This window comes from Microcebus murinus, chromosome 2 (genome assembly GCF_040939455.1).
Source record: "Microcebus murinus isolate Inina chromosome 2, M.murinus_Inina_mat1.0, whole genome shotgun sequence".
Taxonomy (NCBI): Eukaryota; Metazoa; Chordata; class Mammalia; order Primates; family Cheirogaleidae; genus Microcebus; species Microcebus murinus.
The window spans coordinates 52,028,939-52,605,654 of NC_134105.1; the positions used below are offsets into that span (position 1 = coordinate 52,028,939).

Genomic DNA, 576,716 nt, shown 5'->3' on the forward strand with positions numbered 1-576,716 from the left:
ATTTCTCAAATGGATTAGACCAAAAGACATGATGGAAAGTTGGTAGAAAAGATGGCAGGCATGGTCATGAGGATGGGACTTGGGAAAACCACGCTGTCTACAGAGTCTAGAGAAGGTGATAATGCCCAATACTAATTGACTGAGCAAGGTCACACATGATTCTGACAGGCATGAGAACTGAAAGAGCTGTAATCAGTAGGATGGCGCATGTTCCTGGAAGTTGCCATGGGAAAAGAACATGCCAAATCTGAGTCATATACTGGGCCTGGACAGTACGCTATTTCTGGAAACACAGGTCCAGGCAGAGAAACCAAGGCAGAGCCCCAGTCACATGGACTGGGACAGCCACGGGAGTGTTGGAGGGAAAAGACTTAGAAGATACCAGGGGGGACAGGGTTTATTCAGCATAGCAAGGCTGAGTCTATTACACCAAAGGCAGGTCCACTTTTGTCGTACTAAGTAAGAGCAGTGGTTTGGGTGTTGAAAAGCTTTGGTTCCAAATCCTGGCTTTGCTGCTTACCAGCTGTGAAACTTTGAGGGATAAGTTAATTACCCCCTTTGAGCCTCAGTTCCCCCATTTATAAATTGAAATAATGCCTAACTCATGGGCTTTGTCCAGAGGATTAAAGGAAATACTATTTTAATTTATAGCTGAGTATGTGACAGGAGGTAAAAATAGATATGATCTTATATTATTTTTCACTGATGTGACCAAGGTTGGTAATATGCCTCTGGCTTAGAAATTGGATGAGTTTGCCTGACGATAGTGGCATAAGTTCTAGATGAGAAAACTAACAAAGTTGGGGGTTTAGAGGTATCAACCTTACTGTGCCTCAGCTTCCTCACATGTGAACCTGTTGACTTCGTCCTTAATCAAATTTTTGGTCCCTGCTAAGCGAGCATCTCTAAACATTGTGGATGAAATCTTTCCTGTAACAAAAGCTTTACTGGATTGAACAGTAAGGACACAGCACGGTGAGACACTGCCTGAGAGTCAGGAATCGGGGCAGAGGGCTCTGGCTCCCAGCGCATGATCCCATACTGGACCTGCCCTGTCCTCTTCTCTAGACCTTACTTACCTCCCGCCTCTAGGAAGGTATCCCGATGAAAGATTTCAGCCTCTAACATGTTAATGAGATAAGAAGCCTCTGCTCCAGGCCTTGGAGACACAAAAGCTCATTTACAAGGATTAGTTATTGAAATAAGTTTTCAGAAAGCAAGGATGTCAGTCTACTCAAAGCCCAGTGCCCCTTGTCCCAGATTTCTTCCACAGTTACCAGGCCACAGAGAGTACTCAGGTTGTTGGGCCTTTATTTTTGGCAATATCACTCACACATCAGATGTCATTTTACTCCTGCAGGCATGCAGAGGCCCCTTTCTCTTTGGTATTAGGAGTAAACCAGTTCCTTGATAACAAGCATAAGGTCTGCCCACCTGGCCACCGATAGAGGCAGGGAAAGCGCCTAAGTGCCTGTGGGTGGCTGTGGTACACACATGTGAGGGGGTGCGCATGCAGGGGGTCGTGGAGAGGCAGACATGAGTGATGAAACAGGCCTCTTGATCAGTGCACCTACCTCTCATCCCTGAAAGTATTAGATAAAATCGTGTATTTAAAATAGTTTAACACATGGTGCTATTCTACTCAGTAACCATAAAGTGTGCTTGTGTTGGTCAGGAGCAATTTGATTTCAAGAAACAGAACCCCAATTTAAACCACCTTAGACAAAAGGGGAGTTATTTACACATCACTCAGAAAAACAGAAATCACACTGAGCTATCCGAGGGAATCATATATGGTATAGGACACAGTTTCACAGACGTTGGAAGGCTGAAAGGGCAAAATGGACACTGAACTAATACAGAAATGGTACCTGCAGGAAGAAGCAACCTCTCCCAGGCCGGGGGAGCAGAAGAGGTAAGTCTCCATAACCATGGGTCTTAGAGGACTTGATGCTTAGACTTCAGAGGAAGGAGCAGGTCCCACCCCAGCTGTTGTTGGTTCCTCTGGGGGCATGTGCTGAGCCTGCTGCTAGGAGCACCAAAGTGCCAAAGAAGCTGGAAGCTGCCATCAACTGCCTCTGCCTGGAAGATGCTGTCAAGAACAGTCAAAAAACAGAAAGGAAGGCTGGCCTCCTCCCCTGGGACATTCTTATCTCTCTTTTGTGACTCCTGCAAGCTAAAGGAAGCCTCTAGCAGAGGGGCCTAGGGTCACATAGACTTTATTCTAGCCCTGGTTTGCCACCTGTTAGCTATGTCACCATGATTAAGTTAATTTAATGTCTTTGAACTTCAATTGTTTTTTCATTTTTATAATGAAAATCATAACATTTACATTTCACAGAAAACAAGAGATCTAAATAAGAAAACATCTGTAATTTTTAAAAATACAAATTGAGAAATGCTATACAAAAGTATTTAATAGTGGGAACAACCATGGTTTTTTTAAAACATTTATTCTGGGGATAGAATAGGAAGTAAAATTCAACCAGAAAGAAAGTAATTTAAAAAGTAAAGGAGAAAAAGAGAACAAAAGCATTTCATAAGTGGTTTCTGGTAAGAAGAGATAAATAAAAGTGACTAATATTAATATCTGAAATAAAACTTTGAAGATTATTCAGATATTAATCAATAGCTTCCTCATGATAGAATGGAAAAACTGGCATTGCTGTTTAATTATAATATGAACATTAAAACCAAAATGATAATAAAATAATTACTACAAGAAAGCAATAAAACATAAGTTTATATCTGAAATACAGAATACAATAATTTTAAGACCCTTTTCTTCTGCTATGTTTCTCCATTCCTTCATTGTCACATCAATCCTTGAGAATCACCTCTCACTTTTACTCTCTTTCTCCTTCTTACCAATCCCTCTCTGTTCTGACTTTAAATTTCTGCCTTTCCTCTTCCATCAGAACCACCTTTTAAAATCATTTCTCAAAACAACTTGGAAGATCTGAGCCATACAATCAAATCACTTATAAGCTCAATTTAGATCAAATAGACGTGTAATTCCAGTACAAGAAAATAGGGTTCATTCATAAATGAGAATCCCAGCTTTAATTTAAAATATAAATTTGCTGCAGTACTTGATTATATCAACACATTTTGCTGCCTATTCAATAGCTACCTCTTCTTTCCTGCTCACAAGTGATCAGAATATGGTCCCCTTTCCAGGCCCCAAGCAGTGAATGTCATTATAGTTAATCTAGAATCATAATAATTCTATTTTCTTCCCTAGTGATTGCTTTAATCATGGATGTGTTTTGCAATCCTGGTAAGTTAAACTAGGGAGAAGTATGATTCTGGACTTCTTGACTTTGAGGAAAGATTTTCATTCTGATAAAAAAAGATAAGTGATGAAGTATACATAGCTCCATGTGATTGTGTGAGCACGTGCTGCTTCAGCCAAAAGAAGAGGAGGCATTGACACTAGAGTGAAAAGATCCAAGACACCCGTGTCCTTTGTAAAAGCATTAACTTACTGGATTAGCAAACTATGGAAATGCTCACTTTTGCATGTCTTGTTATATAAAATAATAAATCCCTTATTGTTTAAACCACTTTCAAGTTTTGTTTTTCCAGCTGAAAACTTCTTAAAGAATGTGCATATTGATGAATTGAGTCATCTGGTTAACCATGAATTTTTAAAAATCTCTTCCAGGTTATGTTGAGAGAATACTAATAATGTCATCCTCCCAACTTTACCAGTGAAATTCTAAAGAAACAAAAATAAATGTAAACATTCAATGGTACAAGAACTACCAAGCTCCCCATAGAATTTCTAAAATATAAATGAAACTATAAAACATAAAAGATTATATATAATATCTAGAAGAAAATTTAGATGACATCAAATGCAAACTTTGGTAGACTTGACCATCTAAAAATTTAAACTCCTAAGCATGACAATTCCATAATCAAAATTAAAGGTTAGAACAACAAATTAGGAAAAATATAGGCAACATTTATACAACAAAGTGTTAACATCTTTAATATAGGATGATATCTTACATGTCAATAAGAAAAAGATATTAAAAGGGAAAATGGTTAAAAGCACATCTATTTAATAGGTGCAAAAATTCAACATTAATAATCAATACGATGAAAATAAAGAAACAAGGAAACACTATTCTTTGACTATATCAATAATATTCATATAATTTATCAATAATATTCATAGAACATGATATGATTTCTAGGAATTTTATAAATATGATCTCTATTTGTCAGACTTACAAACTAATGGTAAAACTGTGTTACAACTTTTTCCTGATTAAAATTTGGCAACCAATAACAAAAGTTAAAAATGTTAAAAGTTTTTGACCCAAGTATTTTCCTTTTGGGTATTTGTCATTAAGAAAACAATCAGAACAGTATACAAAAATATATGCATAATAACATCCATTTCTGACTTTATTAATATATATAAATTCCCCAAACCAAGGGATTTATTATTTAAAAGTTAGTACTTCCATAGGAAAAATTTCTATGCAACAATTAAAACCATTTTCAATAAATGACATGGAAAAAAGCTCAAAATAAAAAGTGAAAAAAAATGGATTCAATATTGTATGTATACAATATAATAATCTTGACTTTTAAATGCATTATTTGCATACATTACACCCAAAGTATTGCAAACCCAAAGCTCCTGTGTACAATGAAATTCTACTGAAATTTTGGTGGAAAATTGGGTTGATGAGGATCCAATAAATAAAATACAGGATGGAAAACAATTTGCAGTTCAATGGCAGATAGCACCATTTCTAGAAATCTAACAAGCATTAATTTTCCATTTCTCTTCAGTTTCTCACTGGCTGTGTTGTTGTGTGAATTCTTACTCCCCCCCCCCCCCCCCGCCCACCATGATGCTAGGCCTCCTGGGACTCTTGAGCTACTGTACTTCCCGTTACTTTTTTACAAGGAAATACAGCTCCCCTTCATCTTGTCCTTGCCTATCCATGTGAGGGTGTTTGTGGTATGTGTTAATGACTTTATCTATGGCCACCTAAAAGGCCCATCAAATGCTTTCCATCTTTCTTTCCTGCAAATAAACCAGAAGAATCATCTACCAGAGATAAGAATCAGGTAAAAAAAAATCTGTTTCTTGTTTTTTTATTTTTAATTTTTAATAGCATTCTTTGTACCTATTAATAAATATATATATGTTTTTTCATATCTTTAGCAATACACATCTCTGCGAAAGATCACTGAAAATTTTTATTTTCAGTTTCATGTTTTTTCCTATTTAAAAAAATGTGTATAACAAATATGCAATCAGAAAACAAACCAAAAGGTTTTTCTAATGTTTTGCAATCCTTTTTATTGAAAATGCAGGTAAAGCATGCTAAAATACTCTCTTACATTTGTAATATTGAATCACAAATGTAACTGAATGTTTAATGAATTTAGATTAAATCTTGTAGCAGTCAGGATCATCAGTAGGAAAAACAAATTACTTTTTATTGCAAAATCCTGTAGAGGTAGAAGGAAATTGAGAAGATTGGTCCATCTAATCATTGCAATGGACTTTTGTCCAAAAGGTGCATCATTCTCTAGTGTAAAGGACCTGTAAATGAGTCTGAATCTAAATGAACAAGAGTCTAAAATGAAAATGATATGGGACATTTTGAAATAATAGTGGCTAGCAATTTATTTTATTGTCATTCATTTCTCTCTCCTAAAAGAGATTATGCATTCACAAAAAAACATTACTTTTGAGAGCTCTAGTTCATGAAGTAAGGTCGTGTATGTATATATGCTCATGTGTTTGTACATGTGTGCACGTGTGTGTGTATTTATAAAGGAATAGTCCTGATCTTTGCACTAAACTGTGTAGTGTATAATTGATTGTATTAATATATTAGACAACACCCTTAGAGCCAACCTTTCAATTAATTGATTTATTAAATCTTCCCAGACTTCCATTTTCTCAAAGCCTACCTTCCTCATCTCTTTTGCCTATGTTTGTTCAGATTAAGTTATATTTCATTCCCCCCATTCATTTAATCTTTCCTTGCCCACCCAGTGCTTACAATGCCAGATCCTGATTTATGGTGTGATTTAAGAGTATTATTATATATTCAGCTTTAAACAGAGAGAGAATTCCACCCCCAACCCCATATCTAAATTCAGAAAAGAAGAAAGCAGGGCTAATTTTCCTCTTCTCCAGACTACTTAAAAGCCTAATTTAATCAATTTCTTGAGTCATACCTCTGACTAAAATTTAGGCTAGTCATGAAAAGGAACAGGGATAAACTGAAAAAGAAGATATTCTGGGACCAACCCCAGGAAATATGTGCCTGGCTATGTGATCTAGTAAAATAGTCTGGACTTTTTTGTCAGACAGACCTGAGCATCTCCCCCAGCTCCATCAACTTCTCACTGTGTAACCATGGATACGTCACTAAAACCGAGCCTCAGTTCCTTTACTGTAAAGTGGGACAATATACCTACCTAAAAGGCTATTGTGAGAATTAGAGATACTATGTGTAAATAATTATGATTATATGCCCTATGTCTCCAATAACAAATATATCCCCCAATTTAAATCTCAATATTAAATATCCAAGTTAATATTTAACTTTAGACAAGTGACAATTTCTCTGTACTTAACTTTTTTTATCTGTAGTATAGGAATAAAGTTTCACTTACCTCCAGTTTTCATTGCTCTGTAAAAAGGGAATGTGAGTGGGGCAAAGCCAATATATGTAACTTAAATACTGATACCCGTATAATATGCTGAAATTAAGAAAAAGGGAATGCAAGGGGAAAGCTGTGTTTATTTTCGATGCAAAAAGTATTTATTATATTTTTATGACTCATCTCATTAACTGGTGGTTTACATAATTACCATCCAGGATTGCTATGAGGATTAAATAAGTAAAATACGTAAAGCATAGTGTTCCAAAAATATTAGCTACCATCATCATTATCATCCTCTACATTAAATATTTTCATCTTCTCCATTCCGTCAGAACTAGATCCTGATTTATGGCGTGGAAAATATTTCTGAGCAGTGCAGGCAACATTTAGCTGCTCGTTCTGGGCTCACACTATCCAGGAAAGCCTTTTCGATTTGTCTGGACCTACTGTCGACCATTTGCAGGAACAGCAGGAGCACACTGGCTACAACGCACCTGTGACATTAGTTCTGTATGTTCTGAATACTCAGGCAACTGTTCAAATCATTTCACTGCTGAAAACTCTCTGCTCACTGTAGACACCCCAGGGCAGTAGAGCACTCAGGGCCAAAACCATTACAACCCAGTTTATGGGAACATGTGAAACTACAAAGATCAGTGTCCTCTCACCAGTGACAAGGATGTGACACTGTCAGAGTGCAGTTCAGGCTAAGCTCCAGGCTAGAACTCCTGGTACCTATGTTGGTATCCCCAAACTAGTCATGTTAACGTGGAGCCAGCCCTTTAGCCCACGGATCAGATTTTCAGTTGTCTAACTATATTGTACAAATTGGCTTTTCTACCATGGTCAGTTTTGTGAGTTATTTTGAGGAGAGAAATAAAATAGAACAGAGAAACGTGCTTCTCTTACAACAATGTAAAATGATGATAGCTACAGATTTTAGGGGAAAAACAAATAACTAAAAGGTAACTGAAAGGTAAATTGGGAACTGGGGAATAATAAAACAAAGGAGGGCTGTAATGAAATCTATCCAATTATAATTCTGTGGGGAGTAAGAAATAATACCGCACCACATTCTCTATCACAGAAAGCATTCACCGAGGGCCTGCAATTAAGAATAATTTTCCCAATCAAAGATTTAAGCGAGGTCACAATAGGTGGTATATAAACAATCAGTTAATGAAATGAGCAATAAAGAATGGGATAAATCATTCTATATCAGCTATAAAGGCAGCTTCTCCTTTGCTTTCTCTTTTTGTAGAGCAATGAGAAATAGAAGCTGGGTGATGAATGTAAATAAAACAGAAGTGTATGTGTAGCAAAGTAGGGTTGCTTCACTGGAGGCCTGGGGCCAATCGCCTGAACTGTAGATAATAGAATCTGACTGAAGATGATGGATACGACCAAGTCCACAAATAAAAGCTCACATTCTTATTTCATACATGAACCTCACAGGTCTCAGCTTAAAATGTATTTTTTAAATTTTTAAAATAATCTTAATAGCTATTTGGTGGCTTTTTAAAAGATTATTAAAGGAAAATTCTTTTTCTTCCCTTTTTTGGCTTAAATAAAATAGAATACAGAAAGGTTTAAAGAAAAAAATTAAATATCAACCGTAATCTTAGCATACAGAAATAACCACTATTGCCTACTTTGTGTATTTCATTCTAATCTTTCTTGCATTGCAAGCTTGTGTATATAAATCTATTGAAAATGAAAAATATTCTTTCTCTAAAATTTATAATCTTGCCGTTTTCATACAGATTGTTATTTTAAGCACAGAGCTAACAAGTTAGGTTGTCTAAAATATTCACAGCATTTTAGAAACAGTAAATTAGAAGAGAGATCTGAGGACTGTTAAAGGGAAATATGCTCTTAACTACAATGAATATCTGTGAGCATAATAAGGTAGAAAACATTTGGGTGAATAAAATTTTTAAAAAATCTCAGGATTAGGGGGAAACTCAGAGAATGTATAATTCTACTCTTGTGCAAATGTCTAATTCCTTCTAAGGCAGGCTTGCTAAAGGAGTACCTTAGTGGCAAAGAATGCAGTACAAGCAGTCCAAAAATTACCACAGTTTAGCTTACAAGTTTTCAAGCACATTTAAAATAGGCTAAGTTAAGCTATGGTGTTCAGTAGGTTAGGTATATTAAACACATTTTTGACTTACAATATTTTCAACTTAGAGTAGGTTTATCTGGACATGCCCCTTCTTAAGTTGAGGAGCAGGATCCCTTCCAAGTATTGATTCAGGGCACAGGCTCCTTCCATCTTTGGCATGTAGCACCAAAGGCTTCCAAATTCATCAGCATGAAGTCAGTGGAAGAAGAAAGAATGTAGATGACTGTGCAGGAGAAGGTGTTTCTGGGTCAGCCCTGAAAGCAGCAAGCATCACACTCTGCTGGTCAGAACTCAATCAGGGCCAGGTGCGGTGGCTCATGTCTGTAATCCTAGCACTCTGGGAGGCCGAGATGGGAGGATCGTTTGAGCTCAGGAGTTCGAGACCAGCCAGAGCAAGAGCGAGACCTCATCTCTACTGAAAAAAAAAAATAGAAAGAAATTAGCTGGACAACTAAAAATATATAGAAAAAAATATTAGCTGGGCATGGTGGTGCATGCCTGTAGTCCCAGCTACTTGGGAGGCTGAGGCAGCAGGATCGCTTGAGCCCAGGAGTTTGAGGTTGCTGTGAGCTAGGCTGACACCACTGCACTGCACTCTAGCCCGGGCAACAGAGTGAGACTCTGTCTCAAAAAGAAAAAAAAAAAAAAACCTCAATTACGTGGACACACCTAATCGCAAGGAAAATGTTATCAAAATGTGTACCCTAGACGAGAAGAAACAAGTTTGGTAAATGGCTAGCCAATCTCTGCCACACTTCTTTTTTTTTTTTTTTTTTTTTGAGACAGAGTCTCGCTTTGTTGCCCAGGCTAGAGTGAGTGCCGTGGCGTCAGCCTAGCTCACAGCAACCTCAAACTCCTGGGCTCGAGTGATCCTTCTGCCTCAGCCTCCCGGGTAGCTGGGACTACAGGCATGCGCCACCATGCCCGGCTAATTTTTTTATATATATATCAGTTGGCCAATTAATTTCTTTCTATTTATAGTAGAGACGGGGTCTCGCTCTTGCTCAGGCTGGTTTCGAACTCCTGACCTTGAGCAATCCGCCCGCCTCGGCCTCCCAAGAGCTAGGATTACAGGCGTGAGCCACAGCGCCCGGCCTCTGCCACACTTCTATTCATCAGAACGTTCATTCTCATGATGAGCCAAAGTTCTGCACAGATAGCTTCTGATTCTTCCCCCAGGCAATATAAAATAATTCTTATGCCTCTTTCACAAGATTACCCTTCATATGTTTAAAGAATGATTTTATATCTCTTATATGTCTTACTTTCCTCAATCTAAATACCCTCAGGTTTTCTTTAATTTCTTCATGTGACATTACTATTAAAGTCCAGTTATTTGGGGCTATTGGATATATTAATAGAAATAACCAAAATTTACATACTTTCGTATTCTCTCAAAACATGAATGTTTCAGTAATAATATAACAACTGTCATGCATAATAAAAATATTTAGTCATCTATAAACTAAGCTCACAGGCAAAGTATGTAACACACATTTAAAACATGACATGTAACAAGATGTTAGAATGGGGATTGTTTGCCCTTTCTTAGTATTAGCTAAGGATCCCGTTCTATAGCTATCATGATACCAACCTGGGCTTGAGACAAAGTGCCTCCCTCCATGTGCTCCCCCATAGGCAAATTTACAAAGAAAATTATCCTGAGAAACTGGTCCATGTCTCTTAAATCCTTAGCCGGATGAAAGATTAAAAATGGGGTCAGATAGAAAAAAATAAAAAAGGAGATGTCTTTTAGGAATTCATTTGCCTCACTGTCAGTCTCTACCGGCCCCAGTGTTGGAACAGAAGTAGAGTTGCAATCTTCTTACCTTGAGCAAGTGAGATGATCTTCAAAGGGACCATCTGGAGAGACTTTATGTGTTCTCTGCAGTTGGGAGATTCAGAGAAGAATGGTATCTGAAAAACCAAGGACTGAGGTCTCACTGGAGGGTAAGAAAGAGGTTAATTGATTAAAGATCCAGAGCCAGAAAAGCAATCTCACATGGGACCAGCCTCTATTCCATAGTCCATCAGGGCAAATGATGCAAGAATGTTTCCTGGGGGCCATGTGTGGGAAACATAAAGAAACATAAAGGAAACATAATAACTTGACTAGATTAAAATTGAACATATTTGTTCACAAAAGACACCATAACCTGTGAAAAGATAAATTATATAACAGGACAAATATTTATAACACATATAACTGAGAATTATTCTCAAAATATATAAATGAAAATTATAAATTAGTAAGAAAAAAAACCCCAGTAGTCTAAAATAGTGGGAAAATGGGTACATAATTTGACTGCAGTAAAAATAAATTAATAAGAGCACCATGAATAAGCATGGATGATTCTCACACTCACAACAATTAGATAAAAACATGGGTTGTAAAAGAATATATATAAATGTGTGCATGTGCATATGTATATAAAATGAGATACCATTGATATCATGTAAAAATAAAACCATTGTTAATGGGAAATACATATAAGAGAAAAATTTAAAAAGGAATTGGAATCTCAAGATCAAATTGGGGGCAGTATGAGCTCAAAGTCAAAAATCATAGGAAGCAAGATAGAGCAGAAACAACGAACTGCAGAATTAGATCTAATAAGAGTTATAGATTTAAATTAACAGATATTTTAAGGGATGTTTAATATGCTTATGGAACCAATGAGAGTATTAAATTATGACAAGAAAGATGTAGAGAAAAAAACTTTTAGAAATGAGAAATATGATAACTGAAATTATAACTCAGTGGATGGGCTGAATTGAAGATTAGACAAAACTAAAGATAATTAGGGAATTAAAAATTAAAGAAATTTCACTGATTGCATTATATGGGATTATTTCACTTTTAGTCATTTTTTGTTATTGATTTCAGCATATACTTGTAAATATCTCATAAATCAAAGAAGAACTCATATGGAAAATATCAATACTGAATGTAAAGAATAAAATTTATCAAAACTGGTGAGGTACAGCTAAAGCAGTATTTGAAGGAATTATATATTGCACATGATAATATTAGAAAATAAAAAGAAAGAGACTTAAGATACACAAGCCAAGCATTCAGCTTAAGAAGTTAGAATGAAAACATGAGAATAAACCTAAGGAAAGTAGAAGAAAGGGGATTATAAAAATAAGACCCCAAACTGATTGAATAGACAATGAAGATACAATAAACAGATTCGACAAATCAAATCCAGGAATGTATAACAAAATGAATATGCAATATCTAGTTGAATTTATCTCAGCTATTCAAGGTTTTTAATGTTAGAAAGCAACTAATATAATGAGACACATTATATTCTTATGAAAGGAAGAAAAAGTATAAAATCTCAATAGATGCGGGAAACACATTCAATAAAATTTAACATACATTCATGATGATAAACTAGAAAACAAAGGGAATTTCCTTAATCTTGTGAACTAAAAATAAAACCTTAAACACTCCACTAACTGAACGGATCCCTCTCAGCCAACGGGACCCCAGAAAAAAACTTAAAACTGATTTCCCAGCCTTGGGGACGGGATGCCAGGTGTAAAGCACCATTGCGCATGTGCATTTTCCCTTCATAAATATTCATGACTCCTCCTATAGCTTGTTAAATATGTACATTTAGCCACCCCGCTCAGTACAAAATCCTGTTCCCTTTTATCTCTCCCTTGAAATCGGGTTTCTGGCTGTGGCTGGAGCAGTTTCTCAGCTAGCCAGAATGGCCACTGTGAGCTGAGAACCCTTCACAAGAAATAAAGCTCTCCTTTTGCCAAAGTAAAATCCGTGTGTGTGTGTGTGTGTGTGTGTGTGTGTGTTAACAATCTGATATCAATTATCTCTTTAAACACTATGGGAAAATGTCATATTTGATGTGGGACTTAACAACTGCTTCATTTTGTAGTAAGGACCAGTTTATACTATAATAATATGAACCCCTGCTAGGAAATGTGTGTTTGTTTTCTACATGGGTGGTTGTTAGGATTATTGGGTTGCATTTTAACATAACAGCATATAGTTAACTTTTTCACCCTACAGTTGGGTGTTTATGGGTAGCTAGAGGCATATGTGGCTTAAAAGTATCCCCAAAGTTCTATTTGTGAAAGTAAGTTGGTTGTAGTTGTGGTTGAAATATACTGGTTTATACTTACATCTCAATTTCAGTGACTATGTTTTCAGAGCCCCAAAATCAAAGCCCATTGCCTAAGAAGCATAAGAGAACTTGATAAGAAAATAGGACAGCATATTTGAAATTTACTCTTCTGTGAAACTTGAGATGCAGATTTTTGGAACTGGACGATAATATGGGACCTTGCATCTAATTAGCCCAGTGAGCTCAGAAAGTACATGATGCACTATTGAAAATCTTTCTCATTTTATGAGAATGGCATGATGTAAAGCATGGATGATCTTTTAAAAAATCCTTTAAAAACAACTGTGTTGCTTGGCTGGTTCTAGAATTTTTATTCTTAGATTAAAAACAAAACAAAACTTGACTTCTATTTATGGTCTCTGAAGACAGAACTGGGCTCAAATTTGAATTATTTCTCTTAATAGCTATTTGACCTTTGGAAGGTACTTAAAATCTCTGGTTCTCAGTTTCTTTATCTGTAAAATGAGGATAATCATATCTGTATCATAAGGTGTTATGCAGATTAAGGAAATACCGCATTTACAGTGCTTAGCATAGCACCTGGCACAAGGTAAAAGCTCAACAAATAAATAAAAAATTCATATCTATTTCTATTTCCATGTTCACTTCCCTTTTTAAGTAACTCGGCCTTTGAAATCCTGCTTAAACATTCCTGCTTTTATATTAAGCTGTGCATTGAGGAATGAAAGCAAGAAGCCTGCATCTAAGATTAGGACTGAGTATTAAAGGTAAAATAGCACCCTCCAAAGGCCAGAGTGGATCTGGCAGCCATTGTCAGCTCAAGAGTCCCTAGAAGGGAGCTAACTAGCTGTCACATGCCTTGGAACCAGAACCAGCAACATACTTGCTGGGGCCCAGGGCAGAATAAAATCATGGGGCCCTTTTAAAAAAATTGTCTGAAATTTCAAGATGGCAATAACAGAGCATTAAACAAAGCATGCGGCCCTTTGAGCTGTGGGGCTTTTTGTGACTGCATAGGTTGCATGCCCATGAAGCTGGCCCCACCTACAAGCATCTCTCTCCACTTTTACTCATAGAGGATTTGGTTATCATTGAAACCAAAAGTTCTATTATGATCTTGGTCAGTAAAACTTAGTTTCAATTTGGGGCATACTGGGACAGTTTCCTTCACTGGGAGGCATATTGGGACAGTTTTCTTTCCATTGCATGAGTCTATAAATAGACCCTATTTGCATTCTCCCTTTAGCATTAAAGTTTCACACATTTTAATAAGAAGGAAAAACTCTTTGTGAATGTGATTGCTTTTAGAATTTATTTCCCTTTGAAGGATATGAACTAAAATAAAATCCTAAGCCCCTCACTCAGTGAATGGACCATGGGGACCCCAGAAAAACCTTAAAACCAAGTTCCTGGCCTTAGAGGGAAAGGAGGTCAGATACTCTTCATTATACCCCCTCTCTTTTGGAGTTTAGCTAAATTGATCAGCATTAATGTTAAACAGAAGTCACAAAACTAATAAAACTGACTCTTTGTGACAATAAGATAATAAATTATAAACAGGACCTAAAGCCATGGAAGCTAATGTTAAATTGCCTGCTAGCTATCAATATGCTTAATAGATCACTTGAGTTTATATATAGTGGTTTGTCTCCAGTTAATAGACTTCTTTATTGTAAAACATTGCAAGCCTTTAGACAAAGCTTTATTTCTTTAACCAATTACAAACCAAAGAATCTTTAAACCTACCTGTAACTTGTAAGGCCCCCTTCACGATGTCCTTCCTTTTCAGGCCAAATCAATGTACACTTTCCATGTGTTGATTTATGATTTTACCTGCAATTTCTGTCTCCTTAAAATGTGTAAAACCAAACTATAACCCAACTGCCTTGAGACCACTTGCTCAAGAATTCTTGGGTGTGGCTCCCCAGGCCATCGTCACCCATATTCAGCTCATGTATTTAAATTATTTTATAGAGTCTGGGTTTTTTTCAATATGTTCTTAAAAGGACAATTTGTTCCTAAAGGGATTCCTGAAAAATACCACAGTTTTCATTCTGGTTATCTCTGAGGAAGGAGAAAAGTGATGAGAATTAAAAAAAAAAAAAATTTCAACTCTAGCTATAATATTTATTCCCAAATCTAAGTATATATTAGAATTCAATAAAACTGGTGGCATGTATACATATATTAACATATTAAACTTTGTAAGCTTTTGCCTTTGTAATATTTTACAATAAAAACATTTCCTAAAACCCTAAACTAAAGAAATTATGGTCTTTAAATGTAATTTGGGGAAATTAAGGCAAGAATTTGAATTCAAGTTCTGCCATGTAGTGTGGCTGCATGAATTTGGCCATGTTCCTTTAACTCTATGAGCCTCCATTCTCTTATAAATTAAGAGGGTTGAACATACAATCTTTAAGGTCACTTTTGGGCTATTAATCTTTACTTCTATGAAATAGAAAATTACTTAGTATGTGACTTACTGAATGTAATTATTCACTGAATGTGTACAATTGATTGTGAACTGGTGGAGCAATGTGGCAAAACTTCAGTAAACCTAAACTCAAGTTTAACTGAAAAGAAAATACAACATGTAGGTATTTTTCCTTTGCTCAACTTTACTTTTAAGAGAAGCAGGCTAACTGCAAAAACAAAAACATACAAAAAACCTCATGTCAAATATTCAAAAGTTTCTTTATTTCAATTGTCAACTTTGAAAATCTGAAACTTCTCTATTTCCAAATATTCATCATAGGAACTTGGAAAAATGTGAACAAAGCTAGGATTCCATAGATAAAGTGCATCAACCCTACCTTACTGCCTACTAATGAATAGTTTTAGTAGTCTTGCAGTCATTTGGCCAAAATATTGAAAACTCAAATGCCCATAGATTAGACAAATAAGTAACTGGGGAAGAGAAGCTAGGTGTAGTACAGGATGGGGCGGTAGGGACTGTAGCAAATTGGAGAGAGTGTGCACTAATCGGACAATGGTTAGCTTTAGCTTATCATTCCTGTGTGTCAATTTAAGCCTGATGTTAACAAACAAAAACGTGGACTTTTATGAGATTTCTCCAAGTTTTTATTTCTTGGCAACTAATGCAAACTTTCTTTTTTTAAGTGTGTGGTCTGTCAGATAAAACAGCAAAGGACTTAATTTAATTCATAGTATTAGTGTTTTACTGATCCTGAGATTAAGTGTGTTTGTTGGTTTTTATGCTCAGTTTTGAGATTTTTTTTTAAGTAATATTAATACCATGTTCAATGGAATTGAGGCCATTATCTACTGTTCCCCGGGCTATGACTTTGCTCCACATTTTTGTTTGTTTGTTTTTGGTGACTCCAGCTCTTCATTCACTCTCACACTCTTCATTCTACTTACATCTTCACTCTTGCTGATTTCAATGCATGTATGTATATACCATGCTTTCACAGCCTGGCTGCTCATTCACTTAGTGTCTCTCTCTCAGGGATCTTGTTGTCTACCCTGCCCCAGCCTCCTCACTCTCCAAATTATACTGTAGACCTTGTCTCAAGGCTGTTAACTGCAACCTGGCCATAATCCCACCCCATTCTCTGATCACTTTTCATGTTTCCAATTTATTCTCTCTACCCTGAGTGCTGGTTCCAATCATCTCTTGACTCTTCAAGGTACCCCCCTTCAACTGATCATTCTACCTTTTTATTATACCGTGGAGGAAAATAAAGAACCTTATCTGAGAATAGCAAGCCCTTTCAAATTATCAGGCCCAGAGATGCATTGGAATGAGACAGCACTCACAACCTACTTCCCCTCTTTGAGCTATGTTTTCTTCTCTCGAAACTGCCTGCTAATGCCACAACTAGCTATAAATTAAACGAATAATGCTGCACTGGATACCATAACCCACACTCTATAGTCTAAGAATGCATAGCCAATCACTGATCAATGTTATTTCTGTAAATCAATGAGAATGTCTGACAACTTTGTATCAACGCGTTCCCTGTCCCCCTTTTTTGCCTTTAAAAGCCTGCTGGTAACGAAAGCTGAATGGAGCTCATATCCAAGGATACTAGGCTCTGAGTCTTCTGGGCAGCTGTCCTCACTTTGGCTCAAATAAATTCTTTGAATCATATTTTTCTCTTCCTTTTAAGTTGACATTTCTGGTGCTGTGAGCAGGACTGAGAGTGACTCACCCTCGACTATCTGACATTCCTTCCAGCTCAGCATCTGGCTAGCTCTGAACCTCTGTGTTCTTCTGACTCCAGGAGAAATTTCTGAATGCACAGTGATGAGTCCTACTGAAATCCAGGCCTTTCCACTCTTTGGTTAAAGGTCTAGGCTTTGTTTGCTTCAGCTGTTCTTTCCAGCCTCCTTTCTATAACCGAGGTTTTCCACTTTTACCCTGCGAATAAGAGATCTGTGTTACAGAAAAAACAAAACAAACAGAAAAACACCTACCTTTTCCACCTCCGCCTCGGGGCAGAAGGTGTGGGTCCCAGTCTGGCAAAGAGCTCTCTAGACAACCTCTGCCTTTTCTGCCTCTGTCCCACAGCAGTAAGGTCTGGATCAAGGTGTTGGCACCAGGGGTTTTGTTTTATATAAGACTGCAGTCACTGTTTGAAAATTCAGACAGCTTTTCATTCGTGACCAATTCCTATTAGTTCCTAACTGGAAAGTGCATGAGAGTGAGTTTTCTGGCCCCAAAGAAAAGAGGTGACTTGCTCCCTGCGACCCATTCACAGGGGGATCCAAGTGATTGGAGACTTTGCAAAGGTGTCAGGGTCATTGCCCACAATGTGAATCGGCCTCACAGGGCACTCCCCACGAGAATATCTCCAGGAACCCCTTTCTGCGCTTCCTGACTGGTAGAATATGAGGGACTGACTCCCCCATGCCCTGAGCACTCTGCTGCCACCTGGTGGTCAAAGACAGTCTGAGACACATAAGTGAGGGATGCATGACTCTTGGGTGACACCTAGAGGAGTGATACTCACAGATAGCACACTTCGGCCCAAAACACATTCCCGGCCTTTGTCACCTTTGAAAAGCCCCTAAAGTGTGGGAAATTAAGCTTCAATATCGGAGCAGTTTTTAAGCAAACAACTGCCTTCAGAAACAACAGGTGGATTTACGTATGACACTCAGGGGCGTCGCTCCTGTAAATATCTGGGAAATGAACCCACCTAGCCCAGGATGGTTATAAGCAGCAATGGCCAAAATGGGGCTCTTTAGAAATGCCTAAGTGCCCAAGACGTCAGGTGACACCAAACCCCCACACTCTTTTGGCATTTATTTGCAGGCACTATTGGGAAAAGCCGCTTTTAGAACCAGACTAATTGAATGGAAAACTTGCTTCTAATGGCACTTAGAACTTTCTAAAAGAAATTCTGAGCAAATTGCCTCATTAAAGAGGTAAATAAATGGATATCTGAAACTACTTCTAAATTGAAAAAGCCTTTGGAGGCTTTCTACCCTGGCGCCTTTTATACTCTCCCTTATCCGAACCCTCCTGTCCTGACTTGCCTCTCCGTCCATCACCACCACCTGAGGAAGCTCTCCCCGTCTCTGACCCCTTCCTGAAACTCCTATTCTGGCAGCCCCTTCCAGAGTAAAACTCAAAAGGAAGTCGGGAGCCTACTATTGTGTATTCACCTTGGGCAAAAACTGAACTTCAGAATATCAAAAAGACTTCCCTGACCTGCTCCAAGATCCTACAGGATTTGTGAAAGGATTTAATTGTCTGAACTTTATGAGCCTGAATATCCTGACCTTTATCAATTAATACATATTGGTGTCAGAAGGCAGAGCCGCTGAATGGTTGAAAAGGCAACTTGGAATAATAATCTTTTAGAGAATTTTCAACAACAGGCTGAGTCCGACTGTGAAAGGGTTCAGATTTTAGCCAAGTCTCTCCATGATTCAATTCCCCAGGTTTTTCCTAAAAATATAGATTGGAGGAGAATTCAGCAACGCACTCAAAGGCCTACCAAATCTGTATTTGATTATTTTGGTTGTTTGAGAAAATCTTTAAACAATATTCCAGAATGGCTGATGCTAAGCTCTAAGATCACCAGAATAATTTCCTTATAAATTCTATTTTATTCAATGGCTTAAATGAGAACTTGGCTACTTTAGTTAAAAAATACCAGCTTAATTGGGCAAATATACAAACTCAAATTAGTAAGCGTGGCATATCAACTTTCTAAAACTATTCAGGAAGAAGAAAGAACTAAAGCCTTGAGGATTATGAATTTGCAACTATAACAACTGACTAATCAAACCAGACATTTTAAGAAAAGACAACTCCTGCCAATGATAAAAGAGATGTTTGCTTCTATTGCAAAAAGCCTGACCATTTCAAAAAAGATTGTAGAAAACTTAAATCACAGCAGGAACAACAAAAGGACAAAAGGGAACTTGCTCTGAGGACCAAAAGGGATCTTTCCCATTTTCTTCTACTACCTGAGGAGAAATAGAAATTTTCATAAATCAGGAACAGACACAAGCCCTCATAGACACTGGGGACACTGGGGCTACTCTTTCTGTCCTAAACCCTGCCACCTTAAATTGTCCCCTTCCTCAGAGTAATGAAACTGTACAAATGGTAAGGGTATCTCATCAACCTGTTACTGTACGTAAGTCCAAACCCTTAGACTTCCAGGTAGGCTGACTCAGTGGTCTTCATTCCTTCCTGCTTGTTTCCTCAGCCCCCATACATCTCTTAGGCAGAGATAGTTCAAAACCACGATGCACACATTGCCTTCCCTCAGAAGGGGAAATGTACTTAAATTTATGATAGAATATGCTAACGGAACAACTACCAAATGAGAATGAAATGGCTGAAATTATAAAAATACAGATCAAACAAGTTATTTTGTAAACCAGGACTAATAAATAACACTGATAATTTATTGGAAGCTTTGCTGGCCTACTTATAGTCCCAATGTTCCACTGACGTTGGTAAGATATATTCAGCCACCCCTACTAAAGTGGAAGCAAGCCCAGTTAAACCTGTGCTCAATATTAGGCAATGCCTTTTAAGGCCTGAGGCAAGAGAAGGAATCAGGCCCATAATAAAAGACCGTATAGAAAAGGCTCTAATTATTCCTTGCATCAGCCCATGTAATACTTTAGTCCTTCCCATAAGGAAGCCAAATGAAAGGAGCTGGCGTTTTGTAGAAGATTCGAAAGCTATCAACAATATTGTGATCCTAAGACATCTGGTGGTACCAAGCCTCCACACTCTTTTGGCAGCAATCCCTGCTGAAAATGAGATATTTACTGAGGTTGATTTATGCAGCGCTTTCTTTAGCATTCCAGTAGACCTGGAGAGTCAGTATTTGTTTGCCTTTACTTGGGAAGACCATCAGTGTACCTGGACCATCATGCTGCAAGATTACACTGAGAGGCCCACTGATTTCTCTCAAATATGGAAATCTGACTTGGCTGATGCACATTTCTCAGTAGGATCTACACTTATTCAATATGTGGATGATCTCCTCCTTTGATTCTTGAATATGCAGACTTCAAAGGATGATAGCATGTATCTCTTAAAATAATTGGCATCTAAGGAACATAAAGTTTCTAGAGAGAAACTGCAATTTTGCAAGACACAGGTAAAATACTTAGAACATTTGATTTCTAAGGAAGGACGATTCATAAATTCAGACAGAATTAAAGGCATTCTAACCTTCTTTAACTTCTCCACAAAGAAGCAACTTTGAGAATTTCTGGGATTGGCTGGATACCGTCAAAATTGGATACCTGATTTTCTTTAATACTTCAGCCTTTATAAGTCCCCCTTATACAGCCCTCTTGTTTGGACACATAGGGACTAAAAGCCATACGAGGAAAGTCTCACAATTGCATCCCAATTGTAGCCTTTTGTTTTACCCATTATTCATGAAGACCAGGGAAATACTTTGGGAATCCTAAATCAGAAATACGGGGACTATAGGAGATCTGTTATTAATAGATATTACAGCCATTAACTTGTTGCAGTCCCTAAAGCATCAGTCCTCAACCTTTTTGGCACCAGGGATGGGTTTCATGGAAGACAGACAATTTTTCCACGGACCAGGGGGTAAGGAATGGTTTCGGGATGATTCAAGCTCCTTACATTTATTGTGCAGTCAAACCTCTCTGCTAATGATAATCTGTATTTGCAGCTGCTCCCTGTGCTAGCATCACCGCCTCTGCTCCACCTCAGGTCATCCCCAGGCATTAGAATCTCATAAGGAGCACACAATCTAGATCCCTCGCATGCGCAGTTTACAGCAGGGTTTGTGCTCCTATGAGAATCTAATACCGCCACTGACCTGACAGGAGGCGGAGCTTATGCGGTGATGCAAGCGATGAGGAGCAGCTGTAAACACAAATGAAGCTTTGCTTGCTCACCTACCGCTCACCTCCTGCTGTGCAGTCCCATTACTAACAGGCCACAGACTGGTATTGGTCCACAGCCCGGCGTTTGGGGACCACAGCCCAGCGGGCAGCCCACCTTGCTAAAGAGCAATCTCTGTTGCTGACTGGCTCTATGAAGCCGTTGAGGAAATAGTTATTTGACCTCTTTTCACTATCTACATTTCCCACTGGGTGGAAACCCTTCTGAACTCCCATGATATCTAACATTACTCTGTTAACAGGCTTGCTTCCTATGAAGTTCTTCTCCTGTCCTCACCTAACATTACTCTTTCCTGCTGTAATAATCTTAACCCAGCCACTCTTTTGCCTTTGTCTCTGGATGAGATGCCACATCGTGACTGCATCACCATGACCAACCAATTTCTAGCACCTAGACAGTACCTACAAGCAACACCTACAGATAATGTCAATGTATTCTGGCTCATTGATGGATCTTTCTTTCTTTTTTTTTACTTTTTCCAAAACACAGCTTTCATACAGTCTTTTCTAAATCAGATATGTCTGTCTCTGAAAACATTTTGTATGCTCATTTAGTTTGATTTCTTAAATGGGCATGATGAACAATATTGCCAAAATTGTTCAAGAAATTTTCCCTTGAAAAACTTAATTATTACTATCTTTCAAAAATAACACAGATTTATTCTACTAAGAAGTGCTGAGATGTAGCAATTTGAATTTTAAAGTCATTTTACTATCCAAAAGTACTCCTATTCTAAACACAAAAACCTAAGATTGTAATTTGTCCCCATGAAGAGCCTAAGCAATATGGTAACAAAAAAAGGCAATAGTAATACAACTAAGATCTAATTAAAATTTAATTAAAATTGGAGTGTCTGTATCTTCAGTAACAAAATATTTCCTTAGTTCAGAAAAAAAATTAACATCTGACTGAAGTATATAAAGCTAAAATATTCTGTTGCCAGTGCTTAGTTGAAACATATGGATAAAGGAATTGATAAAGTAATTGTACTTCTGATAACCAGGTCAGTGAACAATTAAAACTTAAAATGACATTTAATTCTCTGATTGAAAATGTCAATCCATCAAAGTAAAAACCAGTCATCTTAAAGAGATGGCAAAATTAAAATTAAAAAGAAAGTAAAAATAAACCTTTAATGGTCAATGCAAACTGGCTGTATAAATTTCGTTTTAATGGCAAAAAAAATTTCAAACTGTTAAAAGCTCATTTGATTAAACTGAAGTACTGTATTTAGGAAAAAGAAAACAAAGCCAAAAACTAATTTAATGCCAATGTCCTAGTGACAAAAGCTTTTAGACAAAATGACAGGTAGCTGTCTTTAAAAAAGAAAGTGTAAAGAGTGGAGGGGTAAAACCTGCCCAACAGGCACAATGAACATTATTCAGTGATGGACACACGTATAGCCCTGACTTAGGCATTGTAAAGCTATCCATGTAACAAAAAAATTTGTACCCCCTTAATATTTTGAAATAAAAAATGTAACATACAATAGGCTAGGTTTACAATAATATGAATAAAGAAAACTTATCCAATAATTGCATATTGAGCAAAGCTACTGTACAAATATAAAGCAAATAAGAAAGAACCCAGGAAAAAACAAAAGAGCAGAGAAAAGATACTATTCCCCCATCCTCCAAACAGCACCCATGCAAATTCCAACATCAACATTCAATAAATTTCCAAAAAATTATTTATATTCTACATCTTAACCAGTGTCTCTCCACTCTTTTTCATTATCATTCCATTAAGGAGCCTTTTTAGATCTCTTAATCCTAACCACCCCCCAAAATTTTAACACCACAGATATAGTAGCTGTTTATGCACTCTATGTACACTCTGCTTTATACATAAAAACAATTAAGATTTTTTTTGTCCCCCAAAACAAATTCTGACTAAGAATGCATGGTATAAACAGCAAAAGGTTTGGAGTATTAAAACATTTATTCTTTTATTTGAAGAAGAAGTATGAAGAAGAAAACTATATTTTAGCACTGAGATTTGTAGATTATTTCCAAAATAGTTTAACCCTCAACTAGTCAGTTTTATCAAAATCGGTCATCCCCAAATTAGGCATTGTTCCCAGCGACAGACATTCCTTGTTCTGCACAACAGTATGGGACCATAAAAACGCCTCTTCAAAGCAATCTTGCTATAATAATCAATGGGGAAAATTATAATCATTCCATGACCTTTACTAATCTGTCAAACATTAAAAATTCTTCCTATCAGTTATAAATATAGAAGAAAATTCAAAAATATGTTAAAATATTTATTTAGTACATTGTAATTTAAAACATTAGAAACATTGAGAATTAAAGTGTTTTATTTCATTGTAAAAACTAATTAAGACTAGTCTGAGGACAGGTGCAGTGGCTCACACCTGTAATCCTAGCACTCTGGGAGGCTGAGGCGAGAGGCTTGCTTGAGCTCAGGAGTTTGAGACCACCCTGAGCAAGAGCTAGACCACACCTCTACTATTAATAAAAATAGGAAAAATTAGCTGGGCATGGCAGGGCATGCCTGTAGTCCCAGCTACTCAAGAGGCTAAGGCAGGAAGATTGCTTGAGCCCAAGAGTTTGAGGTATCAGTGAGCTATGATGACACCACTGCACTCTAGCCTGGGTGACAGAACAAGACTCTGTCTCAAAAAAAAAAAAAAAAAAAAAAAAAATTAGTAGTTTGATAGTGCTTGCTTTTTTTGCTTTTTTTTGTTGTTGTTGTTTGGTCAAATAACTTGATACTGAGTAAACATCTTTTCTATACAATGGAAATCGTTATATTCCTTTTAAGTTTGGATTAGCTTCCACCATTTTATTATGTGTGCTTTCAATGTTATATTTCTGAATCCACATTAAATATCCTTCAGTGTGAAGTTTTTCATCATCACTTCATCTGGGACCTAGTTATCCTTTTCATCACAACCTCTTTCCTCATTTATGTTGATAAGTTGCCTTCACTAAGTTCCTCTGGGTCTCTAGAACAGCGGTAGTATCAACATTTCCATAATCAGTGATTTCTTCTACAACTCCATTTATGTTTGATTTAAATTTCGCTTCCAGCATTATCATTTTTCATTTCTTTGCTTCCCCTTCATCTTCATTGGCCAATTCTTTTGACAGTCCAGTTTTGTAAAATGTCAAGTAGGTGACAAAGAGAACACAGCTACACTCTTAGCTGTAAGTGAATTGGATAACAGAAATGTAGGGACCAACCCCTGGCCGACTTTGAAAGAAGTAACATGATTGATCACTGATCATGAAGCACATCTGTTATTTATATAGTGATCTGTGGACTAAAGAACTAGCAGAGAAGTTTGTACTTCATGCAATTACTCATAGTTAATATACTGTGGTAAATGAAATTTAAACTGTGCTGTTAGGAGGCTGGTATTAATTGACTAAATCATGGTTACTGAAATTTCTGCCTTTGGAAATGATGCAAATTGAGGACTGCCTACACCCTCCTTGTTTTCTTGTTGTTGTTATTGTTTTTGTGTGTGTGGAAACAGAATCTCTCTCTGTTGCCTGGGCTGGAGTGCCATGGCATCAGTCTGGCTCACAGCAACCTCAAACTCCTGAGCCTAAGCGATCCTCCTGCCTCAGCCTCCTGAGTAGCTGGGACTACAGGTATGTGCCACCATGCCTGGCTAATTTTTTCTATTCATTTTTAGTTGTCCAGCTAATTTCATTCCTTTTGTTTTTATTATTAGAGACGGGATCTCGTTCCTGCTCAGGCTGATCTTGAACTCCTGACCTTGAGCAATCCTCCCACCTCGGCCTCCCAGAGTGCTAAGATTGCAGGCATGAACCCTACTTGTTTATATGGACCCAGACAGGCTTAACACTCACTACTGAGAAATAGTCCATCTAATTAATATCAAATAATGAATCTTAAAGCACTCAAATACAAAATCAGTACATAGTGAGTGGATATTGAGGTGGTTTTCAAATCATTGTCATTGGCAATCAAGCTTAAAATGTGATTATCTTAGAATACAGAATTTTAGAAACAGGGGACCTCAAAAGATCCTATAGTTTGATATCTCAGATTATGCAGCATGTTTATTATGAATTATTTCTCCTCCTTCAATTTTTATTTGCTCATTATACAGCTACTTGCAATCACAGCTCCTTCAGCTCCACATTTGGTAGAACCACAGCAGGACAAGCACAGAAACATCCTAAGCCATCTTCATCAAGGCAGTCACAGGGGTCCATCCCACTGAAAATCAGGAGACCCTGGCTGTCATACACCTTACTCTTTGCCAATACCACTGTCTCTCTGAACCAATGGTCACAGTTTTTGTAAGCCTTCTTTTTTCTCTTTTACCAGTTTCTGGAGCAAATGTAGTTTGTTGTCTTGGATTTGTAAATTGTAATGACCTCAAAGCTTTTAGCAATTCTTCCATCTGTTTAAGATTTTCTTCTCTGGTGGTCTTCAGAATCAACACCCACACTTCCACTGATTATCTGCATGCAATTTGGACAAAGCTTCCAACCAGGTAAAAGCTGTCTTCCAGATTTCGCATTCAGAAAAGTGTCATCATCTAACTCAATTACATGCAAATTTGGGGGGCTAGCTTTTTGTGTCTGTTAAATGGGTTTCAACAGGACTTTTGCAAGTCCTCAAATCTATAGATGTAAATTTTTACACAATGAAAGCAAATTGTTCCCAGAAAGTATCACTCCAGTTCTAAGTTGAAGTATACCATTTGATGGTAATTCTTACAAAGTCTTGTCTTGAAACCTATGTGACAACTACAGCACTCATTTGTGGTATGAAGCAAGACTCAAACTGCACACGGATTCATTATTCTTGATTCCATTAAATTTTTCCTGTTTTATTTTGTTTCAAAATTTCTCTTTAGTAGATCACATGCTGATCACCCTTAGCTTGGGCTCTCCTCTGCCCAGGTTTGGGCAGGAACTGTGTCCGCCAGACAGGCCAGACTTAGCTACCCACTCTCCACCTTGTCCCTGCTCTACCCTACTGATGGTTCTTATTTGAAAGGTGAAGTTGGAAATTATAGAGCTGATTATGCCATAGTGTCTCTAACTGAGGTTGTAGAAGATAATCCTCTTTCAGATGTAAAATCAGCTCAGCAGGCAGAATTGATTGCCATAATTCATGCTTGTCAACTGGCAAAAGACGAAACAGCTAACATTTATACTGACAGCTGATATGCATTTGGAGTAGGTTATGATTTTGGAATGCTTTGGAAGCAAAGTGGGTTTCTGACCTTTTTCAACCCATCAAAAATGGTCAACAAGTCTCTGACCTCTTAGAGGCAATTCAAAATCCCAAATCTTTGACCATTATCAAAATTCCTGGTCATTTTTCAAAATTAGATAATTTGGAGAACAAGAGCAACCATTTCGTTCATGCTGCAGCTAAGAATGTAGCCCTGAAAATTACATAAGACAAAGAATGTCTTGAAATGACCTTACAGACTTATTACCCTTTTAAAACTTCAGTGGAAAAAGCACAAATGGGAGCTCTCAAGAAAGAGATAGATCTCTGGAAAGAAAAAGGAGCAAGTTTTCCCCAGAAACCGGCTTATGGTAAGGACCTAATAATAGAGCAATCCTTCTCTTAGGGCTTTTATTGCCCTTTTTTCTGTAGTATGTTCATGAGCTGACTCATTGGAATCCAGACAAAATAATGGCGTAGGGAAAGCAATATTATTGGAAACCATCTCCTACTATTGCACAAAAGTTTTATTCTTGCTATACTATTTGTCTCAAACATAATCCTGGAAAACCCCTTCATGGGTCACAGGGACATTTTCCTTTACATTTAGGACTCTTTGAGATATGGCAATTGGACTTTCTCCAGCTGCCTCCATCTCAGGGTTGTAGATCTATTATGGTGCTAATTTGTATGGAGCATTTCCATGTTGATGAGCCACAGTCCAAATAGTAAGTAAATTATTACTAGAAAAGATAATTTCTTCATGAGGAGTTCCATGTAAGCTCCTTAGCTACCAAGGGGCATTCTTTACCAGTCAAGTAATTTGATCCACTTGTAAAATTTGGCCTATATTTCAACATTTCCATTTTGTCTATTACCCTCAATCCTCTAGACCAGTGGAACACAACAATGGTTTAATAAAAACTCAACTGGAAAAGCTAACAGAGATTTTTAACCCTCCCTGGCCAAAGGCTTTTCCACTGGTTCTACTCAACCTGCAATCCACCCTGTTTGAAAACATCAGCTCTCTCCCTCTGAAATAATAACAGAAAGGCCCATGAGACTAGATGAAGCAGCTTATGAACCTGCTCTTCTTAAAGGTGATAGCTTCCATTATTGCCAAGATCTTCTAAAACTTATCACCAAGAACTCCAAATTAATAAAGAATCCATTTCATAGCAAGATCCTGGAAAATGAAGTTATCAAAACTCATGGCCTATAGTACAGGTGAGATGGCTCACACCTGTAATCCTAACACTCTGGGAGGCCTACGTGGGAGGATCGCTTGAGATCAGGAGTTTGAGACCAGCCTGGACAAGAGCGAGACCCTGACTCTACTAAAAATAGGAAAAATTAACCAGGCATGGTGGTGCATGCCTGTAGTCCCAGCTACTAGGGAGGTTAAGGCAGGAGGATCGCTTGAGCCCAGGAGTTTAAAGTTGCTGTGAGCTAGCCTGCCACCAAGGCACTGTAACCCAGGCAACAGTGTGAGACTTTGTCTCTAAAAAAAAAAAAAATTCATAGCCTATGACTTGGAGATTTCTTTTACCAGAAACAACATCAAATAAAAGATTCCTCCAACCCCATTCGAAGGGACCCTATAAAGTATTGAACAATCCCTGTGCTGCTAAATTTAAGGGTATTGACTCATGGACTCATGCTTCTCATTTACAAAAGGCAGCCCTACCAGAATGCACATCTTCCATCACTGGATATCTTTAATTAGAGATGACCTACAATCTTCCTGACCAAGAAAACAAGCAGCTGACATCTATTGTGATCTACTTCCACCCAAAATACCCGGCCAGGCCTATATAACCAGTGCTCCGTGATTCCAATGCTTACCATCCCTGAAATATTCTGTCTCTTTTCTCTGTTGACTGGAATACTTATGCTTTTAGGCCTCCTTCATATTTTAGGGATCCTTGTTTGATGGTTTAGGTAAAATTGTCATATATATATATATATATATATATATATATATATATCCACACACACACATATGTACACACACACATTCTCTTAAGATATACCATACTAGTCCTACTTGTATATAACTTTTATATATACCTTAGCAGAATGCCTATGATCATGTTTCTGTTTTTACTGTTCCTAATTAATTCAGTTATAGCATGGAGGGATAATTCTCTGATCCGAATCTCACAAACCATTGCTGCTGTTGGAAATTTGACAAAATGCTGGGTTTGTCATCCTAAACCACAGACCACTTTTGGCCACAGTGACCCACTGGATCACTTCCTGATTGCACTCATAACATAACTCAGGGGTTACATAAAGCAAAACCTATTTATCTGGTCTGTCTGACTCATCCTAACCTGCCCGACCCATGTTTCAACTTAACTTACTAGAATCTTACTGTCATATTAACTGCCCCTCACTCCAAAATGACAGTGGTAAAACCCATGATGCTGTCAGACAGTTAAAAAAAAATCCCTCCTGCTATCAAAATTCAACCCGCTCTCTTGCTCTATTATTTCTGACCTATGGTTTAAAAATGCCCCAAAGCTGGTGTGCTCAAATTATAGTACACTTACCTGCGCTCCACCAGCATTGATTTTTGTCTGTGGAGGAGATCACTATCCATGGGCCTATAAATGTCTCGGGGCGTGGAATGATGAGCGACAATGTCTTTTAGGATATTTGGTCACTGCTCAAATTTCTAGGCATGACCACTGATCTACTTAAGATGGAGATTCTATGTGGGGAAAACCTGCTAATTATCTGCCCAGCTATTGAGAAGATAGCTCCATGCACTTTTTTGGGGAGAACACTTTTTCCTTGGTGGGGTGTTGCTTCCCATGAACACATGATTAGAAATCTTTCTGAAACCTTAGGCAATATTGCTGGTGAAACTGCTGCCTCTTTCACAACTGACAAAAGCTGTTAATTCACTGCCTAAGTTTATACTGGGCAATCACATTGCTTTAGATTATATATTAGCTGAGCAGGGAGGTGTGGATGTGGTGGTAGATACCTCTTGTTGTGTATACATAAATACTTACCCTGATGTAGAAACTCATCTAGGAAAAATTAGAAAAGAAGCCACTTGGCTATATAACAAATCCCTACAGAAGAACCAGGATTTAATTTTCTTCCTGACATTTTTAGTTGGCTCCCTAATGGAACAAGTTCATTTCGTCATTCTGGCATATAAATTCTCTTTTTTACTATAATTCTTCTCTGCATTATATTTCTACTATTCAAATTATTGAAATGTTATGTGTTTCTCATTGTTTCACTTCTTCTGACAAGTAAATGCATGGTACTCTGAAGACTAGAGATGACTCATCAAGCGACAGCAGCTGTAGATCAATGATTTGACTGAGATCTCTTTTTTTTTTTTTTTTTTTTTTGCCACTTTGTGATGCCATCCCAATTGGGCTTTTGGGTCCTCTTAAAAATTCCTCACTGAGATGTCTCCTTTTCTCCCCCGAGCTCTGCACCACCCTCCCACCCCCAGCGTGGGACAGGATGTCAGGGCACCTTGACACTCAGATTTTGATCATCGACACTTTCAAGAAGAAAGATTTTTGATCAAAAGAAGAAAATGAGGAAAGTAAAGAACTTTTATCTGAAAATAGCAAGCCCTTTCAAATTATCAGGCCCAGAGAGGCATTAAAATGAGACAGCAATCACATCTTACTTTCCCCCTTTGAACTGTGCATTCATCTCTTGAAACTGCCTGCTATTGCCATAAGTAGCTATAAATTAACCTAGTAACATGGCACCGGACACTATACACTATATAGTTTAAGAATGTGTAGCTGATTACTAATCAATGTTATTTCTGTAAACCTATGAGAATTCCTGACAAACAACTTTGTATCATCCCACTCCCCGTCCCCCTTTTTTGCCTTTAAAAACTTGCTTGTTATAAAGGCCTCATGGAGTTTATATCCAAGGTTACTTGGGTCTAAGTCTTCCAGGCAGCTGTTCTCACTTTGCCTCTAGTAAACTCTTTAAATCATATTTTGTGTTTCAGCCTCTTCCTTTTTGGTCAACATCTAAATGCTTCAATATCCTTTCTTGCTTCCTACGCGGCTTAAAAATTCCAAGGTCAATATTTATAGTCACTTACTTGCACATATTCAATTCCTTACTCATCTACCTCTTTATCGTACCTACAGGCAAAACCACAACCCTGGCTAACTCCAAATCTCCACTATTCCACAACTGCATTTAGCTTGGGGAAAACATTCAACCAAGCTAATTGAAATCACCTTAAATTCCTGACCAAGAACACAAAGGGCTCCTTAATGCTTCCAGATAGTCGTCCTATATTACCCTAGTTACCATGTGGGAAATGCTAGTAGTAAGAGGTATATATGTACAATAGAAAAAAGAGAGACGATATTTAAAATCAGAGAGTGGTCAGAATATTACGAATATTACAAATAAATGAATTTACAGTATGGTGAGAAGGAAAGATTCTGAAGGACAAAGATTAAATCATGCCATAGATAATAAGTACAGTGCTTCAGCAAGACATGAGGAAGTGTCATGAGCAAAATGGATAACCTTCTACTGTGGCTATAGAATTGGTATCCATGCTGGAAGCCCACTAGTTTAATATTCCCTCAGGAGAAGGTTCAAAGTTTGCCAAAGCACTAAAGACTAAGCAAAGTTAAAATGCCATCAATGAGCGTTTTAGTGCAGCTCTTGAATGTGCAATAGTTCAAGGCCTATTGGAGTCTGCTCAACATCAAAGGAGTGACAAAGAAGCTAACAGACACTAGGGTATCTGTGTCTGCCCTGGAGAACATCAGTATGTGTGTGTCTGGGGAGGGGGGTTGGTTAACAGCATCTGCTAATGTTTAATGTAGATGAAAAATTAATCTACTTTGGAAAATGTTATCTGAAAGCACATCCATCAACAAGAAAAACAATGGAATCAACTTTTAAGGGATAAGTCACACTTCAGTTTGGTTGGAATTCTGTTGAGAAAAATACATGTGAAACCCCCTTCCAAAATTTTAGAGTTATAAGCAAATGGACTGAGAAATAGCCTTTTATATCCTAACCTGTTTTATTATATTTTGAACAATGAAAGCGTCTATAATTAAATAACAACAATGATGATTAAAACAATCACTTCGGGGTTATATTTAGTCATTACTTGTAAGTTTATTATTCATAACACTAGGCTTTGAAAATCTTGAGAAAAGAAACTATATCTTCTGTCTTTGCACTGCAAGCATCTTGCAAATTCTATTAAACACTCAGAAAATACATGCAGATTAAGTAAATCACTAAAAATCAGTGATAACACAGACATCCTTAGATAGCAACCAAAAATTCCCAAGAACGTAAATATTTTATAGACTATGGCTAGAAACTTTTAAAATCTTTTTCTCCAAAGATTTTCAAGTTCCAGAGTGGGAAAAATGGATGCTAGAGCTCTTTCTAGGTTAACTAAAATCCTTCTCTGAGCACTTTGGTTAATTGAAAATTTTATTGCATTTTAATTAATTTTTTGAAAGTCTGATAGTATAAAAATGCTGTTCATTGTGCTCAATGTAGTTCCAAAGTAGACATTAAAGTAGCGTAAAGGAATAAAAACCAAAGTACTCAATGTTCTTAGTGCTCAGTGTCCTTTTAGATACTGAGAACTATTGATGCCACCTATGTGCTTACTATTTGTATTCCCATGGCTTCTTTTCTGGGTGATCCTGTTTCATACTTTATTCCCTTCTGTTTTCACATGATTGCCAGACAGACTTGGGATCCACGCAGAACTGAGAAACAGGTGCTCTATTTGCATGTGCTTAGGCAGCGTACACACACATATCCACATACACACACATGCCCTGTTGCCTCAATTTCCACATTTGTAAACTCCGTTGAATTTTTTGAGTGCCTCTCATATTCCAGCAACTGGGCTTGGATATTCACAAATATGACCTGATCTCATCCTCATATGAATTCTATAGGTAGTCATTCTTACACTCATTTTATAAAAGGGGAATCTGGGGCTCACAGAGGTGATGCCATTTCATCATCAGGATATCAGCAAGTGAAGAATCAGGATTAAAAATCAGATCTCTATGATTCCCAATCCCCAGCCAGTTGCTACTAAAATATCCTTATGCCTTCCAGGAAAATTGGTATTGTGAGAGCGATCCACAAAACTGACCAAATGAATAAAAGTAAGGACAATGTTGTTAATCCCGAAGCCAAAGAAAGATTCCTGCCTCACGCATGCTGCAGACCTTGATTGTTATTGTTTATATAAAAAACATCAGTTGCTCAAGCTAAAAACTTGGAATTGGTATCCTCCATCTTCCCCCCATATTCAATGTAAGCATATGATGGTACATCCCATTTTAAGAAAATCCTATGTACAATATTCAGCCATACAAAGAAGTTATAGGCTCAGAACTGTTATGGACTTTCCCTTTGTTTCTACTGCTTCATTTTACAGATGAGTAAACTCAAACTTGGGAAGTTTAAGACACCTTCCCAGGGTCATCTAACAGGATAGCAACAGAGGTGAAACAAGAACAGAGCTCTACTGATGGTCTATTAGTACTCCTTTCTTTATATCATCCTGTCATCTTTGCAAGGGATGGTATACTACTATCAAATGACACATTCATTAAATATTTACTGAACACCTATTATGTATCAGGCACTGTGATGTAATGTAAGCAAAAGAACATAATGGTAAGCAAACAAACAATTATAGTTTCTGTACCCTTGGAACTTACAGTTTAGTGAGAGTTAGAGACATTTATCAAATAATTATACATTATAATAAGCGCTATAAGCACTATATAGTACTGCTATGAGAATGTAGCCAACCTGATCACATAGCATAGATTAGATCTTTGGGAGGTCAGGTGAAGCTTCTCCAAGGAAGTGATGTTTGAACTATTACTAAGATTGGTGTGAGTGGTAGACTGTAGAACAAAGGAAAAGTAGGGGGCTCCTACCTGCAGCTGCCATGGAGACTTGGCTTCCAAAAACCCAAAGGATGTCAAAGCCAAAACCAAGTTCAAACATGTAACCCAACCAGTTCAGTCCAGAAACATGGTACCCCATACCAGTGTAATGTTCTGAGAAGCAAAATTAAAACAACGTCCAGAGATCAAATGCTCAGCAGTTATTTTTAAGAGTTAATCCACTACAAAAGGAAGAGCATTCAAAAGCGAATTGAAGTCAAACAGGCCAGGTACTGAAACACCAAGGTTGTGACATATGGTGGTTTGACAATGGAAATTCACAAGTAATTACCAAATTGATGAGCATGCTACATTTGTTGTCGTCAACTTGGTGCCATGGCCGCCAGTCTCTTTTAAGGCCGAGAACTACAATACCCAGAATTCCCTTCCCTGTAAGTTTCTGGGTTAGAATGTTCCAGTGAAAAACTTGCATGAGATTTGGAAAGCAGGAGAGAAGCATCCTCCATTATACTAGAAGATCATGGAAGTCCTATGTCTCAGGCTTCCAGACTTCACAAGTTCCTACTTTCAAGTTGCAGTGGTTCACAGACTTCCCCACAAGAGGCAGCTGTCTCTGTCCCAGTGCTTTCCCAGATGTCACAGTGACACAGTTTCTGGAGAAGAAATTTTCACCTCCAGCCTCAGCATTCCAGATATTTCAAATCCTCTGGATCCTCCAATTTTTATAAGCTCTAATTCTTTATTATAAGACTTACAAAAATACTTATTTTCATAAGACTTTGTATGGCTCTGTTTTCCCAACCAATCCCAAACTAATGCAACTTTTGGAATTAAAAGTAGTCTCGGCACACAGAAACTTACGGATGGGGCACTTGTATTGGTTCTCTGGCCTGATTAGATATAAAGGTATTGATAACTTTCATTTTCAGTGGTAATGAGCTGATGGTAGTTTATGGAAGGCAGTAGTACAATAGTTACTTAAATTATTGCTGTAGCCATCTGGAGTCAAGTACTTATAGAGTTCAAGGCTGTAAGGTGCTGCAATAGAACATTATCATGAAATGATGTGTATAAAGACTGTAGGATGGATTGATTGCTTCTAAATGTAACAGAGAACTTGGAGTGGGGGAAGAAGAATGCATTTAGGGCTCTAAAACTCCAACTCAAGGCTGGGCAAATAATCAGAAAACTTCTCAGACTGTCCTGAAAGACACCATATCTCCAGTAGCTTCAGAGTTGAAATTTCTAGAAAACTAAATCCAAAGTCATATCCTATGTGTGGCTGAATGCAGTGCATTTTGAATTCTCATTCACAGAGGGTCTCTCATGTTAAATTTAGGGCATTGCTTGGGAAAGAGCAGGAACTTAAAAATTGGGAAGAGGATATTTGATCAGATTTTTATTAAGGTAATAACCTGGAACCTTCACATTGCCCTGGGCTTTGCTTGCCAGGAGAAACAGTCTTTGCTTCCTTATGTAAGAGGGCAAGACTCCTCTTGTGCACAAAACCTACAGTGACTGCTCCAGAGATAGTTTTCTTATAAGTGAATGCTGATCTTTAAGAGACCCCACCCACTCACTCACTTATCAACTCTACTGACTCTAGATCTGTAATATGACTCAAAACCCGGTATACCCTGGATGAACAGGTATTAAGTGTAAAATTTTGCTGGCTGATATCAGCAGAAACTTAGAAAATATGGATGATAAGAGCTCTTAACAGTGGTAGACCAGGCGAGAGGAATATAACATTGGATTAGACTGAATTTATTAATATAGATGCATTAACTGGAGATTATAAATTCAATGTACCTGTTCAAGTAACTGGGAATAACTCTAGCAGTTTCTTGATTGATTGATTAAAATCTGGGCCCAATAGTGTCCTGGAGTTAATGAAGTTAATACATCAAAACTCCCTTGATGTACTGCGGAGCAGCATTTTCAATTTTGGCACTATTGACATTTCAGGTCACATAATTCTTTGTTGGGAATTGAGGGTGGGGACTGAGGATTGTAGATGCTTAGCGGTATCCCTAGCTACTAGATGTCAGTGGCACCTCCCCCGAGTTATGATAACCAAAAATGCCACCAGGCATTGCCAAATGTCACCTGGGGGAGCAAAATATGTTCCAGATGAGAACAACTGCATTAGGGAAGTGTATCCAAAAGCTTGTGGAGATATGCATGCTGCAGTGGATTTATTATGAATGACCTGCTTACCCACCTGCTAGTTATCACCTGGGAGGGTCCAGAGTACATACATTTCTGCAGTAGGCAGAATAATGGCCTCCCAAAGACGTCTACACCCTCATTGCCAGAACCTGTGAATATGTCATGTTACATGGCAAAGGGAAAACCAAAGTTGCAGATGGAAATAAGGTGCTCTAATTAGCTGATCTCAAAATAAGACAATTTACCTGAACTATCTGGGTCCATCCAGTGTAGTCAGGGATCCTTAAAGAAGGAAGAGTGAAGCAATAAGAGTCAGAGCCAAAGAGACAGCATTGTGAGAAAGAAGTGGCCAGCATTACTGGCCACTGCTGGTTTTGCAGTCATAACAAGGCAATGAGCCAATGTAAGTAGCCTCTAGAAGATGGAAAAGTCAAGAAAACAGACAATCCCCTAGAGCCTCCAGAAAGGAGCATAGCCCTTCATACACCTTAATTTTAGTCCAAGGAGACTTTCTAAAATTGTAAGATAATAGCTTTGTGTTGTTTTAAGCCTCAATATTTATAATAATTTATTACAGCAGCCATAGAAAACTAGTGCACTAGATCACTCTGAGTAAAGGGTCTGCTACGCTTATAAATCTTATAAGCGTAGCAGACTTATACCATAAATCTTCCTCCCAGCATTTCCCAAAGGGACTTACATCCACTTACCAGGATGACTGTGCACAGGAGAAAGGGAACTAGCCAAGCTTTCCAGGGATTAATAGAAACTGACTCTGAACTGATGCTAATTCCTGGAGATCCAAATGTCACTGTGCTCCAGTAGTCAAAGTAGGGCCTGATGGAGCTCAAGTGATTAAGTTTTGGCTCGTGTCTGCCTCGCTGTAGGCCCATGAGATCTCCAAGCCTAGGACTATTTTCCTAATTCTGGAATGCATAGTTAGAAAAGGTATAGTCACATTTCCCATATTAGTTACTTCATCTGTGGAGTGACAGATATTCTTATAGGAAAGGCCTCTCTCTGCAAAATAGTAAACCAAAAGTAATACCACATCAAAGATTTGAAATATGGAGGGTTACTGGTCTCTACCAATTTACCCATTCAACCTATCTACCTGGCTTGTGCAAACATAAGATGAATCTTGGAAATGACAGTAGATTCGCATAAACTTATTCAGGTAGTGGCTTCAGTTGAATCTAGTGACCAGATGTGGATTTTTACTGGAGCAAATCAACGCAGCCCCTGATATCTGGTATGGAGCCATTCATTTAGTGGATGCTTTTTTCCCCAAAATTTGTTAGTAAAAACAATCAGAAAAAAATTTTTCTTTCTTTCTTTCATATGGTAGGAGCAGAAATACACTTTTACTATGTTACCTTAGAAACCTTGATCATCTTGCAGTTCCACAGGACACTATTCTGGTCCCCTGCATTGAGGATATCAGGCTGATTGGAACTTATGAGAAGGAAGTAGCAAATATTCTTGTGTATCCTAAGAAAGCTCATTCTAGGTGGTAAAACCACAAAATTCGGGGCTTGCAGACCAGTGAAAATCAGGAGCTCACAGACTCAGCAAAATTTCTAGGGGTTCTATAGTCTGGGATATATTGAGATGTTTGTTCCCCACAAAGTAAAGGACAAGTGACTCCAGCCACTAGAAAATGACATAAACTTAGGATGCCTCTTTAGATTTTGAGGCAATCTATAGTTCATTTAGTCATTCTGCTTGAATCCATTTACCGAGTGATCTATTCAGACTGCCAGTTTTGAGTGGGGTACAGATCAAGAGAAGGCCTTGCAACAGGTCCAGTCTGCTGTTCAAGCTGTTCTGTCTCTTGAGCCATATAACCCTACAGATCCAGTGGTGGTGAAGCGCCCACGACAGAGATGAATGCTGTGTGGAGTCTTTGGCAGGCTCCCATAGATAGATGACACTGCAGAGATTCTGAATTTTGGAGTAAAACTATGTTGTCTTCAGTGATGGATAATTTCCTCTTGAAAAAAATTCTTGTGGCTTGCTCCTGGGGCCCAGAAGAGACCGAATGTTTAATAAATGACCACCAAGTTACCACATGACCTAACTTTCTCATCATAAAATGTGTGTTTTCTGGCTCATCAAGTTATAAACTTGGATGTGAACAACAGTACTTCATAATTAAGTAGAAGTGTTTCACACAAGACAGGGCTAGAGCAGGTCTTGAAGGCACAAGCAATTGGTACAGGGAGATGACTCAGATTCCTGTGGTTCCTACTCTAGTTGCCAGACTTCATTTCCCTCAATCAACACCTATGGCCCCGTGGTCAAGTCCCCTATCACCAGGCAAAAATAAGAATTTTTTTTTCTACAAATGGTTCTGTATTATATTCTGGTGACAATTGGAAGTGGGTAGCTGCAACACTGCAGCACCACTCAGGGGTGACACTAAAGAATGGCCGTGAAGGCAATGCTACAGTGGAAAGCACTTTGAACAATGCCACTTGTCGTTCATTTCGCTTGGAGGTTGGAATCTACACTGTTTTGCAGACAGTGGTTAACAGTTTAGCTAGATGGTCACAGAGTTGGAAGGCACAAAGTTGGAAAACTATATACAGGGATATCTGAAGGAGAGACATGTGGATAAAACTCTCCAACTGGCACATTATATGAGGATACTTGTGTTACATATAAATGTTTACCAAAAGGCTATAATAGCAGAGAGGACTTTGAATAATCACTGGGACAAGATGTCCCTATATGTGGATGTCAGTCTCTTTCTCCAGCCACTTCTTTTCTTGCCCAACGTGCTTATGATCAAAATGATTATAGCGGCAGGGGTAAACACTGTGCAGTCCCCAGGGCTGTTGCTTACAGCCTCTACTTAGTGACCAAACTGGCAAAAGCAAAGATCAATACTGATTTCTCCAATATGGCCCATTCCCTGGAGGGCCAGCTGCTGGGTGGCGGTGATTTGTTCTTACTGAAATGATCATTTATACAGGATATACATAGATTTGCCTTCCCTACCTGCGATGCATCTACTAAAACCACCATCTGTGGACTTACAGAATGCCTTATTCACTGTCTGCTTATTCTACACTGACATTGCTTTTAACCCAGGAAATAATTTTACAGTGAATATAATGTGGCAGTAGGCTCATGCTCTCAGAATTCATTTGTCTTGCCATGCTTCCCACCATCCTGAAGCCGTTGGCATAACACTGGCATGGCCTTTTGAAGGCACAGGGCTTGAGCTGCTTGACAAACCGTGCAGGGCTGGGAAAATGTCCTCAGGATGTGGTATGTGCTCTGAATCAGCAATCGGTACACAATGTCATTTTACCTACAGTCAGGGTATGTGGATTTAAGAACCATGGGGTATTAATAGAACTGGATCCTCTCATTATTGCCCCTAAAAATCCACCAGAAAAATTTTTCATTCCCATTATTGCAACTTGAGCTTGCTGTTTTTAATATCTAAATTCCTAAGATCAGTAGACGTGCCAGTAGTTATTATAAACTAGTAACTGTGCGTGCCATCTGGCCATTATGGGCACCTCATGCCACTAGACCAACAGCAAAGTAGGGTGTTAATATAATGCTTGGGGCGATTCATTCTAATTGTAAAGGAGAAATTAAATTGCTACTACAAAATGGGAGTAAAGAGGATATGACTAGACTCAGAAGATTCTGTGGGGTGCCTCTTAGTACTTCTAAGTCCTGTGGCAAAAGATAATGGGAGACTATAAAAACCTAATACAGACAGGAGCACTAATGACACACATCCTTCTGAAAGATTTGGGGAGCTACACTGGGCAAAGAACTACAGCCAACTGAACCACTCACTGAGGACAAAGACACTATGGAAAGTTTAATAGAATAAGAAAGATATAAACATAAATTATGGCCAAATAATCAGTTGTAGAAACAGTAATTGTAGTAATTATGCTCATTTTCTTTATTGCTTTGATTTGTTCATACTTATATACATTAGTAAATTTTAATTTTTTCCTATCTCAAATTTCCTATTATCTAAGATAGGATGATAATGATACTCACATACTTCAATATTTATATTAAATATTAATAATAGAATTTCAAAGAAGTAAATTTAACTCAGCTAAAGAGAGACAGACATTATCTGGAGATAATGATAATGACATAGGGGACTTGAATCTCCTCTTTGGGAAGAAGTTTGTTAATCTTTTGTTTTTAAAGGATAGTTGCATTGTGCTAATTAAAAGCATAACTTTGTTAGAGTCTTTACTTAGGAGTTAAATGTGGTTAAAAGGAATGGGAATAGATGACACATTTCTGCTAGATTGTTTGTTGTCAATTTGGTAGCATTTTGACAATTCCCTCTTGAGTCTGGGAAATACATTTTCTAAAATCTCCTTCCCTACGTGGTTCTGGATTAAAGTTTTCCAGTAAGAACAACTTGCATGAGATTTGGAAGGTAGAAGTGAAGTAAATGAGTTTGGGGAAAGTCATTACAATCCCATGTGGTAGGCTTCCAGACTTCTTTGCAAGCTCTCACCTACAAGCCACAGAGGTTTGAAAACTTCCCCTTACGTAGTGCCATTCTTCTCCTATTCCTGTGCTGCAGGCTGACATCTGTGGCTGTTTCTTGATTCTCCAGCTTCAGCTATCCAGATTAAAATTCTCCTGGTTCTTCCCATATTTGTGTAAGCCCCATTTTCTTTATTAAACCCAATGATACCCATTAATACTTACAGTTGCTCTATTTTCTTGAACAAATGCAGAGTGATTCAGTGAGTGACCATCTATTGCTAGTTTATATTCGGAACCCATGGCCTCTGTGGCAGTTGTGTCCAGTGATGTAAACCTGCAAGTAGAAAATAGATACAAGGGAAATTGTCGGTAAAACCAGAAGGACAAGAGCCCCTGACAAACATGTCCTGTGAAGAAGCTGGCAGGAAAACTAAGGAAAGATCAGACATATGGACCAGGATAAAATGGTAGAGGGTGCTCTGGAATGCAGAGTTCACCCTCTGCACACTGATACCACATTGCAAACACAAATAACTCTAGGCTTCACCTGCTGGTTGGAATGAATGCAATTCCTAGCATTCTTTCCAGCTTTTGTCAGGGTAGGGTCACAACTAGAGTAGTTGAAGCTACAGATGAAAGGAATCAACAATGCCAGTTCAAAGGGACCAACAAAGGCAGGGTCTGACAACAGAGATACAAATACACATGGAGTTATTATAGATGAGAACTATAACTAGGGCAAAGCTTATCACCCATAATATTAAATTAACACACTGCATTACAATCAGCCAATACCTTAATGAAATTAGCAATTACTCATTACTTTGGTTCACAAAGAGAATATATTTATCATCTCAAAGCCATTTCTCAAGTTCACTGTGTATATCCAATTTAGAGTGTAGAGTTTCTCACTTAATAGAATTTGTATCCCCAACACTATTTATCAAACAACCCTGAAATTGAAATGATTTATTCAGCAAGACCTTTCTCTTATTCCATTTTATAGGTGTAATAATTTGATTTAATTGTCAGCTGTAAAAGTAATAAGATTAGAGAATTTAGTAATTTGTTCCTTTTATGTTAGAAACATTTCATCACAGCCTATATCCAGGCAAGTGACTAAATAGGGGCACATCCATTTTCTTAAGGAGAAAAAAAATCAATTGTATAATATAAGGATCTCTGATACTTTGTATGCAAACACACAAAGCCATCCCCAAACTTTAAAGCCTTAAAATGGATAAGTTGCATGATTAATATGGTAGCTTGGACACACATCAATCCATTTAAAAGAGCAGCCCTCGAACGATTTTGGTCATACTGTTTGTACTGGTGGGAGATTTTGCAATGAATTTGCAAAATTGCTGAATACTGTTCTTGTTCTAAGCAATAATTGCAAAACCTAAGAGAAGAAATTATAGGTCTAACTTTTTATTGGACTATGCACCATGAAAACATTATTCAATTTCAGCTAATAAGCACACATGTATGTGTGCATGCACATGTACACACCGCATATGCCACACACACATACACATACATGACAGGCCTGATTGTAGAAGAAACTCCCAGTTCTCCTCCCACTTCTCTCTACACCCAGCAGTTCCCTCCTCAAATGGGATCTGTTGACAAGGCCCCTTCTGGACACTTGCTGACAGGGACAAGGAGCTTATGGGTTTTGAATGGAAAGGATTTGCTAAATAAAGCTTCAAGCCAAGCCTTTCCCCCTCCCTCCCAGAGGTCAGGGCGCTAAAGTCCTTGGTAGCTATGGCAATCACAAGGTGAACCAATGAATTATTGACATCTTAGAGCTTGCTGCTTGACACTGATCCCCAGTTAAACTCAGTTAGGAAATTAAGCTCATGCAATTATATTTTCAAAATGAAAATACATGGTGAGAAAGCCTCTTTTTTTTTTTAATACGGCCATATAATCAGTGGTGATGTATGCCTCCCTAGTTCATTGTCAAAGATTGATTATCTCCTAATCTAAACCTCAACACATTATCATTTTGAAATTAAATCTGCCAAGAATCAAGGCTTTTTTTTCTCCTATGAGTTAATTTTATATAACCCCTGTTCTTCAGCTAATATAACATGTTATGTATTCAAATGAGTTTTATTTCCTTCTGATTTTTTTTCCTTGGGTCTAGTATATGATTTAGGTTGCAATGGTCATTAAAAAGAAGGTAGTAAACATCAGTGGAAAAAATTATTTTAATATGGGGATGACCTTCTTTGGGCTTGATTCTTAAAAGGAATGATTTTATCTCACAAAATTCTGATTATCGCTCTTACCCCATCCATGTCTTTGAACTAAGGTGAGCCACTCACTCTTATTTTGGCTACTGACCTTTAAAAAGAAAAGAACTTCAGGTCTCACGGAGCTCTTTCAAAGTAAATGGTCTTAGACAACTTCACTTCCATTGTTTCTCACTCCCTATCCACTTTTGGTACTGCCTGACTTGCATCTTCGTGGCTTTGTCTCCTGGTACTAGCATTTTATTTGCTTCTTGAATATGTTTACAAGTCTCAATATTACCGACTTCTGACCTTCAGCACTTCCTGAGGTAGGCAGAATCGTTTAGGACTCCTTTGTACATGACAGATAGCAGACCTGAATCTGCCTGAGTAAAACTGGGGAAGCTATTGTTTCCTGCTATGGTTTGACTGTATGTGTCTCCTCCCCAAATCCATGTTGAAACTTAATTTCCAGTGCAGTATTATTAAGAGGCGGGGCCTTTAGGAGGTTATTAGGTCATGAGGATACCTCTCTCATGAACAGGATGAAGGCCTTTATAAAAGAGTCTTCACGTGGCATTCAGCCCCTTTGCCCTTCCATCCCTTTTGCCATCTGAGGCACAGCATTGGTCCCCCCTCTGGCAGATGCAGCCAAACGGAGCCATCTTGGAAGCAGAAAACCAGGCCCTCACCAGACACCAGCCCTATTGGATCTTGGACTTTCTGGCTTCTGGAACTGTGAGAAATAAATTTCCATTGTTTACAAATTACCTAATCTTGTTATTTTGTTATAGCAGCACAAACGGACTAAGTTCCTCTAACCATGGAGAGGTCAAGAACAACAGGAAAAATGTGCGGAAAAGCTGGCTGTATCTCCTCTCTCTCCAAGTCAGTTTCATTCTGTCCTACACACAGGCTTTTTCCAGGATGTCAAGAACATGACTGCCCAAGGCTTCAAGTTTACATTCTTACAACTTGAGTATCTATGAGGAATAGACTCCTCACTCCAGCGTCAGTTTCTTTCCTTTTTTTTTTTTTTTTTAGGTTTCTTTTGAATCCTTTTTTTTTCTTTTTATTTCATCATATTATGGGGGTACAAATATTTTTAAGATTATATATATTGCCCTTGCCGCCCCTCCCCACCCCCAGCCGTGTCAGAGCTTCCAGTGTGTCCATCCTCCAGGTGGTGCACATCGCACTCATTATGTAAGTACACATCCATCCCCTCCTCCCCCTCCCACCTGCCCACCTCAGATAAAAGGTTTTTGGGGTTTTTTTTTGACATTTTGGTTACTTTTTATATCTTTGCCTCTCCCTAAGAAAGGTTAGAGGCATGCCTTTCCACTCCACAATGCTCACCACATCCCTAAGATGTGGGTCTACCCCCCCATCCCTGGTGAACACTACCACCATTTGAGCACCATAGTTTTAATCAGTCAATACCAATTTGATGGCGAGTACTTGTGGAGCCCATTTTCCTGATCTTGTGTCACCTCACTTTGGATAATGGGCTTAAGCTTAATCCAGGATAGTATAAGCAGTGCTAACTCGCTGTCATTTCTTAGAATTGAGTAGTATTCCATTGTGAACATATGCCAAATTTTGATTATCCACTCATGAATTGATGGGCACTTGGGTTGTTTCCATGTCCTTGCAATAGTGAATTATGCTGCCACCAGGTTCAGATTCTTGACTCCCAGAGAAGAACTCTAATTGGCCCCACTTGGTGAATGGCTGGGAAATACAGTTGGCTCCACTTGGGCTGAACATCTCACTCTTGACCAGTCATTGTGGGTAAAGAGGTGTGTAGTCATGTTGGCAGATCATGCAGCCATTTCTTCTTCATGAAGGTGCATAGTGAGAAGAAGAGAATTTCCCCCCAAAAGGGGAGAGTTGCATTACCAGAAGAAAGGAGAAATATTGGACCCAAAAAGCAGTTAAAGTTCACAAAACAAATTTATATGTGTCTAATTTCAAAGTTAAGCCATGGGCTTAGATGTAGAGTCATAGAGACATAGAGTCACACATATGTGAGTCCAATCCCCACCTCTGATATTTGCTGTTTTCTTGGACAAGCATTTACTACTTGTGAGTCTTTATCCCCTCATTTGTAAAATGGGAATAGAATATCCAACAGATAGGTTTGGGGGAATTACATGAAATAATGGTCACAAAGTACTTAGAAGACTGCCTATAGAAAAAGTTTAATAAACTCTGGCTGTTAACATGGTGCTCTGTGGTTTTGTTCCTGGATGCTCTAGTAATACCACCAAACCAGAACTGGCCAAACCAGAACTGGTCCCAGAACTGGCTTCTGGGACCCAATCTGAGAGGCAGTTTGCTGAGCTTACATTCCTACTGGGATTTTCCCAGGCCTCTCTGGGGAGATCAAAGAAGAAATGTTTATGCTTCCTCAAATTTCTTCACTGATGAAAGATAGGCAAAATAAAACATGATATATTTATTTATAAAATAATTATTGAGCACCAGAAATGTATCTGGCATTATGTTATTTGTTGTAGGAAATGTCAAAGAAGGGGAAGGTATGGTCCCTTTCTTGTAGATTTCTTTTGGAATGTTCACTAATATACATGAAATAATGAAGACATGACTTAGGCTATTTGATGGTTAATTTTTTTTTTTTTTTTTTTTTGAGACAGAGTCTCGCTTTGTTGCCCAGGCTAGAGTGAGTGCCATGGCGTCAGCCTAGCTCACAGCAACCTCAAACTCCTGGCTCAAGCAATCCTCCTGCCTCAGCCTCCCAAGTAGCTGGGACTACAGGCATTCGCCACCATGCCCGGCTAATTTTTTGTATATATATATATTAGTTGGCCAATTAATTTCTTTCTATTTATAGTAGAGACGGGGTCTCGCTCTTGCTCAGGCTGGTTTCGAACTCCAGACCTCGAGCAATCCGCCTGCCTCGGCCTCCCAGAGAGCTAGGATTGCAGGCGTGAGCCACCGCGCCCGGCCTTGATGGTTAATTTTATATGTCAACTTGATTGAGCTAAGGTATGCACAGATAGCTGGTAAGATATTATTTTTATTTGTATCTGTGAGGGTATTCCCAGAAGAGATTAGCATTTGAATCAATAGAACTGAATAAAGAAAATTGTCCTCACCAATGTGGGTAGGCATCATCAAATCCACTGAGGGCCTGAATAGAACAAAAAAAGCAGAGAAAAGGATGAATTTTTTTCTCTGCTTGAGCTGGGACATCCATCTTCTTCTGCCCTCAAACGTTGGCCCCTGGTTCTTAGGCCTTTGGTTTGTAAGAGAACTGCACCACCAGCTTTCCAGGGCTCCAGCTTACAGACTGCACATCATGGGACTTCTCACAGCCTGCATCATTGCATGAGCCAACATATCTCTGTGTGTGTGTGTGTGTGTCTCTCTCTCTCTCTATATATATATACATATATATATCTGTGTGTCTGGAGAACCTTGACTATAAAACCAAAGGCTGACTTGGTACATGCAGTAGGAGTTAAGAGAAAAAAAGCTCCATGTGCTTGGATTTCTGGGGAAAATTGGAAATCAACCTTGAAGAAAAGATGACATTTATTAAGATAAAGGTAGGCACTCCAGGTTAACCACTTCAGTACGGTGCTCACTGGCCGCTTAACCTCGCCCACAGCCGGCACTCATAGTCCGCACGATAGTGTGTGCTGTGCATTGACTACCAATCCGTTTTACTCTTGTGTGATGAGGAAAGCTTGAAAGCACTGAAGAAGCTTGTTTTACTTTACAGGCAGCTTTACTTGTAATGTAAATCAGAATAGGTAACATATACATATATGTTTTCATTACATTATTTTTAAATGTTCACAATTTTATTTTGATAAATGAAAAATTAGAAAAGCCACATCACGGCTGTCGGCTAAAGTTGCTGCGCGCGTTCATCTGTGGGTGTCGACTATAGTCGCCGCTGGTTTTGAAGTGGTAAGTAAGTGCCAGGAGAAAATGGCTAGAGCAAAACGAATCAGGCTATTGAGCTTTGGGGGAGATATTGGTTCCATTCACTTTACCACACAACTATACAGATTTTACTCCCAAGACTATGAGAGGTGAATAAGGAAGACCAGTAGTACTAGGAGTGAAAATATGAGGCTAAATCACACACAAGATGTATTAAAACATATGTATGGTATGTGGAGGGTGAAGAGTGTATAAAGAAAATAAGGAAATATATGGTGTGAAATATTAAATATAAACAAAGATTAGGCCCAAAATGTGACTATATTTTTGGTGACTAAGACACAATAAAAACTAAGGTCACTGGAATTGAGAAAGTCCAGGAACTATAAGATAGGTATGTTGAATCGTGGAAGGGATGCTGACATCATGAACAATGAGGACAGGTGGTGACATAAAGAGGACTATGATACAGTTGCTGAAGTCATAGTGAGAAATTTTACTTAGAGCTGGTCTTGGATTGGTTAAAAAGAGAGAGGGAGAGAGAGAGAGCAGGTAGGATGTACTTTACAAGATATTTTTGACAGTGACAATAAATGAATAGTAGAGAAGTTAGGGTGGTAAAGTAAGAAAATGCCAACCCTCCTCTTCACCCAGTGAGTTGAGGATGAAAAGCGTGCATGAGGAAGGAAAATGGCCTCCACTAGAGTGGATATAAAGAAAAGAGGAAGTATGTATTTAAAAAGAAAACAGGATTGAGTTTAGGCAAGTTAATGCTAAAGTTTAGCTATAGGAGTTCTTGTCCATTATTGAATAGGATACCCAAACAGAACATTAAAAGGGTTATTGGAGGAAAAATTAAAATTAGGGAGAGATGAGGATGGAGGCGGGGTTGGAAAAGGATAGATCTGTACGAATATTTACATATTTACCTTACTTGCCCATGAAAGGGTAGCTCAAGCAGTACCTCTTCTAGGAAGCCATTTTTGTCTTCCCTCTACCCCACTAGTTCCTTCTTTGTGTTGCCTTAGCTCTGAACACTTAAAAATTTGCACTGTAATTGTTGGTTTGCTCATCTGCCTCTTCTCTGCACTATAAGCTTCTTAAAAGTTTTTATTCTTTCTCATCTTTGTGTCCCCAGATCTGACACAATCCTAGGCATAGATAATTCTTAACATATATTTGTTGGGTTAAAGAATGAATGAATGAGAGTCCAGTGCTGATATGTACCTTTAGCACATAACCTCTTGAACTTAACCCATCCCCCTTTCTCACAGTGTTCATTGGGCTGTCCATTGGAAATACGATGTGAGCCATATATACAATTTGCTAGTAGACACATTAAAAATAAACAAGTGAAATTAATTTAATAATATATTTTATTTAACCAAATATATAAAACATTATCATTTCAACATGTAAGCAATATAAACATTATTGACATACTTTACATTCTTTTTGTTTTGTACTCTCTTCAACATCTGGTGTGTATTTTACACTTATATCACATCTCAATCCATACTAAGCACATTTTTCAAATGCTAAATGTCCACATGTAGCAATTGGCTACCATATTATGCAGTGCAGTTCTATTAACAGGTTCTAGAGACTACGGAGTTCTTTCCTTTTCGATGGTCTGTGCACTTGGAGTTATCTCTGTTTGAAGTATTCTTCCTCTAGCTCTTTTTAAGAATATATATTTTTGAATATATCATCTATAAAAGATTATATGTACACATTACAATGGGCTGAATGTTGATGTCCTCCTAAAATTCATGTTGAAATCCTAACCCTCAAAGAGATAGTATTAGGAGGTGGGGCCTTTAGGAGGTGATTAGGTGATCACCACCAAATTAGATGAACCACAGAGTGGGCCCTCATCGACATTTAATCTACTAGCACCCTTGCGCTAGTGAATACAGAGAACAATAAAATGAGGAGCAAAAAAAGAAGAAAAGAACACAAGGAAAAAAAATCTACTGGCACCTTGATCTTGGGCTTTCCAGCTCCAAAACTATGAGAAATAAATTTCTGTTGTATATAAGTCACCTAGTTTATGGTATTTTGTTATAGCACCCTAATGGATTCAGACACATATAATGTACATACATATATAGATATTTATATACATGACGTATACAAATAGTATAGAGATTAACACAATGAAAGTTTAGTTTTTGCAAATTCAAAGTCAAATGAAAATCAGACAGCTCTGACATTTTCAAGGAAAAGAAAGATTTAGAGAATTTGCAGGATGTTTGTAAATGTCAGGCTTAAAAAATTCCACTGGCCTTAATTTAGTCATATGACCCCATGCACATGCAAGGAAGGCTGACAAATACAGTCTTCCTGTGTACCCTGATAGAGAAAATGGTGTAATGAGCATGTTGTATGGCTGTCTCTGACACAATTCTATTTTTTTTCTTCCTAATTTTTTGGCTGGTATCAATGGAACAGTGTTAGATACTAAATAACAGGGATGACAAAGAACAATTAAGTCTCAGTCCTGACTTTTATTCCTGATAATGAAAATTTTTTCATTATGTCTCCATTTAACAAGGTAGTAGATTTTTGGATTTATATTTGTATATTTCATCATCCTAAAGAAGTTTTTATCTTTAAGATTTTTATTTATTTAATGAGCAATATATGCCTAAATTTGTCAAAAATATCTTTCTAGCAACTATGGAGATAATAATATAATTTTCTTTCTGATAGCTTAATATTGTGCATTATATTAGTAGATTTCTTAATGTTGAGCTATTTTTCTAACTCCTAGAATAAAGTCTAATATATTATGATAAAATATAAAATATTTTTGAAAAGCTCTATATGTTTGCAGCGAATTTATTTAAATTTTTTGGCATCAATATTCACAAGTGAGATTGAGCTATAGTTTATTTTAATTATTTTTGTCATGTTTCATAATTCATGAAGTAAAGCTTTATGGAGGTTTTTCTCTTTTTATAGTTTCTTGAACTGTTAAAGTTGCTTCTGAGTTAACTGATTCTTCAGAGAGAAAGATTTGCACTATGCTTGGGCCAGTTGCTACTGTTGTTGGCTGTCTCTGCTTCAAGCATATTGCCACTTGGCTATTAATGTTCAGTCCTGACAATACTCATTATACCATTGATTAGAACATTTAAAAATATTTAATAAGAATGTTTTTACTACTTTCATGCACTCTTTCAGGTTCTCAGTATGCTCTTTCCTCATACCAATCTGCTCTTGTTTATTGCTGTTGTATTCCTGAAATTATATCAAAACTAAAAAGTATATTTTTTAAAAAAATGCCGCTCCAATTTTATACATTACCTTTGCTTCGGTAAGCTATGGTTGTTTATTTTCCTCCTCTCTTACAACTGTTGATTGTCTTTATGTATTCAGTCTTTGTTGCTTATCTTTATCAATGTAGGTCTAGATTAAGCAGCACCCCTAGGTGGTAGAAATTCCTTCATCACTCAGATAGGTATGAATCCATGGCTCTCTGGGCAGGCTTAGGCCAATGGGTGGCAAGCATAGCAGGGCATGTCTTGCCTTTGGTGTAAGTGGGCCAGCAAGCAGGGTGTGCCCCCCAGGGAGGAGGAAGGTGACTATATGGTCTATAGGTTTCTCTCTAGACATAGCAAGTGAGCATGTATGAATAACCTCTCCAGGAGGCTGCATAGGATTTAGGTGGCATTCTGAGTCCCCCTGCAACCATGAGTCCTTTTGTAAGCCTTACTTTAGGTACACTGCGTAGTGTCTACATGGTGAATAACTTTTGTTTCCCCACATGTATTCTATTCTTTTTTTTTTTTTTTTACATTTTTTTTTTATTTCGGCATATTGTGGGGGTACAGATTTTAAGGTTTCAATAAATGCCTATTCTATTCTTAATAGCACCCTTTCTTCCTTTGATATCTTGTCTACCCCTCCAATCATATTAGAGGTTCATACTATTAAGAGTTGTTTGTCATAAAAAATTGTTTTTCACCCTCACCATGTTTAGTCACAGTAGTGAGCATATGACTAAGTCCAATGTGAGTTTTGATTTAAATAAACCATCATGAGACTGCATCAACATGGTCCCATTGATTGGTCCAAAGTGTGAACAATGATCTAAGCCAGGCTGATCAAAAACTTCTTTGGAAGTTTTTGAAGGAGATCTTGGATAGTCAAGTTGTAAAGATTTGAACTTAGAGGACGCTAATAGCCAGGTCCCTGATTATGTGAAGAAAAACTAGTAAGAAAAGAAGCTGACATGTTGGGATAAACAGAAAGACTTCTGAGTACTTGGTTCTGGTGACAGTTTCCTGGAATGTCCTGCTTCCTGCTTTCCCTCAGTTGTTCATTTCTTCATATAATTCTATGAGCCACCCCAATAAAGCCTCTTTTTGCTCACATTAGTTCAAGTTGGAGTTCTTTTATTTTAACCATAAGTGTAGGAGTATGGACATACACACACACACATACACACACGAGATATATGTATCTCTCTTTCATCTATAGTATTCCATGGAAATCCAATTCTTTAATCTTGCTGATTTCCAGGGCTTGATCAATATTCTCTCTTCTACATTCATTGAATTATCTCAACATTTGGGCCACAATTTAAAGTACTATCCTTGTTCTTCAGCAAAACCATTTTTTTCCAAAAACCTATGATATGATTGGCAGAGAAGGACCTTAACGATCTTTAACTACACATCCCTTTCTTGGTCCTCCTTTGCCAATCATGTCTGCACACTTTTGTTTTTCCTCCAAATATCTGCTGACCAAAAGAATCTTTGAACTGACTCTATCTAGTTTTCTTGCTGCAAATCTAAACCAAACCTGGTATGCGACCATACTAAATCTAGCTGAGAGGTTTATTGTAACACACTGTAAAACTTACACTGGAGACAGGCAGACCAGGTTTCTCTGGCTTTCTGGCTTCCTTACATCTCTAACAATGGCCCCTACTCCCTCTTCCCAGTGCTTGATTTTACATGAGGCTTTTCTCTTACATAGAACTCCCTGTCTTCTTTAGAACTGCCACTCCATGCCCTTTCCAATTTTTTTCTGAACTCTAAAATCTCATCTCTGTAAGAAAACCTTCCCTAATTAACCTCATTTGGTTCTAATCACTCTTCTACTTAGCAGCCTCTCAGAATTCTTCAACATATTACACCTCTGGCTGCATCACCTGGTCTCTTGCTGCGTTGTTCTCTGTGCATGCAGTACAACTCCCATTTGCCTGCAAACTTCTCTGATGCATCTGCGAGCCCTTGGGTGGTAATAATACTAACGCTAAAAAGCTAACATGGCGGGCTTATTATGCTCCAGACACAATGCTAAGTAATTTACTGGCAGAGTATTTAGAGCACTGTTTGTAAGTAAGCCATTAATACAGGTTTGTTATTCTACTATTTATAGCCCAATTAGCTTGGTATTATTATTATCTCCATTTCACAGATAAGAAAACTATGGGGCACAGAGAGTTACCATAACTTGCCTAGGGTCACAGAGCTCCTTAATTGGCAGAGACAAAACTTGATCCCAGTCTGTTTGACACCAATATCTATCCATGTTCTTAATCATTACAAAAAAATTTTGCTAAATACACACACACACATCAATTCATTTTGCAATAGTACCGCTGCAGTTTTCAGAACAGTGTAAGTTGTACTCAAGGCAGGTTTTACTTTGGCATTAATTCCCCCTTTTAAAATTCAACTGCCTTAGAGATATAAGGAAAAAGTCACAAATATTTTTATCTCCCTAGAGATTTTTATTTTGAAATTTAGGCCACTGAAATATGTGTCCTTAGGGAAAACAATGGTTTGATTTTCAAAATTTCTAAATTGCTAAGGAACTGAGTCTTTGCTTTTAACTATTAATACGCAGCTTCCGTCAGCCTCTTCAGTTATATTTTCTTTAGCATTTCTCAGCCACCAATACCTCATATTTGCTCAGGCAGGAAGAGTGAGACCATGTCAAGGCTGAACAATGTTAGAAACGCATGGGTATATTGACACTACAAATGATTAATAATGGTATTAGAGACTCAACCCCGATCAAGCAATACATCTTCTTAAAGTTATTTTGAGTACATTTCCATTAGATGCTCCTCACAATGGCTCTGTACTGTTACAGCTTTCCTCCTGGTCCTGTTGTGAGGTTACAGAGGGAGAAATGCCCACTTCTGATGTCGTCTCTCCTGGGTTCTCAAGAGGCCTTTCCCCTCCCACTCCTCTCCCTCCCTTCTTCTCCTCCTTCTCCCTCTCCTAGGCTGCCCTGCCCCTTTCTTCCTTGGCTGTCTGAGCCTGCTTGGAGGGAGCCGAGGCTCGCTGGACCCTGGGGCCTGGGGCCCTCTGAAAGGCTGCCGGGTCTCTGCGGAGCAGTCAGGTGACAGACTCTCAACCCAACCAGCCCTGGTGCCACAGCTCTCCCCACAGCGCCCGGATCCCATCTCTGGAAGTTACGAGCCCGGGGCTCCGCCCACCCCTCCAGCCAAGCCAGACACAGTCGCCTCCCTCGCGATTTCCCCCGGGCCGAGCGAATGGGCTTGAAGGCGACTCCAGATGCGGGAGGCGCATCGCGAAAAACGTGTCATTGAGAAGAAAGTCCGTTTCCTACAGGGACTGCAGTTGGCAGCTGCAGCCACAGTCGGTTGCGAGACAGGCTCCCCACCTGGGGAAGCGAGGCGGCTCGCGCGCGCGCTCGGCGGGAGGACGCGGCGGCGGGACTCGAACCGGGTCGTCGGGGGGCGCCCCGCGGGGTCCCGTCTGCGGCCGGGCCGGCCAGCCCGGGCTGGAGCCGGCGGAAGCCGGCGAGCACAGCTGTCTTCGCTTGGACTGAGGCCTCCGCTCCCTGCCGGCTCCCCTCTCTCCCGCCTCCCGCCCCAGAAATGATCTCAAGCGTTGCGCGTTTGATTCCAGAGCCCCACTCGGGTGGGTTCTTTTGTCTCTTTGTTTTAATGACAGTCCCCAGCTCTCCGGCATGTCATGCGCAATTAATTCCCTGGCTCTCCCGAAGGCAGCTGGGGTGAAATTTCTTCTGCATCATCCTTTTGGGGATAATTGTTTGTGATGTGACGTCAGCTGGATTGGTTTCCCCCCTCGCGTGGGGGAGAGCGGGGAGACAGGAGCGAGGCGCACAGATGTGCGCGGAGGCCACAGACACTGCCGTCTGGAATTCCTTCAGGGCAAAGGGGGATTGCAATTGGAAGGGGGGCTTCAAAGTGTGCTGCTGCTGAGATTTCAGGCTGCACAGAATTATTGAGAAGTTTTTCCTAAAAAAAAAAAATCCTCTCCGCAGCGAGCTACTTACGTGCTCCTTTCATGCCCGAGCCCCCAGTTAAGGTGGCAGCGCCTGATCATTAATCTCGGGCGCCCAGCCGCGGCTGCGGGCTGGAGACGGCGGCGAGGAGGGGCGGGGGCGCGCGTTCCCAGGTGGGGAAGGGGCCGCGTGTTTGGTGACGGGCGGGAGGCGGCGGGGGCGGCCGGGCTGGGGCCGGGAAATAGGTTCCGAGCGCTCTCCGGGGGTATTGTGTCAGGAGATGCGGGCTGGCTACCATGTGACGCGGGCCAGAGCTGAAGGGATTGGCCGAGGCGGCGCAGGCGGCGCAGCTCGGCCGGCTCGCTTTTCCTCTCCCTTTCTCTCTCAGCATCTTCCTGGTGGCCTGTAGGTGAAGCAGCACCGGCAGCATCCATGGCCTGTCTTTCGGGTTAACACTTGTCTCCTCTGGCTCCTCCCGGCAGCGGACAGAGCAGACCTCAGCAGCGGCGGCGTGGGGAGGACTTAGCCGGGACCTGGAATCGTATCCTCCTGTGTTTCCTCAGACTCCTTGGAAATTAAGGAATGCAATTCTGCCACCATGATGGAAGGTAAGGATGCTTTCTGCTGGGGTTGACTGGCTTCCGGCAAGGTTTGGGCAGAACGGGATTCAAGAACGTGTGCAGCCTGCTGTCTGTGGCGGTCCTGGAGCCTGGTTGCCAAGGTTCTGCAAGCTGAAATGCTGCAGTTTGCTTGCAGCGGACCACAGGGCTCAGACGAACGGAATCAAACCACAGGGCTTCTGCCTGGCTCAGAACCTACAGAGCTCCCAGCTCCTCAGAGAGAGAGAAGCCTAAAGTGTTCGCAGGGAGCTGAGATAGAGCTAGGAAAAGAGCTTGCAGAGCAAATAAGTTGGGTGAGAAGATAAGGCTTTCTGTCCTGGGTTCCTGGGACTACACTGATTAAACATTTACAATGGAAACTTGTTTTCTGAAATTGACATTAGACGGGAGAGGTCATTGACAGAGTTATCCATACTGTCATTTTCAGTGGACTGTTTAAATAATTTTTTTTTACTTCTCGTAAGATATTTTTATCTCTGCAATTTACATCATATTGCTGGGATGAGGGGCACAGCAAATTTGGTCTATAAACTGTAGTTTTATGAGGATGGCATTGCAACAGAATGAGTAATATACGGAAAATATCCGGGCCTCTTGGCTTCTGATTCAGGGTCTTATCAGGTTAAAAAAAATTTTGTGCTTCCAAATGCTTTTCTGTGCAATGGTTCTTAGCCAAGCATCAGATGATTACTTGCTGATTATCTTTTGCATTTAATATTAAGTGTAAGGAGGAAGTTTCCCTGGGGAGATGCTATTTAAACTATATTTTATTCTACTAAATTACCCTTCCCAGCTTGAAATAGTGACAGCAAGGATTGCCTCAAAAAAGCAGCAAGCTGATCAGGAAAGAAGCAAGCAGCTCTATGCTGGTTTTGATTTTCTGTTTTCACACTACAGGCTGGTGCAAAACTCCTGGCCTTTCCTAAGATGACAGGCAGAAATTTGTCCCCAGCCTGGATTTCACAATGCAGAATTGAGTGCATAATGGGTCTCAAATCAGCCATGAAAATGGCAGAGAGGCCACCTCTTAAGCCAAGGTCTGTCCTATGGATTTTAACCGTTCCTCAGAAATTTACCAAAATGGAATAAGAGGAGGATGGTTTCACAAAAACAGCAGTGTAGCCCATACTTATTTGACAGAAATGAATTCTTTTTGCTTTCTCTGTCATCATGTCAAACGTTGCTAATGTGATTTGAGGGAGTAAAGAATTCTAGAGTCAAAACCCAGAGATTTTAGAAAATAGCTTTAAAAGAGAGATTGGGTAACATTTTGTTATGGAGCTTGGTCTTGTTTGCAAAGGGCTCTCAAGCTAGTTCTTTAAATACAGGCCTAAATGAACTGAGATTGCTAATACTCTCAGATTAAATCATTTTTGTTAATTCAAAATGGACTTAATCTTTGAATAATAAGACAAGACAAACAGAAAGAGTATTATTTATGTACTTTTCAATTAAAAGCTCATTGGATTATCCTCTTAAAAAAAATCTTGTGTATAGAAAGAAGGGTACTATATTTCTCCAGATAAATTTCATATAGCACTTTTAAAAAATGCATCTGCACACATTCTAACTTCAATCGAGAATTGGAAAATCTTTCCTTTTACTTCTTGCCTTGCCAACTAAGGAGCCAAATTGTCTTCTTTTTAAAGGTAGTAAAATTTTTTTGATGCTCATTAATAATTCTCCTGGTAATATGGTCTATTGTGCCATCCCAGAATGTCAGTTCAAAGCCCTGTGATAAGCTTATCTGAGCTGCCTAAACTGAAATGAGAACTGTAACAAAGACTTGTGTTGGAGCTGAATTAGCACTATTGCTCTGGGTTTGCCAAATTTATCTAATGAAGGATGTTATCTTAGCACTGGTATGAATTAGAGGTGACACTATGGATACAATTGCCTTCCATCAGATCCTTGCAAGAGAAATTGGACAGGTGTTTCCACTGGCTTAAAAATTTCCATGAAACTATTTTTTTCTACCCATAGTTCCTATTTAAATGCCTTTTGAGCTTTATTATCATAATGGTTCTGTGACCTTAGAAAGCAGGTAGGAACCTTAACCGAAGATCAATTTGCCCGTCAATGGCCTTCCAACTTAGTTGTCAGTCTTTTTAGCAACGTATATTCTTGTTTCTGATATTGCACCCTAGGATTTCACCTTTGAAATGCTGTTACTCTGAAGGTGTGGTATATCATTATTGTTTCCACTTCACTCATCCCTAGAGAAAGCCATGTTGTTACATCTATTGCAGTAACCTTGGAAAGATAAGGAACCCCCTAAAAGGCACCCTAAAATCCTATCATGGCAGCCCTCTGCTGAAACATCCGTGAACTCTGAGAATGTGCCACCAAACATCTAGATAGTTAAAATGATGTTTATTCTCAACTAGATGTGTCACTCACACACACACACACACACACACACACGCAGTCCTCCACACAAACTTATTTCTAGAGGGGGAGAGAACATACATTTGCCCTCGTGTGTGCATTTCTATATTGCTAAAGTGTTTTAGTGAGCTGGAAAAGCAAGGCCATGGCAACTTTTCAGAGCCACTTCTCTACTATGTGTAAAGCAAAAGTAAACAAATATTCAGCAGAAGAGGTCACAGTAAACTGTTTTTGTTTGTGTGGAACAGGATATAGGCTTCATTCATACAATGCCTATTGAAAGTCCTGGTCATAGATAAGGAATGTCACTACCTCCCCAGTGATTCCAATGTTGTGTGAAGCAGCAAAATAATTCCGCAGGGGCCTCAAGCAGGTTATCAGTAGTTTGTGGCTTCATGGTTCATTTCACCATGAACCAAATATATATATATATTTTTTTTTTATTTAAATATATATATATATATATACACATATATATATATTTTAAGGGACTTGATCCATTGCTTCCTGTGTACTGTATTTTTTGGCAGTGGTTGGTAATGAGTTGTTTCTTTCCTGAAGAAAGCCACATGATGTGGAGCCTTAGGTAGTGTGAATATGAAGAGAAAGAGGGTAAGCAAAAGGAATTATTCACTAAGGAATATGTGCATTGGCTAAGCTTACAATGCAGTCTATGTGTTAGGGCAACTATTCAAGGACTATTTTATTTATACATCATTATTATTAAAGTTTGAAAATGGCATTTTTTAAGCTGTGCTTCCTAAGATAAGTGGAACCAAGTCAGGGTTTCTGAGGGTATCTATTTATTTGTGAGGCTGTCTGGAAAGTACTTTCCAGTCCATGCAGACCTGACTGAAGGCGTTTTGTGTTTCTAATTCCATATTCAGGCTATTAGGTGCTATTATATACAGAAAGATATGTTTCTGAGTGCCAATAGTTTAATTCCATACAGCAATTTTAAAAATTAACAAGCCTATTTTTAAGGGCCTACTGGGTTTAACTGCAATGTACAGGGGAACTTAATAAATTGTATTTATTTACTACTTACAATAACTTTAAAATAATTAGTCTGTATACAATGCCTTTTGCAGAACTTTTTCTAAATTCCAAAAATAAAAAATAATACACTGAGGCAAAAAAAAAAAATGGTGGAATGGATTTTGAACCCAAATCCATTTCATAATAAAGCTTGTATTTTTGACCTTCTAGAAACCTTTTCTTTTTACTTTGTGTCATAGTGGGTATGTTAGCCTAATTAAAAAATAGGCCTTATTTTCTGTGGTGGCATATTCTGTCTCTCTGTCTTAAATATGAGTACCCACAGAACCATACTCTGTAATTCTTTGTTAATGCATTTTATGTCCAAAATTATTATTTAGAAAATTTTGCATAATTCAAGATTATTGAACTTCTGTTGTTTCAATAAGCCTTATAAACAGTTAAGGATTTTTTTACATCTAGAAATGAAATCTTATAATATTTGGTACATTCTTTGATGTGATCAAAAAGGAACAAAGCATCTTGAAACTGGAGGTGTTCACTTTATAGTTAGCTAAGAAGTTTTAAAGGGAATGTTTCTCACTCTCCTACTGATTTCCTTCCCTTAAATGGTGAAATTACTTTAGAAAACCTAAGCATGCATATGAGATGCTAATATATGTTCTATCACTTATGTAATTTCTCTCCTTCCCCAGGGCTTTGTGTCAGAAAGAGCTTCTTTGGATGTATATGTTCCCATCCAAATTCCAGGGGTCAACTTTAAATCTCTAAAAAGAATATGTAGTTTTAAAAAAAAATTAACTTAGATAAACCATGCCAGAAGACTCTGGCTAATTCTTTCTGTTACATTTCACACATACACTATCCATGTTTCAAATAAACACGTTGCAAGAAGTCACTAACTCACAATTTTTATGTTCCTGAAAGTGTATTTATTTGTGAGTTGGTTAGCTGGAACATATTTTCCCATAGGAATAATGATATAAATGATGGTGAAAGTCTCACACTAGTCCACCAAAGTCTATTAACCAAATGTCTAGCTAAAAATACTAAATATTTTCCATGAAATGTGTAAAGAATAGTATGGTTACCATAGTAATAAGCCAGAAGAGAATGATGGCATTAGATGTGTTTTTAATTTTGAATGTTGCTATTTAAGGGAAAGAAGCTTTAATTAGAAGCCAATGAGAAGCTATGGAGAAAATTGATAGAAATTTCTAGAAAATGTTTAGATATTTTCAGAAGTTTTAGAGACTCATAACACTGGGTTTTTCAATTATATTCAATTTTACTTCCATACTTGTGGCTTACCTTTTCTCGATTCAATTTTATCCTATGAACCTGCTAAATTATGAGTAAAGTCATTACATAAGCCCATAAATGGAATTAAGAGTGGGAAAGAGAATTTAGTGAGATGACTATAAATGGATTGGGAGAAAAGGGATCAGGGTTTATAATGGACCTGGGCTCATGTGTCTGAAAAAGTCCCAGAGGACAAATTAACTGAATAAGGAAGAAGTCATGGATATAAGAGAACTGGGGAGCATGGAAAGACCAGGGTCCCCCTGAGGAAAGAGTAGGGGGTCCAGCCAAGGTATTGGCCTAACTGGTTTGTATGCTGACCACCATATCTATCTATGGGCACAGAACGGTGAGCTTACCAGTGGGAGAGATGTTGTGGAAGGACCTTTAGACTTGAGAAGGGATGGGTCTCCATTCTTGGAACTCCATCAGCAGGATATTAGGAAGATATTCCATGTGTAGAATTAAACACTTCACATCATATGACTTCTTTGTTTAAAAAACTTCTATATCTTCCTATTTCTCTTAAAATACATAATCTTCAAGAGCCTGAATGCTCTGGTCCCCCGTGCCCCTTCAACCTCATCAAAGTCTCCACTCACACTGAAAGCCATCTTGACTGCCCTACAGTGTTTAAAATGAACACTTTTCTACCTCGGGGCTTTTGCTTTGCCTAAAACACTCTTTCCCCAGCTCATGGAGTCACCAATGCTCCTGTGGTCCAAGCAAAACTGCCACCTCCTCAGGAGGCCGTCCCTATCATCCTTGTCATCCCAAGCTCCCACACACACACCTTGGGCCACTGAGTCCCTCTCAGGCCCCTTTCTCCTCAGAGTTGCATTTGTGACTTGTGGTTGTTAAGCAGTGTATGGGCGGGATCTCTCACTTAAAGGCAGGCTCCGTCAGGGCAGTAATCTTGTCTGCCATATTCACCTCTGTCTCCTTAGCTCTTGGCATACTGTTAGTGCTTAATGTGTTTATTTATTGAATAAGTGAATAAAACTAGACATAAATGACACTGATGACTACATGTGGTGCATTATTAGGTATTATTTTGGGTATTATGGTGGCTATAAGAAAAATAAATGCTCAAATATATATTCTCACTGGAGAAAAAATCTATTAACATGCAACAATTAGGAAAATGACAATATATTATGATGTGCTAAATTGTGGGATATAGTTAATACATTTTGAGAAGCAAAAGTAGAGTTTATTTGAAAATATGTATATATTTGAATTATTTTGGTGAGTAGGTCCAAGGAAATGATTTCATAATGAAAAGAGACATGTTATATGGCACAGCTATTCAAATAAATCCCCAGAGTCAGTTTTGTCAATATCCTGTACGCTTTTCTTTCTCCATTTTGTCTTCCTTGTATTTCTGCCTTTCCATTCTCCACTTTTCCCATTCTTCCACTCATCTTTCCTTTCCTGAGTTCTCTTTCCTTTTTTCTGGTTTATGAACAAGCCTAAAAATGGTAGCTTCTAGAGCTATAGAGTTTGATTTGAAATCTTGTAAAGTGTTTTTAAATAAATGAATGCATGTAGATGCGTGTAACATTGTATGATGTATTTGTGTGTTCAGTGGTAAGGTCATGGTGTGACCTGTTTACTCCTGTTACTCCCGTTTGGAGAATTTGTTAATCTTAGGAACTCAATGTGTTTGCTCATTTTGTGCAGCTGGGTTTTTTGGTAGAAAGAACATGGACCCGGGAGTCAGACTTGGGTTTGTGTCTAAGTGTTGTGACTGCTTGGCTGTATGCCTTGAGAAAGTTACTTTACATTCCTGGGCTCTGTTTCCTTGCAAACAAAATGAGATAATTGATCTGCCATGCCTCTAGAACTTCCAGCTCTAAGAGTCTCTGGTGTTCACTGAATGATTGGGATTCCCCACATCTACTCACTCTAAGGTTTGAATTCTAATGATTCACTCCTTTTCCTCTTGCCTCAAAATATGCTTGTCCCTGATACACAGATAATTCAAATGCATTACCATCTGCCTTTTACTGGTTTAATTTTCTTCTATTATCATTTTGCATGTATGCCATAAGTTAGTGTTGCATCTTTGCTATACTGGGAGACAAAAAAAAATGCATTTATGCAATCCTCTTGGATAGGTCCTTATCTAGAACTTTTATTTATTCACCAAAAATTGTATATTGAATGCATGCTAGGTGTTAGCACTGTTCTAGGTGCTGTAAGTTTAGTAGTGAACAAAACAGATAAAAATTTCTGCCTATTTGGAGCTTCGTGTCTGGTGCAAGAGAGAGATGATAACAAAAATAAAGTATGGAGTATATTAGATGGGGATAAGTACTTTGGGGAAGAATAGAGTGGGGTGGATGGGGTTGCAGTTGTAAGGAGAGCAGTGATAGAAAGCCTCAATGAGAAAACACTAGGGGTAGGGGAGGGCAGGGAGTGAGCAGCTGCATAATTATCTGGAAGAAGAGTCCAAGAGGCAGGGGAAAGAGCAGGTGCACAGGCTCAGCATGGGAGTGCACTGGGCATGTGGGCAAGGGGGCCAGTGTGTCTGGATCAGAGAATGGGGCAGTGACCAGGAATGGAAATCAGAGAGGCAATATACAAATAGGCACTTATGAGTTCCTTTCAGTTTCCTTTTGCAGAAGTCACTCAGCATGAGTCTATGTGAGCCATGAGTCAAATGGCGGGTGGGCGTGCAGAATCCTGGGATTCTGATACTGGTTCTGTAAATGTCTTATCATGGTGCCTCTTGGACTTCTTCTTGCCACATATTTAAGTAAATGGATGAATGTCATATCCTTGCATTAGCTCATGGTCCCAAGCCCAGAGTTGTTTTTCCCCATTTATTTTTTATTTGTATGTATTCATGGAGTACAAGTACAATTTTGTTACACTGATATATTGCATTGTGGTGAAGTCAGGGCCTTCTATGCATCCATCACCAAAGCAACCTCCCCTCATCCACCTCCCACTCTGCCACCCTCCGAGTCTCTATTGTCTATTGTTCCACACTCTGCTCCCATGTGTACACAGTATTTAGCTCCCACTTATAAGTGAGAACATGCAGTATTTGTCTTTCTGTGTCTGAGTTGTTTCACTTAAGGTAATGCCCTCCAGTTCTATCCATGCTGCTGTAAAAGACAGGATTTCATTCTTTTTTTCATTCTTTTTTACAACTGAATAGTATTTGATTGTATGTGTGTGTGTACATATATATATATATATATATGTATGTATGTAACACACACACACACCACATTTTCGTTATCCAGGCCTCCATCGATGGGCACTTAGGTTGATCCCGTATCTTTGCTATGTGAATAGTGCTGCAATAAACATAGGAGTGCAGGTAGCTTTTTTATAAATTGATTTCTTTTGCTTTGGGTAGACACCCAGAAGTGCCAAACCCAAAGTTAGAGCTGAGAGCTCAGCAACAATTCTGGGCTTGAACAGTTCCACAGAAGTGATGTAAACCCCGTGATAAGGATCACTTCAGGATCAGAATCACACAACTACTCACAATTTTTTGATCATATACCAAAAATCTTCATTTTTATTTTTGGTCCAGATCCACTTATGTATCAGGTCTAGTATTTTAAGATTTTTAAAAGGGCCATACAGTTACCAATGTTATACATTTTTAACAGAAAGTACAAGAATGAAATTTTTCTGGTCACTTAGGACATTGTGATAAGATTATATGACATTTGCACATGCTTAAAAGTTTAAAAAATGCTTTATTCATCCAACAGGTACATCTGGAGCTTTCTCCTTAGTCTCAGGTGCAGTGCTAGGCACTGTGAAAATGACAACAAAAGAAAGGCAGCTAAGATCCCCATCATCAGGAGCATAGAGTCTAGTACATGATGTCACACTCGTGTATGTATTTTATTCTCACAAGGTCTCTGTGTGGTAGAAAGAATAAGTACAGTAGTCCATCCTTATGCACAGGGGATAAGTTCTAAGACCCCCAGTGGATGCCTGAAACCGTGGATAGTACTGAACCCTATATATAGTATTGTTTTTCCTGTATATACATGCTTATGATAAAGTTTAATTTATAAATTAGATGCCGTAAGAAATTAACAATAACTAACTATAAAATAGAATGATAATACAATACACAATAACAGTTACTATGTATTCTTTTTATTTATTTATTAATCAGAATATTATGGGGGTATAAACATTTTGGTTACATATAATGCCTTAGATATTCTAATAAACAATATAATATAATAAAAGTTATGTGAATGTGGTATCTCTCTGTGTGTCTCAAAAGATCTTATTATGCAGTACTCACCTTTCTTCCTGTGGTGACGGGAGAGATAAAATGCCTACGAGATGAGATGAGGTGAGGTGAATGATGACTGCATTGTGATGCAGTGTTAGGCTATTACAGACCTTGAACACAGCACTGACATAGCTGCGGTTGATCTGATAACCAAGAGGACCACCAAGTGCCTAAAGGCAGGTGGTGTGTACAGTGAGGATACACAGGAGACTGGACAAAGGGATGATTTATGTCCTGGATGGGACAAAGTGGGAAGACACAAGATTTCATCACATGGTTCAGAATGGCATGCAATTTAAAACTTATGAATTGTTTGTTTCTGGAATTTTCCATTTAATATTTTCAGAACACAGTTGACCTCCAGTAGCTGAAACCACAGAAAGCAAAACTGTGGATAAGGAGGGACTACTGTATTACTCTCGTTATTTTAAACAGAAGGAGACTAGGGCCCAAGGAGGTTAAGTGACTTGCTCAAGGTGACCCCCTTTACTAAGTAGCAGAACCAGCATTTATTAGCCAGACTTGTCTCCAGTTGAGGGCTCTTTATTTGTAAAATGGTATAACTGGAAAGTACTGCTCAGATCTAAAATTGTTTGGCCCTGGTCTCTGGTTGTCAGGCAAACAGCAGATTGTCTAAATTTGATACAGTGTTTCAAAAGCCTCCTTCAGAACTAAACAAGTTAATTTTATTATCAGGTCATGATCCTCCAGATCAGTCATCAGCCTGAAGAAGGCCACCTAACACAGAAGTGCTTCATCCCCAAGGGCTCCTTTCAGTGGCACGCATTGTTTTCCTAGGATTTTATGAGGAAAAGGGTCATGATGTGATGTCACTAGTCCAGTGGACTCTAAACTTTCACAGCTTACATTCTACAAAACATTTTATCGAAAAGCCTGGCTCCCACCAGGAACAAAAGCCCTTTTTTCCCTCCGAGAGGGACAGCTTGGTATTCACTGACATTCTGTGAAAGCCTTGGCCATTATCATGAAAACATGATAGTGTGTGCCATCATTTGAAGATTAACCAAGCAAGTCCAACCTTATTTTATAGCTATGGAAACCAAGGCCAAATGAAACAACTTACCTAAGGATTTTTATCCTTTCTGTAAGGGGACAAAGTCAAAGTTTATTTTAGTAATGATTCCAAAAATGTGAACAGACAAAGACTTGGAACCCATGGTGTCTTTCACGTTCAAAGGTGCTGAGGCTGGTTGGGTGTCTGCCAAGAGCCACAAATGAATGTGTCCCTGGGGTCATTGTTCTACAGAGTACACATACAATGTGACCATTTATAGCTCTCCTCTGATTCCACAGCTCCTGAGTCCGTTCTTGGTGAGTTAGTACAGTGTGGTGGAAAGCACCAGGTCTTGACGTGGTCCTATACCTCCTCACTAGCTGTGTGACCTTGAGGAAGTTCTGGAACTGCTGGCTTCAGCTTCCCTATTTGCAAGGTGGGACGAATGCCGGCTCCCTACCTCGCAGGGTCGCAGGGTCGTTGTGAAGATCCAGTGAGGTAATGAATATGAAAACATCTGAAAGAATGTGGTGCAAAAGGCCAGGTTTTTTTCCAGTTTTCTCTCAGCTTGGTTGTCACTTGTGGATGTCTTAACCCTCAGAGGGTAGACATTATTGCTTGCTATTTTGCTTTCCATGCAGATGACTGCTGCACCTCTTTCTGAAGATAGGCCTTGCAGATTTCTCTCTTCTCTACACCATACTGTTACTTTACTAGCATATTCTAACATCCTTTATTTCCAGTGTCCACAGGCTATACTACCTGTTTCTTGACTGTGTACGCATCACTAATCAATCACAGCCGTCTTCCTGTCTGGCTTCAGCATCTATCCCAACATCGGATTGCAGGCCACTTCTGTGAATTGATTGGAGTTAGGAAATGAGATGATATTACTTTGTGTTCCCTGTCATGGGCAGTTTCCCAAAGTTGAAATACAGTGAATGAAACTGGAATCTAGGTGATTTGCCTGTGCACCTGCCTTTACAAATACCCTTAGTGAATCACTGAAAATGATATATAAAAAATTGCTCACAGCACTAGCTATGGTGGCAGGCACTAGCTATGGCAGCACTAACACTGGCAGGAAATGGTCTTTGAGCCCTATAGCAGGTAGGACCCTACTCCTGTGCTGTTGACTTTAACAAATATCGAGTTTGTCTTGGCTTCCATGTGCCCCTAATTCAAAGAACCATGTCTATCGGGTAGCCAAGCTGAAGTCAGTGTTTGGATTCATTTTCTGATTCCTCCTTCCTTCCTGTCCCATATTAGTAGGTCCTCAAGAGCTGGAGATTATCTTTCTTAAATAGTTCTTGGCTCTTTTCTCTCCCCGTCTCCTCCTGCTAACTAACACCTATGATCAGATCTTGCTGCTTCTACCTTCCAATGCGTCCTCCTCACAGCCATCAATTTCCTTACTTGCCTTTAATTGTTCCCATGCTTCTAAGATGAAGTCCAAATGCCCTGCTGTGCTGTGCAAGACTATCACACACAGGCCGCCTCGCACGCTCATCTCTCACTGCCCCAGCCAGCTGGAGCTCCTTGCCCTTCTTTTTCCCTTGCCTGTGCTGTTCGTTCCCTTCTCTATATGGTAACAGACTGTTCTCATCATTCAAGGTCAAGCCAAAAGCTTCAATTAAACCTTCTCCTATCCATCAGGTTGAGAATGAGGTGCCTCCTTCCCTGTGCTCATGTAGCCCTCAGTTCTTGACCTCAAGCCAATGTAGCAGAAGGTCAGAGAGCACTGGCTGTAGAGTCAGACTGACCTTGGGGAGCTAGTGAACCTGTTTCTTCATCAGGAAAATGGATGTGATGGTAACAGTCTCTTTCTCATATGTATATATAGAGAGAGTGCAGGGGCAGGGGAAAGCGAGAGAAGGGGGGAGGGGTAAGGGAGAGAGAGAGATATTTCTTTTTAAGGAATTGGCTCACATGATTGTGGGGACTGGCATGGTACATCCCAAATTTGTAGAGCAGGTTGGCAGGCTGGCAACTCAGGCAGGGGCTGATGCTGCAGTCTTGAGGCAAAGTGTTAAGCTCCCAATAAATCTTAGCTGCTATTTTCTGTTAGGGACATCACATTCTTATACTTGCTTTTCCTTGCCCAAAAACCAAGGGCTCTGCCATGGGAGAGACAATGTCTTACTTATTTTGGTATTTCCAATGTGTGGTATGTGTAAGTGCTTGATAAATATCCAGTGAATGGATGAATCCTGTGTAGGGATCACACGCTTTTGGGAAATAGTCAAGCCACCTAGCATATGGTTACATGAGAATTAAATGAGTTAATATATGCAAGACGTTAGAAGAGTATTTGGTCCATAGTAAAGGCTTATTAGATGTCACTCTAATGTGCACCTCAAAGGCTCCGCTGTGGTTCCTGGATGCCAGGTAGCGCCCTGCATCTGCTCTCTCTGTCTCCCCAAAGCGCCCGTCTGCTGCGTGGGATCACTCTGGCTGAGAGCCATGCTCTGGTTCCAGGAGTGTGCAGTTAATCTAGTATCTCACACATGTCTGCCTGACTCCTTTAATTGTTTCTTCAGATTTTGAGAGGCCAGGTTTCATTGCAGAAAACCTGCAAAATAGGAAGATACAAACAAGAAACTGAAAGTATCGGTAATTTCATTGTTACAGAGAACCAACCACTGCTACAATTTGTTGAGTGTAGAACATGGACTTTGGAAGTAGACAATCTGAAATTCCTTAAGCCTCAGTGATCTCATCAGTAAAGTGCGTGAAATGACCCACACCACCTAAGATTGTTGGGAAAATTAAATGAGATAATGTATGGTCTGCATTTAATGTGGCACCTTGCATATTAAGTAAGCACTCGGTAAACGAATAGCTCTTAGTAGCATTATGACCAAAATATTTATGTCAAAAAATGTTATCAGTACATATACAAACACATGTATACATAAACACAAACGCATATATGTATACATATATATGTGTATACATATATGTGTATATACACATATGACTTCTTTATTCTACACTCGATTGTAACTATTATCTTAGGCAGTGTCTGTATTTGTTAAGAACATGGGCTCTGGAGACAAACTGTCCAAAGGAGTCAAACAATTTAAATCCTGACCTTTCTATCCTTGCCAACTGTATGAATTTATTCAAGTCATTTAATACCTGTGTGCCTTACTTTCTTCTCCTATATAAGATAATCCCTACCTGAAAAGGTTATTATGAGGATTAAATTAGTTTTATAATATAGTTATTATTTTATTATGTTATATATTTTATATCCACATGTAACATGTATAAAAATGGTATTTGCTGAAGAGTAAAAGCTTAATCAAGAAATGCTAGCTATCATTATCGTGTAATAGTCTCTAAAAGCATTGTTTTTACTGGTTGCATAATATTCCATCGCACCGTAATTTATTTTACTGTTCCCCTATTATCAGGCATTTAGACTGTTAGCTGGAGCTTGATTTGTGCGCTGAACTAGAATTGCTCAGATTAATGAGTCGTATGGTATGGTATGAATGCTTGGCTCTTATTTAATAAGCTACCTTAGTGAGGTGGCGAGAGTTCTGTATTGGGTTCTAGTGCTGCCATTGCCCCAGCCAGGTGAGTAACTTTAGACAAGCCATTTAACAATGGGGAGAAAAAGCAAGGCAGTAAAAAGAATTGATTTTAATTCAAAAAATTCTAAATCGTTTGGCACCATTCTTTATTAGTTATGGGGATGAGGCCAAGAATTTGCTAGGTGGGTAGAAATTGATTTTTGATGTCTTCTCTGAAGTTCTGGCTGTGTCTCTTGGGCAAGTCACCACCTCTTTATTTTCCCATCTGTAGAAATGGTAAATGATATGAATGTTCCAGACTTTCTCACTGTGTTGTAAATATCGAAGCATGAAATAATATGTGAAAGCATTTTGAAAACTATAAATTTTTATATAAATATAATGTAGTATTAGGGCTATTATTATCCTTAGTATCTTGGAAACTCTGGTTTCAGTTGAAGGGTTGGGAGTTGGGTTAGATAATTTTGAAGGTGCTAACGAATTTTAAGATTTCATGATGAATTCCTGCTGCAGGCAAACCCTTCCCCCATATCCTCCACCTTTCATGCCTACAAATGATTTTCTTCAGTTTTGGATGCCAGATGAGTGCCTCTCCTAATTCGATGAATTCTTTATTTGAATTGGGAAGGCTATATGTAACTTTGTTAAACTGGGTAAAAATATTGTTACTAATAACAGACATGTAGTGGGACAATTTAAAATATAGTTTTAAAGGGTGTTCAACTGAAATCTATCTTGGGCTACTTACAAAACCAAATATAGTTCTCTGTATAATTTCAGCAGAGTCTAATCCTCTCCATCTAAATTGCCAGATCAAATGATTAAATCTGGATTTCTTCCCTTGAGTTCTCTGCCATCTTCTGTCTTCGTGGCAACCCAGCGCAAATGACAGGCTGAAGAGCAGAGCTCATCACACTCTTGATCAAATTTAGACTAAGACACAGAGGAAGTGTCTGGTGGAAGTGGAATGCTACCGAGCTAGGCACAGGTCTAGTGTGCGGTACATGGGTTAACAAGACACACGGAGACTTTGATCTCGTGGAGCTTGCAGAAAACTAGATAAACAAACCAAATGAATGAATAAGAAAATTTCAGATGATGGTAAAATCAATGAAAAAAAAATAAAATAAAATCATGGCAGTGATGGTGGTGATTAGTGCTACTTTAGGCTACCAGGGAAGGCCTTTCTGAGAAGGGGCATTTGGGCTGAGACATGTGGAGATCTGGGAACAGCGCATTTAAGGAGCAAGAACAGCAGGGGTAAAGGGCCTGGGGCCTGGGAAGCTCGGGGACAGAAGGAAAGCCAGCATGTCTGGAGGGGAACGGAGACAGGAGGGAAGGACAGAAGATTCAGGTCAGGCAGGGCTTTGTGAGCAAGGAGATGGATCTGGAATTTATTCTGAGGCAATGGAAAGCTGTGGGAGGGGTTTAAGGAGAAGGTCATGCTCTTGTTTACATCTTTAAACAATTACTTTGGAGTTGGATGGACTTCAGTAGCTACAGATGGCAAAACAAAATTTTTTTTGAAGTGGGCATTCTCTTAAATCTGTGTTTGAGTAATAAATATCCTGATTCTTTTTTAAAAAATTATGTTTATTTGCTGGAAAGCTGATGGAAATTGGAAGGGATTTTGGTGCCCCTCTTCCAAGCCACTCACTGGCAATGGCACTGTTGAGGTCCAAGGGCTCAGAGTGAAGGTTTAATTCAGCTGTTGAATAAACTCTTTTTCTAACCTAAATGGTTCTGTCATTGGGCTTTTTTAGAGGCATGTTGACAGGTGAAAAAAATGAAGATATTAGAGATCCAAGTATATCATGTATTTTTTTCATGTACTTGTTTTTAAATGGCTTTGAAGCACTTCAATTCTTTGATGGTCATTTTGATACAGAGTCAGTTAGTCTTATTAGGCTAGCTTTCATCACTGAGGCTCTTTCTATCAGGCCAGATCAGAAAGATAGAAGTACTTAAAGAGATCTTGCTGTTGGCATAGGATGACCTCTCTGCATTCCATTTTCCTCCACAATGTTTCCATTAAAACCTCTTGTGTCCTCTCTGAATTTCGACTGAGATCCTTACTGTGCCCCTAAACTAGATTCACCTGTGCACTTCTCCAACTCTATAGCACCTCTCTTCCTACCTGTAGATGCTAAAACTTTCTATGCTCTAAAACACATTCCTACCCCACGGGAAAACGTATGAGGCTTCCTACCGGTGGAAGTTGTTTCCTGTTCCAGTCTTCTTTATACTAAGGACTGTGGTTTTCTTTTCTAATTTCTTATATGACATAGCAGCTAAGGACACAGGTTTGGGAGTTAAAACATACTTGGGTTCAGATCCTGGCTCTGTGAGTTTCTGGCTAGCATGCCTTTGGGCAAGCCTGTGCTTGAAGTTCAACCAACCTTCCTTCCTTCCTTCCTTCCTTCCTTCCTTCCTTCCTTCCTTCCTTCCTTCCTTCCTTCCTTCCTTCCTTCCTTCCTTCCTTTTCTTTCTTTCTTTCTTTTCTCTGTCTTTCCCTGATTTTTAATCTATCACAAATTCACAAGATTGTCAGCAAGTACCTAATGAGGTTTCAAACATTGCACAGGTACTAGGTGCATATGTTCAGCAAACATCATGAAACAGACCTTGTGGACCTTACAGTAAATGGCAATGACATTAAATTAATACAGATAACTAAATGATTATGAGTCAGCAAAGTGCTGTGAAGGAAGCATTGAATGGGGTTCTCAAAGAGCTTCTGAACCCAGGTGGTAAGAGTGAGTCAATGTTATTGCGAGCATTAAATGACACTACCATGCATGTGTAGAGCCAAACATATTTTCTGTTGCTTTTACATTCAGTTGATCATAGCTGTTGTTATTGCTATTATCACTGCTATTGTCTTTGTTAATAGTACATGCGCCCCCTGCCTGTACGCATCACTAGTTCCGTGAGTTTTCCCAGGACTGGCTACAAGGTGCTCCTAAAATGTCTTTTTATTGTATTCTTGGTTACTTGTCAAGACCTGCTCTGCTTCTGTGCTTCCTGACTCCTGCCAGCTTACCTCGCTTCTGGCCTGGTATCTGAGGCTAGCCACTCATAGTTTGATTTCGTCCATACGTTGATTCTCCCAGATTCCTTAGAAGGTTCCTATGTTATTGCTCCATCTCCTAAATAATTGTCATCCAAACCCAACATGACAACTGCAGTGTTGCTACGCTGTTCCAGAAGGAAGCAGGAGCCTCCCTGTCTGTATAAGCCCTTTTGAAGAGCCCATCACTACACTCAGTCTGCATTGTAAGCATCTATTCCAGTGGAATTATGAGCCTGAGGTTATTTCTTCCCGTTATTTTTGAGAAAGTCCTTTCTTCTTCACCACTGACTTAGGGCCTAGGCCATAAATCTAATCCTCAGACTTCATCATTTCTCCATACCAAAACCTGTGAAATTATGCTTTTTAAAAAATGTTTGATATTGCCAGTACGTATGTGTTGCATACCTCTATGTATGGTGAACCCTTGATTTTCCTAGTGGATGGGGAGAGGAATAACTCTTCATAGCCATTAGCTCTGAATCATCTCTTCTACTGAAGTTGCTCATGACTGACTTTAGTTCTCCCTTCCTTTTCTTCCCATTTACTAATCAGACTTTACTAACAGCTGCCCCAGAACAACCCTAGATCTCTGGATATTGCATAATAAAAAAGACAGAGAATAACATGATCCCTAAAATGTTTCATAATTTCTCTTAACAAGTAGATACAGCTATAGCCACTGCTCCTCCCCAAGAGGAGGGGATGTTCAAGTAGTGTTCAGATTCTTTCATATAAAAATAGTTACCATTTCTTGAGCTCCTGCTATGTGATGGAGACTGTTCCTAAAATATCTGTAAGCACTTATTTAATAGTTGCAACAATTCTAAGGTTGATGCCATGATAATTATCCATATTATATAGATGAGAAAACTGAGGTTCAGAGAGTTTATGGTTTGTCCAAATATTTAGTATTTGAACATTGATCTGATTCCCAAACTTATGTTGTGAATACTAAGTAATATTGTCTCTCAATTTTTACCTTTGAGAAGTTATATTTGCTATATTCCTACATAAGGGCAGAACAGTGGCATCATCTGCACCATAGCAATTGATAGTTATCATAGCTAAAATTATTATGGTATGTCCACATATTATCCCTATTACATAGACAAGAAAACTGAGGCTCAGAGAGTTTATGACTCACCGTATAAATGGTAAATTTGAGAAGAGCCATGTTTGGTTCTTGTAATACTATGGAATGTCTATAATACCACATGTAAAAGTTGCTTCCTAATAAAAATGAGCAAATGATTACAGAAGTAACAAAACTATTATCAAGGATGTCTGTTCTGATGGTTTTTAATCAAGTTGGTTTGCTGCCTCTCACATTTTACTTTGTAGGTTTCTGTGGCATTGTATGTTAAAGCAAACTTTCATAAATGATGGTGAATGTTTCAGAGAAATTTGCAATAATTTTTGAGTACTGAACGCAATTCTCCTATACTAGAATGGGAAATGTCTTTCCCCCTTTTGCTTAACCATCAAGTGGGCACATCTCCTAGTTTCAATTATAATAGAATTTTTATTTTATAGCATTTCAGAGGCAATTGAATCACGAGTTGACTTTTGTTTAATATGAGAAATAAAGTCATTCTGACTATGTGGTTTGGAATGGGTTATAGTTCCCATCATTAATAGCTGGCTTCATTGTAGTTAACGCTTACCACTGCCTTTGACTTTAATATTCTTGACAGATGCTCAGTCCCCAATAACTACAATATAATGTACATTTTAGAATTGTGCAAAAATATGCAAATACTCTACAAGTTTATTTATAGACCTGAAATAGAGCATTTATGCTATTTCCACTGCAGTAAATACAAATACAGCCTTTAGGTGTTGCCTTTTTACCTGAGTGTTGTGTTTCTTGTCTCCTCACAAGTTCTTTAGTCAGCACAGGAAAAACATGGCTGGTTCAAAGGTAGTGAGTTACCTCAATTGATTGTTCACAGTCAGGTACAGATTGAACTCCTCGTTCTATTCCATCCGCCCTTCTCACTACTGCACTTGACCAGTCAAAAAAAAATTACAAAAAGGAAAACAGGAAAAACAAAAGTATGGATGAACTCCACATAATAAGGCACATGTTCCCAAAGGCTGCAAAAGTCCAAGGTTCTGTAGATTCTCCGATGGTGAAAGGGACTCATAGAAAGGTGGGTCACAGTCACTCAAGGTTGGTCATGATAATATTCATTATTAATTAATCTGAACAATTTATCAGTATACCAGGCTCTGAGCAAGGGGCTGTATAAATGGTGGATCATCTGTCTCTCACCATAACTCTATGAGGGTTGTTCTTAGTGCCATTTGATAAATGAGGAAACTGAGGGTCAAGGTCATGTGCACAGCTAGGGAGTGGCAGAACAGGATGGAACCACCAGGCCTCAGGCTCCTGTGGTCTCCAAACCACTGTGGTTACCACCAACCATCATGGAAGGCTGGTCTGAGGAAGCTGAGTTGATGAGCTTCTTGTTCATTATTATGAGCAAAGACTTCTTGCGGGACCTCTTTATCACCACTCAACACCTGCTCTGAGTTCTGGAACATACCTATTTATTGGCTGTGTACTTTAAAGAGCCTTTGCAGACTTCAGATGATTCACTGAACAATACAGCTTCCCTCAAAGCCACCCTTCTTTTCCACATTGTGTGCTAATTTGCAATTATAGTGCTCCCTCTTTCCTTCTCTCTTCCTTCCCTGTTTCTCCTCCTGTTCTCTTACCTGGTTTGCTCGGTGCTGCTGCTTCCTGTGTTCTTGCTCTGTGCTCTGCCTTCCTGCTTCCCTCATCAGTCCGGTCTAGCCGTAGAGCGTCATGGTTAAGACATCTGCCTTTTGAGCTGGGCTGCTTGGCTTTAAGTCCTGACCCTACCTCGCTTACTAACTGTGCTATCTTAGCTAATTTACTTCTCTGCCTCTGCTTTCTACTGTCTCAGCTTTAAAATCGATACGTATCTCATAGAGTTATTGTGAGGCAGAAATAAGTTAACACATCTAAAGTTCTTAGCTTAGTGGCTGTTGCATACTAACTGCTCACCTAATTAATCCTCTTCTCCCTTTTTCTTTTTCTTTCTTTTTTTTTTTTTTTTTTGTTTACATTGGCATAGAACAGGTAATTTATATCAGGAAATCCCATCATTTGGTTGAGAGAAAGGTGACTTCAACCACAGCAAGGAAAATCCTTCCCCTAGGAAGAAAATCAAACAAGTTGTCCCTTTAAGGTGCTTCCCATCACCTTGGCCACAATAAAGTGAGTTGGCCAACTGCCACTGGGACCTCAGAGACCAATACATGAGCCAAGTTTTGTTTTTCTCTTAACTCTTGCGTTTCCTGTCTCTCCAACTCCCAGCGCCCGTATTCACAATGCAGGGGTGGTAGCTCCATGTTTAGACGGGGTTGACTTGGGACTTGCGGTCAGGCAGAATGCTGAAGGGGATGGTGCTTTGTGTCCCCTGCACCGCAGCAGTGGACAGGGAACAGATGACAACTTCTTGCACAGGTAGAGAGGGCGGAGGGTAAAAGAAGAATTCAAGATGACCCTCAAAGCCAGCTGCACCCATAAATTTTCATGAAGCATTTAATTTCATACTCAGAGCCTCCTGTTGTAGACAGCATTATTTTTTTTTCCATTTAAAAAATAAAGTCATCAAAATTGAGGCTGAGAGAAATGAAGTAATTTGACTGAGATCTACTGGATTCCAGCACCTGTTCTCTTTCTTAACAATCTCATAGCTCTTCTCCCTTCACTTTGCTGTGCACTCTCCTTCCTATACCACTCTGTCCCAGCCTCAGTTTCTCCATCTGTAAAATGATACGGTTTGGCATGATGATTTTGAAGTTCCCTTCTGGCTCTGACATTCTGGTACCCTGGAGTTGGCATCTGAGTTTAGAAGCACCGTTGCCAGTGGTTACTTCCTGAGTGTCCATCCTGGTGCATCCAGACAGGACTCATGCACTCATTGCTGCTTGGTTTATGCCGCAACTATCAGTGAGTCTGTCACTGAATCACATTACGGTTTATATTATCATGTCTCCTGGACCAACCAAACATACTTTGCTCCATTACCACTGAGCAAATTCTCTAAGGAATTTAATAGAGCTCCAAGAATTCTCTTCTGGTAGTTGCTGAATGTGTGTTGCCTTGACTCATAAGTTAATACAATTTCAGAAAAAGAAAAACAAACTGCTCCATTTAGTCTAAATGAGGTCGAGGTCAATTATACGAGAGAGAACCCAACAACCATTGAGCTCTACTGAGTGTAATATCTTTCGCTTTGCTTTTCACAATCCTGTGAGGTTAGAGGCTCTCTCCATGGCTCAGACAGAGTAAGTCCCCATAGCTTATGTGGGGAATTCAGTCTGAGTCTGCCTATACTTTTGCCATGCTATTGTGACCCTTCCCTTGGTGTGGCACAGGCTGAGCATCCCTAATCTAAAAATCCAAAATGCTCCAAAATCCAAACCTTTTTGAGCACCAAAGTGAAGCTGCAAGTAGAAAATTCCCCACCAACCTCATGTGATGGGCCACAGTTACAATGCAGTCAAAACTTTGTTTCATTCACAAAATTATTAAAATATATTGTATAAAATTACCTTCAGGCTATGTGTATAAGGTATATTATGAAACATAAATGAATTTCTTGTTTACACTTGGATCTCATCCCCAAGATATCTCATTATGTATGTGCAAATATTTCAAAATCTGAAAAAATCCAGAATCTGAAGCACTTCTGGTCCCTAGCATCTCAGATAAGGGATACTCAACCTGTAGTAGAAAGAGTCACAAGATTGAAAATATCATTCCAGCTTTGATTTTTAATACATTACTTTGATTAAGACACTCTTCATCTATAGAATGCATCTATAAAACTGATTATCTTTAAATTGAGTAGTCTGTGAGATTCTTTTTCTTGAACCAAGTTAATACTTTAATCATCTCAACTGGTTAAGGGAGAATGTTAGATCACCTTTTCTTCTTCTGTCCCCTTTATCTCATAGGTTCAGGCCTCAAGTACTATCAATCCTGTCATCAGAATGTCTCTCTGTATTTTCCTTTCCTATTTCTGTCACCACACCGTCAATCTGGACCTTATGCCACTCTTTGAATCCTGAAATAGATTCCAAGCTGTCCATACTCTCAAGCTCCACCCAATTGCCCTCCCAGTCCTTCGTGTGCCCTCCTTTTGTTTATACACACACACACACACACACACACACACACACACACCTCTCACTTCTTGCTCTTGTCTGAAACTTCAACTGCTCCTTCTCTATCGCTTGTGATATCAAGCTCTCTAGGCTTCCGTAAACAGAAACCACCCAAAATAAACTTTCTGTTTTCCCATGGCCACCATCTTTATCTTATCTCTGAACCTTTGCCAAGACTGTTTTCTGCAACTCTTTCCGTCTCATTCTTCCAATGCTTCAAGGCCCAGTCCAAGTACAGAAAAGAACCCTGTTCCTCTTGTTCTTCAAGAGGAACGTATCCCAAGCACTAGCACAATGCCAGGCTCACAATGAGCATTTAGTAAATATTTGTTGAACTAACGAATGACTCCCTTTCACAAAGGTTTCCCAGACTACGTCAGCCTGAATTCATGGCAGGATTTACTAAACCCTAATGGCACTAATTTAGTAGCTCCACAGTCTTGTAGTTTCAGAGAGTTGCTTTGTTTTCATCCATTTAAGGAAGATTAAAATCAATAAAGCTAAAAGGTTTGGGGTTGAACAAATCCTAGCTCTGGCCGTTTCTGGAATAGGCCGGAGAAAGGAAGAAGCACTTCCTACATGCCAGGCCCAGTTCTGTGTCTTTTATCAGTCATTTACTCATTGAACCCTTACAACATTGTGAGGTAGGTGCTAAATTATCCCAACTTATTGATGTGAAAACTGAGATCCAGAGAGGTTAAGTAACTTTCTCAAGATAAGAAAGCAAGAACATAATTAAAATAGGATTTGAACCCAGAGATTCTGGCTACAGAATGTGCAATCATGAGCATTATACTGTGCCACCTCTCACACCACTGCAAAATACAGGAAAATATTGAACGTCTCCCCATATTAAATCACCCTTCCCCCTGCAAATAGCTCCTAAGTTAGCCTCTATGGTCAGTGGAGCATAGTATCATCTTATTAGGAATGAACAGCTTTTAGATTCAGCTCTTGTATCTTCATAATCTCTGGTAAGATGCTCTCATGGCTATTTATAAATAGATCTGCTCTTGTGTTTCGGCTCTAAATGATAACAACCTCATCCTAGCTGGAGCTCCTCTTTTTCCTTTGAAGGAAATTCTCCAGCCTTCAGAACAGCCACAGGGCTAACGGCAGGATGTACCTTCTTTAAGGAAGCCCCATTTCCTGGAGCTTCTCTGGCAGGCTGTCCCAGGGAGCCTTCACTGCAAGCCTCTGGTCAGCTGAATAAAAATGAAGTGGGCATTTGTATTTCCCCACTGATGGAGCTGGCTCAGCTTGATGTGGGTTCAGATTCACAAAAGCGTGTGCAGGCTTGCTTCCAGGCTTGCAATGGAGCTGGAGGAAGGCAGGCTGTGTGCCCGGCTTTCTTGCAAAGCAGGGCCTTGAATATGTGTCACTGGTACCCTCTAAAACCAAGGCTTCAGAACCCCAGCGCACCCCCTTGATGTGTGCAAGGTGCCCTACTTCTCATGCCAACTGGACCCTGTTCAAATGAGCATGCAGATGAGAAAGGGAACTATAAAGGGTGAGTGCACCCATCATGGGTAAAATGATCTGTAAAACAAGATATCTCAAACTGTCCCCCTGTTGGTTATTCAAGCTTAAAATTTTTTGCTCTACTTGAAAGCTTTTCCCTCAAAAAAGCCTAGCTCTTGATCATAAGAATGCCACTTCTTTAAGAGAATGTCAGCCTGGTTAAATCATGTTTTCTGAGTTCTTGCTTGACAAACAAAAATGATGGTAGTACCTTGATATTTGCAAGTTTAACTTTCAGGTTTCCGGTGTGCACACAATGCACTTTAGGTTCACAACAAGGAGTAATTTTTCAGTGTCCAGAGGTATGACTATGAACCACCCACTTAGGTATGCAGGGGCTTAGGTGGGGGCCAATTGGAGAATATACCTAGCTAAATGTCCAGCGCCCACATCTTAACATATGTGTTGTTCTCTGGAGTAGTACTTAATTTAGGTATTCCCATCCAAATGTCAAGGGTGAAATCTACTTCTGAATCAGTGAAATAGCTTCAGATTTTTGTATAAGTGGTTGTGACATAAGGCTTTTGGAATTTTCCCATTACACACTCAGGGAAGACGCTACTAATAAATTAACTACACTGGCCAAATGCAGCCTGCATCAGAATCTTCTACAAAAGGTTAATTGGATTTGGTGCTTGAAGATGTGAAAATTGCTCACTATTTCTGGTCTTTCAAAGAAGGTCTAAAATAAACTGTCTCCTTTTTTTTCTTTTTGATTTGAGTCTAACATTAAATACAGATTTCTTCATTCTCTCCTACATATGTTTGTGTCTCTTAGACAGAACTTGCCAGCCATTCCTTAAACACGTCAGAGAAATGGGTCACTTTATCCGGTCTTTCCACCTCTGGCAGTAGGATTGGGATAGATGTTTAGGGAGGAGAAAGTGAAGAAAGAGAGGAGAAAGTGAAGAAAGGAAGTAGAGGTCAGCTTTCCTGCAGGAGAAAAATAGGCAGGCACATGCTAGACATAATGTCCATGTAGGCAAAATGATGTGCCAACCAGAAACTCAACTTGTGGTATCAGAAAAGCCTACTTCTTGGCCTCATTTATGAATTTTGCCACACCTAAAATTAACTTTTGTTAGAAGAACAAATTTGCTAATGTGTCAAGGATACTTAGATTTTGTGGATTTGTGATTCAATTTCAAACACTTAGCACTTGTTGGATTCTTCCATGATAACAATCTGGTGCCTCATAAGGTCAGCTTGTTTGCATGTTAGTTTTCCCACTAGAGCATGAGCTCTGTGAGGATGGAGACTGGAGGGCAGCTTTTTTGTAACTTGCATCCAAGAAACTATCAATATACCTTACATGTGGTACGTTTGAATGAAGAAATGATATTTCGTATGAAAGGTTTTATCTCCGAGTATTATGCAGCATGAAACAATTATAGACCTGTTCTAATGACAATTTCCCTTGGTTGCTGGAAGTTTTCTGAAATTGGAGACAAGAGCATTCATCTCTCTCTTGCTCATTTTATCCTGAGAGCTGGGCTGGCTCTGTAGGCGTGAGAGCTGCGCATAAGGGCCTGTGTGTAGAGGAGCCCCATGCTTGGTTTAATGCTCTGCTGTCACCTTCTTAAAATTCATAATGATTTTTGAGCAAGGAGCAAAAGCAAGGAGAACTGCATTTTCATTTTGCACCAAGCCCCACAGATGATATAGCCAGTCCTGCCCGAGAGCCTAATATACACACTGTGCTACACTGGCAGCTGTGGGTTAGCCTGTCCTTCCAGTTTGGCTTCTCTTGTCCTAAGTTGAGTTCACAAATCATGGCTGGGTTTGTGGGTGTGTGGTAAATAAAAGCCCTCTCCAGCATCCATTTTATCAGAGAGAGACATCCTTTGTCACTTTGGTTCCAGATGAATAATCTTAGAATCCTACCATGCGATTTGGTTTCAAAGAACCAAAGAGAGCAATCTTTAGAGCATGCCTAAATAATTTCCAGGCCCTTCCCTCCAGCTGGGAATGAGAGAAAGGAGAAGGAAGGTGAGGAAATTGGAAAGCTCCTCAAGAGATCCCTGGGGAACCCATTATTGCTGGGCCCCTTTCTCCCACTTTTCTTCCAGGGCTCGAATGTCCTAGGACAATGTTTCTCCAACTTTAATGTATGCAGAAAACATCTACCAATTTTGTTTAAATGTGTATTCTGATGCAGTAGGTCAGGGGTGGTGTTTCTGATTCTACATTTTTAGGTCCACGGACCATACTTTGGATAGCAAGCTGACAGGTTTGCAATTGTTCAGGTGTTGGGACAGATCCTGAATTTCTGTTTTCTCCTGACTTCTGGTGAAGCTACTGCCTTTCCTAAAAGCAGTCAGGCTCACCCTATATTCCTACTGCATACATTGGTACATGCCTGTATAAATGCAGGTATGACTGAGAATGTTTAGCACTTCAAATAAGAGAACAGTCTAATCCAACTGCCTTAAGCAAGGGGATTTATTATCTCACACAACCAAATGAGCAGAGGGAGTCAGAAGCAGGCTCCCGGAGCAGTGTCATCAAAGGCCTGGGCTTTTTTCTCTCTACTCTGCCATCCTCAGCATTGCAAAATGGCTGACTCCGACAGGCGTCACTTTCAGATGAAACAATTTCCAGAGGCAGAAAGGAGCTGTCTCTGTTTAGAACCCAGATACATTTCCCAGAAGCCCTAAGCAAACATCTCACACTTCATGTCACTGGTGTGTTCCTAACCCCATCATTTAGGGGAAATGAGTGGTTGTGGGAAGAGGAAGGGGAAGAGAGTGGTTGTGATTGGCTTAGCTTAATGATGGTAATCAAGGCCTGCTGGCTGGAGGCAGGGAGGAAAGGGGTCACTGTCCCTTTAAACGCATACATAGGTGGAGGAATGGATATCTGAAAACAGTCCAGGTTATGTTTGAAAGAGGAAGTGTGTCATGACTGGGGTGTCTGGGGAGAGATAGGTGCTGGGTTGGCACCCAGCCAAGTGTCTACTGGCACACGGTCCCAACAAAAGGGCTTTATTTCAAGAAGGGCAATAGACCACCTCACCCCAGATCTGCAGCAGCGAGGCCTGCAGGCCCAAACCTTCTCTTTGCCTTCACTGGGTTTTTCCTTCTCTGAAGCTGACCTCTGAAACATTTGGTTTGACTGTGGAGAAATAACCTTTAGTGCAGCTTTCTACTGGGCAGCCGATTATCAACACCTAATTACAGTGTACTAATAGGACAGAAACATGGTAGGCATGATTATGAAATAAGTATGCAGTTGATTTTGTTGTTGGCCTTCCTTGATTGAAGTACTGCATGTGTTTCAGGCCCACGCTCAGGGTGCCTCAGAGCATCTTTACAGTTCCTCCCTAAACAAACAGGGGGAACTCTTGACATTCCCCACTTTCTCGATCCACATGTTGAAATCTCACGGTTTCTGAAAGCATTGTGCAGCATGTTTCCTCTGTTTAGATGCTAGATAAATTGTATAGTAAGCAGTTAGAAAACAACCAGACTTCTTGATAACATTCCTGGAAAACCTACTGAACTGCCAAAAACTACTTTTAAAAGTATGTTAAGAGAATTTGTTCCTTGATATGAATTCCTATAGTGAGAACATGCATTGAATGAACCTTTTTCCTCATTTACTAATGAATGCTACTAAAAAAAAAAAAAAAAAGAAGTTCAAGACAAGATGGTGGGTAAAAAAAACATGGACTCTGAATTCCAGCTCCCTGGGTTACATCTCAATGGTGCCACTAACTAGCTGTGTGACTTTAGGCAAGTTACCTGACTTACTCTTCATGATTTGGTTTCCTCAGCTGTGAAATGAGGATGAGAATTGCACCTACCTCTCGCAGCTGTTGTGAATATTAAGTGTGCATATAAATAAAAGAGTGCTTAATATAGAGCACTCCCTCTGCAAGTATTAACACATTTATACATTTTTTATATGCTTTCCATGAGGCAGGGACTGTATTCACACACATTTTCTCTAATCCACTTAACAATCTGGAAAGACTGTATAGTATTGCAAATATCAATAGTAAATAAGGGCTAATGTTAATTCAGCACCCACTATGTGCCAGACACTATTTTGGCTACCAAATAGGCATTATCTCATTGAAACCTCACCATAACTCACAGAAATATTATTTCTTCCCATTTTATAGGTGAGGAAATTGAGGACAGAGAGCTCAATTAACTTGCCCAATGACATTCACTTCAGTAGTGACGTTATTGAGACTGCTGGAATCTCACGTGCCAAACTTTGCACTGCCTTCTGTATGAGTATGTAGACCATGATGTTAAGTGATCTGTTCACAATCTTTTCACTACCCCATGTTCCCTTGCCTCAGCTGGGTCAACAAGCAGGGTATTAAAAATCTACTCTATGTCAGAAAACATATGCGAAGTCAGGGATAAGTGATCAATAAAACACAGCAGAACTGGAGAAAATAAGTTAAGTTTAAAAGGGTACTAATAATGCCCAGTAGCCATTCAATAGAATTAAGGGGCAATAAAGCACTTTCATACTTAGCTGAACTAAATTAAGGCATTAATTGTCTTATGAGTAGTACCTGCTTTATAGAAGTTTGCTAAAAAGTGGTGCCCATGGTAGAATGCAAAGCAAGGTACTACATTCATAGAATGAGTAAGGGAGACACACTCAGTCCCATGGGTTGAATTTTCTTGCCCCTCGAGTACTACCATGTCATAATCTTAGACTGACATTGTTATCATTTTAGATAGCAGGCTCCTTTCATTCAAATGAAAAATTACAAGGGAGCCCAGTGTATCAAACAGATACATGTTTGTTAGTACTCATTTCTACATTCAGCTTTATAGTAAAGTTATAATAAAATTCATAAATAAAACAAATTAAAATATTGAGCTTAAATTTTACTTCCAGTTTTTAACAATTGTGCTTTTAGATGCCCATTCTTTATAAAATCTCTAGTCACAGAGTAATAGTTACAAATGGTGACAAACTCTGAACTACTCAATTCCCAGAGGTTACTTCTATATCAGTTTGAATAGGTGTGGGAGTTTCTCACAGCCAGAAAATCCTGGCTTTCATTCATTGGCATATATCAGTGAGCTCCCTCGTGTGCTAAGCACTCAACAAAGAGCTGAGGACAGGAGACATGGGGGAGACACGGTCCTTGTCTTCACAGATTTTTGAAGAGTGGCAACTTCATACCTGGACTCTTCCCTGTAGCTAGTTTTAATTTTTCAGTTCATTTTTACAAATGCAATAGATATTAGAGGACATTTTAACAGAACATTTGCTAGACAAGGGTTTCGGGAAGATAGGATTCTTCTCTTTGAAGGGAAAATAAAATCCTGTATTTGGTAGAATTTTGGAACGAGTTAAAACAATGGGAGAGAGGAATCCTGGTGGGTAGGAAAGAAGGGCTATATGAGCAATAAAGACTGGGGGAGCTACTGTGGTGGGAGCATGAAGCTGGGAAAAGACACCCTTGACCTTGAGGAAGAGCCGGTAGGTCCCTGTCCATTTGCCAAGGGGGCTGGTGGTGGTATTTTACCACTAGCTGCAGAATATTCTTAGGACTAAAACTTTTTGCTCAGTTTGTTTATTTGGGTTTTTTGTTGTTGTTGTTTATTTGTTTAGCAAAAATACTTTGGGCCTTTTTAGTTGTGGGAAACTAGCTCCAGAGAACAGTCAGTGAGAATCAAGGAGAAAGAAAGAGCTGAGCTGCTCTACAAATGAAGGTGGAAAAATTTTAAGTATCCAGGAATTGCCCAGGAGGAGATTTGAGAAGGAGGGGAGTGAATTAGGGTCTGCAACAGGGTGAGGCAAGGAGGGGTGCTGAAATTCAGCAGGTGAAAAGTTCTCTGTGACATTAATGACCTACAATTTTTAAAACTAGAAATGTTTAAAAATCAACTTTATCTGCCTTGCTGTAATGCAGCCCTTCCTTTGTTAGTCCCCATTGTTGTCACCATTACTGTGAAAGTCTATTACTCAGTATTCTTTTATATGTAGTATGTATGGAAAATTGAAGAGGAGAGAATGAAGCATTGTCCTTAAACATTTGAAACATTGGCATGAAGTGGAAAGAAAAAAATCAGCTAGAAGAGGAACAACACAATATAAAGAATTGGGTATAAATAGACAATCAGGACAAGGTATGTCTAAGACAAATACAACCCACCCAGTAAACCTCGGGGTACTGAGGGGAGAGTCAGTGGGTGCATCGTGGTTTATAGGGTTGGAGCTTGAGTCATACCTACTTTAATACTGAGAAGTGTTACATAAGGCTGGAGGGCTTGGGGCAGTCTGTTTGGCTGACTCCTGAGTTATTTGGAGAAACATGCCATGATGTGGCAAGAGGGAACTTTAATGACACAAATCTAGTCCAGAGCCTTCCTTTAACAGATTTGGTAAACAGGACCAGAGAAGAGAGTGACTTGCCCAATTCCAAGCAAACTGAGGCAGAGGACAGACCCTGACCAGATCTCCCGACTGCAGACCTAGCTGTCAGTGCACTTTGCTCCTGTCTCTTCACAAGGATGATTCTGTGCTTTGAGGATGTTTTGGGAAAGCGTTCGTGATTGAGAACTCTCCAGCGGACTGATTGGCTTAGCAGCTGGGAAATTCTGAATCACATCGGATGGAATGTTTTGTTTACTTCCTCCCCACAGTGCTAAAGGGGAGAAAGGGTTTGTTCTCCCTCCTCTCCTCCCAACTAATTTGCTGGAAGCAGTAAATAATTTCCCAGTTCATTTGGTCTCACTTTTAACCAATGTCTTCCTGTGGCTAGTTGCAGAGAAGGAATATTATTTGAAATACTGAACTTCTTTTCGGAAGCTAGCAAAAGAGAAGGAAGAATGTCTCTTCGTTAACTCTTAGAAAGCTGCTACCCCTTCCTGCTAACAGCAAATCGTGACACAGAGGTCCCATGTAGGGCAGCCAGGACGGGCAGGAATGGATGTGTGTTCAGAGTCTATTAAACTAGGACCGTTAGCAATCATCTAGTTCAATGGGACCGAAGCTCTTTTTTAAAACAAAATCAACAGCCAAATAAACAAAAACCCATAGAACTGGAGCTACTCAGTTTGGAGTTGGGGGTTGAGAACATCGTAATCTCCTCCTTACCCTGGTGCAGCAGGCTGAGACTGGTCTCTAAAGAAGCCATATGAAAACTACTAAAGTAGTCCAGTTGATTCACTCTATCAGTGGTGACACTCATTTTTTAGGGTTACCTTCCCAAGCCCTATGGCTAAAGAGCAACGTGTCTGAACTTGAACTCAGGTCTCCTCAGGCTCAGTCCATTGACCCTTCTGTAACTCAGTGAAGTGGCAAAATGCTCTTGTGACTTACTCTCACCTAAAACTGCGATCTCCTTGGAGGCAGAGAGTGACGGGATAAGGTTGGACAGGCAATAGGTTATTGTGTCCAGTCTCCAGGATGCAGTGAAAATTCAGTGAGGTCGAGTCAGAGGAAACTGTGGTCCGACCTGACTGATCCAAACAAATGCTGGCACCTTTCAAAAATTGTCTAGTGTAATTTTTGAGAAACTTTAAGATGTCCGGGTCATCTGCCATGTCCTCCTCACCTTGGTCCAAACACAGTCCAAGGATGCCCTATAGTCCTGAGGAGACGATGCACGTAGAAAATCATGACACATCAGTTAGGGATCCTTTTTGTAAAAATGTGGTGGGAGATGGTCACCTGGCCACACAGCTGAGGGAGTTCACTGACTTTGATGGAGTGCTCGCTAAGCACACAGTCTGCTACCTGTGGGATTTTAGGCCAGTTACTTCATCCTGCAGCGCTTCGGTCCCCTCCGTCACAAGGAGCAAAGGAGAGGGAAATGCCACATTGCACCTAGAGCCCTCAGCCCGGTGCCTGGAGACAGTAAGCATGCAATAGTACTTGCTGTTATTTCTGTTATGTAACTAGAATAGCGATAGCATTTCTTACAATAACCCTACGGGGCTTATAGTTATCAAAGTCCTCAGTTTCCAAATGAAGAACCTGAGGTCTGGAGAGTTTAAGTGCCTTGCTCAAAGTCACACAATTAGGAAAGGCACAGAAAGTAGATATAAAATCAGCACCACCTTCCTCCACTGCCAGGTTGCCACATACTGCAGTGGCCTGCCGATAGTGAAGTTTCATTTCAGGGGAGAAATGTTTCTGCCGATGCATTGTCATCTAACATGTAACTTGGGTGTCTCCCATTTTGTTTTAGTGCTAGAAAACTTCTAACCAAATTTGTTGCCCAGGTACAGTGATCTAATTAACTCCAAAATAATCTATCCCTTTTCTTCCATTTACATGGGCTCTTATTTTCCGTGGCCTGGTTTTCATTGATTTTATGTTTTAAACATCTTACTATATTACTCTTAGGTATGTCTTTCCAAAAACTGTCCAGGTTATCAGAAACAAATAGACATTTAAACTTAATTTTAGGGCTGTATTGAATGGTTGGAGGCATAAACCTACAGTTTAATTGAGGACGGTAGAAATATGCATGAAAATGGTGAGGCAGTAAATAAAGTGAGAGGGGTATGGGCAGAAGGCACAGATAGCTCTGAAGAGAGGGGGAGATTCTGAAATTGGAGGTTATGTTGGGAAGAACTTTCTGGAATTTGGCCTGAGATTTTTGAGAAGTTTGTCACAGTGGAATCCAAAAACTGGAGACTCCTGCTACCCTAAGAAAGTCAAATAAATCTTTTGCTTACTCACTTATTTGGCATACTTTTGTTTACCTCCCTCCCTGCCCCCTGTGCTAGGCTCCTGTAGGTGCCAGATGGTGAGTACAATAAGAATGGTCTTTGCCCTTGTAGAATTTAAAGTCTAGTTTGTCAAGAGAAACATCACTAGATCTACCATGTTGTATTTCTAGGAGAAAGCAAAGAGCAGGAGGTACTGGAATGGAATAGTCTAGTCTAAATTGTGAGTTGTCATCTTGCTCCCATTAGCTTGATCATTTTATTAAAAGCAAATTTTATTTCAAGTAAATTATTCTAGATTCTTATGGCTTCAGTTAGGTTCAACCCAGACCGATTGTCACACTGAATGAATGATATATTCATTTTAATGTCCTACTTTTGTTGGGAGACATTAATTATTCAGCTAAAATATGTTGGAAGAACCAGAAACCATAAATCTTGTTTTTAGAAGGACACTAGGGTGATTTCTCTGGTGGTAAGCAACGCACTTCCGGACACTCTGCCAGTTAATTTGCTGTTTGAATCATGGGATCTTTTCAAGATCAAAGCGAATAACGAGCAATGGTTGTGCCTTGGGGCCAGAAACTTTCTCAGGAGCGGATTCTCATTCCATCCATCATTCTGATTTCAGAGACATTTGCAATTATGACTGATCATTTGGAAAGGGAGACTTTTATATATTTGCTTCCAAAATCTTTTATTTTATCTGTCAAAAAAAATGCACTTTTCCTGTATGAAGAGTTCTAGAATATTTATCCTAGTATGCAGCACAGCCTTTCTAGTCCAATGGAATAAAACCATTGAAGAGTGAGTTCGCCTAAATTTTAGTCCTAACCACACCACTCCGTGCATTTAATTTTTCATCTGTGATGTGCAGATGATAATGACAACATGATAGTTAAGAAAGCATAGTAAAAGAGCACGTTTTATTATTTTTGCCTTCCTAGGGTGCACTTACTCTTTTTTAGTAAAAGTATCCAAAATTTCATTTGGGAACTAGCTGCTTCCCTATATGGCACAGAGTGTGTGACACAGACCTGGCCAGTCAGAATACTAAATGATGACACTTATGAAAATAAAAGGCCCACAGCAATTGGCTCAGGAATGCGTGCATTATCCAAATGGGTCAATTAAGAATGAATTATGGGAATTGTGTGGGAGCTACTGAGGTGAGGTACTCTCTTTCTTTTTCTGAATTTAAACCTGGAAGGATACAAGTTGGAGGCGACAGTCTCCAACCGGTAGAGCTTGAGAATGAGGTACCCATCGGGCAAGACAGTTTTACTTCTTCCTTCCCAATCTGTATATCTTCAATTTCTTTTTCTTGTCTTACTGCATTAGCAAGGACTGCCAGTATATTGTTGAAAGGGACTGGTGAGAGAGAACATCCTTGCCCTGTTTCTCATCCTAGTAGGAAACTTGGAGTTTCTCACTATTAAGCTTGATGCTTTGTTAGCTGTAGGATTTTTGGGGTCCCAATTTGAGCAAACATACTATTAAAAACATATCAGATAACTGAAGAGTTTTGAGTGTAGAACCGATTAAATGATGCCAATAAAATATTTTTAATTTAGTTAGCTGAGAAAATGGACTGTGGTTAGATAAGAACATATCCATATGTAGAGATATAGGGGTGAAATGAGGTGAGAGGTTTGCTTTAAAATCATTCATTTTGACAATTCCTGAATGGTTGGTGTGTAAATGGTAATTTTTATACTATTCTCTTTTGTGCATGTATGCTTTCAGAGTGAAAATTTTTAAATAGTACAATCATGTAACTCTATTGTAAAAAAAATCTGCAAATTCTCTGCTGGCTACAGAACAAGGTCTAAACTCATAAACTTGCCATATAAGGCCTTTTATAAATTGACCCCAAACTAATTTTTGACCTACTTTGACATTCCTCGTGATTCTGCCTTGCATAACGCCTTTTTTCCTAACCCACCAAGCCTTGTCATGACTCCAAGCCTTGTGCATCCCATTCCCACTGTCCAGAACTTCCTTGCTCTCCTCACATAGCAAAAGTACTCATCTCTCAAGTCTCGGCACAAAATATTTTCCACTGGGACAAGGAGCCCAGTTAAAATTAGTCATTCTCTCCAAGTTTCCTCTTTTTCCATGATTCCCTTACAGGTTTTACTACATTCTGTTGTAATTACCAAGCTGATGTCTCTATAATTCTATATGCCAGCACCACCATAGTGCCTTGGCGAACAAGGGGTGCTTGATAATTGTCAAATGAATGCCTGCAGGGTCGATCTTTCTTTGCGAATGTCCTCCTTGTGACCTAAAGAGAGCAAATACAGAAACAGCCTTTTCTATCTTGCAGTGTTTTTCTTCTATCTTGTAAATCTTCTGAGAGATTTAACTTCTCTAAAACGGAAAGACAATCACAGTTCTACACTCCCAGGCTACAGAAATATGCTAATATTTCACTTGTAAACACCACCAACAAATTGACTCTGTCATTAAGATTTAATGATTTTTAGAACAGCTGGGATTTATCTTTAGAAAAACACTGAGACTTGATTCCTTTAATGAACTTTTTTTCCTGACTCAGCAATACCCCATTTCTACTTAATTGCTTTGTGTTGACATTAGGTTTAGTTCCTTGGGTTTCTCCCTGAATATATCCGCTGCCAGGCAGTTTGGCTGTAATGCATTGTTTTTTCCTTAATTCTTGAATTGAAAGGTTTGAAGCCATGTGCTCTTCTCATGTTTTTTCCACTCTTGGGGACTTTGTATATTATCAGTCTTATAGTAGTTTCAAGTTTTCTGAGGAGGTTTAAGTTAAATTAACCATTTTTTTGTAAAATGTGGGTAGTTGTAACCCACAATATTGAAAATGCATCTTCTAGATAAATGAACCTCCTCTTCACTGTGGTGCTAGGATATTTTAAAGAGCCTGCAACGAAGATAACAAAATCTTGAGTCATCAGCTAATGAATGAACAAGTACAATGTGATGTATTCATACAATGAAATATTATTCAGCAATGAAAAGGAATGAAGTGCCAATACATACTACAACATGGATGAACATTGAAAACATTGAGCCAAGTGAAAGGAACTAGTCACACAAAACACATATTGCATTATTCCTTTGTAGGAAATACCCAGAATAGGCAAATTTATAGAGACAGAAAGTAGATTAGTGGTTGCCTAGAGATGAGAGGTTTGGGAGGAAATGGAGAGAAACTCCTAATGGATGTGGGATTTCTTTGTGGAGAGATTGAAATGTTCCAGAATGAGATAGTGGTGATGAGCGCGCAACTCTGTCAACATATTGGTTGTCATTGAATTATACACATATGACATATAAATTATATCTCCCTAAAGCTGGTTTACTTTTAAGCTTAGGCATGAGAATTGAATACAGTATTTTTAGGGTAATGTTGGCTGGTCTAACAAACAAACCCAAACATTATAGTAGCTTCATGCTAGCAAATTTGTTTCTTTTCTCATTCACATAAAAGTCCAATGCAGGTATTCCTCATAGGCAGCGAGCCTCCCATGCAGTCATTCAGAGACCCAGGTTCTTTCCATTTTATATCTCTAGGATCGTAGAGTCCTCTGCATTCAGGGCATCTCTAGGGCCTCAGAGTCCTCTGCATTTGTTGGCAGATGGGGAGAGGTAGTCGAAAGAGGCATATCCATTTCTCTGCACTCTCAGTCTGGGAGTACCCCATATCTCTTCCACTCGTGTTCCACTGTGTTGCACGGCACACCGAATTGCGAGAGATTCTTAGAAATGAAACTCAGCTGTGTATGCAGGAAGAAGACAAAACTGGTTTGGCAAATGGCTAGCCAGTGCCTGCTGCAGACGGCCCCCCATGTCCTAGTCCTCTTCATCCTCCCCATCCCCAACTTACTTATACTTATCCCCAATTATTTGTCATGTTTTATTCGTCACCTAACATAATGCTGTATTATATACATTCTCGCTCTGTAATTAGACACGTAGGGTATACATCTACGAGAGCAAGTAGATTGGTTTTAATCCTTAAAGGAAGGAGAGAATAGTTGGCTTTATATGTAAAACATAGGAGTTACCAACCTGTTCCTTTACTTTCCTTAATTCACTGTCTTTGTCATCAAACATATCTTTCTTAAGCACACCTATTCTTATTACTTCCCCTTCTCAGTACATTCACTGGCTTTTTATTGCTTATAGCTGTGATTTTCACGTGTCTGTATACTGCTTTTAGTCCACAGTGAAATGATCAAAATTAAAACAACATTGTGTGTGTGTGTGTGTGTGTGTGTGTGTGTGTGTGTGGTTGATGTAAGATTGCCAACTGCTCTTGCTCAAGAAATTTATTTAGAGATGATGTCCTTCTGGTCTTTTGGGATGTTGAAATATTATTTTCTTTCATCAAATTATAATGCTAGTTCATTATTTTTAAATGTCTTTCCCTTCCAAAATGATTTAACCTTATGTACCTTGAGAGTCATAGAGCTTTTTAAGATGTCCTTTGAGCAAAGAGTTTACAAAGTTGCCACTCACAGAACAGTTGGAAAGCATATCATCTCCATAGTCCTGATCACGTGGTATATAATTTTGACCTTCTGCTTAGGAGGCTTGTGTCTATACGTGGTACCTGGGGACAAGAGTGAAGGGTCTTCTAGGAATTTAGGAAGCGTCGCGAAAAGGATGGGAGGGCTTATACTAGGTCACGCAAGAATTTCCCATAAGACTGCTAGTGATGGAAGAATAACTTATGTTCCTAACTACAATGTGCATTTACAAAACCCCATTTCATTTGGCCAACTTTTTCACTCTTACATTTACTTGGCCTTGCATTTAGATCCAATTCGGATCTTAGGTATTCTTGTAGAAGCACCCCCAAATCCTCTCTACTTGCTGTTGTTTTAGAAAGGAGCCATTTAAAAATGACAGTCAAAACTGTCAAAATGGGACCTACGCATCTCTAGCACAAACTTAAACTTGGTAAGTGTGTAACCTATCAAACTTATGTGTATTAACATCATGTGTGTGGCTCAGTGTGGGTACAAGTCGTGCCAGCCCACTGGTGCTCGATTTCCACCAACAGAAACATGAGAGTGGGCCAGTCTGATTGCTAGCGTCTCTTCATTTCTAACACTGTGTACCCTAAATTATTAATGCCTGGTGCATGTGTACTTTGTGATAATATGTCAAGGGCTTTATTTTCTATCCATAGTTAAAATCTGACAAACTTCAAAGTAAATAAAGCGCGTGGTGTGTGTTTAAGGCTTAAGTAGAACCACCTGTCATTTGGGTGTCTTGGAAAGACAAGTAGAGACAGCGTTTGCCTTTGATACTGTGACTCATGCTGCAACAGATCCAGGCTTCGGTAGCAGTTTTCTCATTACACTGGGAGCAGTGTGCCGCTTGTTTAGTTTCCAGGACCTCTTTTCCTGGGAACACGTGGGCATAGGAGCTGAGAGTGAAGGCGCAGAGATCCAAAGTGGGCCAATGTTTATCTACACCTTGCATTAAGAGGTCAGAAAATAAGAATTCAGAGTAACAAGATTCAGATGGGACTGAGGATGGGTCCTTCTGGAGTCATAAAGATAAATACTGTTTTAAACTTAGCAAGGAAGAAGGTATTGTATTAGCGTTAGCATTTTTCTTCTTGAAAAGGAGGTGCTAATGTGGTATCAATTTGGAAACCACTGAAGATGAGAAAGCATGAGAAAACTTTTCTCTGTTGGACAAACTGAAATAATTGTAACCAAGTAGCTTCCCATTGCTGAATCCAAGTAGTTAATCCCATTGTAATGTGGGGTTAGGGGTGCGGGCTTCTGGGGTCAGCTGCCTGGGTTCAAAGTCTGGATCCGATACTTAAAAGCTTTATGAAACTGTTCAAGTTATTTATCTTTGCAAGCCTTGGTGTCCTCATCTGTAAAATGGAGATGATAGTATAGGGTCAGGGTAAGGACTTGGAGAGATAATGAACCCAATGCACACGTAAGCACTCAGGAATTGATAACCATTTTTCTTATTATATCAACCATTAATACATATCCCAAGATCTCCTGGATCAACCTCTTCTATCTTTACTATTTTTGCTCCCCAAATCCATCTGTTTGAATTTTCTGGAACTATTTGCATGTTGTTCCTTCTTCTTCTCCTCTTCCTCTCCTCTTCTTTTTCCTGGTCCCTTCTTTCAGAGTAGATAAGAATGGGTAGTGGCCACATGCCAAACTGTTCTCAAAAGAATATGCCTTCAGATTGGCCATGTATCATCTGGGGTTTTGGATCTGAGGGTTATTCTTCGGTGATTACAAACTAGACAAGGAGATTTAGTGTCTCATTTTCCTCTCATCTCCTCCCCAGGCAAAGTTGCTGCCTGCTCAGGGCTGCGGCATCAACTGGGTCCTGCTTGGTACTTGGAGTGCAGCTGCAGCAGGCAGAGCTGAGGATGCTTCAGGGTTTTTTTTTTTTTTCCTTTCTTTTTTTGAAGGGCAACTGCCAGCGAATTGGGACACACTTGTGTGTCTTGAATGTACCTATCTGTTATATGTTGTCAGGGTAGTTTTTCCCCCAAATAAAGCTCAAGTTGCTATTGAGACCATCATTTTCCCATCTCTGCTTATAAAATGTTTTGCCTATTCTTCAAGGTCCATTTCAAATATCAGTTCCTCCATGAAGGCCTTGGTTGGTCTCTCTTATGGACCCATTTCCCTCTCCATTCATTGCATGTGCTTAGAGCAGGGACTTGCGTCTAAAAGTCTCCTTGATTAATCTGCTGAAGTATTCAGGGCCACCTCCTGTAAGAGAACCCCCTGAAGAATGTTTACTGACCCTGAGAAATTTCTTTTAATCCACTTGGGTCTTGGGTTTGGTAGCCATTCTTTGATTTTAATCCAATCTAACCCTGATGCTTAAATTAACTAATTCATTGTATCCCTCCTGGCTTCTGATTCTGACCACATGGGGAGCTCATCACATGCAAGTGAAGTACAAAGAGGAGAGAAGTCGTGGGGCTGTTTTAACTGATAGGTGTTACCTTCATTCATTTGTAGTATAGTGACAAGTGTATTATCTCATTTCTCTCCCCTAAGCAAGATCCCAGGGATTTGTTTTTCTACATAAAATGAGGCTTTGAACATAGCAGGTGTTCAAATGATTAATAAATTGAATTTGATAAGCTAATTTACTTAGTAGTCTAGAAAAGTGATACTGATACAATCTTCTCTCTCTCTCACTTTCTGTGTGTGTGTGTGTGTGTGTGTGTGTGTGTGTTGCATTCCCAGAGATAAAAGAAGGAATAAGAAAGACACAAAGGCAGCAGGCTCAATCCTAGGTTACATTCTGAAATTTTCATTTCTTCTTTTGCACCTTTTCTTCCTAAATGAAGTCAGGATTCAAGACCAGATGATCAATTTTAGCTTCGAGGTTGGTTTCTATGAATCATCCCCCTATTCAAACCTATTCTAACCAAATAGCACATTGCCATTTATAAATTCCTGTTCCTTTTTCAAGACTACCTCTTGCAGAGACATTTGTATTTTAATCTTTCTCGTTTATCAGATATAAATTCCTATTATCTACTGGTGCTGGGCATTGCTAAGGGTGGAAGATATCCAGTGTCATGTAACAATAGTTTCCCTGTCTGGCTGGTCATCTGAGTCACAGGGGAGCTCCTGTTCCTGAGCCCATCCCTGGAGATTTTGAGTCAGGATTTCTGGGATGGGTCAGGCTCTGGGAATGTGTCTCTTTAAAATATTTCCCAAATGCAGCTAATGAGCAGCTGATCTGGGAACCATTGACTAGGGTAAAAACGTTAGGTCCTACCCACTTGTGTTTATAAGGTGCTCAGGAAGGTCAGACATAAGAAAAACTAATTCCCAAGCTTTAATTATAATATGAAATACCTTACATGTTTAAAATACTATCCGTGAAACATTTCATAAAGTGCTCTCATATACCCATCCCTCTTAAGAAGTAGGTAAAACAGTTGTTTTTATTCTGTTGTTTTTTTAAATGGGTATTGAGGCAACCACATTAACTGACCCACCTAGAAACCCGAAGTCCTTAACTGAGAATAAAGTCTAAGTTCATTAGTGCTCATTACTACAGCCCAATCTTACTCTTTCTATTCCAGTCCCAACAGACTGCTTATAGTTCTTACAACAATCTTTCTTTTTAATCTGTCCTTGCCCTGGCTAATAGTGCTCATTCTGATGAAATAATCCTTGTTCATGCTCCCAGATAACTTTCTCTAAATTTATAATATCTACTAAAGATTTCATTTAAGTGTTATGTATCTACTCTTACAAAGCCTTTGTGGGCAACACCCTGCCCAAATACAACTGGCCATTCTCTCCTCTTCTCTATCTTAGTAAATGCCAACTTTGTTCTTCAGTTGCTCAAACTAAATATTTTTTGAGCCATCCCTGACTCCTTTCCATCTCTCACATACATATCGCATCCAATCAACCAACTATCTGATCATCGCTACTGTCAGAATATGTTCTAAATATAATCACTCCTCACCTCCAAATCTTTCACCATGGTCTAAGCCATATCTGCTCTTGGCTGGTTTATTTTAATAGTCTCCTAATTATTAATATCATCTCTGTTTCCGTCTTAGCCCCACTTCTACAGAGTATCTGTTCACTACGCAGGGTGATCCTTTTCAAATATAAGGCGGAGGTAGACCATGTCACGATTCTTTAATACACTGGAATGGCTTTCCATCTCACTCAGGAAAAGACTCAGCTCCAAACAATTGCCTGCAAAGCCCTACATAACTAAAGCCCTGTGATCTCTGTGACTTCCTCTTCTTACTTCTTTCCAGCCACCAAAGGTCCTTGCTATTGCCTGTACTTTCAAGCATTTTCCTGTCTCAGAGTCTTTGCACTTGCTCTTCCCCCTGCCTGAAACCCTCTTTTCCTGATTACCACATGGTACCTTCCCTTGCTTCCTTTAGATTTCCGCTCAGCTACCACCTAAGAGATCTTTTTTGAGCATACCACTTAAAATAGAAACCACTACTTCAAAACTCCCTATCTACCTCAATCTTCTTTTTCCTATCTATAGTACTTCTCTCCATCTGACACAGGTAAATCATTTGTTCATCATCTGTCCTTCCATATGCAGTAAGAATTTTGTTCATTACTATGTCTTTAGTACTTAGTAAAGGGCCTATATAATGACTGAAAAAAAATCCAGTGTGGCAATCTATTGTAGTTATTTCTTTATGTATTTGTTTTTTTCTTAATTATACAGGAATTCTTTTTTTAAATCATTTTTGTCTCTAGTAGCTGGTACATAGTACAAAATAAATGTTATGATTTTTTTTTTTTTTTTTTGAGACAGAGTGTCACTCTGTTGCCTGAGCTAGAGTGCCGTGGCATCAGCCTAGCTCACAGCAAACTCAATCTCCTGGGCTCAAGCAATCCTTCTGCCTCAGCCTCCCTAGTAGCTGGGACTACAGGCAAGGCATGCGCCACCATGCCTGGCTAATTTTTCTATATATTTTTAGTTGGCCAATTAATTTCTTTCTATTTTTAGTAGAGACAGGGTCTCGCTCTTGCTCAGGTTGGTTTCGAACTCCTGACCTTGAGTAATCTTCCCGCCTCGGGCTCCCAAAGAGCTAGGATTACAGGTGTGAGCCACCACGCCCAGCCTAAATGTTATGATTGATGGATAACTACATAGTGCTTTTTATGAAGGGCCATGAAATGCTGAAATGCGTAATTGCTGGTTTTACTAGTAGAATATATAACTTTATATGTATAGCATAAAATCATAACAGAAAATATATGTCTATAAAAAATGAACCATTGTGATTAATAATCAGCTGTTTCTAAATTTTATGTCAAAACATATTTATTTCATCATTTGTTGGGATCTGTCATCTCTAACCTGTAGAGAAGCCATCATATATACCAGAAGCTTAAGAAAACATGGTAAAATTTAAAGAAATTTTATTCTATAACTTTTTTCTTATCAAGTTACATGTTCCCTTAGTGGTTAAAAAGCTCAAGACCTTCTCACTGTACTGAAAAATTCTGAGACATGAGGGCAAATGATTAAATCTCACTGTTTTAAACCAATAAAGCCCATGTGTTTAAATTGCTAATTAGTGCTCTTAAGACAGTACAGTGCGGTTGTTTAAGTGTATAGACTCTGCATTCAGACTGTGTATTTTTAAATTCCAGCCTCAAAGTTATGTAAATTTAGGCAAGTTCTTTTTCTTTTTTTCTTTTGGTGTCTTTTAAAAATTTTTTTTATTTTAGCATATTACAGGAGTACAAATGTTTAGGTTGCATGTATTGCCCTTGCCCCACTCTAGTCAGAGCTTCAAGTGTGTCCATTCCCCGGACAGTGCGCACCGCACCCATTAGCTGTGTATACACCCATCCCTCCTTCTGTCTCCCACCTGTTATTACTATTTGTGCACTTAAGTGTTGATCAGTTAATACCAATTTGATGGTGAATACATGTGGTGCTTAACCTCTATTTCCCTTTTATATAAAAAGGGATAATAATATCCCTATCTCTTAGTGTTAATGAAAGGATTTAATAGCATATGTCCATAAAGGTTGTAGAACAATGCCTTCTAAACAGTGGGAACTCAATGTTAGTTATTGCTATTGTTATTATTATAAATGTAGTTTTAATTACTTTTAATTGTACATAATAACTGTCAACAAGGTAATTCCTAACAGATTCTGCCAATATTGAGTCAAAGAAAAAATAAAAACTAATTATGACTAGCATCAATTTCTATAAAAATAATTTGTGCATTGAGGTCTATACATTCTCAAGTTAAAATGCTTTGGTTGGCACATCCTCATCTTAGCCCAAGATGAGTTGTTATACATTTTTCATTAGAAAACTCCAAATTAATGGAGTTTTATTTTGTGTTCCCTGCTAAAGACTGAAGAATAATGTTTTAGTAATACTCGGCATCAAATGTACATTTGGTTCTGACTTATTTAATAATTCACCATTAAAAAAGAAAACTGGAGACTTTTACCAAATTTTACTTCAATAAATGAAGAAAGATAAGGGACGTCAATTAGAATTTGCTTCACAAAGTAACAGTTGCCTGCACACCACCTGACTGCCCACACGAGCTCTCTCATTCTGTGCGTGGGGAGCTTGCACCAGGTGAAACGGGACCCGGTGAACAGCGTGTACCTTGAAAAGCTGCAGCATTGCCCACAGTAGGTGTCTTATTAGGAACAAAGCTAGGTCCCAACTACTTTGGCATCAGGAAAATTTTACAAAAAGAAGAGGAGAGACATTGCATAGCTCAGATGAGAGATTCTAAATCTTGCACCTTACAGAAAGTGACTGCCCAGTTAGTGATGGCAACAAGGTCACAATCCATGTCTCCCAAAGTCTATTCTATCCAATGGTCTTTCCATTTCATCATGGTCTCAGGGCTGATAAAAGAGGTTATGGGTTATCTGGAAATCTGGGGGAAAGGTCAGCTTGATTTTTAAAAGGCTCATAAGTTCTGAATGAGAATAAGTGGACGAGAGTGGTAATGGAGCGAATAAATGAACACAAATGGTACTGGAGTAGATAATATAAAACACCACTTATTGTGTAATGTCCCCTTTGAAAATGAATGGCTTTGCTCCAAAGTATTTTTTCTCAGGGGAAGTGGCCAGATGAACTGGTGAAGGTAGAAGGACTTCACTGTTCAGCATCCCTTCCAGGGATACTTTGTGTGGAAACAGGTCAGGTCCCAGGACTACAAATATGAATGGAGAGCCATTGTTCTCTGCATGATCTGGGGAAAGGCATTTAGCTCTACGTTTTTTATTAAGTGAGAGGAAAACACACTTCCCAGGCTGAAGATGATTTTTTTTCATCAAGGGCTTTGCCAATTTGTGTCAGTGGAAAAGCAATTAACTCTTTCCAGTCAAAGATGCAGGAAGGAATTAGAGGCATCTGTGCATGAACTAAGTATCATAATTATATTATAAATAATTAATTCACAAAAATCTGAATTATACATGGCTATTTTAGACCCTGTCTAAAAATTATTTATCATGGAGAAGGGAATACAAACATGCTTATAAGTATCTCAAAGTATATGGTTCCTCAAAAAATATGAGCCACCTTGAATAATTTAAGATTATGTTAATATAAATTAACCCCAAAATCTCATTCTTAAATCCTTAGATCTTTGTTTGCTTTAATAGAGTAGCAACCAGTGTACTATGCTAGGAAAAATAATATAGTCTACAGGTATATGTTGCTTTCAAGCAAATCCAATTTAAATTCAGATTTGTGAAAAATTAGAGAGTGATTTTATTTCACACACATATATAAAATTCCTTAATATGCAAGTGTCTGATTTGTTTGGCAGCAATTGATTCATAAATACCTGAATTATACATAGCTTTTTAGATACTGCTTAAATATTATCAAAAAGAAAGTGTGACAAATATGTCTATAAGTACTTCAAAATACATGGTTTCTCAAATAAAATATTCAGCTAAAATAGTATGTCAGAAAAGCCTAAGTGGTTTTGATGAGACCAGAAGATGGAATTGTGCAAGAGATGAGCCATCAGCTCTTTTTCTAGTAGTAGGAAAGTTGGGATATATCCAAAGTATTCCCAAAGTGGCCCTTAAACTACTTGTACCAGAACCTTTTGAAGCACATATTATAAATTCAGATTAAGTGCATCCTACTGAATCTTGGAGAATGGGCCCCAATAACTCTATTGCACTGATCCTTAGTTTATTCTTATGTACCCTGAAGTTTGTCAACCATTGAGACTGACTATTCATTTAAAAGCTGGGTTTCACCTTTGCAGAAATTGATGATCCTAATTTTTATTTTTATAAATTAAAATCCAAGTTCCTCAGTTCATAATTCAACCATAACATGTAACCATAATTCTCTGAGCCCAAATACCTTTTCATTAGGCAAACTAAAGAAGAAACTCTTATAGCATCTCAACTGTGTTTCATTTTCCATCCTAGGTTAGGGCTTCCTACTTCTCATCTATTTCCCTTTTATTTCCCAGTTAGTGTGTTTCTTCTGTATATTCCCACTTGCATGTTATTGCATTTGTTTACATGGCTGTTTCACTGACTATAAAATCCATGAAGGGGGTATAATTATTCATCTTTGACTTCAAATCTCCTAGTACAGTAGTCAACACATAACAGATGTTCAATAAATGTCTGTTGCATGGCCTTAGCTCTCTGGTTCATAAAAGTTAATGTTTAGAAGAGATGTGAAACTGAAAGTCTTACTTGAGACCTTTTAGCTGAAGGAGAGGCTAGTCCCAAGAGGAAACCAGTATTCCTAAGAAATGCATTTGAGATAAATTAGTAAGTAGAATCTCTGTAGTCCTGTTTTGTTGTTGTTTTTATTTATCTTTGAAATTGGTGCCAGAGGCTTGTCTAATTAAAGTGAAATTGTTGGTTTGGTGTCTGCTTCCAATTAGACTTATACACTTCTTGAATTTATGAATGGGATCCCAGTAATCTCCGTGTCTTCAATATCTAGTATCTGGTATAGGTGCTAAAAACAAAAAAGTCTGAATTAAGCTGAATGTAAGCAAGCATCAGGCATAGCCCTTGGAAAGAATAAATGCCCAGCAGATGCTGTTTGGATTTACCAGCACCTAGACAAATCAACTTAAGCTCTCTTGAGTTGGAAGGGTCTTCAGAAGCCATCTATTCCATCTCCCAGTAGTGCAAATATTTCTTCTCTAGCCCCTATTTAAATTCCTCTAGCTCCAGGAAGCTCAATAACACTGAAGGCAAACAGGTGCATTAAAACTGCATGTTTAAACACTCAAACAAGTGCATTTTTCTTCATGAAGCAGAACCACTCAAGTCAATACAGTATTGTGTGAACTTTCTTCCTCAGTTTATTTTCAAGGATTTCCTTATTGTCATATACCTGGGAATATCTGAAATGTGACAGTCATGTTTAACTGGTTACAGTAGTAAGTTTAATGAACAGAGAATAGTATTAAGATAGTGGTAAGTATAAGAATCACCCAAAACTCTTCTTCCTTGCAGCCAAATTTCTGTGCTTATGGGTATTATTCAGCAAATATGACAGATGAATATATGGGGGTCCTTTCTTTATGCTCAGTGTTTTCCTGGCACCAATGCTGTGGTGTAAGTTTGCCTTACTTTGTGCCTTTCTCAAATGTTTCACATCACTGTAGACTGATGCCAAGTGTACCGCCTTCACCCTAAACAAGAAGAACAAACATTACAAATTCTTATTCTTTTCCTTGTAGTGAGTTGAGGCAGCATCTCTGCCTGGAAACCTTCTCTGAACTATGCTCTAATCGCACCTGCGTTTTCTTCCATCCTCATCATTATTTCTGCCCTCTGTGCTCTATTTCCTCTCCGTGCCTTTACCTCCGGGCATAGGATGATTTTCTATCTTGCCTGGAGGCTTTTCCTTGTCAATTATTTCACAGATACTCTTTCCTTTGGTGCTTCCTGCATTCTTGGCCATGTTTTTATTTTGTTCTGTTTTGCTGCCTTTGACTGTCCAATCTCATGTTTATTTGGAGCTGATCTCTGCATCCCTGAGACTTTGATTCACTCTCTTTATATCTCCCTTCTGTGTAATATCTATCAGGCCTTCCTTCGTGGGGTTTGAGACTTTACTTTTGTGATGTGATGTGTAGGAACATTTCCTCTGCATAGAATGGGTCTAGGATATCAGGTTGTGTTAACTTAGACCTGCAGGTTTTTTAAAAAGTCCCTGAGAAAGCAGAATGACTCCTTGAGCCCTCCTACTATGGGCAGTGCTATTTCCAGAAAAATAAAAAAGACCCTTGGAGTTTTCTATAGGTACCCAGTAAATACCAACTTCCATGTTTCTCAAAGAGTGTATATTAGAGAAATTCCAAGTGTAATAATGTCTCCAAGGGCTCTGCTATAAAAAACCTTGCTGATTTTATGTCTTGTTTTTTTAATTGTTGAGAACAATGTGTTAAAGTCTCCAACTACATTTGTGGATTTGTCTTTTTCTTCTTTAGTTCTATCAGTTTTTGCTTCACATGGTTTTTTTTGTTTGTTTTTTTTTTGAGACAGAGTCTCGCTTTGTTGCCCAGGCTAGAGTGAGTGCCATGACGTCAGCCTAGCTCACAAAAACCTCAAACTCCTGGGCTCAAGCAATCCTACTGCCTCAGCCTCCCGAGTAGCTGGGACTACAGGCACGCGCCACATTGCCCGGCTAATTTTTTATATATATATATTAGTTGGCCAATTAATTTCTTTCTATTTTTATAGTAGAGACAGGGTCTCGCTCAGGCTGTTTTTGAACTCCTGACCTTGAGCAATCCGCCCGCCTCGGCCTCCCAGAGTGCTAGGATTATAAGCGTGAGCCACCACGCCCAGCCTGCTTCACATGTTTTGTACCTCTGTTGTTTAGTACACAAACATTTAGGATTACTGTTGTCCCTTTTATCATTATATAGTTCTGCTGCATACCTCTAGTAATTTTTTTTATTCTGGTGCCTACTTTATCTGATATTAATATAGTCATTTCTGCTTTCCTTTGGCTAATATTTGCATGATGTATCTTTTTCTACCCTTCTATTTGAAATCTGTCTATGTCATTATTTGACATAAATTTCTTGTAGACAGCATACGTATAGGTCATGTTCTTTATTCCACTTGGCTAGTCTATATCTTTTAGTTGGTACATTTAGGTCATTTATATTTAATGTAATTATTGATGTATTAGGGGTTTTTTGTTGTTTTCTGTTTTTTTTTTTCCGGACTTCCCAAAGGTTACATTAGCATTTTTTAGAATTCTGTAATGTTTTTAAGTATATCTCTTTGTATAGATTTTCTAGAGGTTGCTGTAAGTATTATATTTAGAGCCTCTTTGTATTAACTTAAATTATTAAACTTCTAATGGGACTGTTTTATTCTTTGATTAAGAAGGTTGCTAGGAGATCATCTTTTATTGTAACTAACTAAAGAAAATAGAATTACTCCACATATATTTGTCCCCTTGAAGTATTAGAATGCTGTAGTAAAATAATATCCAAGGACTGTTGCTTATACTCCAAGTTGCCTTGACTCACTATAGAGTCTCTGAGAAGTAGTGGCCCTCTTTCTCCTTCAGAATCTTCACCTGCGAAATGGTAAAATATTAGAAACTCTCCTATTTTGTTAAACTGTTGAAGCAGTGGAGCAATGGTGTTTCAATGTTCTATGAAGGACAGATTTGTTAATATGCAAGATTGGTCAATATTTGAGTCCAGGTGTTCTAAGGCAGTGATTTATTTAGTCTAATAATATGTGGTAATTTGATTTTTACAATAGAAGAAAATAAATAAAAACTAATTGAAGATAGTTAATTTTTCACTGTTTCTAGTTAGTGTTCTTTCCTGTATTTTCCGTTTCACTCTAGGTCTGTGATCTATTCTAGATCTAAGCACTGTTAACAGTGCAGTTAACCTTCACAATGTGCCATTTGAATTCTTCATTTTTATCACCCTTTTGTTTTCACATTTAGTTTGTATGTTATTCTTGCAGACCATTAGCAATAGATTCTCAGTTGAATATTTTCTTAGAAGGAACTAAACTTTTATCATTATTATTATTAGTTAAGTTTTTAAGTAAGTAGAACATGCTGCCTTTTTTGATTCTAGAACTTTAATAGTAAAAATGGTATGTGATAAGAAAAAGAAAAAATCCTTCTACCTAACAAAAGAAAGAGAAGCATAAGCCTTACCTTCTTAATTTTTTTCTTAATTTTTCTCCAGCAATAAAACACAGGCTTGCTTTAACCATTATTAAATTATATATTATATTCTGTTTAGCATCTAAATATGCCATCATTCATTTTCTTTATTCAGCTTCCTAATACTTACATAGTATCTATTTTTTAATGGAGGTGGAGATAAAGGGAAGGCAAAGGGTTCAGGGGTTTCTCATGACTAAAAGGAAATAGAATGAATTAATTTAATGTGTGCTGGAGAGGCTAAGACCTGCCTATTTTAGACTTTGTTTCTTAAGTCATTGGGGCACAAAAATTTCCTTTGTCCTTAAGCCCAATTTCTCTTCTTTTCTTAAAAACAAACAAAGAAAATTCCCTAAACACTGGACTAAAAGGGCAAAAGTTCTTAAAGCAAATTCAAACTGTTGTCTAGTCCATAAATTCCACAAAGATGGGTTTTCCCAGGAGCTCTTGAGCCTATGATAGGACTTTATGCCTCCCCACCATCCAGCTTCCAAAGGATGCCTGCAGGGAAAACCTAACTCTCCTGATGGGACATCCTTTTATGTTTAGTGACCCCCAACTCCTGAAGGCTTAGAGAATCAGGATGTTTGACAACATGTTCCTAAAATGTGACCTGTAAATAAAGATGTTTTTAAGAAAAATCTTCAGATGTCATGAAAATGTCTAGCTATTTAAACTCTCCATGGCTATAAAAATTCTATTTTTCTTCTGACTATCAAGGTCCTACTTAATCTGTATGGCCTGGCTTAAGTCTCATCTCTGCTATAAAACTATTATCCAATGTCTTATAAAATTCCTATTGCATTTATAGTAGTGATGCAGTTTGCCACGTGATGATAGAATACTGTGTATTCTCTCTCTTTTTCCTGTATGTATGTATGTACTGCCACCCTATCGAGATTTTAAATTCCTTGGGGAAAGGGTTAGATTAAGACCTCAAGGGACCCTCGGTACTAAAAAGATTTTGTCGTCCCCTACCACCACCACATCTACTTCAAAATGAAAGCGATATTTATTCAGTCAAAGAAGGATAAGGAAATATACCAAATTTCAAAATTTCCCATACTTGTTTTGAAAAATGTCATTCTTTAAAATTCTTTTCCATTTTTGATACCCCAGGCAAGTACATAGATGGCCTTTTGAGTAATCCTCATAGGACTCAAGATAAAAACAAACATCCTTCTTACATGTTCCTAGTAACAATTAGAATCTACCAGTATCTGTTGTTTGATTAAGGGAGTCTTATAGTAAATTTCTATAAAACTGGAAGACATGTTAGAAAATAATTTTCATCTGAATTATTGGTTGTGTAAGTGTGAGTTCTGTATATCAGAATTTCTTAAAATGAGGAATATATTCTATTTCTGTAGCCCACCTGTCAGTAGCCCACTGTCCTCCTTCTCAAACGGCGTCAACAAAAAAAAATCCACTTTCACCAACGTTTCTATATTAGTGGTTGATGTAAAATTGGCTAAATACTTTTAGAAGTGATGGAGACATTTTTATATCATGGATCCACAATAAACTTGAAATCTTCTGTATTCACTGACTTTTCTCTAAAGTTGAGTGTTGACCACCCTATTTCAGGAGGGAGAAGAGGTCTCTGACCCCTCTTCTATCCCATAGTCTCTCTCCCCATTCTGGATTTGTTATCAGAGTCCTGAAGCATCTCATCAAACCATTTTCCCAACAATGCCAGCTTCCTCCTTACAAGGAATCTTGATCCAGTTATTAACAATTAAATTTTCTCAGATAATTGTATCTCATTTAGGCCAGGAATATGATTCTGAGTCTCAACATAAGCTGTTAGAATGACCATGTCTAGGTGATGGACACATTTTGATAAAGTCCCTTCTTTTGCCAGTTCTGCTCACTGGTTTTTTTTTTTTTCTTTTTAATAGATTTTATTTTTTTAGAGCAGTTTTAAGGTCATAGCAAAATTAAGCAGAAAGTACAGAGATTTCCCATATACCCTTTACCCAAACACATGCCTTCCTCATTATCAACATCCTCTACCCAAATGATACTTTTGTTACAATGGTTGAACCTATATTAACACATCATTCTCTCTCAAAATCCATAGTTCCCATTAGGATTCACTGCTGGTGTTGTACATGCTACAGGTTTTGAAAAATGTGTAAAAACATGTATGCACCATTATAGCATCATACAAAATAGTTTCACTACTCTAAAAATCTGCACCCCGCCTATTCACGCCTCCCTTCCCCCCACCCGGGGCAACCACTGATCTTTTTATCATCTTCATAGCTTTGCCTTTTTCAGAATATCACACAGGTGGAATCATACAGTATGTAGCCTTTTCAGATTGGTTTCTTTCACTTAGTAATAACCATTTAAGTTCCCTCTATGTCTTCTCATATAGTTTTATAGCTCATTTCTTTTGAGCACTGAATAATTTTTTGTGGTCTGGATGTACCATGGTTTATTTACCCATTCACCTACCAAAGGACATCGTGGTTGTTTCCAAGTTTTGGAAAATATGAATAAAGCTGCTATAGACATCTATGTGCAGGCTTTTGTGTGGACATAGTTTTCAACTCATTTGGGTAAATACCAAGGAGCATGATTGCTGGATCATACAGTAGGAGTATGTTTAGTTTATTTAATAATAAAAACTGCTAAACTGTCTTCCAAAGTGGTTATGTCATTTTGAATTTTCACCAGCAATGAATGAGAGTTCCTGTTGCTCTACAGTTCTGTTTACATTTCATGTGGATTGATAGTTGATTGGCTCGTTGCAATTATTACTGCATGTAGGTGATTAGACACTTGGTTCCCTTGTAAGAATCTCTTCTGGTCATTTAGGAAAATGGAATATTAGTGTGAGCTATAAAATTTTTCTTGATAGTTCAAAAATACACCCATCTGAGACTCAATTCTGGTCCTCAATTACACCCTCTGGAGACTCAATTCTGGTCATTTGCTATACAACTTGCCAAGCTTTCCTGTTTTTAAAATATCTTATATAATCCCTTATATTTACTCTTCTTCTAAATAAGGTTAAGAGATACCCACATATCTTAAAGAATATTTACCTATAATATTTTTAGATTAAAGAATAGAACAAATTATCTGGTAACCATTGTAAGTTTCTTGATGAATAGTATTAAGAGATGTGAAATAAAAGAATCTTTTTCATGGTTGCCTAATAAGAAGAATGTGTTTTCTGTTCTTCACAACTTGAAGTTATAGGGTGCAATGTGAGTATAAATTTAGAAATTCAAAAATACTTTTATAGCTATCAAATATAGATGTAAGAACAAATATTACTTGTGAGATATTCCAATGGGAATAAACAACTATGCGAAAGAAAAAATAGAAACTTTTTTTTACCTAAATGTAAAGGTTTGTGCCTATCTAAAACTCTTAACACTTAGTCTGTAAAATTATTTATTTCTACTCTCTTGTAGGTCTCCTTGGAAACTTGTTCCAATCCAATCTGTTAGGCCTATTGTTCTTAGCATGAACATACTTTCTCACCCTGTAGATGCTTAAAAAAAAATTCTCAACAACAGCCAGTAATTCTATCATTTGTGGTGAGATCTGTATCATGGTTTGTTAGTATGATGAGGAAAGGCATGGTTTGGGAAGGCTGGTTCACAACCAAAAAGGGGGGCTTTAGAGAACTCACTTGGGTCTCCATTTCCCAGGTATGGTCCTGAACCTTGGGGATCCAAGCACTTGATTTTGTCAGTCCAAATTTAGGAATTTGACTTACCAGAAATTTATATATAAAGCCTAACTCTAATGTATTAATTTACACTAAGGAAGAAAAGGCCAAGGGAAAAGAAAGGCAGTAGAGACAGACACACAGACACTGAGGGTTCCCCTTTCCCAGCTTGGGTGGGTTACTCAATTTCTCTAAGCCTCCATCCTCATCTATAACTGGGAATAATAATGGGACTCAACCTCACAGGTTGTATGAGAATTAAGGAGGGCCATGTACATGAATGCATTAACACCCTGCTTATCACTTACTAAACCCTCAAATATAAGGGGAAAAGAAAACTTTTAGCTCCTTTGCTTAGTACTTTCTCTCTCAGAATGAGGTATTGCATTGATGAGTGTGGAGTAAGAATAAAAAGGAATTAATTAAGATTGTAATAAAGGAGCTCCTGGCCTGAGCCATCTTTTGCCACTACAGAGATAAATGTGGCAATGGCACCCTGTTTACTGGAAGTTCCTTGCCTGAACAATGCTAAAGACACACTTATCAGGTTTGTTTTTCTAAACATTGTTTTTAAACACTGCACGGTGGCCATTGGCCTTTCAGTTGATGTGGTATTTACTGAGCTCTGTTAACACCACCAGTGACAAACACTTGGCACAGATGTGGCAATATCTCTGCCAGTGCCTATGGCAGGCATCAGGAATCAGACTAGGTTCTATTCCTACTGGGCCTGGGCTCATCCTCTGAATTCTTCTCATCACAGCCCTCCAGGCAGCCACTACCAATTGCTCATAATTTTTACTGGAAGTAAAACGCATTTGTGATTCTGGGAATAGGCCACAATGAAGTCACCAGTCCCTGCTTTTAGCTGAAAACATATTATTTCTCATCAGTGTGCTATTAATAAAGTTTCCAAAATCAAGCTTTCACCTGCTAAAAGATCTTAAGATAACTTACAAACTTCTCACAACCTCACAAAATGCGAGAGGGTAAACATAAAAGTTATGCTGGTGAACTCCTGAGTTCCACTCTCAGGACTTGTGCGGGGAGAGGAGTTTATACTTTTGGCATTTCCATTTACTGGCTTTCCGAACCCCTTCATAAAATTTACAGTAAGAGTGGTTGGTTAAACAAACCATTCTATGGAATTCATACTATGGAATACTAGTCAGTGATAAAAAGAATGAACTATTGATGCACAAAACAACTGGATAGATCTCAAAGGAATTATGCTGTATTGAAAAGGCCAATCTCAGAACATTATTTACTGTATGGTTCCATTTATATAATACTCTTTTTTTTATTTTTTTTTTATTTTTTTTTTTTGTGAGACAGCGTCTCACTTTGTTGCCCAGGCTAGAGTGAGTGCCGTGGCGTCAGCCTAGCTCACAGCAACCTCAAACTCCTGGGCTCAAGCGATCCTCCTGCCTCAGCCTCCCGAGTAACTGGGACTACAGGCATGTGCCACCATGCCCGGCTAATTTTTTCTATATATATTAGTTGGCCAATTAATTTCTTTCTATTTATAGTAGAGATGGGGTCTCGCTCTTGCTCAGGCTGGTTTTTGAACTCCTGACCTTGAGCAATCCGCCCGCCTCGGCCTCCCAGAGTGCTAGGATTACAGGCGTGAGCCACCGCGCCCGGCCTATATAATACTCTTGAAATAACAAAATTATAGAGATGGAAGAGAGCGTAGTGGTTACCAGGGATTAGGAAGAGGGAAAGGATAAAGGCGGTTATAGCTATTAAAGAGTAGTAAAAGGGATCCTTGTAATAGAACTGTTCTGTAGCTTGACTATGGTAGTGGTCACAAGAATCTACATATGTTATAAAACTGCATTTAAGAAATAAAAATACACACACACATACACACACACACACACGGAATTGCATCTAAAACTGGTAAAATCCAAATAGGTGAGTGAATTGTATCAGTGTCAATTTCCGGTTGTGATACTATGCTGTAGTTTATACAAGATATTGCCATTGGAATGGGAACCTGGGTGAAGGGTTTATGGGATCTAGTATTTCTTATAACTGCACACAAATCTATAATTATCTCAAAAGATTTCAAAAAGGTCTGCAATGAACATTTCAAGAATTGAAACTGTATCATATAGCAATTAAGTATCAAAGGGAATTATTCCTTCAGAATAGGAAAGAATGTTTTCAAACTTAAAGAGGCAATGTTCTTAAAATGTTATAATATTTCCACTTTGGGCACTGTTCTCAAAGATGTACTTGCTCCTTCATCTGGCCTGACTCATCTATATTATAAGAGAAAATTGCTTGTCTAACATTCTATTAGCCTGAGAACCTTATTTAAAATTTGACAGAGTGTTTGTAACTATTTGTTTTATTTTCTATTTTTACTATGAAACAGTAAGCAAGAATGATATCTGGTGCTTTTTTTCCCCTTAAAAATGGGAGAGAGGGAGAGCTCTGGAGGACTATATATTTCAGTTGGAGAAGGCAGATGGCGAGTATGCTGCCAGTCAGTCTTGCCCGCCGCACCCCAAGTCTGTGGCAGACATCATTAGTTTATCATGGAACTTCACTTTCTGAAGAGCCCTGGTATTTCCTCAGAATTCATCTTAACACACTTCAGGTAGCCATTGGCTGTAAGTTGCCATTGACACAAGATGGAGTCAGCATTTATTTATTTTCTAGTCTATCTGCTCTCCATGCCAAATAAAAAGGATTTTATGCATAGACATTTTGTTTCCTCACCCAGCTTTACCTCATTGAAGCAGGATTCACATGCTTGCTAAAATGCTTTTATCTTTCATAAATAAAATTCCCCCATAGAGTGGTTTCATATTTAAATACAACATTCCTTTAAAAGGAGTGCCATATGCAGCTGGTAAATTGTAAACAGATTTTAAAATTCTTTAATCCAAGCAGAAAAGGAATACAACTGGCCAGAACTTGCTTAAGTAAGTTCTCTTGGGCAAGTGCGTATTTTTAAAGATATGTGCTCCTTTGTGCAATAGTCAATACATTCTAGCAATCTTAAGTGTCAAAGATTATCAGGATCTCAATGCTCATGCCAGTGACTTAGTTTGATAATAAAGCTTTTTAATCCAGAGAAAAGAGAAATGGGTGATTTTTTTTTTTTTGAGACAGAGTCTCACTTTGTTGTCCAGGCTAGAGTGAGTGCCGTGGCGTCAGCCTAGCTCACAGCAACCTCAAACTCCTGGGCTTGAGTGATCCTTCTGCCTCAGCCTTCTGAGTAGCTGGGACTACAGGCATGCGCCACCATGCCCGGCTAATTTTTTATATATATATTAGTTGGCCAATTAATTTCTTTCTATTTATAGTAGAGACGGGGTCTCGCTCTTGCTCAGGCTGGTTTTGAACTCCTGACCTTGAGCAATCCGCCCGCCTCGGCCTCCCAAGAGCTAGGATTACAGGCGTGAGCCACAGCGCCCGGCCGAGAAATGGGTGATTTTAACTGATTTTCTGTACATGTGCTCTATCCAGACTAGGATAAGAAAAGCAATAAAAACTAACAAATCATAGAATGGTTTACCTAAAATAGACAATTCATCCCATTGAGATCTCTCCTAATAAGCCACCATGTGCTGGAGCCATTGTTCCTAAACTGTGTACCAAGTTTAAACTTTAACTTTGGGATACTCTAAATTTTCAAGGAAAACATAGTAATATCTCTCAGAGGTTGAAGGAGGTTAAGGCACTTCACACTTTCAACCTTAGACCATGCAACATTCCTTTCGATTACTTCATATCTTTGCAAACCTAGGTTTTAGATGGTTACTGTAATATAAAGCAAGCATAGCACAAAAATTAACTTGCAACAGGAAATGAAGGAGGCAACGTTCTGTGCAGGACCCAACGAGCACATCCATCGTGTTAGTAAGTAATTGTGGTTATTTCCAAATACAATGAAATGTTATTTTTCTTTCAATTTTTGTGAGTTTTTGTTTTCAAACAACTACTTAGTTAAGGATATAAATGTAATCGAGTTATTTGAACCTAACTACTTAATGAATGAAACTGTAAGGTATTTCTATTTTGCGGAAATATTACTTAAGCATCAAGTCAATTTGGAAACCCCTGCCCTAGGGCATAGTGGAAACATACTTCATCCATGTTATCTCATTTATTCCTCATAAAAACCCATAAGGTAGGTATGATCAGCCTAGTTTTACACTAGAAGATACTGAGATTTGCCGAGTTGCAGTGATTTGTCCAAGCCTACACCAGTGGCAAATGACTGAGGTTGGAGCGGCTAAGTGATGTGCCTAAAACTTCACAGCAGATAGCTCAGAGGCAAAACTCAAACAAACTCCTGGCATCCTGATTCTCCTCCCAGGATTCCTTTTACAAAGCCATACTTTCTCTTCAAGTCCTCATTTGTCTTCTTCCTTCCAAGTTTGAATTTACAATATAAAGAGGTGAACTTCCATCCTACATATCATATTTAACTACAGGAATATTTATGCTGATTTAATCACTGCCTCTCTTGATTTTGAGTATGTGAGGAAAATCCACAAAGTATTAATATTATGGCATGAGGATTTGCGTTCAGCCTGAATGAACGCTAGAATGATATTGAAACAACTTTCAGTTCCTGTAACCAAGGAGACTCTGAGGTCTTACAGAGAAGGTTGTCCTCTCCTCAGGTTTCCTGCAGCTAAATGGCTGATCCGCCTTTCAGGGAATTGGACACTTGGGATCTATTTTCAACCTGATGAGCTCCAATTTAACACTGAGGAGAGTCTGGATTTTGCCTTCAGCTCTGATGCCATCTTTTTAACCCAGAGGGGCAGGCAATATTAAAACTCAAGGTCCAATGAATGCTGATAGGACCTTTATAACATTTGACATATTGGCCTCTATTGTAATGAGTATTTTAAAACAGCACTTTCCCCAGCTCAGTGAGTTTTTTATTTGCTTTTGTTCAGTGGCATTTAACATGCAGCCTTATGAATAGTCAGTCTTTGTGCCTTTGGGCTCATTTCAATACGCTTATAGAAATTTAATTTTAAAAAAAGATTCATTACAAAGCTATGTTATTATGACTCACATTTCGACAAAAGCTTATATCTATGATTGAATCTTTCTTTGATTTGAATGGCTTGCATTCGTTCAAATATTTATTGAATATATTATTTGGCAATCATTCTGCTAGAAACTGGAGATTCAAAGTGGAGCAGGGAGGGACAGAGGCCCCTCTCCTATAAATGGAAGTCATAGCAATGAAAAGTTATACTCATGAGGTAGTTGCAATAAGGCATTTACGAGTTCTGGTGGTTGTAGCAAGGAAAAAAAGTAACTAGTTCCATCTAGATGATACTACCAAGGTGACATTAATAGAGGAGGGGATGATTACATTTTATCTTGAAGCTCAAGCAGGAGTTTTGCTGAGTGAACACATTGAGAAAGGGAATTCAATGCAAAAAGAGGAGTGTACTCAAAAACAGGCAGCTAGAACAGTGTGCTGTTAGAGAGAATGCCCTGAACTATGGAGTGGCAGAGGGAGAGCAACCAAAGAAACCCAGTGAGTAGAGTAGGTTGTGATGACAAATGGTCTTGTGGGCCATGCAAGCATATGAATTTTACCAAGAAAAGAACTTGCTGATCTTAGACAGGGCATTGACATGATCAGATTGGCAAATCTGAAAAGTCATTCCACCAATAAATAGTGTGTAGAATAGCTTGGAACAGGCTAGAAAACCAAAAACAGGAGAATCTCCTGGAATAGTGTTAGTGAACACTATTTACTTGGTAAAAGCTCATTATTATAATTTAGAATCACTGTTGGAAATTTGTGGTGATTTAGTGCTCAAATCTTTCCCTACCAGTAAAAATGACTCCTCAGTATGAACACAAAGGGAGTGCTTGGCTTTCCAGAGCATACATGCTGGTCCTGTTCAAAAGAAAGGAAACAATTCTGCTAAAAGCAACTTTAAAATGCATCAGAAAGCTTATACAGTTCTCTCTTTCTACTATTTTTGTCAGAGTTTGGGGAAGAGTTTGTTTTTGATCAAGGGTGTCTGTGTGTGTGTGTGTGTGAGAGAGAGAGAGAGAGAGAGACGGACAGAAAGAATAGAAATTCTTTAATCTATAATGAGAAGAAAACTAAATGATCTAGTCCAGTGTTTTCAAAAATTTCTTTACCTGACCCACACAGTAATAAAAAAACATATTACATTGGACCCACACATACAGATATACATATATACACACATATACAAATCAAAATTAAAGTATTTTTCAAAAACAACAAAAAATACCTATTCTTCCTACATGCAAGGAGCTCTATTTTTTACTGTATTCAATTTCACTTTTAAAATGCTTGTCAAGACCTAGTAAATTGATTTCCTGACTGACGAATGAGTAGTTGTCTGCAGTTTGAAAAATATTGATCTAATTCAACTTCCATTCTGATGGAGAAAGCTTTTCCTAATAATGGTAAGATTAATAAAGCACTATTCCTAAATTAGTGAATGGATCCCTTTCTCTGTTAACCCCACTTTTCTGACGCAATATCCCAAGCATATCTATGTAATTCCTTTATGTGCAGACCAAGGAGCTCCTGACATCAGTATACACAGAGTAGACTTCATTGAGCTGAGAATCAGTGACCTGGAGAAACGAGAATCTCAGCCTGTCAGTCACTAGGGATTTTCTATTAGAGGAGCTTAGACATTCAAATAGATCTGGAAGATTCAAAGCTGGGGTGGTAGAAAGAAACTTGCCATAGGATTATTTTTAATAATAACAAACATTTTAATGGATTTTTTCTTTTTGCCCATGAAGCACATATTTTATTAACAACACTTTGATGAATATTGTCAAATTCCTTCCAAAAAGACTTTGTAAATTTAGATCCTCCCTACCAACAATGAATGAATGTAGCAGTTTTTCCAAATGCCTGAGAGTTCCATTTCATAAAAATTACCAATGGCATATAAGAGTTAAGTAAGTTTTAGCTTTTTAATTTATCTTAATTTTCCTTAATGTCTGGTGAAGTTGCACATCTTTTAATGTGTTTGTTGACAAATTATAATTATTTTCAGGGAATTACCTATTCATATTCTTTGACCACTTTTATAGTTATTTTGATAAATATGCAGGATTTCTTTATAGATTTTAGAGACTTATTTTTGTTTCTATGTATTGAAATCATATTTTCCTTGTCATATGTTAGTCTTTTAAATTTGCTTAAGCCTTCTTTATTCATGCAAAACTTTTGCCTTTATGTACATTCAAGTATATAAAGATTAACTTTATATAAAACTTTTTCATTCTTTGTGTTGCTTATTTAAGTCTTCCTGGATGTAATAATGAACACAGTTTATGTTTTTTTCTCTCAGTTACTTCTTTGATCCATCAGAAATTTATTTTTTAATTTTTAATTTTTATTTTTTAATATCAAAATGTTAATTAATGGGGTACAAATGTTGTTATTATATGAATATCTTGTATAATGCTTAAGTCAGGGCTTTGGTGTGCCCATCACCATAGTAGTTTTCATTGTACCCAGTAGGTACATTTTTATCCCACACCCAAGGATCAATGTAGCAGAGGGTTAGGTCCAATCATATGAAATTACCAAAATAGTCAAAATGGACAATTTTGTATGATTTAACATAAAAAAGAAGTTATTTTCTGATTTAGATATATAAACTTTAGTCTCAACCCTCACTTTACCACTGCTTTGTTATGTGCTCTTGACCAAGTCTATTTACCTTTTCCTCAACCCATTTTCTCATCCAATGAGTTAAACAAAATAATGCTTATCTCCTAGAACAGTTGGGAGGATCAAATAAGTGATATGATGAATACGCAATTCACAAATTATCACCACTACGTAAAAATGTGAGTTTGTGTATTGGATCAACAGTGGGTTTACTGGTTGTTTGTACAGTCTGAGATGGCTCAGTCTTCCCTTGTCAACCTATAGCCCCTACTTCTGACTATAAGTCATTTTGAGTTCCTCCCACTGCCTCAATCCGACATTCAATCATTCACTAAACTTTTCCAATTTTATCTCCCAAATAATTTATTTAATCCACTATTTTTCTCTTCATTTCTGTCACACTGCCCTCTTTTAGGACTTCCATCATATCTCTTGATGAAACTGTTGCACTAGTCTGTCTCTAAACTGGTCACCTTGTACCTAGTCTTTGCTCTTCAATCCATCTTTCCTACTATGTACAAATCTAACCACATAAATGTTTCTCTAAAAGCCTATATTTGTTTCCCAGTATCCTATAGAATGAAGTCCAAGCCACATCCAGGAAATAAAGGGACCCTCCATGACTTGATCCTCACTTACTTTTTCAGCTCCATTTCCTGTCAATGTCTTCTTCTTACTTAGTTTTAATAACAAATAGCAAATGGTTTTTAGTTCTGCATACACATCATCCATTTCATCTTTCTGTACATGATTTTGGATGCCATGATCTGGGTAAACATTAAAAGCTTTTTATCTGACCGGAAAATAGTTTTGCTCTGTAGCAGTAGTTACCCAAGAAGAGCCCCATGGACAGGTTTTCTCTACATACAGACCCCAAACTGGCTGCTCACCTCACCTTCATTACCTTGCCCAGTGGCAGGGAAATAAAAGATGTAGAAATGAGAAGTTGGCAAAGAAGACCAGAGATGTGACACCTCCAAAACATCTCCCCACGGAATTATAATATGGCTTTGTTTTCAACCTACGTATTTGAAATGAATTTAAGAGGACTGATGCCACAGTCCATATACCAGACAGTGTCTTAAAGTGATATAGGAGGATGCAATCATTCTAGATGTTACAAAACTACTGTGCCATCTGGTATGTCTCAGAGCCCTTAACAAATACAGCCCAAACAATGACTCAAGACCCATTTATAGCCCCAAAGAAGCTGATATTCTTGTCATGACAGTTCATAAAGGTTTTTTACTTTTGATCCAGAAGGAAATACAAGTGAGAGCTAATTTAGTGTCTGAGGGTGAATGGAAAGAGGATATATGATGTTTTATCATTGCTGCTCGATACCACGCCTTGTCTCTGTGGTTCAAGTGGCCATGTCTTCAGAGAAAAGGCAGCGTGAATCTGCGTACTCCTGGATGGAAGCCCATTCCTCCAGGTAAGGTTTCAGTTGCTTTGTGGTTTAACCAAGACCATGTGACCTCAGCGCTGGAACTCGCCTGAGTATTCTAGAAACTGTAAATCACCTTTTTTCCTCCATCCATGCAAAGCTCTTCATGGAAAGCTTTGAGGTCTCTCAGACACAGATAATTACAAAATACAAAAAAGCATGGAGTTACATCTCAGAATATTTTAAGTACTTTGAAAAGTATTATGCAGTGGGAAAAAAATACTATACCTGGAGTCAAACACAAATATATTTAAATCCTAGTGCCATTCATTAACCAATGGGTTCTTATATGCGTCAGATAATCTCTCAGAGCCTCTGCTATCCACATGTAAAAAGTGAGTGAATGATACCTATCCAGCAGGATCGATGTAAGGATTAAATGACAAAGTATGTGAGAGGCCTTAGCATTGTAATTAGCATATAATAGGAACTATGTCTGTTTTCTCCATCATCATCATCATTGCTAATGACTAAGCTCTTTATGTCTATTTCTGCTTCTGAAATAACTCATATTTGGGGTCTGTTTTTTTTCTCTTTCTATTCTACTTTGAAAGCTGCAGGTCCAGCAAGAGTACCGTGGCTGTTTGAAATAGAAACAGATGGATGACTACACCAGCCAGAGGAAAAATAGGGAGGCTCAGTGAGGGAGACGTGATAGAGGGCTTGGCTGATGGGCTGTAATTTAGAGCATCCATCACCGTGGGTCCAGGGACAGATCCTATGTATTCTAAGCCTGACTCAGGCTCCAGTTCCTTCCACGGTGTTAAGTAACTCATTTAATATCTGACGAAGAGTCATCACAATGCTCAGCAAAGCTGGGTTGTCTCTGCCAAGATCAGTTATATGTACTGTTGTTACACATTAATGCAAAAAAACATACTGACTTCTTACAGAGTAAGGACTTAACTTGGGGTTTATGGATACATTACGCAGCTTGTAAACTCCTAGTAATATTATACACAGGTTGGAGGATATATGTACATGACAGTATTTCAGGAGGAGAAAATCCATGCCTCATATTAGCTTCTCAATGGAGTCTGCTACCAAAAAGAGATTAAAGAGCAACTGCTACATAGTGTAAGACCTTATTTGTTACAGCTAAGAGACCATTTTCTTAAGTATGTTTTTTCTGGAATCCCAAAACATATATCCTGGCAAAAACAGGATTGGAGCCATGCATTGTTTCTATGAACTGTACTATGCTGTAATTGAAATTTTACTACATTTGTTTCTCAACAACAGAATTTGAATAGATATTGCAAGTTACTTCTTAATTGTTGATGAAACATGCTTGAGTTTATAATACTCTTTTCTTAGCCATAATGTTTTCCTATCACTCTCTATATATTTTTGAAATATAATTTTATTTTGAAAATAAAATACTAATTGTTTAGTTATCTCAAATGACAAGTTCCTTTGAGGACAAGGGACCAAGACTTGGAGTTTTATCGCATACAGTGTCCAGATATCCCGGCATCCTTGCACATGCATTACTTACAGATGAGACCTGCTCACTCCTGGCGAGTGCCCTCAACCAGACGTGAAACAGCAATCTGACCATTTCAGATGTGGCCCACTGTTGGGCATAGCTGAGTGGCTCAGGGTGCACTGTAGCAGTGGGCGAGTTTTTCTGGAACTTGATGGCTGAGAGTATTTTAAGCAAAGAACCTGAAGTCACTGTTTCTATCACTAAAAATCAAAACTGACAATTCAGTGACAGAAATAGTATTTTTTGCCCTCGGATTATTTGGCTGAAATGATGCACCCACCACCACCACCAGAAGATACCCTGCCACAAAGATACCTAATTGACCTCTTTAATTTCTTGGGAGGTGAAACCTACTTAAAAGGTTAGCACTTGGTGACAAAGGGAATATTTAGTTGCCACATGCCAGTCACTGATAGTTCTTGCTATTGCTTTTTGTTTTTCCTCTTAATTTAAACTTCTTTCTCTATAATAATGCTAGCAAGAGAATTGAGTAGACCAGAAATAGCAGATATTCCCAGGGGGCTGGGAGAGGAGACTAGGGAAGGATGAGGGGACTGCCAGGGAGCTGGTGAGCCGTGTTCACCAAGCTCATGGTCAGGGCTTGGTGTAAATCACACGCGTTCTCCTCACCCACCTGTCACACAGCCTCCAGATGGGGCAAGAATACACGTCTTGGGTTCCCTATTCTCAGTTTAGTGACCCAAATGTGACCCTTGACCCACCAGTTACTATCCATGCCATGTTGGCAAATCACAGAACTTCTCTGAGAGATCTTCCTCATCTGCAAAGTGGAAAGAATAACACCCACTTCACAATGGGTGCTGTGAGTTTTAATATGATAATGCGTGAAAAACATATGGTAGATATTTAATAAATGCTAGCTTAAGGCTAGCTATTCTTATTTCACAGAATCTAACTTTCTGGGAAACTGAGATATATCCTTTTAAAGCCACATGTTTGATGATACCATTTTGAAACTGTAGTATATATTCATATACATATATATTCTTACATTTCTTTAGCAAAGGCCGTTAAACATAATTTAACCTATTTTTGATTGCAAAAGTAACATATTTTTAAATAAAACAATTTATATTTTTATATTTATATTTATCATTGTATAGACTATCAATTAATGCTCCCTGCTGTAATTCAACAGAGCTGTTGGACACTATTGTTCTGCTTTGGCCTGGATATAAAATCTCTCTTCACTTTTCTTAAGTGTGTGATGTGTCATTTCCTCTCTGGCAGCTGGTTTTAATACCTATGTTTAACTTTGCCTCTTTGACCTGTTCTAATTTGCATCTTCCCTTCTAGTCTGGAAAAGGAAATTAACAAGATTATCTCTGTCATTTAAACAAGAAGGAACAGTCACTGAGTGAGAGTCTAAGGGTCTGCTCCATGCTGTTTATACAAGTGTTAGTACAAGTGTTGTCACCTCTGATCTCACCTTTCCTTCTACTTCTTCATTACTTTGCTGCAGATTTAGGGTGTTGGCTGTATTTATGATACACGCTCTTTTATAAGAGAAGATTAACAAGTAAGTATTAGTGGAGGTTCTTTTATCAGTGATGGAAGAAGTCTTAATTTAAAATCTTCTGCTTTGGTCACTTATACCTCACAGGGATGGAGAAGGTCATTTTTGACACTTGAGCCTTTGCCTGGCTTAGAACCTTCTTCTCAGTTTAGTGCATGTTAAAACTGCAGTGTGCAGGACACTGAACTAGGTTCACCGATGGGGCAAAGGATGAACGAGACAAGATGGATATCTTCAAGCAGCTTAAAATCTAAAAGAACACAATGTAAACTGTAACATGAGCAAAATTAGATACACTCTATAATGAAATCTTAAGTGAAGTTTGGAAGAATCCAAGGGGGGAAAAAATCAATTCTAAAGCCCATTTCTTGCAGGTTGGGTGGGGCATGTCTGAGCCCACTTGAGGATAGGCAGGTTTCTGTAGTTTGAAGAGAAAGTCATCCAAAGAGGGAGTCGTCCAGGCACAAGCAAATACATGGGGCACAAATGTGCAGACTTGTTTAAGGAATAGAGAGAATTTTTGTTCTTAGTGGAATGCTTAAAGAGTTATAGCAACAGATAAAACTGGACAAATATGGTACACTAAGGAGTTCTGTCCTCTGGTGACTTCAGAACAGATTGGATTCTGCTGATATCACTGAGTGGGCTCTACTTAAGCCACGTGGCAGAAGCGAACAAGGTGTGCATCTGTATTTAGGTGGCTAGCAAGTCAGAAAAAAGAAGGGACCAGAGCTAGCCTTGGGTTTCCACTGATTTTCAGAGGAGAACTATCTGGGCCAACCTAACTAGGATGCTAGCAAATTTGTGAATTAAGCATGCAATTTCTCTTGCAAATATGACCATTCCAGGAAGAACAAAATACAATTTGTGGAAAGTACCACGTAATTAGCTTAATTTAGATTTAGCATTTGGATCTTGATATTTCTGCAGACCCTATCCCTAATGACATTTCCTTCTGTTTTATTTTTTGTCATTATGAAAGTCATCTTTTACTTTCCTTCTGCCTTTGAAGTTACAGTCTCATAAATTGAAAGTCTTTTTAGAGTACATAACAGAAAATTTAATCAAAATGCTCAGTGAAATTTCAGCTAAAAAGTTGTTAGCAAGACTGGAAATGTGATTTAAATTGTCTGGTAATGCTATTCAGCCAAATAGGGGTTCTAGATATTTAGAAAGTAATTAGATAATTAGATATATCTAGCATAGGAATAGAAACAAAATCTATGCTCAAAAAACCTAACACTACTCAGTATGCTAGTGTACTACAGAAGACTGATATATAGTTTGTGTTCTCTCTCTTTCTCTTAATATAGATTTAGACATATTTATATTTTATATTATTATAAATACTTATCACAAACACAAGCAAACTCATACTGAATGAAGCAATATGGTAAAGTGTACTGGGCTGAAGTAAAGCAATGAAGGGTCAAGTCCAGGCTCCTCCATAATTTTCTCTAGCTGTGGGTCCGTGGCTTTAATTCTCCTGAACTTATTTTCCTCATCTATTAGGAACCAACGTTGATCTCTACATTGACATTCTGTAATTTATCAGTTGTGGCATATTATTTCCCCTTCTAGTCCTTTAATGGAAGCTGAATAAAAGTCTCCTTCTAAGAACAAGAATTTGGGGTTTAAATTGTGATTTTAGGGGGAAAAAGGAGAAAACGAAAACTTCGAAAGTCTTCTTTCAACCATCACCTTTAGGGGAAAAAAGTAACTCAGTAAACCATAGTATAGATTTGTTTTTAAATGCCAACAATTTCAAGGATTTTTCCTGGGGTCAGTTTTACATTCAGACTCAACTTCTAAAAATTATTGATTATGATAAGCCATTCATTGATTTTGCTAAGCTTGTTGCATGCGTGATTTATTTAGTCTTCATAATTACATGAGATAAGATCCATTTTACGAATACGAATACTGAGGCTGAGAGAGGTATACATCCATCCGTAGTAACAGGAGTAGCAAGTGACAGAACCAGTTAATTATACAGGGCTAGAGCTCAGGGCTGCAGAGAAGTGTTAATGGGAGTTATTGTTCATCCATGCAGGGATTGGAAGAGACAAGCTAGTTGACCTCAAAAGAGCCAAGCTCCCCTTCTGTATTGCGGAGCTGTTGCTGGGGAGTGGCTTCACAGCCAGGGACTTTGTTTTCCAGTGTCACTTACGTCTAGGTGAGACCATGTGGTATGTAAGCCAAACTCCCTCTGGCCAATGATATATAAGCAGAACTCTGTCTCTTCCTCATGTTCTCTTCCTTTTCCATGGCAGTCTTCAAGGTGACAGCTTCATGAGATGGAAGGAGCCTGCCCAAATAGATTGAATGTACACAGCACTCTGATGGTTTGACTGTGGAAAGGAAGGGAAAGGAGGAGTCAGAAGTATTTCTTAAGTTTTTAGATGGAGCATCTTGGGGGATGATGGCACCGTTTTACTTGGAGAGGGAACCTTGGCAAAGAAACTGGCTTGAGAGGAAAATGATAACTTCAGCTTTAGATTGTGCATGCCTCATGTGAACACTTGGGATTATCTTGATAGATTACTGGAAACTAAACAAGATTTTATAGAATCTTATAGTTAATGTTATGCAACAAAGAAATAGAAAAATATACTCTTGGATGGTTTGTAAGGGGAAATGGATTATCTTCCCCTTCTCACATTAATAAAGGAAGACAAAAACCTTTCCATTTGAATTGGGTTGGATACTTTTATATGATATGTGTTTTTACAGTTTACTGTTTTTCAACTCTCAATTAAAATGACAATAATAAGTATATGAATAAATGATATTAATTTTGCTCAAGTAACACTTTATTCACATATCCAAATCCATTTTCTCATTGAATACAACAATCATGTTTGAAGAAGGTGGTTTACAGTTATAGAAACAAAAGTTCTTGAGAAATTAATTGATTTTTTTCAACGTCACACAGCTAGTTAGTGGTAAAGCTAGAATATGATTTCATGTCTGACTGCCAATGTAACAAAACTCTTTGAGGTGTTTGAGTTCAGGAGTTTTGGGGGTTTAAACAGAAGGTTCTAAATTAGTTTGAATCTCAATTAGGTTCGTCAAAATTGGCATATTTACATATTGTCACAAGTGGAAAACTCTTAAGACCTAACAAATGTTCAGATGTTCCACTGTTCTGATAAATAAAATATTTTATTAGGGAAAATTTGCATTGCATAACTCAAATACAGATCTTAATTTGAATGCTAGCTTTCAAATAATCATACAGCATAGTACTTTTAATGCTAAAACAATGCTCAGTGCTAATTTTGTCTTTTGGTGATCTAGAAAAGACTCTCTATTTATTTAGCTTAATTTATCAACATTATACAAATTAATTACTATTGCCCTAGGGCTTTTTTGGTGCCAGGTAATAGACATTGCTGGTGGAAAAAAAAAAAGTATTTAAATGATGTTACTTTTCTGCTTCAGTGCTTTCAGTGACTGCTCATTCCACTTAAAATTTAAAGTCCTTAACTTGACTTTCAAGAACTTGCATGACTGGTTCCTGACAGCCTCATTTTAGCTCATTGTCATTCTTCACCTCAAACACCACACAATTATGCATACATGTCTCTTCAATGAATAGGTGACAGCTACCTAATGGAAGGGGTGCTTTAGGATTTTAGTAACAGATCTCTGATTGCATATAATTCAAGGGTAATTTCAGATGCTGTATCTTTAGCCTGTAAGAGTCCCTGGCATATCATCATCGGTGCTCAGCTGGTTCCTTTTCTATCAACCACTGAATGAGAAGTTGAAGAGATCTTCTGACAGTGATCCCAAATGCCGTGGAGCTTGCCTGACTCTAAGCACTGAATGAAATGCTAGAGTTATATCACTGCCCCAATACAGGGAGATCAGTGAATAAAATACTGACCAGCGATGGGAACAATTGCCATTCTGAGCTAGGTGGTTATTAATAAATAAGAGGACCTAGAATTAGACTATCAATAGTATAGCAACAAGCATGAATTTAAATGTTTGGAATAGAAGATCTGTAAGTAGAGAAAGAGAAAAATGATATGATCATTTAGTCTGAGAAGAGACTGAACGGATAGCTTAATAAATCCACAAGCCTACAAAGGGTTAATTTTCCAAGAGAGTTGACTTGAGGAAAGACTAAGGAGAGCAGGTTTTCACTCTAACTTGATGGATTTATGCTATCCAACTGGAAGAATTTCATGACAGTAAACTTTGTTAACTATTTATTGTGATTTATAACCAAAGGATGGATGGATGGAGGTCAGATGGATAAATAGATGGACGATCATTATTATTATATATCTTGCAGACAGGACCAATCTGCATATATCCTAAAGGTCTTTAAGGCCTTTCAAAAACACTTAGAGCTAAATTGTATATTTAGTTCTCTGTTAAGCCTTTTATTTCCATGTATGTTTATCTGATAGCTGATCTTTTTAAAAAAAGAATCGATTTTCTATATTTTTAACTTTTTAAACCATTTCCATTCCTTTTTGGAAGCAGACTTGATGAATCCTTGCTAAATAAAGTTGGGTAATAGCCTGTGGTGTGTGGAATGGGCAGTACCATGTACATCTCCTTCCACTTTGTTTACCTCTGTGCCTCCATGTAGTAGGTTAGAATTAACCCAGAGGAATTCTATGGAGGATATGTTGCAACTTTCTTTTTAGAAGAATTTAGCTCAAAGCATTAAATGGTAAATGTAGTGACAATTTATAGATTTTACCAGAGGACTTAAACCTTCCTCCCTGGATGAAATAATATAATAAAAAAAGGAAAGGGCATATGAAAGCATTTCTGTCATTATCCATTGTGCTTTCTTTTGGATTTATTTTCTCATTGAAAATGGAGTTCTTGAAAATGAAATTTGGTGAATTACAATTCAATTGGATTTTTCTGCTTATACCTGAAAATCGGAGTCTGTCTGAGCAGCACCATTAACTTCAGTGCTGTCCCTACATGTCAGTGTCAGGCTGGGGAGGGATCGGGGATGGAGGAGGGTGAAGAGAATCAATGAATGTGGAAGTGAGGAATGAAGGAGAAAAAGGATAGAATAAAAGGGAAGTGATTTTACAGATCAAGGTTCTAATGGAAAAAGTCAAATTAATTTCACTAGTGTCTGAAGTGTTATTTTCCAGACAGAGCCTGTGTGTCTTCCCACTAGATTGGGAGCAGGAAACTCCAAACTCTACAATGCCTCTAACCCAAGTGGAAGTAGCACTGACCTACTTTCAGACCACACTGGGAAGACCCACCAATTAATTAAAGTTTGTACTTGCACAATCAAGTACAATGCTGTGGGGTTGTTTTGCTGCAGTTATATTTCTTTCTTTTAAATCCCCTCTTATCTTGTATGATAGTTGTTAGTCACATACATTCTTGAGACTAAGTTTGGTTCATCTTAACTGCTGTAACCAAGGAAAGGTTGAGATTTTGAAAATTTGATTATTTTCCAATTTTGATGTTGTATTTTTATTTCTAAAGGAATAGAGCTGCAAGGTTTCTATAAGTGCTGGAATCAGGCATTTATTAATAGTTGTTCTTACATATTCAGTTACAAGAACTGATTTCTAGTTGTTTTAAACTATCAAAACTCCAAGGAGAGCAAGAGAAAACTGCATAAAGTGATGCATGATATATTTTAGGTTTTATGCAGGGTTGTTACACTTATTTAAACCTCAAAAAACCTTTTATGATAGCTGAGAAAACTAAGATTCAGAGAGGTTAAGCAACTTGCCCCAGGAGGTAATGAAGATGAGATTTGAACTCAAGTCTTTCGGAGCTCAAAGCTCATACTTTCTTTACAACTCTGTATGCTTCCCATGGATTTTTTTTTTTTAACTTACAAAACAGTATTTATTAACCCAGTTTCCCTTCTCCTGCCATAATACGTAGGTGTGACACAGATGGCTGGGTACATTAGCATGGAGTTGTCAGAAAGCCCCACCAGTCACTGATGTAGAGTTAAGTGACTGGCCTTGGTCAGGCAATAGGACTATAATTACAGTGTGGTTTCAAGCACCATACTCAAAGCTGACCCAGCCCAGATCTCCAGCACCTGCCAAGCTCACTGGGGAAGGCCTCGGAGCACAAGAATCAAAAGCACTGTACAGATGATCAGGAATGCCTAGGGCAGAACACTGCTGTGGTTGTACCCCCCTTACAGAAGCCAGAGCTGTCCACCCTCAAAGCGGCTCTGTCAGAGGCCTGCCTCCCTTGGGAGCAGGGCTGGTCCAAAGGCCTGGCTGGTCTAGCATCTCCTCTTGGCTGATGGTCAGAAGGCTGCACACCTGGATCCCCCTGGGAAGCAGTCCCACACACCAACCCCAGGCTGGGCCGCCATCATTATCTTTCCTGCTGTTCTGTCCAGCCAATTGGTGCTACTGCTGCTTGTGTGGAAGGCTCTTCCAGGTAGGCGGGAGCTTCCTGTGGATCAGCGTGAGTCCGCAGAGGATGAGGAACACTCCTCCCCACCACAACACCTCCTGCCACTCTCCATACAGCACATAGCCCAGGAAGGCCGAGCTGAGGATGTTTGAAAAAGTCACTGTGACAGATGCAATGGCTGAAGACATGGAGAAACTGAGGCCCCGGCTAAAGAAGGTCCACATCAGGGAATTGGTGCTTGCCATCACTATGATGCCTAAGACGGATAAGCCTACGTTCACCTCGGAGGCGGCGGCCAGGGCCCCCAACGCGCCGGCGCACAGGCAGTTGAACGCGCCCCAGAAGCGGCGCCGCATCGCGCCCGCCTGGAGGTGGGGGAAATTCGACTGGGGTGTCGGGGTAGGCGGTAGGCGGTAGCTGCCACGGCACCGCCCGGGGACTGCGGCCTCACGGCCATGGGCCATGGTGCCGGCTGCCACAGCTCCGTGCGCCCGCCGCGCCCTTCCCATGGATCTTGCTATTGCAATTACAGCTTAGTAGAAATTATTTATCTGCTTAAAATTCTTTCTTAATTCACTCAGCTCCACCATTACATTAATATTGGCACAGCAAACACCAAGCATTTTGTGGCAAACCATATTTCATGACCATCTTTTTTAACGTTTTCTTCTATGTCACCAAAAGGCCCAATATTTCTTTTTTTAAAAAAAATAAAAAGAATTTTGAGTAGAGTTGCAAATGTGTAGAGCAGCCAATAAACATATATTAAGTGATTGCCATGTGTCCACTGCTAAACACTAAACTTGACTTTTCCTATTTCCTGGCACTTGCCTTTATTAAGCATCTCCTATACCCTAGGAAGTAGTCTAGGCACTGGAAATCATATAAAATATCATGGGCGGAACTGGCCTCCATCTTAACTGCTCTTACATCTTTCTGTAAGAAGGTCTTATGACAAAGGATCTGAATTGGATTGCAGTACCTATATTTAAAACCTAGAGGAAAAGCTTATACACAAAGCACCTTAATCTTTTCTGACCGAAATACAGCGACCATCATGATGAATAGATATTGTAGGTCTGGAGTTGCCGTCAATATGTGGCATTGTGCCCAAGGAAATTAAATTTGCCTGTTTTTTATTATTGAGACTAAATATTTGGCCTGGGTTCCTGTAGAAAATAAGTAATTCCATTACATGTCATTCACCTTTGAGTAACCCTCCAAGTTAATGAAGACTCAAGCTGAAAATGTACATTTATTACAGAAATAATCTAGTTAGCAAACATTGATTAGGTCTCCTTATATTCACTGGACAGGATATAAAGATTTAAACATGAAAAATACAGTCTTTGTGTTTAAGAAATGTGTAGCCTAATTTGTCTAAAAATGTCTCTCCATATCTGAAAAATGAAACACATTTTTGGTTTGGGCTGTTTTTAATAAGAGGGCGAAATGAATTTTGATGACTAATAAAAAGATATTTCAAAGTCACGAGGATCCTGGACTGTGAAGTCAGGGAGAGGGGGCTTTGCCATGCGGTCTGCCGTGCACTACCTGCAGGACCTGGCACAAGTTACTTCCCATGCCCCATGCTATATAATCAATATAACATCTCCCATTTCATTAGGTTGTGTTGAGCTGAGATAAGGAAGTTCCTGACAATTTCCTGAAACATCACAAGTACTCAATAAATTATGTCTATTGCTTTTTATTTACGATATGTGTTTTGGGCCGAATTGAGTTTTCAATTCACCATCGTGCACATTCTCAACCTAAAATATAATGGGGACACAGCACACCCCTTACCCTGAGTGTCTGCGGTCTTGCCTAGGCCTGTGCATTCAGATCAGTCCATCCCTGCAGTCTGGGCCTCCTTCTTCTCCTTCCCTAAAACTTCTGTATACACAAATGAGTATCAAAATACTGAACATCAAGAAATGTCGATTGCAAACATCAGGAAAGTCATTTTTTTAAAGTATTATACAAACACTTAGTGGCTTTTTAAGAAGTCATGAAACACTGACGCTATGCCCACCATGGACCAGGCATCGCTCTGAATACTGCAAGGCTCATCACGCCCACTCTGTGAGAAGTTGCCTGGCTTTGGAGCCAAACCTGGCTCAAAATCTTGGTCTTGCTACTTGTTTATTTAGTGACTTCGGAAGAGAAACTTACCCACTAAGTCTGTTTCTTAATTCATAAAATAAAGGGTTAGCAGTGCCTTCTGGGCTGGTTGTAAAGTTAGTCTTTGTGAAGTGCCTGGCACAATGCCTGGCACGTACGAGGTACTCAGTAAACAAGAGCTGCCTTTCCCTCATCCCTAGTGATTATGGAGAGAGAAATCAGGGTTGTCCTTCTAAACCTCACGTCCTGTGAGAACAATGAATCTTATACGGAAAGGAGCACCTCTTAAACTCTGTATCCATGCTGCTGCAGATGACAGCCTGCAAGCAGTCAAATTGGGTCTTGAACCCAGATCTTTGGATTCTGAAGAAAGCTATGCATTTTGCTCCCTTCCACCCTGTATTTCTGCTTCTGCTTTGGGGAGAGAGCAACTGCACGCTTCTGGGGGGGACACATGAGGAGATGGATTGCGTTCCTCCATTCACAGAGTCCTGTGTACTGACCCTAACCAGCTGTCACCACCAACCCGCCCTTTCCTCCTAAAGCTCCTCTTCTTCCTCCAGAACGCCAAGGCCAAGTGCATCGGCTTTGTTCCTAGTCCTTGCCCTGTCCAAGCTCTGCTCAAAAGCACGGTGTAGAGAGGGGTAGGGAGCAGGAGGCACAAGTGCTCCCCAGGAACATGGTCGACAAAAGCGGTGCCTTCTCACAGTGTTAAAGGCAGTACATTTATATGGCAGTTTAAACACCACAGTAAAAAGCGATGAGAGGAAGCACTGTCTAGCAAGAGTGTGTGGTGAGTAAGGAAAAGTAGGCAAAAAAGCAGTCCTTCAAGGGGGCTCTCTCCTCCAACAATCAAAAAACACAGAATACCCTCACCTGTGGGCTCACCCCCGACCACCACCCACCCCAGGCCTAGAACCTGGCCTCTCCTCTCCGTTATACCTGCCCCACACCTCTTCCTAGCGCAGCCCCTTTAGTTCAGGTGATAAGCCAGTTGCTGCCAAGATTCTGATAGAGAGGTGACCATTCTACATTCGGCCTCTCCACACTGTTGTCTTCCCAGCTAGCAGTGGAATGGTGGGACTCTGGGACAAGGAGAGAAAGCAGAGGTCATTGGCAGCACTCGCTGCATACACTTCTGGGTGGCAGGATGGCATCTCTGGTTAAGGCTACCAGCATCTTCTGTGTGGCTGGTCTTCAGCTTCTGCCTCCAGAATGCCAACACCTCGGTATCTCCTGTGTGGGGCTCAGCTCCCAGAGTGCTACCTCCACCTGTCCACCCCCAGGACCAGTCTTTATTTTTAGGGAGAAAAATATTTTATTTTTAGGGAGTCCTAAATATTCAGCAGCTCGTGAGATTGTGCTGAGCCTCACCTATAGAGTCAGGATTTATCTGCATAAATATGATAAAAGAAACCATGGGAGTGGATGAAATTGCCCTCAGGAAAGGGTATAGAAGAGCTAGGACAAAGCCCTGAAGAACCCCAACATTTGGGGGAGCAGTGGAGAAAGACGAGCCTCTGGTTTCCTCTCTGGAGGTGATGCTAATAAACCTAGGCAGTTTCTCAGGCTCACTACTTGAGGCGAAAACACCACTTACTTTTTCACAAGGTTTATAAGAAATTTAAATGAGACATCATATGCAACTAGGACCTGTTCCATAGGCAGGACTTTAGTAATGGTAGCTAAGTAGTACTACCAAGATAAAACTTCTTCCTACTCTGTATTTTTGGCACTATCACTATCATCAGTTTATATATTGGTTGCTTTATTTATCTTGTGACATTTATCTAGATTGAAATAAGCTTTCCAACCTCTAAAAATCCATCTATGTTTAATTTTTTGTTGTTGTTGTTATTCCCAAACTTGACAGGCTTCTCCCATAACACCAAAGGAAGCTAAAGGAATCCTATTAGGTGGAGAGGTTAGAGGCACAGGCCCGACTCCCAGTGTGGCCGATCTAAGACTGCAGTTCTAGATTCACACAGGAAAGTGTTCTCAATTCTACAACTTGGGAGAGAGCCATTCTAGCCCTAGATTATCAAGACAGTAAAATTCTTTCCCTTTAGATCTCTTTGTTTTGATAGGGAAAAGTCACTTCATTTTTCAAAACAAATCAAATTTTTCAAAACAAATATTTTTTTTCCAAAAATAATCAACTTTTGACCTCCCATTTTTGGTAAAAAAAAAAAAAAAAAAGAATAACAAAAAATATATGCTTCACCCCAGAAACAATTATACTATAGAAATTGATTTTAAAGTCTTCATGGAGTTGTAGAGTTAGAAGTGGGAAATCATTAGATATAGTATTTTTAAGCTTATCAGATTATCAAACATAGTGTCTTAAACTTGTTATTTCTATAAGATCCTTGACTATCATTGCTGTCTTTTGAAGAGTATCTTTCAAAATTTTTTTTATAAATTCTCAAAAGGCAAGACTGTACCTCTTTAATCACACTTAATGCAGTTGGTGTGATTGTTTCTGCTTGGATCTTGTCAAAGATCTGTTAATGTATGAATAACTTACATTTCATAACTTTGCTTTAAACTTTCAGAATTTTCTTCATACTTTTCTTAAACGTCTCAAATCTTTCTACTTTTCGTGGGTAAGATGTTTTTAATGTTTTTGTCCTAATTCAACAATTTGATTAGGGTTAATTTTTTTTCCTGAAGCTTTACATCTTTGATGTATTCGTATTTATATTCCATGTATGAGTGTATTCTATGTCTTAGAAACATGACTTTCAGTGAAATTAAGCTACTGATTAACATAGCATTTTGTGAAGATATGCGAATTTTTTCCTCTCTTGTTATTGGCTGATGAGTAAAGACTGGGAGACTGAAACATAAAGAGAAGGTAACTTGTATTAAACTAGAATTATAAACGATGCTGGGAATGGACTGTATGTTTCCTGAACCCTGATCCAGTGCCCTTTTCACTGGAAAATGGACAATTCGTGACGTTCATAACCTAGTTCATACTGGCTATTGTCCAAAACTGGTGGTCAAAAACAGGACAGGGTCTATGGAAACTATTGCCTGTTTTGTCACTAATTTAATACAAGATGTACTGGAAGTTGTGTGTATTTTATGATCTTTTTTGGTAAGGTATGCTATTTCATCTCATAAGTTGAGTGACAGGAAATAAAGCACTGGAAAGCATAGTATTAGGCCTATAGAAACCAATGGTGATTGGTGAATGTGGCATTCATTGTGAACTCAAAGCTAAATTAGAAGCGTAGAGAAGCCAGTTTGGAGACTTGAAACTCAAGGAAAATTATAGGAAGAAAATGATCATTATATAACTATGATATTTTGTCCCTATAAGGGAATAAGGCAATTAGAGGTGAAAAGGAAGAAAGGTTTTAACAACAACAACAAAAAAAAAAATGAAAGGGGAGAAAGTGTTTCTAAATATTATAGGTGGGTAGTTTTAAATGTCAAGTTTTTCTATAAACTCATCATGCAGAGAGTAACAGAGAATAGTTTTATGCAGGAGGAGATTTTTTAAAAAAAACAAACATTGACATTTTAAAGACCTAAATGTCTTAAATGGAATGACTATTAAAATGCAAAATTAGACCGAGCAAAGACAACTTGAAGATTATATTTGAGTAGTATCCTAAGAGGCAGATAATGAATGACTCAGATCATCTGAGCGGCTCAGGCTGACTCACATGTTTTGGAAGAACGTGTCATCAACTCACTGATTCTGTCAGTGTTTTTCCTTTTGTTCCACCTGGTAATGCCAAACAAACCCTGAAATACCAGTGACTTTCTTAGCTCCAATTTCTCAAGAAGACTTGCCAATCCACCAGTAATAAGTGTAAGGTTTTGAATATATAGAGATTTAGCATATTTGCATAATACTAGCATAAGAAACACAAGCCACTTCTGTAACTTTGGAATATGTAAGAGCCGGGAGCCCAAACAGAGCTTTGGCAGGATAAGAATGAAAGAAACAAGACAGGGTTTGGATTGGCAGGATGGAAGAAAGGGGCCTTCTGACCCCAATGCTGCAGGAATAGTGCTTCCTGCAAGATATTTTAAATCAACAAATATTATCTTGTGCCTCTAGTAGATTAAGGTAGTTAAAAATGAGGGAGCTTTGGACTTTGTTCTAGAAAGGCTCACAGACTATCAGGGAAACTGACATAGGAACTAATAAGTGGTACCATTTCGTATATTATAATATTTATAAAAGTAACACTTTGCAGGGAGCACAGAATAGTCAATGTCTTACACCACCACTAGAATTGAGAGGCCCTCACAGAGGAGGTGACATCTGGCCTGGGTGTTAGAAGAGGATGAATTGAAATTCTAAAAGTCAACAACATAGGGAAAGCATTCCAGCCAGAGGTAAGGACCACAGAAGGAAGAAAGAGATACTGGAGTACAAGTGTTGAAGTATGTTCAGAGAATGGTTAATAATCCAGTCCAGCCACAGATTAGAAAAAGTAGTAACAGATGAGATGGAAATGCAGGACACAATGATATGTCAGGTCAGTGTAGTTCTCTTGGTATGCTTCACATGATCTGTGTGTTGGCATTATCCCAGCCTCAAGAGTATGTCTAACCTACAAATGGCTATTCTTCTAAATCTGTGATTTGGCTTCTTGGCAGAGCCCCAGTTTGGGTGATGAATAACTGTAGTCTAAGAAAAGCTTGCAATCTCTTCTGTACTCATACATCTTTGTGTTGCTTGAACTTACAGTGCCAAGTCCTTGATAAATATCTATTGAAAAATGCAATAATGAATCATATGCACATGTATACACACATATACAGACAATTGAAGAAAGTTCCATTGCTTTTTGAATACTCAAATTTAACTGAATGTTCACTTGAATGTTGGTGATAGATTTCTTTGACCCCTTTGCTATTTTCCCACAGGATTGAAAAAACGTACAAGGAAGGCCTTTGGAATACGGAAGAAAGAAAAGGACACTGATTCTACGTATGTACTTTAAGGATTTGCCTCTCCAAAGAAGATATTTGCATTAAGAGATACTGTTATCACTGTCACTTTAAGATTGCCACACAGTTTTCTTGAATATCATGTACTTTTCTGTTGCTCTCCCCATTTCTGGGTAAATTGTTACTGTTCAGCATAAACAGTTCTTAGATTTATGCTAGAAAAGTGAACATTTTTTATCATGTGTTCAGTTTCTCATTGTGGTTTTTTTTTTTTAACAACCTGATAACCACCATTTCCCAACAGTCCCAGGAGACAGAAAGCATGACTTATTTTGTGGGAGACTAAAAGTCTTTATTTCTACATCTAGAGTTGCCCCTAGTATCTGACCTGAAGAAACAAAAGAAACACCTGTTTAGGTAGATTAGACCTAACCAGAAACAGAAATGTAGACTGGAGAGCATCCCAAAGCCCTCAGTTGAGATGCCAAGATTTTGTACAAGCAGAATTGTAACCAACAGAATTCACCGGAAGAATAGAATATTTGGCCGTGAATAAGAAACCAATGCCAGAAACAACTGTGGGGTTGCTTATACATGTTTAAATGATCCTATCCAGGCTCATAGACACAGATAGATCCTTGAAAATGTCCAATGATGCAACAGTTTCATTTCACTCACTTCGCTTATTTGGCCATCTTGAATTCTCCAGCAGAAGTATTTGACACTGACACAAAATCTCAGGTGCCATTTTTCGTGAAGCAGGTGATTTAAATAGATGGAGTCCACTGGCCATGAGCTCAGGATTCCAGCCAAGACCAGTGTAAGGCGAGCACAACCACTCAGCTGCCCTTGTTTCTGACCAGATGTCAATGCAGATCTGCTATGGTCTGCTATATATCAGAATCAAATCTATTCTATCCCTCATTTGGCTAGATTCTCTGAAATAAAGTATGAGAATGGGAAAATCAATAATTGTTTGGGCACAGGTAAAAATGAAGAAGGCCACATTTATTCTCACGTTTAGCTTTTCATTCTGTACATATTTTTCATGCATAAATTGTGATCACAAGGTGCTGAGCATTTCTCTGTGTCTTTGTCCTCTAAGAATTTATAAGTCATGAGATAAAATGTTTGCTACACAAATTAAAATATTTTTATACACCTGAATGAGGTAACATATTTTGAATGCCTAGTATGGCACCTAGTGCTTAGTAAGCACTCAGGAGATGGCAGTTGCTGCTACTCTTATTATTACTGATACAAATTAATGTGTGGTAAGTTCCATATGTTCCATTAAAGTGGAATTTCATGGGAATTTGAGGGTGAGAAGGGTCATTTTGGACTGTTGATCAGTGATGCTTCAGGTAGAGAGTAGCCTTGAGTTTGGCCTTCAAGAAGATGAGGACATGTATTTCAATCAAAGGGAACAATAAAAGCAAAAGTAGAGAAGTGAAAAGAACAGTAGGCATTTCTGTCAATCTTGGGGCCATATGTCCACCTGTGGGCTACAGGTCAAGGTGATAATGGAAGGCAAGGCTAGGAAGGAGATCGGGGACACATAGGAAAATAAATATCAGGGCTACTTTCTTAGGCAGTGGGCACCATGAAACCTGGAAGAGTCTTCAGCCAAAGAGTGTAAAGGATCGGAAGAACAAAGCTATTTTTTGTCTACATATCAAATGTTAAGTCTGCTATTCTTCTATTTTTTTCTTTGTGCTTTTTCTTTTGGTAAATATTTACTTCATGGAAATTACATTTACTGTAGTCCTGCAAATTTTTCTAAATGATTGAATAAAGAATATTTTTCTAAGGATTATATAATTTACATTGGTTCTTAAGAAATGTGCCATTTTCTGAACATTAACCACCCAGAATAGGTGACGGTCCCTTCACTTGGGTCAGAAGACCTGGGCTCTAGTCCCAACACTGCCAAGAGCTCCTGGGCTTTGGGAATCACACTCTCCTTTGTTGAGCCTCAGTTTCCACACCAGTACACATAAAAGATGGAGTCTAATTTCCCTAAAGGGCCAGACACTCTACCAGTCAGTCTGTCAGCAGCATCTGCTGACCCTACAACGTGCCATGTGTTGTGTGGGACACGATTAGACGCATCTTAGGACAGTGTCATCAGCAGAAACCAAATCCTTTTTTCCCCAGGACAGCATCTTTCTTTCGGCAGCACAGATTTCTGGTATGTAAAGAAAGTTTGAAAGAAAAAAAAAAAGATATCTTGAAAAGAGAAAAGAAGTTAAACAACCTCCCCAGGGCAGGCTGAGCTAATTTACATATGACCAAAGCACTGCTTTTCCATCAGCATTTCTAAAGTTATGAAAATAAGCAAGTTAGTCCTCAAGGCTTCAAGTAGATGCTCAATCTTTTTCTGAGGTACTACAAAGGGACATCTGTTTATAGACTCCCAAGCATCTTTCCTAAACTTCTTATCATTTGAGTGCCCCAGATTACTCATGGGATGCCAAGTTAGCTGATAAGTGGGTTCTACCATCCGTCCTGGTCAAAGGGCAAGCTGTTTAATATGTTTTGTACAAGCCTTTGCTCTTCATGAACCCCCACTCTCTAATCGGATCACATATCGTTCTTGGAAAAGGAGTCATAAGCTCAAAGGGGTTAGGAAAATGCTCTGGCAATTTGTTGGCCCTTCAGCTTCACTTAATGCTTATGTTAGTCTGCAATCATTGAAACCGTGTTGGTGCAAACTGGTTTCAGGGCTGCTGCAACTCACTCAGGGTTGCTAAGCAATCCGCTGGGGTAGACGCAAGTGCCAACTTCAGCGGATTGAACATCCCTAGCTAGAGAGTGGGGTGAGGACCAGAGCTTCCTGATTTGATCATCATTACAGAGGCTGATAGAGGGAGGAAGGGAGACAGCCTGTGGGAAGTGGCAGGCCCAGTGGGGTGTATTTTGTTGTGCTGATATCCTTTTTAGTCCTCCCAGCAATTCAATAAGGTTAGTAGTAATACCTCAATTTTAGAGATGAGACATCAGTGCCCAAAGGGGTTAAGCAGCTTGCTGAAGGCTGCCCAGAAAATAAGACTTGGAGCCAGTATTCTAGTCTAGAATCCAGTGCCCATGCTCTTATCATCTACAAGAAAAAAAACATCAATGGGCAGAATTATAATCCAAATAGGAGGGTAAAGATAAAAGGCAATAGGTGCAAAGGGTAACTGAAATTGTTTGAAATAGAGCCCAAAGAAAAAATCTTTTTAAAATAAAATACAAAACTTCATTAGAAGAGGTTAGAAAATGAATTTAAAACTCATGCCCAAGTGACTGAGGCTGCCAAAATTTCTCCATTCCCTCTCCTGGGTCAGATTATATAATAATTATTATTCTAGATAACTTTTATTGAGTATTCACTATGTTCTAGACAACTGTTTCAGGCTCGTCATTTATTTTAGCTCCTTGAACCCTCTCATATTCCTATGGGGTTTATACAATGACCATAGGTATTTTATAGACGAGGAAACTGAGACACAAAAGGGTGATGGAATTCACCCAACCTTCCACAGCTAGGAGACCTACGTCGTCGGTTACCCCCGTAGTCTGGCACTGCAGCCAGCGCTCTTACCTGCCACGCTTGCTGCCTCCAAATGAGGAAGCATCAGCCTCGTTTCCATCAGTGGATAAGAACAAAGGATGGGAGTAGGACTCCCATGCTGCTATGTACAATTACAGTTTTTCTGATTAAAAATTTTGAAATCCATCCCGATAGCTGCAATAAGCATGAAGTCAAGCAGCCTCCCATTTAAGACCTGCTACTGACGGGCCCTTGTACCTGGACCGACAGTGGGCAATACCATAGCCAGCCAGCTTCCAGAGCCTTCTCTTCGCCACATCTATTTCTTGCAGTCCCCAGACTTTCCCACAAGGGTCAGTGCCTCTGAACATATCCTACCAAGAAGTGGATACCCAACTCCTTTAACAGGGGTTGATATCCCAGTAAGAAATGTGCAGGATGTACACATGGAAAGGAGAGTTGGCTCTGATGAGGATGGGGTGGTACCTATCCTCTGTGCTCTCCCACTAGCCTGGGCTTACTATGGCCATGATAACTCACTGGATTGACTTGCCTGTCTCGTTCTCTCTCTGATGAGCATGTCTTGTTTGGGGGATTGTTTGTTTGTTTATGGGTTTTTTTGAGACAGAGTCTTGCTCTGTTGCCCCAGGCAGGGTGCAGTGGTGTCACTGTAGCTCACTGCAACCTCAAACTCCTGGGCTCAATCCATCCTCTTGCCACAGCCTCCCAGAGCGCTGGGGTTACAGATGTGAGCCACCATGCCCAGCCCTTTGTTATTTTTATCCCCTGGTCCTAGCCAAGGACCTAGCTCATTATAAGCCCTCAATATTTGTTCAATGAATTACAACTTTTGTTAGCTGAGATTCTTCCTATCCTATTTTAGATAAAATTTCTTTGAACTGGTTAATTTCCATGTCCAGGGAATGCCCAAAGGTCCCAAGATTTATGTCAACTCCTGTGGTCTTTCAATGTCAGGGTCCTTTCTGCTTCTCACCCCTGTATCACCACATCTGTGTGGACACAGAACTCACTAGTTATGAAAAATAATGCGTTTTATCAAGTGTACCGTAATACAAAGTAGAATATTCTGATAATTTGGGGTGGGGACACTGGTGAGGAAAGGGAATCACATCTCAGAATCCAAATGGCCTCCCACCAACTTTCTGAATTTCTCTCTCCCCTACCTCTCTCTCCTCTCATTGCCCCACCCTATGAAGCAGTAATGAATTTCCTTGCCTGGTTTTCTTCCAAACAGTACAAGCCTTTTTCCAAGCATAATTCTAGTCCCTTTGTTAATATAACATTTTTTTGGCTCCTTACAGAACAAATTAAAATACAAAGCTATAAAAGTACAGCAGTGGCTACTCTTTGTTTCCCCTGTCTGTGCCCCTCCAGTCCATCTTCCTGCTCCTGCGTTGCTCTAAAGTCCAATGTGGCTGCAAGTGAGCAGTTTTATATTCCTAGGGAAGGGATATCTTGGAAGAGAAAAGAAATAATAATCAACTAATACTTTTGGATACTTAGTATATGTCAGGAACTATTATACGTTCTTACTATACCTTCTCTATCTTATTTAACCTGACTTAGAGAGGTTAAGTAACATATTCAAGGTCACAGAACTATTAAGTGATGACATCTGGACACCCAGATTCATCTCACTCTGAGGCCCTGGCTCCTAAGCACACAGAGCATGGTGACCCCATGGACTAGCTACCCTGAACTCTGGTCATCAGAGGGGGCCATTTAGCAAAATATTGCCCTCCATCTCCTGCTATCCTATAACTGAAGAAGAGATAAATATAGAAATTACAGATTCTCAAGATAAAGTTGAAAAATACCACAGACGTTGTATCTTACAGGATGCAATTCAGGACCATTCACAGGGGGAAAGATAAGAGGGCCAGGCACGGTGGTGCACACCTGTAGTCCCAGCCACTCAGGAGGCTGAGGAGGGAGGATCACAGTGAGGCCAGGAGTTGAAGGCTGTAGTGCCCAATGATTGTATCTGTAATAGCCACTGTCCTCCAGCCTGGGCAACATAGGGAGACTTTGTCTCTGAAAAAAGAAACAATAATTGTTTTAAGAAAGATAAGAGGGAGCAAGTTGGTCGACATGCCTTGTGATAGTGGTAAATGGGGCTCAGTAGACTGGGATGAACTCTTTAATGAACTCTCCTCTCAAAAGCAGACCAAGGCACGCCGCAGCCCCACCAACCTGTGCCTTTTGGACTTTAGCTTTTAATGAGAATATCCTTCCTCTACACAGATACACATACCCCACATTTAAATGTCACTCAAGCAATTTGTTTTGATTTAGTTTTCATTAGCCAGGTTTACTGGGGTGGGAATATGTGGGAGGTGAGGGTGGTGGTTAATTATTTTTGTACTTTTAGTCTATGTAGCAAGAATGATTCATCTTCATAATAGCTATCAATTTCTTTTTGTTACAGAGGTTCACCAGATAGAGATGGAATTGTAAGTATTTAAATGACCATTTTTAGTGAGTTTGCACTTCAATATATGCTATGTCTAAATTTCTTATAGCCCTGTTATTATTTTTGTTTTCCTGTAGGGAAAAAAATAGCTTGGATGACTTTTCTTCAGACCTCTCACTGTTGTAATTTTCTATAGTGATTGCATGGGACATAAATGTAGTCTTGGTCAAGTTAGACTTATTTATTGCATTCACCTAAAGCCCTGCCCCAGCGTACGCAAGCAAACTAGCCGTCAAGATGGGGCGTCAGGAGCCAGAGAGTTCATGCAGAGGCTGCTACCATCAACTGTTATTTCATTTCCAATTTAATGATGTAGAAGCTCATTATGTGAGAATGTTTTTTGCCAACAGAGGCCACAAAGTCATAATGGAGCTGAGATCCAATAAAATTGAAAGAAACTTTTCCCCTGTAGTAGTTTGTGCTGCAGATACATTTTCTATATTAAATTCAAAACTAGGGAATGGTCTTAAAACCACTTATGCCTGAATTTACAGTCTGGAGGAGGAAAATGTGTCCACTGGGTTTAGATTTAACCGTAATTCTGAGTCCTTGCTGGCCACCAGAATTCTTGCTTTTTAAAGAAGTCTGTGGCGCACAGGCTTAGATTTATGTGAGTTGCACTTCTGGGAGTCTGCATCAACTTCTGAAATGACTTCCTTCAAATCTAAATCAGATTCCTATTCAGAAGGTTCAAAAGAACAGCTGTTACTGAAAAAAAAAAAATGGACTCACATTAGGCTCATTGGGCTGGAGTGGGAACTAAAATAAACCTGGTGGTTAAAAACAGTTTTTAAATCACCCTTTATACTATTATACCTAAATTGGTGTGTTAATTGCAGTGATAGAAAGAGTTTTTCTCCCACATTTGACTCAAGGTTTTTAGTTTTGGGGTGCTTTTTGCGTTCATGTGGTTCTCACCGTGAAATGTTAAGAAAATAGATTGAAATTGATCAGACATTGGGTAACACTATAATCAAGGCTCTATTCAGCAGGGGAAAAAAAAGACCCAGAAGACTCAGCTTCTCCTCACCTCTTGCTTCTGGCTCAGAGCCCTCTCGTTAACTCTGTCTCAGGTACTCTCCACTTCCATGTCTTTTCTTTGCTTCTGGCTTGGTCCCCTCCCTGGGTCCTCTCATCCCCTTCCATTCTGAACTTTGCCAGGCTCTGTTAGCTACTCTGCTTTCTATCCTTGCCGCTCCCAAACTGGCTTGCTATTTCTTGCTTCTCTCCCTCTGCCACTCTCAGTCGTGCCCCCCCCCCTTTTTTTTCTCCAAACCTCCACTCATTGTCTCTGAGGTCCCGTTGCTACCTCCTCACGATTTTCTGCCCTTCTGGGCAGCACCAGAAATCGCTGGTAGAACATGCACCCGGGTACCTGGTGCAGCAGCTGGCATCTAGCAGGCGACTATGAGTATGTGCTGCATTAATGAACCCCGCAGTCATCCTGAGGACTCATCCACCCCAGGTCAGGGCTGCATGCCCAAGTTCCCCAAGTCCTCCTTGGTCTCCACCAATCCAAGTCACACAAAGTTACTTATTAGCACTTAATTAGAAATGCCATAAATATCACTCGTCATGATTTTTAGGAAAGAGGAATTATTTCATTGCAATTTCTCGGGAAATAACACAGACCTGTTCCAGAAAAGCCTACATTCAAAATAAATGCATTTTCTCAGGAATAAGGTGTACAACTTCACAGGTAATTGAAAATTATTAGCCAGCAGCTAGTGGAAATATACGGTTTCATTAATGTGGGTCCACTCACTACAGGTGGTGGTGCACCTACGTAATGCTTATAAACTTCTTGGTAAACACAGGGGCTGCACAAGAGCTTAAATGTACTGGTGCTTATTTCATTTTAGTTTCTCAAAATCCAACAAAGCCCATCTCTGGTGACAATGCTTTTGGGGTTTAGTCTCTAGCGGCTTCATGGCAAGGCTGCATGTGAAGGTGGGCTTGCCTTGCTCCCCACTGGCTGAATGTCCCCATCCCTGGCAGAACCATCTCTCATGGTGTCCGAGACCTCAAGTAGCTGTGTGTGACAATGCGCCCTAACCCAGACACAAACTCTAATCTGTGCAGGGTACACTAACTTTTTCCTAAGCAGTTCCAGTTTCCCTCCACTCATTGACCAGGGTCCTAGTCCTTGCTGTAAAGAGATCTTTTCAGCTTATTCTGAACAAATGTTCAGGGAGGGGCACAGATTTGGAGCTGTCAGCTGTGTGTGCTGTATGGAGTGGTGACGCCCAGAATGACTTTGTTGCAAGGGAAAATATGGCGGAGCTAAACTTCGCATACTTAGATTAGAGATACAACCGTTTTAATTCAGTTTCTTCTTGTGTGTCCTTGTGTCTGTTCTCTACTTGTAAATTAAGTGCTGACTGAATGAGGAGTAGATCCACATAGTCCCTAGTGCCTGGGATGTACCTACCTCCTTCTCCCTTTTTTTCCTGGGCTAGCCAAGCTGGCCTGCTGAATAGAGCCTCATTATGGGCCCCAAAGTCCACTCTCTGCTCGAGGAGCCCTGCCACGATTGGTAGGCCGTACAATTTGGCCTAGAAATGGTTTCTTCTATCGTATGTTTGCTGACTCCATGTGATTCTTTATATGTGTCTTGAAGAACAAACAGATCCTTTAACAACTTTTTTCTACATGAACACAATCAATTCCAGCAGCCCAGCCCACATGAACCACCCTACAATAGCAAAGCAGAGTGTGCGCGTGAAGGAGGAAAAAAAGTTTCGGTAAGGAAACAGATTTTAGTTTAAACATTTCCAAGGGGTTGTAGAAACAGTGAGTAAAATCCCGATTTAAAATCTGGAATACACAGTGCCTTTTATGTACTCCATTTATGGAGACTCGTAGGTGTTTCCAAATTACTTCTCGAATACCTGGGGCCAATTTGTAGATCAACCATACAGATTTTACGTATTGATGTCCAAACATACTTTTAAAGAGTGAGCAGGCATAAAAGATGGGTGCTTCCTTGTCTTAGACAAAAGAAGGATTCAGATTTTTAAAAGAATCTGCTATCTATAAAGAAGGCTCTGGCTGTCATATAAACAACACCATGCAAATTGAGTGGTCATTTGTTAGGATAAGCGCTATCTCAGTAACACCGGGAACTTGGCAGGAACTCAGTCTGTGGGAACCGGTGTACTTGACCAAAGGATGTCAGGTCAGAGATGCTGATCCAGCTCAGACTATGCGGTAACCATGGCTGTGTTGTGCAACATGGTACCAGCAGTGGCTGTTTAGTTAAGATTTAGTACCTCAGTCACACTTGCCACATTTCAAGCTCTACCATACTGGACAGCACACGGACAGAGCATGGCCATCTTCACAGGCAGTTCGATTGCACAGTGCTGTTCTTCTATAGGGTTATTTACACAATGAGTCAGGTCTACCTCAGTGGTGAAAAATACTTAGTCAGTACATTATATATCTTTAATACTTCTCCCCCAAAAATCACTACTTGGCTATGAGCTAAGTAGTGGAAAGTAGGAGCATTCACAATTGAAATTGAGGATTTTGATGAAATGCGTAATTGAACATAATTGTTACTACATTTATTTATTTAGCTCAACATGTTATCTGAGAACAGATAAGCCTGACTTAAGTAAAATACCTATTAAGACAAGATTAACATCACTGTGAGGCTCAATTTTCTTTAAATAACAATCATATTCAATTTATAAAAGTTACTTATGTTAAGTATAGAATTTTAGAAAATACAGAAAAGGGAGAAGTGAAAGAATATATATTACTCCAATTCCAAAAGAGAAATCACTGTTTATTTGTTGGTAAATAACTTACATTGCTTTCACTGTCAAGCCTAGTTTCTAAGTGGTGTTGCCCTACTTACATTCTCCCTTGCTGCTTCTTCAAAGTTTCCCACCTGAAAATCAATAGAGTCCTTATCTTCACTGTCACCACTACAGTGAGCTGCACCTTACTCAAGGGTTAACACGTGAGAATTGTTTTTTCTTGAGCTTTTGCCAGAAGGATCCTATCCAGGCTCTGGCTTAGCTTTAACTTGATAATTTTCACTTGTGAAACCAAAGCTATTGTAAGAATTCGCTGGTATGAATGAATCCAAATTCCTCTAAGAAAGGTATCCGTGTGTGTGTGTGTGTGTGTGTGTGTGTGTGTGTGTGTGTGTGTGTGTGTTTTGAATATCTGCTTGTTATGATTTGTTGTTTGTTTCTAGTATTTGTTTTTAAAATGTTCCTATTTTACGAGAAAATTTATTTTATAGGTTTTTCTTTCCCTTTATCTCAATCTTCCTTTGATTTTCATAGAAACTGGGAAATTTTCACTCAGCCCAGATCTCAAAATTCAAGAACTTTTTAAATCTACAATGTTAAATATATGTTGTCAGGAAGGAAAAAAAATGTATACATACAAACATATATATATATATAAAATTCATTCAGCTGAACATATAAACTATCTCAGTTTTAAAGGGCTTTAGTTACAGAGATGAGATTGTCATGTAATTTACCTAACCTCTGGCTTTTAGATAACCATCCTAGATCACAAAATTCATGAGTTTATTTCTCTAGAATCAACTTAGTCTGTCTGATTTCCTATTATTACAAATTAAATTTCTATATTAAACTTGTTTATTATATATGCTTTCTAAGAAGGAGTTGGAGCATTTTGCCAAGAAGTCATATACAAACAGATCGGTAAAGTAGGAATTAAAAGAGAAAGCAAATTATGATAAAAAGAAAATAGGAACTATGTTCATTCCTAGGTGATAGAAGAATTTTTATTAAGTGATACATTATTTAATGTACCATGTTCTCAGCAGTAGCCTCATAAAGTGTACTTGTATAGAGTTGATGTGTCAGGTTTTTAAAAAGACCTTTTCCAAAGTAGAAAGAATATCACTGAAGCATTAATTCAATGAAGGCAATTCTATGAGAAGATGAAGATGTAGTCTGAGGGCAAATAATCTTAGTTGGGAACAGGGCATAGAGGAAGGTGGGCACAGGCCTCATTTTCTGGGGTGCTGGTGTGTGAAGGCATGACAGATTTCTCGTATGTGTAAATTCTGGTGCAATGGTAGTGTATAGGAAGGGAGGGGGTGTGAACACATTAACTATTCCTTGTGCACTATTTGCCCTTGCTAAATCACTGCTAGTTATTAGAATGCCCAGTCAACATTCAGTGTTAATCCATGATGATGTTTATTCTGGGTTATCTAGTGATCCTATATGCAGACATGAAAAGCTTACTTCTCCATCTATTTGTAAGACTGGGTTCTAGCTGTTTACACTGTAGTTCAAGTGGCCTTTATTTGTGATTGCAGAATTAGAGGTCCTGTCCTCAAGCCTCATACATCACCATTTGATATGTGTTGTTCTGCGATCTGCTATCGCTCAGTGACATACCATTGCTCGATGTGCTAAATACAAGAATGTCATTGGATGGACCCTCCGTTACCAACCTGATTTGTGTTTTCTTCCTTTGCTCCCCAAAAGTAGAGAATCTTAGCAATTTCTATTTCGTGATGCCACATCCTTGTTCAATGCTTGTGGATGTATGTCATGGTTGTACTGGGTGAAAAAATAAAACTTTCAATTAGTCAAAAGAGAGTAACGTTGAGATCCAGTCAACTTGCAAGGATGTGTGCTCACGAAGAATAGATCACATGGATGACAGAAACCCACCATTAATCCTCAAATTCTATTTTAATAATTTCATAAGAAAAGCCATTTGAAAAATTATCAACATTATTTTTTAATAACTACGAGCTAAATTAACTAATTTTGAGCTGACTTTCTTTATATTTTACCAGAGGGTTGATTAGAAAAAAAAAATTGATTTAGTGTTAGAAATGCTAAAAGAGTAGTTAATGACTTGAACGAGTACTCTGGATATGTTAGAACTAATTGTATATAAGAGCAGCATGGAAATCAAAGTGTTTCCACTTAATATATATGTGTGTGGTTATATCCCCTGAAGGTATAGATGATTAAATTATAATGTAGGTGCCGCTAATTCTTCAGTAATTGAGTAAAATTTGAACAGCTAGTTGTTAATCTCCCTATGCCTCCGTATCCTACAGTCTTTTGTGAAATAAGTATGCAGCCCTTTTGTGCTGTGTCACGGCAGCTAGTTGACCATTCAGTAATTCTGATGTGGCTTCTTCTTAGGCTGCTCTATTGTGTCTTTCCAGGGCTGGATTTTGGTAGCTTTTTCTTGCTAAATGCAAATAGAGTTAAGTGTTCTTTGTTCCTTTTGTTGTTGTTGTTGTTGTTGTTCCAGTGTTTCCCTTCTAAATTTATTTTCAAATTTGTTACAGAAGAAAAGCAATGGGGCACCAAATGGATTTTATGCAGAAATTGATTGGGAAAGATATGTGAGTATCCAGAAGATTGTTTTTCTCTATTAACTATTACACAACTTAAAAATGAGTTGAAGCATTCTTATAATAGGATGTAGAAATAAGCGAAACACTCCCCATCTTGTTAGGAAATGCCTGGCACATTTAGGATGGTACAGAGATGAAGAGCAGTAGAGTCTGTCAGACCCAGGATTGCTGTTGGATTTCTAGTCATATAGAACATGTAGAACATACTCACATCGAAGGTCACTTCTATTGCATAGTAAGTGCTCAAATTCACCATCCCTACAAAATGCCTTTGCTCTTATCCTTTAGGTGACTCTTCTTGCTCAAGCCCCCCTTTCCTAAAAGTTAAGCTTGTTGTTAAAGCTTTTGCCTATTTGCTAATAAGAATTTTTATAATAAATGATACTACCATTTATTGAATACTATTTGTCATTCATAATATTAAATGCTATTAAATTCATAAAAGGTAAATAATACATTGTCTGCATTTTAGAGAAAACTGTGGCTTGGAAAGGCTAAATTGTTCATGCTTCCCACCCTAACACTCCAAAACATGTCACCCTGCCAACTTACTACCTGGTCCTCTCTTACATTCCTTACAAGTGAATATAATATATCTTATATCTTATATTTCCCAGGATTGAGATATTTTGATATTTTTAGCAGTTCAATTCCCTAGAACATATGTCCACGAATTGTTCACAAATAATGTTATAAGGGAAGCTATCAGACATTTTAAAAGGGTGGTTACTTTTCCCAACATTAATTATTTTTTTACCTAGAAAGACCCTGTTATATTTTGTGGGATTCTATAATACACAAGAATGGGATAGTCTCAGCAAACAGGAAATATGCTGATTAAAATACCAAATTACTCATCAAATTCTAGACACTGCCTCTTACCTAGCACAAAAACTCTAACCTCTAGTACTATACCTGGTCAACATGCTTAAATGAAGCATAACTTCCCTCAAATTTATTTAGTCCAAAAAACTAATCACATCACAGAGGCATTGCTATGATCACTATGCATTAGAAACCAATTTCTCTAAGTCACAAGAAGGTTCTATTCTTCCTAGATTCTACCATCTGGACTCTGGCAGGGAAGGCCTCAGGGAGGATGAGACTTTTAAGCAAAGACCTAATGTTTACACATTAAATAGTAAAGTCACTAGTAACTAAGGAGGTCACTAGTAATCTCTGATAAGTACAGGTTAACTGCCTGAACATTTGGGGGAAGTGAATTGCAGGCCGGGGGAACATCACCGATGAGAACCCTGAAATGAGACAGTGGCACCCACATCACAAAAGTCAACTATGGGAAGGAGAGCATGTGGCCGAGGGGACCACGGGAAGAGAGTCACAGGCATGAGGCTAGAGAGAGGGACAGAAGCCAGACTTCCAGGCCTTGGTGACTATACAGAGGTGCTTAGCTTTTATACTAAGTGCAGTAGGAAGCCAGGGACAGGTTTTTAGCAGGGAAGTGACCTCAATACCCTTGCATTTAAAAAGAAAGAAAGAAAGAAAGAAAGAAAGAAAGAAAGAAAGAAAGAAAGAAAGAAAGAAAGAAAGAAAGAAAGAAAGAAAGAAAGAAAGAAAGAAAGAAAAGTAACTCTGTAGTACTGAAGAAGAGCAAAAGGAAGACTATAATAGATGCTCAAAAAATGATGGTTTTCCAGAAAGGAGAATATTGCATGAGCTCTCTTACATGCAGAATGTAAAAAATAAATAAATAAAAGTGGAATGAAGAGAAACAACATAGAACGATAGTTACCAGAGGCAGGGAGGGGGAGGAAATGGGAGAAGTAGGTCAAAGGGTACAAATTTGCAGTGAGGAAATGTGAATAAATCTAGATGTTTAATGTGCAGCCTGGGGACTATACTTACTAATATCATATTGTGGACTGAAAATTTGCTAACAGAATACATTTTAGGTGCTCTTATCACACACACACACACACACACACACACACACACACACACACACGGGTAACTATGGAAGGTCACAGAAATGTAAACTTGCCTGTAGTAATCAGTAATGAGTTCCACAGTAGTGATCGTTTCACTACGTACATGTATATCAAATCATCAGGTTTAAGTGATCCTATGCAAGAGAATTAACTGCCCACAGACACCGACAGGCCCTTGAAAATGTCCAGTGATGTAACAGTTTCATGTCATTCACTTCATTCCACTTATCTGACCATTTCGAATTCTCTGTCAGAAGTTTTTGGCTCTGACACAAAATCTCAGGTGCCTTTTTGAGCCAAGCAGGTGACATAGATACATGGAGTCCAACGGCCACAAACTCAGGATTCCAGCCCAGGACCAGTGTAAGGAGAGCACAACTACTCAGCTGTGGCTGCCTTAAATATTAAAAAAAATGAATTTTTCAAAAATGATCACTTTTTCCATGATGTCTTCTCTCTCCATGGCCATGGTATTTTTATTGCTTCAGTGACTCCTAAAACCCTCTCCAACTATGTCCCCTCCCACTGCCAGGCCTAAAACCTTGACTTCAACAGGGCGACCTTTGAACTCGTCATCTTCCTGCTCTCTAGGGCATAGGAGACAGTCTCAAAATGCCTGGGTTTAAGGCCTACGTCTGGCATTTGCTGGGCGTGTTTCCTTGTGAAATGGCATCTGATTTCTCTTAGTTTCTCCTAAATAATGGGACAATTAAATGGGATAATTCTTTCCATATATGGCTACTATGTGGTTCAGAGAGACAAAGTGTGGGTCACAATACTTAATGTATAATAGGAACTCAAATTATGATCATACTAATCCCAGCAATACAAGCTGCCTTTTATCTTTCCAGCTTTTTCCCCAAAAAACTTTACTTGTCCACTGTTAGGATTAGTTCAGCTTGAAGTCCCAGCGCTTTCCCAGGATTTGAGAGTAGAAACATTGGTGTCTTCTTGAACCCTTCCTCTCCTTTTTCTCCTATAACTGTATCTATTACCAAGAACCAGCAATCGATCCTTTCAGATGTCCTCGATTCATCCCACCCCACCAACAATAACTCAATCCATGTTCTTAACACACCTTGCCTGAATTAATGCACGCATTCTGAATTAGTTTTCCTTCCTCCGGTTTCCTCTGCCCCCAGGCTCTCCTGGAACATACCTCCAGAACACCTTAAGGTTCTGCTTTCAGTATGTCCCACCCTAACTGAGAAGCTGCAGCAGCTACAGCAAGTCCACACTCTTCCCCTAGCCTGTTGGCCACCCTTGGTGCTACTTCCCCATCCCCCACTGGGCTGCTCCCCTCCAGTCCTGTTATCTTTGCGGTAGCCCCTGCCTTTCCCCACCTGAAACAAGTCCATCCTGCCTGGTGTCTGAGTGAGGGCTCCTCCCCGCCACCCACCAGGGGCTCCCACTCTGCTTTCTCCTATTTGAACTGAAAGGTCCGTGCAGACCTCCCTGATTCCTTTTCTTTGAACTCCTTTCTAACAATAGAGTTTTGTGGTTTTTGTTTTTGTTTCTAATTTTTGCCTCCCGGAAATACATTTCAATTTCCCTGAGGACAGATGATTTGCATTTTATATCCCCTATGTTGCTTAGTACAGTCCTTGGCTTACAGGAAATGCATGCTATATTCTCTTTGAAGGCTTTCTTTCATATTCAGTTAATTCCTTGTTTATTTTCCCAGTTGGAGGACTCTGCAAGTATCCTTGCATAAACATCTAAACATATTGCTCAGCATTTGCTTCCAAAAATTAAAATCTTAGTCTCCTAAGAGACTTGTCTATATCCTTAAATAGAAGACTCCAAAAGGAAAATGTGTAATTTTTTTGATCATTGTCAGCATAATAATTGCTTAACGTGCACTTGTATTTTATAGAACTCACCTGAGCTGGATGAAGAAGGCTACAGTATCAGACCCGAGGAACCCGGCTATATCCTTTCTTTATTTTTTTATTGTAATTTTTACATTCACTCTCAGAAAACAGTTAAGATTAACTCAAGTTTTATGAAGGTGATGAAATAATCTCACTTTCCCAAGTCCTGTTATTCCTAATATTAGAATAAACAGTGTAGAGAACAGCCTGATCCCTAATGAGCAGGCATTTTGCCTTAATCTATTCATAGAAAAGAGAAAAATGTGCTGAAAAACAGTTGTGCAAATTGTGGGTACCGGGCTGTCTGCTAAAACTTGATATGACGATGTCATTTATAGTGACTGGAAAACAGCCCTTACTGTCCTCTCCCCGCAGTTCATCTCTGGACAAAGCATGTCACACCCTGAAGCATTTAAAACTCATCACTAATTGTCCTGAAAGCAGCCTTCTTCTCTCTGTAGATGAAGAAGCTCACTGTGCTTGTTTGTGTGTGTGCTGAGTGAGACACCACAAATGGCCAACTGCAGCAAAAACATAGGACATTGTCACCTCTGCTTCTTGAAATTCACCATCCTGGACCATGTTCTGAGAAAGGTGAATAAATCCTAACCCTTTCATGTTTCGTTTTTGTTCGTTTCGCCTAGATTTTCTGCCATCTAAGGATGCTTTTTGCTGTCTCCATGCGCAATGGCTTTTGTCTCTTACTTGTCATTGTCTCCCAGTGGAAGAAAGAGTTATGTATCTTTAACTGTGTTCTACCTACCAAAGGAAAGCACTTTTATTCTTCGAGTGAATCAGAAGAGGAAGAAGAATCACACAAGAAATTTAATATCAAGATTAAACCGTTGCAATCTAAAGACATTCTTAAGAATGCTGCAACTGTCGATGAACTGAAGGCATCAATAGGCAACATTGCACTTTCCCCATCACCAGTGGTGAGTGGCTTTTTAATGTTAAGCTTTGTTTATGTTATGTTCTGTCAATCAGAAACTCCTTAAATTGCAAGCTGCATGTGGTCACCATTTTATGAACTCTATAAACCTCAAACAGCTCATTCTACCTTGAGAAAGTTTCACTCATTTTATACTGCAGCTCTCGTGCTTTTCAAAATGGTAAAAATGCATGGAACCACATTTTCTTTTGATTTATTTTCCTGCAAGCAGTTTAAAAAGAAAGAAAATAAATAAAAACATTATCCAGACATATTTCTGAAGCAGACTTAGCAATTAAAAACAACATGCAGTTCACAGATTTACTAACAGTGATTTTTTTAAAAAAACATCTGAGTTTCTTTTTTTATGATATATCACATAAAAAATACATGAAAAGAAAACCAAGGAAATTGCTTTAAAATCTTTTTACATTGCTGTGCTCCAAAAAAAGTAATCAAAATCATAGTATAAATAGATATTAAAATTAATATTTTTCATTATATTTTATTATTGAGTTGTGTTAAATACTCTCATCTTTAAGGCACCTCAAATACAGGTATTGCCCTATTTATATTATTCAAATAGGTGTTTTTCCACAATTTGTGCTTCCTTTCCCCAATTTCCATTTACTAAATTTCTTTAGTTGCTGAATTCTGAGTTCCAACATTTACAATGTTTTCTCATGGTGTTTGATAAATGCCACTATTGTTTTCTAAAAATAGCTATGAAGAGCAGATGAAGGCTCTCAAACTAGCAGCTAATATGTTCTTGTCATCTTCTTTAGAGAGATATAATCTCCCTATAGTATTCCCCTTGGACAGAGTAGTTAATAAATGCCGAACCATTTTCGAGATGCTTCCAGAAATCTCAACCAACCTTTCTAAAGGAGTTGCAATCACCCATCCTTTGAGAATAAACTTTAGCCTGCCTAGGATGAATAAAGTCTGTACTGATACCTTCTTTAGTGCTTATAATGGCTTTTATCACTATAGTTGGTGACAATTAAAATGATTTCTAAGAATAACTAACCACAGCAGATGATATTTCAGGTAATTTTGAATGAATGATATACTCACTTGCTAGCCTAAGATGTTTTCCTGAAAAGGGAGGAATGAAATATATTACTTTTCTCTCCTTTCTGCAGCGGAAGATACAAATCTTCAACTCACATATATATTGGCCTAAGAGTTCTAATAACTTCATTTCTCAGTTGGCATCTTTCAAATCATTTTTCACTTACTGAATCACTTTTTAAACTAAAACTCTATTTAAATGCATGAAACCAGTTTATAGCCATTCTGTGCAGTTTATTTTATTCGCTTCTCTAAGTTTACTCTCTGTATAATAAACTTAGTGGACATTTGGAAGCTACCTGGGGTAAGTTAAAAAAGTCAAGTGCAGAAGATTAAATGAATTTATGTGAAAGCAAACTTGCTGGAACAATCCAGAAACATAGTAGATATTTGCTGAAAGTTAGTGAAATCCAGGCAAGAAGAGGTCCCCCTCAATCAGAAAGAAAGCATGTATGCCTAAGTCATCTGGTAGCTATTTCTCCATCCAGATACTTTACCGAGGGTACAACAAGAAAAGCGGTTGTTTACTTTGAGCTCTTCTCAACATCTGCCTGTAAGGTAATATGTTGACAAAAATCTTAGGGGAAGCAGAATGAAAACTAGGTGGAGATACCCAGAGAAAGTATCCTCAGGGTTCTGCTGATTCTGCAGCAGTGCCACACACCGAGGGACACCCAGCGCTGCCTCTCACCCCCCATACTTCCAGTTTGTTCCCCATACTGTGAGAACCTGCCTCTTTTATTACTATGATTCCCAAATATTTGTAATTTTTGATGTTTTGTATAGGAGAGTAGGCTGTTATTACTACTTTAGAGAAAGGTGAGCATGTTTCTGGATGTACATAAGTATAAAGAGCCATTTGTTAACAGAGAACACATGACATATGTAGTACTTTATCTACAGAACGAGATGAGTAAACATAACCTTCTAAAATCCAGTTGGTGCCATGATAAAAATGGCAATGATTTGAACAACTGTAGTTATTTTCAGCCAAACAAGCAGACATTTATATATCTACACTTTCTACAGGTACTAACACCAGTTAATGATATATCAGAATATTTCATTCAGGCTGTGGTGGTTCTTATGCTACAAAAGCATCCATCATTACATTCACAGGAATAGGGATATTTGAAATGATAAATTATTCATAACAATGGCTTACATTGGACTTCTGATTTCTTTTTTTTTTTAAGTTTTTAAGATAAAGTTGTTTACTTATTCTTTTCACCCATCTGTGAATAGATATCCATGCATTATAATTGATTTTGATGTCTTTTATCATGAATTGGCTTTATTTTACTTGAGTAGTTTCCCTGTATAGATTAGGTAGTCAAATTAATAAATGAATGAAATGAAATAGAATCAATGAATCATGTATCTATATGTATATTCAGTATAAACCTATCTGAAAATTACTCCTCAAAAACAAAACTTCAGCAACATTGGGGTTTTAATTGCCAGCAAAAAATACTACAGTATATTAGACAAATAAACATAATTTTAGTCCAGATCTTGCCTTAGCCCTTGATTTTTGTATAGAAATAAAATATAATATAGACCAGGACAAGGCAGAGCATCAGAAAAGAAGAAGGGATAATGCAAAAGTTAACTTACTGGAAAAAGAATGCTAATCCCTATTCTCATCATGTTGTAGTCTTCTGATAAGATACAATGCTTACAGGGCAAAGAACAAACATTACCCAAGTTTGAGTTGTTGATTTGGCATCTATATAAGTTAGAATATTGGTTGAGCTATTTTAACAGAGACCAAAATAATAAAGGCTTAACCAAAATAGGTGGTTTATTTTTCTCGCATACAAAAGTCAAAGCTGATAGGCAGTCCAGAGGCACTAGAACCCTACCCCAGGGGTCACTCAAAAACCCAGAAATTTTCTGCATTATTGCTCCACCTTTTTTAGGGGGTTGCTGCTGCCTTAGCACCAGCAAGCACCTCCATGTTTCAGCCTTGAGATTAAAGAAAGAAAAGAAAGAAAGAAAGAAAGAAAGAAAGAAAGAAAGAAAGAAAGAAGGAAGGAAGGAAGGAAGGAAGGAAGGAAGGAAGGAAGGAAGGAAGGAAGGAAGGAAGGAAGGAAGGAAGGAAGGAAGGAAAAGAAAGAAAGAAAAAATGAAAAGCAAGTGGCTTACTTCACGAGTTTAACCCAGAAGTTCCACACATCACTACTACTCAGATCTTATTGGTCATGATTTAGTCACAGGAGCACATTAGTTGCAAGGGAGTCTGGGAAATGTAGTCTTTTGCTGGATAGACATGTAGCCAGCTAAAATTCAGGATTCTGTTACTAAAAGACAAAGGAAAAAAGTGACTATCAGTGGATGTTGACAGTTTCTGCCACTATGTTTTAAATAATCTCAGATTATTTCAGAGAGTTCATTAGGAAATGGGATTTTTCACCATTTGTCTTAAAAATTATTCCTAGAATCTATTGAATCCAGAAAGGTCCCTTTAAAAAAATGTATAAATATCAATTTATAAATACTAGTGCTGCTATGCTGCATACTATCTAACAGCAGGATGAACAGAAACAAATTTCAGTAAATTATCGACTTGTTTGGTTGATACATATCCCTCCAACAATAACAGTGCTCCCTCCGTCTCACAAAAGTTCACTGCTTTTTGATGCAGCCTGTTTCATGAAAGTCTTTCTTTTATTAAACCAAATATGTAACTTCGGTTCTTGGTTGTAGCTGTGCTCTTTAGGGGATGAACAAAGGACAAGGCCCCTTCTTTTGCCCATGGGTTTTCCAAGAAGCAGACTGACTCCAACTACAAGTTAAGTGTGCAAGATGTGCAAGCTTGAGTGTGCAAGCCTGAGTGTGCAGGCCTGAATGACCTCAGGCTTGACATTTGTGGGAAGAGGGAGAAGTTGAGCTCTGCACGTCCAACAACAGTCTGAGCTGATCCCAGGGGAACTCTGGAGCTAGCATGAGCCTCCAGAGTTATCGTAAGTTTGGCTCAGATCAATAGCATTTATGCTGCTATAGTAACCAGTACCTCAGTATAGGCCACACCAGGAAGGGGCAGGACCTCAGGTGAGGTGGCTCTCTGCAGCTGAAGCAGACCCTGAAATGTCATCAGCTGAAGGCTGAAGTCAAGGCTGAAGGCTGAAATGTCAACAGCTAAAGTCACTAGTGCTCCCAGCAGCTGGCACAAGAAACCCTCCTGAAGGGAAGGTTGCATGGCACATTCCAGTGTTCACCACAAATCCCCTGTACCTGACATAGGGCTTTATATAGCACTGCCACTCAATAAATGCTGGGAGTGAGTGAGTGAACAAACAGGCAAATGAAACTAGGCCAAGGACAGAGCACTGGGGCATGTCACCACACTCCAGTTTTTCCTCCATCGATGGATAACACACTTCAGCCTCCTTTGTTCACCACACAATGATTCACCTAATTATGTCCTCATGCGGGACACAGATTTTCATTTTGTTCAAACTAGCGATGGACACCTTATTAAACACATTGCTGAATTTGAGAGACCTGGAATGTCTTATAGCCTTGCCCAGATCTGCCAGACCAGAGATCCTATCAGAGACAGTGATGGGTTTGGTTTGCCCTGTTTCTTTGGGTGGGCACCTAGGCTTACCACCTTCTTTTCCAAGTGCTTTCTGGCCATCTGTTTAAATCTTCTGTTCTAGAAATGTGTGTTAATAGGACAGAGCTGTGTAGTAACAGAAAGCGTATAGCATGTGGATTCAGGCAGGCCTCGGTCTGGGTCCCAGGCCTGGCTCCACCACTTTCTACTTGTGTAACCTCAGACAAACCGTATTACTGCTCCAAACCTCTGTTTTCTCCCCTGCAAAATAAGGATAAGAATAGTCCTTTAGAAATTTTTTTGCAAATCCATGTAACAGTACCTGATGTGTAATTGGTATGCTGCAATTGTCCATTTCTTCATCAGTAGAGTATTTATTTATTTATTTTTAGATAGAGTCTCGCTGTGTTGCCCAGGCTAGCGTGCCCTGGCATCAGCCTATTTCACAGCAACCTCAAACTCCTGGGCTCAAGCAATCCTGCTGCCTCAGCCTCCCAAGTAGCTGGAACTATAGGCATGCACCACCATGCCTGGCTAATTTTTTCTATATATTTTTAATTGGCCAATTAATTTCTATCTATTTTTAGTAGAGACGGGGTCTCGCTCTTGCTCAGGCTGGTCTCGAACTCCTGACCTCAAGCCATCCTCCCGCTTCGGACTCCCAGAGTGCTACTAGGATTACAGGTGTGAGCCACCACACCCAGCCTGTTTTTAATCTGACTTTTTCTCCTTTTTTGAGAGTCATGCTCTGCTTTCCCATTTCTAGTCTTCTGACCTAAGAGCGTACTGTGTTTTCACGTCCTGGATTTTAATGTATCTGCATCTCAGGATTAAATTCAGTTAAAGGGGCTTGGGGTTCTCTTGCCTTGGACTTTAATTCTGAACCAAATCTGATCCACCTTTTAAAGGAACTACTTTTAAGTCAGTTTTCTCATACTGGAAATTTGTGATTGATTTTTCTTCAAACACAAATAGACACTTGTACTTACCCCCTTGAGGAACTGAGGTATAGTGGGGAAAGTGACAACCCCTGAACTCAGCCTCTTGCTAGTAGTACTGCTTAGGCAAGGTACTTAATTAAACCCAATGGATTCTCGGTTTCTTTATTTCTAAAGTGGGGATAACGGGCCGGGCGTGGTGGCTCACGCCTGTAATCCTAGCACTTTAGGAGGCCGAGGCGGGCGGATTGCTCAAGGTCAGGAGTTCGAAACCAGCCTGAGCGAGACCCCGTCTCTACCAAAAATAGAAATAAATTAATTGACCAACTAAAAATATATATATACAAAAAATTAGCCGGGCATGGTGGCGCATGCCTGTAGTCCCAGCTACTTGGGAGGCTGAGGCAGTAGGATCGCTGAGCCCTGGAGATTGAGGTTGCTGTGAGCTAGGCTGACGCCACGGCACTCACTCTAGCCTGGGCAACAAAGTGAGACTCTGTCTCAAAAAAAAAAAAATAAAATAAAATAAAAAATAAAAAAATAAAGTGGGGATAACAAATATCTCCTTTACAGAGTGATTGTTGTGATGTCCATCTCTTGCTGTTAGGACAGTGCAAAGCCCACTCCCTGTAAGGGAGGAGATAGGGAGGTATGAGATGAATAGTTCTGCTGTTTGCTTCCTTTTTACCACACTCCTACATTGAAGGTGGAAGCAAACCAACATTACATCATCCAAGAAATGGTTTTGTCCTTAAAAAGTAAAACTATTTTCTGAAGAGAACTAAATAAAATAATGAGTGTAAGATTGAACTGTAAGGGAATATGCCTTTACAGAAAAACAACAAAGCCAGAATTCAACAACAATTGAATTGAATTGAACATAATTTCCTTTAAGGTAATACGAAGGAAATGGAAATAGACACTTATTCTAATGATGTCACAATTGCTCAACCAAGTGGGCTCTACCTCTTCTTAGCTGATGTTCTTGGGCATGTTACAAGACCTTTGCCTTCCTTTCCTCATGTGTAGATGGCGATAACTCCCAAACCTATTTCACAGGGCTATTCTGAGGGCTAAATTAGTTAATATATAGAAAGTACTCATAATAGATATGACATTAAAGGATCAGTTCTTCATGAAATGATATAGATATGTCATAGATATGACATAGATATGTCATAAATATGACATTAAAGGATCATCTCAGTGTTAGAATTGTCTGCACAGCTTAGGATAGATTTTTAAGAATAAAGGATCATCTCAGTGTTAGAATTGTCTGCACAGCTTAGGGTACATTTTTAAGAATATCATTTAATAGTTAAAAATCAGGTAACTCAAATAGTCAAAAGTCATTTTAGAGTCAAGATTCGTAATTAATTACTCTAAGCATCATACTGGGAAAATGTGTTAATAAAATTTTTGTGTTAGTAACTGGTCTTGAATGTAATTCCAGAAGCATTTCTCTGTTGTTTTGAGTAAGAGCAACATCCCCTGAATAAGTAGGGTGCTTCTTCAGGAGAATGTACTGAGGCTAACATTCACAATAGCACACTGTACTGCACATGCCCCACCAAATGTGTTTCATGAAGAACTGGCTTTGCATCTTACTCCCCCTTCAAATCATTTCACCAAATATTTGTTAAGCACCCTCCATGTAGCAGGCAATGAAAGCTAATATCAGAGTTATTGAGCAGAGAGTCTGTCTAACCTTCTTACTAATACTCTGCTTACAAATTTATCATAAAACAACATCTAGCAGCACACAGAAGCTGATATTCCCCTTGTGGTCCAAACCCTTGCCTGCCTTCTCTTCAGTTTCCTGATTGAAGATGTGGTCTTTTCAGCTTCCCCTTTGACCTCCGTTTCAGGGTCTCCTGGATTGCTCACTCTTCCAGGGTCTCCAATGTGGACATCTCCATTCCTTCTAGAACCCACATGGAGTGCTATCTCTGACACATCTGTAGCCATGAGTTGGTCTCACTAGGTACTTTGAAACCTTTAGCTCCAGTAGCTTTCCTGGAAGTGAGAAGATAAATGCTGTGCTTTAATTGGTGCTATAATCTTTCTCTTTTCTCATGGACTGCCACTGATTCCTTTATTTTTGTTCTGTGAGCCAAAAACCCCTGCTGGCTTACCTTGAGAAGTTCTGTTTTAACAATAAGCTTTAGTACCATACTGATTAAGAAATTGTGTTCTAGAGTAGGTCAGAACTAAGTTAGCATTCTGGCGCTGCACTTGTTATCCATGTGATCCTTAGCAAGTTACTTAACTCTTTAAGCTTCAGTCAAGGCTTAATCAAATGTAAAATGAGGTTAATATACTTACTACCCAAACATCGAGAAAGAAGGAATCCTCCCCAACTCATTCTATGAGCCAGTATCACCTTGATACCAAAGCCAGGAAAGAACACAACAAAAAGAAGAAAATTATAGACCAATATCCCTTATGAATATAGATGCAAAAATTCTCAATAAAATTCTAGCAAACCAAATTCAGCAGCACATCAAAATAATAATATAATAGTAATCCACCATAACCAAGTGGGCTTCATCCCAGGAATGCAAGGATGATTCAACATACATAAATCCATAAATGTGATTCACCACATAAACAGAAGCAAAAACAAAGATCATATGATCCTCTCAATAGATGCAGAAAAAGCATTCGACGAAATTCAGCACCATTTTATGATAAAAATCCTTAGCAAAATAGGCATAGATGGAACATATCTCAAAATTATAAAAGTGATATATGACAAAACCACAGCAAACATCATACTGAATGGAGAAAAGCTGAAAACATTCCTACAAGACAAAAATGTCCACTGTCACCACTTCTATTCAACATAGTACTGGAAGTCATAGCCAGAGTAATCAGGCAAGAGAAGGAAATTAACGGTATCCAAATGGGGTGAGAGAAAGTCAAACTATCACTCTGTGCTGATGATATGATCTTATATCTAGAAAACCCCAAAGATTCTGCCAAGAGACTCCTGGAATTGATAAATAAATTCAGCAAAGTCTAAGGCTACAAAAATCAATGTACACAAATCAGTAGCATTTCTACACACCAACAACAGTCTAGTGGAGAATCAAATCAAAGATTCAATATATTTCACAATAGCTACAAAAAAATAAAATACCTACGGATATATTTAACCAAGGAGGTGAAAGATATCTACATCTGAAAGATATCTGAATCACTGCAGAAGGAAATTACAGATGATGTAAACAAATGGAAAATTAAATTAAAAAGCTTCTTCACAACCAAGCAAACAATCAACAGAGCTATTAGACAACTTACAGAATGGGAGAAAATATTTGCATGCTATACATCTGATAAAGACCTAATAACCAGAATCTACAAAAAACTCAAGCAAATCAGTAAGAAAAAAAATCAAACACCCCATTAAAAATTGGTCAAAAGACATGAACAGAAGCTTTTCAAAAGAAGATAGACTAATGGCAAATAAACATATGAAAAAATGCTCAATGTCACTAATCATCACAGAAATGCAAATCAAAACCACAATGAAATATCACCTAACCCCAGTGAGAAACTTTTATCAAAAAGTTACCAAACAATAAATACTGGCACAGATATGGAGAGAAAGGAATACTTATGCACTTTTGGTGGGACAGCAAACTAGTGCAACCTCTATGGAAAATAGTATGGAGATTCCTCAAAGAACTAAAAGTAGACCAAACATTTGATCCAGCAATCCTACTACTGAGTGTTTACCCAAAGGAAAAAAGTCATTTTTTTCAAAAAGACACTTGCACCAGGAATGTTTATTATAGCACAATTCACAATTATAAAGATGTGGAATCAACCCAAGTGCCTATCAATTCATTAGTGGATTAATAAAATGTGGTATATGTATACCATAGAGTACTACTCAGCCATAAAAAATGAATTAATAACCTTTTTAACAATCTAGATGGAACTGGAGACCATCTTCCTAAGTATCACAAGAATGAAAAACAAACACCATATGTACCCACTATTAAATTGGAACTAATAGATCAGCACTCATGTGCACAGATGGAAATAAAATTCAACAGAAATCATGCAGGTGGGAGGGAGGAACAGAGCATGAGTGGAATCATACTTAACGGGTACAATGTACACTATCAGGGTGATAGGCACACTTATAACTTTAACTCAGCAGTACAAAAGCAATCCATGTAACCAAATCATTTGCACTCCCATAATATTCTGAAATAACAACAAAAACAAAAAAAGCAAAGGAAACAACAACAAAAACAAAATAATAATACTACCCACCTCATAGAATCCTCATAAGAATTAAAGAACTAATGCATATAAAGTGCTTAGTACTTTGTAAGTAAATTTATGTGAAGCCCAAAGGAAGTGTTTTGTAAAGATAACTAGTATTTATCAGAACAACTATAGAGTGTCTCATGGAGACTACTCAAAATCATCCTTTAAGGTCACAGATTACCTTGAGACCTTGTCATGGCCATGGTATTGGTGGTGGCAGCTGCAAACATGTGGGTGCTAACTCCATGTCAGATGCTTCATGTACATTAACTCATTTATCCTCCTAACAACCCTGTGAGATAGGTAGCATACTATTATTATCCCCACTTTACAGAGGAGGAAATTGAAGCATTGAGAAATTAATTAACTCATCTGAGGTGTCATAGCTAGTAAGTGAAATTGCTGGGATTTAAACCCAGAAATTCCAGTTTCTAATTCAGAACTCTTAACCACTGTATTATACTCCTTTTGATTGATGAAAGCTATTGGATCTCTTTCTAAGAAAAAAAAAAGCACATTAGCAAAATCCAAAACATTTTGCATACAATTTCTGATTATTCTCAAACACTTTGAAGGCTACTGATGGATGCTCAAACAGCCCATGATCCCAGCTCAGACCCACCTCATGGGCTTTCTTCCCACTGAGTCAATCTACAAACCCTCCCTTCTCTGGTACTCAGATGTCATGCCACGTGACAAGAGAGCAAGGCTGAGCTGACACCTTGCCAAGTCAGGCTTGAGTGCTGCTCTGTCACATGTGGTTTCTAATTTATTATAATTCTCTCATTATATATTCAGACTTCATGCACTTTTGTTTCAAATGTTAAGGAATGACACCTCATTTTTATATGACTCATATATTTCAGTTCACCTAATGAATCAACCAATGAACAAGTACATTTTACATCAATAGTACATTAGAATAATGTTTTACATTTCATAAATGCCTAGTCATGATCAAAAGGATGAGATGAGCAACAGCACTATTAAACAAGCAGGGAGATGGTGATGGCCCCATTCTACAGAGAAACCAACACAGAAAGATCAAGAGACTGTTGAATTTTCGAGGACTGGGACCCAAACTTCATCATCTACCTCCTTTCTGCCTAGTTAAAAACACAATGTTTTCTTATCTACAAGGTCAGGGCCTATGATTCAGTTATCTTTAAGATCCCTCTCAGCTAATACTCTGCCATGTATTCTGGCCTAATCGGCTCCGTGGGAAGCCCTCTGTTTTAGAGACAGTTTGGGTATATAACAAGAAAACCAAGAAAGAGAACATTTCCTTTGAAGCACAAAGGTTAAGTAGGAAGAACAACAGGCTTTTTTGAGTCTGTATCTTATTATCTGTGTACCCATGAGCAAGTTCCTTAATTCTGAGCCTCAGATCCTAGGTCTGTAAAATGAGAAAAAATAGTATCTACCTTCTTGGGGTTGGTGTCGGAATGACATGAGATAATGTAAAATACCCAGTTTGGTTCCTAACACCCAGAAGAGACTCCATTAAGTATTGGTTCCCTTTGCAGCTTCACTTTCCTTTCCCTTAAGTTCAGAGATTTATGGGAGGCGGAAGGAAAATAAAAATAGCAAGGGAGGACTTGAGCAAAGTGAAGGAAAAGAGGGCTGATGGAAATGATGTGAAGAGTAGGAGTTGACCTATCCTGGCATGTAGGCTAGTGCCTCCTCCCCTTTCCCTGTAAAATCCAGTGGTACAAGGAATCAAAGAACTTGACATTGAGTTATGAAGGAGCAATGAGGTTTGCAATCCATACTCTGTTTAACCAAAAAATATGAGGAGGGGGAGACAGCTTTGAACTGGAGACAGTCTGGTGTTGTTTGCCTGTTCCAGGTGGCCCGCCCACCTTCCCACACCCAAATTAGCCTGCTAGAGAGCAAAATCCATGAATCTGCTGCTGCTTGGTAACACCACCCCCTTTCCTGTCCTCACTCTGGCAGAAGGTTCAGCACCCCATTGAGTTCAGTAAAAACAAAGAGTCATCAGTGGGGGAGCAGAGCTCCAGTCTCTTACCCGCCCACCCAGCATCCTCTGCTGGTGGAAACACTGCACAGTGCATGGAGAGGCTAAAGACTGCATGCGTTTTAGTGCTAAGTGCTCAGCCCAGACCTCACGTGGTGCACAGAGGTGGAAGGCAGAGGCCAGGCTTCAGTTCTACTCATCAGGGACGGCCTCAAAGGGCAAGTGTGATTTGGGTTGGTCCAGCCTGGTTACCAAACCTGGGGCATGTAAGCCACCACACTCCACCCCAAGTCCTCAGTAGACATTGCCACTAGATCCCAGATGTAGTCTGAGAAACACCCTATAGACAGAGCTGCAGCCTGCCAGACCAAAATCAGAAGTTAGCACATGAGATAAATCTTTTTTTTTTTCAGACCTCATAGAGAAGAATAGACATGGGTTAAAAACTGAAATATAGACACACATAATTAGCCTAGGCCTATACCATGGTCAGAATCATCAATATCACTGTCTTCCACCTCCACACCTTGTCCCACTGGAAGGCCTTCAAGGGCAATAACAGGCATGGAGCTGTCATCTCCTGTGATAATACTGCCTTCTTTTAGAATACCTCCTGAAGGATCTGCCTGAATTTTTTTTTTAATAAGTAGAAGTAGTATACTCTAAAATAACAATAAAAAGTATAGTATAGTAAATACACAAATCAGTAACATAGTCGTTTATTATCATTGCCAAGTAATATGTCCTGTATATCACTGTATGTGCTATACTTTTATATGACTATCAGTGCAGTGAGTTTGTTTTCACCATCATCTCCACAAACATGTCAGTAAAGCATTGTGTTGCGACGTCACTAGGTGACAAGAATTTTCGGCTCCATCACAATCTCATTGGACCACCTTCGTCTATGCAGTCTATCGTTGACCTAAAAGTCAATATGCAGTGCGTGACTGTATTTATTATTTATTGTGTGTCTCCTTCCCCGACTCCCAAAAGTAAGCTCATTGGAGCTTTTTTGCTATTTCTGTTGTTCATTAATGTGCCTAAAATAGTGTCTGATATCTATTAGGTGCTTGATAAATATCTGCTAATGGATTAATAAATAAATCATCCTTTTGCTCCTTGTGAATACCTGACTAGTCATAAGTAACTGATAGAAAGTGATTATTTTATAACAGAATCCCATTAGTTAAAATATAAAGATTTAGAATACAGCCACCCTATTTTTGAGGTTAAATGATTACAAGAAAAGGCTTACAGATTAGACCTGACTTTTTATGTCTTGATTCCATTCTATGATGCTTGATGCCAAAATTCCCGTGGCAGCTTAATTCCTTGTTCAGCTGTGAAGCGGGCTGGGATGCACTCAGAGCACAAAGCCTCTATGTAAGGGGTCATCGTAACTCTGGTGTATGCTTTCTCCATTCACCTCTATTAGCTTCGGCTCTGGGTCTTAAACAGAATGCAGTTTTAAGTGTTGCTGATTTCTAGCCCCTCGTGCAAAAATGTAGGCTCCATCAAAACCTAACTTGGATGAACCAGATCGGAATAATAACAGCCAGAGACATTCTCCATCCGTAGAGGGCAGGGGTCTATGGATTCCTTGGAAAGCTGTTGCTCATAAGGACGAGCTGCATTTCAGCAGGGCTTGCAGGTCAGGAATTGTTTTCTTAGGCCATGGGATGGGAAAATGCCTGCACTCATCGCCCATTCAATGGTTATATTTTAGGTCCATGATTTTGTCTAGTCCCAAAATTCACTTACTCTATTTCTACATATTTACAGGTAAGCCCAGAGATATACATATCTCTTTCCCAGTTCTCTTGTTTATCTTTTCCATAATTAAAAATCAACTCTGATGCTATTAGCTTGCTTTAAATCAAGAAATATCTTTGTTTTCCCTTAAAGAGAATTGTCATGTTTTGTGTTTGTTTTCACTTTTGTTTTTAATATCCTAAAGGATCCTGTAAGCTAAGAGGCCATAGCCTAGGTGTCGGTAGCTGCTAACAAAGCAAAACATGCTGAGCAAAGATGGTTTAATACATTATGTAGCTGGAGATGGGAAGGCATGGGCAGGAGGGGAGGGGTAGCCTTTATCATTTGTGTGTTGATGTTTATTCTTCTGATGTTAATTAAACAAAATTCATTTACTTGTAGAAAAGGCTAAGAAATTCACCTTATAATTAGAGTTTTATCCCAAGGACTGAAAGCATGCCTAGAAACATAAGCTCACTCTCTGAGAAGTTCATTCTTTGAGACCTGCTATGTTAGACTGGCATGATCTATTTAATTCTTTCCATTAGAGACATCCAAAATTTTCCAGGCTGTGTGATCTGTGAGCATTTAGCTACATTGTTTTTAGATCCCAGTGCTGACGAGGCCCTGAACATGGGTTCAATCTGTTTAGGGGACTTGGGCTGTGCCAAGAGCCCCACGTTGCCCTGGTTCTCTAGAGTTAGACTATCTGGGATCCTGTCCTGGTTCTGCTCCTTGGTTTTGACCTTAGAGATCCTCTAAGAGCCTCCTTTCCCTCATCAGCAAATTAGAGATAATAATAACACCAGCGACATAAGGTAATGCAATAGTAAGTTCTCACGAAATGTTGGCTGTCAGTATCATCCTTGTCTTTTAATCTTCACTACAATCCTACAAAGTAGCCATTAACCCTGCTTTACAAATTATTGAATTAAAGCACAGTGTAACTTGCTCAAAGGCAGCCGGAAAATAAGGAGTTGAACTAATTGGAATATATAAAAGCTCATGCTCGTCCTTCCACCTTGACAACCTCCTGAAAGCGATTTGATTTTAACTCAAAAATTCTTTCTGTCTGTATATTGAGAACCTAGATCTCATGAATGCCATTTGTATTTCTCTGTGCTCCTTAGCATGGGTCTGGATCTGAAAGTGTCACCAAGGATGGGACCCCTCTCTCTTGGCCCTTAGCTATTCTGAAGCATTAGTATTTGCCATAGGAGAAAATTCCACCCTGGAGATCTGATCACATAATGCACACTAACATTTGTACAAAGCGGTGCCACTTCCTTAGAACCTCAGTAAAATGGGTTAGCACCTGAGGGCACTAATGGGCAGAGAAAGTAACAGTTAAGTGGCAGCTAAGTGAAATATTTATAGGACGGGGCACATGGCTTGGGCCATATACAAGACAGCCTTATTTCAGAGAGCGATTCCTCTTTCCCTATTGCAAAAGATGCTGTGCTTCAAATATTTGCATAATGTTTCAATAGTTCCCCCAAAAGATAATTCCTAATCATGTTGTGTGTGCCTACTCTATGCCTCACACTATGTTTGGGGCTCGAGAGAGTCCATTCATAGCCATTACCGTGAGCCAATAGTCGAGTAGAGATCTCTAAATGATACAGAACAAAATAAGAACTGCAAAAATGTCCTAGCGATGCATACCTTTGTTTTCCCTGAGGCTAATAGATGTCAGGCACATCGAAAGGCTTTCAATATTTATTTGTTTGTTTATTATTGTGAACAAAAGGAGCGAGCTGCAATCCAACAAGACAAGGGAACAATTTATTCTAACTGGGAAGCTTGGAAAAGGTGTCACGGAAGAAATGTTACTGACCTTGAGGAACGAGTAAGATTTCGGTTGCGGGAGAGGGAGGAGCCATCGAAGGCTGAAGAAGTGGCATGGGCAGAAGGCAGGGGGTGTGTCTGTGTGTGCGTGTGGCACATCCAAGGGCTACAAGGAGACTCCGCAGCTAACTGCAAGCTTCATAGAAAGACAAGAGCGGAATGAGGGCAGGAAGGTGAGCTGGGGCCCATCATGAAGGCATTAAATGCAATGGAATGGAGTTTGCATTCTGTTTTCTGGATACCAGGGAGGTTTTTGAAGAGCAGAGTAATATATTCATTTCACTATTTCTGAAAAATGATTCAGGGGATAGGGTGAAGGAGGGATTAGGAAATGAAACTGGCAATAGGACCATTGGCTGGAAGCACATGTACTGTCAGGAAGAGACAACGCAGTCCCCACTAAGACAGTTGCTGAGGAAACAGGAGAACATTCTCGGGGCCAGGGGTCCCCAGAATGCTCTCTTATTTGTAGTTGTAATTACAAATTGTAAGAATTTGTAACTGTCCATGGAGAACGGGGAAAAATGAAAGAGGGAATCAAAGAAGAGCTGGTGGTTCTCCCCAGGGTGATGCAGGAGAAAATGATGCATGCCAGGTTCTCTGTCAAGATTGAGTTTCTGGAAAGTTTCGTGTTTCAGTTGCATGACCATGCCTGGCTTCAGTGCATTAACGTCATTTTCCAATTGCTTTCAATATTACAAGCATAATTTTCTATTTTCAAGGCACAAATGCATTTCATAAAAGCAAACCATTCAAAAGAAAGCCTAGAATGTGCTCCCATGGAGGCCGCACTTATGCCCTCTGTAGCTTGAACTAGAAACAGCAGCCTAAGAATGATATAGCAGACACCCACAGAAAGCCTGTATAAAAGCCTTAGCGCCTTAGAGAACTGCCTTCCGTCAGGTTATTCTGAGCCTTGAGCTGTTTCTTCTGGAAAATACATTTCACCTCTCTCATTTTCTCTTTATTTTTCCTCCCCATGCCTACGCTCCTTAGAGGAAAAGTCCGGTAAGAAATAAGCCAAATACCATCTATTCTGTTGATTTTCATCATCTGCATATCTAATGGCTGACTGTGTTTAACACCTAAACGAGGCTGTGAATTTTAAAAACAAACTTTTGTGAACCAGGACAAGGTCTAATTATGCCACTTGGGGAAAAAAGGAAGTTGGTTGCTAAGTGATTTTAAAACCCTGCTATTAACCCAGGGTAATTTTGTGAAGTTTCACCTCTGCCTCAATCACAGGCATATGATCAAATATTTTCGGTGCTAAGTTTCATTTATTGCAGCTTCCACTTGAATTAGTCACGCTACGTATACATGCTATAAGTTAGGCAAACATTTTTATAAATTGACTTTTTGTTTAATGCACCACACAGTAGCATCCTGAATGCTTGTCAAACTGTTCTGGGAAATGGGAGTAGTAGTGGGGTTCTGGGTCTGAATTTTGGCTTTTTCTTTTTCTTTTTCAGTATATCAAAATATCCCCTCCTAGAATCGTCGGAAACTAGAAAAGAGAATCTTTATAAAATGTAAATCACCTTCTGGATGGTACTTTTTAGTACCAGTGGGTGATTTTTAGTGTCAGCACAAATCTGATATGATGTACCTACATCTTTTTATTTTAGAGCAACATGGAACAGATTTAAAAAAAAAAAAAAAAAAAGTTTATGTTCTCTTCTCGGTTGCCTGGTTTGTCGGGAACATGTTCCCAAGATGCCAATGTATGGCTGACAGAGGTGATCTCTTTGCTGGAAAATACGAAAATATTGTGTTTCCATGTTAACAGTGCCGAGAAGCTGTTGGTCTGTTCAATTTAACTTGCCTAAGTGGAGGCTGCAGTAAGTGCCGTCACCTCTTACCCTGCCCGCTGACCTGTCCTGGCAGGCTCTGCCCCACGTGTAGGACGCCACACGAGCAGGAAGTCCACGTGATAGGACGGAGATTGGATGGAAGGCACAGGAAAGCACAAAATGGGATCAAAATATTAAAACTGATCAAAATGTGGGCCCACATATTTTTGTTTCCAAAAATAAAATAAGCACCTGTGATTGTGATTATGATGATGATGATCACTAAGCTAAAATGGCCCACTTCTGAGTAATTGAGAGTCAACTCCCTGTCACCTGCTGTGTGGCAGCACAGTATTGCTGGTGCCCTTTAGTAGCCTTTCCTTACACTTTGCCAATTTTCATTTATTTGACCCTGAATCTTTCTCTGAATTAACTGAATTTGGCCACTTCACATATCGAGAGGACTGTATGGCCTGAAGTTTGCCTGTGGTGCTTTCAAAATTCTCCGTTCCTCACTGGTGTTCCCCCTGCTGTCCATACAGCAATTTTAGCTACAAGTATTCCTCTTCATTTCAGTTGTGTGTCTTCAAGGATGTCTTCCCCCCACCCCCTTGCCTCATTTCTGTTTGGAAATGTCCATCTTGTCAATTCCTCAGCCCGGCGTCTCTTAATGATATCTCTGTTAGTAGCGGGTTCTTTGTTTCTCCTCCCAAATGGAGTTTCAGAAGATCGTTTCAAACATGTCTGATTGGATATAATAAGTAATTCTCTGTAATCTGACTTGCAATATATATAGAAACAAGTTTAAATTTAGACAAACACCTACAAGAGTGGAGCGAATAGATACTTGCCAGATAGTTTGACTTCACCCAAAGCATTTCAAAAGAAATAGGAATGTTGGCTGGGATCATAATAATAAACATAACAATCATATATTCTAATTGTCTCCTAGAAAATTCTCTAACGTGAATCATTGAATTTGCTGTGACTAGATTATGTAAAAATAATATTTGTTTGGTGCTTTGCAATTTACCACCCATTTTCCTCTTGTTTCCCCGTAGCTCTGAAGTTAGCAAATTTGTAAAACTACAAAATCTGATGCTGATTATTCAGAGAATTTGGCAAGCAAGACAGAATATGTTTGGTTACTTAGAAATGATAAATGCCTTAAAACACTTTACCCACATTGACTAAGACTAAGGTTTCCTAGTTAACTGAACTTAAATTAATCCTGTTATGCAAAAAAATAATAAAACAAAACTGCAGTGTGGTATAAGAATACTGCAGAGACTACAAGGGCATAGGCTGTAGTATCTTCTTTTAGGGAGACACATTCTTATTGAAAATTATATACATTTTAGAAATATAAGATGTTCTAACCAAAGATTTTCATTCCAGTGACCAAGTTGTAAATTAGCAGTTTTTACCAACTTTGAAAACAGCCTCAAAGTACAAAGTAAGAGTTATCTTTAAGTGGAACACCAAAATAAAAGTAGAATGGAAAATAAAATGTTCCAAAACCTTCTCCAGAATGCATTAGAGGACCAAGAGAAATATAGGAATTAAATACTTCACGTTTAATTAGGAATGTAGGAAATTTGTTCAGAAAACGAGTAGACCACTTGCAAAGTCTCTGAGTAATCAGATGTAGAAATGAAGCAATACAAACAACAGAGAGAACTCATTGAGAGCTTATTATGTATGATACAAATGCCTGCAATCAGAGAGGAATTGACCACCTGCAGATTCTGAACAACTGAATAGGTGTTTTGTTTGGTTGTACAGTTAAAAACAATTTTAGCTCACATTTAAAAACTAGAACATTCGGAATTTTTTTTTTAAATGTGGGTGCTCATCTTCTTTCCGAAGATCTGGCAGCATTAAGCCCATATTCTGGCATGGCAGACACAGGAAGCACCTAAACAGTGGCCAGTTCACCAGTTTCAAGATGCACATGTGCCCTGACTCCCAGCACCCAGCCCTGTTCCTCACCCCTGGAAGCATCTGAGTTTGCAACTCTGGACATAGATCTCTCAGCTTATCGAATATATCCAGGCCACATACAGAATTAGTTATCTTCTGCCTTTGAAGCAAATTCTATGTACTGGTAGAACAAACATAGGAGGCTAAAGTCTTTGATATTCTTGGGAAATTAAGGAGAAAGGGTAAAATAAAATTTTGAACAGGCAAAGACCCTTCCCTCCTGGCTGATAATAACTTTGCTGCCCTTGTCTGGCAGAGTCTAAGTTGTCTTATTCTCTTTAATGGTGATAATTATTGTATATAAAGCCCTTCCATTTAACTTCTGGAAATCTTTTCTTTTTGAAGGTTTCAGATTGCTGATAATTATAGATCTTGAAGCCTTCTGGGTCTGCTCTTTGCACAGCTTCTAGCTGTGTCTTTGGGGTTCTGTTTAATCAGCCTGTGGCTATATGAATTTGAATAGCTATTCCTTGATGAAGGCATTTTACAAATGCAGTTCCCAAAATGTTACCTTATATGATTGTCTTTTACTTGAAAGAATACAAACATAAGCTATTGATTAAAAATGTCGGTTTTTAACTCATTAGAAATTAAGATATGACTTAGTTTGGGTACAATAATATACTTGAAATTACTTTGAAAAGTGTTCTATATAATTTTAAATTAATATAAAGAGCCTTATATTTAAGGCTCTGCCACTGTATGGTTGCAATCTGCATTTTATTTTGCATTATTTCTCATAATTTCATCGTGGAGGAACTGTGTCACTTTTAGTCCCCTATTTGCTATATTTTAGAAGTGAGTCATTTGTCATAAAATGCCCATATTTCCTTCTTTAGAAAAGAACTTCAGCATGATCACAAAAGAATAATACAGTCTAAATCTTCATATAAAAAAAGTGTTTGAATGTTTCTCAAAATAGAGTATGAATTAGCCAAGAAGAGAATTCAAGCCCAGAAATACATGAATATACTCTTTTTTTTCTAATTTGATTTAAATTGCATCCATGCATATAGACTGGTTTCTAAGAGAGATGGGATCAATATGATGCAGTACCTGGAAAATAAAGCAAATAAAGTCTAAAATATTATAAGTAAAATTGACTGGAGTAAATATGTCTAAAGTCCCAGCAACTTATAAAACTGGTCTGAAAAATAACCATTCCTGGGTGTTAGCCACAATGGCTCTCTGCTTTAGGAGTCTTTCAGCAATGCCATGCTTGGTATCATAGAAAAAACAAGAATGTGGAAGATCAGAAACTTTTGTTTTTTGTTTTTTGTTTTTTTAAGACACAATCAGACTCTGTCGCTTGGGCTAGAGTGCCATGGCGTCAGCCTGGCTCACAGCAACCTCAAACTCCTGGGCTCAAGTATCTGGGACAACAGGCCTGCACCAGGTAGATGGGGTCTCACTCTTGCTCAGGCTGGTCTAGAAACCCTGACCTCAAGCGATCCTCCCACCTCGGCCTCCCAGAGTGCTAGGATTACAGGCGTGAGCCACCGTGCCTGGCCCAGAGATCTAAATTCTGTCTCTGGTTCTACCCCTTTACTAGATGTGTGTCTCAGAGCCTCACTCCCCTCTCTCCATCATAAAGGCCACTGGACTAAATATTCATGGAGGTCTCCCAGGTATGAAAGGCTACAGGTTTTTGTTTCCTATCTATGTTCTGAAGAGTAGACCATCCTCTTCATTTGTGCAAGCTCCTAGCTACAGCTACATTTGTGTTTGTGCTCCCAGCCTGGCTTTGGGAGGTAGCCTCGGGTGAATCCATGGATGAGCCCACATCCTGAAAGTGAAATGCTGAGCAACATCCTTTTCCCCCACTCCCATCCTCGCTACTCTTGAAAGGGCAGAAAGATCCTAAAGAGGGAGCCATCAGAGACCGTCGGGGAAAATGGACAGTAGCATGAAGGGTTGCAGAGAGAAAGAAAGAAGTTGTATGTCTGCTTGTTTTGCAGGCATCCTCTGGTCCACCCGTGTTCTATTGGTGCTGGACAGTTTTCATTATTCCCACCTGTGTGTGTCAGGGGCTCCTCACCTTCCCTGTCATGTTCCTCCCCTTTGGTAGAGGCTGCCGAATCATCGGCCAAGAACATATATGTACCAGCAAAAGTCCTCATCAGCACAGATTCCATAGAACACTACAGCGAGAAGCCAGACCAAGGAGAGTGCACTTTAAATCCTGCCTCTGAGTTTTTGGAGGCCCCCGTTAGACCCTAACTATGTGGGAAATGCTTTATGTCTGTGATGTTTGCTAACACCCTGTTGTACAGGGGAACAGTTTGCCCCATAATTGTTTATTTTCTAAGTTTCTCCTCTCCAAATAATCTGGAGAAAAACTCCTATGGCAAGACATTAAAAACCGTCAGTGACATCTACTTGTACATTTCAGCCTTGTTCTTATGTACACATAAGTAACACTTGTACATCCACATTAGCAAAGCTGTATTATACCACGGACAGTTCTGCAAAGGCTCCTATGGTTTAACTAAGCCCTAAACACAATGACCGCCTGTCTTCCTTTGGCCTGATCACTCGGAGTGTATGTTTGGTGAGCTGTTTATGAAAGTCTTCTCTTACCCAAGCCTGTTGACTGATCCATCATTCTCTGACTAGGTGTCTGTTCTCTCTTCCTTTTTGCTGATCACAGAGGCGCAGCCCGGTAAGAACTCTCAACATTTTTACCTTAAACATGTATAGAGAAAATTGCTGCCAAGGCAAGGTGGCCAGGTTGGTTTCCCATTAAATTTACGATAACCCAGTGTGAGTGAAGCAGATGAATTAGCTTTAAGGGTTGGAAGCCTCTGACCCTCTAAGTGTCAAGGACATATTTTAGAATTTTCTAACCACTTTTCCATAGCCACCTAAATTAATACATGGGAATCCCAATACCTAGTGTCAAATTTGAAACTGGGGGGGGGGGGTTGTGTGTGTGTGTGTGTGTGTGAAGCACCAGCAGATTAATCAGAAAGCATGATAGAAGCTGATAGCAAAGTGATAATGAAGAATAATAAAACAATAAAGATTGCAAGGAAACAATTTTCAATCCACTTTGTTTTTAAGCCTAAATTCAAAATATGTCCCTGGACTGCAACTTACGTTGGTCAGTGTGTGCTGATACATAATTCTAATTTCCATCTTGGGAGAGGGAGACACACTGTCAAGTCAATGGTCCTGGGCTGTCACATAATTCTAAGTAGATTCATCACTGAAGACAAACTTGGAAGGTCAGATCAATATTAGTTTACATTGTTCAAAGTGGATTCTCAATCATTTTCCTCAGGTTGATGAATATGATGAATTTAGAACAACAAAAAGAAAGGTCTTTGCTGTGTTTAAAATGATCCCCATCTACGTGGTCAGTCCCTTAAGAGAGGAAATGGAACTGAAAACAATGCTTTCTGAAATAGCGGTATGCCTGTGTCAATCCGATTAATCATTATTTGAGCCAACTACCCTGCCCCAGGTGATAAGTCGGTGGTTCTCTGTCTAAACTGTGTTAACTAAGGTTTGAAAGTGGCATCTGCAGGCACTGCTATGTCGGTGTTGGTGATTCCAACCCAGCTGTTAAGTGACATCCCAAATTAGGACAAGTTTTCTTTTTTAAAGGAAAAAATTAATTCACTAATTCAAAATGAAGAAAATGTATTCACAACATTCATATAACAACAAACAATCATTGAAAGGAGGAAAATGCAGTCACCTGAGGAGGAGGAGAAGGTTTTCGAATTCAGTGGGCTTCATTCCCGAGTGTGGTTTGTGTGGTTGACATCACCTTACCCTTGTTCTAGATTTGTCACGCTGCAACATTAAGGCCATCAAAGATCTGTGTGCCGGATCAGCAGACAACAGGACTTTCTTCTCTGTGGCTGCTGACTTGATGCTGATCATTCAGATATTTGTCCCTTTCTAAATTGATATTAGTTTTGTTTTTCCTAATTTCTAAACAACAGAGTTTTCTTGCACATTTCTGTCAAGTCTTACTTGCACTTAACTTGTGATCGTTCATTCATGAGGAGTATTTAATAAAAATGTTACAGGGACTTCTTTAGTGCCTTTCAACAGTGAATAGCTGTTGAATTAATTGACGCACCTGGGAATTAATAAATACAAAAGGAGCTTTGTACCTTTCTTGGTTTCATGGGTACTATATTTTTAACAAAAGGAGTAGGACAGAGAAACCAAGAGGTCTTCAGTATAGCTCCTGGGATCCTCAAACTGCTGGATTTCAGGTCTCACAACACTAGGTGCGCTCTGTTCCCTCTATGCCAGCTTATTAATCTTGCCATTGACTACTTGGAACTAAAGCCCCTATATCTCTTTCTTCAGACCTTACTAATAAAATTATGATTATCTGACAGTCCACAACCAGAAAAACATTTTAACTCCATTTAAACAATTTGTTCTCTAATTATTTCTGTCCTCAAAGCCTTATTTTTTCAAAAGCAAACCTGTAGCAAAACTCACATGATTACAGCAAATTTAAGTGACCATATTTATTTTAAAATTTTCATAATAATGTAATAATTCTCTATATGGCACATAAAGTAGGAGGAAACATATTGCATTATTAGGCAAAACAAGCCAGAAAATGTAGTTTGAGAGATTGAGAAAATGTAGTTTGATAGATCCTTGTTCAGAGCAAAACTCACTTCTATCATAAATGGGTTCAAAATGGGAAAGAGAGTTCTGATATATCCTTAATAATGAGGGAAAGAAGCTGCAAATAGATCTATTTGCAGAGGTGCTAAATCTTATCTGAAGTTCTTAATTTTATAATTTGAGAGAAGAAAACATTCTGTGACCACCAGGTTGAGCCTTCACTACGTTCACTAAAATGTTAGGAAGTAGGAAAAAATGTGTTTTGTGGCCACTCCACAAATCATTCATCTCACCTATTGTGGTATTTTCATACATTGCACTTCCACTTTCCTGCCCTGACTCAGCCCCCATCATTATCCTAAGGCAGCATGCCAAGCCATGCCGTTGGTCCCGTGGTGCAACCCTCCTGGTGGTCTACTTTTCTGGTAGCATCCCATGCTAGGAACTTTTCACAGCTTCTGGTTTTTAATCAAAACTTTTAGTCTAATCCATCCTTCTATGGTCTAAGTAAGCTTATGCTAAGGCATTATAGAAGCCAGAGATGACCTGCTCAGATTATTCCTGCCAGGGCTATTTGTATTCCAATAGTATCACAATGCTTTGTATTAAAAAATAGAAAGAAAAATACTCCCAGTTGGTGGATTGGCAGGCCTAATGGCAGGCAACTGGAAGAAACTGACGAGGGAAGAGGGATGAATGGGTAGGGTGGAATTCCCTGCCTCCCTGAATAAAACAGTCCATTCCATGGCAGATGCCTCCAAGTTTCCCTTGCCTTGATCACTTGTCACTTATATCTTTTAAAATCACATTTGTAAACTGATGACTGTACTAGCTATTTGAAAACCCCACCTCACTAGAAGCATACAGTACTCCTAAATAGATTCTATAATTTTCAAACATCAAACATATGTTAAACTTGGATTTACTTTCTTATCTGCTAGAGTTCAAGAGGATTTTTAAAAATAAACTATTCAACATCTGTCTTTAATTTACCATATCCACCCAGGTAAGGGGTTGTTCTTGTTCAGAAGACATGATTTACCCTTCCTTTCTCTCTATATTCTTTGAGTAAAATGAAAAACGGATTTATGTATATGTATCTACAATTTCCAACTTGAATGTGGTTCTGAGAAAAACTTCATTTTCCACATCTGCATTTCTTTGAGTTCAGTTTAATTGCAATGACAGAAATAATACATATTGTACATAACATATATGTGGTCTTAAACCTTATAGTGTCTATTTCTAATTCTAGGGTGCAATTAAAAGGAACTTATCCAGTAAGTATATCTTAGCTACCAGAAATAGAGTACAATTTAAAAGAAGGAATAGTTCCTTGGATCTTGGAGCATATATACATTTGAATTTTACACTCTTGGGCTTGATTTTAAGGCTTACAATTTTTTTTTACTTTTGCAGCAAAGAATTCTTGTAATGAACCCCTGTGGGTTTTGAATGATTAATGTTTAAATTCTGAAAATGAATATGCTTTTGGAAAAACATTGCTATTTTCTTCCTATATTTGTTAACTCTTGATGTATTTAACTTCGGAAATGGATTTAATCAAGTGTGTATTTGTTGATGGGAGGTGGGAAGAGGAGGAGGGCAGGAGGAACTGAAGTAGATTCAACTCATCCATTCCTATGTCATTCGATATAAAACTTTTAGTCAACCAAAGGGATATGATTAGGTTATAATACACCTAGGGCACAATTTTCTTCTGCTGCATACAACAAATTCTAGGGAATTCTAAATTCATGCTTCATAGTTAAATATATAACATTTTCTTGGCATTTCAAGAAAAGAACAGGCAGAGAATGCTGGATTCTTGTGCTACACATATGGCCTGGCTTAGTATTCTTTTATGGTAATTGGGAAGCATAACCAATCAAGGCAGCAGACATTCCAAGAATGGTATGCTATTCCACTAAGCTCTGCAGTATACAAATCTTCTATTTGATGGCTTACCATGGTAGTTCCTTGGTTAATGAGGTTTTACAAATGCCAGACAAAATGCTGCTACATATGCTTAATATATAGCTGTTGCATTGCCAGGGGAGAGGGTTTGTTTTGCAAAGCTTTCATATTGCATTGCTTACTGATGGGATTTAAGTCTCTAAGTGTTTCCAAACATAATTCATAAGACATATCAGAGAGTAATGGTAAAAATATGCCTAAACATTTCCTTTGTCCTGTACATCAGGTGAAGAAGTGGCAAGACCCAGGCGTTCCACACCAACTCCAGAGCTTATAAGGTGAGCATGAAAGACATTAGTTGTGTTTTATGCAAGGTATCATGAACTTGGAACAATTAAGCAAGTCTCCTTTGGACTAAACTCTAGGCTTCTGTTAATAAAAGACCTACCTATACATATAAGTCCATATGTTCATAGCATGGTCCAAATATTTAATATGTTATCATTTCTCATAAGTGCAGCCCAAGGGAGGCCATTAGGGAAATACTCTGCACTTATCTAAAATAACTGCCTACCAAAATGTGCAGTCCCCTCACTAATGGGAAGGCTAAAGGTCTCTATAAAGAGGTCTTTGGGGTCTAGAATGCTGATCTGAAATAGGATTGTATTGCCCTGTGAAGAGAAGCCTGTTTAGTTGGATACAATTTCATGGTACATTCCACCTGCCACACACGAAAGGAATAATCTATTTTAGTTTGGGGCTTTGGCAAAGCATTGTGTTTTACAGTGTCTTCTTCCATTTAAGCAAGTGTTGTACAAATGGGCATCGTTTTCTAAAAAGACTGCTATTCCCATTTCAAGGCTGGATCCTTCTACATCTTTTTCCTCCCGCTCCCACCACTCCCCTCCTTTCACCCCTCATTCCTCAGCACACATGCACAGGATACATTAGCATCAACGAGGGGAATGGGGTTTGGAAAAGAAATGGCAGTCATGCAGCCTTTTCTCAAAAATCAGTCTAGAAGAATAATTAGGAGAAAGGATGGGAGTTTAACTTATTGTCCTCCAGCTTCCCTAATCTCTCACTACTCTTCTCTTTCTGAGATGTGTTGTATAGAGGTCTGAGGACTTTGTAACCAGCCTGTTGAGTAGGAAGGGGAAGGATGAAACTTCCTGGGTGCCTTGTCACTTAATATCCCATCCTTGACTTTAACCACTCATAAACTGTATTAACTAGAACACGGAGATGTGGTGAAGATAAATATAAATGGTTTTTGAGATCTTAGGGAAGAAAGGTGCTTTGCAATAAACTGTTATCTAGAGTATTAATTCTTCTAGGTATAGAGAACCATGGTGCTTTGAAAGTGTTTCCCCTCAACTTACTTCTGTTGGACCAGCCCCTTGGTCCATTGAGGACCAAGGATCTTACCTCCTACCAATTCTCTTGTCCCATAATACATTTGACATCCTTACATAATACTTCTTAGCCCTACGGGAGCTTTGCACACATATGCATGTGTGCATATATAACACATGTGCACACACACATTTGTTTGTAGGAAAGTTTGTGTATCTTTTGAGCACTAATTTTTGAGCCCTGTCTCTGTATTTTACTTTAATGTATGTGATTTAGCAAAAAGCCTCCAGACGACACTACAGCCCTTGCTCCCCTCTTTGGCCCACCATTAGAATCAGCTTTTGATGAACAGAAGACAGAAGGTAGGAAAAAACCCTATACATCTACAGACTTGTATTTCTTTTTATTAAAGCATAACCTTTCTAGAGTAAATGTATATATTTTGAGGCATATTTTTAATATATTATCAGATCCTCATGGGAAAGAAAATTTCTGATCTAGGTGTGCTGTCAAGAACAGTTTGCAAACCTCTATTATTTTAGGATTTGAAGCTTTACTTCCAGAAATATCTAGTAGCTAAAAAAGTTTACATCTCAAAAGAAATTAGTAAGAATTACTGCAAATCTACACAAATCTCTGTCGGGGAGTGAATGTTCTGGGATCCAGTCATCATTTGGAGGTGTCAGCAGGAGCATGAATGGAGCTAGGCCTCATTACACCTGTCATGGTCACTTTCACTGTGATCTGGCCTCTCCAACCTCGTTGAATCTCTTTTCTACCTCATCAGTGGAAGTGTCACTTAGATTGCTCACAAAAGGCATTGTTTACTGGCTCACGACCCAGGAATGACCTTGAATCATTCACAACTTAGAAATAAAATGCTATGGGAAAAATATCTTCATTTCTGCCATTATTGTTGTATTCCTAGAGTTAAATATTTAATCTTTAAAAATTAACCAGTTTTGGGGGGATGGCTACAAATAATTTGTACCTTACTGGTATAAAATAAGCTCTCTATAAAAGGAATCTAATCTATTTCTGAAATGTGTTTATGTCTAATGCATGTAGCTCCAGTAGCTATGTTTGGTAGTACAGAACATTTTCTTTGACTGAAGAGCATCATGGTATAGGTATAATAAAATGTTTTTCTAGGATATATTGATGAAGTGTCTTAAGAGTTAAGGACAGAAAGACTTGGATGCATAACGAGTAGGCTAAGCTACATTAACTAGGAGATCTCAAAGTACAGTGAATGAAGCAAGATAGAATTTTATTACCGATTCTTGTTAACAATCTCGAAGTAAACAACGTAGGACTGGTGGGGTAGCACTACTATCTTCAACATGTTACCTTTCTCTCTGGGTCCAAAGGGGCTGTTCATCTCCTAGTCAGAAGAAGGGAGGTGAAGAGAAGGCCAGTGGAACTCACTGCCAATTGTAGTAAGAGCAAATTCTGGAAGAGACACAAATCACTTCCAACCAAAGCCCACTGGAGAGAATTTGATGCCAAGTGGCCAGCTAAAACTCCGCTATTATAGAAGAAATGGAGACCAGATTCTGTGAGATAGCCAGCAGTCAGCCACACCTGAAAATTTTCAATGATTTTGTTAGAAAAATGCACAAAGAACATTCCTAAATACTCCTACAACAATTGAAATGTCCATAACTTAGAATTCCTATGTAAAGGTGGCCTTGCAGTAGTGCTATCAGTTGTCTTATTAAGTCACCCATGATCTGTCTCTCTATTAATGACATAATTATATGATGACTGGAGGTGGAATTTGCAACTGTATCTGCCTATTTAAGCAATTCCATAGCTATATGGAAACTTTATATAAAAAATAGAAACCATTCTTAAACATCAAGGCAGGGTCCCACATTAAATCCATGAAAAAAAAAAATCCTGTGTCATATCTTTGGAGAATGTTTTCTTTCATTAAAAATAAAAGCAGAGCTAAAACCATCTTTGAGGCTTGTGGTGGAGAAGAGATACATTCCTGCACTTGTCCATACACTGGCTTGATTATTCTTTAGATGGTTTCAGCCCTTGAAGTTCAATAAAGTTCCAACATTTGCACCCACTACACTAGCTCTTTGCCCACACTTCCCTTTCTTACCTACTTACCCTTACTTCTCTGGATTTTTCTATCACTAGTTGATGGATTTTTCTATCACTAGTTGAAAAAGCCTGGGGAAATATATATATATTTTGGAGTCAGGTATGCCTGAGTCAGATCCCAGCTCCTCTATTTTTACCACGGACAAGTTATTTAACCATCCTAATTTTTAGTTTCCTCTCCCACAATGATACTGATAGCAACCACATGGTGGTGGTATGTGGATTAAAATATATAATAACAGCTACTGGCTTTATGATAAATGTTTTATGACATTTTATGCACACTATATTGATATGCATTACCTCCCTTAATCACCCTTCTTTGTAACTCTTTGAGGTTGCTATTATTATCTCCACTATGTGCTGAAGGAAGGAAGCTCAGAGAGTTTAAGTGACTTGCCCAAGGACCTATAGGAAGCTCAGAGGCTGGATTCAAATCCACACCCACCTGACCTCCCAGCCTGGGCTGTACGACATGATGAAGTAGACCAGTCCTTCCATAGTCCCTGCCATACGATAGGTGCTGAGAAGAGCCAGCTGTTTACACTGATACCATAGCAAGTTTTAAAAATCAGAACAAGAAGAGAAAAGAAAGAGAAGAAGTGTTAAGGCCCCCAACCTAATTGCACTGATTACTTTAGATGTCTAAGCACATGTTTGTTTTCTGATTCTAATTTCCCTTTGTGATGCTGTAAAATGTTTATTTAAAGACCCAGTAAGATCCTTTAAAGATAGAAACCATTGAATAGAACCAAGGCATTTTCAGTTGTAAAGCATATTCAAAGCAGACTTTAAATAAATCCACTTACAACAAAACAAATGTCCACGGGATTAATCCCTGGATTTTCCGATGAGTACCAGAAATGGAGCCAGTACGTGTACTGATACTAAGAATGTCCTTAAGTGACCAACTGGGAAGAAAATTTAGATTCACTTTGAAAGTTTTTATGTAGCTATATGTACACACAGATACCCCACCCACCCACATGCACACCACACTTCTATTTCTAGTCTCTGCATGAAAAAAAAATGAGAAGCAGCACATTCTTAAATTAATTTTTCAGTACTAGGGCAAGAGGGAAATAATTTTGTGAAGCTCAGCTTTAAATTGACATTTAAGTTCTAAAATCCGGTGGGGTGGGGAGGTGTGCATTGGTTTTGTGTGTGTGTGTGTTTTAAACTCACTCTGGGAAATTTTCTTTTTATATCTCCAGCTCTTTTAGATCAGCCTGAAATATGGGGTTCAGGCCAACCAATTAATCCAAGCATGGAGTCGCCAAAGTTAACAAGGCCTTTTCCCACTGGAAGTAAGTTATGTGTCTGCTCTGTCTGGAAAAATAAGTGACTCATTTTACTGTCTGTCTGCACAGTGAGATTAGGCAACTCTTACAAAGTCTACGTAAGCAACATTTGAACTCTAGAATATTAAGAAGAGATGTTGTTTAATGGTCCAAGCAGGTTATCAAGGCAAGAAGAAAATAATAAAGTAAAATTATTAATCTTGAATCACAGCCTCTTCTAACATCCCACATGCCCATTCATTCATTTATTCAATATGTATATGTAAGAGTGAGAAGCAAGTGAGCTAAAGAACCTGCTATGTTCCAAGCACTGGGCTATCACACAACACAGAGGTGAATGAGTCAGATGTGGTCTCTGCTAGTCCTACAGCACATCTGAGGCTGCACAAGACAGAAAGGGCACAGTGTGAAGAAAGAGTGACAATTGGAGAACAAGAGAAATGGGGCAATATAGCAGGGAGATCAGGGTCAATTTATGTCAAAGCAACCATCAGCCCTGTTTATTCCAGAATCCCCCAACCTCACTCGAGGTGGCTGGGGAGGGAGGTCTTGAAGATCTACACAGTCCTCCACCTGGGGTGCGATGGACTGTTCTGTCTGAACGGATTGCTCATTTGGTCAGGCCACCTTTCTTAGGAAATTATTGAATTCCCCTTTAAGTATACCACACATAGCAAGCATGCACCTGGAAGACACTCTTTGAAATACCCGTGGGAGATTGGATTTCAGAAAAAGGTGGTTTTGGGGGAGGAGGGAGGCACAGAGTGTATTTCTACTCCTTAGTGTTCACATACAGACCAACTAACCTTTTTTGCAGTTCAGCATCCTCAGGGCTCTGCTTTTGGGTACCTAAAAATGATCACAAGAATTAACCAAGGGGATTCATAATCAAAGGCAAAGAGATTATTTATTGGAAATATTATTGCTCTAAATCCATGTGATCCAGCCTTTCCAAGGATATTTCCCTCGTTAAACAGGATAGAAAACCCAGCATTATCAAGGACTTTTTTTTAACTTCTGACCATTGAAAGATGTATTTTGAAGGGATTTAAACCACAGTGGCATGATTTTAAACATTTCTCTCCGCTACTGGGAAAAAAGCTCTAACATCCTTGAAAGGCTTTCTTTACAGACCTGAGCTATTCAAATTATTCCTAGAAAACCCTTTCTAAATGGCAAAAATGTAAACAAACAAAATGTTTATATAGGTGATGTATCGCTTTTAAGTCCAACTATTGGTATTACAGAGTTGTGAGTTTTATGCGCTGTGGTTACACTTAGCACGGTAGAGGCTGCTGTTTGATTGATGTGCCTTGTGTAATTCTGCTCTTTCTGTGATTGCAGCACAAATTTACTATTTTTAGATTATTAGGTTTTTATATTATTTTATTTGTTTGATGATATTTTGTTGATTATAACCTTTATTAATTTTTTGCTGAGATTCTTAATCAGGAGCAGAGCCCTTGGTTGACTCTTAACTTCCATGGAAAAATGTGATCAACTTTAGGTGTACTTTAAGAACTACAGGAACCATATATTCCTAGGCTTTAGGATGAGAGCTGTGAGTCATGCTTGTTGCATGGAAGAACAGGATGCTGTCTAAAACTCAATAAACAAAATGTGCAGGGGTGAAGGTGAGGGGGGAATGACAGAAAGAGGTTCTTCCTCATGTAGGCAGGTAGAGGCTATTGGCAAGAATCCTGCAGCTGTGTGCCCACCTACACACTCTGCTTTCAGGTTATGAAAAGTTGGAACCACATTCAGGTTCACACCTGAACTTCAGATGGTTTATGAAATTAGTGTGAACTCTTTGAATTTACCAAATAGGGTCAGCGACAAGAAAGCAAACATTTAAAGAAAGAAGAAGAAATATACCTGTTGAAACACTAATTCCAAACTTTGCCCACAAAATTTCAAGTCCAGTTCAGAAGGGTGAATCTCTTGGGAGGGACCATAATACTATACTTTATGTCAGAATTTTGTTTGGCTGTAATTTGTACCAAAGGAATCTGTCTGTTATTCTTCAAGCCAAGTCATTTTGCTTCTGACTTTCAAATATTTATCAAAATTTAGGAAATATACTTTTGAGACTCTTTCTTGACTCAATGTAGAAAACAATATCCTAACTAGATTAAAAGCCCCTCCACTGCTCCCCCAACCTTTTATCATTTCCATTATCATACCCTGGACCGTGACTGTCTGTTAACATGCTATCCATTAGGTCCATCATAAATTCCTTGAGGGCAAAAGTGATTTGTATTCAACCTTATGTCTCTACTTCCTAGCAAAGGAGGTGGGACTTCATTGTTGTCTGAGGTTTGTTGAATAATATTTAAATGGATACAATGGTGATGTTATTGTTATTACAATAACTTTTGACAAACTCGTAGTCTTGTAAAATGGAAGAATCCGAATGAGTCCAGCTTCAGTCCTTTGATTTTGAACTTAAAAAAATGTAGACCATTAGCTATTTCATTTCCAATAGTAGGAATATAAATGAAAACAGCCATTTCATTTCCAAGAGCAGGAATATAAATGAAAGCCCAAATCCTGCTTGTCTACAGTGCATTGTATAACTTAGGAGGAGCATGATCAATAATGCTTGACTTCTCATCTCTTCGTAGCACCTCCACCACTGCCTCCAAAAAATGTACCAGCTACCCCACCCCGAACAGGCTCCCCTTTAACCATTGGACCAGGTAAGCTTTAGTTTTGTCTGTTCAGGGATGATGTAGCTGACAGTGGCCCTGGACCAATGAGCCCTTGATGTGTTGGAAACTGCAGGCTACACTAAGACATTATAACAGTGTTGGCATTTAGTTTTGCTTCCCTTACAATGTATTGTGCGGGCTTATTTTTAAAGCAGCACTCCCAGGTTTGCAAAAAATACACAAATAACAATTTGTCAATTAATTTTTCCGTGGTGTAATTTTATTGAATGAGGGCCGCATCTACTTGTAAAGGGAAAGGGAAAAGATCTCAATATGAAAAGTCATGCTTAATTAACCATTTACTTCATTGGATCTCATTATAATGATTTACAAATTAATAGTCTCAAGGCCTAATTTTTATTTTTCCAAGAGCCAATAAAACTTTTGCTTTTAAAACTAAAACTGTCTAGTCTACAAAGGCATAAAATGGTTCCCAGGGTGTGCATCCTACTGATGGTGGGGAATATTTTTTCCAGTGGTCATTTGAGTATTTATTATCCCATGGCAAAGGGATACGTAAAGATTATGAAATATAGCAAGGAATTGCTGCATGCCTTTAGACAGATAATTTCTAAGGCACATCTTTACTTTCTATTAAAAAATCAATGCTGCGTATTCATACAATTTATAATCTGCCAAGTCTTATTGGATTAGCAAATCAAAAGTAGTAATAGTTATTTTATGTGTATAGGCCCCTAGTATATGGTTCTTTATCATCTTTGGAATTCTATTGCAGCTTCGTCCTTTGCTATTTATGCAGCCTGGTGAGTTTGATAGCTACAGAACAGAGTATTTATCAACAAAAGTGAAGGCAAGACATAGTCATTTATGAAATTTATATTGACTCAAACCCAATAGAGAGTCATCCAGAGTTTCATAAGTAAAGGTGTTTGCAAGTTCAAGCCATTTCGGTTCCTTGTATTTCCACAAATTATGTTAGATATAAATAAACCTACCAGTGACAAAATTATAAATACTGTGAACCGTGCAAAGTGCTACCCCATTTATCTGTAGCCTTGAAACCTTGAAAGTTAATTGCTTTCAAAATGGAAATATGGAAATACTCAACTGGTTCTTAAAGCCCAAGGGTTATTTAAAGGTAAAGGGTCCTCTGGTCATGCCTTCCAGTTATTTAGCAACAATTTCATATATGAATAACCTCAGTTTTAAAAGAAATATAGTTCCTCACATTGCAGTTGTTATCAGGTATTTTATGCCAATGAAATAGAAGATAATTTTAGAAGATAGTTTTTAATTTTTTTCTCTTATTGATATGTATTGAAAAGAATAACTGATGCTAACATTTAAGAAAAACAGAGACTTTTCTGTATCATGACTTCAGAGAGATATATATCATAGTTATGACTATGATGTTAACAGATTAGACTTGAGAAAAGAAATTACAAAGTTTTTAATAGTTTTCCTCCCTATTAAACAGGTATATATGTAACAGTTCTAATAACAAATGCCTCCTTGATAACCTATGTGTGTGTTCAATGTGGGGTGTATATGTGTGTGTTTGTAAATATCTGTGTGGGGATATCTCTTTAAGTAATCTTTGTGCTGTGTTTCTGGTGTATTTAAGGTAGAGGATATATAGCTGAATATAATATGATCACTTTTTAAAATTAACAGATATTATAATTAGCTTCACCAAACATTTTCATTGGATATACTAGCGTAGACAATCTTTATAAAATATGAGGGTGATTTTCAGTTGTCGATTCTTTTTATATTATGTTATGTGTATTTTAGTAGGCCAGTCACTTCACTTTCAGAAGTGACTTCCCTTTTGGGATTTGCAATTTTTGCAAAATATGTAGTTTTTTGAGGACCTAACACTGCCATCTCAAAATGATCACGCTTTGTGTGCTTGTGAGCAGCTTTTGAGAATGGTATCATGCTCAGCCCCTTAAATGATGGTAAAAGTAGCTAGCTGTGGTCAGCTTGTAAAAGAGAAAATAATAGCATACAAAATGATGCTCACATTGTGGAGGTGGGGAACTCTCCCCTCACCTCCAGCTCTTAATCCAATAAGATATTTTTATACCATGAAGTATGCCCACTGCGGCACCTCGCAAGGCTATATATCTACCAGCTTTGCTTAACCCCTCCCACCCCACCCCCATACAAATGATATTTTAAAAGTCAAAGTTTAAAATCAACTACTCTAACCACAGGAAATGAACAGTCAGCCACAGAGGTCAAAATTGAAAAACTACCGTCCATCAATGACTTGGACAGCATTTTTGGCCCAGTGCTGTCCCCCAAGTCTGTCGCTGTTAATGCTGAAGAAAAGTGGGTCCATTTTTCTGATACGTCCCCGGAACATGTTACTCCAGAGTTGACTCCAAGGGAAAAGGTCGTGTCCCCACCAGCTGCAGCAGACAACCCAGCTGGCTCCCCAGCTCCAGGCCCTCCTGGCCCCCCGGGTCCCCCGGGTCCCCCAGGGCCCCCTGGGCCTCCTCGCAATGTACCATCGCCGCTAAATTTAGAAGAAGTCCAGAAGAAAGTCGCTGAGCAGACCTTCATTAAAGATGATTACTTAGAAACAATCTCATCTCCTAAAGATTTTGGGTTGGGACAGAGAGCAACTCCACCTCCCCCACCACCACCCACCTACAGGACTGTGGTCTCGTCCCCCGGACCTGGCTCGGGCAGTGGTACGGGGACCACCAGTGGTACGTCTTACTGTTTGGTTGTGCTTCGTGTGATGGGGAATGGCCGTGGCTGCTGCAGTGTGAGCAACACCCTCCTCCTGCCTGGCACTTGGCTTTAGAGCTTCAGCCGTCCTCCTTCGGTCTGGGTGTCCCGTGGGCCCCGGCATGTCCTCGTCCCTCCAATGCTCGCAGTCATAGTCTGAGTCTGTGGATGTGTCCTGCCTTGCACTCCCAGCCCTTATGAGCGCCCTGCCTTCCACCCTGCGGTTAGACAGCGTAGGTTTCTTAAAGAAAGCTGTGATGTCGTTTGGAGTTCAGGAAAGTTCTAGAAAGACAGATTTCACAGTGAGTGAGTTTCATGCTAAATGTCTGATTTCCTTTTCAGATGCTATCACAAGAATCCTAGATTTTATAGGCAATGGTGCGGCAGGGGGTCCTTTTTTTTTCTATTTTTTCCTTTTTTTTTTTTTTTAGTTGGGGGAGAATTGTGTTAACCCCTCTAATTTCTTTAGCAAAAACAAACAAAAAAAGATGTAAGATTTGAAAAGGAGATTTTAGGGAACAGGAAAAAAAAAGGGTGGCATTTGACATTGCCTTCCCAATCTAATCAAGCTAGTACTGAAGACAAACTCGTTTTCTGATCTCACCCTGCAACAGGCTCATTAGGCTATGAGGTCAACTCTAAGTATGGTGACAAGTGATGGAAAAATCTACCAGAAATGTACCATTTTGGACTCTCTATGCCAATTCTGATACTGAATTTTATTTTTGTTTGTTTGTTTTCCTTATTTGAAGTTTCATTCTGTGTTTTCTAATTATGAAAGGGTGGTAACACCTGCCATGCATACTAAAGAAATATCAAGATCCTCCAAGTGTATCTTCTTCCATACTATTTATTCCACTGGTGCTCAAATTTGTGTGGCAAGATCCTCTAGCACCTTCCCTCCTTTGCATGTGGGTTCAGTTTAGGTACCTTCCAGGGAGTGCCATGTGTTATTTTTCATTTTTCTTTGAAAGAGACAATCAAGTGTAACGTACTTAGATCTAAAAAGAGACAGGAATTCTAATACTCAGTCATCATTACTGCCTCTTTCAATGGAGTGCTTTCAGTGCTTGCTCTGCGTTTGCAAATGCCCCTGGTGCTTTTAAGTTAGAGCATCCAAGGTAATCAAGGAGAGGGCTGGGAATTCACCTGGACCCGGCACAACACCATGTTTTATATCATTAGGTGTGCCCCCAGCCCTCCTCTCCCCCCAAAAGGAAGACTATTTAATACTCAAGTAAGTTTGGGAAACATTGCATTAAATAAAATTAGCAAGTGTCTTTACCATAGGACCTTTGGCAGTCTTTATTCTGCCTATAATGACTATAGTTTCTTGTCCTGGGCACCATGCCAAGTGCTTTATGAATGCTATTTCATCCTCACAACAATCCTGTGGGGTAGATTCTGTTATGTTCCTCACTTTATAGATGGAAAAACTGAGGTTCATGGATGTTAAGTAATTTGCCCAAGTTTGCAAGCTAAAGATAACAGACTTAGCATTCATACTCAGATGTGTCTGATCCTGAGCCTCTGTTCTTAACCACTGTTCTCTCCAGACACTGTTGTAAGGTTTGGTCACAAAATACTCCAAACTTATTTCAATACTGAATAAGTGGTGAACCCACTGATCAACAGCACACCAAAATTCTTCTGTCAACATGTACTCATCTGCACTCCCCTCTCTAATTCTAGAGGGAGCACCCATCTCCATCCCTTTATTGCTTTTTAGGGGGGTGCTTTTGAGTATACACAGCTGTAAAGATAATAAAGAGCCCCTGTGTAAAGCCTTCAGACTGCAAAAAATATCTAATTGTCCTTTGTAGAAGATGGGCATGCCTCCATTGTTCTCTGCAGGACACTCTCCCCCGGGCCAGGCTCTCAGTCTTTTGAAAGAACATTTCAGGGAATACCCACCTCCCTCCAGGGGTGGGCTAGGATGCACTTCTGAAAGTGAACACGGTTAGCCAGGCACAGGGAGGAAAGGTGGCTTTGGTGTTCATCTGTGCTTCATCTTTCACCTTTCCGAAGGCTCTGGGAGACGTTTGTTTAATTGAATTGACCACTGATCTAGTGAGGAAGAAAGGAGCTTTGGTTTTTTGTCTTTTTTTTTTTAAATCTGGAATCTTTTGAGAGTTTTGCTATTGTTTTAATGTTTAGCTTCTGTACCCTTATTTAAAATTATTTTTAAAATGTTACCAGTAAAGACTATTGATTCTTAATAATTGAGCTGGAAAAAGCTATACTTTGCTGGTATTAAAGGATTGGATTTCTAAGTGGAAGATTGAACTGGGCCACTGTAGCCCATGAATAAATAAAACTTTGTCCCATTATCGCTTTAATTAAGTCCAAGTTTATTTTCTGCTTAATCTTTTATTGATGGGATATACACAAAACTGTCAGAAATGTAAATTTTGTATGAAACAATAGGATATGGTCTCATGTTTTAAAGATTAGAAACTCTTCTTTGTATCTGCTTTTTATAACACATAGCCTGATGGAATTAACTTTTCCTATTTAATTGGATACCATTATGCTTACTTTAAAATTTCATTCACAGCAAGGTGACTGCCACTGACCAAGTATAGACAGTACCTACAGCCTTGTGAATCAAAAGAGTTACCTGCTGTTGAAAAACAGTTGGAAGTTAAGAATTTGCTCCAAGAATTTTAATTTCCTTATGGCAAAAAGTTATAAATACCCCCAAATAAATTTGGCCAGAACAGTGCTTTATTGGAATGCAGACTCCGATTCTTGGCAAAGGCTGTTTCTTCTCCCATGTGAATTGTATGCCAGGGGACAGGAGGGAAAAGGAGTTTTATTGGCCTGCAGCAAGTTTGGAGGCCAGAGAAACAGAAGAGTAAGTAAAGAGAGAATGTTCAGTGCAACATTTTTTAACATAGAAAACTAATACAATATTAAAAGGTATTTTACCCAAACACACATGCATCCACAAACAAATGAGCTTATGCTACTAGGGATTGAATTAACCAAATATATTTCTTAACTACAAGTCTTTTAGAGCAGCAATGTCTAAGACAGGAGTCACTGGCCCCATGTGGTTATTTTAATTTTAATTGTAATAACTTAAAATTCATGTAAAAATCAGTTCCTTAGATACAGTAGCCACAATTCAAGTGCTCCATGGCCACATGTGGCTAGTGACTATCTCATTAGACAATGCTGTTGTAGAACATTTTCATCATTGCAGAAAGCTCTATTGGATGGTACTGTTTTAAGACTTTTAATGTGTTGATCATAAAAAAAACATAATATATGACCATTTACATACATATTTAGTACTTTTTTCAAAGAAATGCTATGACTGTATTTGAAGAAACACAATTTGGGAAAGGTTGTTTAGTTCTATACATACCTCAAAGTGCGTATATTTTAATTCATTTGATTCTCCTAGCAGCATCATGGTATTATTGGCTTCATTTTGCAGACAAGGAAACTGAAGCTCAAAGAGGTAACTTGGCCATGGTCACAAAGCTAATAAGTAGCAGAGCCAGGATCTGGCCCCAGATCTGTTGGATTCCAAGTCCTGTGCTTTGTCACACGTCCCCAGCCACCTTCACTGCCACCCCCCCCACACACACACACACACACAACACATGAAAAGAGAAATGCAAGTTGAGGCTGTAGATATGTGATCAGGAGTGACCAAAGAAACTACAATGAAACTGCAGGTTGAGAACAGCAAATGGATTGAGAGCATATCAATAGTTGCCAACTTTTTTTTAACTCACAAAACCTAATGTACATGTGATTTTTAAAGTTAAATCTTCCACAGTGGTGTTGTCCAATTTACATCCCAGCTTTGTTTTTGCAAATAAACACTGCTTGAGGGGGAATGAAAGCAAAATTGAAAATTGAAGAGTGAGGATAAAGATGTAGGAATCATAACCATCTACACTCTTAAAACATGAAACAATTGGGTAATCTCACAAAAGCAGGTGAAGCCTTAGTTCAGTTGTAAAATACTCCTCAGGCCCTGGGTCTCCTCGGCTGAGCCTCAGGGCTCTGTCAAGCAGGGTTTTAAGTGAAATGTCCTTTTGCTTCTTACATACTCTCTTGGTGTCTTTCTAACTGCACAATAAATCAATTACTCAATTTAGTAAAGAAACATTTATTTAAATGGAGTCGGTAAAGGAAACAGAAAACAACCTTTCAATTAAACAATTAACATTTTTTCTTTACTTTTTAGTTGTATTTGTATCAAAAGACACAGTGTTTATCATCAACAGCAACATCTGTCGCCTTCTATTTGTGTAGCATTTTACATAGTAAACACTTCCATAAGCATTTTTAATTTTGAGTGTTACAATTACCTTGTAAGGTAGAAACAATGTCTCGTTTTCTCAAACAAGGTGGCTGAGGCTCAGGGAGAGATTAAGCTCTCACAGCAAGTAAGAGGCGAGCAGGGCCAGAACTCAGATCCTCTGCCAGTGTGTTTATGCTTTCCAATATTCCACACCACCTTGATAACAACCCCTTAGCACTTTCCCAAGCATGACTGAAAGGAGTTTTTTAAATTTGTTTTCTGGAACATGTAGGGAAAGGATAAACAGCTGGCCTTTTCCTGAGATTGACTCAGAAGCCTATTTCTTGAAAACAGACCTATAGATAGACACTTTGGATCATTCCTACTGTGTGCTTTTCCCAAAGCTAAATAAAACACCCCCACCCCACCAAAAGAAGCTTCATGAAACTTCTTAAGACTTTGCTGTTTAGAGGCTTATTTCCTATCTCTATGCTGTTACTTCTGTCTTCTGAAAACATCCTGGCTGTAAATCTACTAATGTAATACTCAGAAGAAAACTTTGTAGTGGGGCCTGTCAAAACATATACTGTTTTTTTGTTTGTTTGTTTGTTTTTAAGAGAAGATTAGCCAAAACCTTAAGAACATTTATATTTAGAGAGATGTGTACAGGCCAACCATGCAAGAACAGACTTTAAGCAAAATGTGGGGCTCCATATCACAGTCCATCTAAAGCTACAAGAGAATGTATTTAGAAGCTTGGACTTTGGAGGTATACATACTATTTGAGCTATATGACCTTGGACAAATTACTGAATATCTCTGGGTTTCTGTTTCCATTGAGATTCTAACAATACCTACCTTAAAACCTTATCATGGGGCTAAGATAATACATGTCAAGGACCTAGCATAGACCCTGACCCAATAAAATAAAAAGTAAGAATATGGTTAAGTAGGAATGCAGTATGTGGACTCCCCACTGTAGAGGAGATGGGTGGAGGTAGAGAGAGAGTGGGGGTAATAATGAGTCGGGTTTGGCTCTAATGTGATTACACTTAGAACAAACAGCACAGAGAAACACACTCAGGAGTTCAGATTATTTAAACAAGAGAATCCAAGATGGCCCCCAGGGATTCTCCTAAAACAGAGCAGATTTCTGAGATGGTAGGTTTTGGTGCTCAACTTCAAAGCTCTTTGAGAACCTGAAAATCTGGAGACTGAGGTGCTGATCTAGCACTCTCCAGAGATCACAGTTCTGGGGTGTGTTGGGGACAGGCGGCAAGGGGGTGGCAGGTGTGGGGGTAGAGTACAGGTATTTCCTGGAGCAAGATTTCTTAGAATTTGGTGGGGGGGATGATTTGATACCTGTTCTTCTACACAAAATGACAAAACCTCAGGATTCGTTGGAACTTTTCTGAACAAGAACTGTTTGAATATTGATTTGACTTTCTTAAAGTTTTTAGCCAAGTATTTTTCCCACGTATTCCAGACATATGACTGAAGGTGGGCAGACCCCTGAGTCCAGAGATCCCACTGGTGTGCTGACCAGTGTGCATGCCAGCCTCTGTGTGTCTTCTGTGTTTCATATGCTTGTCATTGACAGCCAGAAAAGTAAATCCAAGAGGCTATTTCAAAAAGCATCACAAAAATCTTCATGGGCATACTCTAGGTTGACAGATTCCTAAGTAGCCTCCTTCACAAAATAAAATATTCTAAGTTCAGTGTGTTTCTGTTATTAAGATTTTAAATACAATAAAAGAGCACCCTTGTTGAAAGGGGGCAATGAAAAATGATTTTAAATACAAAGTACTCATGCAACATCTAATTTACTTTTGTATATTTTGTCCTTTGCTTTTACCACCAAGTGTTTGGGTACATTGATAATGTTAGCACTCATATTTTCATCTTGGACATAAATTCTAAATACATGAAAAAAGCAAGAGAAATTTATCATCAGTTTAGTGTGTGTATGATCAAAATGAAAAGTACCTACTACCACCCAGCTAAGAGTCTTAAGGATTTACGTTCTGTCACAGAGTAATAAAGGATAGTAAAAGGATTTACCTTTCACTGGGTGTCACATGACAACAAAAGGCAATAGGCTTCAGCTTCTGCCATCAACCATAGTTCAACTGAGTGATTTTTTTTCTTTATTGAAAAAAAGAAAAAAAAAAACAAAAACATATGCTACAGTGTTTAGTATAGTAACTGCCCAGGTGAAATAACAAATGTCTGGGACTGGCATTGTACCATGTTGATAGTGCTTTGACCACATGAGTTTCAAGCTTTTTTTAATACCAGCTTGTTTTTCAGGTGCATCATCCCCTGCTCGACCAGCCACTCCTTTGGTCCCTTGCAGCAGTACCACTCCACCTCCACCTCCTCCCCGGCCTCCGTCCCGGCCAAAGCTACCTCCAGGAAAGCCTGGAGTCGGAGATGTGGTATGTTCCCCTCTGCCCTGGCTTGCCCGGTAACAGATGGTGAGAGTGACCAACAGGCTCAAAATGCCTTAACAAGGGACATCTCAACTTCAGGTCTAAGCATTTACAGCAATTGTGCAAGCAACCCTTACAGGTGACATCTGGAAGACAGTCACTGCGGGACGTTTCAACCCTCCTCAAATCTCTAGCATCTTTCAAGTCAAGGTCTGAAATGATAGGAATAGGATGGTTGGGCCTTCAGGTCTGCTACAGTGGGTTGGATGCAAATGAAGATAGTAATCTTCAATTGTTTTAAATCAGGCATCCTCAAACTATGGCCTGTGGGCCACATGCAGGTGTTTTTGCCCATTTTTTTTTTTTACTTCAAAATAAGATATGTCCAGTGTGCATAGGAATTTGTTCATAGTTTTTTTTAAACTATATTCCAGCCCTCCAACGGTCTCAGGGACAGTGAACTGGCCCCCTGTTTAAAAAGTTTGAGGACCCCTGTTTTAAATCCTTTAGAAAGAGTGTTTCCCAATAATAGTCTGCTTTTAGAAAACTCCAAGGGAGGGCAAGTCCTGGTTCCTGTCCCCAGAATACAGATAAGCTGTTGGTGGTAGGCACACCATAAAGAGGAGGGTGATGGTGTGATGGATCGTTTGCAGAAGTTTCTTGCATTGGGCTTTAACGCTGAGAGGTGGAAACCCCTCTGTGTGAATAGTTAAGAGACTCGCGGTGGAGGTAAATTTCTTTGGCATCTGCACACAGGAATCACAAACTGATGCTGTCCATGATATTTAGCTTGGCTAGTACAGTACACTATTTTGTATTTCCGTATCTTTAGATAGGTATGAGCTCTCACATGGTGTTACCTGCTTAGTCCCTGAGGGCATGGAAAGTTCACAGTCCCCAAAATGGACCTGCTGACCATGTCATAGATCCCAGCTTTTCAAAGCCTAACATACCTAGTGAGTTTAGCATGTTATTTACAGTTTCTCCAGCTCCGTTTCACAGGCTCCTGTATAGGTATAATTAATTTCAGTGTAAAAATGGTGTCATCTGTTCTACTTTAAGAACCTGAGTTGTCATATCCAGGGCTGGGAGATGTTAGAAATATGAAACAAAAATACTACAACCTGTGTATCTAACTTTTCATCTCTTTTCTTCTCCCTACAGTCCAGACCTTTTAGCCCTCCCATTCATTCTTCCAGCCCTCCTCCGATAGCACCCTTAGCCCGGGCTGAGAGCACTTCTTCAATATCGTCAACCAATTCCCTGAGTGCAGCCACCACTCCCACAGTTGGTAAACGTTATCTCCTCTCTTTTAATCCATTTGTAGTTTTGACTGGCTATTTTTTATGATCTGAAATTCCCAAATTCCCTACGTTTCTGGTTGAAATTGTTTTGCTGTGTGTTTTGCTACTATCACCTGACTCTTCTTTTAAAACCACCTTCTCAGCAAAGGAGGCCAAGTGCTTTACCTAAGCAAAGAAATGAATAAAAGAACGTGAACACCTGTGTTTCACAGGAACTTTCTTACGCTATTCCATACAGAGCTATTCAAAAAAAAGTAAAGAAGAAATCACTAAGGAAGGTCTTGTGATTTAGATCTTATTTCTTATAATAAAAAGAGTCTCCTCTGAGGGAAAATGTGTATTTAAACTCTGTGTACCACATCAGAAGTCACAAATTTGAGAACTTTTATTTTCTTGAAGCATTCATTTTGCTTTGTCATTTCTGGTTGTCCTTAGGTTGACAAGTGTTATACACATTGGCATTGTGGGACTTGAGCAAACTTTTTGACATTTTTTTCCTAGTGCTTTTCAGTGATGTGTGGTCAGTTTTCCCAGAGAAATAAGTCATTGCTGGCATTTTCAGTAAATGCCTTTGTACCTCTTTCCCTATGCTGTGATGAAAGTGAAGAGTTGAGAATGGCTGCCCAGCTGGTTGGTTTTCCCAGGTTTAAATGCCTCATTTTGCCTGGAGCGGCTTCCCTCTTGCCGAGGCTGGTCTCTCTCTTCTCCTACCTCCCATGGGCTCCTGCTGCGTCTCTCACTTTCGCTGCTGTCTCTGACCTCCGGCTCTCCCATTCCATTTTCCCCATGTGACCCCACTCCCCATTGTCTTCCCTTATCTGAACTCCCCTCCAATTCTTCCATGTTATAAACCAGCTGACCCATCCTGCATTGTTTGGGACAACCATTACCCAAAGCTAAATAAATTCTTGCTGCTACTTACAGAAGAGCAAACTGCAGAGCTCCCCATGTGAGAAGTAGTTTGATTAAAGCCTTAAGCTATTCTGGAGAAAGAATTGAGTACTTTCCCAGAGTGCTTCTTAAGGGTCCCCAAAGGGAATTTCAACTATGTCACGTGCTTTATATTTTTAATCAGACCATCCCAACAAGAACCCTTCAAATTTGGTAAAAATATAGCCAGTTATCCAGTTTGATGGGATTTATTAACAGATATATTTAACATTATTTGTATAGTCATATTTATTCTTTGCATCAATTGAGGCAATTTGGGGTTTCCTATCTCTCCCATTGGCTATTAGCTCATTTCTCTCTCATTTATTTGCTTGTTTTTTTTTTATGTGTAACAGTTATTTTTTAGCTCCATCTCTTTAATACACCTTGATTGTGAGAGCCATCCCCCCTACTCTGTTTTGTTTTCTCAAGATTGTTTGTTTCACCCACTCCATTTGGTTTCCCTTGTTGATCAGAGAGGAAAGTAAGAGTGAATTGTCACTCAAAAAGTGGAGCCCAAGTGACCTCAGGTGAACCATCTAACATGTTCTTTCAACTCACTGTAATTCATAGAGAAAATTGCACACACAGGGAATTTAAACTGTGTCCATGTTTTATACAATGTGTTTCTGTACTCCCTGCTGTAGAAATCTCAAATCCTGGCCAGCAACTTTGATTCTTAACACATCTGGTATATTTTCTTTCAAGATGAACCACAGAGGGCTTAAAAAAAAAAATAGCCACATAAGAAGATAGTCACATTGCTCCATGGCTGAGGAGCATACTGATTTAATCTGTTTGGTTTTGCTCTTTTTATTTGGTTTTCATCTTCCTGCTGAATTCCTCACTCCCCTGTTCTGTATTTCCTCCTGCTGTGGGTCGCCTGACAGCCACTTGTCTATAAAGTAAATACACTGTCAAATGACTATCCCGCAGTTTCTTGCGTGTCACTGTTCCTCTGCTGCTGCAGAGGACGTGCTTTGGCTGTTCAACACCAAGGGGCCTTTATGTCTCTACGTTTCCCTCCCACTGCCACAATACTTTTTTGACATTTCCTATGGCACTTGAGCTGAAATTGGGGCATGTATAATGGGAACCAATGAGCCAAGTTTATCCTAATTCAAGAACTAAATTTTTAAGGGCAAGTCGAACCCTTCTACACAGCAATTCATATAAGAAAATGCCCCTAAAGGCCTTTGGTATGAAATCTTTCATAAGAGCTGTGATTATAAAGTAGTAAATCTGATGCCACAGCTGACAGGACAATTTTCTGTGGATTGTCACGCTCAAATAATGAAGAGCTCCTACACAACTGCATTTTATTGAATTTAAGACATCCTTGATTTAAAAATGCTCCATTATTTTATATATGAATAAGAAAGGGGGAAAAGGTGCCAATTGAGCTAAGATGAAATATTTTCTTATCGCAGTAATTATTAATATAAGACCATCCTAATTTCAGACAGGATAGAATGTGAAAAAGCGCACATTTTAGAATCAATGAAATACAGCAAACTCTTTTTACACTCGAAGACTCTCACAGGACCTTGTATTATATGACTTGGGAGAAAATCCTATTAATATTATGGAGATAGGGAAAATGTTTATAGTTATTCTATTATAAGAAACAAACTCCTCAACATTTTTGTTACTTGTTTTTTTATTTCTATGGGTGATAGTAGTTTTTTTTAATGTTTGCAAAATCTTCCATAGAACCCACTGCAAAAAGACCACCATAAAAACAATTTTTCTTCACTGTTAATTATATTCCTTCCCTGCTAATTATGCATTTTAAGTTGTATCTTTAACAACCCAGGAATCTGTAATGAATGAAAAGTAATCATTTATGGGCACCGAAGGATGCATCAGATAGGTTTTGATGCTGTGTTCCTTTTGGTTCAAAACTTTCAGTAAAAATTATTTGTATCTAGTAGTAGAACAATAGCACCTAAAACATAAAATATGTCCTCTAAGCCTTTTTCTTTCCAAGCTGGATTGCAATTCTAAATTGTACAAGCTTTCTAAAGCATATCTGTATTAGTGCTAATTGTGCTGTACAAAAAGGCCTTCAGAGGTGGGTATTCCAGATCTCAAGAAAAAATTCCCACATTTTATTTTAGTCTCTTTTTTCCCCTCCTTATGCTATTTTACTGGAAAGGCCTGTCTCTAGTACTCCCATAGATGTTATAGGAGTTGCATTAACTTATTCTAGGCACCAAAAAAGCCACATATATAATAAAAACTGTGATTAACAGGCTATATCCTACAACCTTAAAAACTGACCCAAAAAAAGGAGTTTCCCTGCCTTACTCCCTAAGGAGGCAAGCTAATTTTCTGTTTTTCAAAGAACATTACTGTTTTTGGAATATTTTATACTGTCATCAATTTCCTTATATTCTCTATATTGTAGATAGGATTCTTCCTTACTGGTCTTTGTACAGATTATATTCAATTTTCTATTGAAAATTGTTGTAATAATACCCTAGAGACCTGTGACATTCAGTACCTTTGTTTTAATCACATGGAGTAAAAATCCCAATGACTTGCATTTGTTGGTTGGTGAAAAGCAAGACCTTGTAAAGAACTGAAACAGCTGAAGTCCAGAGCAGCAATTCACGATGTTGTGACCAATGTACAAAGACATTTAGCCACAGCTGGATACCGTGGCCAAAAATGAAATTACAATAATGCTGTTCAAAATGAGCAGTCCATAGCTATCAAAGGCAAGTGCAAGGCAAATTGGCTTTGGATATTGATGTGGCTAAAATGGGATAGTTCATGCAGGGACCTTGGATTTATACTGTTGCTTTTTTATGGTCACATTAAGAGCATCTTTTTGCCTATGGGAGGAAGGAGCATGCTGGGTGACCCCATTGAGCTCCCAGGGCTCTGTCAGGAGTCCTTGTTGATGGACATATGTCTGGCCACTTGAGAATTGTGTTGAAGTGAAATACACTCGCATAAGTCAATTATTAATGACAGTGGCTTTAGCAACTCCTGAGAAGGTGGGGCGTGACTTCTTCCCTGGAGCTGACTTCAGCAAAATTCACAGATGCCAGAAACCTGGTGTTGTTTTTTTTTTTTTTTTAATTTTACTTTCTTCTCATAGAACCATCATAAAATAAGCACATCACTTTTTTATATCTTACATGACTCCAGTGTCTTTAAGTTTTGTTTCTTTTTTCCATTACAACCATTTCTGTGTTTCAATCAGTAAAGTGTGCTGCTTGATTTCATTTGGGATTTGTATTTGTGTTTTTGTTTTCCATTCCTTTATGTTTCTTTGGTTCGTAGTGTCAGAAGATGATGTTTTTTATGACAAACTGCCCTCGTTTGAAAGGCGCTGTGAAACGCCTGCAGGTATGGTGCTAGCCGAGTGATCTCTAGATACCTAGATTTCAAAAATCCAAGCCATTATCCATCTGAATGCTGTAAACTTCATGGACATGCTCTTCACCTCATGAGTGTCCAGTGCCTCTCAGATGCACCCTGTGTATTTACTGTTCATCGTGGAACTCATGCCTCTGAAATATTTTAAGTGAATATATTAAAAAGCAGCAGGTTGCATGACAGTTTCTCAGTGAAAAGGTTCGAAAAAGGTGAGATGCTATTGCTTTGTGAATTTACAAAGTAAGAAATAATTTAACTGCTCAGAATTACATGTCTGGTCACTGCTTTTTAATTTAAAAAATAATAGAGCACCATTAGTAATCTTGTTTTCTCTTTGGTACATAGGTAAAGGGTGTTTTGTATCTGAATACCTAAGGTGATTCCAGGGGAGGGAATGGAAGATATAGGACATCTTCCATGACCTTTAAATTGATATGCAATGCTGTTGTCATTTAAAACCTAAGCTAGTTGTTTTGTGCAACCTATAACTTTGAGTTGATCTTTTTGGAAACATAGAAGGAGATGACATTGAAGATGAAATGGTTACAGCAATTGCTGAATAACAGTTTGCCCAAATTAGTGCAGTTAAAATATGCTGACGCCCCTGCATGGCCAGGAAGACTTCTGCTCCATGCATACAAGCACCAAGTATCAAGCTACCAGCAACATGTACCCATTCCCTTAGGCCTCCATAGCTTTGCTTTTGCTTTCTGTTTCCTGAACTAAAAATAAAATAAAACAAAACATAGACTGCCAGCCTTCCCTTTTTCCTGCACGCTAGTGGCATGCAGTGCCTCCACCCTTCCCCATAGTGAGATTAATGACCTGCTCTGTAACTCACATTGTGTCCTTCTCTCTCCCTCTCCTTAACCCTTCCCATCCCGCTTCAACTCCTGGCCATACAGAGAATGAACAGCCTTCCCTCGTTTGGTTTGACAGAGGAAAGTTTTATTTGACTTTTGAAGGTAAGTAGTACATAGCATACCAGATTCTAATTTATATTCGCCTCATCCTTATCTCCCCGCCTGCTTTTCCAAATCCCAGCTCTCTTCAAAAGTTCTGGTCTCCCTTTCTATATGAAAATGCTATGGCTACTTAGAAAACATCAAACACTAAAGAAAACATTACATGAATTTGGTTGGTATGTGATCTTCAATTTTTCATCTTAAAAAATTAAAGCTAATTTGCAGTTAATATTGTTTATATAATTAACTGTGGTCAATTGAAAACAAAACAAAACACACCTTTTTTAACCAAGGAACTTAACTCTGTCAACCAGGGCTCTTTCCTAACATTTCTGCAAATGCAATGCAACAAATAAAAGGATAGTTTTGGTTAGTACTGGCATTTAACTTTGTTTCGGATAATTAATATTTCAGATACAACCTCTATTATTATAAAATGTAAATATGTATATATGTTCTTATGCCAAAGAATGCTATATAGGAGATCAGAAAAATGGGGAAAAGAATAAAAGGAGCATTTTAATAAGTTTGATCTGCATCTCCTGAAATTGCAATTGGAATGACTGACTGCAGTAAAATGGGCAACTATTGATGGACTTGCCTTTTGAGAAGATTAAGGAAAATATACATAAATATAATGTCAAATATCTAACCTCAATGTTTGATAATTTGTTATATTCTGCATTAAGGATTAGCATTCTTCTGTTTTGTATTTAAATTCTAAATCATCTTGACAGGCCAGGCATTTGATAAAATGGCACTTTTGAACTAATGGTGGGGGAAAAGTTAAGTAATTATTGGTGGCCTATTAACTTAATTAATAGGCCACCTTACATATTAAGATTTACCACATAAACTCCTACTTTCTAGGATTTTAAGTAGCTAAATTTACCCTGCAATCAAAAGTAAGGCAAAAAATATTCTACTCTAGAATCGAATCTAAATATTGAACTTGTCTTTATGTTTCATGGCAACAAAAGGAATTTTCCTAATTTGAGTATGTGTTTTAACGCAATTTTTAAAATCAGGTGGCTGATACACATATGTAGTCTGTATGGTTGTGACTTTTTTCTCTCAACAGTGAGCTTTGTGTGCAAGATGGTCCTAGAGATAGAAGTTCTTAGCTCAGAGTAGCTTGGATAACATCAGGAAAGAGGGTCTGAATTCAGATTCTCCAAATATCCTGATGTCTTGTCCTGGCTTGGCTAGAAGACAGGTGGATAGGCAGTCTTTAGGAGAGGATGTGTATTCTGCACATGATATCAAAGCCTTCATTGCCTCAGATCATTGATTTTGTAATAACAAAGATACAAAATCCACAAACTTGTGACTTCCTGAACTTTCTTTTTGAATCAGATGGAATAAAAAATTGTCCAGGCATCTTGATATTAATCAGCACATCCCAGAAGCGGCAGCTGCAGTTGAATAGGTTGGTAATCCTGAAGTGTACCAAATACCTATATCCATAGAGCCCTTTCGCTGGTTCCATCTGGCCACATCAGAAGCTGTAGTTTACCCTCTTTTAACCAGGAAATTAAGCAAGACACTATGGAAACCCTCAAATAATTGTCTGGGGCTTCATAAAAAATAACTGTAACAGTTTTTTTGTTGTTGCTGTTTGTTTTGGCTAGAGTGTGTATTGGCTCGTATGCTTAGGTTTTACTGTGGGTCTCTTTATTTTTACAGTGAGAGAAATATTTTTTTGAAGATACCAGTCTAAAGATAATTTTGGTTGTTTTTAAAGATATATATTATCAGTCAAACATAAGCATTTAATACATGTGTGGAATAACATATCATATTTTATAAAAATACAATATTTGCTAGTAGATTTTTGGGGTATCCCAAGTTTACAACATGACCATTCTAATTAGTAAGGCCCAAGTCCTTAAGCATCTTAATTTGGGCCAAGAGAAGTCATGCAAGAAAAAGTTTTAATATATATTAATTGGAGTCTCCTAAGATAATGTTATCTTCATCTTGGACTTTGTTCAAGTTTGAGAAGTATAGGTGAGGCTTCCTGAGGGGATATGTGAACAGCCATATCATGAATGTATGTGCCCCTGTATATCTCACCAAGAAACACATCCACGGATAAAAGTATACTAAAATGCACTTCGAGGGAAGCCTAAGGAGAAACTAAAAATGACACCTTGCCACCTGAGCAAGAATGACTATGCTTTCAGAATGGAGAAAGTTTTGTTTTCATCATTTATATACATTAGCCTCAGGTATTTTTAGCTAGCACAACTTAGAAGGAATTTTTTTTATTATCTACTGTGATGATGACACAGAAATGATGACATTTTAATTTATCTGGAGGACAGTGCCCCCACATAAATCTGTATATTCCAAAAAGACTTTCATTCAACATATGCTATTGAAAAGCACTTCTAACATATTCTTCTAGGACACTCTGGTTTTGCCCACATTTGTTATCATTAATATTAATATGTTCAATTCTTCATTCACGGACTGTAGAAGACTACAAAAGACTCTCATGTCAAAATACTCACCTGCTCCAAATAGTTTTTCCATTATTTATTGACTTCTAAATAGTGTCTTTATAGTGTTCAAAATCCTGCCCCACCTCATTCATTGTCTTGTTCTTACAATGCTTTAAGCATCAGAGTCACTCAGTCAAAGTTTGAGCCACTGACCAATCAGTCAAGCAGGAAGTGAACATTGGCTTCTGAGTTATTTGGAAGTGCTTCACATGAAGTGCTTCACACTTCCCAATTTAATTTAACAAGAGAGATAGAAAAGTGTTAGACTGGTTCTAACTCACAAGAGTCCTAAAGTTTTCCTGAATATAAAGTTTTTAGTTTTACAAGCAGCTTCACTGAAATTTCAACCTATTTATTTTAAGTTGGGCTTTAAAAAATGTAAAGGTTACAAGTGGTAATGACTTCTTAAATTCATCCAAGAGTGTATCCTACTGAAGCTATTAATATCAAATATTCTTTTGAGGTGGAAGGGCAAGATATTTCCATGACAAATAAAAGACGTGACTGTTAGATTTTTGAACAATTCCCTTGAGTGTTTTAACATCACGATGTTTCTAGAAATGTACTATTCCTTTCCTTGGTTAGCTTGCTTGACTACAAAACCATCGTGTATGTGGTGGTGAAGAAAAAGAGCCCCTGCTATCATAAGTCCATGGGTGACCTTGTGTCAGAATATCACCTCTAGCATCTGTTCACTGTCTCTGATCTCTTGCACACCCTCATCTCCAAATAGCTCTGTGCTCCTGATTACTGCTCTTCCTCCGTCATTCTCATGGGGATGTCACAGCCGGAGCAACGCAGTTCTCTACAGTTTCCGTCTCTCTGCTGTACTCGCCCACCCATTCCCTTGATGGAATCCCAGCCCTGTCCAGGGACCGTCACTTCCGTAGCACTGTCCTCGGGGAGTTCTTCAATCTTCTGTGGGCCATATGGCACGGGACTAGGAGGAAGAGTTTGGATTCTCCCAGCTCCCTATTCCACTTCCGAACTCTCCCTGACCGTGAAGAGCAGCCATCTGATAATTCCACCCTCTCTGCTTGTTACTGTAGTTAGCAAGTCAGAGCATTCCTCTGCATTTATCTGCAGGCTTAGAGATGCTGGCAGCTTTCTTGGTGTCCTCTGCTCCATGTCACTTCCCAGCATCATCCCATGGCACAGATTCTATGTGCCTGACCCATCCAACACCCTGGCTCCAGGGCCTCTTGACTTCAGCTCCAACAACCTTTCTCTCCACTCTGCTCAGTAATTCGCACCTCCGACCACACCCTGGCAAGGGTTCCCACCGGCAAGTGTCATTTTTGGCTATTTCATAACAAACGATTCGCCACCCTTTTCGTATACCGAAGACTATAATTGAGCAATGACTCTTTCATTCAAAAACTATTTATTGCGTGCCTACCATATGCTAGCACTCTTCTGAGAACTCCCTGGTAGTGAACAAAACAGAAAACATCCCTGTCACCACGGAGTTTATGTTAACCTTCTAATGTGGAAGGTTAAAAATAAGATAAGTAAGTAACATATAGAGTATGGAGATGGTAATTAATTTTACAAAAAAAAAATAGAATGGGGAAGGAGAACAGAGCACATTGGGGGTTGAAATTTTAAATAGAGGGATTTGAGGAAATAAAAATAATGAATAATAGTAGCTAACATGGGAGCACTTCCCATGAGCGAAGTACTTTTCCATCTGTTATCTCATTTTATCTGCACAACTCACTGCTGATGGAATTGAGATTGAGGTAACATAAATCACTTTCACAGGGTCACACAGCCAGGAAGAGGATTTAAGCTCAGGCTGCCTAGCTGGAGACAATTTGCTCTACCACCTCACCCCCCTGTGCATACATGACCTCATTCGGCCTTTGCATCAGCAAAGGTTTTTCCCTAATCTCCTAACTGTCCAGCTCTCTAATTCCCTGACACCGTACCTTATTTTCCCCCTTTTAATTCTAGTTGACACATAATAATTGTACATATTTATGGGGCATAGAAAAACATTTTAACAAATGTATACAATGTGTAATGATCAAAAGGTAATTAGCAGGCCAGGCACGGTGGCTCAAGCCTGAAATCCTCTGGGAGGCCGAAGAGGGAGGATTGCTTGAGGTCAGGAGTTTGTGATCAGCCTGAGCAAGAGTGAGAACCCCATCTCTACTAAAAATAGAAAGAAATTAGCTGTACAACTAAAATTATATAGAAAAAAATTAGCCAGGCATGGTGGTGCATGCCTGTAGTCCCAGCTACTCAGGAGGCTGAGGCAGGAGGATTGCTTGAGTCCAGGAGTTTGAGGTTGCTGTGGGCTAGGCTGACGCCATGGCACTCTAGCTTGGGCAACTGCAAGACTCTGTCTCCAAAAAAAAAGTAATTAGCATACCTGTCACTTCAAATATTTATTCTTTCTTTGCATTGTGAACATCCAAAAATCCTCTCTTCTATAATAGCTTTTTGAAATATACAATAAATTACTGTCAACCATATTTACCCTACAGTGCTATAGAGCACTAATTCCTCCTATCTAGCTGTATTTTGTACCCATTAATCAACAGTCAAACTCACTCAGACCTCTCTTCTCACACCCTACAATTTCTCACTCAGTCCACTATCCCAGGCCACCATTCAAGTTATTTTTTCTATGCAGATGAGGGCCCAGAGAGGGACAATATGTTTCTGAAAGGACCTTAATCATCTATACAATAGGAGCTACATTTTTTTCTCATTGGAATTATGTTGTCTCTGTGAAAACATAAAATCTTGAGCCTTCCTAAGCAGTTTATTAAATATCCCTAGTTAGGAATTGGTAAGTTACAATTATAGTCATAGAGCACTCGATTTTCCTTACCCTGACATAGTAATAAAATCCTGTAAGACATAAACAGGTCAAATTTTTCACATGTGGCCACAAGAATAGTAATTCATTTTTTGAGAGTCACTAAAGAAAGGAAAACTGGAAGATGTGACCAATTTTCTAGGAAGCAACTGCTTTGCCAAATTCACAATATTCTTCCAGTGGGAAATGTTTGCTAATTATGCTTACCGCACTGAAGGCCTTTCTCGATCAATAATGCAGTAAAGTTACTGAGTGACCACTCTGTGCAAATCACAGTGTTAAGTACAAACAAGTTGGGGGGAAAATGTAGAAACAATAAACACAGTTTTACAAGGCTGTCTGCATTAAATATATTAATATTATGCTCCCTAGCTATTCTGAGTTTTTATATGTAGACCATATTATTTATATGAAATGTAAAATCCTTTCTATTAAAATAACTGAAGGTCATAGGTTTTTTTTTTTTCAATAGCCTAAACCTGTTAAGAAAATTAAAGTGAGCTGAAACTGCATAATGTTTTACGAGGCAGATCTGACAAGGATTTCAGTATTCACTTTGCCTCTTCATAATACATTAGCTAGTTGCCTGCTTCTGAAAATCCCTGGGATTAAACAACATTGCTTGGTTCTGTGTTCTTTGAGGCAGTTGCCCTGTCTCGCTCATGTTTAGTGTACCGCTCTCATGCTGGAAGAAGAAATTTGAATTGCAATCTCTATGCAAGGTGGAATTTTGGGGATTTTTTGAGAAAAGAAATGAATAGGATCATCTTTGATTTTTAAGATTAGATGCAGGGAGGAACTTGAGGATTTACGGAAGTTACTCAGAAGCAGTAAGGAACTGGCTTAATACTGTTGTTGGGGAGAGATTTGAAAAACACCATTGAGGTAGAAACATTTGACATCTAATAAGATGTGGAAAGGAGTAAAAACTGACTCCAAAGCTTCCTGAGACACAGGGAGAAGGGTGTTGTTGTTAATCAGGAGAAAGTATTCTCCACCAGTAGTAGATCTAGTCAGAAAGAATGAGTTGAATTGGAGGCCTCTCAGGTTTGAGGTTCCTGCACAGCATCCGTGGAGTATGAATCTCAGAGTAAATGGACTTTGGAAATTTGGGAGTGATCTTCTTAGAGTTAAGGGCTGAATCTATGGAAATTGGGGTTTTATCTATCTTGAGGTATCCAGGAGCTGTAGTGGAAAAAGAATGTGTTGTAACTTGGAATATGCTCCGTTGTGTTTTTCTTTAAATAGCTGCAAAAATATTAGTGATTGATTTTGAATGTGTGATATTCAATGATTATGTTTTTGTAGAATATATTGGTGATTCCAGATCTCTTGCTGATATGTTGTCTCTGAGATGTACATGCCTGAGGGAATGCTTAACTGGCTCACCCAACTCTGAGAAAGACAAACTGAGCACAAGATAGGAAACTTACAGACATCATGCATAGAAGAAAAGTACCAGCTTCTAGATGGCTATCAGTGACAATACAAGTTACCGTAGAGTTAATACACTGTTTCTTTTCTTTAACTAGCCCATCAAAACTTTTGACCTCTCTTGGGTGTATGTCCTTCTCATCTGTTTTGTAATTTTTTTCTTTCTTCATTTTCTTCCTCCTGACACAGAGATATGAACAGTCAAAACTGAGCAAAATATGAGACTGAAAGCATGTTTAATGTTTGTTATACACATCAAATAAAACTGAAATGACTTATATGAACTTTAAAAATAATTGAGTAATAAATTTTGTAGTTATTTGCTGTGAATAGAAAGAAAATTATTTTTATAGGACACATTATTTTTTCTTTTTCCATGTAGTAGAAGCTCTTGAGAAAATTTTAAATTTCTACCTACCTACCCTTTCAGTAATCTCAGACATGTAAGTCATGTTCAAAAGAAAGAATTAGTTGTCCCATTATTATATTACAGAAGTTAGGTTGAAATACTTCTCATGGTAGCTTCAGTGTGCATATGCATAGACATGCTCATGATTCATATTCTTTAGCAGGAATCAGAGTTGTCTTTCTATGTTTGTGCATATGTGTACAAAATTAATTATAATGGATGCACAGCAAAATGCTAAGATTTTCCATGTTTACTAACTCTGCAATAGGTAGTTATCTGATAGGAAAAACAATGAACTAATTTGTAGAATAAAGCCTCAATAATATTGCTACCAGGACAGATATTGTTATGACTTTATTCATTCACAAAACAAGTATTTATTGAGCACCTGCTACAGGCATGGTACAACGAAAGGTGTCAGGGTTACAGCAGTGATCAAGAAGGACATGTCCCTGTCTTCATAGGGCATAGAAGCCAGGAATTAAAAAAGGTAGTTACAATAATGTATAAAGAATATTATAGTTAAGAAAATCAGGTGCTTTGGAGGCAGCCAGCAGGGAAAACTAACCTGGCCTAGAAGTTAGAGTAATGAAATAAATGGGAGTGTCATTTAAACCTATATAGACTCTGCTTTGAAGCAATATAAAATGTTGCTGTGTTAGAGTTCTAATATAAAATCTTATATAATGTGTAACTGTTAACTTAAAGGTATGTTGGTTATTATCCTAGATATTAGAAATAGAAAGAGTCCTCAATTAATTTATATGTTTACACTCAGTACATATATACACATTCATAAACACATACACATGCATACACATACATAAATAGGGAAAAAGCTATGGACTATATTTTCCATGTAGTATATATATTTCATATCACAAATATATATAAATAGAGGGAGATTGAGGAAGAGAGAGAAGTGTGGATGTGTGTACGTTGGCTCTGAAATGAGCTTCTGAGTCTGAGTTGTAGCCTCAGCACAATGTGTTATTTAACTTAAGCACATCTTATTTTCCTCCTCTGAAAATTGATATAATGACACATATTTCATAGGGTTGTGGTCAAGGTTAAAGTCAAGCACTGGTAACAGTGCATACAAAGCACTCAATAAATATTAGCTCTTAGTACTATTGCCCGGCTTCATACATCCCTTGCTTGTAACATGGCTGTGTTTTATTTAGTTTTTGGAGAAATTTGAGTTGTTGCATTCCAGTCTTCTCCCACTTAAAAATCTGATAACTTCATTCTGCTGTGATTTGCTACATGGCCTTTCTCCTTGTTAGCAGGAACAGCGAGCAATCTTTCTCTGCTGCTGTGGAACCAGAGAATGATTTGGAGGCATATTGCCACCTCCCTGCTCTATACCCCCTGCTTCCACCACAGCCTGTCATTAAAGCTGACTTGTTGGGACTAATGATCTGCCTGGCAGTACGCTCCTCAGGGTTCTGTGTTAATGCTGATGGGAAATGTAGAAGAAAATCTGTTACCCTCTCTTTTATTAAAGGATTTGTAAATCATGGCATCTCAGCAGATTTGACAAGTAATTTCAAACTTCCTGAGAAAAGAATGAAGAAGTTGAGAACCCTCAGGGGGCACTGCTTCACCTGTGGCTGGCTCTGAGCCATTGACATGCAATAGCTAGCTGATGCCCTCTATAACTTGTTTTTGTTATGTGTCTTTTCAAAAAAGTTGTCCACAGATTTATGCTGTCTCCTCCATTAAGAAATGATCTTTTTATGAACCTCTGACCACAGCAGAGAGGAGAGCTGACATAAATGAATAAAAAAGGTATACTAGTGATTCAAAGAGATGATGTCAAGACTCGGGAGAATCTCCCATTTCTCAACCTTGTTGTATATCTGGAATGGATATATTTAATCAGCACCACATATACCCCAAACAGATTTTAGACAGTTACTTGTGAAAGACCTTTGCAAACTATAGAGTCCTATATAAATATAATCATTACCTCAAATAATAATTAAGCAAACAGGAAGTGGCTGATTCGTACTCACAAGTACCACCCACCATCTCAGAGATTAAACTGGGGGACCAAACTCATACTGCTTTTGGGAAGAGGTGAAGACAGCAAGTCAGAGGTAACCTGAGAGGTTCGTCAAACCTGCTAGAATCCCCATATGCAATTCAGGTCCAGCACTCCTCTCCCCAGCATGGTTAGGAATCGATCTTCAGGGACCCAGAGAGAGGGCCATAAGCCAGGCCTAGCACCTCCAGCTCTTCACTGAGAGGCCAGATGAGAAGGAATCAGCAGAAGAATTACAGAAACATGAAAAATTGTAGCATAAGGACACCCCCCTAAGAAAACAATAACTCCTTATCAATGAATACCAACCAAAATGAAAAGATTGAAATGAAAGATGAAGAATTTCAAACATGGATTGTGAGGAAACCCAATGAAATAGAAGAGAAAATAGAAACCCAACACAAAGAATCCACAAAAACAATGCAGGAAATGAATTTAAAAATCACTAAAGATATCGAATTATTTAAAAAAATCAGAACTTCTGGAAATAAAAACTGTATCAAGTAATTACAAAACACAGTGGAATACCTTAAGAATAGGCTAGATGAGGCAGAAGAAAGAATCTCAGAGGTTAAAGAAGACACCTTTGAGTTAAACAAGTCAGTCAAAGAAAAAGAACAGAGAAATAAAAGTAATGAACAAAGCCGAAAAGAAATATGGAATTATGTAAAAAAGGCCTAACATAAGAACTGTAGGCATCCCTGAGGGTGAAAAATAAAATACACAGTGTTGGAAAACCTGCTTTAGGGAATATTGAGGAAATTTTCCCCAGCCTTGCTAGAAATCTAGATATCCAGGTACAAGAAGTTCAAAGGATCCCTTGGAGATTCATTGTGAAGAGGCAATTACCATGACACATAGTCATCAGACTGGCCAAAGTAAACATGTAAGAGATAATCTTACAAACCATAAGTCAAAAGCAACAGGTAACTTACAAAGGAAAACCCATCACACTAACTGCAGACTTCTCAACTGACACCTGGCAAGCTAGAAGAGATTAGGACCCCATTCTCAGTCTTCTCAAATAGAAAAATCGCCAGCCTACAATTTAGTAACCTGCAAAACTAAGTTTCTTATATGAAGGAGAAATAAAGACTTTCTCAGACAAGCAAACACTAAGGGTATTTATCAAGACCAGACCTGCCCTGCAGAGAGTACTCAGATCTGTGTTATACATGGATCAGCATAATAGACACCCATAAATATAAAATCACCCAAAAGCTAAAGGTCAGAGCCCAGATATCACAATGGCTCAAGAGGTAAAACAAAACAATAAAGTTCTACTTAACAAAATGAACATAAGTCTATCCCACTTATCAACTCTTTCAATAAATGTGAATGTCTTGAACTCCCTACTCAAGAGACATAGGCCAGCTGAATGGATAAAAAAAAATACAAGCCAAGTATATGCGGTGTCCAGGAAAAACATTTAATCCGCAAGGACTCATTCAGAATCAAGGTGAAGGGATGGAAAACAATAATACATGCAAATGGAAATCAAAAGAAAGCTGGTATAGCCATTCTCATATCATATAACATAGACTTCAAATCAGCAAAAGTAAAGAAAGACAAAGATGGTCATTAAATAATGGTGACAGGAAAAATTCAACAAGAAGACATAACAATCCTAAATAGTTATGCACCTAACACAGTTGCATCCAGATTCATAAAGCAAACTCTCCTCTCCTAAACAAAATGATAAACAATAGCATCGTAATAGCCAGGACTTCAATACTCCACTGACAGAATGGAACAGATCCTCCAAACAGAAAATGAACAAAGAAACAATGGACTTAAATGGGACTGTAAAACAAATGGGCCTAGTAGACATTTCCAGAACATGCTACCCTAAAACTACTGAATATATGTTCTTCTCATCAGCTCTTGGAACATTCTCTAAGATTGATCACATCATAGGCCACAAAACATCTCTCAACAAATTTTTAAAAAATAGAAATTATGCCATGTATCTTCTCAGATCACAGTGGAATAAAGTTGTAAATCAATTCCAACAGAAACACTCAACTCTACACAAAGTCATGAAAACTAAACAACTTACTGCTGATTATTGGGTCAAGGTAGAAATTAAGATGGAAATCAAAAAATTCTTAGAACTAAATGACAAAGGGAACACAAGTTATCAAAATGCAGGAATCAGCACAAGCAGTCCTAAGAGGAAAATTCATACCCTCAAATGCCTACATCCAAAAGACAGAAAGAGTACAAATCAACAATCTCATGAATCGTCTCAAGGAAATTGGAAATGAAAGAGCAAACCAATCCCAAAGCTAGCAAAGAACAGAAATAACCAAGATCAGAGCAGAACTAAATGAAATTGATAATAAAAGAATTATACAAAAGATTAATAAAATGAAAAGTTGGTTCTTTGAAAAGATAAACAAAATCAACAGGTCTCTTGTTAGATTAACCAGAAACAGAAAACAAAGGACCCTCATAAGCTCAATCAGAAATGAAAAAGGAGAAATCACAACTGATAGTATGGAAATACAAAATATCATCTCTGAATGTTATAAAAATCTCTATATACATAAACTTGAAAACATGGAGGAAATGGAAAAATTCTTGGAAACACAACCTCCCTAGGCTCAATCAAGAAGAAACAGAACTCCTAAACAGAACAATATTAAGTACTGAAATTTACACAGCGATAGAAAATCTTCCAACAAATAAAAGTCCCAGACCAGATGGTTTCACAGTTGAATGTTACTAGACCTACAAAGAAGAACAGGTACCTGTGCTGTAAAAATTATTTCATAGCATCAAGAAGGAATGAATCCTCCCCAACTCGTTCTACAAAGCCAATATCACATTGATACCAAATCCAAAAAAGGACATACACACACAAAAGAAAACTACAGATTATATGAATATAGTCACATATTCTTATGAATATAAATGAAAACTTCTCAGTAAAATCCTAGCAAACCAAATACAGCTGCATGTCAAAAAAGTAATCCAACATGACAAAGTAGGCTTCGTATCAGAGATGCAAGAATGGTTCAACATAAACAAATCTATAAGTGTAATTCACCACATAAACAGAAGCAAAAACAAAGACCATATGATCCTCTCAATAGATGCAGAAAAAGCATTCGACAAAATTCAGCACCATTTTATGATAAAAACCCTTAACAAAATAGGCATAGATGGAAAATATCTCAAAATGATAAAAGCAATATATGACAAAACCACAGCAAACATCATACTAAATGGAGAAAAGTTGAAAGCATTCCTACTGAGAACTGGAACAAGACAAAAATGTCCACTGTCACCACTTCTATTGAATATAGTGCTGGAAGTAGTAGCCTGCGCAATCACGCAAGAGAAGGAAATTAAGGCTATCCAAATGGGGTAAGAGAAGGTCAAACTATCACTCTTTGCTGATTATACAATCTTATCTAGAAAACCCCAGAGATTCTGCCAAGAGACTCCTGGAATTGATAAATAAATTCAGCTGGGTCTAAGGCTACAAAATCAATTTACACAAATCAGTAGCATTTCTACATACTAACAACAGTGTAGCAGAGAATCAAATCAAAGGTTCAATATCTTTCACAATAGCTACAAAGAAAATAAAATCCCTAGGGATATATTTGACCAAGGAGGTGAAAGATCTCTACAAAGAAAACCACAAATTACTGTGGAAAGAAATTGAAGATGATGTAAACAAATGGAAAAATGTATTATGTTTGTGGATCAGCAGAATCAACATTATTAAAATGTCCATGCTACCCAAAGTGATTTACAGATCCAATGCAATCCTCATCAAAATACCAACATCATTTTTCGTAGATCTAGAAAAAATAATTCTATGCTTCATTTGGAAGCAGAAGAGATCCCAAATAGCCACAGCAACCTTAAGTGAAAGGAACACTTTTTAATGAATTTTTTATTACTGAAAACGTTTTAATATCTGTATAATATTTCATTCTATTGCTGATCATGATTTATTTCACATACTTCAATTACTAATCACTTAAATTATTTCAAGTTTCCTCATATGCAATGAACAACTTTGCATGATTATTCTTAAGATATTTTCTTAGATTCTTAAAATTGGAATTATGGGCAAAAATTGAAATTAAATTTAAAGGTTCATGGTATACATTGCCAAACAGCTTTCTAGAAAATGTATACAAATTTTTACTTCCACCAACATTATATGACAGTGTCTATTTCATTATATTCTCACAAGCATGGAATATTAGGTTTTTTTCAGATCTTTTTTAATCTGCAAAGGTAAAAAATGCTCTCCTCCTGTTTCATTTCTTTTTATTACTAATGAAGCTGAACACGCTTTCATACTTTTTTAGCCATTTATGGTTCTTCAGTGAATATTTTTTGTCCCTTTTCAAAAGTTCTAAGATTTTTCATGTGAATGTGACCTTGTGTGTGTATAGGATATATTTACATGCAGCATATAATTATGCATCCTTTTATTTTAAAATATGAGAGTAACCCCCTTGCCATTCATTACAAAGTATTTGAAAGTAGTTCATAGTTTGCTTTATGAGCTGTGTTTCCCATTTTTATGTGAGAAAGACTCTAGGAGACTAAAAATGGACTAGTGTGTCAACCCCAAGGCAGTATCTTTAAGTAGCCACAACTTCTCTGAAAATAATGCACCAGACTTTCCACAGAAGAGCAAACTCCACCTGCCTGACCTTCTTGAATGTCTTTTCTAGAACCTCTAATTCTCCCCGGTCCTTAATTGACTCCTTGCTCCTTCTCTTGGAGCTCCTGTACATGTCTACCTACCGTTATGTTCTGGTCTTTTCCTGCTTGGTTTAAGGCCTGACCCAAGCTCCCTCTAGCTCCTGAATTTTGAATCCCTTGACTATATTCACATCTTTCTTGCCAAGGCTCAAGGACTACCTACATCTCTCGTGGGAAAACTACTCTCCTGGGTAAACCTGGCCTTTGAGCCTCCCTTTCCTGTACTCTGTTTGTTTATATGCTCCTTACTAGATTTTTTTCCAGAGGATCTTGATTAGACCAGAGATAATTATGGCACTGCCTATATTATTCATTTAGTGTAAGTTTAAACAATGACTTTGGCAAAACCAATGTCTTAAATATTTTGCAAGACAGTTGATGAATTACATGGGGACATTCACATCCTTGGCCCTTTTAAGCCTGTAGAATAGTACTTCTCAAACTTTACTTTCATTATTCCCCTTCCCTTGCCCAGGGAGCCTGTTTAGATCTTTGTCTTTCCCTAATCACTCCCCTAGAAGAATTTTAATAGCACAGATGGACTATATATTTGGTTATGCACTATATATCTGTGCTTCATACATTGAGAAAAGTAAAATTTCTTTCACCTTCCCCCCAAGAACCAATTTTCAACTGCTTTGGGGTGATACTCCCTCATTGAGAATCCATGCTGTGCATGCAGTTAGATCTCAGAGCAGATCTTACTAACATGAAGAAGGTGAACATCATGCAGGGGAAGGCTTAAGAATACAGGTGAAGTCAGATTTGGTTTTCAGTCCCAGCTCCTCTGCTTACTGTAGAGCAAGTTGCCTTGAGCAAGTCAATTTCACTAAGCTTTAATTTAATAGTATGTACCTCAAAGAGATGTTTCCAGATTGGAAGACATAATGCATGGAAAGTATTCAGCACAGTGACCGTCATATATATGTGATTTATATAAATTAGCTCTTGATATCACCACGCACATTCTCCTTAGCACCATGCTGTAGCTGCCTCAGTTCTAGATGTTTGACCAAACTGTCACTGCTATTGGAGTTATCATACTAAGACAAAGAAAACTCTAAGTTCTTAGACTAACTCAGGGAATCGATTTAAGCAAGTGCCCACTCACTTTCCTTTCATTAATATTATGGCTTTGTCTTCTGCCTTATGTCCATTTTTAACAATAGTCCGTGTTATTTTTAACAATAGTCCATGTTGAATAAGCTTGTTCTGACTTTGGTGATGAAAACAAAGTATAATTTTTCTATTTCCTATTTTCTGAGTCAAACAAAAGAGTTAGTTAAATCAAGTATTAATTTAGATGATAGTTTATGACTTTTAAGCAAAGACCCACTTTGAAGAAAAATTCCTTATAAAACATGGCAAAAATACCAATTGATTTTATATATCTGGACTAAGCAGAATTTGAAAAGCAAAAAAATATATGCACATGAAATATATAATCAGGGCATGTGGGCAGGGACTTAGAGGAAAACTGGAAATAACTCTAATCTATTTATATACTCAGAAATTCAGTATCCTTAATTGTATTCTATGATAAGTGACTTTCTTAAGTACACTTTCCTCATTTTCATGAAGGAGTATGCCTACACCCTGAATAGCGTGTAGCAGGTGTAACTCAGAGCTCCTGTCGGTCAGGACAGGGCCTGTGCGGTTCTTATATGGAAAAGTATAGAGTCAGGTGGACCTAGATTTGAATCCTGACTCCTGAATCAAGCCAGTGTTCCCCTCACAGCAGGCACTCAATAATATTGCTCCTCCCTTCTGAGGTTTGCCCTTTTCCTCTTCACTCTCTCTCAGCAGGGCAATTGACGCTACTGACCTCAGAACATGAGAAACCAAAGTAGCACTTACAGAAGCTTCTTGGCTCTTATAATCCACAGTTTCATCAGCAGTAAAATGATGCTAATAATATGTTTTTCTTAAAAGTGTGAGGTAATGCATGTGAAACATTTAGCACAGTTCCCAGAATTCAGAAAGTACATACTCGGTTTAGCTCTCATCAGAGCATTACTATTTATTAGATTAGATGATAGCCTTAAACTAGCAAAACCCCCAAGAAAATATTATATGTATAGATTTTTATATGTAGCATGCACACACACCCACAATACACATACATATGCTATATTTTATATAATCTAAACCAACTGCCATCATAATATTCCAAGATGTGTAGAGAAAAAGGAAAAAATAATTTATATGTGATAAATTTCCTTTGACTTCTTTTCTCCCGAACCTATCCTAAAAAATTTTGAAAACAAAGCTGTTCTGATTTAAAAAAAAAAAAAGTGACTTTATTAATCATCCCTTCAGCTAAGATTCACAAGGTCATAGGAGCATACTCACTTTTTCAAGTTAAGCTCTCATGATACAATTCTTTGCACCGGGCTAGGAATAACTTCTAATTTTCTCTTTGTGCTTCTTCGGTATGCTAAATGCATATGGTGTTGAGGGTAACCTGAAACAATGTATTACATATCATGACTGTCAGGCAAATTCTTCACTGCTATGATAATGGCCGCCAAGTTATGGAGTATTTACTCTGTCAGGTACTGCGATTTACATATTCTGTTGAAATTCCTTACTCAAGTATTTAATAACATTGGTGACCTCGCAGTTCCTAGATTCTGAAGGCAAGCAAAGACCACAGTGACATGAAGGTCTTTACTTCCAACAATAGTCCCCATTCAAATATCTCCTTTCGCAAATTAACACTAGTATCCATCCCCATCCGTTATATGAATGCAGAGCCAGTAAGTTTTTCCATAAAATTTCATCTTACAAACAATGGACATGCAGTGCAAAAGCAGTGCATATTTATTGCAAAGTGAAATTGCCAGTCTTAGAAAGGATACAAGATTCCATTAAGTCAGTGAAAAGGGTGCTGCTTCCATCATCCCCAAAGTCATTGTCAGCTGAGTGTGTAACAGAAATTAAAACTACTAATAATCTAAAGAAGATGAAAAAAGTAAGGTTACATCAGGGCCACTTCAAAAGAAAGTCAAGAAATTGAGAGACACTTTGGAGAATTTGTAAAACTCTCAATTAATTCTGCAATAATCGTACCATGTATGATCATGAATCAAAGTTAAATCTCAACCTTGGATGGTGTGTAGAGCTATCATACAATTTTATCAGAAAAATATACTTTTCCCAAATAAATCAACGTAAATCGTTTTTGTTCATTCAAAGAACTCATTAATTATTACTGTAGCTTAAATTTTGTTAGTAAAGGATTTTCACAAGTTTGGTTTATGATAGAGTCCCAGTAAAACTTTCCTATCATTATATACTATGAAATTTTAGTATTCACTTAAGTACATTAATTTTTATGTGACTTCTTCTCTAATATTGAGTATCCTCATATAACAGGCCATCCTATATCATATTTAATCCTCACCATATCTGTAGAAGATACTATCTCATTTTATAATATGATGAAGCAGAAACTCAGAGAGGTTAGGTAATTTTTACAGTGTTACACAGTAAGGGATAAATTCAGAATTCAAATTTAATTTAATCTCTTTCCAACATTCTTTCTCTTTGTCACTGCATTATACAGAATATACTCTAAATTATCATAGAATTGAATATAATTTATCTTTTTACTAATTCTAACCAATATGATTAGCTGTTAGAGAAAAAGCTAGCCCATTTCCCACTCTCTGCTGCTTCATGCCATTTCTGGGATTTAATCTCTCTTCTTTTATGCATTCTGAGACTTTCTGTTGCTTCCATCTGTTGGTTATATTTCCTGCTTTCTCATCCCTGGGCATAAGGGTCATTAGCCTCCCACCATCAGCAGGCATGGCGGAGTGGGCAGTTGTTTGGCTTAATAGCCAGCAAGATGGGGATGGTCTGCTAAACAAACAAGACTACCCTCTCCTGTCGTCTGGGCTTCAGATTGTGTTTTTGGGGTGAGTTTTTCCAACCCCAGATGAACAGAAGGTAAAATCTGCAGCTGTCATGGCAGTTGGCATTAGTTATGCAAATCTTTCCTACATTTGGATAAGGTTGAGAGCACTGATATTATTGTCCTAATTTAGCGAAGGTATAGCTAGAATCTCTGACCTACCCCAGCCAAATATTGACTAAGAAGCACAGTCAAGACTGAAGCCCATTTGCAGCCATTGAAGTATGGAAAAGAACAAAAGAAGAAGACTGAAGCCCACACCCTTTGACACAGTACTGGATGCTTTACTGCGGGTCACTTGCTATCTGACTTTGAGCTCCTTACTTAAACACTCTAAGTTTCCTCATCTGTAAGAAATATTAAAAATAGCACCTCCTTGGTGAAATGGTTGTGCAAATTAAAGGCAATAACATTTGAAGCACTGCACAGAGTTTGGGCACAGTACATAATTGATATTACCGTTTATTGATAATTTTGTGACAAATGCTACAAACACCCCTGGGGGGGGCGCTACTTTGACTTAAATCCGTGCTAAAACATAGATTCAGTAAAACAACTGAAAACAAGTCCTCTTCATGAGCTGGCTCTGATGGTAGAAAATGACAAATTTCCACACTGCAAAGTAGAAAAGAGTATAGAGGAAATGGAGAAAGTGTACAGAAAGGGGAGACCAGCTTTGTGCAAAGCCCAGGCTGGCTTTGGGCACACTCTGATATGCCCTTGCACTCGCTGCAGATGATTGGCAATGGTGGGACAAGAGGCATCTCTGTTGAACTCAGGATGCAATCCCTGAGTTGTAAAGGAAAACTTCTTATCCTTTTACTCAATTCCTGGACCTATATGCTTTGCTGGCCTTTATTCTTCTCTTTTTTTTTTTCTTACTTTTCCTTTCTCTTTTAAAACTTCTCTCTCCCTTCCTTTCCTTTAAACATTTTTACATGTACAGTCTGTACTGCTTACCCACATTCATGTTTCAATGGACTATTCATGAAATGCTTCCACAAATTAAGGACCCTATCTTTTAAAGATGTCTGTTATCAAGCACTGAAATTTTTTCATCCTCAGGCTGTGTACCTATGCGTGTTTGTGTGACTTTGCTTGGTAATGAGAGCTGCAGAAAACTGCTTTTCAGGAAACATACAGTCTCACACTGGTGGCTCTGTGTGCCCTTTTCCACTCCTCAGGACCCCCTACGTGTGCAGGCCAATGGCGTTCCAGTGCCCCAAAATTGCTCTTTTGTCAGAATTCCACAGACAAATGGCAGCAACTTGCTGTCCTGAGGGCAGCCAGGTGCAGACATAACTCTGTCCTGACGTCTCTGCTTCTGGAGCAGTGCTGAGTAGATTGTGGTGTCTGGCAGTCAGGCGGTATTAGATTTGCACCCCACTTCTGTTCTGATTGTTTCCTTGCTGGGTGACTTATGACAAGGCTACTGAATGACCTGAAACCTCAGTTTTCTCATCCCTCTCAGGGATAATAATGGTACTTACCTTAAAGAGGTATTATTAGGATTAAAAGTTAATATAAGTAAAGCCCCTTGAATAATTCTTGGCTTGCAGGAGGAGCTATAGAAGTTTTAGTTGCAGCTACAACTACCATTGATAGAGCCAGGAAAGCTAGGGCTGAATTTCACCTTTACCACTTACAAGCAGAGTGACCTTGGGCTAGTGAAATAGAGAGAATTACGCTGAATCTGTTTATCCCTTCAATGCATAACAACTAGTGTTTGATATTTGACATCACTGAAGGAGAGACATAAGAGCCACACTAATAAATACTGCCTCTACCTTGAATTATTTATAAACTAATAGTAATAATATGATAACTATAATGTAAGACATTTCTCTAACTTCAAATAGTGTTTTGTTTCATTTATAGTTAATATTATAATCCCCTTCCATACTGTAAGCTCAATGAAGGGAGGGACATGCCTTGTACATCTCTGTGTTTCCATTAGCACCTAGAACAATGCCTAATTACTGTAGGAACTCATTTTTGAATTAATGAATATTGATTATTCAAATAATCAATTTGTTTATTTGAATAGAATAAACATGCATTCAACCAACTTTTATCTCCTATTGGCACAAGTATTATAGCAAGTAACTTAAACAGATAATAACAGCCACCTGGGTATATGTATACCATGGAGTACTACTCAGCCACAAAAAAAAAAATGTGACCTAGCACCTCTTGTATTGTACTGGATGGAGCGGGAGCCAATGCTATTAAGTGAAGTATCACAAGAATGAAAAAACAAGCACCACATGTACTCACCATCAAATTGGTATTAATAGATCAACACTTAAGTGCACATATAGTAGCAACATTCATTTGGCGTCAGGCAGGTGGCAGGGAGGAGGGGGTGGGTATATTCACACCTAATGGGTGCAGTGTGCACCGCCTGGGGGATGGACACGCTTGTAGCTCTGACTCGGGTGGGGCATAGGCAATATATGTAACCTGAACATTTGTACCCCCTAATATTCTGAAATAAAAAGTAATAATAATAGCCACCTATGTGATATGTGAAAGATGAGGCATGCCTGCACAGAATTTATGAAAACAGATTTTAGTGATGAAAGAAATCTGAAAATTCTAGTCTAGCTCCATGCTCAGTGAAGAATTCCGTTTATAGTATCATCTTTGTTTTCTTTGTGTTCTACCTAAAAACCTACTCAACTTCGAAGAACCAACTTTAATTCAGCAACCTTAGTAAAGCTAGTAAAGCTCACTCTGACAAAATAACAGCAACAAAAACAATAATAATAATAATGATATAGTTTCGACCACATACCATGTTAAGGACTTCACTAAAATTATCCCATTTGATGTTCACCACAAGCCTTTAATGGGTGGATACTATCCTTAACTATACTGTTTTAAAGATGAAGAAAGTGAGTCCTAGAGACATTAAATAGATTGTTCTTAGTCATACAGATTGTAAGCAGAAGAACCAGCATTCACACCCAAGTCTATGTGGCTCTTTTTGTTAAATCGTATAGTAGCATCCTCCGTGCCCCTCATTTGGCAATTAATCTTGCGGTGAAATAATCTCATAGTGATACCACTGTTTTTACTGTAAAAAATGTAAGTACCTATAAACAACTTAAAACCTTAGGATCCTAAAGCACAGAGATTGTGCAGTCTATATCTTTCATTTCATGGTTGAGAGGACCTAAGGTTAATTGACTTCCCAAAGGTCACAAAGCTATTAACTTGCAAATCCACAGCCTTGAACTCTGGTCCCCTGAGTCACTGTCTGGTAATATTATTTCAGATATTAGAAAACAGTTTTCAGGTCCCTCTAAATTCAAACCTTAGGCCAGAAGGTTTGAATTTTTCACCATCTTGGACACTTTTCTGGTTTTAGCCCAGTTTTCCAATGATCCTATTAAACGAAGACTCTCTGAAGTACTACAGGGGAACAGAAGCCATTCATTCATTCCTAATAGCATTTTTATTGAGAATAATCTTTACATAAAATACCTTGGCATTCTTAGTAACTGAAAGTTGATCTGTCTCTTGGTTCGGTTGTAGGAATAAAACTGTATCCACAGGAAATGAAAGGAAAAAGGAGACAGATTTATACAAAGATGGATTTAGATTACTACTGAGAAATGGTCCAAACATTTGGAGAATGTTTGTAGAATAAAATATAGTTGTGGAAAATAATATGTAGACCAAACAGCAATAAAGAAAATCATGTCATAAGTGGGAAAAAATACAAAATGGCATCTTAATTGCAATGTATAGGGACGTGAAGGAATTAGAGTTGTGGATCCTGTAAGGTATAAGGGTTCTTTGTAAGTTTTTGTATTTTTGTGTGTTTCTGCTTCCTTGGCATTATTGATTAAAGCTACAACAAGAACTATAGTGCCCCAAGTGAACATAGCTAGAGAATAGGGCTGTTGGAAGAAGTGGAAGGAGGAGGTCAGAAAAGATGGGTCAGGAGCAGCCTCATGATGGTCTTGTGCATTACACTGAAGAGTTTGGTCTTTAAATTGTGGATAGGTCTTCCAATTGCCATCTGATAAGCTTTAAAACAAAGCACAACAACAAACAAAAATTCTTAAAACCCTGTCATTTCTAGTGATCTGTCTGTTACTTATCCATGGAACCCAACAATAGAAAGTTGATGATCAACTAAAACCCCAGATGCTGTTTTTCACATATTCTTCCAAGCCAGTTTTCCTCAAGCCACAATTGTTTGATTACTTTTTAATTTTGCTATATAAGAATTTCACATTTGTTTTTGCTGATATTTTTCATGTCAGTTCCAGCTCAGCATCGCAAAGTTTAAGAAAATTTGGAGCACTTTCAATGAATCTGTCATGCATAACTATATATTATCTTCAATTATGATAATCATCACAAAAATAGCTAATCACTATTGAGTGTATACTATGAACCAAGCTCTATGACAAATGTTTTATCTCATTTTATCCTCAGAACAGGCCTGCAAAGTGGATATTGTGACATAACCTTACCAACGGTAATTTAGATAACAAATGTCAGTGACAGGGTTCCATCCCAGGGATGTCTGAAGCCAAATCCCATGCTCTTAGCCACTATGCTGTGCCATTTCTGAGCATTGTTTCTCACTTTACCCAAAGCACTAAACTAAGGACAGATCTCTGAGATAATCCACTAGAAAGTTCCTCCCCAATGGACATATTATACAACCATTGATTCATGCTCATTGGATATTATGATTCATCTGATTGTCAATTTACTTGGCAAGACTATGATGCACCCAACGTTCACTATTTTATTCACAAGAATATCATAAGAGACCATTAAATGCTTTGCAGAATTGAAAAATATGCCCATGACATTCCCTTTATATGCTAACATCTGCATTTTTCATCAATTTTATCTTTTTTTCCCTAAGAAGTATCTTCACCTACATTATTGTCTTCCTCACTAAAGTATCTACCATGGTACAGCTAGAGTTATCTAAACTCAAGCCTATTGTGAACTCCTCCTATTTCAAATATATCTGAGGCCTTCTGTCTTCCCTAGAGGGTGTTCTAACCTGAGTTCCAGGACCCCCAAGGGCTTCAAGAAATTTATAACTTTATTTCAAATTATCATGTATATATATATATGTATATATATATATATATGCGAACTTTGCTCTGAAAAATATTCATAGATTTGTATAAGATTATCAAAAGAGAACTATGATTTTAACATCTCTAAATAATTTATAAAGACAAATTTTCCTAAATATTTATGCAAAACTCTTCACAAGCTAATTTCTAACCCCTAAACTTCGTCCACTTCCATTCTTACCCTTCGATACCCACCATACTCACTCACATACACACACAACACCACCATACTTCCTGTGGTTTCTCAAAATGACATGTGTCTACTCAGCTCCACACATATGTAATTCTGGGCCTTATTCCTTCTATCCCTCGTGAGATCCAATTCATCCTCAAACTTCAGATCCAGTATCATCTTAATAAAACTTTCCCTGACCTATCCGAGCAGCATTAAGTGCTTTCACAGAGCTTTGCTCATACCATGCTTCTAAAGCATTCATCAAATTACTCTAATTATGTCATTATAGATTTATCTACTCCCCCCCTCCCCGCAACCAACTCCAAGTTGCAGTTACATGGTGGCCATGACCCTGATATAATGGTAACAGCGCAGCCCTCTGACCACTCTGGTCCAGTTTTAACCAGCAGTTAGGGAAGCTCTTCTCCTCCAGAATCTAGTAGTCACTCCATAAATATTGGAATTGGAACTAATGAGTGAGCAAATAAACTGAGCAACAGTATCACAAAATAATGGCTTCTGTTTATTGTGCCTTCATTATTTATAGATGTGCATAAACTTTACTTTTTTTGAGATCCAACAGTGAATAATTTCACATGCATTTAATGAAAGGTCAGTATAATCCTGGCTCTGTTTTAGGGACTGTAGAAGTCCCACAAAATAAGCTTATGCCACAGTTTCTTCCTTTTAAAAACTTGAAGTCCTGTGGGCAGCAGAGACTTAGACATACATGCTTCAACTTAAGACTCACCCAATAGTAATATAATTGTCTGCTTGCCCCCAAATGGTACTGTAATTGCCTACTGAGGAGGCAAAATGATTCAGTCCTCAGAGCCTAAACTTTGAATGCATACAAACCTGAGTGTCACTCTTAAATTTTATGCATACCAGCTATGCAGGACCAAGCAAGTAGTATAAGCTCTTTGAGCTTGGGTTCCATTAACTGCAAAACAAAGATAATACTTATTTCATACACTTTATGTAGGTAATATATGTAAAAAACATAGTAAGTGTGCAACAAATAATGGCAATGGAGGTAATGCTGGTAGTGAATGTTGATGATGATGATGATAGTGATACAGTCAGCACACTGAACTGTAACTCACTGAGGACAAGGACTATGTTTAATTTATTTTTGAATCCCCAGCACCTACCATAGTCCCTGATGCATAGTAAATATTAAACAAATGTTTCTTAAATGAATGACCAATTACCAAATCCAAGATATTGAAAGCCAAGGAAAGACAGAAAAGAGACTAGCATGACTAGAATGGTTGAGAAAACCTTATTGAGGAGGGAGGTATAAAAAAAAGGTAGATTTTTTTCACAGCTAGAGAAGAGAACAGAAGTTACTGAAGGTAAAAGAAAACAAGCATAACACTAAATTACGTAGTCTATGCCAGGGCTGGGGAGAAGTAAATGTATTTTGTGTGGTAGAAAAAGAAAGTAATGAGCATGTGACATCATTAAATACTGCCCTTAATAATTACTTACTAAAGCTTTACTCTTTGGTACCATGCCTAGAGATCAATAACGAAGACAATAATCCTAAACTTTGATCCGTTTGGAAGCTACAAATTACAGCAAAAACAATATGGGAAAATGTTTCCTTTAGGTAAAGTGTACGGTATAGTGAGAAAAACATGAGCTTTATAAGGGGACAGATCTAGGTTTGAATTTTTGTTTTGCCACTTAACTAACTATATTATCTTGGGCAAGTCACTTACCTCTTGGATCTTCTGTTACCTCTTCTTTAAGATGAGAATTACCATGCCTGTTCCTGATGTGGCACTTAAATACGATAATTCATGGTACCAGGTGTTCAATAAGCACCAAAGCTGCTGTTATTTTTGATAGTGTGAATTAGTGCATTTATGTGTTTGTGCTTAGTCAACGTACACATTTTGGTTCTGTATGTTTGGGGACATGAGCCTACTTGATCTGAGAGTAATTGGGGTTTTTGAAATGGAAATAATCCACAAAAGAACGTGTAATGTGACACCCCTTGCATATTTGTCTCTTCAAAATGAAGAAACAGGGGGAAAAGTTTTGAGTACTGGCATTGGATTAGGTTGAATGCTCGATCAGGGAACTAATAATTTTCTTTATTAGCCACCTGCTGTACAAACTGTCATGCAAATACTGCCTTATGGTTTATGCAAAACATTTGAAAACCCCTGTGACTTCCTTCTTCTGCTTGGATTTTCTTTTCTGTAGTAAAATACGTAATTGAAGTAATTTCAAGTGTGTTTGTCTGTAAACCAGCCAAATATTTTTTTTAAATACTTGAGCTCTATGTTGGATATACAAACTTGTTCTTAGCACTTATTTTATATTAAAGTGTAGATTTTATCCCTTAGTCTTTGAATGGATTTTAGTTTCACAAATGCTAAGGTGTCTCCTATGTCTGTAATAAATGGAAGCTTTTCATTTTATGCAGGTTCTTCCAGGGGACCCAGCCCCCTAACCATGGGAGCCCAGGATACCCTCCCTGTTGCAGCAGCGTTTACAGAAACTGTCAATGCCTACTTCAAAGGAGCAGATCCAAGCAAGTAAGCCTGGCACTGAGTCTGCTGTATTCTCCCAGCTCTATCCTACCTGGGGGGGGGGGGGCATCCTAAATATAACTGTCATTTCTTATCCTAAAGCCAAAAAAAAAAAAAATCCAGTTAACAATAGTAGATGACACACCTAGAATAGAGGAGAAAATTTAATTAGGAATATTAACTCACTGCTTTAAAAAACTATATCAAAAGATCTTACCATCCAGAAATCTTTGATTCAATTTTCGTTACAAGTAACAGAAAACCCTAAACCAACACTGTCAACAATGAAAACTTTCTTGTCTGACAAAAGTAAATATCCAGTTCATTCTTTTATTGTCTTAGTCTTTTCTGCATGGAAATTACCCACATATAAATTGAAACAATGATGCATCAGAATGAGAACATGGAAGAAAAAACACTTTCCCAAAACTCCCAGCGTAGCAAGGGAGTAAGTTATATGTTACCCTTACTAAGCAAGGAAAAACTGACAGGGAAGGCAGGAGTGCAGGAGGGCAGGAAGGCAGGAAGGCATGAAGGCAGCCAGGAAAGCAGGCAAAAAGGCAGGAAGGAAGGCAGGAAGGCAGGAAGGAAGGCAGGAAGGCAGGCAGTAAGGAAGAAAGGAAGAAGTTATAATCACAGCAAAATAAAAATGTTAGGGAAAAATTCATTACCCTCTGTTTACATGAGCTTGATTTCACTTAAATCAATACAAACTGACAATCAATACAAACTTGACCTGAATATAATTAAATACTTTTCTTTAATAAGGAATTCCATGGATAGGATTCAGGAAGTCTACGGATTTCCTAAATTATATTGTATATCTTATGTGTGTGTGCATGTGTATGCTTTTTTTTTTCCATAGAGAGGGACTATAGCACTCATCACTTTAACAAAGAGATTCATAATCTAAGAAAGATTGAGTGATTAGTGGTCTACACTGAAAATTAAACACCCCAGTCTAACTGGTTTTCACATGTGTCATTAATGTAATTCCAGGTCTAAATTTGATCAAAAAATAAAGGGCAAACCTAGATGAGAGAAGAATTGCTGTTAATTTTTTTTTTATTTATAAGGAGTAGGGCTTGGAAAACCTTAGTATCTATGGCAATAAGAATGACAGAAAAAATTAAATGTGCATATAGAGCATTAGATTACATTATAAAATTTTTTTGAAACAGTGATAAGTATAATTAGAACTTGGATTATATATATTTCCACATATATTTAAGTGGGAATTTGTATAACTAAGCGTGAATTCTCCTTACACTTCAGAAATACTAGTGTTTTAAACTCTAAATCCAACAATACTGTAGTGGGAAAACAATATAATTAAAAACTCCTTCTTTAACTGTCCTACCCAGCCACTGGGATCTGTCAACCTCATGTCTCTTTAAACAACAACATCTAAGTTTTATTCTAGACCCAGATACTGTAGAAAAACAAACACCACGGGCTCTGCTTCCTCCCATGTCACTTCTCTTTCGTCTTCAAAGCACAAAGGCCATTTGCCATCTCCTCGTATCAATAGAAATTAAAAGCTACCTCACATAGAGCATGTGTCTGAGCTGTTAAAGCAAGTAAACACCACAAGCTTTGCTTGTATATATGCTTTATATATACATGTTTGTTGTGTAGAATCTTCTTGGGACAGAGAATTTGCATAACTTTCTGTTACTCCAGTTCTAAGAACTACTTATCATTGGCCAACCTATACCTTAGAAAATTCAGACTGGCCGGAACTGAGAAAAGCAGGTAGAAACACACTTTTTAAAAAATGAGAGTAGGACCAGGCACAGTGGCCCACGCCTGTAATCCTAGCACTCTGGGAGGTGGAGGCTGGAGGATTGCTTGAGGTCTGGAGGTCGAGACCAGCCTGAGCAAGAGTGAGACCCCGTCTACTAAAAATAGGAGAAAATTAGCCAGGTGTGGTGGCGCATGCCTGTAGTTCCAGCTCAGGAGGCTGTGGCAGGAGGATCACTTGAGCCCAGGAGTTTGAGGTTTTTCAGTGAGCTATGATGACGCCACTGCACTCTGACAGACCAAGACTCTGTCTCAAAAAAAAAAAAAAAGTAGTCAGGAAAATGTGGAGAGAATGTATACACCTGAGTGGAAACCATTGGGAATCACACAAGAATGAATTCTTTTTTGTCTGCTTCCTGATTGGCTTTCATTCATTCATTCACTAATTTATTCAGAGGAACCTAACTGATCTTTCTACTTCCACTCCCCTACCCCATCCCTACCCCAAGTCTATTCTTAAGGTATCATGTCACTCCTCTGCTCAAAATCTTCCTATCTCGTTCAAGTAAAACAGAATGCTCTACAGTGCTCTATAAGGTCCTGCATGATCTGTCCTTCCAGCCTCCAGCCACCTCGGAGGCCACCCCACCTCTCATCTCCATCACCCCCTCCTTGTTCCTGACTGTGCCGCCATCCTTGTCCCCATTCACCTCTTGCGAGCCACACTGGCCTCAAGGCTGTTTCTCCTCCATCGCCCCTACCCCAACCCTACCCCACCCCTACCTCAGCGCCTTTCATTGGCTGCTCATTCTGCCTTAGTAACATCTTCTCCCAGACATCTGAGTGACTCGCCCCCTATACTTTGTTGATGATTCTTCAGCAGCTTTATCAGAGACCTGCCCTGGCCACCCTACAGTCCCCCCCACCCCTCTCAATACTTCCTTCCTCCTTATCTCACTTTTGCTTTCCTTATATCTCTCCTCCCTAACATCTTACATGCTTTTTCTGTTGTCCATTATCTGTCTCTTCCCCCACTAGAATGTAAGCTTTCTTCCCCCATGAAAGCTAGATTTGGGCTGTTTTGTTCACTATTGAACAAAATAGCTTAATACCAAATAGCTTAGCATCCATTCTAGCTTAGAATGGATGAATGAATGGAGTTGAATGACTCACCTATCATTTACAGAATGCCTACTGTGTGCCTGCCATTGTGCTAGATAGAAGATACATTGGTGACTTGTGCATAAATATAATACAAAGTTTACCCTAGAAGTGTAGATACGGTGCAATGGGAATTTTAATAATAAATTTTTAATACCAAGAAGTGGTATGGCAGCCTATCCGTCCCTTGAGGGCCTGTCACAATACAAACCAGGGTTTTCATCCTGGTTCAGTTACCCAGCACACTATGACAAGTGTATGGGGAGGGGGAGGTCTACACCTGAGAGCCTAGTGTCCCATGGCATTCCAATAATGCAGCACTCGAGCCAAATTAATATTAGTACTTTTCCTATACCCTTCCAAGTTAACTGAGCCTTTGACTTGAGGATATATATGGAATCTGTTTTTCTTTCTTTGTTGGTTTCTTTCTTTTTTCTTTTTTTTTTTAGACAGAGTTTTGCTCTGTCACCCAGCCTGGAGTGCAGTTATAGTGTGATTATAGCTCACTGTAACCTCAAACTCTTGAGCTCAGGTTATCCTCCTATCTCAGCCTCCTGAGTAGCTAGGACTACAGGCACTATTTTTTTATTATTATTACTTTATGTTTTATAGAGATAACTTCTCCTGTGTTGCCCAGGGTGGTTTCAAACTCTTAGCCTCAAGCAGTCCTCCCAAAGTGCTAGGATTATAGTCATGAGCCACAGATTGGAATCTGTTTTCAATTACATTGTCATAATCAGTTATAGTATATCCTGTATGCTTGGTCTATGGAAGATCAAATATATTTTATTAAAATTCTGAAACCTAAAATTTATGAAGAGATCATAAAGTGACACTCTTCTATATTTAATTTCATCTCCAGGCAGTGAATCATTTTAATTGCTCTTCCTTTGTTATTCATTTTCAACAAAACAACTCAAGGTCTGTCACTGGGTGGAAATAAAGTCAACCACAGCATCAAATAAAGAAGTGATGCAGAAAAAAGCATTTGGATTTGTTTTTGCCTGTGGTTCCCTCTCACACTGTATCAAAGCCATTTGATTTCAGACCATACACTGGAAACAGAAATCTACCACCTTAATTGCTATGTACTGTGATACATAATCCATTCAAATGCCTCTTTCTCTGAATATTCAGATCACCTGCAACAGGTATTCTGACATCTGAGTCTTTCTCCACAGCTCATGGGCACAGGCAGAAAATTCTTTGACCTTCCATACTGGCTGGGGAAACATATCTCCTGTTATTAGTTCCTTCCTATTTAAACAACCTTGGTGCTAAAAAAATAAAGGTCAAGGATTAATTCTCTTATCCCCTAGAAAAACTTAGGTTTCTCTGCTGTATCCTATCCTCTTCTCATCATATTTTAATTATTTATTCAGTATCTGTCTCCCTGTTTAAACTAGAAATGTGCACAAAGACCATGCTTGTCGTATTTGTCATGAGCCATTTTAGCACATTACGTGGTGCCTGATTTATCATATAGGCATCCTCTATATACTTGTTAAATGTATGGATTTATTTTAAAAACATTTTATTGAGTTCCTACTCTGTTCTGAGTTCTAACTTAGGCACATTTCTTTCCCAGAGCCTAAGACACGGTACTTGCCTTCAGAGCAGTAAATAAGATGTACAAAAATCTAGAACATAATTCTCTAAAAAAATCTGTACATGTGTCCAGGGCAACCCAGAAAAAGGAAAAACTAAGGAAGGCTGGATAGAGAGGATATTAAGGAAAGCTTCAGAAAGGCTTTCCTTTGAACTTTCTTATAATGGAAAAGGATTTTGCCTAGTACATAAGCCAGTGAAAGAGGATTATAAATGAGAGAAGCTGGATATACATATATATATATATATATATATATATATATATATACACACACACAGAGGTTATGCTTGAAAAGAGGGCTCTGGGCTTAGTTTTCAAAGCAGTACATAGAAGTCACATTTTATGGGAAGGATGCATTTCTGATGACCTCATGATTCAAATTCAACATTTCCTGACCAAAATTGGCCAGTGTTCCTGTAGACCAGATCATGTGGTGCTGCCTATGGCAATAGGGAAAACCCAGTTTATAAGTCACTTGGCCAGGTGGCTTCAATTTTCTGTTCTTTTTTTTTTTTTTTTGAGACAGAGTCTCAGTCTGTTTCCTGGGCTAGAGTGCCGTGGTGTCAGCCTGGCTCACAGCAACCTCAAATTCCTGGGCTCAAGCAATCCTCCTGCCTCAACCTACCAAGTAGCTGGGACTACAGACTTGCATCACCTTGCCTGGCTAACTTTTTCTATTTTTAGTAGAGACAAGGCCTCACTCCTGTTCAGGCTGGTCTTGAACTCCTGACCTCAAGCGGTCCTCCCACCCCAGACTTCCAGAGTGGAAATTTTTCTGTTCTTGACAAATATTTCACTTGTGGGTATTCACATGATTTCAAATTTTATTTGTAAAGTAAGCATTTATTCATATTTCCATATCACATTGTTTTTAATTTTCATAATTCAAACTCACAGGAAATGTAGCCACCTTGCATACTGATAGGAACAATCATTAAGATAAAAAAAAAAAAGATTTTCCCTGAGTATAGAAAAGATTGTTTATAGATAAAATATCAGGTCAACTTAGACACCATATAGATTAATATTAATAAATCAGCAAAGGTCTGACTCTGACAGTCAAGGTGCAGAAATACAATTGTGAAGCCTCAGTGCTTCTTCTATTGGACTATATGGACTGCTTCTCTCATATTCTACCCAGCACTGCAAGCCCTTTGGAGGCGGGGTCTGTTTTGCTCATGTTTCAATTGCCTCTCTGCTCAAAAAAATAAAATAAAATAAAATAACATCTTGCATAGTTAGGAGTGAATAAATATTTGTTGACTTAATAAATGCCACCTCCTCCCCTGATGTGCTTTCAAAAAAGGAACTTTGTCCCCTACCAAGACACCACTTAGATCTCATTTTGAGCAATCTGGAAAGGAGTCTGAGAAGATTCCCTACCAGTTAAAAAACATTTGGGTCATCCCTGCTAACAACAATATACAGAGTGATGATAGGTGCTGCAATCTAATTTTACAGGTGCTCTAATTGTTGTGTTCTTCTAGAGCTGCTAAATAAAATCCTGCATGTCCACATATTGACAAACAGCAAAAGTAGACTCAGCTGGAGGGGCAGTCCAGGCTCAGAACCAATTCAGCACTCATAAATGAACAAGGTTGATGAATCTAAAAGGTAGAGAAGAAAGATAGTAGTGTGCACCCAAACTAGGAGATCAGCAATACTGTCCAGGGGAGATGATGGTGCAAAATTCCAGAAACCAAAATTCTCATTCAAAGCAGCACAAAGTGATCAATTTAACATCTGAGTAAGGGAGGGACACATGGCAACTTTAAGAAGCTCAGCTGTCCCCCACTACTTCCCCCAACCCAGGATTATACATACAAGGCCATAGCAGCTCCTCACATGAGCTATTTTGGATGTGAACCAGAGACTACCTCACCTAAACCAGGTGTGTCTCATCAATCACAGATTGATACAGTATACAAGATGCCTATGGGACAAAATAGAGTCCCCATACTCAGATATGAGCAAAGTGTTCATATTAACCTCAGTTTCCCTGGAAAGTTCATTCCCTAACTTAGAACTGAAGAAGTTCTAGAGTCAGTTATCCCAATGTATAGGGAAGTCATAGAAAAATCTCACTCATTTTAAGTATCTACTGTTTCCCAAAGAATAAGTCTTGGGAAATTTCTGCTTTTGGCCAAGGTAGAGTAACAGACCAATTTACCCTCCTACCTCAAACAACTCAAAAATGGACAAAATACATGAAACAATGATTTGCAAGACACTGGACCTCAGGTGGAGGACAGTGATCCCTGAGAGGCGAGGTGTGCTATGTTGCTCCAGCTTATTTCCTTGAGAGTTTCTAAGCATGACATAGGGAGAGCGCGCAGACTTCCATCTGTTCTTGGGGAGGCGTCTCACTGAGGCACTCCACTACAAAAGTGGCTGAGGGAGGTGCCAGAGGAAGCTAAAGCTGGGGGCAGGAGGTACTGCTGGCCACCATGCACTGCAGAAGCAGGCAGTAAAAAAAGTGTAACCATGGCAGGAGCCTGGAGCCAGAGAACCCAATCTGTATTGCAGGACCTAGGCACTGGGACAGCCCAGCCATTTGTACTGCATGCGCCATATGATAGGAAAGCTGCCTGGCAAAGTCACGTGGGTTGCAAAACTCTAACTCTTGGGATGCCACACACACTGCAGGAGCTACACACAGCCTCCTGCACTGCAGGAGCCTGGCACTAGATAAACCCTGTGCACTGCAGGAGCCTGCATTGCAAGCGTGCTGGAATGGAAAAGGAACACCCCTTCTTCCTGCAATGTCTCGAGAGCACCCTCTATTGACAGAATTCAACATGTGCCGGTTGGCAAAGAAAAAATGTACGTAAAGGACCTGTTAATTTTCTCAGAGCAGGCAGTCAAGGTTGAACTGGAGCTTAGAGGCAATAAATTGATTTTATGTAGAAATTGACACAGCGATTATAAATTTCATATGAAAATGCAAAGGACCTACGATAGGCAAAAGAACTTTGAAAAAGAACAAAGTCCTCAAAGTTGGAGGACTTACATTATTTGATTTCAGAACTACGATAAAGCTATAGTAATCAACAGTTTGGTATCAACATATACTACCAAGTGTTGGAGAGACTGTGCAAGAACTAAACTCTGTCATGCACAGCTGTGTTTCCCACTTTAGAAAACAGGTGGACAGGTTCCTTAAAAGTTAAAGGTACCCCTGTCAACTGAGTGATTCAATGATTCCACTCCTCTATACTTGCCAAGAAAAATGAGGGCCTATGTCTGTACAAACACCTGTACACATATATTCACCATATCTTTATTTGTAATAGGCAAAAACCTAGAAAGAACCCAAATGTTCTTCAGTAGGTCAATGGAATTTTTTTAAACTGTGGTATATTCATACATTACACAGCAACAAAAAGGAATGAACTATTGTTGCACACAGCTACATGGATGAATCTCAAAATAATTATGCTGAGTGAGAAAAGCCTGACCACTCCCACACACAAAACACATACCTTATGATTCTGTTGTATAAAATTCTAGAAAGTGCAAACTCACATATGGCGACAGAAAGCATGTTAGCGATTGCCTGGGGATGGGGAATGGAAGGGCAGGAGAGAGATTACAAAAGGCATGAGAAAATTTTCAGGGATGATGGAAATGCTTCTTATTTTGATTGGTTGAGGGTTTCACATCATAAAATCTTGTGGAATTTTACACTGTAAATAAGTGCATTTTATTACATGTCAATTATATCGTGATAAAGCCCCATTTAAAAAAAAAAGATTATTATTCCTTTCAAACTAACATCCCATTGTGTTAACTTACTTGACTGATTTTACAATTTTGACCAAATTGATAAGTTAATGGAATGAAGAGCTAGTTAAGATGGAACCAAAAACTTTACCTCATGTGTACATGCAAGAAAATGCTCAAGGTGTTAGTCATAGAAGAACCAAAGTAGAGAACCAAAGTAAATCCCAGTAAACAGCATGATAACATTGTGCAATTTAATATCTTCAAATGCACTGGGAAAAATTCAGGAATCACAGTAAGAGAATAATCACAGCAGATGATTCTATTCATAAGGTAAACCTGTAGACGTTTCCACAGAAAGAGAAAAGCTGTACTTTTCTGCAACAATGTTAAACATCAGAAAAGATGAAAGGCAGGCTCTTACAATTCTACTCTCAACTATGAAACCATTTCCAATTTATCTGAGGGAGGTGTGAACTCAATGGTTAATACATCAGATTTCTCTTTCAGCTCAAAGCACATTTACCAAAACAGGCACTTTTATGATGTATTAACCGTTGAGTTGGCACCTCCCTCAGATAAATTAGAAATGGTTTCATAGTTGAGAGTAGAATTGTAAGAGCCTGCCTTTCATCTTTTCTGGTGTTTAACATTGTTGCAGAATTTTTTTTCCACAACTGTTTTGATTCAAACTGTATTGACCTGGGTTTCCTCTCTCTTTCCTCTTGTGTGTTTTGATATGCCAGATGTATTGTTAAGATTACTGGAGAAATGGTATTGTCCTTTCCTGCCGGCATCACCAGACACTTCGCCAACAATCCATCCCCAGCTGCTCTGACTTTTCGGGTGATAAATTTCAGCAGGTTAGAACACGTCCTGCCAAATCCCCAACTTCTCTGCTGGTAAATATGATTTTGCATAAATTTTTTAGAGATGTTTGTAACTTAGCATTTTGTACCTAGATGAGCAGTATACGTAGGCAAGAGAGTAGCACTGTAGTGAAATTACTACCATTCATAAAGGCTAGTAGATTCAGATATAGAACCTTTACCAGCTGTCAAAGTTTTCTGTGGGTGATTGTGTATGTATATGTGTAACTGTATATGCACTTATGTACTTTAATGGCCAAATATCTCAAAGAGTGCTTAAAGAGACATTTAGAGTAATAAAATCTGTATTAGTGACAAGTTACTCATTGTGTTTTACTTATTATCAGTAGATAATGGATAAGGATGGTGGGGAATGAGCCCAATAACAGGAATAAAATCCTTTTGTTGTATTAACTTCTTTTTAAATCAAAGGATATTTGAACTGTGAGCTACTCTTCACATGAACTTGAAAATCACTTTTTTAAAACATAATTTCATTGTAATAATTGTTTTGATGGAACTTTACATGTATGATATCTAAGAAGCTCGTGCAAATTTATTTATATAAATAGACTTTTCACATTTTCTATTTAGCCTGAATATGATGTCTTTATTATGCATCATAGTCACACATACATACATACATGCACTTAAAATGATTGATTATATCCAGTTAATTATTTGCAATGGATGAGGCAGAAAGAGTCATTCTTTACCTGCTTCTTCTCCATCGTGAAGTCCTGATACTCCATCTAAAAACTCTCTCTGCAGTGGCCTTTCTTTTTCCTTTACCACAGCCTCTCTTGTCCATGTGCCCACTGTCATTTCCCTGGACACTGCAATTGCTTCCCTCCTTCCCTCTATGAATCCAATCTTGTCTCTCTCCAATACATTCGAACAGCCAGATGGCTTTTTATGCAGTAAATCAGGTCATCTTCATTCATAACCCACCTGGCCCAGAATCTAAGCTTGTTACCATTGTTACTGAGGCTCTGAGTCATCAGTACACCCTTGCTGCCTCTCTGTTCTCTCTCATAGTCCCCATATCCCCCCCTTCCTGCCTGACCTGCCAATCTCAGAAACAGGCTGAGTCCCCTCCCACAGCAGGGCTTTGTAGTGCTCCTTTCCTCTGCCTCCAATACCATCTCCATCCTTCTTCCTCCTGGCTCCCACTCACCCTCCTCATCCTTCAGGACTCAGCTCCACTCCGCCTTCCCTGACCATCCCATTCTCCTCCCACACCCACCCACAAGCCCCCAACTAAATCATGTCTCCTTGTTATTCTCTCTCAAAGTACCCTATTCTTTTCCTTTGTAGCCCTTCCTACAATCAGTAGTCATACATCTAGTCGTGTTTCTTCATTTATCAATTTCTCCCACAAAACTGTACAAACCATGAGGGAATGGAACACATTTTTTAGTTTACCACTGTAACCCCAGAACCTTCCACTGTGACTGGTGTCTAGTAAGGACTTGAATAATATTTGTTGCATGAATGAACAACTCGATCATAACGCAAAGAATTTGGTCAAGCCGGATGTGTATATAGAAATATCTAAAAGTTGTTGGTATTTGGAATCTGGGTACCAATTTAGTCAGTCATTCTCTTGATTGAATGAGAATTCTTAATTCCAGTGGTGGTAAAATAGTCACAGGTATTTCCAGTGATTACCAAGTTCACCTCCTCCCCCTGGTCCTTGCTGTGGCTTAACTGGCTATCTTGACTCCAGGTTTAAAAGCATAAAAGAAGTGATCATCCATTAAGATGAAAAATAAGTGTAGAATGATTGAGATTGGAGTTCAACAAATTCTTACTTCAGTTTCCCTCCATGTTTTCAATATGCACACTGAGTCCATTAATTTTATTTTTTGAGGTTCCTCCATCTGAAATTAGGAGTTATGTGCCCATATGTCACCAGTTTGTTTGTAAATATGATTGATGTGATAGTTACAGCTTTTATTGCATTTTCAGGCAGTTATATTGCCAAGTTCTTAGACATATGTGCAAAAGTTATATACATATATCAATGTATCAGTCTTATGAATTGAATTGAATTAAATATCACTAAAAATGTTTTTGCTTGACAAAATATTCTATGAACCCCTAAATTATTATTTCCAAAAAACAAAAAGTATCCTCATTAATTTAGACCTTATTAACTCTAAATATGTGATCATTGTAACAGGGCTGTAATGGGTGACACGCTAGTCACATATAGCCTGTTTGGTTTTGTTATGCAGTTTCACTCCACCACAATTCCTAATTTTTAAAAGGCAGTGTTGACCAAGCATGATCGAACATTATTCTCAATTGCTTTAGCGTCTCATCATCTTACACTCAGCCCATATTCTCTTTTATGCTTACTGAAGACATGGTTAGGTTAGCACCATGGCCTCCAGAAACATTCGGTTTGCAATCCCTGTGACAGGGGCCAAATTGAAATTTACATCTACTTTTGCCTTACAAAGGGGGTTTGCTTGTAAAAGATATTTGGGAACCATTGTCAACTCACGTATGAGACTGAAGAATCCTTCAGACTTCTTGAGCATTTAAGAATTCTGTCTCTGTGTAAGCATTTGATTGGCAAAGCTTTCTTGAATATTTATTAAAGTACGTTCTCTGAGAAATTAGCACAGACATCTGACTTAGCTTATTTTGCTATCAAACTCAGCAAATTCATTTCTTTAAACATAGTATAATTGAGATTTTCCCAATGATTCAGATCTACTTAGTATAAATTAATGACATGTTGTTAGATATTAATTCCTAACCTCTGCTTTGGTATAGTGGGAAGGTATAACCTGTACAACCGACCGGGGCTGGAATCTGGACTCTGTTACTTATTAGCTGTGTGATCTTAAGCAAACGACTTAATTTCACAAACCCTCTATTACCTTATCTCCTGCCTCCTTGCATAGCAACAGCTCAGGCAGCTTGGAGTAATTTAGATGCTTGTAAATAAAAAACAGCTAGGAAAGCCCTTAGTTAGCATCCTTAGCTCAGCTTGACCAGGGAAAAGATCTCAAGGGCCAGGAGTCTTTTCCATTCCTTTCACTATTTGCATAATCAAGAGCTTTGCTTTGTCCTCAATAACCTATATCAGGTTACAGCAGAAATACAGCGGTCACACTGAGACTGGACCACTCCTTCCTGACAGACCAAAAATTGCAGTTTTAAGGCCCTGATGTTTTTTGACTCAGTTTTCTTGATTTGTTTGACTTGTGGAGTCTGAATCATAGCAACTTACTGTTGACCTGCCTTTCTCATTTTTCACTATCACCCTCTCTCTTCTCAACCTCTAGTTCTCTTTTTATAACAAGTTTGCCCATCTTTAAAAACAAGAATAATAATTCTTACTCTGCAGGCAGGGCACAGTGGCTCACACCTGTAATCCTAGCACTCTGGGAGGCCGAGGCAGGCGGATAGCTCAAGGTTAGGAGTTCGAAACCAGCCTGAGCAAGAGCAAGACCCCGTCTCTGCTAAAAATAGAAAGAAATTAATTGACCAACTAAAAAAATATATAGAAAAAATTAGCCGGGCATGGTGGCGCATGCCTGTAGTCCCAGCTACTCCGGAGGCTGAGGCAGGAGGATCACTTGAGCCCATGAGTTTGAGGTTGCCATGAGCTAGGCTGATGCCATGGCAATCTAGTCTGGGCAACAGAGTGAGACTCTGTCCCCCAAAAAATAATAAAAAATAATAATTCTTACTCTTAATGGTAGATTTTAATGAAATAGTTCATAATGCCTAGCACATAACAAGTGCTCAAGAAATTATAACTACTATTACTGTATTATATAGGATATTCTCAAAGTGAAGTGTCAGTAAAGGAGTTGTGTGTCAAGTTACGGAATCACTTGGGGATTCATTACATGGGAAGTAAGCAGATACTTTGTGTACTTTTGGCTAATTGTTTTTATTATTGAGACAAGCATTTGCAAGAGAGATTGGGAAAGTGTACTGTGGACAGGCCTCTGAGCAAAGCTAATGACTTCATAGGGACAGAAAACTCTTTAGTTTGTCTCGACTTCACGCTTCTTCTCTGTTGTAACTACCACGATTACTATCATTTAAACTCTGGCATCATCTTGTAAGTGAAGTGACATTTCTTATGAGTTAGATACACTTGGATGAAATACTGTGAATGCTAAAAAGGTAGTATAGTAATTTTAGTATCACTCTTTTTTCCTTAGTGAAAAAGACCATGTTTACATTTGGCTAAATATTGAATTGGATAATTTCTAAGAAACTACTGGTCAAGTCAATTCAAAAGAAAATCAATCTATTCAGCTCCTTGATTGCACTAACTGGCTAATTTAGATGAAAACTGTGCTGATGTAGAAAGGACTATTAAGTTTGAGTTAATAAATTATTCACTCTTTAAAGCAGCCAATTATCATCATTACTGGGTACTCACTGAGATTTATAGCCATACAGTAGCTCCTCCCCATGGGTCTTAATCTATTAGGATAACACCATTCAGAACTGTATTTGTGCTAAAACTACACTACTGCTAATACATTCCTAATAATCTCTACAGATTGTCAAAGACAGATGTAGAAATCAGATGAAAATTCGCTAAGATGCTTCTTGTATAGTTTACATATGTTATAAAATGCTACTTAATCATTTTTTCTTTCCAATTGAATAGTGATAATACACAAAATGATGCCAATACCAAGGAATTCTGGGTAAACATGCCAAATTTGATGACTCACCTAAAGAAAGTGTCTGAACAAAAGCCCCAGGCTACATATTATAATGTGGACATGCTCAAATATCAGGTAAGCCTATTTATATGGTCAGAATGTCTCTTACACATACAAATTTATATTCTAAAGTACCTAATATTAAATAAAAGTAAATAAAGTAACATTTCTTTTAATATTGTTTAAAAGCTATAAGAAAATGGAAACCTTAAAAGACTACTTGGGGACTAATGACAAGAATATTTATACATACCCTTAATAGTTTAAACTTACAAGAAAATATATTAAAAATCAGAGAAACATGCCACAAAAATGAAATTGCCAGACATTACATCAATTAAGATTATAAATATTGATGAACTAGATGACTATAATTTTGTTAATGAGCATTATTGTACTAAAATCTCTTATTTAAAATGATTAAATATAAGCAATCTTTTTTCTAGTAAAACAGTGCTATGAAACAGTTCTAATAAAACATTAAAAAATAACTCAATAGTAAAAGAATATTTGATACAACACAATATAAAACATGAGAGCTTTCCTTCTCATATGTGTGTATGGGATTGCCTTTACCCCAGATTATTACTGATCTAGTGAATAAGCCTGTTCAAGTCAGAATTCTACAGTGCCTGAATCTCCCATTGATTTCCAGCACTTGGCCTCCTAGACTTTTTTAATTGATAAAATTGTATGTATTTATCATGTACAACATGATATTTTGAAATATAAATACATCGTGAAATGACTAAATTTAACTGATTAACACATGCATTAACTCACATGGTTACCATTTTTTGATGAGAATACTTCACATCCACTTAGCATTTTTCAAGAATACATTGTAACTATAGTAACCACATTATACAACAGATGTCTTGAACTTACTCCTCCTGTCTAGCTAAAATTTTATGTCCTTTGATCAACATCTCCACAGGAGCCCCCACCCCCACCCCACCTGAACAACCCCAGCCCCTGGTAGCCACCATTCTAATCTCTACTTCTATGAAAGCAACTTTTTTAGATCAATTTAAGAGTGAAATCATACAAAATGTCTTTCTCTGCCTGCTTTATGTCACTTAATATTTTTAATGTATTCGTAATAATTTTTTGTGGTTAAATATGTTCAGTTTTTTTTAAGATGAGGAAAGTTGTACTTTAATAAAAATCAATGCATCTCAAACATGACTGAACTTTTTGATCACCAAAGAGCTTATAAACAAATGCTGATTCTGAATTGGTGCTAGAAAGAATATATGCATTTAAAAAATATATATATATGTTGGGCCCTGACACTCCCAGAGATTTTTATTTAATTGGCTCAAGATTCAACTCACGTATTCACATGTCTGTATTTTTTATAAGCTCCCCAAGTGATTCTAAGGCACCCTATGATTTGAAAACCATTTAAATTTTTGTAAGGAGACCATTGAAAGTGGAGTATCTATATGATGATACATTTTACAAAAGCACAAATGAATATAATTTTTTTCCTATGAAAAGCAGATCACTTAAGCTTTGGACATTATAGATAATATTAATAAACACATAGTATGGCATAAATTCATTGCTTTTATAATTAAGATATAATAGAAAACACATGATATTTACCTTTTTTCCCAAAATATTTAAACACATTTAGTGTCTGTTTTAAGCTGTGAGGGAAATGAAAAGGAGTAAGAAAGGGAAACTCTAAATCTCATTTTTCCTTAAATGAGAAATTAAATTTCAGGGCACAGGCATGGATGGTTCTCACGCCCAAAGTGTGAAAATCAAAATCAAACTGTAGTTGTTTTCCTTCATGAACTCTATTTACAAACACTGCATCTACATCTTCACTTCAAAAACAAAAGTGTTTTAAAACTTTAAAATCTTGTGGCATTTTTTTTTTAGTCTCCATATTTGTTATTAAGTGAATCTACAAAGTAGAATTCACCTATTGCAATATGAGCTTTGGGTAAAGTATTAAAGTATAGGCAAGAGATTGAATTTCGGGATCAAGTGGGCTTTCTGCTTGCCACTGACCTTGGACACTTAATCTCCTGGAACCACAGTTTCCTCATCTGCAAATAAGGGCAATAATGATACCTACCTAGATATTTTACAGGCTGTCATAAGGAGCTAATAGCCTAATATATTTCAGAGTACTTTGTGAAATGTAAATAGCCCTAGACCTGTCATTTTGTTTTAAAGTGTGCTCTGAAGAATCCCCTTTGTTGCTGTTTAGCTGTGTTTTTGTTGGTTTTCAACAATGCAAGGAATGGGAGGGGGCGTGTGCACAACTAGCATTGTGTGGAATTGCCCTCAAATCTCAGCGTATTTAGTTTCTGGCCACCAACATCATTCTTCAGGAATTGGGACAATCAAAAACACACCTTCATGTATCTAGAAAGCACCTCCCCAGGTAGGGGAACTATTATTGAGAACAACAGTTGAGGATGGAGTGCAGAAAAGGGGTGGGGGAGGGTGGCCCTACTCTGTTGTTGATCTACTTTAGATAGTACATTTCTAAATAGAACTTCATTTTCAGAAAGGAATATGCTGCTAACAATATTTAAGTAGCCAAAATTGTCATCAAAAACCTAATCTGTCATATGAAAGAACCCATTTCTGGTCTGGTTTCTGCAGCAACTGCTCCTGCCTTGTGAATTCAACCTACCTTAAGGCACCTTCTTTTTTTTTTTTTTTTTTTTTTTTTTTTTTTTTTTATTCTTTCTCAAGAGTGAGCAAGATGATAGGCACCTTCTTGATGGTGACCATATGTGCAGGCATTTCCTAGATAGTTGTTTATATACTTCAAAATCAGCAAAACTCACGCTCCATGGATAAAAATCCCAGGACATAGACACCACCTACATGGTCCCTGCAGTGTGCGTGAGCTTATGAAAGGAGACTCTCCTAGAGATCTGTTCACCATCACAATGAATAATCAAGAAATAATAACACTGGGAATTTTTCACTGTGGATCCAGAATTCAAGTCAATATCATTGTCTTTAGATAAGACAAATTCTTGTTGATTCTTCAAATGTGGCTTTTTCTTGGTCAAACTCACAGTTGATTCTAAGTAGAATTAACAGTAGAATGTAGCACTTCCTCTAAGAGGACCTGTGTTCAAGTCCTCACTTTGATAAATTTCAAAGAAGTAATCATCATCAGCCTTGCCTAACTCCCTGGTTTGTTCTGAAGAGCAAATATGGTAAGAATAGCAATTGACAACATTTAGTGGTTAGCCTTAAATATTCTCTTTCCTGTCATTTGGCAAGGTGTCAGCCCAGGGCATACAGTCCACGCCTCTGAACCTGGCGGTGAATTGGCGGTGTGAGCCTGCAAGCACTGACCTGCGCATAGATTACAAATACAACACGGATGCGATGACCACCGCCGTGGCCCTCAACAATGTGCAGTTCCTGGTCCCCATCGATGGAGGAGTAACCAAGCTCCAGGCTGTGCTCCCGCCGGCCGTCTGGTAAGGAGCCATCAGTCGCCTTACTCTTTACCAAAGGTCTCCGTCTGGTGGGAGGGGTCCCAGACTTCTTAGCTTTTGTGTTTCCCACAGGGGGAGATCACAGCAGGCCTGTATATTAGGGGTCAGGGTAGGAAACAGAAACTGCTGTAGCTATTTGAAGCAAAAAATAATTTAACAGGGATTTCAGTGCTTGCACAATGGTGGAAGTGCTAGAGGAACAGAATTCAGGCTGGATCTCCAGAACTCTGCAGAACCAGCCTGCCACAACCCGGGGCAAGGAGAGAAATTAGAAGGCTGCCAGTGGAATTACTGAATTCAAGAACCAACATCTGTGACTCTGATCCAAAGGCCAGAAAGCTCCTGCTGGCACCTCCTTAACTGCTTCTTAAAACCCACAAAACTGGAGTGTGGACTGGACCCCTGTTGTTAGAAGATGCCTACCCCTCTGAGTTAAGTTGCTGGTCAGAGGAAAACAGCCAGGAAAGCAGGAGAATGGCCTCTGCCTTCCTTCTGTCTTCTAAATCTCAACCCATGCATGTGATTGGTGGAACCTAACTTGCATCTAGGACCATAACTACAAGGGAGTCTGGGAAACGTAGTGTTTCATTTTCTAGCACACCAGGGAATGTATGGAACTAGAAACTTAATAGTTACTAAGTACCCGTGGCATCTATTATAAAGGACTTGCTCTGGAAAGAATGCTCTAGCTTTTCCTTATGACCGTAAGGAGCAAAAAGTAGAATAATTTTTTAAAACTGAATGTCAGCCTGATGACACTCCCAACTTAAATTACCTGAATTAATTGATTAACTAACATTTTCCATCTACCTGTTTCAGCAGATGTGTTCGAAAAAAAATTTTTTTAACTCGCATTATCCTCAAAATGTTTATCTCACAATGTTCAAGCTAGTTACAATAAGGAAAGGGAAATGAGAGAATTTATGTGTGCATGGGAAGAGAGAGAGAATTTTAAATTGCAGCTAAACTTTCTAAGATCATTTTTAAAAATTAATATTTTCTGGAAAAAAACATGGCATCCATTAAACAAAAAATCCTTGCTTATATGCAAAAGCCTTTTACCTATTTTATTCTTAGGAATGCTGAACAACAAAGAATATTGTGGAAGATTCCTGATATTTCTCAGAAGTCAGAAAATGGAGGTAATGCAATCCCAGGCTTGTTTTATTAATATTTACCTAACCCTGAAATAGCTTTTAGGTATTAGCCAGCTTTACCCAAAATACATGTGGCACAAAAAATAAGCAAAATATTTCACATCATTTCTGCATTTACTTATTTCAGTCAATAAAGGCAAATAATTCTTCAATGAATCCTCTTCTTCCCCTTTTCTACCAAGACTCCACATCAAACAGACAATCCTTAATGCAGAGACAAGCTTTTAAGGAAGCATGTTTCCATCCTGAATCAAATCCCACACTCCCTGGTAGATATTTTTCCTTTCCCTCTGATATTAATCATACATTGGAAAATACACGGCCTTCCAAGTAGCATGCCCCCATATTTTGAAGTACCATTTTGCTGAATTACACTTTTACCAATGTGCAAATAGAGTCACTCATAATATTTAATGATAAATTTTATTCATCACCATTTTGTCACTGAAGCACATACTGTTTCTTAGTAAGTATGATTCTGTATGTTAACTTTTTAATAAAATTTCCAAAATTATACCAGATTGTTGAGTTGACTGTTATAATAATTTTTTTTTTTCAGGAGTGGGTTCTTTGTTGGCAAGATTTCAGTTATCAGAAGGCCCAAGCAAACCTTCCCCATTGGTCGTGCAGTTCACAAGTGAAGGAAGCACCCTTTCTGGGTGTGACATTGAACTTGTTGGAGCAGGGTATCGATTTTCACTCATCAAGAAAAGGTTTGCTGCAGGTAAGTAGGTATCTTGAGTTTCATTAGCAAAGTTATGTTGTCTTACTCTTCCTTAAGAAGGAATAGGTTGTCATTTTCTCATCTTTTGCCTCCTCCTTTTCCCCACTCCCAACATTCATTTTAATTAGAAAGCAAACTAACTGTTGAATGAAGGAAAAAATAGGAGAATAAACTAGAAATCAGAAAGCAAGAAGGCTCTATCTACTTCTCCTGGCTTTATATCTTATGTGGGGATGACCAGTTGTTCCCATTATATTGATGTGCATACTGAGGTTAATGAAGTAAATTCTACTTTTGTTTTACTGATAAACAAATGCTGTTTGCCTTTGAATTGATCTCCTCCATGAAAACTTTTTGTTCTCCAACAGGACTTCATAGATTGTAGACTTGTCAGGCTTAGCTGAAATCTGGGAGATTTCACTTGAATAATAACCTCAAAGAATCTAGGCCACAGATCAAAACGGGTTGCCCATGAACTGAATGTGGCCATGAGACAGATTTTATTTGGCATAAACAATAGGGTGTTTTTTGTTTTTTTTTTTAAATTAGGGAGGCAGATTCTCTGATACTAGTGTAATTATACTTGTCAGTTATTTTCTGGGACAAATCCTGGGTTTTATGTCTGTTGTACTGCTGTACTGATGTAATTATTAATTAATACCCCTCTCGCTCTCAAAAATGACTCAAGTTGGAAAATAAATTATATTAGTATCTGTCCTAAAATAAGTTGGATTATCATCAGAAACAAATCTTCCAACCCATTCTGGGCAACCCAAACCTCTGCAAATTGTTGATCCATGAAAATGTGAAAAAACAACTAGTTGATCTGGAAAATTGAAAACTTAAAAAGCTTTATGTATTTTATATTAGTATTGCACCCCTAAAGTATGCAGCATTCGGCTCCTAGGGGTAAGGCAAGAGGAATTGAAATTTTACTCATGTAATAATCACATTATTGAACTAGTAGATAACCTGTTGATATGTTATTTTATTTTGCAGGAAAATACTTGGCAGATAACTGATAAAATCTTATGCAAGGATTTGGAGGATTCATATAGTGAAGAACTGTTGTATGACAAACAGGTTTTAATTTTGGTTTGATGAAAACAAACCAATATCTGCACTTGGGATGTATCAGCTAGGAAGTCAGTGACTTTCAGCCATGATTTCCCTCACACAATACCATGATGAGCAGTCCTACAGTATTTACTTCTAGGTGTAATATTGTTAATGGTTTTAAAATGTAATTATTGTATTTGTAAATTGTACTCTCATTCCAGTAAGGCAGTTAGACACTTGAGTTTTAGCATTTTACCATTCCTGAAATGGATGTAATTTAAACTGTGGTATGTAAATTTAATAGTAGTACTGTCGAATGGCACAATGCTTACAGAGGTAGATTGCATTCTGTCAATATATAAAAGTTAAATATAATATTGATAGCTGTCATAAAGGGGGTGCCACATATAAAGAAACTTAAGTGGAACCAGAAAAAAAAAAAGAAACAAACTTACTTTTCTTCAGTCTTTAGTATGTTTTACTCTAGTACTAAATAAAAATTCTATCTTCAAATGTTTAGTGGATTAAATTCATAAATATTTCAGAAAAAAATTCTAAGGTTACAGTATATTCAAAGAAAAGCATTAATTACCACTTTTTAAAAAGCTTTTTTTTCAAACTGCAAATTTCATAAAAATGCAAAATGTGTAAACAGGGCCTCTTATTTTTATAACTTGTGTAAAAAGGGAAAGCAATTCATATTTAAAGTTTAAGTATATTAAATTATAATCAAGAATAAAGAAGATGTTGAAGTCTTAACTACTTCCCCCTCTCTCTACAGTTTAGCAAATATGGAGCTTGCTGAATAGTCAGTGAGATTAAAACCAAAATTGCAATTTTGAGATTTCAAGACTTTCCATAATTGAACTGGTTGACAACTTTTGCACAATTGCTCTGAGCACATGGTCTCTCTCATCTTGCATGAGGGAATGATACCTTGTGTCTTCCTCTTCACCCACAGAATCAAAACACTGAGACTAAGAATCTTAGAGGAAAAAAAAATTTAGTCCCCTGTTTAGATCTAGAAGGAGAATTTTAATCATCATTTATATCATTTGGGAAAGAAAAAATAAGCTTTATAAATGAAATTCTATTCACATTATTGTGTAATAGATTTCCTTTTGGATGATTAAGATTCATTGTATAAAACTGTAAATCTTTGCCTTTCTTGGAGAATCAAGAGGAGAGTTATCAAAAATTTATGTCATTTCATTGTTGCAAGATATAATGAAAATTGTAATCACTCAGTGTAGCCCCATGATATGAGCATTCAGAGAGAACTTCCTCAGGAGTCTCAACTCTAAAACCTTCCCCCATTAAGATCTGAAAACATTAGTCTTCTGTTAAGTCACAGAACTTATTTTAAACATAAACCAATTCCTGTTATAGGTTACACTAGTACATAACTATAATTATTAAGTTGTTATATTTATCATTAGTTGCTAAATTTCGTTTTATATACACTCAAATTTGACAAAGAATCTTTAGCCCCTCTAAATTTTAGAATCAAATTAAATTTTTTAAGTCTTACTTTTAAAATGAGATTGTGACTGGCAATTGTTTATAGTGGAACTTTTTAAATTAACATTTGTACTCTTCAATCAGTTCTTGCTACCAAAAGAATGTTCAAAATGACCTGTTTTACCTTGGTAGAATTTTTACCATTCAAACAAACTCTCAGTTAGCTCCCCAAAGCAGTCTAGTGTTGAAGTTTTTTTGAACAAACTAATAAACTCATTTATGTGAAGATATTCAATTTGGTTTTGGAACCAAAGTAGAAAATGCAAAATTTTAAATTCCATGAAACATGGGGAAATTTGGAACACTAAAACCAGTGGAGAGTAAGCAGAAGATAATTGAGAATTATCCAGCATATGAATATCAAAATGTGTTTTAAGTAATCAGTTCATGAAAAAACGTAATGAATATTAACATAAAGCATATTAAAAATGTGTAAATATGACTGGTTCTCATGTCTTTCTCTATTTTGTTTTGTTTTGTTTTATATAGCGCTAGAATGAATCATTAATTAAACACAAGGTTTTTTCCCCAAAGAATAATTTTGTTGATATTGTAAAAATGTAATTAAAACCATAGATTACAATAATCTCTAACATTATCCAAATGTTTCCAAGAACTAAATTTGAAACTATGAAGAAATCCTATGATCCCTTAATTGTTCTTTATGAAACAGAATGGGTGTTAGTGATTTCAAAGTGATTAGACTTTAAGTAGCCAGAACTTCAATAGGGAATGTATCCTTCACCTTTCGGAAAAGAAATCAAATGTTATAATAACATAATAAGCCTGAATCAGGGATTTAGATTTTGGTGTTTTGTTTTGTTTTTTAATATTATAGGTTATAATCTCCCATGACATCTATATCCACAGTACTGTAGAATAAGAATTCATGTTCTGAAAAATGGTCCTACACAATGGAAGGGTCTCAGTTATCAACGACATATTAAGTCAGATTCACTATCAGTTCTCAAGTCAGCACAAAATAGACCAGTGCAGAGTAAGACAATTTTCAGTACCAGGGATTAAAATAAAAAGAAAGCGTTCTAGTTAACCAGTACACCATTTCTTGAACATAATAATTAACAAGGTTCTGCTTTAGCAAGATGGAAAGCATGGATGATACTGCTTTATTTTGGCAACATGGAAAGTATGTTTTTGTTTTGTTGTGTTTTTTTTGAGACAGAGTCTCACTCTGTTGCCCGGGCTAGAGTGTCGTGGCGTCAACCTAGCTCACAGCAACCTCAAACTCCTGGGCTCAAGCAATCCTTCTGTCTCAGCCTCTCGAGTAGCTGGGACTACAGGCATGTGCCACCATGCCCGGCTAATTTTTTACTATATATTTTTAGTTGGCCAATTACTTTCTTTCTGTTTTTAGTAGAGGCGGGGTCTCGCTCTTGCTCAGGCTGGTTTCCAATTCCTGACCTTGAGCAATCCTCCCACCTCTGCCTCCCAGAGTGCTAGGATTACAGGTGTAAGTCACCACGCCTGGCCTGAAAGTATGTTTTTCTTTTCAAATAAATTCCCTATTTTCATGAAACTTATAAAAATAAATTCTTATTAAGAATTAGTCTGAATTTTATCATAATTGGACTTTAGAATTGCTAAGCTTAAATTTTTAATCATTTTTAAATCTCTGTTCTTCTCTACACTTACAGCCAAAATGAAGATTCACTGTATGGTATTTGATATGGTATTTCACCTGTAAAGAAAGGATGTCCACAGTTCTGATGGTTTTGCATGAATAGATAGGCATCACTCAAACAACAGAATTTTTCGTTTGTCTTATGTATTTTTATTCAGTCTCAGTCTGCAAAATGAGGCCATAATTCCATTTCTATTTCCACTTCTAAATCTTTTCAAGGAAGCAGATGACTACATTAGCACTACCACTAACTCCTGCTGTGTGACAGTGAGCAAGTCACTGCCTTTTTCAACGTCTCATCTTCAGAATGAGGGACTAAGAGCAACAGTGGTGTTCAAGCTTTTCTTGACAACAGGATTTTTTTCCTAATAAAATCAATTTTATTAGGCACAATAGCTCAAAGCAATGAAGGAATTTCTCCAGCAGTTTGCAACTGAGCTCCCCAGAGCAGTTTAAACACCATAACAACACAAAAATGATCTATAGTGTCCTCCAACTCTGAAGTTCCATGATTCTACTTTACTCAGATAAATCACTTTTTGAGACTTTATGAGGAAAGTTGTATAATCACAGTAAATGATATATAATAAAAATTGATATATTAAATATTTAATTGATATATAAAATGCTCACCATGTACCAGTCACTACAGATAGTATAAGGATTTAGTCCTTTTATCAATCCAAAAATTGTAGGTACGCTTTTTAATTCCTGTTTTACAAATGATGACATTGAGGCTTAGATAGATTAATCTTCCCAAAGTGACACTGCAGCTGGAAGTAACCTAGTTATCTTGACTGTAAAGGGAACAGCTTGATCTGTTTTACTTTGTCCATTCTGGAAAAAAAAATCTTCTGTTTTATTCTATGGTATACACTCTATGTGAATGCCAAGGTAATAGGTGCAATGAAAAACTAATAGCAAAATAAGGATAATTCTGATGACAAAATCATGGAAAAAGAATCAGTATGATTTGTGGACCATTGTATTGTTAAAAGAGGGCAATGATTTTGGCTTAGTTACTACACTATCCCCAGGGCCTAGAAGGTAGTAGGCATTGATAAATTTATATTGAATCAGTAGATTTCTAGGGATGGGACTTGGGAATATGTATTTTTAGAAACACTCAAAATTTGAGAATCATGATCTATTAGATCTCTATGGTTCTTCTTTGTTCTGACATTATATCATATTTTAAGCATTCAATTCTAAGTTGAAAACCATTTTTCTAGTGAGTTTACTTTTCATTCAGTCTACTTACTCGAAGCTTATAAAAAGGGTTTATTCCTAGGAAGATCTCTATCTTTTCCTTGGAGTTCTTCTGTTAATGCTAACTCAGTCTAGGAGTAGCCTGAAAGGCATTCTCTCATATTTCTGTCCTTTTCTTCAATGTCTTAAAAGACTTTAAGTAGTAGGGAGGTTGCAAGCTGTCACTCCTTCCAAATACAAAGTCCTTCTTTGCAAGGGACACTCAGACCTCTAACTTGTGAGTTGACCCTATTTAATCTGGGAGACTTTTGACTTTACAAGTATGGATCGGCCTTATTCTAAAAGAGTTGTACCAATCATCTTTATTTTTGCATATTTTCAAAATAATCACAGGCTGTCAATTAAAGTTGAACAATACAGTAAAATATGCAGATCAATGTGTGTGTGTGTGTGTGTGTGTGTGTGTCTAGGTTTAAACTTTGTCTTTCCCAAAAGATTATGCATTTGAGCAAAATCCCATTCAGTCTAAATGAACTCATTTTGCCACATGCTTTTGTAATCAGCAATTTTTTTAAATAGAAGCATGATGTTTTAATAATATCAAAATGAGAGTGATCTCTAAATATAGTTTTAAAAGTTAATATAACTAAATATGATGTTTCTGTGCAATGAGTCAAATTAAATTGTTGCTCTGAGTGAATAAATCAATCCAAGTTACATTGATTAAAGAGGCTATTCTATGCCCCACTCCACCACCCTTTACTGTGTGCACTTTCTCTTGAGGCTTTATAGTATTTTTCTTACTTATTTAGGGTGTTTTTTTTTTAAATTGGGCAAACAGTATCTAAATGCCATTCTCCCACTCATGAATTATATATGGCCACTATTATATTGCTTTTTGTCCATGGAGTGTATGGAATAAAAATGAGATAGGGGTACATTGCTTAAGTCTCTAAATATTAAAAAAATGAAAAAAATGTTGTCTTTCTCTTGTGTCAGTGCTTCGATGTTCTATCATCTTCTGCAAACTGGAGTTGCATTTTTAATATTTAATTAAAAATATAAATATCTTTCTTGAAGGAATGTCAAATTTAAAGTATGTGGAGTTGACCACTGTGAGACTTCTTGATTGGTCTTCATGTTTAAAATCTGATTTCTATCCTATATGGGTATGCCTATGAAAAAGAAGCACCTCTTTGTTGACATTCACCATGGGCATAATAACTTATCCTCCACGTTTAACTTCTAAAGCTATTTTTCCTTTTATTTATAGTATTTCTGATTACTTCCTTCTATCCCTAGAATAGTACATTGCCTGTCCTAACTCTACCTTTAACTTTGAAAACAAAAGGTGCTTCAACAAAAAGCAAATGCATTTTTAAATGGCCCTTTAAAGTAAAGAAGTAAAATATATTTGGACTGTAGTTATCAATATTCCAGCATTTTCCAAGTCAAGTCTAGTAGTTCTGGCAAATGTTCATTGTGGTATGAAAACAAATGGTCCTATACTATAATCCTCACTCCATGAACATTAATAATGAATGTGAATGCTTTGATGAAGCTTAGTAAAGTTATTGGATCAGGAAAAGACTAAGCTCACCTTGAAAAACCTTTGGAAAAGTTTTCTCTTAACACTAGTTTGTATACCTTTTAGTAACCACAAATAATATAGCCAGGAATGCTTTGGAAAGATGCTTCTGGAATTTTATTTTAACTTTGAGGGAATTTCTGCCATTTCAAATGAATTGTTCTTTATTTTAAATGTCACCTGTGTCTCTTAGTGAATTTAACTTTATCATCTAAAATATTCAAAACAAAACAATGACATTATTTTAATTTTTTAAGTATTATTTTTAAGACCTGCACCTAAGACTAACACATCGGCCCCTATCTGTCTAAGATGTTCCAAAATCTTTGCAGTGTGGAATTAATGCTAGTGAACAATCTTCTGTAATATTTTATTAAACAGCTTTAGGAAATTGAATCATGATAGGTCAATGTTGACAGTATTTTTACATAAGCTTGTTAGAAATTATATGAGAAACATTTTAGTTAAAACTAAGAGCAATGCACTGTTTTATGCAGATTTTGCAAGATTCTACACTCTTCTAATGAGCCTTTTACATTTTTTTTTGCTTTGCTTTATTTTGCAAATCAGTTCTTTTTATGCAAAATCAACAATGTTCCTTTAAAAACTTCCTGGGTAAATTTTCTGTTATCAGATAGAAAAGAATAAAGCTGAATCACTTTACATTTCTCTACTATAGTTTAATTTTTAATTCATTCAGTTTGTGACTCAGCCTGATAGATCCTAAGCCATTTATAATTTTAAAATGTTCCATTGAATGAGAATACCATGCAAATGTTAATTTCATCTCCCTCATTCAGTTTTATATTCCTTTGGTGACATTTTTTTTCTGGCAAAATAAATGCTTAATGTTATTCATACATCACTTTAAACTATTTTAAATAACACACCAAATAATTATCACAGGAATCACTGTCCCAAGATCCAAATTTAATTTTTTTCTTTTCCTTAAGAGTTGCTAGGATGAAAATTCTTGCACCTCTGCTGATTTTTCAGGATGGTATTTAGTTCTTGCTTTCTTAAATGGATATTCTTAGATAGATTGGTTCCTGTCTGATATTCTCTCTCTCTTTCTCTGTCTAACAGAATTGGAAAATTGTTGCTGAATAATTTTTCTTGAAAAAGCTAAGCATATGATGATGTGCTAATCTTATCTATGAGTAGAACTTCACTATGGACCAAGCAGTAATTTATAGGGCTGGCTTTTTAAGCTGTTTGAAATGTGTTTCAAGTAAAAAGAATTTTCATTTGTTTTTCACTTGTATAGTAAAATATCTGTATAAATGAAATGGTCAAATTTTAATTTTAATGTTAATTCCTACTAAATGGCAATGTAAAACATTGATTTTTTTTTAACTTGTACTTTAACAATAAGAGAAACTAGGAAAGGAAGCTCAGAGAAATTTTGCTGTGTTTCTAAAAGTAATGAAATTCCATCAACTAAGGAAAATGCTGTCAGTGTGCAATTAGATTTGGTGGTAGCCTTTCTGTCTTGTGATCTGTGTAGCAAAAGTAGACTAAATTTCTTTATAATCTCGTACTGAGTATATAATTTCACAAACTACCTTGGTCATTAAATATTCATAAAAGGAACTGTGGATTAAAATACACAAGATACTTTTTCAATTTAGTCAAAATGTTGGTGCCTGGCCTTTTTTCCTACATGTCCAATTCGATAGAGTATATACTTGATTTTGATAGCTGTTACTGCTTAGTCTGTGATGACAGCTTTATTTCTTCTATGCTGTGCTCAAGAGAAAACCAGCAAAAGAAGCAAAGATTTGTTCTTTCATAGAACTGTGGCAAAGCTCTCTGCTGAGCAATGGTGATACAAATGTGGGGCATTGACTCGTTGAAGATAATCTTGAGACCATCTTAACATTAATTGCCTTATAAGTTAAAAAAAAAAGTATGGATATCACTTTTTTGTAAATAATGATTTTTATAAATGTTTTTTCTTCATAATTTTCCCAATCACCCATTTCACAAAATCCTAAATATGCAATTATCACCATGGCACATTACTGCGTCTGGGGTTCCCATTTCAGAACAAAGTTTAATTCTATATGTGAGTAAGTTGTTATTGAAATGTGATTTTTTTTTTCCTGGAAAATAAATGAAAAATATTGAAAAAATGAGCGTGAACCTCTTTTTTTTTTGTCAGATTCTGAAAAGTTTACCCACATTTCTGGAAAATTTCATTGACTGTGTAGGGTGGGGACGACGGACCAAAAATCTGGCGACCGTCAAGGGCTTTAGAGCGCGACAAATCCCAGCTCTGTAATTTAACTACAGGCCTGAGCATGTTACTCAATGATTCTCCATTTCCTTATCTTTTTAAAAAAAAAAAATATGGAGTAACGTCCCCTATATCATACAGTCATTGAACAGATTAAATGAGATACTTTCAGCAGTCACCTAGCAATTCTTACCTGGTTCGTAGTTGATATTCAATCAACAATCCTTTCCTGTTCTCATCTTTCTGTGAATGAGGATTGCGATGGATGGAAAACTTTAATGCTCTTCTCCTCACGCTGTCCTAACACTGCGCTCTACTGTAATCGCTGTGTATTGCTATGTCAGCTGGGGCAGGTGCCTGGAGGCCATACCTGACTTTCAGCCCCAATGATTGCCCCTAAAGGGTTTCTTTTGTTTGTTTTTGGTTTGAGAAGGACCAACGGGTTTAGGAAGGGGTTAGTTACTAAGGTGGAGGAAGGGCCTATTATTAATAGTTATGGCAGGTAGTAGGTCCTCAACCCTAAACGGTCTCCATTTCAGAGCTGGGAAAAGTCGGGTTGAGGAAGGTGAGGGAGCCCAGCCCGGTTTGTGACGCCCAGGAGTGAAGACCATGAGCTCAGAGGGCCCCCAGGCCTATTATTTAGCATCTTAGCAACTCAGTTTTCCAAATGTGTAAACGGAGAACAATCCTTTCTTGACAAGAGTTGTTGGGGCAACTGGAGCAAACTAAACCGGTTGTCAGTATCTGGCGAATGCAAGCGCTCCGTCATCCCTGCTATCCACCGTGGGTGCCTTGGAGGGGAGAGGTGGAAAGCGTGGAGGAGGGGGCTGCTTTACTTTCTCTTTGTGCCTCGGATTTCCTGTCCCAGGGAACCGCTGCACTTCCCCCTGCTGCCCTGACGCCAGCGAGAAAAGAGACCTGCGGAAGGACCCTCGGGGCTGCATCTTTAGTCCCCAGCGTCCCGCTCGATTTAGAACACAGCGGCTCCCCTGCAGCTCGCCGCCACCCAGGGCGCCGCGGGGCTCAGGGCGGCCCTCTGCAGGCAGCGAGGGAGAGATCCTTTGCATCCTCACAGCAGCTCAGAGGACCACATAGCGGCCAAGTGCGGCCGGGGCGGGCCGAGAGCGCTGTTTCAAGTCGCCCTGGAGACCGGCGGCGGGGTGCGGGGGTGCGCGGGCCGCGGGCAGAGGAGGCCGGGCAGGCGCGAGCCGCGCGGCGCGCCCTGTCCGCAGTGGAGGAGCCCGCGGTCCGGAGGCCCCGCCGCCCCAGCCCTGCTGCAGGTGAGGGCGCTCCCTCCCTAGTGCGCCGGGGGCCGAAGGGACGAGAGGGAGCTGGGAAGGGAGCGGCCCTGCGATCTCTCCGCCGCCTTACTCCTCTTGCAAATAAGAAAAAGTGACCCGAAATTTGGGAACTGGAAGTGGGCGTCGGTCTTGGGTCCACGCCCCCACCCCAAGTGGCTGAGCCGGCCAGCACGGCCACCCGCTGGAGCCTGAGCGCGGGAGTCCTGGGAGGCACGTCTTCCTGTGGCTGGCCGCGCCCTGGGCACCTCCAGGTTCCAACTCCGGCCTTTCTGGCGAGGAAGGCAGCCTGCTGAGAAGCTTTGGGAACAGCCGCAGCCAACGTCTGCGTGTCTTTAGAACAGGACCTGAGGGACCCGCTTAATCAGGCTCAGTGAGTCTCTTTCCACACTCACAGACACACTCGCCCTCATACACACACACACAGACACACACAAAGGGATGCTCACACTCACGTACACACACACAGACACACAATCACACACATTCACACCACACGGCCTCCCTCTCCAACACACAGTGCCTCTGTCCTGACACTGGGTTTTAGGGTGTGCTGTCTTCCCTACCCCCTCAACTGCCAGCTCTTTGAAGGCAGGGACTGTATATCAGTTCTATGTCTTAGTGTCTAGCAGAGTGTCCCCTGGTTAGGGCTCTCAGATTTACAGACTATGAAATAATTTTAACAATTTTAACTATATCTTCAGGGACATAAAAAGAGAGACAATGGGCAACTACAAGGTTCAGGTCGTCTTTTGGAGCCATAGTAAAAAAACGAGAGAGACAAAGTTTAAGTGTTACATTGATGCTAGCAGCATTTTTCCTATTCCAAAGACTACTCAAAAAAATCCTCTACTCAGAAGAAATGCTGTGTACAATTTAGACCAGCTACCCTTATAGTTTATATGTCTCTTGAATTCTTCTGCTCAAAATTATATAACTACATAATTTTTTGCATTGTTGTGATCAACATATACATATACAATGCACTTAACATTATATCACACAAACTTTGTAATGTAGTTTTATAGTCTTTGTTCATATCCTTTTATGGCTATATAATATTTTATCAATTTATAATTCTGGGTTACTTAACCTTCTTCAATTATTGGGCATTTTAAGTTTGTTTCCACTTTTTTCAGATACCTAAATCTGTAGGTAGGCAGTGAGAGCACTAGAGTTATAGTCTAAGTTCTGGGAAGTCCATGGCTGCCACCAGCTTTTAAACAAGCATTTGTGAGAAGGGGGTGGGGTTTCCAGTAAATTACTTTTATAAAAGTTAAGTCCTATTTGCTCTTTACAAAGTAAATAACTGTTGCTTGAAGAAAAAAAAAAGCCTTTTGGGGAAGATGATTCATTTTAATATTTAAAGTAACAGTGACGACAACAAATATTCATTAGCAAATTTTGTCTAGATTAAACGGGAGGTCAATAAAAAACAAACAAACACTGGTTTCTGGTGTGGGACAGTATTACACATGGGTTATCTCGTCTCAGTGAACTTCTCCCTTTTCACCAGTTAAGCATTCTTGCTATAGTTTAATCTCTGCTTATGTGAGTAAAGTATATTATTGCATAAACAAACGTTTTCACAGTTATCATATTTCCATCTATATTGGCCAGAATAACATGATATCTATTGCTCTTGAGGAAACCCCACTTCCTGGGGTTCAAAAATGGTAGAAAAAGCATCTGTACTTTATTTGGGTCTCTGTTGTATTAACTATTTTCTGATCTCTCTTTTGCTATTTCCCAAAAGTCTTTTTCCACAGGTTATGATGATGTCGGACATTGCTAAAGACCCAGTGGCTCATTCCCGGAAGAAAAGGGGGAGTGTGTCTTCACTCAGTAGCCATGAGTTCCAGAGGAGGGAAATTCATGGGCGCACTAAAGAGTGAGTAACTGAATGTCTAATAATTTAAATTGAATTATTGAATAAACAGGTTCATGTTTATCAAGAAGAAAAAAACCATATCTTCAGGGACATAAAAAGAGAGACAATGGGCAACTACAAGGTTCAGGTCGTCTTTTGGAGCCATAGTAAAAAACGAGAGAGACAAAGTTTAAGTGTTACGTTGATGCTAGCAGCATTTTTCCTATTCCAAAGACTACTCAAAAAAATCCTCTACTCAGAAGAAATGCTGTGTACAATTTAGACCAGCTACCCTTATAGTTTATATGTCTCTTGAATTCTTCTGCTCAATATTATATAACTACATAATTTTTTGCATTGTTGTGATCAACATATACATATACAATGCACTTAACATTATATCACACAAACTTTGTAATGTAGTTTTATAGTCTTTGTTCATATCCTTTTATGGCTATATAATATTTTATCAATTTATAATTCTGGGTTACTTAACCTTCTTCAATTATTGGGCATTTTAAGTTTGTTTCCACTTTTTTTCCTTTTCACTATATAATAAGTCTCTGCTCAGTTTCTTCCTAGAAGTATAGTTAGTGGTTTTTATGGCTCTTGCTACGTATTGCATTTGCTCTCCTAAAAAGATGTATTAATTTTAATATTTTCATGGCATTTCTTTTTGACTGCTATTGGGATGAAAACAAAACAGATTATCTGATGTAGCAGTCAATTAATTTATATAATAAACTTTACTTCGTAACAGTTTCCATGGGAGTGAAGGTTGTGTATGTTGAGTATGTATCAAGAAGCAGGAGCTTATGTGTCCCATAGAACAGTGATTAGAAGATCTGGAATAATTAGAATTCTGAAACCCAAACTTTTCTATTCTGAGTGCATTAATGTACTTACTTACAATTCCACTTTCTAGTCCTGGGAGTTTGCAGATTACAAGTACAATGTCCCTCTCTTACAGATGGGAAACTGAATGTAAAGGAATAGCAATCCCAGCATATGTCAGAAACAAAGGTGAGAGAATAACTAATCTCTGTAACTTTTGCTTCTGACCCATTCTGGCTGCTATTTCCAATAGTTAAATGTTTGAATTATTTTCTAAATTATTTAAAAATAATTGTTAGCTTGAATTCAACTTACTTTTTTCAAGAAACTATAACAATAATCTGACATAATTTCTATCTCCATGATCTTGAAAAAAAACTCTCATCCAAAGACTAACATATCATCCCTATTTGCATGATTTTCATTTACTTCTTCCCTTTCAAAACAAATTAGAGTCATATAGAATCAGAGCTCAGCCAAGTTTGAAAAATTAGAGATTGCTCTGTTTTAACTTATTATTGATGAAGTATAAATACATATTAAAAGTAACAAGATGACAAACATCATTTTTACCAATACATTAGAATAAATTTTTCACTAATAACTACATTTAAGTGATAATTATTTTGGTTTTGGACTCTGAAACGAAAGATTAGAACAGATTCTCTATTTGCAGTATTTTCTTAAATAGCAAATGAGCACCTTCCAAGTCCCCTTGTAATGCAGAGACTATTTGGCAGGCTGCTTCCCCACCTTGAACTTGTACTTGCTTTCTTTCCATGGTCTTCCTCACTGTCTAGAATCAGACAGCATGAGTGATTCTCCTTCACGAGTAAGTCTTCAAATAGAAAAATTCTGAAAGGTTAGTGTCTATCAAATGTAGGCATCATTTTGAAATTGCACTGTTCTATGGAAAAACATGTACTTTTCATTTGAAAATTTTTAAAACAATTTCTGAAAACATAAATTTCAACAGTATAAAGCATATTCTGAAGTATATTGAGGACCTAATACATTTTTTTCATTTACTCTCTCTAGTATTAATCCTACTAAGTGAACATTATTTCTACCATTTTATTATGAAATAACTGAGGCTTACAGATTAAGTAACTTGATTTAATGACTAGGATACAGTTCCATGAGTATGGTGTATGGCACAGTATGGTGTATGTCCACAGACCCCTGCCTACTTCCATAGCACCATCTTCCTCACCCTCCGGCTTGCATCCCACCCTCTAGCCATACTCAGTGATTCTTAGTGCTCTGTTTGGCCTCCAGGTATTGCCCCATGTTGCTTCCCTATGGGGACCTCCATTTCTTGCCTGGAATGCTCTTCTGACACTGTTCCACTAGCCTTCTTCTCCTCTTCCTTCAGAATGTAGCCCCATGTCCACTTCTCCAGGAAGCTCTCTCTAATTATCCAACTGTAACCACCTGTACCTCCAAACTAAGTCGGATGCTCTTTCTTTCTTCTCCCACTGCTTTCCCCTTATGTGTGGACCTGTATTTTGTGATTTTCCTGTCTATCTTCCCCAAAACAATGTGTGCTTATTTGCCTTTTGGCTGGTAATGACTACTGCACTCTAGCCTGGCCAACAGAGTGAGACTCTGTCTCCAAAAAAAAAAAAGTTGCTTTTGGGGTATAGTGTAAGCTCAGCATAGGTTTAGCCCTACAGTCTTGGTTTTCATGTCTGCAGTCTTCTACAGCTGTAACTAATGCTTAACGGTGATCACCAGACATAATAAATATCTGAAGTGCCTTCTGAATTGTGAAAAGAAGAATGAATTTATATTAAATATTATTATCATGAGCTGTTTTCAGGATGGGGTCTTTTTATTTAGGTTATGTTTTCAATTAAATGTAATTTTATGTTTCATTAAAGAAAAAAGAAGAAGCATCTCAAGTTCAATCTTTTCCTAACATCATAACTGTTAGCATGTTGGCATACTTCTTTTAGACCCACGCATACATATTTTAGATCTGTACTATCTGACTCTAGACCATGAACTACATAGACGTAATCATACTTTATATGTAATTTTGAATTTTGCTTGGTTTTCATTTAAATAACGTACAGCAATAAGGATGGTAATTGCTAACATTTATTGAGCCCTTACCATGAACCTCATTTATGCCTCACAGAAGCTCTATAACAGGGGTTGACAAACCATGGCCAAAGGGCCAAGTCCAGTCTGCCACCTGTTTCCATATGGTTCTCTAGCTAAGTGTGGTTTTTACATAGTTGAAAAAACTTAAAAAAAGAGCAATATTTTGTGGCATGTAAAAATTATAAGAAATTCAAATTTCAGTATCCATAAATAAAGTTTGTTAGGACACAACCATGCCTTTTCAATTATGTGTTCCCTCTGGCTGCTTTCACACTACAGTGGAAAAGGTGAGTAGTTGCAATCGAAATCATGGCGCCTGCAAAGTAAAAACTACCTGCTATTTGGCCTTTTACAGAAATATTTGCTGATTCCTGATCAATAAAGGTAGATTTTATTATCATCCCCATTTTACCAATGAAAAAACAGAAGCTTAGAGGATTCCAGGCTCCAAAGCGACAGAATTAGCAAGTAGCAAAATGGGCTTTTGTTTATTGGTCAAGTATTTTCATTCCCTGAAGACTGGCAAACCACGTGTAATTTGCATTAGTAAAACTATTCTCTTCATCTGTCAGAACCTTCTGTTTCCCATCTATGGGTAAGAGCAGGTATTTACAATGACATCTTTCTTGGTGGAAGCTCAGCTTCTGGCAGACATTGCACAGTGTTTGAACAGATGTGCTTGTCTCATGTTCTTAACACGGGAACAGAAACCTTGAGGTCAAGTTACTTTCCCAGGATAATGTCACACAATACTCAGGCTTATTATGTCTGAGGCCAGTAGTTAAACTAGTAGGTCAGAGCTAAGTAAGGTTGGGGACTGAAGATTCTTGCTTTCCCCTCAGCCAAAATTACAGTGATGTCATGTTACCAGAACTTTCTGTATGGAGCCCACAGCTCTCCACTTGACCTCACTGATGGCACCTAACACACTGTCAGACCACACTATATGGGGTCCTTTCACTTATTCACTTATTCATTTATTTATCGAGCTTCTACTGTGTGCCAATTATTGTGTCACATGTTAGGCATATAAAAGGGAATCACTGCAGGGTTCTAACCTAGAGAAGTTCATTTGTCCAGGAAACTGAGAGCCACCTGGTAACTTCTTTTTCAGAGTAGGCTAAGTCTTTCCTGTGAAAGTGACCAAAATGGAAAGGATTCTGTTCATTACTTCATTTGAAGTATCTGTTGAGAAAAGAGTACATTCTAGGCATTACGCTAGGTAGAAAATCACCCAGAAATAATCCCTGCTCTTGTGGAGTTTATAATCAAGTGGGAAACACAGTGAACAAGTAATTTTAAATGTGATGAATTTGTTCTGTGATTCAAACCTATACCACGGTAAGCTGCTCACGGGCAGTTAAAAATGATGCTGCCAGACCTGTTTCCTCACTTTGATCCCTGAGGGAGAAGGCTAGGGATTAGAAGATCAGAGCTAAGAGATAAGTTATATCGCTGTCTACATCAAAGGGAAGCTCCCTACAGGATCTGAGTGAGATACAGCTTCCCCCACAAAGAGAAAAGGCTTGGGGAAACTGAAATGGCCATGTCCCCAAATTAAATGATAGCCAATACTGTATTGTATTTTATAGGTTATTAAGGCATTTCACATGCAATATCCATGTGCTTCTCATAAAAACTCTGTAGGTTAGAGAAGATATTTTTATTATCCCCATTGATTTTTATAAATGGAGAAATGATGGACTTTTTGATAGATTGTGTTGGGAGAAAACTGGCTCACTATATGGAGGGAAATGAAGCTGGATATCCTTTGTATAGGTAAACTCCAGATGGAAGATGGAAGTGTGGAAAGCTACGAAGCTAATAGAATAAAGCATAGAAAAATGTCTTTGCGTTCTAAGAGTAGGGAAAGATTTCTTAAGTAAGATCTCAGAGTGAAAAAGCAAAAAAATGTTTAATAAATATTACTGCAATGAAACATAGCATTTCTATTCAACAAAGGATATGTTAGACATAGTTAATAGGTTGATAAAAATATATATTTTTTAAATCTTGCATGTTAACAATAAAAAAAACAGGAAAACAATTTTTAAAATAGTCAAAAGAGATAGCAATTTACAGAACCAAAGCCCAAATGGCTAAGCAGAATATGAAGAGATGTTCAAACGCACTTAAAATCAGAAAAATGTAAATTAAAACAAGATACCATTTTGCGCCCACCAAATGGCAAAACATAAGAAGGGAGAATAATACCAAACATTGGCAAGGCAAGTGAGAATAAAAATTGATACAGTTATTCGACAAAGAAATCTAACAGTGTTTAGAAAATACAGGCGTGTACGTGTGCCTTAGGTTTTCAGACTAAGAGCCAGATTTTTGCAATGGCCCACAATGTTCTGTGTGCGGAGCTACCTGACACCTCTGTAACTTCATCTTCTTTCATCCTCCTGCTTCCCCCTCCCTCTGCTCCAGCACTGTCTGACCTCAGTGCACTTTTTCAGACACACCAGGCCTCTCATCTCAAAGCCTTTGCATGTGCTATTCCCTCTGCCTGGTTTACTTTTCGCTCCACCGTCCCTCATTTCCTCCCCTCCTTCAAGTCTTTGCTCATGGAGGCCTGTCTTGACCACTTCATTTGCAATTGTACATCACAGCTTCTCCTTCACCCACTTTCAAACTCCCTTAACCTGCTCTATTTTTTCTTTTCCCTGCAGCATTCATTCCCTTCTAACATAACATGTCATTTACTTGTTTAGTGTTTTACTGCCTGCCATCTGTCATTCCTCACTAAAATATGCTTCATGGTGGCAGAAACCTCAGTTTGCTTTTTTTTCTGTATTATAACCCAAAGACCTAGAATAGTGCCTGGCACATAGTAGTCACTCAATAAGTATTATTCTGTGATTGTTGAATGAATAATTGTTACATCACATTACTTCCTGATCAAGCAAGGTTTTTTTTTTTTTTTTTGCTCACAAACAAGTTACGTTCACAGGTAACCATGATGCTCACACTCCTGCGTCACCTCTCTGATGATTGCCAAGGGCAAGGTGGCTTTGAACCCCTGCATTCCTCCAGGAGCTGCAACAGAGTCTCATCAGCCGGGCATGACCGTGGCCTCACTTTCTCTTGAATGATCCTTAGCTCAGTGGGCTTCAGACGCTAACTGATCTTCTATCCACATGCTCAAAATTGTTGAATTTTGTCAGTCACCATTCCTGGATTATCTTCAACCACATCAGAGCAGGACTTGTCACAGGTTGCACGGTTCCTTCTTTGTCCTTCAGAATCACGCCTACTCTTGATAAATGTATCCCGCAAGAACATATCATTTGTCATTTTCTTGCCTCTTTCATTTTTGAAAATTATGTTGAACTTTCTTTCCATTATAACCTTCCTCTTAATAGTAAAATGAGGCTAACAATGTGAGAAAAATACCTCAAAACTACAGGCATACCTACAGATATTGCAGGATTGGTCCCAGACCATCACAATAAAGTATATATGGCAATAAAGCAAGTCACATGAAGTTTTTGGTTTCCAAGTGCATATTAAGGTTATGTTTACATTATCCTGTAGTCTATTAGGCGTGTAATAGAATTATGTCTTTAAATATTCATATACCTTAATTTAAAAAGTCTTTAATGCTAACAATCATCTGAGCCTTCAGCAAGTGGTAATCTTTTTGCTGGTGAAGGGTCTTGCATTGATGTTGATTCATGCTGAGGTATCAGGATGGTGGGTTGCTGAAAACTGGGGTGGCCATGGCTATTTCTTAAAATAAGGCAGTAATAAAGCTTGCTGCATCAATTAATTTTCCCTTTCATGAAAGATTTTTCTGCAGCATGCAATGGTGTTTAATAGTATTTTAGCCACAGTAGAACTTCTTTTCAAAATGGGAGTCAGTCCTCTCAAACCCTGCCACTGCTTTATCAACTGAGTTTATGTGGTATTCTAAATCCTTTGTTGTCATTTCAACAATGTTCACAGCGTCTTCACTGGGAGTAGAGTCTATCTCCCCAAAATCACATTTTTTGCTCATCCATAAGAAGCAACTCCTCATCTATTCAAGTTTTATCATGAAATTGCAACAATTCAGTCACATCTTCAGGCTCTACTTACAACCTTCAGTTAATTCCTCCACTGAAGTCTTGAACCTCTCAAAAGTCGTCTATGAGGACTAAAATCAACTTTTTCCAAACTCCTATAAATGTTGATATTTTTACCTTCACCCACAAATGACATATGTTCATGGCATCTAGAATGGTGAATCTCTTCCAGAATATTTTCAATTTACATTGTCCAGATCTATCAAAGGAATCACTATCTATGGCAGCTATAGCTTTACCAAATGTATTTCTTAAATAATAAGACTTGAAAGTTGAAATTGCTCCTTGTTCCATGGGTTGCAGAATGAATGCTGTATTAGTAGTTATGAAAATAATAATTATCTCCTTGTACATCTCCCTCAGAGCTCTTAGATGACTAAGTGCATTGTCAATGAGCACTAATACTTTGAAAGGAATCTTTTTTCTGAGCAGAAGTGAGCTCGGTCCTTTAAGCTCCACAATGGGTTTAAAATATTCAGTAAATCAAACAGATGAGCCATCATCCAGGTTTTATTGTTCTGTTTACTGAGCACAAGGAGAGTAGATTTAACATAATTCTTAAGGGCCCTAGGATTTCAGAATGGTAAATGACCACTGACTTCAACTTAAAGTCACCGGCTGGATTAGTCCCTAACAAGAGTCTGTCTGTCCTTTGAATCTTTGAAGCCAGGTATTGACTTCTCCTCTCTCCCTGAGAAAATCCTAGGTGTCATCTTCTTCCAACATAAGGCTGTTTTGTCTCCATAGAAAATCTGTTGTTTATCGTAGCCACCTTCATCAGTGATCTTAGCTAGATCTTCAGGATAGCTTGCTGCCACTTCTATGTTAGCACTTGCTGCTTCACCTTGTACTTTTTATGTTATGGAGATGGCTTCTTTCCTTAAACCTCATGAACCAACATCTGCTTGCTTCAGGTTTTCTTCTGCATCTTCCTCACCTCTCTCAGTCTTCATAGAATTGAAAAGAGTTAAGGCCTTGATCTGGATTAGGCTTTGGCTTAAGGGAATGTTGTGGCTGCTTTCGTCTCCTATCCAGACCACTCAAACCTTCTCCATATCAGCAATAAGGCTGTTTCCTTTTTTATCATTCATGTGTGCACTGAAATAGCGCTTTGAATTCTTTCTAGTACTTTTATAGAACATTCACAACTTAGCTAACTGTTTGGCACAAGAGTCCTAGCTTCTGGCCCATCTCAGCTTTCCACATGCCTTCTTCATTAAACTTAATCATTCCTAGCTTTTGATTTAAAATGAGAGACCTGCGACCCTTCCTTTTACTTGAACTCTTAGAGGACATTGTAGGACTCAGAGGACATTAATTGACCTAAGTTCAATATTGTTGGGTCTCAAGGAATAAGGAGGCCCAAAGGGGAGGGAGAGAGATAGGGGAAGGGCCAGTTGGTGGAGTAGTTGGAACACACACAACATTGATCAATTGAGTTCACCATGTTATATGCGTGCAGTTCGTGGTGCCCCCAAACAATTACAACAGTAACATCAAGATCACTGATCACAGATCACCATAACAGATATAATAATAATGAAAAAGTTTGAAATATTGTAAGAATTACCAAACCGTGACACAGAGACACAAAGTGAGCACATGCTATTGGAAAAATAGCACCAATAGATTTGTTTGACACAGGGTTGTCACAAACTTTCAATTTGTAAAAAATGCAATATCTGCAGAGTGCTATCAAGTGAAACACAATAAAATGACATATGCCGGTACATTAAAATCCGGCAAAATTGCTATAAACTAAATGACCACAAAACTAAGTTACCTTTCCAGACAAGTAAGACCATCTCTTGATGGGGGAAGAGTTGGTATGCTTTTGCTCTTAAGCATAACATTCATAAAATTTTTTGTGTGTATTTTATCTTATATTCTTACATCATGCCTTTTGAGCACAGGGGCTCTAATTTTTATATTACCAGTACTTCCAACCTTGCCTGACACATTTTGAGCAATAAATATTTGTTAAAAGAATGAATCAAAAACAAAAGAACAACTGATTTGTACCCTTTTTCTTCCCTGTGCACTCTGAAATATCTCCACTGGGAGGCAGCACATGACTTTAGTAACAGCTTTCCAAGGGAAGCGGGAAAAGCACACTTAAATGATAACACTAAAAATACGGTAGTTCCAGGCATTTCATGGTTACAAATAAAAAAGGAAGAGATGATATTCTGACTTTTTAAATCTACTACTTTAATGGTTCCAAGGCCAGTTGTGCATTCAATAATATCTCTTCCTGCAGCTTCAAAACATATAGGTAATAATGGCAGTGGAAAGCTCTGCAAATGAGTTCTCAATAATAAATTAGATGCCATTGTGGCTGATAAGAATTAATAGAAATTGGCCGGGCGCTGTGGCTCACGCCTGTAATCCTAGCTCTTGGGAGGCCGAGGCGGGCGGATTGCTCAAGGTCAGGAGTTCAAAACCAGCCTGAGCAAGAGCGAGACCCCGTCTCTACTATAAATAGAAAGAAATTAATTGGCCAACTGATATATATATAAAAAAATTAGCCGGGCATGGTGGCGCATGCCTGTAGTCCCAGCTACCCGGGAGGCTGAGGCAGAAGGATCACTCGAGCCCAGGAGATTGAGGTTGCTGTGAGCTAGGCTGACGCCACGGCACTCACTCTAGCCTGGGCAACAAAGCGAGACTCTGTCTCAAAAAAAAAAAAAAAAAAAAAAAAAGAATTAATAGAAATTATCGTTATTATCTCTAACAGTCATAACAATAAGACATGCTTTGTATTTATTTCATGTAATTCAACGATTTGGTCAGCAAGCAAATTTGCAAGATGCTTTTAAGAAAGCTGAATTTCATGAAAGAATAAACATGTTCCAACTTCTTAACTAATTCTTTTTTTTTTTTTTTTGCCCCTTTTCTGAAAATAATCAGAACATAAGACTATTGGATTAGCATGGGACATTTCCAATGTAAGCCATGTACAATAGAGGAGGGTTACTTTTGTTATTTTGGACAATTTCATGCAATTGTTTCTATGTTCTGGCTAAGTCTGACCTCAACAATAACACACGTGATTCCAAGTATTAATTGAATTTTTCATTGGGTTTCAAATTGTTACTCTTCTCCCTGGAATAATATTAGTTAATTTTTTCAGAGTTTTCACTAATAGTTTACTTCAAACATTTAGGTTTTTTGCATCACTTTTAATCTACCTTCCTTTCTAAAAGTTTACAACTTTTTTGGACACATTTTGCTAATTGAAATTTTTTTCTCCCATAAATGCCAACAAGCTGATAAAACACATGGACAGCAATAGCATTTTAAAAGTAAGATTAACTAAAGTATTCCCTTTGTAATGAAATCATATGTCTAGAAGAGTTGTCATTGTAAGCTAGGGAAAGTCTGATCATAGATAAATAAAACTCATCCACTTCCAATATTGTGACAGAGACCAAATAAATTTATTGTGCCAGTTTTATAGCACTGGTAATTAAAATTATAAATTTACATTTTGAGCATCTCAAATATTTGTCTTTAAAGATTTCAAAGGGCTTGAGTGAAGCTATTTATCAATAGAAAAAATGTCCACATTTTTCTAAGTTGTTATTCTGAACTGATATTGGTAATTTCCCAATTTAAAATACAGGAACTGTTTTTATTTCTTAAAATTAACTAAGCCTATATTCTGGTTTGTTACTTGCCCACACTGCAAGCATGTTTAATATTTTATCTCTTCCTTTAGTCTTTACTGAAAGAATAAATATCTTACTTTTTATATTCAGCTTATTTTTCTCTTTTTTCTCTCTCCCTTTTTCTGACCCATCTCCTTCTAATATGGGAACTGTTAGATCTCAGTTTTAAAAAAATACCATAAACACAGTTTTTAAAAGGTAAAATTTTCTTACAGTCTTCCATGAAGGTATAGTCTTGATTGATAGATACATGGTTAGCCTTCCAAAGTACAGAAAGCAATTGACTAACCAAATATTTTCACTCTGTATGATAAAGGTTACCAGGTTTCCAGCAAAATACCGGAAAGCTTACTCTTCAAAGCCCTATCTCCTTCACACAATGAATTCCAAGTTGCATGTTTTATTATTTATAGCATCCCACTTCCAAGTAGTAAACTCTGTATTAGTTAGGATTTGTATAAGTTATATCTAATGCTTCTTACAATAATGATTTTTAAAAAAAAACACCATTTGCTTAAACAAAATAGAAATTTATTTTCTTTAAAAGAAGTCTAGAGGGAGGCAGTTCAGGAACATAGGCTTCTTATCTGTAATCCACAAGGTCATTGAAAGACCCAAGATAGCTGCTGAGCTCTTGCTATCATACCCACATTCCAGTCACCAAGAAGGGAAAAACAGGCTCCTATTTGTTGCATTATTTCTTTTGAAGAAACTCTCTCAGAATTTCCATCCAGCAGCTCCACCTTACATCTTAGTAGCTTATAAGCTACATGGCCACAATAGCATGAAAAGAGACTGAGAATTTGTCTTTAGTCTGAACAGAAATATTCTCACAAATTCAGAGTTCGGTTATCAAGGAAGGAGAGAACAACAATTGGAAAGCAAATGGAAGTCCCTGCTACTATATTCATTATAATTTTCTCTATAGTAGTGGAATATTAGAAACAACCTAAGTGTCCTAGAGAATAAATGATTAAATAAAATCCAGAATGTTCATAGATTAAATACTGTCTTGATATTTAAAATATTGAATGCTGTTTATTGACATGTAAAGTTAACCATGACACATTTTTGAGTAAAGAAAACCAGCATCTAGAATGATCCCATTTGTAAAATCATATAACTGAAATGATTTTTTAAATGTTAACAGTGGTTAAACAATGGAGTTAGTGATTTTTTGTGTGTGTGACTTTGGTTTTACTTTTCTGTATGTTTTGAATTTTTTACAATGAACATACACTGTTTACATGATTACTGTGAAAATAAAAAGCTACTGAACAAAATCATCTTCAGTAATTTAAAAAAAAAAGTCAATCTGCAAAACGTTTTGTGTGAACACTAGTTTTCAACTAGTGGGATTTTTTTTTTATATATATAATTTTATTTATTTTTTCTCAAAGTCTGTGGGTACAAATATTGTTAGGGTTACATATCTTGCCCTCGCCCCCCCCCTCCACCCGGCTCTGCTAGAGCTACAAGCGTGTCCAGTCTGCAAGTGGTGCGCCCTGCACCCACCCTTCCCCTTCTCCCCACTTCCACCTGTTCATCTCCCATTAACAAATTTTTTTTTTTAGACATTTTGGTTACAGTGTGTATCTTTGCCTCTCCCTAAAAAGGGATAGAGGTAATCCTTTCCCCCCTACAATGCTCATCACATCCTTAAGATGTGGGTCTCTCCCCTACACATCCCTGTTGAACACTACAATTATTTGAGCACCATAGTTTTAGGCTGTCAGTACCAATTTGATGGCGAGTAGATGTGTAGCCCGTTTTCCAGGTCTTGTGTCGTCTCGCTTTGTATTACAGGCTTAAGCTTAATCCAAGATAGCATAAACGGTGCTAGTTCACTATTGTTTCTTAGGATTGAGTAATATTCCATTGTGAGTATATACCACATTTTAGTTATCCATTCATGAATTGACGGGCACTTGGGTAGTTTCCATGACTGTGCAATAGTGAATTGTGCTGCTATAAACATTTGGGTGCAGATGTCTTGATAATAGAGTGACTTATGTTCTTTTGGATAGATGCCCAACAATGCTATTGCTGGGTCAAATGGTATTTCTATTCCTAGTTGTTTGAGATATCTCCAAATTCTTTTCCTCAAAGGTTGCACTAATTTGCAGTCCCACCAGCAGAGTAAGAGTGTTCCTGTCTCTCCACGTCCTCCCCAGCATTTGTTGTTTTGGGATTTCTTGATACAGGCCATTCTCACTGGGGTTAGGTGGTATCTCATTGTGGTTTTGATTTGCATTTCTCTAATGATTAGAGATGTTGAACATTTTTTTATATGTCTGCAGGCCATTATTCTGTCTTCTTTGGAGAAGTTTCTGTTCATTTCCATTGCCCATTTCTTGATGGGGTTGTTTGATTTTTTCTTGTTTATTCTTTTAAGTTCTAGAGAGATTCTTGTTATTAGACCTTTATCGGAAGTGTAGAGAGCAAATATTTTCTCCCATTCTGTGGGTTGTCTATTTGCTCTAATGATCGTTTCCTTGGCAGCGCAGAAGCTTTTTCATTTGATCAGATCCCATTGTTTATTTTAGCTGTGGCAGTGATTGCCTTGGGGGTCTTCCTCATAAATTCTTTGCCTAGACCAATACCTGATAGGGTTTTCCCGACATCTTCTTCTAGGATTCTTAAAGTTTCATGTCTTAGGTTTAGGTTTGTTATCCATCTTGAGTGAATTTTTGTGAGGGGTGAGAGGTTGGGGTCTTGATTTGCTCTTCTGTCAACTAGTGGGATTTTTAAGCTGCCCTGATGACATTTGACAATTTCCTAGTGATAATGTTACAAAATATCCTGATTATCAAGCTTCAATAATATTGAACAAAGCAATAGTAAAAATGTAAAAATCCTTATTTGTTGTTTCGTCTTACACTTCTAACTCCAGATAATTCGAATTTTATGCCACTTAATTTTTAATCTGATGTTCAGTAGAAAGAAATAGAATTTTTATCAATATCTCCTGTGTGTTTGCACAAGTAAGTTTTAATTGCAGTGATTATTTCAGGTAGTTATTGCCCCTGACATAATATTTTCATTCTGTCAGATATAATCATATGCAGGACTTTGTCACTGAGAGGTAAATGGGATATTTGAAATTTCAGTCTGCCTTTCCTACACATATGACATTAAGTCCTTTGCCTCATTCAGTTTATCTCTGAAATGGGTAGAATAATGACACCTTTACTTACTTCAAAGGGTATTGTGAAGGTAAAATGAGATAATTGATGGGAAATGTTTTGCAAAGTTAAAAGTAGCATACATGATACTGGGGCAGACTGGCTTATCTTAGAATCAAGGGGTTTATGCAACATTGGGTTTTTTAAGCAGAAGCTATCATCTTTGATACCGCCCACAACACCTGCAGCTAGTGTGGCTAAACAAGTTGGTTGCTACTTCAAAGGGCAGCAACAAATTGAGGAACGCAGGTGTTAAAAGAATGAAGACTAAATCACTAATCCAGAAATCCATCATGAAAAAAAGCAGCCAGAATTTCTTGCATCACTTTCTTGGGCTGGGTGGGTAAAACCTTAATTGATCATGTAAATTGTATTGTATTAAAGGATTTTTAAAAATAGAATATCCATGATTTTCTTAAAATATCAATCTGAAAGAAAATTTTCATTAATTCCAAACAGCTGAGAATTATTTTAAACTTCTTGCAGAGAAAAAAAAAATCTCGAATGATTAAGAACAAATATCTCTTTTTCTTATTTAATTAAAACAAAAACATAGCCTGTTTGGAAAAGTGGCCGCTGTGAACACACACATATTTATACCATCTCCTTTGAAATGACATCTGTCTTAACTTCCATTTTCACAGGTGGAGAAAATTGGGGGTTGAGTGTTCTAAGAGTGTCATTAGTTACAGTTGAATTTCCTCTGAGCTGCGTTGAATTAAGTAGCACTGGGGAAACTTTAGGGGCTCTTCTTTGCTTGGGTCTCCTATTTAGCACCTGGCTGAGCTCATATTGCCTTGCTAACCAAGCCTGAACCCTTTCTTAATGTTGAAAAGGGTGATTGATGCTTATTGATTTAGGAAAGTTTGGGTGAATTGTGGTTTCTTTTACCATGTAGATGAGTTTCTCATTTTTCTTTTTTATACTAAAGGGGTTTTGTGAGGTGCATACAATAGTGAACTCATAATACCCCATGTATGTGTAGAATTGTTTTCCAACATTTTATGCTTCCCCATATATTCCCCAGTCCATTTGTGAGCTTTGCTTTGAGAAGGGCCTTTGTGTTAATAGTGGAGACATGATTGGCAATCGGTTTTGAAACATGTACTCTCTTACCTCATACACATAGATCAACCCAGAAACACTTTCTGGAAATCAGGTGAGTTGGAAGACCACACTGGGGTTCAGCCATCACACTGTGACCTGCTCCAGATAACTTCTCTACTTCTTAATATTAATATTTCCATCTCTAAAATGTTTTAGATTTTAAACATGTCAGCGGGATATTTACCTGGGACTGGTTGAAATTCTCTTAGAGAAAACTTACAGCTCTGTAATGTTTTAGCTTCAAGTAATATTTTATTTTGTTAGTATTGTTATAGTAATAATTAAAATTTGTTTTCTCCCTTGCTTTTAGCTCAATGAGTACCGTGTCTTACATGGACGAACCGAGCCAGCGTGATGATGTCTCTCGTCTGACGGTTCAGATGGAAAACACCTACCAGTTGGGTGTGTTATTTTATCCTGCATCCCTGTTTTAATCTTCTAATTTGGTGACTAATGTTTACTTAAAAATGATATTTGACAACCTGGCATTGTGTTCAGTCCTAGCCCAATATAAGGGACTTTAATTAATTGAGTGATTTGATGCTGCTTTATTTTCTTCCTCTGCAAAAGTGTAGCTGCTCCCATTGCCTGGTTTTCTCTACCGGTGTTTCCCCGATACCAAGCAATTCCCTGGTGGCCCTGATGTGTATAGAATATTATCAAATTAAGAAGTTCATTGGTTACTTCTGGGTGGATCTTTATACATGTATGTATATAAGACCTGTCTGGAAAGTATCCAGCCATTGTTAACACATTTTTCATATTATATGGCTGGAAACTTTCTGGACATCCCTCACATATATGAGTTAAATGAAAGAGCGGATGCATTGATGTTTTATCTAACAAAACCAATCAATGTTGTTGATAGGTGGAGGAAAATACCTCAAGGCAAAGGCAAATGATGCATGGTCCCCTGTTGACAGAAGTGTTTATCTATTACCACTGAGGTTTCAGGTCTTTGAAAACAAAGATCTTTGCACCTGCCCCTATACTCCCAGGTGGAGTCCACGGCAAATATCTTTCCCCATTCATGTTCCTCGTAGACCTACTTGTTTTCTCTAAATGTGTGCCTGCCCACTATTATCTGCATCCATGTATAATTACTGGTATATAGAAATTCCACAGAGACTTAGCAACGGGCAAAGGAAAACTCTATGGGCCAGGGTGATTCCTTCTGTGGCCAGCTAACCCCAAGAAAATTATAGACCATCAGTACTTCCCAATAGGCCTTATAGCCAGTTTTCTACAGTAATCCCCAAGACTACATGGATTACAGCACTCCATAATTAGCCAATCTTCTGGTATTTTCACAGTGCCTGAGGTGGACAGCTAATATTTCTGCCATCCAATATACTTTTATACTCCTTCTGGTAACTTTATTCAGTTTCCTTTGGAGAAGCCTCACCATACCACCATCAGCAATTTTGGTCCCTAGCATTCTGCCAAAGCTGACTTCATAGACAGACCACTGATGATTCTGGAACAGCATATAATATAGTCTATCCAGTCAAAGCCTTTGAGATTAAAGTCAGGACATGTAGTTTGGCCTGTTGGAGAAGCACATAAGGCCCTGAAACCCAGACGAATGTAGGGGCTATGGCAGCTTCTGCCATCTTGCCCCAGCATGGAGCCTGAAACAGAGAAAACGACTAAATCCTGATGTCATCTTTTGAATCCTAACTCCCGTTAGCTATTCTTTGACTTTTCAGTTCAGCAAGCTAAGTTTGGGTCAGGTTTTTCCCCACTTTCAATGAAAAGTTCTTAGCAATCAGATCTATGACTTTCAGCTGTGTGTGCTGAAAGGGTTTGCATCAGATTTCAACAAGATAAAGCAGTTGAAATGTGAATCCTTATATTTTTGCTGTTGTTCGTAAGGCTATATTTTCACAATTTATTTCCTCAAATAAACAAACTCAATCATCTTATCAGTTTTAGAAGTGCTGAATATTGAACAAAGTTAGTAATTTAAAAAAATAGCTTAGTCTAGACAAAATATTTCCATATTTTCTTAGAAAAGTCGATGTGAAATTTTTTACAATTAAAGTCTTTTATGCTTGACAATTCATTTCTGTAAGCATTCAACTAGCCAGTTTATTAATATTCAATCAAAACTGTATTTTCACTTCTACTTGTTTCTGGATTTATTTTGCATGTGAAAGGTATTCTGTGGGCCTTTGGTAAAAATTTTCTCACATGTACACAATGTAATACTGGCCGGAACAGTGGAAGAAAACATCAGTCAATCACCAGTACTGTTGTGTTTAATTAATTTTTCATTCTATTCAATCATCTATTTATTCATCTAAACACATCTTAAATGATGGCATTTATCTAAGTAATTACAGCTGCCAACAATGAGATGAAAGATGAGTATAATTCATGAGAGGAAGAAAGGGAATGGAAAAAGGAAACTTTGTTTCTTATAATAAAACATTTACATTTTTTCATTAATTACTGAAACGAGTGTAGAAGCAAATGCAGGCTATGGAATCTGTTGTATCTGAATTTGGATACTATTAATAGTTTTCATAGGTAAAGGATGTTCAGGCAAGGTATTTAACACTCTTGAATCTCAGTTTCTTCATCTGTAAATAAGGATAATAGTCTATACAACATAGGGATGCTGTGAGAATCAAATGAAGTAATATGTATATATACATATATTACTTCATTCATTATAAATATTAATACATATTTAAATTGCTTCTCCATTCATTATGTTATTGCTCCTGAAAGTGACTGATTCTGGGACCTTATTGTAGATCACTAAGGATAAAAGCCTCCCATGATATTCAGTGTAACTTCCTACTAATTATGGAATAACTTTTCCACAGGAATTTTCTCTGGAGTAGTACCTGATTCTTTTAAAACACTGACTGTGAGCACCAGGTCAGACTAGAGCTGTTAGCAGCCATCTTTGCTGCCATATCAAGACAGCCTGCCTGAGAATAAAGCTAACATAATGGAAAGTAGATCCTCAATATTGAGAGCGAGAGGGAGAGAGATCTTTTGAGTTCAGTTTTCATGAGCTGCTCAAGGCCTGTCTCTAGTAGCAGGTTTTCTTGGACAGAATCTGTCAGTCTGTCAGCACTGACTTTGTGCCATCCCATGGGGTCTTTCCTGACCATGGGGTCTTTCCTGACCATGGGGTCTTTCCTGACCTTGGGGTCTTTCCTGACCTTGGGGGCCTCCCTGTCACTCCTTACATCCTCTCTCATCTTGCTGCCTTCTCAGCAAGGGAAATCCCCATCCCTTCCTTCAAAATGCAATCATCACAGTAACAGCAATAACACTAACAAGAAAAATATGAGTGTTTTATTGTGTAGTAGGCACTGCTCTAAACATTTTTAATGTTTTATCTCATTTAATCCTAACAAAAATATGTAGTATAATAATTCTTATTACCCCATTTTGAAGGAGTTGAGACACACATATGTTAAGTAACAGTATCTTTATTTTTCTTAGATCTATTTTTAAGGGCAAGTTTTGTTCTATTTTGTTTTTAATTTTTGTGGTTTTTGGTCCTGATCCTTTCAGGTCTTTGCCTTTTGGTTTCTAAAACATTTTTTCCTCCTAAGGAAAAAAAACCCTCAAAATAAACAAGAAGAAAAGCTTTGCCATTCACATAAGTTGACTCTGAAAGTAGCTCTAGGATCTTGTTTTCGAGGTCAGAAGCTGAATGTTGACCCTTTCTCTCTCTTTGCATATCAGCATCCCACTCTGAGCAAGGCAGTGTATGATTCTGGATGTACAGAAGAAAGGTCATAAAGAACATTTCATTACTATATTTCAAAATATTTTCAAAATAGAATCTGGTTAGTGAATTTTGTTTAACTAAGGAAAGTATGGAAAGGACATTGGTACAGCTGGACAGTGGGAACTACTGGAAATAGAGACTCAAATGCCACTGAGATTCTCTCTTTCTCCCACTAACCTGTGTGTGGGCTTCCTTCTCTCACTGTGGCCTGGCCTCCTTCCCACCATAAAAAACACGGTCTCCAGCAGTTCCTAAGGGTCACATATCATAACTTTTGCCAACAGAAAGAGGCTCTTTTTTCCTAGTTCCAGTGTAAGATAAAAATTCCAAGAAAGGACTCTAAGTGGCTTGGCCTGGGGCAGTGTCACCCCTGGGTCAGCCAGCCAGGCCCTGGACTTGGGCTCATAGGAGGTAATGGTAGATCCTCCAAAACTACGTGGTTAGAGTAGGAAAAGGATCAGTCCCTAGAAAGGGAGATGTTGGTCCCAAGTGAAAGGGAAAAATCCTAGGCAGGTGAAATATCTACACTAAAGGAATTCTCTATTTTCTGAATGGAGCAGTACTTGTTAAGTAGCTATAATGCAAGACAGAATTAAGTTCCATGTGAGTGATGTAGAACAAGTAAGGTACACATGCTTGTAGGAGGGAGTGAAAAGGGGAAGGGTATTGATCTAAAGCAGTGGTCCCCAACCTTTTTGGCACCAGGGACTAGTTTCATGGAAGACAATGTTTCCATGGACCGGGATTGGGGGGATGGTTTCAGGATGATTCAAGCATATTACGTTTATTGTGCAGTCAAACCTCTCTGTTAATGATAGTCTGTATTTGCAGCCACTCCCCAGTGCTAGCATCACCGCCTCTGTTCCATCTCAGATCATCAGGCTTTAGATTCTCATAAGGAGCACACAACCTAGATCCCTCCAATGTGCAGTTTACAGTAGGGTTCGAGCTCCTGTGAGAATCTGATGCCACAGCTGGTCTGACAGGAGGCGGAGCTCAGGCAGTGATGCGAGTGATGGGGAGCAGCTGTAAATACAGGTGAAGCTTTGCTGGCTTGCTCCCTGCTCACCTCCTACTGTGTGGCCTGATTCCTAACAGCCCATGGACAGGTACTGGTCCACGGCCCTGGGATTGGGGACCGCAGAACTAAAGGAAATAATTTACTTAATTTAGTCTAGGTTGATGATATCCTTTTTAAATTTCTTAAACATAAAAGGAGAAATCACCTCCAAGCCTAGTGTCATTTCACAGCAGCATGAAAGCATTTCACAGAGGGCTGTAAGTACCCAGGAGCTTGCTTTTAGGGTACCTGTATCTAGTACCCTATTTCTGACCCCAAGAAGCAGGAGCAAACAGGATCAGCCATTCACAGGTTTTTAACAGCTTATCTCTGGCCTATAGAACAAAGATTCCTACTGAATAAATATTGTGGTTAAATATTAGAGTCATTGTATCAATGTCTCCACTTTACATGTCCAGATTTGTTCCTCACTCTGACTTAAATTGAACAATTCTTATATTCTCAGCAAAATAAAAATACTGTTTATTGACAGTCAGCTGGCTGACCTAACAGTACTACAGTCACAGCTATAACCTTCTGGTTAAGTTCAGCCAATGGGAAACTTCAGCAGGAAGGCAGCGAAAAGGAGGAGTGTGAGCTCAGGGCATTTACTTCCCTGGCTCCCTGCCTGTGGGTTCAGCTCAGACTGGTTACATCCCTCAGCCAATGGACATGAGCTGCTCTCAAAGGAGCCCTCTCCATGTGACTCTTCTGGGACCTAGAGCTCCCTTCCTAGATTCCTCAATCCTGGGGAGGAGGGCAGGAGTGATACCCTCACTGCCACTAGCTGAGGGGTACTGCGCTACCCCTTGTGACTTCCTCCACCCCACTCAGGCCTTCCTACAGAGTGCCTTCATCAGACCCTCCTGGAATAGTCCTAAGTGGAGTATGCCATGCTTCCTTTGGCCCTGATTGACACAGTCATTAAGAATTGACACTTATTAATAGATACTGCTGACTATTAAAAGAGAATTGGATATAATTCTTGATCTCATTCCTTCATCTTTATCAATTGAACAAATGATTGAGCCTCCCTATGCCAGCCCTTGGGCACATGTGCGTGTCATGCAATGACGTGTGCACATAACCAGAGGGATGATAAAGCTGATATTCCTGGGGTGCAGGATAAAGAAGATCCATCTGAAGCTTCCGCTGTGAACGTGGATGAAATGTGGTTGGGGATATGAGCTCTAGTGGCAGATAAGCCTGGGTGTGTATTCCAGCTCTACCACCGTGGGATGCTGGGCAGGTCACTCAAAGTATTTAAACCTCTGTTTCCTCATCTGCAAAATGGAGATAACAGTGGGATACATTCCGAGAGCTATTGGAAGATTATATACGATAGTAAATATGAAGTGCTTATCATAGTGCCTGACATGTAGAAAATGCTCAATAAAAAGTAGCCATTATTTGTATTTATAAAACAATTATTATCTATAAAACTTTAAACTGTGTTTAAATTCAGAAATCATACATTTAAATTTTCTTATGCCTTTAACACTGTGTTAGTATTAGAGCCTGAAGAGGATAAAAGCCAATGTTACTAACCATTTCACTGGAGAGAAATGCAGGTATGCCTTAGTATTATCAGGTGGATTAGGAGCCAGGCTAGCGATGGGGACCCAGTGCATGGGGAGGAGGGAGAAGAGAGGGACGGTTTTTATCTAAGGGGAAGAGGAAGGCTACCTGGCAAAGAAGACATTTGAGCTGGACTTGAAACATGAGTGGCTGTTTCTTGGATGATCAAGATGGGGAATGGTGTGCCATTTGAAAAAAGGAGCAAGAGCAAAGACACACAAGCATCGTATAAAGACAGATGGAGCCCGTGAGGCTGCACATGGACAGCTGTGGTGGCAGGAGAAGCAGACCTGGCTTGAGTAGACCTCTTGAAGGGGACTGTCACTTAAGATCCAGCAGGTAGATTGAAGGGGGAGATATAAGAACTGGGGAGCCGGTTAGAAAGCTGCTGAGACTTTGAAGTAAGTCACTAACAGAGAGGTCTGGAAGGAAGAGACTTTTAATGTCAAACCCCAACAGAATTGAACACACTTTTTAGGTCGTCCAGGAAAAGTATGAGTCTATTGTTTCCTTGTCCACTCCCGGAGAACCTGATGGGAAACCTAATTAGGACCCATTGTTTTCTCAGAGACCACCCAGAAGATTAAATGTCTCTCCATGCTTCAATACTCTTTTGATTAACCTATGGGCTAGGGATATATGATTTGAGATTACTTTTTAGAAAGAAATTCCTTGTGTATTTTCAGGTCCTCCCAAACATTTTCCTGTGGTCACTGTCAATCACATTTTGAAAGATGTGTTAACTAACTATCTGCAAGAAGAAGAATATGAACCAGAGCTCTGCAGACAGATGACTAAAACGATTACCGAGGTACATGTGTGATTTGCACAAAGTGTTAACAATAAATAGCTAGAATATTTGCTGAAAGCATGACCCACCCTTTACCTTTGATGAAGGGAATTAATGTGTATAAACAGTTAGAATGCATATTTTTACTTTATGAAAATATTTATTAGGTCATGTTCTGCGTGTGTATGTGTGTGTGTAAAAAGCCTTTGTCTAAAACAATCAAGTACATCATTTGCATGTATTTTATAGCAAGTCTATAAAAATGGCCCATTTGTAAAAATATTTATTGCAAAAGACAGCATTTTAATGATTTTTTTTCTCTCCACCAAGGCTGCTTCTCTGAGTGCCATCGAATAAAGGCATTGTGGTTTTTAAGTACATTTCTATTTTTATCAACCAAAGTGCTGGCCCTTCATCAAGGTTTTTTCTCTACTTTCTTTTTTATTATATAATAAACTATTTAATAAACATTCATGATTAGTCGTAATACAACACAGTCCAGATGTATGGTCCCTTAATTAGACATAAACAAGACAGTATAACTCCAATGCCAATATTCTTTGAAGGGAAGCCATCTTAACATAGATTTTCAAAGAATCTAATAATTCATTAAATTCTGTGCCCTGGATTATGATTTTTCCATGTACCTTAGAGAATGTAGATTTGTTGCTGCTGTAATCATTTTGCCCCTGAATGTTCTGTCTCATAGTGGCAGTGCTTGAAGGAAATGCTAGTTATGGTTCTACAACAATTACTGAAAGTATATACAGTGCATCATGCTCTCTTCTTAAATTAAATCTCCTATATTTATAACCAAAGTTAAGCTTTTTTAAGTTTCAATTTGGCTAAATGAGGACTCATCCTCCTTTTTTTTTTTTTTTTTAATTTCTAGGTTATCAAAGCCCAGGTCAAGGACTTGGTGATTCCACGGTATAAATTCATTGTGATTGTTCACATTGGACAACTGAACACTCAGAGCATACTTATTGCAAGCAGATGCCTCTGGGACCCTAAAAGTGATGCCTTTTCATCTTATGTGTTCAGAAATGCTTCTCTCTTTGCTCTTGCAAATGTCTATGCAGTTTACCTTGAGTGACTGAAAATAAGAAATCTAGTTCTTACTTTTTAATATCATGAAATGGGCTTTATCTCTCTATACAAAAGTTTTACTGCCAACAACTTTGAGAAAGAAACACACTAATATTTCAAACAAGCTGAAGCTTTTGAACTTTTTTCAGACTCTTGTAAAGATTGGGGAAGGGGAGGATGGCATAAAAAAGAATCTTGCTTTTGGAACTCAGTCTTGGTTTTGCGTAGATGTAGATTCTTATTTCATATTACTTTTGGTACTAATTATTTTAATTACTCTTTAATTAGAGAGTTAGAATTTCCTGCATTATTTTTTTTAATGAAGAGAAGTTTTAAAAAAATATGGCCATAAACCCTGACCAATCAATAATAGTAGAGTATTCAACATGGTAGACACAATACACAAATGATAAATAATATGCCTCAGCTCTGCATATGAAAGAATACTGGTTTTCATTTTGCACTTAATAAATTGAGCAGCATTCATTAAGTGCAATTATTGTTACATGTACCTGACAGTTGAAACTGCTGAGGTAGAATTAATGGCTTTATAACAATTATCCTGGTCCCGCGGGCCGCAAGCTAAAACTAGAAGCTCTTGTGGGTGCCTGCACTTTACAAAATTGTGGGAGAACTGAATGTTAGCTCTTCAATAATGGAACCTATAAAGTGAACAATGGCTTTTTAGGGCACTGAAGTAGACGTTGTGATATTAAATATACATGATGCTTAATAGTAAATGTGTCTGTAACACATAAAATCATGTATTGGAAGGAGACAGTGCTTTTAAATATATACTGCCTGATATGCTTTTAAATAGGTTTTCCTAGGCTAACAAACTTTTACACAAATAAAACATGTGTATTTACCATTTTGTTCCAATGAATTTAATACTAAAGTGACCCAGTGAGGTTTTGAATAGATGGGCACTAAAATTTACAGGGCTGAACTAGCTTATTATTCTGCTGGTTAATGTATCTTGTACCATGGATCATTTATTTTTATAGAGCTTTCAAACCTTTGTGTGCGTGTAAAATGATGCTGTGGCGTTGTTGTTGGATAGTAAGTGAACTGCCCAGAGGACATTTGTTAAAGGTCAAAGACAGATTGTACACATATGGAGAAAATTAGCAATGCTTTCGTCTTAAGGAAAAAATGATGTGTAATTCATATCAGAAAAGAGTTTAACAAATGGAAAACCAGTCAATGCTTTATAATTTTAAAATGTTTTTGGTATCTCACTTTTCCCCAAAATGATATGTAGTAAAAAATGGCTACATTTAAAATCTCTTTCCTCTGTGTGTTCTGGCTTTTAAAGTGGCTTTTCAAAATGAATTTGTCAATTTCCATGATTTTTTTCCTGTTAGTGCTTCAGTGGGAATATTTCTGTGTAATAATTTATCACAACTAATATTAGTCAGTCTCCGTCAGCCAGTTTTGAATGTGGATTATAAGTATAGTATATAATGAGCTTCATATTTTCATTACACACTTGTGAACATCTCCTTTCTTGGAACAACAGCAGGGGCACTCATATAACAATTTTACATGAATAAATCAAATGAAGAAATTTCTTTAGTATATAAAAATTCTATTGTGTAAAATGGCTTTTTAAAAGAGTTCTAAATTCTAATATCTGAGATAATTTCTTACCATCTTCCTAGGCTGTGTTGGGAATCAAAACTTTGAAACATGATGGCAGTAAAAATCAAAAAAGAAAGCACTTTGCCAGCATATTGCCATGTGTTGTAATTCAGATAGTCAATGATGAATTCTAGCAATTATATAGCAATACAGGAATATACAGTGAAAACTCACTAATTGCACCCAACTTGGGAGAATGCTAGTTATCACGCAGAGCCTTGTCATAGGAAATTTTTAAAGCAAATTTGAAAGAATTATTTTACTTTGAAACACCCTGAACTTCCCTGGTATTTTTCCTCTCCATAGGTGTTCCTAGAGCCATTCTTCTTCCCAGACTGCCCATGACCGTGCCTACCTCAGAGCCTTCCCCCAGCTTTTCCTACCTCAGAACACCTCCCACCACTTTCACTTATGCAATTTTCTCCACTTTACAGTGTCAGACTCAGCTCTCACCTTTTATCTCAATCCTCCATCCATTGCTTCTTATCTGTGTGCTGTCTTCTCTTATCACTCTCATAGCTGAGCTCCTGATCGTTCTCCAGCTAATTTTTGAATGTTAGTGTTGTTTTCCTTACTAGATGGAAAACATATTGAATACATGGACTGCATCTAACAAAAGAAATTAATTCATTTTTACTTTTTTTTTTTTTTTTTTTTTTTGAGACAGAGTCTCGCTTTGTTGCCCAGGCTAGAGTGAGTGCCGTGGCATCAGCCTAGCTCACAGCAACCTCAAACTCCTGGGCTCAAGCGATCCTGCTGCCTCAGTCTCCCGAGTAGCTGGGACTACAGGCGTGCGCCACCATGCCCGGCTAATTTTTTCTATATATATTAGTTGGCCAATTAATTTCTTTCTATTTATAGTAGAGATGGGGGTCTCACTCTTCCTCAGGCTGGTTTCGAACTCCTGACCTGGAGCAATCCGCCTGCCTCGGCCTCCCAGAGAGCTAGGATTACAGGCGTGAGCCACCGTGCCCAGCCCATTTTTACTTTTAAAGCAAGAATCATGAGCACTGCACTGTGCTGCGTAACTCTTAGCTGCACAGATAACAGCAATACACAGCTCAACCCTCAAGGAGCTGGGATCCTGTGGGGATGGTGAGAGAAGTACACAGGTGACCACAGTGCAGGCTAGAATGTGTTATCATAAAAGAAGTCCAGAATATCTTTATCTTAGTAAGGGGATCGTGGTAGGCTTCATAAAGGGAAGCAGCAATTGAATTCAGACTATGAAGGAGATAAATAGAATTTCAACAGAGGAGTCACAGGAAGAAGTTTAGATTGGATAAAACACGGTGTTCATGAAGACAAGTGGTTAGAACTAAGATTGGAAGGAAACATGATGAATGTCTGGGTAAGACAAATGACACTCAGACAATGGGTGTTCAAGGAAAGTTTTTCATTAGGCTAATAGTGTAAATGAAGTGACTTTCCAAATATATTGGAAAAGAGCAGGAAGACCACTTAGGCGAGGTGAGAGGCTTGCCTAAGGCTGAACTAGACAATGCCACTGAAAATGGAAAGGGTAGGACGGTTGTATGGACATTATAGGAACAAGGTCTACATGGTTAGGCAAAAAAGAAAGAGAGTCAGAAGTGATGCTAAGGCAGTGTAACAAAGCAGTTGAAAGTTTCACATTCTAGATGTTTGCAGACTTAGGTCTGAGTCCTGCTATTCCAGGAACTAGTTAAAGGACATTAAATAAGTTATTAATCTTACCAAGCTGCAGCTTTCCCATTGAGAATTAATGAGAATGCTGAAATCTACCTTACAGGATTTTGGTGAGGAATCATTAAATATTAATACATATGTGTGCTAAACTCTTAATAACATAATCCCTGATAGGAAGCCCTCAATATATAGTAGCTTCTGGGATTGCAGTTGAAAGTTTGAGTATGAATCACTAGATCAATGGTCCTGTTCGCAAAAAATAAGGAAGTCAGCAGGAAGAGTTTGAGGAGTAAAATATTAAGTTTGATTTGCACTTGTTGAATGTAAGTTAATGACATTGAGATGGAAATGGCCTCAGGCAGCTGAGAGAGTGGAACTGGAGGTGAGCTACAACACTACAACACTAAGGTGAGAGATTTAGACTTGGCAGTCATCCAGACCGAGACCTAACATCTTCCTCCTGCTTTATAAAATATTCATTAGCAGAATCTTCAGCAAATGTAGTCAGTACTAATAGCAAATTACTGAAAATTCAGTTACCTCTGGGAACATCAACCAGAAACCACCCCCCAAAATCAATAGGGAATTTTTTTTACCCCAAACCAAAATTAAATCATGTCCTCCTTATTTGATTATTTAAAAAAAAGATTCCTATATGGTCAGTTTCTGTGGTCAGACATCGTAAGAAGTGTAAAAGTGTAAAAGTTTCTCTCAAAATTACATTAATGTCTTGAAGGCGCTGATCCTGTTGTCTGCTGTCATTGCTAACAGAACTGCATTAAAGAAAACACAGAATAGTAAGTTCTTACAACAGAGTCCAACAGATTATATGTTGGGAAATTAAGTGCTAGGTCAGCTCATTTATTTTTTAAAACTCTTGGGAATTATCCAGTGTATGGGAGTCATTTAAAAAACAACTGTTGAGAAATTAAAGCTTTTAAATCTAGCCCTCTTAGAGAATAAGTACTTTCTTTGTTGGGACCATCATTTGACCTGTCTTTCTAGATAGTACCCAAAATTACATGAAGAAAACACAACATTAAATAGTTATTGATAATCTACTATGCCTTTTTGCTCCCAAAATTCTTATAAGGGAGTGGTCTACACCCTGTACCTCTGATTTTCCCTGCTACTCTCTTGTTCTCCTGCTTTCCCCTTCTGCAATCTGGTTCTCATCCCCACCAATGTGTTACTTTTACAAACAGTAAAAGTGGTCCCCCAGGCCAAATCTGCAAAACATTTATTTCTCCAGCTGCATTCCACCTCAGTCTTCTTCCAAACTCATTTCTTTTGAACAGCAATGCATTATAGGTGGTTTGAGTTTGTTCGTGTTTGTGCTTGTTTGGTTTTTTTCCTTTTTTTTTGGTTTGTTTTTAAAGCAGAGGCTTGACAAGCATCTCCTTTAGCTTCTGACTCTTACTAGCTGCATGACTTTGGCAAGGTGCCTAGTGTTTTGAGCCTCAGTTTCCCCAAAGGTAAAAAATGATTATATCAACAGTTATGATTACTGCTTATGTTCTTGTCACGAAGACTGAAAGGGAAATTGTGTATAAAATATCTGACCCTGGTAGATGCTTACTCTCAGCTTCCAATTTTTTCCTGTAGAACCTTTCCTGAAAAATTGAGCAAATGTTTTTGCAATTTCTGCTCACCACCATAATGTAATACCCTAGAGTACTAGGATTTTTTTCTTTTTCAACCTTTAATCATCTACTACTGCATTCTTTGAATAACAAATAATTTCTCAAGTCCACATTTACTATACAATACTATTCACCACTAAATTTAGGCACTATTTGCTAATCTCTACCAGTTTTTATATTTACTCCATTGAGAGGTCTTAGCTCCCACTTTAGTACTTTCTTGGTTCCTTGTAATGCTTTTGCTTAATGAAACTTAGTTTTTCCAATCTTAATACCCATTTGAATTTATATGTTCTCTTCTTTGTATGTATGAACATGTACTACTTAGAGGGTTTATTGAGACTTATATATGTTACATATCTGATTGAAGTCTCCACATAATCTCTTCTCAATTTCTTTCCTGGCCAATTTAACTCCAGTACACAATTTTTTTTTTTTTATTTTAATGCAGGATATAACTTGAAACTTGTGGTTTTCCACCTACCCACCAGGCTATTTCCCTACCTAGCTAGGCAAGGAACCAGTATAACCAGTATGGGAAGCACTGTGCTTCATTTTACATTTGTGATCAAAAAAGGAAAGATGACTACGATGAAGATGAATCATCCATCAGAAGGACAGAATACCCAGCTTGATTTGTTTAGGGGGTGCTGGGAAATATGTTTTAAAATTCATATAAGAAATATCAAGCTTAGAGACTCATCTCATTTTGAAACTAAAGAAAAATAAACTGTATGTTGTTAATTATAAAAATACACTATCTTTATGTTTTCCTGTAAGGCAATATATTTTATAACAAGAACTTTACTTTGGCAGGATAGCTATAAGAATTTTTTTAAAGAGTAGTTAAATTTCTTGCATACCAGTTCACAGGCACAAGTAAAAGCCATTTAAGGGCCCATTCATTAAAGAAGTAATACCAATCTTAAACATTCAGAGATTAGAGGAAGAAGGAACATTTTCTAACTCATTTTATGGGGCTAGCTTAACCCTGATATTAAAATCACTTAAATATGACAGTAAAGCCAAATGTTGTTTATGAAAATAATATGCAAAAATACTAAGCAAAATGTTAGCAAATAAAATGCAATGATATAGAAAAAAAAGAGAATACATTATTAATAACTGGGAATATTACAGCAATTCATTTTTGTACGAGTAAGTAAAAATCCTTTTAAAAGTCATGCACTAGCCTGTAATCCCAGTACTTTGGGAGGCTGAAGTGGCAAGATTACTGGAAGCCAGGAGTTCAAGACCAACCTGGGCAACATAGTCAGATCTTGTCTCTACAAAATACAGAAAAATTAGCCAGGTGTGGTGGTGGACACCCATAGTCCCAGCTACTCAGGAGGCTGAGGCAGGAGGATTGCTTGAGCTCAGCATTTCGTGATTGCAGTGAGCTATGATGATGCCACTGCACTCTAGCTCAGGCAACAGAATGAGACCCTGGCAAAAAAAAAAAAAAAAAAAAGTCCTGACTTGGGTGGGGCAAAGGCAATATATGTAAGCTAAGCATTTGTACCCCCTGTAATATGCTGAAATTTTAAAAAGTGCAAAAAAAAAAAAAAAGAAAGAAAGTCAAGCACTTGGTTATATATGTATTAATTCCGGTGAATTTTTTAAAGTTACCATTACAGCTTGTTTCTTCTAAATCGTTAATGAACCAATAATGCCTTCATTTTATAAAGCTGGAATAATTTTTATTGCCAAAACATGTAGGGATCAATTTTATATATGAACACATATTCAAAAATTCTAAATAAAATATTAACAAATGCAGGCCTTTAAGTATTAAAAGAATGTTACACCATGATCAAATAGATTTATTCTGAGAATACAGAGAAATTTCAACATAAGAAAAACTACAATTCTCCACATTAACTAGATAGATGTCAGTCTATCTATCTCACAGCAACCTCAAACTCCTGGGCTCAAGCGATCCTCCTGCCTCAGCCTCCCAAGTAGCTGGAACTACAGGCGCATACCATGACACCTGGTCTATTTTTATATTTTCAGTAGAGATGGGGGTCTTACTCTTGCTCAGGCTGGTCTTGAACACCTGAGCTCAAGTGATCCTTCCACCTCGGCCTCCCAGAGTGCTAGGATTACAGGTGTGAGCCACGGTGCCCAGCCTCACATTTTCTTTATTCATTTGTCTGTTGATAGACTTAGGCTGAATCTGTATCTTTGCTATTGTGAATAGTGCTGCAATAAACATAGGAGTGCAGGTATCTCTTTGATATATTGATTTGTCTTTTTCTGGATAAATAAGCAGTAATAAGATTGCTGGATCATATGGTGGTTCTATTTTTAGTTTTTTTGAGAAATCTCCATACTGTTTTTTGAAGTGGCTATACTAATTTATATTCTCACCAACAGTGTATAAGAGTGTTCTGTTTTCTCCACAAGATGGATTAGATTTAAATGCAAAGGATAAACAGTAAAATTATTAGAATAAAACTTAGGAGAATTCTTATACAACTTTGCAGTAATGGAGATCTTCCTAAGCAAACAGGGAAATCCAGAAACCATAAAAAAGACAGACATTGTAAGTCAAAAAGCATCCTGAATGAAGTCAAGACATAAAAAACTGGGGGAGGGGGAATATTTTACTTAGATGACAGTCAAAAAAGTTACTATTCTTAATATAAAAAGGCTTGGAAAATTGATAAAATTATTATAATTAAATAGAAAAATGGACAGAGGATATGGACAGTCTAATTTACAGAGGAGGAAATACAAGTGGCCAATAAATATAAAAGATGATCACTCCATAGTGAAGCTAATGCAAATCAAAACAAAAATATGTAATATTTCACCTATAGGAATTATAAATTTTTGCAAGAGTAACATCATGCACAGATGAAGATATAGAGAAATAGACACTTTCATGTATTTCTAGTAGAAATGTGAATTAATCAAACTTTTACCAGCCTGAGCAAGAGCGAGACCCCGTCTCTACTATAAATAGAAAGAAATTAATTGGCCAACTGATATATATATATAAAAAAATTAGCCGGGCATGGTGGTGCATGCCTGTAGTCCCAGCTACCCGGGAGGCTGAGGCAGAAGGATCACTGGAGCCTAGGAGTTTGAGGTTGCTGTGAGCTAGGCTGACGCCACGGCACTCACTCTAGCCTGGGCAACAAAGCGAGACTCTGTCTCAAAAAAAATAAATAAATAAATAAAAAAAAAATAAAAAAAAAATAAAAAAAAAAAAAAACTTTTAAGATGGTACTCTTACATTGCTGGTGGGACTGCAAATTAGTACAACCTCTGAGGGAAAGAATTTGGAGATACCTTAAAGAGCTAAAAATATAAATGCCATTTGATCTAGCAATAGTGCTATTAGGCATCTACCCAGAGCAACAAAAGACATTCCATAATAAAGACATCTGCAGTCGAATGTTGATGGCAGCACAATTCACTATTGCAAGGATGTGGAAACAACCAAGTGCCTAAGTCAATCCATGATTGGATTAATAAAATATGGTATATGTATACAATGGAATATTACTCAATTACAAAAAACGATGTTGATCTAGCACCTCTTATATTTTCCTGGATAGAGCTTGAGACCATCCTCCGAAGTGAGGTATCACAAGAATGGAAGAATTAGGCACCACATATACTTGCCATAAAATTGGCACTAAGTGATCAACACTAAGGTGCTCACCCAGTAGTAATATTCATTTGGGATTGGGGGTTGGGCGGTGGGTAAACTCACAACAAATGGACGTGGTGAGTGTTGTAGAGGGGAAAGGGCATGCCTCAAATCATGGCTTGGGTGAAGCAAAGTCATAACATGTAACCAAAGTGTTTGTACTACTATAATATCCTGAAATAAAACAAACAAACAAATAAAACATGATAATCTATTTATATGTATTTAAATTTAAAATACATAGGCTAGGTATGGTGACTCATGCTGCAATCCCAGCACTTTGTTAGGCCGAGGAGGGAGGATGTCCTGCTTGAGGCCAGGAGTTCAAGACCAGCCTGGACAACATAATGAGACCTTGTCTCTATAAAAAAAAAAAAAAAAAAAATTAGCTGGGTAGAGTGGCCCACGCCTAGGCAGGTGTCCCAACTACTCATGAGGCTGAGGGAGGAGGATCACTTGAGCCCAGGAGTTCAAGGTTACAATGAAGTATGATTGCACCACTACATACTAGCCTGGGTGACAGAACAAGAACTGTTTCTAATAAAAGAAAAAGAAATAAAATACACAAACTGAGATGTTATTAAAATATATTAAGATATCTTAAAACAAAAAGAAGTAAGACAGTATGTATAATTCCTTTTTGTGTAAAATAAGATAACAGATTCAGTAGATTTTGTATCAGAGTAGGTTAGCTGCTTTAAAAATAGACTAAAACATAAAACAGCTCAAAGGTTATGCTAGCTAAGTTAAGGGAAAGGGTGGGACATTTTATGGACTAATCTTGGAAGTGGCACATATTACTACTACTCATATTTAATTGACTGGAACTCGATCACATGAGCACACACAACCACAAAGTAGGCTGAGAAATGTATAGCTGTGTGCCCAAGAGGAAAAGGAGAAGAAATGTTTAGGGGACAGTTAAAAGTCTATGCTATAGAGAAATAGAAATAGCGGGATATTAGATATGATAGATGATAAATATATATATATATATATATATATATATATCAAGCTCATGTAGCTGTACTTGCAGCTATCCTACATAAATTCAGTATAAACATGATTTTTATGTCAGACAGAAATTATAAGAAACTCTTAATAAAGGTTATGTTATTTATAACCAAACAAAGGAGGGTGAGACTTTTGTTTTATTTTACACATTTCTCTGGACTATTTGCATTTCTTAACCTTATAAATTATCTTTTTTTTCCCCAAAAAGTTAGCTATAGGATTTAAGTAAAGAGATTGGGCCCCACTTTTCTTCCTTGTTTTGCTATGTACTTAAATCATATATTTATAATAACTAATAAATATAAAGAAGTATATAGTGAATAATAATGACTGCACTCTTAAAAATTATTAAGAACTTTGAAGAGCTTTTGTTTATATGTGTTAAATCTACTAATATTTTTTGCACTGGAATTTAAAACTGAGAAATTTAAACTTATTAACTCATTTAAAAATAATACACCTACCACATGTTAACACAAATAATTTATGAAAACTCTATATTTTCACAAAACAAAAAAACATTTGGTAAGAAGAGTGGTACTGTTTTATATTTTTATAACTCTCCAATGGCTGGCTTAATAAAATATAGTTTGATTCTTATACTGGCTTCAGCATTCAATATGTTGCTGTGTGTTATATTAGTTGACATTTAGATCCAGCATCATACAGATATTTAGTTGGAAATCATATGGAGATTTAGTTGGAAGTTTATTACTTAAACATAGTTTGGATAATGGAAAGATTATTTTAATAATATTTTCAGATAGTTTTGATATTCTTTTTTTTTTTTTGGTACTATCTCAAAACTAGACAAGTGGTTCTTTATTAAAGGTTAGTTGCAATATAGAATATGAAACCATATCAATGAACATTTTGTATTGTTAAAGTTTTTATTTTGTGATTTGAGTGGATTTTTTTCACCCATTCATAATTTTGTAATATAAATCATTGATCATTTGTAAAACATTGGTTTACTGAGTTATGCAGATCTTCCAAAAGTTGATACAGTTCCTTGAATAATATAAAAAAATCAAATTCATTAATATCTTCACTGATGCTCATAATAGGGGATAAAAGTTTCCCAAAATTGCTTGAAAGGTTATATTTTATCATCAGCAATAAATGCTGTGAGTTGTTTTCCTGGAAGTGACAATTTTACCTCATTTTCAAATCTTATTTCATTTAATTTCAAATATCAAAAATCTGAATAACTACAGTTTTTCAGTCTTCATGGAATAAGCAACTAGTTTTAAGCTCACAATTTAATCACACAAGTGCTTCTCCTCATGCTTCAATAGGATGCAAAGGCTTCATGCAGTCTTCCCATTACATCCCCAGAATATTGGTAAGACGTGTACTCAAGGATGGAGACTAAATAAAATGAATTTTACTGCTTCATCAAGGACATTCTTCAGTGAAGACATTTTTTTTTTTAACTGGGAGTACCTGGAAGTAAAGAATACTTTGACTACCAGTACAGTTTGGTGGGACTGCCTTGATTCATACTAAACAGCCTAAATTTGGATTCAGTAACACCATCCACTTAGCTGTGTGACTTAGGACACATTTACTTAATTCTACTAAGCCTTGGTTTCCTAATCTGCAAAATGGCGATAAAGTACCTTTCCACTCTCATAGGTTTTGTGCAACACATGTGTGAAGGAGAATGTCTAAATGCCATGCACAATGCCTTGACAAAATTTAAGTGCCCAATATATAATAGATGGATTTTAAATACAGACTATAGTTATTAATAAGAGCAGCACTTGGATGAAAAGAGATTCTAACTATTGTCACAACCCACTGGGGGAGTTGGCTGTCAGAGTTAGAAATGAAAACAGTTTTATGATACCCTTACTGTGTCTTTTGTCTTTTTATCTGGGAAGAAATCCAGTTGCATCACAATGACTTGGCTATCTGGATCTTTGTTTCTCATCTTCCACAGAATGATAATAGAAAGCAATGAAGAGGCAAAACCAAGGTGGCCCAGATTACAGGAAGAAGCTTATTACTTACACATACCCTGGGTAAACATACTCCCAGCCGTTTATGGACCTGATTGAAACATATATGCCCCCAAGCCATTCTTAAATGGAATGTTGAAGGGCTGCATGATATTAGGAAACATTTATTGAGCACTCTAAGTTCCTCTGAGAAAAGCACTTTGTTTAGATTCTTATATTTGACCATGAATCAATGTTTACATTTTCAGTAATAATACACAGTATTATTAGTTGAGAATGGTCATTTCTGGATGATGAGATAACAGCTGATTTCTATTTCCTGTTAATGCATATTTTTTAGGTTTTCCTCCACCAGCATTTTCTGTTTACTGTTAAAACTTATTTATAATTTTTTTAAAAGAAAAAAAAAATATCACAGCTTGATTTATAGTGTTTTTATTGCAATTTTGCACAGCATTTGAAATTTCAAAGAATTAGTTAAAATTTGAAAAGAACAGAGCATTCACCTTGGCAAAGGGAAAAAATAGACTTCACTGTCTATTTTGAATGGTTTTAACCATTCATCCACACCTTTTAGAAAAGAAGGATTGCCTACCCAAAAGCCATCCTTTTAATAACACAATACAAGTGTTATACCAGGCAGTAAGCACTGTGATTAAACATGTGCAAAAGCTCTGCCGCCCATTGGCTATTTGCTCTTGCCTTAACAAAGAGCACTCAGATCAGTCATGGAACAGCCTTCAGTGCAGCACAGAGTCTGTAAATCTTGTCTTGACATCACTGACTTTCGGATCTTTGACTCCCAAAGCCCTTCAGTGGGGATCTGTCCACCCTGAAGACGGTCCTCCCCTGAGGCATCCACCCACGGATGGTTTCGTGCTGTGTTTTCCTCGGAAACCTCATGTTTATTTGGGAGCTGGAAGACGTTTCCTCTCTCAGCTGTACGGAAGAGAAAAAATAATACATCCTTAGAGAGCTCCTACAAAGATGGCAGCATTCTACACTCAGGAAAATGAATTGGATTTCTAAAATGAAATTGAATCCTACATGTAATTTTTTTATAAATGTTGGTCTGGTTGCAGAGAAATTAGACATTTTGGGGAGAGCTCAAATATCTCCACTCTCCACATATTACAGAGGAGGAAACTTTAGTGCAGAGCTTGAGTGAGCCAGTGTCACTCTGCTAGCGAGAGCCAAATCAGGACTTGATTTCTCTTACTGGCTTCCTCTGCTCCATGACCAGCAACTTCCAAAGTTATTAGTTATGTGCTATAAACAAGAAGCACACACACAAAAACCAACCCTGTGTATGCCCTGCAAAGCTGATCAGCAAGGAAGTAGAGATTTAAACCTGTATGTCTGAAAATCAAAAATGAGCCCCACAGTTTTTATCTTAGTGTTGCCCCCAAAGTTCACATATAAGCTTCTTTCCTTCAATTTGGTTCCAACTTACTTCTCAATGCCTTAGCACACTAGCAAGCACCAAGAAAAATTAGGTGAATGAATGCTGGTTGGTAAAACTAGTAAGTGATCAGGCCGGGCGCGGTGGCTCACGCCTGTAATCCTAGCTCTTGGGAGGCCGAGGCGGCTGGATTGCTCAAGGTCAGGAGTTCAAAACCAGCCTGAGCAAGAGCGAGACCCCGTCTCTACTATAAATAGAAAGAAATTAATTGGCCAACTGATATATATAAAAAATTAGCCGGGCATGGTGGCGCATGCCTGTAGTCCCAGCTACTCGGGAGGCTGAGGCAGAAGGATCGCTCGAGCCCAGGAGTTTGAGGTTGCTGTGAGCGAGGCTGACGCCACGGCACTCACTCTAGCCTGGGCAACAAACCGAGACTCTGTCTCAAAAAACAAACAAACAAAAAAAAAAACTAGTAAGTGATCAGATAAATAATGTATGGGAAAATACTCTGAAAACCTGGAAAGATGTAATAAACAGTGTTATGATTTCTTTGGTATCAAAAGGAGATAGCCTTTATACAGACATCCATTCCACTGTCCCATGTGTTTCAGAGATATTCCAAATGCATTTTTTTCTAGTGCATTTTAGTTTGCTATTCCAGAGTTTGATGTAAATCCTGGTAAATTACTCTTAAAGCTCTTAAGATTAAAAAACCCTTATTATTTTTGTTAACAACTAGTAATATGAGCTTGAACATTAAAGTGTTAATAGTAAATTCATGATTTTTCAGGACATTAGCCCACCCCAGTATGAACACTGTGAGTCATTTTCCAAAATGTTAAATGTCATTTTAAATTAAATTGAAACTTTAACAACATTTGTGGTTGCAATACTTATACAATCACATTTTTATTTTTTAACTTTTTATTATAAAACATGGGCAATATAACCAATTATTAAAACAGAATCTTAAGCAAGGCACAGAAAGACGAATATCACATAATCTCACTTATATATGGAATCTAAAAAAGTCAAATTAAAAAAAGTAGAGAGGAGAGTGAGGTCACCAGGGGCTGGGGGCTGGGGGCAGGGTGGTTGGGGAGGTCAAGCGTGGTCAAGGGTACAAAATTTCAGTAAGACAGGAGGAATAAGCTCAAGAGATTTATTTATTGTACAACATGGTGACTGTAGTTACTAACAATGCATGTATTCTTGAAAATTGCTAAAAGAGTGGATTTTAAGTGTTCTCATTATAAAAATAATGATAAGTATGTGAGGTAATGCCTATGTTAGTTAACTTGATTTAACTATTCCACAATGTATACATAGTTCAAAATAATATATTGTATACAATAACTATATATACAATTTTTGTCATTTAAAAAATAAAACAAAATAATAAAAAAGAGTATTTTAAATAATAATATAAGATTAGCAGGAAGAATTCCAGTAAAACTTCTGAGCTATTTGAATCAGAAAATTAAAAAATGCAGAGAAGTCAGTCACTTCACTATTTCTGAAACACATTCAGTTTATTTCCACCTTCAAAATTTGAATCAGACAATTCCTACTGCTAGAATTCCCACTCTGTTTCATCCCCATCCCTCATAATTCCCCAAATCCTGCATGTCCTTCAGGGCCTCCGTCAGTTACCACCGCCTCCATAATGCTGTCATTTATGACAACAGCCCATCGCCTTCTTTCCCACCTAAGACTCAGTAGAGAATAAGAAAGACCTTGGCTCTTGAAGCCCGAGAGACCTGATTTGCTTCCTAGCCATGCTGCTTGCCAGCTGGGTGAACAGTTTTCTCCTTCGGTGGTAATTTTGCTTACTTCCCCGGAGCCTTATCGGAGACCTCAATGAAATGTGGCACATGAAACTTCTGGCACTTAATAAGTGCTCAATAAAAGCCAGACCCTTCCCTTGCATCCTTATCTAACACCTGCCTGATTTCCAATTTATCATATTCTATAATCATCTGTGTGTAAAAATCTTGCTACTCCAACATGCCCCTTGACATCACATTCTTCTCCTCGCCTCCACAGTACCTGCCTTAGGTGCCGAGCGCACTGGAGCAGTTATGCAATCAAATCATTTCCAGCAGGAGACTAAAGAAAGAAGTACTTATTTTTTGAAGAGTAGGTAGCATGCTCACCTCTTTCCCAAGCTAAATTCAGTCTATTTTGTTAATTAATCTCCCAAAATGACATAGAAATGGCTCTTAGAGTAAGTTACTAAAATAATTGTTTTTAAAAAAAACAGCTTGAAAAAAAAAATAAAAGAAACATGTGAAAGAAAAATAAAGGCGTTAACATTACCTTGCTGAACTTGAGGGATCCCCTCCAGGTGCCTTCTCCACCTGGAGCTAGCGCAGATGTACACGACCGTTCTTACGTAGTCTGGCCCGCAGAGCCGCACAGACCCCTTGCTCCTCGTTTCGACCATGGCAGATAGGACAGACAGTAGAAACAGAGTGAAAAGGAAGCCCTTCATCTTGCTGAGGATTGAATGAGAAAATCTGCTAAGGTGAATATTGCCAAATCAAGTTTTGGAGTTAACTTCACTCTCTCGGCCAATTTATACTAACTTTCCTGACATTTTATTGGTCAGAACCTCCTTTTAACGATATTTGCTAAGCACATAGTTTGCATGGTAAAGTTTTGGAATATGGTTTTATGATTATTGTCAGTTATTCCGTCACTCCTGAGCAGCATCACTTACCATTAGCTGCATCTGTGAGAGGAACAGATGCTCTCTTGGAAGGCATCATGGAAAAGTCATGGAAGTAGCCACGGATAAGTTTCAATTTCAGCCTTGCCACTTACTGAGTGACATAGGGCAAGTTTTAAACTCTTCAAATCTCCATAACCATATCTCTAGAATGGGAAAACTCATTGCAGAAGGGTTTTGTGAGTATTAAAAGCAAACATCTATGTCAAAGCCATGAGAAATAACCCCTAAGAATGCAGGTTCTTGAGTCCTGGGTTTGAATCCTGGCTCCCCACTTACCTGATCTAGGATCTGAAGCAAACTACTTAAGCATCCTTCTTTGTAAAATTGTGCTAATGATCATAACTATGTCATAGAGCTAATGAGATAATGTATTTGCAGTTTGATGCAAAAAACAGTCAATATTTGTTGGTCACTTCATCCCTCACCATCAGCATAGACTAGAAAGATAACTTCTCTTCAGAATTCTGAACATCTCTAAACTGGAATCTTCCTGGTCATTCTTCACCTATAACTTGGGTATACCTTTCTCAACACATATTTCTATGATACTAGTAAGCTGAATCCATAATCTCAAATAACTAAATAAAGAAATTTCTCTTTTAGGAAAACCTCCAAAAACACTAGTTCTTAAAAAGCTCTTACCTAAACTGAGAATGCTGGAGTTTGAGATCTTAAAGAGCTGTTGACTCAGTTTTTAGCAAGTTGAACAAATAATTGTTTAAATTATGTGGAATCTTTGTGATCCCTGGTTGGAAAAAAATCACTACCATCTGTGGCAAAGATCACATCACCAATACTTCTTGACTATTGATTTCTTGATTGCGAAATGACTGTTCTTCTATAGGGAAGCTGGAAAACAAAATAATATATTCTCTGACTCTGAAAAATGACAAAAAATTGTTTAAAAGAATCTTTTCTCCATCACTCTGGCTGTAATATGAAGAATGGATTAAGGGAGGCAAGACTTGAGGCAGGAGAAACAGAGAAAGGCTGTTGCAGTAATTTTGATGAGATATGATAGTTGCCTAAACTTGAGGCCATGGCAGAGAGGAAGGATAGGGCAAATGTGTATTCAAAAGATAGGATGGTTTGGTATTGATTGAGTATCAGGGGCAACAGACAGCCATCAAAAATGGTACCTAGATTTCTGGCTTGCACAACAAGAAGGTGTGTGTGTGTGGGGGGGGGCCATTTGCTAAGAAAGGGACCAAAGAATCAGGAATGGTTTTGTCACCAGAAACAACTACTCCATCTTTTGATGGGTCAAAATCAGTCTTTGATCAACTGCAGAGGGACATCTGCATCACCATGCCTAGCACATCCACAGCATCAGCAACTATTCAGCCATGTATTGTCAAATTTCTTCCCTTCTTTGGAGACTTATATAGCCTATCTTGACAAATGCCAGTTTTAACACAGCACTGCAGAAAAGATATGGTCAGTGGCTATGGACTGAGCTTCTGCACAACTCAAGAGAAAAATATGCAGCAAAGGGACAATCCCTACCCTAGATGTCAGATGGACTGTGGTATGAATCCTGCTATCACCACCACTTGATTTCCCTAGGCTCAAAATAATCCCCTCTTCTGCCAGCTCTTAATACCTCATCAGGGTTAATCTTAATTTGGGATGCAGATGCAAGACTTGAGCTCACCCTATGACCAAATGGAGGCAAGCTAATCAGCTAGGTAAGTTACCCAAATGAAAAAGCTAATGACAATGATGAAAGGCCTAGATGTGGAGCTTTGGAATTGGGAGCTTTATTTTCTGCATTTATAAATTGAGAGGGTTGAATTGAATTGCTCAAGAGCTCTTCTGAACTTGGAATTCTAAGTCTTGCTTCAATTGTCTGATTATGTTACTCCCACCTCAGAAACCTTCAGTGGCTTGCCATTGCCTACAGAAGACAATCCAGATGATCTGGCATTTAAGGCTCTCCATTCAGGTCCCCAAACATCACTCTTTCAGCATACCTCAAGGTCCAACCAGAGAGCACAATCAAAATGAAAACAAATCTTTCATCTTCGGACCAGCTAGCTTGCTGCTTGCACCTGTCACTGGAGCACTTCATCCTTTTTGTTTGGAAGGTGACATTTCTTATTCATGTCATTTGTAACTCAGTGTCTGTGTGGCTTTTGATATGTGTCTTAGTCCATTTGGGCTGCTATAACAAAATACAAGAGACTGAGTAGCTTATAACAAGACATTTCTCACCATCCCGAATTCTGGCAAGTCCAAGATGAAGGTGCCAGCATGGGAAGTTTCTGGTGAGAACCCTCTTCAGAGTTGCAAACTGTGAACTTCTCACTGTGTCCTCACATGGTAGAAGGGGCAAGACTCTCTGGGGTCTCTTATAAGGGCACTGGTCCCATTTATGAGGGTTCTGCTCTCATGAAGTATTCACCTTCCCCAAATCCCACCACCTAATTTCATCACCTTGGGAGTTAGGATTTCACCATATGAATTTGGGGAGATACAATATATGATTGTTTTCTCTGAGTTTTAGATTGTCCATCTGTGAAGAGATAATAATCTGTGTTTTATAATGTTATTATGAAGATGGAATGAATTAACATAAGTATAGCACCTATCATAGTATATGATGCTTAATAAATACTCAATAAATTAACAATGTCATGAGCAAGGGAATAGAAAATGTTATTTTTTGGTTGAGATTAGCTACGGTGGATGGTTTTTCTGTACAACTCTCAATTTCAAAACTAGCAATAAATTTGTACTTCTGGAGTCTTTTTCTTTCCTTCCTTTCTTCATTCTTTCCTTTCCTTTTTTCTTCCTATCATCTTTCCATAAAAAGCTCTAATAAAGTAGAGCCTTAGGGTACTATTTCTTCAAGATATGAGTCTTTGCAGATGGTCTTGGAAAATGAAAATAAGGAAAGGACCCTATGTTAATAGTCTCTTTGAGATTAATAATGCATGTTAATATAGAAAGGGCTCAGAGAAGTCTTATAGTTAGAAAATTTCTCTAACTTTGTTTAATTCAATGTTTCCCTAACTTATTTGATCCTGGAAATTCTTTCACTATGAAATTGCCTAACAGCTGGAATTGCCATGAGTTTCTAGAGTAGACATATTTCTAGTTCTCTTCTGTCCAGGCACATGGTTAAGATTATATTTTCCTGCTCTTTAAAATTGGGCATGGTCATGTGACATATTTTAGCAAATAAAATGTGAATGGAAGTGAAATATGTCATTTCTACCTGAAATTTAAGGATTGATGCATGATTCTTTATTCTTCCTCTCCGCTGCCTTGGTGGCTAACAACATTTCTGAATTGAAACCTGGTCATTGAGTCAGAACACTCAATGGTGCAGAGCTGCCTACTGACCTGTAATGAACATGTAATATGAATGTGAAAAGGAACCTTTGTCATTTAAAGCCACTGAGATTTAGGGATTGTTGGTTATGACAGCATAACATGGTTTATCTTGACCAGTATAATTATCTTAAAGTTATTTACATCTTACAGATATAGACAATGTTTATAATGATCCAAGTTTACAGATCAAAGCAAAGCAAATTCAATTATTTAGCCTTAAAATTGGAATTAATGATCACATGTTCAACATGATTGATTATATAAAGGTCACAATTAATGGGAACCAAAAATCCAAATTAACATCCAGAGAGTAGATTCAGTAAATATATCTTTCACTTATATATTATGCCATTTATTGAGGAACTATGGCCACAGTATGCCTAATAGATGGTGTTGGGAGCAGGTTGGCTTGAATTATATGTACTATGTATGTCATCAGATTTGGGTGATCAGATCTCAATTCTGCCATTTAATTAATGTGTTTGAGACCTTAGAACATATTTTATATCTCTCAATCTAAGTTTCTTCATTTGTAAAATAGAGATAAGATACTGACTTCATTAGAATAACTATAAGGATTAAATTATGGCAAGAGTGCTCATCAGAGTCTCTAGCACAAGGGGAATTTTCAATAAATTGGCCACTGATTATAATTATAATGGTGATAATTCCAACACATAGTGCCTAGTAGCCTTGGTATTAAGATGCTTGAGTTTTAGTATTGCTACTCTGGTGTCTAGAATTAGAGACCTTAAGAAAGTATTTAAACTGCAATTTGATTTTCTAATTTGTTACATTGAAAAATATCACAGGATCAATTAAGGTAATGTTAATTATAGCTTTGATAAATTACAAAGCATATCACATGTAATTATTTTATGGTAATGATGATTATGAGATCACTATATGTACATTCATTAGCAAACACTAATTTATTTTTTATTAGTTTCTAACACAAAGTTAGTACCTGCTCATCTTTGGCTAATACTCATTCTTAACGCTTCTAGATGGAGTTTTCATCATGGCACAGCTATCCATCTGCCTATTCCTGGGAGTCAAGCACAATTCCTCATTCTCTCACTCTCCATCGACTAAACCATCTCCATACACAAACATCCATTAAATCACCAAGTCTCATCTAAATTCCTCTGTAATCCACCTACTGCTCTCTATCCCCTCCACCAGGACTTCAACTTTCACTTGCCTTACTACCATGGCCCCTCAATTGGCCTTGCCATCAATCCATTTTCCACACTGCTGCCAGAATGATCCTTCTAAAATATGTGATTGTTATCCACCTTTAAAACTGTCCAATAGTTTCCCATTTCTCTCAAGAAAAAGTCTAAATTTCTTTAACATGATCTACAAGACATTTCATAATCTCACCTCTTTCTACCTTTTCAGGTTCAGCTATTTTAGATACCCTCAAAACTCTAAATGGTTCAGGTATACCAAACACCTTACAGATTTTGAAATTCCATATTCTCTCTCTCTTCAGGCCTTTACACATACCGTTTCCTCCACTATTTAAATCTGATTCGCTTCTACTCTTCATGTATCTGTAGAATGGGTAGTGAAATAACCATTATCTAGATAACGTTTTGCATAATTTTAATGGATTAAACTTTCTTACCACTCATTATAGTGATATTTTTTTTTTTTTTTTTGAGACAGGATCTCAGTCTGTCACCTAGGCTGGAGTGCAATGGTGTGATCATAGGTCACTACAGCCTCGGACTCCTGGGCTTAAGCAATTCTCCTGCGTCAGCCTTCCAAGTAGCTAGGATGATAGGCATGTACCACTACACTCAGCTAATTTTTTATATTTTTATAGACACAGGGTCTTGGTATGTTACCCAGGCTGGTCTCAAACTCCTTGCCTCCTTTACAAAGAAGGAAATTCTGCCATTTGTGACAACATGAATGAATCTGGAGGACACTATGCTAAGTGAAATAAGTCAGACACAGAGAGACAAATACTGTATGATCTCACCTGTATGTGGAATCTTACAAAAAAGCAAACTCACAGAAACAGACTAGAACAGTGGTTGCCAGAAGCTAGGGGGTGGGTGGGAGAAATGTTGGTCAAAGGGCAAAAACTTTTAGTTATGATGAATAGGTTCTAGGGATCTTTTATGTACGGCATGGTGACTGTAGGTAATAATACTGTGTTGTTTACCTGAAATTTACTAAGAGTAGATCTTAAGTGTCCTTACACACACACACACACACACACACACAATGGTAACTAAGTGTGATGATGGATGTGTTAATTAATTTGATTGTGGTAATCATTTCATAATGTGTATATCTATATATCAAGCTATCATGTTATACATCTTGAATATATATAATTTTATTCGTCAATTATACCTCAAAAAAGCTGGGAAAAAATGCAAAACAAATACTCAAAATAAAATTAAATGAGCAAGTGAAATGTTTTGAAAATATATCTTAGAAAACAGTAATTGATGTTTAAAGCAGCTATTTTCTTCTTATGTCTTTATTGTCCCTGGGTTTTTAGAAATAAAGACTCAATAAATAAATAAAATGTGTGCCATAATTTGGAAAATTCAATAAAATTATTATCAGCAAATTCTGATGTAGGACCCATAAAAACACCTGGGATCCTTTGTTCCAGGTATCATGGCGCCATGTCTTTTAATAGTTGACTTATTCAAAGAAAATACAGTGGTGGTGACAGTACATTTTTCATGAGTTGCTCTGGATGCTACATAAATGTCTCATCCATTTAAAAAAAGCAGTGCTCATTTGTATAAGATTCATAACAATGTTTTATATGTTTCAACTTAATGGACATGTTGTGCTTTCTATTTAACCCAGGAATTAGTTTCATGTAAACTGTAAGCCTTTTAGTTTTATCACCAAATGGTATGTTAACCTAAGAAAATGAAGGTTAATAGCCTAGTAAATGTTGTATGGATTTGAGGATGAATTTGAACATTCTACAAAATCCTGAACAAACAAGACACAAAGCTTAAATATTGTATAAATGAAGTCACTAGCACAGTCTGTAGAAGGAGTGGGCCTGGCAAGGACCCAATCAACCACAAAGGGCAAGGAGGTTCTCAGACCAGAACATAGGGATATGGCTCTGGGATAGTCAAAATGAAAGTTACCATTTTTTTTTCCATTTTTCCTTTTATCGTGGTAAACTGTAACCATGGAGAGCTGCCATTTTTGACTGACTATTGTGTTCCAGGCATTATGCTAGGTGCTTTACATTGAATATAAATTGTTCCGCAAATAGCTGGTAGAAACCCAGTCTCACAAAGTAACAGCAATACTCACCAAAAGAAAGGGATCGTAGATTAGTTTTGAGTCTTGAGATTTGTCTTGATGGGAAAAATTGACTTTATATTCTTACAGAACAAAGAAAGCTATGACTATGTTTATCAACTTTCCAGAATGAGTTTATGTTCTATTAATATATGTTTTCTATAGTTAAAATATTTTACCCTTTGTGATATTAAGATATTCTTATCTTAATTAAAGGAAATTACATTTAAAATATCAATATTAGATCATGTTATGATAGGAGACAAGTATAAAGTCATTTTCCCATTAATTTGATTATTCATTTATAAAACGAGTGTTTGTTGTACTACTGCTCTCTGGAGGTACTGTTTTAGTTGCTGGAAATGGTGTGGTGAGCAAAACACATTGTCCCTACCTTCAAGGAGCGTAAAGTCTAGGAGAGGTGAACTAAACAAATGATCACACAAATAAACATCTAGCACTTTAGGTATGAATCTTAGTTTAGAAACTCAGCTATCCAAGAAATACATTTTCCATGACTCAGTTTAATTTCTGACTCCACATCTCTATTCCACCCAGCTGGCAGAAACAAACAACATATAAAACAAGTTAATGTTCAACTTGGGCTTGGTTTCCTTCCCCTTCTCTGATGTTACTACAGCTTCTTACTTTGTGCCAAGGCCCTTCTGTCATCAAAGAGTTGGTGTTTCCTTTTCTGAAATAGTGCTATGAGGGAAATCCATGGTGGCTTGAGAACGTTTAACAAAAAAACCAAATTTAGTGTGGTTAGGTGGTAAGACTTACAGGAGGGAGCTCAGAAAGGGCTCTTCTGAGAAGGTGAGATATGAACTGAAGTTTGAAAGGTGAGTAAAGAGTTGACATGTTGAAGAAGAGTGAGGAGTGGGAGGAGGGTGTTCCCAACAGAAGGAATACAGAACAACACTGAGAAAAACCAAGTTTATGAGCATTCTCATTTATGGATAAAACCTTAATTATGGAAAAATATGCATGCTCACATTTTGGTGTATGAGACCTCAGCAAACTATATAGGGCATTAACCATTTACTACACAATACTGGGAAATATATAAGAACAGTTTAAAGCTTTAGGCTTGAGTTCAAGCTTGACCACTTATCAGCTATATGGTCTTTGGCTTGTTATATCACCTCTTCAAGCCTTAATTGTATCATCTGGAAAATGGAAATTATGATAATATTACAACTACTGAGCCCATTGGATTGCTATGAGGATACACAAGCATAATAGACATGAAAGTGTTTTGCAAGCTGTAAAGAACTTTAATGGGCAATATTACTAATATGTTGATAACTAAATATATTGACAGTAAAATTCAATATTTTCTTTTAAAGAGACTCCAGTTGAGACAAAGTAGCAAATACTAAGTGTTCTACTTTTTCACTTATAATTGTATGGAACTACATAGAGGTGAACCAAGTTAACACACTAAATATGATACACAATTATACAGTAGTGAATACAATCTTCCTTTCCTACCTCAGCTGGAAGAGCAGCTAACAATTTACTCTCAGGCAACAATTATGTAAGTTCTATATGAGAGATACCTAGTAGAAAATTACCAAATGAAGTAATGAATGCCTAGCACAAAATAGGAGCCTAAAGTTAGTAGAATCACTACTTCCTCCTTAGGTCCCTCGCTTGCACACGGGGGTGTATATGTGTGTGTTTAAGGATAACATGAGATGGCTAATGGCTGAACAGAATTGTTACTCAATTCTTTAAAACTTGTGGTAAATAGAGTTTACTAATAAAGACTGAAAGCCAGTCTACAAATCAAGCAAAATAATTCCTTCTGAAGTTCCCAGGTAAGAAATCTTAGAGTAAAAATCTGATGTTAAAGTATGGGAGAATCACTTAAGACTGCAAGAGCATGGATGAGAAGAGCAGAATGAAATAGATTTAGTGCTTTAGGATCAGGTGCCCAAGATCCAAGAATAGCATTATTTTTCATGTAGGTTTGATAAACCTATGTGAAAAAATTTTAAAGGAAAATATGTGAAAAAATTTGAAAGATCAAAATATGTGAAAAAATTTTAAAGATCAAATATGTGAAAATATTTTAAAGATCAAAAATGGGCATGGTGGTTCATGCCTGTAAATCAGGTACTTTGGAAGGCCAAAGTGGGAGACCAAGAGTTCAAGACCAAGTGAGCAACATTGCAAGACCATGTCTCTACAAATAATAATAATAATAGGAACACACTTTTTTCAATCAAATCAAGTTTTTATTTTCTTAAACAAAATGTTATGGAAAGTCCAATCTTTCAGAAAGACAAAGATAATCGCAATGACTTATACCAGTAGAAAATTTATAATCCTTATAACCTGACCTAAGCTCAAAATCCACCTAAAAATTGCGTTGCTTTTCCTTAAAGGGTGGCTCCAAAGAAATGGAGATATAAAGCAATAGATATTTGTAAAAGTTAGTTTCCATTATTGCACTGATTCCATTCTTGGCTTTTAATATACATGTATTTTCCCAGTGAGTTTAGTGCATTTCCTATCCTTTCCTCTCTACTCAGAATGCTTTATAGAATAGGCCATAATATCCTACAGCCTCAGTTAACAACCCCAGGACTTGTTAAAACAAAGTGCATAAAATAACCTGCTAGCAATCTATATTTGGAGGAGTCACTGTCCTCTATCCCCATCTTCATTTCCACAAATTTACTCTAGAACCCTTCACAAAATAACAGCCTGGTGTGGCCTACAAATCTTTTTTCTGTCTGGGTCCATTTAAGTCTGTGCTTAAAATCTAGAGCAGATTCTGTGCATGCAGATGTGTCCTAGATTAATTTTTCTCACTAAATTGGGAATGTGATGCCCGCTGGCTAAACAGTGCAATTCTGGTATTTGCTGTCATGTCTTTTGCTTGTCAAGTAATCTAAGGAAGTGCTATAGCTTCAGCTCTCAGATCTAGGAGAATACAATTCTGATTCAAAGTTGGATATGAGAATCCACAGTTCTCATCATACTAACAACTACATAATTATAAACCCTGGAAAATAGCTTGGAAAGCAGAAGTTTAAAAGTCAATGGAATTTTCTTATGAAGATTTCAGTTTAAGTAATTCTAATAATATCTAAGTTTTGCTTCAAAAGGAATAATAATTTTCTAGCCTATCTGGACATTTTATACATACATACATATACTTATATGTATTTGAAATATGACCAAGTAGTAGGAATATCTTTAGAAAAATTAAGAAAATTATAACAAAACTCACTCTTAATTAGAATAACTCTTAGCTTAGATCACAAATTAATGAAATATCTCTAAAATAAAGTTTACTAAATTTATATCAAATTTAAGTGGATATAATTTTCTAAAATCAAAATCTGGTATACAGAATACAATACAAACTATTGGATATTAAACACTGTTCCTTTTTCTTTAAACAACAACAAAAATGACATTAGCAAAGATGAATTATCCTGGTTGGTTTGACTTGGATCCAAGCAAAGAATCTATTACATCTCCCTAAAAAAGAAAAAAAGCCACAAAATTATAATGCAATAAAATAAAAATTAAAAGGTAAAGGAGTCTTTAAAACATCATTTAAAATTTATAAGTTAGTGATAGACATATAAAGGGTATCCAATAAGATTGTAAAAAGGAAACAAACAAAAGTAAGTTTAAATAGTAACAGTTAACTTTAACAGTAGGTATAAACCTACTCTTTCCTATGAAAGACTCTTTTAATGAAGTTTGATAAATAATCTCATAAGGATTCAGTAAGGGGACAATTTTGGCAGCGCCTATTTAACCTTAATGCTTACACCTGAGTTTTCTCATTTGTAAATACCTATTAAACTTAATGACATTTTAAGCTCTTTCCTGATCTGTTAATGCTTGATTTAGAGAGTAGAACTTCTCAATTTCCACGTGGGTCTTGTTATTTTTATTAAATGATACTGACATTTGCATTAAAAGGAGTAAAATAATCAAGTATAAGGGATAAAAATCATAGATGAGAGGTGAATTTTCAAGAAAGAGAGAATATAGTGAAAAGATAGGAACTGAAAGCAAAAGAGTTTTCTCTGTCACATAGTTAATGTAATCTTGAGAAAATCACTGAACTCTGGGAGCCTTACTTTCTTCAAATGTATAATGAAAATATTAACATTTACTTCTAAAGGTTGTTATGAGAGTTGAATGAGCTAATTTACCTGAAAGTACTTTGTAAACCTTAAAGAGTTATAAACACTTTAGATAATATAAGTCAGTTCCTGTCTTTTGGCCGATATGATACTATCTTTGGTACTTCCCCATTGTTCAAGCCCTGAAACATCAAATTAGTTGCCAAATCGTGTCAATCCTAATCTTAATGTGTTTCTCAAACCCATCTCTTTCTATTTCAGTCTCTCATTTGGACAAATATAATAGATCACTATTATAATGTGTTCAATGTTATCCTTAGTGCCTATAATAGACCCTGTCACATAGTTTAGTATTTGTTGAATAAATGAAAGAATAAATGTTCTATTTTTTCTACTTTCAGTGTCTGTCAGCATTTCTTATATATTTACATGTTACAGATTTATGTTTCCGAAACCCTATTTTGAACATTTCAGTTATATTTTTATTTTTCCTTTAATTTTCAAAAAAGATAAACATCAAAAGCACAGAAAAAAATATGGCAAACATTTGTATACTGAATCATAATAGTAAAAATATAATAGTATATAAAAGTGATGATTCTCTACAGTCTGCTTCCAGAAAAGGAGCTGCTTTTCCTGCAATTTTCCATTGAAATTCACTTTTGCCAAGTACTAAACCATAATTCTGTTCAATGTGAGACTTAGACCCTTAGCAACCAACCCTCATGATGCCAGAAGTAGAGTTGATGTTGCCCTAGTCATGAATGCTAATGTGGTGGTAAATCCAGTCAACAGTTATCTACATAACAAAGTTATAGCTGCAAGTTTTGGATCCCAGTCTTCTGTTTATACCCAGGCTGGTGTTATTCCTGATCATGAACCCTGAGCTGGTAGGATAGGACTGGAGCCAACTTTCTGCCATATTCCATCACAATAGTATTCTGGTCCTTGATCTCTTCAGGGAGGGGCCAGAGTTTCAGAAATTGTGTCCCTTAAAACCAGGCCAAGAATCAAAGTTCTTCTGCTATGCAGTCACAGAGGGTGACTTTGTGGCAATACAGAAGGGAGGGAGAGATGTGGTCTTAAAAGTGCTATTGATCTTCATGGGTTTTTCCTCAATGAATACTGCTTTAGCATGCCTGGTACTTTGGCTTTGTTTGCAAAACACACACCACCCAAAACAACAAATGTCATCTTTGCTTTGTATATTTTTTAATAAAAGAAATAAAACTTTACTAATAAAAGTTCCCTTTGTATACCTTCCTAATCCTGTTCTTCCCTTATTCTTCACTTCCCAGAGGCAGCTTTTATCATAAATTTGGTGTACATCTTCCCTATAGAATGAAATCACAAGCCTTCCAAAACTTTGATTCAGTCTTGGTTAAAATTTTAAAAATTATAGGTCATAATGTTACTTGATAAGATACTTTGATAGGAAATAATGTTTTTGACATTAGTTACTTTGAGACTTCAAATTACTATTATGACCATAGGTATATCAATTCATTTAGCATGTATTTGTTTGTAAGTAACAACAAACCTGATTAATGGGATTTTTAAATTTAATCTCCCAAAAATATAACCTTAAACCTTTCAAATATAGTGATCAAAATCATGAAAAACATATTTGTATCAGGAAATTGTCTTCATTTACTAAAGTATGGAATAGATTTGTTAAAAGAAAACTTTGCTCACCAGGCTCGGAATCACTAACACATACACACACATGCAAGTCTGCCAAAAATGTTCAGACTCTTTAAGCTCAGCTTTCTGCTTGTAGAGCATACTGCTTAATTATTAATAAAAGATGGTTCTAACCAGTTCAAATCCAAACACAAAAATGAAGCATTTTTCTTCCATATTCCAGTCTATGTTTTATACTTTTACTAAATATATGTCCACTAAGAATAACACAAAGAAATGACAAACTCCTGAGGTGATGGATCTCTTAATTACCCTGATTTGATTAATCCACATTGTTGTATAACTATATCAAAACATCACATGTAGCCTACAAAGATTTACAGTGATTATGTACCCATAATAATTAAAAATAAAAAAGAATACTGTTTTTATTTTTGTGGTTAAATAACATTTACATAAATTGCAGCATATTTTACTTACCTTCCTGAAATTTGCTTTTCTCATTTAACACTATATTTTTTAGACTTATTCAAAATTTGTTACATAAATACCTTAAGATATATATCATTTAAATATCTGCATATAGTTACACATATGAAAATGCCACATTTTACTGATCCAGTCCTCTACTGTTGATCATTTAGGTTGTTTTCAATTTATCAATATATTATAGAAACAAAGCTGCTATAAACCTATTTTCTCATTAGCATGTTTTTTTCACACAATTACCAGTAAGTTAAAGCCCTGAAATATATACAGACTCTAATCAGATGTCATTTAAAAATCTATATGGGTAGCAGTTGCATGCAATAGGAAAACTATTATAATTTAGAATTTAATGACATGGTAAATAAATGAAGTCAAACAAGTGATGCAGCAACATGGGCAGGGTTGCAGACTTCCGTGAGAAGACGGAGGACTTAGATAATATGTAACTAGGCTTTAGGAGACATGGGCTATGAGACAATTCCATTTGGAGTATATTGACAAATCAACTGTAAAACAGGGCTCAGCTAGGTAGCTAATGTATTTAAGAAAATCCCCTTAAATGTCCAAAGTTTCAGATCTCATTCTTTGGCTAAAATCTTAAGTCAATAACACATCTCAGTCAGTTGAGAAAATAATCTCCAAAAATACTTATAATATTATTCCTTTTTACTCTAAATGATACAGCAAATCAAACAGATAATTTTAATATTCTCTGCATCAAGGGATTTACACATACTTGATATTTTAAATATTGATCATATAAAGAGAGTTTGCCACGTTAGATTGCCTAACAGATAAACATTTGATTCTTATATAAATGTGCCATCGGGTAATTGATATACACTTGTGATCACAGATTGAAATCTTACTAATTTGTAAACAGCATTGGAACACTTAAGAAAATGTGATTCATCATATTTAAAATGTTTATGAAATTAATATGAATTCCTTAAGTATCTGAGATTTGTTTGTCTATAAGACAATGGAAGTAATTAAAAATCCAATATATTAAATTTATAAATGAAATTTAAAATATTTTTTAAAATTTAAGTTATATAACATTGAAGGGGAAACTGCAAATAAAAGAAAAAAAAATTTAAGTTATAAAAATCTCACTTAAAAGTATATATTACAATAAAATCTGCTGGACTTATAAACAGAAAAATGAAATATATAATCTAAATGTAAGAACTTAAGGTGAACTATTTTTTTTCAATTTACAACATATCATTTGAATATAAGCCAAAGTAGACTGGGTAATCTTTTCTATGTATTAAGACTACCTTAGGGAACATTAGAAAAAAGAAATAAAAACACATTGATACCTTATACATGTCTCCTGATATACATGTGTAAAATGTAATTCTCTATGGTATCACTGGCTTATATGGCATTTGAATTTTCTGTTTTATTGAAATGCTCTTGAAAGAGGCTATTATAATTTATATTCTCATCAGAATAGGGAACTTTTAGGTAGTTCCTAATTCCCTACAACTTTGCTAGCATTTGAGTTTGGCTGACATTTTAATTTTTGTAAATCCAATCAGTATGAACTAGTATCTTACATAATTTTACTAGCATATTTCCTCATTGCTAGTGACAATGAATGTTGCTTCAAAAGTTTATTTGATATTCCAGTTTCCACTTCTGTGAATTACTATTTTATATATTTGCCCATTTAAAAAATTGAGTTGTTTGACTTATTGTTTTATTAGAGTTCTTTGTATATACGAGATACTAAATGTCTGTTATATATGTTGGAAATCTCGTCTTCCAATCTGTTACTTTTAATTTGACAAATGAAATCTTGAATAGAAAACTTTAATTTTGATGTAATAATCATATAAAGAATAGTTGGGTTTTATTGAGAGCTTACTATGTGCTAATAACAGTTTCAACTATATTGTACCTACTAACTCATTTCATCTTTCTAACAACCTTTGATTCTGGTGCCATTATTATATCCATTTTACAAATAAGGAAACACAAAAATTAAGGGGTTTTGTTTTTTAGTCTTACTTTAAAAAAATCTATCCTTGCCCTTAAAGCATGAAGATATGCTCCTATATTTTCTTCTAGTTCTTTTTTTTGTTTTTCACAAAGGAGTTTAACCATTGTACAAAGTATGAGACAGGGATCTAATTTAATTTTTTTCCTGTCACTTTTAGAATTGTAAACCTTAAATGGCTTTCCATTTTCCATAGAATAAAGATCAAACTCTTTATCATGACAGTCATACTTTTTCTGATCCCAAATGAACCAATTCAGCATTTCCTTAAAATGCCATGGACCTTTCTAATTCTGTATCTTTGTTCAAGCCTTTCTCCTCAGTCTAGAATAACAGTTCTACCCTTGGTCTGCAAGGAAAAATCCTAAACCGACAAACATAGTTGAAATTTAATCTCCTTTGTGAAAGTCATCCCCAAAGCATTCTTCTCTTTTTTTCCTTTTCTTCTTCCTATTTGCCTTTCAAAAATCAATTATTTTTCTGCTCTGTGGTTCTATAGGAGTTTATTATTCTGTTCTTTATGACTTGATGACTTGATCATAGTTTCTTGAATATCCCTTGTCCCTTTCTTAAAAATTATATGCCTTTGTGTGTGTGTGTGTGTTTGTTCATTCAGACATTTATTCAACATTCACTGAATGCCTATTGTGTGCTAGATACTTGAATACACAAGTTTCCAAGTAGCTCAAACTAGTAAAAAAGACGTGTATACAAAATATTGTAATTTATTTTGATAATTATAGTACTTGATAGGTTCTACAGACATATATGCAATGAAAAGAATCAATATGCTAATGCTCACAGACTTCCCTTCCACTGTTACCTCCAATACACACTAACAAACATTTTAGAACAACTCAAAACAACTGAACTCCTCCTCCCCACTGACCCAAGTTCAGTTTGTGGACAAGTTCTTAGAGCTCTTGTGAAACAGAACTAAAAGAATAATAGAGATAAAAAAGGAAGGATTAGGGTTTGAGGCTACATTTAGGATTTGAGAGATATGGACAGAAGAAGAAAAAGGATTATTATGAACTATGTATTTGGATCTACTTAAATGAATTTTAAGAGATGTGAATAAAGAATAAAATTTTCTTTAAATTTCTTTTGGCTGATGAGTTGTGTATCTTAGACAAGTTTCAATGTGGAGATAAACATCCTATCACCTATTAAAATATCTTATACTCAACTCATGTGTGAGGAATTGAAAATACTAAAATGTCTTATGTCATGAAAAGTAAGCCATTAGGGTTGCATTCCTCAGAGTAGACTAAAATTATTACATAAGGAGACCAGTGAATCTTGGGGAAAAAAATTATGTCATGTAGATAATTTGAAAAACAGATAAGCAAAAAAAGAAAAATAAAATTCATCATAATCCCACCCCAAGAAATAATATTTATAATATATTGATTTCTTCTTCTAATTTTCAATGCATATTTATTCAAAAAGCATTTATTGAATAACTACTATAAGCCAGATACTACACTAGGCCAGGAGGACACAGCCCAGAACAAAAAGGACAAAAAATCACTGTTTTCATGGAGTTACATTCTAGTTGTGGGACATGTGTAATAACAAAATACATAAATAAATCATATTAGAATATATAAATGTATACATACATAAATATAAAATACATAAATAAATTTATATTTATTTTAAGGTGATAAGCGTTATTAAGAAAAACAAGTCATGCAAGAGTATTGAATAGGGAGCATGAGAAAGAGCAGAGGTTACAATTTTTAAATAAGATCATCAGAAAAGACTTCACTGGGAAAATGACATTTGAGTGGGCAAAAGAACAAACCTTGTGGATTTTAGGCCAAGTGAATGACAAGTATGAAGTCCTAAGCATTTTATTTATTTACTTATTTAACATTTGCAATCCATATGGTTGGGGTAGAACTCTACCTCCTACATGTGAGCCTGATCTCATCAACCATCTGATTCCCCTGGTCACATTTCCCTCTTGTTGGATATTTATATTATTCCTTTTTCTTTTCTTTTATCCTATCACAAGTAATGCAATAATTAATTTTTTATCACATTTATGAATATTTCTGAACGATAGAGTCCCAGAAGTGTAATTACTAGTTAAAGGGAATGAACATTCCCTGAACATTTCTGATGGTCTTGATTCAGGCTGTCAAATAGATTTCAAAGAGGCTATACCAATTTCTATTCCAAGAATCAGTACAATAGGACTTATCAAATGTTTGCCAGTATTGAGGAGTCCCATAAAATATTTTTAATAAACCTTATTAATTTGATATATGAGAATACTATCACATTTTAATTTAATAATATTTTTACTTATTTAGTTATTAGAAAGGTTTTAAAATATATTTACTAGTCAGTTTTTGTGAATGACCTGTTCCTGATCATTGCCCACTCTTCTATTGGAGTCTGGTGGGTTTTTTAATTGATTTGTGCATATTTTTAATATTTTTAACATATTGATAATATTTGTGGTAATATTTACCAGATTATTGTTTGCAGTAACAATTTAAATGTAAGAAACAGAAAAAAAAACCCTTGAAAAGCTATTGTAAAAATGATGGGAACCTAGTGATACTGAGTTGCTTGTCAATGCTTGGCAACAAGACTTTGATATTTGAAGACCAGAGTAAGAGAATAGGATAATGCCAACAGAAAATGCCTGTTTTCATGAACATTAGATAGTATTGAAAAATACAATTACTTCATGTAAAAATCTTTCATATATGAAACAAACTTCTTCAGCTTTATTTAAAAGTTATTAAGTCCTGACTATATACTAGGTACAATTTTAAGTTCTTCTACATAATATTTATAATTATTGTGCTCAGTAACACTATTATTTTACATGATTTATAGATAAAGAAAGTGAGGTTGAAAGAAAATAAGCCTAACAGGTATTATGCCTAGTAGGTAGTAACTCTTGCAACTTATGTTCTTTCTATACCTTACCCTTAAGATACTTAAGAAATGTAAATCCCTTGCATGCTACAAAAGTACAACATTTTATGAATAGACTCATAAAATGACACCCATTCTTTACTTTTGAGTCTTACCCGGACAGAATCCAAAGCAGTAGGCATATTTCTCAGTTCATACACAGCAACTTGTCCATCACTGTCTCCCACCAGAAGGCAATCTGTTTGTTTGGCAAAGAGAATGGTTGTGAACTTGACTCCAGGATTAGCAACATGCACAATCAGAGGGTCCAAACTGCAATGAAATATTTTAACTGTAAATTCGGTTGTTATATTAATATGGTCTTCTAAATATACAGACTAAGAAAAGTTTTGAGATTTCTTTTTTATTTCATATAACAAAACCCAGAAACTTCAAGTGCTTCCAAGCTCAAAAATAACTGCTTCTCATTCCTTACTCAATCAAAACTATCATTTCTTCAACCAGGTAAATTAAATTAATTCACAATTAAGGTCTGAGCCTATAAATTTAAACTTTTGTGATGATTAATTTTGTGTGTCAACTTGGCTAGTCTATGGTACCTAGTTGTTTAGTCAAACACTAGTCTACACATTGCTGTGAAGGTATTTTTTTTAGATGTGATTAACATTTAAATCAGTAGACTTTGAATAAAGTTGATTACCCTCTATAATATGGCTAGGTTTCACCCAATTTAGGTGAAGGCCTTAAGAGAAAAGATACGTTCTTCTATAAACGGACAGTAAGAATTCAAGATAGTTATGTAACATCTTATATCATCCTGTAAAAGTTTGAGGAGATGAGTTAGGTAAACTATTTTCATTCAGACATTTTAAAACCACATAGGGTATAAGTAATTAACATTAATATAGTATCCTGTCATGCATCTTTATTCATAGAGGACTCTCATAATGTACACTATTATTACTTTTCAAGTAACTATAGTACTCTCTAACTGATGTCAAAACTATCAGTATCATTTAGTTTGAACTGTTTCTACTAGAAATGTCCCCAAGAAAAATATTAACACTTACGTACTGATGTGAAGGTCCCAAATCTCCACTCTGCTCTCATTTGCAGCTGCAAAGATATAGGCTGATTTTGGAGACCAGGCAACATCGTAAACTACATAAGTAGTTGGATAAAAACTCAAAAATGGCTTGATATTATCCTGTTGCCATATAATAAGACCCCAATCTGCAGAACAGCTTAAAAATACATCATGACAAAATGGATTCCAAGTTACTTTGTACACTGGACCCTAGAAATAAAAAAATAAATTAAAATACATAGGTAGATGATATTTAACATCCTATATTTTAAATTCAATCAGCAAGTTAAAATTGCTAAGATTTCTAGATTACCGTTTTATTTTATTTTATATATTTTATTTTTAGACAGGGTCTTGCTCTGTGCCAGGCTAGAGTGCAGTGGCACCATCATAGCACACTGCGACTTCAACCTTCTGGGCGCAAGTAATCCTCCTGGCTCAGTCTCCTGAGTAGCGAGGACTGCAGGTGCATGCCAACATCCCCGTCTAATTTTTTAATTTTCTTTTTAGAGATGGAGTCTTGCTATGTTGCCCAGGCTGGTCTTGAACTCTTGGCCTCAAGCAATCTTCCCATCTTAGTTTCCCAAAGTCTAAGATTACAGGCATGAGCCACTACATCCAGCCATACCATCCACAATTGTGTGGGCATTACTGTAGCGGAGAATAAGATGATAAATTGAATCTTCCCTAAATTATTCCACATAGAAACATAAAAATATAGTTGCTACAATATTATATCATACATACTTACTTAAAAAAATAAAACATTAAGAAAAAAAGGAATGATGGAGTAAATGAAGAAAACATGAATGGTACAATCATAAAAAGATATAGAGTACATAGTCCCACTACTTGGGAGGCTGAGGTGAGAGGATCCCTTGAGTCCAGGAGATCAAGGACAGCATGGGCAATATAGCAAGACTTGTGTCTCTTAAAAAAAAAAAAATAGAGAATAGGCATGAGCAAGAAACAATTTTACTTTGGGATCAGCATGTTATCATAAGCAAAGTCTTTTAGAAACAAAAATTGTGACTTCCAAAACTTGCAAAAAGAAGTCAAGGATATCTAGAAGCCAAATAAAATGTCCCACCGGGGTTTCCACAGAAAAAAAGCACTTAATTCAAGTTGGCATTGTTAATTCTGAAGGTGTAAATTGACTGCATGTTGAATACACTGTATATAATGATATTAATGATACAGTTTTTTTTCCAGAAATACTACAAGATAAATTAAATTCTCCATACCTATTATAATTAAACTAACCTTATGCCCTCTGTAGGTCTCTAGGTATTGTTCGTTATATGAACAAGAACATTTGTGAATATGGCCTTCTTCAGTGCCAGCCAAATAGATATTTGTATCCTACAACACAAATCAAAATGCATATTATTAAGTGTGCTAAACAGAAGGTTAGACAATTTAGAATCTATTAAAATCAGTTCAAGAACCCAAACTAGAAATACTATCTTGAATTTAGGTGTCTGATGTCTTATTTTTTTTTCTGTCATGATTTTATAATAATGAAACTACCTCTAGACTACTATGCAAAAGAAAATATAGATTCATCCTTTGCTAGAATAGTGGCTAGCATTTAATATCCAGTCTAGAAGTTATATGGAAAAACTTTGGCTTAAAATGAGGAAGAAACTTTCTAACATTACAGATTCTTGACAATGGAACTATGGTAGCAGTCCAGGAAAATAGTAAGTAACAGTTAAGAGTAAGTAAGCTCTTTCATTAGAATGAGTAAAAGAGAAGACAAATATGCAGTTTTATTTTATTTTATTTCATTTTTTAGAAAAGATCTCACTCTGTCACCCAGACTAGAGTACAGTGGTACAATCATAGCTCACTGCAACCTCAAACTCTGGGCTCAAGTGATTCTCCTGCCTCAGCCTCTAGACAAGCACCACCCCACCTGGCAGCTTTAAATTACACAATACAGTACAATATCTACCAAAATGGTATTACCAATTTACATTCATTGGCAGTATATAAAAATTCCCTTTGATTCACATTCTCTTCCACAGTTGGGTTACATCAGAAATCTTAAATGTTGCCATTTTATTAGATGTAAAAGTATATCTCATGATTTTAAGTCTCATTTACATAAATAAGGTTGAACACTTTATGTTTATTGACCATCTGTGTTTTCTCTTCTGTTTATGTCTCTTGACCATTTTACTAATAATTTGTCTTTTTCATATTCATTTATATAAGTTCTTCATATATTCTAGATTCTATTGCTCTGTCTATAACATATGTAGCAAGTATCTTCTCCCAGTGTATGGCTTATTGTTTTACTTTCTTTATATTTTCTTTGATAAACAGAAGTTCTCATTTTTTGTTACATTTAGCATCTTTTGTGCTTTGTTTAAGAAATATTTCCATACCTTGAGGTCATAGAGATATTTTCCTATATTTTCTTCTAAAAGGTGTTTATGTATGATAGTGTAGAAATCTAATTTCTTTTTTAAAAAAATATGGATAATGATTATCCCAACACCATTCATAAGTGGTCATCTTTCTCTAGGGATTGTCAAGGTCACTGTCAAAAGTTGGATTTCCTAGTAAATAAACTCTGAAACTCTGAAATTTCATGTAAGAGGTTTATTGGGAAATACACTCAGGAACAACCTCTATGAGAGAAACAGGAACGGACAGATATTTAAGTTGAACTGTGAAGCAACTGCACCTGAGAGCTCAGTCCAACCTATAAGAAGCTCTGTAGAGAGGATGGCCCTTCAGAGTCCTGCCTTAAGGCATAGAGGCCAGACATTTTATACATGCCCACTTTAATAAACCAGTCAAAAAAGATGATGGATTCAAATCAGACCATATCAATAATCAAACTGAATGTAAATGGTCTTAGCATTACAATTAAAAGCCAGAGATTTTAAGATTGTATAAAAAAGCAAGATCCAACTATATGCTGTCTACAAAAAAGTACTTTAACTATAAAGAAAAAGGATGAAAAATGATAAACCATGCTAATATTAGTTAAAAGAAAGCTGGAGTGTCTACATTAATATGAGACTAAGTAGATTTCAGAGTAAAGAATATATTACCAGTTATGAATAAGGCCATCTCATAATGATAAAGGAGTTGATTAATCAAAAGGACATAATTACAACCATACATGTATGTACCTAATAACAAACCATCAAGATATACAAAACAAAAAATAGACCTGCAAGGAAAAATACACAAATCCCTCATTATAGCTGGAGACTTCAATATATCTCTCTCAATAATTTTTGGAAAAAGTAGGCAGAAAATCAGCAAAGATATAGTAAACTAGAACAACACTATGAACTAACTTAACCTGATTGACATTTATAGAACACTCAACCCAACAATAGCAGAATATACATTTTTCTTAGGTGCACAGGGAATATTTAGTAATATAGACCATATTCTGGCCTTTATAACAAATCTTAACAAATTCAAAAGGATTCAGGTTATAAAAAGTATGTTCTCTGATCATGGTGGGATTACATTAGAAATCAATAAGAGAAAGATGTTTGGAAAATCTCTAAATTTTTGGAAACTAAATAACATACTTATAAATAACATACCTATCAAAAAAGACATCAAAGAAGAAATTGGAAAGTATTTTGAACAGAATGAAAATGAAAATACAATGTATCAGAATTTGAGGGATGCTGATAAAGCAGTACTTAGAGGGAATGTTATAACACAAATACCTATATTAAAAAAGAATAAAGGTTGCAAATCAATGACCTTAGCTATCATCTTAAGAAACTAGAAAAATAAAAGCAAATTAAAACCAAATAAACAGAAGAAAGGAAATAATAAAGATCAAAGTGGAAATAAATGATATAGAAAACAGAAAAACAATAGTGAAAATCAAATTAAAACCTAGTTCTTTGAGATCTATAAAACTGATAAACTTCTAGCCAGACTAATCAGGAAAAAAAAAGAAGAGATATTAATACATAGTCTACACTTAATGCAAGGGATAATAAGGGACTATTATTTTACCAATAAATTCAACAACTTAGATAAAATAGACAAATTCCTTAAAAGTTACAAATTACTAAAGCTCACTCAAGAAGGAATAGATAGCCATAATAACCCTACATCTGTTAAAAATTTGAATTTGTAGTCAAAAGTTAAAAATCTCCTCACAAAGAAAACTCCAGGTCTGGATGGTTAATTCTATCAAATATGTAATGAAGAAATAATATCAATTTTATGCAAATTCTTTAAAAATATTCCTTGGGGCCAGCATTACCTTGATATCAAAATCAGAAGACAACACAAGAAAACTACAGATCAATATCCTTTACAAATATGTAAAAATTCTAAAAAAAATTTTAGAATGTCAAATTCAAATTCAAAGTATATTAAAAAGGTACTAAATAATAATCAAGTGGAGTTTATTCCAGGAATAAACATTCAAAAAATTAGTCAATGTAATTCATCATACTAACAAACTCAAAAAGAAAAACTATATAATCATCTTAATAGATACAGAAAAATCATTTGACAAAATCCAACATCCATCCTGATAAAAACACTCAACCAACTAGGAATGTAACGCAAATTCCTCAACCTGATTAACTGCATCTACAAAAAACTTTCAACTGGCATCTTTAATAGTGAAAGATTGAATGCTTTTCCCCTAAGATCAGGAACAATATAGGAATGTCTGCTTTCATCATAGTACTGGAAGTTCTAACCAGTGCAATCATGCAAGAAAAAGAAATAAAAGGCAACGAGACTAGAAAGGAAAAAGTAAAATTGCCTTTATTTATAGAGCATAGCATATCATACCTCTAATATAGTTTGGATACTTAGCCCCTCCAAATCTCATGTTGAAATTTGATCCCCAGTGTTGTACGTGGGACTTTGTGAGAGGTATTTGGGTTATGGGAGCAGATCTCTCATGAATGAATGGCTTGGTGCTCTCCCACCAGAATGAGTGAGTTCTTGCTTTATTAGTTCATGCCAGAGCTGGTTGTTTAGAAGAGCCTGGCACTACCTCTTTTCTCTTGTGCTTTCTCTTGCCATGTGACACACCTGCTCCCCCTTCACCTTCCACATTGATTGGAACCTCCTTGAAGCTTTCACCAGAAGTAGATGCTGGTGCCATGCTTCTTGTACAGCATGTAGAACTGTGAAACAAATAAACTTCTTTTCTTTATAGGTATTCCTATATAGGCCTCAGGTATTCCTTTATAGCAATGCAGAACAGACTAACATAATCTCGAATTCCCATGTCAAAGACATTTCTAGGACCCCAGACTAGGTTTTCTTAACTTGGCACTATTGACAGTTTGGACAAGATTATTCTTTGTTGGGAAGTGTGGAATAGCAAGATTGTGGTAGCTGTCTGTACATTGTAAGACACTGCCAAACATTCCCTGGTGAGAAAATCCACCCCTCCCTGCCCACATTAGAACTACTTTTCTAGAGCCAAAGTGAAGGTGGATTATAGGAACTTGAAAATGAAGGCAGTTAGAAGATGGCTAAAGTAATAAAATAATAAAGGCCTGAATTACATTAGCAATAGTAGGCTTGGACTAGAAGGAAAGGGATGATAAGATTTAAATATCATTTGGATAACAGGGTAGAATAGAGAAGGAGCTCATTTTGGTTTGCATACTGAGGTAAATGTGGTGTCACTAAAGAGATGATCATATTACATGTAACCGAAAACATGGGATATATTTTCTTAAAAGTCTGTCAGAGTGGCTGAATTTTCTGATTCCAAAGTACTTCTAAGTAAAAAGAATTAGAAAAAGTAGAACTGCATTAACTGTGCTCTAATTTAATTCTGGTCTTGATAAACATGAACTTAAGAAATCCCACATCCTGAGACTCATCACTCACATTGAAATGCAGAGGACTGTATACAGTGGGTTAGGTTTCTGTTAAGTTTAATAATAGAGCAGCAGAGTGGCCAAAAGGGGTAAGAGAGGCAAGTTTAATTTTTCAAGTTAAGCATGAAAGTGTAGAGTCCTTCCTTAGTTCCTCAGAAATATATACCTTTTGTCTGGACAAGCAGATGAAGGTCTTATGAAAGCCGACTGGAATGTTCTATTCTACCTACACAGCTACAGCTATGTTTATTTTTTCATAGAGTTCTGCAACCATCACCCAAAAAACAAACTCCACAATCATTAGCAGACATTCCCATTTCTCCTCCCCACTCATCTATTCTCTTTCTACCATCCCCCAGCCTCTGGCAATCACTTACGTACTTTCTGTCTCTCTATATTAGGCAAAATATTCATTAACATGCTAACATTTTATCTTATTTTACAGCTTCAATTTTTGAAAATTGTTATTTGCAATAATAAATAATAGATTGAAATAATTTACCTTGGGATGAAAAGCAAAACACATTCCAGGAGCCTGTCGAGATATCAAGGCTTCACCTTTCTTTTCCTTTTCCCCTCCTTTTTTGCTGATGCTAGAAGTAGTTCGCTTTAATCGCATCAAATCTTTAAAAAAAAAATATATACAACTTGCTATTTACCACATGAAAAAGTATTGCAAATATCATGTATGTTTCTTCTGCAAACAATACTCCATTTCTATCATCTTTGGCATATGATTAGGTTAAAATTAGCAAATACTAGAACTAGATGTTTAGAAAAACAATGACCACACCTAGTTATTTTCTATTGGCCAGCTCAAAATTTGTCACTTTCAAACATAGTTCATTAAGAATTTTTAAATCAGCCGGGCGCGGTGGCTCACGCCTGTAATCCTAGCACTCTGGGAGGCTGAGGCGGGCGGATTGCTCGAGGTCAGGAGTTCGAAACCAGCCTGAGCAAGAGCGAGACCCCGTCTCTACTATAAATAGAAAGAAATTAATTGGCCAACTAATATATATATAAAATTAGCCGGGCATGGTGGCGCATGCCTGTAGTCCCAGCTACTCGGGAGGCTGAGGCAGAAGGATTGCTTGAGCCCAGGAGTTTGAGGTTGCTGTGAGCTAGGCTGACGCCACGGCACTCACTCTAGCCTGGTCAATAAGCGAGACTCTGTCTCAAAAAAAAAAAGAATTTTTAAATCAGCACATAATAAGGGGAAGAAAATTTGATATATTTTATTTTTACCATGACAGTCCAGTCCTTTCCGTATAACCCATTTGGCGATTCTTCCATCTGCTGATATAGAAACTAGTATTTCTCTTTTGTCATCACCTGTTGTTCCTCGATCTTGTTCTATCCACTGTAGTTGCCATACAGGTCCCAAATGTTTTTGTAGTGATTCACTGAAACAGGGAAACATACTAATTACAGAATCATCATAATAAGTTTTTAAAAGCCTTGGAGTATAAGTGATAAGGACAGATTCCCTAGACAATCATGATCTACTTAAATAATAATGCTTTTATTGTTCAAAACTGGGTTTTTATTTTAAATATTTTGAAATTTAGGAAAGACAATCACTTTGCCACCTAACATTCACTGCTGTTTTTCTCATTTCCCACAAAAGGGAAATTTTACTGGCCCTTAATTATATAAGCTATCATAACAGGAACACAAATGTGAATAATTTCTTTTCAGAATCTACTTTCTTACTCCATTTTCTCTTAGTTTAGTTGTGTAAATTGACTTTTACTTTAATTTAGATGCATTGAATATAAGTATCTTCATCTTTATAAAGACTTTTTTTTTTCATGGCTTAAATCAATTAGTCATTTAAATCCTATTCAGGTAAATAATTCTTCTTCCTATATTTTCAGATTGTCCACTGGATTGATTCTATGATAGAGATTTAAAATTTTTTTCTGAAAAATGAAAATCACTTATTAGATTACTGACTCTTTTCCTATCAGATTAATGGAGTGTTCTGCTCCTAGTATTGACTCCCTTGATTTTTTATAAATTTTTATACAAACCCTCTGGTGCAATAGTTCTGAACATTTAAAAAATCATAGATGTCTTTAAATTATATGGTAAAAATTCTGGACCCCTTTCCAGAAACAAGACAAAGACCCATGCTTACAACACTGCAAATAATCCCTAAGCTAAGTTTAAGAACCCCTGCTTTAATGACTTTTTCCTGTTCTAGCTAAACTTATTCAAACACTGATACAAATATATCACTTTATTTTACCCCCACTGGTATCTTGTCCAATACAAAAACCTAATCTATTTGAATACCTTTCAGCTTTAGCTTTTTGGTTTTCTCAGTGTAACTCATTCATTCATTCATTATTAATCATTTACTGTATTCTTGTTACATGACAATATTGTGTGACATACTAAGGAACAAAGGTAAATAAGACTCGATCCTTGCTCTCAAGAAGCTACACTCTCCTCAGGAAGAGACAGATATAATCGACATACAGTGTGATAAGTGCTCTGATAAAGGGGTGCATATCCGCACAAAAGAAACAAAGGGGAAGCTTTCCTGGAGCAGGTCACACAAAAGTAATAGTTTAAGATAAGCACAAACTGTTTTGTTTTGTTTTTTTAAAGAAAAGCCAAAAGAAGTTTATTGGTAAAGTGGGCAGAGGATGAAGGAGATACTATGACAGAGCATTCCAGCGGGAGAGAATATAAGAAATTATTTAATGTTTCAAAAATGATGGTATCGCTCTCAATAACAATGTAACTAGTCACTCAAAACTAAATAATATTAGAGTAAATCTTCCTGAAAAAGCAAGTATTGTATACTTATCTAATTCTTCGGTTCTCACCTACTATCCAAAACTGGAACGTTATTGTTGTTCTGCACATTATAAATGGCAATTGTGCCATTGTGGTAGCCAACTGCTAAAAGATTAGGTGTTCCAATTGAAAAATCCACAGCAGTAACTCCAAATGAACTCTGATAAATACGTTCTGGCCACTAAATAAAAAAATAATTATATTATATTTTCATCTTGTTTTGTACACCTCAGTAGGGCAGGATATGATGGTGGCTGAAACTAGTCTGGTGGCAGTGGGTATGTGAGAAGAGTTAGTCCACATTCAGTTATTCCTATTTTCCTAATGTTCAGTATAGATTAGAATAAATCTTCAATTAGTCATTTCCTTTACCATGAGTTCTCAGTGCTCTGTAGCTTTTAAAAATACAGCATGGGCTTCTATAATAATTATCATATTTTGATAATCTTTCAGCAGGTTTAGTATGATAATCACATACCTACTTTCTTTTAGAAAGAAAAAATGGGCAGCAAACAAATCATCTAGCATATATTCTGTCTTCCAGTATTTGTTTCAGATGCATGTGTTATCTAATCATTTCTTAACAATGAACAGAAAAAGCTCCAAAACTCTCTAAGGTATTCTGTTCTATAGCCCATCAAGAGTTTTTATGTTTTGTTTTTTAAATTTTGTTTTGTTTTTAATGACTAATCTAAATCCTTTCCTGTTTCAAACCACTTACGTGAAAAGAAGACAAGCTACTGATGATGAATCCTGTGTCAATCCTTCCACATTTAAAATTTCTTTTTCCTTTCTCTTATGCTATTAAACCTACTTCCTGATATCCTGGGGCTATTTATAAAAATTTTAATGATTTTTATATGCTATTCTGACCCTTCTCTAAGTTTTCCACTTCACATTTCATTGTAAAGTAAAAACTAAATGTAAAACTTTAAGATAAAAGATTGACTAGGACTTTTCAACCAACCAACCAACCAAAAAAAAAAAAAATACTGTGATTCTTATTCATTCTCTTTGAAAACTTCATGGACAGTAAGAAGGTCATATTAATCTATTCTGTATCTATCGAGGATAGCAGAGATCAGGTGGTAAGGAGCTATTCATATGTTAAGAAATAACTAAGTATTTTAAAAAACATGTTATTTTCAAAGGATTTCCATTTGTAGATTCATTCTTCTTTATAATTATCTATGATAAGCAATAATAGTTCAACTACTTCATCAAATCTAACAGTGTATAAGAGATGCTCAATAAATATTTATTGAATGGCTTCAATTCTCTTTATCCTATGTCAAGAAGAAGAAAATTTAATTGTTATAAAATTTATTTAATTATTATATACAATTATATACTTTATGAGAACTTGTGTCAATAGCTACTAAATCAAAATGTTTCATATTTCTGTTTGGGTTACCATGGGATTCTTTATTGACCAGCAGCAAGCTAATCCTTTTTTTTGCTCTTTAAATCCAAAGTGCCCATAGCCAACAGCCAAAAGGTCCTGAAAACCAGAAAAATACATTTAAAATGACAGAAGACAGCCTAAAAATACTGGCAAATGTATAAAGACATATATTAAAGAACTGGGTTAAAAATGGTGTTAAGGTATTTCAGTTGAGAGGGGAAAATACCAACAGACCATCTCTTTTTACTCTACATCTCCATTTTCCTAAACAAATAAAATTAATCAGTATAATGGTTCTTATTTTCAGACTGAAGAATAAATACCTAAAAAGAACCAATTACTAAGAAGTTCTTTTACATACTGAGGTAATTTTCCAAGATCGTATTAATAATATTATATTATCTTATGGGCTTTTGAAGATGACCTAATTATTTCAAATATAACATAAAAAAACACTTAAGTTAAAGGCAGGTGCTATGGACTGAATTGTGTTCCTCCCCTCAATTCATATATTGAAGTCCTAACTCCTAATATGATTGTATTTGGAGATAGGGCTTTTAGGAGGTAATTGAGGTTAAATGAAGTCATAAGGGTGGGGTCCTAATCCAACAGGATTAGTGGCTATATAAGAAGAGAAAGAGACACCAGAGCTCGCTCTCTGCCATGTAAGGACACAGCAAGAAGGCGATAATCTATAAGACAGGAAGAGAACTTTCACCAGGAATTTAATCAGTCAACACCTTGATCTTGGACTCCCCAGCCTCCAGATCCATGAGAAATAAATTACTATTGTCTAGGTCACCCAGTCTATGATATTTTGTTATGGCAGCCCAAGCTGACTAAAACAGCAGGTCATTTCAAGAGATGCCTATATTAAATACATATAAACAAAGTTTAGCCGGGCGCGGTGGCTCATGCCTGTAATCCTAGCTCTCTGGGAGGCCGAGGCGGGCGGATTGCTAGAGGTCAGGAGTTCAAAACCAGCCTGAGCAAGAGCGAGATCCCGTCTCTACTATAAATAGAAAGAAATTAATTGGCCAACTGATATATATATAAAAAATTAGCCGGGCGTGGTGGCGCATGCCTGTAGTCCCAGCTACTCGGGAGGCTGAGGCAGAAGGATCACTCGAGCCCAGGAGTTTGAAGTTGCTGTGAGCTAGGCTGACGCCACGGCACTCACTCTAGCCTGGACAACAAAGCGAGACTCTGTCTCAAAAAAAAAAACAAAAAAACAAAAAAAACAAAAAAAACAAAGTTTAATGACTGACCAAACCCTGCTTCCTCTTTGTAATCAGAATACTTTTATTTTTAAAATATTATATTTTACCGTCAGCACCTTATATTCTGGCCAACATCATGTCTCCACAATTCCCTTTCTTAAAAACAGTCTTCACCTGGCCAGGCGAGGTGGCTCACGCCTGTAATCCTAACTCTCTGGGAGGCCGAGGCAGGCGGATTGCTCAAGGTCAGGAGTTCAAAACCAGCCTGAGCAAGAGCGAGACCCCATCTCTACTATAAATAGAAAGAAATTAATTGGCCAACTGATATAAGTATAAAAAATTAGCCGGGCATGGTGGCACATGCCTGTATTCCCAGCTACTCGGGAGGCTGAGGCAGAAGGATTGCTCCAGCCCAGGAGTTTGAGGTTGCTGTGAGCTAGGCTGACGCCACGGCACTCACTCTAGCCTGGACAACAAAGCGAGACTCTGTCTCAAAAAAACAAAACAAAACAAAACAAAACAAAAAAAAACAGTCTTCACCACACCCCTTTTCAACCTGACATTGATAATCCCCACTCATCTCTTCTAGACTGCATAGGCATTACTTTCTCTAAGAAACATTCAAGAGCCTCTCTTGTGTGTCCCCATAGCACCATTTATTTTCCTTATCATAGCACATTGAAAATTATTGTATGGACAGGGTTTATGTATGACTTAATTACTACTGTATCTCTAGTGCCTTAACAGTGCACCAGGCACCAGGTGAATGTTCAATAAATATTTGTAGACTAAATTAATAAAGATTATAGATGCCATCTGTAATATGTTTGTATTTAATTTCATTCAAAATGATTTAACTTAATTTCAATAGCAATGTATTAATTTAAAAAATGCTAGTATATTTAGTTTCTAAAAATGTTTCATATATCTTTAGTATAGACTATTATTGATTTATTAAATCCCACTTATCAACAAGATATTCCCAAATATGGTTTTATAAAGATGCATCCATAGTAAAAAGCACTTTATTTTGTTAAAAAATAATACACATAATTAAAATAAGGTGTTATTTAGGTTTCCAAAAATGATTACAGACTTTCTGTTTTTTAATAACCATGGAAACTGTTCTGTTTGCACATAGCACCTGATAAGGTGTGGCAATAAAATAATAAGGCTAATTCTTAAATACATAATACAATATAATTTAAACAAACAGATTAGTTCTGATTGCTTTAAAAATACATTAAATATTTATTCCAACAATAATGCCATTACCCAAAAGATTTTTGGTATCACTAATTGGAAAATGCCTTTAGAACCAATTTATAAATGCCAGGAGAAAATAAGTCTTGTTATTCTATAATTATCTCTTTTTTACAAGCAAACGTACCATTCTCCAGCTTGATGATTCATCTTATTTGCCTCAAGATAACTTTTGGCATACAATACTTAAGAGCAAGAACACTGGAGCCAGATGTCTGCATTTAAATTCTGTCTGTTTCTCACTTACTAGTTGTATGACTTTGGGCAAGTTATTTATTCCTTTTAGTCTTCAGGTTTCCTCTCACCATAATGATTAAAGTAATAATACCTAACTCATAGGGTTGTTATATTCATACAGGTGAAACACAACAGTGCCTGATAATACTAAGTGCCGTTTAAGCACTTGCTAATATTACTGGTATTAGCATTTTAAGGAATCTCAAAATTATTTTTTACATTGCAGGGTTACTGGATTACATATATATTTCCAAATATGACTACATGGAGGAGAATGCAAATTTGGATACATGAGTTTTGGTATATGTTAAAATAAATCAACCGTATACTATCTTCTAGTTCACTTTTCAATATCTGACATGAATTCAGAGAATGCCAAATCTCAAGTAGATCTCCTAAAATAAAAATGGTAATGCTTTACATATTAAATGTTAAATATATGAAAGGAGAAAAACATTATTTTGTAACTATCTGCACTTTCCCTTTATTGAAAATGAACTTGTTTTGGGGGTATTCTAAAACTAGGGTTTATGGTCAATTTAAGTCCCTTGTCCCATATAAGGGGAAACATTTTTTTTTCATTATTTCAACTTGACAGTTGCCCTTAAATGCTAGAGACATAATTGTTAAAACATTTGATAACTTACTGGATTTGCTTTATTCCAGGCAAGGCTGCTCACATTAAGGCCTTTGGTTAAGTCACAGGAAAAAGACCAAAGGCGTTCCAGATTGGCTGGTATTGTTGATTTTTCTACATCTATTTCTATTTCTTCTTCCTCCTCCTTCTTAGCTTCTTCATCTACGTCTTCATGTTTTTCACTTTCTAAAAAGTCTTCAGGTTCTTCAGGTTCAGGTTCTAAATTAAAGTAAATAAAAAGATCATTCCGCCAGGCATGGTAGCTCATGCCTGTAATCCCAGTACTTTGGGAGACTGAGGTGGGAGGACTGCTTGTGGCCAGGAGTTCAAGACCAGCCTGGACATCATAGTGAGACCTCATCTTTAGGAAAAAATAAATAAACAAATTAGCCAGACATGGTGGTGTGCACCTGTAGTCCCAGCTACTTAGGAGGTGGAGGTGGGAGAATTGCTTGAGTCCAGGAGTTCAAGGCTGCAATGAGCTATGATTGTGCCATTGCATTCTAGCTTGGGTGATAGAGTGAGATCCTGTCTCAAAAAAAAAAAAGAAAAAATTATTGTCCTTTATATCTATAGAGGCCTGCCAATGGCTTCAAACAGCACCTCTATCTATCACTGACATTTTAAGCACCCTTACATCTGCTGGATCATATGGCCCAAATGATAGGGCACCTTGAATGGCAGCATGGACCTGTTACATTCTTCTGTTGTTCTGGGTCCCACCCAAATCTAGCAGCTTTTCTGGTCACTCAGTAGATGGGCCAGTGTAGCATATCCAAATGACAAATATATTGTCTCCAAAATGTAAAGAGATCCCATTAGGCATTTTGCTTCTTTTTTGGTTATAAAAGGTGCAAGGAGCAACAACTTATCCCTCACCTTAGAAGGTATACCTCAACATGTCCCACACCACCTAGAAATTTCACGGGGGTATTATAGAAGTCCTCCTGAAACATCATCAGATTTACTTCTTACCCTCTGACAGGCAACTATCTTACTAATAAGTCTAGTTAATGTTTACTAAGTCCAATTAGCATAGTATCATAAGTGGTATGGGTCAGTGTGGTGTCTTGTTGAAGGGAAAGTTTTCTGTAGCCTAAATTTTGACAGAGGGCTAAAGAACTGATATACTCCTGAGGTAGGACAGTGAAGGTATATTGATAGCCTGGCCAGCTGAAAACAAATGGCTTCCAATAGTTTTTCACAAAAAGATATTGAAATTAAAAAAAAAAAGCATTTGCCTTCTCAATAGCTACATACCATGTACAAGGGAGATGTCTTAATTTGATTAAAGAAACCTCATCTGCAATAGCAGTTGCAATTGGAGACCTAGTTATATTTATAATAATCCACTGCCATTCTCATTTTCTACATAAGCCATATAAGTGAGTTGAGTGGGAAATATGGTGGGAATCAACATCCCTGCATATTTCAAGTCCTTGACAGTGGCACTCAGCTCTGAAATTCCTCCAGGAATGTGCTAGTATTCTGTTTTACTCTCATTACCATCTGAAGTCCATAGTTAACATTAGAGCTCACTCTTGGTGTTGTATGTTCTATGGGTTTTTACAAATGTATAAGGACAGGTATCCACCATTATAGTATCATATAGAATAGTTTCATTGCCTAAAAATCCTCTGTGCTCTGCCTGTTCATGCTTCCCTGCCTCCTCACCCTGGAAACCACTGATCTTTTTACCATCTCCATAGTTTTGTCTTTTCCAAAATGTCATATGGTTGGAATCGTACAGTATGTGCCCTTTTCAGATTGGCCTTGTTCATTTAATAATATGCATTTAAGTTTCCTCCATGACTGTTCATGGCTTGCTATAATAACTTAGTGCTGAATAATATTCCATTATCTGGCTGTTTCATAGTTTAGTTATCCATTTACCTAATGAAGGACATCTTGGTTGCTTCCAAGTTTTGGCAATTATGAATAAAGCTGCTATAAACATCCGTGTGCAGGTTTTTGTGTGGACACAAGTTCTCAGCTCAATTCGATAAATATCAGGAGTGCTAAATTACATGTAAGAGTATGTTTAGTTTTATAAGAAACTGCCAAACTATCTTCCAAAGTGGATATACCATTGCGCATTCCCACCAGCATGAATGAGAGTTCTTTTTACTTCACATCTTCACCAGCATTTGGTGTTATCAGTGTTTTGTATATGATCATTTTAATAGGTGTGTAGTAGTATCTCTTCATTGTTTTAGTTTGCAATTCCCTAATGACGTAAAATGTTGAATACCTTTTTATATGCTGCTTTGCCATTTGTATTTCTTCTTTGGGGAGGTGTCTCTTCAGGTCTTTTACCCATTTGTTAACCATGTTGTTTGTTTTCTTATTGTTGGTTTTAAGAGGTCTTTGTATATTTCGGATAACAGTTATTTATCAGATGTGTCTTTTGCAAATATTTTTTCCAGTATGTGACTTAACTTTTTATTCTCTTGACAGTGTCTTTTACAGAGCAGAAGTTGTTAATTTAAATGAAGTCCAATTTATCAATTATTTCTCTCAGTGGATCACACCTTTGGTGTTGTATTTAAAAGGTCATTGCAATACCCGAGGTCATCTAGTATTTCTCCTATGTTATCTTCTAGGAGTGTTTTATAGTTTTGCATTTTACATTTAGGTTTATGATCCAATGAAGTTAATTTTTGTTAGGAGTGTAAGGTCCGTGTTTAGATTCATTTTTTAGCATCATTTGTTGAAAATGTTTGCTTTTCTTCTTTTGTCAAAGATCAGTTGACTATGTTTAGGTGGGTCTATTTCTAGGCTATTATATTTTGTTCTATATTTTTGCGTTCTCTTGCCAATATTATACTGTCCTGACCACATTGCTTTATGGTAAGTATTAAAGTCAGGTTTATTCTTCTCCTTAATATTGTTTTGAGTATTCTGTGTATGATAGCTTTTAAAAAGCCCTTATCTTCTTTTTCCACCACCTTAGTCATCTGTTCATCTATTTCTATTGACTGATTTTTCTTGTAGTATGGGTCACATTTTTTTGCTTCTTCACATTACTAGTAATTTGGGGGGGGAGGATATTGGACATTGTAAATGTTACAATGTTGAATGTCTGAATTATGTTTTCTTCCTTTAGAAAGTATTGAAGTTTCTTTTAGCAAGTAATTAATTTACTTTTGGATTAGCTTGATACGGTTAAGGTTGTTTCTAAAGGCTTGTTGGGAGGTATAGACCAGCCTTTACTCTAGGGCTAGTCTAGCCATACTGTTAAGATATTCGCCCATGTGGATATCTGCTGAACACCTCAGGTGTGCAACAAGGTCTCTTTCTCTGGCTAGTCAGAACTCAAATGTCTTCTAGTCTTGCATGAACCCTGAAACTTGTTCATCTTAGAGCTCCCTGGTAGTTGTTTTTTGCTTGACTTCGTGGAGTTTTATCCAAACATGCACAGCTTAGGTTGTAGTCAAAGACTCAATGGTAGATTTATGCAGATTTTTCCAGTGTATACCTCCTCCTATCTGATTCCCTGTCCACCATTTCCAGCCACCTTGCCTTCCCTCAACTTTTATCTATGTCTCATCAAAGAAGCAAAACCACTACATTCTGCTACAGTTCCCATGCCTGTCCTGTGGTCCCATAACTACCTATACCTATATCCTAACTAAAAGTAGATGCGCTATTTCATCTTTTCTAAATGATAAATGATGGTTTCCAAATTGCTATGGTAGGCTTCTAGTCATTGTGGATTAATTGTATGTGATTTGCCCTCCTACCATCAATAAAAAAAAAACTGAATTAGATATGAAATAACTGTTTTCAGGCATTGAGAAATAGACAATGCAGGACTGTGAATTACATGGTCAACCTTACTTTCAGGCTGGGGACAATTTCCTGATCACAGTGCTGAGAAATGCAGGCTAAGCCAAACAATCATCTAGCTGAGTTGAGGAGACAGAGATCAGAGTTCAAAAAGGCAGAGATTGTTAGACTGTGTAAAAAAAAAAATCAAGACCCAACTATACATTGTTTACAAGCAATATAATGCAAATATTATACAAATTTGTTTGGAAAATAGAGAATGAGGTAAGACAAAAACATGTTAAAAGGTAGGAAAAATATATACCATGTAAATAGTAAAAGATTAGAAAGCTGGTGTGGCTGTAATATTACACAAATTAAACTTCAAGACAGAGAGTATTACCAGAGATAAATATGGGCATTTCATAATGATAAAAGGGTAAAGAATGATAAAAAAAAAAAAAGATAGTATATTAGTCAGGCTCTTCCAGAGACAATGAACTAATAGGAGATATATATATATATCTCCTATATATAGGAGATATATATATATATATATATATATATATATATATATAGAGAGAGAGAGAGAGAGAGAGAGAGAGAGAGAGAGAGAGATGAAAGGGGATTTATTAAAAGAATTGGCTCATGCAATTATGGAAGCTGAGAAGCTCCACAATATGCTGTCTGTAAACTGGAGAACCAGGTAAGCCAGTAGAGCATGGCTCAGATCAAGTCCAAAAGCCTCAGAATCAAGGAAGTTGATGGTATAACTGTCACTCCAAGGCGAAAGGCCTAAAACTTGGGGGGGCCACTGGTGCAAATACCAGAATCCAAAGACCAGAGAGCCTAGAGTTCTGATGTCCAAGAGCAGGATAAGAGGGTGTCCCAACTCCAGAAGGGAAAGAATGAGGTTGCCTTTCCTCTTCCTTTTTGTTCTGTCTGAGCCTCCAGGTGATCGGATGGCGATCTTCTTTACTCAGTCTACTGATTCAAATGTCAATCTCTTTCAGAAACACCCTCATAGAAATAATGCTTATCAGCTATCTGGGTGTCCCTTAATTCAGTCAAGGTGGCTCCCAAAATTAATTATCACATATAGCATCCATAAGATAGAACAATTTTAAATTTGAATGTACCTAATAACAAAGCTCTCAGCTATATGGAGCAAAACTGATAAAACTAAAGGAAAGTATAGATAAATCTATAATCATAATTGGAGACTTTAACACTAATCTCTTATTAATTGATAGAAAAGGTCAATAAAAACTCAAGATAATAGACTTAAAAAACACTATCAATCGATTTGATATAATTAAAATTTAAAGAATACCATACCAAATAACACAAGAATATATAGTCTTCTTTTGTGAGACATTCACTATATTCTGGGCTATGAAACAAGTCTTGATAGATTTCAAAGGGTAGAAATCATATAGAATATGTTCTCTGACCACCACACCAGTGCTAAATTAGAATTCATTAAAAGAAGATGGCAAAAAAATTATTATTAAAATTGGAAAATTAAAAATATACTTCTAACTAGCTTACGGGTAAAAAAAAAAAAAACCTCCAAGGGAAATTAAAAATTGTTTTAAACTGAATGATAATGAAAACACAACATATCAAAATTTTTAGGCTACAGCTAATGTAGTACTTACATGGAAATCTGTAGTATTAAATGCCTATAATAGACAAGAAAAAAAATGTGAAATCGATGATCCAGCCTTCCATCTGAATAAACTAGAAGAGTAAATACAAAGTAGAAAAAAAAAATAAAAGTAAAAATAGACATAATTGAAAATTTTTTTTAAAGAGAGAAGAAAATAGGAAAGTCAAGAAAGCTAGATGATGGTTATTGAAAGAATTAATAAATACCCAACTAGACTAATAAAAAAATGAGAGAAAAGTCACAAATAACCAAAATTGGGAATGAAATAGAGATAGCACTATAAATCCCACAGATATTGAGAAATATAATTTAAGAGAATATTATGAACAACTTTATACAAATAAATTCAACAATAGACAAAAAGTATAAATTCCTTATACATTACCAAAACTGACACAGGTAGAAACAGAATATTAGAATAACCCTGAGTCTATCACATAAATCAAATTTGTAATTAAAACCTTTGTGCAAAGAAAATGTAGCACAGATGTTTCTACTGGAAAATTTTATCAAACATTTAAAGAAGTTATTATACAAATATTATACAAATTTGTTTGGAAAATAGAGAATGGGGGTAAGACTTCAAACTCATTTTATAAAGTCAAAATCTCAGTTAAATTTTCTGAAATTGACAAGTTAATCCATAAAATACATACAGAAATGAAAAGGAACTAGAATAGTCAAAGCCACATAGGAAAAGAGCAATTTCAGAGGATGTACTCTATCTGACTCTGAATCTTATTATAGTATAAAGCTGTAGTAATTAATACAGTGTGGTATTTGCTATAGGATAAGCAAATAGCAAGATAGAATACAGAAATAAACCCACATTTTACTAATGGTAAAATGATTTTTGACCAGGGTGTCAAAATAATTAATGGGGGAAGAAGAACTCTTTTTTAAAATGATGCTGAAACAACTGGAGGTCCATAGAAGGGGAAAAATAAAAAAGAAACTTTTATCTTACCTTACTCCATTCATAAAAAATTAATTCAAAATAGATAATATGATAGATATATCAATTTATTTCATTATAATAACCATTTTACTATATGTATCTTGTAACATCACATTGTATACCTTAAACATATATAATAAAATTTATTGAAAATAAAAATGCAAAAATCCCAAAGTAGATAACAGACCTTAACATAAAAGCTAAAATTATACAGCTTCTAGAAGCAAACCTAGAAGCACATCTTTGCAACCGTGGGGCAAAGATTTGTCATATCATAGAAATAATTAATTAAAGAAAAAAACTGATAGATTAGACCTCATCAAAATTAAAAACTTCTGTTCATCAAAAGGCATTTTTAAGAAAATTAATTAGGTTGGGTGTAGTGGCTCACACCTGTAATCCTAGCACTCCAGGAGGCCAAGGTGAGAGGATTGCTTGAGCTCAGGAGTTTGAGACCAGCCTGAGGAAGAGTAAGGTACTATCTTTACTGAAAATAGAAAAATTAGCCAGGCATCGTGGTGCAGGCCTGTAGTCCCAGCTACTTGGGAGGCTGAGGCAGGAGGATCACTTGAGCCCAGGAGTTTGAGGTTGCAGTGAGCTATGATGACAGCACTGCACTCTACCCAGGGTGACAGAGTGAGACTCTGTCTCAAAACAAAAAGAAAATTGAACCCCCTCTTTCTCGCTCCCCCTGCTTGAAATAAATATATATATAAAAGAAATTGGCAATCCATACACTTAGAGAAAATATTTGTAAATCATGTAACTAACAAAGGGCTTGTATCCAGATAAGCTATTACAATTTGATTTTTAAAAAGACAACTGAATTTTAAAATGAGCAAAAGACTTGACCAAACAGTAAACAAAAGAAGATACTCAAACTGCCCAAATGAACCATGTAAACAAGCACTGAGTCTTTAGGACAACACTAAAAGGATTGCTATTATCGGGTGTCATCAAGAATGTAGAGCAACTGGGACTCTTATACATTGCTGTGGGAATATAAGATGGTATAACTACTTTGGAAAAGTATTTCACAGTTTCTAAAAAAGTTAAACATCTACTCAATGACCCAATTCCTAGGTATTTTTACAAGAGAAATTAAAACATTTGCATACCAAACGGTTCACACTAAAATGTTCCTATCAGCTTTACTCATAATAGCCCCCAAATGAAAACAATCCAATGTCTATCAATAGGCAAATGGATAAAGAAATCATTATGGTATATTCAAATGAACTACTTTTACACATGTCAATCTAGATGAATCCCAAAAACATTAATGCTGAGTGAAAGACGCCAGATGCAAAGAATACTTACTATCTGAACCTACTTATATGATATACCAGAATAGAGAAAGTTAATCTGTGTTGATCAAAATCAGGTCAATGCCTGCCTGGGCAGGGTTGGGTTTGGATCAAGAGGGTTAAAGTTTATTTAGAAAATAGCACAAGGTAACTTTTAGGGTTGATGAATATGTTCTCTGCCTTGATAAGCGTATTGGTAACATGGCTTTATACATTTTCAAAATGTATTTAAAAACAGTTAAAACATGCCGGGCGTGGTGGCTCACGCCTGTAATCCTAGCTCTTGGGAGGCTGAGGCGGGTGGATTGCTCAAGGTCAGGAGTTCAAAAGAGTGAGACCCTGTTTCTACTATAAATACAAAGAAATTAATTGGCCAACTGATATATATATAAAAAATTAGCCGGGCGTGGTGGCGCATGCCTGTAGTCCCAGCTACTCGGGAGGCTGAGGCAGGAGGATCGCTTGAGCCCAGGAGTTTGAGGTTGCTGTGAGCTAGGCTGACGCCACGGCACTCACTCTAGCCTGGACAACAAAGTGAGACTCTGTCTCAAAAAAAAAAAAAAAAAAAAATTAGCCGGGCATGGTGGCGCATGCCTGTAGTCCCAGCTACTTGGGAGGCTGAGGCAGAAGGATCGCTCGAGCCCAGGAGTTTGAGGTTGCTGTGAGCTAGGCTGACGCCAGGCACTCACTCTAGCCTGGGCAACAAAGCGAGACTCTGTCTCAAAAAAAAAAAAAAAAAAAAAATAGTTAAAACATGCATTTCACTGTATGTAAATTGTATGTCATTAAAACATTTGCTATGGTATTTCTATTTCTTAGACACATTAAAAGGAGTTATATATCAACAGTTTTGTTTTGTAAATGTCAATATTTACAGTACTCTGTAAATTGTAACCTTAAGACTCTTCAAATACAGGATGAAAATTTATATATGATAAAAATTTTTAAATATTAACCTAATATGAGAGAAGGAACATAGGTTTTTAATATTTCTCTAGATGTATGCAGGCAAAAAGGTTTACAACCATTTGTCATACATACTACTCTGTAACCTAATTTTTTTGATGTAACCATATATACTAATTCTGATTTGAAGAATCAAGATTTTATGAAGGAGTTTACTCTAATCCATATTGGAAAGCTGGGAATACAATAGGCAAAAATGCGGTGGGGACAAGGGTGGGCTATTAAGCAAATTCCAACTAAAGGTACTAAGGCAGGAAAATTTAGGTCCTATCTGGGGATTGCCAGGTAAATCTAATATGGCTAACTCTTAGAGTCACCGAAGTAATGCAATGATATAAAGTAGGCTGTGGCCAGATTGCAGGTATCATTGAATGATATACTCTGAGGTTTATAATTTATTCTGGTCATTGGGAAGGTACTGAAGGTTTTTGAGCAGTTTGATGCCATGCTGTGTTTTTTTGGTTGGACTTTGGTTGAATGATAGTTTTGCCACTCACTATGTAATCTTGCAAAGTTTCTATAACCTTCATTTTCTTTATTCGCGTATTGAAAAGTTCAATTAGATAACATCTAAAATCCTTTAAAATATTCTATGATCATATGAAATGAGATTCATAGCAATGAGAATAGGAAGAATGCTAATAAAATTAGGGAGTGGTAATAAAAGCCAGTGTCAAGGGCAACAGAAACATATTTTACAGAAATACTGTAAAAATAAGTAACTATGTAATATACTGTAAAAATACAGTAAAATACTGTAAAAATAAGTAACTAATAATGTAATGCAGGAAGAAGGGAGAAAAAGAGCCATAGATGCTTATGAAGTTTTGAATCTAAGGGACAACCTTTTTTTGTGGGCTCCCTAGTTTGGACTCTACTGCTACTCACATGTTTAGTGCTGAAAGCTTTGTAAACATGTTTCTGATAAGTGATAACTTAGTCTAGAGATTATATTTAGAAATATATAATAATACCATTTACTTTTTAAAATTATTTGAGTTTGTTTACATGTGATTATTTTTTTAAAATACCTTTAAAAACAGGAAGCTGACGATAAGCTGCAAGTTTGGGCTGAAATATATTTTCCATTAGAACCCGTTCCATAAAAAATAAGTCTTGATGAAATTTGTCAGATTTTAATATTGCAGCTGATTGGTCTTCCTCATCATCATGGATCTTTGTTAGGATTACATTTTCTATATCCATTAGAGAACTAGTTTCACTATCTGTAAAATACAAACATGATGCAATGATAAAATATCCAAATAATATTAGATGGTTCATACATTCTAATGATTTAAAAAATGACATTTCATCATTTGTATTTGTTTTCCTCCTATTTGCAACAACATCAATACACACTTATTGAATATCTTTTAAGTACCAAACACATGCAAGATGCACATATATTATCTCATTTTAGAATTCTTAACCATCAAAAAATGTACTGTTTTTCAGAAGATAAGCAATGATAACCCCATGAGGTAATTTGTATCTCTATGCTTTTTTATTCAAATTGAAATAAGACTATCAGTCTCCAGTTAAAGGTCTGATTTGATGATTATCTTACAGGAATACTACACTACTGTATTGCTATTGCTGCAAAATACAGTGGTTTAAAATAATACAAATTTATTAACTTACAGTTCTATAAATTAGAGATCTGATATAGGTATTAGCTAAAACCATGAAGTTGACAGGGCTATGTTCCTTTCTAGGGGCACTAAAGGAGAATTGTTTTGCTTGACTTTTCTACCTTCTAGAAGACACCCACAACCTTTCTTTCGTCTTCAAAGACAGCAACATGGGTTGCATTTCTTAGACCTTCCTCTGTCATTACATCTCTTTCTTAGACCACAACTGGGAAATGTCCTTCACTTTTTAGTACCCATATGATTATACTGAGCCCAATCAGATTGTGCAGGATAATCTCCCCATCTGGAGATCCTTATTGTAATCACATCTGGACAGTCCCTTTAGCCATGTAAGGTAGTATATTCACAGATTCTAGGAATTGGGATGTGCACAAATTTGGGGGACTATTTTTCTGCCTATCACACTTAGTAAACTCTTATTTTAAAAACACAATGAAGGGGACTCCTGCTTCCTCATCTTCATAGATGGAATAAACACACTTTTCTTTATTCCTTCTACTAAATCCAACTAAACACACTGAACATCACATAAATAAAAATTAAGGAGCCTTTGAAAGGTAGAGAGAAAGCATGGGTATTCTTTTTGCCTCATGTATTCCAGACAAGACACTGAAGAAGCCAGCAACATGGAAACACCAATGGGCACAGACAAAGAAAATCCCAAAAAGAAGCCTCCTTTCTCTAACCAAAGGACTACTAAAGGAGCAGCCTTGAAAGAAAGAAAGCTTTTTAGATGATGGCCATTCTACTCCAGCCAAACAGGAAAAAAACTGTAGCCCCATCCACGCTTCAAAGGCCACATGGGAACCGAGACTTCCAGCCTCACCAGGCTTTACTAATGCATTGCAATACCCTGACCCTCCTCAGTGTGTGGTGTCAGCCAAGACCCAGTAGGGAGCAAGGACTTTTATTCCTACAAAACATAATGAGAGTGCTCCCCTTCCTACAGTGTCAGTGCATACCAGTTGGGGAGGCTGGAATTCCATGCCCATCTAAAAGTAACAAGGTGCCCCTCACTCTCTCCACTGAAGTATCCAGAGTTGGACTGGAGAAGAGTCAGAACTCTCATCACTACCTGGCAGTAACAAGGCAGACCAATCCCCACTCCGTAGTGTCAGTGGAGGCCATCTGTAGAGCAGTAATGAAGCATTCCTATACCTTCCAGCCATGGAGGTATCAATGGAAACCAGAGCTTATCCAGCAGTAATGAGAATACCCCTCCCTCACGTGTCATTGGAGGTCATATGGAGAACCTGAACTTCTACCCTAGCCTAGCAATAATGAAGCAGTGCCCCCCACTATCCCCTGCCAGAACAGTGTCCAAAAAAGCCTGTTAAAATGGAAAGTTTTAAAAAGATCCAGACTCTTATAACACGATACCCAAAATGTCCAGGTTTTACCTGAAAGTCACTCATACTAAGAACCAAGAAAATCTTCACTTGAATGAAAAAACAAAACAAAACAATAGATGCCAATATAGAAATGACAGAGATGGTAGAATTCTCTGACAAAGAGTTTAAAGTAGACATCATAAAAATGCTTCAACAAGTATTTATGAACATGTCCTGCAACAAATGAAAAAAATAGAAAGTATCATCAAAGAACTAGAAAGTCTTAGCAAATGAAAAGAACCAATGAAAATTTTGGAACTGAAAAATATAATTACCAAAATTAAAAGCTCAATTGATGGAATCAACAGCAGAATGAAGGGGACAGAGGAAAAAAATAAATCAGTAAACTTGAAGAGAGAATAACAGAAATAATACAGTCTCAAAAACAGAAAATGTAGTCTGATAAAGAGAAATGAACAGATCAGGGCTTCAAGATGGCGTCAGCCGTACCAGTGAAGGAGAAGAAACTCATGGATGTCAAACTAGGGGAGCTGCCAAGCTGGATTTTGATGCGGGATTTCACCCCTAAAGGCATTGTTGGGGCCTTTCGAAGAGGTTACTACCGGTATTACAACAAGTACATCGATGTGAAGAAGGGGAGCTTCGCTGGGATTTCTATGATACTGGGAGCTTATGTGCTTTTCAACTACTGCCTTTCTTACAAGGAGCTCAAACATGAGCGGCGACGCAAGTACCACTGAAGAGGGGACCATGTGGGGGGCATACTCTGCACTCGTGACCTTGACCTTCTTGGCCCTGCACCCTCTGTAAGGAACTGCATCATTGCTGAATCCTTTCATATTCTAGTGACAATTGACCTCCAAATAAAAGATGACTGGTATGTGTAAAAAAAAAAAAAAAAAAGAGAAATGAACAGAGCCTCAGAAACTCATGAGATTGTAACAAAAGAGCTAACATTCATGTTGTTGTTATCTAAGAAGGACAGGAGAAAGAGGGTGGGACTGAAAAAGTACCTGAAGAAATTAATAACCGAAAACTTCTAAAATTTGGCAAAGGACAATAATGAATAGATTGAAGAAACTGAATAAACCTCAAAGAGGATAAATCCAGAGAAATACTATACACCAAGACACATCATGCTCAAACTTTTTTTTAAAAAAGAGATGGGGTCTTGCTCTGTTGCTCAGGCTGGGATGCAAAGGCTTGATCATAGCTCACTGCAGCCTCAAACTCCTGGGCTCAAGTGATCCTCCTGCCTCAGCCTTCCAAATAGCTAGGACTACAGGTGCATGCTACCATACTTGGCTAATTTTTAAAAATTTTTTGTAGAGATGGGATCTTGCTGTGTTGCCTATCTGGTCTTGAACTCCTGGCCTCAAATGATCCTCCTGCCCTAGTCTCCCAAAGTGCTAGTATTACAGGCTTGAGTCACCACAACTGGCCATACTCAAACTCCTAAAAACAGAAGAAGAAGGAAAAAAACCACTTAGAAAACAGTTAGAGAGAAATGATGGGGGGAAATAATTTGAATAACAGCATATTTCTCATTAGAAACCCTGGAGGCCAGAAGAAAATGGTACCTATTCTCTGAGTTCTGAATGAAAAGAACTGTCAGTCCAGAATTCTATAACCAATGAAGATACTCTATGGAAATAAAGAGGAAATTCAGATACCGTATTCTCAGGGGAAGTAATAAAGGAGAATTTATCTCCAAAGAAAAAATCTTCTCTAAGAATGATTAAAAGAAGTTCTCTAAACAAAGATAATGAGAAAAGGAATTTTGGAACATCAGAATTCCAAAGGAAAAAAGAACAATAGGGAAAGTGAAAATTTGGGTTGCATAATTCTTTATTGTTGGGGCTATTTTGTGAAGTAAAAGATTTTTATCAGCATCCCTGGCACCTAAGCACAAGATGCACTGGTGGTCCTAACAACCTAAAATGTCTTCAGACATTGCCAGATGTCCCCCGGAGAAGTAACATAGCCCCAAATTAAGAGCCATTGTTGTTAATGTATCTCCATTTTAAGTGGTCATCATTTATAAGTAGTATATATTCTTTTTCTTATAAATTATCTACTCTAAAGAAAGAGAGAAAGAAAATGATGAAACTCACATGTATGTAAGAGAGCTTAGGAGCAAGTAAAGAAGCACTAGAGAAAGTTAGAAACTTTTGACAGGTATCCAATAAAAAATACAATTTTCTGTCAAGTCTAAGACAATGTGAAAGAGTAACAATGCTATTTCTGAGTAAAAGTTGTACCTTTCATGGTCCATCAGAAAGAAAACATTGTATCATAACTGCAAAAACAGAATTTATTTAAAATGTCATATGAAAATCATTTTAAAAAACTGAAATAAAGGAAACTTACTTTTATCCAGAGTGCTCCCTCGTGATCTTTGGTCTCGATCTTTAGGAAGTATACCTGCTTTACTACCTGACTCAATAATAGATTGTTTTACTGATAAAGATGAAAGTTCCACAGTATTATAAGAATCATACAAATCCCAGGCAGTAGACATTACACCTAAATAGACAAAAAGGTAAAGATTACTTTAAACCAAATTCCCATGTTTCAGCTTTATACATAGCTAGTCAAAGCAAAATTTAAAATAATATCTACTATTGCTGGGCACAGTGGCCTGTGCCAGTAACCCCAGCTACTTGTGAGGCTGAAGGAGTAGGACTGCTTCAGGCCGGAGGATTGCTTGAGGCCAGGAGTTAGAGGTAATAGTGTGCCATGATCACATCTAAGAATAGCACTACACTCTAGCCTAGATCTAAGAATAGGTCTACAATAGTGAGACCCTACCTCTAAAAAACCTTTTTTATTTTTTAAAAAAGAATATCTACTATTTATTTAAAAAAACACTATTGTTTTACAATAATACCAGGAAGTGAATAAAAATGACAAAGAAATAAAACATAAGGACACCTCAAGAGATCCTTAGTCAGCACACTAATAGCATCTACACATACCTTAGTGCTTTAGGGGTGGCTCCAAATTATCCTCACCATCCTTTCTGACCATTGCACATCGTTCCCCTCTACCCACACTGGTGTAACATAATCTCATGTCTGTAATTATAGGACTGCCTCGGTGATATGAACCTGGGCAACTATGTTATAACAGAATTTTTATGTTCCTTTACTTACGGTTAACATATAATATGTCATACTCCACAGATCTGTTTATTTGCAAGCATATGATTCCATTTTTACCACATAAAATTTCCCAAATAACTATTATATGAAAAGATTGTACTTGCTGGGAAAATAATAGACTCTGATCTCAAAAGCTTGTACAGTAGTATGGTTATTATCTTCTCTTTTAAAAAATTTTTTTTTTTATTTCGGCATATTATGGGGGTACAGATTTTAAGGTTTCAATAAATGCCCATTTCCCCCCCTCCCCCCAAAAGTCTGAGTCTCCATCATGACCATCCCCCAGATGGTGCACATCTCACTCATTATGTATGTATATACCCGCCCCCCTCCCCCCTCCCACCTGCCCAATACCCTATTACTGTAGTACCTATGTGTCCACTTAGGTGCTGTTCAGTTAATACCAGTTTGCTGGAGAATATATCTGGTGCTTGTTTTTCCATTCTTGGGATACTTCACTTAGTAGTATGGGTTCCAGCTCTAACCAGGAAAATATAAGATGTGCTATATCACCATTGTTTCTTAGAGCTGAATAGTACTCCATGGTATACATATACCACATTTTATTAATCCATTCTTGGATTGATGGGCATCTTTTAAAATTTTAGTTTAAGTTAGTTAACTGTGTTCAGATTATCGAATATAACAATGGTCTCCAAACAAAAACTGGCTATGTTATTTCTCTTAAAATAATCCTTTAAAAAGCTCCTAACCTCTTTTACTGCTGATTTATAATTCTGTGCAGCAATTATTTTTTCAGTGATCATGTAACAATATGTTCCTACATGCTAAATTTACCAAACTTGCAGTTAAAGAATAGTGATCTAGTAATAGTGATCTTTACCTTAAAAATAAAAATAGAATCTGGATCTAATAATTGCAGCAATTTCATTACTACGACTATTATTTTCCTAATATAAAATGAATGAGTTCTAATATCTTGATGTTTTCAATGGGTAAGAATGTAAACTCAAATTTCTTAATATGTCTATCTTAATGAACTTAATACCATCTAATAAACTCATGCATAGGATAACTAGTATATTTTGTCAAATTGAAAAGGGTACAATTTCCATTTTTATGAAAAGATCTTGGAAAGAAATTATATCTTTGAATATTTAATTCCCTTTTTCTTCCCTTTAACTGAAAGTTTAGTAAGTTTAGCATATAGAAATATATTGTTATATGGTCATTAATAAAATAACTGTTACATAAATAAATGTACATATCATAAATAAGCAACCCAAGATATTTGGGTTTCTTATTTGAATATAACAAATGACTGCTAATTTTAGTTTAGGTACAAAAATCTCAAACCCATCAAATTGTATATATTAAACATCTGCAGTTTTTACATATCAATTATACCACAGTAAAGCTGTTAAAAAATAAAATCTCCCAAAACAATAAATGCTGGTGAGGATGTGGAGAGACAGGAACATTCTTACACTTGCTGGTGAGACTGCAAATTAGTGCAACCTCTGTGGAAAAGAATTTGGAGATACCTCAAAGAGCTAAAAATAGAAATACCATTTGACCCAGCAATAGCATTATTAGGCATCTACCCAAATGAGCATAAGACATTCTATAATAAAGACATCTGCACCCGAATGTTTATGGCAGCACAATTCACTATTGCAATGACGTAGAAACAACCCAAGTGCCTGTCAATCCATGAGTGGATTGTTAAAATTTGGTATATGTATACAATGGAATATTACTCAATTATAAGAAACGACAGTGATCTAGCACCGCTTATATTTTCCTGGATTGAGCTGGAGGCCATTATCCTAAGTGAGGTGACACAAGATCGGAAGAATGGGCTCCACATGAACTCGCCATCAAATTGGTACTGACTGATAAACACTATGGTGTTCAAATGGTGGTGGTGTTCTCCAGGGATTAGGGAGTTGGGGGGGTAGACTCACAACTGAGGGATGTGGTGAGCATTGTGGAGGGGAGGGGTATACCTCTAACCCTTGTAGGGAGAGGCAAAGTTGCAACCAAAAATGCAACCAAATGTTTGTACTTTCTTATTTTCCTGAAATAAAAATAAATAAATAAATAAAATCTCAAACTACATGCCTTAATATCATGTAAAAAAATGGTAATAATGAATATGACTTTCTAATTTTATAGTTACATACTATTAAAGAAAACTTACTTCTCATTGTTCTTCTTATTCAAGATTGTTTTGGCTATTCAGGGTTCCTTGATATTCCATGTGCATTTTAGGATTTTTTTCTATTTTTGCAAAAATGTCAATGGGGTTTTGATAAGGATTGCACTGAATCTGTATATCACTTTGAGTGGTATTGATCTCTGAACAATACTAAATCTTTCAGTACATAAACAGGTATCTTTTGGTATCTTCTTTAATTTCTTTCATCAATGTTTTGTAGCTTTCAGTATGCAAGTCTTTCATCTACCTGGTTAAATTTACTCATACATATTTATTATTATTGATGCTATTGTAAATGGAATCATCTTAATTTCCTTATTGTTCATTATTCTTGTACAGAAATACAACTGAGTGCTGTTTGTTGATCTTGTATTCTGCAACTTTTTCAATTTATTAGCTCTAATAGATTTTTTATGTGGATTCTTTAGTGTTTTCTATATTTAAGATCATGTCATCTTCGAATAGAAATAGTTTTACTTTTTCCTTTCCTACTTAATGCCTTTTCTTTTTCTTTTCTTTTCTTTTCTTTTCTTTTCTTTTCTTTTCTTTTCTTTTCTTTTCTGTTGCTTAAGCTAGTACTTCCAGTAATGTTGAATATAAATTGATAAAGTAGGCATCCTTGTCTTGTTCCTGATCTTAGAGGGAAAGTTTCCAGGTATTGAATATAATAGCAGCTGTGGGTTTTTCATAAATGCCCTTTATCAGGTTGAAGAAATTTCTTTCTATTCCTAGTTTGTTGAGTTTTTTTTTTTTTTATCATGTCACAGTGTTAGATTTTGCCTAATAATTTTTCTGCATCAACTGAAATAATCACATGAATTTTTTCTTCATACTATTAATGTTGTATATTACATTAATTTAGTTCCATATGTTGAATCCCACTTGATTATAGTGTATAATCCTTTTAATAGGCAGTTGGTTTCAGGTTATTAGTATTTTCCCCCCTATACAGTGAAAGAAAGTATTTTTTTGAAGATTGTTTTATCAAAGTCATAAAGAATATTGTTCTGTAGTTCTGTTTTATTGTGTTGTCTTTACCTGGCTTTAGTATCAAGGTAATGCAAGCCTCATGAGTTTGGATGTATTCCCTTCTCTTCTATTTTTGAAAGATTGTTATTGGAAGAATTAATGCTAATTATTCTTTAAATAAGTGGTAGAATTTGCTGGTAAAACCATCTGGTCCTGGGATTTTCTTTAATGACAGTTTTTTAAAATTACTAATTCAGTCTCTTTATTTATAGATCTGTTTAGATTTTCTATTTCTTCTTGGATAGAGTTTTGGTAGCTTGTGTGTTTCTAGGAACTTATCCATTTCATTTAGTCATCTATTAATAATTCATTGGCACATAATTGTTTATAATATTCCCTTATAATTCATTTTATTTTTGTAAAGTAGTCCTACTTCTACTTCTAATTTTAGTAAACTGAGTCTTCTCCCTTTTTTTCCTTACTCAATCTAGCAACAGTTTTGTCAATTTTGTTGACCTTTTCAAAGTCATAACTTTTGCTTTTGTTGATTTTCTCCTTTATTTATTCTCTATTTTGCTTACCAACACTTTAATCTTTATTATTTCCTTTCTTATGCTAGATTTGGATTTAGTTAGATCTTTATCTAATTCCTTAAGGTGTAAATTTATGCTATTAATTTGAGATCTTTCTTCTTTTTTAATGTATCAACAGCTATAAATTTCCCTCTACGTATTGCTTTTACTACATTCCATAAATTTTGGTATGTTGCATTTTCATTTTTATTTGTCTCAAAGTATTTTCTAGTTTCCCTTGTGCTTTCTTCTTTGAGCCACTGATTGTTTAAGAGTGTGTTGTTTGATTTCTATATCTTTGTGAATTTTCCACTTTATCTTTTGTTGTAGATTTTCAGTTTTATTACATTGTTGTCAGAAATGATTCTTTGGATGATTTCAATATTTATAATTTTATCAACTCTTATTTTGTGTCCTAACATAGGATCCTGGAGAATGTTCCATGTGAATGTGAGAAAAATGTCTATGCTGCTCTACTGGGATGAAGTGTTCTGTATATGTTAAGTATTTCTAGTTGGTTTATATTGTTATTCAAGTCCTATATTTTTCTGTTGATCTTCTAACTGTCCATTATTAGCATATTAAAATTCCAACTATTATTGAATTGTCTATTTCTCCTTTTAATTCTGTCTATTTTTGCTTCATCTATTTTGGGGCTCTCTTGTTAGGTGTGCATATGTTTACAGTTGTTATACTTTCTTATGAACAGAATCTTTTATGAATTTATAATGTTCTTTTTCCCTTGCAATAATTTCTCTAAAGTCTATTTTTTTCTGATACTAGTATAGCCATCTCAGATTTATTTTGGTTGTGATTTGCATTCTTGTACACACATTTGTGTCTTTTGAGCAAAGTAAGTCTCTTGTAGATAGCATATAGTTGGATCACCTTGTTTTTCTTTTAATCCATTCTGTCAATCTACATTTTAATTGGAGTTTAATTCATTTATAATATATTTAAAGTAACTACTGATAAGAAAGGACTTATTTCTGCCATTTTGCTACTGTATTCTTTATGTCTTTTCTCTTCTTGGTTCCTCAATTCCTTTATTACTGCCTTCTTATGAGTTTAACTTTTTGTATTGTGCCACTTTGATTCCTTTCACGTGTTCTTTTCTGTAATTTTTTTAGTTCTTTCCTTGGTGATTACTCTGAGGATTACAATTAACTTCTTAAAATTTTAACTATCTGTTTTAAATTAATACCACCTTACTTCAAAAGTATACAAAAACTCTGCTTTATAGCTCCATTCCCCCCATTTATGTTGTTTTCACAAATTACATCTATACACATTGTGTGCCCATTGTCTTATAATTATTATTTTATATATTTCTTTTAAATCATATTGCAAAAAAAAGAGGAATTCGCAGCCAAAATTATAATAATACTGACTTTTGTGTTTGCCTATGTAGTTATCCTAACTAGTGTTCTCTATTTCTTAATATGGCTTTGAGTTACTGTTAGGTTAGTGTCTTTTCATTTATGCCTAAAGGTCTCCCTTTAGCATTCCTTGTAAGGCAGTTCTACTAGCAGCCAATTTCCTTAGCTTTTATCTGGGAATGTCTTTATTTCTCCTTCCCTTTCGAAGGATATAGAATTCTTCGTTGACAGGGTTTCCACCCCCATCGCACCCCGTCACTTTAAATACGTCATCCCACTGATTTCTGTTCTCCATGGTTTCTGAGAAATTGGATGTTAAACTTATGGAGGATCCCTTGTTCATATGAGTCATTTTTTTTATTGCTGCTTTCAAGATTCTCTCTTCACCTTTTGATAGTCTTATTATAATGTGTCTCAGTGTGGAACTCCTTGTGTTTATGCTTCTTGGAGTTTGTTGAGCTTCTTGAATGTGCAGATTCATGGCTTTTAGCAAATTTGAAAATTTTCTGGCCTTTGTTTCTTTAAACATTCGTTGTGACACTTTATCTTTCTCCTCTAATGTCTTTCTGAGATTCCCATTATGTGTATCTTGGTATGTCTGATGGTGCTTCACAGGTCCCTCAGGCTTTGTTCATTTTTCTTTTCTTTCTGCTCCTCAGGCTGGATTATTTTAATTGACCTATTTTTAAGAATTACTGATTGCTTCTTCTTCCTGCTCAAGTCTGCTAGTGAAACTCTAATGAGTTTTTCTATTTCAGTTGTCGTAGTTTTAATCTCCAGAATTTCTATTTTTTTTTTATAATTTCTATCTCGTTATGTATATTCTTTATTTGTTCATACATCATTCTCCTCATTTGCTTTAGCTGTTTATATGTAGTTTCCTTTAGCTCTATGAGCATATTTAATAAACTAATAAACTGATCTAAAGTCTTAAGTCCAGTGTCTCCATTTCCTCAGGAAGAGTTTCTGTCATTATTTGAATGAAACATATTTTCTGGTTTCTTTGTATCTTATGTAATTTTTTTTGTTGAAAAGCTTAACACTTTGATTATTATAATGTGGTGGCTCTTAAATTCAGATTTTTCCTGCTCCTCTGAATTTGTTTTTGTAGTTTTCCATGGATAGTAGTTGCAGTTTGTAGTTTTTGGTTTTTGTATTATAGTTTCGATAGTTTGTTTACTTAGTGATTTTTAATAAACTACTTTTGTAAAGTCTGTGTTCTCTGTCATTTGTCATCTCAGAAGTCTCTGTTCTTTAGCTTGTGGTCAGCTAGTGTCCTGATGAAGACTTCCTTGAGTAGGCACATGTGCCTGGCTTCCAGCCAGGGCTCTGCTTCCCCCACCCCACTCCCCAGAAAAAGATTTCCTTAAATGCCTAGATCTCACCTCACCAACTCCACTCCTATCCCCAAGAAAAAGAAGTAAAGAAACAAAGGAAAAAACCCTCTCCCAATCTCTGCAGACTGGTTCTGTGTTGAGATATTCCTTCAATACTTAGCCAGACTATTAAAAACTATGCATTAGTCTTCACTTCCATATGTGTACTAAGCCTAGAAATCAGCCACAGGTAAAGACTTAGGATGTTTTGAGATCTTTTCTGAGTACACATCCTGGCATACATGTGACTTTCTAAATTTCTCTATATAGGCAGGTCTTTTTCAGTACTCTAATTTCCCAAAGAAACTCACTTTCCAGCTTTATTTCTCAGGCTTTTTAACATATCTCTTGTCTGACTCAACTGTATTCTCTTGCCTCAAGTAGCAGTCAATTGCTCATTTTCCTTAGGATGCTTTTGAGGAATGCCTTAGGTTTAGCTGCTTTATTGCTTGGGAGAGTTTCAAGTTCAGCGAAAAAAAGACAAATGCTTGTATCAGTCCTTTAGGTAGTCCCCAGACAGGATAAAACAGACAAACCAAATTCTTTGAGAATAAGATGTGCTATGTTCCCTCTGGAACCATGAGCCAGGCAGGGTCTCCAATTGGTAAGGCAAGCTGTTATCATTAAGACCATGATCACACTAGGGAGGGAAGTAGGCAAGAGCAAGTAAAGATGCTACAAAGCTTTCCTAGCAATTCTAAGTTGACTTTTTCTTGATTCAGTAGTTGCTTGGTTGTTGTAGACCTTTGACTATTTTCCAGGTTCTGACAAAGTTCATGCTGACAGTTTTTGCTCAATGTTGGGGACATCTCTGTGGAGGGGCATGTTGTTAGAACTACCTACTCTGCCATTTTTGCTGCATCATCCTGGAACTATTGTTCTTTAGTTGATGCTCTTGAGGTATCTAAGTAGACATTAAGGTACCTACAAATAATGATAATTTGCTTTTCTCCTTATAAATATTAACATTCCATATCTGTCTTTGTCTTACAGAAATGGTTGGAACTGCCAAAACAATGTGAATAATTGTGGTAACACCATTTTCTGGTCCTTATATTTATTCAATCATAGCAATTATTATTTCTGGTGGTTCACATTTAAGCAAGAAGCTTGATTTTTATTTCCAATATTTTACCAAGAAGAATCGGCTGGGTGCCGTAGCTTGCACTTGTAATCCTTGCAACATGGGAGGCTGAGGCAGAGGGAGGATCATAGTATGATCCCTTTTATTTTTTTAGAGACAGGATCTTGGCTCTGTCACTGAGAGTGGAGTATAGTGGCACAATTGTAGCACACTGTAACCTCAAACTCCTGGGCTCAAGTGATCATGCTGCTTCAGCCTTCTGAGAACCTGGAACTATAGGTGTGGACCACCATGCCCACTAATTTTGTTTTTTTTTTTACTTTTTGTTGAGACAGGGTCTTGCCATCTTGCCCAGGCTGGTCTCAGGCTCTTGGCCTTAAGCAATTCTCCCTCTTTGATCTCCCAAAATACTGGGATTACAGGTGTGAGCCACTGTACCCAGCCAATAATCAGTTTCTATAAATGTTTCGTGAACATTTAAAAAATACAAAGTTCTATGACATAGGCATGCATAAAAATCAAGATTGATAATTATGTTATTTAAATCTTCTATTCTTTATTCCTTGTTAACTTATTTGTCAAATTCTGAAAGCTATAGATCATAGTACTCAACTACTATTGTGATTTGCCTGAATTATTTCTATTTTTGCTTTATATATTTCAACATTTATTGATTGATCGACACACTCAAAGAACATATATTAAAACAAGGTATTTTATCAAGCAGAATAAAATAAATTACCTTTGTCTTCCATTATGATTTTTTCACATTGAACATCTTTATTCTTTGGTGCTCCATTGAAAGTCTGCATCATCCTTTCAACATATAGGTCATTGCCTAATCTATTTCTACAAAGGATGTCATATTTCCTATTTCTCTGGCTGTAAAACATAAAGTATACTCAACTTATCAAAAATTATTATCACACATATCATCTTTTTATATTATTCTTTTCTTTAAAATTATTAATACTTTCATTAATATGGATTGTATCAAAAGATAAAGATAGAGTTCAAAAAAAGGCCGGGCAGGGTGGCTCACACCTGTAATCCTAGCACTCTGGGAGGCCGAGGCGGGCGGATTGCTCAAGGTCAGGAGTTCAAAACCAGCTTGAGCGAGACCCCGTCTCTACCATAAAAAAAAAAATAGAAAGAAATTAATTGGCCAACTAATATATATATATATAAAAATCAGCCGGGCATGGTGGCTCGTGCCTGTAGTCCCAGCTACTCGGGAGGTGAGGCAGGAGGAACGCTTGAGCCCAGGAGTTTGAGGTTGCTGTGAGCTAGGCTGACGCCACGGCACTCACTCTAGCCTGGGCAACAAGCGAGACTCTGTCTCAAAAAAAAAAAAAAAAATCCTTTGGAAAAGACTGCATTAAATGACTTGCAATGAAGTCTTTTATACTGTACCTTCCAACATCCCTACTACTTTCAATACCTGCCAATAATATGCTAATTCTAACTCCACATAGGTTTTAGTTATGAATACTTCTAAAATTTCTATTATGATTTCTTCTTTGGTCCATGAGGAATTTAGAAACATGCTTTGGAAATTCCAAATGTGTATGTCAATGTGTGTCTGTTTTAGTGTTTTCTTTGAGTCTTTTGTTATTAATTTCCTTAAATTTGTTTTCCTTTTCTTTTCTTTTTTTAAATAGAGATGGGGTTCTCTTTATGTTGCCCAGGCTGGCCTCAAACTCTTGGCCTCACGTGATCCTCCCACCTTGGCTTCCCAAAGTGTTGGGATTATAGGACTGAGCCATTGTGTGGTTTATGTTATTAAATTTTAACTTCATTGCATTGTGGCCAGAGAATTTAGTTTGTATAATTTCACTTCTTTGAAATTTTTGAGACTTTGCTCCATGGCCTAGTGTATAGATGATTTTTATAAATGTTCCATGTATGCTTGACTAAAATGTGTTCTCTAATTATTTGATGCAGAGGTCTGTATATGACCGTTAAATTAAGTTTTTGTTCTAATTTTTATATCCATACTAACTTGTTCTCTGGTTAACCTATCAATAATTAAGAGAGATGTGTTTAAATCTTCTACTTTAATCATTAGGAAGTAACCTCTATCCCTAATAGTGCTGTCAATATAATTGTTTGTATGGAGGTGATTTTTTTTTCCTATATTTTTTCTTCTATTTTTATAATCTTCTCTTTCTATTTGGTATTCTGGAGTGCCAGTGCAATGCACTGATTACATTTCTTTTTTGTAGATTTCTTTTTATTTATTCCTATTTCTGTGGAATGGTGTCTTTTAGTAGTTTGGGAAAGTTCTTACCTACTCTCTTTGAATAGTACTTCTCCTCCATTCTTGCTATCCTGCTCTTTGGAAATTCTGATTAGATATATGTTAGACCATTATTCTATTATCAACATTTTTAAGCTTCTCTTTCATATTTAATATCTCATTTTCTCTCCAAGCTTGATTTGGTATAATTTATTCAGATGTATTTTCTAATTCACTAAATTTTCATTCAATTATGTATAATATAATGTTTAAATCAATATTTACTCTTTATTTTCAACAATTATATGAACATACTTTAAAGTTTTTTAAATATTTTTCTAAAGGTGAGTCATGATTTTGATAATTTCTTAATGTTAATCATGTTTTAACTCTGGCTCTTATTTGCTTAAACATTTCACACATATTTTATATTCTATATCTGTTAATATAAATATCTATAGTCCTCAGGATCTAGAGCTAGGGTTTGTTATTTCTGTTTATTATTACCCATAATGACTTGTTTCTTCAATGGTTTGGTGTATTTTTACCAAATTCAATCTGAGGGAATCTTAAAAGCTTAATGGGGTATGCTTTCCTCCAGAGATTTGTGTTTGCTTTTTACAGTAGCCAAAAGACCCTACTGACCTAAGACCAACTGAGATAATTAAGCTCTTTTTGAGGGTCTTGGCTTAATACAAGAATCTCTCTTTCAGCTTTCTTAATTTTATGGGAGAAATTCTAGACTTACCAGTGGGCTCCAGATCCATGTGCTAATATTAACATTTGTCCTCCATATCTGTCTGTCTCTCTGATTTCAAATTAGTTATTTATCCCTTTCTTGTTTTTGTCTTTCCTTTTTGGGGGAGTGGATCCTAGGAGTTTTCTCTTACTTCTTATGAGTATTTAAAAGTATGCTATTCTCAATCTAATTGTACTATATTTTATAATCCAAATAACTTTTATAGTATTTTATATTTTAAGGGATAATATCCTAAAACTATTTTAGTGATAGATTTTTTACTACTATGAATCATACTCAAATAATATTTGAGGCAAAATAATCTGAGTAACTATTAATAATCTATTTATAGTAGCTATATTAGTTTTTGACAGAGCAGACTTCAGAGCATGAAACATTATCAGGGATAAAGAGGAGCAATTACCAAATGATAAAGGGGTCACTTCAACAAGAAAACATAACATTCTCATGTTTTATAGTTTCATTTAAAAAAAGAAGAAAACATAACACTCCTTAATGTGTATGTGCCTAACAATAGAGTGTCAAAATACATGAGGCCAAAACTAATAATCTATTTATATTTATTAATAAAGAGAAATAAAAACTGCTCCAACATAATGAATTCATTTCCCCATATTTTCCCTTCTTAAATTAAAATTTAAGTTCTTATTAAATGTAAAATAATTTATATATGTATAAAAAACAACTAAAACCTATATAGAGACTTAAAAGCTTCTTTTATTTCTTTTATTATTTGGCTTAGAAGTTCACCTAATTATTTAAAAATATGGTAAAGCTATGGGCTCTTCCTTTAGAAAAATTTACATATAACATAAACACTTTCCATATAATTTCACAAGGCACTTATATAACTTATAATTTCTCTGGGAATACACCCTCCCCCCATATATCCAGGAATCCCCAAGTACCCTTCACAGAAAAAAGGATAAGAACAACTGGTTTAGCATTTGAATTACAGAAGCTATATAGACAACTGAACCACACATACGCTACTTTCTCAGCTTCTTCAGCTTCTACAGAGACCATGACTGTTGGCAAGTCAAAGAATCTCAGTGTTTCTGTCTCTGTGAGTATTATCTCTACATTCTTCTCCAGCACTTGTTTTGTTATTTTTTCAGCTGTTGCCCTTGTAACTCGTAAATCTAAAATACATGACAATAAAAATCATTTACTAATTGCTATTTGTTTAAGTTTTTATTCCTTACCCCTTCTCCCTTCCCTTGCCTCTTTCCATTAATAGAGGTTGGGAAATCAGATATTTTGCTTTCCCAGCCTCTCCTGAAGCTAAGGGTGGCCACGTGACACAGTTCTGGCCAATGAGATGAAAGCAGAAATACAAAGGAAGGGGAAAGGCTTCTAGGAAATTTTTTTACTTTCCTGATAAATGAGAGATGTGACTGGTGCTACTGCTTTTCTTCTTTCTGCCTTTAATGTGGATAAAATGACCAGAGCTGGGGAAGATACTTTGAGACCATGAGGCAAGAAGAAAAGGCTTCAGGAAAGAGAATAGCAGAACTCCCAATCCGAATTCTGACAAAAATTGAGCCAAAAAAGTCAAAGACAAAAATCTATTTGTCTCTTCTTTTAATGTGAGAAAAATAAATATTTAAGTTCATGTTAGTTGTGTATTCTGTTATTTGCTGTCAGAAGCATTTCTGTTACCCAACACCAAAAGTACCCATTGCCCAACACCAAAAGTAGGGTCTTGGTATCCTCACCAATTACTCATCATTTCAGAGAAAAAGACATCCTTATTACACTCCAAAGCAAGTATCCCTCAAGTAAGTAATCCTTTCTCCCAGAACTTCTGATCGTCTATTATTTCCTCATTCTGGTACCTTCATTTTCATAATCCTTTGCATTACCTCGTATTTTACCCTCTGCCTAGATTGGGCTTCCCCTATTTGTTCTCCTGACAAATGATTAATCATCTTTAAAAACCCAATTCAAAAGTCAATAATGTTCTCTGTGAAGCCTTTTTTCTCCCACCTCAATGGAGTTAATCATTCCTTTCTAAGTCCTCTCATCACATTCCACATATATCATTATGGAACTGTTGACAATGTATCAGAATTATTGGTCTCCCAAGTTAGAAACTGAGCTCTAGCTAAAATAAAAAAAAAATAGAGATATGTTCCCGTGGTAATTCTCATGTAGTTAACTACTCCACAAGTCAGCATTTGGAAATCATTACCATACTTCTTTTATTTCAAGTACCCAACAAATAATATGCATATTGGCTAAGTAAATAATGGACTGTTACTGAAATGAGCAACTATATTTTTATTACCTGCAAAACTAGTCAATCTTTCTCGCTTAAAAGATGATTCTTCTATGTCTTCGGCTATCGATTCAGTTGTTGATGCACTTGACTTAGAAACTGAACTGCTTCCTAAAACTGACCTTTAATAATCAATATTACTTATTTATTTAGAAATCCTTAAGGGTAATTAAACATGTTAATTAGAACATTGTCAGATGTAGAAATAAAATATACTATAATAAGTAAAATAGATTGAAATTAATTTTTAAACAATTTGTTTATTTCTAATGTTCATTAAATTATTTAAAATATTTTTCAGAGGAAAGACACATCAAACTTATGCTTAAAGTCCTTCAATGCATTCCCAATATATTTAGTACCAAAATACAAAATTCACCTACCTACCTTCTTCACCTTCATTATCACTCTTCATTTACCTTTTTTTCCTCCCCAGCTCCTCAATCTTACAGAGTTCTCTTACTTCAGGGCCTTAGCCTAGAATACTTTTCATTTTTCACTTGGCTTCTCTTCATTGTTCAAATCTCATCTTAAAAATGTGATTTATTCAATTTCATAAAGGTCCTTTCTTAAAATTTCATTTACAAACATATGTATTCAGCAGGAAATCAATGGAAGAATCAAAACATAATTTCCTTAAACAAATGAACTTAACATTACTCCATGATAATACATGCTTTTTCCCCTTTCTATTTATAATCGCAACTGCCCACCAAAAGGTTATGTCAAGTTTATTGGAGTATCTTTAATTTTACTGGAAAAGTGCATGTTTTTTGTATGCAAATTTGGAGGCAGCCTCTAGAACAGAATATAATTGCTCTGTATTATAAAATAAGAAAGAAATCAAACCCTAACAGAACAGAAATTTGCATGGGAGAGTAGGTGAAAAAAGGAAAGCCATCTCTTTCCATAAAATGCAGCGCAAAAGAAGCTAAAGAAAAATGTCTAATAAGAATTTACAATTAACTATATGTGATGTTAGTCCCACATTTTGGTTTCTCAGGAAAGTTTGAGTAAAATATATATAGTTTTCACAAAAGTTTTGTTCTGAGTATATGGGAACTCAAGACATAAAGAGTTCTGCATCTAATTAAAACATGAAAGGAACAAAGACATGGCATAATAGGATGATAGATTCAAGCTGGAGGACTGGAGACAATTGATATGTATGTTTCATATATGCAATTTAAATGGAAAGAATATATATGATACAAAAAAGAACTATAGAACAGTATACTTTACCTTGTAAACTGCCCTAACATACTAGGATTCATTGTATTCTGATAAAGGCTATAGGAAGCTATAAAATCTGAACCATGTGATCCTTCTTGTGATGTCAAGAGTTTATTTGGCTTTGTTGTACTACTATGTGGATCTGGATGGTAAAGAGGTCGAGGAGTAACATCAACTCCATTTGCATCCAATACCTGTAGAAAATGATTATTTAAAATGAAATAACTAAAGATTAGATTTCTAAATAACAGGTCCTAAAAAACAGAAATAAGTATGGTAGAAAAAAGAAAAGTATAATGTTCCTAAATAGGATAAACATGAAAAACTGGATGATATATAATTTTATGCTTAACTAGGCACACATTTTCTTAAAATTTTATTCATGCTTTGCTTATATATAATATATATTAACTTCAGGAAAAGCAGAAATGTGGAAAGATAATTCATCCAGATTGTTAATATTTGGTGAATTTATTATAAGCTTTTAAAAAACTATTTTTCACTTTACATTAATAAATATTTTACCAGTTGTTATCTAATTTTGGTTTACAGTCATATGCTGCAAACTTATTCAGCCAACAACAGACTACATATACAGTGGTGGTCCCACAACATTATAATGGAGCTGAAAAATTCCTATCACCTAGTGACATCCTAGCCATCATAATGATGTAACACAATGCATTACTCACATATTTGTGGTGATGCTAGTATAAACAAACCTACTGCACTGCCAGTAATATAAAAGTATAGCACATACAATTATGTGGAGTGCCTGATAGCTGATAGTACATGACGGTGTTACTGGCCTATATATTTACCATACTATGCTTTTTATTATTTTTATTTTTTAGAGTACACTCCTTTTACTTATTAAAAAAAAAGTTAACTGTAAAACAGCTTTAGGAACGTCCTTCAGGGGTTATTACAAAAGAAGGCATTGTTATCTAGGAGATGACAGCTTCATGCGTATTATTACCTCTGAAGACCTTCCAGTGGGACAAAATGTGGAGGTGGAGAATAGTGATATTATTATAATAAAGTTGAAATCCCTTCCATATACTTAATCCCAGGACAATTTCTTTCTAGCGGAGAACATTTGCCATTCCAGTCCTTTGCACAATTTGTTGGGGGGACCTTTTTCTTATTGATAATATAGCTCATTAAATATTCTGAATATGAGTCTCTTCAGTTGTATGAGTTGCAAATTTCTTCTTTCACTCAGTGGCTTCATTTTCTTCATGGTATATTTGATTAATATAAGTTCTTATTCTTAATGTAGTCAAATTTATCATGTTTTTCTCTACCAATCTGTTGCAAATGAAGTTGGTTCCTCTGGAAAAATATTAGGAGCTATCTGTTTTACAGCTTGGCTCTTCCCCCAGGCCAAATCTCTGCACCAGGTCTCTGGTGTTCAGGCTGGAGAAAATAACAAGTTTCTCTCTGTGTGACAACCTTGCACTCTAGACATTGAGTGCTAGGTGGAGGGAACGGGTAGTAGCCTAGGGTCTTCTCTGTTTGCTTCTCTAGGCATGAAATCATTGCCTCATGAGCCAGAGGAAAGCCCTCGTATTCTTAGTGTGTGCCAGAGTCAAGGTAGAGCTCACTAGTAGAGTATGGGAAGAAGGGAGACCTCATCCCTCAACCACAGTCATCTGGGCCTTACCCTCAGCAATGAGTAGCTGGGGGAAGGATGATAAACATGAAGTTTTGCTCCAGGGAAAATACTTCTGTGTGGGAGCTGAGTGAGGGGAGAGCCCTTCATTCCTGGATGAAAGTAGTCTGGAATGGAGTCTCTGCCTCACTGAGCTAGGAGGGTGGAGGGAGAAGGTGGTCTTGGCTCAAATGCCGTAGACTCTTACCTTCCTTACTGAATTTTCATAGATTCTCTTGAATAGATGGTTCTTTGCTGTTTGTCCTTAGATTGATTTCTAGAGGAATTAAATACTTGTTTTTAAAAAGAATTTTAACCAATTTCACTGGGAAATGGGTCATTGAAGCTCTTAATGCTATTATGTTGGAAACTGCTCTAATTATCTTTTTTAAAAAATTGTGGTAAGCTACTCATAACATAAAATTTATCACCTTAACTATTTTTTAAATGTACAGTTCACTGGCATTAAGTATATTTCACATTGTTCTACAACCATCATCACCATCCATCTGCAGAACTCTTCATCTTGCAAAACTGTACCCATTAAACAGTTCCCCTTTACCCCTCCCCCTGAATTCCTGGCAACTACCACACACTTTCTGTATCTATGAATCTGTCTACTGTAGGTATTAATCCTTCATATAAGTGGAATCATACAGTATTTGTCCTTTTGTAACTGCCTTATTTCACTTAATGTGATGTCTTCAAGGTTCATCCATGAGGTAATATGTGTGGGAATTTCCTTCCCTTTTAAGGCTTAATAATACTGAATTGTATGTCTATACCACATTTTGTTTATCCATCTAATGTAGCAATAAGGCCAAGAAGGAAGGTCAAGAGAGGCCGAGTACAGCCATTTTGGTCACTACCAGACCCCTAGCCACCATGACCAAGGAAGTCACCAGCAAGTCATGAGTCCGGGACCACCAAGGATGGATGAATTACTAAGCCAGATACTTTACAAACTGTGCTTACCTTTCTGTGACAGCAGTTTATGATTAACCTTTATGTCTTGACCTAAAGACAATGCTGGTCCCAGTGGGGTTTCTGAACATTTAGAAATGTTACCATTGCCCCATATGGGGTCTCCTTCCTGTTTGGGAAAGGACCCCTAATCTGTCTATGGAGTAGGATCTGTTGTTTGTCTCTGTCTCAGTGAAATTTTCCTGTCATGACTCTCGAGGTCATTCCAGCATGAAGCCAAGAACCCACTTGGTGAGTTCAGGGGGCTTTCTTCCCTTCATTGGGACATCCTCCGTATCATATTCATCTGTTGGACATTTCAGTTGCTTTTACCTTTTAGCTTATTGTGCATAATGCTGCCATGAAGATAGTGGTATAAATATCTGTTTGAACTCTGTTTTCAAGTCTTTTGAATATAATCCCAGAAGTGGAATTCATAGATCATATGATAATTCTAAATTTTTGAGGAAGACAATTTGTTTTTCATAGTGCTACACCATTTTATAATCCCGCCAATAGCACACAACAGTTTAAGTTTCTCCACATCCTCACCAACACTTGTTTTTTGTTTTTTAAATAGCAGCCATCGTAATGAGTATGAAGTGGTATCTCATGTGGTTTTGATCTGCATTTCCCTAATGACTAGTGATGTTGAGTATCTTTTCACGTATTTGTTGGCTATTTATATATCTTTTTGGAGAAATATCTATTCCTTTGCTCATCTTTTTTTTTTTTTTTTTGAGACAGAGTCTCGCTTTGTTGTCCAGGCTAGAGTGAGTGCTGTGGCGTCAGCCTAGCTCACAGCAACCTCAAACTCCTGGGCTCAAGCGATCCTTCTGCCTCAGCCTCCCGAGTAGCTGGGACTACAGGCATGCACCACCATGCCCGGCTAATTTTTTATATATATATCAGTTGGCCAATTAATTTCTTTCTATTTATAGTAGAGATGGGGTCTCGCTCTTGCTCAGGCTGGTTTTGAACTCCTGACCTTGAGCAATCCGCCCGCCTCGGCCTCCCAGAGAGCTAGGATTACAGGCGTGAGCCACCGCGCCCGGCCTGCTCATCTTTTAATTGGGCTGTTTTTTTCTATTGTTGATTTGTTGGGAGTTCTTCATAAATCCTCTTTATTAACCCCTTATCAGATATACGATTTGCAAATATTTTTCCCATCTTGTGGGCTGTCTTTTTATTTAAATTTCAGAATATTATGGGGTTACAAATGTTTTGGTTACCTGAATTACTTTTGAACAGTTTAAGTCAAAGTTATGTGTGTCTATCTCCCAGACAGTGTGCATCATATTCCTTAGATGTGAATTTACCCATCCCCTCCTCAACCCCCCCACTTGCTTGATTTCTGTTGACTTTTACTACCATATGAACACGAGTGTTGATCATTTAGTTCCAATTTAATAGTGAGCACATGTGATGTTTTCCATTCTTTGTATGTGTGCCAGAATAATACTGCATGGTATACATATACCATATTTTATTAATCTACTCATATATTGATGGGCACTTGGTATATTTCCTGAGTTGCCTTTTCACTCTGTTGATTTTGTCTTTTGATGAACTGATTTTCATGTAGTCCAATATATCTGTTTTTTGTTTTGCTGCAAGCGTTTTTGGTGCCATACACAAGAAATTACTGCCAAATCCAATGTCATAAAGCTTTTTCCCTATGTGTTCTTCTAAGAATTTTATAGATTTAGCTCTTATTTTTAGATTTTTGATCCATTTTGAGTTCATTTTTATATACAGTGTAAGGTAAGAATCAATCTTCATTTTTTTATATAGGAATATCCAGCTGTTTCAACACCATTTGTTGGTAAGATTCTTCTTTCTCTATTGCATAGTCTTGGCATCCTTGTCAAAAATCATTTGACCATATATGTGAGGGTTTATTTCTGGGCTCTCTATTCTATTCCATTGGTCTATACTGTATGTCTGTCTTTATTTCAGTACCACATTCTTTTGGTTACTATTGATTTATAATAGGTTTTGAAATCAGTTAGTGTGAGACTTCCAACTTTGTTCTTTCTTATTCAAGATTGTTTTGGCTACTTGGGTTTCTTGGTATTTCATATAAATTTTAGGATGGATGTTTCTATTTCTGAAAAAAATATCTTGGGATTTTGGTGGGGATTGCACTGAATCTGTAGATCACTTTGAGTAATAGACATCTTAGTAAGTCTTTCAATCCATGAACAAGAAATGTCTTTCCATTTATTGGTGTCCTCTTTCTTTTCTTTCAGTAATGTTTTGTAGTTTTCAATGTACAAATCTCTGGCATTCTTAAGTTTATTCCTATGCACTTTTTTTTATGCTATTGTAAATGTAATCTTTTTGTTAATTTCCTTTTTGGACTATTCATTGTTAGAAATGCAACTGATTTTTGTGTGTTGATTTTCTATCCTGCAACTTTGCTGAATTCATTTATTAGTTCTAACAGTTTGTGTATGTGTGTGTGATCATGACAGTTTTCCACATATAAAATCATGTCATATGTGAAAAGACATAAATTTTATTTCCTTTCTAATTTGGATGCCTTTTATGTCTTTTTCTTGCCTACTTGCCTTGGCTAGGACCTCCACTACTATTCTGAAGAGAAGTAGTGAAAGCAGGCATCCTTTTCTTATTCCTGATCTTAGGGGAAAAGCTTTCAGTCTTTCATCATTGAAAAAAATATATATTCTGTATTATATGTGTAAATACATAATATTGATTTACTAAAATTACATTTGAGTTGTTTTAGTTTTGGGCCATTATAAATAAAGTTGCTATGAACATTCATGTATTACTGTTCATATAAACATATATTTTCTTTTCTCTCAGCAAATACCTAGAAGTGGCATACATGGATAATATAGGAGGTATATGTTTAATATTTAATAACTTGCCAAATTTGTTTTCTATTTTTCATGTGTACCAGCAGCAATGTATGAAGAGATTTTAGTTCCTCCACATACTTGTCAATATTTGGTATGGTCAGTCTTTTTTTAATTTTAGCCATTCTAATAGGTATTTCATGGTTTTAATTTTCATTTCCTTAGTGACTAATACTGATCATCTTTTCATGTGTTCATATACCATGTGTATATCTACTATAGTAAAGTGCTGCTCAAGTATTTTGCTTGTTTTTTTAAATTGGGTAGTCTTAATATTGTCTTGAGTGTTGTTTATACATTTTAGTTACAAGTACTTCAGCAGAATATGCTTTGTAAATAATTTTTCTCAGTTTGTCTCTTTTCATTCTCTTAGCAGTGTCTTTCAAAGAACAAAAGTTTTGATTCTGATGAAGTCCAATTTATCAATTTTATCTTTTATGGACTATACTTTTAACATAATATCTAAAAAAAGCCTAACACATTCAAAGTTATATATTATATGCTTTTCTGCATATATGTAATATTTTAATTAAAAGTTTAAAAGTCAGTCCTTAGTTTTAAGTTTTATAATGAGACAAATTAACTGACTTGATGACAATTTTGTGATATTTTCAAGAGCACATTGCTGAGAAGAGTGGATGACAGCTGTAGTGCATGATTAATAGCTGTAATTAATACCACAAGCAACTAGTTCTTAAAGTCATGTGTAGATTTTTCTCATTCCACTCCAATATTCTTATTATCAAAAACTAGTCATAGGTGCCAACTGCCAATATTATGTTGTAAGGAATGTTATATGGTAAAAATGCTAACAAAATCAGTATTTCAAAATTAGGAGTAATTATTAGAAAGCAGCATATTTTATTTTATTCCAATCAAAGTTTTCATAGTATCATTTCGAATAAACCCAGAATTCTAAAGAATATTACCTGCATTGTCTTTGTGCTGGGAGTATTCACTTTTTCTGTTTTTGTTTCAGGTACAACTGCCATGACTTTTGACACAGCCATTCGGCTTTGATTTGCACTAACATATCCTTTTGCTGAAGGTACTTTTGCTGGACTAATAATGCTAATAGACCTCCTTGCTTGTGTTCTGTTCCAATATAAGAAAAAGAAAGTATAATACAGAGGATTCAGGATCGAAAAGAGAAATCAACAAATGATAAAAAAGCAGAATTTCCTGCAGAAACATATGAACGATCTAAATATATAACAAGAAATAGCCACTTGAGATCTTATGTGTAAACATAATTCTAAAGAGTTTGCATACATTATGTCATTTCCCTCACAACAACTCTAAGAAGTTATTAATATTATTTTATATAAAGTCACAGAGGCTTAAGGGACAACATTACTACTACTGTTGAGATTTGAACCCACGCAGTCAGATCCAAATTCTACATTGACTCTTCTAGGTCTCAGTTTCTTTATCTGTGAAGGGGGAGGTAATAATAGTACCTAACTCAGAGATTGTTATAAAGATTAAATAATTTATGTATTGTGGTTAAGAGGTATCAGGCACATAGTAAGCACAAATGAGTGTACAGTGCAGTTACATAGGCAGATTTAAATATGATTAATAAAACCTGAATAGCTGGGAACAGGGGGTTATTATGCCTGTAATCCTAGCACTTTGGGAGGCAGCGGTGAGAGGACTGCTTGAAACCAGGAATTCAAGACCGCCTGAGCAACGCAGCGAGTACCCCATCACTACAAAAATCAATCCATCAATAAATAAATAAAACTTGAGAAAGAGTATCATGTTCCTGCTTGCACAAATTATATAATTTTTAATAAGAAGTTACGGTCATTCCACACGAGTAGAGTTTATAAAAGAAAAAAAAAAAAAAAAGAAGTTACGGTCAAAATACTTGTATCCCAGAGAAAAAATATAATTTTACTTTTGGATTTATTCTGTAACTCCTTAAGGACCTACCTTATCATTTTATTTCTTTTAGTACTCTATAATGTGGACTTCTATAAAATGAGGGTGATTTTTCCTTAGATTACAAAAAGGAAATATGGATTCAAAGAAATCATTTTTAATAATACTTTTACTTTTGAAATCATAAAAGATCAGACAAGAATAAATGTTTTTAAATGGCAATAATTAATCCAGTTTCCATATTTTATTTTTCTTCATAGCACTTACCATGACTTGACATTTTGTTTATTGTTGCCTACTCCTCTACAGAATGTGAGCATGTTTAGGCCAGGAACTTTGTCTTGTTCATTGCTGTATTACTAACACCCAACACAGTGCTTAGTATATCACAGGCACTAAATTTTTTAATAAATAAGTAAATGAATTCCACTTGTGTACTATTTAAAATTTACATTCTTTTAAAGTATCTTACCCAATCCTCCTCCCTTCCATCTCTAAAGGACTTTACTCCCACATTTCTGAAAAACAAAGTATTAATCATGTAAAACCTCCTTCAAATTGTTTTGCTACTTTCTTTAAATTCTTCTTCTACCTGCTATAAACTCATCTCAATCCATCCTTATCTCTCTTTTCCTCTCTCAGCAAAAGCGTTGCCATTCTTTTTCTCTGCACTTTGAAATCTGTCTCTTTCTGCTTTCCCAGGATCTCTTCTCCATCAGTAATTCCAGGTCTCCTTTATCATATTTCCTTCTGTCTTTTCCCTGTGGGCATATAATTATGCCCCAGTTATCTCAACTTAAAAATTCTTCCTTTAACTATCTTTTCCTCTACTTATTACTGTATCTCTCCTTCCTTTCAGTCTAACTTCTTAAAATATTAGTCAATAATGCCACCTACTTACTCTTCTTATTTCTCCAAAACTATAATCTAGCTCGCTTTCTTCCCTTCTACTGTATAGAGACTACTTTCATTGAAATCACCTAGTCCTTCAAATTGTTGAATCCAAGGGTCTCTTTTCACTACATATCTTTGTAGCATCTGACAGTTGACCATTCCCCCTTCTTAAAATTGACTTCTCCAATTGGATTCTGTAACACCACTGTCTCCTATTCTTCAAACTCCTTGAAATCTCTAATCACCTGACTCTTCCATTTTTTACCAAATAATCAGTACATTTTTTATTTCTCTTCTTTCTCTATTAAATCCTGAATCTACAACTTATCAGTTGAGTCACTGTTTTGCCATTAACTTCAACTCTCTTATTTTCTTCCTCCTTGACATATTGTCCATCCTTACCAAAATCCAATCCTCTCATTCCATTTGCCTTTGTTAGGTTCCTCTATTACAGATTACACTTAGGCTCAAACCCTAGTTATCTCATTTCTCACTATATATACAATCCCTGAGTAAATTCCACAGTTTCAATGACCATAAATATTCCACTTTCTTATGGCAGTTTACCCTCATTACCAATTCCCTTCTTTCATCCTCTAAAGAGTTTTATATCCTGAACCACTGGCTATCTCTCTAATACAATTTCTGGCATAATTCTTTTTTTTTTTTTTTTGAGACAGAGTGTTGCTTTGTTGCCCAGGCTAGAGTGAGTGCCCTGTCATCAGCCTAGCTCACAGCAACCTCAAACTCCTGGGCTCAAGCAATCCTTCTGCCTCAGCCTCCAGAGTAGCTGGGACTACAAGCATCCTCCATCTAGGAGATACAAGCCATCAGTCAATTCATTAGCATATAAAAGACACCACTTGGGAGATTCTAAGGATTTTAGGAATTGTATGGCAGGAAAATGGGTCCAAGACTAAATATTTATTTTATAGTATCACTGTAGCTGCTTAGTTTATTGAAAGAATGAATAATCCCCAAATTATTATATTCAACTCAAAGCATCACAATCTTCATATTATACTCATGCTTTGTTGTTTTGTTTTATTTTGTTTCAGAGACAGAGTTCTCACTTTGTTGCCCAGGGTGGACAGCAGTGGTATAATAATAGCTCACTGTAACCTGGAACTCTTGGCCTCAAGCAATCCTCCTGCCTCTGCCTCCCAAAGTACTGGGATTACTGGCATGAGCCACCAGGCTCGGCCATATGCATGTTTCATAGTCTACTCCTGAATGTCTAAGAGGCATCTCAAACTTAATAGATACATAATAGGCCGGGCGCAGTGGCTCACGCCTGTAATCCTAGCTCTCTGGGAGGCCGAGGCGGGCGGATTGCTCGAGGTCAGGAGTTCAAAACCAGCCTGAGCAAGAGCGAGACCCCGTCTCTACTATAAACAGAAAGAAATTAATTGGCCAACTAATATATATACAAAAAATTAGCTGGGCATGGTGGCGAATGCCTGTAGTCCCAGCTACTTGGGAGGCTGAGGCAGAAGGATTGCTTGAGCCAGGAGTTTGAGGTTGCTGTGAGCTAGGCTGACGCCATGGCACTCACTCTAGCCTGGGCAACAAAGCGAGACTCTGTCTCAAAAAAAAAAAAAAAATAGATGCATAATAAAATCAGATCAAATTAACTCACAAAGCAATTCTTCCTCTTTTATTCCTTTATAAGCACTCAAATAGAAATGAAAAAATTAGCAAAGAATGATGTTAGATTTACCAACTAGGTGGTTACTGGGATCTTATGAGAGAATATTACCACTGAACTCCCCAAAATCTTTAGACTGTAAGTTTTATGGAAAGGGGACCTATTTATTATGTTCACTATTACATCCCCAGTTCTTAGCACTGTACCTGATAAAGAGTAGAAAAGTAGAGACAGAAAGTACAGATTACTTTTTTTTTTTGAGGCAGCATCTCACTATCATCCAGGCTGGAATGCAGTGGCACAATCATAGCTCACTGCAGCCTTGAACTCCTGGACTCAAGCAATTTTCCTGTCTCAGCCTCCTGAGTAGCTGAGACTACAGGCATATGCCATCATGTCTGGCTAATTTTTAAAATTTTTTGTAGAGTTGGGGTCTCACTATGCTGCCCAGGCTGGTCTTGAACTACTGGTCTCAAGTGATCCTCGCACCTTGGCCTCCCAAAATGCTGGGATTACAAACCGGAGCCACCATCCCCAGCCCAGACTGATTTTTTAAAGAAATTCATAGAGGTCAGTTATATTAGCAATCTATGATATTAACACATATATCCTGTTAGAAAATACAGATGTTTCTATAGAGGCAAATTAGCGGGCAGTAAATAAAGTGATTTTCAAGAGGAGATAACCACTTTGAAAGTTCTGCCTGAAAAATGGAATCATGCTACAAGAAGTCATGTAGCTCTACATTTTGAGTTTCCTGAAACAGGGACCTAATCTGTTTTGTTCACTTCCATATCTTTAGTATCTAGGGCAGCAACTGGAAAATATAATGTATTCAACTGTTATCTATAGAATAAATACCTATCATGTCTATGTAAAAAAGAGGCATATCAATAGCATGTTACTCATACATAAATCTCAATATCAAGTAAATAATTCCAACAGGAAAAGCAGAATTGGCTTCAGAAAAAGTACCTGTATTAAGCCCCTTCTTAGTTTAATGGGATGAAAGTTATTCCAGTCTAAACCAAATTAATTTCATGTATTCATCCAACAGTTATTTATAAAACACTATACATGAGGCTCTGAACTAGCAAGCATACAGTATTACTATGGGTTTAATGTTTGTCCCCCCCTAAAACTCATGTTAAAACTTAATCCCCAATGTATTAAGAGGTAGGGCCTTTAAGAAGTGATTGGGTCATATGGGTTCTGCCCTCATGAATCGATTAATCCATTCATAGTTTAATGAATTAAAGGATTAGTGATTAATGGGTTATCACAAAAATTAGGTCAGTTGTCACGGGAGTGGCTCACTATGTCCCCTCCTCACCATGTGATACCATGAGCCATCTCAGGACTCTGCAGACCCTCACCAGATGTGGGCCCTTGACCTGTGGCTTCTCAGCCTCCAGAACTATAAGAAATAAATTTCTATATAAATTACCCAGTCTCAGGTATTCAGTCATAGCAACAGAAAATGGACTAACACAAATAGGATATGGACTCTAAGGAGTTTATAATCTAAGAGAAGAGCTAAATACTAGATTGTATGTGACTATAATACAAGCACAAAATTGCACTTGCCTCAAAGAGGTATATATAAGATCAAATGACAGTTGTGATAAAGTCTACTTACGGCCAGAGGTGTAAACAGAGAAATCACAAAGGTAACATCTGAGTTAGGCTTTGAATGATAAATCGACTTCAAAAGAAGTGTATGGTATGCGTGTATGTGTGTAGTAAAGGTGAGCAGGGATACAGGAGCAGGATATGAATACATCTTGAGCAAAGATCACTGTGAATCATGAAGGCAGAAAAGTATGTGATGTATACAGGTTACCTTATGTGATTCAATTAGATGCATGAAGGAAAACAAGGTTAAAGTTTGAAAAAATAAAATAACCAGGCTAAGTCTTTGAGATATATTACACAAAAAAGAGAGTGCCTTTGGTTTTTGAGTAGAAAAGTAAAGGGACCAAAAGTGTGCTTTAGAAAAATTTAATGGTATACAGAACACACTAGAAGCAAGAAGACCATTAGTTAAGATCATTTGGGAATAGTCCAGGTAAGAAGTAATCAAAGCCTAATCTGGTGTGGCAAATGCAGAAATAAAACACATGCAATATATAGCATGTATTAAGCATGTTTTTTTATGTTCTATATTTTGATGCTTTGATATCTAAGCACTTACTGACCCTGGAGTGACTGTCACCCTACCCCAGGGGTAAAAAATTCTAAGTTAATGACTAGTCTAGCCTGCAGGCACACCTTTCATATGCAAATAAACCCATTTAGAGACAACTCAGACCATCTCCTTTATCTAGCCCCCACCTAGCTCTCAGAATCTAGGCCAATATCCACCTGCCTTAATTACCCCAGGGACAGACACCACACAACTAAAGACAGCCTCTAAGACTCAGAACCCACAAAAATTATTCAAACTAGCCCATCCTAAACCTGCTTACTGCTTAGTCCATTCCTCTCCACAGAAATCACAATGAAGACTCTTGTCCAGGTTTTCCCCCTTAACTGTCTCTGCCTCCTGACTGACCTGGGTGCTTCTACATGTAGTTACCCTGTGTAGCGTGGCATAACATGACTCCTCTTTCTAGGAATCTGTAGGCATTAAGAAAAAAAAACAAACTACTTTCTTCATGTCTTCATGACAGTCATTTCCATATCTATGTGTCTTATCATATCTGATTAAAACATATTCTTAATGTCCTTAAAACATAGCAGATATAGAAATCACAGGACTTAGTAACTTTAATGACACAAAATTTAAATTCCAAAGGACTTCCACCTATGCTTTCTAATTTAACTCTTATAATAACTTGGGATATATATATATATATATATATATATATATATATATATATATAATGGCCATGTTTTACAAATGAGAAAAACTCAAAAAGGTCAATTTAAGTTAAATACCCACACTCATCCAATAACTCATAGGCTATGTGTTCTTGGGCAAGTTTCTTACCATCTACTTTCACTATTTGTAAATTGAGGTTAATTATACTACCTGCCTTATAGAGTTAGGGTAATAACTAAAATAGTTTTTATTTCTAAAACACAATAAGTTAAATTGTAGACATGTTCAATTTTAGATATCAGAGTGATATCTTGATGGAGCTGTTTGGTAGCAGCTGAAAATGCAAGAGTAAAGTGAATTTCAGGGCACAAAAGCGAGAGCTGGAGATTCGGATTTGAGAATCTTTGCATGGAGATAATCATAAATGAATTAAGTCCCAAAATAAAAGCCTGAAGAAACAAAAAGAAGATACTATGGCCAAGGAGAGAAACTGAAGGCAGAGAAGAAGAGGAACCAGAAAAGAGGCTGGTAATTAGCAAACTACTGAAGTTCAGGGTTAAAGAAATTGAGAAAAATCTGAAGGAAGGGAAAATCAATCTTGTCAAATGCTGCAGAGAGATAGGAAAGTAAGAAAGCCCATTCAATTTCATGACTTTTGAAACTTTTAGGTTATTCATTATAGACCTTTGAGTAATTTCTAAATAGCAATGGAAAAAATATTACAAAGGTAATGTTAACACAGAAATTTCTGGTTGCTGAATGAAGACTGAGTGCAGATTAGGTTGGGAAAGACAAAAACTTCAGGGGCTCTCCACACTTTAATGAGTTTTACCTCCATGAGTCCACAAGGTTCTCAGAATGAAGATCAGAGAAAAGCTTCCTCAGTGTTGCAGCAGGTGGATAGGAAGTAAGCTATCTGAAATACACCTAGAATGTTCTGTTCTCCTTAACAAAGGTCTGTCCTCACAGAAAGCTAATCTACCAGAGCCTAACCAATTTGGGTTTTACTAGAGCCTGATATGGGGAAAGGAAATACCCAACTCTGGCTCCCCTCTAGCCATCTTGTCCCACCTAAGGAGAAAAAAATAGGCTGAGAAGCATTTGAGAAAGTCACACCCAGGGACAAAGGACCACTAAAAGACTAAGACCTAATCATAGGATTGTAAAACACTTCCCCTCCCCCTACATCTTACTACCATATAAACAGGTCTCCTGTATAACAGGGGATTACAACTAAAAGAACTACAAAGCTGACTGTGTAAGAAAAAGTGACCCGGGAAACCTAAAATATAGAAGAGGCAAAAACAAGAACACTAGAGGAAAATGAAGTCTTACACATTTATAGCTAAAGCAAACAGTAAACACAGCCTAATCACTAGCCATACTAACACAAAATCTCACACTAAAGGCCCATTTAGTTCATGTTACCTGGTAACAGTATGTTCAGTTTTCAACAAAAAATTATAAGTCATATCAAAAGGCAAAAAATAGAGTGTGAAGAGATAACACAAGTATCAGAACCAGACTCAGATATGGCAGAGATTTTGGAATTTTAAGACAATGAATTTAAAATAATTATGATTAACATGCTAAGGGCTCTAATGGAAAAAGTGGATAACATGCAAGAACAAGTAGGTAATATAAGAGATAAAAACTCTAAGAAAGAATCAAAAGGAAATGTGAACATGTAGGGAATTAATAAAGGAAAAGGACAGAAAAATGGGACAAAATGGTTGAAAAAAGAGTCAGGGGTTGTTTCTGCCACAATGGGAGACTTGTCCAATATTGTTAAGTCAAAGAAAAAGATCTAATACAGGAAAAACTGCAGTGAGGAAGTAAACAACTGATAAATATTTGCTTCATGAGATCCTTTCCAAGCAGGATTAGGTCCTAAAAGGAAGAAGATGAGAAATAACATATTAGGTCAAATGAATAGGTTGTAAATTTTAGTGTCTGTGAAATTTTGTTTTAATTAGGTAACATGGCTGCCTCACAAAGTGAAGGCTATACTATTTTCTATCTCCCAGCCCATCCTCTCCTTAATAGTTACTCTACTGTGAATGTGTTAGTATTTAAGAAACTTCCAAATGAGTTTTTCTAACAGTCTCTCAGCTACTGTTAAGAGTTGTATGACTTGTATTTTTTAATTTTCACAAATCCAATTTAATTTTACACTGAGATTTCCATACCTGAAGGTAAAAACAAAAACCAGACACTATGAGCAGTAACCAATATTCCTGAAGTACATATTCATTCATTGAGTCAACAAATGTTTACTTAGCACCCTCTGTATTCTAGGTAATAGTGGATATAGCAGTGAACAACACAAAAATCTCTGCCCTTGTGGAGTACTATTCCTTAGGTGAAGAAAGATTAATATACAGGTATAAATATATTTAGGAATAAGTTTCATGCAAAAATAAAGGAAAGGTGAGGGACTGAAGTGCTGAAAGAGGACGTATTCTTTTATGTAGGGCGCCGATAGAGAGCTCTTTGATATGGCAATATCTGAAGGAAATGAATCAGAGATTACCCAGGCACAATATTCCAAAGAATATTTGGAAATGCAGCAAATGCATAGGCCCCAAAGTGGGAATATAGGATAGTTGTGTAACAATATGGAGTATAACTAGCCAAAGGGAAGAGACCAAAGTGAGATTCTGTGGGGCTGTGTAAGGATGTGAGCTTTTACTGAGTGAAACAGGGAAAACGTGAGAAGGGTTTTTAGCAGAAGCGCCACACTGATTATTATGTGGAAAGTGTTGACAAGGAGACTATTTAGGTGGCTACTGCAATGCAATGCTGTGACTTTCACTGGAGTGGTAGTCTGGGTTTATTTTGTGCAGGAAGAAATGGTAGAATTTGCTTACAGAGGGGGGTACAAGAGAAAAGTCAAGGGTAACTCCAAGGTTTCTTACCTAAGTAACTGAAAGAGTAGAATTTGCTATTTGCTAAAATCAGAAAGACTGCAGAGTTAATTAGAAAAGAAATATATTTGGTTGTGGTCATAAATTTTGAGATATCTATTAACTTTTAAATGCAGGTATTTTTTTAAGTTTGTTTTCTTGGGAGAGGTCTTGGCTAAAGATAAAAATGTGTGAATCATTGTTATAGGTGATTTTTAAAGACAATAGTGAAGGGAACAGGTTTAAGAACTGACCCAGTGACACTCCTATACATTAGTGGGCTGCATAACAATGTTTCCGCCAAGGAACCACATATATGATGATGGTCCTACAAGATTATAACGGAGCTGAAAAATTCCTATTGCCTCGTGACGAAACATTATAGCTGTCAGAAAGTTGAAGCACAAGGTATTATCTTTTCTATGTTTAGATACACAAATACTTATCATTGTGTTACAACTGCCTATGGTATTCGGTACAGTAAGATGCTGTACAGATTTGTAGCCTAGAAGCAAGAGGCTATACCATATAGCCTAGGTGTATAGCAGGCTATACCATCTAGGTTTGTGTAAGTACACTCTATCCTGCTCACACAATAACAAAATTGCCCAATTGTATTTCTCAGAAGGTATGCCTTCAGATGTATCACTGTCGTTATGGAAGAGATGAAAAAGTACCAGCAAAACAGTGAAAAAAGAGTAGCCATGAACCAAGGAGAGAACTAAGAAAGAGTGGTGTCCCAGAAACCAAATGAAGTGTTTCAAAAGTCTAGAAGTGATAAACTAGATCAAGGCTGCTGGTAGGTCAGTTAAGAATGAAACTGTGAATTGGCTATTGCAGTTGGCTGCACAGGTATTACTGAATTTAATAAAAAGCTGTTTTGATGGAGTTGTAGAATGGACAAAAGCCTGAGTACCATATTCAAGAAAGAATGCAAAGTTCTCGCCCAAGAACTTTCAACAAGTTCCACTGAAGAAAAACTGGCTAAGCTGGAGGAGACTGGAAAGAAGAGGAGAGGAGAGATGTTGGTATGAGAAGAGAGAACAAAAGTGATCTGTAAGTGTGGGAAAGCAAACGAATATAGGAATTTTAGTGGAATTTAGTGAAACTTAGTGGATAGTACTAAGGAACCATTTCAAGTTATAAGTGAGGCAAGTCCGCAGAGCTGCTTTTCTCCAGTCTTGTTCAACTGATGCCTAACAGTAGAATACTATAAGCAGAAACGAGTTTTAAGGGAGGATGGTATGAGGAGCTGGCAGAGAAAAACCTACTATGGACCACAGTAATGTTCACACTAGTGAGTCACAGAGGCTGAGGTGCCTGAGTATTTGGGCACAACATGAAGGCATCAAGCTTGAGAAACTGCAAATCGAAAAAAAAACTTTAAGTGCTAGCAAAAGGGTGGTTCTAAACAAACCACGTCTTTCCAGAGCAAAGACCTGGAACTACAGCCATAGTGGTTTTTAATAGGCTGTACTAGGCCGCCAACGAGGTGGCATGCGCCTGTCGTCCCAGATACCTGGGAAGCTTGAGGTGGAGGATTCCTTGGGCCCAAGAGTTAGGGTCCAGCCTGGACAACAGAGAGAGCTCATCTCTAAAAAAAAAACCCAAAACCAAACCAAACCAAGAAAAAAAAAAAAAACAAAACAAAACAGGGAAAAGGCTGTACTAGGCCGCAGCAGCAGCCACTGCCGCCTGGGAGCTTCGAGGGCTGCAGACTGAACCCAGATGCAATAAGGCAACCCTCTTCCAAATCTGAGAACCACGGGGATGGACTACGACAGTTTTAGCGCTGGAACTTACGACGCGTAGCTCTGTTGCTTGCGAGTGTTTGGTGGAGAGACTGGCATGGTGGCGACTGGCTGGGAAGTGGTCCACCACCCCTTTCCTCACTGCTTCTGGACTCCCTGTACCCCAACTACCGGCGTTAGCAGATCAAGCTGAGGCTCGGGAATGTTTGCCGGGCGTCATGGAGACGGTGGAGCCCGGCTCAACAAGCGGCCGCGCGGTTGGCTGGCGGCATGAGGCCGAGGAGGAGGGCGGAGGCGGAGGGGAGGGCAGAGGGTTGGTGGAGCAGGAGGAAGCTCCGGACGACGACTCGAAGAAGGAGGCGGGCGGCCCGGGCCTCAGGCCCCTCCCAGGCTCTGAGTCTCCGGGCTGCAGGCGGATGGATGGGGCTTCTTCAGGCGGCGGCGGCAGCAGGGAAGGTGGCGGCGGCAGCAGCGGCAGCGGCTGTAAGTGCAGCCTCCACAAACCATCTCTCTCCTTCTATTCCTGTTTGGGATGAGGGGCTTCTGAGACGTCCTCAATCCCCTTTCTCTTCTTCCCCTCCCCCACCTTACAGTACCGCCCGGAAGACCTTTAACTTCCGGGGAGGGGCTGCCAGAGAGAACGCGCCTGGCCCCCTCCCCGCGCTGGCGGCGCCGGCTGCCGAAGGCGCATGCGCAACTCCCCATCGCCGCCCGCCCCCTCCTAGCCCGGTCTTTTTGCCTTCGCGGTGGCGGCGGCGCGCTGGGATTCCGCTGCGGAGTGAGTTCGCCTCGCCCCGTTTGCTTCCGCCCCTCCTGTCTGCCCCTGATCTCGGTCGGGGTGGGGCTAAGATGACCACCCCCCCGTGGCTCCGCCTCTTCCCCCCTGTATTTCCCCCAGTTGTGTCCCAGTCCCGCGGATGCTCCTGCTTTCACTGTAGCCCCTGTGGTGAGCAGGGTCAACCTGCCCTTTTCGGAGTGAGGGAGGGAAGAGAGACTCGAAGAAGGCATTACTGTGAGGGAACGAGGTCCTCCCAGATGCCTTGTTCTTTCAGCTTGTAATGCATAGGTCCCTGGCCTGGAGCCCATCTCTGGTCCTCGCATGCTGTGTGACCTTGAGCGAGCCACTAGCCCTCTCTGGGCTTCAGTTTTCCTTATTTAAAGCTTCCTACAACGCTAAAACTAATTCTGCAGAAAACACGTATGCAGTTACAAGAACAGTCTGGCTATTGAGGCTGCTTAACCAAGATGACCTGCAGTTGACTGACCCTTCTTCACTCATGGGTGGAATAAGGCGACCTATTTATTGGGTCGCTCTTATTCCTTTACCATTGGTTACAAATTGCATGACTCAAGGCTCATTAATGTTTTTCTAAAATTGTCACGGGATGCTTGTCCTAATTCCTGGCCATCTTTAAAGATGTGAAACTGCGTGAATAGTGAGCTTGTGGTATCATCGTTTGTCTCCTTGCTACTGAGGCTCTCTTTCCCTTTGATCCAGATGGTGTGGTCGCTCGATTCTCCCAGTGCCTGGCTGAGTTTCGGACGTGGTTAAGAACCAACTGGTTGAGGTTCAATGCAGACAAGACGGATGTGATGCTGGTAGGCAGGGGCACATTTGGAGATTAAGGGAGGGAAAATCCAAACTCCCTCAAGTAATATAAATGTTATATTACTCTTCTTATATGTTCCAGTGTTTGAGAACTGCTGATGGGCCAATAATTTCCAGAATTTGGGTGAGATAAAAATAACATGTCAATAATGTAAGAACCATAAACATATCAGTTTGTAATATTCTGATAAAATGGTGGGGCCACTGGATAACTCTATGTAAAAAGAATGAAAAGGAAAACCAAAACTGTTCTTTGAAGAACCAAAAGGCTATATAAATATTTTAGGGTGGCGTTAATAATAAAAAACGATCTAACAAAAAGATGATGCTGATTGTTGCATAGATGTGGGGCTTCCAAATGTAATGCATTACTGCTTTCCAATCTGCATTCTGCGTACTAAAGTTAAAGGTAAACTCAATTATCTAAAATGTCATTAAAAAAATAGGTTAAGTCTTTTGGTATTTTCAACTGAATTAGTAATTATTCATAAATTTTTACCTCCACATCATGAAGATATGGTGTAGTGTGTCACTTTTATATAAAAATTTGAGAAAATAGTTTACAAAATAATCTCGAAAGTGACTCATGACCCTGAATATTGTTCGATATAGAATTTGTTTTTAGGGTTTTGATGTGTTGTATTAATCTATTTCGGTCAACCAGCCCCAGAGTCTAAATTGTTACAAATACAGTATTTTATTGGTGCATTTTCTCAGGTACCTTTTTGAGTTGCATAACAGATAAATTTATATAGTATAGATATATATTGCTTGTGTTTGAATTAGGCATTAGTATGGAATAAAAGATTATTTCTTAGGTATATGTAAATTGCCAAAGAAGTTTATTTATTGGTTAGTTTAAAGTACTGATTGAAGAAAATCGTGACCCTAAATGCTTTTATTAATGGTAAAATAACTCTGAGGGGTTCTCTGTGTGTGTGTGTGTGTGTGTGTGTGTGTGTGTGTGTGTACCTGCCTCATACCCTGTATAGACTTGTTTAATAACTTTTGAATGGAGGATTCAGTAGATTGTTTAAAAATAATTTCTCAACATAATAGCAGTTTTGAGTAGCTTAGTGTGGTAAAAATTAATGTTGGTTTGCCTGAAAATAAGGAAGGCTTTAGGTGGGGAATAGAAGCTAAAGAGGCATTAATTGATTCAAGCTTTGTATAGTGATTTTTTTGTTTTGGGACCACAGACCCTATAAATTTGGTATTAACCATACTTTTTAGTTTAACTTTAAACATTTTATTACACAATTCTAACAAAACTGATGTTTTGGATATCACATTAATGAATAACAAAGTGTAATAATTTAAACAGGTCATAGTAAATGGTGAATTTTCTCATGCCTTTAGCTCTGTCGTGTCCTATTTTCAGCTCTTCTAGTATCAGTAGATTTTAAAGATATATTTTTTTGTTAAACCAAGTATAAATATTGACTGTTTGCATTTGGATACAAAGAAGATATCTGTTGAATTAATCCAAAGTGCTGAAGAACTAAGGGTAATGGATGGAAATAACAAGGAGGTAGATACTGGCTTAATAAAGGGAAGAATGTTCCAAGCATTTGAGCATATTTTTTTTTAAAAAGCAGCCTCTTTATAAAATATTGTGAGTCATTCGAAGTGTTTAATATAGGTAGAAAAGCCTCGTAGCAGAAGCATAATGAGGGCATAATTCTTATTCTGACAGAGTAGAGAATTGACTAAAGACCTCCCATCTAACACTAATATCCTCTGACTAATGAATAGTTAATTTTTATATATTTAATACTAAAGAGGGTAAGCAAGAGTTTTGAGAAAGACTACATTCCTTAAGGTGGCTCCTCAAATTTAAAAAAACTGAAAGTATACTGAATTCGTAATAATTTGCCTATATATTACAGTATTAGAGCTGTTTCTCTTTCCCTTCAGAATATCTGAACCTAAAAACCCACGTGAACTCACATTTATAAAGAAGGAGGAAAGAAAAATGTGGAGGGAATTTGTTTTCGTTCAAAGTCATTTAAAGCTGGTAATATTGATATACAATATTAACAAACTTAAAAGTCATTTAATAGTAAGATGGATACCCATTCAAAAATGTCTCACACCTCAATTTTCCCGACAATTTCAGAATTCATTCAGTAGCTTAAGGGACCCCAATCTTCTGCCCTTTATCACAGTTGAGATTTTTGATGGTGGTTTAACTAAAGAATCAAAGATTCAGTGCACTTAAGGCAACCAGGTATTCCTGAACTTTGTATTATAAAACTTAAAATTTTCCTTTTGGTAGCCAGCTAAATTTCATAAATTAGCTTTCGTGTTTTAATGAAAAAATCCTCCTTCATCTCCATGGTATAAAGCCTGAGTTTCTACCTCTAGGCCCCTTATTTTTATCTGTACCCACCTTAGGTCCATGTACATCCATTGTTCTTTGCCTTCAGCTCTTTTCATCAGGAGTATCAAGTGAAAACTATTTGGATATGAACTGACATTTGTAGAAAATCATTATTTCAAGTCTAAAAGATTAACATAATTCAATAGGGTAACTTTTAGAAACTATATACCTATGTTAAAGTATTTATTCCCCCAAGGAATCTTGAAAAAAAACTTTTACATAAGTTTTTAAGAAAATAAAATGAAAATACTGTACAGTACAGTTAATGGTAAAAATTGTTTGTAGATTTGGGAACCTTAAAGTTTTCCTTTCTCTTCTTTCCCTTGCTTTTCTTTCAGTAGAAAATGTGCATCAGATGTTTATGTTTAATTGGTTTACAGACTGTCTGTGGACTCTTTTCCTGTCAAATTACCAGGTAATGTCCTTTCACTTAGCAGCTACTTCATATAAATGCAGTTTATTCATGCACAAATTATTATTAGACATAACAGTTCCAAGTTAGTGTTGAATCTTTGGAAATAGGAAAATGCTTAGTAGAGTCTAGAATTGTAAGGGAATACAAACAATTTAAGAAAACAGCCTCCCCTATATTGCATTATAATTTAAGTATGAACTTTAAGAAAAATTGTTTATGTATGCATTTATGCACTATATTGTAGGAATGGCTCACATTATTTGGAGGGAGTGAATAATTTTTATATTTAACTGGTTGATTTTCATAGTCACTTTTGAAACTGCACTAAAAGAGGAGGTACCCGTGAAGATTTGAAAAAAATCCCAGTCTTTTGAAGTAACTTTTTAGCTCCTGGTTTAGTAAAATGTATTAGTGTCCGTTTTAATATCACCTTTGTATTATCAGTATCTGCCTTAGTAATGGAAATGATATATGTTACTTTGAAATCATTGGCTCTGGCAATCAGAATTGGCATCAAGGCCAATCGGCAGCTCTAGGCCAATACATTAAAATAAACTTTCAAATTACAGGCATTTCAGGCATTGCAAATACGTAGGTTCTCCCTCCATGCAGTTTAGTAGGAGATTATTTATATCCATCGAAGAGCAGATTTTCAGTATTTCACATTTTTACATTTTGTCTAATTGTGCAAAATGCAAACCGTTGCACAACAGTGCTGCTAATGGCATCACAGAAAATGTATGAGAAAAAGCAAATGACATATGAGGATGGCAGACTAGCTATTATAATCCCTTTCATTAATCTTTGCACTGTCCTCTTTAAAGATTTGGGGATATAAGATTTTATATTTCCTGTAGGGAATCCACCCAGAGAGAAATATTTGTCAGAGTGATAACCGCTTTCAAAGCGCAGTTCTTGCCGCTGTTGCATCAAAGCAACATCCGTTTTCCAGCAAATGCACTTAAAAAAACGACAGACATGTAAGATATTACGTATTTTTCCGCTGCTATGTAAGTGCTGGGCATGGCCCCTTTGGTACCGTTCCTTGACCTCTCTGCTCCCTAGGCCCCTCTCCCCCGGGGGCTCGCGTCGCGGATTAGCTGGGGCGCGACAGCCGCCCCTCGCGGGGATGCCCACCTCCCCCCACACCCACCTTGACTCCGCCCCCTCCGCGCTCTTGCCGGGGAGGGCCGGCTGCGGGGCCGCGCGCGCGCCCTTGCTCCCGCGCGTGCTCGCTGGCCTTTTCCCTCCAGTCCAGCCCAGCCGGGGCGCCGCGAGGGGGCGGAGTGGGGTGTGGTGGGCGCGCTCGGGCGGCTCCTGCGCGTTCCCGCCGAGGCAGCGGCGGCGGGAGCGGCAGAGACGGCGGCGGCTGGAGTCCCGTTGCCGAGTCTCACATCCGGGTTCTGGCCGTGACCCAGCCGCGGCCGCCGCGGAGATGTGACCCGGCAGTACAGCGAACATGGCGGAGGTAAGGGAGCGAGCTCCCCCTCCCTGTCCCGGAGCCGGGCGCCCCCGGCCCCCGGCCGGGGAGGAGTGGAGTGGGCCTGGCCAGGAGAGGCCCAGCCCTGCTGGCGCCACTGCCCACCTGTTGTCCGGAACAGGCCGTGCTCTGGGCGGGAGCTTCTCCTGGAACTTAGTTGGGATGGGTCCGGGGAATAGGAGGAAGCGGAGCCGTACTTGGACTTCGGGGGCAGTTTGAAGGGTAGTACTGCGTAGTAGTGCGGGGCGAGGGGGTGGGGGCTCCCGCTGGGGAAGGGGTGCCCGTGGCGCAACTTCGCCGGCCGGTGCTCGGGGCCAGGAGGGGAGCCGCTGCTTCCTCTTGCGAAGTTTCTTCCTTTGCTAACCGAGATGCTGTTGCGCCCTTCCGCGTTACCCCCTTCCGTTTGCTACTGACATCCAGACCGTGTTGGTGGGGAAAACGTGAGGCAGACGGCCTTTGATTAACTCTGTAATTTTCCCGAGGCTGGTATGAGCGTGGAGAGATTAACCTGGCCAGTCGCAATCCAGCCCTCCAGGTGAAGGGAGTCTCCCCTTTTTTTCAAACAGTTCGTTCTCCCCCCAAGGTAGAACCTCTGAGGTGCTTTTCCACCGCCTTTCACTTTCCAGACATTTTTCCCACCTTCCAAGTCAAGGCTACCTATTCTTGTCTTCTTTCTCTTCTCTAATTTTTCTTTCCTTGGAGATTTTTCTTGTTTCTTTTTGCTCGTTTTCTAGTAAACAAGTTCCCAAAGCCCCTTTCTTTGATAGTAGATTGTTTTACATATTTGGTCCTCAAATAGGCGGGCAAACAACCGCTGTGGATTTATCATTAATTGGAACTTAGTATATGCTACTGGAAATTAAAATTTTTGCTTCTAGTTTAAACCTTTAAACATCGAAAGTTTTATGGGGATATTTTTGGTTTTGTTTTGTTTACTTTTTTTTCTTACCCGTGGAAGAATTTCAGTATTCTTTATCCCCTAGAGTTTGAGGTAATATATTTGGTGTAGTTATGTCTCCGTTGAGATATGCCATTCTAAATTTTGGACCGATAACGCATTTCTCTTGTATGAGTTGTCATTTTCATGGTTTTGCAGGCACCCAAAAACATTCAGGAAAGTAGTGAGAGATTTTACTGTAGGAGGACTGTTTGCTGCCAATACTCTTTTGAAAACATTACATATTTCTGATTTACAGCTAAATTTAGATCTTATGTTTATTTTCATTTCTTTTGCTCATCGTAAAGAATTGTATTTCAAGGTACATGAATTGGAGAACATAGTACTTTCTATTTCACTTAAACGTGACGGGGTTTGTTCCAGTGGACTGGTAGTACCTGTATTTTAATCCTGGTGAGGCCCTGAAGTGTTTCGTTCCTTCATATTTAAGGGGGAAAAGAAGTTATATGTATCTGAATTTACATACATTTTGTCAATTAGTCTTCAGTGAACCCCGTTTTCAGTGACTATCCATTAAATAACCAGTAATATGCTATGTAGGTAATGTGATTTTCTTCCCTTGTGATGCTGCTCACAGAGGTTTGAGCTTTAAGTTGTGTAGTCATATTCTAAAGCAAGATATTATTGAAAGAAAACAGCTCAGTTTATTTTAAGCTTTAAAAACCTCACCCAGACATTTTACTGCCCGATGTACTAAAAACAATATGTAAATGAAACTATGTTAGCATTTTTTATTTTTCTAGAAATTATAGTTACACTAGTGTAAGGTAAAGGGAAAACAGTATTTTGAGTCACTAGTCATTTCCAAATTTTTTCTAGTGTATGTTTTAGTTTCTTAAGTATTTTGTTACTTGGAGAATGGAATGCTCATATTTTGTATAGGAACACATGGATAGTTCAATTTCAAGAAGAAAAAAACCTGACTTTTGTTTTCAGTGCATTTATTTAATGACCTGGTATCTTCGAATAATTTATATTCTTCAGTTACTTTTAGATGGTTTTATTTATAATGAATTTAGGGAAGAGTAGAAGAACCTTCTTGATCTGTGTCCTACAAAAAAATGTAAGACAGATGAAGAGGTGAAAAAGTAATTTATAATATTCCTAGTCTGAATGCTTTAGTAATTAGGATAATTTTTGAGACCAGTAGTTTAAAAATCAGATGAAGGAGAAATGCTTGGTTTACAGAGTGCTTTTACTTGGCCTTTGTTTGAGCTCTCAGTAGGTTCATTTTTTATGATGCCAATATAAAACGTATGTTAAAATAATTCAGATGTTCAGCTATTTTGCTTTTGATCAAATAGACCTGAGGATTGAAGGATATCTTGTGAAATAACAGGAAGTGCAAAGCAACACTATGTATGTATTTGATAAATCTGAGGGGAAAAACAGGTTATTGAAGAAGCATGTCTCCAGAGAAAAATGTAGGTATTATGCTTCTCGGTTTTTTTGTTGTTGCTTTCTATGTAAGAGCATCATCCTGACCTTGTTTTCCAAAAAAAATATTTAATTCTTAAATACAGATTGCTTTAGATGTGAATAGAATATACTAATTTTTCACACTTGATCTGATTATCTTAGTCAATCCATGGTAGGATGTATACATTTATTTAATGGTTGTTCAGTTGCGGTAACATTAAAAACATATTTTAATATACTTACAAGAAACGACATATGCTCCTTTCTTAATACTTTTTGGCAATATTTCTCATAGCTTGTTATCCTTTAAAATTATTTACTGACCTCCTAAAAGGAGGCTCTCCTAGCCACTTAAATGCAGGGAATTACAGGGTAGTTGCAGTTTTATAAAGGCAATGAGAAAGAAAAAATAAGAAATAGTTCATCCTTTGGGTTTTATAAGGAATGTGGTGTAGGGACCTTTGGGAAGTAACAATTTGTCTTTTATTTCAGAGTTTGTAAACACATAAGGGACATTCTTCTCAAGGAAAAAAACCACGGCACAGGACAAGATCTGTCTTTTTACCTAGGCTACATTTCTCTGATATAAAGAGAAAAAATTCATGGATTTGCTTTTCTGTATTGGTTTTAAGTATTTTAATACTTCCAAAAATGATATATAATCTTTTTATTTCCTATCACATCTATTTATTTCTTTTAAAAACAGACTCCTTGCTTAGCATTTTTTGAGTGTGTTTGGATTTTGTTTAAGGAAGTAGGATTGTGTTGAATGTTACTCTTCAAAATGTTAATTTCTTCTCTAAGCAAAACTTGTTTCACTGCAATGAATTTAAGCTTTAAATAATTCTCTACACTGGAACTGAATTTTTTTTTAGAATTTATACTTCAGAGCTATTATGGTTTTTATCCAAAGTAGTCACGAACACCAATGCATAAGAGTCCTATGAAGCTTAATTCTGTGGAAGAATTGAGGTACATGATAGGGTGAGAAAGGTTTGGTGGGAAAAATGAAGAAGTGTATTATTTTAAGATAATTCTGGTAAGTAAGATTAATTAGTTTTCCAGATGATTCAGAAATAAACACTGCCATTGAAGCTTAAGCATGTCTTTATGAAAAGTAATCAGCTATATAGAAATTTCTTACTTGATTTTCAGATTGAGTGTTTACATATTTTAAAATATTTGCAGATAGTTTCAAAATTCATTGAATGATTAAAGTGTTAAGTATCAAGTCATTGCTTGGGGCCCATTCTGTTTGAGTTATTCTGTAAGTTAAAAGAATAACTTATCTGTATGTAGGTATGAAATTAATAAAGTAGCACCGCCAAAAATTTTTTTGCTAATTGAGGTTATTTTTTCCTACAGTCCCTAGATTTTAAAGAGATAAATTCAGAAGAAACAAACATATCCTTTTAGCTAAGCACTCTTTAGTAGTATGTTTTTTTAAACAACTTTTATAATTTATAATAAAAGTAAAGAAGTTAGATCTTGAAGGAAATTGAACTAAACTTTGAAGAAATCTAAATCTTTTCATAAAGAAAATGAAACTGAGCAGAGAGGTTATGCAATTTGTCCTAGGTCATGGCACAATTAACACTGGGACCCAGACTTCTAAATTTCCTAGTGCTTATTTTCCATAATACCATTCTATCCTCCAAATTATTACTCCTGTAGTAATTGGAATTAAAATTAAATTAAGTGACTTAATTTTGTATGGGGGGAAGAGGGATGGCTAGCCCTTGGCATAGTACCCCCCTCTACCTTTCACCCTGCAGTAGGACCCCTAACTCTTTCCTGGCTTCTATCCCCATCTCCATTGCTGTGAGAATCTCTGAATTAGAGTCTGCATAACTTAAGTAATGGCAACACTTTAAAAAATGGTATTGGAATTGATTTGAAGGGAAATATTCAGAGAGTTGTACTCATTGAAAATAAGCTTTTGATTTCTTAGAATAAAAAGGTCTAATGATTACTTTTGTGTTTTTACTTTTTTTTTTTTTTTTGGGTAAAAATAATGGTAACTTGTAGTTAATCTTTTACTCTCCCAAATTATAGTTTTCTGTTGTATGGAACATTTTCCACTATGTTCTAGAAAAATATAAAAGAGAATATTCAAATCTGAGGCATTCAGTATTTATTAGAACTGTTAGCAGTTTTATCAACTAAATCATGTAAATATATGGGTGAGGGAGCTTACTGTAAAAGTTACTGGATTTTTTTTTAATTTGACTCATATTCTGTGTGTATCTTTTTTGTCCCTACTGTGTTGTTTTCCATCTCAGATAAAATAAATATATACCCCCAAACCCCTAATTTTTCAAAATTACAGATTTTAAAAAGATGGTAGGAAGTACTAGGTTTTCCTCAGAATCGAAAAGTAGAAGAAAATGGAAATGGCTCATATAATTCCACAAGATAATCCTCACTGATTTTGTATTTAATAAGAATGAGTAGTGCATGAAAATGGTTAGAAAATCCCAACAGCATAGAAAAGTGGCTTTCTCTTCAAAAATACAGAAGAACGAACACAGGGGAAGGCAGCTGTCTGCAAGCCTTACCAGAAACTGAATGTGCTAGCACCTTGATCTGGGACTTGTAACTTTTAGAACTGTGAGAAAATAAATTTCTGTTGTTAAAGCCTAAAAAAAGAAAGGTCAGGCATGGTGGCTCATGTCTGTAATCCCATCATTTTGGGAGGCCGAGGCAAGAGGATTGCTTGAGGCCAGGGTTTCAAGACCAGTTTGGGCAACACTGCAAGAGTGGAGGGGGTGGAAATATCGCTTGAGCCTAGGAATTCCAGGTTACAGTGGGCTGTTACCAGGCCACACTGCACTCCAGTCTGGGTGACAGAGAAGACTCTGTCTCTTAAAAAAAAGAAGTATAATGTGCAAAAAGCTGTCCTCCCTGACCCAGACATAACTAGTGTTAACAGATTCTTATGAATTCTTATGAATTCTTTTATACATATTCCAGCGCAATTTATCCCTTTCTACACTTTCTTAAACTATATATAGATGTATATGTTTTTAGCATTTTTTCCCTGTATCAGTAGACACAGACCTTTCATTCTTTTTAATGTATTCATAGTTTTCTATTGTTTAGGAAAACTATGTATCATTTTTAACTAGTTAAATGGTAGACTTTCAGTTTTTTTCCAACTTTGCTAAGAACAACATTATAGTACAGAATGTTAAACGTGTATCTTGGAGTACTTTAAGTGTGTTAGTGGGGTAAGTTCATGTTGGCAAAATGATCTCCAGAGTGGTTGAAACAATTCATATTCCTACCAATAATGTATGAGTGCATTTTAAATACAATTTAATCCCCAATTTTAAATCATCTTTCCTGCATACATTCTATAGTTTGAGCTTTTTCTAAAAATAAGTATTGTTACAAATAAGTACTTGTTTAGCTTTAGTTTTTTTGTCTCTCCTTCTCCCTTTATAATTTACTGTAGTAATTAATGGTAGATGTTGCAAGTTTTCCTGGAGGGTATTAGAGATAACAGTTTCTAAATTGACAGATAACAGTCTGGCATGACAAATGAGTACTAGCAGTACTCAAAGCATTTTGAACATGCTTTGAAACTATTTTAAAAAGAAAAGAGAAAGGAAGGGGCAAGGAGGAAGGAGGTAAAGAGAAAATTTTTTACATGGTTATTTCGCTAGAAAGTATAGAAGGAACACTGAGGAGTCAGAGGTTCTAGGCTTCAGATCTGCCTTCACCACCTACTGTGGAATCTTGGATCTAGTCAGTTTATCTCTTTGGGTTTATTAATCTATAAAATGAGGTGGGTGGGATGGGTATTATTGACAGATTTATGGTTATGATCAAGTAATTAGATGCGTTTGAAAATGTTTAGCACTATATAAATATAAGCTGATTCTACAGTTCTCTTTCATACCTAAATAAAAACTGCTCTCATTGCACAGTGAAACCTCCTGTATTACACTAAACTCACATTTTATCTTGAAAGATAATCATTTTTGATAGTATAAGTAATGTTTACAGTATGAACTGTTTTTAAATGCCAGTTTTCTAGAAACTCATCTTTGATTTAATTGGCTATAATTACCTTTCAAGAAACTAATCTCACTCCTATCCCCAAGCTGATACAATAGAATTTTATTTTGGACATAAAATACTAACATGTATCTATAGGCAAACCATCTCTACTTTCTCTCCCCCATGCTAATCTAGATATGCCTTCAAATCAGTCCTGGAAACATTGTAGTGTGTCTAACATAATACAATCATTAATGTTATCTTTGAATACAAGATGTTTTGCTCTATACTAGCCATGCTTACAAATGCTACCAGTCCTCTAAATATTTGGTAGCTTAATGATTGGAAAGTATTTGAAGCCTTTTTCAGAAATTTAAACTGGTAGCTATTTACCAGTAAAACAACAGTCAGTGAGATATTTATTGGCATTTAGTGCTGGTGAGGCCTTTTACAAACTGAAGTACATAACACCATTTGCCATTCAAAGTCCCTGTTAATATCTAACATCTATAAAAATGATTTTTTATTCTTCAGTAGTGTGGCATCTTTAATCAGAAAGCCTTTTTTTGTTGTTGTTAGAAGACTACTAAATGGAATAATTATTGGAGTATTCATAAAGTTACTGTGTGGATGGTGAACTTGAGACCAGATGAAGATGGTCATTAACATTGCTGTAACTTTGCACAGGGGTTGTGCTTACACTTGAGAAATAAAGTATAACTGCATGAAGCACAAATGGATTAATATTTTAAAATATTGATTTGCTGTATAATAATTTGTGTGGTGGTTAAATCTATTTTAAGCCAGAAATGTGTAGCTCTGCCCAAAAGATGTTAAGTGAGCTAGAAACCTTTCTGTGGTTACATTATTCTTTCCATGTCATCCTACTCTCCAGCTTCCCATTAGAGGAACCAAATTAAAAAGTAGCTCTATATTGACTGTGTTCTGGCAGAGTAACTTTTAAATAATGATGGTGGTGTAACATTGGAAATATATAGTACTGGATTCTGTCAGTTTTTGTTGTACAGTGCTAAAGGAAAGAGTCATTCTCTTATAAGAATTTAAAAGAAAAAAAAAATAGAACCTTTGGAAAAGCATGCCTTAAAAGAACTTTACATGAGTCACCATGTGGAATCTAGAATTCCATGCTTACTACAATTGAATAATCTGGACAGTTTTTAAAACAATTTTAATATCTTCAAAGGAATTTGGCTTAGATGCTTAGCTTTTGAAAAATCGAACATTTCCCTCATTTCTGTTTTGTTCTCCTTCTTGCCTCTCTGCCCCGTTACTTAGCAGGAAAAAATAAAATTTTACCAAATCTATGTCTCTCTTTTGCTAGTACTTTTAGCCTTTTATCATCTGTTTTCTAATGGGCATGAAATCTGTAGCTCTGAATGGATTGGCAAGGTTTGAGTTATAAAGTTTGTGTCATTTGAAACAACTTTTGAGTTTTTATTGAATTGTAATTTATGTTTGTAGATGATTTTATAATTGTGAATTAACTGAATAAAGGTAAAACATAGCCACGTGCTATGTTTACAAGTGGTAACATTATTAAAATAAGTTGCTTCCAATTTTATCTTTAAATTTCCCACTTGATTGTGATTAACTTTATGAGAGATAAAATGGTACAATAGAGGGAGTGTTATAACTGAGAATCTGTGGTCTTCCATCAGATAACCTAAGCTTGAATGGTTGCTAATTCTGTCATAACTTAATATGTTATTTTTTAGTAAAGTTAACATAATGTAGTGTCTGGTACTTAAATAGCATTTTAATTTTTCCTTCTGTTTTTTTACAACATAATTTATGTCTTGTTGCCCTCTTCCCTCTCATACTCATTTTTTAAAGCCAGAGACCAACTTAATAGGAGACTTTATACATAGTTTTTTCTGTATTAATAGAGGAGAAAATCTATTTTAGAAAATTCCAAGGTCTAAAATTCTACCTCTTAAACCACATGTTAGGTCCATATTTGCCTTTAAAGTCTGAATCAATCTATATAATTGTCTTTGTTTCTAGATTCAGGAGTGTTTTGAATTATTCTTTATGCTTCAGTATAATGAAAGGGAAAGGATTCTGTAGGGAGTTTTAGTTTGTCTTAGATAATTCATACATTAAAACTTACCATAGTTTTTAGTGTCGTGCTAGTTACTGAATAATCCCTGTAATGTTTGTGAAGATATACTGTATAAAAATGCTAATTTTTCTTCTTTTCTCACCCTTCTCCCTGGCCCCCAGCCATCTGTTGAATCTTCAAGTCCAGGTAAGTATTTTCTGTATTTTTTATAATTTCTATTTGACTAACATTTGTCCTATTAGTTGCATAAAAATTAGAGGAGTTAGACTGTCATCTGACTTGCTTTTCTTCTGAATGCTTCTTTTCTCTGGGGAAAAAGAAATGGATGAAATGTTTGACTGCCCATGAAAGTACAGGTGAGGCTGCTATGAGTTCATCCTCATGACTATTTTTGGGTTCTTTCTCTTTTTTTAAATGAATTGCCATATGTATTTCTAAAGTTTTAAATTACTTAAAGTATATATGAAGTATATTTTTTAAACAGGAATCAGTTCACTTAGAAATATTTGCTTCTGTAATTCAAAGTATTTTATTTAAGGAAAAAATTGTTAATGCATTTACAGAGGGAGGGAAAAATAAAGTAAGCAAAAGATTCAACAAGTGAATAATGTTGTAAATTAAGGAAGTTACTCTTAGATTTGAATAGGATCAAGTTTTATCATCTAGGATTTTTGTGCTCTTTCTCAAAACAGTACAGAATCATTTTTCCCAAACTTGAAGATTGCAAACTTGTGATCGTTGGACCAAATCTGGCTCATAAATATTTTTTGTTTGATCGCTGTAGTGATCTTTAAAAATTAGAATATTTTATATAAAATCTGGATTTAGGGTTCTCAGTATCAATTGCAGAATCTGGCACCGCTGGGTACAGCATTCCTACATGGCAATAATTCATTAGAGTTAAATAGCAGTAAAGAAAGAGTCAGGTACTAATAGTCTTTTGGCCTCAATGTCCAGTGACTTTACAAGGAGAGATAGGACTGCCTTCTGCATGTGGGGTATGTGGATTAGGGAGCCGCCCTATATAGAAGAGTGAGAAAGGGAGCCTTCTAAGCCAGGGTAGTGTTTTATTTGACAACATCTCACGTATTGAATATTTAGATATAATATATTTAGATATAATATATTCCATTACTGAATTTTCCAAATTATCAAAGCAATCATCTTTCTGTGTTTTGAGTTTTAGGAAAAAAGCTTTTAAAAATGCTTAACATAAGCCTTTTTTCACAGTTCAGGGTCTTTTCCATGAACACAAATCCTTGTACTCTGAGGGTTGGACAAGATCACCTCCACATCCTTTTTAAATGATTAGTGTACTCAGTTAATAGTTGATTTTGTCTTCTTTATTTCAGTGAAACATATTCTTTATAATATGTTTGGGAGTAAAGTACATTAAACTTTGACATTTCTGAAACTCAGGGATTTTTCCCTGGTTTATAAAATATTATGGATGGTTGAAGTTAGAAGTAATCTGACCTCAGAAAAGTGTTAGATCATCATATCCTTTTTAGAACATTGAATTGTTTCCAATTTTTTTCCTTTCAAACACAGAAAACATTTTCATTGAAAAAATAGGTTCTAGGTGTTACTACTGAGTTTTAGATTTTTTTATGAATTTTTGAGGCATTCATCAGGTAATACATGTATGTATAAAAATAATCACTCCAAAAGCAGTATTAATAAATGGCTTTCTCGGTTTTCATTGCATTTGAATCAGCCTAACTGGAATCAGCTGAACTGGAAAAGTAGTGGAGTTGGAAGAATACAAAAGTCTTTAATAGCCTTTGTGTCTTATTGAATATTTATATCTATAGATTGAATATTTGTATATTTTTAGATTGTTTTTAGACTGAGGAAGATCTTGTGAGTTACCATTTGTAATATCAGGCTTTTGCCAAAGGGAATATTTATTGTTCTTATAAATAATGCTAGTTATAGGCAGTTACAAAAATTGGTGGAAAAAATTAGGAATAGAGGCTTCATGTAAAAAAACAAAAAAACCACTTTTGTCTACTGGTACAGGCTTTGTCCTTTGTAGCATCTATACTTTGGAATCAGTGCTAGTAGTAATAGTCACATGATCATGTTAATTGGTTTGTCTATAGACTCCACCAGAGTAAACCAAAGTGGAGGCACAATACAAGGCTTTACTGTAAGACTAGTAACCATTAGAGGGGGGGATAAGGGAGGGGAAGATAATTTAAAGAATGACGAAGTGAGTGAATATGATATATTGTAAGCTGAATTTATCTTTGAGTCTTAGAAAAGATGTAAGGTACCTTTTAATAATTCTGTAGTAGGCTGGGATTTTATGACAAAGCAGTTATATTTCCCTCAACTCTGAAGAAAATATATTTATTTCGCTCCTTACCCCTAATCATTTACTATTGAGAATTTTTTTCCCTATGAGACCTAACAGTGGGCCTAGGAATTGACAGGAATAATAGGAAGGTTAGTTGGTCCTAAAGAACAAGGTAAAAAGAAGTCCAGATAAAACAAAGAGGTCAAATTAAGGCAAGAAAAAAAATCAAAATTGAAAATTTGTAGAAAAAAGTGTAGTGTGTATGTTGGGAAAGGAATTGGAGTGAGAAGGGGGAAAAGTTCACCTCCACTTTGTTATTTGATGTAGTAAAGAAGTGAAGTGGTAACTCTTCACATGCAATTGGCTTTCCAAATAATGAACAAAAAAATGGGGACTTCAAGTAAGTCATATAACACTCATGATTTGATGGTGTACTTCTATGAGCTTGATTTTTTTTAATTTTTGTAGTTAATAGAGTATAAGAATAGGTTCTCAAGGATTTAGGCATAATTATTTTTGCCATTACCTACATCCAATAAGAATTATATTCTGATTGGGGTAATACAAAGGGATTTGTGAGGGTTTTTTAGGGTCTCTCTGCCTGTAAGAGAGAAGAAAAGTATTGCATCATCTGTAGGAATACATAGTTATTGACTGCTAAGTGTCCCAGAAGATTCCTGGCTGAACTGAAAAGTTTCAGGAGAGTTTTTCATTGAAAACTCAGGAGAGATAACAATTGGCACAAAAAAACTGCAACTAAATTAGTGGTTCTCAAATTGTGCTCTCGTGGAACCCTTGTGTCCATTTGCTCTAGCAGCACTAAGATGTTCTAAAATTTTGCCAAGCTTAATTTCAGGAGGAAATTAAGATAGTATACTTTTCTAAATCTTTTTATTTTGTAAATCATTCTAAAACATTGATAAATGCTGCTAACTCATTTTTACTATAATCTAGTGTAAGTTGCTATCTGATTTGGCAGATAATTATTTAATTATTTTACATTTTCTTATGTGTTTCAAAGGGCACAATGACTTCTAAGTTTGCCATCTAACCTGGCTTGCAGTTCACTCATCGTAGTAAACATAAGCTTTCTCCTTAGGTATTCTTTGAGGCAGGATATTTACATGAATTATAGGAAGTTTGGAGTGCAGTAAAAGGATAGGTGTTGGAATTAGCATAGCCAGGATTCAAATTCAGTCTTTGCCATCTACTGGCTCTGTGAATTTAGACATGGTACTTAAACTCTTTAAGCCCTCCCTGAGTCTTGCTTTTGTTTTTTTTTCTCTTTAAATGGTTGATAATACCTACTTCACAGGATTGTTTGAGCATTAATTGAGATAATGTATCTGAAGTGCTTATGCATACTATCTGGCACATAATAACTACTCAAAAAATGGTTCTTATTCTAAAATTTGTGGGAGGTGATTGAAGAATCCTGTCCTTTATTCATAATTGTCAGGTTTTCAGGAAGTTGACCTCTTTATCCCTTTGTTTTACTTACATGACAGTTTACTTCAAAAGCATAAATTCAACTATATAATTTACTAATAACCCACCTTTTTCATTTTCTTTATATTTAACAAATGCCAACTAGAAGCGTAATTATTCTTTTACTGTGTGTATTGATAATAAACCCTTTTGTGACATTTAAGTGTTCTTTTGCTGGAGTATAATGAAAGGACAGGTCCATCTAGTAATATCTAACCTTCTACAGCTTAAACTGATAAAAAATTGCTAATTAATTTTTTTAATGTTAAGTATTCATTTTTTTATTATAAACAGTGCTTTTGCAAGTTTAAGTTCAGATTTGAAGATAAATAAAATGTGGGGATGTTTTATAGACTATATGGGCACAGCCTTTATAGTCTACTATTGCAAAGTTTGACCCTGTTGAGTCCAGCAATATTCCTCAGCCACCAGGCTAAAAATAGATTAGCTTACTCATCAGTTACCCACTAGATTATTTTAATGCCTTTGATAAGAGTTCTATATGCAATTTTAATAAATTTTGTTTTTATATTCTTTGAGTTATTTCAGATCAAAATCAACTGGGTCAAGGACAGCTAATCAAATATTAGATGTATTTTCGAAGAAGTGGTAATAGAAAAATAATATTTCAATGCAGCTGTATTTTCACTAGACTGACTATATTCAGATGACTATACCTTTTATCCCTCGATATCTGTGGGCCTCCCATGGATACCAAAATTGTAGATGCTCCAGTCCCTGATATAAGATAGTATAATATTTGCATATAACTTATGCACATCCTCCTGTATACTTTAAATTATCTCTAGGTTACTTATAATAACCAATACAATGTAAACACTATGTAAGTAGATGTTATACTTTATTGTTTAGGGACCATACATGTTCAGTACAGATGCGGTTTTTTTTTTCTGAATATTTTTGATAGTGGTTGGTTTAATCCACAAATGCAGAACCCACGGATATGGAGGACCAACTTATATTCTTTCCAGGGGTCAGAGGGATTCATACTTACTGGGTCTATCAAACATTAATCAAATGGTTAAGAATTGTGATTTTTTTCATGATACAAAAAATTATTCTTACTTGATATGCCCATTTATTCTGGTTTTTTTTGTTGTTTGTTTGTTTTTTTGAGACAGAGTCTCACTCTGTTGCCCTGGCTAGTGCCCTGACGTCAGCCTAGCTCACAGCAACCTCTAACTCTTGGACTCAGGCGATCCTCCTGGATCCTCCTGCCTCAGCCTCCCGAGTAGCTTGGGACTACAGGCATGTGCCACCATGCCTGGCTAATTTTTTCTATATATATATTTTTAGTTGGTCAATTAATTTCTTTCTATTTTTAGTAGATAGGGGCTCGCTCTTGCTCAGTCTTGTTTCGAACTTCTGACCTTGAGCAATCCGCCCAACTCGGCCTCCCAGACTGCTAGGATTACAGGCGTGAGCCACCATGCCTGGCCTCCATTTATTCTTTACAACTTAAATTTCATGGTTACAAAATCACAACACACTTTTTTTTTTAAACAGGGTCTCACTCTGTTGCCTGGGCTAAAGTACAGTAGCATTCATAGCTCACTGTAGCCTCCAACTCCTAGGCTCAAGTGATCCTCCTATCTCAGCCTCCTGAGTAGCTGGGGCTACAGGTGCATGCCACCACTCTTGGCTGAGTTTTTAAACAGTTTTTTGTAAAGATGGAGTCTTGCTATTATCCAGGCTGGTCTCAAACTCCTGGCCTCAAGCTGATCCTCCCACCTTGGCTTCCCAAAGTGCTAGGGTTGTAGGCATGAGTCACTGCACCCAGCCAGCACACTTGTTTATAAACATTTTTCTCTTAGTTTTGCAGTTGTAACTATGAATATATAGGGATCAGGGCAAAAAATAATCCCTTTGAAGAGTTTTTTAATGGTGATGAGTAAAGGCAAAACTTTTTAAAAATAATAATATTTGCAATGCATAGCTTTTTCCTGGTAGTTTTGACTTTTATCCAGCTTCAAATAAATACAGCATATACACTAAATACTAAGATACACTTAATTTGGTTTACCAAACTTTTTGAAATATTCTTTACCAGGGGGTTCAGCAACATCAGATGACCATGAATTTGATCCATCAGCTGACATGCTGGTTCATGATTTTGATGATGAACGAACATTAGAAGAGGAAGAAATGATGGAAGGAGAAACAAACTTCAGTTCTGAAATAGAGGATCTTGCAAGGGTAAATAACATTAAGAGCTAGAGGGTGAAGTGGTTATTACTTTTTTGTGAAGAGAGGAAACATTTGAAATTTAGGATCTCTTTGTTTTTTGGGGAAAATTGTTTTATATCTAGTCCATACTGAAAAATTCTACATGATCGTAGGTGGGATGTTTAAGGTTTGAAGTGAAAGGCATTTTCTTTAAAAAAAAAAAAAAAAAGACAAAAAACAACTTTATTTGACATAATAGAATTCGGATAGTAACTTTGGTAAAACACCCAAACATCTGGGTCAAAAATGGACTGTAATGGGATTCTAAATTTACTCTTATGTACCTTCTATTGTTCCCCAATTGCTGCACCTTTTATTTACTCCCCTTCAGAGCCAAGAATGTCTTGAGTTGTCATCATTTTCCTCATTTCTCATTCACTATATAAAGTGCTCTAAATTATCTCTGCCCCTTCCCATAATGATGATCAATGACTTTCATTATATCCATTGTTGTGTTCACTTTTCTCTCTCCACCTTACTTTTTTCTCAGTGGTATTCAATGCAGTTTACCACTCCTTTCGTTTACTTGGATGCTGGAGTACCCCACTGTCCACTTTTTCCTATCTTTTTGTTCCTATTCGGTATCCTTCGCCAAGTCTTCTCCCTTTACCCAAGGTTTAAATGTTGGCATTTTTCAATTCTTAGTTTTGGACCTTGTTTTTTTTCTCTCCTTCCTCTGTTTAGATCAGTGCTTCTCAAAATATAGTATGAAGGTCAGCTGCATTAGAATCACCCACCCATGTACTTACTTTACAAAGCAGATTCTTATGCCTCTCCACAGGCATACTGAATCAGAGTCTCTGGGGGTGGGGTTCAAATCTACATCTTCATTAGGTAAGTTGGCATTGTACACCAAATTTGACAATTATACTAAGCTGTGTAATTTGATCTATTCTCAGGGTGTCTGTGTGCTCAGTATTCCTTAGTTTATATTTCTAGCATTAACTTTTTCCCTATCTCAAGTTTTGTTTATCTTCCTTGACATTTCTGTGCAGGTATCTCAACAAACATCTGTAAATTTTAAATTTCCAAAACAGAACTATTGACTGTTGTTCTCTCTCTATTTGTTCCTTCCCTATCTTCTCTGTCAGTAAAAAATGGTACTACTCTTGCCTAAGTCAGAAACCAGGGAATCATCTTCCTTCATTCTCAATATCCAATTCCTAAATAAGCCTGTCATTTCTATCCACAAAAATGTGTCTTTTCTGTTCCCATCTCTGCCTAGGTCAACATCATTTCTAGCCAGACTATTATAGTGGTTTCCTAACTGGTTTCCCCATTTCCTCCTTTACCATCTTTCTCTTGTTATTTCCACCCAGCAGCTGTGATGATATTTTCAAAATATAAATCAGTTTATATCAACATCCTGGCTTCCTGTCACCTCCAAAGAAAATCCAGACTCCTTAACATGGCCAGCAAGTCCACCTGCATGATATGGCCTCTCATCCATGTATCACACTGCCCCTGTTATGCTATGCTGTAGTCATACTAGCTTTTGTTCTTGAGCTAGTTTCTTCTTGCCTCACAGCTTTTCAGCTTGTTCTCACTCTCTGGTATGTCCTTCCCAAGACTGACTCCTTATCCTCTGGGTTCAGTATTGCCTTCTCAGATTGACCTTTCCTGTCCCCTAATTAGCTTTTTTAAACCACCTTATCCTCTTGAATGCTATACCTAACACAATTTGTAATTATATGTTTGTTTAATTTATCTCTAACCTCCATTGGTTTGTTTAAATTATCTCTATCCTCCATTGGTATCATGAGGGGAGAGACCATGACTATTTTATTCACTAAAATATTTTATAGTACCTCAAGAGAGTGGTCACTCAAAAAAAGTATTGAATGAATGAATGGATAAATCAGTCTGGCATGTGCTAATAAAATTTATTATACATATTCTCTGCTGTACTCGATGATAAAGAGAATATAAGAAATAAGACATAGTGCTAGCTTTTAAGAATTTGGAATATGCAGTATTATGGAAAGTGAGTGCTGATACTTCTATTGTAATAAAAACTAGTCTGTGTTTCAGAACTTTAGTTTCGAACTTTTTAAAGTATATATTTAAAGAACTTGAGAAGGAGTCCTATTACTGTTTATACAAATCTTGTCATTTTGGATCATTTAGTGATTAGAGCTGGCTTAATTCACAACTCCTAAACAATCTAATATTTTTATCATTTTGAGCCAGAGAATAGAGTTGGTCTTAGTGGCAAAGGTATATATTGGTTATCACAAAAGCTTTTCAAGACTCGATTAAAAAGCATACAAAGAGCTTGGGAATCAGATTATTTTTTAAAAATAAAAGGCTGGGAAACAATTCAAAAGACAGGGATAATTTGCTCGGATGATTCAGAACTTAGGTGAGCATCAAGAAAAAAATTGATTTAACAGTTAATCACAGTCACTTCATATATTTGTGAAGTAGGAAGGCAATTATTTTCAGTTATTTGCTTATATTTACAGAAACTATCACTTTCAATATATTTTTTACTTCTGAATAAACTATCCATGGGATAAAAGGTAAAGGAGGAAAATCTTATATTTTCCATCTTATCACATTCTATATTAATGCAAATACTAATTAGCAAAAGGAAATAATCAAGTACAGTTTGTAATAGGTTACAAAGTAGAATGATGGTTGTTTTTTTCTATTTCAGAAAATGGGCTGTTACATTTAATTAGTATAAAATTACTAATGGGCTTTGCTAAAATTTCAGGCATGTGACTGCGTTTTCCTGTTTCTCTCTCTTTTCTTCCACCCCCTTCCTCAGTCCCTAGTAGCCACCTTCCAAAAATTTCCTTTTGAATTTGCTTCCTTAGGAAATAGTAATTAGAATTATTTATGGAGAATAGAGAAAGGAAGAAAAAGACAATGGAACCAGTCCTTTATTATCCTTTCAGCCAGTCTGTACCTTCTCAGATTCTTCTCTAATTTCTCCCAGAAACAGCTAAAGCTTAGGTTTAAGTAGCACATAATCAGTAATGCTTTTACCTATATCCTGAAGCTAAGTAAGTTTAGGGCCAATATATTGAATTTATTGTACTTACAAACTCTTTAGGTATGAATCAAACCAAACTGGGTTTTGCTTTTATTAAAATAGTGAACAAGATTTTGTCATGTTGATTACTGGCTTGCTTTTATAGAAGCAAAACATTAGTTATGTCAGGAATTGGTAAAGTGTTTTTCACCTGGCACTTTGGTTGCATGAAATGTATTTTTGATGTTAATTGTGACAAAATTCTGACAGTAGATTCTTTTAGGAGTTATCGATAACTGCATCACATGTGTTTTTAAGTTCTTTCAATTTGAATTCTAAAATCTTCAGTAAAAACTATTGATAGAAGCTTTGATGTATATTGTTACATTTTCATGTATTTTTCTTGTCAATGTAAAATGTATTGTAATTCTATAAGTTTAACATTTAAATGTTTTAATAGAATCAGATATATAGGTTAGAATTTATTGTGGTGATCTTAGAAAGGGTGTCAGAATCATTCCCATAGTAAATAGACTTTTGTTTACCATAATTAACAGTGGTTAACTGTTTTCCAAATGCACTCTTAAAACTTAGAGGCTCTGAATGGCACAGTTCTAACAGTCCATTTGGGAGAAGAAACATCAGGTTCATAGTATCTTTTGTTTTTATTTAAAAGAGATGGAGTCTTGCTCTGTTGCTCAGTTTGGAGTTCAGTGGCAGTGATGCGATCATAGCCCACTGTAACCTCAAATTCCTGTGCTCAAGCAATTCTCCTACCTCAACCTCTTGAGTAGCTATAGGCACACACCACCACACTGGGCTAGTTTTTAAAATGTTTTTGTGGATATAGGGTCTTGCTGTGTTGCCCAGGCTGGCCTTGAATTCCAGGCCACAAGTGATCTTCTTGCCTCAGTTTCCCAAAGCACTAAGATTTTAGGCGAGACCCACTGTGCGCAGCTGGAATGTATTTAAATATATTTTAGAAAAACCACACTATTACAATATCAATACTTAATATACACTGTAAAGTGCTAGACATATTCCATCCAGAGAATAAAGATTAAAATGTAAAAGATTGAGATCTTTTTTGAAGTATAGATACAACATGAATTATATAGATACAAAGGAAACCTCAATGTGGGGATAACAAAAGTGTTCACTTCCCCCTATCCCTTCATAGTTTATCTTCTAGTCAAGCCCCAACCCCAAGAGGTTGGTTACCTTAGGAACCATCTGGATGTGGTCCCTTAGGCCTTCCCAGCTGGAAGTCAGCCTCTTTCCTTTTTTCTCCCCTCTTCATTAGCATTTATTGGTAAGTCAGTTTTAGTACAGCAAGTATAAGAAGTATACTCTGTATATCCACCACATTGGCCCTGACTTAAAGGCCAGCATCTGCTGTCACATTCAGTCAGTGCTTAATGACTAACTTTCTGATGTGAGGGAGAAGGAACCACCTCCTTTGCAGCTAGGAAATGGGTGCCACTCCAGCTTTATAAAACTATTGTCTGTTAGTGTTTGTTAACTTTACCCTATTGTCTTGAAATTAGGACATATTAATTTCAGGTATATTTTTATCTTTTAAAAAGTCTACTTTTTCACCTCCATCCAGTCTCCTTTTAGCTTACGCAAACATGATTGCCCCCTTTTTTGTTACAATACTTAGCTAATTTCTTAAAGCACAATCTGCAATATAGTTCACATTCCTGTATTATTATTCATCTTGTACTATGCCTATTTTCCTTATTCCTCACAGTTTGTCAAGCCAGCACATCTTATTTCACCCTACAACAGGATGTTGTATACTAAATCTAAAAGTTAGGTTTTGAGGAAGGCAGTATGTATGCATATGTACCTAAAGGGCAGTATAATGTGGTGAGTCAGACTGCCTGGGTTTGTAATTAAGCTGTACTACTGATTTCAGCATGTGACTTTGGATACGTTACTTAACATTGTTAATCTTCAGTTGTTACTACAAGAATAATATATTTAAGGCATTTAGCTAATGTCTGGCACATGGTAATCACTAAATAAATCTTAGTAGTTAATACGATTTGTAAGATTCTCAAAGAGGTCTGTACTCTACAACTGTGAAAATCCACAACTGGACCCATAATTTTCTCTTTGTGCTCCTTTATTTGTGTACTCTTAACACATTAATCAGAATAAAAATTGTGCCACTTTATTGTGATGTTTCCATTTACGTTGAAGAAAGCCCCTTAGTACCTGGTAGAGTGCAGACTTTTGATAATATAAGCTAATGAGAGATTATCTGGAACAGGTGACTGACAGCCCCTAGTATAAGAATGTACTGTTGACCAAGTTTTACTCATCTTTTAAGTCTTTTTTTAGAAGGAATGAACAGAATATTTGCTTTAGGGATATCAATACTATTTATAGCATCAGAATTTGGGGGTGCGAAGACAGAAATCTATGATGAAGTAGCTTAGACAAAATGAAGGCTCATGGAATTTTATTAAGGGAGGAATAAATCTAGTCCTCAGGGACTCAGGTGCCACCAGAATATTTTTCCACATGGTTGGCTTTTTTCAGACCAACAGTTTTCATATAATGCTATTATTTCCTTGGTCTTCCACATTTACTGTTTGGGGCAGTCTGTGTTTCTTTCTTTAGCTTCTGTTGATAAAATTTCAGAAACAAACCACTGACAAGTTTAGGTCACTTGCCCATTCTAAATCTATGGCGAGGGAAGGCACTGATCCCAGTTGTGTTAGAAACTATAGTCCAGGAAGTGCGCTTTCAATCAAAATAGATGTTTAGAATGGAGGAAAGAACATTTCCTGGGAGAAGATGAGTGCAGAAGTAGAAGAGAGTAGGAAAGGATTGGGGAGCAGATTAACAATAAATAATCCTTAAATAGTACTTGTTTATGCTTGCTAAATCTTTAAATACTTCAGTTAGCACAAAGTAGGGCACAATAAATGCCACTTCAATTTGAAACAGGATTCCTCAGCAAAATTGATTCTGGTTTTTATTCTAGCTGTAGCTTAGTGTTTGCCGTAAGATCTTCACTTTATGCCTTAGATCAAATGTGATACCTTTCAAACTACTGTCAAGCTCCAACTTGTATTAGTGGTAATGATTGTTTTTTCCTTGCTGCTTACGAACTTGATATTGGGTGACAGGTTAAGTTACAAGTTTGATACTAATAATATTAAGCAAGCATTTTGATGGAATGGGCAGGAGTATTTTGTTTATACATGCTAGAACCCATCTAAAAATAAAAGAAACCATATTAGAAGTTACATGAATGTGTAACTGGGTCCAAGGAATATATGAAATCAGGGATTCAGCATCGCTGTAACCTCCATCACTCCTAACCCCCGGTAAAATCTTAATTGATTTTTTTCTGTAGGATCTCTCAGTTTTTTCTTTCCCACAGCTACTAATTTAGTTGAGGTTCTGATTATACTCCAGGTGAATGTGTAGTGACTGATAGTAGTAGATTCCTACCTAGCTTAGTCTCCTTGGTAAACCAAATCTCTCCCTAAGTTCATGTTGAACATTTTATTGTGTGTATAATTTCCCCCAAGCTTTCCCATAGTGTTAATAACTGTTCAAAGCTACTCTTAAATTCAGTCAAAAGTAGAGTGTAACATATTTTTTTAGAAACTAGGTAAAACTAGACAAAGTAGGTAAAAATACCAACCCTGACTTTCAGTAATCTATAGCTGATCTTCCGGTAATCAGTCGATGGCCTTCTGAAATGTTATTTTTTTTAGTTACTACAGATGGTATGTCTGCTCTAATCAGAGTGACCTGATTATTCATTTTTGTTTCTATACCTGTACATTTGTCATTTCCTCTGACTTGAATGGCTTTTTTCCATCCGTGCCAGTTCTGCTCTTTTTTCTAATTTGAGCATTTCTCTTCTAAAGGCACTGTGATCAGGCCATTTTTGAGTCTCTCTGTTCTCTGCTCAGTCAATATTGGAGGTGTTGCTGAATTTTTCTTTGAGAAATGCATTTTTATAAAGTGAGTCACACTTCTCTGTGTATCCAAGAGCAAAAAATCTTGATCTAACTAAGGATATCAGACATTCTACCTTCTTGATAGTGGTTTAAAAAAAAATCTTTTTCATGCAGCTAGTATATCACCTATCCTTTTGACAGATAATTGAGCTGGATGTCATATGATAAGTATATCATATGTCACATGATAAGCTTAATTAAAGATAATATTCAAGCTTTATTACCCTCCACTGGAAAGGCTGCTTTGCAGGTATCTTATCCTAGACCTATGAAATAACTGTTTCTCAAGGTAGTCCCATACCAGCAGCAGCAGCATCACCCTGAGACTTTCTAAAAATGCAGATTCTCAGGCCTCACATCAGAAACTCTGGAGTGAGGCCCAGCAGCCTGTATTAATAAGCCATCTGGAGGATTTTATTGCCCTTGAATAAGACAGACCAATGGTAGAGAGCCCAAGGGCATTTATTTGATTGATAAATCAAATAAACCTCTCTTGATAAAACCTCTTTTCTTAGGGTGAACCAAGTGCCATCAGAAGACAGGTTCAGAATAGAGTGCTGCCATTTAATGGGCTCTGTGGCCTCAAAGTATCACTTAACACAACTGTAAAAATTAGAGGTAGTAATACCATGTATTTAGAATAGTTTTGAGGATGAGCTAAATACAAAATAAGAAAATGAATTCTTAAGGCTTATGTAAATGTTAGTTGCAAACTGTTAAGCTAAAGTGTTTTTCGTGTTTGGGCTCTTATTCATACTAGTGACTTTATTTTTTTTATTTTTTGAGACAGAGTCTCACTCTGTCACCCTGTGTAGAGTATCATGGTATCAGCCTAGCTCACAGCAACCTCAAACTTCTGGGCACAAGCAGTCCTCCTGCCTCAGCCTTCTAGTTGGGACTACAGGTGCATGCCACCATTTCTGGCTACATACTAGTGACTTTAGTGGCTCTTTTTCACAGTGATGACTTTACTTGCTAAACCTACTTCTGATTTGGGTTGCAGGATGAGCTTAAAGAATTAAGGATGTGCTAGAATTAAGAGGTCTAGGAATTATAATAAAATCTGTATCAGTGCATGATGTTTCTTTCTGTTTGTTTTCCTTATTTGCAAATAAAGGTGGCAAACACTCCATCTGTTACTTTTAAAGGTCTCATGAGATCTTGTCATGTTTTGACACTGCTTTTATTCTTAAGAGAAAGAAACAATGAAATCAAAGGCCTGGCATATAGAAGACACTTTATGGCAGCTATTTGTTATTCTTGTGTATTAATGTAAAACCAGCCTTTTCTGTATCTTTCTCGTATTCTACTTCTATCTTTAAAAGATTTTCTGACATAAATAGGAAATGTCATTCTGTACTTCTGTTTCACATCGTAAATGGAATGTGAGGTTCTGTTTTAGTTCTTAAGTACTGACTCCTTTAATCCCATATATCAGTGTCTAGTACCAGGTCCTTGGTACATGGAACAGATCTGCATGGATCAGCTCCTTGAACACCTAAAGCACTGTTGTACTTTGAGAACTAGGGTATAAGAACTGTCAGTTAAGGATGCCAGCTGGTCATTCAGCTGAAATAGCAATACCTTGCCTAATATGGTTAGCACTTTTCAAGTTGTAGCTTTTGCAAATTATTAGGGCTCTCAGAATTGATTTCCCTTTCAGAAATAGATTCACAAACTCATTTGTAACTAGAATATTCATTTACAATGTGAAATAGGAGTGTAGAATGACATTTTGTAACTATTTCTTTCCATAAGAAAAGCTTCAGATTACAATTATTAGATTGCTTCTAGTGCATGGATTCTGAGTAATGGGGGTTAATTTTTATGATCTAAGTGATAGTGCCATCAGGTTATGTGATCCAGTCTGATTTATCTTCCTGCACTGTTGCAGTGTATTTCGCACATGAGCTAGGCTTATTTCTAAATAAAATCAGACTGCTGGAGAAATAGAAAACATGTTTCATTTTATGATTACCATTTTTCTAGCTTCTAAAGTGACTCTTTTCTGACTGTTTTGCTTCAGAGTGTATGTGTATATATGTTCAGATTTAGGTTCAATTTTCTTTTTATAATCAGAATTCTGTTGTGTTTCCCTGATACTTTACCTCCATTATTTACTGATAAGAGAGAGTACCTTTATAGAAAGCTGATTACATTCCACTGCATATGGATATTTCTTCATTTCATCCATAGGGTATTTTGTTTTAGGGCTTGAGGGAGGTCTGTGGCTGGGGCATCATGGTGTACTGATAAGAGTATGGGCTTTTGTAGTTAGACTGTTTAAATCTGGCTCTACTATTTGTAACTTGTGTGATTTTTGAAGAAATTGTTTAATCTGTCAGCTTTCATTTCCTCATCTATGAATGAAATGGAGATAATATAACAATTCTGTATGATAGATGGTAAGGATTGCATGAGATGATTTTATATGTAAATGGAGATAACCATAGAAAAGAATATGTGGCTAATATAATGCTATATCATTCTTTTATAAATCATCACTGTTTTTCTTTGAATGTGTTCGGGCTGGGTTATGAATTTCTTCTCCCATTCTGGGTTTGTTAACTTAGTTTACAGTCTGTTTTCTAATTATTCTCTTTTTCTACCCCTAAATTAAGTATGGTACTCTTAACTAAGTGTGGACATCCATGTATACTGATTGTCAGTGTACATATACTAAATTGATTGCAAAAAGAACAGTCAGTTTGAAACCAATGTCACTTTTTAATTACACTTATAAGATTGTGTTTTAGCAATTAGAAGAGTTGGTTAGTTTTATAGAGATACTTAAAAGACTAGGATATTCCTAAGTCTCAGAAATATTTTTAGTTTTACTTATTATGATATGAGAATTCTTGATACAGTTTTTAGAGTACTTTTTTTATATATATAGAGAGAGAGAGTGCATACTCCACAGATTGTGAATTATAGCTTAAGAATTTGAAAATCCATTAATTCTGAAATTAACTTTTATTTTGGTTTATTTAGGAAGGCGACATGCCAATTCATGAACTGCTCAGCCTTTATGGTTATAATAGTTCTGTTCAACTACCTGAAGAAGATGATGAAGAGGAAGAAGAAGAGGAAGAAGGTGAAGATGATGAAGATGCTGATAATGATGACAACAGTGGCTGTAGTGGGGAAAATAAAGTAAGTTTGTATACATATATGTTTAAGATTGTTGTTCTTGCTGAAGTTAAAATTCTTTTTTTTTTTTTTTTTTCTTTTTTGAGACAGAGTCTCGCTTTGTTGCCCAGGCGAGAGTGAGTGCCGTGGCGTCAGCCTAGCTCACAGCAACCTCAAACTCCTGGCTCAAGCAATCCTCCTGCCTCAGCCTCCCAAGTAGCTGGGACCACAGGCATGCGCCACCATGCCCGGCTAATTTTTTGTATATATATTAGTTGGCCAATTAATTTCTTTCTATTTATAGTAGAGCCGGGTCTCACTCTTGCTCAGGCTGGTTTCGAACTCCTGACCTTGAGCAATTCGCCCGCCTCGGCCTCCCAGAGAGCTAGGATTACAGACGTGAGCCACCGAGCCTGGCCTTGAAGTTAAAATTCTTAATACATTAATTTTTATAATCTTTATTGTTTCTGATTTTAAAAGTAACAAATTTAAATGTTAAAAATTAAGATATTATAGAAATATGTAGTATAAAAGTTGGAAATCCACTCCTCAGAGGTAATAGTTTGGTCTGTGTCATTCCAGATTTCTTTTTTTCAGTGTTTATTCTAAATAATTTATAACAGCTTTTTAAAAAATATTACTGCTTTTAAATAATAAAGGCTAATTGGCAGTTATGTATTTATCTTTATTTTATTTTTAAATAATGTTAGATTTATGGAAGAGGTTTAAAGATAGAATAGAAATTTCTTGTATATTTTACACCTAACTTCCCCTATTATTAACATCTTATGTAAGGATGGTATATTTACCAAAACTAAGAAATCAACACTGGTACAATACTATTAACTAAACTGTAGACAGTTCAGATTTTACCGGTTTTTCCACTAATGTACTTTTTCCTGTTCAGGAGCCAACACAGAATACCACTTTTCATTTAGTGTATTCATTTTAATCTTCTAGTTATATTTTGAACAAAATTTGAACACTATGGCTTTTCATCTGCAACAGTTTTCTTTATATCTTAAAATTAATTTATTATTCTACAGGAAGAGAATATAAAGGATTCATCAGGTCAGGAGGATGAAACTCAGTCTTCCAATGATGATCCATCACAGTCTGTTGCTTCTCAAGATGCCCAGGAAATAATCCGTCCACGTCGATGTAAATATTTTGATACAAGTAAGTATTATTAGTTGCTGTAATTTGAATATGATTTTTATTGTTTTATACATTACCTAAAATGCTAATTTTTTTCCACCGATCTTTTTCAGTTTGTTTACTCTGAAATCTCTTTCAACAGTAAATAGATTTTTTTTGTAGATTATTAGTTTAGCAATGCCAGGGTCCTGTCGTCAGCGAACATACTGCGGTAATTGTTGCGTCATGTACTACTTGACTTTGTGTGTTTTTTGTATTTTCCCTGCCTGTTTTAAATGTTTGTTTCATGGTCATCATTTTTATTTCTCATAATCCTTCCCTTAGTTTTCATTTTCTACTTTCTTTACCTCTTAGCCTTCTTTAGGTATGTTTATAAGCATTGCTTTCTTTAGTTAGGCTCCCGGGTCTAAAGAAGTGGTTGATTCTTGAGGTAGGAATACATCATGCTTAGAAGGACCAAGCATAACTTGCTTGGTCCTTCTTCCCCTCATTTTTCTTCAGTTATGATATAGTGAGAGATGGCCAGTTGTCAGGGCAACATTTAATGTATGTATTTTAAATATTTGCATGTTTTACCTTCTGCACCATGTTTCATTCTAAGCACAAGTTGTTACTCTGAAACACAGCTCTTTGATAAGGACAAGTCAGCTACCAGTGTTATTAGTTTAAATTTGTGGTCTAAATTTCTATATTTAGGCCGGGCACGGTGGCTCACGCCTGTAATCCTAGCTCTCTGGGAGGCCGACGCGGGCGGATTGCTCGAGGTCAGGAGTTCGAAACCAGCCTGAGCAAGAGCGAGACCCTGTCTCTACTATAAATAGAAAGAAACTAATTGGCCAACTGATATATATATAAAAAATTAGCCGGGCATGGTGGCTCATTCCTGTAGTCCCAGCTACTTGGGAGGCTGAGACAGAAGGATCGCTTGAGCCCAGGAGTTTGAGGTTGCTGTGAGCTAGGCTGACGCCACAGCACTCACTCTAGCCTGGACAACAAAGCGAGACTCTGTCTCAAAAAAAAAAAAAAAAAATTTCTATACTTAAAGAAAGAAAAACACTTGAAAAATAACCGCTTATGGAATATGTAATAAAGTAATAACTGAGTAAACATGACTGTTGCTTTGTGTGAATGATTTGTTATACATTTAGTTTAGAAATGGATATAGTACTTCTAATGATAATTTTTGTATGATAATTGAGTTTTGATTAAAGATCTGGTTCAAAGGAAAAATGTATTAGTGTAAGGAGAGATTAGTTACCCTCTAACACAAATAATTTTGCTAAAGTTTGGGGGAAATGTTGTGGTAGTTTTTCCTTTAGCTAAACAAAGAACAGATCCATTAGCAAAGTTTGCTTAAGAGTGGGATGCCAGGTGGCTCTTCTGCCTCTTGAAACGATACTTATTTCATACTTCTAATCTGCTATTTTGTTTGTTATATATGCATGGAAGCTATACATATGCCACCTATTTTAGCTTTTCCATAGGAAGAATTGATTTCTATATGTAATGTCCCTTTCAACTTTATATATCATTTTAGATTTAAGAAGATGCTAACAATCTAGTAGGTTTCAGAATTTCCACTCCTTTATGTAAATACATTCTTATTCCAAAGTATAAACAAACAATAAATAGCTTGCCTGCTCTGAATAAAATGGAGGTTGAGGACAATGGAGGTCTTCATACATACACTCCCTTCACATGCTTCTCCTAAGGTGGTGCTACAAAATTTCCAGTGTTCCAAGGACCACTGTTTGGTAAACAACCATTTTGTCCAATTCAAACGCTCATTTTGTAAGTGAAGAAATAGAGATCCTGTGATTTATTCTGTCACTAGGTTGTTGGTAGCAGAATGAGGATTAGACTCTAAATGAATTTTTTTCTAAAGTTTTTGTAGGAAATGATTTCATGAGAATGAAGTTGCCTAGATATTTATGGGTTTTTTCATACTGATTTCTGATGTTTTTTGGGTTTTGGGGTTTTTTTTTTTAGTGGTAGGGCATTATTTGATTAGAAATATTTTGGCCTAACTCATTGGATACATCAAAATATTTAAAGTAGATATAAAAATAATAACACAGGCATTTAGATGTGGGTAGGATAAGCAATTATTTTATAGTATTGGTGTCTTATTTATTCTAGATAGTGAAATAGAAGAAGAATCAGAAGAAGATGAAGATTATATTCCATCAGAAGACTGGAAAAAGGTAGTTAGAATGATATTTCCCCCCAAACTTAGATAAATTAATATTTAAAAAGCCGAGTATAATTATTCTTTTACTATGTATATTGATAAAATTGATGTAAGCCCTTTTGTGACATTTAAGTGTTTGGTAAATGTTCAAACATCTAGGTGAGAGATATCTTTTTATTTTTCTATAAAATAAAATGATAATATGGAAAAAAATTAGACTTTGTTGAGAAAGTCAGTATCAAACTAAGATTAGAAATCCAAATCTGATCTAGTCCTAGACTAGAGCTGAATTAAGCTTCTGTTGCCCTGTAAATCATATATGTTTTTTTATTTTATATATATATTATGGAAAACAATTGTGTAGGCTTTGATATTTGTTAAATAAATTTTGTTTAATAGTTTAGATTACAAGTTGTCCATCCCATATTACTTTATAAAGGGAAAACTCTCAGAATGATTGAATTTAATGTAGATATTTATAATTGATAAGTTTATTGACTTCTCTCTACATAAGTAAATGTGTTTATTTCCAAATGAATCTAAAGATAATATATTGACATTAGTTTTTAATTATAAATTATATAGCATTATATAATTATAGTTAAGTCAGTTAATTTTAGGTTGTTGCAGAGGAATTCTTGGGAAAATGTATTGAAATGTGTGTAGAATTGATTAAAAAATCATTTATGTAGAAGATACGATGTTATTCTTGTTGAGAGATGGATCACCTGATCTGTCTTCCTTTTAAAAAAAAAAAAACTAAGTTTTTTTTTTTGTAGTTCTTCCTAACCCTGATTTGAAATATAGTACATAAATAATGATTGTTTTAGAAGCGGAATAGGCCGAAACATTAAACTGAGTGGGCTTTTTGTGCTTTTATAAGTCAAGATTGTTTAATTATTAGTTATTACTTTGAGATTTCTCCCTGTTCTGTTTTTTAATTGGTTTAAAGTTGTCAGGTTTAGGATGCCTCACATAAACTTAAAAAATAGCTGACCCTCTTGCTGATTAAAATAAAGGAACATCTCATATTTAGAGTTTCTATTAGGAGGAATGAAATATTCAAATGAACTTGGACTGTACTACCTGAGGATTCTGGATTTCAGCTGGAATTGATCTATTTATGGGTTCCCAAAGGGATATTTCTCATAGGCATGCATTGTCTTCCCTAGCAAAGATAAAGAGAGGCCAGATAACTTTTAATAATTAGTAGCTATAGTGGAAAGATTTGGAGAGGCATAATTTTCTACATACAGAAAGTGATGAATACCTGTCGTTTGCATAGCTATTAAGGGATAGGAGCCCCTTTTCTCAAGAAGCTTATGTTTTTGCTGTAGATTGGAGGGATATCCCTTGAAAGAGGTTATATAAGTATAGCATAAGTAAATGCATTATTAGATGTTAAATTGAATGAAACCAATGAAAAGCTGTAGATGTTCAAAGAGACAGACATCAATGTGATGGGTTAAAACGATAAGGGACAATTAGCTCAGTGTGTAGTATATGTTATTAAATTTGAATAAGTGATGGGACTGAAGATAGAAAACAAGGGTCACAAAAATTACTTAGTATTTGTGTGACCTATTTGGGCAACTGTTCTTCAATCTAGTTTTTATCTGATTCCTACACTTGCAGAAATTAAGATGAAAAAAGCTAGAAACCTTAGGAGTCCTCTTAACCTGCTATTTTCCACAGTACATTCAAGGTTATATATCTTTTTCTTCAACATATATTGTTTTTGTATCTGGAGTGTTCAACAGAGTATTTGAGTAAGCATTCAGTAATTTTTTTTTAATGTAGGAACAAAAGCTCAGAGGAGGGAGAACATGAGAGAGGTAAAGCTTTCATTGTGGGGATATTAGTCTGACCTTCCTCAGAAAAAAATGTGTAATAAGAAAGCAGGCTGTAGTAAATTCAGATTGTTTTCTTCTGATGTGATTTCATTATAGTAAATAATTGTTGAGATTCAATTTTTTTAGGCTTATAAGATGAAATTGAATTTTTCAAAAAACTAGGATGAGGAAACAGCTTTGAAATCAAACTTGAGTTTAAGTTACAACCATAAAACTTGCTAATTGTATGTTCCTGAGAAAAATTTTTGAGCTTCATGTCCTCACATATAATATGGGAACAACAATGTCAGTTTTACAGGGCTCCATGAAGATTAAATGAAAATTACGTGTAAGATACCTGGTATATAATGATCTTAAATGTTGTTTCCTTTTCCTACACTACATAACAAATTAGCAGGTAAAAAGAAGGGTTCTGAACTCAAAGGAAAAAGAAAGTGCCTTATCTTTTATATTGGTCTAGATATTCTCAACGGTGGCTTTATGTTAGAATGATTTAGAGAACTTTTATTTAGTACCAGGGCTTTTGTCCATAAATTCTAATTTAGTTGACCTGGAATGGATCCAAGTATTGACATTTTTAGAAATGCCCCAGCAAGCATTGATAAGTCTTTAGTAGGCATAGGTGAGTAAAGTTAAAGGAGGCATAAGGAGTGACAATAGAGGACTCTTTTTATAGTTGAAGACATAAAGAGAGTTCCACTATAACAGTGGAGAAAATTTGTTGTATATGCTATTCTTTTTAGAAAGTAGATCATGAACAAGACTCGTTTTCCTATACAGGTATTGCAATAACTTTATTATATATAACATGTCTTTGAAGTTATACTAGATAAAATGAGATCCTAACATCAGTAGGTTAACAATAGGAAGAGAGAGGAACTTTTCAAATCCTAAGACTTATCTTAAGTTTTTAGACCATGATTTTGTACCTTTCATGCCCAGGTCTTCATTTTGAATATGCCAGTAAATTTGTTCTTAACATTTAGCCACCAATAAAAGAGAGTCCATGTAATCTTGGTCCATATGCAGTGTGAAATCTCCTCAGTGGTGGGTTCCAGTTGCTTTTCTAACCAACAAGTTCTGCCTAATCTGTGATTTGACTATATAGATTTGATTTCCAGATTTCCTGTAATAAGAAAGTCAAATTCTAAGCCACTTATCTATTTTGTTTGCAATTTCATCTGCTTGGCCCCTACTGAGCTAATTTATACGCTTTTCTGTTATTTCCCTTACCTTAAAGCTCTTCTTCTTAGACTTAAGTGTATGTCAGAATCACCTAGAGAGCTTGTTAAAATACTAATTACTGAGCCCTATCCCCAGAGTTTCTGATTCTGCAGGTCTGGGGTGGGACCTGAGCATTTGCATTTCTAACAATTTCCCAGATGACACCAAAGCTGCTGATGCAGGGAGCATATTTTAAGACCACTGTCTTAAGTGTCGATACTCTAAAAATATCTGAATTTGACTGGTTTTAGGTGTTTTGCTATTACTAATTTAATTATCAGAATTCCCTTTTATTTCTTTTTCTTTATATTTGGAAGTAAAGTTTGTATTTCTTGTCTACATTGCATTTCACCTCCCTATTATTACTAATATTTTCATCCAATCATATCCAAGCCCTTATCTATTATTAACTCATTCATCGTCACAATACTTCTGAGGTAGTTAATTGGTTGTATCTGTATTTTGTGACAGAGAAACCAGGAGCAGTTTACCAAGAAGATGGTAAAGCTAGAAAATGGATATAAAATCTGTGTTACTAGATCTTACTAATGTTTTATGTTATTTTTAAAATAGGAGATTATGGTGGGCTCCATGTTTCAAGCAGAGATTCCAGTTGGCATTTGTAAATACAAAGAAAATGAAAAAGGTGGGTTATTAGTAAATTATATAGTTGAATTTATGCTTTTGAAGTGAACTATTGTGTATGTAAAAATGTGGTAAGAAGATGAGTGCCTACTAAGTAAAGTAACCCTGTTGCAACATTGGTTTATGAAAGAGAAGTCTGCATTATTTCTGTAAGAAGTATATTTACTGTTTTTCCAGTTTTGTCCCTCGAAGTCTAGCCAAAAAGAGAAAAAGTAAATGCTTTTTTACATGACTTAAAATGTCCCAACCATCTACTTCTTTTTTCCCTTATTTTTCAAATGTGCTCTGAACTTTACTATTTTCTAATCTTTATAACTTGGTAGATTATTTTTTGTCAGTGGAAAGTTTAAAAACAAACTTGAGAGTAAACAACTGATATAAAAAGCTTATTTAGTTCTGAAACTTTCAATATTACTTATTAAAATGGAGTACTTTGATATTGGTGGTTTCCAAATAATTTGGGAAAATAGCTTATTTACTTAAAGTTTACATGATTTTTTTTTTTCTTTATTTTATCTAAAAGTCCCTAAGGTAAGTCATACTTCCAGTAACATAGTACTTAAGGATTTTTTTAAGAGTCTCTTTCAGATTATTCACTTGGGTGGATTCCAGAAAGAATGCTGTGTCGTATGTTTCTAATGAGTTCATGTGCAGTGTGACATGACTCAAAGCTAGAAATCTTTCTTCATTTCTTTTATTTCATATTCTTCTCCACATTTCAGCTTTACATATGCAAAGCCCTTTGGAGTTGTAGAAGTCGTTTGCTTATTTCTTTCTAGCATTCTCTCTAAAAATTTACTGTATATGCTAAGTATGTTACCTGCTCTCAGGACAAGCAGCAGCAGGTCAGAGACATTCAAGGGAACATCACAGGCCAGTAAGTTTTTATGATAGCAAAAATATTTTATTTAATACATCATGTTTAAATGTTTAACAGCTTCTACTTCTCAAGGTAGTAATTCCTGCAACATATAGGAACACTGAAGGTATCAATATATGGAGTGACCTTGTTATATATTGAAATTCTGTGCATATGTTCTGGAAACACGTTGTGATTATGTGCAAAAATAAAAGATCCATTGGCTTTTGTATTTATTTTTATAGTTAAAATTTAAACTTTATGTTCTACTTATTTGTTATTTAATGATTAACACCTGTTCATTGAGTTTTTTCTTTCTGCAAATAGATGAAGAACTGAAAGTTAGACATTTGTTCCTTTTTATTAAATTTCTTTTAAATTTTGGCTATGAAAGATAGTAGTACCCATCTTTGAAATTTTTGTGTTTAGTAGATGGGTGGAAAAACATCTCAGTTGTATAGCAAATTCATATTATGGTTAAAGATAGTTTTAATTATCTCTTAATATATTTTAGCTTTTAATATGTTTGTATTATCAAATATCGGCAGTGAATGAATAATGATCACAGTCTCATTTTTTATGGTTTTAATTCTGGCTTAATGTTTTCAATTTTAATGCGATTTTAGAAAGCAGTTGTACAAACATAATTTTTTAAAGGAAAAGGTGTGATTTATGAAGCTTTCTCATTTTAATAATTTAAGAATGTTAGATTGTATAAGGAGGGTCAGACTAGACTTAGCAATATCATTGCTTCAGAGGGGTTGCTATAATATAGGGTCTTTCCTCAACATTTGTAATTCTACAAATTCGAACTTTTATGTCAGAATATTCAGAATTCGCCTCCACTTAGGGTCCCATATGTACACAGACCAAACTTAAGAAACTGTTATGTAAATCATACTGTTAGAAATAAAACTCTGAAAGGGGTAGTGCTGATTAGTGGATTCTTATGGAAAAAATTTCACAGAATATTTTTCTTCAGTTTGGTGAGCATAGGCTTTTTAATAAAAAGTGCCACAAAACTAACATATCATGGTATCTTTATTGTAGGGATCTGTTTTTTATTATTTTTTCTGTAGTGATCATTTGACAGATCAGAAATAAATAAGATTTGTTAGTTATAGTAACATTCCAGGCATGCTCCTTTGAACCTTTATCTATTTTGTTTACAAAATCTCCTTAGCTACACATTTATTAATAGTTTTCTTAAATTTATGTAAATTATCATTTATACTCAACACCACAGTGTATTGTAATTATTTGTTTATTCATCTTTGTATCCTTAATAACTAGCTACATTGATCCGTGCCACATAGGCACTTAGTAAACATTTGGTGCCTGAGTTAATAGGTGAGTTCAAACTGGTGTTAACAGAACTGATATGGACTCAGTAAACTTGGATCAGTATCTAGGCATTTGACTTTAGACATGTTACTTTTTCTTTTCCTCTGTAAAATAACAATACTAGCATTTATTTACAGAACTGTTGTGAAGATTACCTGTGATATTTTCATGTATAGCACTTAGCATGATATCTGGCACATGGTATTAATAAGTGCTCAGTAAGTGGAATTAATATTCAAAAGATGATTAATTGTATCCATTGTATTAATATTTAGGTTTTATTAATGAGATTTTCAGAAAGCATTAGTTGGTGCTCTCTTGGTTCCAGGTGATAAAAATCCAATTCAGTTACCTTAAGCAAAATAGAATTTACTGAATTCCTTTACTGGAAATCTGTGCTAGTCTGGCTTCAAATATTTCTGTATTCAGGGACCCTTAGGATATCAGGTGCTCTGCCCCTGTTGTCTCTCTTTCCTTTATTGTCAGATAGGCTAAGATGGCTACTGGGAGCTCTTGAGTTACACTTTACACTGTCCTTTTGGCTAGAGAACCAGCAAAAATGAGAATTTAATCATCCCTCAGAACTCCAGCAAAAGTCCTGGAGAGAGTCCCCATTGTGACTCAGCTTGAATTACATACCCAGCCAGAAGTAATCACTGTGACCAGAGACAGAGAGAGAGAGAGAGAGATGAGTGAATACCCTGGCTTGTCCTGGCTTATTTATTTATTCCTGGGACTTCAGGGGGTAGTATCAGCCCCACCCAGACCATGTGAGAAAGGGTGTAATTTCCAAAGAAATGCCGGGCAGATGAAAAGCATTGTATTGATAAGATGATTTTTCAAAGTTACGTGTGTTTTATTGTTTTTTACCTGTACTAGACTAAGTAAGCACTGTGGTTTTGTGATAATACTAGATAAGGAATGCTGTTAAACAAGCTATAATGCATAGGACAGCTCCCACCACTAAGAATCATCTTGGCAGTAATCTTGAGATTGACAGCCCTGGACTAGGCAAATTGAGAATTAGATGGGCTATTTAGGAAAACAAAGAAAAAAATGTCAAGGGAAAGGAGTAATTAACCATATTTTTAATCAAGTTTTCATGGTTGCCTGACATAAATTTTAGATGGTTAGGAATTAGTAAATAGTGAATAGTAAAGGACCATGTAAATTTTTTCTAATGAATATTTGACAAATTATTTTTAATTCTTCAGTAACTTACTGAAAAATGAATAAATACAGTACCCTTAGTTGGTAATAGTACTGTTGAAACAGTTCATTTAATCTGTGTATAGGAAAAAACTCAGCTAGACAACTTAAAAGTCCATGTCATTAAACATGGTGACCTTTTAAGAACATGGCAATTTCTATTATAAACACTATTATTAAATCATAGTGTTGATTACAGATCATAATAGAATTTTTACTTAGGCATTAAAAATGTAATAACACTTCTTTTGGTAAAATTGGCAGTTAATAAATGAGACATTTATTCATTGGGAATTAATTTCCCAGATTGTGGAAGTTTGTTACAGTTTTGTGGTGGTGGTCTTTAGCTTCCTACATCTGTTTTACTTTCCCCCCCAAGTTAGAATGTACAATAATCTCTCGCTTCTCAAATGCTTGCATCCCCCCGCCCCACACACCAGAGGCATGTATATACACACACTGGACTTTGTGAAATTATTTTGCTAACTTATTTTGCTTATTTGACAAAGTTAATTTGATTTCTTTTGATTTTTAAAATTGTATTCTGGATAATAAAATAACGGAAATGAGATATGTCAGTGCTTTGCTACTTAAACTGTTGTCCAGAGACCAGCATGATCAGATTCACCTGTGAATTAGTGAGAAATGCAGAATCTGGGGCCTGATCTCACACTGGCTGAGTCAGAATTTATGCTTTCACAAGACACTGTAGAAGCACTATATAAGCTAATATGTGTTAATATACTAGTGAACTTTCTGAACTCTTACTCATTTATAATTGCATACAAATTATGTCTTTCAGTAGTTTGAGGGGGACATATTTGTGATTGCTTTTTAAAAAGTTATAATATTTAGGGCTGGTAATTGATTTAGAATGAAATAGTTTCAGAAAATTCCATTACATTTCAATGATTGTGATTTTTCAAAATCTAGCATGTTCATGTCACTTAATAAAAAAGTAACTTTCTATTGCCATTATTGTTTTTTTTCTTTATATCATATAGATAGATCTTGTTTCTCCTTTGTTTTTTAGTGTGTTTTATTATAGTAGTGGAGTTCTTCTGAATTTCTGATTCTCTTGGTATTTTAGTCTTTCCATAGCAAATGTTTAATTAAAAAACAACTGTTGCAGGGCTGTGCATGGTGGCTCACACCTGTAATCCTAGCACTCTGGGAGGCCGAGGTGTGAGGATCGCTGAAGCTCAGGAGGTCAAAACCAGCCTGAGCAAAAGCGAGACCCCATCTCTACTAGAAATAGAAACAAATTAATTGGTAAACTAAAAATATATCGAAAAAATTAGCTGGGCATGGTGGCGCATGCCTGTAGTCCCAGCTACTCGGGAGGCTGAGGCAGAAGATTGCTTGAGCCCAGGAGTTTGAGGTTGCTGTGAGCTAGGCTGACTCCATGGCAACTCTAGCCGGGGCAACAGAGTGAGACTATCTAAAAAAAAAAAACAACAAAAACTTGCATGGCAGTCCATGCCTATAGTCCCAGCTATTCGGGAGGCTGAGGCAGGAGGATCACTTGAGGCTATAGTATGTGATGATCATGCCTATGAATTAGCCCCTGCACTCCAGCCTGGGCACCATAGTGAAACCTTTTTTAACAAAAAGAAAAAAAAAAAAAACATTGCTAGGAATCATAGTCAGAAGTTACACGTTTTATTTAGAGCATAAATTTAACTGGAAAATAATTGGTGTGTCTGGAACCAGTAAAAGCAGTGTGGCTTATTCTTACCTTCTGGTCAATATTACAGTCACACTGTAATTCCATAAAATGAAGTATTATTTAGAAATTAATGAAATGATCAGGGCCAGCTTATCTGTCCAGCTAGCCACAGTTCCAGGAGACGGACTTGTATTTGGCGCCATCTGGTGATGGTTGTCTACTCAGCTTAAATAAGTAAGGACATCTCTCTGTCCTATTGTAGCTACCTGGGACTTCTAAATATTGGCAGTGGTTCCAGAAATATCTTCCAGGTATTTTCTGCTGTTTCTTAGGCCCAAATGGGGGTATGTAACTGAGGAAACATTTAGGACTCAGGGGCCTACCTTCACCTTTTTCTTCCTGAGTCAGGGTTTCTAAGAATGTAAGAACTGTAGTCTCTTCTTTTTGGAGAACAGAGGCTGAGGCAAGAACAGAAATCAATAGCAGTATATCCAGATTCACTTTATCCTGGTAGTTTTATTGTATTAATTTATAGTTTAACTAGGATTGTACCAGCAGGTTAGTAAAGTAATGATGTTTATTAAGGAAAAATTTCTAGTTGTCCTTAGAGCTGTACTTGAAAGAAGAACATCTATTTTGGGAAACAGGAAAAGGTAGAAAAAAGGTTTTGAAGTGTGTGTGGGTGATAGGGCAAGATAATATATGTGAAAACACTTAATACATTGCCTGGCACATAGTAGATGCTTAATTAGCTGTTAATTCTTTTTCATAATACAAGCAACTTTGATACTATCGGTTATCCTTTGTCTCTTAAAGTCTTTCTCAAGCTGGCTCCTTCCTGTTGGCATTTAAATGTTCGTCTCCTCAAATGTTCATCTCCTATCTTTGAAAGCAAGCAAACAAAAGCAACATAAAAACTTTACTTCCTCTCTCTACTGCCCTATCTCCACCCTCACAATCAAACTTTTCAGAAGTTTTCTACTTTATTTCTTCACTTCCCATTTACTCTTCAGTCCTCTCCAGTATGGCTTCTGCTTCCATTTCTGCATAGAAACAGTTTTCACAACATTCACTACGATAGCAAATCCAGCATACCTTTTAAAATTTTCATCCTGGTCATGTAACAGCATTTAACCAGTTTTTGAAACCACTCTTTGAAACACTTTCTTACCTTAGCTGCTATGATGCCACACTTGTTTTTTTGGGTTTTTTTTAATCTTGTGACTATTTCTACTTAATTTAAATCTGTGTTTTCATCTTCTTATCATGTGAAATTCCACAGGCTTTGTCTTAAGTCACCCTCCTTTCCTTTCACTTTTTAAATTTTGGTGAGATTTAGCCTTTAATTTTATTATAGTGGAAATTATGATGAGACCATTTTAAAAAAATAATGTCTTTTGTTTTTACGAAAGTGATTTATATACAATATAATACATTTTCAAGCATCATAGAAAAATATAAAGAGGAGAATAAAGAAATTGCTCTAGATCTCACCACCAAGAAATAAGCAGTGTTAACATTTGGTGAGCATTCTTCTGGACATCTTTCAAAAAATAATGATAGCTAACATTCATTGAACCTTAATATGTGCCAGAACTATTTTACAGTGCTTTAAATCCTTATATCTATTTGGTAGAGTTATTGTTATCCCCGTTTCACAGATGAGACAGAGAGAAGGGAAGTAATTTGCCCATGGTCATATAGGTAGCAAGAGGTAGTGGTGGTAATCAAACCAAGAGAGCTTAGAATTTGGTAAACTCAAAGTTAAATCAGACTGGATCTGCAGGAAACATAAAATGGTACCTCCTATCTGTTTAGATTGCTTGATTCACTAGGCTATAAATATTGCCCAAGAAAGAAGTCAGGCAAGTAGTAACCGCACTTTACCTCTCAGTTCTCAGCATTTGGCTCTGCATATGAGTTATTCGTTAAGTGATATATTTGAGCACAAACTCTACCAATTTTTGGCAATTCTTTTAACATTATGTTTTATTAATTTAGTATATGAAAATGATGATCAGCTCCTGTGGGACCCTGAGTACTTACCAGAAGATAAAGTGATTGTGTTTCTTAAGGATGCATCTAGAAGAACAGGTGATGAGAAAGGTGTAGAAGCAATTCCTGAAGGATCTCACATAAAAGACAATGAACAGGTATGTGAATAAGAAACAACTGTTAGAATTTTCTCAAAATAAATTAACCAAATACATTTATAAATGTGAATTCTGTCATTTATTATTCTGCCTACCAAAATTCCCATAATGTTATCAGTAGGGGATCTGAGATTATAATTGGCATAAGATACCTGTTGTTACCATGCTAGATTGTTAATATGATTTCAGTTCAAATAAAGAAACAAAACTCTTTTTTTTTTTTTAGATTAAAAATGTCAGATGAACAAAACTCTTTTTTTTAAAAGTAGAAAATGTAACTTTTTAAATTTTATTTTTTAGTTATTGTAGGTACATAATACTTGTATATCTTCATAGGGTACATGTGATGTTTTGATACATGCGTACAGTGTGAATTAATCAAGTCAGGGTAATTGGGGTGACTTTTGTATACCTTCAGATGATTATTTATTCATTGATGTCATTTTCTTTCAGATTGAAGAACTCCTTTTTGCATTTCTTATATGACATGTCTGGTATTGATGAAATCCCTTGGTTTTTAAAAATTTGTTTGGGAAAGTCTTTATTTCTCCTTCATGTTTGAAGGATATTTTTGCCAGGATATTATATTTTAGGATTCAGGGTTTTTTTCTTTAGCACTTTGAATATTTCATACCAGTCTCTCCTGGCCTGTAAGGTTTCCCCTGAGAAGTCTGCTGCCAGACTTACTGAAGCTCCTTTATATGTTGTTTTCTTTTTCTTTTTCTTTCTTTTTCTTTTTCTTTTTCTTTTTTTTTGCTTCCCTTAGGACCTTTTCTTTAAATGCCTTGAGGTAGTTCTTTTTTTTTTTTTTTTTATCAGTTGACAGAGGAAGACTTGAGGTAGTCTTTTTTGGGTTACATCTCCTTGGTGTTCTGTGACCTTTGCTTGAATATTGATATCTTCCTCTAGGTTTGGAAAATTCTCGGTTATTTCTTTGAATAAACTTTTGACCCCAGTCTCCCTGTCTTTCTACTTCCTCATTAGACCAGTAACTCTTACATTTGCCCCTTTGAGACTATTTTCTAGATCTTCCAGGTGTGCTTCATTCTTTTTTTTCTCTTCTTACAGTGTGTTTTTAAATAGCCTGTCTTCAAGCTCACTAATCCTTCTGCTTGGTCAGTTTTGCAGTTCAGAGACTGATGCATTTCTCCGTTTATCAGTTGGATTCTTAAGCTCCAGAATTTCTGCTTTTTAAAAATTAGTATTATTTCAACTTCTTTGTTAAATTTCCCTCATAAGCTTCTTTGTGTTGTCTTGAAGATCATTGAGCTTCTTCAGGACAACTATGTTGAATTTTTTGTCTAAAAAGTCACATAACTCCATCACTCCAGGATTGGTCACTGGTACCTTGTTTAGTTCATTTGGTAAGGTCATGTTTTCCCTCATATTCTTGATGCTTGTGGATGTTCATTGCTGTCTGGGCATCAAGGAGGATAGGTATTTACTTTAATCTTCACAGACTGGGTTTCTTTGAACTCTTCCTTCTTGAGAAGGGTTTCCACATATTCAAAGGGAATCGAATATTATCTAAGTCTTTGGTTACCACAACCGTATTAGCACTGGGGGTGTGCCAAGCACAGTGATGCTGTGACTTTTGCAGGCTTTTGGTGGTCCCACCTTGGTGGGCTTGGGTAAGATACAAGATAATTCCTTTGATTACCAGGCAGTCTCTCAACTCTCTGTGTTGGGCTGCTGGAGTTGGGGAAGAAGTGATGTGGGCACTCCCATGTAGCCACTAGTGCCAGGTCACACCTGAAGCCAGTCTAGTCCCACCCAAAGACTGTGATAATTGTGGCCTTGCTACCTGATGTTTATTCAAAGCCCAAGGGCTTTGTAGTCAGCAGGTGGTGAATTCTGCCAGAATGGGTCCTTCCCTTTAGGACAGCATGATTCCTTCTTGCCCATGGTGGGTCCAGAAATGCCTTCCAGGAACTAAGGCCTGGACTTGGGCCCTTCAGGATCTGCTTGGTTTTTTATTTTACTATGGCTGAGCTGGTACCCAAGTTGCAAAGTCCTCTGAAGTCTTCCCTTTCCTTTCCCCAGGTGGGAGAAGACTCCCTGGGCCACAGTGCCTATAGTGGGGTAGGGAAGTTAAACAGGCACTGGCTTGGCCACCACCACTGGTGTCTCACTGGGTCACATGTACCCTAATTCCATTGGCTCTGATTCAGCACAGCCACAGGAATTGCCCAAGGTCTGCAGCCTTTGGGGCCTGACTACCTTACCAATTTATCCACAGGCCACTTTTTATCAACTGCTAGTAGAGATAGCCAGAACTTGGGTTTCAGGGTGAAGGATGTCCTTCTGCCCAGACTGGTCTAAATGTTCCCTCCATGGGCACCAGCAGAATTCTGTCCTATGTTCCACGATGCCAGGGTGGCCCCACAATCACTTATATTCACTGTCCCTCCCCCGGGCACACAAATTCTCTCTCCATTCGGTGTGCTGGTGTAGCACTTCTGAGGGTGGCATAGGCAATAACAGACTGTCTTTCCTGCCCTCTTCAATGCCTCCTTCCTTGATATAATGTTAAAACCAGATAGTATGATTGCTCACCTGAATTTTAGCTTTTCTGAAGATGATTCTTCTTGCTTGCATGGAAAGTTGTTGAATTTGGTGTTTGTGTGGAAGGATGATTGCTCAAAGTTTGTATTTGGCCATCTTGCTCCCAGAAACAAAAATCTTGATGTTTCATTTTACTCAAATATACTTTTTATTAAGCTTTTAAAAATTCCACTGACTACCCCAGAGAATCTGGATATCAAATTGGAATACTCATCTGGGATAATGTTATGTACATGGTAAGATCAGTGCCTACCATGAATGTAATATGACAGCATTATATTTTTTACCTTTTTAATTATTGTTTTTATTATTAAAAAATTACAGTAGGAATTTATATAAAATGATTTATTTTTATTTCTAAAGTTTTGGGATAATATGGCCATCAAGTTAGAGTATTTACATGTCCTACTTTTTATATTAGCAGTAATTATCATTTTTGAATTTATGTTTGTTTTTCCTTGGTGTTGTATATATTGCATTCACTAAAATTTGCTCTTCAGAAAGAATAAAAACACTGGATTCTGGAAAAATGTTTACTCTCTTAAGAAATTGTAGCATTGAACTCTCCACAGTCTGGGTTACATTGAAACCTTTTATTTTTCTAGGCTTTATATGAATTGGTAAAATGCAATTTTGATACAGAAGAAGCATTGAGAAGATTAAGATTTAATGTAAAAGCAGCTAGAGGTAGGCATGAATATTAAGTCTTTGTTTTCATGATTTGGCAGAAATGTAAAAATTAAGCTATTCCATTTATCTAGATATATCCTGAGCTTAATAATACTAACCTTTCTGAGTTGAGTAAATATTTGCAGAACACAAGTAGTACAAAAGGTATCAGTGGGAATGGTATTAAGGCTGTCTCTTATTTTTAGGAAAATAACACCACTTAAGAAAAAATACAAAATTACATACTGCTTTATGCTTTCAAAGCATATTTATGTAAATTTTCTTATTTGATTTTGGTAATTGCCCTATGAGCTAGGCAATATGATACACATTACCTTTAAAATGGATGAGACTGGTCTCTGAACTAAAGTATCTTGGCTAAATCAAACATAATTCATCAATAATGAAGTCATAACTAAAATCCAGGTTTTTCTTTTCTAACTCTGGTTTCCACTCCTCTTCACTACGTAGGACTATTGTTAATATATAATTAAATAACAAATTAGAGATATTTGTTTATTCATTCAACAAAAATTTGAGGGCCTTGTAAGTTCTGAAAGCATTACTATGAACACAGCCTCTCTGCCCTCATGGTGCTCAGCACCTTGTTAGGGAAACTGATAGTTATGATGCGTTCTTCCAAGAAAAATTAGAGGATGCTATTAAAACCTATTGCAGTGGAACTTAACCTAGTTCAGGGAGAAGGTGAAACTTTAGGGAAGGTTTCCAGAACAAAATGTTATTTTTGTTGGAATATAAAAGAATTACCTCAGTGAAAGGAGATGAAGTATGAAGGAGGCAGGAAACAATCTAGGCAAAGGAGACACCATGCATGAAGTCTGATGTAGTAAAGAACATAGCAAACTTAAAGAATTGAAAGGTAGCTAATTTAGTTGAATCATGAAGAATTAAGAAGAAAGTAGCCCAAGTTAAGGCTGGAGAGATTCGAATTTTTTATTAAATCAGGAATTTTTTTAACTTTCTTTTGCAATGATTAGTAATAGAGTTCAGAAATAAAACACTTCCCAAATCCTGTTTACCAGGGAGTTACATTTTTATTTGTAGTTTTGTTTGTTTTATGAAACATTTGTGAGTATATTGCTTCACAGTTTATTCTCCCCATTTTGTCAGAGGAATTATCTGTTTGGACAGAGGAAGAATGCAGAAATTTTGAGCAAGGGCTGAAGGCCTATGGAAAGGATTTTCATTTGATTCAGGCTAATAAAGTAAGTAATGATATATAGTCTCTTTTTTGCAAAAAGAAATTTAGCAGTCCATGGTAAAATACATTAAAATACAAATATTTGCTATATTTTCTAGTTTTATAATGAATATTATATTTTGGTATTTAATGAATTATTGTAATAAGCATACTTAGACTTCTAACATATATTTGCCAGGTGACTGTTTTAAGTGCATTATTTTGGAAGTGTTTAAGAATTGTACTCATTTTACAAGTATGTTAATGAATTTCCGAGTGGGGTATGTGTGAACAATGCATTAGTTATTTATAGCTGTTTTCCACAATCTTTGACAAGATATTTTAAGGAGGGTCTTTAAAATAATTTTTGAAACTTTAAAGCACTTTTAACATGACATTATAATTAAAATATTTATTGCATTTGCTTAAGCCCTGAGTAGTCTAAAATCAGATACTTAAGATTTAATTTAGTTTTAATCAGGATTTAATTTGATTTTTCAAAAGCATCTATCTCAGTAGGTTGGCTTTATTATATATTATAGTTGTCATAATTTTACAATTTTATTTAACATGATCATTTATCACTCCACATTGGTAATATCAGTCATATAATTTATACCCAGAGAACTTCATAATTACTTGCAGATTTGTTTTAGGATTTAATTCTTACAAATGAAATCAGGTAAGATTTTTAATATTATTTACATAATTATATAGAATAATGTGTTGTTCCTGTGGACAACAGATTAGGACAAGCAGAATCTAAATGTAGGAAATATATTCCTAGGCTTATGAAATATCACATTATTTTTAGTAAATACAAATGCGACAAGGAGCTTGGCTTCACATATTTCCTTAAAGATAACTTCTAAGTATTGTATGGTAGTTTGTCCAGGACTATGTTGAAAGTATATGGGCTTATGTCTGAGACTGTAAATCGTCTTTTACAACATTTCTCTTTTATTATTTCTGGACATGATTAGGTGACATCCAGTTGATTTGTTTCAATACATATTTAACATAATCTAGTTTATGTTTCAAGACATACTTACCATCATTTAGTTTATGTTCAATAAATAAAATAGTTACAAATCCTGTGTTAATTTTTCTTAATTTTCTCTTACATTAACTAGTTCATTCATAATTAGTTTGTTTAGCATTCCTGCTTGAATTCAAACACTCTTAGTCAAACCATGTTGCATTACCTGTGAAGGGGACCCCTGGATGATAGCTGATGTAACTACCAGCAGTAATAACCCTCACCAATAGGATTTCTTTCTTTCTTTTTTTTTTTTTTTTGTTAAGGAATAAGAACTTAATAGGTGACTTGAAACTATAAGCCAAAAAATCTTAACATAAGTATTAAAAATATGACCTTGATGTCTTGTAAATATTTGGGATGGTGATATTTTCATGTTATAGGATAGAAGTCAGCTGACCTATATATAATATACCAGTTGCTCTAATGAAGAGAGGACAGTAATTCTTTAAAAGGGAGATGAATGGTCCAGTGAAAACATCAAGACTTTGTTTTTATACCTGGAAGTAAAGTTCAGTTCTTAATCATAAGTTCTATTATGAGAGCTTATTATGTTGAGGTTTTTTCATAATTTTAACTTTGCATGCCCAAAATGTCTTTTCATTTTTTTGCTTTCCATAAAATATGATTGATGTGGCTTGAATCTATCTAAAAAGTAAGATTTATAGGAAGGAAAAAAGATTGTGAGGATGATTTTTTATTTTGAAAGCCCTGATCGCTATCAGTCTTAACAGCATGGGTCAGAGTTGTAAAGTGCAAATAGGAGAAGAAAGAAAAATATATGATTGGTAAGGTAGGGTATCATCAGCAGTTGTCCTTAGGTGCAATCAGTACCACAGGATACATGGAGATAGGAAACTTCCGGGTTAAAGCAGTATCATCTTGCATCCAAACACTCATGCAGATACCTTTTTCCTTTTAAACTCTCAGTATTTTATTTATATTCCTCAGCCCTATTAGCTCTTCAACCTAAGTAGTAAAAAAAGGGATATCTGTCAGCATCGTTTATTAACCCCTAGGCATTGAACATTATATGAAGGAAGCTGGCTATTCACTTGCACGAACAGGTACATTACAGTAAGCCACAGGAGTAACTTAGTAAACAGAGCATTAGCATTATTATAATAGTTTTTAACTCACTATGGCATATTGTCAGACTTTATAAAAAGTAAATTAACTGAGTCTAGATCACTGTTGGGACTATTAAGAGAATCTTTTGAAAAAAGAAATTTAAAGGTAGACTACCTAAGTACTCCATGAGTAAAAAGTATTTAAAACTGTTTATAACATTTATTTTAACCTGAGTGCCACTTCCAGATATTTTCAATAGAGGAGTATATTTTTATGGTAAATTAGGATGATGGTAGCCTTTTAAAAAGCAGGATGCTAAATACCTGAAGATCTGGTGCCAATGTATTGTGTCTCTTAATGGAAATTTAGAAATAATAACTTTCAACACAGTTCCTACAGTGTTGTATTCTATATGTGGTATTATATTAATATATCAGTTAAAGACTAGCTAAATTTATTTTCAAACTTCAGCTGTTTATCATGAAATAACTTCATTAAAGAGGGGATGATTCTTAAAAACAAGTGTTTGTTTCTTATAGGTCCGAACAAGGTCAGTTGGTGAATGTGTAGCATTCTATTACATGTGGAAAAAATCTGAACGTTACGATTTCTTTGCTCAACAAACACGATTTGGAAAAAAGAAATATAATCTTCATCCTGGTGTAACGTGAGTTAATTTTTAACTTCAGAGCTATATATTGTTTTGCTAAGCTTTCCTAGATTTTTTTCTTGAGAGAATTATGACTTTTAGAATCTCGCTTTTATAATAGAATATACATTAGTTTAAATTTACCATCTATTGACATATCTTTATAAGGCATTTAGACTTTTCAATGTCTTATAAAGTATTATAAACTACTGTTTGATATTTGAGATAACAAACATCACTAAAGTAAGATTTCGAGTGTGTATTTTATTTTATTAGGTACCCCTGAGAGGAAATGGATCAGAACAGCTGTGAAGGCATGTTTTTGTTGAATTCTGTTCTATTCAGTATAAGCACATATAATTTTAATCTTATAACACTTTTTTTTTTTGAGACAGAGTCTCACGCTGTTGCCCTGGCTAGAGTGCCGTGGCATCAGCCTAGCTCACAGCAACCTCAAACTCCTGGGCTCAAGCAATCCTTCTGCCTCAGCCTTCCGAGTAGCCGGGACTACAGGCATGCGCCATCATGCCCAGCTAATTTTTTAGTTTGCCAATTAATTTCTTTCTATTTTTAGTAGAGACGGAGTCTCACTCTTGCTCAGGCTGGTTTCAAACTCCTGATCTTGAGCGATCCCCAAGTGCTAGGATTACAGGCGTGAGCCACCATGCCCAGCCAATCTTATAACACTTTGAAAGCAGTGAGAATAGGAATGAAAATAGTGTATCTTTTCTAGTGTATATTTAGTGTATCTTTTCTAAAACTGTAGGACCATACGCCCAGTAGAAAGGGAATTAGTATTTTTCTTTTTCCTTTTCCAATCTACTTTTGACCCTAGAAACCAAAACAAGATTTGAATATAGATGATATAAAAGGAAAATGCATAGGGATATAATAAATCAGGTCAAATTGCATCTTTTTTGTTACCAGCGTTTTATAGATGAAAGACCATCTACATGGTGACTTTCCTTTTCCTAGCTTTCCTGAATTTTTTCCTCTAACAGACGTAATATTTAAGAATTAGTAATGCAACTCTAGCTTACTCCTAGTGACATACTTATGCAAAATATCTGATACGCCTAATCCAATTCCCATGCACTATATTCTCTAGCCTCATTCAGTCTAGCTTTGGAATAAAACATTTTACCACCATCATCATCACTCGTAATTTGTTATTTAAATATAAAGAGTATTGAACACTTTGTCTTTTATGAATTACTTTAAAATGCTGATGAATTGTGATGGAATTAACTTTACAATACTGTCGTTTGATTATTCATTTTATAATGTTTATAGAGTAAAAATAATGCAGAGGTGTGACTTGATTTGGCCAATGTGCACCAGAGGCTGGCCAAAGAATTGCCTTTGAAAGATGTTCTTGTATGTATGTTTGATTGTGCTTTTCAAACTCGTTGGCTGGACTGTTTCTTGGTCAATTAATTTATAGGTGTCTCTGCTGGTCACTTCCTTGGGAGATCAAGTGCTCTAAAGCCCAAAGCAGAATAATCTAAAATGGAATGAAATGGGTATAATTGACCCCTGGAAACATGGGACAGTGGACTTTAAACATCATCCCCCATTATTCAAAGCTGGTGATTGCTAGAGTGGAATTTCATATATAACAGTATTCCAAATTTTATCCAATTGCTTAATGTTATTAAATTTATAGTTAAATTTAAATTTAAATTTTTTTTATTGGTAGTGTTCAAGCATAATGATGTAGAACTAGATGTAGCTATCCAGTCTGCAGAGTATATCTTAAAATAGTCACGGTTTTCAAGGTATTCTGTAGGAAGAAGCAATGGTAACATCTTTCATTTTTTTCACCCATTTCAGAAATAATGTTCACACATGAACTACAGTCAATCTGTCGTCATCAGCAGTAAGAACATAAGAATTGCCATGCTGGGTCAGACCCATGGTTCATCCAGTTTTCTCTTTCAGAAAGCATCACCAAGGGAAGTGTTGTGGGCTGGCTTAGTTGGTCCTCTCTGATGTGAAGCTCAACAGGTTAGGTAGGGATGTGCCACCAAACGTTCTAGTTTCTGTGATAATCTCTCCATAGCTTCTGAAAACTTTTTGAAGATACTTTTATCTGTAACCTTGATTCCTCTTAAGGTTAAATATTCTATACGTAGAGTAGCCACAGTTAAAGGTAATCATATCTTCTTTTTTTTAAGGCTTAAAGAGTTAACCGATACAATGGTATGAAGTGAATAATTTCTTTTTCCCCTAGGCAGGAATACCATGGTTTTTTAGGCTTCACTTATATCCCCTCTGGGTTTTTTATAAAGGTTTTTCAGCTGAAAGAACCATAATTTTTTTACTGAGACTCATCCCATTTAGCTGTGTTATGTCTTCTATAAGAAGCAGTGACCAACTGGACATTACTTTCCAGATGGGGAGAAATTGTGATTTTTCTGTAAGCTTGAAGAAATTTTTTCTGGCTTGCTTCCAGGACAACATGTTTCTGTTAATAGTTGACTTCATAAAGAATTAAGTTAATGCTTTTAGGGACAAATTTGAGTGACTTTTTCATCCTCATTTTTTTTAGGTTAAAAATCCATAGTTCAGAGTATACTATCTTGAAACTTATTTATTTTTCCTTTAAATTGTTATTTTCCATGTGTTCTCTAGAATGAAGCATATTTGCCATTTTTCTGCCTACAAACAGCCTTTGAAAGTTCCTTTTACATATTCATTCTATTCACTACCTGGAAAAATTGGGAGCCATATGCAAATTTGAAGTTTCCCTATAAAATATTTAGACCTTCCAAGTAATTCTTTAAAAAAGTAATAATTAACTCAGTATAACTTCAGTTAACCTGAATGCTCTGGATGGCCTATCTGAGTTTTGTTTTTCCTTTCCAAAGCATTCTGTATGTCATTAATCTTTAGGAAATAATGATAATAATAATAATTATTCTTTCACAGAATCATTGCTATATTCAGAAATCTAAGATATAATTTTGATAGCTAATCAACTCTAGTTTCCTTTGCTTGGCTTTTTAACATCAGCATCTATTTCTGCCATACCATATTTATTTTCAACATTTCCTCATCATGCACCTTCTATTCTGTTAGCTTAACCACTAAAGTCTCTTTGGGATTCATACTCATTTCTGTTTCTGTGTGCTTCAGATTTGTCATGTAATTGTTCTGTAATTGTAATGAATAGCATAAAGCTGAAGAGGTCTTTAAAGACCATCAAATTTAATTCCTCCATTTATAGATGAGGAAAGTAAAGCCTAGAATATCAAATTGGTTAGATCATAGTCATAAATGTTTCTGTGGTGTGTGTTAGTTTTATATCTCAGACTATTGGAAATTTCTTGAAGTCAGGTATACTGTCCTTACATTTTTTATATCTCCATAATCCCAGGAAAATGTTGATCATATAGTTTGAGAATAACTACAATTAATAGTATTTTATAAACTGTTAACACAGACTTCAAAAAATTCCTAAGAGCATCCACTGTTTTCTTTCTTACTTTCTGCTCATAAAATTCTAAAAGATTTGTCTTAATATTTCCATTATACTTATCTTCTAAAGGAATTTTAAGATAAATAATGAAATGAAATTTTTATTGAGCTTCTCTCTGTGCCATGCACAGCTTAGGTCCCAGTTATGCAGGGGTAAACAAAACAGACTAAAATCCCTGCCCTTGGGGAATTACATTGTAGTGCAGGTCTCAGCAAACTTTTTGTGTAAAGAGGTAGAAAGTAAATATATTAGGCTCTGCAGACCTTAAGATCTCTCTCTCTCTCTCTCTCTCTCTCTCACACACACACACACAAACAAACCTCTGTCACAACTACTTAGTTCTGCAGTTATTGCACAAAAGTCATCATAGATAACTGTGTAAATGAATGCATGTGGCTGGTTCTAATAAAACTTTATGAAAACAGGTAGCCAGCCCACAGCACATAGTTTGCTTCCCTTTATTCTAGTAGCCTAGTTCTTTATAAAACATTTTTATGTACAGATACAGCAACCATATGTAATAGATAAAACAGGTATGATTTATCTGTATTTTATAGGCAAAGACAACCTCCAAGAGACAAATCTCTAGCCCCTATCTTCTAACGCTGAACCCAGTTCAGGAATGATATGAGCTTACCTCTAATATGAGGTAAACAGGATAAAGCCAGCAGATAAGCCCAGGAATTAGTATAGCTCAGATATGGAAGACATGTAATACAGAAGGTATCCACAAAGGTTTGGAGAGGTGATCAGTTCTTTTTATTAGGCTCCAGTTTATCTTTCAGGTATTGCATTTAGGAGCTTTCAAATCCAATCTGTGTCCAGAAATTCTTTTGTACTCCTGATAATGTCACCCATCTCTTCACTTAGAGATCCTCCAGTTTGAGTTGGCCACTCTGAGCACTTGCCTACAGTTTTTAAAGTTTTAAAACTTCCTGTAGGTCTCTAAAATGTGTTACTTTAAAGTCATCATGCATTTTTCCTACAAATATGTAACCAGAAGGAGCTTTTCATTTAAATGTTCTGATCCTGGTGTGATAGATGAGGCCCAGGAATGAATGTAAGTGAATATTAGGATATATTTGTTAAAAAGCCATCTAAATTTAACCTCAACTAATGGTCATTTCTTGCTTTATCATTTCTAGCAAAATAATTGTTGTTTTATTAAATTTCAGGGATTACATGGATCGTCTTCTAGATGAAAGTGAAAGCGCTGCTTCTAGTCGAGCCCCATCCCCTCCCCCAACTGCCTCAAACAGTAGTAACAGCCAGTCTGAGAAAGAAGACGGCACCGTAAGCAATAGTAATCAAAATGGTAAGCAACCAAAGAAACATTTCTGTTTCTTAATAATGAGGGGCACTTTTCTTTCAGCACCTTGGGAAATTCAGTTTGAATTTCTGTTAAACTTCCAAAGCAGAAAGCAAAAATTGTACTAGACATGAGAATCTTATGGGGAAAAAAAAAGTAAAAATTGTAAATAACAGATGAAATATACATAACATCAATATACATATATATACTAATACAGAATACAAACTACTTGGAAAGAATTCCCATTTACATCACTAAAAAGTAATTTTACTGAAACATTCTATCAGCAGTGACTATTTCTTCTCAGAAATTTGCTCTTTTTCCATAGCATCTCCCTGTCCAGTTGGGATGATGCCTGAATATAAGTGTTCCTGTTAACTCTTAGACGAACACTAGCCATTTCAGAAAGACAGATATTTGTGAAATACCTTGAGAATTTGTAACACTTTATCAGGAAAGTGCTTTAAGTATGTAAGTGAAAAGAAGTAGGTAACAAAGGCACTGTTTGGAATATTTAAGTTCTTTGATAACATAATAGCCTTGAAGAATGAGAAAAGATAAAGCAGGTATCAGCTTATACCTTAATATTCTACAGAATTATTTGTTTTTATCCCTGTGAAAAAGAGAAGCAAAAGGCTTAAAACACTGATGTGTTTGAGGTTCTCAGATAATGCTCCTGTTTAAAATATAAAGTGGACCAGAGATTACCGTGCTGGTTAGTAAGAGCTAGTCAGAGAATTACTTTGATTTCTACTTTGATTAAAATCGTCTTCGTAAGTAAGAGTGTTGCCATGCAGACAGTGATAAGCTTTCACGCCCACCCCAGCTGCTCTTTTGGAGGAAACTGGTGAATTAGAGATTAGGGAGAGGACCAGTGGAGAACTATCGTCTCCCTGACAAAAGCTAGAAGAGAAATGGTATCTCATTCTGACCTTTGGTCTCACAGTGGCACTGCTGTTAGTGTACATACTTAGTTCATTTCATGATCCTTCTCTATTCCCTCACTACTTCTCTAAGAACAAGCCAAACAAACAAAACGTAGGGCCCAGCAACCATGTCCTGGTCCAGGAAGGTTCATTGACATGATGTCTAATGTCAGCCACATCCGTCCTGAAGTAGAAGATGATACTGAGACTCTGACCTTGGGACTAAGGGTAGAAGCACAGGGAGGGAGACAGTTTATACTATTTCTACTTTTCTTGTTTGTTATTAACATTTTAACACCAAATAAATAATCCCCCCCCTTTTTTTTCTTTTTAACTATTTGATGAGAATATGCTGTTAGGCTGGGAGAGTGTTCATAAGTTACTTACCAGTTATTCAGTAGCTCAGAAGCCATTCACATTAGGTATGTACAGTCAAGATTCCCAGCTTTTTCAAAGAAAGAAAGGAACCTACCAATCTGTTTGGCATTTTTAAATAAGGGGCTTTAATTAGTGCTTTAAAATCTTGTACTTATTTTTGAGCTGTCACAGGCTCATCTAGCTTTGTTGCCATTACAGAATTGTTCTTTCATATGATGCATAATCCCCATGTGCATTTGTGATTTTAGTGCATTTTTGAGTTGGAGAAAAATGAGTATTTTCTTTGACCAAAATGTAATATTTGAGACTCATCCTTTATGCTGAATATTTTTCAGGCAATTAAGTTTTAATTATCTCCAATGGTACATCCTATATTTTACTTCCTGTCACTAAAATTTGTATTCCATTTTGCAATCAACTCTAATATGACCTTCTTATTTTCTTTCGTTAGAATAATTATGCTTTTATTTTTCTCACTGATTATGAAGGAATTTGTGTTTACATTTAACACTTTATATGCTTAGAGAGTACAGCATTAATTTTTAACATTATGGCAGATTATTTAAGTCTTCTTAGGTAAATACAGTGTGTGATCTTTTAAAGCACAATTCTCATGGATTTGCAGTGAATAAAAAAGTCATAGCATCTTGCTTTTTACATGGCAGTAGAAAACTCAAGCTCCTGTAAGCACATTGATTTTGTTTTCATGTAGTTTTAAAAGTTATAATCCTTTTGCTAAATCTGAATAATTTATGCATATCTCTTTGTTAATTCAGCTCATTTAGGCTTTTGGTTCTAACCCTTATTTGTTGTCACATAATACCTAATATGCTTTTAACATATGCCAAATTCTGTTCTTAGTCTTTTACATTTATGAACTTATCTTCATAACAATCCCATGAGGTACATCTTATCATCTAGATTGTATATGTGATGAATTAAGATACAGAAAGGATAAATAACTTACTTAAGGTCACACGGCTAGTAATTAATAGAGCAAGAATTCAGACCATACATATATACAGATTTGATGCCTTGCTTCCTTGATGAAAAGTTGCTTTTCAGTAGTTGTTTTATAATCAATTTACAAATTTAATTTTTTCATATTCAATTGTATTTCTTCCAACTTAGGGGTGTCATCTAATGGACCAGGTGAAATATTAAACAAAGAAGAAGTAAAAGTTGAAGGGTTACACGTTAATGGACCAACAGGTGGAAATAAGAAACCACTTCATGCAGATATGGATACTAATGGTTATGAAACAGATAACCTTACAACTGACCCAAAACCTGCCCATATGACTGCAAGAAATGAAAATGATTTTGATGAAAAAAGTGAGAGACCTGCCAAAAGGCGAAGGGTAAACAGCAATGGAAAAGAAAGTCCAGGTTCTTCTGAATTTTTCCAAGAAGCAATCTCACATGGAAAATTTGAAGAACTTGAAAACACAGATGACTAAATTTTAGATCTTAATTTTACGTTCTCTGAAGTAAATTCTGGTGTGACTAAAATTTTCAGGGTTGATGGGTTACCTTACAAAGTTGATTTCCTTAAAGTGTAGTTGGTTAAAATTTGAAAATTGAATTGAGTCCTAACTTTAGGAAATAAGATTTCTTAATTCTGCCTTTTGCAGATATTTTATTTTTAAATTGTCAAAGAACCTTTTAAAGACATAAAAAATATTAGTAAGTTTAAATGAACTAGATATATATCTATACCTTCTCATTTGATGTATTAATCATAAAATTTCACTACAAGGTAATTTTTGCTTAGTTTGATGCAGGAATGGAAAAAACCAACTCCAAATTTCTCCTTAACGCCACTTTTTTCTGAGTTTCTTGAAATGTCTTTATAACAGACATTTTCTCTCCATACAAATTATCATTATTAAGGAAACCCTATGAATCCTGAAAGTTATGCTAGCATGATTTTTTTATATAGAGAAGTTTAAAAATAAACCAAGTCAGGTTTGTATATGTAAAATTGTTGACATCAATGATGTCTTTCCATATTCTTATCTGGGCTTAAGAAATACATTCTGTATTTTTCCAGATTCTTTGTAGCCTTTGAAAGATTTTTACAGTACATATGTCTTGACTGAGCTGTCCTTTCTTAATACAAAAGCTTGTATAATTTTCTTAACTTGTACAGTTGGTAAACTTTTATGAGAGGAATTGATATTCTGAGTCTGTCAGCTTTCATTTTATTTTGCTAAGGTTTTTCTAATGAATTTTTTAAGTGTTTGTGTAGTAACTAAGTCATGTTTCTTATCCAGGTGGTAAAATCATTCATAAAGGATTGTGAAAATTTGTTTTTTCAAATTTCTACTTAAGGACAAATAATTTGAGAATTCTGAAATTAAGCATGATGCTTCGATTGCAGTTTGTTTTGCATTTGTTATAATTTTCAAATTTTTGAAGCAAGACAAAAGTTTAATGTTAGCTTAAGTGCTTAAATGTATCATGCTGACCAGAATCCTGTTGAGTTATTTTTATATGCATAATAAAATTTCCCATTTTTGCATTAAACAGAGGAGAAAAGGTCAAGTGACACTTAGATATTGGCACACACAAGGAGTAACTGACGGCAGACAATAATGATTTTATGAGGAGAAAGTGATGAAGTTTGAACATTTTTCAAACTTTTCCAGCTACTAGTCTAGTTTTTCAGATTTGATGGTTTTTCCAAAATTAAAAGATATACAATAACTATTGCTCTGTGTGAGTACAAATAGATTATTCATGTGGATAGCCTTGTAAGAGTGCCATTTTATTTTTAGTGCTAAATTCTTGTTAAAAAATGTAGTTTTATACAGCTGATAGACCAACCTATATCCAAACTTTTATAAAAGATTATTAACTATTCTTGTTTTTCTCACACAGGCCTACTCCAAATGCTTCTTCCAATTCATTTTCAGCCATCGGTTCAAGAGCCAATGCCTTTTTAAAATAAATCTTCTGTGGTCTTGTTTTTAATGGCTCAACTGTCTAATGCAATTGAGTAGAGGTTTGCACTGAGAAATTATCGTTTAGGCCTTATCCCCATGAAGTATTACTGTTAACATGTTCAGACTGCTTCCCTTCACCAATGTGAACAATTTTTTTCCCAAACAGTGTTAAAAGCCACTTTACAACACTTGACTTCATATAACATACATTCACGGTTGTTACATATATATCCAAGTAAATCAAGTTTTGGGTGGAAATGTTGAGAAGTGTGAGGTTTTTTTGTTTTGTTTTTTGTTTTGTTTTACTTAAAACATTAATTTATCCAGAATGGCAGCAGTTTTAGCAGATGTTCACAGTCCGTTTTCTAAATCGGATTTTATTAAATGAATCCAAAGTATCCTAGCTCTTTGTCAAAGACGGTCTATGGAAATGTTTTAAAAGATTAGTGATGCTATACTTTTTAAATTGTTGCAATATTAGAGATACCATTTTCACCTTTTTAAAAAGATGCATTTGCAGGTTTGTGAAGTTTTTGCAAAACTACTATAACAGGAACATTTTAAGTAAATTCTCTCAGGCATGTTTGCAAACATAGTACATGTATACATGTAGGAAATTTTGCTTTCTTAATCTTATCTTTTCAAAATATGCCTAATAAAAGACATTCCACTATTATAATATGCAATGCTCAGCTTTTCATAAAGAAATATTTAATTGTGTTTTGTGTTTATACAGGTTATTTCATATAGTACTTTGTTCTTCATAATGCAGCCACTATAACTTGATAAGTCATTGCACTATTTAAAAATTTTTAGTATATCATGAATTTAATTTGCTTAAGATTTTAGTACATTTCAGAACTCTTCAACTCTTGACAATTTGCATTGGGAAAAGAAGTCTTTGTTAAAAGTTACTTAGTCTCCCCATCTCATTCCCATCCCCAGCAAAGCACTATCGTTTTCATTTGGAATGGCATTCTGTTTTATGATGTGTTTTCAAATATAGTTCAAAAGCTGCAACTCAGTTCAACACAAATCTGTTGAGCTTTAAAATGTATTTGAAGTAATATTTAAATAGGCATTTAAAATTATGAATTAGATGTTTTTAAATTTATGCATAGTAATTTTGCACTGTAAAATAATTCCCTTTCCCCATTCCTTGTCTGCCATTCTGAATATGCTTATTAAAATATTTTTTTAAACATACTTGCCTACATAATGCTGTGTGAATATTTTCGTTAGATTCACTAAATTTTAATTATAGATTAAGTTGGTATGATGCACGTTATTTACAATGCAAATATATATATACAAATCTATGTTCCTTCTGCTTCTAGACATACTGCACTGAGTAGTTTTTCAGTGATCCCTGGTCCCTTTTACCTCATCTTGGGCGATGTCTTTTTTCCTCCCCAAAGAGATCTTTTAGTCCCTGATTCACCCTGTTTTTCTTCCTCTGGACTATATAATTAAAAATAATTTGTTCCTTTTGAAGTGGAGTTGATATCACATAATATTTTGTGAAATAAAACTTGTTTTGTCACAATATTTTGCTTTGCTATCAATGGAAAATTAGAAGTGGGCACTTTGATGGTTGGTAAATTTCCACAGGTAGTAAATAGGTGTGTGCCGATGACCCAAGGGTGTGTGACTGGCTCTGTAGTACTACTGAATATCAAATCAGAGATACTAAGGTTTTCCCAACTGTGATCCTTATCCATGAAAAATGCCAGTGTGAAAAACCATATAACATGGGGAGAACAGGAATTTCCAAATTTTAACTTTTTATTCTTTGTCTAAAAATGACTTCTATTTTTATATCACATAACTCTACTGGTTGGTTATTTACATTTTTTTACCATAAAAGTCAACTCTGTTCTTTAATAGTCAAGTTCTTCATTTGCAGAATTTTAAAGGGTCATCCACATCATCCACAAAGGCTGATAGCATGTATTTGAGTATCTTCTAGTACCAGTGTTCCATAAACTCTCATTATGTATCCTTGGTATTATACTTATCTTTGATGTATGAACATGGAGTTTTTCCTTTTCTGTTTTTGTTTTTTTTTTTAATCTGTGTCTTTTTATTGTGACTTATTGAGGATGTATAACAGATATAAAATGTGGCCTGCAATCCTAGCATTCTGGGAGGCTGAGTGAGAGGATCACTTGAGCCCAGGAGTTTGAGGTTGCAGTGAGCTATGATGATGCCATTGCACTCTAGCCTACATGACAGAACAAAAACAAAAGGTCCTTCCTTTTGCTTGCTCTGAGTAAGAAGTACTTTGAACACACTTTTATTTTTTGTATTTTTTGAGACAGAGTCTCGCTTTCTTGCCTAGGCTAGAGTGAGTGCCATGGCGTCAGCCTAGCTCATAGCAACCTCAAACTCCTGGGCTCAAGCGATCCTCCTGCCTCAGCCTCCCGAGTAGCTGGGACTACAGGCACGAGCCACCATGCCCGGCTGATTTTTATATTATATATATTAGTTGGCCAATTAATTTCTTTCTATTTTTATGGTAGAGACGGGGTCTTGCTCAGGCTGGTTTTGAACTCCTGACCTTGAGCAATCCGCCCGCCTCGGCCTCCCAGAGTGCTAGGATTACAGGCGTGAGCCACCGCGCCCGGCCCTGAACACACTTTTAAAAGATACCTTATTCTGTGAAGAACGTTGAAGAATTGTCATGTAAACTGGAACCAAATTCTAATTAATTCTCTTTTGTCCAAATTGATGATGAAGGTTTCTTCATATTTAATTGTCAGTGGTAACAAGTTCTCATTATGTTTCCATATACCCTATTATCCAGCAAATATTTGGGCCTATACTTGTGCCAGACACTATGTTTGGCTCATGGCTTCAGAAATGTGTCAGGCTCTCTTCAAGAAGGCAGCAGGTTAAGTGTTAGGGTAGAAGTATATGCTGAGCACACAGCAAAAGGGAAGCAAGAGTAGGGCACAATCTCAGGGAAATCAGTTTACCTGTCTCTGCCACAATTCTAGCAAAATAAGATTTTTCTCAAATTTAATATTTGTTAGAAATTAACCAACATGAAATAAATGTATGGTTACCCTAAGAAATACCGTTTATTTTTTAATATTTACTGGGAAGAGAAGAACACTTAATAATATGGGTGTCAACGACTACATTGCTAGCTGAATCACCCTCTGGGTTCCAGAGTTGGAGTCGAGTCCATTTTTGTGGCTTGAATACTAGCAGTATCAGCCCTTTATTTCCTTCTTTTTAAAGATTTTTCTGGTTGAAGAGTCAACTCACCTACACATACAAAGGAAGTGTTTCTGAACCAGTGTCATTTTATATCCATGCTAGTGTTCACAAGGTACATCTTGTAGGCTTAATGGGGAAAGAGCAGAGGACTTAATCTGATGTGTTGAGCCACATTAATGTTTATCAGTGCTTCTAAGTACTCTGTTTCAGAACAAATAGCTCAAAGCCTGGCATTGCATTCCTTATCTCCTTCATACTGTATCTTCATTTCAACCAAGGGGTAACTAAAATACTTTATTCAGAATCTTCCTGTTTAAAAACCCTTACAGTCTTTTCATATCATGCCTTTTCCCAACCCCCTCATTGAAATTCAGCCATATTGCAAGATGTCTCCTCTTGATGTGGCCACTCTTGTGTAACGTGTGGTAATAAGCAAAAAAAAACCCTTAACTGCCCATCTGTAAAATAAGGATGATACCCACTGTGCCAGTATCACAGGACTGTTGAGATCACACAAAGGAAAACCTTTTGTCTCTAGAGAGCACTAGGTAAAGACATGATAGGTAATAGTACATGTCTACAATCCCTTATCCAAAACCACTGTGGCCAGAGGTAATGTATTTCAAAAAGCATCCACAGCAGGGTCTAGGACAGAAACCTATGGGCTAAAAACACTTATGTCCACAATAAAACATATTCACATAAATTTCAGGTCGGATTTTGAAGCCAAATTAAGTTTGGCAACAGACTGAAGAAAAACTTGTTTTCAGAGCCCTGTGAATTTCAGAATTGCAAAGTTGTAGTAGCCTTCAAATTTTTGCTAGTCCTCGCTTGGCAGTTGGTCCCAATTGCCTTTACTTTCTATTTAACTGGCCCAGACATAAGTAAATTAGGTATGCTTTGACACGCACAGCAGCGACAACAGAACCTTGCGCACTCTGGGCCTTTGCAGAGCCAACGGGAAGCCTGTAAATGAACAACTGGGTGACGGGAGCCTGCCAAAGCCCAGAGCTGGCCCTTCTGGAGCAGCTCATTCAGTAGTCCTCTCATCTTACAGATGGGAAAACCTAAGGCCCAACATGGAAAATGACTTGTCCAAGGTTCAACAACCTTAGACTGAGTTTCTTAGACAAGGTCATATCCCTTTGTCCATTTCCTTCAGAGCACTTAATAAAGTTTTACATATATTCATGGCTAGGGCCTTGGGCTCAATCCCTGTCCAAACAGTCCCTATGGCAAGAGAAGTGGGGTACTATCAGCTACCTTTTAGCCAATCTGTCATTGTGGCTAGGCAGGTAGGTCTTCAGCACAAGATGGCAGCTCCCTTTGGATTTATTTGGCTGTAACATATTACCTTGAAAGGAACATGTGCTCATCACAAGGTCATTAGGTAGGTAAAACAAGTCTACTGCAAATATCATCTACAATTGCTGTTATGAGCACTACAACTAAACATTCAAACCAATCTTCACAATATTATTTCCCCTAATTTATAAATTATGAAACTGAGCCACCCCGATGAGTTATAAGATGTTCTTTCCAATGATCTGAATTTTATTTACCTACTTTTTGTAAGTCAGGTCTTGGTGTTCAGGGAAGGTGTGTTGCAGGATAGATGACAGATGCCACTTGCAAACAATCTATTCTCCTAGCATTTGTCCCACAGCTCTGAGTTCTGGACAAGGGAAATTACTCTCAACTGGAAAAAAAAAAAGATATCAGCAGGTTCTGAGAAGAGCAGTAATATGAGCCTCACCCTCAAGCAAGACATCAAAGGCATGGCTATGTGGGGTACAAGATGGGCTGGACCCCAGGCCCTGTAACTTCTAGTAGTAGAAACTATTGCTGGGCCAAAGTTTGGGATCTGTGATGCCACCTGCCTTCAAAAGACACCCTAGTCACTCAGGAGTTCAGCAGTAACCAGGATAGACTGAAAACAAAGATGGTTCCTTTTGTATTTTCCAGGTACCAGGCAATTCCCATAGATTTTGCGTAACCTTAGAGAAGAACTGGGAATGAATTTCTTGGTAGGTGGCAAGATGGGGACTCAGATCCAATTTGATTTAAAAGAATAAGAATGTGACATTTCTTCCACACTCAAATATACTCTACTGCTTATTCTAGACAGCTTCATACCTCAGAGCAAAAGATAGGCTTTACAAGAAGGCAAATTTATATTCGTATAAGCAACGAGTTTCTCAAAATTACTACTGTCCAACAATGGAACCTTCCCATGCTTGTTTCCTTACCTCTAAAATAAGGGTAATAATAGGATTCACTTTAAAGGATTGTTTAGACCAGAAATCCTCAAACTACGGCTCGCGGGCCACATGCGGGTGTTTTTGCCCATTTGTTTTTTTACTGCAAAATAAGATATGTGCAGTGTGCATAGGAATTTGTTCATAGTTTTTTTTAAAACTATGTCCAATAGTCTGAGGGACAGTGAACTGGCCCCCTGTTTAAAAAGTTTGAGGACCCCTGGTTTAGACTTAGAGGATTAAAATGTGTCAAAGTGTAAGGTGCTAAGAAAAATGTCTACCTAGCATGTAATAAAGGCCAAATAAATATATTTTTATGGTGATAGGCACTCTGTTCCTCTGCTACATGTCAAATACTACCTTTTTGGAAACCTATGGGCTAAAAATACTTATGTCCACAATAAAATATATTCACATAAATTTCAGGTTGGATTTTGAAGCCAAATTATTAATAAGTTTGGCAACAGACTTAAGAAAAACTTTTGTTTTCAGAGCCCTGTGAATTTCAGAATTGCAAAGTTGTAGTAGCCTTCAAATTTTTGCTACTGCTTGCTTGGCAGTTGGTCCCAATTGGAAACATAAGTTAAATCTTAAAAATGTTCCTGAAGTTCAAATGGTCTCCAGAAGACATTAGATTTAAGCAAAAACAATTCACCACAGCTTCACTTAAAAAAAAATAGAAACACACCTCTTTATCACCAGTTAATTCTACAGTAGTTCAAATCCTTTTGAATATAAAAATTAAAAAAATCACATCTTTTTTCTTTTCTGTGCTTTCACAACTACACTTTCGGACTTCATCATTTCTCACTTATATAAGAGCCTTCTCTATCTGATGCACTTACCTCCATCCTGCCCTTCCATGATCCTTTCCTGACAGTAATCCACAGCATTCCCAGTGAGCCTGCTGCAGTGCAGATCTGATCTGTGGTAGTTCTCAACTTATTTACATGGGTAGCCAGTGGGCCAAATCTGGCTGGCAGATTTTTTGTTTTATTTCAATGCCTTTGAGCAGATATATACCCCAAGCCCCACCACTCACCATTTATTGACTCCTTTTATTTGGATTCATACGCTATCTGCCTGGCCCCTGTGAGAAATCTGGATTTGCCAACCTCTGGCCTACAGTATACATTGCAAACACTGCAACTGGTGTGATCTTTCTAAAATGCAAATGAGGCCATGTTTCTGCCTTGCTATGCTCAAAAAATGTAGCTATTAACTGGCTAGTCTTTTTCTACTTTTATTCATGCAGCAAACATGTATTGTGTTCCTACAACATAACAAGCACTGTTCTAGCTGTGGGGGATACTATAGTGAAAGAAACAGACCAAAACCTCATAAAGCTTAAATTTGATTGGCAGATACAAGTGCTATGGAGATAAAGCGTGGGAGGGAGGGGAACAAGGTGTGGTGAGGGCAGGGTGCCATTTCAGGTGGGCTGGTGAGATGAGGGCATGTACTATTAATATAAGGGTATCAAGGGTGGATGCATTCCAGGCAAGGAGGACCAATGTCCTGGAAGGCTGGATGTTGCCTCCAATATCTTCTTAGTCAAATCCTAGTTGTCCTTCAAGAATTAGCTCAAATACCATTTTTCCAAGGAAACCTTTACTACAATTCCCAGATGGAATGAAATTCTTCCCCCATACATTCTGACCTATAACTCAGTTATACTTTCATGATTCTGTCATTTGTAGACACTGTCCTCAAAAATATTGAGAAAAAAAAATTATCTTAAGAATAATTAGACACAAGAAGGCACTCTTGACAAAACCCTCTTAACACAGGGACATTATATGGAATGTATTCTTCAGAAAGAAAAGGGGTTTTTTTGGGAATCAAAGTCCAGATTTAAATTTCTTATCTGAGTGAAGCTAGACAAATCCCTTAGCCTAAACATTTGTGCATCAGTAAGTACTGGAAGGACCAAATACTCAAAGGCATGTTTTAGGCACAGGCCAGTGAAAGCACATAGCCAGCCCTCAGTAAATAATGCTCTTCCCTTCTTCTTAGCAAAGAAAACTGCTTTCCATCATTTAGCCCCCAAGAGCAGCTGTTGCCACAGGAGGGCACCATCGGCACAGCTGGAAAGGCATGGCTGCTTTGCCTTCTCAGAGCTGACCAGCCACCAGCTAGCTCATGCTTAAGCTTTAAATCCCCGGTGTGTGAACCTTGAATGAAGAATGGCATTTGACAAACATATAGGGGTGATGAGCTTGGTACCATCAAGTCTATTATGGATGGACTAGGAGAAACAAAAACTTACCATGGTGGTGAAGAGCAAAGGTGTTTTGAGTCAGACTGACTAGGGTTTAAATATGGGTTCTGTTGACCACACTGGGCAAGTGTACCTCCCTGAGCTTCATCTGTCAAACATGGTGGTGCCAGGCCTGTGCTACAGGCTAGATACTGGCCCCAGTGAGCTTAGATCGGGATGCGATGAACCAATGGATAGATAAGCCCCAAGAAATGAGAACTGTAGGGAAGAATATGGGATAGCTGGTAACTGCTGTGGGCACACAATGGCACCAGCTCTCTCTTCTCTCAGCAGTGCCTCATCTATTGTGTTCCCCAGTGCTGACAGCCCTACACTGCAAGGAGGCAAAGTGAGACAAGACACCATCAAAAGGCTGAATGCTTTCTAATTTCAACAAATCAGAAAAAGAAGCCAGACCCTAAGAGGACTTTTAAAAGTTGATTAAAATACATGCCTTAAGGGCAATCTCTTCAACAAATGGTGTGAGAAAACTAAATATCCACATACAAAAGAATGAAGTTGGACCCTTACTTCACATATACAAAAATAAACTCTAAATGTATTCAAGACCTAAATGTAAGACCTAAAATTACAAAACTCTTAGAAGATAACAGGAGGAAAGCTTCATGACATTGAAGCTTGAAGATTTGGCAATATTTCTTAGATATGTCACCAAAAACACAGGCAACAAAAGTAAAAGTAGATAAATTAGACTATATCAAAATTTAGAATTTCCTCAAATGATATAATCAACAGAGCAAAAAGGTAACCTACAACATGGGAGAAAATATTTACAAATAATATATCTGACAAGGGGTAAAAAATTCGGATTATAAAGAACTCCTACCACTCAAACACACACACATACACAAAACCTGATCAAAAAATGGGCAAAGCACTTGAATAGATATATATCCTTCTCCAAAGAAGATATACAAATGTTCAACATATGAAAAGATGCTCAACATCAATAATCATTAGGAAAATACAATCAAAAACAGAATGAGATTATCATCTCACACTCATTAGGATGGCCTCTATCTAAAAAGCAGAAAATAACAAGTGTTGGTGAGGATGTGTAGAAATCAGAACCCTGTGCGCTATTGGTCAAGGCAATGTAAAATGGGGCAGCCATAATGGAAAACAGTATGGTGGTTCCTCAAAACACTAAAAATAGAATTACCACATGATCCAGAAATTCCATTTCTGGGTATATGCCCCCCCCCCAAATGAAAGCAGAATCTTGAAAAGAGTTTTGCACAACCACGTTCCTAGCATTATTCATAATAGCCAAGAGGTATAAGCAACCCAAGATGAATGAATAAACAAAATGGCATATACATACAATGGAATATCATTCAGCCTTAAAAAGGAAATTCTGACAAATGCTACAAAATGGATGAATGTCAGAGACATTAAGTTATGTGAAGTAAGCCAGTCACAAAAAGACAAATATGGTATGATTCCACTTACATAAGGTACTTACAGTATCCAAATTCACAGAAACAGAAAGAATGGTAGTTATCAGGGACTTAGGTGAGGGGAAAATGATAAGTTTTTGTTTAATGGGTATGGAGTTTCAATTTTGCAAGATGAAAAATTTTGGAGATTGGTTACACAACTATGTAAATATACTTAACACTACTGAACTGCACACTTAAAAATGGTTAAGATGGTAAATTTTATGTGTGTTACCACAGTTTCTTTTAAAAATGCAGTTTTTAAATGTATCTCAACTTTGGTGAGCATATTTTTGGGTTATTTCCTAGTGAAGCTACTCAGAGGCTTAGAAACCTGATTATGCAGATGAAATATCCTAAAAGCAGACAGGTTAGCATTCTCTTCCCTTCCTTCTAATTTACCACAAGTATTCCAAAGACACTGGATATTTAGTCAGATGTACTATTCAAGACAAGCATTTGCATGGAAAACAATATTTTCCCTATTATTAGATCTCAATTAACTAACTAGATTCCAGCCTCTTAAATGTGGGCAGACTTCTGGCTCTGTATTAGTCTCTGCATACACTCAGAAAGGAATTAATACATCTTTTCAGGAAAAAGTATTTATTTTACATCATTACAAAAATATTTAGGCACATAATTTTCACATTTATGTCACCTGATTTCCATACCTAAAACCTTTTAAAAACACTAAAATGGTCATTCGGTAAATATAATAGAATCTATATTGAAAAAATATTGTGAGAGGCTAACACCTGTAGACCAAAATCAGTTGATCATCATCATGAGAAAGTAAGTACTTGTGAACAAAATAATCTTTAAAAACATTTTTATGTGACAATAAATCTAACCAGTAGATTTCTTTTTAAAAAATATTTTCAAAAAACAAAGCCAAAAAAGAAAACCCCCACTGTATAACATCTCCTCATACCATGAAGTGGCACCCTCAAAGCAAGAACTAGAAGACAAGTTTAGAAAACAGTGGTGGCACCAGAGACTCACATACACTGACAAGGGAGACAAGCCTGGAAGCAGAGGCAGCGTGTAGTCAAGTTCCTTGAATTCAGAGAAGGGAAGAAGGAAATGTCCAGCCTGTACAGGAGCTATCTTAAAGTTTAAAATTGAGAAAGTTTTAAGTGAATTACCATTCTAAAAACAAATTATCTTCCTCTAAGATAGAAAATAATTTTCCTTTTTTAAAATTCACCATCACAATATGAAAGTAATGTTGTTAGTTTTAAAAATCAGGTATAATCACCTGTATCACATAAGGGCCACGATTATGTCCAGTAGGTATTTTTTAAAAAGAAAAGATAGTGAACAGAAACTATTATCTGAGCATTCTAGAGGCAATGAGGTACAGGGTCATGGTTTTCAGGAAACACACAAATTGTTTCTAGCATTTAAGGAGCACAAATTAAGAATCTTGTTTTGTCTGTAGTCTCACCACGAAGTAATCACACAGTAGCTACATTTGCTGAGTGCCTAAGATGTACTAGGCATTGTGCTAAGTATTAAATAGTTTTATATCCATTATCTCCTTTATTCTGAATATCTTTTCCTCAGGGAGAGGATATCAATTACAGTCTTGTTCAAAGGAGGAACCAATATTACATAGTTATGGGAAAGCAAGAACATGTGCAATAGAGGAGAAGGAACTCAGGCTATTCATATTAATAGAATGCTATCACTATCTCAGAGCTAGAAGACTAACATGAGTTTAAAAAGTCCTCACATATTAAAAAAAAATGCTATAGCATCTACAGGTGGGGTACCCCTAAAATCAGTTACACTGATCACTATAAAGGCAGCTCTTGTTTACAAATCACTGACTCCTTTCGCCTGTTTCCTTTCTCTTACTTAGGGTCCAGGCCACCACCTTATATATTCCCTGTAATTATACATACACTCCGTGAGAGCAAGAACCATGTCCTATTTATCTGTTTCCCAGAGCTTAGCAAAATGCCTTGCATGTAACAGCTGCTCATTAAATCTTTGCTCACTGAATGTGATTATAATAATGAAAGCAAAGGCAGACCCAAAGTCCTAGGTATTATTCCAAATCAATCACATGTTAAACTTTGCTATTCTTGCTGTGAAGATCTTTCATCTTTACTGACCAAAACTTCCATGGATTCCTGATAAAAAGGACTAAAGAAAACTTGCAAATGCGCTTTTTTAACTTACATGCAAGTTGTATCCTACAAATGGCTGACTCATAAAGTCAACAGCCACATGAGGTAATTAACTCATGTGACACATGTTGACATGTGCAATCTGGCCACACAGGGTTATTCTAATCCATCTGGAATTGACTAAAAGCAGACTGAGGACTTCACTTTTATTAACTCAAGGAATAGGAGCCACCAGTCATAGAATTTGGTTTTCAGAATTCTTATTATAGCTCATTTGTCTCAGTGGACAAATTAAGAATTTAACTCTATACTGACTCTTTTTCTCCCAGGAAGTAGTGGTTAACAGGTCAAAGAATTTTGGCCCAGTAAGATATCAACTTTGGGGCAAAATCCAGACATTCTGGGAGGTGCCAGACTAATAGGTAAATCTCTCTCATATATTACACCATGCCTACAAATAACTGAAAACACAAACTCCTAAAGTGGTTGGCCAGTCTATTTACTCTCCAACAAAGAGGGAGATTGCCCAGGCTTCTCCCTATTATTTTGAAATGCTGGTGGCAGTTGAGTGATGCATCCAGGAATCAGAACATGGACAGGGCAGAAGCCATAAGTTGCTATACTGCTCTGGTCAGCCAGAAGGTTCGTTATAAACCAGGGGCTCTGAGGTAAAGAGGCCTGTCATGTGCTGAATTCAGTGAAGCTATAACTATACGATTTTCTCAAATAAACCTAGAGAGGTGACAGACCTCCAAGGGAACCACAGCCCCAAGAAGCAGTTCAACCCCTGGTGAGGCTCTAGCCCAACACCCCTTAAACACATCCAAAATCCTTTCATGACAAAAATTCTACAACACAAAATATTTCTAATGTTCTCCCTTCATGTGGCTGGGTAGAATCACTAAAATAAGCTCTCAGTATGCCCTTCCAGGCTACCCAAGCAAAACAGGCAGTGTTAGGCAGCATTTACAGCCAGACATGCATATCAACTGAGGTCAGCCTAGAATTGGATAAGGCTCCAGGACACAGTGAACTGTCACTCTCCCTGATTTGCAAAGTCTGTTCCTCTCTGACCCCAAATTCAGTAAACGCTTACCTCTTTGAAAGAGCTCAAGCCAACTCAGCTCACATCTCTGTTTCCTTACTGTCTCAGAGGGGAAAGGCATCAAATCAAATGGCTGCATGGTTCAATGGAAAGAACATGGATTTTGATCTATAGCAAGTCACCTTCTTCTGAGTCTTGTTTTCTCATTGGTAAGATAGAGACAATTAGACCCATTTGACTCAAGATAATATCCTATTCTTCCAGTGCTATTTTCTTAGGTCAAATGATGCTGGAAAAAAGTAAGCCTAAGTCTCTTACATGGAGTTTGTAACTTGAGAACTGGCCAAAGGGCTCATTCTATGGACACAATACCACTGGCCAGGCTTTAATAAACACAGACTAAAATAAGGGAACAGCATGAATATGAAAATAACCTCAATATAATTTTTCAAATGGGAAAAAAAAAATCAAAACTCTCCTGCCTCCCTGCTGAAACACCAAAATTCTCATTGTTTAAGTCAACAGAGCCCAGTGGATTCCAAAGCCAGTGAAATAGAAGCTAGCATGTGCATGAGTGCCAGGGTACCCTGCCTCTTGTACACTGACTGTACAACTGACCCAAGCAAACACACTCAACCCCAGAGTCAATGGATGTCTCTGAGTCAAGTCATAGGACTGTGTTTGAGTTAACACCCAACCACCAACCCTGCCCATGGGCAATTCGGTCAATGCTTGTTCACAGCTGCTCTCCCATGGTGAAGCATTGGTCCTGAGAGAAGTTGGCAAGCTCATTAAGTGAGCCCAGGGGTATATGGTGTAGGTGGGAGTGTCCAAAGGAGAGAGCTATGCCTATTGTTCATGCCATTTAAGGAGGAAGGAAGATGATAGCTCTAACACTGATACTGCCAGAAACAGACAAAACCTTGACGATACAAAAATGTTAAACAAGTCTTTCCCCTCAAACCAACAAATTCAGAAATGTGGGATTTCATCATATTCATCCAAAGAGGAGTAAAAAGAGTAGCAGCCAAACCTAGAGGAAGGAGGCATGGGGAAACAGATGGTGGTCACCTTGCTTGTCTGCCATTCTCGTGCAGAGAAGGTGTCAATACTGAGCTGCACTGGTTTACAAACTGTAGCTCTTCACATGCACTTACTTCATCCCACGTGGCAGCATTTGGACTCACGCTACTGTGAGGCAGGTAGGGCGGTTTCTTCTAATCCCATTTACGGCAGCATTTGGACTCACACTGCTATGGGGCAGGTAGGGTGGGTGCTTCTAATCCCATTTACAGATCTGCAGTTTTCAAATGCTGAAACAACTTGCCCCTAGTCACATCATCTTCTGAATGGACTGACAATTAAATTCTCAATATACCATCAGTTACTACGGCAGGAGAGAAACCTTTCCATTACCTCCCCAAACATCTCTGTATCCCCAGTACTTAGCACAATGCCTGGCACATACACTCAATACATTTTGGATGAACCAAAGACTCAGAGAGATGAATATAAATGAGTGAAAAGCCTACCTCCTCCATCCCTTCATTATCTCCATCCTCCACAAGAAAGAAGGAAGAATGTATTTTCAAGGAATGCACTCTGCTTATCCTATGAGTTCTCAAGGAAGCCAACAACACATTTCAAAGCCCCACAAATATTGTAATGCCAAAGTTGTTGTCTTTGGCAAATGAAGTGATGATATTATGAAGACTATGCAATCATGAGAAATAAAGGAAGAGAAATTTCAGATACTCAGCTGCATTTCCAGCAGAGGAAAGGCTAAACTGCCTCCAGACACAGCAACAATTTAAATGACGAAGCTCCAGCTGGAGCACATTATATATGCTGCTCTCAGAGACACCTGGATATCAAACTATGGAATAAAATATTTTCAAAACACTGATGTTTCACGGTCAGTATAGAAGAAAAATAAATTAAAAAGCCCAGTATGTTTTCCAGTTTGATATAAATTAATTAAAACATATTTAAAAATAGAGTCAATTATAAGTTTCTCTCATCATAAAATTTTAAAAGGCAGCAATCAATCCTCAGATTGTACAAGTGCAAAGGAATGGTATTTTCTCCATCGAGACACCTCTGTATCTGCGTAGGAACTGCCAGTGTTCTGAGCTATTCAAAAATTGGGGCCTACGTGGTTGAAGCAATCCTCTGATCACACTGCTCCTTTCCCCTTAATGTCCAGCTTGTTACTGGCCTCTGACTGTTTGCTCAGCTGTTCTTCGGTGAAAGTGATGTAGGAATACACCAGGCTCCCAGCAATGCTGCAAAACAGAAAACTACAGTCAGAGATGGAGAGAAGGTTTTGGGATAAATACAAGTGTTTATTCCAATATTTATAATAGTCAAAAAATTAGATAAAGGTAAATGTTCCACAGCGGAGAATTATATAAACTCATAAAATGAAATACCATATATCTATTAAAATGATACAAAATGAAAACAGGTAATGACATCTTAAATGAGAAAAAAAATCTCACAAAACATCAAGCATTCTCTAATCCTACTGTATTTAAATTAACATGGACATGCACACCAATATGTACCGGAATAGACAAAAACCATTCTACAGAGTCTCTTGCATGGGGCCTGGACTCTGCAGCAACACCATAAATAGCTGCTGAACTGAATATCCCCTATCATACCATTCAAAGAAATGGGCCTCATGACCCTTGTGCCAGTGTTCACATAGTTTGTCTTTTCCTTCATCTTGTAGCTTTTTTTCCATTTAATTTCTTTTCCATTTAACTCTCTCTTTCGGAAACTTTTCTTATTTTTCTAGTGCATCAAATTAGATGATTTCCCTGGTAGCTTACTGAAGCCTTCCCAACTGAAGCCAAAAATTCTTTGAGGTTCACATGTACATCCACATGACAATTTCCCTTTGCCCCGAAACCCAGTCTACCCAATACGAAGTAGAAAGGCTACCCCACCCCTTCCTTCTTTCATCCTATCCTTCTCTAGCTTCCTCCACCCACAACAACCTAAAAAATAACAAAGCTCTCTTTTATTTTCCCTGTCAAGACAGCTTTTGGTGTTCACACTAAGCCTATTCCACCTGAACAGAAATACAGGAAAAATGCAGAGCCGAAGAAGACAAAGAATGGAATTCATTCCAGGCTTAGTCTTTATGATGATCCCAGGCCCTACACTCCTAGTATAGTCAGTGTAATGAAAAAACATGGACTCTAGAGTTAGGTCTTGGTTCAAATCCTGACTATATTAATATTATAGATTGAGTATCCATTAGCTGTGAGACCAGCAGTGTTCCAGATTTTAGAATATTTGCATGTACTTACCAGTTGAGCATGCAAACCCCAAAACCCAAAATTCAAAATCCTTTTAGAATCATGTCAGTGCTCAAAAAATTTCACATTCTGGAACATTTTGGATTTTGGATGCTCAATCTGTACCACCTCTGTGACCCTGGGCAAATTAATTAATCTGAAATTCCATTTCTATATTAATCAAATAAGAAGAACATTATCTATCTAGGCTTGTCTGAGGATTAAATGAGATTACATGCACAAAGAATCTAGCCCTACACCTGGCACAGAGTAAGCAATCAGGAAATATTTATTCCCTTCTCCCCTATCTTCCCTGTCAGACCTGATAGTCACAGACTAGAGGAAAGATGTATTGTTGAAACAAAAGGTAGGGTGATATAACAGTGTCTTTGTCCATCTGGGCTGCTGTAATGAAATACAATAGCTGGCTTATAAACAGAATTTCTCACAGTTCTAGAGGTGGGTAAGTCCAAGATCAAGGCAGATTCAGTGTCTACAGAAGGCCCTCTTCCTGGTTCATAGACAGCACCAACTCACCATGCTCTGGAATCTCTCATGTAAGGGCACTAATCCCACTTATGAAGTTTCCACATCCATAATCTAATCACCTCCCAAAGCCCTACTTCCTAAAACTATCACTTTGGGAGTTAGGATTTCAACACACGAATTTTAGGGGAACACAAACATTCACACCAAAGAGATGTAACATGATGCAAGAGTAGAGCACACTGCTGCCACACAGTTGTTCAAATAACTAGAGCAAAACCAAACACAGAGATAACTCGTCTAAATTCCAGAGATTAAAGAGCAGTCTGTTCAATTTCCAATAATTCCAACTTGAGGCAACAATAAAAGACTTTTCATTTCAATTTTATTCTTAAGTTGATTATTAGCAAATATTTAAGTATTGAGAAAATTCATGAATCATCTGAAGAGAACTGAATATTCATCAACACTATGTGCCAAACAGTGATGAGTTAACGCTTTGGAAAGAAATTATAAATTGCTCTCTAGCAACTTTGGGGAACGTGCATCTAGGGGGAGGGAAAAGGGAAGATGGGAAAAGCCCAGATTTGATGGAGTGATGGAGAGGCCATATCTGAATTTGTATACATCACTTCTCTGAGCTTCAATTCCATTATCATGTGAACTGGGGGATGACTTAATTAAAAAGAAATAGTAAAGGTAGCCATCATATACTAGGTACTCAACAAACATTAACTCTTTATATGTTACCTTTCCAGATATCTGCTTAAAATCATTTCTAAAGTAAACATTGGCCTGTGCACATACTTTAAAGATAAAAGTATGTTAGTCACAGAAGACTGGCTAGGATGTGAACCATTCCATCTGTCTAATAGTTTTAGAAGTTTGCCCAGGAGGAAACTCAGAAAAAAACAAAGGACTCCCAAATCCTGTTCTTTGGAATCACAGCCCTTGACAAGAATATTATTAGCTTTATTGACTGATAAGGCAAGCAAATGCTCTCTTTTAAGATCAGAGTTCTTGTGAGGCCCATACATATATAGGTTTTGTGAAAGACTACATTAACTAAAGAAAAAAAATAAGCCTGAACACTTGTTTCTCACCTATTCCCACTGCTTTAATGTTAAGTTTTTGGAAGAGGGTTTCTCTTACATGTTTAGGGACAGCTCTTTTTCTGCTTTCTTGACATCTTTGTTACTTGAATTCCTCAAATATTTCTATCACCTTCCATCTGTATTCTTTTTTCCCTTTTGCCTATTAAAAAACTCTAAAATATGGGTGAAGGACTATTGTTACAACTAAAAGGAGAATACATCTTATGTGTTTTTCACACCTGGAGAAAGTTCCTTCAAATTCATAAGTCTCCTGAAAAATAGCCTGAGACCTATTGACACACTACGTGCTTTCCACGGGATGTTCTGGGCTGAATTGGAGAAGTTTAGTGGTAGAATTAGGATACACAACACTAATAAAACCTCACATTTTGGCCAGGCATGGTGGCTCATGCCTGCAATCCTAGCACTCTGGGACGCTGAGGTGGAAGGATCACTTGAGCTCACGAGTTGGAAACCAGCCTGAACAACAGCAAGACCCTGTCTCTACCAAAAATATAAAAATTAGCCAGGCATGGTGGTCATGCCTATAATCCTAGCTACTAGGGAGGCTGAGGCAGGAGGATCACTTAAGCCCAGGAGTTCAAGGTTGCTTTGAGCTATGATGACGCCACTGCACTCTACCCAGAGTGACAGAGAGAGACTCTGTCTCAAAAAAAAAAAAATCCAAAACCTCACATTTTACTGATGAGAAAACTGAGGTTGTAAAAAGTGAATCATAGACAGCTAGTGGCAGTATCAGCAACAGAACATGGATTTTTGCTATATTCCTATTCAGTTCTCTTCTGTTATGAATTATAATGTAAATAAGCAGCTAGCCAGCCTCTCTACAACCTATTCAAATATACAAGTTATTCCACTGAGATGCTAGTTATATAACACTATTAATAGGCTGGTGGATGTTATGTCAGCAGTAACTGATAATACAAAACATGTCCTCCTCTCTCTCCAACTGAGAGAGCCACTGAGGAAAGGAAAAGCTTATATCCTTACATCAGAGGAAGGCTAGAACCAGAAGATAGTCTACTAGAATGAAACTAATTAGGAGAAGCAATCTGGAACCAAGAAGCAACACATACTTCTAAGGAAACAGGCAAAGGAGCCCAAAATGAGAGAATCAGGCAAGGGAGTCTGAAATGAGGGAATTATGGATTCAGGTGCTGAGCAAAGGTTGCTAGACCAAAGGTCTCAGGAAACAACTCCAGATCTAGACTCTGAGATGCACGATGTCTCATCCAGACACTATGTAGACTGTGTGTGGCCACAGAGGCTACAGTAAAATGGCTTTTGTTGCACCAGGAACCTGGCTTAAAAGTATGTAGCCAGTGTGATGACATACTATGCAGGGATGTGAAACAAAACTCATTCACTCATCTATTCACCATTTATTGGTCAGCACTGTGGTTAAGAATGAAGACTTGGAAGACAAATCATGGATCAACCACTTGCAGCTAGATAATACAGGGCAAGTTTTTAGCTTCTCTGTGAAATGCAATATTCATAGTATCTACTTCATAGGGCTATTGAAAAGATTAAAGTGGAATATTTAGGATTCTGTGCCTAACACAAAGCATAAAAAATATTGGCTATTTATCAAAAAATCTCCAGGCAATGTGTGCTGGCGTGGTTGCGGGGAGAGGGGGGCGCTCCTACACTGCTGGTGGGACTGCAAACTAGTTCAACCTCTGTGGAAAGCAATATGGAGATACCTTGAAGCGATACAGGTGAATCTACCATTTGATCCAGCAGTCCCATTGCTGGGCATCTACCCAAATGATCCAGTGACACTCTACAAAAAAGACACCTGCACTCGAATGTTTATAGCAGCACAATTCATAGTTGCAAGTCTGTGGAAACAGCCTGGGTGCCCATCAATCCAAGAATGGATTAATAAAGTGTGGTGTATGTATACCATGGAGTGCTGTTCAGCTCTAGGAAACAATGGTGATATAGCACATCTTATATTTTCCTGGTTGGAGCTGGAACCCATACTGCTAGGTGAGGTGTCCCAGGAATGGAGGGACGGGCACCAGATGTATTCTCCAGCAAACTGGTATTAACTGAGTAGCACCTAGGTGGACACATGGGTGCTGCAGTAATAGGGTATTGGGCAGGTGGGAGGGGGGAGGGGGCGGGTATATACATACATAATGAGTGAGATGTGCACCATCTGGGGGATGGTCATGATGGAGACTCGGACTTTTAGGGGGGGGAGGTGGGCATTTGTTGGGGCCCATAATATGCCGAAATAAAAAAATGTATATATATTGGCTAGTATTTTGTTATTATTATTACTTCTGAATGCCTATTATGGGCCAGGCATGGATATATACTGACACAACTGTAAATAACACAAGTGATTTCTGCCATCAAATAGCTAATAAAGTGGCGATGAAAATCAATGAAATATATAATTTACTAGGCTACATTATATTTATTAAGTCATTTACTTAATGACGACATAATCAGGGGTGAGAACTTAAGGTCTGGAGTCCAACCGCCTGGGTTACAATCCTTGCATCATGATTTACTAGCTGTGTGACACTGGCAGATCTATGAGAGAATCCACCATGTCTCTCTAGAGCAGAATGCCTGGCACACAGAAACAGGCTCAACGCGTATCTTCAGAATGCATTCAAGTTATTAACCTCTCTAAGTCTTAGTCTCTTCATTTATAAAAGTGATTATAAAATAACTTCAAGGGTGTTATGAGGAATTAAGCGATTCAACAGAAAAAAGGACTGTATTTTCCATAAAAGGTATTGGAACAATTAGATATCTATATTAAAACACACACACACTAAAAGGAACCTTGATCCAGACTTCACACCACATAAAAAGTTAATCCAAAATGAGCAATATAAAAACCTAAGCCTTAAAAAAATGTCTAGAAGAAAACGTAAGAGAAAATCTTTGTGACCCTGGGTTAGGCAAAGATTTCTCAGATACAAAACCAAAAGTACATCCCAAAAAGAAAAAAACTGGTAAATTGGAATTCATGAAAATTTTAAACTTTTGGTCTTTAAAAGGGACTGGTAAGAGAATGAAAAGACAAGCCACAAACTGTGGAAACAGTATTTGCAAATCACATAGCTGATAAAGGACTTGTATTCACAATATATAATAACCTCTAAAAACTTAGTAAGAAAAAGATAACCCAATTTTTAAATGGGCAAAATATCTGAACAGCTATTTTACCAAAGAATATATAGAAGATGGCAAATAAGCCCATGAAAAGATGTTCAACATGATTAATCATTAGAGAAATAATCAAAACCACAATGAGGTACTATTACAGATCTATGAGAATAGTTCAAATTAAAAAAAAAAAAATGACAATGCCAAGGGTCAGGAAGTGGAGCAAATGGAACTCTCATATATTGCTGGTAGTTATGCAAAATGGTCCTACCACTTTGGAAAATAGTTTGGCAACTCCTTATAAAGTTAATACACTTACCATACAACCCAGAAATTCTACTCCTAGACATTTACCCAAGTGAAATGAAAACTCACGTTCACACACAAATTTCTAAGCAAGTGTTTCTAGCAGCTAATACATATACATAATAGCTAAAAACTGGAAATGACCCAAATGTCTTTCAAATGGTGGATGGATGTTATATGGCCATATAATACTACTCAGCAATAAAAATATAAAAAGTGGCCAGGTGCGGTGGCTCCAGCTTGTAATCCTAACACTCTGGGAGGCCAAGGCAGCGGATCATTTGAGCTTTTACTTCATTTTGGCAATTATGTTACCTATTTAAAGGAGGACAAAAAGAAAATCAAGACAGCTCTGAGATCTCTATTTGTGTCATAATGATGCTTTAATCCAAATTTCTAGAAATGAATGAAACTCAGGCCACATTCAAAGCCAGCACAGATTCATCATGTTGCTCCTACCATCCTGGCAAATTCCTTACAAATATTAATAAAAAATTGATAAAAAGCACAAATGTCAAGCAATGAACAGATAACTTTCCATTCATCACACTATTTCATTCTAACAGCTCTAATGAAAGGGTTGTTTTCATCCCCAACACAGAAGAAAACGAACTCAGAAAGGATAAACTTGCTTAAAGTCCCACAGACGGCAAGCATGAATACCAACTCCCAACAAAATCTGACGTTCAACTACTCATTTGCCTCCTTTAATAGGCGATTTTTAGGTATACATATATACACCAACCCTGCCAACTCCTACCTCCACACCAATAAATAATTTTTCCTTCTAAAAGACATATATATAGTTAGGAAATAAATAAATGTTAGGAAATAAATGTTAGGAAAAGGCCAAGAATTATTAACCTATTAATAATATTAGTATTAATTCTCCTATTACTCCATAACAAATGTAGAACTGGTCCTATCATTTATTTAAATATGAAGAAATAAAAGGTCAGAGAGGTTCTATAATTTGTGGCAATCCTTTATTGGATATTTTCTGAAGGTAAAGCCACAAAATTTGTTAACACACTGGATATTGGATATATGATAGAAAAGCCAAAGATGATTCCAAGGGTTTTAAACTGAACAGCTATAAGGATGGAGTTTCCATCAATGAAGATGATAAGGCATACTTTGGAGAAAATAAAAGTAGTTCATTTTGGACACATCAACTGGAGATGTCAAATGGGCTGTTGGATAAATGAATCTGATTTGAGAACAGAGGTCTGGCCCAAATATAAATTTGATAATTTTTAGGCGTACAAACAACGTTTAAAATGAGATTCCAAATTCCAGAAATGAAAAAGACCCTTCCTACAATACAAGTCACCCGCTTCACTGATGAATACAAGGTCTAAAGAAAGGTAGTGATATGTCTAAGGTAACACTCATATAAAGCAACTGTAACTGAGCTGGTATTCTTCTTTAGCCCTACATTTCTTGAGAACACTACACTGCCATCTAGCATAATAATTAGAGGACTTTGAAGGCTAAGTAAAGAGAGTTTGACTTCCACAAGATTCCCCAAATAGTATGCAAAAAATAAGGAAGTATTTTCTCCTCCTTTCTGAAAAAGCATTATGTAGAGACATTAAGTATCTAGCACATAGTAGACACTTCACAAATGTTTAATAAGTCAATAAATTTTCCATTAATTTAATATCCCAATCTTACTGTGACATTATTTGAATATCCAATTTCCACTTGTCAAAGTGGTTACATTTAATTAATATTTTTACTTACCTGATATTTAAGCCAATAAAGTTTGTCCATGTGAAAATATAATCTCCACCAAAGACCATTCCAATATAAGTTATTAATATATTCTAAAAAGAAAAATGGCAATACATTGTTACATAGATTTAACTGAGCTTTTTAAATATATCTAAAAACTAACCTATGCTGTGACCCAAATACCTATTTTTAAAATACAAAAACAAACAGACAACAACAAAAGAAACCCACCAACTCTAATAACAGTGTAGTGTGAGCAAGAACACTGTTAAGGAACCAATGACATTAGCCACTTCCTAATGTATTTATCCAGAATATAAATGCTTCTGATATAGAAGAATATTAACAAGATTGTCAAACTTTCCCTGCCCTGTGGGCTTACATTATTAATTTATAAACACTGCTGTTATTAGGGGTAGAAAATATAAATACACATTCAGCAATCTTAGAAAAACTGTATTTTTCTCCTATTGAGATAATTGTAGACTTGTGAGGAGAGAGTGAAAAAGAAAAGACTGCTTCCATACAAGCATCTTTCCCTCTTCTTTTAAAAAGAAAAAAGGGGATATTAGGGAGTTAACCAAAGTAAAGACTGTTTTTAGAAAAATCTTCCTTGATATCCTAAAAAAACATATGGTAAGTCATTTCAATGCACTATACCTAAAATCACCTCTCCAGACACTCCCAGGTATAAACATCTTCTGGCTCTCTCTTAATTATCCTCAGACTACAAAAGTGAAAAACAAGGTTCTAAAGTTTAAACTATAAGCTATCTTTTATCTGAAATGCGTGGGACGAAAAGTGTTTCAGATTTTAGATTTTAGAATATTTGTATCATACTTACCGGCTGAGCATATCAAATCAAAAATCCAAAGTCCAAAATGTTCCAATGAGCATCTCCTTTAAACAAGGTCATGTTGGCCCTCAGGAAGTTTCAGATTTTGGAGCATTTCAGATTCAGATTTGGGATGCTCAACCTGTATTATTCAATTCCTCCCCAATCTTCCTTCTTTCATATTCATAAGTCACTGCCTCCCCATGTGCTATTACAACTGCCATAAACTGTAAATGTCACAAACATTTTTAGTACCTAGGCTTTCCTAGATTAGACCCATGAGACAGAAAGTAAATTGCTAGGGTGTTTTTAAAAGGCCAAAAACAAACTTCAAAATTATTTTTATAACAGAGTGCCCTTTGAGAAAACATTTAAAATTATGCCAGCCTTTTCTAGGTCTAAGGATGGAAACAGCAAGTTACCCTAGAGCAGATTTTCTTCTTTGAGGGGAAAAAATAAAATTAAATATCATGTAACAGTAAACAAGGCCAGTAGGCAACTTAGGAAGTATATAACAGGACTTCTCTTTGAATACAGAGATCCAAGGAGAAGGTGAATTAATTTACTTACATAAGCTGGCCAGGGAACTTCAGAAAGGGAGGGTACAGAGAACCCAACCTATGCTGCTCAAAATCAGAAGTTTGAAAAACCATAGGTATATATGAGGGTATCCCAAACAAGGTTTGGTATCAGGAAAGATGGCCAACGTCCTCCAAACAGAACTTGGAAGCACAGAAGAGTTCTGGTAGCTCAAAACCAAGACTGCAATTCTCAAATTTTAGTATACCTGAGAATCATCTGGAAACCTTGTTAAATATGAAGATTTCTAGGCTCTGATTCTGATTCAGTATATCTGGGGGAGGCCTTGGAATTTCCATTTTTAACTAGTTATCCTAAGTGATTTTTCCACCATACTGAAGAGAAACAAAGAATGCTGACCCAAGCGCTTGTGGGGTTGGGATCCTCAAGCACAGAAGGAAGCTTAAAGTTCATAGGAGGTACAATGGCTAAGCTAAAAGGGTTATGAGTAGGAAGCTATGGAAAGAGGCTCCACTGTGGCCTGTGAAGCTCTGACCATGCAAGGGCCTCAGCAGACTTCCACCTGTCCGAAGATGCAAGCCATTCTTTGACAGTGATACCACACATCAGTGAGAAGCAAAAGGAACAGCAAACTAATCAGATAATTCAGTTTTTACCTCTCTCTAGAATTTGGAAGTAGATTTTGTAACTAATCCCATTGGAATAAGTAAATCCATGGGGTTCTTAGACTACTGTGGGGAGGAGCATATATCAAAAGTATAGACTATTTTTTGTAAACAAGAGCATTACTATATTTGTATACCATGCTGATAAAGTACACTAAGAAATTCCAAGCAAATAGGTATAGTTATAAAATCAAACACAAGCTTTCCTGCATCATTCTTCTTAGCTAAAAAAAAATGGTATCAACTGCCCTACCTCTCATGTGCTACTCTTATTCCAAAGACACAAGTTATCCACTTTGTTCTCAAAGCATTCACTTTGCAAAACCAAAACATAGCTGAGAACTCATTAGGGGTTAAAACTATCTCAGCCAGCCTAGTTCCTTGAATATATAGACTCTCTTTAGCTATCTGGGATAATTCACACAATTGACTTGTTACAGCTTAATTTAGAATTCTATTCACACCAAACATTCCAATTCTATGATTTGAAGCCACAGACTTTTTAGAGTTTTAACCCAATCTAGTTGAACATGAAAAGGGAAGTCATAAGGGCAACTGCCCACTTTTCCCCAAATGATCAAAGACCTACCTCTCTCTGTCTTGCCTGTTTTAGAAAGCAAGGCCGCTTTGCCAATTCATTTGGAATTCAGACAAGCTGTGGCCTCTTGAATCTTAAATCACTAGAATCACAAAGTCAGATGAAAGAGGCCTCAGGCTTTAAGGCACTAACTTTAGCCCAATATACAAGTAAACTTGGCTCTCCTGGCTGAAGACAAATTCTCCCTCAAACAAAATAGATTGGGAGGAAATGACATCACTGGAAATGTCCACCACAGCTTTTAAAAGTGGGCCATTTAAGGTTTGGCTCAGGCACAGGAAAACTCCCTTGAACAGCCAGAACTCAGTGAGGCAGAGACAGAATAATTCTCACTAGAGGTTACAGGAACAGCCTTATCATCACCAAGTTATCATCTGCCCTATCAGAAACAGGCCTAATTCTCTTTCTTTCTCTACTCAGATAATACATTTTCCTTTCCCCATACTCTTCAAAGCTAAGTTGCCTGCAAGTAGAGAGTATGCCCTCCTGCGTTCTTAAAGACTATTTCAGAAACTATCACAATTTGTCACACTATCAAAACAGTACATGAAGGTTGTGAGGCTTGAGGCCATAGCCAGACTCTTATTTGTGGAGAAGAATTTTTAAACAAAGCAGGTACCAAAGGGATAATAGTATTTTTTCCACTCACCTTAATACAGCCAACTATTGTAGTTGTAAGAGCAGAATTATATTGAGTGCAGAGTACTGTGGCGTACATCAAGATAAACCTAGAGTGAGTAAGTTTGAGGTATAAATAAGATCCATTTGCTTACTTTATAATGTCTCTAACCAAGAGAAATAACCAGTGTTGGCCATGCTAGCACATGCTAGTCACTGACCAACTGTGAGTTTTCCCCACCTCACTGCGGCTTATATTGCAGCTTGGTTTTTAAAAATTTCACTAAAGAGAAACACATGTCCATTTCCTGACAGGTATTTTTCCTTGACACCCTCACCAAAACCCTGAAACCATCATTCATAATCATAAGCACTCTTTATAGATCATGTTTCCTACTAGTTCACCTAAGCCAGCTAGAAAGTTCAGAGCTCACAGACCCTAGCTCAGTTGTGCACCTTCCATGAGGACAATATGATCTCTGGGCCAGGGTGAAGGCAAGAGAGATCCTGTGAGATGGAAGAAAACCACATTAAAACTACTTTAAGAGGGGATACAGCTTCACTTACAACCTAAGCAGCAGCAGCTGGAACTCCCTGATTTACATTGAAGCTTCTGAGCCTGACTTAGTACCAAGGGCCAATGTCAACTTTATTTTGAAGCACCTGCTCACTCTGTGCCAGACCCAGTCACAAATAGCAACTGAACTGACTGGTTGAGGAAAAAATACATTAGAGAAATATGGAGGTGAGGAGAAGAGGCCTGTTCGCAGACACCCTCTCACCTTCTAGTCTCTTCAGAAATGGAGACGACATGATAGAGAGTGGTCAAATGGCCCCAAATTCAAATGCTGCCACTGCCACCTACTAATTGTGCAAATATAGACAATTTACTTAAGTTCTGAGTCTGCTTTCTCATGTAAAAGGACAGCAATATCTGTCAAATGGTCAATGTACAGATAAAACAAAATAATGCACATTGAAATATAATAGTGCTTATCACACAGTAGGTTCTCTGGTAAATAGTTCCTGTTCTCCATCCTTTTAGCATGACTGGGATCAGTTCAGCAGCCCTGAGAGCACAGCCCAAGGGCTGTGAAACCACCTGAGTCTGGAGGCTTAGGCTTAATTATCCTAAGCTGACACACTTAGACCAAACAGGATACTGAGAAAGGAGGCAGGACTCTGGAACAAAGTTCTCTAACCTATTTCTCTAAGAAAACTATCTGCTAACAAGACAGCAAAAGCTCACCCCATCACACAGGAGAGGGTGAACTGCAGAAGAAAGAGGGTGTCGGCCCAGCCTTCAAACTCCACCGCCTGTAACACACAAGAAAACATTAGATTTTAGAGCAGGCCCTCAAAATCAGCTCTCCCATTCATTAATGGAAATCCTTCTATGCATCTGCCTTACATACACACACACACACACACACACACACACACACACACACGCACACACGCACGCACGCACGCATATACATTTCCCTGTATCAGTCCATGGACAAAGAATGATGTTCAAAAATTTCATGTATATGGAGTAGTTGAACCAATAATCAGTTTCAGGTTTTCTCCTTTCCAAAATATAATGTGGGAATGATTTTGTACTTCTCCCTATTGGTGCAAAGAAGTGGATATTTCCTGAAAATCACAAAGCCACAGGCCACATCTGGCTAATCTCAGCAGTTCTCCCAGATGGTTGTTAATGTGCTAGTATTAAAGGTTCTCTCAAACATTAAAACATGTCTCATTCCTGTAACATGTGAAATCTCAAAGTACAGCTTTAGTTATATAAATTTAGCTGGACTCTGTTTGAGAATTACTGTTTTCAAACAGTTGTTTCTAAAAGAAAGGTGTTTTTGTTCTTGTTTAAGACAAAAGGAAAGGAATGAAGAGAAATGAAACCATCTCATCTCTCATCCAAGAGGGATGGCTTCTCTCCCAAGTACATAGTTTCTTCTGCAATATGAGCTTGATATAAGCAAATATGAGAAATCATTCCACCTTGTCTCTCTGCCAGCCTGTCCAGCTTCAACTCTTGCCACTTCCACATACATCTCATGGCTCCAGAGCTCCAGCAATACCAGGCTCCTTGTGGTTTATTAAACATAACATGCAGTCTCACAGTTGCATACCTTTGCCTGGCCTGCTCTTCCCTTCAACACTCATCTGATCCTGTTCACCCATCAAACTAAAACTCAAGGCTTCTTTGTGGGACCTTCCCGATCAAGTACTCCTTCCTTTGTGTCTCAGTACTTTTCTCTAGGGCTCCTGTCTCTCTGAACTGCAAGTCTTTCTATGACATGTCTATAGACTGTGAGCTCCCTAAGGGGAGAATCCATATCACATGTATCTAATCATATTCCTAACATACATAGCACTTGACAGACAGTAGACTGTGGTTCTTTCTTTGTTGGGGTATAACATATAAAAAATAAAATTCACCAACTTTAAGTGTTCAGTTCAATGAGTACTGACAAATGTAGTCATATAACCACTATTACAATCATGATAAAGAAATCCTTCCCTCCAAAGATCCCTCCTGCCCCTTTACAGTCAAACCCCTCCCCCATTTTTAGTCCCTGGCAACCTCTGATACTACAGTTCTTCTGTTACTACAGTCTTGCTGCTCAAATTCCATATAAATGGAATTGTATAGTATGCAGTCTTTTGTCTTGCTTTTTTCACTAGGCATAATGCTTCTGAGATTCTTCTATGCTGTGTGTATATCAGTAATTCATTTTTATTGCCAATTTGTATTCTACCCTATGGATATGCCACAATTTGTTTATGAAGACACCAATCAGTGGACATTTATTTGGGTTGTTTCCACAAGATATTATGAATAAAGTTGTAATGAACCTTTGAATCTCTCTATGGACAAATTTTTATTTATCCTGGCTAAGTACCTAGAAAATGGGATTGGTAAGCATATCTTTTACTTTATAAGAAATTGCCAAGTGTTTTTCCAAAGCAGCTATACAATTTTTGTATTCTCATCAGCACTGTATAAGAGTTCTCACTGTTCTACAGGGTCTCCCACACTGAAACTGTTATAGGCCATCCTAATGAGTAAGTAGTATCTTCCAATTTCAATTTGCATTTCTTTTAATGTGCTTACTTGACATCAATATTTCTTTTTTAATGAAGTATCTGTCCAAATATTTTGCCACATTTTTATTTATTTTTATTCAAGGTATTTGTCTTTTTATGACTGAGTTGTTAAGAATTTTTAAAATATATATTCTGGATAAAAGTCCTTAATCATACAGATATCATGATATATATATATATACACACACACACACACTTAATAAAATACAAATATTCTCTTCCAGTGTGTGATTTGCCTTTTCATTTTCTTAATGGTATCTTCTGAAGAGCAAATTATTTTAATTTTGATGTAGTCTAACATCAATTTTGTGTTTTGTAATTCTTGCTTGTAACTTTTTAGTGAAACTTGTGTCTAACCAAAAGTCACAAAGATTTTCTTCTAGGAGTTTTATGGTTTTAGTTCCTATGGTTAGGTCTATGATCCTTTTCATATTAGTTTGCCAGGGCTGCTGTAATAAGTACCATAAAATTAAGTGACTTAAATAAGAGAAATCTGTTGTATCACAGTTCTCGTGGCTACAAGTCCAAGATCAAAGTGTCCACAGAGTTGGCTCCTTCTGAGGACTGAGGAAGAGAATCCGTTCCATGCCTCTCCTCTACCTTCTGGTGGTTTGTTGCCAATCTTTGGTGTCCCTAAACTTGTCTGGGTGTCACCTTGATTTCTACCTTCATGTTCACATGATGTTCTCTCTGCGTGCATGTCTGTGTCCCAATTTCCATTTTAAATAAGAACACCAGTCATATGGAATTAGGGGCCCTCCTTACTCCAGCATGACCTCATCTTAACTAATTACATCTCAACGACCCCATTTTCAAATAAGGTCATATTCTGAAGTACAAGGGGCTAGGACTTCAACATATTAATTGGCAGCAGGGAGAATATAATTCAATCTGTAACATTTTCCAATTAATTTTTGGACATTTCATGAGGTCAGAGTCAAGGTTCTATTTTTTGCAAAAAGATGTTAAATTGTTCCAGCTCTATTTGTTGAGCAATTATCCTTTCCTCATTGATTTATTTTGGGCCCTTTGACAAACAACTGACTACATGGTTTATTTCCATTTCTAGATTCTCTGCTTTGTTCCACTGCTACTGTCTTGTCTTAATCTAACACCATACTGCCTTGATTACTGTAGCTTTATAAGAAGTTTTGAAATCAAGTAGGATAAATTTCAAAATCAGCATGTCAATTTCTACAAATAATCTTGGTACAGGAATGAGGTGGTATTGAATCTATAGAATTTAGTGAGAACTGACAAATAAATGTATTTCATAAACATTCTTAAACATAAAAATCAAGCCGGGCGCGGTGGCTCACGCCTGTAATCCTAGCACTCTAGGAGGCTGAGGCGGGCGGATTGCTCGAGGTCAGGAGTTCGAAACCAGCCTGAGCAAGAGCAAGACCCCGTCTCTACTATAAATAGAAAGAAATTAATTGGTCAACTAATGTATATATATATAAAATTAGCCGGGCATGGTGGCGCATGCCTGTAGTCCCAGCTACTCGGGAGGCTGAGGCAGAAGGATTGCTTGAGCCCAGGAGTTTGAGGTTGCTGTGAGCTAGGCTGACGCCACGGCACTCACTCTAGCCTGGGCAACAAGCGAGACTCTGTCTCAAAAAAAAAAAAACATAAAAATCACTTATTTAGGTCTTTTAAAATTTCTCTCAGTATTGTTTTGTAGTCTTCAGCCTACAGGTACTATCATATTTTGTTCAATTTATCCCTAAGTATTTCATAATTCTGACGCTATTACAAAGGTTATTATTTATTTAGTTTCTAAAGTGTTCACTGCTACTATATGGAAGTACAGTTGATTTTTGTATACTGTAATCTTTTTTTCTAGATTCTTTAAGATTTTCTACATATATTATTAATAGATGCTTTTTATAGTTTTGCCTCTTCCTTTCAAATCTGTGTGACTTTTAATTTCTCATTCTTACTTCATTACACAGATGAAGCCCTGTTATTCCATCATGGTTAGAAACTGAAAGACCACATTCAATTGCTGATTTGAATTATAAACCTATTTCAAATGATGCTTCCACTAGGAAGCTTTACACAAAAACCTAAAGTGCACATTAGTCTCTTTCCTGTCAAACTCTCCAGAACACTAAATGCTACTTTTATGAGGTAAGTGACTAAGTATATATATGTACATAGCTATTCTTATGTACATGACTGTCTATCCAGATACCGCAAAAACCTTGATGGTTTATCTTTGTATCCACAGTGCTCAACAAAGTAACCAGAAAATCATTTAATAGGCATTTAATAACTGTTTGCTGAATGAATGGAAGATAAATAAAGAATTCATACATATAGTCTCATGCAAAGACCTTTCTTCTGTAAATACAACCTATTCTCTGATGAAAAATCATTAAAGCACAATAAACTGGCCTAGGACCCAGGAGATTGGTTTCTGCTAGCAAGACTATAAATTCCCTGGGAGCAGGGATTGTGTCATATATCATTTCTGCATAGCTCCAACTACTTGAAAGTGCTAGTCACAAACATTGTGGTAGATTAAACATTCATGATCTATGGCCCAGAATCATTTTCTATAGATAGAAGAGCTAAACTTTGCTTTATTTTTATTTTATATTTTTAAGAGACAGGGTCTCACTCTGTCGCCCTGGCTAGAGTACAATGACGCAATCATAGCTCACTTCAACCTCAAAATTCCTGGTTTTAAGCAATCCTCCCACCTTAGCTTCCTGAGTAGCTGGGACTATAGGCACACACCACCACACCTAGCTAATAGCTAAATTTTTTTTTTTTTTTTGTAGAAATGGAGTCTTGATATGTTGCTCAGGCTGGTCTCGAACTCCTGACCTCAAGCAATCCTCCTGCCTTGGCCTCCCGAAGTGCTGGGATAACAGGTGTGAGCCACCACACTTTGTTTTTTAATACACCCACACACTTGGCTTATACATGCTACTGAATGTATTTCAAGTTTCATATTAAATATATAGTTCTATTTATTTTCCACTAATATTAATATTCATTTCACATTTATTTGAAATGGAACCAGAATCTCAACCACACTTTTATTTCAACTGTTCACATTTCAACTATTCACAAAACTATCAGTATGCCCTCAGTTTTTTTCCTCCTGGCTTTACTGAAATATAACTAACAAAATATATAATTTTAAATTTTCTTCTAATGATAAAAGGTCATTTTAACTGCATACAACTCCTTAGCTTTTGCACTGAGTTTAATTTTTTTTCTTTGACGAGAGAAAGCATAACCTAGGTAAACCAACAAGTAGGCATTAGAACTGTCTTGGGGGGCGGGGGTGTTACTGGTACCCTTCAGAAACAGCCATGTACCTAAAAAAAAGTAGTGGACCCAGTATCCTATAGCACCTCACCACTATTTCACTATGCCAGCCTTAGCTCCTGTGAGGGAAAGCTGTGCAGGTAAATTATGGCTTCTTCCAGTTGTGACAAGTGTTAGACCAGGTTGAAAAGCAGAGAGTTTATTTTCCCCAAGCTAAAACACATAACAGGAATTTTAGGCCTTAGAACTTTCCTCCAACTCTAAATTACCCTCCTTTCTGGCTAAGCTATTCTTTTATCCCCAAGTCATTAAGAAAAGATAATAAGCTGCTGCACTGGACTATGCTGATTCTCTGACCATTAGTTTTTGCACAGGTAAAAAGAAGACTAAAAAAGCCTATTCCTGCAGGGTTGTTATCAGAATTTTAAAATGTATACATACAATGCCTGACAGGGAGGGAGTCTGATTCAATAAATGATGTCAGCTACTGTATTTAATTATACTTTTTAATTTGTTTTTTTTTTTTGGTCAGTGACCTAGGAGTGGAAAGTAATCACAATTATTTGGCAAGAACCTCAATAAACCTCTCCAGAAACCTAAGCACCTTCCCTCCTTTAGCTCTAAATATCTCGTCTGCTTTCAGCATAGAATTCTGACATACATTAAGTCCCAACCATGTGCCAGGCCCACTAGCACTCCGGGGCACTAAGCTAAAGAGGTTTTAATCAGGCGTGCTGGCCGGGCGCTGTGGCTCACGCCTGTAATCCTAGCTCTCTGGGAGGCCGAGGCGGGTGGATAGTTGGAGCTCAGAAGTTCAAGACCAGCCTGAGCAAGAGCCGAGACCCCGTCTCTACTAAAAATAAAAAAAAAATAAAAAAAAAAAAACGTTAATTGGCCAACTGAAAATGGAAAAAAAAAAAATAAAGGAACAAAAAAAAAATTAAAAAAAAAAAAAAATCAGGCGTGCTGATAATGAAGGGCAAACTGTGGCAGTAAAAAAGTACTGCCTTATATTTGGAGAGTACTTTATAGCTTACAAAGTGCTTCTGCATACATCATGTCATTTGATTTTCACAACAACCCTGTGAGGTGGAAAGGTCAGGTCTTATTAGCCCCAGAAGACAATGAGTGACTTACTTTAGGTCACACAGATAATATATGGTAGACTACATGCTCCAAGCCCAAGGGTATCTCCACTGAACATTAAATTTTATTCAGTAAAATACCCCCAAATATATACTGCAGTCTCCTTTGGGGACAAAATAACTATATTTGTAGGACATTAAAATAAGTTTCATGGACATGATTCCATTTATATAAAATTCAGAAACAGAAAAATAATTCTCATGGGATTTTTTTTAACCTTTCCCTAAGTATTCGGCGTATCTCTGGAGATAGCCACCCACAGCACAAGCAGCCTGTGGCATTCCTCCACTTTGCCACGGGAATAGATCTTTGGCTGCAACAGAAGCAGCAGTAGCCATCTGAAAGTACAGCTACAGGATAAATAGGACTCAAGTAGTCCCTGCAGTGCAAAGGAGCCCAATCTCCCTAACACAAAGATGGCATTAAAAAAAAAAAAAAAAAAGCTACTGCTTATTAAAAGTCCCTGTTATGTATCAGGTTCAAAAATGTTAAGTAACTTACCCAAAATTATCCAGCTAATAAGTGCTACAGTCTTTCCATCTAAGAACCTACAGTCTTTCCATCTTGGGAAAACTACAGGCAGGCAACACGTTCTCTATTTTTTTTCCTTGATGACTTTACAAGGTTACTGATCAGTGAGTCAAAAAGCAGGAGTTCCACTTATGACTCTGCTATTAACTTTCTGTGAAGCCATGATAAAGTCATTGAACCTCTATGAACCTACATCTTTATTATAAATGTAGAAAACAGTCTGCTCCCTCTGCCTCTTGTGAGGCTCAACTGAGAGAATGAAATGCAGACACTTTAAATATATGTAAAATTTACATATTGAAGACATTAGTCACTTAAACTTCCACCACTGTTACCTCCTGATGGTAGATTTGCAAGCAAATGTTTTATTCTTCCTAAGACAGGAAATAGCGAAGGCACAGTGAACATATACTTTGTTAATCAGGAAAAAAAAAAAAAGGTTAAAACAAAACAAAACAAAACTTCTGCCTCTGGAGAGAGCTCTGATAAAGAGGTTTATCAGAGAAGAGAATGACCTCGCGTGGCCATTCTGTGTACTTTACAGAACTAAATGGGCTCTCTGACAAAAGGCCTACAATCTTCAATCTTGGCTGAGCAGTGGTTGTGATTATAGATTTAACATACAAAGATGCTTTCTTAGGCCTTTCTTCTGTTTTGAATGAAGTCTCTAGTTCTACAGGTGCTGATGGTATAATGTAAATACCAAAGGCCAATACTTAACCCAGGTGAAAAGAATATCACATAATCAAATGGAGAGGGCAGAGGTTATATGGACCTACCACTTCCAATAACTAGGCATTTGGTTTGAGTAACACTTTAAATAAAAATATTTGGGAAAAAAAGTTTAATTAAAAAATGTGTACTTTAGTTGCTCAGGTTAAGGAAATTAAGAGAGAGAGGGAGTATCTGAGTAAGATTAGGCACTAAAACTACAAAATCAATAACAAGACTATAATCTAGTCCAGGGATGCAATCAGATTTTGTCTTTTGTACCAGCTCTGATCGACTGATTCTGGACCACTGTTTGGTAAACAGTCTGAGGCTATGTCTAGGCTTAGCACTAAAGTGCTGTGACTAGTTGGCAATGTCTACAATGAGCAGAGGATAACTTTAGCACCAATTCACCAACCCTAATCTAGTGAGAAGTATGGAATAATTTCAGTGTGCACTTGAGTCTTAGATGCAACCATACTTACTTCCAGGAAATTTGCTAAGCAAAAAGACATCAACTTATATGAGATCTGAACTAAAATCCAAAGTGTGACTGAGACATTTTCTTAGTATTTTGATACCTGTCTGCTTAGCATGAAATCTAAAAGTAAACAAACCTCTTAGTCTTTGGATATCATGGTAAAGAAAAAAAGATTAACAAATATTCTATTTTGTAAATTCTTTCCCTGAAAAATTATTGAGAAAAACTTACTTTCCTTTTCTGAAAATAAACTGCTGGGAAACTTGCTAAGGTACAAAGATAATGTCAGTGGTGCAAATGATCTGCATGGTTCTCTTTCTACCTTGGGAAAACTAGGTAGGTTCAGTGGTCCTGGGTTCAATGGTCCTGGGTTACCCATCCCTACCCTCTGCATTACTATAACCATTTTCCACAACCTTTTCTGCTCTGTCCCTGGCTCCTAGCTTAGACAAGAAACTGGAGGCACTACCTACCTCTCAGCTCACTAGACTGTGCCACTTACACAAAACCTACACGTCCTGTCAAAACTACACACTCCAGAGTACCAACTAGGTCACTTGTTCTTATTTAAAAAGGCATATCCTTGAAGGTAAGAGTGGCTAAAAACATTATAGTGTCAGTCAAATAATACACAGGCAAAGAAAAAGAGCTATTCATTCATAACCAAAGAATAATTGATCCAAACCACTTGTTTTATATATGAGAACACCAAGGGCCAGAAAACAGAAGGAATTTGCCTCTATGTGGAGAGAATAACTCAGGGTCTGTAAATCAATCTGTGTGATGCAAAGTGACCTAGAAAAGATTAGTAACTCTCAACAGCCTAACCCAACAGCCTAAAATTTCTTCATTATTTAGTCAGCAACGCTTACTAAGAGACACCTCCAGGCAGATGATTTGTGCAGCAACTTTTCCTGTAACTCCTCTAAGCCATGTAATTTAGCCAGTAATATAATGAAGACATTATAGAGAGCCCCAGTGCCTACAGTACTGGCCTTGTGAGATCCACAGCAAGGGGTCTGTTCTTCTATCCCTACGTGAGGACACCTAGCAGGGTGTGCTGTATGCAAGCCAAGTTCCAACTCTGTGACTCTAAGCCACTGGCTTTGTACTAAAAATATTCCCTTCTGGAGGTAGCAACTATTAAGAATAAGTTTAAAGGCAATCTAAACTAACACTTTGGAAAGTTATTAGTCAAGTGGTATATACTCCACCTTTATCTATGTTAACCAGATATCTTTTATTAACAGTAAGCTGGCTTTTGCGTGATACGTAGTTTAAAAAAAAAAAACATGTAAAGTTAGAAGATACATGTTTTAAAAATGTAGTGCTGAATATATTGGTTCCTTAGTTTCCAGTAAATCCAGGACTTTATGCCAAAGCCTTGTACTGTGTGCTCACTAGGATAAGTAGTTCAATTGGAACTTGTCTTCCAATTTTTACTTAATTAATTTATTTTCATCTTTGACTTCTGATTCTTGCTTAAAGGCTATGTCAGTTCCATCAACGTCTATGTCCAGTTCCAACCTCTCTGGGGAGCTGACCTCACAGAGCCCTCTTGTTAGATTCCTGTCCTAACAGAGGCAAGTTTACCCTCCTCTGCCTACTAAGGTTAGCAGTGAGACTTTGAGAAAAAATAATTTGGATCTGATTTTGCTTCAAACTGCATCCTGGGTCAAGAGTTAGCAACTTGAAATAATGAGAACAAATTTGATTTATCTCAAGTTATTTTTAAATTTAGTAGTCTTTGCAAGACAGTCATCATTTATGGGAAAACTTTTCCTTGTTTCTTCTATAAAGTATAATTTTTAAATACTTTTACATGGTTCTACAATCAAAAAAATATAGAAAGATGAATAATCTGAGAGGTCTCCCTCCCTTTCCTGATCTACTTATTCTGCTTCCACACATGCACAAAAATTGGTGATTATTTTATTTGTTTCATATATATTCTTCCAGAGTTATTTAAATAAAGCTTATATGTGTATATATTCTTATTTTTCTCTTTTTATTTTACTCAAAAGGTAACATACCATATGCTCTGTGTGCACTGTGTTTTTTCATGTAACCATTTAATGTGGAGATCTTTTCATTCAAAACACAGAGCACTCCATTGGTGGCCATGGGTCAGAAACGCCAGGAGTCCACCAGATGAGAGCAGTTTACCAGCACCAGTTATCAAGGATCACTGGGTGTCAGCAGTGAGAACAGGTGCCTAGTGTCCACACTGGCATGCCTTTTACTCCTCAGAAACTCTGCCTAGATCCCAGAAACGGCCGTACCTAGAGAACATTTTATATCCAACTTAATCAATTTCACATATAGCAAAGCAGGGTGCTAGAGCTTGCTGGTATTCTTCATTCTGGCCCCAAATTCTCCCCACTGTACCACATACATAAACTTTTAAGGACTTGTCACTACCTGCAGAGTTAATTTCAAATTCTTGTGCCTAGCACTTGCCCTAACTTAGAAGGCAGCAGGGTATGGTGTGGTGGGAAAGGTCAAGAGTACTAACTTAGAATCAGGAAATGTGGGTTCTAGTCCTGAGCCCTCTCTGGGCCCAGTTTCCTCATCTGTGAAGTAAGAGGCTTAAATCAGATACTCTCTAAGGTCTCTAAGGTCTTTGACTTCCATCTTCTAACCATACTAAAAAGTCTGGTCTTTGCAGTGTGCCTGTGCTTATGCTGTTATTTCCACCTGGAATGTATCTTTTGTTTCTCTTCCTCCACATTTCCCAAGGCCCACCTTGACTTTTCCTGGTATTTACCTATTCAGAAAATGCTAAAAACACTCTCACCTCAGGACTTAGAACCTGCTGTTTCCTCAATCTAGATTACTCTCCCTCCCAAGAGCCATAGGAATTGGTCCTACTACTTAGTCCATTCAGTTAAGGGTCTGCTGAAATGAACCTTATAAAGACACTTTCCCTATCCATCTAATCTAACATACCACTTCTCCATCATTCTCCCCATTTTATTTCTCTTTACAGTTCTTACTATGCATAATAATTTATGTGCTGTCTGTCTCACCCTATTGGAATGCAGGCTCCATTAAAGCAGGGATGGTTTGTTTGGTTTTTTTTAACTTAGAACACCACCTGATACATAATAAGGAATGAGGAGAAACACAGCTCTGAAAAACAGACACTGAAAATAAACCTTAGTAGAAAACTCGTAGCTAAAATCTTGCCACATATCCCACTCTGTAATGTGAACCGTTTTTGCCAGAGCTTCAAACAGGTCACTGACCATTATGAAACTGAATCTTCCAGCTAAAGAAAGAAACTTCAAACCTCTGTGAGCCTCCTGGCCACCTGAGGTCATCTAGGCTTCCACCCATTGTTTCCAGGCTGGTTTTTAATAAAAGCAAACCATCCAACCACCTAAGTTATATTTCTAAACTCCCCAAATTTATTGCCTTTGGTGGATAAGTAAACCAAGAACTACCTCCACTAATCAGCCAAAATTGATATTCAAACCACAACAATTTTTCCTAACCTGAATATTTATAGTATTTACTGATGGGCACGCACTTTAATGCTAGATCTTATGCCATTTCAGTATCATGCCAAATGTCTTCCTTATGTGGCAAAGATTATGTCACGTTTCTCACATATTCCTAAGAGAAATTAGCACAGGGCTTTCTTATCACAGAAAGATGTCAGAAATACTAAATTGATCTGAACTCAAAATGCAACTGTGGTGACTTATTTCATAAGTGCACAAGGAATTTAGGAACACAGTCAAACTAAGAACTCTCACTTCCTAAGTTTCAAAATTTAATTCATAACCTACCAAAACAGTACTGCTATTCACATCACCTATATTTTAATTTTGTTTGTAGGCAAAACTCCGTAAGGCATTCCATCCCTAACTCCTGAGAACTGATCCACCTCCATTTTGTACCCCATGATGTGCCAAATACACTTCGCCCATACAACCTATAACAGTATATTGCTTTTATGTTGACAGGTCTGCTCCCCAGGAAGACTGTATGGTCTTCAAAGGTAAGAATACCACTTAATTCATCACTGTTTATTACCTGAGCCTAACACAGTGAAACACACAATAGCACTTAATAACTATATGAGAATATTGAGAGAAAGAGGATATTACAGAGGAGAGAATGTTAAGAAAAAAAGCATGGAATTGCAAGATAGCCAGTGTGTCCATCTGTACCCCAAGAAATAAAAGAATCATATTAAGGCCGGGCGTGGTGGCTCACGCCTGTAATCCTAGCACTTTGGGAGGCCGAGACGGGTGGATTGCTCAAGGTCAGGAGTTCGAAACTAGCCTGAGCGAGACCCCGTCTCTACCAAAAATAGAAATAAATTAATTGACCAACTAAAAATATATATACAAAAAATTAGCCAGGCATGGTGGCGCGTGCCTGTAGTCCCAGCTACTCGGGAGGCTGAGGCAGCAGGATCGCTGAACCCCGGAGATTGAGGTTGCTGTGAGCCAGGCTGACGCCACGGCACTCACTCTAGCCTGGGCAACAAAGTGAGACTCTGTCTCAAAAAAAAAAAGAATCATATTAATTAGTAGTTAGAGTGAGGATAAACATCAAAACACTGATGGGGTATAACTACAAAGCAATGAGTACAGCTTCCATAATTAATTATCATTCCAACTTGGAAATATTTAGATGAAATGACATTCTTCAGAAATATTCTTCTAAAACAAACCTTTATTAACCTTTGCCCAACACTTCCACTGGAAAAACAAAAAGACTACTCAAATTCCACTCCTCTGCTTAGAAATGAAGGAGAATCTAAATCTCATTCTAATATAGGTGGCAAGTAACTTTTTACATCATGAATAAACATTCTTAATTATACTGAAGCCCTCTAAGCTGAATGGGAGTTACTGAACTTCAAAATATTCATGAATTATCCTATAACGTCTATTTAAATTATCATCACTCGGGAATGAAGAAATGTCTCCTGTGGTCAATTTTTTTTTTCAAGTAACTACTACAGCTATTAGTCAAAGTTTCAATTAATGAAAATTCTATCTTTGCTAAGTCTACAGAATACCTAACTACATTCATTCTTCCAACTTTCTCAAGAACAGACTGGCCTCAAGATTTGGAACCATGTTTCCTGCCATGAGGGGGCTGGTTATTTTTCACCACATTCTTACTCCAAAGCTGAAGTAATGAAGGGTGCTTCTGCCAGAGTCTGCTAGAAAGAGACAGAACACTAGAGAGAATCTGTGGCCTTTGGGGTTAGGTTTGGGTTTACATTTTTACTCTGCTACCCACCAACGGTATGACTTTAGACAAGACATTTAGTCTCTCTGAACCTCTACTTCCACATTAGTAAAATAGGAATAATTCAAATTTTCTAGAGCTGTTACGAAGACTACATTATATTACATATATATGTGACTAGCACATAACAGGGACTCAATAAACGTTAGTTTCTCATACCACTTTTCTTGTAGGCATAAAATACTTATTTAACACTCTTTATCAGAGCAATAGCTCTGTTTCCTGCTTTGGAGCCATTTTTAGGCCTGCTGGCTGTCAGGTCACAGTTCATTAAAACATTTACACACGTGATGGTCTGTACCAGTTCATTAAAAGAAAAGAGATCTTGATGGAATAAAAAAGAAAAGCTTCATAAGCTGTCAGCCTTCTGTCTTGGTTCGAGAACAATTTCTTAACAGTCTAAATGCATTCAAAAGCCTTTTCTTTATTTTAGCTCCCACAGACTTGTGGGAATCCTCACTGCCATTAGAGTGAATAACCAATACATTTATTATGAAGAAGTTACTAGCCAGGGAAATTAGAAAGCATCTTGATACAGAAATCCTTGGCAGAATTCTAGGAAAAATTTAGTTTGCAAAATTGTAAATTCTAACAATTATGAAATCCATTTTTCTCCTGTGAATATGGGCTTGTTTTAGAGAGAAATTCTTCTCTGGATTTATTTAGCTACTCTAGTCCAGATTTACTTAGCTAAACATTTATAGAAAATTGGTAAACTATTATAATAGTTGCTATTTATGGTTAAGTCACCACACAGTGCTAAATATCTCCTGAGGAGAAAAACCAGTTTAGGAGTTAAACCAGATGACAAATGTACACTAGAACAGAGAACTTCTGGTAATGCCTAGCATTTTCTTTAGGGTTTGGTGAATTTTACTATTTCAGGATTTTGTGTTTCTCAAGGATAGTTTGCTACTATTTCTATTTTATAATTGAGTAGAAATGTAAAAATTCCCTTCCTCTATCCTCCTGGTTCGTAAGAAAAGGACACTAGTTGGCAAGCACTATTTTTATATTGACAGCCAGAGCTATTTTGAGCCTGTTTAGTACTATCCAATGTTTATGCCAAGAAAAGAGGTTAGCATGACATTAGCAAGCTAAAGAGTAAATTCTCAGTTTCTGGTGATTTAATAAGCACATTACCTTTTGAATAACCCAAAAGTCTACCTTTTGGTCATAAATAATAATGTAATTCATCAACATAAGCCATTAAACCATAATTAGAAAGTCTTACCTTTTGTGCATCTCCTGTGAAATAGGCAATGGCCAGGGTGGGCAGAATCATGAACAGTGCATTATAATAGAGCAGACCATATTTTCCCAGCTCCTAGAATAGTAAATAATTATGTGTTTCATTTAGTTTCAGCAAATAGATATATACAACCCTGTACAGAGTACTACCTGAATTATACATACATACACAAACACACCCCCCCTTCAACACACACAGTAAATTAGCTAAGTCAGAAGTTCCGTAAACATGAAGAAAAAGCCTAAACTTTCAAAAGACCAAAAATAAATGCAAGTTTATAAGATTTTTAAACTTATTTTAAATAAATTCCTCAAATGCTTAAGATCAGAGAAATAACAATGACATCAACTGGCTGCCTCAAAACAGCAAAGAGGGAAGAAGTTCTTCTGAACACACACATCCCTGAAGCCTTTCTCTTTTCATAATTGAATCAAGAGTCATCCAGCTAGTCTGGGCTTTTTAAAAGCAAAACACGGTATCACTAAAGAGAGATGGATGGTCAGATCCAGATATACAGACTCAGACCTAGACCAAAACAGCACATCTCAGTGAAGTATTTCTGAAAATATGTATGTGAAGCACAATGAAGATTAAGATTACTTATAACTACAACTACCAAAACACAATAGGACTAGTTATGGCATTAGCTGCTAGGGAGCAATAACACATCTTCAAACACAGGGAGCCTGTAAGAATTTTTGGGTCCACCTTTAATTCACACACTTCTGGGACATTCAGAAGGAGGTAGAGTCATCTAAAAAAATAGGCCAGGTTTTAAGGGAGGGGGATGGCAGAGTGGTAAGTATCACTGAATGATGTGAAAAGTGAAACTATCTTCTCAAAAGCAGCTTTGAAAACTGGAAACAAATATTCAGCAACAGAAAACTAGCTGAGTATAATACAGCTGTACAATACAACTTTGCACTGCCACTATTAATAAAAATGTTTAATGATGCTGATTGACATGGAAAGGTGTTCATAAAACAGAACTATGTGAAAAATGTAAATCAGAAATTATTATATATCATTCCTCTTTTGTTTAAGTGGTTTGTTTGTTTGTTTTCCCAAAGAGACAGGGTCTGGCTTTGCTGCCCAGGCTGGAGCACAGTGGTGCGATCATAGCTCTCTGTAACCTCGAATTCCTGGGCTCAAGTGATCCTTCCTTCTTAGGCTCCCGAGTAGTAGCTACTCAGGGGCATACCATCAAGCCTAGCCAATTGTTTAAAAAAATGTTTGTAGAGGTGGAGTCTCACTATGTTGCCCAGGCTGATCTCAACCTCCAGGCCTCAAGCAATCCTCCCACCTCAGCCTCCCAAAATGCGGGGATTACAGGCACGAGCCACTGCACCCAGTCTAAAATTTTTACATAAAGATAAGTGTGTATGTACACACGTATAATAAAGGATATCTGGAAGAATTAAGGGAGATTTATATTTTCTTCCTCTTGCTTATCTATGTTTTCTACTACTTCTATCATAAACATGTATTATTTTATGTGTTTAACAATGTTTTAAATTCAATAGCTGCATTCAGGTTTAAAATGCAGCACAAAGTCTTTATGCCATATGATTCATGCTAAAAGGACCATGATTCTAAGCAATTCTAAAATTATAGGTAATAAAACTCCTGACTTATTAAAAGCATCTCTGATACACCAAATACCTGCTTGCTTATGGTCACCACAAACATCAATGACAAGGCGTGCCTCGTTTGTAAGGCAGAAGAAAAAAACCATCCTAGGACAACCTTTAAAAATGGGTGGTGCCAGTCAGCCAGACATGAGTGGTATTCAGGAAGTAGAGGATGTGCATGCAAACGCACACATAGACACATATCCATCAGAACACTGATAAACAACAAAAAACCTAAGTGCAAACTGTTCTATTTTTCTTTTCACATTTTAACTGTTCTTAATATCTTTCTCCCTGCCTTCTTAAACAGAGTATGCTAAAATTTGACTTAGAGGACCATTATAAACAAGCATTGTCTTATGATGCACCATTATGCATCATAAACATGCATTATGTTTATGTATTATGCTCTTATACAATGTTGCCCTTATCGCTGTTTAATAGCCCCTGCATCATTTCTTTTCCAGTAATTATCTTTTATAGTTTTCCTGTTGTTTCTCTTGTTGTTAGCTGACCTTTTATACTGCAGGTAAGCCTCTCTGCCTCTAAATAGAATTAGACCTTCTAGTCTGTTGCCTCTAATCTGTGAACTAGGAAAAGCAGATCGATGAGCTCAAAAGTTCTAAAATAAATAAGTCATAAGTCATCTCTGAGTAAGGAACTAAAGGGCTCTCCTAGGAATAAAATACTCAGAAACCCTCTTTATTTTTCTTTTAGGTTCTAGGATGTACTCTGGATTGTGCTGTCCAATATGGTAGTCACTAGCCCCACATGTAGCTATTTAAATTTAATTATAATTACATGAAACTACCAATTCAGTCCCTCAGTTGTACCAGTCATTTTTCAAGTGCTCAATAGCCACACATGGCTAGTGACTACTGTTAAAAGACAACAGAGATACAGAAGATTTCTATCATAGAAAATTTTATTGAACACTGCTGTTTTAGACAGCTGAAGTTGCTACACAAAATGTTATTAATAGCACCTATTTTCCAAAGCAGCAAATAGGCTGAAGGAAAAAAAACAGAGTAAGACCAAATTTCTAACCGCTACTTTTTTCCTAGCTACTTTTAAAAATTATAAATTTTCACTAGCAGCTTCCATTAAAATGCAACCAATATACAGATTCATCAAGGCAAATAAATGGAGGACATGACATAAAAGGTATATTTAAAGGAACCATGCTAAAAACAATCTACACTGTCCATAGTTCGTCAATGATATCCCCCCCAAAAATTCTCTGAAAATAATGAAACCTCCTGGGGTGGACATACAATCCATAATTCTTTTCAGGAGGAGCAAAGCACCTGGTCAAGACAACACCAGCTCAAAATATTACTACTTTCAAGTAGGTAGGGCATTTGTATTTATTTGTTATCTGAGCTCCCAAAAAAGGACATGAAGCAGTTTCAGAAATACTCTACATATAATAGAAGAAGATTAAAAACTAAGCAGATAAGGTCATTTGACTGAGAAGAAAATACAGGTAGGAAAATAAGATAAAAGTTATGGTCAGTCACAAGATTTAATTATGAGATAAAAATATACCAGCTGCTCAGGAAAAGCTATGAAGACATCTAAGATAAATATCTCACATTGGTTCTCATATAGGATACATTATGATATCAAGGATAATTCCTTCAGTAACAACCCTAGGATATATAAAGTTGAGTTGCATTTAACTGTTTCTTACAGTAATGTAGCAAACGCAATGTGATTCAAATACTCCGTTTTCTGATGTTTTGGCTTGATCTAAAATAAAATTTAATGTGTCTATTTCCAAAGTATATAGTAAACAAAAAATATCTTGTAAAGCCTTTGTGTGTTTGCTTCAAGTAAAGGGCAAACAGCCAGGTATACAAAGTTCACATGTATGAGATTTAAGCCAGAGAACTCAGTGTTGCCCCTGAAAGAGAAATCCCAATGCTCCCTAAAGTTAGCCATTATTTAGGGCAAATAAACAAAGCCCACCTTTGCTTTGCAGCCCCTTCCAACCTTCCGACACTCACTTCTCTTCAAGCCTACCCAAAGATTTCCAGATATTTTTCTTTCTCATCCCAAGTCCCTCATCAAGTCCTCTAGAACAGCGGTCCCCAACCCTTTTGGCACCAGAGACCGGTTTCACGGAAGACAATTTTTCCACTGATGGAAGAGGTCGGGGGGGATAGGGTCAGGCAGTGATGCGTAGCCCAGTTCCTAACAGGCCAAAGACCAGTACCAGGCCTCAGCCCGGGATTTGGGGACCACAGCTCTAGAAAACAGCCATAAACACAACACTTTCCTCTCATGAACACCCCTTTCTTTCCCTACCATATTCTGTGTCAATATTCACACAATCTCCTGCATAAAAGCCAGCAATAAAATCTAACTGCTAATCAATTAATTAAAAAATAAAGTTTCTTATGAAAGCAACAAAATATAGGCATTTTACCCTCTAATAGTCCCCATGTTTTTCCCATCCCTCCTAAGTTTTTTCTTTATTTCCCATTTTTTCACTGATAAATTGACATTGCTATTCTCAACATCAGTATATATCTGTTAAAGAAGCTTTAAATTGCTACCTACTTTTGAATCTAATTTTTGTTTTACGTATGCACCATTTGCTGCCGTCAGGACATCATTTATCAGAATAAAAACATATCCTTCCAGATCAAATGCCAAGTCAGAGCTGCAAAAAATACGCAATACTTTTTAAGAACAACTTACATTTAAAGAACATGCATTTAACTTTAAAAAGGTCTGAACTACAATATTTACAAGAACATATTCTTATTTAGGTAAGTGAACATTAGGCATTTTATCAGCTACTAGCAATTTTTGATGCCTGGTCACAATCTGCAATTTCATATTCAATAAGAGATTCTTCAGAAATGAGAAGCACTAACACTTAAACACATCATTAGCAATAATCAATCATGTCAGTTAATAGCACAGTGCTCTGAATTCTAAGTCAGATAACAAGCAACCAAATGCACCATTACTGTACATCTCTGAAGCTGGCAGAAGGCATCAGAGCTCAATTTCACAGGAAAGGAAACCAAAAAGATGAAGCCGTCAACATATCATTTTCCAAAGGTTCACACAAAAGGTAGGACTATCCTGCACAGGTAGTTGAGCCCAGTGGAATTTAAGTGTGGATCATGGTTAGTTCTGAGATCAAGCTAGAATAGTGTCTAACCACATATTAATAGTCGTAACTCAAATACTTAAATAATTGCTCAATGGAGCTATGAGGTATAACTATGGGAATTAGGGAAACTGAAAATTTCTGGTACTTAATAGAGTACCAGGCACAAGATAAGAACTTACAAAATTAATAAATGAAAATCTGAGTATAGCATGCCTTCAGCATACTTCAGCAACCTAGCTAAAATAGTGGCCCCATATTCTATGATTTTGCAAAGATACTATATACTTGTAGCTGAACTACTAAATGGAACCAAGACTTCTGAGGAGCTCTTTGCCTCTGCAATTTTAGGCAAGACTAGCTTAAGGCCCACCCACTACCCCAAATAGTCTAACAACCCTTTGATTAACTTCAGATTCCTTTCGTACTAATCTCTTTTCCAAGTCAAAGTTTCTAATTAGGCAAGACTGGTCCAGATAGCAATCCTTGTCAGAAGATTCTTGCAGATCAGAGTAAGCCTCGAGAAACCCCTGTCATATTGGTACTATTTTGGACCTCATCAGCTTCAAAGAAATGCTTCAAAGACTAGCAAGGCACCTCTAAAAAGAAAGGCTGGAGGCTAGTATAGAATTTTTCTCCAAGGAGGCAATATGACCCAGAGAGAAAAGTAGTGAGCTATATAACCAATTTCTAGTAACCAATCATGCCACCCTCTTTTTCAGATTAAATTTCACTTAGAGATTGAGGGTAAAATAGAATTTGACTTATAATACTTTCCCCCACCTATACCACAGGGATATGATGAAGGCAAATGAGCCAATCTAAGAACCACACTGTAACTCCCCAATGGAAAATGTATGTCAGACAGAATTTGTGGCATTAGCAAATCCATATATGCATGCCCTAGACTGAGTAAAATGTTATAGAAGGCTTCTAACAATCATTTTAATTTTCTGAATCTCTGGGTGTACATTTTCCCCAAGTGTTCTAAAACTAAAACTTAAGTGAAAAAAGTTTTAATAATCTAACAGAATATCTAAGTTATGACATTTGTGATACATCTTATGTGAGGCCAATTAAAGCAATGCTATTATTCATTATTCCAAAGGCAAACGACTCATTGTCATCTTCCTCACCTCACAGAAGACACTCTTTTCTTTAGCAGCATGCAAAATAAAAGAATGCCATATGGTTTTAACAAATCACATAGGCTCTGAAGTCAGGCACAGATTCAAATTCCAGCTTTGCCATTTACTAGCTATGTGACTTTGAGCAAGTTTCTGAACTTAAGTTTTAGTTTCCTCAACTATAAAATAGGAAAAGTATATCCATACCTCTCAGAGTTGTTGTGAAGAATATATAACGTGTAAAATGCTAAACATATTGTGTGGCACGTGGTATGTGCTCAGTAAGTAGAAGACAGTAACAAATCCTAAATTATATGAACTTAACTTTTAAGAACTTCAAGAATCATAATTTTTGCCAGCCTTGACCTTAACACAGCCCCCCAAAATTCAACCTTTTGAACAGTCTTTTGGTTGCTTTTCAAAGATATGATTATTTTTAGGCCATAAAGACTTGTTATTGATAACTGATTGTTTATTATCAGTAATTATTGAGAATTTCTAATGTGCTATACATAGGTCTCCGTAACTGATTATTGATTATCAGTAATTATTGACAATTTCTAATGTGCCAAACATAGGTCTACATCTTACCTGGCAGCTACAAAGGCTCCAATAATCATTGCAAATACAGTCATTTTAATACCCCAAGAAAAAGTCTTCCTACAAAATAAAATAATTTAAAAATATACATGTAACTTTAGTTATTCACATAGACTCATTTTATAACACAGGCAAAAAAATGTGACTTTTTTCCTCAAAAAAAACCTATAAACAATCATATTTTAAATGTTTCTGAGAAACTGGATATTTAAAAGAACCCTTTTGATGAAGCCAAAGCTCATTTGTTATGTAAATAATTATACTCAGTTTTTTCTTATCATTTGTTATTAATAGTGAGTTTGAATTTCTGTAAGTCAGAATTTCTTTAAATAGAGGAAGGTCACATACAAAAGGAGCTAAGACACGAACACTACTTAAAACGTTTAATACCTATGATTCTGAGCCAGCCTTTCCCATTGGCAGCAGTAGGCACAGAAATTCTAGAAAGTAAATCTCATGTTCAGACAGGTTTCCAACTTCAATTCCCAACCTTCCTAACTATCGCTCCCGAAAACTATCAGTTTCAATAGCCAAGGGAGAAGGGTGCTTAAACGTCTCAAAAGTTGCAGTAGAAACAGGACAATTTTAATATCTCACATGTGCTGGGCACCTCTTCAATGTGATTAAAGTTGTTTAAAGAACAGATAAATCAGAAATTCAGCTCACTTGAGTAAAACTCCTTCAGCAAACATTGTAAACAGGATGGAGAACCTTCTTAGAACTGTAAACATTGGCAAGCTGCAAAAAAAAAAAAAGATAATTAGGTAAGATAAAATTTAATTATTTTTTTTAAACAAGATTTTCCATATTGGTAGTTTAAAATTACAATCATCTATTCCTTTCATTATGGAAATTCAATGCTAATTAATCTATGATTAAACTCTTACTTCTCTCTAGGAATTATTCTTATTTGAAGGCCTAAAAGTTGCTTTTAAAATACAAGTGAAAAACATTAAATTAACTATTAAACTTTTTAATTTTACTCTACTAATTATGCAAATACCCTAAACTGTAACCATGTTAGTCTTTAATAGAAAAAGTCTTCTTTTTCATTTCTTCACTGGTCTGACTTCCCTTCTGATCCCCTAGACCACCCAAAAAACATCTATGAAAATCTTACCCCATGAAATTCCTTGATTGTCCTTTTGTAGATGTAATTTTTGTCTTCCTCTAAATTCCCAGAGCATTTTGCTTGCACTAATCAAACACACAGCCACTTGCAATATAGTTATTTTTGAATATATCTTATCTCACTCCAAAGCGCCTTATACTTAGCTGGCAATCAAAGATAGGATGGATGGCATGAATGGATGGATGACAATGGATGAAAAAAGCAAACTCTATACAAGCAGCACTTTATAGCAGCAGGTCTGCAATTCTTTCCAGGTGGGTAATGAGATGGAAAAGGATGCCCCACCCATGATGAATCTGACTTGGAACTCTCCCCAGAGAGATCATATTGGTCATTCTGTCAGGTTTCTTGGGTTTGAAAAACGGAAAAAAATTAAATATACTTTGTCTCTGAAACTCAGACATCTCCCCATTCTGTTTTACAATCATCCAATATGCCAGTGATTTAGCTCATGTGGATGTACTAAAGCCATGGGTTTCTCTTAAATAGCTTCCCTGTGTCTGTGTGGTTTTTTTAAAGACAAGGTCTGCTCTGTCACCCAGGCTAGAGTGCAGTGGTGTCATCACAGCTCACTGTAACTTCAAACTCCTGGGCTTGAGCAATCCTCCCATCTCAGACTCCTGTGTAACTAGGACTATATAAGCACATGCCACTACACCCAACTAATTTTTAGAAAAAATTTTTTGTAGAGACAGGGTATCACTATGTTGCCCAGTCTAGTCTCAAACTCATGGCCTCACGCAATTCCCCCACCTGGGCCTCCCAAAGTGCTAGGATTACAGGTGTGAGCCACCATACCCAGTCTGTACATCATTTTAACATCACACCCCCAATACATACTATACTGCTTAAGTGGAAAGCCAGGAATTGGAAGGCTAGAGGGTAATAAGACAGTGTGGACATGGAGTAGAGAGCTACTGCTTCTTTCTAAAAGTGAATATATTACCTCTATGGTTATACTGCCATGGTAAGATTATTATTAATATTTGTATCAGGGTTCTATCTGATGTTACTTTAACTACTTATTGTTAAAATAAAAACTGCACAAGTTCTCCTGCCTACCCTTTGATTTTGCTATATGGAATTTGCCTAAAATATAATATTTATGAACTGTATTAAAGAACTGAAATCCTAGAAGCTTAACATGCATCCCTCATTATCACAGGTCTGGAAAAATAATGAAAATCTCATATCACAGCATTTTAGAAGACTTTTAACATCAAAGTGAGGGAGAAAAAAACAAACATACAAAAAACTCCTTTTTCTCTTCAAAGGAAAAGAGCTTAAACTAAAAACTTTTGGTGCAACCTTTATTATTTAGTAATAGAAACTTTGTGGTCCTTTCATTTTTCTCCACAATCAATAAAAAAGTGTAAATATCTGACATTTAAGTACAATTTTAAGAATACATTATATTAACCTCACTAGTAAAATAAAGTCATCCATACTTCAGTTTCTTTGTGCTGAACAGTCCCGTGATTTGGTTCCCAAAATATAGTAGAGGTAGTGGAAACGTCTAGAAAATTTAAAAAGGGATAACAATACTCAATAATAAAGATAGCTAAAACAAGGTCCTTTCAAACAGTAACAGTTTTGTTTATATGATCAAATTCTTTCCACTTAAAACATAAGATTAGTTCTCTTACACAATCTGACCCCCATGAAACACCCAAACACCATTAATCTTGGATAAACGGCATTACTATGTCAGAAAGAAAGTGAGGAAGACAAGGAAAGAAAAACAGAAATATGAATATGATCAATGTGGAATAGTAACATCATTTGCTTTAAGATATGAAATGTATTAGCCCAGGGCTCTAATGTCAGCAGAAAAAGGAAAGGCATTTCATCTTCATGTAGAATCAAGCAAAAGCAGAAAGAAGAATATGAAATAAACCCCAGAAAAAAGAATGCAGGATACACTGGCTAGATCTGATGGATACATAAACTGTAAAACTGTTATACTCCCAATAAGTGTGCGTATTAATTAAAATAGAAAATTCCTAGGTTGTTCTTTATTCTTAATTGTAAAGAGATTGTAGGGCTTCTTTAGCACATTACTACATTTATTCTTTACCTTCATTATACCCACTCTGGATTGGGTACTGCAATTTTTAAATATGCAAGGCACTAATAAAATATATAGTAACTTCATTTCTTTTACCTTTCGAGGTACATTTCTGTCAAAGTCAGGAAACTTGACTACTCTGAGTGCCTTTCCCACCCAGAGAACTGCCACTGTGGCCACCATCTGTAAACAGAGAACACAGATTCACTGTTCTGCGAATAAAGACACACACAGAAGTTCTAACAACATAAACCACGTAATGCTGAAGATTCCAACTAACCTGGCCAAGTCCAACACATAGTGAGGAGGGAAATCTACAAAAAGGGCAAAGAAAAAAAAAAGGTCAGAAAAACCTAAATGTAGCTCCGCTGAATTCAATTTGTACCTGGACAACCTTTTTAAATGTATTTTAATACAAGTCACACCAACATCTGCCCCTGATCCAAGTAAAAATCTTGGGAGAAAAATCCCTGCCGGCCGTGAGGCCACACTGCTGATTTTGTAGCCTCTGGCGGCCACTTGCCTCATCTTGTCCCATTCTACAATTTCTAACGGCTGCCTGCACGGGGTTTTGCAAGGAAGTTAAGATAGATCTCTACAACGGTTTCACGCCTTTAAAAACAACAACAACTTCTGCCTCAGAGTCCCAGCGACAGCAAGGGAATAATCGTAAATGGGCGTGAGGGTGCGCATGTCCCCAGAGGCTGTCAGCGGGTGCGGGGGACACTGAAGCCCCGGACCCCGGTCCAGGCTGCGGAGAACGGTGGGCATCTCTCGCCCTCCTCCCTGCCTGGCATGCACAGGGGCTCAAAAGTCACCAAGCAACTTTGCTCCATCGCTCCACACGCTCTGAAAGGCAGGGTTTTCAGGGCGCTGCCGCGAACGCGCCGCCGGGCCGGCCAGAGCCCCGCGCGGGCAGCGGACCCCAGCCCCAGGCCGGCGCGCCCAGCCTGCTCCGCCGCCCGGGCCGCGCGCGTCAGCCTCCCGCCCTCCCCGGCGCCCGCCCAACTTTGTTCAGTCTCAACTTCGCCAGCCAAAGTCCGGGGAGCCGGCGCCCCGCCGCCGCCGCCCGCTCCTCCTCCGAGGCCTGGGCCGCCGCCGCCTCGGCCCTACCTGTAATTGGTGAGCACGCTCTTGTTCACCACCACGATCAGGAAGGAGCTCACGCCGTAAAAGCCGGCCGCCAGCAGCTTCAGGAACACGGTCAGCGTTTCGGCCGACGCCATGCCCAGCTCCTCCTCATCTCTGTGTGTGGAGGATTTCGCGGGGGCTTCTCCTTTAACCCGAGCATGCTGACGTCTATGAACTTCCGCCATGGCTGCGGCGGCGGCGCGGGCCTGTGCGCGGAGCGGCGGGCGGGCCTGGCTGCGGGGCCCAGCGGCGCGGGGGCCTGCCGGCGCTGCGGCGGCTCCCAGGGGACTCGCGGGAGCCGGCTCTGCGGACTGTGCCGGCTGCGCGCTCGCAGGCTCGGCTCCCCGCAGAGCCGCCGCCCGTCCCCTCCCAGGGGCAGGGACGCCGGGGTTCCCACCCTTGGAGACTTTGCTCGGGCATTGTGCAACGCTGGGTCAGAGGGCAGGGGCCGCGCCGGGCTTGGCCCAGGCAGGGCTTGGTGAGGGCCTGGAGAAGGGGCAGCGGCGACCCTGAGCCCCGGGCCATGAGGGGGAAGCGGGGAACCATACGGGGACACCGGAACGCCGGGCGGCAGACCACAGACGCCAAGCGTCGCGGTGGGCTTGCGCCTGCGCACGAGCACGAGCACGCGCTGGGTCTCTCCGCTGTGTTCGTACCTGGGGCGGGGGAGACTGGTGGAGGGGTTGGGGGCTGGACGGCCGTATTCTCCAGATAACTCCCGCCACAAAAGTGCAGACCCTCCTCCCCTGTATAACAGATGGCCGGCTGAGTAGTTACGGTATGTTGCATCTAGACTCATTTTGGTCTCTCTTGCACAAGGTCATACAAAGCCCTTCAAAAGTATTAGATGTGGGTCAGCAATAATAAACATGCAACAAGCATTTCATTCTACATGCCTCACACTTCTTACACTTTCTGAACACAGAAAACAACACTTTCTTTGCAGATCATGGAGGAAGTTTTTAAGAAAAATGTCATAGCCAAAAAAAAGTAGCAAGATAATTAAGCACTTTGAAGTTTGGTGAAGTGCAAGGTGTTTGGAGCCTAAAAGACTTCACGTCCAATTCTAGGATTCCTAGAAATGCGCTACCTCCTTAACACTCTACCAGCCTAACCACCACCACCATCCCCCCAAGCTGTGTGCTCTTGGACTAATTAGATGACTTCTCTCTGAACCTGGATCTCCTCATCTCTGTGGATGTAAAGCTAGCATAGAGCTAGTTTTCAGTAAATGGTAGTCATTATTATATAACAGAAGCAAATCATTATCAGTTAAAGCAAAGAAATTATATACCTAATAGATTAGGAAAGAAGAACTTTGACTTATTTCTCTAAATGCTTGGTCTACATCATTTTTTATTTCCTTTTTTCTTATTTTTAAATTGTGGTAAACATATATATAACAAAATCATTTTAACCCCCACCTTTTTTTTTTTTTTTTTTTTTTGAGACAGGGTCTTGCTCTGTTGCTCAGGCTGGAGTGCAGTGGCATGATGGTAACTCATTGTAACCTCAAACTCCTGGGCTCAAGTGATCCTCCCAGCTCAGCCTACCAAGTAGCAGGGACTATAGGTGCACACCACCATACTTTGCTAAGTTTTTTATTTTTTTGTAGAGACAGGTATCGCTGTGTTGCCCAGGCTGGTCTTAAACTCCTGGCCTCAGTGATCCTCTGCCTCAGCCTCCCAAAGTGCTGGGATTACAGGTGTGAGCCACTATGCCCAGTCCATTTTAACCCTTTGAGTGTACAATTCAGTGGCATTAAGTACATTCACATGTTGTGCAACCATCACCACTAATCCATCTTTAAATCTTTTTCAACATCCCAAACAGAAACTCTTTACTCATTAAACAATCACTTCCTGTTCCCCCTTCCCCCCACCTCCCCCACCAGTGTTCTACTTTTCGTCTCTGTGAATTTGACTATTTGAGGTACCTCATATAAGTGGGATCGTATAGTATTTGTCCTTTTGTGCCTGGCTTATTTCACTTAGTATAATGTTTTCAAGGTTCATCCACATTGTAGCATGTGTCAGAATTTCCTTCCTTTTTTTTTTTTTTTTTTTTTGGAGGAGTTAGAAAGTATCCTTCCTTTTTTAATGTTAAATTACGTTCCATTGTATGTGTTTAATTGATCTATATCTTTTTAACTACTCTGGGAACACCTCTGTTCTTGGTATGTTCCTTAGGAAAAGCTCTCACACAGGATGAAATTCTTAACGTGGCCTACAAAGTCTTAGGTGATGTGGCTCCTGCCCACATGTCCAGAGCCACTATTCACATTTACTTCCCTAAGCAGCAGATAAATCAACAACGTGGGTTCATGCTTCTGCATCTTTACTCTCATATTTCTTCCATCCGGGATGCTTTTTCTCTCCTTCTCCTTACCCATCTCCTGAAGAGCTCTTACTTTTCCTTTAGTATTTAGGCAAAACATTGCCTCCTGTCTGGTCAGCCTGCCTTCACACTGCCCCTCCCTTCCCTCCACAGAATTGACATCTCCCCTTTGTGCCTCTGCCACGCCATCTTTGAATACCCCCTTTATAGGGTGTCTTGGTCTGTCCGTGCTGCTATAACCAAATACCAGAGACTGAGTAATTTACAAAGAACAGAAATGTATTTTTTCACAGTTCTGGAGGCTGAGTGCAAGATCAAGGTGCTGGCAGATTGGTTGTCTGGTGAGGGCTGATCTCTCTGCTTCCAAGATGGTGCCTTTACCACTGGGTCCTCTGAAGGGGAAGAACACTATGTCCTCACATGGCAGAAGAGATAGAGGTCAATAAAGGACAAACACTGAGTGAAGCCTCTTTTGTAAAGCATTAATCTTGTTCAGAGGGCAGAGCCCTCGTGACTTAATCACCTAAAGGCTCCTCCTCTTAATAATATCACATTGGTGATTAAGTTTCAATGTATGAATTTTGGGGGACACACTCAGACCAGAGCATAGTGGCTCTGGATTACATGTTTACATATCATTCTCTTCTGCTGGACAGTGAGCTGCTTGATAACAGAAATAGGCAGAGATGCCTAGCACAGTTTAGATGTTTCTGTTGAATGAATCGATAAATGGTGAAACTAGTAACAAGGAAAATCACCAAATATCTTCCTTGACTGCTAGGAGCAGAAGAAAAATAGCAACAAACATCCCCGTGGAAAAAATATTATTATAAAACTAACAATGCCCCTCATAACAAAAACAAATATATGTACACATACATACATACATATTTTTATTCATTTTTAAACATATACAGAATAGAACCAGGAAAGAACATTGATCTTCAAGCCAGACAATGCCTCTGACACTTACTAATTTTGTGACCTTGACAAAATTACTGGGCATAACTGTGCTTCAGTTTCCCCATCTGTAAAATGGGGTTAACAATAGCACCTACTGCATAGGGTTGTGGTGAGAATTAAATTATGAATTAGATTTATAATAAATATAAAGTGGTTAGAACATAGTAAATACTTTACAAGTGTTCATTATAATTATCATTATAATCATGATTATCATTATTATTATTATTTTATACAACATTTATCACTTCACTTACCATTCCCTGAAGGTCTTTCTGTGGCAGCACGTAAACTCTACCTCATTCTTTTCTAAGGCTGAAGAGTATTCTGTGAGTTAGATGCATCATAATTCATGTCACCTTTCTTATGGACATTTAGGTTATCAGTTTTTCAGTTTATGAAAACAATCTTTGTTCATTCAACTTAGTACAGGTATAAGTTTCTAGAAGTATAATCGTTTAGTTAAAGGCTACTTTTTAAAAAAATTAGTAGAATTAGCAAATTTATCTCCCAAGAGGTTGTACCAATTGTATATTCCCACTAACACTGTATAAAAATGAAACCCTTTTTTATAAAGCCAGAGGGCAACAGTGGGGAACACTGAAAGAGATCAAGTTCTACCCTATGGAGGTATGAAATGCCAGATACACGTTGATGCAATAAATCAATTGCAATTACACAAAATGGAAAATAAATCTAAGAGTACTGATCCAGGCAACTGCTGTTGTTTTTCTCAGCAGGACTATGTTATTCATTAACAAATATTGAAGACCTACCATAGGCCACAAACTGTGTTGGATTTTCTCTCAACACCAGTAATGATTTGGATGCTGTGGACCTTTAGTAAAATGCTATGGAGTTAAGTGGGGCATGGTGGCTCACGCCTGTAATCCTGGCACTCTGGGAGGCCGAGGCGGGAAGATCCCTTGAGCTCAGGGGTTTAAGACCAGTCTGAGCAAGAGCTAGACCCCGTCTCTACTAAAAATAGAAAGAAATTACCCGGACAACTAAAAATATATAGAAAAAATTAGCTGGGCATGGTGGTGCATGCCTATAGTCCCAGCTACACGCAAGGCTGAGGAAGAAGGATTGCTTGAGCCCAGTAGTTTGAGGGTGCTGTGAGCTAGGCTGACACCACAGCATTCTACCCAGCACAACAGAGACACTGTCTCAAAAAAAAAAAAAAAAAAAAAAAAAAGTGCTATGGAGGTTAATGGCATCAAGCATTCTCTTTAGGTGACCAGACGATGAGATAGATGGTCATATCATAGTAGGATTTTCTCTTTCTCATAGTATAAGTACTTAGACTTTGGGGTAATGTTTGTTACGTTAGGTACTCAGTTACGTTTCCTAACCTCAGTAATATTAGTCACAGAATTACATGTGGGAGATTTATACATTGTTTGATAAAATTGAATAAATATTGAAACCTATCTAAAAAAGTTGCTCAAGATTGGAAAGACTGCATTAAGTATTCTCATTGAGGTACAAGTCTACTCTATTTGGAAAAATCAACTTTGTGGATTGATAAATTTTATATCTTGCTGGGTAGATAGAATTACTAGTAGAAAAAAATCTTTGTAATTAAATCACATCTTTTTATCAATACATTGCCTTTAGTCATCATGTTTTTCTATGAGGGAAAATTGATTCTGTACACTATTTTTAACATAACTCATATTATTTCTTTTCTCTATACTTCCCCCTTTCCCTTGGCTCCCTTGCTGTTCTTTTTTTTTTTTTTTTTTTTTTTTTTTTTTTTTTTTTGAGACAGAGTCTTGCTTTGTTGCCCAGCCTAGAGTAAGTTTTGTGGCATCAGCCTAGCTCACAGCCCCTCAAACTCCTGGGCTCAAGCAATCCTCCTGCCTCAGCCTCCCGAGTAGCTGGAGCTACAGGCATGTGCCACCATGCCCGGCTAATTTTTTCTATATATATTAGTTGGCCAATTAATTTCTTTCTATTTATAGTAGAGACAGGGTCTCGCTCTTGCTCAGGCTGGTTTCGAACTCCTGACCTCAAGCAATCCACCCGCCTCGGCCTCCCAGAGAGCTAGGATTACAGGTGTGAGCCACCGCACCCAGCCGCCTTACTGTTCTTACACATGAATTTATATAGGCCTCTTCTGGTATCCACCTCCATTCACCAGTTTTTTGTTTCACTGTCAGCCTAGATCATACTCAATGAACTGCTATGTTCCAGCACTGAGTACTTGATAGTCAGGGAGCAAAGGTCATGCATGTTTCCTATTTGAATAATACTTTTAAAATGCTGAGAGGAAAAGAGCATAGAGCTTCTTTGCAGTGCCTTGTGCTTTTCTGTGTTGGGATGGAAGGAAGGAACTTATTGACCAGTGATGATGAGGCTAGCATTATGCTACTATTATAATTCATTATCATATTTCATCCTTACCACTCTAGGAAGTGGGTATGGTGAAACAACTTATAAACAGGAAAACAGGGCTGAGAGGGAGTATTAGGCATGCACTGGGTCCCACAGCTCTAAGTGACTGTGTATAGATTTGGCCCTAGGTCTATTCAACACTTAGTCTGTGCTCCTCCACTAAACATTCCTGCCTCATTTGGGGCAGGTGGACATGTCTACTTTTTAAAGAAGTTATGTGGATGTCAATACTTCCTTCAATTACCAAGTTTAGTGTTTACCAACCCTATGAAGAAGAATAAACAGGGTAAAGGAACAGCAATCTATTCAAGTCAACCCCTTCCAAACTAGCTTTACCCCCTCCACTACACTGAAGCTGCTCACCCCTAAATCACCGTTGACCTCTATGAAACTGAATCCAATGGACACTCTTCGTCCTCCTACTTGACCACTGACTGCATTTACACTGCTGACATTCTCCCTTCCTTTAGCTACACTCTCTTCCCTTGACTTGTGGACCAGCACACTCTCTGGAACCCCTGCTGGTTCTCTGACCACTCCTCATTCTGCTTTGCTAGTTCCTCCTCTTCTACCAGATCTGTAAGGTTTTACATTCCTTGGAGCTCAGTCTTGGGTCTCCTCTTTTCATCTCACTAAATAATCTCATTCCATCCCATGGTTTCAGTTATGGTTTATCGTTCTGGCAATGCTTCCCATATCTATATCACTTGTGTTCTTTCAAACTCCAAATTAATATATCCAACTCCCTCCAGAATGTCTTCTCTTGGATAACTCTCTCTAATGCTCCTCAACATGTCTAAACCTAAACTCATAATCATCCCCTGAACCCCAGAATCCTGCTTCTCCATTGTTCCCTATTGTCTCAGGGAATGAATCCTGACAGCTGAGATCCTGGCTGTCTTAGCCATCCAAAATACTTACTACTTCCCATTTATCAGCTCTGAACAGCATAATTTAATCAAGGTATTGAACCAATTTATTTTGTACTAGAATGTCAAGATGATCAAGATCTCCGTGAACTATACATTATGGCAAAAATTTGCTGTAACCTGGAGGCAAGACTGTGATTCTATACTGCTGGCCCTGACATGTAAGAAGCAAACTGCTTTTAGTTCGTCCTTATAAACTAATAGAGAGTAAAAAGCATTTGCCATGTCAATGGCTGCATACTAGGTGTCAGGAGCTGTCATGTCGATTTGCCCCAGTAAAAATATTATATCTGGCACTTCTGCTACAATTGGGGTTACCTCCTGATTATTAAGTTTATAATCACATTCAGTTGTTGCCAAGACCTGCCTTCTGCATTGGACAAAGAGGCAACTTAAATGGGGATTGATAGTATTCATGCATCTTTTATGAATTATGACACAAATCTCTGCAAATTCCTAAAGATGTAGTATTTATGTTTGTTTATTGTCCTAGTAGGAAAGGGAAATTCCAGAGGCTTCCTCTTTCCACCATCATGATCCATTTTCCATGGGTCAGAGAACCAAAGTGAGAATTTCATCATTTGCCGAGTATATCTATTATGCCTAAACACGTCTCTTTTAATTATACATTCAAGAACTGGAGAAAACTACACAGTGGGTCTGCAGCCCTACTGGCCACACTGTGTTTCAAATTTGAGCTAGAACTCCAGTTATCATCTTACCCACTGCTATAATCTGTAGGTTTGTGTCCCCCCACCCCAATTCATATGTTGAAATTGTCAACATAAAAAATATGGAGAGATAGATCTCTAAGTAAAAAGGCTTTATTTGGAAATAATATACAAGATGCAGGATTGCAATCTAGGACTCACATACAGACAAGGGTAGCCTCCAGTACATGTGGAGAACCAAGTCAAAGGTTAGGGTTTTATTGGGGAAAGAGGAAGTTTAAGTGAATTGTTATAAAAGAAAGTTCATTGGTGCTGGCAGCATCTTACAAGAGCTGGCAAGTTCTCATTGTCAAAGTGTCAGTAATTGCTAGGTAGTTGTAATCTTGGCATTATGGTTAGGCCTTTGCAGTTTAGAATTCAGCTTGTAAAACAGTGTGTCAGGCAAGTGTTCTTGTATAATGACTAGCTGTCCTTGAGTCATGTAGTAAGCTGCTATTTGGAAAAATTTCAATATAGTTTGTATTATCAGGCAAACTGTGTGTGAGAACCCTCCCTTCGTGGCCTTCCCTGGCTCCATTTTGCCAGGGTTTGACACAACTGAGTTCATTTTGATAACTGCTAACTTTCATAAAATGTGAACCCAAACATGATAGTTTTAGGATGTGAGGCCCTTGGGAAGTGTCTTCCATGGGGGTGGAAACCTCATGAATGGGATTGGTATTCTTATAAAAGAGACCTAAGAGGGACCCCTAACTCCTGGCCATGTGAGGACACAGCTAGAAGGTAGCATCTATGAATCGGAAAACAGGCCCTTACCAGATACTAAATCTGCCTGTGCCTTTATCTCTTGGATTTTCCAGCCTCCAGAACTGTGAGAAGTAAATTTCTGTTGTTTGTAACCTATCTAGTTAATGGTATTTTGTTATAGCATCTTCAATAGACTAAGACATAAGCCCCCAGTTTCACAGATAGACTGCAGTGCTGTGGCGCCCAGGAATTAGTATCAATTAGCCAGTGTTTGATAATCCCCAAAAGGTACTGGGTTTCCCCAGTACACAGTCATCCAGTTCCCTTTGGGGAAGACTTGAAGGAAGATATTCGGTATACACTTGTGGCTATGATGTAGAGACCTTCTCAAAGAGACCTGAACTCCCTCCCCTTCAATCCAAGGAGTTCTGATTCTACAAAGTGGCTTAGGTCTGGAAACTGAGTGAAAGACCATGACTTTACATTTCAGGGACTCAAGTCAGGTTTTTTGCTATCAGGCCAGATTTTTCCTGTCATATAGACTAAGAACCATTTTTAGTGGGCTGCCTGTCTATTCCATTCTTAGGGATATTATAATCAACCAGTTACTGCAAAAGATTCCTATGGGTCAAAATATTCTGATTATCACTGTGTTACTGCTTTCCTCTGATGGCAAATAAGCCCCACCTTGTCTTTGGCGGTTAAGTACTGCTGCTTGCGTCTGATGCTCCAAAACTTCCATCATCTCCATTAAACTGGGGAGGCCATCTCGATAGTGCAAATCCCCTCCATATCTAGCTCCTTACAGAGGACAGCCACAACAGAACTCCTCAAGGATGTACATGGTCTATACACAAATGTGTTTCTCAACATGTTGGTGATAGAATTGTCCTCTGAATTCTCTCAAGGTTGTAGTTGAAGAATAGATGGGTAGATTACTCGTGATAAATGTACTCCAACATGCCTATCTCCCTAAGCCTTGGAATTTCTTCTTCCATACTATAATAGGGAAAGTTCTGGTATCTCAACCTCATTAAACAGATGTGTCCCCACTGCAAGTTTTAGGGTCCCTTTTCTTCCCATTTTTCTAACTTCTACATGAGAAACCTAGCAAGGTTGTAGTAAATTCAACTGATGTTGTAAATTCTGTAAACTGACCAATTAAATCTTTCTTTATTTTTAGCAATATTGGCCCTGTGGCTACAAGAAAAGAGAGGTTATTTTAGGGCTGCCATAAACTCTCTCTGGCTCTCTGACAAAACTTTATAGAGAGTGTAAGGACCTGAACTTGTTACCTTCTTTCTGCAAGTGTTTTATTGAACTCCAGAATCTATCCCACACCACTGCCCACATAGTCATTATTAATGCTAACAGTTAAATAAATGCACATGCTCCCAAGGCACTTGGTTCAGCAGGAACTTCATCACATTCAACTATAGGTGATAATTTAATGAATCACGATATTTTTGCATGGTATGGATTACCAACATTCATTTTGCATTATCAGGAGCTCAGTACACATTTAAGCTCAAGGACAAAACCAAACTAATTCCAAATCCCATCTTCTAAGGTCTATTTCCTAAGACTAATTTCTGTATCAGTTAGGGTCCAGTCAAGAGACAGAAACCACACAGGTTATTTGATTAGAGAAAAATTTTACATGAAGAATAATTAACTAGGTAAATTAAAGGTTAAAAAGAAACTCCCCCAAAATGCTTTAAAAAAAAAACCCTAGGGTATTATGGAGGTAGCAACTGCAGAAAGGGCAGAAGGGACAAAGGAAAGAGGTTAGAATTATTAAAACGTAGAAACTTAGAGAAAGGTAACCCAATAGCTAAAACTCAGACCTCTGAGGAAGGGATGCTTCTCAAATGATACTGGGATCTTTGAGTTCAAAGGAGGACCCACGTAAGACTAGGATCCAGACCTTTGAAGACAAAGCACCATCTGGCTGGTGATGTTGGCTTGGTGTGGGGAAGGGGAAGGATGGAGGAAGTGGAGGTGGGTTCCATGATGAAGCTGGTTCTGCAAATTCAGGAAAAACAGCAAACTGCATTCAGCTACCACTATGGGAAGGACTTGCTGCTTCTGGGGTGAAGAATCATTGCTGGAGTGAAGCTATTATACCAGGAAGGAGATAGGAAGCTTTTTGTTCTTCCTCCTGTAGCTTTTCAGTATCCCTCTAGTGCCACCTATGGTAGAGTTTCAACAGAGCCATCCAGCAAAGCAGAAATGTGATTTCCAATTCACAAGCATCAGCTTCACAGAGTCAGATAGAGAGGGGTTTAGAGCTAAAAGACAACAACTTAATAACTGGCACACCTGTTTTAGTTAAGATACCACCATCCACCCAGTTGCCACTTGTGAAGTCTAGTAGTCATGCTCATGGCCCTCCCTCTTCCCACGCACCATACATAATAAGCTCTTAAATATCTCTCAGGTCTGAACTCACGTCTGTTGTCATTATTCCTTACCAAGACTACTGCAATGGCATCCCAACTCATCTTCAGGCTAGATGACTGTTCCCCTCCAATTCATTCTCAGCAGCCACAGGGATTTTGTAAAAGTGCAGATCTGGTTATCAGGATAAAATGTAATTCCTGCTTTGTTTTACAACGCTCTCATTTGGGTTCTCCCTTCTCTATTCTCTGTGTCGTTTACTTCATCAAATACAACCTGTCATTTCTGGACTTTCCACCTGTTTACTTAAATTAATCTCCCATTCCTACAAACCCACCTTCCTCCACTGGCTAACCCCTTCAATAGTCTAACTCCCTCAATTAACTAGTCTCAAATAAACTAGTTAATCTTCAGTAAGGTCTTCCCTAATCCCACACACCATTCCTACCTGCTCCTTACCAGGCATAATAACTTGAGTTATTATTTGAAATATTCTTTTCCTCTTTTCTGCCTATCACCTTGCCCCCACCATTCACATTCAGTCTGTAATGCATGGGCTGCTGTTTATCCCTGATGGTTGCTACCGGAATGTACTCAGAATGCATGCTGCAGATTCTTAGATTCCGTACTTAAAATTTAATGGTCCATAAAGATTTTAGAAAGACTCTTTTTTCTACCCACCTACTCACTCATCCTAAATCTGATAAACACCTTCCAAACCTCTATTATCACAGTCTTGCCCAACTCAGTTGGTGGAAACTCTATCCTTCTAGTTGCTTAGGCCAAAATATTTAACTCCTCTCTGTTCCTCACAGCCCAAGACCCCATCTCTACTAAAAATAGAAAGAAAATTAGCTGGGCGTGGTGGTGCTTGCTTGTAGTCCCTGCTACTCGGGAGGCTGAGGCAGGAGGATCGCTTGAGCCCAGGAGTTTGAGGTTGCTATGAGCTAGGCTGACGCCACTGCACTCTAGCCTGGGCAACAGAGTGAGACTGTCTCAAAAAGAGAAAAAAATAATAATGTGTCAATACAAGGACACAATGCATGAGCCTACTATGAAGTCAGAAGTAGGGAGAACTATGACATGGCCCAGGAGAGGGAAGTCTTGGGTAGAAAGTTGAGTCAAAAGAGGAAACTAAAGTTAAGATTGAAGGTTCGCATACATATGTAAATCCAAGCAGATATCTCTAAGAAATGTTGGGGATAACATAGTCTTCTCCTGGTGACTCTGGAAAGGCAAGTGTTGTTGATAAATTATAAAGTTACGTGTCTGCATTGGCTCATCAGTTATATTCAGGGTTGATTTTTAGTAGCAACACACCAATATGGCCACCCTATAGTTAGAATATTAAAATATTTCCATAAAAGCTGGTAAAGAATAACTTTCCCAGGCCCTCCAAGACTTGACTTACTGCCATGGTTACCATAGCCCCTAATCTGGAATTCCCCAGACCCCCCACAACTGAAGGAGTAAGTCTAGGGGTGACATCCTACTTCAGCCGTAGTTTGTTCTGATAGACTGATGCTTGCACTGTACTCATTGTTGAATCATTTGCATATAATCTCTGGTTCTAGTAAGCAGTGAACATAGCTGCTTGGAAGAAATCATGAACTGAGGGGAGGCTAGTCTCATCCTTTTGGTACCCTATGGGTTAGCCTAGGAATAGAGCAATACAACCTTTTATTTAAACTAATTGCTATCTCTGGAGTTGAGCTCTTCCAGGATGGAGCACTAGATAGGTAGTCAGCTTCCCCACGAAGCTCCAAGAGGGCAAAAGCCAAATCTGTTCTAGTCACTCTTATATTTCCAGCAGTCAGCTCAGTGATAGCACACAGGAAGTACTTAATAAACATTTTTTGGTAAAACGTTAAGTAGTATAGAAGAAGGTAGAACTTTAAAGGTCTAGACCTGGAAAAATCACCAAAAGTCTGAGAAGAAAATTATTTAAAGTTTTCCCTGTTTTGTATGTGAGGAATCTGAGGCCTGGAGAATTTTATGGTCTTTCCCATAAATCATGAGTTATTAACATTAACAGAACCCTGACCTTTCATGTCTCCATTCAGTGTTCTTTTCACTATTCTGAGCTGCCTCCCTTAGATCCAAGGAGACAGGTAACCCCACTTTGAATTTCTCACAGCATGGAGAAATTCAGAGTTGACCACTATTCTAAGGTCACCCCCATGGGAACTGGAAATTTAAGTAAACTTCAGAGTTACATGAAGAAGATCATATATAACAGCTGCAACTGGCTTTGCTCTTCTCCTATTCCTGGAACTGGTGGACAGAATGAGGTCAAGAGTTTGAGCAAAGTGGGAGAGTTTAGAACAGGCCACAATGGAATGCGTGAGGGAAATCAGTAGGTGTTTGTTAAATAAGAAGATGGCTGAGGGAAGTTAAAAAGGCTGACTGTCTATGGACCTAGTCAGCATGGTAGATGAGTTTTAACGACAAATAATTACCCAACCCAAAATTTCAGTAGTGCTGAATTTGAGAAACTCTTCCCTAGAAAAATTTTAAGTGTTTAATAGCTGCATGTGGCTACCAGCTATTATATTGGACAGCACAAATATAGAACATTTCTATCACCACAGAACCTTTCTCAGACAACTCTAGTCTACAAGATTTTCAAGACCCTTTTTAGCTCTGAAGTTCTAAGCAAAACAGTGAAATAAAAGATAAAAAGAGCAAGATAATAAGGATCCTACTTACTATCTGTACTAAGTAGAAAAATACATGGGAAAAAAAGGCAAAAGAATGAAATAAACTTCTCTTCAGAGGCATTAATTATCAATTAGAGCAGCCAAAGCTGTGTAGTTTGTATCTGAAATGGAAAAGTTCCTATTCTGATTCTTGACTTATTGTTCACCCAAAACTGTAGTATTTGGATCAAATGAACTATTGTCTCTCCGTTGGCATGTTGACAAATTAAATGCCACTTTGGAATCTACTGTTGTACACTGCTTGAATGATTAGTTCTTTGCTTTTTTGTTATCCCACTGCTGTAGCTATAAACACATAGTCCTACTTCTTTTCTGGGCAGAGAATATACATAATGAAGGTTTTCTTTAGAGTAAAATAGGCAGTAAATAGGATTTGCATTTAATATTATCCCCTTGGCTTTAATAATTACTGGATTTAATTCTCCCTTTGAGTACTGAAATAAAACACCTTCCTGCTCATAACACACACCTGTATCCAATCCTGGGCACCTGACTCTTGGAGAAAAATGAGATGTCTCTGGTGTCTGTGTGAATGGCTTCTAGGCAGAAGAGAAATGTTAAAAATATTACCCAGTACTTAGAAATAAGAGAGGTGATTACTGAATTACCTTTCAGTGTGGAGTGCTGGGAATTGCCTGATGGATTAAATAAGTCTATAAGGTGTGCACCTTTGATTGGCTTTCTATTTTGTAGAAGTTAACTTGTAAAAAACCAATAGCAATGTAAATGATTCTTGCCCATAGCAATGCAAATGAAATTTACCTGTGGGAGAAGGCAAAATGGTGCAACTATGATTTCTGAATACAGAGGCTGCACAGTTCCACAAAAAGCTATACTGCCACTGTGTCCATGTCTGTGTGTGTGTGTGTGTGTGTGTGTGTGTGTGTGTAAAGTGATGGGGATGGGGAAAGAGAAATGAAGAAAAATGTCAGAAAGGAGAAATATATTGCCTTGTCACCATATATGTGGTCAAAGAAGATTTGATGATGGACTGGAAGGGACATCTAGGTTAGTGAAAGAGCGAGCTGGAATTGAGATATTTTGCTGGATCAAATATGTCAAAATTGGTAGATCCTTAGGTTTGCTTTTTAAAAATGTGACTACCTGACTATGGGCTCCAATTAAGAGTATATAAGTCTTGGTATAGATTTAACTTGGATATGCTAAGGACCTGCTACTTGATGTTATAGGAAGAAAAGTTTCTAGATGTACTGCCTATCGTATGATCAAGATGATAAAATTCCACCTCACATTTAACTATGTGATATTCTCAAAAAAGGCATTCATGGTAGGTAGATAACCCATGTTAAATTTCCAGCCCTCATGCTGGAACAAGTAGAGGCTCAGGCTCAGCGCAGGCTAGTGGTTTAGGAGCTGGGTTAGGGAGGGAAACTGGGGAGACTGGCCCAGGATGCTAGAATCTGAGCTCCAGGGAGGTGTGGCTCCGCAAGCTAGGGAAGACTGATGACTTGTTAACAGTTTGAATTGCTCTAGTGTTCTTCCCACCACCCCATCCATACTCCCTGTGGGCCAGTGCCTGTGTCAGATGCTAGAGATCCAAAAATTATTAGTAAGACACACATCTGCCCTGTAAGACTTTCCCACCTCTGGCATCATCAACTGAGTGATCTTTTAAATCTTAAATATTATGTAATGAAATCAGAATTTTTGACAAGCAGCCTTTTGGGAAAGTCCATTGGAAGATATGTATTGAGGTTTGAGAAGGGCTAAAAAATAGTGCCCATATTCCCCACTCAAATTTGAAAGCAACTGAGAGATAGATGTAGCAGGTAGGTTGATGGCAATCATAACACAGTTTGAGCTGTTTGGACAGCATGGCTTAAGTTCAGGGGATAAAATGACTTAGGGTGTTTTGCTGCCTCATCTCCAAATGTGGGATTGCCCACCTAATATGGACCATTTGAGTCTGTTAAATGCACACATTTACCAAGGATTGCTGTTCTCTCTAAATTGGGGCAAGAAAAGGAAGAAAGGAATCAGCTCCCTAGTGCTTACAATTTTTTAACAGATTAGTCTTACCTAGTCAAGAAAGTTGGACTAATCACTATTATCTCCAATCAGGCCTTGCACCCTCAGTAGAGAAAAGGAAGTAATGTGTAGGGTGGGAAGCCATGGGTGTTACTATAGAGAAGATTCTCTCTCCACTAGGAAATAAGAGGCATGGGGAAATACGTATTCTTTCCTAATTTTCCCTTACCTTTTGAGCTTAATCATTAAGTTTATGGTCAATCATGGGTGTCTCTATCACCCCCTGGAGAGGAGACTGGCAGCTGTCAGGGAAGTCCTGCTCCCACCTTTATGGGATTGCTTCAGTGCTGTGCCTTTTTAGCTTCTCCTAGGAGTGTTAGTAAATAGTGCTAATTTTGCATCCAGGGGCCTTAAAATATACATTAATCATTATATTAACTCTAAGAACATGATGTGTCAAGATAAAAATTTCATTTGGCTGCTAGGTCCTTTTAGATGGGTTGCTATTTTTTGGAGTTGGCTCAGGGAAGCTCAGGTCTGTTTATTGCAGTACCTTAGGAACCATAATCCTGTAAGTGGTGGAAGGTAAAAGTCTTGCCCAGTGTGGGCTGCTATTCTAGAAATGTTAAAAACTTTAACATTTAGACAGACTTTAACATTTAGAAAAACTTTAGACAGATTGAATTTCAGAGTTTATTTGAACAAAGAACAATTCATAAATCAGGCAGCCCTCAGAAACAGAAGAGGTTCAGAGAACTCCATTCAGCAGTGTGAGGGGGAAGCTTTCACATGTTGAACACAGAGGCAAAGTAGAGAAATGATCCGATTCACTATAGCTAGGCATCTGCTCTATTTAGCCACAGTGTGATGAGTTTGCTGCCTATGATTGGCTGAAACTTGACTGCTCATGATTGGCTGTTATACTCCCAAGTTTCAGTTTGCCTATGTACTAAGTTAGGTTGCAATGAGCTACATAGAAACTCAAAGTATGGAGACATCCTCAGGCCAATGGCCTCCTGCTTATTTACTTTAACAGAAGCAAGCAGACCACAGTCCCCTGATGAGGCATATGAAAGAAAATTCATGGATTTCTTACTGCTTAGTTTTCTCAGAGGCTTAATGGCTCCTTCTTGACCTTATGGGGACCAATGAGAACAGGAGCACTTACACAGAACCAAAGTCCATCCTTTCCCTGGGGTAATCTACAGATCCCAAGCTAGTCCCAGGATACAGCACGGTCTCCATCATTGTCCTGGGACTCAGACTGGCCTCCAAGGCCATACTCAGAACTCAGCAACAGAAAAGACACTAAGTCTGGCTTCTGGGGTTGAAGGCCCCAGAAGCTGTTTGGTTTAGGAGATGATAGATTAAAGCTGCTGAGCTGACATTGCTATCTTCTCAGAATCCATTGCTTCCAGCTCTCCAGCTGCTTTAATGGAGAATCCTCAGCCAAATGGAATTTTTAAGTCAATTTAGTGCCATAAGCGCCAACAGAAACTTCCAAAAATAATGAATCCAAAAATCTTCAGTTGTAATTTAAACCTACCTTGGGCTAAAGTCTGAATACCATAGTTAGGTTTGGCATTTAATTTAGAAAATATCGGAGTGAGGGACTCCTGGGAACATCTTTCAAGAAGTTACACTTACATTAACTGCTGGCCTAAGGGGAAAGGGTGGGAGAAGGGAGGGAATTTTTATTGAATGCTACAGGACTCAAAGTACTACGAGTTATTTTATTTAATCCCGAAAACAATAATATTGCAATAAGCTATGGTCCCCATTTTAAAGTGGGAATGCAATAAACTGAGGCTTAGATAGTTGACGTTATCTTCCCAAGTTCACTCCTATCCGCCCTGTTCCAAAGCCCACACTTGTTTCTCTTATACTGAATGGAAACTACCATTATTACTTGTACTATTATTAGGTATATTTTCTAATTCTTGTTATTCTTATTGTTAGTGCTTAAAAAGAGTTTGTGTTTTATCTTCTGACCCAGCAGGGTAGGTAGGGAAACTGTTTTGTTTTGCAGTAAGTCTGGATGGAGGGAAAACAGGGGGAGAATGGATGATGGCAACCAGCAAACAAAAGCGGAAAAAAGAAAAAGATGACTCCATGGACTTGAGCTGCTACAGCTTTTCCTGCCCTAGAAGAAAGGAAATCTTGTATGCTTCTCCCCTAACTCCTACACACCTGAACCAACCACCTTACCTTGAAGGTTTTTTCTCTTTCTCTTCTCTTATTCACTCAGTCTCCAGTTACATCTCTCTTCCCCATCTCCATTTTCTCTCCTTGTCATTCTATTTGAGGGTCCAAACCTGCCTCTAGTTGTGAAGAGCTGCACATGGGTAGCACTGATGATGCATAATAAAGAAAGCCTCAAGTCTGAAGTAGAAACAGACAACCTAAACCAGTTGACCTCCTTACCCTTAAAAGTTTCAAAAAGACCCGCCCAAAGCATTCCCTTAAATGCTTTTAATTTAACCTGCTTCTCCTAAAGTACTAACAGTCAAGATTGAAAAATTCTCTTCTTACTCAGTTTTAATTCTTAGAATTATAAAATTATTGCTTTTAACTATTTCATATAAACTATGAAATAAACGAATAAGCTTCTGTGAGTTAATCTTCAAATTTATCACTTCCAAGATTATTTTTATATGAAATACATTCTGAATTCCAAACAAATGGATTACCAATGAGCTTTTGAAATGTAACTTGTTTCTAAGTTAAACTCTGCCATTTTTGTTTTGTTTTGTTTTGTTTTTGTGTCAGGGTCTCACTCTGTCACCCAGGCTGGAGTGCTGTGGTGCAATCGTAGTTCACTGCAGTCTTGAACTACTGGGCTCAAGCAATCCTCCCACCTCAGCCTCCTGAGTAGCTAGGACTAAAGGCATGCTCCACCACACCTAACTAATTTTTAAATTTTTTGTGACGAATGAAATGTTTCCCAGGCTGGTCTTGAGCTCCTGGCTTCAAGGGATCCTCCAGCCTTGGTCTCCCAAAGTGCTGGGATTATAGGCATGAGCCACCATGCCCCATCAAAGTCTGCCTTTATACTGTTAGAGTTAATGAGCAGTTAATGAGAAATGAACAGAAAAATATTAAAAATAGTAATGTAATAATATCCTTTAAAATGTTTAATATTTTATAGGATTTGCTACCAAAATTATTTACCTTATTGAAGATAGGTTATTCTTTTAGATTATTTAATAATTCAGAAAAACATTAGTTATACTTGGAAAAAGCATCATATAATAATGATGTTCCAACATCAATTAATAGAAAAAGCTATTTGAAATATTACAAAGCCTTTTTAATTGCATAAATTGCTAAATCCATGATTATCTGAATTGCCAATATATGATTAATTTCACATTCACTAAATTAATGTTACATTTGTCTTATTTGATATTCAGTTAAATAAAAAGGTTATTGATGTTATTTGACTTCCAACAGCAAATTTCCAGAGGCAGTCTATGACATTCTTGGTCCCAAATCAAACTTTACTGTAGAAATGCTGATGACTGATCAACAAATTGAGATAATAGAAAGTCATGAACTTGTTCCTCTTGTTGACAATTATTTCCTAATTTTGTCCTATTATTTACCAAAAATATTCATTGTTCTTGAATAGATCACTGCTGATTTGTAACTCCAATTTCTATGCCTTGCTTTCTGATGCCATCCATTAGGACATTACTAATTGGATAATAATTTCTTCTATGATCCTGGAACTTGGTTATTTGCTTCTTGTTACCCAAACATTGCTGGGTAAGTGATGATTTGTGGGGCATTTTTCACCTGACAAGTTTAACAAACCATCCAATGGTGTTACATTACTTAGTTCACGCATATTTTTAAAATGCTTTGGGTAATATTTGACAGGTGAGTCACTGGATTTGTATGTGTTCCTTGGTTTTACTGTAGAAAACATTTTTTCAAATTTTCCAGTTTTAGTGTTCATTTCTTGAATAGCAGTTTTATCAAGGCAAAATTTTTTGGTTAGGCTGGGAAAATTAGAGAATGTATTCCCAGATCTGTTTTCTAATGATTGCTTATTGGTTTTCTTCCTTAGTGTATCATCCACAATTCTGTGGTCCACTTCAAAATGTAAGGTTTGTATTCCCTTTCTCTTTGCTGTAGGCAGAGTTTTTCTGGGTTTGGAAGGAGTAACAGATTGATCACCAAGTAAAGATTTGAGGAGTTTACAATTTCTTTCTAGAACAAAATTTGTTCTTTCATGTGGGTTAATGTTTTCATTTGCCAAAGGATGGGAAGAAAACCTATTTCTTGTCAAAAGTAACCTCTGTACATATTCTGTGTCATGAAAAATTATGGGATTTGTGTTACTTTGTTCCTGTGGATTAAAGAAAAAAGTACTTAGTCATAAGAATATTGAGGCAAGAAAGCTACTTATATTTTTAAACATGAAAATAAAATTATAAATATTTTTTAAATGTCTACATAGAAGTATTTAATCTGAATAATAGTGATATTCAAATACACAAAAATGATGGACTTGTATGTGACATACTTCCTTCTTAATATTCTATAGCGTGGTAGGGATAAATCTGAACTTTTGGCCTTCTTAAATCCTTTTTTAAATAAAGTAGAATATGAAAGCATAAATATTTCTTAAATGTTCAAACATTTCTTAAATGTTTGAGGTATTGTCATTGGGAAATAAGGTGGTTGGTAGGATGGAACACTATTCTGGCATATCTTAAGTTTCCATGTTCTAAAAATTAAAAAGCCTACCAAAAAATGGATTGAGTCAAAGATGATAAGAGAGTGATTACGAGCCAAAATTACAAAGTCTGGATAGTCTAATAAGTGGTTCAAAAAATTTTATATGATCTACAGATGCTATACTTATTATTGTACCCCAACCCTTAATGCAACACCTGCCACATAAAAGTGCTCAAAATATATTTGGAATAAAATAGTCAAAGTAATAGATTGATTGAAAAATGCTCCATTTTTTAAATCACAGTAATTGCAAAATCTGTCTGTATGAGCTACTTTTTAAACTTTTTTCCATATTTCCATTATTAGGGCAAAATGATTAACTAAAAAGAAACTAGTCAAATATGCATATTATTAGTATTTAGTTTGCAAATATTAAGTCAATAATTATTACTTTTCATTAAAAATATAATTAGTGAAATAAGACATTGGGTCATTGTACATTAGTGTACTTAGTGTGAAAGGTACATTGATAACCATGATTACTGAAAAGATGACAACTGATCTAGTTTTGCCATCCATTAGTGATGCCAATATTACCTATTTAGCCATAGTAATGGAAGTTTGTCATATTTTTTGGTCTGTCCAACATCTTAAGGAATTTTCTCCCTTAAAAGTCTATATACTCTTAAGTAGAGGCAGAAACAATCTTTGTTGGCCTCTCTAATTAAGGTATAGGTGTCTGATCTAGGCTCTGTCAATCAGATACACCTATGAAACTCTTCAGAAAAAGCGAGCACTGTGAAAAATCACTGTGAAAACTATTCTAGTGGGAGTGGTGGGAGCTATGTCTAGCTTTGAAGGGCAGCAGTGGTAAAAGTCTTACAGAGAGTATTCCCTGCCCAGCATCAGAGTTGTAAACTGTTATGTATGACAATAGCCTGGGCCCCAGTGGAGCAATCTGCAGCGTTACTGGGTGATTACTAACTATATAGCTTTCAAGCCAGACTATCTCTCTAGCTTTCCTAGACCCTGTGAACGACCAAATAGCCTTTAATAAATGTGCTTTCCGGTTGAAATAGCTAAAATAGATTATTAGAAAAATGAACACATGGTCCCATCATTTAAAAAATACCTGTTCTATTTCATATCCCTTTAATAATCAAGGAAATTTGATAAACCCTTCTTCATAAAGAAAAACACAACATTTTCAGCTGGTGCAAAGGAATCATCAGTTTGGGGGGAATGGTTCTAAAAAAAGAGCATTAAGAACTTAAGGGGTGTTCTCATGTTGGAGTGTGAAACCAAGAGGTAAGAAGGATTTATCAAAGATTCTTGTCACTAGAATATGGGTGATTCCCATAAGTAGTAGAACTATGCATAGTTACTGAACAATAGTAGAAAGTCTTATTACCATCTGAGAAGTTACTGTCTTTGCTGGACTAACGTTGATAATCTTGGCATTTGGATTTGTCAGCTCATCCTCAAAGCACAAGGGGAGCAAGCTTTTGTTTCTTACTGAATGATACTCACTTAATGGATAATTTCTGATAGATTCATTTTTTTTCATGTTAAAATCATTCATCAATGAAGATTTTCCTCTGAAAATAAACACAAGTTCAGGGAGATGTTTATAGGGCTGATTTCAGCTTGTTAGTTCTGTCTGCCTCCCCTTACCCCTAGAAGTCACTGCCAACATCTGCACCAACCTCTCTCCCACAGACTTTCAGACTGACAAGAGCATCCCTTCTTGCCTTTCCTGGAGAAAACAGCAAAAGCACAGGTGGAAGCAAAATAGTCATATGTGTGCATCTTTGCATTTTGGGGCCAAGGAGTAATATGATGTAGGTTGAGGAGAAAACCAAAGATAGAGGGGTATTTGCTAGATCCTTTGTTGAAATTCTGGAAGACGCTTCGCAGGGCAGCTTTATGCCAACATAGGGTGGCCCCAGCTTTGTGAAGAAGATAGAATAGTGTGGTCAGGCAGAGAGAGAATATAGATTTTATTCCAGGTCTCCCTCGACACTGAGTTTATTTAGGCTTGCCACGGGGCTTGCTATTGCGAGGCTGTGATAACCTGTAGCAAAGGTTTGGCATGGCTGAGGTCTGGACAGCTTCATCTAAGGACAGATGAAGGACATGCCAGGGATTCAGAGGATTCTACCCACAAATGACAATTGGGAATGGACCCTATCCAAGTTCACAGAGAAGAGACCGTGAGTTCATGTACCACAGATGTAAATAGCAACAGAACATCTAAAAATAGGACCTGTGATCACCAATCCTGGTAGCAGTATAGATACTGTCTTGGAAAGAAACAGAAGAACTGATTTAAGCCTTAAGAGGCTGTTCATTATTGCTCCAAACAAAGTTTAAAACACACTGGACTAATGATTTTTTTTTTCTCATTACACAGAGGATGAAGGGTCCATGAGAAAAATTATAACTTTATCCAAAAAAAAAGAAGATACTTTTTTTCACATTCATGTAATAGTGTAATTAAATTTGTGTATCTACTACAAAAACATAATTGTATTCTCTCCATTTTTTCATGTCTTTCTCTCCATTTGACTCAGCTCAAGGTCTGGATGTGATGCCTAGTAGCTGAGCAGTCTTGGACTATTCATTGGATTGCACTACGGACTAAATGTTAATAATAAGGCAGAATCCAGGACCAGCGCAAGCGCAAGCGCTCCCCAGCGCCTGGTGGAGCAGCTCAAGATGGAGGCCCCCATGGAGCGGATCAAGGACTCCTTTTTTGCAGGAGCCTCTCAGACGTTGCTGGGTGAACGTGGGCGCACACCAAGGAATGTCAGGTCTCTGGGGCAGCTGCAGAGCTTCAGCAGTGCTGAGTGCCTGTAAGGAGGCCTGCTGGTTGGCGGTCCCGCTGGAAGCAACCCCTTAGGCTTTACTCTGAGGAATTTAGGGAAGACGGTCTCTGAGGAATGCCTTCAAGTACAAAGTGAAGAATGACTGCCTCCAAGTCTCAAGAAAGCACTTTTCCCTAGCCAAATAGATATTTCAGTCCTTTCCTGTGGCCTGGACCTATAGCCAAAATTCTACAGGAATTTATGAGTTTCTACTAAAATAAAGCAACTGAGTGAAGGAATACAATTCTAAATAATAATGACCTGTTTTTTTGGTAAAGTGCTTCATACATAGGACAAAACAAAAACAAAAAACACCCTTACCACCAAATATACCAAAATGCACATCTTTCGTAAGTGAATTACTGGTATTTCTATGCCTGGAATAACATGTATGTTTTATTTATTTAATGTTCACGTTTTAGGAAGGAAACATTTTTTTTGTTAAAAAAAATTAAATATTTATAATTATTTTTTCTGACAAAGATTTTTATACCATAACTAAAGTTGTTCTTTTCTCACAAGTTTATAATTCCTAAATGAAGACAAGAAAGTAAAAATTGGGGGAGAAGAACAGGCTTTATTAATCAAATGACATCTTGATTTTTCCAAATAAGAAGATTGTTTTATTTTTAACACTACACATGAGAGCTGTTTCTTAGCAAACCCGTTTGGAAAGGTTAATGTTCTGTTGTGTTTTAGGTTGCCCCATCATGTACATGATGCAGAATCAGTCTTTGTAATCTTATGTTCCTCTACTTTGTAGTTGTATTTTAAAAAAATACTGTATTATTTCATATGTTTAAAAACATTTAAAATGTGACCTATATAACCTTGTAAATGGTTAAAAACAACATAATGTGAAAATAATTACAACCTCAAAGAATTCATCATGTCACAAGTATTTTACTTTAATGATGTGCCTTTGATTTAACTGGAACACTTTTGGAAGGATATATTATTTGTGTTTGTAATAATCTTTGAAGAGCTTGGAAATAAAATTATGACTTCATTCATCGAAAAAAAAAATAAGGCAGAATAAATTCATTCTGATCTAAACAAAAGGCAGAAAGCATGCCACTAGAAATATTGAACAGAATAAAATGTTAAAAATTTTAAAATAAATTACCTTTCATTTATATGATCTTCTAAATGGCCAATAGAATCCAATGATTTCCTAGTCCTTTTTTCAATTTGAGCTGAAATTATAAAAGATTTTCATAAAAGACATGCATTATGGCATTTAGAAAATATCTTTTGGAAAATATTTTGTAATTTAAAATATCATGTGGAAAGCACCTAGTATAGTGCCTGATCTATAGTGGCTACTCAGTAAACACTTTTTGAGTGAACAAAATAGAATCGGAAAAGAATGAGATCAAGCTTCTAATGTTTGGCTAAGACAGATCAAATATAAAAGTGGTCTTGGAGATTTTTTTGTGGAAGAAAAGTATTCATAACTTTCCAAATCCCTCTAGTACATGAAGTCATTATTAACCAGTAGGAAGCCTCAAATAGTTCAACACTGTTACTATAAACGGAGGTCAGTTGGTGGATATCAAACAAACCTTGCCACATGGCATGAAGGAAGTATCCAAAGTTGAACTCTTCCAAATATGCCTGGTGGCCACTCCAGAATTTTTCAGCTTTCCTAAATATTCTCATATACACATGCTATTAGCAACAATTTCAGCTTTTTCCTGTCCTCAAGTAATTTATATTCAAGTGCCATGCTTCCTAGCCTTTTTCACATCATGGCAAACATCCAAATAATATTATCTGTACAGTCACTGGCATAAATTCTTGAGTCAAACCACACCAGGGCTGGATGACTGAATCTACAATATTCCCAATATGTCCCTGGAAGAGGAGCCCATTCACAATTCTAAAATCTGGTCTGACTGAGCGTCATGGGATCTGAGTAGTGGCAACTGAAAAACTTCTGGAAAGGAAAAGTAAGGAATAGTGAATAAGTGATAAGTGAAAGAGAAAGAAAGAGAACCTTCTAAAATTCTAGAACACATGAAAAATATAAAGCTAAGAAAGACAGTCTTAGGCCAGGCATGGTGGTTCACACGTACAATCCCAGCTCTTTGGGAGGCCAATGTAGGAGATGGTTTGAGGCCAGGAGTTTGAGGCTGCAGTGAGCTATGATCATGCCACAGAACTCAGGCCTAGGTGACAAAGAAAGACCCTGTCTCTAAAAAAAGAAAAAAAACAAGGAAAAAAGCCGACAAAATCAACAAGAAGAATGTAAGTTCAATAATAAAATTGAATAGAAAAATCTAAAAGTAACTATAAAAATCCTTACCATAACTCAGCTCTAAGATGTATATTAGCATGTGTCATAGTTTAATTGACAATGTTAATTAATGACATCTTAGATTTCATAAAATATGGTATGTTTAAGAATTTCAAATGAAAAATATTCACATTAGAGAACAAGATATTATGAAATAAAAACAGGCTGATGTAAACATAAAAACAAATCAATATTTTTAAAAAATGGAAAGCTTGGAACTAAGAAATATAATTTAGATTACATAGCCAAAGGTAGTAGAATCAATGAATTGAAAGAAAACGTCAAGGAATTCACTAAGAATGTGCAGAGAGATAAATAAAAAATATGAAGTAACAATTAAACATTATGAAAGATAGACTAAAAAAGCATTCAACATTTTTCTAGTAGTTCTGGAAGAAGAAAATAGAGGAAATGGTGAAGAATCTACAGTTGAAGAGAAAATAGCTAAAAGTTCTGACAGAAGTGTATTTCAAGATTCAGGATGACAGACAGAATACACCTACACCCAGACACTTTGTAGTAAAAGTACGGATGGCCCAGGAGTAGTGGCTCACACCTGTAATCCTAGCATTCGGGGAGGCTAAGGCGGGAGGACTGTTTGAGGTCAGGAGCTCGAGACCAGCCTGAGCAAGAAAGAGACCCCGTCTCTATAAAAAATAGAAAAATTAGTGTGCACCTGTAGTCCCTGCTACTTGGGAGGCTAAGGCAGAAGAACTGTTTGAGCCCAGGAGTCTGAGTTATGATGACACCACTGCACTCTAGCCAGGGGGACAGAGCAAGACTCTGTCTCAAAAAAAAAAAAAAAAGAAAAGAAAAGAAAAGAAAAGAAAAGAAAAGAAAAGAAAAGAAAAGAAAAAACAAAACCCTTAAAACAGAAAACAGATCATAAAACATAAAGAGAAAAATTCTGAAACTACCAGTTTTTCTACAAAGGATTGGCAATTAGACCAAGAACAAAATTCTAATCTATAATTGATTCCAGAAGATAATAAAGTTGTACTTTTAAAGTGCTGAAAGAAAATAATTTATAACCTAAAAATTTACATCAACTAAACTATCATTCAAGAGTAATAGAAAATAAAGGCAATTCAGAAGTTAACAACTAACGAATCAACCCTGTAAGAATTACTGAAGGCTATCCTTCAGGAAAAATGTAAGTGAACACTGATGAGTGCATGCTTTGATAAATTATATTTTTAATTAGCATTTAGCATTTAATTAGCATTAGTTTAGAAACTAATCTTATTTTGTATTTGAAGTGAAATATTATTAATATTCACCGCACTTGTATAGCTCTTTCTCATTTTAATCTATTATATTTTTTGTGTTTTACACTTCTATAGTGTTAGTCTTTATTTTTCTTTTAAGCTTTGCTTCATTGAAGCATAAATTACATATGATAAAACACACACATTTTAAATGTACAGTTGGATAAATTTTGACAAATATATACGCTAATGTAAGTAAAATCGAGATATAGAGTATTTTCATTATTCTAACATAGGTTTTGAATACACCTTATTAGTTCATTCCATTTGTTCTGTTATCTCCTTCAAACACACTGGTTATCTCAGTGTTGGATAATCTGTTTTCTTCTCTCAATATACTATCTTGTCTTAATCTGGTCCCATTTTTGTCCTCTTACACTGCATTCTGTGTGATTTTCCTAAACCTGCGCTCCAGATCTTTAATTTGGTTTATCCAAGTGTTTACTCTTTGCTGCTTTTAATTATCATTTTCAGTTCTGTGTTAGCATTACCTGTTTCTTCAAAAATATTTTTGAGCTCCAGTAGCATCATTCTATCTTTGAAGATTATCTTTTACATTTTCAGATCTTATTTCATGGAATTCTTACTTTTTAAAATTTTTTCGGCATATAGAACAATTATTGTCTAAATTTTCTCCTGTTTCCTGGGGTACAAATCTTACCAAAATGGGACCATTAGCTAACTTTTAAATTATTTCCTTTCTTTGCTACAGAATTTTTGCATAGGTCTCATGTTTTGTTCTTGATTTTCTTTCTGCTCAACTTTGAATCAGGTCACTTAAATCTAGGCTTTTATTTGTCCAAAAATAATAGGAGTAAATTTTCTTTGGATACTTCCCCTGTTTACCTGGGCACTATTAAATTCTCCCATTAGAGATTAATAGGTAAACCCTGATGTTGTTCCCTTATGTTGCAAGTTAGGCATTCAGCTGCCTAAGCAGGCTGTAAGGAAGCTGGAGCTCTGAAAAATCATGGACAAATTTGTTTCTGTGCACTGTGTGTTCTGTGAAACCTTTTCATGACTCTAAGGTGATGGGGGAGGGGGAAGGAGGCTTGGGGTACTCTGTCAATTTATGTGTGAGGTGTCACTTGGGTTTCAATTTTGTTGTTGTTGTTCCTCTTTATTGAGGTAAGCAAGTCAGCTTGGAGAGGAATTTAACCAAAGAAAGGCCTCATGGCTCACATGCTGTCTGATGAGGTCATGTTTTTTCTTTCCACCATTATCTTCATAGCTATTATTCACACTTCCAACATTTCCTAGGAAATTGTATTCAGTCTCTTCTGTTGTCAGCCCTCCCTTCAAGACTTTTCTCCTCTAAGTTAGGAGGTTTTTTACCCTAAATCTGAGTACATCTAAAGCAATACAAGGAAGACAGAAAAAGAAATGACTAGTTATGGCCATTACATTTTTCTCAAAATACTGCTAACACAGACGTGGAAAGCTGTTGACTTGCAATGAGGAAAGGCATCCCAAGGAGAGGATTTCCCATCTTTCTGTGACCCATCACTGATAACAAACTCCTTTTCGTTACGTTGAATGTGTGTGTGTGTACATGTGTGTGTGCAGTGGAGTGGGGGATTAATAAGGGTTTTTCAGAATATATTCTAATTCTGTTGGCTCTTTCGGTGTTGTTCCTTTCTCCCAGGAAATGGAACTGTGCATTGATTTCTGGAATATTCTTTCAAACTGCTTCATATTGTAATACATGGCAGATTTTCTTTGAGTCTGGGATAAAATGTCCTACTTTCAATTTAATAATTTTTTCTTCTTTTCTTATTCATTTTAACCAGGATAAACTTGTATTTATGTTGGCAACTTCCCCAGAAATCTGAATTTGGGACTTGGTTAAAAGAAGTATCAAATGCTTCTGTAGAGAGACTTAAGAAATTTTTTAGAGAGCGATCACTTTCCTGAAAGAATAGAACATCCTGCCACTGCTCTCAGGGAACACTTCAGAGAAGATGTGACATCTGAGTGGAACCTTAAAGGACAGTGTGGTGAACAGAGGGCTGCCTCCTTCACAGCCCCTTTTCTCCCCTTCTTTGCTAACAGAAACCTGATCTTCCCTTCCTCCAAGCAACATGTCCTTCAAAGTCACAATATGTTACAGCAAGGCTAGGAGGACAAGCTACATGCTAAGGCTGTTGAGGAAAGATGGAGGAACTGAATATTTGATGACATCATTAAGCCCCGGAATTAATCAACTGTGCAACTACCTTACAGATGGACTTCTTGTTATTTGAGGAAATAAGTATCTTTATTGTTTAAGTTAGAGGCTGTTGGATTTTCTTTTAATTTCTGCTAAAAGTCTTCTAACTATTAAAGATGAACAGGAATCTATCAGGTGGATAAGCATGTTTTGAGCATAGACAACAGAATAAATCAACTCACACAGTAGTTGAAGCAGCCTGTTAAATATGACTAGAATCAGTGTGGTATGGAAAGTTGAAAGAGAAAGAATAGAAGGCCGGAAAGACCTTATATGTCATACTAAGCAATCACTGATGTAATGGTCCCCAGATGTTATTAAATCATGAAATATTATGAAATATCAGTATGATCGAAGACTGATAATCCTTGGTTGAAGATTTTTTAATGCTTATATCCTAAATTTAGATGTAGTTCACTTTCTGTTATTTCAATATGAATATGTAATTTGTATACCTGTTAATAAAGTAGAGTCTCTTTCCTTTTCATAAGCATTAGACTGAATGTTAAATATAGGAGAAAAGACTGTAGAACTCTGCAATTTTCCACATGCTTGTTTCTGCTGTGAATATAGAATACTCAAGGGCTCTGTATATTCCACCTAAACATCAGAAAAGTATAAAAGTATCTTAGAAATTGCTTTCTATGTGTATATTAAATAAATAATTTATACTTCATTATTCATATTTGGAATATCTAATTATGATAATAGCTGTCTGATTCCTTAAATACTTTCAAATATAAAGTTTTATTTAATCCCCCCAAAAACTCCTCTGAAGTGGGCATTATCATTACCACTTTGTGGATAAGGAAACAAACCTATAGAAGTTAAAAGATTTGCCTTTGCTCACACTTTTTACTAATTTTTATTTCCTTTGTTTCTATTCATATAAGATTTATTTCTCCAGGCCGGACGCGGTGGCTCATGCCTGTAATCCTAGCACTCTGGAGGCCGAGGTGGGAGGATCACTCAAGGTCAGGAGTTCGAGACCAGCCTGAGCAAAAGCGAGACCCCATCTCTACTAAAAATAGAAAGAAATTAATTGGACATCTAAAAGTATATAGAAAAAATTAGCGGGGCATGGTGGCGCATGCCTGTAGTCCCGGCTACTCGGGAGGCTGAGGCAGAAGGATTGCTTGAGCCCAGGAGTTTGGGGTTGCTGTGAGCTAGGCTGACGCCATGGCACGCTAGCCAGGGCAACAGAGTGAGACTCTGTCTCAAAAAAAAAAAAAAAAAAAAACCAAAAAAATACAACAACAACAACAACAACAAAAAACAACAAAAAAGATTTATTTCTCCAAATTCAGGGAAAGTCTAAATTTGAATACTGCTGGGAAAAAAAAGCCTTCTCTGTTTTAACAGAAGCTTTACTCTCTCTAACATTAAATAAATACAGCAGCATAATTCTGAGTAAAAGGGAAAAAACTGGAAAAAAAATAATCCAGCTTTTCATAGGTTAGCGTCTCAATTGTGTCCATATATTTTTATTAAAATACACATATCTAGATATCTAAAACATCTGCATGTAAACATAAACTGCATAATTTGTTACTCCTCATCAACAAGCCCAATAAATAAATAATTGTTTATGATCTATAATTTTTCTTCACACTAGGCACAGATTATCCATAGTTCTGGATAATATGAAATAAAACTAAGGTGTATGAAAAAAATCTAGGCTATAATGAGCTCATATTTTTATTAGGCAGATATGATGAGTATATACAAATAATAGTAAGTAATGTAATAGGACAGTATTACTAAGAACCAAGTCAATCAATACAATGTATAAATGATGAAGGGTTTAGAAGACAGGGATATCAATAAAGGCTGGAATAGACAGGAAAGATTTCACAGAGGAGGAAGAACTTAATGCTAAGATTTAAAGATGAGGACATTTCAGAAGAGGTCAATAAAACAAACTTAGAGTTTCATAAGACAGTCAGAAAAACAGTGAGTTTAGATCAAGGAGGCATCCATTATTTATTGCACATAAAAAATAAGTTCAAATAGGTAAGAAAGGCAGTTGTGAGAGGATGTCTTGAAAGACAAACAGAACAGCTTTATCATAAAGAAACATTGCTAACATTGTCATGAGAAGTAGAAAATTTGAGCATACCAATAATTCCTAAAAGAAATGTGAAGTTTCAAATAACTACCTTTAAAAGATAGTTTAAAAGAGTAAACAGGCCCAAATAGATTTATAGATAAGTTATTTTAAGCTTTCATGCAACAAATAATTCTCATGCAATATAATATCAATTACATTTTAAAAGTCAACAACACACACTTTCCAGTTCTTTTAAAAAACTGGCACACGTTGTCTAAACACCAAAGTCTGAAAATATAACACACCACAAGAAGGCTACAAACTAAATTCATGAAGGACTACAGTAGTATTTTTCACAAATCTAAAATAAAATGCTATAAAATAAAACGCTATAGAACTAATAGAATAACTAATAGAAGAGTTCACAATGGCCAAATAAAGCTATCAAGAGGTTAAAGTTCCTAATAGATATATTATTATAATTCATTACCCATTAAGCCAAAAAGGACAAAAACAATGTACTTATTTTAATAGCTACAATACTGAAAATACCATTGATAAATTCAGCCACTATTATTGATAAGAACTGTAATAAAACTACACAGAGATAATACTTTCTTAATATGATAAAGAATATCTTAATACTATTTTAAAAATCATATCTATGTACAACTAACAGCCAACATCATAGTTAATGCTAATATATTGTATATGATATGACAAGAGTAACACTTATCACCACTATTATTTATAAATTTTTAGGGAGTATCAAGTAATGCAATGGGAAAAGATGGTGGAAGTATTAAAATCTCCAGGGAATTCTGGTTCAGCATAGCTGAGTAATAATCCCTTATCAGACCTACCCTCCCTCAGATAAAAACCACAAACTCTAGACAAAATGCTCTAGGTAAAATACACACACACACACACACACACACACACACACACTAATCTGAAGGTCCCAGAGAGTGAACAAAAGCAGGTGACAAAGAAAAAGCGTTGAAATTTGGAATAGTTGACTTGCATGGGGTGAAGTTGCTATTTTTACGACTTTTAGCTTGAAAGCAGGTTGAAGTTGGCACCACATGGGGCATCTAAAACTCTGACAGAAAACCCATGTTATTTTGGGCCAGAAGCACCAGAGGATAAAGTTCAGGGCAAACAAAGATGCTGGAAAGGAATACTAAAAAGAAGAGAGTCAAAGATGTTAGCCCATTTTCTATGTATGAGAAAACCTGTTGCATGGGAGACTTCCCATTCATGTCTCTAGCTAACCCCTGAACCACCTGTGTCGAGGACAAACTGCAAGCAGCCAGCTAAGGATCAAACAACTGAACTCAAATTTGAGCTGCTGCTGTAGTTCGAGCCCAATCAACTTAATTGATTCCTAGAACAAAAACATCAATACTTTTTGTAGGACTACAACACAGTTTAGAGTCTCCACAATATAACAGTAGTAATTTCCAGAATAAATCCAACCTGACACAGAAAGAGCCAGGAAAGTGAAACCTAGCTTTAACCAAAAAGAAATTCAAACAAGATCATTCCTGAAATGACCCAGATGTTGCAATTAAGAGATTTGATAGCAGCTATTACAACTATGCTTGATGAAAGAGCAAAATATGTTCAAAGTGAAGGAAAAGTGCAGGAAATCTTATTAGAGAAACAAAACTATTTTTAAATATGGAAATCGTAGAACTAAAATATATAATATCTGAAATGTAAGAATTCATTAGTTGAGCTTAAAACAAAATGGACATTTCTGAGGAAAGAGTCAGGAAACTTAAAAATATTAGATTAATAAAAATTATTTAATATAAAAAATAGAGATTCAGGAACCTGTGGGACAATAATGAAAGGTCTGCATATGTGTAATAAGTCTCAGAAGGAGAGAAGTAAATGGGGAAAAAATATTTGAAGAAATAATGGTGAGACATTTCTTTAATTTAGTGAAAGACATAAGTTTACAAATTTCAGAAGCTCAGTCAATTCTAAGCAGGATAAATATAAAGAAAACCACGCCTACACACAGAGTCAAACCGCTGCAAATCGGAGATTAAGATAACATCTTGAAAGCAGCCAGAGAAAAACAATAAGGTACATACAAGGAAACAATTCAAAATACCCCTACTTCTCATCAGAAACTGTGAAAGCCAGTAGGTATTGGAATATTATTAATAGACCAAAAGAAAAATAAAACTATCAGCCAGAATTTTGTATCAAACAAAAATTTCATTCAAAAATATCCTGAGACAAAAAAAAAAAAATATCCTGAGACATTTTTAGGTAAAAGAAAACTAAAAGCATTTGTTGACAGCAGACCTCTACTATAAAATATGTTGAGGAAAGTTCTTCAGGTTCAAGGGAAATGATACCAGAAACTTGAATCTTCAGTAAGGACCGAAGAACATCAGATCTCATGAATATTTGGTTATTTTTTGCCTCCTTATTTTCTTTAAAACATATAGGATTATTGAAAGAAAAGATTATATATTGCCTTGTAAAGTTTATAGTAATATATTAATATATACAAACTATAGTAAAAAGGATGAAGAGAGTAAATGGACCCATACAATTTAAAGGTTTTGACATCTTGGCCAGGCTCTGGGAGGCCGAGGCAGGCAGAATGCTCAAGGTCAGGAATTCGAAACAAGACTAAGCAAGAGGGAGACCCCGTCTCTACTATAAATAGAAAGAAATTAGTTGGCCAATTAATATATATAGAAAAAATTAGCTGGGCATGGTGGCGTATGCCTGTGGTCCCAGCTACTCAGGAGGCTGAGGCAGGGGGATCACTTGAGCCCAGGAGTTTGAGGTTGCTGTGAGGTAGGCTGATGCCATGGCACTCACTCTAGCCTGGGCAACAAAGTGAGACTCTGTCTCAAAAATAAATAAATAAATAAAGCTTTCGACATCTTTATGTGAAGTAGTGCAATCTTGCTCTAAGTAGAGGGTGTCAAGTTGATGATATATATTTTAATCTGTACAGGAACCACTAAAAGCCCCAAACAAGCACAAAGAGATATAGCTAAAAGCCAACAGATAAATTATAATGTAATATTTTAATAAATATTCAAATAATCCAAAAAAAGACAGGAAAAGAGAAACAGAGGAACAGAAAAAGAGGGACAAACAAAAAGGTATGAATAAAATCATAGACTTAACTTCACCCATATCCATAATTATATTAAATATTAATGGATTAAACATTCCAATTAAAAGAAATTCTCCACAGAGATAAAAAAGCAAGACTCATTCAGTCTGAAAGGTTGTGAGGAAAACAAAGAACAAAAAAAGCAAGACCGAGGTATATATTGTCTATAAGAGATGCACCTTAAATATAAGTTGAAAGTAAATTGACAGAAAAATATATGCTATGTAAACAGGATGCATAAGAAGACTGGAGCAGCTCTATTAATATCAGACAAAATGGACTTCAAGAAAAATAGGTATTACTAGAAATAAAGAAAGACATTTCATTTATAAATAAAAAACTATCAAGTCACAAGACATAAAAATCATAAATACATATGCACCTAATAAGAGAGTTCCAAAAAACACAAAGTGAAAATTGACAGACTCGAAAGGAGAAATGGGCAATTTTATAATCATAGGTAGATATTTTAACATCTCTCTCTCAACAATTGATAGAATAACTAGATTTAAAGAAAAACAGGAAAGACACAGACAACTGAATGAGATTAACAACCACCCTGACCTAATTTATACATATATTTACATATTTATATATCTATAATATAAAGATATACTTTGTATTTATAAATATACTTATATTCATATAGAATGCTGCTATATAATTGCTAACTACACATTCTTTCAAGTACGCATAATGTTTTCTATAAGATAGACCATATCATGAGCCTTGAAACAAGTCTTAATAGATGTTTAGAAGGACTGAAATCCTACAGAATATGTTCTCTGACCATAATGAAATTAAATTAGAAATCAGTAACAGTAAGATAACTGGAAAAACTCTCAATATTTCAAAATTCTATAGCACACCTCTGAAGAATCCATAACTTAAAGAAGGAATCCTAAGGGAAATTAGAAAATTTTTCAAAGTAAATGATAGTGAAAATATAACACATCAATGGTGCCATTAACTGAAATTCCATTAAGTTTGAAAAGAAGAAACCTGGGGATTATCATTCTAAGTACTACATACAGCATTTACAAATTCTGTCAAGTATAACTATTTACTTTCTCCCTAATCAGTGCCCTCCACTACCTTCCCATTGACACTGTTCTGGTTCAGTCCCTCACCATTTCTTACCTTGAAGATTTATGGAGAAGATGTGGAAACAGATGCTATATTTGTCTAAGAAATACTTCAGGGAAAGTCAAACAAGAGATTATTGAGGGAGCAATGAATGTAGATTAAGGGAACTAGTGGAGGTGTTGGCTTTAAAGGGGAGGAGAACTTCCTGAGTCAATACCGCAGACCGTGCTGTTCGTATGCACACCCTAGTGAGATCTCTTTACAATTATGGCAAAGCAATACAAAAAAGAATCAACTTTTAATGGAAAGAGAATAGGGGTTGGGTGTGGTTGTTTATGCCTGTAATCCTAGCACTTTGGGAGGAGAAGGTGGGAAGTCAGGAATTGGAGGTTGCAGTGAGTTTTGATGACGTCTCTGTGCTCTAGCCAGGGTGGGAGACAGAGTGAGATCTTGTCTTAAAAGGAAAAAGAAAGAAAGAAAGAAAAGGAAGGAAGGAAGGCAAGAAGGAAGGAAGGAGGGAGGAAGAAAGAGAGGGAAGGTAGGAATGAAGGAAAGAGGGAAGGAAGAAAGAAAGAGGGAGAGAAAACAGCGAGGTGTGCATGTGTGTTTGTGAGAGAGCAATAGGGAGAGAGAGAGATCAGTGCATGAGAGAGATTTCAACAGATTTCTAAAAGAAAGATAATTGAAGCCAGATCCACTAAATATATATATATAATGCTATCTTTTTGATGAAACCTGGAGAAACCCCAGACTTAGAGGAGGCAGGTATTGAAAGTGGGAATGAGAACAAAAGTTGTAAAAAGACAGGTAAACTGAAATTCTACGAAATTTCTGAACCAGTTGCCACTTTCCCCAACTCCCAGTTACCCTATCCCACTTGCAAAGTTACAGGAAATGGCATTTAATTAACCCCAGGCTAAAATCAAGAGTGCTTTTCTCTCCATAAACTTCCTGCTAGTGTGTTTTTTGGCTCCCCAGAGTAAATAAACACTCTTCATGTTAGCATCCGGAAAGAAGGCTTCCAGGAAGACTATCTACTCTCTGCCCTCTTATCCTAAAGTAAAGTGAGGTGGTTAAGAAGGCTGCCATATACACAGAACAATTAGATTTTAAACTCTGGAGAGAGACTTGGTTATAAAATTCATGGCAGCTTCCTAGAAAAATTAACTATATCTTCATTTCTTAAACATGAATAAATGAAAATTTGCCAGTGTCTCAGTACATTTGGGTTGCTATAGCAAAATATCTTAAACTGGGTGACTTATAGATAACAGAAATTTATTTCTCACAGTTGTGGAGTCTGGGAAGTTGAAGATCAGGTTGCCAGCAGATTTGGTGTCTGGTTCACTCTTAGCTCCACAGTTGGCACCTTATTGTTGTATCCTCATGGTGGAAGGGACAAACACTGCCCTAAAACCTCTTTTATAAGGTCATTAATCCCCTTTATGAGGGCTCTTTCCTCATGACCTAATCACCTTCTAAAGTCCTCACCCCTTAATATAGTCATATTGTCCATAAAGTTTTAATATACGAATTTCAGGGGAACGCATTTAGACCACAGCAATCACATATAATAAAAACCCAGCAACTTCAAAGATACATGATAGTGCTCGTTTCGGCAGCACATATACTAAAACTGGAACGATACAGAGAAGATTAGCATCGCCCCTGCACAAGGATGACACACAAATTCGTGAAGCATTCCATTAAAAAAAAAAAAAAAGATATATGATAAACAAAAAGAACACCAACACCAGAGGAAACAGATGATTTAAGGAAGAGAAAAGAACTTTAGAAAATGAATTCTAATAATTATTCTTCAGAAAGTTTTGAGAACAAATGGGACAGGATTTAGTGGGAGAAAAAAATAACCACCAAGAATAAGAAAGAAACATTGGAAATTTAAAATATGATTGCTGAACAAAAATGCAGTAAAAGGACTAGAAAAAAACGTTGAAGAAATTTCTTATAATAAAGGGCAACATTTCAAAGAGACAGAAACCAGAGAAAAACAATATAGAGAATCAATCCAAGAAATTTCATATCTGATCATTAGACAAAAGAGAAAATAGTGGAGAGAAAAGTGGCAAAGAAATAATAGAAAGATATGTTTAGGACTACAGAAAGACATTTGGTCTTAAAGAAGGATCCACTGAGCATAGAACAGAATAAACTGAAGCAAAATTACCACATCTAGGCACAGCCTCAAGATATTTCAGAGCAACATTGATAAGAGAAGTTCCTAAAAGTTTCCAGAAAAAAAATCACTTCAAAAGATTGAGAACTTTTCACAGCAATGTTACATTACATAGGACAATTGAACAATGTCTTCAAAGGCTAGAGAAAAGACACTTTGAACCTCTAATTTTACTCAGCCAAATTATCAATTAAGTATATGGGGAAAATAAGTAATACTCTCAGATATCAATGTACCATTTCTAGGGAAGTTTGTTGGAGATGTATTCTAGGAAAATGAAGATGAAATCCAAAAAGAAATAAAAAGATGTGGGATACCAGAATCTGGGGAACTGAGTCAGGAGTGGAATGACCCAGGTGATAATTGCAAGGCAGGCTTAAAAGTAATGGGTCAAATTTAGAAAAAGAAGTCACTGGGCCGCATGAATAATTCCTCCAAGATGATTGGAATGGATTCCACTCAATAAAGACAATGGGTAAAAAACTTGATCATATTCACATATGGTAAGAAAGTTACATGCTTCTTTTTTAGAGGCTGTATATCTTAGTGGTAAAGAGAATGAATTAGATTTCTGGGTTCTTCCTGGTTCTAGTATGCATTATTTGATCCCAGGCAAGTTGTTTATCTTCTTTGTGCCTCTTCTCATATCTATAAAGTAGGGATAATACTACTTACTTCATTGGATTGCTGAGGGTGTAAGTTTTCTTTGAATAGTGCTTGACACACATAAGCACTATCTGTATTTGCTACTATTATGATCATTCTACACGAGAAAAAAGAAAGGCAACTAGAAACTTCAGGAGAAAAAACACAAAAGTGTACAAGACAGTTAAGGTCTAAATATGAGAGAAACTGAGATGTGGCATTATTTTTGAGTAACTAATAGGGAACAAGAAAAGAGAGCCTATTGTTGTATTGGACCCATTTAAGGGAAAGGTAATCCTAGTATATTACTTTGTTCTATGATGATTATTTACAATATCATAATATAAATGATGTTAATAGCATTTTGAGTTTTAGAATTAGCCTATAAACAAAACATAAAGGCTTAATCAGAGTTTCAAAGCTGAATATAATCATTGACCTACAAAATGTAAAAGTAAATATAGTTGACCTAGAAAAGAAGGTGTGGTGGGGAGTTGGAAGAAAGGATAAGACTGCTAAAATCTTCATCTTATATAAAAGGGAATCAGGAGTTAGTGATCAAAGATGCCAGAAAAGAAAAGAAAACTTAGGTATATTATTTTAGGTTACAAAAGTTAACAATAGAAGAAACAAAAGAAGTGACTATCAAAGATCCAGAAGAGGAAACAGGAGCAAGAGGTTAAGATGTGGAGCAGCGTAAATAAGCTAATTCACCATCTTTTTATTGATTAATTAGTAACTAGTATTTAGAGTTGATAAATTAAAATTGGCAGTAGAAACTCATTCTTTAGAAATATGGAGTTAATTATAAAAGGAATTTACAGGACATTCTACCCCAAAACCACTGAATATACGTTCTTCTCGTCAGCTCATGGGTCATTCTTTAAGATTGACCATTTCCTAGGACACAAAGCATGTCTCAAACAATTTAACAAAATAGAAATTATACCATGTATCTTTTCAGACCACAATGGAATAAATGTAGAAATCAATCCTAACTGGAGTTCTCATTTCTACACAAAGTCATGGAAGCTAAACAACCTTCTGCTGAATGATCACTTCATAAACAAGGAAATCAAGATGGAAATCAAAAGATTCTTTGAACTAAATGACAAAGGTGACACAAGTTACCAAAATCTGTGGGACACAGCTAAAGCAGTCCTGAGAGGAAAGTTTATTTCCATAAATGCCTATATCCAAAAGTCAAAAAGATCACAAATAGACAACATAATGAATTGTCTCAAAGAGCTGGAAAAAGAAGAACAGACCAACCCCAAACCCAGCAGAAGAAGTAAAATCATTAAGATCAAATCAGAACTAAATGAAATTGACAACAGGGAAACTATATGGAAGATTAATAAAACAAAAAGTTGGTTCTTTGAAAAAATAAACAAAATTGACACACCATTGGCTAGACTAATGAAAAGCAGAAAGAAAAATCTCTAATAAGCTCCATCAGGAACAACAAAGGAGAAATCACAACTGATGCCACAGAGATACAAGATATAATTTATGAATACTACAAAAACTTCTATGCCCACAAACTGGAAAATGTGGAGGAAATGGACAATTTCTTAGAAACACACAGCCTCCCTAGGCTCAACCAGTAAGAAATAGAATTCCTGAACAGATCAATATAAAGCACTGAAATTGAAACAGCAATAAAAAACCTTCCTAGAAAGAAAAGTCCTGGACCAGATGGTTTCACACCCGAATTTTCCACACCTACAAAGAACTGGTGCCTATCCTTCAGAAATTATTCTACAACATTGAGAAGGATGGAATCCTCCCCAACACATTTTATAAAGCGAACATAACCCTGATACCAAAACCAGGAAAGGATACAACAAAAAAAGAAAACTACAGACCAATATTCCTTATGAATATAGATGCAAAAATTCTCAACAAAATCCTAGCCAATCGAATCCAGGTGTTTGTCAAGAAAATAATTCATCACAACCAAGTGGGCTTCATCCCAGGGATGCAAAGATGGTTCAACATACACAAATCTAGAAATGTAATTCACCATATAAACAGAAACAAAAACAAAGACCATATGATTCTCCCAATAGACACAGAAAATGCATTAAACAAAATTCAACACCCTTTTATGATAAGAATGTTCAACAAAATAGGCATAGACAGGGCTTACCTAAAAATGATACAAGCCATATATGACAAACCCACAGCCAATATCATACTGAATGTGGAAAAACTGAAAGCATTCCCACTTAGAACTGGAACAAGACAAGGTTGCTCACTATCTCCACTTCTGTTCAAGATAGTGCTGGAAGTCTTTGCTACAGGAATCAGACAAGAGAGCAGAATTAAGGATGTCCAAATGGGAGCAGAAGAGATCAAACTCTCACTCTTTGCTGATGACTTGATATGATACCTAGAAAACCCCAAGGATTCAACCAAGAGACTCCTTGATCTGATAAATGAATTTGGTAAAGTCTCAGGATACAAAATCAATACACAGAAATCAGAGGCATTCATATACACCAACAACAGTACAAGTGAAAACCAAATCAAAGACTCAATTCCCTTCAAAATAGCAACAAAGAAAATAAAGTACCTAGAAATATATTTAACTAAGGAGGTAAAAGACCTCTACAGGGAGAACTATGAAACACTGAAGAAAGAAATAGCAGAGGATGCAAACAGGTGAAAGAATATACCATGCTCATGGGTCAGCAGAATCAACATTGTTAAAATGTCTATACCACTCAAAGTGACCTACAGAGTCAATGCAATCCCTATTAAAATATTATCATCATTTTTCACAGATATAGAAAAAATAATTTTATGCTTCTTATGAAACCAGAGAAGACCCCGTATAGCAAAATCAATCCTAGGCAATAAAAACAAAATAGGAGGTATCAATTTACCAGATTTCAAACTATACTACAAGGCTATAGTAATTAAAACAGCTTTGAACTGGCATAAGAACAGGGACATGGACCAGTGGAACAGAACAGAGAACCCAGATATAAAATCATCCTCATATAGCCAACTAATCTTCAACAAAGCAGACAAAAACATACACTGGGGAAAAGAATCCTTATTCAATAAATGGTGCTGGGAAGACTGGATAGCCACATGTAGAAGACTGAAACAAGACCCACACCTTTCACCTCTCAGAAAAATCAACTCACACTGGGTAATAGACTTGAACCTTAGATGTGAAACTATTAGAATTCTAGAGGAAAACGTTGGAAATACTCTTCTAGACATTGGCCTAGGAAAAGAATTTATGAAGAAGACAGCAATCACAACAGCAACAAAAATAAACAAATGGGACCTGATCAAATTAAAAAGCTTCTGCACAGCCAAAGAAACTGTCAAGAGAGCAAACAGACAACCCATAGAATGGGAGAAAGTTTTTGCAAGCTACACATCCGATAAAGGGCTGATAACTAGAATCTATTTAGAACTCACGAAAATCAGCAAGAAAAAAATCAAGCAGCCCTATCAAAAAATGGGCAAAGGACACGAACAGAAACTTCTCAAAAGAAGACAGAATAATGGCCAACAAACATATGAAAAAATGTTCAACATCTCTAATCAGCAAGGAAATGCAAATCAAAACCACAATGAGATATCACTTAACTCCAGTAAAAATGGCCTTTATCAAAAAGTCCCCAAACAATAAACGCTGGCGTGGATGCGGAGAGAGAGGAACACTCCTACGCTGCTGGCGGGACTGCAAACTGGTTCAGCCTCTGTGGAAAGCAATATGGAGATACCTCAAAGCAATACAAGTAGATCTACCATTTGATCCAGCAATTCCACTACTGGGCATCTACCCAAAAGATCAAAAGTCACTTTATAAAAAAGACACCTGCACTCGAATGTTTATAGCAGCACAATTCACAATTGCAAAGCTGTGGAAACAACCCAAGTCCCCATCAATTCATGAGTGGATTAATAAAATGTGGTATATGTATACCATGGAGTACTAGTCAGCTTTAAGAAACAACGGTGATATAGCACCTCTTGTATATTCCTGGATAGAGCTAGAACCCATTCTACTAAGTGAAATATCACAAGAATGGAAAAACAAACACCACATGCACTCACCAGCAAATTGGTATTAACGGATCAACACCTAAGTGGACATATAGGAGTAATATTTGTCCGGTGTCGGGAGGGTGGGAGTGGGGAGGAAGGAAGGGGTATATACAACCACAACGAGTAAGATGTGCAACGTTTGGGGGATGGACATGCTTGAAGCTCTTACTCGAGGGGGGAGGGGAGGCATGGGCAATATATGTAACCTTAACACTTGTACCCCCATAATACGCTAAATAAAAAGAGTAAAGCAAATAATTTTTTCTATCTAAAAAAAAATCATAAAAGGAACTGAAACTGAAAAAGGTTAAAAATGGTTGCCTCTGAAAAGAGGAAATTAGAAAAGTGAGCACAGGATGGAAGAGCAGTATGTTCTTATTAGCCTTGGTTTAATTTTTCAGATCACATGAATATTGTCATTTTATCATTGAAATGTTACATGTTTTTTATAAGATGCTAGTAAATTTATTATGAGGAGCAAAATGATTATGATATTGGCATGTATATTTCTTGGGAGACTTTTATTGAATATGAATCTAAATAAGCCATTTAGATGAGGATAAAACTAGTAATCTGGATAGTGAATTCTGTTAATATTTTTTAAAATTATAAAATATAGGAATATACAACAAAATTATAAGTTATTAATTATAGACCTAAGTATGTATTTCTTCATATTTCTTTCTCTATATTAGCAATAATCTAGATTAAAAAATAAATTCATGCTCTAACAGACTGTCTTAAATCACTGTCACTTGCTGATTCTCTGGATTTATTTAACTCTAGTTCCCTGGGTAAAACCTACTGAATGATGTCCAATACGCCCACAATGCCCAAGGATAATCAATCACTTTCAGCATGCCCATGAACCTCTCTGCTCAAGTTCATAGTGTTAGTTCTAAATCTGTTTATGGTAGTTGCTATTGTAATAATGTAATATGATTAACTACAGCATGCTAAAAATAGTGTTCTTGGCTACACATTAAAAGATTAACAAATGGATATAAATTTTTATATTATAAATTAAAATGTTTGTCATGCATATATAGTTTTTTATGATGCCCTGTCTTAACTGATTTTATGGTAACTTGGTAGTCCTTTATGGTATGGTAGTCCTTGTCGTGTTCAATAAATAATTTCTACTGAACTGAAATATCTCCAGCAAAGAATATATTATCTTCTCTACTGTCCCCATACATAAAGTTTTACATACTATCAGAGATGAAATTACTTTAAAAGTCATCATTTCGGCCGGGCGTGGTGGTTCATGCCTATAATCCTAGCACTCTGGAGGCCGAGGCAGGAGGATCACTCAAGGTCAGGAGTTCGAAACCAGCCTGAGCAAGAGTGAGACCCCATCTCTACTAAAAATAGAAACAAATTAATTGACCAACTAAAAATATATAGAAAAAATTAGCCAGGCATGGTGGCACATGCCTGTAGTCCCAGATACTCGGGAGGCTGAGGCAGGAGCATTGCTTGAGCCCAGTAGATTGAGGTTGCTGTGAGCTAGGCTGACGCCATGGCACTCACTCTAGCCTGGGCAACAGAGTGAGACTCTGTCTCAAAAAAATAAATAAAAAAATAAAAGTAATCATTTTAAATCTTAAAATTCATTTGAAATTGATATTTGTAGAAACATACTTAAATTTTTAGGGTTAATTTGAGTTTCTATTAAGTAACTGTCAAGCATACAAATTAAACCTACCTCAGATGTATCCTTAAGATAAAGAAAAGGTCCAACAGATCTTGATCTTGGATTTTTTTCTACTGGCTCTAAGGAAACAAATCCAAACACAAATAATATTTGCATACTATTAAATTTACTTTTAATTAAACTCCATAAACCATTTTCTCCACTGGTAATAAACTTTTCAAAAATGTAGTTTAATAATCTTGATTATATATGCATTACGTCTCCATTTTTAGAGCTAAATCTAATCTAGAATAATTTGCTTTAAAAGTGAATTTCTATTAATAGAATATAACTTTCAATTATTTGCTATTATATAATAAAGCTGTGTCTTCTTAGAAAATAATGGATTTCTAAACAAAATAGAATCTCATATATTACCTGGCCAGGCATCGTGGCTCACGCCTGTAATCTCAGCACTCTGGGAGGCCGAGGCACGAGGATCACTTGAGCTCAGGAATTTGAAACCAGCCTGACCAAGAGTGAGACCCCATCTCTACTAAAAATAGAAAAATTAGCCGGGCGTCATGATGCACACCTGTAGTCCCAGCTACTCAGGAGGCTGAGGCAGGAGGATTGCCTGAGCCCAGGAGTTTGAGGTTGCTATGAGCTACGCCACGGCACTGTAGCCCGGGCAACAGAGTGAGACTCTGTCTGAAAAAAAAAAAAAGAATCATATGTGTTATTCAAAGGAATCCTTTGGTTAATTCCTTTGAAAATAAAAATATTCTCCTCAGCCTGCATTCTCCCATCCCCAATTATGAGTTTTATTAATCTGAATTATCATCAAAAGCAGCAGTCTCCAACCTTTTTGGCACCAGGGACCACTTTCATGGAAGACAATTTTCTACAGACTAGGGGGTAGGGAGGATGGTTTGGGGACAATTCAGGCACATTACATTTATTATGTACTTTATTTCTATTATTATTACATTGTAATATATAATGAAATAATTATACAACTCACCATAGGTTGGGGACCCCTGATTTAATGGAATTTCTTAAAGTATAGTGTTGGCAGCAAACATGCCGACTTTGGATTTAGATAGCTTGTGTCCAAATCCCACCTATTTTATAAGTTATGTAGTTTTGGAAAGCTAGTTAACCTCTCTGAGTCTTATTTTCCTTATTTGTTAATTGGTAACAATAGTACTTATAGAAATGCTGTGAGAATTTAATGAGATAATACTTGTAACAAATTTAATAGTCTGGTAATCCTTCAATCCACAATTATTTGTTGGTCACCTCCCTTAGATGAGGCTCTGGAATTGTGAGTCTCGCCACATGATGCATACATTTTAGTAATATAGTAATAGAAAATAAACAAGTGAAAAAGCAAAGGAGTGAGTAATTATAAATTGAAATGCATTCTGTGACAAATAATTTTGGTGAGGACGAACCTCAGAGAAGGTGTAATTTTGACAGGGTAGTCAGAGGAGGCCTCTTTGAGCAGATGACATTGAACTGAAACTTGCAAATGAGGAGCAAGCTGTGTGAATAGAGTGTCAGTGGGTTTAGACACAGGGGAAAGCATATTTCCCTGAGGCAATCTGGCAGTTGTATTGAAAAAAAGCTAGTGAAAATGTAGTTTAAATGAAGGTTGGGGGCCAGAGAGATGAGGTTGAATATGTAGGCAAAGGTCACCCACACAGGATCTTTGTAAGGAGTACCAGTTTCGTACTAAGTGCAGTGAGAGGCCACTGAAGACCCTTAATCAGGAGATAATCGTTCTACTTTAAAAAGAACACTATGACTTTAGGAAAAAAAAAATTGATTAGAGATTTCTGCTGCCATTGGGAGAGCCATTTAAATATTATTAGTACCAGCTGTCCTGTGGAATGCATCTGAAAAGGCTGGATAAAATATTTTTAAAAATCCAAATAGCTGGCTCACGCCTGTAATCCTAGCTCTCTGGGAGGCTGAGACGGGCGGATTGCTCAAGGTCAGGAGTTCAAAACCAGCCTGAGCAAGAGCGAGACCTCGTCTTTACTATAAATAGAAAGAAATTAATTGGCCAACTAATATATATAGAAAAAATTAGCCGGGCATGGTGGCACATGCCTGTAGTCCCAGCTACTCGGGAGGCTGAGGCAGGAGGATGGCTTGAGCCCAGGAGTTTGAGGTTGCTGTGAGCTAGGGTGACGCCACGGCACTCACTCTAGCCTGGGCAACAAGTGAGACTCTGTCTCAAAAAAAAAAAAAAATCCAAATAGCATCATAGAGCTAAAGGATGATAAGAGACTTCTGGTCCCAAATCTAAGAGAAGGTGAGAACTCAGAGGTGTAAGCCCAGCATGCAAAGCCACTTTTGTCCTGAGGGTATTTGTGATGTGAAAGTAAGGTCGGGTTTTGGAAGTTTTGTGGGCTGAGGTAGACAAAAATATAAGAATCAAAAGCTGACCAAAGGTCCGAAGGTGGGATATTTGATATGTCTTCTCCTTCTCTCCCCACTCCTCCACCAACACACATGCACTTTACCTGGGGTGCAAAGGGTTATAACCTTAGGATAGGAGTAAAGCAGAACAGGTAAGCTTACATGTAGCCTTGAGGCCAGTGCTTCTGCCACCTGGCTGTTCCAGGGAAATTAAAAACTTGAACGTGGATTAAGGTATGTGTGGACAAGTACTGCCTCTAGATACCTGGCTTAAACAGTAAAAATTCCTCTCTGGAGTAAGGTACCATCATCCTAGTTCTCAAATTGTTCCTATAAATAATTTTACAAATAGTGTCCAGCACACATTCAGAGATAATAAGGAACATAAGGAACTATGACACTATAAAAGTAAACCGCAGACACAAAAGCATGTGTAAACAAATCTTTTGAGAAATTAGATTATGGAGCATAACAGAGAAATGAGGCGATATGGGGCAATGTGGACTCAAGGAGCCTTAGTCAGGGAGGCTGGGGAGAATAATGCAATTGGAAGACTGTTTGATAACGCCAGAGAAAGAAAAATAAGGTGACACAAAACACTCAAATTCACTGAGAATCTATCATGCTGGTTCCTAGTTCATAGATACATAAATTTCTAATCCTGAAAGTAAGTTTCTATTAAGCAAGCTGTTCCTATGTGATTTTTAAAAAACAGTAACAAGGAAATTCATAGACTTGAGCTGAAAGGAAACTCAGAGATTCTCTTTCTAGAAAAAAAATAACCCTATAAACATAAAAATATATTTTTATTTTGTGAATTATATAAATTGTTCATTATATTTAGCATCTCTTCTTAGTAAATTTTTTCTTTATAGTTCATGCAAATGCTTTCGACAGACATAAAATTACCAAGAATGTTTAAGACACATTAATAAATCAAAGGAGAAGTAAATACGTTACATGAAGCGTTATCTATTGGCTTACTTTCTTGTATTCTGACATTTCTTTGAACAAAGTGTGGTTTTAAATTTGACTTTTTGATGTCACTCTCTATAGGTTCAGGCTCACTTTTGAAAGAGTTATACCTAGAAGAAATAAAAATGAATCTAAATTAAAATAATCAGAAAATTCTCAAAACAAATCTAAAAAATAAATGTGGAGAAATGGGGTGAAGTCTCATTTATACAGATTTAGAAGTTGTATTAATACTATCATAGCTCAAGGTATAAAAGATTGGGACTGGTTGAGCAGGAGCTGGAAATATCATCCAGTGAGAATCATTTAAGTAAAGGGGGACAGGAAGTTGTGATAGGATCGAGGGCGCTCTGAGAAATTATTATCCACAAGCTAATTAATCCTTTCAGAAATATATGCTGGAAATTAGTTCAAGGAGATATTGAGGACATTACCAGACCTGAATCAAAATGGTTGGGCATGGAGTTAGGGACAGTTTAGATAACAGAAATGATCAGAGCATTTATGTATGTATGGTAAACAGGAATTTTCCTCCTCGAAATTCTTTAACTGGCTATTAATGGTATGTAAGAAAGTTATTAGTATTACTTACATAGTGATATTTCTGAACTCTAAATGCTAGAGCAACCCATGACTCTGTCCTCAGGCCTCAGATACTCACCCTTAGTTGATGTCATCCAACCCTGCACCTTTCAATATTATCCATAGGCTGATGTCTCCAGATTTATAGTCTAGACCTCAAACTCCCTGAACTCCAGATTTATATATCCAACTGCCTACATGACTCCTATACTTGGCTATATTATAGGTATCTCAAACTTAACATATTCAAAACTAAATTATTGATTCCAACCACTTCCTGATCTGCTCCTCACCTAGGCTTCCCCATCTCCATTCAATCAGAGGTTTAGACTAAAAAAATTTGCAGACATCTTTGATTTCTTTTTCTCTTATTTCCCACTGCCAATCTATCAGCAGATATCACTGGGTCTTTCTTTAAAATATATCCCAAATCCAACCACTTCTTTCCTCCTTCCTTCCAGCCTAGTCCAAGAGCCCTATACTACTAGTTCTTTGTTTTTTTTAAGAGACAGAGTCTCCCTCTTTCCTCTGTTGCCCAGGCTGGAGTGCAGTGGTGTGATAATAGCTCACTGCAGCCTCGAACCCCTGGGCTCAAGCCATCCTTCTGCCTTAGCCTCTGGTGTAGTTGGGACTACAGATGTATGCCAGCATGCCTGGCTAATTTTTTAAAATTTTCTATAGAAACAGGAGTCTCGTTATGTTGCCCAGGCTTGTCTTGAACTCCTGGCCTCAAGTGATCCTCCTGCCTCAGCCTCCCAAAATGCTGGGATGACAAGTGTGAGCCACTTGCACCTGGCCTAAAGTACTTCTCTATGTCTCTGTACATCTTCTGTTTATTCTCCCTACTATTACTCTTGTCCTCAGCATTCTATTCTCAATATAACCATAGTGACACTTTTAAAATACAAATATGATTGTCATTTCCCTCAACTGTTTCCTATCAGATGCAAATAAAATTCAAAATTCTCACTGCCAGACAGAAACTTTCTCCTCCCCAGTTTTGATGTTTCTCAGTAGAGGAACTTCCCCTGAAGTCCCCTCCAGGCCTATCCCTACACACTTCCTTCACCCCTTACCTTCATGTGGGAACACAGAAAATTATGTAGCTGTTTGGTTTGGGGAAACAAATTTAAGCTCCATTTAAGGACCTTGGCACTTGCTCTTCCCTCTACCTGTAACAGTCTTCCCCCTGGTATTGACGTGGCTTATTCCTGTATTTCATAAGCCTCTGCTCAGATTTCCAACCTCTTCACCCCCCATCTAAAATAGTAATCCCTGTGGATCTTAATCCCCTTAATTTACTATATTTTTCTTTATAGCACTTATCACTAATGGAATTACATTATATATTCATTTGCTTATTTCATTTATTATAATATCTGTCTCCCCACCTAGAATGTAAATTCTGAGGGCAGAGTATTTATCTGCTTTGTTCACTGTTATATTCTCAGCATCTACAGCAGTGACTGGCACATAGTGTATGTTTAATAAATATTTATTGAATGCATACATTTTTTGGTAAATTTTTATTAAACTTTCTTATAATTTTTTTTTTGACACAGAATCTTGCTCTGTGGACCAGACTGAAGTGCAGTGGCATCAACATAGCTCACTGTAACCTCAAACTCCTGGGCTCAAGGGATCCTCCTGTCTCAGCCTCCTGAGTAGCTGGGACTACAGGGATGTGCCACCATGCCAGGCTAATTTTTCTATTTTTTGTAGAGTCAGGCTCTCACCCTTATTCAGCTGGTCTCGAACTCCTGGCTTCAAGTCATCCACCTGCCTTGGCCTCCCAAAGTGCTGGGATTACAGGCATGAGCCTTCTTATAATCCTATAATTTCTAATGGGTTTTCAGTTTATTCTCTTTGGGTATTCAGTAAATAATCATTTAATCTTTATAAAATAATTTATCTGTTCCTTTGAAAAAATTAAAATTTTTATCTTATGTTCTTATTTAATATCATTAGGAAGCACTTCTAGAATAGTGTAGTATACGAGTGAGAATGGGCATTGTTCTGTTTCTAACTTAAGTGAGAATAAGTCAACAGTTCCACTCTGAGGATGATGCTGGCTATATAGTCTTGCTAAGGAGGTAATATTTTATCCTTATCTTACTAAACTATTTTTCAGATACATTTGAAGAGTATATAGAGATATTCGGATAAGAATTTACTTATGGTGAACCAAAGAGCATAGGTTTTGGAGTTAGACCTTACTTTGTATCTTGACTCTATGTGAACTTCTGCAGAAGGAATACTCTGAATCTCAGTCCTTCATATGCCAAATAAGGATAATATCTACTTCACAGGATTTTTATAAAAATTATGTAAAATAAAGTTTTGAAACTAATTAACAAAATATCAAGGCCATAGTAAAAGGTCAATGAGTGTACATTTTCTTATTTCTGAAATGTACTCCCCTTAGTCATAGTGGAATAATATTTACTTAGTATTATGCTGGATTTCATTTTGTTAACATAATTAGTTGCTGAGTGGCAATTATTCTGTTGTCATAGAATTGGTAACCAGATAACTTTTTATCCCACAACTGAGCAAAAACAAGCAATAAATACCCTAAATTCTACAAAGATCCACCAATATTTGGGGCAAGAAATTCTCTTATGTCTCCAAATAGCAGAAAACTGTAATGAGGGAAAAAAGAAAAATATCAGAATTGTAAGTCATTGATCTAGTAGGGTCTACTTGGCTTTTTCCTCTTTCTCACTGTGGGAGGGGGCAGACTGCCAAGGTTTAAATCCAGCCTCTGCCACTTATTAGCTATGTGACCTTGGACAAGTTATTTATCCTCAACCAGACTTGGCTTTTTCATCTGCAAAATGCACTTAATACATTGGGCTGTTACACAGAATAAATGAGCTAAAGGCAGTATCCACACTACCACCAACATCCAAGTGATTTAAAGTTCTGTTGACTCTGCATCTTAGTACTTTTTTCCTGCGCTCTCCTCTACATTTATGTTGTCTGGAAAAAACATATGGCATTACACACATACAAAATACCAGTGAAAGACCATGTGTGACATATTTAAGCTATCCCTTCTAAGTACACAGAGACACTGCATTAATTAGTTTTCTAGGCACACTTTTCTTGAAATATATTGGTTAAAGTTTGAAGTAAATCCTGACATTAATTTGGGACAACATCACTGAGCTCAAGAAAAGCCTTTCCTTAAAAATTCAGAATTGTAATTACCATCTACATTAGTGAAATATTATACATAATAAATATTTTATAAATTAGGAATATTCAGAAGGCTAATCTGGTATATTCTAAACTCATGTACCAGCTAGTTATGCTAGAAAAAAAATAAATAAATAAAATAAAAAAAAATAAACTCATAACCATTATAAAATATCCTGTCTAACAAAGATGTCATTTAATATACATTGCATAATCTAAGACAAATATAATGTTTTAAAACTCCACACTGAAAGTTTCAGGTAGTTACGATAGTTACTTTTTTGATTCAATGTCACATGATTTGTCTTCTGTGATCTTTGACGCTGACTTAGATGTGGATGCAGCAATATCTTCTTCACATTCTGACTGAAAATCAAATGTCAGGGGTAGAACCGAAAACTTTCTTCTTGCTACACTCTGAAGTTTGTTTTTCTGCAGCAAAGCCAAAGTGAAAAAAAAAAAAATCAGTACTTTTCATATAGGGAAAATCCTGTGTGGGAAGAATAAAAAGTAATCTCACTTTATGCACACACAAGTACACACATACACACGGACACAGAATTTAAGTGGCAGGCAACAATGGGAAATAGTACCGATTGAAAACTGGGGGCCTTGTGCACTAATTTTTTTATGCCTTTGCTAGACAACCTGACCCATTCTTTTCCCACCTCTGAAAAGAGGGTGTAGGAGTAGAGGATTATTAAGGCTCCCTCCTAACTTCAACATTCAGAATTTAAGGAAAGATCTATATATTTAGCATTGATATACAGAGTAATATTGATACACAGAGTAATTGGAACCATAGCAGGAATGTCTCTCCAACTTGCTGTCTTCCTGTAGCCACACACGTGGTGAATCACACTAATCTTCATCTAGTTGCATGAAGTGGAAATAGAGTTAGGGAAGCAATCAAAAGAGCAGTTTGTTAAAATATTTATACAAATAGACCGAAGAAGAAAAGAGATATAGCTAAAGGGTTAGTTAAGGAGCTGAAGGCTGGGCGTGGTGGCTCACGCCTATAATCCTAGTACTCTGGGAGGCTGAGGCAGCAGAATCATTTGAGCTCAGGAGTTCGAAACCAGCCTGAGCAAGGGTGAGACCCCGCCTCTACTAAAAAATAGAAAGAAATTAGCGGGACAACTAAAAGTATGTGTGTATATATATATATATATATATATATATATATATATATATATATATATATAATTAGCCGGGCATAGTGGTGGGTGCCTGTAGTCTCAGCTACTCGGGAGGCTGAAGCAGGAGGATCACTTGAGCCCAGGAGTCTGAGGTTGCTGTGAGCTAGGCTGATGCCACGGCACTCTAGCCCATGCAACAGAGTAAGACTCTGTGTCAAAAAAAAAAAGGAGCTGAAAATTTTCTCTAAAAAATTCTCTCAGAACACAGCACAAAGGAATAAAGAGATGAAAAATTTGACATAGCAAACTCTGAGGATATGGGAAACTTCTGCTTCTGCCAATGAAGGATTAAGTGGTATGGGAATTAACCACCTGCTCTCAACAACTAGAACCTCACACAAAATATATGAAAACAACTGTCTCAGGTATTAGGAAACAGAGCAGGACTGGATGCCTGAAAGAAAGCAAACAAATGAGGTAAGCTACCCAAGAGCCCAGTTTACTTCCTGGAGGCAGTCTCTGGGCTGAGGAGCAGGCAGAGGAAACCCAGTGAATCTGGGGGAACTCAAACCAAACCTTGATTCCTTGATCTTGCTGAGTTTAAGAGAAAGAGTGCACCAGCAATCACATTCTTGGGCACGCACCCCAGAGAAACCGAAACTTATGTTCATATAAAAACCTGTCTGCAAAGGTTCATAGCAGTTTTATTTTATTCATTTTTTTAAGTAGCTTTATTTTTAATAGCAAAATCCTAAAAACAACCCAAAAGCCCTTCAATGGATGAGTGGTTAAAACGCTGTGTATCCATATGATGGAATACTATTCAGTAATACATTTTTTATATTATTTATAATAATAAAACTATTGATTTATGGAAAAACCTGGGTGGACCTCAAGGTCCATTATGCTTAGTGAAAAAATTGATCTCAAAATCTTACATAATAAATGATTCCACTTACATAACATTTGCAAAATTATATAGAGTAAAAACAGATTATTTATTGCCATGGATAGAGACTGGAAATGGGGTGTGGGAGCATGGCTACAAACACAAAGAGATAGCAAGAGATGGCTGGTGCAGTGGCTCACGCCTGTAATCCTAGCACTTTGGGAGGCTGAGGAGGAAAGATCACTCAAGGTCAGGAGTTCGAGACCAGCCTGAGCAAGAGCAAGACCCCGTCTTCATTGAAAAATAGAAAAATTAGCCAGGCATTATGCGCTACAAAGATGCCACTGTACTCTACCCAGAGCAATAGAGTAAGACTCTGTCTCAAAAAAGAAAACAAACAAAAAACTACAAAGAGTTAGCAAGAGAGATATCTTGTATGCAGATGGAAAACTTCTATATCTTGATTGTGGTACATAAATCTATAATGGGATAAAATTGCATAAAACCATGCTCACATACACACAGCAATAAATGCAGATTAAAACATAATGAAGCCGGGCGCGGTGGCTCACGCCTGTAATCCTAGCTCTCTGGGAGGCTGAGGCGGGCGGATTGCTCGAGGTCAGGAGTTCGAAACCAGCCTGAGCAAGAGCGAGACCCCGTCTCTATTATAAATACAAAGAAATTAATTGGCCAACTAATATATATAGAAAAAATTAGCCTGGCATGGTGGCGCATGCCTGTAGTCCCAGCTACTTGGGGAGGCTGAGGCAGGAGGGATCGCTTGAGCCCAGGAGTTTGAGGTTGCTGTGAGCTAGGCTGACGCCATGGCACTCACTCTAGCCTGGGCAACAAAGCGAGACTCTGTCTCAAAAAAAAAAAAAAAAAAAAAAAAAAAAAAAAAAAAAAAAACATAATGAACACTGAATAGTCTATAGTTTAGTTAACAAAAATATACCAGTGTCAATTTCCTGGTTTTGATATTGTGCCACAGCTATATAAGGCATCACAATAGGGGGAAACTGGGTAAAAGGTACATGGAATTGTGAGTCTACAATTATTTTTTTTAAGTTTAAATAAATAACAATCAATTACTAAAGTGATTTATATATTATCTCATTTTTGTCATTAATAAAGGAAATAGATAAAATCCCCTTTCATATATGTATGTATATATGTATTAATAGGTATATACTTATATTATGAATACTTATATATATGTAAATTTATACGCAAAGATACTATATGCATATATGTATACCTTTGTAAGAGCCCAAAGAAGATGTGGATAGATAAACCCCAATAATTAAAATTTGTTTGAGGTGGCTCATGCCTGTAATCCCAGCACTTTGGCAGGCTGAGGAGGAAGGTTCACTTGAGGCCAAGAGTTTGAGACCAGCCTGGGCAACAAAGTGAGACCCTGTCTCTACAAAAAGTAAGAAAAATAAGCTAGGTGTGGCAGCATACACCTGCAGTCCCAGCAACTTGGGGAGGCTGAGGCAGGAGGATTGCTTGAACCCAGGAGTTGAGGCTGCAGTGAACTATGATCATGACACTGAATTCTAGCCTGGGTGACAGAGTGAGACTGTCTCTGCAAAAAAAAGAAAAAGAAAAAGAAAAAAAGAATTTAAATTGCTCATATATGCCAAAAATATAGCTTTTGAGAATTATATTCTTTATTAATATTTTGTGTTGAATTTTATGAGTCTTATCTTTTTTAGTTTAATTAATTTCTATAAGTTTTAATTATTCATAATTCATTAACTATGCCACTGTTCTCTTCTTTTTAGTAGCCCAACAAAATCACTTTTAGATGTTTAACATATTAGTAAGAACTGTAAGAGTACATTTAATACTTGGCTGAATAAGATTTTTTAAATCTTAAGCAGGTTTGATATATATCTTAACCTAATAGGGCAGCTATCTAGAGATTATCTTATATATTAAATGAATTCTCTATAGTATCAACTTAGATGATTTTTTCAACTAATATAATTATTTGCTTTTTACAAATTAATTTATATCTTCAGATGAATGTATCATTAACTAAAAAAATTATTCATATTTGAAATGTTAACTTTTTAATGATTAAATTGAATTTTAGCTTATACTTTACCAACCTCTGCTCTTCTGGCCAAGATTATCTGTGCTTGCTTATCGAGGACATCTAACTTCTCTAAGATGTTTTCTGTCATTGTCAGTCAGTAAATTCCTGTTTTAAAAGGAGGAAGAAGAAATCAATTCAAATAAACATATAGCTAATTATTTTGGCATACATTTTTAAAAAGACCCATTTTTACATTATTGTTTTAGTTAAACAACAGAATTATATAGATTATAGAATAAATCACAGAATTCTAAATGTACTAAAGTTTTTTCAATCGAAGGTCATATTATCAGAACTTGCAGATGTGTGTGGACCTCATGAATTTTTAAATTTATGATAAAAGTGAGTTGGCGAAAGTTCAAGATTATCATATGAGAGCCAGATGTGATTCATACTTAAAGCAAGACCATGTGGCTTGACTTATATCTATCTTCTTTTTATTGTGATATAATTTTAATGAAAGTCAATGCAAAGAGCTCATATTTATATAATTAATTCAATTAAAAATGGTCAAAGATTCTTAAAGAATCAAGGCAAAGGGGTAGAAAAAGATATTCCATATAAATGGAAACCAAAAGCAAGCAGGAGTAGCTATACTTATATCAGATAAAACAGGCTTTAAATCAGCAACAGTAAAAAAGACAAAGAAGATCATTATATAATGATAAAAAGATCAATTCAACAAGAAGATATAATATTCCTAAATATCTATGCACCAATCACTGGAGCACTCGGATTCATAAGACAAATACTTCTAAATCTAAGAAAAGAGATAGACAACAATACAATAATAGTAGGGGACTTCAACACCCCACTGACAGCACTAGACAGATCATCCACGTAGAAAATCAAAAAAGAAACACTGGACTTAAATTGGACTCTAGACCAATTAACCTAACAGACATTTACAGAACATTCCACCCAACAGCTGCAAAATATACATTCTTCTCATCAGTACATAGGACATTTTCCAAAATAGACCATATATGTTAGTCCACAAAGCAAGTCTCAATAAATTTTAAAAATGAAAATAAAAAAAATTTAAAAAATCAAGTAGCATCTCAGACAACAGTAGAATAAAACTAGAAATCAATTACAAGAAGAACTCTCAAACCTATACAAATACATGGAAATTAAACAACCTGCTCCTAAATGATCTTTAAGTCAATGACACAATCAAGATGAAAATTTAAAAAGTTTTTGAAATGAATGAAAATAGAGACAAAACATATCAAAACCTCTGAGAGCACTCTCGGAGGCCGAGGCGCGAGGATTGCTCAAGGTCAGGAGTTCGAAACCAGCCTGAGCAAGAGCAAGACCTCATCTCTATTAAAAATAGAAAGAAATTGGCAAACTAAAAATATATATAGAAAAAAATTAGCCGGGCATGGTAGCGCATGCCTGTAGTCCCAGCTACTCAGGAGGGAGGCAGAAGGATTCCTTGAGCCCAGGTGTTGGAGGTTGCTGTGAGCTAGGCTGACACCATGACACTCTGGCCTGGGCACCAGAGTGAGACTCTGTCTTAAAAAAAAAAAAAAAAAACCTCTGAGATATAGTAAAAGCAGTGCCAAGAGGGAAGTTTATAGCATTAAATGCCTACATCAAAAAAATACAAAGATCACAAATTAACAACCTAAGTCTGGGCTTGGTTACTCATACCTATAATTCTAGCAGTCTGGGAGGCCGAGGCGGGAGGATCACTTGAGCTCAGAAGTTCAAGAGCAGCCTGAACAAGAGTGAGACCCTGTCTCTAACTAAAAATAGAAAAATTAGCCAGGCATGGTAGCGTGTGCTTGTAGTCCCAGCGACTGGGGAGGCAGAGGCAGGAGAATCACTTGCATCCAGGACTTTGAGGTTGCTGTGAGCTAGGCTTATACCACAGAACTCTAGCCCAGGTGACAGTGTGAGACTCTGTCTCAAAAAAAACCAAAACAAAATAAAACCAACAAACAAAAAAACAAATTAACAACCTAATGTGGCATCTCAAGGAACCAGAAAAGCAAGAACGAGCCAAACCAAAAGCTAGCAGAAGAAAAGAAATAAAGATCAGAGCAGAACTAAATGAAATTGAGACCCAAAAAGGAGACATTACAACTGATACCAGAAAGATACAAAAGATTGTTCAAGACTACTATGAACATCTCCATGAGCAAAAACTAGAAAACCTAAAGCAAATAGATAAATTCCTGAAAACATATAACCTGCCAATATTGATTCAGGAAGAAACAGAAATCCTGAGTAGACCAATAACAAGTAGTGAGATTGAATCAGTAATAAAAAATCTCCAAACAAAAAGAAACCTCTAGGACCAGACAGATTAACAGCCAAATTTTACCAGACATACAAAGAAGAATTGGTACCAATCCTAATGCAACTGTTCCAAAAAATCTTCTCCCTAATTCATTCTATGAAGCCAGTATCACCCTAATACCAAAGGCAGGAAAAGACACAACAAAAAAAGACAACTACAGACCAGTGTCCCTGGTAAACACAGATGCAAATATCCTCAACGAAATACTAGCAAACAGAAGACAGCAGCACATCAAAAAGATAATACACAATGATCAAGTGGGTTTTATTCCAAGGAAGCAAGATTGGTTCAACATATGCAAATCCATAAATGTGATTCATCACATAAACAAAATTAAAAACAAAAGCAATATGATCATTTCAACAGATACAGAAAAAGCATTTGATAAAATTCAGCATCACTTCATGATAAAAACCCTTAACAAACCAGGCATAGAAAGAACATGCCTCAAAATAACAAAAGCCATATATGACAAACTCACAGCTAGCATCACACTGAATGGGGAAAGGTTGAAAGTGCTTCCCCTAAGAACTAGAACAAGATGAGGATGTCCACTTTCACTACTTCTATTCAACCTAGTACTGGAAGTCCTAGCCAGAGCAATCAGGCAAGAGAAAGAAATAAAGGGCATACAAATCAGAAAAGGGCAAGTCAAATTATCTCTGTTTGTTAATGATATGATCTAAGACCTAGAAAACCCTAAAGACTCCTCCAAAAGACTCATAGATTTAATAAATGAATTCAGTGAAGTCTCAGGATACAAAATCAATATACAGAAATTAGTAGCATTTTTATACACTGATAACAACCAAGCTGAGAACCAAATCAAGAACTCAATCCCATTTACAATAGCTACAAAAAGAAAAGAAAAGAAAAGAAAAGAAAAGAAAAGAAAAGAAAAGAAAAGAAAAGAAAAGAAAAGAAAAGAAAAGAAAAGAAAAGAAGGCCGGGCGCGGTGGCTCACGCCTGTAATCCTAGCACTCTGGGAGGCCGAGGCGGGCGGATTGCTCGAGGTTGGGAGTTCAAAACCATCCTGAGCGAGACCCCGTCTCTACTAAAAATAGAAAGAAATTAATTGACCAACTAAAAATATATATACAAAAAATTAGCCGGGCATGGTGGCGCATGCCTGTAGTCCCAGCTACTTGGGAGGCTGAGGCAGGAGGATCGCTTGAGCCCAGGAGTTTGAGGTTGCTGTGAGCTAGGCTGACGCCATGGCACTCACTCTAGCCTGGGCAACAAAAGTGAGACTCTGTCTCAAAAAAAAAAAAAAAAAAAAAAAAAGAAAAGAAAAGAACCTAGGAATATATTTAACCAGGGAGGTTAAAGAACTCTACAAGGAGAACTACAAAACACTGATGAAAGAAATCATAAATGACACAAACACATGGAAAAACATCCTATACTCATGGATCAGAAGATAAATGGAACAGAAGAGAGAACCCAGAAATAAAGCCACATACCTACAACTAACTTCTCTGTGACAAAAGTTACAAAAACGTACACTGGAGTAAGGATTCCCTATTCAATAAATGGTGCTGGGGAAATTGGATAGCCAGATGCAGAAGAATGAAACTGGACCCTATCTCTCACCATATACAAAAATGAACTCAAGATGGATTAAAGATTTTAATATAAGACCTGAAACTATTACAACTCTAGAAGAAAACCTAGGAAAAAGTCTTCTAGGCATTGGCCTATGCAAATAATTTATGACTAAGACCTCAAAAGCAAATGCAGCAAAAACAAAATAGACAAATGGGACTTAATTAAACTAAAAAGCTTCTGCACAGCAAAATAAATAATTAAAAAAGTAAATAGACAACCTATAGAATAGGAGAAAATATTTGCAAATTATGCATCTGACAAAGGACTAATATCCAGAATCTACAAGGAACACAAACAACTCAACAGAAAAAAATAAATAATCCCATTAGAAAGTAAGCAAAGGATATGAACAGACAGCTTTCAAAAGAAGACATACAAATAGCCAACAAACATATCAAAAAATGTTCAATATCATTAATCATGAGAGAAATAGAAACTAAAATCACAATGTGATACCATTTTATACTAGTCAGAATGGCCATTACTAAAAAGTCAAAAAAACAATAGATGTTGGAAGGATGCAGAGAAAAGGGAACATTTAAACATTGTTGGTGGGAGTGTAAATTAGCATAACCTCTATGGAAAATAGTATGGAGGCTTATCAAAGGACTAAAAATAGAACTACTATTTGATGATGCAGCAATCCCACTATTGGGTATCTACCCAAAGGAAAAGAAATCATTCTATCAAAAAGATAGCTGCACTTATACGTTTATGATAGCACTATTCACTATAACTAAGATATATATTAGAATCAGCCTAAGTGTGCATCAACTCATGACTGAATAAAGAAAATGTGGTATGTATACACACGCACACACACACCATGTAATAATACTAGTGAGCCATAAAAAAGAATGAAATCATGTCTTTTGCAGCAACATGGATGGAACTGGAGGCCAGTATCTTAAGTGAAATAATTCAGAAACAGAAAGTCAAATACCACATGTTCTCACTTATAAGTGGGAGCTAAATAATGTGGACATATGGACATAGAAAGTAGAATAAGACATTGGAGACTCCAAAGTGGTGGAAAGTGAGAGGGTAGGAGAGGGGTATGGGATGAGAAATTACCTAATGGATACTATGTACACTAATCAGGTGAAGGTTACACAAAAATCCAAGACTTCACCACTGTGCAATGTATCCATGTAACAAATCTGCACATGTACCTCCTAAATCTATGAAAATAAAAAAAAATTTAATTAAAAAATTGGTCAATGATCCAAAATTGTTAATATATCACTTAGCAGGCAGTTGATCATACAGAAGGAATAGCAGCTAAGCTGGTTAGGTCCCAATGCTATAACAGTTTATACTTTCTAGTTAATTAATGTTGCTGAAAACCTCATCTGGGGTCAAGCAGCCCATATGAGGCTTAGGGAGATGTTTGTGACTAATTTAATACATTTTCAGATGAGAACACTGAAGATCACAAAGTACCTTATCAGAGCAATACAAATAGCTAGGGCAGAGTGGAGGCAATAATCCAGAAATACTAACCCAAAGGTCCCTTTACTTTATTTCTTTTTTTTTAATTTTTATTTTATTTTATTTTATTTTTATCTCAAATTCTGTGGGTACAAATATTGTTAGGGTTACATATCTTGCCCCTGCCGCCCCCACCCTGCTCTGCCAGAGCTTCAAGCGTGCCCAATCTCCAAGTGGTGCGCCCTGCACCCACCATGAAAGTGAGTACCCTTCCCCTTCTCCCCCCTTCCACCTGTTCACTTCCCATTAACAAATTTTTTTTTTAGACATTTTGGTTACAGTGTGTTTCTTTGCCTCTCCCTACAAAGGGATAGAGGTAATCCTTTCCCCCCTACAATGCTCATCACATCCTTAAGATGTGGGTCCCCCCCCCAGATCCCTGTTGAACACTACAATTTTTTGAGCACCATAGTTTATTTCTTTTTAAAATTGGAGTAGATGACCATGTATTCAGTATATTTTGGTTCGATGGATTCAAAGTGGCATTTTTTTTTTTTTTTTTTTTGAGACAGAGTCTCGCTTTGTTGCCCAGACTAGAGTGAGTGCCATGGCATCAGATTAGCTCACAGCAACCTCAAACTCCTGGGCTTAAGCAATCCTGCTGCCTCAGCCTCCCGAGTAGCTGGGACTACAGGCATGCGCCACCATGCCCTGCCCATTTTTTCTATATATATTATTTGGCCAATTAATTTCTTTCTATTTATAGTAGAGACAGGGTCTCACTCTTGCTCAGGCTGGTTTCGAACTCCTGACCTCGAGCAATCCGCCCGCCTCGGCCTCCCAGAGTGCTAGGATTATAGGCGTGAGCCACCGCGTCCAGCCTCCAGTGGCATTTAAGTGTAAAGTTATATGGTTCACAAAAAGTACTCAATCATCAATGTTTTTAGTAAACATCAATGTCAATACTAAGTTTTAGCTCAAAAAATTTATATTTCTTCTATTCAATTAATACCACACAGAGACAATAATGCACGAAAATGCAAGGATTTAAGATCCTATGCCAAAAGCTCATATTTTGTACTTGATTTTTTTCATCTTTTTTCTACTCTCTTTCCTTCACCATGTAATGCCCTAAGCATAAATCCTTTATTCTCTGATAGTGCCTTCCCATCCAAGCATGCTTTCTGTCATGTTACTTCATCCAGATACTCCACCTCCAACCTATGATATGGTCCAATGTGATAAAGAGACTATGCAGAGTTTCTGGAACTTTGCACGAACTAACAACTAATCTTAATGCAAAATGCATTAGGATTATATTAAATGTTCCTCAATATGACCTTCTGTGTTTTAGTCCTTTCTTTATCTTTTTAATTTGAATGTACACATTGGTGTTCCTACTTCATACTCCCATTTCTATGAGCATGCATTATCATTTGATGATAAGGATTTATTTGTTCATTTGGTCACTGGAGATCTAAATGTACTCTCAACTCCATTACTTTTAGTCTCCTAAAGAAATTACTTCCAGTGGTTATCCCAGTTCTCCTGTACTTCATCTTTTTACTTCATTAATTTCTTCCCCTTAGTATGCTCTCTTCTATTTGTAAAACAGAAAAAACTTCTCCTGACCCTACTACAGTGTTTCCCCCAAAATAAGACAGGTTCTTATATTTATTTTTCCTCAAGAAGACACCCTAGGGCTTATTTTCAGTGGATGTGTTATTTTTTTTTTTTTACAGCAATCTACATTTATTCAAATATAGTTAAGTCGTCTTCTTCTGGAACATCATCATAACTCTCCAAACCCTGAATTCCATTCTGAATTTCTTGCAACCCTATTTCCTTTAGAACCATTGGCTCCAATGTCAAGTAATAGAGCTCTCATGGGGCAGATGAGAAGGGCTGCACGTCTTCTTTTACCACTTGGCGATGAAATGCATGGGTTGTGCAGATACGCTGCGTAGCCACGCCCATCACTAGGTCTTATTTTCGGGGTAGGGCTTATATTGCTCAAATGCTTAAAAATCCTGCTTGGGCTTATTTTACAGGTAGGTCTTATTTTCGGGGAAACACGGTAGTTGTCATTTTCTCTCTCCTCTTCCCTTTATTGCCAAATTTCTTTTAATGGTAGTCTATACTTAAAAGTTCTAATTTCTTACATCCCTTTTCCTTCTTAATCTACCATAATTTCACTTCCTTCTAAACTATTCCACTAAATCTTCTCTCCTATGTCACTAGAGTGACCATCTTAAAAATTAGTGGACACTTTTCTGCTCTTACCTTATTTGAATTTTTATAACTTTTGCTAATGTTGACCACTCATTTCTCTGGAAACTCTCCCCTCTCTTGGTTACTATGACAATAGTCACATCTTCCTACCTTCTATGATGATTCCTTGTCAGTGTCTTCAACGTGTTCTTCTTTAGCTTACTCCCTAAATACTAGTGTTTCTAAGGGCCATCTTTCTCATTATTGCATACATTCTTCCAAAATGAACTCTCAGATCCATGGCTTCATCTACCACCATTTATTTCTAAATGGCATAAAATAAAATCTCTCCAAACCTATATACCAAGCTCAACTCATATTTCCCATAGGTAGCCCAAGTATAAGTTTAAAACTTGTCCCCACCCTTCCATTCTCCAACCAAAAATCTCTTCAACGCTTACTATCACATTAGTATTTCTTAGGCTTCTAGCCCATACACCTAGGAGTCATAATGGTTCTCAATCCTAGTTACACTGTGGAATTAACTCAAAACCTTCCAACAGGTTCCCAGTTGCTACCCCAGACTCTCTAAGTCAGAAATTATGGAGGTGAAGACTAGGAATCTATTTTTTAAAGTCATTCTGATATAGCTGTTCTCAAAACCAGAATTGGGTCCCCACTGTCCTAGAAAGTTCCTTTTAGTCTCTCCCTACATATACATACATACATACATACATGTCCATACATATGATCCATTCTATCTTCCATTCTATCCACTCTATCCTTCACATCTGAATTATTTTTTCAAGAAAAATACCATCAGATGCCTATATGCTTAAACCTTTAACCTCTCCCAGAAGCTTTCAGAAAAAATGCCAAGCTTCTTGATCATGCAGGGTTCATGGTTTGGCTGCTGATAAAAATCTTTAACACTGCCTGCCTCTTGCTCATATATACTTAATAGTCTCATCATAATGAACAACCTGTGGTTCTGAAAATGTGTTGGATTTTCCTTTATTTGTCAATTCACTTTGTTATTCCCTTTACCTACAATACTATTCTTCCCTATATTCTTAAGTCCTGGTCATCCTTCAAGACCTTCAAGATATGTAACATCACTGCTAGGAAGCTTTTCCTAATAGACTATGATTTAGATACCAAATTTTTGTGTTCATATGACATCTTATGTATACTGCTATCTTAGCACTTGTCACACTCTAATAAAACATTTGACATACTTTTCTTATTTCCTCTCTCTGAGTTTCTTGAAGTCAGGACCCATGCCTAATTCATCTTTGCATCCCTCATACCTAACAACTTGAATGAATAACTACTAGCCATAGAGGAAATAGACAACTATAAATGCTATGACTGCTTTTAGCCTGCATTTACATTTATGAGTATGCACAAGTTTTTGACAAAGTCATGTTGAGTTTTCTCCAGATCAAACCATTGTATTAAAAGAGAGAAAAAAAAGTAGAAAATTAGTTGAAGGAAAGCAAAAGTTAAAGGAATAGATTTCATATTAAATGCAAATATTGCAAACATTGCTTTCTCCCCCACCTTCAAACTTAGGAGGGCAGCATGGTGTATTGTATAAGAACAGGATCCCTGGAGTCAGACTGCTTGGGTTTGAATCCTTAGCTTTGACACTTACCAGCTGTGTGCCTGTGGCCTTGTTCTGTGTTGTTCATATGTAAAATAGGAATAATAAAATTACCTACTTTGTGAGGTTGTTATGAGGTTTAATTGTGCAAATGTAAGTAACATATAAGTGTTGGATAAATAAAATAAACATATATAAGTTATGATATACTTACCAGTTAGGAACAAGATGTGCAGATTTCCTATAAATGCTGCAAAATTCATACTCTCCATCTGCATACTATTTCCTTTTTTTCTGCCATGCCTGCTTTCCTGTGATCATCAATGATCCCCATATGTCTGACTGTCACTTTTTTCACACTATATTTCTTTAGTTATACCTATACTAAATAGCTTTGGAACTTGGGAAATAATGAGAATTTATTCAGCAATTCAGTAGCTTCTATTTTAATCCAGCAATTCAGTATCTTCTGTACAATGTCATCTGATTACCTTGTTTCCTTTCCTTCTCTAGTTTCCTCATAGATTTACTTCTGAATTTTCTATTAAATTCTTATTCTGGGTTCAACGAACAGAAACAGAAACTCGTTGTCCTATAAAACCCAAGTGTAGGCCTGGGATAGATACAACTACTTAGGGAGATTATCCTGAGAAGCATTACTATGTCTCCATACTGAAGTCTCATCAAAAAGCAAAAATAGTTTTGAGTTCAATAGATCTAATTATCCCCCTTTCAAATGATATATCAACTGGGGACAAGAAAGATGATCTTACTTCTTCAATATGTATAGATAGATATGAAGCATTCTTATGTACTTACAGTTGGGGGAAATGCTCTCACCTGGAATACACGGTTCTTGTGTGGTCATAGAATCTTAATTCATAGAATCTCAATTCATAGAATCTCAGGGTTAGATTGGATCAATAGCCTTTTTGCATAATTCCATGAACAGTGGCGCTACATTGACACAGAGGACAAGACCTTTCTGATCCTTGCTTTGATTTCCATTACCACCATCCTCCTTCAGACCTTCAGGTTTTTACTTTCCTTCCCCTGGTTTACTGCACTATACTCCCTTCCTAATTAGCCTGCCCCAACTTTCCTCTTCATCTTTCAAAACGACATCAGAGCTGTCTTTCTTCAACAGGACACTGATCCAGTCCAGCTCGAGCTCACCATCCTTGGCTTGCTCCCCACTACCTACAGAATGACACCCAAACTCTTCAGTTGGCATATGAGACCATTCAAGAAAAGACAGTCCAGGATCCGGCTCAGTTCACCTTTCCAGTTTATCCCCCCTAACCCTTCCTCTCACACTATATTCTACCACTCTTATTCTCTGGATGCATCCCACTCTTTACCCAAGTATGTCCTTCCTTCATGCTTTTCCTTCCCATTGGAATATTTTCTCCTCATGTCTTCCAGTCAAAAGCCCACTCTTTATCAAATCCTGTGTAAAGGCTACCTCTTTTATGAAATTTTCCTTGGCATCCTCTCATTCCTTGTCACAGTGACAGTCTTTTCCTTGTGTGCTCCTGTTTCACTTTGTTCTTCATTACAACACTTGGCGCATACTATTATACTTGCTGCTTAAGAGAGTCAATCTTTGACAAATCTCTTCTTCACTGTGTTGAAAACTCATTTAAAGCCAGAAGTGACTTACCCAACTCCAAATCTCAGCACCAGACAAAGCATTTTATATTTAACTGGGATTTGAAAATTACAATTTAATTTGGGGATGTCTCTGAATATAATTTTCAAGGATGAATAATCCCAGTTTATCTGTAATGAATTATGTTACTTCATAATGATTTACTGGAAGATGAAATACAAAGTTGAGTGAATTATTACAAAATGTGACTCTTGCCAAATCTAAACTCAGTAAAATTGTTTTAACAGGAAACTTGGATTTATGTTCTTAATTTCTAGTTCAGTAATGACAGTTTTTTGAAAAAGAACACAATGAAATAGAGACCTTGCCAATTAGGGAAGAATAAATTCCCAATCTCTCAATAAATCATCCACAGGCCTCACTGCAAAGGCTTGTCCACAACAAAGATTACAGGTCAACATATTAGCACATCAGAGACTTAGTCATAACTAAAATAACAATATCAAGCTAAAAAGTAACTTTTAAGAGCACTATTTCATTTCAACAGCATCTTTGGGACTGAAAACAAAACCAAAAAAACAAACAAAACCCAATGCTATCAACATTATAGGCTCTGCTGAGAAGTCTTCTTCAGTAAGTTCTAAACAACTCAGGAAACCTAAGAATCTCTAAAGTCACAAACTAAAGAGCAGGTCTGAGCAATATCTAGAAAATGGAGACAAATTACAATTTACTTCCATTGTAACATTGGCTTTATCAGTTCAAACATTTACTCCTTGAAGACAAGGCCTCATCTTATACTTGAAGCCAACACAGTCTGCTAAACCCTATATTGAGACCACAGTAAGCACTCACCTCATTGTTAAATTATTAATTTGTACTTAATAATGAGATAACTGGCTGAATTTCTCCACATCACTTTCCAAGTACAGACATAAGAGAATACTTTTTTTCTTTTTAAATCTAAAATGTTGATAAATGGCACATGTTATAGGCTAAATTATGTCCCCCCTCCCCCACAAATTTATACTTAGAAACCCTATAACTCCCAGTATCTCAGAATGTGACTGAATTTGGGGAGCCAGCCTCTAAAGAGATAGAGTAAGAATGGGGTTGTTAGGGTGGGCTTTAGTCCAATATGACTGGTGTCATATAAGAAGAGGAGATTAGGATATTAGACAACACCCAAATAGAAGACACCTTGTGAAGACACAGTGAGAAGGCAGCCAGCCACCTGCTAGTCACGGAGAACCGGGCTTTGAAAAAAATCAACTGTGCCCACACCTTGATCTCCACCTTTCAGCCACCAGAACTGTGAGAAAATAAATTTCTATTGTTTAGCCACCCAGTCTGTGCTGTTCTGTTATGGCAGCCCTAGTAAACTATTATAGCCCACAAACTGGGAGAACTAACTGAAAAACTGCTTATTCAAAGGCTAACTATAAACCTGACCTGTGTGCGTAGATCCACGCCATAAATTTTCTCGTCCCCTCTTTGCTGTTGTAAGAGAGAGGGAGAGCTCTTCCTTTTTAACCTTTACTAAAATTTCCTGTCACCAATTGAGATTGGAAGGGAAGTTTCCAAGGAAAAATGGCAAGGAATTTTACAACTGTGATGTCCATGCATTGGGGGAGTATTGTGAGCAAACAATCAGATGATGATTCGAGGAATCGATTGGCCAACTCCAAACCAGCACCGTAATCACCACCGTAATGACCGCCGGAGTCAGTCCCGCTGCGGGTTGGAAGTATATCAACCAAGCGACTTTTAGCGCGTCCCTCAACTCCCGTCCCTCCCGCAGCTCGCTCTCCCCGCGGCGCCTCCACCTCACTAGGAAAACAGGAAAACCCAGCTCAAATATTCTGTGCCTGCGCTCCTTTAATGGGAAGCCAAGACTGGGGGCAAAACTGAGGAAGCTCGTTGATATTCAGGGTGGAAGAGGCGAAGCGGGTCTCCACGAACCTGGACGCGCCCGGCCCGCCTCCCGCCGCCGTCCCGCCCCGTCCCCTCGCGTCCAGATCCCGCGGGAGAACGTGCTGCCCACTTCCGGGACAACACGAAACAAAACCCGCTTTAATAAAACGATGCTTTTCCTATTTCACCTCCCACCTCGGGGCAAATTTTGATTTCCAGTTTTTCCGTTGCTTCCGTCTCCCAAAACAAACCGCGTCCACTTCTTTCCCTTCCCGTCAGGCGCCGGTGGTTACTTCCCACCCCGCCCCGCTTTAGTCCCTTAGCGACGCGTCCTGCGTCCGTAGAAACAGGGTTCCCAGTTTTTCCTATCTTTAGAAGGTCTGGAGAGGAGCGTTCTCCTCCGAAGGGTTCCGCCACATACTTTTTTTTAAATTTTTTTATTTCAGCATACTATGGAGGTACAAATGTTAAGGTTACGTATATTGCCATGCCCCCTGCCCCCTCGACCGCCACATACATTTGCCACCAAAAGCCTAAGTGGCGCCCCAAATACTTAGGGGTATAAAACCGATTATGCAGAGTGGAAGGAGAGAGACATTAAAGAAGGGAGAAAATCAAATGAAAAGAACTGGGGAGCAGTGACTTTTCTTCCCTTTAATTCCTTCCTTCTCTTGTACTTTACCTGGAATGTGGAATTTCAAAAAGAAGCTTAAAACTTTCCCCATGCAATTTGAAGGTCTGAATGGAAGTCCACAGCTTCTATTGGGATGCTTGATAGAAGGTTAATTGCATGGTTTATGGCATAAAAAGGAATACATCTATTCTTATTTCCAAGCCTAGGAAACCACCCGTGTGGTTTGTAAGATCACCCTTGTATTATATAAGTTATATAGCAGGCTTGGACACACACACACACACACACACACACACACACACACACACGACACACCATTCATACACCACAGAATCATAATCTGAAAATGACTAACTAGAAAACACCTTGTATTTAATTAAGAATGGTGGGGATTTCTATAACATTGGTTTAATTTTTAGTCAAGAGTTATGTTGGTAAGAATTTCATGAATGTACCTTATTGATGTATCAAAATAAATAAAAAGCTTTAGAAAACAGCATTAATCATTACAAGACCATGTTAGTGGCAATGGCAGAAATTTTGCAAAAAAATGTGTTTTTAGCTATAAAGAATCAAAATTTGCCTAGAAATTGCTATTCATAGCCAATGCATGAAAACACTGGAATCCATTTATTTCCTAAATTTAAAATATAAGAAATGCAAATAAAAAGAGCAAGGTAGTTGATTCTATCATATTTTTAAAACCATATACATTCAAGAAGAACAATTTGTATGGAATTTGTAATTAGAATCTAGATGGTGGTGGTGATTTCCCTAAGATTGTTATAATGCCTTCAGCTCATAAGTTTGCACAGTAGCAAAATTAGCTTCTTAAATAAAGGAGAATTGAGTTCAGAAACATTACCTACTCATAAATCTTTAGTCAACAGAATTTATAAAGCATAGATATTATATGAAACTCCTAGAATATTATTATCTCAGTTAATATTTATGGAACATATAATACATGCCATATACAAGGCTAAAATTTTTAATATTTCCTATTTTGTCCTTCATCTTTCATTAATCCTTAATCCTTAATTAGTATCTATGAAAAATATATTATCTTTAATTTTAGAAATGATCAGAATTGAACTCATAGAAATTATATGATTTGCCCAACATCATATAATTAATAAGTACAGTATTAATGTAACACAAAGTATTTACTCTTTAATAAAAAACATTTGGCAAAATGTACACAAGAAACAATTTAAATGGATTCTTTCCTAGCTACTTTAATTGCTTTCGGTTAAATTCAATAGATAGTTACTGAATGAGTTCATGAACCTATTACAGATAAATACTAGGTAAAGAGCCTAATGAATGTTTTATTTAAAAAGTATACAGATTACTTAATATATAAACTACCTTCTATAAGAAAGCAAAGAAAGTAAAATCCGAAGAAGGACATTTTCGTACTTCAAGGAGTATAGGCCACTAGCACTCTGGGAGGTGGAGGTGGGAGGATCGCTTGAGCTCAGGAGTTCCAGACCAGCCTGAACAAGAGCAAGACCTACTAAAAATAGAAAAAATTAGCCAAGAGTAATGGTGTGCGCCTGTAGTCCCAGCTACTCAGGAGGCTGAGGCAGGAGGATCGCTTGAGCTTAGGAGTTTGACGTTGCTGTGAGCTAAGCTGTAGGCCACCTACAAAGCTAGAGGGCACATTCTCCAAGACTGTCCTTACTTCTAACACTAAGTTCAGAGGGTTCTCAAAACCCTGAGTAGATGCCATAATTTGCTAGAAAGACTCACAGAACTCACTGAAAGCTATTATACTTAGCATCATAGTTTACTATAGGGAAAGGATAGAGATTAAAATTAGCCAAGGGAAGAAGCTCATAGAGTCGAGGCCAGAGTCCAAAAATATCAACTGCAGAGCTTTTATTGTCCTCTTCCTGTGGAGCTGGGACAAGTTACTCTCCCAGTATTGCTGTGTGACAATACACAAGAAGTACTGCCAGCCAGGGAAGCTCACCTGAGCTTCGTGTGCAGAGTTTTTAGCAAGGTTCCATCACACAGGCATGATTAATTGATTGTCCGCATGGTTAATTAATCTCAGTCTTCAGGTTGGCTGATACCACATGACTCAAAGCCCTTACCTTACCTCACTCTGTTGGTCTTTCTGGAGAGGTCACCCCTGACCCTGTGACTATGTGGATGTGGCCAACTCCCCATCCTAAATCACATTGTTAGACCATCTAGTATGACTCAAGATCCTCAGGCAAAGACCTTTCTACTAGGCGTAACATTCCTAGTGCCTGGAGATTCTGTCCCAGGAGCCAAGGGCAAAAGCCAGACTTTCTTGTAGGGCCAAGAGATGCTCTTCTATAAATTCTTTACTACACAGCTACTCTACTTGGTTTAGAAATTACTCAAATATTTATTTAGTCATCCAAACGTGATGAATAGCCTATGATTCTCCACCCCCACCTCTGTCCTTTCTGGAGAAGGGAGTGTTTTTCCCTCACCCCACAGAAACCACGAGATCTGGGAGAAGTGTCAATATTCTTCAACCTTCCTAATATTCCTTCCACACCTTTGTTTCCTCTTCCTTAGGAAGAGCCATCTCTTGTGAGGTAGCCAACTATGTCCTTACACTTACTAACAAATTCCCAGCCATTTCCTACTTTTTATAGATTTGGGAACTTTCTCAGTGTTTCATTCCATATTAAACCCATGAAGTCAACAATTTTGCCTCAAAACTCATTAACCTTCCAGATTAAAGCTGTCTTTACTTCATTATCCTCTAAAACTATAACTCTGAAATATTCAGCTCTAACAGATCATCTTTGATCACAACCTCTGATCCCTTTAGCCCCTTGCCCCTCTTATTCTAGATAATAGGCTCTTTGGCCACTTAATGACCTTTCACCTCTCTTATTTGCCAATCCAGATAGACATCTTTCAGGCGCTGTATTCTCTGATATTTGTTCTGAATTGGTCACTTTCACTTTTGGCTCTTTGACACGTTCCCTTCCCTTGGCTTCAGTGATGCTACTCTCTCTCTTCCTTCTTTTCCTGCCTTACTGCTAATTTCCTGATTGCCCTTCTTCATGGACTCCTATTCCTCTGCTCACTCCTCAAATGTTAGTGTACCCTAGGATTCTTTCTTGTATTTTTCTCCCTTTTGTTTCCTTCCTAGGTTTGACATTTCCCTCAGAATTCAGTCAAAATGATGCAGCCTAGAATATAGAATCCTTCTACCACCTGAACCCAGTGTACATTGAGCTGAGTTCTGATTGTCTTTCCAGCTTAATCTCAGCCAACCCACAGTACACGAAGTGACAACCTTATCAGTTGATAGGAATTTTTTCAATGTTCCAGGTTTTTTATATGTATGTGTATTTCCATGCTGTTTGCTCAGCGCAGAGACTTCAGAAGAACTTCAACCCCCTGGCTCCAAGGGTAGAGCACAAGATCTATGTCAGGCCAGAGAGACCATGGACCACAATACCTTGTCCATGGTGATTGGCTGAGGGAGAGACAGCTGACTCACATGGGACCAGTTAGGGCTCAGGAAATTTAATCCTGGGACTTTGATCCCATAGGGAAGAAAACATTCTCTTCTCCTACACTACATGTTATGATGAGTTGAGCCTTAGGCTGTGGGGGCTGCCATGAAGATCCTGAGAGGAGAGTCAAGGCAGAGGCAGCAAATTGAGAGATGGACTTTCATGGTATCATTGGAGCCCAGAGTCAAGCTACCACTAAAGCTAGAGCTACCTATAGACCTTTTAGTTAACTTGATCAAATAAATTCTCTGTGCATAGAGCAGTTTATTTTTCCACTTTTCACAAAACTAAGCCTATAAACCAATACTGTGCTCAACAAATATTTGTCAAATGAATGGAAACCATAAAATGGATAGATGCATTATCTCAGATGGCTGGTCTGACAATTAAATGACTTACCAATGTGAAATGCCAAGCACAGTGCCTGGCTAAAAGCAGGTACACAAAACATTCATTGTGTTTCTGTGCTCCCAGGCCTCTCCCTATCACCACATAGTCCACGCAAGAATTCAAAATTGATATCTGAACTTGACTTTATAGTATTAAGAAAATATATAGTCTCAAAAATTTGAGCTGTTAAATCCTAAACTTTTCCCCCATAAATCCTTTTATCTTATTAGAGACCACAATTTTAAACGTATTCCTTTGTATAGCATTTGTTATGGTTTAAATATTTGTCCCCTCCAAAACTCATGCTGAAATTGAATATCGAATGTAGCAGCATTGAGAGGCAAGGCCTTTTTTAAAATTTATTTAAACAGAGATGAGGTCTTACTATGTTTCCCAGCCTGGTCTCAAACTCCCGGGCTCAAGTGATCCTCCTGCCTCAGACTCCTGAGTATCTGGGATTACTGGCACGTGCCATGACACCCAAGTTGGTGGGGTCTTTAAAAGGTGCAGAGCCCTCATGAATGGAGTAATCCATTTAGGTTAATAGGTTAATGAGTTATCATGAGAGTGAGTCTGGTGGCTTTATAAAAGGAATGAGAGACCTGAGCCAGCATGCTCAGCTCCCTGCCATGTGTTGCCCTGAGCTACCTCAGGACTTCTCAAAGTCTCCCCACCAGCAAAAAGGCTCTCACCAGATGCGGCCCCTCAACTTTGGACTTCTTTCTCACCCTCCATAACTGTAAGAAATAAATTTCTTTCCTTTATAAATTACCCAATCTCAAGTATTGTTATAAGCAACAAAAAATAGACTAAACATCTTAAAGTGTTTCATGCAAAAGCGCAATATTTAAAGTAAAAGATTATTACATATAACTTCATAAATATTTAAAATTTCTGCATGTCAAAAAAATCATAACAAAATTTTAGACTATGTTAAGCTTGGAAAACTGCCCAACCTGTGTAAACAACGAGTATCTAAAAATCTTATAAATCATTAAGAAAAGGGTAAACACCATAATGGGAAAAAAATGTGTGTTGAATATAATCGGTCAACTTACAAAAGATCAACCTACAAATTATCATTAATTATATTTTTGATATTCAACAAAATAATCAAAGGCATATGCATTAAACCAACAAAATACAATTTTTTCCTTATATTGGCAAGTTGGAAAAAGAATGGAGAAACATGTACATCTGTGCTCTGTTGGTGGAAATGTAAATGTTACAATGTTAATTTACAATTTCTATAAAACCTTTAAAAATACATTAATCACAGCAATTCCACTTTTAAGAATTTATATTTAGCAATTAATCATAGAAATGCACAAAATTAGGAATGATGACTTTAATTTAGCATTTTTCATAATGATAAAAAATTAAAAGTAGGATAATGGTATCTATCTGTTATCTAGTTAGTGAATTCTCGATAATTGAATTTATTATGTGTCAACTAATACTGAGGTTCACGTACATTGTCGCCCTTATTCATCTTATAGCTTGAAAACATGGGTTCAGAGGTGTTAAATATCTCAATCAATATTATAAAACTGGTATTAAGATTATTAAGTATCAAATGTCCAATTTCCTTAAGTACTAAGTTTAACAGTTGACATCTCTGACATTTCACTTTGACACTTCTTGTTTTATTTTTGTGTGTGTGTGTGAAGGTGCATCCTCATTCTTTCAAATGCATGGTCTGGCTTGTGATTATCTTTCAAATTTTTTTAGAGTTATTTTTGGGAAACCATGGGTAAATAAAAAATTCGTGTTATTTTCGAATATGAGTTCTGTCATGGAACCAATGCAGCACAGACAGCTCGAAATATCAACATAATGTTTGGGAAGGATGTGACTAATAAACACACAGTAAGGCGATGGTTTGAGAAGTTCTTTTCTGGTTATTTTAATCTTGAAAATGAACCATGTGGGTGACCTGAGACCAAGGTGGATAATGATGAGCTGAAAGCTGTAGTGGAAGCGAATCCATCTCAACCTACACATGAATTAGCAGCAAAGTTTGACGTTACTATTCCAACAATATTGAACCACTTGAAACAAATGGGTGAGGTAAAGAAGCTGGATAGATGGGTGCTGCATGAATTAAATGAGTGTCAAAAGAGAAATCTTGAAGCTTGCTTTTCTTTGCTGTCATGACATAATGGTGAACCATTTCTACACTGTATTGTTCTGTGTGATGAAAAAATGGATTATTTTTGACAATGGATTCTTTTTGACAATGTGTGATTACAAGTGTTTGGCACAATGGTAGGATAGAGATGAAGTGCCAAAACACAGTCCGAAACCAAATATTCATCAAAAAAGCTAATGGTGTCTGTTTGGTGGTCTAGCACTGGTATTATCTACTATAGCTTCATGAAACCTTGTCATTCGATTACAGCGGATGTCTATTGCAACCAACTGAACAAAATGATGGGGTTGCTCGAGATGAAGCAGCTGAGATTGGTGAATAGAAACAGGTCAATCCTCTTGCAAGACAATACTCAACATGTGGTACAAACAATGCAGCTGGAACTACAGCAGCTGGACTGGGAAACGCTCTTGTTATCCACCGTATTCACCAGACCTTGCACCAACCCACTACTTACAAGGAAAAATATTCAATTCTCACCCAGCTGTAGAAAATATCTTTTGCAATTTCATTGCCACTTGCTCTCCAGTCTTTGCTGCTGGCACAAACTAGCTACCACTAAGATGGCAAAACTGTATTGATAGTTTAGGCACATACTTTGATTAAATGTACTGATACTTGTTTGAAATATAATAAACTACACATTTGACTCGAGATCAGACATTTCATATTTAATGACCTAATAAATGGCAGATTCAGAATTTAAAACCAGTTATATTTGTTCCCAAAGCCTATGATTTTAACTATTTTTAGATTTTCTTGTCAAAATTTTGTCTAGCCATAGGATGACATATATATATGATACAGCTTTTTTTTTTTTTTCCTGAGACAGAGTCTCACTCTGTTGCCTGGGCTAGAGTACTGTGGTGTCAGTCGATCTCAAAGCAACCTCAAACTCCTGGGCTCAAGTGATCCTCGTGCCTCAGCCTCCCGAGTAGCTGGGACTACAGGCACATACCACCGTGCCTGGCTAACTTTTTTTCTATATATATTTTTAGTTGTCCAGCTAATTTCTTTCTATTTTTAGTAGAGATGGGGTCTCCCTTTTGCTCAGGCTGGTCTCGAACTCCTCGCCTCAAGTGATCCTTCCTCCTCAGCCTCCCAGAGTGCTAGGATTACAGATGTGAGCCACCACACCTAGCCCAATACAGCTATTATAAGTGGCATAAAGAAACACTGAATAACATTGGAAAATGTGATATTGTGTTAATTTAAAAAATTATAAGAGTTTATATATAGAATGATATTTTTAAGACTAAATAAAGTATGGGTCTCTGCTCACAGAAAAAGATCTATAATAAAGCACCCTCAAAAGCTGGTTATCTTAGGGTAGTCAATTTATACTTTAGAAATATTTTCCTACTTTATAGTCTTATATTTTCTAGATGCATGAAAACTAATTATAGTAGAGGCTATTAACATGTATTTTTTTTTTTTTTTTTTTTTTTGAGACAGAGTCTCACTCTGTTGCCCAGGCTAGAGCGAGTGCCGTGGCGTCAGCCTAGCTCACAGCAACCTCAAACTCCTGGGGTCAGGCGATCCTCCTGCCTCAGCCTCCCGAATAGCTGGGACTACAGGCATGAGCCACCATGCCCGGCTAATTTTTTCTATATATATTAGTTGGCCAATTAATTTATTTCTATTTATAGTAGAGACGGGGTCTTGCTCTTGCTCAGGCTGGTTTTGAACTCCTGACCTCGAGCAATCTGCCCGCCTCGGCCTCCCAGAGTGCTAGGATTACAGGCTTGAGCCACCGCGCCCGGCCAACATGTATTATTTTTTGCAGCCAACAAGTTATTAAAGTAGTTCAATATGGCCGAAAGATATTTTTCTTCATGTGAGATTTGAAAAGTCCAAAGCCTCTTTTAGAAAAAAAGATTTGAAATTTCTTTCCATTTGGTACCCAAAAAAGTTTTTACAAAAGTGCAGAAAGCTAAAGACTAAAAGAAAAATTGGTGATTTTAAAAGTAAAGGATAAACCAATGAAAAATAGGAAAACTGAGAGTGGACAAAGGGAAAAGTTGTTGATTAATTTGATAGCAATCCCTTTTTAAATGCTACTATTCTTTATTCTGGTGTGGGGGCACTTTTACCTACGGCAGGGGCAGAGACACTTTTGTGTGAACCAGAGCTGGAGCCACTGCATCGGCCTGCATTGGCAGGTATTTTACAACTACAGCAACACAGTGATCTATTTTGATCCTAAAGGCAGGAAAGCTCCAAAATGGGGAAGACATTTTAACTTTGCCTTTAAGATTCCTAAATACAGATTGTAACCTAGAGTGGAAACAATAGTTGTTCCTATGACTTGTAAAATCAGATGTAAATATTTTTATTGCTCAAAACATCTGACTGAGCCGGTGCGGTGGCTCATGCCTGTAATCCTAGCACTCTGGGAGGCCGAGGCGGGAGGATCGCTCAAGGTCAGGAGTTCAAGACCAGCCTGAGCAAGAGCAAGACCCCGTCTCTACTAAAAATAGAAAGAAATTAATTGGCCAACTAAAAATATATAGAAAAAATTAGCTAGGCATGGTGGCACATGCCTGTAGTCCCAGCTACTTGCGAGGCTGACGCAGGAGGATTGCTTGAGCCCAGGAGATTGAGGTTCCTGTGAGCTAGGCTGATGCCACAGCACTTTAGTCTGGGCAACAGAGTGAGACTCTGTCTAAAAAAAAAAAAAAAATCTGACTGAATTAAAATTGAATCTGTAACAAACACCGAGTTGAACATAGAATTCTTGCATAAATTCATTTAGTGTTGGGAATCTTATTATAATTCATTTTTAAAAACTTTTCTAGAACTGAGATAGAAACCAGTTTAACTTGAGTCTTAAAAACATACACTCAAAATAATTGGCAAAGGATTCTGTTACTTAGAAGAAAAGTTTTAAGAAATCTGTCCTATTACTTTAAGCTGTTCAAAAATTCTCTAGAACTAAAATAGAAAAATATTACTATTATAGTCTGAGTAGACCAGTGCCAAACCAAGCAAAGTTGGAGATGGAGGGAGTATCTTGGTAGGGAAGGGAAGAGAAAGAGAAGGAGAAAGAGAGAGAAATAAGAATAAATTGAATAGGAGGGAGAGAGTATTAAGAAAAAATAATTTATTTAAAAGTAAGAAAAAGTTATCTTGGAGCATTTTATGACACCAATAAGAATATATCCTAGATAGTTCTTTTGCTATTTTCTTTCTTTTTGTTTTGGTCCTAGTTAGAGACAGAAAGTAAAAACTTTAAGAGAAGCAAGTAGAATGAAAGGAACTAAGACATGTGTGAGGCATATTAATAGATGTTTTATCTACATGATTTCATTAAAGAATGAACCACTTTTAATTGGACCCTGTGTTCAGAGCATAACCTCATTTAGTTGTCCACAATGGCTTATGTAAGAGGTAAGTATAACTCTGCCCATTTCATAGATAAGATAACCGATGATCAGAGGGGGTGAAATATCTTAACAAATTTCTTAGGTCTTAAGAGTTTAATTCTTTTTCCTTTCAAAGACTAGAATCTTTCCACTCCCTTTCACAGCATAGCAAAATCAAAGGCTATGCATGTACATCATAGGGAAAATGTAAATAGAGTGAATATATTATGTCTGTGATAGAGACAAATTTATAGGCAGCTAAGATATAAACAATAACTAGATCATTTGAAAATGAGTAGCCATCAACAATAAGTTATGATATACTTTAAAATAACTAAAAGAGTAGAATTGGAATGGTCCTAACGCAAAGAAATGATAAATGCTTGAGGTGATGAGTACTCTAATTACCCTGATTTGATTATTACACATTGTATGCCTGTATCAAAACATCACATGTACCCCATAAATATACACAACTATTATGTACCCATAATAATTAAAAATAAACATGTTTAATTAAAAAAATACAGTGCTGGGAATGACTTTTACTTTAAAACTAAAATTAAAGGTAAATTGATAATAAAGTATAAAGATCATTACAAGGGTACTATTGTCTTATTTGGGTTCTCACAAAAGCAGACCAAGCAAAAACAAGGATTTTTGGTATGAGAAGTTTATTTGGGAAGTGATCCCAGGAAGTGTAATGAAGTGAAGCAGGGAAAGATGGAAAGGTCCATTGATTAATGTGTGGGTTACTGCTGGGGGAAACTTGGGCTCAATTTCTCTGGGTAACATCTGAGAGTTGATGGAATTGATATATCACAAACACAATGCAGAATTGTCCCTTTGATGGGTGAGGAGGCTCATGAATTGATAGTTATTTCTGGGTCGTTATGTCCCTGGCACTTCCAGCCTGCCCTACGAATACACTGAGCACACACTCCTGACACCAGAAAGAGCCCCCAGGCAGGGAAACACAGGTGCTCAAGGTAAGATGTCACGGCATGTAAAAGAATTTTCTGTGAAGCTGGAGGTGACCTTAAGAATGGACAGAGGGGAAATATATATAGGCAGGGAACCAACAGAATTTTCAACAGGAACCAATAATAAATAAGAGAGAGAGAGTGTGTGTGTGTGTGTGTGTGTGTAGCTTAAGTAGAATAAAATGCAGTTTCAGAAGACATGTAGTTTTAAGAAGAGTAAAATGAAACGGAAAGAAATTAGCTTTACAACTAAAAAAATATATATGAAAAACTACCCGGGCATGGTGGCGCATGCCTGTAGTCCCAGCTACTTGGGAGGCTGAGGCAGAAGGATTGCTTGAGCCCAGGAGATTGAGGTTGCTGTGAGCTAAGCTGATGCCATGGCACTAGCCAGGGCAACAGAGAGAGACTCTGTCTCAAAAAAAAAAAAAAAAAAAAAAAAAAAGAGTAAAATGCCTAGAAAATATGGTGATCTCTTACTTTTATAGACCCTCCTACCACTTGGTGGCAGTATACCAAAGTTTAGGTGGTATAAATTTACTAAAACTAAATTAATAATAACTTGAAATGATACCAAATATCTCATGATAATAGCTGCAAACCAACTTCCCCAAAATGTGCCCTTTTCAAGTTGGAGGTTAAGTTACTGTTACTACATTGTAGGTTTTCAGATTCTTTCTCCTGACATTTGGCTTTTCCCCCAACTCCTGCCATCTTGACACCTTTTACAGATTCATGAAATTACTCTTAACAGGACAGTGAAACTATTGAAACTTAAGATACTTAAGCCAGTTTCTTACCTTGTATATCGTCTTACTTTTTGCTGCTACTGAGGCCTGATTTGTCTCTTTTACATTGGCATTCCTTATAGAAACAAGATCTTTTTTTTTAGTAAGAGTTGTTTTCCTAACTCAAATGCTGAGAAAAAAAGGTGTTATAAATGCTAATAATTACAGCTGTTTTCTGTATTCACTTCTTACATTATACATTATAATACACATAATAATGTGTATACATTATACACATTATTCACTTCTCACATTTCTTAAGCTATTTATGATGATTATTAAAAGATCCTATGAACTAAGTTTAATTAAAAGTTAATAGCAAATACCATTATGCTTTTTTAACTAAATGCAAAATTAAATGTGGATTAATTGTCATGAATTCTAAAATGACTGATATCCTCTCAAACTCCCCTTCTAATTCCTTTTGGTTTCCTCCTACTGATTTTTCGTACTTATATGGACTCTTCTTTCTTCTCTCACTTCTTATATGTTGGTATTCTCCAAGTTTCTTCAAATTTCTATTTTTTCTCAACCTATTCACTTCTCCTAGGTGATCTCACCCATACTCAAAGTGTAAGTGATCACCTGATGATTCCTGAATATATATTTCCAGCCCCAATTGCTCTTTGAAGTTCCAGTTTTGTGATTGATAACAAACATCCCCACTGGAGGTCCCACAGGCATTGCAAATTCAACAAGTCTTCACGTTAATTTATATTTCTCTCCAAACTTGCTTCATCCCATCCCCATTTTCACTTTTCACCTACTCATTGAAAATGAAATATTGAATCATTTTACTATGAATACTATAAAATATTAATTGAATGCCTACCATGTCCTAGGCACTAAATATTTTGTGTACATTAGCTAATTTAATTCTTAAAAGAAGCCTATGAGGTAAAGACTATTGTTAATGCTGTCTTACAAACGAAGAAACAGAGACTTGCCCACAGCTACATGACTAATAATTAGAGGAACTCAATTTAAACTCAAGCAGTATGTTTTCAGAGCCCATGCTATTAATCCATGCTGTTAATGATAACAGCACCAAATATCCAAATGTTTCTAAACATTTTCTCACCTTTCTTGCAATTAGGTTGGGACCATCTATCTAGTTCTGGCCATGGAAGTGGTGCCATTCCGGAAGTGATGTATGTCCCTTCCAAGTAAGGCACTTAAGAAATGATCTGCCTCTCAATCTCTTTGTTTCCCCTCAGCTATGGCAACCTTTGAGAATTCCAGATGGCATAGCTACGAAATGGAGGAGACTCTCCACTAGTAAGGAACAAAGTCTTAAGCTCTGGAGGGTTCATGGTTTGCTGTATCACAGTGTAGCTAAGCCTATCCTGACTAATACACTTACCATGCCCCCAAATTCCTCCCTCTCCTTCACTGCTCTATAGCAAATCAATCACCAAATCTTCTCCTTCCTCCTTAATTATTCTTCCCCTCTCTCCTTTCCACAATGCCTTGGCCGAAGCCCTCATTAATTTTCTAATTGAGACCACTATCAAAACCTTTTAAATAACCAAACTTAACCTTCAGCTTCAACTGCCTCCAATCCATACTCCACAGTGAGCTAGAGTGATCCTTCTAAAATAGTATTATATTAACGTCCTATTCTTACCTAAAAATGTTTAAATGGCTTTGCATTCCCCATCAGATAATGTCCGAACTCCACAGCATGAATTATGAGATCCTTGACGAGCTTTATAACACCTTCCTCATTGGCCGCTCTCTCCAACCCCATATTCATCCCACTTGCATCACTAAATACACCTTATTCTTCGTTCTAACATCCTGCTTCTTCTGAGAAAGCCTCTCCTTACTTTATATGCTAAGTAAATATTAATAGATTATTCATCTTTTGAAACTCAGCTAAGTTGTTGCCTTTTAGGAGAAAATCTTCCTCTCCTCTTTTCTATGCTCCCATGCCCCCTCTTACCTCTTTTCTGGCCCTTATTTCATTGTACTGTAGCTGTTTGTTCCCCTGTCTGTGTTAATTTCAGTTACGCTGTGATATTCATTTTAATATCTTCACTACTGTGCACAGTGTCTGGCACACATTAGATAATGAACACATGAATGAGTGAATAATATAATATGTTTCCTAGATAACCTATGGGGAAAACAGGATCATTAAAATAGTCACAAAATTGCATTCTCTGGCTGTGGTAGCTGTTGTACAAAGATGGCACCCAATGAACCACACCTCCCAGTATTCGCACCCTTGTATAAACCAGGCCCACATTGAATCCAGGCAGCCCTGTAATGGGTGTCAATCAAGATGATGTAACAGAAGCGACACTGTGTAACTTTTAAGGTTGGGCTTAAGATATCTACAGCTTCCAATTTCTCTGCCTCAGATACTCCTTTTTGGAAACCACCCAATATGCTGTGAGTAGCCCAAGCCACAGAGAAGCTTTGGGGAAGAAAACTGAGACACTCTGGTCAACAAACCCAGCTGACTTCTCAGGTGCCAGTCAGTATGGACTGCCTGCCATGTGAATGAGCCATCTTGGATATTCCAGACTGGTTGGGTTGCAGGCGACCGCAGCCCCAGTCATCATTATGTGGGACATAAGAACCTCTCAGCTGAGCCCAGTCAACTCCTTATCTCTTATTCTGGCTTCCTGTGATCATGTCTTCTGCACACGCAATGTCAAAGTGAGAATTTTGGTACCTTGCAAAGTCTTTTGCCACCACCAACAGTGCCTGCCAATGTCTATGCTAATGCTGCTGGTACCTGACATTGAAGGTGCAGATATCTGCACTGAGGTGTGGTCTCTGGTTCCTACAGAAGCTGTTGTCATGAACGCTGCTGACCTCTTGCACTTCAGTGTCTCACGGAGATCTTCGTGAAACAGCTTTTCATATTCACTCACATTTCATATTCGCTCACATCATTCATACTCCTTTCACTCTAGGACTCAGGCATGAATCCATGGGGATAGGGCCAATAAATAATCTGAGTGACAGACAGAAATAGTGCTACATCCATAATCGTTACTCTTATTTTATCCTGGCCTGTAATCTTAAAGGCTTACTTTTGTGCCATGAAATTCCCTTCCCTTGGTTTGAAGTCTGTGCAAAGAGGCTGCAAGGTCGTTTATGTAAATAGATCCTAGGAAATGAACCCCACCAGACCTTCAGATATGTCCAGAGAAGACTGAAACCAAAATGTTCAACATGCCCAGACTCTAGCGAATCTAAGACTAGACATGTTTATCAGTGCAGAATACTTCCCTTCTCCCCACCTGCATCAGCTAACAGCTACCCCTCTCCTTGGAGAAACTGCTCTCTCCCCTTTCCAAGTAGTTTTGGTTGGACTGTTGATTATAGTACATCACTCCAACCCGGTCCATAGGGATGGGAATGTGATCTTATTCTGGTCAATCATAGTATCTCATCTCTCTAGGGGAAAGGATTGTTCTAAAGGGCAAGTACAGGCCCAAGATGGGGCGCTCAGAGTCCTTCTCTGAGAGTTTTTTAGGAAGGGACTCCTTCTTTCTTGAGGCATACAGTGACAAGGTTGTAATCCTGGGCTCCCATGGGGAAAACACTTGGAGGAGGCAATGAAACCTAGAAGAGTTAAGCAGATGAGAGATGGATAGTGTGAAAGAGAGTGGAGTTCTGGTCATGTCAAGTCTCAAGTTCCTCTTCCTGAGATACATGAAGTTATCTGCTCATCACAGAAGTTCCATCAATTCCATACAAGTCCCATTCTTCTTTTGTTAATTCCTATTTTTTACTTAACTAGTTTGAGTTGTATTCCTATCAGTAAAAATTAAAAAACCCAAAAACTTCTGACTATTGTAAATATAAGCACACTACAGTGACAAAAATATTTGTTCTCATTTTTAAGTCCATAAGTTACTTATATTTGTAATGGGAAAATGACAGAATAAAAAGAGCTAAAGTTGGAGTATCTTTATAGACTTGCTTAATAAGAAATCACTGTGCTATATATAACTTGTGATTATTGTGATCTAATGAGGTTAACAAACTATTCCAGAAAAGGAAATGAGATATTTATGGGGACAAATTTATGAAAAATATATGCTTTGTTGGGGCAAAAGGACAATTTTAAACATTTTCTCAGCTTTACTGTTTTCTCTTGCAAATCCAATTTGAAATTTTGGAGTTTTTAAAAATGAGTATAATTTTGCAATCCACACACAAAAAAAGAGATATGATACAATATGAAGTAATGAAACTCTTTCGCAATTCCTTACTACTGAATAATAACCTAATACTCTTGTGCTCTGGATTTAATGAGGCCTTCTACAGGTTTTTAGAATGAAACATGAACGGAAGTTTAACATATTGAAGTATTGTTTTATTAAACAACTGATGAATATTCCCTTAAGAAGGAAATCTCAGAAAATTATAAAAGTTCTTGTGAGCACGGCTTTCTCAAGGACCATGCAGGAAATGTGTAAAATACAAAGATGTCTAAGAAAACAAATTAGTTAAATACATCATCCAAGATTTACCATGTCAAATGAGAAAGGAGTAATTTTACAACCTAATTTGTACTATAAATTGCCTTTTTACATGTTTGCAAATATAGTATTAACACTTTGATTTCCCAATAGTGTGATGAAAATAAGGCAGAAGAAATATTTTGACAGAGAAAGTCAATTAGCTACTGACTATAAAGTTAATATCTCTCCTGAGTTAAAATAATCGAGTCATGCCTACAAATTGTGAATGATGAAAGATGTGTTAAATTGCACAATGGTGAAGTGACTGTACTCTAACAGAATTTAACAATAAACTACATGAGCTCCACCACTAATTGAAACATGAAATGGAAATTCTCACAGTTAAATTGCCAGAAGATTCTCCCAAGGGAAATGTTTGACAAAACAAACAACTTTTTCTTAATAGAATTTTTATCTGGTCTCAATTATAGTGCTAAAGACTTTATTCAATATTTTACTTTTTATTCTATGTAAACTTATGCTCCATCTCCTTTGAAGATTTTTCCATTCTGTAATGGTATGAGATTTTTAGGGAGGAAAAGAGAGCAAAGCATTGAACTCAATGTAGGAATTTTGCCTCATTTCACTTGTTATCTCCATAACCAAGAAACTAACATTTATTTACTACTTATGTGCCAGGCACTATGATGTACACTTTATAGACATACTCTCATTTAATCCTCCTTAAACTCTATCTGGTATATATTATTATCCACATTTTACAGAGAAAAAAATCGATGGTAAAGAGGTTGGTGACTTGTCTAAAGTCAGTTAGCTAGTAAACGGCCAGCCTAGGATTTAAACTCAGGTCTCCCTGGCTCCAAAATATTCTTTTCCCATTGTTCCATGCTAATAATTTTGTTTCACAGATAAAGAGATTAGAAAATGTAAGGCATAACCTACTCTTGTTTATTTGTTTTTAGGTGTTTTTTGGGTTTTTTTGAAGGGGGTGTCTTGCTATGTTGCCCAGTCTAGTCTCAAACTTCTGGCTTTAGGAAATTCTCCTGCCTCAGCCTCCCAAAGTGCTAGGATGTCAGGCGTGAGCCACTGCTCCTGGCCTATGACCTTCCTTTAAAAGAAAGGGCAATTAGAAAAAGTCATATTAATTAGAATCCTCAAGGACACTTTCTTTGAAACCTGACTAAGAGAGTTAATGGGCAAAATGGTATTGTTTTGGGTTAATAATACCTTGTATTGCTTCTTTGAGATGGTATCTGTAAAATTCTCAGTGTGGCGCTTGTCACATTGTAAGGGCAAACTAGTTCTCTTCCAATTGCTCTCTAGCATTTTGGGATTGATAAAATCTACTACATTTTATTGTGTTTCTATCTATGTCAGGGGTGGGGAACCTTCGGCCTTAAGGCCACACGTGACTTTCTAGGCCCTTAAGTGTGACCTTTTGACTGAATCCAAATTTTACAGAACCAATCGTTTTATTTGTATAATATTAAGTTATTTTTATTTGTTTTTTATATTTTTATTTTATTTTTAAAATGAACGAATTTAAAATACCTAAGAGTAAAATGAATTTCAATGAAATAATCTTCCAAGACTGACCAGCACAATGAGAACATTAGCAAGCCATAAGGGATAAATTGACGGCTGCTACACTCATGATTCAGTTCTAATTTCCCTCACCTGAGTGGCGCCACTACCTCAACAAGGCTGGTCGGCAAGAGTCTATGGGGGTCAAGTATGCCAGTCTGTTACCAGGTTTTGAAAATGGTGCACTGTGTTTCCATTTGAAGTGGAATTTGTGAATACTTACACAGCTCGACAGTATTTTTAAATTCTGCCTACTTAACAGCCCATCATATCAAAGAAGACCAAGAGAATGCTAAAGAAAACATTTTTAAATGAGGATTGGAATTGCAATATTCTCTTGTTTCTGCTGAAGGTAAGATGATTTTCTTGCTTTGTGACACTGCAATATCAACATTAAAGAAATTCAGTGCTCATCGGCATTATGACACTCATAAGGACTACAGATATTTTAACTTAGAGGGAGAGGTCTGAAAGCTTATATTGAAGAAATTAAAAAATGAAAAGCAAAAGCAAAGACAATTCTTTCAAGCAGCAATAAGACCTGGAAATAATGCCACTGAAGCAACTTACGAAGTAGCTTGAATACTTAGGAAAAGGGGAAACCATGCAGCAATGTAGAAATTGTGAAAGAATGCATCGTTGAAGTTGCAGGATGCTTAGACCCTGATAACATTTCAAATTACAAACAGCTGCCTCTTTCAAGGAGCACCATAACTGATAGGCAGCATGAATTAGCCTTCGACTTATCAGAACCAATTTATGCAATGCTTCAAAAGGAAAATAAATATTATTCAATTGCTTTGGATGAATCAACTGATACTACTGACTGGACAGGTTTTTATACTTCATTCAGGTCATAACAGAAGATTTTCTTTGCTACAAAGAATTACCCGTTTTGTGCACACTTGCAAACAGAACACAGGGAATCTTCAACAACTTTCAAGATAAATGTCATGAAATTGGACTGCATTTGGTAAATCTAATGAGTGTATGTACAGACGGCGCACTTTCCATGACAGGAAAACATGAAAGGTTTATTGCACAGATGAAAAAAGTATTAAAAGATCCAGATGCTCTCATTTCTTTTCATAGTATCTTGCATCAACAACATCTGTATCTTGAAAGTACTACTTTAAGTGACACTTTGCAAAAAGTTATAAGTATTGTTAACTATATTTATGCAAATGCAACATGGCATTGTCAGTTTTGTAACATGCTAAAGTTGAACCATGAAGTATCCCGTGGGGATTTGCCATATCATTCTAACATGCATTGGCTATCGCAGGGACAGGTCTTCGCCAAAATTTTATCCCTGTGAGAACAAACAGATAAATTTTATTAGGAACAGAATCAGCAATGTGAATTATTGAAAGAAGATGTCTATAGTAATGTAGCATTTCTGTGTGATATCATCTCAAATTAAAACAACTTGAATATTTCTTCCCAAGGTAAAATTAAGTCTATACAAAATATGTGGCAAAAAAAAAATCCAAGCATTTCAAGAAAAACTATCTTTTTTCAAAACACTTCTTCAACAGGAAATTTCAGATGAACATTTGCCCTAGTTAGCAAAGACCATTGATGAGTAGGATGATAAATGTGAATCATTTAAAGACTAATCAGCTGTTATCAACCTAATTGGAGAATACAATCAAAGGTTTACTGACTTGGAGAATCATGACATCACACTCAAATTAGCGTTTCAGCCTCACCTAGTTAGTTGCTATCATCAAAGCACCTAAAGAACTACAAATGGAATTGATTGAGCTCTCAATAGATGACATTTTAAAGTCATTATTTGTTGATAAGAAAGATCCAATCTTGTCTGATCTTGGAAGCTAAGCAGGGTTGGGCCTGGTTAGTACTTGGATGGGAGAAAGATCCAATTGAAATATGGAAAAATGCAGTAGAATACCCACGCCTTCAGCAACATGCCTGAAAAATGTTTTCTTGCTTTTCAACCACTTATTGGTATGAATCTACATTCTCCTACCTAACCCAAATCAGGACATCCCTAAGGTCACAAATGACTGATACCCATCTAGAAGATCAACTGAAACTGCAGACCTCCATGTTGCAACCGAACAGTCAATGCTTTTGAACAAAAAGCAAGCACAGGCCGGGCGCGGTGGCTCACACCTGTAATCCTAGCACTCTGGGAGGCCGAGGTGGGAGGATCGCTCAAGGTCAGGAGTTTGAAATCATCCTGAGCAAGAGCAAGACCCTGTCTCTACTAAAAATAGAAAGAAATTAATTGGACAACTAAAAATATATAGAACAAATTAGCCAGGCATGGTGGCACGTAGTCAAGTAGGGCAACAGAATGAGACTCTGACTAAAAAAAAAAAAAAAAGCAAGCACAACTAAGGCATTAAAAGATTAGTTAACTTTAAAATTAACAGATATTTTTCATTTTTTGAAATTATGAAGTACTTATTAGTTAAATTTCTACAAAATAATGTAAATTTTTAAATATATATAATTGAAGTTTCTTGACTGCAGCCTTACATGATTACAGCTAAATTACTGTGGCTTGCCAACATAAAAATGTTCCCCATCCCTGATCTGTGTAATAATACTACAGTGGACACCTATTGTCTTGTTTGCCTAACATCCCATCTTCTGAAAAGTGTTTCTCATGGTCACCCCCTGTGGTGGATTAAATGATTGGTGCCATCCTTCCCTCTTCCCTGCCTCCCACTCTGACCATAGCTTCACTGTGGGCAGAAAGTACTTCTCTGCCTCTTGACTTAGTGACCAGCCATGTGACTTGCTTTGACCAACAGCTTGTGGGCAGGAGTGGCAGTGGTAGGATGGTTCTGAGCCTACAGTCCAGGGGCCTCCCATGCTCCCTGGCTAGCTTACTGGGCCCAGGAGGAGAGTGACCACTGCCCGAAATATAGCCACTCTAGTCACCACTGCCCGAGCACAGCTGCCCCAGCCAACTGGCAGATCCACAAAAATAAATGATAGTTGTGTTTGGGGCACATTGCTATAGAACATCATAGTGGTAATAGCTAACTGATGTACCACCCACCCTAGCCCAGCCCTAATCGTAAGGTTCCTGCAGGACTTACCAGGTTATTCTTGCACTATCAGATCCCTCTTCAGGCCACCAGTTAGTCTAGAGGCTGACTGGGCCAGAGGGAACTCTTTTCAATCTTTCGCACTTGACGGGAGAGCATTGGCATCCTTCCTTGCAGCAGAAAAGTCTAAAATGTAAGACCTGGGAGTTGTTACCAGCCTTATTGACCACCTTGTGGGGAAAGGTAGATTTGCAGTGAGAAAGAAGACAAGTCAGGAGGCAGAGGGCAACGCCTAGGGGCTTTTTAGAATCCCTGGTAGCAGTTACTCTTAAGGCCACTGCATCCTTACCTTTCTTAGGTTCCTTGAATCAATAAAGTCTCGTTTTTTTTGGGTAAGCTATTTTGATTGGGTTTGGTTTCCTAAACTGAGTGAGTATTGATGGATACACATATTTTCTTTTCTTTTTCTTACTAAGATGAAACATATAACATAAAATCTACACATTTTATAACATAAAATGTTATATGTTTTCATCTTAACCATCTTAACCATTAAATACACAGCACAGTAGTATTGACCATATCCACATTGTTGTGCAACACATCTCTAGAACTTTTTCATCTTGCAAAATTAAACATTGTACCAATTAAATGACGCCCCATAGCCCCTTCTCCCCTGACCCTGGCAATCAGCATTCTACTTTCTGTTTCTAAAAGTTTGACTACTTTAAATACTTCAAATAAGTGGAATCCAGCAGTATTTGTCTTTTTGTGACTGGTTCATTTCACTTAGCATAATGTCTTCAAGGAGTACTTATGTTGTTGTATATGACAGGACTTCTTCTTTATACTTCTGGATAAGATTCTGTTATATATATGTACATGTATGTGTGTATATGTATGTATACACACACCCTGCATTTTCTTTATTAATATCTCTCTGTTGATGGACATTTAGGTCATGTCCACCTGTTGGCATTTGTGAATAATGCTGCAATGAATATGAGTGTGCAAATCTACACATATTTTCTCGATGGCTTCAAACTAACAATTGTTTACACACTTTCTGCTTCACCAGTTTGGGAGAAAACAATGAAACAAGTATGAAAGGCGGTAACAGTGGTTTGGGGCACAGACACCCACTGGTGAAACACACCCCTGAGCCTTCCCACCCCAGGGCCTTTGCCTTTACCTCTATCCATCAAACTCCATCCTGACCATGGTTTAACCACTTCAGTACGAGCGTCGCCTATAGTTGACAGCCACTGATGAACGCGCACAGCCAAGCGTCGACTTTAGCCAGCAGCTGTGATATGAAGGGGCACAGCTGGGCGTCGACTTTAGTCGGCTTTTAATTTTACAGCTTTTATCTCTGCAGTTGCAATGTGTACAGTCAGCTAATAAGTTACTATGAACCTGTGACCTTTTAACAAGTCCTTAGTAGGAGTTATTATAGTTATTTTCCTAAAGCCGCCTGTAAAGTAAAACAAGCTTTCAGTGCTTTAAAGCTTTCCTCATCACACAAGAGCAAAACAGATTTGTCGTCAATGCACAGCACAAACTATCTTGCGGACTATGAGTGCTGGCTGTGGGCAAGGTTTCACGGCTGGTGAGCGCCGTACCGAAGTGGTCAAGGGCCATCTTAGGTGCCATGTCCCCAATGGAGAATCACTTTCTTTAGCTTGAACCTTCATGATGTGTCTCTCTTCTCTATGGCTCTTATCACATTTTACTAATCTCTAGCCCCCTTTTTTCTGTTGTAATCTTTCTGAAGAATAAGACAGTGTCTTATTCCCA

The 576,716-nt window shown here is 37.1% G+C and overlaps 8 protein-coding genes, 1 non-coding gene and 2 pseudogenes across 42 annotated transcripts; 5 read left to right on the forward strand and 6 right to left on the reverse strand.

Moving 5' to 3' along the window:
- Nucleotides 1–25,328: 25,328 nt before the first annotated feature.
- On the reverse strand, nt 25,329–26,090 carry LOC105872868 (ARL14 effector protein pseudogene; annotated as a pseudogene).
- Nucleotides 26,091–52,696: 26,606 nt separating this feature from the next.
- Nucleotides 52,697–247,933, forward strand: SGIP1 (SH3GL interacting endocytic adaptor 1). Of its 20 annotated transcripts, XM_075999126.1 has the most exons (24): nt 52,697–53,122; nt 53,933–54,058; nt 131,981–132,044; nt 137,989–138,013; nt 139,023–139,106; nt 144,347–144,403; nt 148,241–148,295; nt 148,998–149,173; nt 174,242–174,266; nt 175,190–175,241; nt 176,536–176,621; nt 179,592–179,684; nt 182,303–182,377; nt 184,570–185,070; nt 191,667–191,794; nt 192,953–193,079; nt 197,317–197,382; nt 223,993–224,104; nt 233,081–233,236; nt 237,855–237,987; nt 241,177–241,379; nt 242,475–242,539; nt 243,114–243,278; nt 244,278–247,933. In XM_075999126.1, exons 2-24 carry the CDS (start codon nt 54,049–54,051, stop codon nt 244,298–244,300), a joined length of 2,481 nt encoding a protein of 826 aa, XP_075855241.1. In that variant the 5' UTR covers nt 52,697–53,122; nt 53,933–54,048; the 3' UTR covers nt 244,301–247,933. The 20 variants fall into 20 exon arrangements, with proteins under 20 accessions (XP_075855241.1, XP_075855239.1, XP_075855242.1 ...); XM_075999124.1 differs by lacking the exon at nt 52,697–53,122 and having other exon boundaries at nt 53,760–54,058; XM_075999127.1 differs by lacking the exons at nt 52,697–53,122; nt 197,317–197,382 and adding an exon at nt 198,318–198,377 and having other exon boundaries at nt 53,760–54,058.
- LOC105872836 (transmembrane protein 42 pseudogene) lies at nt 124,667–125,420 on the reverse strand (annotated as a pseudogene).
- Nucleotides 247,934–253,797: 5,864 nt separating the features above from the next.
- DYNLT5 (dynein light chain Tctex-type family member 5) lies at nt 253,798–280,808 on the forward strand. The gene is made up of 4 exons (XM_075999180.1): nt 253,798–255,725; nt 270,991–271,082; nt 277,762–277,886; nt 278,758–280,808. Exons 1-4 carry the CDS (start codon nt 255,508–255,510, stop codon nt 278,959–278,961), a joined length of 639 nt encoding a protein of 212 aa, XP_075855295.1. The 5' UTR covers nt 253,798–255,507; the 3' UTR covers nt 278,962–280,808.
- A 10,124-nt stretch (nt 280,809–290,932) lies between these two features.
- On the reverse strand, nt 290,933–298,241 carry INSL5 (insulin like 5). Its single transcript, XM_075999219.1, has 2 exons — nt 294,276–298,241; nt 290,933–291,490 (listed from the first exon to the last, which is right to left on the reverse strand). Exons 1-2 carry the CDS (start codon nt 294,448–294,450, stop codon nt 291,255–291,257), a joined length of 411 nt encoding a protein of 136 aa, XP_075855334.1. The 5' UTR covers nt 294,451–298,241; the 3' UTR covers nt 290,933–291,254.
- A 13,007-nt stretch (nt 298,242–311,248) lies between these two features.
- On the reverse strand, nt 311,249–373,659 carry DNAI4 (dynein axonemal intermediate chain 4). The gene is made up of 16 exons (XM_075999182.1): nt 373,377–373,659; nt 362,344–362,509; nt 355,922–356,106; nt 354,689–354,801; nt 353,387–353,540; nt 350,142–350,281; nt 341,044–341,199; nt 336,698–336,892; nt 327,006–327,214; nt 323,648–323,734; nt 322,263–322,414; nt 320,671–320,828; nt 319,928–320,049; nt 314,840–314,938; nt 313,560–313,786; nt 311,249–312,801 (listed from the first exon to the last, which is right to left on the reverse strand). The coding sequence occupies exons 1-16, from the start codon at nt 373,421–373,423 to the stop codon at nt 312,552–312,554; spliced, it is 2,460 nt and encodes an 819-aa protein (XP_075855297.1). The 5' UTR covers nt 373,424–373,659; the 3' UTR covers nt 311,249–312,551.
- LOC105872845 (ATP synthase F(0) complex subunit f, mitochondrial) lies at nt 339,139–339,553 on the forward strand. Its single transcript, XM_012767215.2, has one exon. The coding sequence runs from the start codon at nt 339,147–339,149 to the stop codon at nt 339,411–339,413; it is 267 nt and encodes an 88-aa protein (XP_012622669.1). The 5' UTR covers nt 339,139–339,146; the 3' UTR covers nt 339,414–339,553.
- Nucleotides 373,660–373,705: 46 nt separating the features above from the next.
- MIER1 (MIER1 transcriptional regulator) lies at nt 373,706–434,383 on the forward strand. Of its 11 annotated transcripts, none has more exons than XM_075999208.1 (16): nt 373,712–373,807; nt 374,823–374,923; nt 377,658–377,731; nt 387,838–387,862; nt 387,996–388,032; nt 393,538–393,683; nt 403,674–403,835; nt 404,858–404,990; nt 407,109–407,173; nt 410,811–410,883; nt 417,965–418,116; nt 421,287–421,368; nt 422,482–422,576; nt 425,201–425,328; nt 429,967–430,106; nt 432,539–434,383. In XM_075999208.1, exons 1-16 carry the CDS (start codon nt 373,741–373,743, stop codon nt 432,865–432,867), a joined length of 1,809 nt encoding a protein of 602 aa, XP_075855323.1. In that variant the 5' UTR covers nt 373,712–373,740; the 3' UTR covers nt 432,868–434,383. The 11 variants fall into 11 exon arrangements, with proteins under 11 accessions (XP_012622654.1, XP_075855323.1, XP_075855300.1 ...); XM_075999197.1 differs by lacking the exons at nt 373,712–373,807; nt 387,996–388,032 and adding exons at nt 373,986–374,102; nt 375,016–375,057 and having other exon boundaries at nt 377,655–377,731; XM_012767200.2 differs by lacking the exon at nt 387,996–388,032 and having other exon boundaries at nt 373,706–373,807.
- Nucleotides 429,078–487,045, reverse strand: SLC35D1 (solute carrier family 35 member D1). 2 transcript variants are annotated; one of them, XM_012767228.3, is made up of 13 exons: nt 486,674–487,045; nt 485,841–485,874; nt 485,657–485,743; nt 484,941–485,008; nt 483,027–483,098; nt 482,352–482,420; nt 480,072–480,174; nt 475,858–475,950; nt 461,334–461,401; nt 460,116–460,194; nt 456,838–456,920; nt 448,897–449,026; nt 429,078–439,279 (listed from the first exon to the last, which is right to left on the reverse strand). In XM_012767228.3, exons 1-12 carry the CDS (start codon nt 486,874–486,876, stop codon nt 448,918–448,920), a joined length of 1,068 nt encoding a protein of 355 aa, XP_012622682.1. In that variant the 5' UTR covers nt 486,877–487,045; the 3' UTR covers nt 429,078–439,279; nt 448,897–448,917. The 2 variants fall into 2 exon arrangements, with proteins under 2 accessions (XP_012622682.1, XP_075855329.1); XM_075999214.1 differs by lacking the exon at nt 429,078–439,279 and having other exon boundaries at nt 444,148–449,026; nt 486,674–487,044.
- A 15,323-nt stretch (nt 487,046–502,368) lies between these two features.
- Nucleotides 502,369–554,312, reverse strand: C2H1orf141 (chromosome 2 C1orf141 homolog). 4 transcript variants are annotated; one of them, XM_012767224.3, is made up of 9 exons: nt 554,230–554,312; nt 541,355–541,446; nt 537,484–537,638; nt 533,433–533,533; nt 530,091–530,158; nt 515,632–515,776; nt 510,527–510,596; nt 507,945–508,131; nt 502,369–506,201 (listed from the first exon to the last, which is right to left on the reverse strand). In XM_012767224.3, the coding sequence occupies exons 2-9, from the start codon at nt 541,427–541,429 to the stop codon at nt 505,584–505,586; spliced, it is 1,419 nt and encodes a 472-aa protein (XP_012622678.1). In that variant the 5' UTR covers nt 541,430–541,446; nt 554,230–554,312; the 3' UTR covers nt 502,369–505,583. The 4 variants fall into 4 exon arrangements, with proteins under 4 accessions (XP_012622678.1, XP_012622671.1, XP_075855338.1 ...); XM_012767217.2 differs by lacking the exon at nt 554,230–554,312 and adding an exon at nt 553,573–554,166; XM_075999223.1 differs by lacking the exon at nt 554,230–554,312 and adding an exon at nt 550,723–551,716.
- Nucleotides 523,073–523,179, forward strand: LOC142869713 (U6 spliceosomal RNA). Its single transcript, XR_012918287.1, has one exon. It is a non-coding gene; the product is annotated as a U6 spliceosomal RNA (small nuclear RNA).
- Nucleotides 554,313–576,716: the final 22,404 nt, after the last annotated feature.

What these genes read in the sequence shown, in the direction of transcription:
- MIER1 (XM_075999208.1), top strand. Translation starts at nt 373,741, where the DNA reads ATGGATGGGGCTTCTTCAGGCGGCGGCGGCAGCAGGGAAGGTGGCGGC. An exon ending in TTTTCCTGTCAAATTACCAG is followed by an intron (nt 377,732 to 387,837) that starts GTAATGTCCTTT and finishes CCTGGCCCCCAG; the next exon opens with CCATCTGTTGAATCTTCAAG. An exon ending in TAATGTAAAAGCAGCTAGAG is followed by an intron (nt 421,369 to 422,481) that starts GTAGGCATGAAT and finishes CCATTTTGTCAG; the next exon opens with AGGAATTATCTGTTTGGACA.
- SGIP1 (XM_075999126.1), top strand. An exon ending in AGCCTGGAGTCGGAGATGTG is followed by an intron (nt 191,795 to 192,952) that starts GTATGTTCCCCT and finishes TTCTCCCTACAG; the next exon opens with TCCAGACCTTTTAGCCCTCC. An exon ending in TCAGAAGTCAGAAAATGGAG is followed by an intron (nt 242,540 to 243,113) that starts GTAATGCAATCC and finishes TTTTTTTTTCAG; the next exon opens with GAGTGGGTTCTTTGTTGGCA.
- INSL5 (XM_075999219.1), bottom strand. Translation starts at nt 294,450, where the DNA reads ATGAAGGGCTTCCTTTTCACTCTGTTTCTACTGTCTGTCCTATCTGCC. An exon ending in GATCCCTCAAGTTCAGCAAG is followed by an intron (nt 291,491 to 294,275) that starts GTAATGTTAACG and finishes TCTTCCGTACAG; the next exon opens with CTGAGAGAGGAAACGTCTTC.
- SLC35D1 (XM_012767228.3), bottom strand. Translation starts at nt 486,876, where the DNA reads ATGGCGGAAGTTCATAGACGTCAGCATGCTCGGGTTAAAGGAGAAGCC. An exon ending in TATGTGTTGGACTTGGCCAG is followed by an intron (nt 485,744 to 485,840) that starts GTTAGTTGGAAT and finishes CTCTGTTTACAG; the next exon opens with ATGGTGGCCACAGTGGCAGT. An exon ending in GCTGAAGGAGTTTTACTCAA is followed by an intron (nt 482,421 to 483,026) that starts GTGAGCTGAATT and finishes TTTATTTTGTAG; the next exon opens with GAAGACTTTTTCTTGGGGTA.
- C2H1orf141 (XM_012767224.3), bottom strand. Translation starts at nt 541,429, where the DNA reads ATGACAGAAAACATCTTAGAGAAGTTAGATGTCCTCGATAAGCAAGCA. An exon ending in AAATGTCAGAATACAAGAAA is followed by an intron (nt 530,159 to 533,432) that starts GTAAGCCAATAG and finishes TTGTTTCCTTAG; the next exon opens with AGCCAGTAGAAAAAAATCCA. An exon ending in AGACAGTAACTTCTCAGATG is followed by an intron (nt 506,202 to 507,944) that starts GTAATAAGACTT and finishes TTTAATCCACAG; the next exon opens with GAACAAAGTAACACAAATCC.
- DYNLT5 (XM_075999180.1), top strand. Translation starts at nt 255,508, where the DNA reads ATGGTAGAAAAAGCATCTGTACTTTATTTGGGTCTCTGTTGTATTAAC. An exon ending in ATTCATGGGCGCACTAAAGA is followed by an intron (nt 255,726 to 270,990) that starts GTGAGTAACTGA and finishes CCTTGCTTTTAG; the next exon opens with CTCAATGAGTACCGTGTCTT. An exon ending in GGAAAACACCTACCAGTTGG is followed by an intron (nt 271,083 to 277,761) that starts GTGTGTTATTTT and finishes GTGTATTTTCAG; the next exon opens with GTCCTCCCAAACATTTTCCT.
- LOC105872845 (XM_012767215.2), top strand. Translation starts at nt 339,147, where the DNA reads ATGGCGTCAGCCGTACCAGTGAAGGAGAAGAAACTCATGGATGTCAAA.
- DNAI4 (XM_075999182.1), bottom strand. Translation starts at nt 373,423, where the DNA reads ATGCCAGTCTCTCCACCAAACACTCGCAAGCAACAGAGCTACGCGTC. An exon ending in AGGGAGCACTCTGGATAAAA is followed by an intron (nt 336,893 to 341,043) that starts GTAAGTTTCCTT and finishes TGTATTTTACAG; the next exon opens with ATAGTGAAACTAGTTCTCTA. An exon ending in TCAGCTTCCTGTTTTTAAAG is followed by an intron (nt 327,215 to 336,697) that starts GTATTTTAAAAA and finishes ACTTTAATTTAG; the next exon opens with AACCTGAACCTGAAGAACCT.